At 41.7% G+C, this 504,553-nt stretch overlaps 5 protein-coding genes, 1 non-coding gene and 3 pseudogenes across 18 annotated transcripts; 2 read left to right on the top strand and 7 right to left on the bottom strand.

The window, feature by feature from the left end:
• Positions 1 to 12,673: 12,673 nt before the first annotated feature.
• Positions 12,674 to 57,077, top strand: MRPL3 (mitochondrial ribosomal protein L3). Of its 3 annotated transcripts, XM_028129217.2 has the most exons (10): positions 12,674 to 12,898; positions 13,935 to 14,119; positions 15,309 to 15,400; positions 18,267 to 18,365; positions 26,126 to 26,225; positions 31,494 to 31,554; positions 47,057 to 47,165; positions 52,393 to 52,470; positions 52,702 to 52,779; positions 56,522 to 57,077. In XM_028129217.2, the coding sequence occupies exons 1-10, from the start codon at positions 12,807 to 12,809 to the stop codon at positions 56,672 to 56,674; spliced, it is 1,047 nt and encodes a 348-aa protein (XP_027985018.2). In that variant the 5' UTR covers positions 12,674 to 12,806; the 3' UTR covers positions 56,675 to 57,077. The 3 variants fall into 3 exon arrangements, with proteins under 3 accessions (XP_027985018.2, XP_054585871.1, XP_054585872.1); XM_054729896.1 differs by lacking the exon at positions 52,702 to 52,779; XM_054729897.1 differs by lacking the exons at positions 52,393 to 52,470; positions 52,702 to 52,779.
• A 52,705-nt stretch (positions 57,078 to 109,782) lies between these two features.
• On the bottom strand, positions 109,783 to 112,334 carry NUDT16 (nudix hydrolase 16). The gene is made up of 3 exons (XM_008156653.3): positions 112,144 to 112,334; positions 111,768 to 112,046; positions 109,783 to 111,000 (listed from the first exon to the last, which is right to left on the bottom strand). The coding sequence occupies exons 1-3, from the start codon at positions 112,315 to 112,317 to the stop codon at positions 110,839 to 110,841; spliced, it is 615 nt and encodes a 204-aa protein (XP_008154875.3). The 5' UTR covers positions 112,318 to 112,334; the 3' UTR covers positions 109,783 to 110,838.
• A 6,219-nt stretch (positions 112,335 to 118,553) lies between these two features.
• On the bottom strand, positions 118,554 to 311,878 carry NEK11 (NIMA related kinase 11). 5 transcript variants are annotated; one of them, XR_008558849.1, is made up of 18 exons: positions 311,753 to 311,878; positions 305,449 to 305,718; positions 273,960 to 274,125; positions 254,188 to 254,306; positions 246,058 to 246,122; positions 244,721 to 244,847; positions 221,196 to 221,345; positions 221,025 to 221,103; positions 218,302 to 218,387; positions 215,416 to 215,535; positions 213,742 to 213,835; positions 208,030 to 208,144; positions 178,890 to 179,050; positions 168,903 to 168,990; positions 157,045 to 157,141; positions 124,140 to 124,375; positions 118,883 to 119,022; positions 118,554 to 118,701 (listed from the first exon to the last, which is right to left on the bottom strand). XR_008558849.1 is itself a non-coding variant. In XM_054729552.1 (17 exons), exons 2-17 carry the CDS (start codon positions 305,616 to 305,618, stop codon positions 118,988 to 118,990), a joined length of 1,908 nt encoding a protein of 635 aa, XP_054585527.1. In that variant the 5' UTR covers positions 305,619 to 305,718; positions 311,753 to 311,878; the 3' UTR covers positions 118,868 to 118,987. The 5 variants fall into 5 exon arrangements, 4 of the variants coding, with proteins under 4 accessions (XP_054585527.1, XP_027985098.2, XP_054585528.1 ...); XM_054729552.1 differs by lacking the exon at positions 118,554 to 118,701 and having other exon boundaries at positions 118,868 to 119,022; XM_028129297.2 differs by lacking the exons at positions 118,554 to 118,701; positions 118,883 to 119,022 and having other exon boundaries at positions 123,517 to 124,375.
• On the bottom strand, positions 137,135 to 137,298 carry LOC114228587 (U1 spliceosomal RNA). The gene has a single exon (XR_003614732.2). It is a non-coding gene; the product is annotated as a U1 spliceosomal RNA (small nuclear RNA).
• On the bottom strand, positions 186,447 to 187,637 carry LOC103296578 (dnaJ homolog subfamily A member 1-like; annotated as a pseudogene).
• A 108-nt stretch (positions 311,879 to 311,986) lies between the features above and the next one.
• Positions 311,987 to 339,047, top strand: ASTE1 (asteroid homolog 1). Of its 3 annotated transcripts, XM_054729551.1 has the most exons (6): positions 311,987 to 312,179; positions 313,964 to 315,289; positions 320,456 to 320,666; positions 322,480 to 322,675; positions 323,221 to 323,257; positions 324,435 to 324,495. In XM_054729551.1, exons 2-5 carry the CDS (start codon positions 313,985 to 313,987, stop codon positions 323,228 to 323,230), a joined length of 1,722 nt encoding a protein of 573 aa, XP_054585526.1. In that variant the 5' UTR covers positions 311,987 to 312,179; positions 313,964 to 313,984; the 3' UTR covers positions 323,231 to 323,257; positions 324,435 to 324,495. The 3 variants fall into 3 exon arrangements, with proteins under 3 accessions (XP_054585526.1, XP_054585525.1, XP_027985089.2); XM_054729550.1 differs by lacking the exons at positions 323,221 to 323,257; positions 324,435 to 324,495 and adding an exon at positions 338,987 to 339,047 and having other exon boundaries at positions 322,480 to 322,667; XM_028129288.2 differs by lacking the exon at positions 323,221 to 323,257 and having other exon boundaries at positions 324,435 to 324,939.
• On the bottom strand, positions 322,602 to 427,951 carry ATP2C1 (ATPase secretory pathway Ca2+ transporting 1). 5 transcript variants are annotated; one of them, XM_054729546.1, is made up of 30 exons: positions 427,799 to 427,863; positions 427,323 to 427,504; positions 405,224 to 405,334; positions 402,943 to 403,059; positions 401,204 to 401,293; positions 398,888 to 398,923; positions 396,824 to 396,885; positions 396,147 to 396,255; positions 379,254 to 379,409; positions 378,404 to 378,472; positions 377,108 to 377,183; positions 374,734 to 374,800; positions 371,010 to 371,134; positions 369,312 to 369,409; positions 366,768 to 366,863; positions 366,320 to 366,409; positions 363,983 to 364,087; positions 362,617 to 362,773; positions 359,418 to 359,588; positions 358,337 to 358,434; positions 351,129 to 351,179; positions 348,564 to 348,730; positions 345,411 to 345,479; positions 343,640 to 343,756; positions 342,712 to 342,859; positions 341,697 to 341,792; positions 340,379 to 340,520; positions 338,987 to 339,111; positions 327,933 to 328,177; positions 322,602 to 322,667 (listed from the first exon to the last, which is right to left on the bottom strand). In XM_054729546.1, the coding sequence occupies exons 2-29, from the start codon at positions 427,326 to 427,328 to the stop codon at positions 327,995 to 327,997; spliced, it is 2,937 nt and encodes a 978-aa protein (XP_054585521.1). In that variant the 5' UTR covers positions 427,329 to 427,504; positions 427,799 to 427,863; the 3' UTR covers positions 322,602 to 322,667; positions 327,933 to 327,994. The 5 variants fall into 5 exon arrangements, with proteins under 5 accessions (XP_054585521.1, XP_054585523.1, XP_054585522.1 ...); XM_054729548.1 differs by having other exon boundaries at positions 342,745 to 342,859; XM_054729547.1 differs by having other exon boundaries at positions 427,323 to 427,389; positions 427,799 to 427,815.
• On the bottom strand, positions 376,756 to 376,905 carry LOC114228612 (U4 spliceosomal RNA; annotated as a pseudogene).
• Positions 427,952 to 477,561: 49,610 nt separating the features above from the next.
• Positions 477,562 to 482,100, bottom strand: LOC103299821 (serine/threonine-protein kinase DCLK2-like; annotated as a pseudogene).
• Positions 482,101 to 504,553: the final 22,453 nt, after the last annotated feature.

Raw genomic sequence — 504,553 nt, 5'->3', positions numbered from 1 at the left:
TTAAAATGGTCAATTTTATGTTATTTTACGTGAATTTCCCTGCAGTTTTTAAAAACCCAAAATGTTCAAAGACCCAGTTTATGTGATTAGCAGGCAATCCAGTCGCTCACAGGGACCCCTCTCATTCTCACATCTCCCTTTGGACTTGGCTCCAGGTGCTTCTGCTAATCACCTCCTCCCTCTCCTCTCTTATTAACACATTTCTGGACTGCTACCTTTTTTTTTAATTACATGCCAGCCCCCTCCCTACAGGCACCATGGACACAGTTCCCCTGCTTAATTCTCCAAAGTACAGACAAGAACAGACAATAGTGCTTAACAAAGATTTCCTGACTGTTTGAACTGAACAAAGGAAATTTTAATGTGAGGGAACTACACTTAATATTTGGATACCTTGTTTTAACAAAACGTGAGTCCTATTGCAATGACTTATTTTCTATGTGCTGTTTTTCTTTCTCTCCTAATACACACAAACGTGGAAGGATACTATGTAGAACTAGTGATTGCTCACAGCTCCTTAAATATTCTACAAAATTTAATTTGCATAGAATCTAAGGTGCCACTGATTTTAAGATGCACCATTATTTTATGTATTCCTTATAATGAAAGAAAAGAAACACACAATTACACTATTACACAGTCAGTTGTGAGCTTCGTCATGATGAAAACAATGCTAAAATATAGAAAAATATGCATCTTAGAATCAATAAGATAGGATAATCTCTTTCTGTGTCAACACACCACACTTAAACACATACATCTACAAACACACACAAGCGGGATTGCAAATGGGATCTGCTCTCCATTCGGCAGAAGCTGAAGGATGCCATCGCTGGGGAAGGTGATTACTGTAGAGATGTTTTTAGCAGGTAGCAAGCTTAGCAGCTGGCTAGGTTCCAACTCTACAAAATAGATTATTTTATGCTGAGCTTATACCTTTGGGGATCCTCCTGAAGCTACTTCTAGTCTCATGTTTTATTTACTTCATGGTGAGTTGGAAAACAAAAATAACAAAGAAATATTTTAAAATGCTTGAATGTTGAATAAAAAAAAAAAAAACACTAGATAGCTTGCTTGCTCTAAGAAGTCCAGGGTTATAGGATATATCATTGCTATAAGAAGTCCTAGGAGGAAAAAAAACAAAACACTTCATTAAATGCTTACAAAAATTTCACGTTTGCCAACAATAGCACACATTTATCCCCACAATCCCATCCTCCTTTCTTATTCAGTGTCAAAAAGCACCTGAGCCTTCCTCAGACGGTGACATTATTTTTTTACTAAAACAATTTTCAATGTTGACATGATTGCAGGTATATTAAAAAGGTGAAGGAAAGAGCTAATGAACATATGTGCAGGCTTTGACTTTAAGATTCTTCTGCCATTGCAGTTAAGCAGAGCACAGCAAAGAAATATTGTGACTTGTACGTGTGGCTGGGACTCTGATCTTTTTGGGTGTTTAGAGTGGATAATATAATTCTGAAGTTTACCTAAGAACACTGAGGTTTCCTATGCATTTTCTGTCTGATTGAACTTGCAGTGGTTTCTAATTGTGAAAGCCCAGTGTGGCCCTAGCTGCTTTGACTCAGTGGATAGAGCATCGGCCTGTGGACTGAAGAGTCCCAGGTTCGATTCTGATCAAGGGCATGTACCTCGGTTGCAGGCTCAATCCCCAGCCCTGGTCAGGGTGCGTGCAGGAGGCAACCAATCGATGTGTCTCTTTCACATTAATGTTTCTCTCTCTCTGTCTCTCTCCCTTCCTTCCACTCTCTCTAAAAATCAATGGAAAAATTTCCTCAGGTGAGGATTAACAACAACAATAACAAAAAGAAATATATGTATTTTTTAAAAGCCCAGTATGGATTCATGAAGGGACACATGTAGGCTGCCATTCCATTCCTGTCTGTGTTTCTGAGTCCTGAGAGCCTCAGAGAGTCCTGAAACTGGAGCCTTGTTAACGGGACAAAAAAAAATGCTTTTCCCCAGAAAATAAATATAGTGTCATATTCTCTAGTCTTACCCAGGAATTTCTGGAAATTTTTTTAAAAATGATTTAAACATACATTGGTTTCTTCTAGTATGTGGAGTGCCCTTTTCTTTCATGCACACATGTACCTATATGCACACATATACTTTTGTAAAATTGAAACAGAACCCAAGTGTGGCAGGGGTCACTCTAAGATGGACAGACACCATTTCCCCTGTTAATGCTCCCATCCTGATGGCCAGGGTAACATTTCTAAGGAAGGAGATTCTTTCACAGATCATCAACCGGTAGAGTAGATTTCACAAGGAAGATCTCTCTTCCCTCTTGCATATTGGATGATTTTTCCAAGTAACAAACAAATGCTAAATAAAGACCTCCTGACTTCATTAACAACCCAACGGTAAATCCTTGGCAACCAGCTAGGGTCCCCTAGGATTGCAATCCCTGCATTATGGAAAGCCATCAGAGAGCCAAATGTCAAACCCGGGTGGACTGGAGTGCGGGGTATTAAAAATACTTATACCCAGAGGGATGGATTAGGCTGGGAAGATAATTTTCGAACCTAAACTAATTCATGTAGAGTTTAACATGAGTCAAATGAATTGAAAGTGACTAAAAACATCATCAAGTACAGCCACGGCTGGGAAATGACCATCACATCTGTCCATGTCTCCTTACATAATATCCTCAGGTTCAGAATGTGCTGAGCTGGGCTGCCGTTCTGCAGACCTCAGTTCACTGGGGGGATGTGCATTGATCCATTCCAGTGCAGATAGTGAGCAAGCTGGTCCAACCCTCCCTCCCAAAGAAAGCAGTATTGTGATGGTTATGGGGAAGAATTTCGGCAGCAGGCAGAAATATGTTTCCCTGAAAATATAAATTTAGTTACCTTCGCTGACCCTCAGAATCCTCACATATAAAGTGAAAACAATGCCATCTACCTCTTAGAGTCCTCGTGAGGACTTAAGGAGATAATATCTTTAAAATGTTGAGCTCAATGTCTGGCATATATTAAGGGGTCTATATAAATCATTGTTTTTAGCATGATGGGTAAGTTGTGTCATCTAGAAGACAACAGTATGACTAAACAAATAATGAGCCCAGCCAGTGTGCTCATCAGTGAGTATGGACCCAGGAACCAAGAGGTTACTGGTTTGATTCCCTGTCAGGGCTCATGCCTGGGTTGTGGGCTCAATCCCCAGTAGGGAGTGTGCGAGAGACAATTGGTGATGTTTCTCTCTCATTGATGCTTCTGTCTCTCTATCCTTCTCACAACCTCTCTCTCTTAAAAAAAAAAATCAATTATACACATAACAATTAATTAAAATAAGCTGAAAAATGCAAAAAACCTTTAGCATTTGATTGTGTTTGCCACAGCAACTGACTCTGGGATAAACAAATGATTTGAGCCAGGCCAAATAATCCAAACCCAGGTTGGAACTCTCAGGAGAGGGTAACTTTCTTTTGATGTTGCTACACTGTGAAGACATGAGTCTGTGTGAGCAGGAAGTCATCCTGCCACCTCACAGGAATGAAGATAAAACAGAGGAAAGATGACTAAGAGGTAAAAAAGGGAAAAGGCACGAGATAGCATGTTGATGACCTCAACTGGGCCCTGGATCCAGCCTTGCCTGAAGCTTGGTCTACTACTGGAATTTTCAGCTACCAACCCAGTTGAAGTTTACCCAATGGCATATCCAAATTAATATAATATGATTTATGTATTATTTTATTGTAAGTACTCTGCCTTAGGACCTTGGAAAACAGGTTTATTTTTAATTCCCCTGAAGGATTTAGCACCTATAGAGCACATGGTACATGAGATTTGCAATATAGAAGGTGCTTGGATATTTGTTGAATGAAACGAGCATGTTGCCCATTCACTGACCTCTACTTCACCTTCTAACATGAAATGGAAAAGAAACCGAGGAGATATAGACTGTTTCTAGACTGGATAAAATCATTCGCGGTGCCACTGCAGAAAAAGAGCAAAAGGGCAGGCAATTGCAGTGTCCTCTCCTCCACCTAAGAAATCCACTGTGTTCCTTCCTCATAGTCTACCTCGACCACTTCTATTTCCCTTCCTGTCCCTCTGCATTTTTCATTTCAGGATTTGGAATAAGAATTCAGCTATCTATGCATGAAACAATGGAGAAATTAAGATCCAATCTCTCACATTTTTGGAAGCAGGAGGGAAATCCTGATGAAGGTGTTCTTTACAGAAGATTGGGGTTGGGGGTACTGAGGAAAGTTTAAGGGAGAACGGTTCCTTATCCCACAGGCTGGCCTCTCTTTCCTCCTCAGAAAAAGCCATTGTGCTTTAGAGTCCATGAAAGCATCCATTATAACCAGCACCTTCTACTGCCCGAGGCCTCCCAGCTGCCCAGTGCTGGGACGTTCCCCTGTGCTCAAGGGAGAAAGTGCCAAGTTCAGGTGACAAAGTCAATTTCCTTAAGAATCAATTTCTGATATACTAGTACTTTATTTTGTCGAATGACCAACTCCCAACTTCACTTTTGCAGGACTTGCCCACTCAGCATGACATTTTACATTCAGACACTTCCAATCCAGTTGATATTTCACTTTAAAGATCATTTTTCCCCTTTTCTGCGGGCCATATCTTAGGCAAGGAGACATTTTATAAATAACTTCTGCTTTCAGTCATCCAAACCAGCAAACCTAAAGGCTCAGCATCATGTAGAGTGGGGGAAAAAATAGGGGTGGGAATTAGGAGACCTGGGTTCTAAACCAGACTGTACCAGGTATATGGCTTTACTAGGGGTGTTTACTAGATATGTAGTCTTAGGCAATTTACTCAACCTCTCTGGCCATCGTACATTCCTCATAGATTGTTGTGGGGATTAAATGAAATAATATTTGCAAAACATTTAACATGGTAGCAGACACTATATAAATGGCTCACAAAGTGAATTTACTATGAGCATTCTCATTGCTCATATTACCAATATTATGGTCTAGCAACAATTTCTTTTCCAGAGAACGCATGCTCTCTCAAACAAATTACTGTTCCCATCACTACTGACTCATTCTAAGGTAACTGTTTTCCTTTAAGGCAAAGATGGCAGAACACACTAGGCACTCCCTTCAATGCTCCTGGGCTGAGAGTTGTGAATTTCAAGGAGAAATGAAGAGATGGACGGAAATGAGGGGCGTGGGCTTAGCATACTACACCTTGTCGAGAAAATAGCCCTGGCTCCCTGATGGGTGTCCATGGTGTTGAAGATGATGATGGTGATGATTTTTTTTTAAACAACGAAAACACTACTCTTGTGTATGTTGTATTTCTTTAGTATTAAAAGCAGATCAGCAAACGTGGACATAAAAGACACCAGAGGCCAACAGAAAGACAAAAAGATCTCCTAATAGTTCATTAGGAATCTTGCATGATTGCATCCAGAAGAAAAAGTATAGATGAAGATTTTTCATAATTACTATAATATCTAACAGGAAGTCTATATAAATATTAATAATAGTAGCCAACATGTTTTAGTTCTTACTATGTACTAAGTACTGTGTAAAGCACTTTATATATCTACTAGAGGCCCGATGCATGAAATTTGTGCAAAGGGCTTGGTCCCCACTGCATTCAGCCCCCTGCCCACCACAGCAGCCCCAGCTTCGTCTGGAAGGTCATCCGGAAGGATGTCTGGTCTAATTAGCATATTATGCTTTTATTATATAGGATATCTATATCTATATTATTTTATTTAATCTGTGCTGTTGCCTTGTGAAGGAGGTTTTTGAAAAAATCATATCTTACAGCCCTAACCAGTTTGGCTCAGTGGATAGAGCATTGGCCCAGGGATTGAAGGGTCCCAAGTTTGATTCTGGTCAAGGGCACATGCCTGGATTGCAGGCTCGATCCCCAGTAAGGGGCATGCAGGAGGCAGCCAATCAATGATTCTCTCTCATCACTAATATTTATATCTCTCTCTCCCTCTCCTTTCCGCTCTGAAATCAATAAATATATATTTTAACAAATAAAAATAATAAAAGTATATCTTACAGATGAGGAAACTTAGAAAAACCAAGTGATACACCCAGGTGCATAGAAATAGTAGCAGAGACAGGATCTGAATCCAGACCTTCCCACTTCTAAAAAAGACTCCTCCTAGCCAATCGCATGGGTGTATGGAGTCCTCAGCTTCTCCTGATGTTGGTGGAGGAGGAGGCCGAAGGAGCCAGTCACTGAGTAAGGCAGAACCCTTTCCTTCTGTCAGGCATTTGGTAACATAAGTTCAGAACCTTTCAGACAACTGCTGGTGCTGGGGTTGCCCATCCTGTTGGTGTGGTCATTCTGGCTCCTCTCGGTATTTCACATCAGATTTCCATAGACCTTTGATACCATAAAATTTTTCTTTCAAAATGTACACTTTCGTTACTTGTAGTATATTTAAAAGTTGTGCAACTATCACTGCTAAAATTTCCAAAGTTTGTAGAAAGGTAGGGCTTCTGGGAGGGCTGAAGAAATATATTGCCCCGCCTTTAAAGAGTTTGCAGTCTTGTCGAGAATGTATGGTTTATAAACTTGAGGCTTCTCGCTACTTATAATAAAAAAGAATAATACCCTGTGAGAACATATATTCACATGGTAAGTGCTACGAAAGGAGAGGAATTAACAGCCAGGGCGATGAGGAGGGATCCTCCTAGAGGAGGCAGCCTTGGGGATGAGGGAAAATTGGAGAAGTGCTGTGAGCAGGGATGGTGTCAGATGCAAGGAACTCTGGCTCAATGGCCCAAGTGTTAAACTCTTGCCAAGCATAACTATTTTCCCTACTGAGAGACTGGCTTGGGGGCATGGAGAGGAGACTCAAGAGGAAATAGAAAAGAGATTAGCTGAAGCCAAGTGATTTCAGCCAGAGATCGCCTGGTTTATTTGAAGGTAATTTATATAATAGTGACCAGCAGCTCCTCTCAGTCATCTGTTTCAGCGGGATGTGTGCTTTGCTGAGCGAAGACGGCATTTGGCCCTTGGTTGGAAATTCCTGCTTTAAAAAACCATTTTGTTCCATTTTGAAATAAAGTGGGAGTGAAAACCATGCCCCACGATGCTTCATGGTTAATAAAACTGCAAAGACATTTCTGCCTGGGCATAAAAGATTATTTTAAGCACCATCTCCCGGGCTCTTTGGTTACTAAGGGAATCCTGTGTCAGCTCATCAGCGCAGACAGGCGAGTTGCCATGACGATCCTGCTAAGCTGGCTGGAGTCTAAATGCCACAGATGGAGGAACCACTGTCAATACCTGATTCCTGAGCAGTCTGGCAGTGCCCTCCCTGCCCCTTGCAGTTTGCCACTCCTCCTCCTAAACCTCCCTTTGGCTGCCCACTCCTTTGCCACTAGGATGCACAAGCCCAGCTGGAAGGGCACTCAAGGTCACTGGCTCATCTGGTTTGATGGTCAGTCTCCTGTCCCAGAATATGTTGCTCATGCTGGAATGTATTCAAGTCTTTCTGGGCATGTAGAGTCCTTCATGCCTGGCCTTTGTCTCTTTAAATAAAAGAAAATACTAGTTATTTACCAAGAAGCTGTACTAGGAAGCAGAAAAAAGCTGGAATAAATATTTTCTTTCCTGTAAACCAACCAGACATAATCTGAAACAGTTTTACAGGGTAGGTTTGTCATGGTAGTCAGCAATTGGTCACCCCCTGCAGCTACCTGAATGCAATTCCATTCCTTCACGTGGACAGACACATGGTGTTTCTGGCAAATTACATTGTCTAAAGATGGCTGAAACTATCCCAGGTGCTCATCTTTCAGTGTGATTTTGACATGTTCACCTTGAGAGGTAGGTTTATGTTCCTTCTCCTTGAATCTGGGCCAGCTTGTGTCTTAAGTGAAGTAATCCCATATGATTTGTGAGGCTAGGTCATAAAAGGTAACATAGCTTTCTCCTGGTTCTCTCAGGATGCTTGCTCTTGGAACCCAACCACCATGTTGTAGGGAAGCCCAAGCAGCCACATGGAGAGACTACATCCAGGTGCTCCAGCAAACAGTCTAGTTGAGGTCCTGCCTGATAGGTATCATCATCCACCAGATATAGAGCCAATGAGCCTTCAAATGATTTCAGCCCCCCAACTGACATCACCTGGTCTTTGAGTCATCCCAGGTGAGGCCCAAACAGAAACAAACCATCCCCACTGTGCCCTTTCTGATTTCCTAACCAACAGAAGCCATACAAATAATAAAATAGTGGTTTTTCTAAGCCCAAAAGTGTGGGGTGGTCTGCTCGCCTGCAGCATCTACAGCATCCTCAGTTTATTGGAAATGCAAACTCTCAGGCCTCGCCTCGTATCTATCAAATCAGACTGCATTTTATTAAAATCCCCAGGTAACATCTATGTGCATTTAAGTTTAAGAGGCTCTGACATAGGACATTACAGAGCCTCCTGTTTCTTTCTCGACAAGAAGTTTGTATATAATTGAATGAGGGGATATCTCAAGCAGTTTGGCTTCCTTGCTCTCTCTTGAGCTCAACTGATTGTGATCCAGACTGACGAGATCTCTAAAGATGCAGACTTCGCACTCCCCAGTCTTGGCTTACCTGGGGAAACGTCTGGAGGCCAAGTTGAGTGTCCAATATTGTGTTATGCAGCTTTCTTTTCTTGGGAAAAGACGCAAGACAATAGAGCATGGAAGCACTTGGACTCCGGAGTTGTCCTGCTTGGGCTCAGCTCCTGGCTCCGCCACTTAAGGTTTGTGAATTTGGATGAGCTGCTTATCTTCTCTATGCCTCAGTTTCCCATATAAAGATGAGAATACTAGTGGCTACTTCCTAGGAGTAAATGAGTTAATATATGTAAACCACTTAAAATATGCCACTTAGCAAGAGCAATGTGTTAGTTTTTCCTCATTCTTCTGGGACCCCTTCCATGTATAATCAAAATCCTAAATCAAATTGGTTTCTAGGAATTTCTCAAGACTCTGTATATTCTGGGGTCAGAGGGGACACCCTGACCATGGTTCCAGGTGACAAGCATAATCACTGGTCTAGTGTCACATTCCAGCAGTCAGAACAGCCCTGGCATCAGAAGGAAGACCAGGGGGAAGGGGCTGTCCTTGGCTGAAAGCATTGGATCCCCTGACATGTGATTCTCCATTGTCTGTCACTAACATTTTTGTTCAGTCATCACAGAACTTTAAAGAAATGCACATACGTTTAAGTACATCAAGTTTCAGAACCTTTCTGAATACAACACGAGGGGCAGGATGCCGAGAAACTTGAAAGCCCATCACAACATGGCCACACTGCTTTTATTTTTTTAAGGCTTTCTTCAAACCAAATGTGTTTCCATTCTGATCCTCTCTGGGAGCCCCACAGTCTGTGGGCTGACTTAGAAATTTATAAATAAATATTGTGCTTTAAAAATCATTATATTGAAGTTGAAAACTGTAATTTGGTCTTGATGGGAGACATTGAAGCAGAATTCATCTTCTTACTGAATGAGCATCTGTGGAGTTTGCAATATGGCCTTTGAAGTTTTCTATACTAGCCAGCAATTAAGTCTCAAAGTTCAAAATTTCTTCAAGTTCGTTTTATTTATTCCCTCATCCAATTTTAAAATATGCTAAATTGTCTTTAGAAAAATGGAAGGAAGCCAAGGATAATTTAATGAAAAGTCTAAACTCACTTTAAAATGATTTTTAATTTCAAATATAATGCGTGTTATGAACTAAGAGATGGCATAAATGAATATAAAATGCAAATTAACCAACAATGAAAAATGTATTATTCTGCAGTAAACCAACCATACAGAACATGTCACAAACATTATAAAAACTAACTGAAGAGCCTAAAGGCAAGAGCACATAGAAAAAATATTTCCAATAAACCCTTGGTTTGAAACATACTCCTTCAAAAATAAAACTATTCCTAATGTTTTACTTTTTAAGGAGAACATTTATTATATTATCTTTTGGTTTGAATTAGAGGAGCAAGAATCATGAAATTGCAGTACAGTAAAACCTCACTTAATGTCATCAATAGGTTTTGCGATTTTAAGGGAAATGACATATAACAAAACCAATTCTACCATAAGCTAATTGATATAAAGAGTTACGTTCCTACAGCATCTCATCAATGTTATAACAAATGAATGAAAGGACATTATTTGAGGACCTGCTGTACTAAAAACGTGATTATGGAGGTTATCTTTCTTCCAATGAGGAACTGAGGTCCCACAGAGACCAAGTGGTATCAGGGTCCCAGGGTCTAAGCCAGTCTCTGAAGGATGATATCAGAAATAATGGGAGATTCGAGGTCATACCTGAGTATATAAAAATAGCCTTGGCTGGGTCCCTCAAGAATTGGGCCTGGTCTTTGTCAATTAGCAGCATACTGCAGTGACAAAATTGACTATAATGATACTTCCCAGTCCCATCTGGCAATCAGGAGACGTGCTGTATAACAGATGACACACATTTTGCTTTGATTCAGTTTAGCAGTGGTGCCTGATGAGGGTTTCATTGACTCAAGGTCCCCATTACCAAGAGAGATTTAACACTAGGGGCAAATGTTAGACTGAATGGTTGCTTCCTCGATCCTCATTGACCACTATGTGTCATATGTTTTCCAGTTTTCTTCTTTAACCATAAAGAAATTCTAATGTGAGGACAGAAACAGATTTTTCATAGAGAGCCAAAGAAACAAAATGGTTAACAGTGCAAGCTCTCTGGTCACGTGGCTGAGATTTAAATCTCGGCTCTACCACTTACTAGCAGAGTGATCTTACTTAAGTTATATAATATCTCTGTACTTATTTTATCAATTTTAAAATTAAGATAATTATAGTATATCACATGGGGTTGTTATTTAGTGAAAAAAATATATACTAAAAGAGTAAACATTAATCCTGTTAGTAATCAGACTGCAGTGTAATTTATAATGGAATGTCAACACACTGTTTCTAACAGATCATACCCAACCCACATCACTGGCACAAAATGATGAACAGTTCCTTCTTCTGAATGATTTCTGCTTTCTTACCAACATCATCCCTAGTCTTGTTTTGTCCTTCTTTCCTCTAGAACACAATTATCAAGATGCCCAATTGCTGAACTATTCTTGCTTTTTGACAGCCTTTATTTCAAAACAAGTCCCTGCTTCACATATGCCCACCTTAAAATCACCCAGAATAAGTCCAGATCTTATAACAAGTCCCTCCTTTAGGTGTAGGCACTTCTTGCTGCAACAAGCTAATTGAACTTAACCTTGTCTGAGTTCAGGTGTGCTCCTGGCGGTCTTTCAGTGTTGAGCTTCCATAATAGCACATACTATAGCGCACTATATGCACAGGAAATACTGACTATTTGCAATAGTAGGCAAGTACTTTTATACCCCAGCTTCTTCATGTAGCACACCTCAAGACATGTGTGTTCAATGAAGGGCAATTTTTATGTAACTGGGAAACCAGTTAGCATGGCTACAATGAAGAGATTGGATTTTTTTCTCCAAGTTTCAAAGTGTTATTTAAAAGTCCCCGGGGTAACTGCAACAGCAATAGGTGAAATGGAAGAGCAAGCAATGCAAAGATTTTGAGCCTACTGAAGTCCAAGTAGTATCCCCGAATTGACCATATTCTGGACCTTTTAAGCCAGGCTAGCCAGATAGCTATAAAACAACAACAACAACAAAAAAAAAAAAAAAAAAACAACAACAAAAACAGGGCGTTAAAATAGCTAAAATTTTAAGTTCTTATTTCCAAATTCTACAAATACCCATTTGACAAATTTGGAAACAGACTCTGGAGTGGAATGAATGCCTACGGCACACACAGGATGATTAGGCTGGGTCTGGAACCAAAGACAGAACTTTGTTAGTACAGAATGTGAATTAGCTACTTATTGTTGTTCAAATTGCCCTACAACTTAGTGACTCAAAATAAGAATAATCACTTATTCTCTTTGGCAGTATCTTCTGTCAGGAACCCTTAAGTTCCTTGGCTGGGTAGTTCAGGCTCAAGTTCCTTCATGAGTTGCAGTCATATGAAGGGTTGCTGAGGCTGGAGGAGCCACTTGCTAGGTAGCTCACTCCTGGCTAGAAAGTTGGTCCCTCTTCACATGGGCCTCTCTACAGGGCTGTTGGAGTGTCTGCAGGATGTAACCGCTGGCTTTCCCCATAGGTAACAATCCACTCGACAAAGACAGAAGTAGCAATACCTTTTATGACCCAGCCCTGGAAGTCACACACCATCACCTTGGCCATACTCTATTGCTAACACATGCCAGCCCCGTTTCAGGGCCGGCTCTATCCACCTGCCAGATGTGCTATTTGGGACCAGGGCCAAATTCTGAGTCTGTATTCCTTCATGCATAATATAAAAATAACAACTTCGTTTTAGCCTGTTTGGAACATAAACCAGTATAAGAAAATCAAGCTCTGCTTAGTACAATAATTGCTAAGCCGGCATTATTTAGAAGCGATTTCACTTCCTTAAGAATCCTGTCCCTAATACGCCTCATTCTTCTAAAGCTTAAACAGCGAACATACTTTCCCCCCTCTGTCTCCTGGAGAGAGAATCAGTCCTTGGCCTCCCCACACCAACCCCTACACAAAGTAGGACTATTCCGGAGGCAGAACTATAGTTCCGGGGGCTGACACTGGTGCCCGGAGCGCATTTCAGGACGGACCGGAAGAGGCTCCAGCGGCTATTTCCGTCCCGGAGGGCAAAGGCAGACAGCCGGCGGGACGGCTCCGGGAGGCTTGCGGTGCACGCGTGACAGCAGCGTGGGGACTCCCTGAAAGCAGGGTGGAGGGTCCCCCGAAAGTGTAGCGACCCCAGTCCTGTCCGGCTCCTCCATGCTTGGCTGGAGGCGGCTGGCTCTGGCCGGCTCCCAGGTGCTGCGCTGCGGCACCGGGGGCCTGGATGCTGCCGGGTGCTTCGGGAACAGGTGAGTGCGGGCGAGAGACAGGGTGTGTGTGTGTGTGTATGGGGGGCGAAGGGGGTAATCCCTGCAAAACTACGGCTTTGAACAGTGACAAGGCCGGGTACAGAGGGTTCTGCCCTGGGAGGAAGAGGAAGGGGCTGTGTCCAGACCTGAAGTATAGAAGAGTAAGGAGCGTTTTTCTAAGGAAGGCCGTACAAGGACCGAAGGGCTGATTTTTGTTTTTGTTTGTTTTTAATGCGTACGAGCGACTGGCCCCGAGCATTACCTACAGCTGTGATAGTATAATCAAACGCCAGTTGGTGAGCGTTGGCTGTGTACGAGATGCTCTGTTAAGTGTATTAGGCGCCTAAGCCTCACGTGAGCTAAATCATTCTCTTTTACAGAAACTATCATTCCGTTTTGCAGATAAAACGGAGGCTTGAACAGGAGAAGTAACTTGCCCCATGGCCATTCAATTAATAAGTGCAAATTGGGACTCTAACCTGAAAATCTATCAGACTCCAAGAGGAGGATAGACTACAGAGAGCTTTACTCTTCTGACACTCCTTGCAAGACATACAGACCTCCTTACAGACCTCAGTCCCTAAGGGCTTTCCTGGTGTGTTCAGCTGACCAGAGGTCATGTCTTTACACATCCATTTTCTTCAGATTCTGAGGCTAGGCCATGTCATTGCAGGGAAGAGAGGAGCGTATCAGAGAAAGATCGGCATTCCATATTCTGCCACTTCTACTGGCTATGAAATATTAAGGTTCACGTACAAATGGCTTCTCCTGTCTCTAGGTAGGACTACTTTGTTAGCAAACTATTCACCCCAGAAGAGAAGACGAAGAACTTTTCCTCCAGGGTAACTCTGGAGGAAACAGTTAAAACGTGAGCCCCGTTATCATCGTAAGGAATGTCAGGAGAAAAATGTGCACAGCATCCAAGCCCTTTCCCAAGGCCCTGGTGACACTTTCCAATGCATGTGACCTCTCTTCTCTGTGTTAACTGGAGAAACTTTTGAACTGTGGTTTGTTCTTTCAATTTTTGTTTTTACAGAACGGACATCTGGCTTTTAGTTAGAAGTCTCCACGGCAAGAGTGGCACTTGGTGGGATGAGCATCTTTCTGAAGAAAATGTTGAGTTTGTTAAGCAGATGGTCTCCGAAGAGAATAAAGCCCAATTAGCAAGTAAACTGTGCCCTCTGAAAGATGAACCGTGGCCCATACATCCTTGGGAACCAGGTGGTTATTTTGTATATGATGAGTTCTCCTAATTACTTGGTGGCTGGCACATTCAAAATTATAGTGGCTGCTTGATAGATTTATCATCTCTTGAATTTATTGTTCATGTCTTAAGTGGGTCTGTTTCGTTGTGGTTTGGTTTGCATGTTTATTACCAGCATCCTATTCTGCTGTTAGTGAATGTCTGATAATAATCAAGATTTACTAATAAAAGCTGTTTTGTATGTGAAATGAGAATCATTCTGCATACATTTTCTTCCTTCAGATAAAAAAAAAGACTATAAAAATAAGTCAGGGGGGGAATAAATCTGGAAGAGTATGATCTAAATTATGTTACACAGATGTCTCCAGTTGGGATATTCTAGCATTCCAGGCTTGCCAAGGGCAACTCCAGAGTCAGCTCTGTGTGCCTGGTAGAGTGCTAAACCCACCTGTGGACAGATCAAGAAGAATAAGGCCTTTCCTGTTGAGAAAGTGAGCTCTGGTAGGGGTTTGTTATAAACAGTTGGATTGCACAGTGGAGCAACTTTTATCAATTTATGCAACAAATCTATGTGTCATGGGGAAGGCCAACATATTTTAGCAATATGACCACTTGTGTCATCCTTATAAACCCTGCTAACTTTTTGGAATGAGATGTTTTCTAATTAATGACGTTTGATATTTATACTAGGAAAGCAAAGCATAATAAGGGATTTATCATGCTCTCTATTAATACCACTATTTTAAAATCAGAATTAGCCCAGCCGATGTTGCTCAGGAGTTGAGTGTTGACCTATGAACCAGGAAGTCTCCAGTTTGATTCCCAGTCAGGACACATGCCTGGGTTTCGGGTTGGTCCCAGTAGGAGGCATGCTGGAGGCAGCCCATGGATGTTTCCCTCTCTCCCTAAAACCAGTAAAAACATACTTTTAAAAAGAACCACAATATATCCATTTAACTGTTTTCTTTTTTTGTGCCCTTCTCTTATACTTGTTCAGTATATGGAAATGTATTGAGTACCATTGTCTTACAATAGGCATGGTTGAAGATGCTTACATCTATAGGGAACATTTGTGTTTTACTCTGAATATATTAGATGTTTATTTGCCTGCTCCTTATTTTGAAACCATGATTCAGGAAATACTGTTGCATTGCATTGGCAAAGTTGAAAAAGCTGTGTTAACATTCATTTGTTTTTAATTGCCAGGTTCCTCTAGAGTAGGCCTTGTCGCAGTGAAGCTGGGCATGATGCCTTTATGGACCAAAGATGGTCAAAAGCATGTGACCACATTACTTCAGGTAAGAAACAGCAGTTATAACAGTTCTGTATGTGTGCCAAGATCTATTTGTGCCAACCTAAATGGGCAACATTTGTGTCCTGAACTATTTAGCTGTGTGGTGAAGAATAGGTTAATGTTGAGTATAAATGCTATTAAAGAACTTTACTTCTGATGATTTTGGTGAATGTTCTCTTGCCTGAGTGGTGGCCTTCCTAGTAATGGCATGGGGCAACTGGGACAATTAACAAAAAAAGATTAACCTAGCTTCTCACAGATCTAGTTTAATTCATAATCAGAAAAAGTCTCAGTTCCATCTTGTTTTCATTATGAAGTTCTTTCAACTCCAAAATAATTTTTATCTCTTTGCTAACTTAGAATGTTATACACTTGTTAGGGGAAGCAATGTTTTGTTCTCTGAGATAAAGTGAACTTCTCTACTGCTTAATAATGTGGGCCCTGAGACCAGAATACCTGAATTCAGGTCTTGGTTCTGCCACTTCTTAACTGTGTTCTTTGAAACACTGTGTCTCATCTATAAAATATATACTACTTTTTAAATAAATAATTATGATCTACCTCAAAAAGTTATTGTGAGGATTGCACAAGATATAAATGTCAAGCACTTAAAATGTAAAATAGTGTTAAATGTCCAATAATGTCGGCTGCTGTTGTCTTTCTCATTATTATTCTAAAAAGATCACTGAAAAGTAGGAGACCATCATTCCCCAAATCACTTTGGACAACTCAGTTTGTCTTTGGGGCCCAGCCTTAGACAACTGATTAGGCAGGTGGTGGTAATTAAAATAAGAGCTCATGCACATAAGTGCTTATGTGCTAATAAGCAGAAGGAGCCTCCCAGCCCTTAGTAAATTTTTATTGACTAATTGATCAAGGATAAGATTATAGTTTCTAGAACTCTAAGGAACTTTGGGAACTTTCAGTAATGACTGGTGGGATTGTAAATCGGTATAACCACTTCAGAAAATAATTTAGCCTTATGTAGTAAAGTTGAGATAAGTGAACCTTGTAATCTATTCCATTTGTGAGGGTTACTAGAAGATTTAAACAGTATGCACCAAGAAAACTGTACAACAGTGTTAATAGCAGTATTACTCTTAATACTCCAAAACTAGAAATAACCCAAATGTCCATCAGCAGTAGAATGGGTAAATCGTGGTGTATTCACATGATGCAATGCTGGATAGCAGTGAGCTACATCTAACAATGTGGATGAACCTTACAAATGTAATCTTGAGTGAAAGAAGTAAGACATGGAAGACTACATTCAGTGTGATTCCATTTATATAAAGTTTAAAGCAGACAGCACTAAACAACAGCATTATTACGTAGTACTTTCAAAGGTAGTAATTATAAAGAAAACTAAGGAAAGGATTACTCTAAATGTCAAGGGTAGTGGTTATTTCTTGAGCAGCACACCTCAGTGTGACTGAGAATCACCTGGAGGGCTTCTAAATCAGTGGTCACCAGCCGGTGGTCCTTGAGGTCCGAAAGGTTGGCGACTGCTGTTCTAAATCACAGAGGTTCTGATGTAGCAGGAGGTTCTGATGTAGCAAGAGGGTCTCTGTGAGGCCTGAACCCGCATTTCCACCAAGTTCTCAGGGGATGCTGATGCTGCTTGTCTGGACCACACGTTGAGAACCACTGTTCTAGAAGTTTGAAGAAGAAAAAAAGATTGGGAGTTGATTGGGAAGAGAGACACAGAGGTTTTAGGGATTCTACTTCTTGACATTGGTAGTGCTTAGGTTATAGGCACCTCTCACCAACACCAGAGAGGTGTTACCGGACAGCCCCCTGAGTCAGTGGAACAGGGCTGTCCCCAACCTCGATCCTTGTCTTCTCATATAAATGAATTTATACGAGAGACCTTGACTGCATTGTGAAAAGCCAATTTATTAAAGCATGCGCCTTTATTGCAAAAGCAAAGCAAGCAAGCATACCTATACATCTGGCTTATGAAATGCAAATGGGCTCTTAGCTAATCTGAAGAGCGAATTGGGTGGGGGTCCAAGGCTTTATATACCCTCCTATCTATAGGCTTCAAAATTCCTCTGCTGACTACTTTGGTACAGATTAATTCTCAAGATCCCTTTTTTTTTACTTTATTGTGGCCTTCCCAGAATTCATGAGAAGCACCTGGCAACTTTTATCTTGCCAGGCCTTGAGACTGCTGGCTTTTCTGTTAGAGAGTAAAACTGCCATTTTTTCCTTTCCTCTTTCTCCCTTCCTTTCTGCATTCTCTCATTAGGGAGGTGTTTTTTGTTTTGTAATCATTTGCTCTTTGTCCTTGGCTGGAGAAAATAATGGTTTGTTAGTTACAAGCTGGCTGCAATTTGCCCACACTGTTTGGCCTTGTTTTAACTTTCCTGTCTCAGTTTCCCTATTCCTCCTGTCCTGGAATCCTATAACAGTTATGTGCATATTTTCTTTAAAAATACTTACTTTGCTATATATTTGTGTTTTATGCACTTTTTTATGGGTGTTGTATTTGACACTTTTTTCAAAGATTATCTGTATTTTTTTAAATATATTTTACTGATTTTTTTACAGAGAGGAAGAGAGAGGGAGAGAGAGTTAGAAACATTGATGAGGGAGAAATATCAATCAGCTGCCTCCTGCACACTCCCCACTGGGGATGTGCCCGAAACCAAGGCACATGCCCTTGACCGGAATCAAACCTGGGACCCCTTAGTCCGCAGGCTGACGCTCTATCCACTGAGCCAAATCGGTCAGGGCGGTTATCTGTATTTTAAGATTGTGATTGATGTTAGAGGAATGATGAAATACGTAACTTTAGTGACTGGTGTGTAATGTTGAAATGTATCTTGGCACAGACTTAGCTTTTTTTTTTATGTTTGTGTTTTTAGGTACAAGACTGTCATGTGCTACGATATACTCCAAAGGAAAACCTTGATGGAAAAATGGCAACCCTCACTGTAGGAGGAAAAACCGTATCCCGTTTTTATGTAAGGCTGTATTTTTATTCCTAGAATAGTACATTTTTTAGTTTCAGACCCAAATCTTTAAGTTTTGAGCATATTCCATTGCCACAAATTTGTTTTGTCCATGAGATAAATTGTGGGTCGGGGAGAGTCAGTCTAGTAGAGCCATTGAGCCCAGGAGTCTGAGAGTGAGTTTGTTCCAGTATCTCTCCTCACTATCTGGAACAAGTACCCTGTAAGCTGCAGTATTTGCCCATCTGTAAAATGGGTATGATGATACTGCTGATGTAAGAGGTTTGTTATCAGGATTACATGAGAATTTTCAAATGTGCCTGGCATGTAACAGACAGTAATCCTTTTTTTGTTATTTTGTTGGTTTTTTTAATGTTTTTCTTTCTAAATTGTTTCAACAATTGACACCAACAACATGTAAAAGTTAATTTTGTGTATGTTATTATTTTTTAATTCTGACCTGAGATATGTTTTTATTGATTTGAGAGTGTGTGAAAGAGAGAGAGGGGTTGAGAGAGAGAAAAACATTTATGTGAAAGAAATATCGATTGGTTGCCTCCTGTACACACCTGACCAGGTATCAAACCCACAACCTGGGTGTGTGCCATGACTGGGAATCAAACCCTGGACCTTTCAGTGTACAGGACAACTCTCCAACTGAGCCACACCAGCCAGGGCAATTTTCTATAGAATGAGCTTTCATTATTTGGGAAAAAGTTGTATATAAACCCACATCAGAATTTTTCAAATGAAGCATTTTTTTCCAAAAAGAATACTAATAGAATGCTGAGTATGTAGTTTAAATTTGAAAAATCTGCACAATTAGTATCCTTAATTGGATGACTAAAAGCAGAGAATACCTTTCTAGAAATAGTGATGGTTTTTGCTAATGAATACGAAACTCATTTAGGTTTACTAAAACATTGCTTATCTTTAAGACAAACATTTTTCCATTGTAAATTGTTTATGAAATGAACATGGATGGAAATTAGGATACAACCTATATTATGCAACTGTCAAAATTAGCAAGTGTTTGTTGTGTGCCTCCTGTTTCCTTGTCATAAGTAACTTCTATTAAGCACTTATTACATGCCAAGTACTTAAGCATTAAGCCTTTATATTTATTAAGTGATCTTTTCAGCTTCTGAGGCTAAAGAGAGTAATTCATTCAGGGCTTCCCACTGGTAAGAGGTAGAGTGACGAGCAGACTCCAGAGCCTCACTTTCTTAACTGGGACTTGGTGTCCACCCTCTGGGAACACATAAGTGAATGGGGAAGATGGGCACATAAATCTGCCATCTCAGTATAGTGTTATAAATGCAACAAGCACAGAATGTGGATGGCCACTTCTGGTTGACAGATCCTGAGGTTTCACCAGAAAAGAGAATGTGTTAAAGGCATACCAGAAGGAAAGATCTCTGTAGAATGTGGAAGAGTATGTGTGCTTGGAAAGAGAAGTGTGGTGTGTCTCAATCTTAGTGTGTGGGTGTGGGGCCAGTGGGTGCAACTGTCAGGGTAGAAGGCTAAGGAGTTTCGACTTCACCCTGTAGACTTCAAGGAGCTCTCCTAATTCTTTAACCAGGGTAGATGCTTATCATTTATTTAACAAGATAACAATTTGACAAGTCAAATTGAGAGAGAGAGAGAAACATTTATGTGAAAGAAATATCGATTGGTTGCCTCCTGTACACACCTGACCAGGTATCAAACCCACAACCTGGGTGTGTTATCTTGTTAAATAAATGATAGGCATCTGGATGGAGAGAGGACATTTAGGAGGTTGGTTTAAGCACTAGGGGAGAGTTGATAAAGGCTTTTGAAGCAGGGCGGTTGGATTGGGTTTGGAAGGAGCTGGGATATGTGAAAGACTGGGTGAGTGAGAATGTGTGGCTAGAGGGCCAGGCACAGAGCAGTTTCTAACTAAGCAACTAGGTCAGTGCTTATGCTGTAACCTGGACTAGGGACAAAGAAAGGGAAACAGGAGGAAAGATATGTTTGAAGTGTTTAGAGAAAATCTAAGTGGAGTTGTCTCATAAGTATTAGAGAAGTTGGCTATTTTTTGCATATTGTGGTAGTGTCTATTTTTCATTGAAGATTTAGAACTATTAATTCTTGACAGTTTATTGACTAATAATGTCAGGGTTCAAATAATTCCACAGTAGTTAAAAGCACTGTGAGGTATTTATTGAAACTTCTTTTTAAATGTCAAATATTTGAATTTTTAGCTGTGACATGTCAGCCTTCATGTCAATCATGTGAATAATTATTGGGTTTAATAGATTCCACTGTTTTCTAATTGATTGTATTGCTGTAATGACTAGCACCATCAACTTTATTTTTATTACCAATTATTATAAATTCACATCTTTACGGGCTTGATATTTGTAAATCAAGCTTCATGTTGGGATAATCCATTCTGCTTCAACAAATCTGTAGACATTACTTCCTCACAACTATGAGATAGTGGAAAAATGAGTGAACATAGGGTCAGAAGAACGAGTTCTAATCTTGATCTCGACCATTAGCTCTTTCTCTCCACCTTTTTGAACATCCATTTTCTTTAAAAGTACTTGCCAGCTCAATTTACTGTTTTACTTAGTGATGATGTCTTACAAATAAAATTTTGTAATGTGATACTAATAACTAAAATATTACAGAAATGCTTTTATTTCACAACATCAACTTTTAAAATAACTTACTTCTCTAGTATAGAACTTGCTACAGAGGCCCTTCTTATTCTTCAGGATATAAATTTTCTAGATCTAGGGGACATGTGTTAGTATATAAGGAAAAAACTTTGTCTCTGAATGACCTTTCTTCAGAATGGTATGTGAAAGAGTTTTAGAATTCTTGATAAGTAAACCATTTTGATTCAGAAAGGGGGAAAAAATGTAAACTAGAAGTATATAAACTTCTTGCATATTATAACCCTTAGGGAAATTGCAAATAGATTAATATAGAAGGTTTTTAAAGAGAGAGAAAGACCTATGAATATAAAGTATCAAATAGTTAAGCATTCTAAAATAAATTGATTGAATCAGTTCGTTTATAATAGGACTAGAACTGTTGTTTTTTTAAGCTGTAAAAGATTTATGCCTCCAAGAAATTTGAGTCGCTTTGCTTTTGTTATTTTTGTGTCTTATTATACATAAAAGCTGATGTGATACGTAGTATTTTTGAATCAGGAAGTTAAGTAGCCTCAAAGTTGATTAAACCAATTCATCTTGGGAGCAGAGAAGCATTTTCATTGTGAGAGGATAATTGCAGAAAACTTTGAAGGCGGGGGGAATGCAATCTCATAGATGGGATTATCCAAGTGTGACACTGCTGTCAGTCTTTTAAATTGCCTTTGAAATTATTTATTTAGAAGTTTTTTAAAAAAACACACCTCTGTTCCACTGCTGCTGGTTTCAACTCAACTTGAGCATTTAGTTTTTCTCACGGCTGATAATTTTGATTTTAAAAGAAAAAAATTGAAGTACTCAATTTTAGTGAATTAGGAAGATAATCAAGAAGTACATACTACATTTTTTTCTTTTTATGTTGTAGTCTATAGTTATTTAGATAAAAATGTTTATCTTGTCTATTTTGTATTACTGGAAAAAGGATAGAATTTTTCTCAGAAGCCTGCTGGCATACTTAAAAACTGATATTGAGAAAATAGTATGCTTTCTAAATTGCCAGGTGGAATATGTGAATGTTAAAAATAAAATTAAAGTCTGTTTTAAAATTTGATATATCTGAATCTAATTCATCAGGAAAGTAATTTCAAGGAGCCACATTTTTAAATGAGAGCCCTTGTGTTTGCTTTTGTTATGGAACAAGTGAGTGTGATTAAGACGAAAAGCCGGGCCTTGGGAAGGGTGGTGCGGCATATTAGCCTGAGGTTCAGTTCAGTGAGTGGGAAGGGAAAGCATAGAGAATGACTGGAGTGAGGTCATGTTCTCGCTCTCCTGGAGAAAAGGGTAGCTTCTTGAGGAAACTGTGAGGCACAGAGCAACCTTTCGTGGACATGGAAGCAGAGCTGCTCAGCATGTATCACATGGTCCCACCCGAGGGCCCCAGGGAGATTCCTGGGAGTGTGGACTGCTCCAAAAATTAAAGTTCTATGCTTACAGGCCACTGCCACCCAGTTTCATGTCCACGAAAGTCAACCACTCAATAAGTGATAAAGCGGTACTAACAGTGCCATTTTAAATTGAAGTAGCATGTACCTGAAGTTTGCTACATAATCAGATAAGCCTGGCTGTGCATGTTTTCATTGCATTTGGGGGAAATGATGCTTTGTTTCAATACATCATCAGTGTCATCTTAAGCTGGATAGGGTTTTTCAGTTGCTGCTATTCTTGGTTTGATTTTTTGTTTGTTTTATTACAAATTACTCTTGGTTTGGTTTTATAGTAGCTTAGTTTCTTGTAGATTTGTTCATCCTCAAAGTAAGTCGTGATGTTTATTTTAGACTTGTAAGTTTTTAATAACTAGAAATGAAGATAGAGGCCATACACTGTCAGGCCACAAACACAGGAATGTTGTCTGCCAAGAATTAATGCAGCAGCAGGAAGAGTGAAAGGTGGGGTGTCTTGAAGAGACAAATCAGGACTTCACACCCAGAAAGATCTTCTGAGTCTTTTCACCATTCATTTCGCTCACTTTGCAGTGTCTAACCTGCTACTGTCTTTAGCTCTAAAGTTACACACACAGGTGAGTAAAACAGCCCCTACAATCCAGGGACTCGCAGACTAGCAGGCAGACAGATATGTAAGTTAAATACTAGTAAATGGAGGGTCTAGAGGTGGCAGAGGTGAAAGAGCAGTCTGCTCTGACAAGGCTGCCAGGGAGGGATCCAGACAGGAAATGTCCTGCAGCTGGGACTAAACATATATGTAACAGATTTTTAATGAGATTTGGAGGTACAAGGTGGGGAGGAAATCATAGGACCAGAGACTAGCATAGGCAGACACAGGTAAGCATACATAGAATACTGTGGCCCACTGAGGGCCTGCTGGTGCTTCATTTGTGATTAGAGGGGAAGCTGAGGGAGCAGAAACAGCAGGAAGATAGATATACCTGTGTTGGCTATATTCTCATGAAAGAGGCACTCTTTATATCAGGAAATATAAAGTGGTACAGTTTGTCTTACAGAAATCTATATCAACAGTTTTAATTTAAAAATGACTCAGGACATTAAGGAAGTACGATGTCCATAAGTTATTTATTCAGAGATATTTAAAATAGCAGAGAAACAAAGGCAGGGGTGCAGGGGGAAGCAGCCAGCAGGAGCTGCAGACATAGCAACTAAAGTCTCTGCTCTCAAGAAGCTTACATTTTGGTGGGATTGGGGGTAAGATAGGGAGGCTGTTGCATAGAAGATAAAAAAAAAAATAACTGTAAATCATGACAGATGGAGAGAAGTACTTTGAGGACTAATAAAGTAGTCTGGAGGGATTGTGAGTGACAGAAAGTGGTGCTATTTTAGGTAGGGAAGGTAAGTTGATGTTTGGATAGAGACCTGAGTAAAGTGAGAGAACAAGTCATGCAAAAATCTGGCAGACAAGCATTCCAGGCAGGGGGAACAGTATGTGCAAAAAGGACCTGAGGCCATTGTTTCATGTGTTCTTGGACTAGTAAGGAATGACGCAGGGTGAGCCCAGAGAAGAGCAGTAGGTGAAGTCAGATTGTATAGAACCTTGTAAACCATGGGAAGGACTTGGGACTTGATTCTGCATGAGATGGAAGCCATTGCAGAGACATGAAAGAGCTTTTGTTTTAAAAGGAACATGCCAGCCTGTGAATGGGAAACAGACCAGGGGTCAGGAGTGTGGAATTTTGGAGATTAGTTTAAGAGTCTATTGAAATAATCCAAGCAAAAGATGGTTGGGTGGAGTGGGGGTGAGAAGTAGTTGATATAGGCTATATTTTCAAATAAAGTCTACAGGAATTGCTGATGATGGGACATGGGATGTGAGAAGGAAAATAGTCAAAAGTGACCACGAGATTTTTGGTCCAACAACAGAAGTATTGAGATTTGGAAGGCAAGAGGAAAGAAAGCAGGCTTATTGAGGAAGAGGGGAATCAAGTTCAATTTTAGACCGGTTAAAATTGATGTTACTGTATGACATCACCGTGAGATACTGAGTTGGCAGTTGGACATAGGAATTTGTAGTTTGGAGTAGAATTTGGGATTGAAGTTACAAATGTGGGGTTGGTAAGGAACCAAGAGAGTAGTGGCTGGAAGCTGAGTGAAAGTCTTTCAAGGAGAGATGTGACATGGTCACCTGTGTCAAGCATTACTGATGGAGCCAATAAAACGAGCATTGATCAGTGTATTTGACCACATGGAGACATTGGTGATCTTGACACTTCCCATTGAGTAGTAGGAGATGAAAGCACCTGATTATAGTCGGTGTGAGAGAAAATAGACTCAGCAAGTCTTTCAGGGATGTGGTTGTAAGGGGGGAACAGAATGATTACCTAAGGAAATCCCCCTTTCCTTGGCTAAGGAAAAGTTTTGTTTTAATATGAGTTATTATGATATCTTTGTATACCAATAGGAACATTTCAGTAGCAAGAGGGCAATTAGTGTTTCAGAAGATGATGGGGACAATTTCAGGAGTAAAGCTATTGAATAGATGAGAGAGGTTAGGAGTGAATACACAGTGAAGGATATGGCTTTTAATAAGAGCATGGACAGTTCATCTGTCATTGTGATTCCCAGCCCTTTTCACATCACAATCATGTGGAGTGCTTTAAAAAAATTTTTTTTTAAATAATACACACACACACACACACACACACACACACACACACACTTGGATGCCATATTAGACCCGTGAGGCTATAGTCTCCAAGCTGAGGCCCTGGGCATCGGCATTTTCTAAATGCTCCCCACATGCATCTTGGGCAACCTGGAGTGAGGTGGCAGAGGACAGTATATAATGGCTGGTGCAGACACTTATATGGACTAGCCAGGCGTCCTAAAACTACGGCCCGCGGGCCACATGCAGGTGTTTTTGCCGTTTTGTTTTTTTACTTCAAAATAAGATATGTGCAGTATGCATAGGAATTTGTTCATAGTTTTTTTTAAACTATAGTCCGGCCCTCCAATGGTCTGAGGGACAGTGAACTGGTCCCCTGTTTAAAAAGTTTGAGGGCCCCTGGACTAGGCAATAAGTGTGAGGAAGTGCTCTTGATTCTTCTGTATTTTTTCAGTGAATCAAGAAGCAAGAGGATCAGCTCAAAGGGGAGAGGAAGAAGGAACAGTGCTGGAGGATTTAAAAGGAGATGTGACAGAGTTGCCTTGAAGAGTGTGAGGATATAACTAGGGGGGAAGGAAGTGTAGGTTGGCCAGGGCCCATTTGGGATTGACTTTGAAGTTTGTGGTCATACATTTGAATGTGACCTACCATGTTTTCTTCTAGCTGCTTGGAAACAGGTACCGTGTAGACACGGTCCAATTTCCCAGGATGGGAGTTCTTGATACATAGAGTCTCCAGTGAAAATTCAAATATGAGCACAACTCTGTTTCTTTTCCTACAGAACAAAGGTCTTTCCCCATGTACTGTGTATGAGCTACACTCTGCACATGGTTGGATCCCAAGTGTAATGGATTATAGATGAAAAATCTCACCTCCCTTCAGTGCTCTTTGTTCATTAGGGGAACAGAGTGCTCTTTGGTTTGTTTTCTGGTGTGTTAATAACTTGGTTTAGATCTCTGCATTAAGCCCCACCTTTAGTATTTACTGTGTTATTTATGTGTGCTGCTTTTCCTCTAGAAATCTACATCCAAATTGAAATTTTACGAAGAACTTGGATTGCCACCAAAACAGAAAATTAAAATCTTTCGTGTAACAGATAATGCTGTAATTAAACCAGGTAATCTGAAGTTGGGGGGAAGGGGTAAAAATACCCAAATCCGTGGTTGTTTAATGTCAGACTTTTTAATAAAGCTGAATCCACAGTACAAAGTCCCAAACATTTATTTTTAAATATAAAAACGTATCTATTTTAATCACTAGAGATAAACAAGTCTTTATTTTTCAGTGAAAAGAACTTTAGAGAACTCTTTGTTTTCCATGAAAGAGGGAAGAATGCTTTTGTTTTTAATATACAGAGAATTTCACATTTGGAAACGTCTCTCGCAATAAATACATCCACTCTTAAAATGTGAAGTTTACTGTTTGTAAGGCTGGCATTTTATTAAATGGAGAATAACTATACTCGCGGAGATAGAAGATTTTGAAAAAAATATAGCCTAACCTGAAATTGGACAGTGACCAACCATAACACTTTGACGTAAGATCATTGTTTTAAAATTTCAAAGTATTTTATCCTATTCATGGAATGTCAAAAAGTGAGATTTGGCAATATGATTATTTGATTGGTTCATGTAATTAATAGAATTTGATGTCTTTAAACTTCAGAAGAGCTCTCTGATCTCTTAAACTTGAGTTCTAACAAGCATACAGTAGAAGGATGTTTTAAAATTTTTTTATTTTAATATGTGGACTGAATTTTTGAAGTAAAATACAATTGCAGTGGACAATATTAATTGGAGTGACAGAGGGCAGCCCTGATATAAATTAGAATTAAAGATATGCTTTGAAGTGCAAGGTTTGCAATTAAATGGAATTAAGCCAACAAATATAATTAACTTTTGCTGTAGCTCAGATCATGTGAAATTGTTGGTTTTATGGATGAAAATTAGTCAAATATTGGCAGTTCAGGTCAGTTAACATCATAGAAATTCAGTAGTTTATAATCTCCCTTTTTTATTTTATATTTTAATTATAGTTTATATTCAACATTATTTTATACCGGGGGCCCGGTGTATGAAATTCGTGCACTGGGGCGGGGGGGTGTCCCTCAGCCCAGCCTGCCCCCTCTCACATACTGGGAGCCCTCAGGGGATGTCCTACTGAGGCAACCAGGCTGATCAGGGGAAGGCACCAGCCCCATCACCCCACTGCTGCAGCCACTGCCAACCACCACGGCCACCAAGGTGTTTTCATCAACACGGACTCCAGTCCCTTCACCATGAAAAAATGACAACTTTCTTTAGGCATTTTCAAGATGTGTCTTTCATAGGATATGACATTTCTTTGTGGTTTTTTTTTTTTTTATCCTCACATGAGGATATGTTTCCATTGACTTTTAGAGAATGTGGAAGACAAAGGGGAAGACAGAGAGCAACATCAAAGTGAGAGGAACACTTTGATTGGTTGCCTCCTGCATGAGCCCTGACCTGGGCCCCAGCCAGGGAGGAGCCTGCAACCTAGATACATGCCCTTGATCAGAATCGAACCAGACCCTGCAGTCGGCAAGCCTAAGCATTATCCACTGAGCCAAACTGGCTAGGACAGGATATGACATTTCTTAGCCCTCCAGCAGCGGACCTTCATTTTTTTTCTCCAGGAGTGTGGTGGAAAAACCCTAGATCACCTTTTTGGATTCTTATACTCAAGTTACTAAGAATATTACCAGTGGCATACAGGGAGCTTAGCCAATGAGTGGTCAGAAAAGGTATTTCCTCTGTAGTTCACACTGATCGCCTCTGATCTCTGGCTCCGCCCTGCTCAGGCCCCAAGCCTCTGGCTGGGGCTTGGGTCCTGGACAGGGGACCTCCAGCTCCCTCCGATTGCCTGGCTCTGCCTCTGCCCAGGAGCCCCCTGGCTCAGGCCCTTCCCAGGTTGCTCAGGACCCACGGGGGTGCCTACCTCGGAGTGACCTGGATGCTGAGAAAGTTCCCGGGACCCAGGCTACTGGGTGCCTACCTATGCAAATTAACCTCCATCTTTGTTGGGTTAATTTGCATACTCACTCTGATTGGCTGTGGGCGTAGCGGAGGTACAGTCAATTTACATGTTTGTCTATTATTAGGTATGATTAGTTTCGGGTGTACAACATAGTGGTTAGATAATCATATACTTTACAAAGTGATTCCCCAATATTTCAAGTTCCCTCCTGGTACCATACATAGTTACAATATTTTTTTACTATATTCCCTATGTATTTTACATCCCCATCACTGTTTTGTGACCACCAATTTGTACTTCCTAATCGCTTCACCTTTCATCTAGACCTCCAACCCCCCTTCCCTCTAGCAACCCATCATTCTGCTTTCTGCAGCTATTTTGTTTATTTTGTTTTTTAGATTCCATATATAAGTGAAATCATTTGGTATTTGTCTTTCTCTGTCTGACTTATTTCATTTCACATAGTACCCTCTAGGTCCATCCATGCTATTGCAAATTCCCCTATTTTTTCTTAATTCAAGGATTTTCCCTGCTTGTCCAAATCCAGCCTAGGCACTGCCTTAAAGGATACTACCCTCTGGAATCCTACAGCACTTTACTCCCTGTTTTAAACAACCAAACAAAAATTACCTTCCCATACATTCATTCTCTACTACATTGGTTCTAGCTTGTTAAAATTACTTAATTAAAAAAATTTTTTTTCGATTTACTTATACACTATATTAGTTGTATTAGTTTCAGGGTACAATATAGTGATTCATTATGTGTATGCCTTACAATGTGATTACCCCACTAATTCTAGTAATCATCTGTTACTGTTCAAACTTACCACAATGTTATTGACTATATTTCCTTTCACCTTTTTCACACATCTCTCCACCCCCTTCTTATAGTCATCCCTTTGGTCTGTTTCTATGAGTCTGTTTTTGTATTATTTGTTCATATGTTTCTTTTATAGATTCCACACGTAAGCAAAACCATACGGTATTTATCTTTATCTGCCTGATTTACTTCACTTGGCATAATACCTTCTAGACCAGGGGTGGGGAACCTTTTTTCTGCCAAGGGTCATTTGGATATTTATAACATCATTCATAGGCCATACAGAATTATCAACTTAAAATTAGCCTGCTATATTTGGTCAAATATTTAAATCACCTCTAATGCCTTGGCAGTGCCAAACGAAATGATTTCACAAGCCTTATATGGCATTCGGGCCAGATGTTCCCCACCCCTGTTCTAGACTCATTCATGTTGTTGCAAACGGCTCAATAATATTCTATTGTGTATATATACCAGGTGTGTGTGTGTGTGTATACTTTATTCATCTATCGATGGACACCTAGGCTGTTTTCATATCTTGGCTATTGAAAATAATGCTGGAATGGACATAGGGATGCATATACCCTTTTGAATTAGTGTTTTTATTTTATTTTGATAAATATCCAGAAGTGGAATTGCTGGGTGGTATTGCATATCTATTTTTAGTTTTTTCAGACTCTTCATACTATTTTCCATAGTGTCTCGACCAATTTGCAGTCCCACCAACCATGTACAGGGTTCCTTTTTTTCCACATCCTTAGCAACACTTGTTATTTGTTGACTTTGATAATAGCCATCCTGACGGGTGTGAGGTGGTATCTTACTGTGGTTTTGATTTACATTTCCCTGATGTATGGATGTTGAGCATTTTTTCATGTCTGTTGTCCAACTGTATATCTTCTTTGGAGAAGTATCTTTTCATGTCCTCTTATTTAAAAATATATATTTTATTGATTTTTTACAGAGAGGAAGGGAGAGTGATAGAATCATTGATGAGAGAGAAACATCTATCAGCTGCCTTCTGCACACTCCCTACTTGGTATGTGCCTGCAACCAAGGTACATGCCCTTGACCGGAATCGAACCTAGGACCCTTGAGTCTGCAGGCCGACGCTCTATCCACTGAGCCAAACCAGTTAGGGCTAGATAATACATTCTTTATAAAATTTAATTTATTGGGGTAACAGTGGTTAACAAAATTATACAGTTATCAGGCGCACAGTTCTACAACACATCATCAGTACATTGTATTATTGTGTGTTCACCATCCCAAGTCAAGTCTCCGACTATAACCATTTAACCTCCCCCCATATACTCCTCCACCTCTCTCAATCCCTCCTTAGATAATGAATTCTTGAGGTCAGGAGCCATGTCTTATACTTTTGTATTTCTTACTTTGCATATTGTAAATGCCCTATAAATATTTGGAGATAAAAGTGTTAATTCCAAATTTATATAAATATTGTGAAGGGCTTGGAGCTACAAGATTCCATTAAATAATACATTTCCCAAGTGCATTTAAAGTTAGGTTTTGTTTAAATACAACTAGTTTGGGAAATACTAGTTTATAAAATTAGTAGTATCGATAATAGCGGTTTTTTGCTATTCCAGATATCTGACATATGCGAGAATATCTATTTTATTGGAATAATGACCAGTCTACCAAGAATCTGATATATATGGGCTTTATAGGGTTATTATACATACATACCATAAATATTACCCAGAGAACAATGGACCTGTGTTCAAATAATTCAAGTTTCTATTTTGGATCATTTCTCTCCAGTGGGTAAAAAACCATTTGGTCTAGCCCCAACATTTTTTATCATTCTTTTTATTTATTTTTCCTATGAAATAGGTAATATGCCTTAATTTAGTATATTGTTACTCACCAAAATAACCAAGAATCATTCCTGTATTTGCCAGCAGGAAACACTGTGTTGTACAGGAATTGCCCACTTCAGGCAGCACCTCGCTGACTGCTGTGAAGGCACACCGTCAGCCAGCGTGGTCTGTTGGCTCGCTCTAGCAGCGCATCCCATGTAGTCAGTGTTGGATAATTTTATTATCTTACTAGTAGCCCATTTGCAGGAAGAATCCTGCAAGCAGCCGCTGCAGCCGCATGTGCTGCCACTGCCGCCATCTTTGCAGCTGCTGCGCCTGCACCCATGGGCAACTGCCGCCCGCCCCGCCCCGCCCGGGCTTTCCCTCTGGCAGCCACCTTGCTTTCCGCTTTTCCTCCCTCTTCCTTCTAAGTTGTCTTCAGTCTTCACTCCTCCCTCCCTCAGCATATGCGAATTAACCACCATCTTTGTTGGGTAATTTGCATACTCGCCTTGATTGGCTGGTGGGCGTGGCTTGGGCATAGCAAAGGTGCGGTCAATTTGCATATTACTCTTTTATTAGGTAGGATATTTGGTGTTTCTGCAAAAATTATAATTGCAGAAGAAAATCTGCCGTTTTTGACATATGTTACCTACAAAGCTTCCTGGATGTAGTTTATGTTTAGTGAAGTTATTTCTGGACGGACAGACTTCATACTGATTTTTTGTTTTCTTTTTATAAAGGTACTCCTCTTTATGCTGCTCACTTTCGCCCAGGACAGTATGTGGATGTCACAGCCAAAACGTAAGTGCATATAATGGGTTCTCTTTTCCTTTTGTTTTCTTCAATCTATTAAAAAATAACAGAGCCCTAGCCGGTTTGGGTCAGTGGATAGAGTGTCGTCCTGTGGACTGAAGGGTCCCAGGTTCAATTCTGGCCAAGGGCACATGCCCAGGTTATGAGCTCGATCCCCAGTAGGGGGTGTGCAGGAGGCAGCCGATCAATGATTCTCATCATTGATGTTTTTATCTCTCTTCCTCTTCCTTCCTGATATCAATAAAGAAATATATTTTTAAAAAATTAAAAAATAATAGAGCAAATGAAAGAAATACAGCTTTTCAAGTTAGTAAATAAAGGATAAGTAACCATTATTCCTAATTCTAATCTTTCAATGTTGCTGACTGAACCGGTTTTTAAATTTCATTGAATTAGTTGTATGTGAAGAGTTCACATCAGGTTACAGCTTTTAAACTCAGATGTATGCTTCTTGAAATGGGTCGAAGAGAAAGGTCACATTCCTTAGGTTCTTTGTGGCCTGGGCCTACTTCTGTTTTGAATACCGAAGGTTATGTTCAGTTTGATGGTGAAATACACATGAGTGGTGCCATGGAGTTCTTTTGTGTAGTCTAGTAATTGGTGCTTCTTTCCAATTCTAGGAAATAGTTAAATTGGAAACATTTTATATCATCTGTGATAGTGGTTGTTGTGCTGAAGGTTCCCCTTAGATAACTATAAGACATTTTTGTAACTGTGTTAAAAAGCCTATTAGAATGTCTCTCAGTAGGAGATAAGTGAAACTTCTTCCATAAAAGCAAAATTTTTAATACTTACACTTAAACAAGGGTTTGTTTAATTTGGTACAAATCAACACTGCATTGTCGTTCTAACAGAAATGCTGACTTTTGGACTGGGCAGTGGTGTTTTTGGCACTGTAGTTTTTTTCTATTTTACCATCTATCAGATGGCTTAAGATAAGTTCAGTATTGGCTAGATGATCTTCAGGAAACATTTAAAGTTTATAGAAGTAATTTTTCAAAAATTAGTTGAGTTACCTCACTATAGAATGAAATAATTGTGTTTATGTAGAAATTGTTCAATATAGGTTATTAGAATCTACATGACCTAGGCTAAACAAAACTCCAAATATCAGCTCTTGTCCATTTCTGTTTCTTGTTCTGTCAACACAGGATAATTTACTTCATGTACCTCAGTTTTCTTTTTATCATTTGACAAGGTCTGCAGCCTGTGTTCCAGGAGTATTCTGACTAGGAACCCTTTATTTGTTGTTGACAGTATTACAGATATCCTCCACCACCCCCCTCCGCCCCCTCCACCCAGCCCCCACTCCCAGGCCTTCACTGCACTATTGTCTGTGCTGACTAGGAACTCTGTAAAGGTGAACAGTGGTCCACAGGTGCTCTGAGATGGTGTTAAGATCACAGTGACTGAGCCGAAGTGGCTTTTATCAAAGGAAATCACATGAGTGTCAGCATCAGTTTCCTTAACAGTCAGTTAGATACATCTTCCTTTTCACACTATTATTGCCTACTTTCAAATGTGAGCATTGCGAACAGCTGCAAGGTGCCTTTACCTTTGATGAGCTGTTTAGAAATGGAGTGGTCTATATTGACAGTAGAGTGAGTCCTCTTTTTAGAGAGATTATGAACCTCTCCCTATTTTTCACTTCTTGATTGTTGTGGACTTACACTTACATACTGGGGCCTCTAAAATCACTGGTTGCTTGGTAACTTTATTTATTCTGCCTTCTTTTGTCAAGAACTCAAATATTGGAACTATAAAGCTTTGGTTTGCTTAGTTGGGAGATGTGTGTTTTCTGAATTAGATTATTTTTTCATTTCTGAATTTTTACATATTAGAGGCCCGGAGCATGAAATTCGTGCACGGCGGGGTTGGGGGGTGTCCCTCAGGCCAGCCTGCACCCTCTCCAATCTGGGACCCCTCTCACAATCCAGGACTGCTGGCTCCCAACTGCTCTGCTCGTTTGCCTGCCTTCCTGATTGCTCCTAACCACTTCTGCCTCCCAGCCTGATCACCCCCTAACCACTCCCCTGTCAGCCTGATTGATGCCTAACTGCTCCCCTGCCAGCCTGTTTGCCCCTAACTGCCCTCCCCTTCAGGCCTGGTCACCCCTAACTGCCCTCCCCTGCAGGCCTCGTCCCCCTCAACTGCTCTCTCCTGCAAGCCTGGGTCCCACCCAACTGCCCTTCCCTGCAGGCCCAGTCACCCCCAACTTCCCTCCTCTGCCAACCTGGTCACCCCTAACTGCCCTCCCTTGCGGGCTTGATTGTCCCCAACTGCCCTCCCTTGCAGGCCTGGTCCCTCCCAGCTGCCCTCCCCTGCTGGCCATCTTGTGCCAGCCATCTTGTGTCCACATGGGGGCAGGATCTTTGACCACATGGGGGCAGCAATCTTGTGTGTTGGAATGATGGTCAATCTGCATATTACTCTTTTATTACATAGGATAGAGGCCTGGTGCATGGGTGGGAGCCCGCTGGTTTGTCCTGAAGGGTATCCTGGATCAGGGTGGGGGTTCCCTTGGGGTGTGGGGCGGCCTGGGTGAAGGGCCTGTGGTGGTTTGCAGGCCGGCCACGTCCCCTGGTGACCCAAGCAGAGGTCCTGGTATCTGGGATTTATGTATCTTCTACAACTGAAACTTTGTAGCCTGGAGCGGAGCCAAGCCTCCTGCTTGCTCTGTGGTGGCAGCCATTTCTGTTAGAATTTATGTATATCTATAATTGAAACTTTGTAGCGTGGAGCGGAGGCCTAGGCCAGCCAGGGCTGCAGAAGCTTTGCTTCCTCCATTGCCAGGGGCAACCCTTGCCTCCTGCTCTTCCAGTAGCTGCCGCCATTTCTGTTTGGATTTGTTTACCTTCTATAATTGAAACTTTGTAGCATTGAGTGTAGGCCTAGGCCAGCAAGGGCAGGCGGAAAGCTTGGCTTCCTCTGTTGCCGGGGAAACCCAAGCCTCCCTCCTGCTCTCTGTGGCCACAGCCATCTTGGTTGGGTTTATTTGCATATTTGCTCCTGATTGGCTGGTGGGCTTGGCTTGTGGGCATGGCTTGTGGGTGTAGCGGAGTTAGGGTCAATTTGCATATTACGTTTTTATTAGATAGGATAATAAAGTACCTCACAGTGATTCTCTAAATATAAACACAGTTAATGGTGTGAATTTCATTATGTATTTTATAGTATAATATGGGATGTTTGAGAAGCCCTGTGAAATCAGAGACCTTTGTTAGCAGATGCCTTATGACAGGATTTGTGACTAGCATGGATGAGAGCCTACCTTTTCAGGTGCCTCTGTTCAGTAAGTGCTTTCATTTCATATGCTACTACTATTGGGTTTCCTTGCCTTCTTAAAAGATATTTTTAAAACTTCATTCTTCTTGTGAGTGTAAAGTGAAGGAGGAAGTTTGTTTTGTTTTGTGTTTTAAGACCATATACCTAGCTCGGCCAGTGTGGTCAGTGGTTGAGTGTCGACCCAGGCACCAAGAGGTCATCAGTTTGATTCCCAGTCAAGGCACATGCTCAGGTTGCAGGCTAGATACCCATTATGGAGCGTGCAGGAGGCAACTCATGGATGTTGATGCTTCTATCTCTCTCTCTCCCTTTCCCTTCTTCTCTCTCAAATCAATATAAAAACATATTTTTAAAAAAGATCATATACCTTGTAAACAAAATTATGTAAAGCCTTGTGCCAGCCTCAGAACTAGAAAGCTGATAAGAGCTGAAAGGATAGCTAGCCCTGGGATTGATTGATTGATTGATTGATTTTTAAATATTTTTTATTGATTTCAGAGAGGAACGGAGAAGGAGAGATGGAAACATCAATGATGAGAGAGAATCATTGATCAGCTGCCTCTTGCACGCCCCACACAGGGGATCGAGCCCACAACCCATGCATGTGCCCTTGACTGGAATCAATTCTGGGACCCTTCAGTCTGCAGGCCGATGCTCTATCACTGAACCAACTGGCTCTGGCATAGCTATGGGATTTAAAGTAGTTGACATTTAACTCTGTATAAGGGAAAACCTTCATTTGAGAAGATCCTCACAATTGTATGGGCAGCAATTCAGTATTCTGTTTGACTTTCACCGTATAACAGTTGGGAGGAGGATTACTCCCACATATGTGTGCACTGCACTCTGGTGTGCATACCTTTCTGTGTGATATTGCTTGAAATTAGAATGAAACGCACTTTATTTGATCTTTTGCTGAGTGTTTTTGATGACTAGAGCTCTTGTAGCTGACATTACAGTCTCAAGATGCTTGTGAGTGCTTGTAAGTTTGTAGGACTCTGTCCTCCTTATGTGGAGCTGTTTTGAATTCCTTCTGGGTACAGCATTGGATCCTCAGCTGTATACAGTCCTAGGTGCTATTGTGGGGTGGGTGTAGGTGTGTATGCATTTGCTTGCTTTTATTTTTCCTTTAGAAATTCTTCTATCTCCTTTCCCTGATGTGACTCATTTTTTTGGACAGTTTCCTTGACTTGGAGTTTAAGTTCTTCACAGGCAATGAGAATTTTTTTTTTTTTCTTGTTGACAGTAAATGGGACCATCATCTTTTGGGAGTAGGCTCTGGGTCCTCAGTCCATTACTGTGGTGCACTACTGCCAGAGATTAACTACCTCGTCCTCCATTTCTAGTCCCAGTTTTAAAATGTTGTAGCTTTAAAATGTTGTAGCTTCTGAACTCCATCTTATTAATTATTAACCTATTACAGTTAAAGAAACTAGAGAAAATGTGTGTGCAGTGACATGGTTAGATAAGATGATGAAGGACATGGACTTACCGACTGGAGCATTGGTTCTCACACTTGAGTGGGCCTCACAATCTCCAGGAGGGCTTGTTAAACACAGATTCCAGATTCTAGTAGATCTGGGGTAGTACCTAAGATTATGCATTTCTAATAAGTTTCCAGGTTATGTGAATGCTGCTTGTCCAGGGACCACTCTTTTGCAAATCACTAGACTATAGAATAGTCAAGGGTTCACCAGGTATTGAGCCCCTAACTCAGCAAAGAATCCCTTTACACTATTCAAATTATAACCTAAACATTGGTTTTAAAGCAGAAAAGTTTAATCCAGTTTCAAATAACATTGTCAATAAAACATGGCCTCTTTATTACATTTTAATTAACATGAAACGAAAAATTGGTCTCTAGTAATTGGCTTCATTATCTCCTTTACATCAGAAAAGAGAAAAACTTCAAATCTTCAGATTAATCTCTAATTGAATCATTTTTCTGATGTGGTAATTATATTTAATTGTAAAATTTACATCTATATTTTGAGTATTTCAAGTCCTTTTTACCTTTAATTTTAATTGCTGTATTAAACATACTTTATAAATAACTAAGAAAATTTAAAACAAAATACTGTCTAATTTAAGAAAATAGTGTTAAAGAATCCATCTACTTCAAGAATGAAATTTCCTGCAAACATAGCAGCCTCTTCTTGAAGACTTCCTTAAAATTTTAAATGTTCCTCTTAATATTTATCTAAAAGGTCTAAGAATACAAATTCAATTTAGTTATACGAGAAAGATTTTTTCATCTAATATATATATATATATATATATATATATATATATATATATATAACCATTCTAGCAAATTCACAATTTTATTATACTACTACTAATTAAGCCCAGTCTTTGCAATATAGTTTTATGCAATTCATTCAAAATAAACCTTTGAGATAGCATAATGATGTGTTTCCTACACCACCACCAGCAACCTCTCCCCCTACCCCCTCCTACCCAATTAAAGTTTATATTCCTATTCTGTAATGGTGATAATATTGCAGTGTAACTTCTGATAGATGATGGTTTGGGGTCTAATGTTTTCTCTCTTGTTCTCTCAATATTGAGGAAGAAACAGCTATAGATAACATGTAAACAGTGGGTGAGATGATGTATGACTGATTCCATCCTCAACACAGAATGTTTATTAGCCCTTGGTTTTCTGTTGAATCATAGAGGTGCTCATAATTTGTAGGTGTGTGTGTGTTTTTTAAAGAAAGAAATCGGGAAAGAATGAAAAAAGTAAACAAAAGGAAAACTGTAAAAATACATTCTACATTGTTTAAAGCAAAATATTAGGTCTTGTCTCAAAAGACTTGAAGGACACAGACAGTGACGAATTGCATCCATAACAATGGCCAAGGGGGCACTTTCTTGCTCGTTGTCTTATTGAGCTTTGACTTTATGACAGTGGTATCGTTGAAATAATTTGTTTTTGGTTGTCTAGAATTATTTAAATTTTGAAGTCAGAAAACATCTTATTTGGCTACTTAAAAGATTTTTTTTTTTTACTTTCTGAATGAAAGATAACCTAAAAATCTTGTCTACAAGTCTGGGCTAATTAAAACAATCCATATCTTTTCAAGCCTCACCTTATTACTTTAATAGCAATTTCTGATATAATCTTAACACTGTAAAGGCATCCATGTCCTTTAAATTATCATTGCCCTTTGGCCTCAAAATATAAAAATAGGTGCTTACCTTGATAATGTCATCCCTGGTAAAAAGTAGGAAGAAGTGGGGAGATTGGATGATTGATAGATAGCACTTTCACACATTTACTGAGATTCAAATAGTTTAGAATCTTTCATTAAGATATCAAAATATGTACAGAAATATTATTGCCCATCAAAGTCTTAAGGTGATTATAAAGCCAGGTGGCTGGTGTGGCTTTTTGATTAGAGCACCGGCCCACGCATTGAAGGGTCACAAGTTCGACTCTGGTCTAGGGCTTGTACTTGGGTTGCAGGTTTGATCCCCTGTCTCCGATCTGGGCATGTACGGAAGACAACAAATCGATGGTGTGTGTATGTGTCTCTCTCTTTTCCTCCCTCTAAAAATCAATGAAAAAAATATCCTCATGTGAGGGTTAACAAACAAACAAAAAAGCCAGGTGGGATTTTCAAAGAGTAAAGATTCTTTGGGCTCAGTGCCCTGTCCTGCACACTGTTCAGAGAAGGGTGTCTGCCCACTGTCGGAACACTTCCCCTCTGGTTTACTCTTCTTCCGGCTAGTGAAGGGGAAAGCCAGGTATGTGCTGATTCGAGATATAATTCTTGTCCAGCCCTGGACATTTTCAGTTTTATTTCATTTTATAGTAAGTTACTTTGTTTACTACTTATTCAAAGCAGTAAATTTTTAAGCACATTAGTGAAATAATTTTCAAAATGAGTGATTAAACCATAGAGGGCAATAATCTCAAAAAAAAAAAAAAATCATCCCTCTTAAATCAGTTAAAGTGAATGACTGTTTCAAGATAAAGGCTAGAACCATGGCCGTTGTTCTTAGTGGTTAGAGTTCTGGCCTGTGCACCAAAGGGTCTCAGGTTCGATTCCCAGTCAAGGGCACGTACCTGGGTTGCAGATTCAATCCCCGGCCCTGGTCAGAGCTCGTGTGGGAGGCAACCAACCAATGTGTCTCTCTCACATAGATGTTTCTCTTTCTCTCCCCCACCCCTTCCACTCTTTCTAAAAAGCAATGGAAAAAAATATCCTTGGGTAAGGTTAAAAAAGAATTTATTTTATTTTTTAGATAAAGGCTAGAGTTTGGAGACTGGTGTTTTAGGGTTATATTTTATTGTTTGTTGCTTTAAAAAATGTTATGGTAGGCATCTATAATTCCCTCACTTGTAACTCTACAAAGAAGCTTTTTTGTTTTGTTTTTACTCAAAGTCATTAAAATTAAGGCCTAATGAGGGAAATTTAGAGAGGGGCTGAAAGCATGGGCTCTGCTTCTCTATAGAGACAGCTTGTCTCTGGACAGCTGTAGCCTACACAGCTTTCTTAACCTTTCTCTTGTCTCTTTTTTAAAAAATTCTTTATTGTTTAAAGTATTACATATGTCTCCTTTTTCCCCCATTGACCTCTCCCCAGCCGTTCCCACCCCCAGCACATAACCCCTCTTGTCTGTGTCCATGGGTTATGCTTATATGCATGCACGCAAGTCCTTTGGTTGATATCTTGCCCCTCCCTCTCCCTCCCCTGCCTTCCCTCTGAGGTTGGATGGTCTGTTACCTTGTCTCTGGATCTATTTTTGTTCATCAGTTTATGTTGTTCATTATATTCCACAAATGAGTGAGATCATGTGATATTTATCTTCCTCTGACTGGCTTATTTCACTTAGCATAATGCTCTCCAGGTCTATCCATGCTGTTGCAAATAGTAAGAGTTCCTTCTTTTTTTACAGCAGCATAGTATTCCATTGTGTAGATGTACCACAGTTTTTTAATCCATTCACCTGCTGATGGGCATTCAGGCTGTTTCCAAATCTTAGCTATTGTAAATTGTGCTGTTATGAACATAGGGGTGCATATATCATTTCTGATTGGTGTATCTGATTTCTTATAATGTATTCCTAGAAGTGGGATTACTGGGTCAAATGAGAGTTCCATTTTTAATTTTTTGAGGAAACTCCATACTGTTTTCCACAGTGGCTGCACCAGACTGCATTCCCACGAGCAGTGCACAAGGGTTCCTTTTTCTCCACATCCTCGCCAGCACTTGTCATTTGTTGATGATAGCCATTCTGACAGGTGTGAGATGATACCTCATTGTCATTTTGATGTGCATCTCTCTGATGATCAGTGACTTGGAGCATATTTTCTTATGTCTCTTGGCCTTCTGTATGTCCTCTTTCGAAAAGTGTCTATGTTGTCTCATCTTTAACATGAAAATAAGTATAGCACCTGCTTCAAAGCCATGTTGTGAAGACTAAATGAGATAATAAACAGAAAACTCTTAGCTCAAGGCCTGGCACATAATAAATGCTTAGGAGTATTGTTGGCTACTACCACTATTATTGATATTACTACTTTTTCATTTGTTTCAGATTTTAAATGGAATAATCTGTTTTCAATAGGAAATACCTTTTTAAATGATTAAATAACATTGAGTCATTAGGAATTAAGTCATGGTATTTTAAGGTTACACACCACTTGCTCCATCTAGAATTTATAGAATAATAATGATGCCCTTGAAATAGCTCCATGCCTCTTTGATTTGCTTGACAGTTTTATATTTTTGCTCTAATCTGTATCTCAACAGTCAGTATGACCTGGGATGAAAGTATGACCAGACACTTTCATTTACCAGGGATTTGACCTTAGGCAAGTAGCTTAACTTTTCTGGATGTAGATTTTATTATCTTTAACATAAGGGTATAGGACTAAATGGTTTCTAAGGTTCCTTTCTATTCTTAAAAATCTGCTTCCAAAAAATAATCCCTCAGTTTTCCACGAGGCCTAATTCATTCTTATCTATATTAATGAAAAAATAATACGTAATCACAGATTCACAGCACATGGCAATATGGTTTTCTGACCTACTGAAGAAAAGATATGGCTGAAGGCCTTCAGAAAACTGTTTAAGTCCTGTCATAATATTGCAGAATTGGTTGAGTTTTCTTTTTTAAAAAGAGCATGCTGCACTCAGGACAACAAATGTGTTCTGGATTTATTTAGGACAGCCAGGGAATGCTCCCTTTTATAAGAGGACTCAAAGGAGTCACTGCACATTTGGCTCTTTGTACTACTGAATGAGCTAGATTTCATGTCAAAAGCTATAAACTGTGAAACAGTGCACTTTTAGCCGTTCCTTGTTGATAAAAATGTTCCCAGATTTTGCTGGCAGTTTTATGGTTTTTAGGCAGAAACAGAATACCTTCATTTCAGATCTTGCTGTCATAAACTCATCTGAAGAGTAACAGCTATGCAGATATTTCATGCCAGTGTCTAGCTGTGTGTGGTGGACACAAAGCAATTGGAAAAGTCCACCATGACGTACTCGTGGGCTCAGGAGCTATACATCACTGAGCAAATAGGCTTAGACAGCAACACTAAAGTGAGTAGAAGTCAACTCCCAGAGTTTACAGGGATTCCGTGGAGATGCTTTTTCCATTAATGTGTGGAGATGAAAGTAGATGAGTAACATCTGGATGAGTTGTTCAAATGAGGAGGTGCTATAATTAAAGATTAAAATGTATATGTCATATTAGTTCATCATAAATTAAAAGCCAATCCTGATGGGCATAGTGAATTAGCTAATTGGGACTTTTATATACATGTTATTTATTTGACTAAAAATTGTCCTTTTGTGTTAACTGGAATTTTTTTTTATCATTAAAAGCTTATTGGGTGGTTTGCACAATGTGTTAAGTTATAGGCTACAAGATATTCTTTAGGTTGTTGGTTTGGAAATTATGCTTGTATATTCAATACTACTTTTACACAATTAAAGATTTCATCTTACTCCAATCAGTGATTCACTTTTATAAAGAAGCCCAGTCTTGATTGTGACTAAGAACTGACACGAGTCTCCATTTTCTTGTGTTCAAATGTAGTGTTTAACCAAAGAAGCTGGTATTAACCTTCTCACCCCCACCTCTATTTTTATTTATTAAATACTAGAGGCCCTGTGCATGAATTTGTGCATAGGTGGGGTCCAGCCAGCCCACCCCAATCAGGCCGTGCCAGCCAGGGGGAGGGGCCGTGGGCAGTTGGCCGGCCAGCCCTGCCCCCTGGTTCAAACTCCCGGTAGAGGGGACAATTTGCATATTAGCCTTTTATTATAAGGATAAAAATGAAACCTGATCTTGGGGCATCCTTAGAGAAGTCAAGAGTCTCTCTTCCATTAAGTACTCAGTTACGGGTTTTCTGATAGATTATGTACAAGTCAACGTTTTTTACAGCATAAATTAGCTGAAGAGAAAAAGTACAAGCTTAAATTGGAAATGGTTCAGATTGAAAAACATTTGCGGTATGGATTTTGATTTTTTTAAATAAAGAGATGAAGTACTTTACAGCTAATATAGCAAAATGAGAAACACTTTTAGTTCTTTTTCCTGGTAATAGTGGAAAGATAGATATTGCAGCAGGAAATATTTGAGGTAGAGGGGACAGAATGAGCAGACATAAGAGTGGCATATTTAGGGATTCACAGAGGAATCGGCTATGACTAGATCTGTAATGGGCAGTGTTTGAAAAGGTAGGCTGGACCCAGTTATAAAAGGTCTTATGCCCCAAGTTAAAGAAATTGCTAGGAAACATTTATGGTTGTTTAGTGTTATGCTGTGTGTGTTTTTTTAGAGCAGGGAACAGCTTGGGATTTCACTCTGGTAGTCATGGAGGAGGATATCTTGAAGAGAGGGTGATGTTCACTTCTGTTTCTGAAACATTGTAATTGAATGGCTGAGGTACTTCTGTTTAGCTGTGGTCCAACCATCTGTAGAATGGGCTGGTAGCAGAATTCTTGCCAGAGGGCAAGGTTTGTGGAACTCCAGTTTATTAGTAATAGCTTCAGGGGACAGCAGACTTTTTCTCAAAGGGCCAGATAGTAAATGTAGGTTTGCGAACATTATGATCTCTGTTGCAACTTCTCAGCTCTGTCATAGCTCTAAAGCAACCGTAGGCAATAAGTAGAAAAATATATGTGGCTGTGTTACAATAAAACTTTCATTTACAAAAACAAGTTGCCAACCCCTGTTTATAACCATAGTGAGAAGAGGATCAGAGGCAAGACTCTAAGATCATCTTTTCATGTGGCTGTAAGGGGAAAGGAGCATCTCAAAGAGCATTAGGGAAGCAGGAGAATAGGGAGGAAATGATGATTGGAGTGGTGGTGGGAGAGGTGGTAAAGAGTGATAGAAGACAGTTCTTCTGTTTTAAAAGAGGCCATAGAAATGTGAACACTGACTGGATATTTGATACTAAGGAATGGCTAATTTTTTTTTAGATTGTGATAATGGTTATGTGGTTTTGTTCTTTAAAAGGATCCTTATCTTTTAGAGACCCATATTTGAAATATTTATGGGTGGAATGATATGATATCTGAAATTTATTTTAAAACGAGAGGCCCAGTGCACGAAATTCGTGCATGGGTAGGGTCCCTAGGCCTGGCCGACGATCAGGGCCAATCAGGTTCCCCACCTCCTCCTCCTCTCCCTCCCTCAGCACCCCACCGCTGCCGCTGGTCTCCCACCATGTTCCGCGTTGCCCCCTGGTGGTCAGCACACGTCATAGCAAGCGATTGAACTCCTTAGGGGACACTTTTATTACATAAAGGATAATCCATTGGAATTGTTGGGGAGGGAAATAGATGAGACAAAATAGTCCTTGAGCCAAAAATTTTTTGTACTAGTCTTTCTGCTTTTGAGTATGTTTTAAAACTTCTATAATAAAAAGTTATTTTAATAAAAGGCTTTATGTTTGGGGATTAAGGGATTGACCTCAGAGTGAGTTCCAGAGAACACTTGGAGAGAAAAATAGGTTACAGGTGATGGATGAGAGAGGGAGCAGTTTGCTTCCTTAGAAAGAGGAGAAAGGAATACAGCTGAGAGAGAAGGTAGAAGAAGCCAGTGGCAGGGAAGACTCAGTGATGAGAATTTTGAAGGAAGTTCTCAGAGGACTCAGAATGGATGGACTTGAGAGTGTTTCTCCTCATCTCATGGTCATTTTGTTTTATCTCCATATATAACTGTATCCTAAACCATGAAATCAAAGGCCTTTTCCCACAAAGTGGGGAAATACTGGTGGGTTTTTATTAAAACCTCTTCTACTGGTAGACATTTAGGTATTTGTATGGCATGGGAATGAAATTCACCTGGTAGTAATTTCTAGAGATTTATAGAATGTAGTTAGAAACATTAAATTATGCATTCTCTTTTGCAAGATTCTTAGTCATACCTTTAAGTCCCTCTTCTCCTTAACACATCTACTTAAACTTTTATGAAAGGTATGCCCATTATACAACATTTGGAAACTGCAGGGCAAAATAAAGGAAACGGATCATCTTTTTTCCTAAGACACGGCTATTGCCAGTTACAGAATTACTGACTTCTCTAGGTTGGGCACTAGGAAGTATGCTAAGGAAATAGGCCAAGAAACAGCAATCAAGTCTAAATTTAAATAGTTTGAGTTTTTTAATGATTTCTTGGTTTAACAAGTATAAATGCTCTAAACAAAATTTTTTGTTTTTCTATTTTTCATATGTCTCACTAAATTTGGAAATTTTAACGTGTTCTGATTTGGATTTTCCTTGATTTGATTTTTTTCTGTCATTAAAGATTGCATTAGAAAAGGTGTGGGAGTGAAGCATGTGTGCTTTGTGTTGGGTATCATTTGTGGTAAAATGATTTATTGTATTTGACCTGTGAAAACCTTATATTTGAAATGTGCGTGGGTATGCTAAGTATAGATAAGTTCATTTCGTTTGTTTTGTTCTCAAGTTGGGAGACAACTGAGAAAAACAAAAGACTAGGTACCTGTACCACCCATGGATCAACAGGTGCACTCTATTCTCCATCATCTGAATTAAGCCAGTAATTTGTCTGTCATTGTGTTTTGTCCTTTTGTTTAAAAGTTATTTATTGAAGAGGTTCCCATTGTACACAGTATAACAACATGGTGTACTCTAGAGCTAGATTAAAAACAATCTGTAATTAGCTGACAGATAATTAGCACTTTCAAGATACCATTTTCATCTTATAATCATTTACTCTCAAATTGAGCTCAATATCTTCTGTAATTTACCTGGCATGTGTGTTATTGGGCACGGTCATGCTCTCATTTTAAGTAAGAGATGAATCAGTTTGAGAACTCAGAAGGCACCAGCAAACTTTCTACCAAGAATGGCCAGTGTTAGAATGTGGTATTTTTAAAGCGTGTTCATTTTAGATTTTGTGTTGCCAGAGTCCCCTCCCTGTTTTTCTTTAAAGTGTTATTTGCCAAACAATAGGATAGGTTCAAAGGACTCTTTAGGTATTTCCTTTTTATTTTCCAATATGTCCTAAAATCTAATGTTAAATGGAAATATTTAAGTTTCTGAGGCAGAATTTCAGTAAAATAATTCATTATCATAGCTTTTCTTCTTAAATGTTAATCTTATAATTTTTAAATTTAATATATATGAAACTTCCATTTTAGCTTTTGTATCAGGAATAAGAATTGAGTTTTTGAGGTAGAAAATAATTAGGTATACACAAGTGATATGTCCAGTTGATTATGAAGAAAGTGGTGTAAGCTGCAGTTAAATTATTCATATACAAATAACATTTGACCTGTGATATGATAATGTTCAGCTGTTAGGTTCTGTACATAGTTCTTATTTTATAGATAAATCAAGAATTCAACAAAATATTATACAGGCTTACTTCAACTCATTACTCTGATAATTCTTGTTAAATGCACAGCAAAGTGCTTATGGATATAAGGTAGTTTTTATAACCTTTTGCTTCTTTTTTGTAAAAGGCCTGAACTATTCACTGTCTGTTTAATAACAGCTAGCTTTGTTAGGGTTGGGAAACACAACTTTAAAATATGTTGACATATTATCTAATGAAAGCTGAAAAAAAATGTTCATCTTAAGTCTATAAAAATATGTTCACTACAGCTTACAATGTATTCAAGCCCTTTTATTATATGATTTGTACTGATAGACATAATAATGCTTTGAATCACAGTGTTGTTCGCTTTCCACCTGCATGGCAGAATGTTTCTCTAGTTACAGACTTTGAAAGTAGAATGGTTTTGTTTAAAGTGAAATATTACACTTTAAGAAATTGTAACTGATTTTTTCATTAGCTTCCTATTCAAGCCTTGAAACCAATATCCATCTGGTATTTTCTAATAGTAAAACATTCAGCTTTTAGGGTATTATTGTTTTATTGAATGCTCTGTTGCATTAGTTTTCTTTTGCTGCATAACACATTGCCCTAAATCATAACAGCTTAAAACAACAAATATTTATTACTTCACAGCTTCTGTGGTCAGGAATCCCAGTAAACTTAGCTGAATTCCTCTGGCTGAGGGTGTCTCCCAGGCTGCAGTCCTCTCAGTGTTCGACTTGGGGGAGAATTGCCGCAGAGCCTTCAGTCCACAATTGTTGCCTAGAGACATCCTTGCCTCTTGACTCTGTAGAATGGCTTACAGAATGGCAGTTTGCTTTCTTCAGAGCCTATCAAGCAAGAGAGTGCCAAGATGGAAGCCACATTCTCCTTGTAACCTAATGTCAGAGGTGGCATCTCATCAATTTTGCCATCGTTTATTCCTTAGAAGTGAGTTGTTAGGTCCACCCAGACTCAAGAAGAGGTGAGAACTTGAGGGCATGGGTACCAGGAAGTGTGGGGATCTTAATGGTTTTCTGCCATATCTCTTGTGAGTACTTTGGAACTTCTAGAATTATACCACTCTTACTATGTAGTTTCATAGGCTTATGATGATAAAACCCCCTGTTCAGATTGAACTCCCTTTGCTTAGCTTGCTCTTGTCTCACAATCTTGAATTAATCATTTTATATAAAATAAGATTTCAGGAAGGGATTCAAACCAGGTCAGACATAAAAGAATGTTCATTTGCGGTTTTGCTTGTATAGCCTTTTCTAGTTATTTAGATAAGTTTTGTTAAAACTCTAAGGTACTATCAAGAAAGTGTACAGCTGGGTGTATTTTATGCTCTGTTCATTGTGCAAATTCTGATGTTTATTTTTCTCAGCATTGGTAAAGGTTTTCAAGGTGTCATGAAACGATGGGGATTTAAAGGCCAGCCTGCTACTCATGGTCAAACGAAAACTCACAGGAGACCTGGAGCTATTTCAACTGGTGTAAGTATAACTTAGTGGTACTCTTTTTAATGTTACAATAGGTTCAAACTTCTGTACATATAGTGCTTTAGTCTGACCTTGGGAATCAAGTCACATAATGTTAATCCTACTCAAGGTGGGTCCTAATACTCATCACACTTTTATGGGTCCTGGTCTTTCTTACTTTCCAGAGGCCAACTTGAATCATTTAGTTATTCCCTACATTCCTACAGTCAGTATTCTAAATATTTTTCTGCCTACTTTCTCATTCCCATCTCTGATTCCCCTCTTACACTCTGAAGTCAGCTGCAAGAAATTAGGGATTAGAATGCCTTTTCTTCTGGTTCCTTCACAGACTTATTTTTCCTTAAATGGCAGTTTAAGGACTGTCAAGGATAATATAATGGTGAAGGACTTTGTATTGCTAATTCAGACCTACTCTCCCAGAGATTTAGCATAAAGTGCTGGGGGGAATGAGGGGGTGTAATTTATTGGAGCATCGTAGTAATGCAAGTTTAATCTCTAAAGCTTGATATATATGTACTGGTATATCAGTATTAAGTGGGAATATTGCTACTTTCATAAGAGGAACACAGATTAAAACCATTCTTGAGTTACTAAATTCTTATGTAGCAGAATGTGTTATGAAGCTTTGATTTTTGCCACTGTGTTAGTAAGGATATAGGGGAACAGGTTCTTATGCGTTGCTAGTGGGAATACAAACTAGTGCATCTTTCGTTAGGGATAAAATACAGTATAGTGTGGCAATATCTAATAGAACTACACAGCAATGCTACTTCTAGGTATTTACCCTGAAGAAACTCATTTTCACAAAATTCGCTATTGCAACATTATTTATACTATAGGCATAAATGTCCATACCTGGGAGTTTGGATGAATAAAGTATGGTACATCTGCTCAATAGAATACTGTGCAGCTGAAAAGAGAATGAGAAGGTGATTTCCAGGATATAAGGAAATGCACATGTTACCTGGTTGTTTTGCAAAAAGGAAGGACCTAAAAGATAACCCAGAAACTGAGATGGGTTACCTACAGAAGATGGGAGGGAACAGTATGGAAGGGCTCAAAAGTGGTAAGAGAGACACTTCCACAGATACACTTTAAATGTTTATAGTTGAAACCATGTTAATGTTTTATGTATTCAAAATAAAATTCAAAGAAGGGGGGATCCATAATGGAATAGAATTAGAAGATGAACCTAAGTGTTTGAAATGAATAACATAACCTCACCAAACAGGGGGGAGTAACTCAAATAACTTTTGAACACAGTATTTGGCCATATGTCCTGAGTATAAATTAAAAAGGTACTGTGCATAGGTGTTGAATTCTAATTATGTTTATTTGCAACTAGAGGCCCGTTGCAGGAAGATTCCTGCAAGAATAGGGCTTCCTGCTGTTAGAGCAAAGCAGAGAATGTAGTGAAACCCGCCGAGGCGGGCTTCCCTCCCATCTCCGCCACCGCCTCGCTCCCTTCTCCACAGCTTCGCTCTGCACCTGGGTATGCAAATTAACTTCCATCTTTGTTGGGTTAATTTGCATACTCTGGCTGGTGGGTGTAGTGGAGGGATGGTCAATTTTTGTTTCTCTTATTAGTGTAGATGATATTAGGTAGCTATTCTGAAATAATTTTCTGTGAATTTAAGGTTGAGAAGATAGGTAGATATATTACTAATGGGAGCCACATTTCTTACCGTTAGAGAGAAGGGTATTAAGTTATGAAAAGGAAGGAAATTAAAATGAACCCTATAGTGTTGAATTCCAGTTGTAGGTACGAGTATATATTTACTATCTGTTTATGTAAAGAAAGGAATGGGTATAAATACATGTATGTTTTAGCTGCTGAAAGGGCGTAAAAACAAAGATATTCCATAGCAGTGAACACAACTAGAGCCTAGATCTTGGTTTCTAAACACCAGCTTGTTCAAGAAATTAAGGAAGTGCTTTTAAAATGATACGTGAAAAGGAGCCAGGATCCAGCTACAATTAGCTCCCACTTGCAAAAAAAAAATGAAATAGGATCAATGAGTTCACACTGATACAGATTAATAAATGGAGAAAAGGGACTGCTCTTCCTTACACTATAATCTCAGCTAATAAGTGTGGAAGGGATGTTGAAGTTAGATAATTTCTCTGATGGCCATCAAAGTGAAATTCTATTAATGGATGCTAAAACAAGTGGTGAAAGCTTGGTGGACCTTAGATGTTTACATAGTCCCACAACAAGTTGCCTATTCATTACAAAAGGGAAAATAATAACGTTAGAGTGAATTAACTGAGTGAACACATCCTTAACTAACTGATCAATGTTATACATCACCAGTAACTGAACAAACCAACACAATGTGCCTCCTGAACGGATTCCAGGAAAAGAATACCTCATCACTTTTGTGGTGATTCCCATCGAAAATACATCACCCGAATCTAATCGCAGGGAAACATTAGACAAACCCCAAGTGAGTGATAGTCCACAAAATAATTGGTTTGTAGCCTTCAAAAATGTCAAGGTCATGGAAAACAAGGAAAGGCTGAGGAGCTGCTCCAGATTTAAGGAGACTAAAGAGACATGACAACTATGTGTTATTCTGAAGTGCATGTGGACTTGGGGGGAAATAACGGTAAAGAACATTATTGGGACAGTTGACAAAATTAGAATGTGGACTGTAGATTAGGTAATGTATTAAATCTTTTGAGTTTCTTAATTGTATTGTGGTTATGTAAGAGAATTAGGAAATAGACACTGAAATACTTACAGGTAAAGGAGCATCATGTCTGCCACTGAATTATGGATGATACAGGAGATATGCATACATATAGAGTGAGTGGTAAAGCAAGTGGGCAACCTGTAAATAGTTGGTAAATTTGGGTAGAGTATGAGAGTTTTTGTGTTATTTTTGCAACTTTTTATAAATGTGAAATTATAGTTTTAAATTATATAAAATAGTTATTAAAATGAGGTTTATCATCAACATAAATTTAAGCCTTAAGAAAAAATAGGAGTAAGTTTTCATGATCTTGGGTTTGGCAAAGCCTTATATCTGACACCAAAAGTACAAGTAACATAAGATACAGATAAATTAGATTTCATCAAAGGTTTAAACTTTGGGCTGCATACAGCTCAAGAAAATGAAAAGACAACTAACAGAATGGAAGAAAGTATTTGCAAATCATATATCTGCTAAGACTTGTATCCAGAATATATAAAGAACTCTTATAACTCAATAGTAAATAAATAACCCAATTAAATGTAGGCAAAGGACTTGGATAGACATTCTCCCAAAAGAGATACACAAATGGCCAATAAGCACATGAAGAGATGCTTAACATCTTTAGCTATTACATTAATGTAAATCCAAACCACAGCGAGACACCACTTAACACTCAATGGAATGACTATAATTAAAAACAGATAACAAAAGTTGGCAAGCATGTGGATGAATTGGGACCCTTTTACATTGTCAGTAGGAATGTAAAAATGGTGCGACAGTTGCTAAAAATGTTAACTGTAAAACAAGACCCAGCAATTCCACTTTTTGGTATATATACCTCAAAGAAATGGAAACATGCACACAAAGACCTGTGCGTTAATAGTCATAGCAACATTATGCATAATAGCCAAAAAATTAGAAACAACCCAAAGGGTCATCAGTTGATGAATGGATAATTAAAAAGTGGTGTATTCACACATTATTATTTAGCAATAAAATGGAAAGAAGTTTTGATATATGCTACAACACGGCGGAGCCTTGAAAACATTATGCTAAGTGAAAGAAGCCAAGCACAGTAGACGGTATATTGCATATTCCGTTTATGTGAAATGTCCATCCTAGGCAAATCTGCAGAGATGAAAGTAGATTAGAGGCCTGTACAGGGTTGGGGGAGTGAACACTAATGGGTGTGAAATTTCTGTTTGGGATTGATGAAAATGTTCTAAGATTGGTTGTAGCAATACACAACTCTCTGAATGAACTAAAGATATTAAACTTCCCTTTAAAGGGGTGAAATATGTGGTATATGAATTATATTGATAAAGTTCTTTTAAAAATTAGGCATGTAGAAGACTATTCTTATAACAAGTTAATTGTCATGAAATACACTGTTCTGTGTTTGTAAATACTTTCATTAAGGATTAGCTAGTGACTGCCTTTGTAATCTTAAGAGTTAGGCCAGTGGTCGGCAAACTAATTAGTCAACAGAGACAAATAACAGTACAACGATTGAAATTTCTCTCGAGAGCCAAATTTTTTAAACTTAAACTTCTTCTAACGCCACTTTATCAAAATAGACTCGCCCAGGTCGTGGTATTTTGTGGAAGAGCCACATGTGGCTCGCGAGCCGCAGTTTGCCAACCACGGAGTTAGGGTATACTTTTAAGGAGAGTCAATTTAATTGGGGAGGGCAGAGTCTTTTTTTAGTAATGTAATGGTAAGCAGGTGCTTATCACCGGGTGCATTTATAGAATAAACATGGAATAAATAAGTGATACTTCGTCTATAATCACAATTGTCTTTTAAGCTGGGTTATCTCTTAATGAGTTACTTCCCCTGGACTTCTGTTATGAGAGTAGTGATGCAAAAGTTTTTCTATTTCAAGAATGTATGTATCCTGAGACCCTTTCCCATTTTAGATGGAATTCAGATTTGCTTCTTGAGATGTAAAATTATTATCCATACCAGAGCTAAAATAGTAGAGATTGTGGGAAGCTGTTTGATTTATGTGAATCGGAGATAACCAGGTCTGGACAAACAAACTCAATATTCTGATAACTAACTGTCCTTGAATCATTCTGGTGAAGGAAGGTAACATCAAACGCAAGGGAGGGGAGTAGGTGCGGATTGAGTCCATTACATGGGCTGATACGGGAGATTCATGAAAGCAGGCTGGCAGTTATTTGTTCCTTTGGTGGTGTGACATGTTCGTATGTCCTTTATTTTTCTTTCTAAATTCTCAAGCAGTTTTAGCACAGCGACTACTCTCTTGTTACTGCGTTTTTCTCCTAACTCTGTTCTTAGTCGGTATTTATTTTGTCGCTCTGATCTAATTTAGACTAGATTACCCCTCTTGGGGTAGATGTGTCTAAATCCATATTTAGTTCTTTACTGGGGCCTAACAGAATGGGGGAGGGTATTAAACATTTTAATAATTCCTATCTTAGTTTACATTTTGTTTTGTTCGGAACTGTTTTAAATTGAGAGTACTTAAAAGTGCTAATTTTGGTTCTCTCACTTAGGATGTCGCCAGAGTATGGCCTGGAACTAAAATGCCTGGGAGAATGGGAAACAGAGATAGGACAGAATTTGGACTGAAAGTAAGTTTCTGAAGTGGCTCTTTTTAGGAATGGTTAAATTAATGCCTGAATGCAAAGGCACCAGAGTATGGACTTAATGAGTGTCTGTTTAATTATTGTTTGTTCAAGTTAATGTTTAAACAGTATGATTGTTCTAATAGGTTTTACAGTTATTGAGGGGTGGAGGATACATGAACTGTGTGTGTTATATATTCTCAAATTTTTAAAGTATGATTTCATTTATGGCTTTAGGTGTGGAGAATAAATACAAAGCACAATATTATCTATGTAAATGGCTCTGTACCTGGACATAGAAATTGCTTAGTAAAGGTATGTATAGCTGTCTTTATTTCCCATTGTTCATTTATATGAATATGAAAAACAGCCTCTAATTTTCAAGCTACGTGAGTTCTCTGCTAAATTATTTTGCTTTTTAGTAGCAACTGAGTGCAAAAATTGCATAGAACAACCTATAGTATATGTCTGTAAAAAAGGTAGGACAAGTGAGCAGAGGCTCTTTAGAAATATAAAAAGGAGATTAGGATACTCTTGCCAAAATATGAATATATCTCTGTCGTTCCAAATAAGGACTTCTTAGTTTTCTTAAGAGTACTTTGACACCAGAACCAGAAATACTGGAGGTGGAAATTAAATAGAGAGTCCAGAAGAAAGGTGATTAAAGGTAGACATTTTAAAGAAAGATTCTGTTATTATTACTGGCATTGCTCTGATTGTACTTTTAAATATTTTCCCTAAAACTATGCATGCTTATTTTTATGTTCAACATATGAAGGAAAAGAAGAAAATAAACATATTGTACAGGATAAATTTGAAGAAAACCTCAGACTTTCAGAGACTTATTTCCATAAATAAAATACAAATTAAATATTCTGCCTGGGATTTAAGCCATTGTAATACAAAGTGATAACTCACTCGAGTTTTGAACCTCCCATTCTGAAAATAAATTTGTAATAAAAGTTATATCAGCTATTCCCGGAAATATACTTTTCATTAATTTTCTAACAACAACAAAAATAGGTTGAAACTTAAACCTCAGATTTTTCATATTGGGTCTTTTTCTATGTGTACTTTTTCTTAAAATAGTTCTGTTACTAGAATAAGGTATAGTATAGTATTTGTTTTAATCTTATAGTAATTAAAATTCCCTTGCTGGCACTCTTCACTTTTTGACTGGATTATTCTCTTGTTTCTCTTGTTAAGATTGCAGGTGCATGGGCTTAAGTAGGTTTCCAAACCCAGGTGATCATTCTCCAAGTGACTACAGTGACAAGTGGTTGAAGCCAGCAAGTTGTCATTGTATTTCTCGTAACATTTTGGCTTCATAATTCAATGTATCCCTACCTCCGCAATCCAGATTTATTATGTTATGCATATCACAGCCCAATCAAAGAGAGGAAAGTGGTTATTTTCCATAATAAAGTTATACTGGATAGCAGGTGGATTTTTTAATGTTGTCAAGTCCTTATAACCCCATTTGCTGCATTCACGACTCTAGGCTGGCTTTCCAGCTGAACTCCACTATTGCTGTGACTTCTCAGGTACCACCTCAGCATCTTCTTAGATGCTTCTTAGTAACTATGGGGGATGAATAGGTCACTGTCTTGAAAAACCATAATCTATGTAGTAATTTTCTGATCTGGTTGTTATAAACAGTTTATAAGCAACATAGACTTTTCATCCACTTGATAAAAAATTGCTTTCAAAAACTCCGTCAGCTCTCGAATGGATGGTGGCCTGCTGTCACTGAAGAAAGACAGGCAGAAGGTCCACCAAAGGTGATTTCTAAAGAGGAGTCCAAATATATTTTGCGAACTTAAAGCAGCAGAGAAATGTCTAGTCCTCTTTGAACTGTTACCACACTAGTGAATGCATTTTCAACAGACATGTTTTGATTTTAAAAAGAACTCATTTTGAAAAAAAATAGTCTCTGAATTATGGTACCTAAACAGCTTCTTTTGTAACCTAAAATGTGTGCTTCAATCATTAAGGTGTAGGTTTGAAGGAACATTTTGTGGGCTTGTGTTTAAATGTCAGCAGTGTGGTACATCTTTTGAAAACATTCAGCCCACTTTTTCTGTTCTCCCAGGTGATTGCATAGCAGGTAAGCCCTTGCCCGTGGAGAATGAGCGCTTCTGGCTGGACAGGCAGCCTCACGAACATCCACTCACTCCGTGGGAGCTTTTGCTCTCTGAGTACAGGGCTGCCAATGTCTTTAATTCTAAAATTAGTAAAGATAGTCCTTGGAATGACCAGCCTGTTTCAGTAATGGAAACTTTTGTTGTTTGGACTCACTAAATTTATTAAGGGAGCCTAAGAAACTATTTATAGCATAATGTAGGTTATGTTATTAAATACTACTCATGTGTGCTCATCCCTATGTCCTCATTTAAGTTTATTTTCAAGTTGTGCCTGGTTTGTGTGTGTCCTAACCCCCCACCCCACCTTTTTTTTCACAAGATTTGAACTGCTTTGCCAATACACATAAATATAAAAGAATTAAGTAGGTAATTGAGGGGGTCTTGGTGAAGGCAGGGAAGAAATAAAGCCAGAGGTAAAATTAAGTGCAGAAAAATTCATACGAGTCTTGCACCTTTGGACTGTAAACTTTTTTATAGTTAGAATATTTAAACAGTGCTTTTGCCTGAAATGTTCCTCAGCTATAACAGATTTATAAAAACGAACTCACTCTTCAAGTCATCTGTTAGTAAATGTTTACATTCATCAAATTAGCACAGAAAGTTTTATTGTTGGTTTTATTGTCTACTCACTCAGGTTTTATTTTCAATTCTAAATTGAGACAGTTTAAATTGGGAAGAATATGACCTCTTTTTAGTCCAAGTTAAAGTTCAAGATTAATTGCAGGGGAAAGTGATTTTATTTTCTTCTGGGCAACTTGCTGATAATTTTTTAATGAGAGATTAAAATAGATATGTTTTTCTGTACTTAGCTGTTCCTAGCAGCTGTGTACTTATTTCAACCAAATTATTCATTCTTTTATTTTTTTAACAGTTTGGCATTTAAATTTTTTTTATTGATTTCAGAGAGGAAGTAAGAGGAGGTGGGGAGAGAAACATCAATGATGAGAGAGAATCATTGATCGGCTGCCTCCTGCATGCCTGCAACCTGGGCATGTGCCCTGAGCAGAAATCAAACCATGACCTCCTAGTTCATAGGTCTATGCTCAACCACTGAGCCACTCCTGCCGAGCCACATTATTCATTTCTTATTGCCAAAATGATCATGGCTTATTTTACTCTGTGTGTATAATTATATGTAATTTTTTTATTCCTCTCTGAATGAAGGCTGTAGAAGTCAGAAGCTTTTAAGAACCCAGTGATTTTTCCAAAAATAAAACTCAACATTTCAGATTATATCAACATCTGTATTCCTTAGCTTGTGAATTCAGATAATTAGAATATTTTTAGAATATAGTTAGTAGCAATAAAGACATGAATTTATTGTTTTTTGCTAAATACTATTCTGTTCTTAGCTTACAAATGAGAATGCTACTTGTTAAATGTAAGCTGATTTCCTTAATAAAACTTGATGTTTTTTATTATGTGTTCGTAGAATTAAGACTAATAAAAATACTAGGTAAACTATTTTTAATCTCAGCTCAAAAAATATGGTATAAAAAAATAGACAATATGAGTAGATGAAATCATTAAGAAGTAGATAGTAATACCGTTTAGGTATATCAGTCTTTATATTTGAAAAATCAATTTTGGATATAACTGATATTTAAAAAGAAATTATGGAATATAATTTATCCTGTTGGGCAGTTTTAGAAATTTTTCTTCTTATGAGATAGTTGATTAACTTGAAGAAGATTATATCATTGGATTACATTGGATTATTGTATCATTGGATTAATTAAATTTACTCAAATAAAGAGGATACATTGAGTTCCTTTTGCGTTATATAACAGTTGCATTCACATTAGAAAATATAGGAAGATATTCTTTTATTATGAATAATAAGTAAAACAGCCTATCTTTAAGTAACTTAATTGGTAGCACTCATTAATAAACTCTTTGCTTCTTCCCTCCAGATCAAAGACTCTATACTACCTGCATATAAGGATTTCTGCAAAAATCTACCATTCCCTACATATTTTCCTGATGGAGATGACGAGGAGCTACCAGAAAATTTATATGATGAAGATATGTGTCTACCCAGTGCACCTTCTATTACATTTGCCTAACCCCACTGGGCATGGCAGAACCTCACCCTCACATATTTTATTCGTTTTGATGAGCCAGAACAATAACAGAGCCAGGAATTGTATTTTGCTTTCTTAGTCAAAACAATATCACTCTTGTCAAGGGCATAATATGTCATTCATCCCCCAATGGAATTTTTTTAAATTACCACATTAAATAAATCAATTAAGTAGATTGGATATGCCAAATTTAGATGGACTGGCAGTGTGCATATTAAAAGCTTTGTAATTTGTGGGTTTCATTTTTTTTTTTTTACTACATATTTTTCAAGTTATCTTAAGATGTTCATAAATTAAAGATTTGTTTTTGTGAAATCATTGTTATGTCAAAGCATATGGGGACTATGGTATAACCTATTTGGATAATAAAATCCATTTCCTAAAATTAATTTTTATCAGTTTTCTATATTTTAGAGTCCTGAAGAGGGAAAGCAAGTGAGGTTTGTATTTAAATTACAGAAATATATATGTTATAGTTAAAGGCCTGTCAAAGACAATCGTAAATTACGGGTCTTTTTTACACTTTTGTTGAGAGGAATAGTTATTTTTTAGTTTGATCCCTAACTATAAGATAGGTATAACCACTTTTCCTTGATGCCTTCTTTAAAGGATTTGAAATGGCCTGGGATTGTTCGTTCAACAAACGTTTATTAAGCACCTATTACTGAAAATGTTAATGGCTCCTGGGTTTCACTTCATTATGTGAAATTAAAATGTGCTTTCTAATTGCTACTTATGACAAATAATTAAGCTTAACAATGTAAGTAAAAGCAGGCCTCATTTAACTACTAAATTTACTCTGGACCAGGTTCCTGAGGCCCCGCAGCATTCATTTTAACTCCAGATGTTTTCCGAGACTTGATTTATATGGCCACCCAAGAGACTTATTAGCCACTGTGTTAGGTCTCCACATGATTTCCTGATAACTGATGGATTTATTATTAAAAGTTCCCACAGTATTTTTTTACCCCTACTAAATTTCTCTCATTTTTTATTTTAAATCCTAATGTAACCATATCTTTCTAAAGTTTTTATTTGTACTAATCTCATTCTATTAAAGATTTGTGGAAATTGATAGGAAATCTAAGCAATAAAATAGTAAAGTAAGGGGGAAATATCTAGGAAGATGTAAATCAAAATAGGTGAAGGGTTGGGAAGGGATGATGCCAAGACAATATAGATGAGCAGGCCATGGCATGCAGTTGTTATGCTTGGTTTGGCTCTGAGCTACCTGGTACCAAAGTAAAACAAGTAACATTGAACTGTTACATATTTAGCTTTAATGGTGTAAGATCCTGCTGAAACCGGTGTGGCTCAGTGGATAGAGCGTTGGCCTGCGGACTTCAGGGTCCCAGGTTCGATTCTGGTCAAGGGCATGTACCTTGGTGACGGGCACAACCCCAGTGGGGGGGTGTGCAGGAGGCAGCTGATCGGTGTTTCTCTCTCATCGATCTTTCTAACTCTCTATTCCTCTCCCTTCCTCTCTGTAAAAAATCAATAAAATACATTTTTTTTAAAAAATGGTGTAAGTTCCCCAAGAGGATTCATTTTAAACTGGAGTAAGTCTTGTTTTCCATACCATTTATCATTAAAAACCTAAACAACTTATCAACCTAGAAATTCCTGGACTTGTTAAAAGAGATCTCAAGCAAACATCATACTCAAGGTTAAAATATAAAACACATTCTTCTCAGAGATCAAACAAGGCTACCCTCTACTAGTTCTATTCAGTGATGTTCTTGGAGGTCCTGGCCAGTGCATAAGACACAAAAACATGATGTCAATATTGGAAAGTGAGAGCAAATCTCACTGTTTGTAAGATCTACCTAGAACCATGGTCGGCAAACTGCGGCTCATGAGCCACATGTGGCTATTCCACAAAATAACCACAGCCTGGGCGAGTCTATTTTGAATAAGTGGCATTAGAAGAAGTTTTAAGTTTAAAAAATTTGGCTCTCAAAAGAAATTTCAATCGTTGTACTGTTGATAATTGGCTCTGTTGACTAATGAGTTTGCCGACCACTGATGTAGAAGATCAAAGAAAATTAACTGATCAGCTACCAGAACCAATGAAGAAAGTTCAAAAAAGTGACTGAGTACAAGATTAATATACAGATGTATAACAGCAACATTTAATTGGAAAATTTTATGGGAGGAAAATGGATATCCACAATAGCAATTTTTAAAAAAAGGTTACCTGGGAAAAGCCCAACAAGTTTGCAGAACAATATTATGGTTGTGGATGAGAAGACAATAGTGCAAAGAATTCAGTCCTGTTTTTAAAATCTCAACAGACCTACCATAGGATTGTTCAAACTGATTCTAAAATTTATGTGAACATACAAATTCAAGAAAGACCAAAACTTAAAATTAGGTATGACCCATATGCTTAGGGACTAGGCTTACTAACTTTGAAATTCAGAATGCATGCCTTAATTCTTTAGTTAGCTACATTTGATCAAAAGATTTTAGTGAACTTGTAGATGTGTCAGGTTTGCTGAGAAAGTGATCAGAAGCAGCTGTTACCTTAGCAACATAAACTGTTATTACGGGGAAAACAATCTTGGAATCAGCATTTGAAAGTAGCCCGATGGCAGAATAAGAGCGAGGATAGTTCAGCAGCCATTTGCCCAGGGCATGGGTTTTAAAGGCAGGGACCCTTCTAGAGAGCCCGCCCCGAACCCACCACCATCTGTCTCTCTCTAGAGTCTGCAGGTGGAGTGTAGGTCGGCATTTGAGTTTTAAAGAAAAAATGTCTGATCACCTTTTAGGATTATGAGAGTGAGCGCTGGCTTTCAGGGCCAGACTGCAAATCATCTACTCCCACCCCCCACCACCAATCCCCCTCCTTGCTTCTCTCCACCCCCTTTCCACTGCCAGCACCTGCTTTTGCAAACGTTTTCAGTGGCCCAGAAGAAGTGTTCACTGAGCCAGGGAAAGGAGGAGGCTTCTCTGCAGCAATGGAATACATAGCCAGTGTGCCTTTGCTAAGAACCTTGTTTTGCGTGCTTTGCTAAGAACCTTGGCTCACTATTCTGGCTACAGCACCTGTCATTCAATGTTCAACTCGAGAAAAATGGAACTCTGCCTACGATGGATAAAGGAGCGTGTGGCCTGGACACTGGCTCGCTCACCTGTGTTTGGAGCCCATGCAATACTAGTGACCGGCTCCTGAGCAGTGTTGGTCCCTGGGCAGATGAGGCAATAAATACAGTTCTCAGCCACGGAGCCCACTTAGGTCCTGGTTTTGGCTTGAACTTGACTTATTGCTTTAGATTTTGTCTTGAAATGGGAAACCTTTCCATAACTAAACTTCATTCAAATTGGATATTTTTCCAGCCTTAGTGTATACCAGCTATCGGTTATAAAATAGATGAATATGGGGCCTTACGTGAATTCTGAAGGCCTCAGGAAGGTCAACTGGCGAGGCATACCTGCTTTAGGAGTTACACTAGGTCTTGGTTATCCTTCCTTCACAGGCCCTTAGCTTCCTTACTGGGGTGGCCGAAGCTGAAACGCTAGTGTTGGTCAGTGGGCCCTGACACAGGGGGTGAGTCGGGGTGATGTCAAGCTGTCACAAACATTAAAATTTCAAAACACGTCTTGCACATATAAGGAAGTAATTTGCAAGCAGATTAAGTATTTCAGAGTCAGCCAATAGTTCTTTCTGTAATGCTGAGATACAGACCTACTTTTCAACCTTTCCCTAGGGGTGTAATATAAGGATGACTGTACAGCTTATTTCCAAACGTGAATTTGTGAATGGACTGTGACCACGTCTCCGGATGTACGAGGAACTGTGTTTGTGTTTTAATATAAAGGGTGTTAGGACGCACAAGTTCAGGGGCCCTGCTATTGCAGGATAAATCCCACCAATCTGTGGAAGCACTTGTTCTACATTAAGAAACCTATTCTTTTTAATCAAAGAACCCTCCTTTCAGAAAAGGACCTTGGTCCTAAGTCACTGCCCACAGAGACCGTTGCAGTGTCAGTGAAAACCCACCGGCGGGAAGAGCAGCACGCAGCCTGCTGACCCTGGACCTGCTGTTGAACCTCCGGGATGAATGCCCTCCAACGTCTGCCCGGCTCCTCGTTCTTGTAGAAAAGAATGCCATGGCATGCCCAGCCGGCGTGGCTCAGTGGCTGAGCATCGACCTATGAACCAAGAGGTCACGGTTCGATTCCCAGTCAGGGTACATGCCCGGGTTGCAGGCTCAATCCCCAGTGTGGGGTGTGCAGGAGGCAGCCGATCAATGATTCTCTCGTCATTGATGTTTCTCTCTCCCTCTCTCAAGTCAGTAAAAATATATTAAAAAAAAAAAGAATGCCAGGCTGCATGTGGCATGAGCCTTTCGAGGCGGTCTACCTGCAGTAGGACGTCCCAGCTGCTGTGTTTGCTTTTCCACAGCTGGTTTTCTCCGGGTATGATTCTAAAAATGCTTGTTGCTGCCTGTTTCTCTGTGTCCTAAGGTCTCTGCTTTGGAGGCTCTCCCCACTCCTGCAGGAAGTGTGGCGGGGAGAACGCACTTGTACTGCTTATCTAGTTTCCATGGTTTTAGAGTAGAGCACTTCAGTGACGAGGGAGGGCCTGGTGCCCACACCAGCCAGTGTTTCTGAGCTGCTTACGCGAGAGAACATTTCAATGCAGACAGAACAGGTCCCGCACTGTGAGGGCCCCTTAGGCAAACGACCTGAGGAGCTTTATAGTCACTTCGGAGCTACCTGGTTTCTATACAGGAAGTAGCTCTTCACGCGAGTTTACTTGACTAATGATGGCTAACGTTTGTGCTGCTTTCAGGAATTTTCTATGAGGCTGACTTTGCTGTAGCAGCAGACATCCTTCAATTTCCAGTTTTACTGCTCTATTTGCTATAAAGCCTCATCTGCCAGCTTCCAGTAATAATTCCTGCCAGACCAGGTGGGAACTTGGCCCCAGAAATAACAGTGGTGTCTCAGGGCATGCCTAACAAGACAAATGACGGCTGCCACCCACATTCTGCCTCTAGCCATTGCCTAAGAGTCCCTGAAACGAGAGGACCCAATTAAAGTGTCATCGTCCCCTCCGGAAGGCAGCCAGAACCCGGGGCGAGCAGGGCTGCCGGCCTCCATCGCATCTGCTTTTCTGCTTTTAAATGTTTCCAAAGAACTTACAGCAGTCCCTGTCACACACCGGTTCTCCGAGTTTTTCAGATTAATGAGGTAGCCTATTCAAGTTAGATGAGCCAAATTAATCTCAATGAATGCAGCCCGACACCATAAAAGCAAATAAATGATTTTAACTCAGCAGGCCAAAGAATCTTTTTGGCATGGGAGGTGAGTAATTGTTTTCTTTCTGGCATCTGGGAGAGTGAAAGTAACGGCGTGATCTTGATTCTCCTCAAAGCAGACTATCTGAGCATCGAGTATGTGTCAGGGCACGTGGGAAGCTTGTTGTTCTTAAAGATAAGATATCCATCAAGTTCCCGCACTGCATTGAGGTTGCCTTATTTGAGGAGGAACGAGCTAAACGCTCCATCACAAAAGCCCTGACAAAGACGCATGGACGACTGTGTGATGGGGCTGGATCAGAATGCACAGTAAGTGGCTTTCTCGGGCATCCAAGATAAACGTTCTTAACTAAAACTGTGCGTTTATATGATGAAGCGAAGATGGCCCTGGATGCTGACGGACTGGCCATTTTTCCTGCTGACTGCGGGAACTGCAGCAACACTGCGGTGCTCCTCTGTGAGGAGCACTGGCGCTTCTAAGGAGGGTGCTCATCGCCCCAAACGGTTTCACCATCTGCTAATGACCACCGGCCTGCTGCCGGGTATCACTGTGAATGACGAGCGGAGCCGAGGGGGCTGTCCGCAGTGCAAATGGGTATTTAGAAAAAGGAATCAAAGCAGAGGGAGCAGGCAAAGAGTCAAAACTGATCAAAAGAAAGTAAAGATCTATAGGAGCTGGACTTTTCTACCTATAAAATGAGGACAGACAGTACCTCTTCCTGCCTCGCATGGTTCACTCTCTCGCCAGTAACAGATGACGACGCATCTGCCCCAGGAAGAAGTTGTGCTTTAATGATCCAGTGCCATTTGTGTTTGTTAGACACACTTCCCATAAAAAGAGAGGCTCAGCGCTCCATGGCCTGGGAGCCACTGATATTCATGTTTATGATGAGGCCCACCCAAACCAGGGGACACAGGAAGGGACCATGCCAGGAACAGGCAATTCTCACAGTGGTTCACTTAGGCAAGTCGTGACCTTCCCCTAACACAGGGCTTCTCAACCTTGGCTGCACCTGGGAACCACACGGGTAGCTTTTTAAGCCCCAGTTCAGACTGATGGATGCCAGAGGGCAGGGGTGTTGAGGATAGAGGTGCTAGAGGGTGGCATGAAAAGGCGATGGGATTAGCAAATACTAATTGGGGTGGGGCATGGGCAGTAGTCAACAACATTGTGGTGAATGGTGCCAGGTGGGCACTTGAATTGTCGGAGGGAACACTTTGTAACCTATGTGATTGTCTGTCTCCGGGGCTGTGCACCTGAAACTAACACAAAATAGTGTTGAGTGCAAACTGTAATTGAAAAATAAAACAGCCCCCAGTTCCGTATCCTCAGAGTCTCGGGCTGGGCCCCAGACATCAGTATATTTTAGAGCTCCTCAGTCAAGGCTCAGAACGGCTGGCCGAGAACAGCTTGATGTGTGGACAGACGGGTCGTTTGTGGCACCCGGGCCAGTTACTTGGGACCCTCCCTGAAGCAATTCAAGTTGGAGGAAATTTTACAAAAATGTAATTAACATCATGTTTCATATGTGTATAGTACTTCACATTATAAGGGGTTTTTATGGTCCTGTGAGAGTGCCATTCTGGGAACATGCTTAGCATCCTGTAGAACTACATAAACACGTATTGGGTATAACCAACCTTCATGGTGAGAAAACAAGCAGCATGAGAGGCCTGAGGCATGCTTAAGTTCTCACTAAATACGTGGCTGGACAAGCTAAAATCAGGGCTGCTGACTTTCCTACAGCCCCCTGCACAACAGCCTGGGGTTCGTGGTTATCTTTGAGGAGCACCATAAAGTATGGACATATTTGTTTTCCTCTATTATAACAGAACTTGGATTTAACCTCATATACAAATACCATATTTTCCGGCGTATAAGACGACTTTTTAACCCAGGAAAATCTTCTATACACCAGTCGTTTTATACGCCGGAAAATACGGTATGTATCAAATTGTCTTAGGTTGCTTTAGAAATATGTTGCTCTAGGCCCTCAGCTCAATGCTAAAAACCGCCAGAAACAAGCTGTTGATTTCAGCTTGTCTGAAGTTTTCAGAGTTTGCTGTTGTCAGAATGTACTATTGTGTTTATTTCCCTTGTCCTGCACCCACAGCAAGAATCGAATGTTTAGGGAAAGCCCAGTCGGCATCACTCAGTGGTTGAGTGTCGACCTATGAACCAGGAGGTCACATTCAATTCTTGGTCAGGGAATATGCCCAGGTTGCAGGCTCGATCCCCAGTGTGGGGTATGCAAGAGGCAGCCAATCAGTGATTCTTTCTCATCGTTGATATTTCTACCACTCTCTTCCTCTCCCTTCCTCTCTGAAATCAATAAAAATAATTTTTTTAAAAGAAAGGTTTAGGGAAAATTACTGAGACAAAAAATGGAGAACATTCTATTGATTTGCTTAGTTTTTTTATGCAGATTGGGATAGATCAAGACTCTGTTCTCGTGGCTGCATGCTTTAGAACAACTCTAGAGAAGCTGGCGTGGAAAGGGAGGGTCTGAGGTGTAGGGTGAAGTTGCCCCAGCAGGTTCCTGAGAGTTGACTTATAATCAGGAAATCCTTTCTGTCAGGCCTCATCAGGGCCCCTCTCCCTTATGAAGGTAACAAGTACAGAGCATTTATTGGACACCACTAAGTGTCAGATGTTTTACTGTCTCCCATCTAACCTTCAACAGCCCTTCCAAGTACTTGTTAGCATCTCTACTTTATAGATGAGAAAATTGGGACTCAGAGATTATGTCACATTTCCTAGGCCAGTGGTCGGCAAACTCATTAGTCAATAGAGCCGCAGTTTTCCGACCACTGTCCTAGGCTAATATCTATCTGAGCTGGGCCAAGAACTGAAGTTTGCCTCTGGACTCTAAGTCATGCATTCTGGTAGAGCCCCAGCATCCAGTCACCCAAGTTTCCTAACCATGTGATGGGCACCACTGAAGAAGCCCTCTCTTCAGCTGTGGGGAGATAGGGCTGCCCTTTCCCCTACCTGCACCTGTCGACATGGTTTAGACAACTTTTCTGGGAGGCAATGTCTCCCTCGTATACAAAAGAATAGGTGTGTATCACATGCCTTAAGTTCTCCACTTCTCATCTCTTCTCTCATCACCTAAGATGGGAAGACTGGTTTGCCTGAGCGAGGCCTGGTGAGAACTGGGTAGGAGTGAGTGTGAGAGGAAGAGCTGATCTTGAGTGTGGGGTCTTTTATCAATGGACAGGAACTTTGTTTGATGCCACTTCTATTTACATGAGAGCAAAATTGCTCGATTGGCAGGGCTAGCTTCACCATACTCAAAGAAGAAGAGGATTGAGTATGTTTTTAAAGGGTTTGAGTGCTGATGAAGGTAAATATAAAGTAAGGATGTCAAACTATTCCAAAAACTCCAAGAGGAAGAAACACTTCCAAGCTCTTTTTATGAGGCCCGCATTATCCAAATTCCAACACCAGATAAAAACACTACAAAGAAAGAGAATTACAGGCCAATATCTCTGATGAACACAGATACTAAAATGCTCAACAAAAATATTAGCAAATCAGATCCAGCAATATATTAAACAGATGGATTTATTCCAGGGATGCAAGTCTGATACAATATTCATAAATCAATAAAGGTGATAAATTGAAAGACAAAAATCACATGATCATATCAATAGACACAGAAAAAGCATTCAACAAAATCCAACACCCATTTTTTAAAAAAACTCTCAGCAAAGTGGGAATAGAGGGAGCATATCTCAACATGATAAAGGCCATACATGACAAATCTCCAGTGAACATCATACTCAATGGACAAAAACCAAAACAATTTCCTCTAAGAACAGGAACAAGACAGGGATGTCCACTTTCACCACTCCTGTTTGACATAGTACTGTAAGTCATCCACAGCAATCAGACAAGAAGAAGAAATAAAAAGCATCCAAATTGGAAAGGAGGAAGTAAAACTATTATTTGCAGATGACATGATACTGTATATAGAAAACCCTAAAGACTCCACCAGGAGGAACCAAGATGGCGGCAAAGTTAAACAACTAAACTGCTGCCGTGCACAACAAGTTCAAAAATACAACTAAAAGACAAAACGTCTACCACCCAGAACCATGGGAAAGCTGGATGAATGGTAGATTTACAACTAAGAAGGAAAGAGAAAGGAGAACAAACACGGAAAAGCTGAGGTACGGAGGCGCACGTAGCGGGCTGGTGGCGGGCAACAGGGCATGCGGCTTTCTTTCAACCCGAAGGGAGACAAGCTCCCAATCACTCTGAAACCCAGTTTCGGGGGACCCATACACCTACAGGGAGGAGCTGGACTCTCGGCCATCAGGTCGGAAAGTGAGAGTGACTTTCTTGCAGAGGTGTGCCCAGCAATCAGTGTTTACTGCACTGGAGCATGGGACGCAGGGACTGGGAAATGCGGAAAGGCAGAGATGGCTGACGGCAGCCATCGCCACTTGCCACCCCCTAGCCTAGTGACGCCCTGAGACCCCACCCCACCCTGAGACCCCGCCCCGCACATTCTACAAACCTGCCCAGGCTCCACACGGCAGCTTTTGCATATAAATGGCCTGCCTTGTGGCAGCTTAACCAAATCAACTGAAGCTCCAGTCAGATTGCTCCAAAACCACTCAAACAAAGAGGAGAAAACTAGTTCTTGCTGTAGCTCCTGCTGGGGGGGCCTCAGACAGTAGCTGATATGCACCCCATTGGAGATCCAGAAACTAGGGCATCTAGTGGTCGGTGTGAAACGACACCAGATTTCAACCACTCTCATAAGGGATACATTCAAGAGGCAGACTCAGTGAGCGCCAAAGCCCTACTGGAACAAGTCCTGCCCCATAAACGTGTCTCCAGCACAGCAATTACTCCTTTATAGACATAGCGGGTCCTCACAGCCAATTGGCCTGGAGGTCAATTCCTCCCAGTGACAACAACAACAATCAAGACTTAACTACAACAAGGCTGTACACACAGTCCCCTAAGGGGTGCACCAAGAGAGTCCACCTCAGGTAACTGGGAGGCTGAGCCATTAAACCAATAAGACACCTAGTACACAAAGCTACCCTAACCAACTAAGGGAAGCAGCGAAAATGAGGAGGCAAGGAAACAGATCCCAAACGAAAGAAATGGAGGAGAACAAACGAATGGACATAGAGTTCAAAACCACAGTTATAAGGTTTTTCAAGAATTTCATGGAAAAGGCCGATAAATTTAATGAGACCCTCGAGGATATGAAAAAGGACCAACTAGAAATGAAACATACACCGACTGAAATAAAAAATATTATACAGAGACCCATCAGCAAACTAGAGGAACGCAAGAATCAAGTCAAAGATTTGGAATACAAAGAGGAAAAGGACACGCCTCCAGAAAAACAAGAAGAGAAGAGAATTCTGAAAGTAGAAGACAGTGTAAGAAGCCTCTGGGACAACTTCAAGCGTACCAACATCAGAATTATGGGGGTGCCAGAAGAAGAGATCAAGATACTGAAAACCTATTTGAAGAAATAATGACAGAAAACTTCCCCCACCTGGTGAAAGAAATAGACTTACAAGTTCAGGAAGCACACAGAACCCCAAACAAGAGGAATCCAAAGAGGACCACACCAAGACACGTCATAATTAAAATGCCAAGGGCAAAAGACAAAGAGAGAATCTTACAAGCAGCAAGAGAAAAACAGTTATTTACAAGGGAGCACCCATATGATTATCAGCTGATTTCTCAACAGAAACTATGCAGGCCAGACAGGAGTGGCAAGAAATATTCAAAGTGATGAATAGCAAGAACCTACAACCAAGACTACTCTACCCAGCAAAGTTATCATTCAGAATTGAAGGACAGATAAAGAGCTTCAAAGATAAGAAAAAGCTAAAGGAGTTCATCACCACCAAACCAGTACTATATGAAAAGCTGAAAGGTATTATTTAAAAAGAGGAAAAAGAAGAAAAAAGTAAAGATAAAAATTATGAACAACAAATACATACCTATCAACAAGTGAATCTAAAAGTCAAGTGAATTAAAAATCTGAAGAACAGAATAAACTGGTGAACATAATAGAATCAGGGGCATAGAATCGGAGTGGACTGATAATTCTCAGGGGGAAAGGGGTGTCTGTGTGGCGGGTACGGGAAGAGACTGGACAAAATCATACACCTATGGATGAGGACAGTGGGGGGCGGGGGGAGGTAAGGGCAGGGGGGGGGGAACCGGGTGGAGGGAAGATATAGGGGGAAAATAAAGGAGAAACAATCTGAACAATAAAGATTAAATTAAAAATAATAATTAAAAAATTCTAAAAAAAAGACTCCACAAAAAAAAAACTATTAGATTTAATAAATGACTTTGGCAATGTAGCAGGATACAAAATCAACACCCAAAAATTGATGGCTTTTTTATACACCAATAATGAATTGTCACAAAGAGAAACTAAACAAACAATCCCATTTACCATTGCAACAGCAACAACAAGAAATAAGATATTTAGGAATAAACTTAACCAAGGAATAAACTTGTACTCAAAACTACAGGACATTGAAAAAAATGAGATAAAGTAAGATATAAACAAGTGGAAGAATATACTGTGTTCATGAATTGGTAGAATTAACATCATTAAAATGTCCACACTACCCAAGGTAATCTACAGATTCAATGCAATCCCTATTAAAATACCAACAGCATATTTCACAGATCTAGAATACTCTAAAAATTTATATGGAACCAAAAAAAAGACCCCAAATAACCACAGCAATCTTGAGACAAAAGATCAAAGTTGAAGAAATCGCAATACCAGATATCAAGTTATACTACAAAGCCACCATAATCAAAATAGCCTGGTATTTGCACAAGAACAGGCATATAGATCAATGGAACAGAACAGAGACCCAGGAAATCGACCCAAGCCATTATGCTCAATTAATATTTGACAACAGAGGCAAAAACATATAATGTAGTCAAAACAGTCTCTTCAATAAATGGTGTTGGAAAAATTGGACAGATATATGCAAAAAAAAAATGAAACTAGATCATCAACTTATACCATACACAAGAATAAACTCAAAATGGATAAAAGACTTAAATGTAAATTGGGAAACCATAAAAATCCTGGAAGAAACCATAGACAGCAAAATCTCAGACATCTCTCATAGCAATATGTTTACAGATACATCTTCTAGGGCAAAGGAAACTGAGGAGAAAATAAACAAATGGGACTACATGAAAATAAAAAGCTTCTGCACAGCAAAAGAAACCATCATCAAAACGAAAAGGGAGCCCACTGTATGGGAGCACATATTTGGCAAAGATACATCTGATAAAGGGTTAACATCCAAAATATATAAGGAACTCATACAACTTAACTAAAGGAAGACAAATAATCCAATTTAAAATGGGCAAAGGACCTAAATAGACACTTCTCCAAAGAGGGCATACAGATGGCCAAGAAACATATGAAAATACTATAGGCCCAGCACACGAAACTCGTGCACGGGTATGGTCCCTAGGCCTGGCCTGTGATCCGGGCCATCTTCTCCAGCTGCCGCAGCCGGCCCTTCCCCCTGCCACCACCCACCCATGGTTCCCTGTTCGCCATCTGGTGATGGATGCCTGACGGCTGGGGGAAGGGACCTAGAGGTCGGCTTTTCCCGCCTGCTAGCTGGCCCCGCCCCTGCAACGGGTGGCCATCAAGCAATCAGAGCCCACCAGCTGCGGAAAGGGACCAAGAGGTGGTCAGTGCACCTCACAGTGACTGGTCCAGCGGTCATGTCTCCTATTTACTTGGTAAGTTAGATTGCTCTAATTTATCAAACACACAAGGCCAACGTTAAGATATCTTCTAGAGCAGTGGTTCTCAACCTTCCTCTACAGCAATCTGTCGAGACCCACAGATTGAGAACCGCTAGCAGGGTCGCCTAAGACCATCGGAAAACACAGATATTTACATTATGTTTCATTAACAGTAGCAAAATTACAGTTATGAAGTAGCAACGAAAATAATTTTATGGTTGGGGGTCACCACAACATGAGGAATTGTATTAAAGGGTCGCGGCATTAGGAAGGTTGAGAACCACTGTTCTAGAGATTCTAGAAGAATCAGGCATAAAAATTTTGGAATCTGGGTACCCTCAAGGCATGGAGATTCATAATTTCTTTCTTGCTGGTCTCTGTGTGGAATTATTTGCCTGGCCAGTGTAGGGGCCCTTTTTGTTACCTCCTGAGCTCTTTGCTGATTCTATGCTGAGCCAGAGCTAGTTTCCTGTTCTCACGGAAAGAATAGACACATTCACAAAACCTTCTAAATGAGTAAATAAAAATTAGGAAAAAATCATTATGGATCAATCACTCAGTTTGATTTTAAGAGGACACCAAAGAAAAAGAGTAATTGATTTTTAAAACTTAAAAAAACGTTATTTTGTATTATAAAAGTAATATTTGTGTATCAATTTAGAAAAAGAAAGAGCAAAATGCTTCATGATCCCACCTTACAGTTACAAAGACTGTTGACATGTGTAATATGACCTGTATAATAAATGGGATTTACTGCACATGCTATTTCATAGTCTTTGTCCCCCATTGATAACATATCTTTCAGTGTCCTAAAGTTTGGTGTTCTGGCGCGTGTTTTTGCTGTTGCTTTGCAGTTGGAAACAATCCTATGATGAACGTTTTCATAGCTAAATCTTTGAGGATGTCATCAATTATCTTCTTCAGCAAATTACTGGCAGTGAAATGACTGGATCAGAGGATATGTAATACTAAATGGACCCTCAGGAAGATTGTCCCAAGTTAAATGTGTTCAAAATCTCCTCGATGAAGAGAAAACATCTGGTCCCCTCCTCCCTGATAGGAGATGTGCTTGGGCTTCCTCTTCAAGAAATCACCCACTGATCGGTAGTTTCTCCCCTAATTCCAACCAGGGATGTCGTTCTTATCCTTTCCTTTCCAAGTTCCAGAGGGGGCAATGCCTACCCCTTCCTTATTTCCCTTTTCTCCCTCCCTTCCTACGACTGGATTTATCACCCCAGTGAGCCAAGCAAGGTCCCTAACCACAATCTAGGAATTTTCAGAATCTCTGGGAAGAACGAAAGCCCTGAGTGAAGGTATGAGGCCACCGCGTGGAAAGCAGGAAGGAATGCAGGAGCACATACCACTTCAGCTCGTGGGTATCGGGTGTGTCCAAGTATCCCCACCAGGCGATGTCCAGAACCCTGGGAGGAGCGTGCCATGGCTTCACCTGGCCTGCCCGGTGGAGTGGTGTTTGAGCTGGCAGCATCGGAATGGTTTTAACACTCAACAGCCATAGCGGTGTGTGTCTCCCCTAAAACATCTCTGTGAGGACAAACGAGGGCAGGTGTTGTCACAACCCCTGCTGCTGAGCATTGTCCACATTCCTTATCCAGGGGACTGCAATGTTAGGAAGATCTGTGTCTTTCCTGTCAAAAGAGTATAATTCCTTGCCCGGCTGGCATGGCTCAATGGTTGAGCATCAACCTATGAACCAGGAGGTCATGGTTCAATTCCCAGTCAGGGCACATGCCCAGGTTATGGGCTGGATCCCCAGTGGGGGACATGCAGGAGGCTACCAAGCAATGATTCTCTCTCTCATCATTGATGTTTCTATCTCTTTCTCCATCTCCCTTCCTCTCTGAAATCAATATATATATATTCTTAAAGAGTATACATCCTTTAACCAGTAAACGAAGGTATTTAATCATTAATGTGTCTCTACCTTGACTCCTCAAAAACAGAGGAAAAGCAAACCAACTACTCTTAGCCTGGTTTCTGGAATAATTATCTCTTCTCACTCCATCTTTCCAAGTTGCATGGCAAATAACATTTAGGTCTCCATTTCAAGTATACACAGTCTTACTGTGTATGTGTCTTTTATTATAAGGATGCCACCTTGTAAAGAGAAGGAAAGAAGGCTGGGAGGAAGGAAGGGAAGGAGATCCAACTGGAAGATGTCATGAGTGGCCAACTTTGAACTGAACTGTGAATCTTAGGTTTCATTTTAATTTACTTAAATATTGGAAAGAATTTATTCCCTTCCATTTACCCAGAACGAGATGGACAATAAATATAGGTTAAATTCTTGTTTCCTGAAGACTTAAGCTCAGGAGTTAGAAAAACACTCAGGGTCGTGTGTCCCAGGTATGGTGGGAGGAATGGGAGGAGGGGGTGGAAGGAAGAATGAAGGGGAAAGAAGAGTAGGGCAAATAAGTGATGGCCTGGGAACATGGCTTTAAAGCACAGAGAGAGCCCACGTGACTCTAGATCACTGCTGAGTGTGGCACGGGCCCCTTTTCCCCACCAGGTGGGTAGTGCTTGCTTTGGGGGCTCCGGCCTAATCTGACAGAGCGGCCAGTGATCTGGGCCACATCCCGGGAGCTGACAGCCTCCTGAAAGGTGCCGAGAGGCTGATAAAAGCGAAAGCACTCCTCAGACCCATTCACTGTCGTTTAGTGGTGCCCAATGATCTCAATTGCTTGCTGCAGAGCAAGCCGAGATCTGAATCCTTTCAAGTGGCGCCATCAGAAGCACCTGTCCTTCCCAGGCAGTTCCGTCCTTTGGGGCAGATGTGGACAGTGAAGCTCTCAGGAAGTTTCCAGATTTTAAATATTTTTCTCAAGAAAAAAGAGTATTTTAATGGTAAGATATACTTTCTTTTCTTTTTTCTGCCCCATGTGCTCTTAGTTAGCAGCACCTTCCCGGGCTGTAAGTTTACCATATGAACTAATCCCATAGCATCTTATTGAAGCTCATCCTGGAGCAATTAAGAATTTTTCAGACAACGCCATGCTGCATTAAGCAGGGCTCCCCATTTCTATCCTAAAAACTCTAACGGGCTGCACCATGGTCAAGAGTTTTTAAATTTGATGGACAAGTTTATGATTATTCCATCCCACTTTATTAGACTTGAACCCTATAACCCTTCATTTTCTATGAACTCCTCAGGGCAGGGCCTTTGGTTTGTTCATTTCCGTGTCCCCATGGCTGGCAGTGCTTTGCGGGTGACGTGGGAAGGCCTCCAAGGGGAATATACAACACGGAAATGGAATGAGCATATGGAAGATTTGATTTATTTTTCCTTCTATCCATTTAATTTTCTATTTTCTCTGGTCTGGCTTCTCCTCTGTGTTCCCATGAACACGATGAATCTCCAGAAGGCTTATTTGGTAAGGGAATGAAATGAACATATTGAAAATCTTTTTTTTTTTTTTTTTTTGGCTTCCCATTTCCTTGGTTATTTGATTTGCTTTCCACTTGGTTGATGCCAGCACAATAGTGGCATTCTTATAAAGGTTTAAAATCATCCGGGAATCCCACAGAGCAACAGCACATCTGTGTACCCTATGCCTCTTATATATATTCATTATAAATATCACTGATCAAATTAAAACTTGAATAAATGGAGAGCATACTTGTTCCTGATGAAAAGACTCCATATCATACAATTGCCACCCTCCAACCTCTTTTCCAGTCACTGCCTTCAGAACCATCTCAGCCATCCTTGGCCTGAGATCAGCAAACACTATTTTTGGAGCTTAACTCATTGATGAGGAACCCTGAACTCTCAAATTCATCAGACTTATTCCATGGCAGTTTCATCACAATGCCACCTGAGTTGAGAAAAAGCAGAGAGGAGAAAAGGCATGGGGAATATAATTGTATAAAAATGGTTCTAAATTTCATCCAGAATAATAAACTGCAGGAAAGCCCAAGAGAAACTCTAAAGATAATGAGCAATGGGATGAAGACTTATCTTTCCAGACTCTAAGCCAGAGACATGGCTTTAAAAATGAACAAAGCCCAAGGGGTACTCACACGAGAATAAGTAGATTAAAAATAGAACAAATGCAAAAAGATTCGTTTACAAGTCAGTTAATTCATGTTAAACCACTTGAAAACGTAGGTATCCCTGAGTCCATACAATGATAAATATAAATGAGAGAGAAGGGAGGACCATTGCTTGCAATAGAATTTTGATAAATGTGGAAGCCGAGCAAGAGTTAGAAAACCATCATTTGTAACCATCATGCTAGATTGTTTCAGACAAGAATCACCCCTGGGTCCTGGAGCAGGATATTCACCTGGTCTTAAAGCGTTTCCCTGCAGACTTCTTATTAGTCGAAAGGCGAAAACACCAACTATACAGTGATCCCCAGGTGACCAGAATTACCACCAACAACGAGGGACAGATGGACATCATACTGAGGACTTACATAACAGCCCAGCTGGCATGCAGAACCTGAATCCAACCAAGGACTGTTCAACAACGACCCCCCTCCAAATTACTCCCCCTCCAAGAAAGGAACCAATTCTTCAAAATATATCACATGCATAAAAGACAAAAAAAAATACCTGAGTGTATGTGCCAGAATAAAAGCAATTAAAGAAACACGACAACCAATTGTAGTGCCTGATCCCGGGTCATGTGTTGAAGGGGGAAATGTTCGAGGGGCCATTACTGGGATAATTGGTAAAACTGGAATATAGACTTTAAAGTATCGTGTCAATGTTAAATTTACTTAAATTGCTAACCCCACTGTGATTTATGGAAGAGAAATTCTCCCTTCTAGTAATGCACATCGAAGTATCTAGAGGTAAAGAGCCATGGGGAATTCAACTTGTTCTCAAATGTTCAGGAGAAAGTATTTATATAGAACAGAGAATAGATAGATAGATAGATAGATAGATAGATAGATGATAGGTTAAGTAGACAGATTAAAAATGGGGACAAATGTTAGCAATAGATGAATCTGGGTAAAGGGTATATGGATGTTCTTATATTATCATTGCAATTTCTCTGTAAATTTAAAGTTATTCCCAAATGGAAGTTTTTTAAAAGAATACACACAGTTATGTTCCATTTATATAAAGTTCAAGAGTAAACAAAAACTACTCTATGACCAGAACAGAAACACAGGTCTCCTCACAGAGCAGGGAGGGGACACTGACGGGAATGAGTCGCAGGAGCCAGCATGTCTCAATCTAGATAAATGGCTACGTGTGTGTTTATATGTAAACATTTATCGACTCGGTCACTTAAAGTTTGTGTACTTACAGTATTATACCTCAATGGTCAATTCCATTTTTTTTTTCCATTAATTGTGAGCTAAGAGCAAGTTGTGTATGAAAAGGGTGGGAATGGGAAGGGAGGGATGTGATGAGGGGGTAATAAAATGGTACCAAGAGAAACACGTCACAATTTGCCTCAGAATTTTCGCAAATAAAACAGCTAAACTATTCTACATTACCATAGAACTATGCGCCCAGCAGAATGCTACAACTTACCCATGGCTGCTGAAATATGTGCTCCTAACCATAACTTCAAAACATATAAAGCACGGACAAAGAACTACACGGGAAGACCTCGAACCCATGGCGGTGCCCTCGCGGCCCCCTGGATCTGTCTCTTGCTTCAACAGTGTTTGGACCGAACAGACCCAGGGACGCCCCTTCTTCCAGCCTCCGACCACCCCCATCCTCTTTCCCAGTGACCACCTTCAGAACCTTCTCTGCCATCCTCGGCCTGAGACCAGCCAATACCGTTTTCGGAGCTTAATTCCTTATTGCCAAGCAACCACGAGCTCCCAAATTCACCAGAATTATTGCACCGAGGTGGAGGCTGCCGTCACGCCTGGCCAGCCTGCGCGTGCGGGCCTCCCACACCTACCTCTCTCGGAGTCTGCTTCGACCACTACAATGTGGCTCTGCAGGGCGTGGGCCACTTCCTCTGAGAGTTGGCGGAGCTGAGAGTCTCTTGAATATACAAAACCAGCAAGGAGGCCTCACCCTTTTCCGGATGTGCAGAAGCCTCCCCAAAGGGGTGGAGTGAAACTCAGGACGCCCCAGGAGCTCCCTGGCCTTGGAGAGGAATCTGAGCCAGGCTTTTTTGGATCTGCGCGTCCTGGGCTTTAACCACGCAGACCCTCAGCTCTGACCTCCTGGAGAACCACTTCCTGGCTGAGCAGGTGAAACTAACTCATCAAGAAGATGGGGGACACCTGACCATCCTTCACAGGCTGGCGGGTCCCAGGCTCGGCTGGGCGAGGATCTCTTTGAAAGGCTCACCCTCAAGCACAACTAGCTTTGGATCCCAGAGGCCTTTGCGGGCCCCTCTGCATCCCTCTGATGTCTGGCTGCTCCCTGAGCCTCTCCCTGAAACCACCAGCCCCCCTCCCAGGCCTTAGAGCAAATGGAAACAATAAATCTTTTTTTAGCCAAAAAAAAATAAAAAAAAAAAATCACAAATCCATGATTATAGTAGGAAATTTTAACATATCACTACCTGGTGTATTAAACTGATAGATGAAGCAGACAAAAACCAGTGAGGACCTAGAATTTTGAGAAAGACAATTAGAAAGTGTAATCTAATGTATATTTAAAGAGCCATTACTTTCTGCCAGCACAAAACTCCCTCTGGACTCTTCCAGGCATTAATTAATATTTTACTCTTTCTGGAACATTCATTCCAGCCTTACCCTAGATGAGGCTCCTATCATTTCTGCCTTTATTGCATCAGTGACAATAATAATAGCTAAGATTTATTGAGCCAAGGGCTAATTACTTTAGGCCGAGGGATAAAGAGTTTAACTGTCACTTAATTTTATCTTCAAAATAACTCTCTAAGGTGGTACTTTCCAAAATAGGAGCTACAGGCCTCGGGTGACTCTTGAACATTTGAAATGTGGCTGGTCGGAATGGCCAGGTGGTGTGGAGGTAAAATACACACTTGAGTTCTAAGTGCCAGGCTCTAGATTGATTACATGTTGATAGACAATTTCATACACCACCATCGGCGGACGAGCCTCCTCTGTGACCCAGATGGAGCAAGACAAAAGCAGGATCACTCAGAAATTGTATCTGAGCACAAGCAAAGCAAGAACACGATCCAAACCATGAAACGACCAAATGCCGACCAGCTGATACCAGTGACGGGTTCTTTATCAATTACAGCTTTTGTCAATTACAGCTTTGCTCCTCTCACTCCTGAGGGATACAAGTTGTTACGGTAAAACTGAATCGCTTCAGCTTTCAGACAGCACCCAATCCAGACCAAAACCACACGTCTTTGATTTCTCTCCCAAATCACCTAACACAAGTTCAGATCCTGCTACGGCACCCTCTCTCTGGATCGCCTCATGGCTCCTTGTGAAGTGCTCTTTCCTAAGCTGCAGCAAGTGACTAAATCAACTTTGTTCACCTACTATGTATCCCTGATGGTCTTTGGCTAGAGGGCATTGAGAAGCCCATTTAACAGATAAGAAGACTGAGGAACAGAAAGGCTAAGTAACTCCCTTAAGGTCACACAGGATGCTGGGCTACAATCAGTGATCTGCAACCTGACCACATATCAGATTCTCTGGAGATGGGACCCAAATATTCATATGTATTAAAAGCTTCCTGCAACCTGGAGGGTCTGATGCTGAGTGAAATAACTCAAGACAGAGAAAGACCATGTGATTTCACTTATACATGGAATCTAAAGAGCAAAGTCAACAAACGAAACAGAAGCAGACTCATAAACATAACAAACTGGTTGCCAGATGGGAGGGAGTGGTTTGAGGGACTCGGTGAAAAAGATAAAGGGATTTAGAAGTACAAATTGGTAGTTACAAAATAGTCACAGGGACATAAAGTACATACAGCCCAGGAATATAGTCAATAACATTGTAATGACTATGTACGATGCCGGGTGGGTACCAGAATCATTGGGGGACCACTTCGTAAATTATATAAATGTCTAACCACTGGACACCTGGAATTAATAGAAAATAATATTGAATGTCAACTGTAATTAAAAAATTTAAAAAACAAAAAAGCTTCCCATAGTGATAGCCAGCCGGGGTTGAGAACCATTGGCTAGGTCAGTGGTCGGCAAACTCATTAGTCAACAGAGCCAAATATCAACAGTACAACGATTGAAATTTCTTTTGAGAGCCAAATTTTTTAAACTTAAACTTCTTCTAACGCCACCTCTTCAAAATAGACTCACCCAGGCCGTGGTATTTTGTGGAAGAGCCACACTCGAGGGGCCAAAGAGCCGCATGTGGCTCGCGAGCCGCGGTTTGCCGACCACGGGGCTAGGTGATGATGCCTCCTGACCACCTGGGGATCTTGCTCCCCTGCGGATTCTGACTCAGTGCTCTGGGTGGAGGCCACGGTTCTCCATTTCGGACAGGATCCCAGGCGATGCTGATGCTGCTGGTCCACAGGCCATTGTTGGAATAAGAGTGGCAGGTCCCTCACAATTCCAAAACACTGGCTTTCCCGAAATGTGCTTTGTGTCTCTATTTATAAAAAAGCAACAACAAAAAGCAAAAGCGTAACTTAGTTACTGAGCACCCCTCATTCACCAAGCACCGCGCGAGGCACTGGGGATCCAGCCGGAAACAGACAAGGTCTCTGCCCACCAGAGCCCACTCTCTAGGGACTGAGGGGAGTGTCAGGTCAGGCTCAAGCTGGGAGTCCAGGGACCCGGGATCAGCGCTTTGTGCTTCCACACCAGCCTGGTGACCTTGGTCATGGCTGGGACCCTGGCATCTTCCTTTGAGCATCAACACTGTGTTATTTTTCTCCTGAAGAGTATGAATTTGGGAAACATATATTTATTTCAAACACATTCGTTTGCTAAAACAACTGTAATGTGTTGGTGGGGGGCAACCTCATATATTCAAGGTCATGAAAATAGAAAATGTGTGTTGTTAGTTTTAAAAGTCACAGCAACTGTAATACAATTTAAAAGTAAATTGTTCCGCATCCATGATAATCCCCCCCAAAGATGATCACAGTTTTAAAGTAGGTCAGTTTCTGGGACTGTGTCTCTAGACTGTGCCTATAATAAGTGAAGTGCAAATGTTTTCATTGCTCTTGCATTTAAATGGTTTTGACATGAAAGTTTAATTAGTCTTCAAAAGGCATCCTCTGTCTGCTGCTGGGAGCCTGGGGAATCTGTAAGCCCGGCCTTTTTTTTTCTTTTCTCCGGAATGTCAGAGCAGCAGAGCTAGTTTATTGAAAGCTAGAATTCTCTTTCTCTTCATGTCTGGTCAGTTGCGGAGGGTGGTCAAGGGAAATGCAGTCCCTGACACCCAGAAGCTGGCGTGGTACGTGTGCCCCTGGGGAAGATGATACTGGCACAGAGCATCAGCATCAGACAAGGTCACTCTGTGGCCTTGGTAGATGGAGAAAAGACAAGACCACCCTGCAACCATGTCTGAATAGAGACAAAACATTGTCCAGACCACAAAAATGACCAAACACCCGCTACCTTAGCTCAAATGAGTGACTGCTGGTTCTTTGTATTAAGGCACTCAATCATAGAATTATCCTAGCACTCAAGATGGAGCTGTTGACTACAACTCCAAAATTTTTTTTTTTTTTTTGTTACTCCTCACCTAAGGTTATTTTTCCATTGATTTTTAGAGAGAGGGAAAGACAGAGAGAAACATCGATGTGAGAGAAACACATCAGTTGGTTGCCTCCTGCATGAGCCCTGACCAGGGCCAGGGTCAGGGAGGAGCCTGCAATCAAGGTACGTGCTCTTGACCAGAATCGAACCCGGGACCCTTTGGTCTGCAGGCTGACAGTCTATCCGCTGAGCCAAACCAGCTAGGGCTTAGAACTCCAAATTCTTGATTTCACACACCATCTTCTCCAACCACTATTTTCTCTTCTGGTTCATATGCTTCATCTCAGATGCCTTGATTTTGCTGAAGCAACCCTGGGCTTTTCATTTGCTCCAGGCCTGGCCTCAGTAGTTGAATGTTGCTGGTGAAAATCACAGTCAGGCCGACCACTTCACTTCAAGTTAATGAGCAGGGTTGATGGTGGACTGCTCACGTGTTCAGGCTGGCAGACAGATCCTGGTGGTGACATTCACCAGCATTAAGATCCAGGGAAGGATGCCCTAGCTGGTTTGGCTCAGTGGAGAGAGTGTTGGCCTGCAGACTGAAGGGTCCCTGGTTCGATTCTGGTCAGGGCATGTACCTTGGTTACCAGCTCAATTCTCGGCCCTGGTTGGGGCACGTGCAGGAGGCAACCAATCAATGTGTCTCTCTCACATTGATGTTTCTCTCTCTGTGTCTCTTCCCCTCCCTCCCACTCTCTCTAGAAATCAATGGAAAAATATCCTTGGATGAGGATTTTAAAAAAAAATCTAGGGGAGGAAAGAGGTGTTTGAAAAAGAACTAGGAGGTCCTAAGAGCGAAAAAAAGGAGTGAAGAAGAGTCAGCAGCAGGGGTGAGAGGTCATCTTCAGAACTGGCTTCCAGTGGGATAAAGTGGCACTTAAATGCCGGAATAGAATGGAATTACTTCCCATCCCCCAAGATCTGAGTTATACTATTCATAAGCCCTTTTATAATATTTTAGAAAGAGGTTTATTTAACTAAAAAGCACTACTGATCAGCTTAGTTCTACCATTTGCATGAAGAGGTAGAGAACCCCATAATGGCTTAGTGTCTGGATAATCCGCCATCATTACCACCACACACCAAACTAGAACCACTTGGCCAAGTTGCTCCCAAATTCTCAACCTACAGAAACTGAGAGATATAAATTATTACTGTTGCTTTAAGCCACTAAGCTTTGGGGTGATTTGTTATACAACAATAGAAAACCAATACACTGTTTTCCATAGCAGAGTTCTAAGCAAAATTTCATTTGAAGAACTCTTGCTTAAAACAAAACAACTGCAAACAAAAAATTTTTATAATCATCGAGTCCAACTTTCTTCATTCATTGATGAGAAACAGAAGCAAGAGAGGTCAAGACACAGTGATATAACCAAGTCACAGCAGAGCCCAAACCAGCACACAACTGAGAGCTGCTTCCTTCCATGCCATCCAAGGGCTCAGACACTCGGGGGAGAAAGTATTCAGAGTTTGGTTGCGAGAGAAGACTGGTTTATCCAACCTGGTTATTAAAGCAGGTACCAAAACATTTGTGAGTGAAGATTACATAAATATGGACTTCAGTTTTGACAACAAGAGTTTGTCATTATCCTGAATAAGAGAAATACTAGTAATGAGTTGGATAGCTTAAAAAAATGTATAAACAAGTTTAAAACTCATCAATCCATTAACTAAAAGCTTTGCTGCCCCAAACACGGCAATTTCCCAAAACACCAAGTGATTTGCAACATAAATAAAGCAATCAGAGTGATGCAAACAGAAGGCCTCCAGCAAAACCCACTTCTGACAGCTGCTGCCAAAGAGAAAAGGAAAAGCATTTTCAAGCTAAAATTTTGACTGAAAATGATCACCTCTCTCTCAAACCCAGGGTTTAGGCATGCTGCTTCCCAGCGAGGTGGGATGCAGCTGTGATAAAAGAAATGCATATGCATCCGGAGAAAATTCAAACCACAGTTCCTTTGATGGTATATCATTTATTTTTTTTCTAATGCCGTCCAGGTGGTAAATGTTATGCTGACCTCATTCAGTAGTGTTGGTGAAATTGCTAGAAAATAGCTGAAGAACTTTGCCTTCTCTTTAAATGACCAGCCATCAGATCTCTTGGGTCAACATTCGTTTTCATTGCTGTTTGTGTGGGGGTTCAGAGCTGGTCACCCCAAGATGTGGTATGCAGACTGTTTTGAGCCAAAGGCAATTTTAGCTTCAGGCTCAAGAGAAGCTTCGGCCTCCCCCTTTGATTAAATAGAGGAACTTGAATTAGGGGTCTTGCCCATAATAAGAGATTCTCACCCATAATCTCTTTTTGACCCAGCTATACCATTGGGCAAGCTTTTATTTACTAAACATCTGCTCTTATCATTCTGTAATGACCTTTGGAGCCCCGCCCCCATGTGCATTACCTCATCCCTAGCTAAAAGTGTCTTCATACCTCAATTCCCCTTTCTCCCTCTGAACCTCTCCTGCATGTGGGGTCTCTGACTTTTATGTGTGCCGGGTTCCCATACATATGTATGTATTAAATTTGGTTATTTTTTTTCTTACTGATGTTGGACTTTGGCCTTTTGAGACATTAGATACACAGACTTCTGCTCAATAACATTGGTCTCTTTTCTAACATGTTTGATTAAAATGTATTATTATCGCCCTAGATGGCTTGGCTCAGTGGATAGAGCATCAGCCTATGGACTGAAGGGTCAAGGGCACATGCCCAGGTTGTGGGCTTGATCCCCAGTGTGGGGTGTACAGGAGGCAGCTGATCAATGATTCTCTCTCATCATTAATGTTTCTTTCTGTCCCTCTTCCTTCCCCTCTGAAATCAATAGAAAAAAATAAGTGTATTATTATAATTTACAGCTTTTAAAAAAGGTTTCTTTTATCTTTATTGTTCATTAATAGTAAAGTTATGTAAGTTTTTGGAGTTACTGTCAAATTAGGAAATTATCCGGTTTCTTTCACATATTCACTGGAATATTGTGAGGCCTGTCAGGTTTTCCTGAGTACTGAGCAATCAAAGAATGATCACATCAGTATACCCAGAAGTAATTTCTATACCCAGCCACATAAACCCTGCATTAAGGGTTTTACTTTATATATGAACCAATGCCTGCAAAGCTCTCCTAGGAAAACTGGCCTACAACCTGGACAACAAGGTCCCAGCCTCATGGGTGGTAAGGAAGGTCACCTGCAGGCCAGGGAGCCTAGAAAATTGAGGGGACCTTAAGAAGCAAGGAATTTACTAAATTTACAGGTCCCCTCGGTTAAATCTGGTGGACAGAGTTTCTGGGGCTTATTCCCAAGCCTCCAGATAGGAAAGGAAATACAGTAGTTCTTTCGTTTATCCACTGTTTTTCTTTCCTTGGTCCCAGTTACCTTCAGTCAACCGTGGTACCCACACAGTAAATGGAAAATTCCAGAAATAAATAATTCATAATTTTTAAATTGTACTTTGTTCTGAGGATTGTGATGAAATCTTAATCCCGCCCAAGCCATGAATCATCCTTTTGTCCAGTGATTCACACCGTACAGGTTCCCACTTGTGACTCACTTAGAAGCCATCTCCATTATGTGGAATCACAGGGCTTGTGTTCAAGTAGCCCTTAGCCTACTTGTAATGGCTGCATACTGCACGAGTAGTGATGCCGACAACTAAGATATGCCAAAGAGAAGCTGTGCAATGCTTCCTCTAAGTGAAAAGGTGAGTACAGTACGTTAAGATATTTTGAGAGACACAACATTCACATAACTTTTCTTACAGTATGTTGTTATAATTGTTATATTTTATTATTATTTTTGTTAATCTCTTACTGTGACTACTTTATAAACTAAACTTTGTCATAGGTATTATGTACAGGAAAAAAAATGTAGTATATATAGGGTTCAGTACTACCCATGGTTCAGGCATCTATTGGGGGTCTTAGATCATATCCCCCACCGATAAGGGGAGGCACTACTGTAATAGAGACTTTTCAAAGTCCAATTTGAGATTCCAACTTAATATAGTTGGCAAGTACTGTATGGCTCTAGATTTGTAAAGCAAACTCAAGTAAGCCTATATGGTTTGGTTTTGTTTTTAAAGTATATTTTTATTGATTTTAGAGAAGAAGGGAGAGGAAGAGAGATAGAAACATCAATGATGAGAGAGAATCATCGATCAGCTGCCTCATGCATGCCCCCCACTGGGAATTTAGCCCACAACCCTGGCATGTGCCCTGACCGGGAATCGAACTGTGATCTCCTGGTTCATAGGTTGACACTCAACCACTGTGCCACACCGGTTGGGCGAGCCTATGTGGTTATTTAACACTCGCTCTGTACAGGCCAAACCTAATGAGAATAGCCTTTTCTATGATTATTTTTTTTATCACAAAGGGGGAGACTGTCAAGAAAAATTGTCCTAAACTTGAAAATAGGCAAGAGATTAGTGGGATCCTTTCAAGGGTAATGTTGGGAATGCACCTTTGATTGGCTTTCTATTGACCAGTCTATTTTACAACTGTGGGGGCAGAGGCGAACTTGTAGAAACGGAAAACAATGCAAATGATTTTCTCCTGAAAGCAAAGCAAATGATGCCTGACGAATGGAAATCCTGCCTAGAAATTATAACACCCAAAGTTACCCTTCTCTGTTTGCAGGATATAACCCAATATAACATTTATGAACAAACTCATTTTAATCTTTTTTCTTTTTTTCTGACTGTTGTGAAACTCTGTTCTGCAAATTCTCATTTGAATTAGTTTTAACATATTATTGGTTCCTTAATGAGTGGAATAAAATCCTTGACATGTCTATTTTACATTTATGTGAAGGTCATGTATGTAACCTATTGACAAGCGTCCTTTAGCACATGCACTGAAAGTATGCCAGCAGTTTTGTAAAGTGCCTCATTGGTAATCCTTACCCTCCAGTTCATACTACAGAGCCAGATTCTGCGTCCCAGTGTCTAGCCCTGACTGTGCCACTCCCTTGCTCAAAACTCTTCATGAACTCCCTCCTCCTGATACAAAAATACTCAAATGCCCTAGACTGTATTTCTGGCCTCGTAGGGTCATCCCCAACCTCCCTAGACCTACATTGGCTCCACGTAGACAGAACTCCTCCCACCTCATGAAAATTACTCTTATTGTTTGCTCAGCATAGAATGACCTCTGGTTAAAACCCTTTCTCATCCACCTTGCCAAGCCCCATGACCATCAGCATAAATTCTTTTTTATTTTTAATCCTCACCCAAGGACATGGTTAGAGAGAGGAGAGAGAGAGAGAGAGAAACATCTATCAGTTGCCTTCCATATGCTCCCTGACTTGGGATCAAACCCATAACCCAGATATGTGTCCTGACAGAAAATGAAACAGGCAAACTTTTAGTGTAAGGGATGACGCTCAACCAGCCGAGCCACTCTGAGCAGGCCAGCATCAAGTCTTTCTTTTTCCTCATCCTCTTAATAAACCTTTGATTTGACTATTCTTTAAATCACATTTCATTTTGGGTTGAGGTATTTATGGGTCTTAGAGTCAAAACTAGATTTAAACTCTATGAAGACAGTGCTTGGTTCAGTATTAGGCATACAGTAGGTATCCAATTAATGCTTGGTAACAAATGGATAAGCTCATTAATATCACTTACTGGAATGTAATAGTTTGCCTTTTGTTCTTGAGAAAGAATAGAAGCTGCCCCCTTCCCTTATTGGGCATCCCACCTGAAATATTTTCTTATCTTCATCTTAGTTTGGCCACCCCCCGGAAATGGACCCTAAGACGAGGATTCAAAGACAAGTAGCTCAGTTGAGTGGTGATCCAAGAAAACACAAGCAGAGGAGTAAGAAAATGAGCTGGGTCCTAGCTAGTTTTGCTCATACAATGCTCAGTGGATAGAGCATTGACCTGTGGACAGAAGGGTCCCTGGGTTCGATTCCAGTCAAGGGGATATGCCTGGTTGCAGACTCGATCCCCAGTAAGGGGCGTGCAGTAGGCAGCCGATCAGTGATTCTCTCATCAGTGATGTTTCTATCTCTCTCTCCCTCTCCCTTCCACTTTGAAATTAATAAAAATATTTTTTTTAAAAAAATGAGCTGGGAAGAGAAAGAAGGTAATAAAGGGAAGTTCCCACAGTCAGTTACCAGAGTGCAGTCTTTAAGGGTGCTTTGAGGGGGTGCAGGACTACCTTGGAGCTGTCCAACAAGGTATTTATCTACTATTTCTTCATCTGTTGTTGGTTGAGTGTTGCTTCTGGGGACACTATCTCCTGACATTTCAGCTTCTCTGTGCCAACATGCTCCTTCCACAAGACAAAACATGCTCCAGCAGAGTCAAAGGGCTTTACGGTGGGCAGCCTGCAGGCACCACAGCTAGGGCCACATTACTGGGGAAGCTCCCAGGCAAGGAACCCAATGCATTTCCTTCAGCTCACGAGGCAAGACAAGCGCCTCTCTCCCACCACCGCTCTGTGTCAGAAGCTCAATTCTTTCCTGACTACATTCTAGCACCACTGAGTTCCACTGCAGTCCGAGATTTAGGCGTTGTGGCTTTGGAGTATATGGAAGGGTCTCAGGAGTCTGAACTCATTAATGTTTAGCCATAAAAAAAAAAACCAACCTAGATGTCTGCACATTTTTTTATTAAAATTGTGTAATGTGTCAATTACAAGCAAGATGAGGTTGGTTGAGCCTCCTGCTTGCCTTTGTGTTATTACTTCTCTATGCATTTAATGGGCTCCCTCTGAGCTCTGTTTAGTGTACAGGTTACAGTGTGGGGAAGCAGAAGGGAGGGGGCAGGCCAACTGCTGGAAATCTGAATCATCCTTGTTAGAAGCTATTCTACATGCAAATGAGGGGAGAGAGGCAGGGAGCTCACATCTCTCTGCAGGAGATGCCTGGAAGGCAGTCACAGGAAGCTGTCTGGTCCCCTCTGGAATGGAGGCTGGAAACACAATCTTGGGGATTGAAATCCAATGGTGACATAATATAACCACTCATGTGCAGGGATACAGTAGGACAAGGCCGACTCCCAGTTCGGGCTGGATTATTACACTGGGAGAAATTATCTGACCCGTGAATTTATACACCGAGTTGCCAGTCCTATCACCTCCCTCTGCCTCGCCTCTCCATGCCCAGCAGGCTCCGAATTTCCCTGGGTTCTGGTGGCAAATTTTCCGTAATGCTTGTGCATAGTGGTTCTCAAACTTTAGCTGCATCAAAGTCATCTGGAAGGTTTGCTAAAACAGACTGCTGGGTCCAGTTCTGATTCAGTAGGCCTGAGGTGAATTTACAGTTCTAACACATTCCCAGGTGATGCTGATACCACTGGTCCAAAGATCCCAGTTTTCAAACTGGTGCACCCCAGATCTGCTGGTTCAGAGTCCCCATTATGGGAAGATCTCCAGGTGACCCACATGCTCACTGAAGTATGAGCACAATATACTCCACTCTCCCAAAGATGGTGCTATTCTAGGTGCATAGGAAAGAAGTCAATTCATTATAAACAGTGGAAGCTTTAGGCACTAAGATTTGATTTCCCCCTGAGGTTGGAAAAGGCTGAATTGCCTAGAAAAAGAGCTCTCATTTTTTTTCAAGAGTAGAATCCCTTTATAAGTTCAGATATTTTAGATGTGCCCCTACCACGTAAGTACCTATTCAAAAGGAAAATCACTGACCCTTAAAAACCCAAGAACTTCTTCCTGTCTGGGTAGCTCAGTTGGTTAGGGAATTGACCCAATACACTAAGGTGGCGGTTTTGATCCCTGGTCAGGGCACATATAAGAATCAACTGATGAATGTATAAATAAATGGAACAGCCCTGGTCAGTGTTGCTCAGTGGGTCTTGGGTTCAATTCCTGGTCAAGGGTGTGTACCTGAGTTGCAGGTTCTATCCCCGGCTCAAGTAAGGCCCAGGTGGGAGGCAACTAATCGATGCATCTCTCTCACGTTGATGTTTCTCTCTGTCTCTCCCTTCCTCTCGCTCTCTAAAGTCAATTTAAAAAAATTAATGTAACAACAGATTGATGTTTCTCTCTCTCTCTCTCTCTCTCTCTCTCTCTCTCTCTCTCTCTCTCTCTCTCTCTCAAAATTAATAATTAGAATAATAAACTCCAGCACCCCAAGTCCACAGCTTGGAACTCCTGACCAGACTCAGCAGTTAGAGGTCCAGTGGGTAACATTCAGACAAGCCACAGGGACAAGTGAGTGAAAGTGACTAAGTCAAGATGCGCAAGGAAGGCAAGCAGGCAGGAGCCAGGAAATAAGCATTCCTAGAGCTGGAATACACTCAAAGGTTAAGAGAGCCACAGCAAAGCCACAGCATAGGCAAGGGTTTTGGAAACAGAGAGACATGGCCACCTTTCTGCTCAGCCAGGAAGTCTTGCTTATGTTTGTGATTACGGCACGTCTGCTGCTGCTGGGACTTGGCCCCCGGGTCCAGGACTCAAAGCACAGCCAGTGCAACAGCCTCTACACTTCACAGAGTCCAAGAGCGTGGGCCTGGGCAAGAGAGGGTGGGAAGCAGCACAGCCCTTAGGAGGAATTCTGGAGCCAGGTCGCCTTGGTCCAAACTCAGTCCCTACCACTTGCTAGCTCTGTGGCCTCCTCAGGTCTGCCCCAGGCAGTGTGCTGGCGTTGGGCTCGTCTGGCTCCGAGAGCCCACTGTGCACATCCTTCCCACTCCTGCTCGATGATGTCCCATCACCCGTCCCAGGGAATCAGCGGTGGTGGGCGTGTCCGCACCATGGAAATGGGCTCATGCTACAAATCAGGCTTCCTCCATGCAACCTCACCCCATTCCCCAGAGCCCCCGGTTGTGAAACAGCTATCAGCACACTCCTGCCCACCACTAACATTTATGGGGATCCAAATAAGAGTGTAAATGTACATGCATATAACATGTCTAAATGTTGAAAGGTTATAAATCATGCTAACACACTGTCATATAGAATAGTTCTATCCTGCAGCCTTGGCAAACAGACCTTCCTAGTGACCGAAGTGCCATGTTCATACTTAGAATCCTAATGTCTTCAGAGCTAGGTGCCACTACCTGCCTTCTCCTACTCTATCCCAGGCCTGTCCTGCTCATGTGAGTACCCCTAACCTGCACATTCAAGCTCCCCACCACCACCCCAAGCCACAAACAGCTGCTCTTCAACAGTCCCTCCTGGCCTAAGGGTGCACATGGACAGAGGTGGTGGGGTGGGGTGGGGTGGTCCATTCTCAGGAGGGCGGCCCTGGGAAACATGCCTACATGGCACCTGAAACATTCTCAGGCCTGTCTGGGCAGGGGATTCTGGGTCCCGTGTACCTGGCTATGGTCAGGAAGGCAGGACAGAGCCCCCAGTTCGAGAGTACCTTGGCCCCACTGGTTCCTCGTCCTGCAGGGAAGGCAAAGGCCAGTGTGGGGGTCTCTCAAGCAGTGCCTAGTTGGCTCTTTTCACTGGAAAATGAAAATAAAAATAGCACTTACCCCCTAGGGCCATCATAAGAATTAAATGTTTGTGTAGCACTTAGAATTGGCCCATAAGTGGTTTATAAGGTTTGTATAAATTAAATAAGCATTTGTGCCTTGACAAGCACCTGGGACTGGGAATCTACCATCCTGCGCCGGGAGAAGAGCATGTGCAAAGGTCCTGTGGAAGGAGGGAACTTGTTATGAAGGACAGACAAGAGGCTGTTTGGATTATGAACCAAGAGATGGAGCAACAGCCTCATGGGAGCGTCCAGATCACGCAGGACCTCACAGGCCATGGAGACATAGTTTGGCTTATTTCCTAGAGGCAATGGGAAGCCATTGGAGGATCTGAAGTGTGGGGAGTGCAGAGTCAGATTGCTTTGTAATACGTGTTCCCAGAACCCCCCTAGAGGTCCTGATTTAGGAGACTTGTGGTGAGATCTGGGTTATCTGCAATTCCAGCAAGCACCCCAGAGGATGCTATTACACGCGGATAGCATCGAATCCCCATTTAAAGAAGCACTGGGATGCCCCATTCTTCAAAGAGTTACTAGCATCCAGGGACATAAAACAAGATTTGGGTATTGCCTCAAAAAAGGACCCCAGGAGGGTTTTATCAAGGCCAGATGGCCTGTGATTGAAGTAGCACTTAATCCCGAGGACACGTGCTATCTTGCAGGGGCAGCAGGCAGGGGACTCTATCAGTCCGCTGTGTAGCATGCTCCTGAGACGGCCGGCCTTGCACAGTTCTCTCCTTTTTGGAGGGGTTACTCCAGAATGGCTTTTCAAACTGCAAGTTCCTGATTCCCTGCTCAGCTTGGGAGCCCACCCAACAGCAAGACCTGTGTTCTGAGAGCATCAGCTCCAAACTTTGGGGCATCCCTGTCCAAGCTCCTCTCCCAACTCTCTTGGATGCTGGAACAAATCTCTGAGAAACCAGGGCCTGCAATATTTTGTCTTGAGCTTGCTAATTTGCATACAGCTTTCCCTATAGCTCAGCCTAACCCTCAGTCCTCCACACAATGATTTGTCTCGCATTTCGGAACTGAGAAATAATCAACAGAGACAATGGTCATTATTGTGGCTCTCTCTGCTCCCTGCCATGTCAGGAGACAACCACAGGTCAGAGGTCTGCAGCCCAGCAGAGGGCCCTCAGCGGAACTCAACCAGGCTGGCACCCACACCTCAGCCTCTAGCCCTCAGAACTGTGTGACTCCCGAATATAGCAGAGTGCTGGATTTCGCTTTGTTAGCAAATCTGAACACTGCTCTTTAAATAGCTTCCAGCCAGCACAGTAGAGAAAGCACAAGAAATAAAAGGAATCCAGATTAAAAAGGAAGCCATTTTACTTGCATAAAACATGACCGTTTTTGTAGAATACCCTATAGAACCTTCAGTAAAGCTACTGTAACTAATGATGCATTTGGCTCCCACTGCGCAAGAGAAAGCTTGCCATCACTCCCACAGAGTGTTTTTGACTCAGCGGCTGAAAGTGACAGCTTGAGTTATAGAAACTCGGTGGAGACACATTTGAAGAAATAGAAGTCATTTTTCTTCCCGAAGTTAGAGTATGTAAACTAAGAAACAAAAGTCGGCAAAGCCTGAAGATGCAAACTTTACAGGAGAGGTAAGCAGAACTCTTGACTGAGTGAGAAATGCAGAAGGCAAAGAATGAACACATCACCGGATTACTGTTCTTTGCTCTGTCTAGGTCATTTCCTAGTTTCCAGAGAGGAAGGAAAGATGTATTAGAAAGTAAGCAAAACAACAGCAACAAGTAAAAAAAACTCCAACACCAAAAAAAAAAAAATTTCCAGATTTGAAAACTTATGGAGAAAAGTACTTGAGAGGGAGGGTGGAAATAAAGTCAATCAATAAATATAAATTAAGAAATCATTTTGCAAAATATTATGATATTTCTTAAATTAATAAATTATTTTTAGGGGGAATGTGTTCTTCTCCCAGAAGAAAAATACTAAAGACTTATCATTCAAATTTAAAAAATAGCAGCTGGTTTTTTTTTTGTTGTTGTTGTTTTCTAAAAAGATGCTATTATAGACATTAATAACAAATTGTTAAAAGCCCCCCCAACTTTGTGAATATAATACCTCTAAAATGTGAAGGGTTTATTTAAAAAAATAAACACTATCCAAAGGAAATACAGACATAAGGTATCTTTATGACTCTAGAAAAGTAATGGTGGCTTGACTAGGGTTCTGAGAGTGGAAATGAAAAGAAACAGACCGAAATAGTTTAGAGGTAAAAGCAACCACAATTCCACCACTAGTCCCTTGCCGGGATTGCAAAAAGTTTTCAAGTATTTACCGGTATTTTTCAGGGTCAGAGAGTGACCGGATTAGGAAGGTCTTCCCCTAAATCCCCTTAGAATGTACTAATCTCCCAGAGAGAGATAGCATCGCCTCAATCCTTATCAAGCTTTATCACCGCCATGTGACTGACTGCACAGGGGAATGGTATTGATGCCCAGGGCAGGACAGCCCAGAGGCCACAGCTAGTGAGTGGGTGAAGTCACAGCTGTGAGAGGAGAAACTGAGGCCCACGCTGTTGCCAGGCAACAAGGGGAGTGACAAGAACATCCGGAGGCCTCTGAGGGGCAGCAGTTTCTCCTGCTCAGCCCCTTGCTGGCACAGGACAAGGAGGACACGACATTGCTGGAGCTTTTAAGTTTTTAGAAGATGCCAGAAATGTGGATTTTCTTAAAGTGGGAGAACTTTCCAATTTAAACATTGGAATGAATTCAAACTTTCAAAAAATACCCTCAAGGGGGCAGGAGAGAGAGAAGAAAAATAAGGTCAGTGACTGTGGAACTGCTACCTAATATGTGTTTAGACATTAACTCATTTGATTCTTACATTGATCCTGTGAAGTTAGGTATGATTGTTCCTGTCCTGCTGATGAGGAAACCGAGGCTCAGAGGGCATGGAACTCGCTTCAGATTCGGCCGAGACCTTGGGCCTGAGTTTCTGTACCTGTAAAATGAGGAAGGGGGAGTTTCTGAGACCCCTGAAGTTGGATGCCAAGCTCTACACAAATGAAAACATGTATTTTCCTTGAAAAAGAGTCTGTAGGCTTTATCATATTCTCAAAGGGGTCCCTGATACAAACAGATTAAGTATCACCATCCCAGAGAGGATACAGGTGGGGAATTTCTAGAAGAAGGTAGTAAAATGCTCACCTTCTCTGTTGTTGGGTCAATGCAAGGGAAAGAGTTGGGCCAGGGATGGTGGAGGTGGGCAAAATGGGGTGTGGGAGGATGGGAAATGGGGACATTTATAATAGTGTCAACAATAAAAATAAAGACTGGCCTGCGTGGCTCAGTGGTTGAGTGTCCACCTATGAACCAGGAGGTCATGGTTTGATTCCTGGTCAGGGCACTTGCCCAGGTTGCAGGCTTGATCCCCACCCAGTAGGGGGTGTGCAGGAGGCAGCCAATCAATGGTTCTCTTTCATCATTGATGTTTCTCTCTCTCCCTCTCCCTTCCTCTCTGAAATCACTAAAAATATATTTTAAAAATTTAAGTAAAAAGGAAGAAAGGAAAAAAAAGAAAGAAGTGAGCTTATCTCAAAAATTAAGCCACGCTTGTCCAAGTGCATTGCGCTGGTGCAGTGGAACTTCCAGTGGCTCAGTCAGTTACGGCTCCTTTGGTCTTGGTTGTCTCCTACTTGAAAACTGGTCATTCTACAGCTGTTCCATGTGACAAGTGCCCGGTGGCTTCACAATTTCTGTGCACCAACCTTCACGGAACAACTATAAACTCAGTGTATCAGGATATTGAGGGCCAATTCTAGCTGTTTGGAAACACTTTTGTGTCTTTTTAATCATTTTATAGCATCTTACCCTCCTCTCTACTGCTAAAGGATTTTCAGTAATAATCAAGAAATGAAACTAATGATAGTAATGATCAGAAAGGAAATGCAGCCACTAAATATTTCTATTATTGAATTGCATAGGTATAATTATGCCAGTGAAATAAATTTTAAAATTAAATAATATTTTAAAAGAAAAATAATGATTAATAGTTTAAAATTATATTAATGCAATTTTCAAAAAAACTATGTACTCCATCTCAGTAATGAAATATCATTATAACTTGTTTATGAGCTTTGACTTCTGCAAATGTCAATGATTTGGTCAAAATTTGCATATTCATGTTAAATAGAATAGCTAGATTTGCCCACCTTTCTTTACTTATACCTCATGTAAGACAATTTTTATTAATTTTAATTTTGAAAAATTTATTTCACTTAAATTAACAAACAAGTCCTTAGGAAACATCTTAAACACAAAGATAGCCTAGCCAGTGTAGCTCATTGGTTGAGCATCAACCCATTCACCAAGAGGTCCCTGGTTCAATTCCTGGTCAGGGCACATGCCCAGTTTGTGGGCTCAATCCCCAGAGTGGGGCATGAAGGAGGCAGCCGATCAGTTTCTGTGCATCTCTCTCTCTCCCATCCTCTCTCTCTCAAATTAATAAAAACATATTTTTTAAAAAGTATAAACATAAATTTGACAGATTCATAAAAATTCCACTTTACAATAAATTCCAGAAATTGCAGCATCTTCCACATCTTTGTTTCTTCAGGATTGATCTCAGTCATTTTTAAATGTCTCTGCAGTTGAAACATCTCCACTAAAATATGTTTGCAAAAAATTCATCATACATTTCTATTACATTTAGTAAAATCTCCAAAGCTTTGCCTCTTCTACTGAAATTAGAGAAAACAATTGGATTACGAACTATGACGTTATTTGATTCAATGTTTTAGAATGACTATCTAGTTCTTAGTGAAAATGATTAAGTCAAAGATTGCTCTTTTGATTTCTTCTGGCAATATGAGCAGCACCTTCGGTCACTTCTCACAGCATTCTTCTTCAAAATTGAACTCTGTTTTCTATGGAATTGTCTACTTCCTCACTTTTTTTCTCATTGTTGCAGTTTTCATGGCCCACAATTTCTGTGCACCAACCCTCAAGGAACAATTTGAAAGCTTGGTATTTCAGACTACATGATTCAAGGCCAATTTTGTTTGAAAAGCTTTTTGTGTCTTTTTCATCCCCAAAAGGAAAAATTGCATTCAGCTACCCTGGTTCATTTGGAATCTCCTGTGTAAGCACAGGCCTTGGAGACACAGCTGCATCTGAAATGAGCCAGAATGATTGAAACCACTAGAGGCCCATTGCACAAAGATTCATGCAATAGGCCTTCCTTCCTCTGGCTGCCTGCACCCGTTTTCCTCTGGCACCCAGGACCCAGGCCTTTAATCCGGCTGCAGAGGAGAAGCCAAGCCTCTTCAGTCTTCAGTCATCTTCAGTCTTCAGTCTTCAGTCTCCAGTCTTCGCTCAGTGCCTGCATATGCAAATTAACCCGCCATCTTTGTTGGTTAATTTGCATATGCACTCCTGATTGGCTGGTGGGTATCACAGAGGTATGGTCAATTTGCATATTTCTCTTTTATTAGTGTAGATTATAAAATTTTAAAAAAATATATTGATTTGAGAGAGAGAGAGAGGGGGAAAGAGAGAGAGAGAAAGATTGACTTTTGTTGTTGTTGTTGTTGTTCTACTTCTTTATCCATTCATTGGTTGATTATTTTATGTGCCCTGACCAGGGATCAAACCTGCAACCTTGGCATTTCAGGATGACGCTCTAATCAACTGAGCTACCCAGCCAGGGTCTAAATTTACTTTTGAAATAAATATGCGTAGCTGAGTTGTGTGTGTTTGAGGCCAATTGTGCAACTGGGATGTGAAACTTACACATCTTATTAAAACTCAACAGCAACCACAGAAATGGCTTCGAATTTAGGTCAGCAAAATATCTTTTGAAGGGAGGAGTATGTTATCACGAATATCTTTAGAATGACCTATGTGTGGGGATCATGACAAGCAAACTGACTTTTTTGCAAACTTTTATTGCTTATACTTCGGGTAACTAGCTGGTCCTCTGTGCTCTCTGACAGAGACCAGGTGGCTGTAAAAGGGAGAGGAAGAGGTGCCATGAGGTAGCACGCGTAACAAAAAGGTAGACCCTGTGCTGTAAAAGGCCTTTATGACCCACTGGCTGCTCCATTTCATCCACCCGCAGAGGTCAGTGGGAGGGAGCCCTGTCTGCTTCTCCCGTTTCCCCCATGAAAGTCGCTAGGGCTCTGTCAGCCCTTGTGAAGCACTACAGCACAGTTTTCGGATTATTCCCATTTCACGTGAAACTCTTCCTCTGAATGCACAGTGTGTGTGCAAATGTCTGTCTACATTGTGCTGAAGTCTTAGTGTGATTTTATGACATCTCAGCTTCATTTCTGCTAGGGATGTCTCTCTCTTTATAAAAAGTCTAAATCAGGGCTTCCCAAAGGCTTTCACACCATCGCACTCATCACATGATATTTGTACGGTACATGAGATTACTGCAGACCCTGAGGTGACTGCCTGGGGGACTCCAGCCTTCAGCCAGCTGAGGACTGAGGGTAGTGAGGCCACCCACAGCTTCCCATTCACGGCTCACCTGTGTGCAAAGCACTCTTCCAGAAGCTCCGGGCTAAGCTATGGGCAAGTTGGGTTTGACATACCAAAATGCTTTAAAAAAATGTTTTTCTTGATTTCAGAGAGAGGAAGGGAGAAGGAGAAAAAGATAGAAATGACAATGATGAGAGAGAATCATAGATGTGCTGCTTCCTGCACACTCCACATTGGGGATCCAGCCCACAACCCAGGTACATGCCCTGACCGGGAATCGAACTGTGACCTCTGGTTCATAGGTCTACGCTCAGCCACTGAGGCCAGCTGGCCAGGCGATGGTGATGTTCTTTATCATGATAGGGGTTTGGGCTACATGAGTGTTTTCATTTGCCACTTGAGTGTATTTCACAGTACATAAGCTTTATCTTTCACAAACGTAAGTAAATGTTGAACTTGTAGTTAGCACTATGTATGCTGAAATGTTTAGGGTGAAGTATCTGGAATTTATTTTGAATTATAGTTTTAAAAAATATGTTTTCTTGATTTTGGAGACAGGAAGGGGGAGGGAGAGAGAGAGAATCATTGATCAGCTGCCTTCTGCACACCCCACACTGGGGACTGAGCCTGCATCCCAGGCATGTGCCCTGACTGAGAATCAAAACGGTGACCTTTTGATTCATGGGTCGATGCTCAACCACTGAGCAACTCTGGCTGGGCTCCAGTGACTTGTTTTAACAGATGAGGAAACTGAGGCTCAGAGAGTAGCCACTTGTCCTAGGTCACACGACTAGTTGTGAGCTGAAAACCCTCTCATTTCTATAATTTAGAAAAAGTTTTTTTGTTTGCCCTCACTGGTTTGGTTCAGTGGATAGAGCATTGGCCTGCAGACAGAAAGGTTCCAGGTTCGATTCTGGTCAAGGGCATGTCCCTTGGTTGCGGGCACATCCCCAGTAGGAGGTGTACAGGAGGCAGCTGATCAATGTTTCTCTCTCATCAATGTTTCTAACTCTCTATCCCTCTCCATTCCTTTCTGTAAAAAAATCAATAAAATATATTTAAAAAGAAAAGAAAAGGTTTTGGCTTCAAACTGAAGAATTGCTCTCAAATACATTTTAGAATCTTGCAGTTTTATTTCTATCTAATAATATACTTTTTTCGAATGATAATCTTTGGTATCTACTCAAGCAATTAGTTCAAACACTATCTTTTAATGTTTGTAGACATTAAGGGTAAAAAATAATAGGAGGGTATTTTATTTTAAGCAGCTTAATAAAAGTCTTTAACTACTTACCTATTTATTGCTTTATTCTAAAGTGTTCTTGTTATGCCCAACTTCTTTGGCAGAGCATCGAGAAATACAATTATTAATTACTATTATTATAACCATTCCACAAAGCAATCAGTACTTAGACCTTCACCCATACCTCCTAGGAGCAGAAGTTTCACATCAACACTCCTCAAAGACTTCCATGTGAATCACCAAGAGCTATTATTAAACGTTGTTCAGAGCCTCTGAGTCATTAACTAAAAAAAAAATTAACTTGAGGAGAAAATAGAGGGCTAAAATTTAATATTTTTCTTCTCCCTTATAAAGTATTGGTCCTTCACCATGTTTTCTTGAACTTCCTGCCCCCTGCTCATCCCTTTTAAGAGAGAAGCGATATTCAGAGTCTCACTGATTCCTCTGTAAAGCCAGAACTGTGTGTGGGGGGAATGTGCTCAGGCCTCTTCACATTTCTGTCAAGATTTGTACTCAAAAGGGCTGCTGGCTCCTTCCCCACAAACCCTAGAAAAGCCACGGAAGCAGATGCAAGCATAGATCTGAGCAAAGGATCAACCGTACCCCCAATCTGTGGGAGCCCCCTGGGGAGACGGAGGTTGCACGGAGCAGGCATGTGGAGGTGGGTGGCTGCAGCCTGGCACAGACACGGAAGGAAAGTAGACAGAGGGTGGGCTGAGGAAAAACTGAACCCGCCTCTTACCCCTCCACTCCTGCCTTCAAAGATCACAGCTCATCTCTTAGCCACAGAAAGCCGCAGCATCGGGGTCTGTACAAGTACAGCAAAAGCCCTGCTCGGGTGAGAAGCTGATGAAAACAGGGCTGAGCAGCTGATATATCCTTCACTCATTCACCTCTTCCCCCTCAAACTCCCAGATGGTAGATTTTAATGGAGGAGGCCACTGCTCACAGGAGTGCACCAAGGGAGTGGTCTATGGAATTCATCTCCTCCCCTCTCCTTAAACCAGGGGTGGGGAACCTTTTTTTCTGCCAAGGGCCATTTATTTTTATTTTTTTTAAATATATTTTATTGATTTTTTACAGAGAGGAAGAGAGAGGGATAGAGAGCTAGAAACATCGATGAGAGAGAAACATCGATCAGCTGCCTCCTGCACACCCCCCACTGGGGATGTGCCCGCAACCAAGGTACATGCCCTTGACCGGAATCGAACCCGGGACCCTTGAGTCCGCAGGCCAACGCTCTATCCACTGAGCCAAACCGGTCTCGGCTGCCAAGGGCCATTTAGATATTTACAACATCATTTGCGGGACATACAAAATTATCAACTTAGCCGAAACCGGTTTGGCTCAGTGGATAGAGCATCGGCCTGTGGACTCAAGGGTCCCAGATTCGATTCCCGTCAAGGGCATGTACCTTGGTTGCGGGCATATCCCCAGTAGGGGGTGTGCAAGAGGCAGCTGATGGATGTTTCTCTCTCATCGATGCTTCTAACTCTCTATCCCTCTCTCTTCCTCTCTGTAAAAAAATCAATAAAATATATTTTAAAAAAATTATCAACTTAAAAATGGGCCTTCTCTATTTGGTCAAACATTTAATTAACTCACCCCTAATGTCTTGGCAGGGCCGGACCAAATGATTTCTCAGGCCTTACACGGCCCATGGGCCAGATGTTCTCCACCCCTGCCCTAAACTCACATGGAGGCAATTCAGCTCTTCCTCAAAACACATTGCCAGCAGAGATCGCTTAAACAGGAACATGAATTCCCAGGGCTAAATAACTGTCCACCTAAAGACAACACATGGAAGGATGACTGTTGATCAGAACTTATGGAGAAGGAGCTTAAATATACTCTACAGGAGCTGGGGGTGGGTAAATGGGGAGAACCTTTGTCAAAGGCTCCAAACTGCCAATTGTAAGATGAGTAATTCTGGGATGTAATGTACAGCCTATGGGTGACAATACTGCGTTGTATACTAGAGAGTTGCTATGAGATTAGAATTTAAATGTTCTCACTAAAACAACAATGATGGTGATTATGTGAGGTGAAGGAGAACAGAGTTGGAAGATCAAGAAAAACTTGGTCCTCATCAGGTCCTTTGAGCATCATTAACTCAACCAGCCACTCCTGAACTTGCCGCTGGCACGAGCCAATAAACTCTTGATTGGGCGGGAACATGTTCGCAGGTGCTCAAACAGCACGAGCTGGCTTTCTGTCTCTTGCAAGAGAGGGGATCGGATATCACTAAGCTTGCTCTTAGCTCTTGCCACTTTATGATGCTTTGAACATGCGCAAAGTGTTGCACCTTTCCAAGGGAGCCAATTACTTTAGCAAACAATTCACATACTAACGTCCTCTTGTCTATCTTGCTAAATATTATGTATATGTGTACTCTTTAGAATACACTAAAATTATGATTGCATTTCTATGAAGCTCTAGAAAATAAAAAACTAACCTCCACTGACAGAAAGGTCAGGGGTTGCTTGGGGACAGGGGTGGAGCAGAGAAAAAGGATTAAAAGAGGGGCAGAGAAAACATTTAGGGGTGATGAATGTTTGCTCTCTTGATAGTGTTTATGGTTTCAACAATATGTATTATGTGAAAACTTATCAAAATGTATATTTTAAATTCATGTAGTTTTTGGTAGGTCAATTATATGTGAATAAAACTGTTGAAAAGAAAAAGAAAAGAAAAACTTATTGACAAAATAAAAAGCAAACCTGATGTCACCCTGTTTAACATCCTTCAGTGGTTTCCCAATTTTCTTTACTGCAAAATCCAGTCTCTCTAATGTGACTTGGAGAGTTTGCATGATCTAGCCCAGGATCAATGCAACCCTTACCATGTCCAACCTGTCAAACAGGGGCCCCAGACATCCTGAATTTCTTCGAATTCTTGGGTCCACTCCAAGCATTTGCATCCTTTTGCTTCTTGGAACATTCTCCCATGCTCCACTCGCACACGCACACACATGTTTACCTGGATAATTGCTTTAGGCCTCTGCTTAGATGTCCCCTCCATGAGGCTGTCACTGACCATCTTTCCCTGCCCTCCTATGTGCACCTGTAGTACACAGGGCTTCCCACATCTCAGCACATATCGCTCTGTCTCATAAGTGCCTACTTACCCCTCTGAAGCCCTTCACCATCCTGTGGGGAATTATAAGGGCAATAAATGTGTCTGCTTGTATATCATAGGTCCAGAGCCTTGGGCAGTGTCCAGAATATGATATGTTTGCTGAATGATTTGATAAATCAATGGTGAAATGGATGATCCAAGAATATCTCTCAAGCACTAAACTTAAAGGAGACTCGGGCCAACTCTGTAAACAAGGGGGAGGTAGGGGGGGGGCAGTGGTAAGAGCTCAGGTTGCAATGGCAGGTGGATTTGGATTCGGGTGTAAGCTCTGTCACTTAGTGGTTTAACCATATGGAAGTTCCAGAACCTCACTATCCTCCTCGGTTAAATGGAGACAACAGTGATACCCATCTCTGGGTTGTTTTGAGGATTAAATGAGATCATCTGTATAGCTGGAGGTCCAATGCCTAGTTCAGCCCAATATATGTTAACTACGACTAAACAAAATAATACCACAGTCCGTAAGAGCAAAAGGAACTAAACAATAATAGAAGTCAGTCAAACGCATGTTTCTGGCATTCCCCAAATCTGGAAGCCAGTTTAAAGTAAGCAGCTTTCTTCATCAGCAGCGGCTCAAACTCACCGCTTTGACTTGGATTGGAGGCGTTCCGTCCGGTTGGGTGGGTCTAAGGGTGTTGAGCTATTCTGAGTTTTTGCAAAACTCTGCTGAAGTAACATCCGGAGGCGAGGAGTCCATGGGAACGGCCCATCAGGGAGAAGATGTCCCTCTCAACTCGCATGTGGAGGCTGTGTGTGCTCCCCAGACCCTCAGCTCCAGGACCGAAGCCCTCATCTCCCAACTTCCAGGAGTTGGCAGCCAGCACTCAGCCAGGCTCCACGTGGGAACCGGCCAGAGCGCCTCCTTACCCAAGTCACGCTCTCTTCCGGGGGCAGCTGCATCCAATCACTGCTTGACGTGCGGTACAAACCCCACCCTAATTAGAGATGACTCCATCTGGAACTCCCTGCAGAACTGACCTCTGTTAGGGCTGCCTCGCAGTTCACCATCCCTCCACCCAACTGTGCCCGAGAGCACTTCTCGCCTGCAGTTCTCTGGCTCCGACCCTGCTCCCCTGGGAAGTGGGCCTGCAGTGCCCTTTATGCCCAAACAACATCTCTTGATCCACTGGACACCCCAAAGCCATATACCCACGTGCCACTGGCCAGGCAGCCATTTCAGGGCCCTGATGCCTTCTCTAAAAGCAAAAAAACAAAAACGGGGCAGCAGGAGTGTCTTGCATCAGAAGATTAAAAGCAAATCCCCATTGCCCTTATGGATTTGACATGTTGAGTTATATTTCAGGACAAGTAGCATTTGGGAAAGAGGTCCTGAGTTTACGGAATGTTTGAAAAGGATATTTCAGGTGGAAATCTGGGAGATCAGGACAGAAATAACTGAACCATTCTTACCAAAATGTAAGCTCCTGAGGGCAGGAATGCTTATCCATTTCGTTCACTGTTGTGTCTCTAGCAACTAAAACGGTCTGGTGAAAAGGAGGTGCTCGATAAATATTTATTGAGTCAATGACTGTAGACTTCAGCAGAGGAGAGGTAGACAGGGACGGAGGACAAGCTGAAAGCAAAATGAAAAATGTAAATTACTCCAAGTTCAGAGAGGCAGTGAGGCATTGAAGCTTGGGGGGTCAGATCCTGAGCTGTGACCATAGGCAGACCCAAGTTCAGTTCAGGCTTTGCTACTTAGAGCTCTGACAGCAGGAAAGTCATTTAACCTCTTCAAGCCTGCTTCCTTACCTGTACAATGGGACTCACTTAATAAGGTGACTCTGCACATTAAATAACATGATTTAGATTAACTGCCTGATACACAGTAGAACAATTATCTGTTCATAAATAAGGACATACAGTGCATATGCGCACGTGTGTGCGTGTGCGTTCTCTCTCTCTCTCTCTCTCTCTCTCTCTCTCTCTCCTGTAATCTCAAGAGAGTCTAGGGTGATAGTGCTTAAAATGTACCTCCGGATCCTCAGGAGGAAAGGGCATGGTGCACTGTCAGCTGTAAAAGTCTCAAAAACACCTTGGCTTTAAGGATGACAAAAATGATGCAAAATGTTCTGGCCAAGTAGAACCTTGGAAATAAACGTGCAAGGCTACCCCAGCCCATTACTGTGAGTCCCAACAATATTACTAATTTTATAGTCACTCGAGCAAATAAATGTTTGGAAACACCCTTTGGAGAGCAGCCTAATGTGTAAGTAATTTTTTTAATTGGCCATTTGAGATATTGCTGCTGAGGCTTGAATATTCAGTGTTGACTTTGAGTAGCACAGTTGTGCCAGGCAGAGTCTTTTATCTCTGTGTAAGCATTCTAAACAGAAGCCGAGGACACCAGATTAGCTCTATCTAATTACCGTGGTACACCTACCACATCCATTTCCGACTTCAGTCTCTGAGTGAGGATGGGGTGGAAGTGGGGAAGCTGCCAAGGACAGCCAATGGCTTACCACGAACCCGTCAATCACAGGGAGCTGTCTGAAATCAGGCAGAACAACACAAGTTTCCTTCGTGCCCTCTTTACACTTTGACAAAAACAATCATGTGCCTAATTCAGAGGTGATGTTCTGATTCCCTGGCACTGTGGTTGCCAGTTTGGACTTTGTGGTTTTCTTTCCTCCCTCATTGAATAGCAGCCATGAAATCTGAATAGAACTGACCCTCACCATCCTATTCCTCTTGGCAGTCACCGACTTAGGTCTCCCAGGCCAAAGCCAATCAGCCCATGGCCTTCCTTTCACCACAGGGACCGATCAGGGCTGGCCCAGTCATGGCAAAGCTAAGATTGGCCGGTGTGGCTCAGTGATTGGAGTGTCAGCTCACAACCAGTGGGGTTCCCAGCCCTGGTTGGGGCCCTGTGGGAGGCAGCCAATTGATGTGTGTCTCTCTCTCTGATCTATGTTTCTCTCTCTCTCCCTCTCTTCTTCCCTTCCCTTCCTTCTTCCCTCCTTCCCTTCCTCACTTCCACTCTCTCTAGGGAGCAATGGAAAAAGTATCCTCAGGTGAAGATTAAAAAAAAAAGAACTCTTCCCTTGGGTACAAATAAGAGGAACAGGCCTCGATGGAGCCCTCACTATACCGCGTACAGTGCAGTGAGAGCAAAAAACTGTCATTAAGCCTTTGGGTCAAATATTCCTGAAATCTACATATTTCTCACATTTCCAGGTATATAAGTTAAAACATGTTTAAATTGGATTTTCTGTTATTTACAGCCTCAAACTTCATAAATAATCTATGCCCATCAGAAAAATCAAATTATATTTGACTTCCTTACATTTTATGCAGGGGCTCGGCCCACAATTCCCTGAAGCAGCATGTACAATAAAGGTAGGTGATCTTACTTAATGATTTCCCTTCACAACTAAGGTAGAGTCCTGAATTTGCAATTTGTTTGTACATGCGCACCGCACATTCTTTTTCTCCCAGTTTTGAGGTATAATTAACATATATCACTGTGTAAGTTTAAGGCATGCAACCTGAGGGTCTGCTTGACATATACTGTGAGATGATTAGAGCAATAGGTTCAACTACCACCATCAGCTCATATGGTACCATATGAAGAAAAGAAAGGAAAAAATAGTTCTCCCTGTGAGGAGGGCTTTTAGGGGAAGAGCTTCTTTGCATTATTAGAAAGCCCAAGAGGGAACTTTGAGATAATTCATGCAATCACTTCATTCATTTCACAGATTAGTTTATTCAAACATTTACCGAGCACATACTATGTGCCAGGCACTGTGCTAAATACTGGAAGATGCAGGGCACCCTGGAGATAGCTACATGAAAAGGGGGGACCAAGCCCCAGCGAGGTTAGGGAAGCTGCTCAAAGTCATACACCCCCGGACATTGTAAGAGAGACTTAAGTCCCAGTTCGGTGCTATTTGCCACAACAGGGAAAAACTTGTTGGAAAAGAATTAATATTCAAAATGAGCGTGTACAGGTTTAACGTCCATAAGAGAAAAGCCTTTTCAAGAGGCAGCATCCAATCAGCTCACCAGTGTGCTTCATTAGCAACATGCTCCGTCTGGAGAAATAAAGCCGTGTTCCAGTAGAGCCAAAAACAAAAGACTCCTGGCCAGAGGGATGGTGCTGCTGTGGAGGCATGCTCAGGTTGCCATGGCAGCCAGGAGGAGGAGGCCAAAGCTGCCCTACAGGGGTGATGAGCTTTGAAGGACACGTAGGCATTAGAGAGGCGTGGGGCAAATGGACGGACCAGGAACGGACGGCACTTACTGTAATTAATGTTACTAAAAAGAGGACTGGTGTTTTCTCAGCAGTTTCTGACAGTGGGTACCTGACACCCAGGGAGATGTGTCCAGTTTCAAACACTGAGCTCCTTTGTCTCCCCAAATTGGAGCCACTTTGACGACCACAGATGCTATTTTGGGAAATGGGATAATGAAGCTAATATTTGAACAGATCTTAAAGCACAAAGTGCTCGAGTCGCTATGTGTGGTTCAAGTGGACACATTATTTTATCTGAAACATTTGTTCCAATCACACACCCAAACGCGGTTTTAACTTCCCCCATAAGCAACAGAGCCGTTATGTGGTGATCCCACCGGTGCCGTCTCAGCTAGGCCGCCTGTGCCACACCGTCAGCCCCATGTCCACCGACCTCACCTGTTTCCATGCAGGGCTGCCCGGCCCTGGTCTCTGCCCGGTGCCCCGGGCACAGAGGAGCCAGAGCAGCCATGACGTTGGCGTTTCTGACTCCTTGTCTCTCAGTCCTCTGGAACAGCACAGCTTCTTAAAAGTTACTTATGACTCCAGACGCCTCCGGAGTAAAAATAATGAAGTTTCCCCTCCTGCATTTCAGCTGCTCTAAGACATTATGGATGGCAGCATGCATTATGATTTTATGTTCTTCTAAGAAAGAAAAATGCTGCCATTAAGTCCTAACACAATGCTTTATCACTTAGAAGTTTGTAAAAAAAAATCTATATATTGAAAAAGGTTTGACTTGTTTAGACATGGGTTTTATCACCGATCACTCTTGTGAACACACGGAAAGGAAACACAAGCAAAACAAATGGGTTTAGATGTCCCGAAAACTTCTGTACAGGGTCCGGCTCTTTTGAATTATGTTTCAACGTGGAGTCACAGGTGATTGTTTTTTCACAAAACATTAACTTCTGTGCCATCAAGAGCCATGGTGTTGCGACATTTCTTCAGTCCTCTGGGATTCCCTCCAAGCCGCCGACTGGCATTCATCCCTAAAGTTTTCAGCCCTGTGCAGCTAAAGACCCATCAGATGTTGAGATTTTTAAAATGTGCATCTCAGAAACAAGGGAAAAAATGGTAAGCCAGACCTGATCTTTCTCAGCACATTCTCACTGCTTTAGAACTTACCAGAAAAAAGCGCAGGATCCCGAAATTTCCCTCAGCCCCCCCGGGGACCGTCTCCAGATGGCTGTGGTTTGGCTTTTCCTGGCGGCAGGCCCACATCTGGTAGGAGGATGACAGCTTCAGAGCCGGCCCCACAGCAGAACCTGTTGTCAGGGACTAATTTCAATTCTGCCAAACGAACACTTGGATCCCAGGGAAGCTGCGTGCTGAGGGAGGGTGGGCCTGCAACAGGGTTCTTAGGCCCCAAACCCTTTTTTATAACAAACATTTTGAGACTTCTGGAGGCAGGAGGGAATTTCAGAGTGTCTATTCCTGCCATTTATTTCTAAGTTCATTACATATTGTGGTCGCAGAATGTGATAGTACTTCATCATTTCGGAGAGGGTGGTACACGGCTGGAGAAAATTTCCTGAGGCTTTTAAGGCCCAATACATGTTCCCTAGGTCCTTAAAGGTATTTCCTTTGCTTCAAGTTTTTTGATTTGGAGTATGGAAATAAGCGTATGTCTATCTCTTATGGATGTTTTGACTATGTATGTTAATACATGAAAAGAAGTTAGAATAGTGCCTGTCACACAGAAAATACTAAAATGTTGTTTCCATCACTTGGTTAATTTTTGTATCCTAGATTCCATACTTTTACCTAGACATGTTATCTGCCAAGGATTGAGGAAATGTGTGATCCCCCAATATTGTTGATTTCTTCTTACGTTTCCAATAGATTTTGCCGTATATAATCTGAAATTCATGTGATCGCTGTGGATAATCTCTTGATCAATTCAAGAATTCTTAGGTTCACCTAATGCTTCTAGTTTGGCTCTAATTCTGATGCCATTCACTAATTTCTTCACAGATAAAATGTTTCCTTCTTCTCTATTTAAAAAGAAGATTAATTTGTCTGAGTGGGGTAGAGGGCTTGGGGGGCGGGGGGGGGGAGGGGATCTGATTTCTGTGCAAAAAGCTGACACTCACAGAAAGCATCCCTTCCCACTTGCCCACCATGTTGCCCTGGTCTGCTGCCTTAGTTTCTGAAGGTTTCAAGTAACTGAGGAAGGTGACAGCCACTCCTTCCTCAGATGTCTCTGCCTAAAAGCAGCAGCTCTGCTGCAAACTCGATAGCAGAGGGAGACTGTGGCTCAGACAGCATGGGGCCCCCAAGTGTTGACGCCGCAGCAGCCATTCCTCAAGGAAAAAGCACAGGATTGGGAAGTGAGGACATCTTGCTGACTCTGCAGGAGTATGTGCTTGGCGGGAGGCAGCCTCGGCCACTCACCTTCCAAGGAACAAAATGCGAGAACAAGCAGGAGCGAAGGGGGCGGCTCTGCAAGCTGAGTCCCAGGTGCTGCCGCGGTTAACCCTCATCACAGGAACCTCAAACCGGCATTTCAGACAAGGAAGAGGAGGTCAAGTCCTGGCTGAAAGTCACCGCAGCCGCTAGTGGGGGTCAAGGGTTGCCAGGAAACTTGCCGTTTTCTCTCTACCCCTGGTGACTGGGTTGAACAAGGCCGAGGGAATCCTACATGGGCCACCATGCCGGGTTTCCTTATCCCGCAGCAGGGCAGTAAGGGGCAGGGAGCAGAAACCAGAGGCGGAGCTGCACCCCCTTCTCCCCCCTCCCCCCCTCCCCGCCTGCTGCTGGACTGGGGGGCAGGGGGCAGTGAAATGGACCAGGCCACAGATGAACACTGAGGACGCTCACTGACATGTGGCCTAGTACAGTGGTCAGCAAAGTCATTAGTCAACAGAGCCAAATATCAACAGTACAACGATTGAAGTTTCTTTTGAGAGCCAAATTTTTTAAACTTAAAACTTCTTCTAACGCCACTTCTTCAAAATAGACTCGCCCAGGCCGTGGTATTTTGAGGAAGAGCCACACTCAAGGGGCCACAGAGCCGCATGTGGCTCGCGAGCCGCAGTTTGCCGACCACGGGCCTAGTGACTGGGAGGGGGGTGTGGGATGACACAGGAGAGTCATGGCCTCACCCTCTCAATAGTCAACACAGACCTGAAAAATAAGAATATTGGGTGTAAATAAATAAGCCATGACAACTGCAGGGGGACAGTGCTGAGATACTCGTACTATAGACACTAGGACGGTGTACGAGGCTGGACCCGTCACATCTCAAAAAGAGCGCCGTGCAGATGTGCCCGGATGGGATCCCGAGGTGAGGGACCTAACCAGCACTGCTGTCATGGGCCAGCTGCTCCCATCTCCCTGGGCCCCGGGGTCCTGCCCTCCCCTGCAGAGATGAACTGAAGGCTGTGATATCAATCGCAGGTGGGCAGGGATCCCAGAGGCCCCCAAGTGTCCATTCCCTCCGGGCGGCCTCGCTGAGGGCTTCATCTGGCGCTTACCAAAGGCTCAGGGCTAGGTTAGGAGGAAAAAGGCAGAGTCTTAACTTCTCTGGGTATATGCCTCCTGACCTCTGCATCGGCTCCCCTGCCCCACCTTCAAAGGCGGAGAAGGGTTCCTGGGGCCCACACAGCTCTCTGTTGCTCTTCCAGACCTCTGCTCACCCTGCCTTTCTTCAAAAGCCTGCTCCTCGCAGGTTCCTTCTGTCCATTGTGCCCACTTTCCCCTCCTGGCCGCTGTCACTGGCCTTTTGATCACTCCTCTTGTTCGCAGAGGATGCTGGCTGGAGTTCACACTCCCTTCTCCAACATCTGTCAGTTTCTTGCTTCATTACCCACCTGGACCTTCACTTTACCTGACTGTTCTGTCCTCTTCTGGCTCAACACCTCCTCACCCCACCCCATGTTGGGGTTCTACCTCATTGAGACCACCAATTTGCTACCACGTCTGAAGACATCCCTGTGTTCATGAACCTTGTACCCCACAGCCCATCCTCATTTCTCCTGAAATCCTACTGCCTCTCTCCCCCTTCCTATACTCTTCTGGAAAAACCCCAAGTCTGCATCAAGTGTCTTCACCCCAGCTGACCACCCATGCGGGGCACAACACGTGCAGGGGTGCACACACCCCTGACACATCTGAGTGCCTCAATTCTTCCTCTAAACTGACCGTCTCCCAGGTCAGCCCTGCCCTGCCTTTCTACTGTTTCTCTAATTGACTCGCTTTTCAATAGCAAGATGAATGACTACTTCACACCTTCTGAGAACATCTTCCAGCCACATCCAGCTGATGGTCTCACTTCATTTCACCGAGAGATTCAACCTCCATTATCTCACCATTAGTTCAGCCCTTCTCATCCTCCACTCTTTCCTGTCCTCTACTTCTTGAGCCCTATTAGGCTAGAGGGCTGTCCCTCCTTTTTCTTGGGCTGTGCGCTTCAGTGACCCCCCTCCTCCATCCCCACACCATCCCTCTCCACTCTCCACAGTAATTGTTCCATCCACACACACACGCTCTACCTCCCACTGCAAACACCCCCTGGCCCCACAGTTCTCGTTATCACACCATTTCTCTGCATCCCTGTAGGACCAACTTCTCACTCTGTCCACTCCCCCGCTCTCCATTCACTCAACCAACTCCAGGCTGCCTTCCACTCCCACCCCGTCCTGAAATTGCTCCCATCAGTTATCAAAGCTTCACACTACTAATGCCAGTGGTCAGTTCTGCCCTCACTTTCCTCAACGCTGACAAGCACTTGGCACCGCCCACTTTCTTAAAGCAGCTTCCTCTCGATTTCTGATCCTCTGTAACGTGTCCTCTCCTCCCCCAAACTCTCAGGGTTGGGCTTCCTGAGCCCTCTTCTCTTCTCTCTCCCTGGATGACCTCATCCATCTGACAAATTGCTCTGTCATCTTTCTGCAGATGACCCACAGATTTGTATCACAACATGCCCAAAATGACCTTGATTCTACCCCCTCCAAAAGCTGGCTATCCCCCCCAGGTTTCCCTTCATCCACAACTTGAATAACCGAAGATACAAACTGAAAGCCACCTTGAATCCCCTTTTCCCTCACCGCACCCCAACCAGTCCATCAGAGGGCCTGTCAAAATGCCACCACCGGCTCACCCAAATACATCCACTTCTCTCCACCTCTACTGCCACCCTGGCCCAGATCACCACCATCTCCCTGTGAACTGCTGTGGCAGCCTCCCATCTCACTTTCTATCCCCTTTGAGTCCACTCTGCACACACTAAGCCCCCAACCATGGCCTCTTGCCTGCCTCTCCAGCTTCATCTCTCCTTGCTCACTATAGTCTAATTACACTGGCCTTTTCCCGTTTCTAGTCCATGCTCTGGTACATTAAAGACGGCTGCAAATTCCCTACCCTCCCAATGGAGAGATGGAGTCTAATTCCTCTACTCTTGTTTTGGGATAATTTGCCAATTCTTCCTCAGGGCCTTCCTCCCTGGAAAACCTTAGAATATTCTTCCCACACTCCTACCTGGCTACTTCCTTCTCACCTTTCAGCTAAAATACTCTTTCAGAGAAGGCCCTTCCAGACCACCTCAAGTAAAAAATATCAAGGTAGGACCTGTATCAATCCATTAATTCCTTAACACTGTCAAAAATAATAGGCATCACAATTAAAATTATTAATCTTATTTTTCTCTCTAGAGCAGGGGTTGGCAACCTATGGCCCACAGGCTGGCAACCTCCTTTTAAAAATAGTCTTGCCTGGCCAGCTTGGCTTAGTGGTTGAACGTCGACCTATGAACCAGGAGGTCAGGGCACATACCCGGGTTGCAGGCTCGATCCCCAGTGTGGGGTGTGCAAGAGGCAGCTGATCAATGATTCTCTCTCATCACTGATGTTTTTCTCTCTCTCCCTCTTCCTTCCTATCTGAAATAAATAAAAATATACTTAAAAATAAGTTTTATTGGAACACAGCCACACCCATTTATTTATGTATTGTCCATTACTACTTATGACATGGCAGAGTTGAACAGTTGCTACAAAGACCATGTGGCCCAACAAAGCCTAAAATATTTACCATTTAGCCCCCGAAAGCTTCCCAGCCCTGAGGGGAGCAAGTCCGATGGCTCTGTCCCTAGATCTCCAATTCCTCATACACACTGTCGAAGAACAAGAGGGCCGGGAGCCCACTATAAACCCTTTACTGGGAGGCTCCTTTTATCAGAGCAGGGCTAGCTCAGGGCTGTGTCAGCTCCCTTCTGATGTCCCCAGAGTCTAACGGGTCCCAAAGATGAAAACCCTGAAGGAGATGCACCAGGACTCAGATGTGTCAAGTTCAAGGTCAGTCCAAGGAGACCAAACCATTTCCTCACACCTTTCTGCTCAGTTTCAGAAGTCAGCAGGGGGTTGGTTAGGACCCTTTAACCTCCTTTCAGGGGTGTACTGCTTGGGCCAATTCCCAGGCAAGGATGTGACCACTTTCAGAGGGAAAAGGGGTCCTCGGCTTTTCTGTCCTCAACAATCGTGGGCTGGGCTAGACCCTGGAGAGCAGCCATGGATGAGCGTGGGAAGAGACCAGGTAGGAGTGTGGTTCAGAAGCTCCTCCTGGGCAAGAGGATGGGATGGTGACAGCTTAGGCCCACACGTGCCACTTCCCAGTTAAACTAAACTTTGGGGGTCAGGGAGGCATCGGCTTGTGTGTGGGCGCAGATTTTACATTCAAATGCCTGGGGGCTGCCAGGCTGTGTGTGTGTGTGTGTGTGTGTGTGTGTGTGTGTAATGTACAGGGAGGAGACAGGCTCTGAGATTTGCCAGGGCCCCTGGGATGAGATGCAGCCTTTTGCCTCTGATGCCATGAGTTGCTGGGGGCCCTATGCTCAGAACATATTGCACGTACTTCTCCTTTTAATCTGTTACCTATCAGGCGCAGGCCCAGGAAAAGAAAACACTCCTTTCTCCTCCCTCTCACACACACGTACAAAGGTCCTGATCTCAGAGCTGAGGCCTTAAGGCCTGACGACAGAGCCAGATTCTAGCAGTCCCAGCTCCTGGAGGGCTTCCAGCAGCTGCTCCCGCGCGGTCCCAATGAAGGTGTTCTCCAGGAAGGCGGGCAGGCCGCTCACACCATCCTGCAGGGTGTACAGGGGCACCCGCACCAGGCCCAGCACCTGTGAAAGGAAAAAGACAGGGCGACATTGGGGACCCAGGCAGCTCATCCCAGCCAGTGGTTCTAGATCAGACACCTCACCCCTTATCAGTCCAGCAGAACCAGGCCTGGGGACTCGCATCTCAATAAAGCCTAGTGGGCCTAGCTCTATGCAGACAGGGGACCCAGCTCGTGCTATCCAGCTCCAGAACCTATAGTGGCGGCTGCCTCGGGGATGCCTGCTTGGTCCTACATCAGCAGTTCTCAAGATGTGGCACCCAGACCGGCCCTATCAGCAGCATTTAGGAACTTCTAGAAAATACAAATTCTCAGGTCTTGCCCTCCCTCCTCCACTGAACCAGCAAGTCTAGGAGCGGGACCAGTAAGTACTGTTTTAATAGGTCTCCCAGATGGTTCTGATAACCACCAAAGTGTGAGAACCATCTCCATGTACCATTAGCTTCCCTAGCTCCCCTAGCCTAAGCGCCAACGTTTCCCCCACCAAGTATCAGGCCACATCTCCTATCCAAGCGAAACAGGGGCCTCGGGGGCAATGCCTGGCCATGAGAAAAGGGGGGCAGAAGAGAGGCTTGTTTGGGTGCGTTCTAGAAAGTCAGCTGCAGAGGCCTGTAAAGGGGGAGTAACGGAGAAACCTCACGGGGGTGGGGGTAGGTGGGTCAGCCATCCAGATGAAAGCTAACCAAGACTTGAACTCCACCAGGAAACCCAGGGAGAGGCTTTCGGAGGAGGAGGGAGGGCGTGGGATGGGGGTTTCCTGGCTGGCCCCACCTCCAGCCCGTGGTCCTGGGCCAGCGGCGCGCCCCTCTCCACGGCCGTCAGCTGCTCCAGCGTCAGGAGCTTGGCGTAGAAGTGGGCCACGACGCGCGGGCCCGACGACGCGGCCGACGCGTACGAGCTGCGGTAGTCGGCGCGCTCCACGCGGAAGGCGGCCACAGCCTGGCCCAGCTCCTCGCTCAGCTCGCGGTTCAGCCCGTCCTCCAGGCTGCTGTCCGGAAAATTCACGAAACCGCCCGGGAAGCCCAAACGCCCATCAAAGCGCATCTGCATCTGCAGGACAGGGAAGCGGGGGTTGGCCGGGGCGCCAGAGGCCGGCCTCGGGGCGGGGAGGAGAGCGGGGAAGTGGACGGGCGCGCCCCCTCCTCACCAGGACCGCATAACGCAGCGGGATGCGGCGAAAGAGCAGCCCCGGGTCCGGGGCGTAGAGCAGCGCGTGGCACGCGTGCCGCCAGTTAGTCCTCAACTCCAGGGCCTCCTCCAGCTCCATCCGGCGGACCCCCGCCGGGGCCAGACGCTCCGCCACGGACCGGCGCTCCCCCATGGCCGGACGCTCCCCCACCGGCGGTTCAGGAGGCCCACGTGGGCAGGCTGGTGGGTCTCAACCTGGACCAATCCGAGCCTGGGCCCGGCGGTAAGGACCAATCCGTGCAGGGCTCAGGCCAGGTGGCAGCCAATCGGGGAGGGGCTTGGGTGAAGTCGTTGGCGGTGGGACACTAGATACTGAAACCTAACTCTGGATTGGGCCGCGGGGCATCCTGATTGCGCAGCGGGTAAATTATGTATCTGTAGTATTTCCCGAGCCTGAGCAGGGTTTAATTAGGGAGGAATCCTGGGAGCTGGGGGAGCATAAGGAGCGATCTGGGAACTGCATCTGGTTTGGTCTGGATGGAACATGAAGCACGTGGGCTGGGTGAGAGTTAGAAAGGATATGAGGCCCTCAGCTGGCGTGGCTCAGTGGTTGAGGGTCGACCTATGAACCAGGAGGTCACGGTTTGAATCCTGGTCAGGGCACATGCCCAGTAGGGGGGTGCAGGAGGCAGCCGATCAATGATTCTTAGTTTCTCTCTCCTTCCCTCTCCCCTCCTTTCTGAAATATATATCTATAGGTATAGATAGATATATAGATATAGATATAGATATATATAGATATAGATGATATAGATATAGATATAGATATAAGATATATATAGATATAGATATATAGATATAGATATAGATATAGATATAGATATAGATATAATAGATATAGATATATAGGCGGAGTTGGCCTTCCTGGGGCAATGGCGAGGAGGGATGGTGTAACTCTCCAAGTTGTGGAATTGTGAGGACTCCTTGGCTGACTGAATGTTGGGAGAGAATTATACTAGGATGAGGTCAGAGTTTATGATCTGGGTCAGTGGTCGGCAAACTCATTAGTCAACAGAGCCAAATATCAACAGTACAACGATTGAAATTTCTTTTGAGAGCCAAATTTTTTAAACTTAAACTTCTTCTAATGCTACTTCTTCAAAATAGACTCGCCCAGGCCGTGGTATTTTGTGGAAGAACCACACTCAAGGGGCCAAAAAGCCGCATGTGGCTCGCAAGCCGCAGGTTGCCGACCACGGGTCTGGGTGGATGGTGGTGTCTTTTTTTTATCCTCACCCTAGGATGTTTTTTATTGGAGAGAGAGAGAGAGAGAGAGAGAGAGAGAGAGAGAGAGAGATCCATTGCCTCCCATATGTGCTCTGACCATGGATGGAACCAGCAACCTGGGTATGTGCCCTGACCCTTCAGTGTACTGATGGATGCTCTAACCACTTAGCAACACTGGCCAAGGCTAAGGTGGTGTCATTTTTTTGAGATGGGGATTTAGGAGGGGTAGCCAATGGGAACTGCAGTTCTAGTCAAGAATTGGGAGTGGCAATAGGCAGTGGATAGGACAGATAGGATCCATGAGGTTGCGGTAGGCAGACAAGAGCAGCGCAAGGATGGCGAGCCGGGTACAGAGGTCACCAGAGCAGAAGGTCCCCTAGCACATCCTTGGTTATGCAGTTTAGACCCCTTGACCTTTTCTCCCACGGCATGTTGCTAGTCATGCAGGTTAGACCCCCTTAGAGGGAGAATAAACAAGAGGACCCGAGAATAGCCCTTAAGCATTAAGTCCTCAGGACAATGAGGTTCTGATCCATATCAAATACATGTAGGCGTCAGTTGTGTTTCAGCTCCTGGCCCAGAAAAGCAGCAAAAGCAGACAAGGAACGCCATACCTGGCATCAGGACTAGCTGTGGTAACTAATGGCTCTGGTGCCACAACCCTCAAAGGACACACCTGGAAAACTGATGAATATTCTAGCGAGATCCACCCCTGGGACTGTCCCTAAAATCCCCATCCTTAAAAGAAGGCCCTTAGGAAGGCTTGGGGAGCACCCTAGCACCTTTCCTGGCACAATACCTTTCTTTCTCTTTTCCTAATCTCCAAGGACCCTCCTTTTGCCTCTGGAATTTGTTTCCTGAATCCATATCTTCTAAGACTCACTTCTACCTTTGTGACTTTCTAAGTAAACTTTCATAGTTTGAGTCTTGGCTCTGAATTTTTTTTTTTTTAATCCTCACCAGATGATATGTTTTTATTGATTTTAGAGAGAGAGGAAGGGAGAGAAAGAGGAGGGGAAGATGCCAAAACCAGTTTGGCTCGGTGAATAGAGTGTCGGCCTGCAGACTGAAGGGTCCCAGGTTCGATTCCGGTCAAGGGCATGTACCTTGGTTGCGGGCACATCCCCAGTAGGGGGTGTGCAGGAGGCGGCTGATCGATGTATCTCTCTCATCGATGTTTCCTAACTCTTTATTCCTCTCCCTTCCTCTCTGTAAAAAATCAATAAAATATATATGTATATATAAAAAAAAGAGGAGGGGAAGAGAGGAGAGGAGTGGAGTGAGAGAGACATCAGTGTGAGAGAGATACATCTACTGGTTGCCTCTGGTTCATACTCGACCCATACATACTCGAACCAGGGATTGAACCCACAAGCTAGATATGTGCTCTGACCGGGAATCAAACCTACAACCTTTTGGTGCATGGACAACACTCCAACCAACTGAGCCATTCGGCTAAGGCACAGTACAATGAATTTTAATGTCTCCCCCTTTGAGGGAAGGTCTGAATTCTTTCTTAGCCAGAACTCAAGTTCTGAGGTTGCTAAACCAAGGTCATTGGTAACATTCTGGTGCTGTTTTCACCTCTGCCAACAAAAATTTCCAAGGAAGGGTAAGTGAGGAAAGAGCTGTGGGTGAAACCCTGTGGGCACAGGAAGGAAAGTGAGGAAGGTTTAGAGGTAGAAGAAGTGCTTAAGTCTTTCTAGACTTACCCCTACACACTCTCAGATCACCTAGCTGAGGGACAAGGATTCAGGACCTCTCACCCCAGCCCAGGCCTTCCCCACCTTTTCTGAGGCTTTGCACTCTACATCAATAGTCAATATTTGTTACACGGAGGAAAGGATGAGGCAGCTGCTTGAGAGGGCCTGGGCTGTCCAGACCAGACCTGTCACCTTAGCATCATTTAACTGCCAGACCCCCAGGGGCTTAACTGTTAAATGGAGATACCAACCTATTAGGAATGTTGAGAGGTTTAAAGCCTTCAGAACAGTGCCGGCACCAAGTAAAGGCAGCGTCCTTGGGGTTGAGGCTGGGCAGAGTGTTGTCTTACGTTAAAGACCTGTTGGTTGGAAGTCAGCCACTATCATCAGGTCTCAGCACCCCTAGGAGAGAACGAGATGTCCCCGGCAACATCTTTGCTAGCTTATAGTCTTCTGAATAGCCTGGCATTTATAGCATCTACCAACATCAGGCACTGGGTCAAGGTGATGAGACTGTGCCTGACACAACTCATTACCCCATCAGAGTTCTAGAGCACTTGGAAATGGCCCTGGTTAAACATTAGAGTCACCTGGCGCAAGCTCACAAAAACCGCCAGCAGTACTGGAATACAACTCAAGTCTGAAATAAATACCTGCACGTTCATACTGATACGGACAATGCACAAGTAAATCCATGGTGAGAAGGGAAATCTCTCATGCAGAAGAATCTGAAATACTGTACTCCCCCTCAAGGAGGCAGGCCCCAAGTGCCCGCTCCTGACATGTGAGTTGTGAATAGTGATCCCTTCCAAGAGGACAGTAGGCAAACAGGTGTGTGTGTTGGGGGAGAAACCTGACAGACATTACTTTAGCCAGGGGATCAAGGTCAACATCAACAGTGATAAGTCATGCTGGTAGTATAATATGACGTGATGAATATGATACTTAATGTCAATGGTCTTCCTCCCAACATGTCATAACCCCCATCGAATCATTAGAAAAGCACTAAACAAACCCCAGCCGAGGGACGTTCTACAAAACACCTGACCAGCATGCCTCAAAACTGAAGGCCATCAATCAAGGAAAGTCTGAGAACCTGTCACAACAAAGAGGACACTAAGGATGCATGACTACAAATGCAACGCAGTATCCAGGATGGGACCCTGGATCAGAAAAGAGCATTAGAGAAAAGGTAAGGAAATCTGAATAAAGTATGGACTTTGGTTAACAGTAATGTATCCATATCGGTCCATTATTGTAACAAATATTAGTGTAAGATGTTAATGACAGGGGAAACTGGGTGAACTATATGGGAACTCTGTACTTTCTTCAGTTTTTCTGTAAATCTAAAACGTCTAAAAAATAAAGTTTATTTGTAAAAAATTTAGGAGGCTGCAATCAGCAAAATGTAGACTGAAGGAAACTTTACAAGATAAATGGTCTTGTTTCTTCAATAAGCGAATTACAGGGGGAAAAGAGATAGAGGCAGAATCTATACATTAAAAGGGATTGAAAAGACATCATTTTAAGTGATTGGGTTTTATTTGGATCCTAATTTGAAGAAACAAACTTAAGGGCCCTAGTTAGTTTGGCTCGGTGGATAGAGTGTTGGCCCACAGACTGAAGGATCCCAGGTTTGATTCCGGTCAAGGGCATGTGCTTCAGTTGCAGGCTCGATCCCTGGCCCTGGTCAGGGTGTGTGTGGGAGGCAACCGATGGATGTGAGTCTCTCACATCTTGTTTTTCTTTCTGTCTCTCCCCCTCCCTCCCATTCTCTCTAAAAATCAATGGAAAAATATTCTCAGACGATGATTAACAACAACAACAAAAAAAGAAACAAACTTAAGGAAAAATTAAAACAGTGGCAGAAATAAGCAAAACTGACTAGATATTTGATATACAGGAATTATTGATCATTTTTTAAAGTGTGATACTGGTATTGTGACTTTAAAAAGAGTATTGAAAATAAATACTAAAATATAAAGATTTTCTTGCTACTTTAACATCTCGATATGGATTAAATACCTTTATAATTGAGTTTTGTGGTTTAAGTTTTAAGCACATGGAAGAATAAAAATCTTATGATTCAACAAAGGAAAAGATTCTTTATCTTTTAGAGATATGTGCTGAAATATTTATGAATGATATAAAAATAATCCAGTGGGGGGAGTGGGTGAGAGCATAAATAAAATAAGATTGGCCATGAATCGATCATTTTTGAAGGTGAGTGATGGTTTCATAACAAGGGCTTATTACATTATTCTCTTTACTTTTATGTAGTTTGATGTTTTCCATAGTAAAATGTTAAAACGATCTTCTCTTGAAGTTAAAGGGAAAGGTTATAATTTACATTTGAATAAAGGTTTGCATTTCACAAAACTTTTTTTACAGGCACAATCCCTTTTGGTCCAGGAGAGGGAGAGGGTAGGGTCTAGTCTCACTTTTTAGGCAGAAAGAAGACTGTGACCAATGTCTGCCACCTGCCAGGAAATTTCAAATCATTTCACTTAATCCTCCTAAAAACTTCCAGGTCTTTCAAATGCAAAGCTAAGTGGGGAGGTGTCACCAGCAAAAAGCTGCCAGTTAGAGCCAGTTGGGGTGTATCCAATTTGACTTACTGAAAGGGCTAGATACTTACTGGTTTTTAGGTAGTAACATTCCTGAAGTCACCATCGGCAACCTTAAAGGAGGTGGTGTCTATAGAAACCAGCCCTGTTCGTGGTTCTTTGCAGGTCCAGCATCAAAAGCATCCTCTGCTGTGTGGTCTAGAGCTCATTAGGTGGATCTATTTCACTGTCAGGACAGAACTTTTCAGACACTTCCAGCTTCATGCCTGGACCTCTTCACCTGAATACCCTATCAGCACCTCATTCCAACACACCCAGGAATGAACTTAGTATTTCTCCAGCCCCCACCCCACCCATCTGCATCTCCTCCTGTTCCCCCCAGCTCTGCGCACGGCCCACCATCAGCCCAGGCACCCATGCTGAAAACCTAGCAGTCCCCACAGACAGTTCCTTCACCCAAATCCAGTCGGTCTTTGCTGCACTCTCAGTGCCCTGACTTCATCGGGTGGTCAGGTCTTCATCTTTTCTCACCTGGACCACACCACTCAGCACCCTCCCTATCCTGCCTACAGTCTCACCCTGCGCTCCACAGTTGCATGATCCAGCTAAAAGCCACTCTTTGTCCAAACTTCAGGGGCTGCCCTTTTCTATAGGATACAGCAGAGCAAACTCAACAACCCGGCTCCCAGCTTTGCCTCCTGTATTAGTGATCTACTGCTGAGACATATTTAAAATGGAGTGACTTAACAACGGTGGGTTAGAAACTGAGAAATGGTTGGCTGGATGCTTCTGGCTCAGGATTTCCTATGAGGTTTTCATCCAGATGTCATCAGGGCTGCAGTCAGAGGAAGGCGTAAAGGCTGGATCCAGAATTTGCTTCCCTCAGGTGGGTCACTCACTGACGTGGCTGGAAGTTGGTGCTGGCTGTTGGCAAAAGCCCCAGATTCACACCAGATGTCTCCATAGGGTTGCTTGAGTGTCTGCCTGACATTGTGGCCAGCTTCCTGCAGAGTGAAAGACCTAAGAGAAAACAAGGTGGAATCCATGTCTTTTATGGCTTTGTCTCGGTAGTCATACTTCTGCAGCATCTTACTGGTCACACAGGCCACCCCTGATGCAGTGTGAGTGGAATTACACAGCAGGAATACCAGAAGAGAGGATCATTGGGGGCCACCATACCTTCCTCTCAAACTTGACTCACTTTATGGACCACCAGCACACAAAGAGTTCAGGTTCCCAGACCCCAACGCTGTGTCCTGTGTCTCCCATCTATGTTCTCCATACTTGCAAGATCTTTTCCTCCTTCTTATTTGCCTGGTGATTTTTTTCGCCCAGCTTTTACTGAAATATAATTGAAAAAAAATTACATATTTTTAAGGTCTACAACATGATGTTTTGACATACACTATTGTGCAACGATTGTCACAAGCTAATTAACATATCTTTCACCTCACACAGTTAACATTTTGTGTGTGTGTGTGTGTGTGTGTGTGTGTGGTAACACTTAAGATTTACTTTCTCAGCAAATTTCAAATATATAATACAGTATTATTAACTACTAGAGGCCCGGTGCACGAAATTCGTGCGGGGGGGGGGGGGTCGTCTCGGCAGGGGGGTGGGGTGGTGTCCCTCAGCCCAACATGAGCCCTCTCCAATCTGGGACCCCTCAGGGGATGTCTGACTGCCGGTTTAGGCCCAATCCCTGTGGGACATTCCTCTCACAATCTGGGACAGCTGGCTCCCAACTGCTTGCCTGCCTGCCAGCCTGATCACCCCCTAACCACTCCCCTGCCAGCCTGATACGACGCCTAACTGCTCCCCTGTCGACCTGGTCACCCCTAAGTGCCCTCCCCTGCCGGCCTGATTGCCCCTAACGGCCTCTGCCTCGGCCCCCACCACCGTGGCTTTGTCCGGAAGGACATCTGAAAGATGTCTGGTCTAATTAGCATATTACCCTTTTATTAGTATAGTCACCATTCTGTACATTAGATCTCCATTTCTCATTCATCCCACATAACTGTACCTTTTGTACCCTTTGGCCAACATCTCCCCATTTTCCCTACACTCCTGACCACTGGCAATCACCATTCTTTTCTGTCCTTATGAGTTCAACGTTTAAAGATTCCACATATATGTGAGATCATGCAGTATTTGTCTTCCTCTGTCTCATTTATTTCACTTTGCATAACATCTCCCAAGTTCATCCATGTTGTTACAAATGGCAGAATTTTTTTTTCTTTTTTGAAGGCTAAATAATAATCGGTTGTGTATATATGTCACATTTCCTTTACCCATTCATCTGTGGAGACACTTAGGTCGCTGTCATTGCCTGCTGAATTCTTATCATTCATGAGCTTATACTAATGCTTGGTACAGAATGTGAACTCAGTACATGTTGAGCTAAAATCCAAGGGCGAATTAGACCACGCCTGCGGAAGGGATGGTCTTGGTTGGCTCCGTGTTCCTAGGCAGCACTGTCTGGAGACCTGCCAAAAGCCAGGAAAGATGGTCCATGGTTCACCTGAGCCACTTTGACAAAGGGTAGCCATATTTTTTTCTGAGAAGCCACAGAATCATTTAATTAGAAGTACATTTTCCCCTAAAGTAGTAAAAATCAATTCCAAAAAGTATGAAGCCCAAGGATTTGGTAAAAGGTGTTAAGAGAAGGAATAGAGAGAGTGACGCCTGGAGAAGGAAGGAATATTGGCTAACTTATTGCCATAATAATACATAGGAAACAACCACAAAACCCCGAGGAGCACACAGCAACGAGCCTTTGCTTTCGGCTTAGGAGTTTGCAGGTCGCCGGAAGCTGCTCGGCCTCATTCCTTGGCTGGGGCCGCTCTGCCCGTAGCTCTCGTCCTCTCCCGTGATTGGCAGATGAGCTGGTGAGGCAGATGCACAAGAGAACGTAACAACTGCACCTGCAGTGTCCCGCTCCTGAGTGGCCCCTCAGCCAAAACAGGTTCCGTGGCCAAATGTGGAGTCTTCATGGGGGCGGGAAGTTACAAGGGAAGAGTCAGGGGGTCCGGGGAGGGGTGAATTGGAACCCAAAATTCAATCTTTCAGAGCAGGAAAAAGCCACAATACTTTGGAAAGAAAACAATTTCGAGCTGTTGAAAGATTGTCAAACGAACCCTACAAATGTACTTTGAAAAATATCCCTGTTGGAGTCAAGCCTTCAATGCTGCATACTTGTTCATGGCTCTGGTGCTAATGAATATTTATGGTAGGTTATTTTATAATGTGTATGTGTTGGACCAAATTTCTGAATATCCTTCTGAAGTTAGGCAAGAACTGAGTATCCTCAGGGTCTTGGTGATGCCGCTAATTTAGGGGTCACACAGGCCGGTTAAGGGAGTGAAGGTCATAAAGACATTGTGCAGGGGGCCTGCTGGGCCTCGGAGCTGCACTCTTCTTGGCCCTCCCAGCTCTTAGCTGCCTGTCAGCGATTTTTAATCAAGTGCTAGCTGAAAATGGCTGCAAGTGTGTACTTTTGGGGTGTGTTTGCATGGCAGTAGTAGAAACTTAGAAGCCTAAAGAAACCTTCCGAGATGAATCTCCAATGATGGGAGATCAGGCGGCCTGATCAAAAAATAAAGGATAATTTCTCCTCTAAAGTGGAGGACATCTTACAGCATTTAAAGCATTTCCCACATTACGGCGAACCCCATTGGCAATGTCATGCAATTCAACCTATTATATCACCTTACTTGTGCGTTACAGCAATCTTCAGACAGAGGCAGGAAACTAAGACTCAGAGGAAATGACTTGCCCTGGATCACACAGTAAATGGCAAGAGTGGGTCTAGAATCCACATCATCTGGTATTAAGTTCATTTTTTCCCTACATAGGTTGTGGCAGGTCATTTAAAAACATTCTTTACTGTGTGTCCACCCCTGTCCCTTTCCCCATCCTCTAGCTCTGTCTCCGTCAGTCCCTTTCTTACACACACACTTACTTCTCTTTGCCTCATTATTCAGTTTTGCTCCTGGCCCCATTCTCCTCTGACACATTAGCTAGCGATCCCATCCTCCTGAAAGAGGAATTGGGTATGTTTTCCCCTTGAGCAACTGTTTAGTTTGCCAGCCTCCTTTACCCTGGGCCCCCTGTGGTGGCCGGACTCTTGTAATAGACCTAGAGCTTCTGCTCCAGCCTCCTTCCAGATACATTAAATAATTAACTTCCATCACGCCCCTTTGTGTGTCTAATCTCTGCATCACCCAAAATAGCTGGTGGCATTTCCTCTGCATAAATAGAAAGCAGAAAGGTCAATTGGCATTTGTGAAATATATATATTTTTTTACAAAGCAGCAAGCTAGCAGGGCCCCTTTAGTCCCTCATACCTGTGACTGTTTCCTAACAAGCGCCTTCCTTGTTCCCTAATTCCTCAGCCAGTTTCCACTCATCATCCTGCAGTTGGTTAGTGATTAATACCCACACTGGTGTATGTGTGTGTGTGTGTGTGTGTGTGTGTGTGTGTGTGTGTGTGTGTGTGTGTTACGTGCTGTTGAGTTGGCTCCCACTCCAGGCAACCCTTAAGAATGAGGGATGCCCACAATGCCCTGTCCTAGGCAGTCCTGCTCAGCTCCTGTAGACTCATGCCTACGGCTTCTTTTATGGAGTTGACCCATCTCCTATTTCGTCTTCCTCTTCCCACTGTTTTCTTTTTTTTCTTAGCATTATTATTTTTTTCCCAAAGAACCCTGCAACCTCATGATGTGCCTGAAGTAGAAAGCTTTGGTTTTGTCATTTTTACCCCCACGACGATTCAGGCTTAGTGTACTCTAGGACCCAGCCGCTTGCTCATCTTTCTGGCGGTCCAGGGTATCCATAGAGCTCTCCTCCAATCCCATATTTCAGGTAAAGCATTTTTTTTCCCCTATCAGCCTTCTTCACTGTCCAACTTTCATATCCATACATAGCTGCTGGGAATACAAGGGTGTGGAATGACCTTGGTCTCCAATCCTTGTTCTTGATGATCGTCTCCCTTTCCACCTAAAACCATAAGTTTCCCATGAGAAAAGTGCCCTCCCTGGGCCCGGAAGAGAACATTCTTGTCACTGGAGCCTGGGTATCAATGCCAAGATGGATCTATACAAATAAACCTATCAAAATAACCCTTATCTTCCATTAGTTTCCCCTATATTTCCTTGTCACTTTCCCATAATTTAACCCTCTTAGGAGTTCAAATCCCTTTTCTTTTGTCTAGTCACCTCTCCACAAATTTATTGCTCTTTGTCAAAATGGTATACAAGCTCTCAGGCCTAACCACTTTCTTGGGTTTTTCACTTCTTTCTAGAAAGCCCCGTGCCATGTGGAAATATTAAATAAAATCTGTATGCTTTTTCTCCTATGAATCTGTCTTTTGTCAGTTTAATTCGTAGGCCCCAGCCATAGAACTTAAGAGGGTAGAGGAAGTCTTTCCTCCCCTATAACATGTATTTAAACCCAGGGTATTGTTCCCTGAACATTATCTTTAAATGTGTCTATGTCCCCAGTTGAAAACTCACATGCATAGTGGTTAAGAGTATGGGTCCTAGAATCATAGATCTGGGGTGCAATCCCAACTCAGCTTCTTCAAGCAGGTTACCCAACTCCAGCATCCTTAGCTGTAAAATGCAATAATCTCTCTCTCTCTCTCTCTCTCTCTCTCTCTCTCTCTCTCTCTCTCTCTCTCTCTCTCTCTCTAAGATCCAATAGGTCCTTATAGTAGTAAGCACAGGACTGGTATATAATGGGCTTCCAAAAAACCAAATGTTGCCTGATCTAAGTAATAATTATCATTAGGTAGCTATATTACATTCAACAAGATACTTCTAGACAAAGAAAAGCTAAAATAGGTGATTTTGTTTTATTTGAATGGAAAATCTACTTATTAAGAATAAGAATCTTCAGTACTCCATGGATGAGTCTGGGGAATAAATCATAGGAAAGAATCCCTATACCTAGGCACTTCTTGCTTGTTGGCCTATGGAAACACAAAAGTGGACCCAAAACAGGTCCCCTGAGACAGGCATGTCTGACTCCTGGGCAGCAGCTCAGTGTGTCAGAGGCCAGTGTCCAACAACCCTCAAGGGCAGGCTGGCCACAGTCCCCAGAGACCAGGCAGAGGCACAGAGTCTGTCCTCCAGGTGGAAATGGTAAAGAGCAGAGGGCTCCTCCCAGGCCATGCTCAGGGGGTCCTACCCCAGTGGAAGCCCCGAGGGCACACTTGTGGGAATGCGCTTCAGGAAGCCAAACTAGACCCATATGGGCATCTCAGAGTGTAGCCGGAACAACACTGACTGGCCCAGGACTCCGAATACAGGCAGACCTGTGTGTCTGCGACTCTGCCTGCCTTTGGCTCAGGAATGAAAAGTAAGGATGGGGGCTCCAGCTGTGTGCCCAGCTCCCGCCATAGAGTCCAGCTTAGGTGTCGGATGGATTTTCACAGAAATGTGTCCCCTTGAACTTGCTTGCTTTTGGCAGCTGTTTGTGATGGTTCTGAAGTGTGGGCCCTTCTCCCGTGGTGATCAGCAACTGCTCCTCAAAGTAGAGGAGCTGGTCGACTTCAAAACAGTCGCTGGCACGAGGCACCACTTTCTCTAGAGACGCCCTGACCTCCGCCTCGCAGGCTCTCTGCCTCCGGGCCCTCTTGAGGTAGTGATAGACCTCCTCAAACACTGCTGCTCCCAGCTTCTGCACGGCGGACCTGCCACAGAGCGAGGAAAGAGGAAAGACAAAGAGGAGTTACCCAGGGAGATCGCCTGCAGGAAATGTACTTTCAAATGACTAGTTACACAAATCACATGGTAGCCCTGGGATTTGGAAAAAAAAAAGGGGGGGGGGGATAGCATGTGGTTTCTCCAGCTTGAACATTTCACAATATTCAACAAATATTTCCTGAATGTTTGGTATGTTCTGGGGACCCTTCTAGGCTCCGGGACACAGCATAAAACAAGTGAGGCCAACCCCTACCTCCATGGAGCTTATCTTCCAGGGTAGAGACTAAACAGATGAATTTAAAGATATATTCACAATACAAGGGCAGGCGGTGCTGAGTGCACTGGAGAATAAAGCAGGGTGAGGGGTGGAGGAAGGTGAGGGGCAGGACGATCCTCGCTGAGGAGGTGTCTGCTGAGGCCAGTACTAGGGGGAGACAGACCTGGGAGCCGAGGCTAAAATGTGTCAGAGAAACATGGAGAAGCCAGTGTGGCTGGGGTCAGGAAATAGGGGGAGAAGGACGGTGGGATATGAAATCAGAGAAATAATGAGAATAACGAGAAAGAAACTGTTCTAGGAATTACAGGCACTTTTCTATGCACTTAGCCTTTACAACAGCTGTGTGAGGGCTGTTTGTTTGTTTTTAATCCCTATTTTACAGAAGAAGAAACTGAGGCTCAGGTGATCTGGGCAAGTTCCCAGCAAGGCCAGCGTTCACTCCTCTGTACCTGCCTCCAGTGCCTGTCCATCTGCAGCTGTCAGCTGTCCCCTGTTACAACCATATTGCCCGACCTAGTGCATTTATTTTGCCTCTATTTTCCTCTGCCTCCAGCTAGGGTCACACACTAAAGGTCTACGGCAAAACGTGGCCATGACATACTTTGTTCGATCAGCATGTTTTCTTTCCTTCTGTTTATTATTATTTTGGAACTTTTTAATGTAAAAGTCCCGAGGCAGGGCCCGCACTCTGCACTCTCCGTGGTTTTACTGCCCTTTGCTCACCTCCTTCCTTCCTTATCAGCTTATACGAGGCTGCTTCTCAGATTTCCCCCACCTGCCTGACTCAAGGGCATCTGAGTGTTATGAATTTGGGTAGACAGTTCAAAATTTATGTGCCAACATTGACCTCATCAGTCCTCCACTGAACATTTAGCTTTGCCCTGGAACACCGTGTGACTGTCTTCAGAAATACAGCTTTTTCGTTTCGGGAAGTATTTTCTGGCTCCATTTCTAGGAGTGAGATTAATTACATGTGTGTTCACTCTGTGAAAAGTCATGCTTGTACCTGTGATTTCTGCACTTTTCTGTATATATGTCGAGCTTGGTTAAACGATAAAAAATTGTGTGAAAATGAAATTATCAGGTCAAAAGCTATAAATACTTTTATTACTTTACCTTTGGAAAAAATGGTTCTTTATTCTGCATGTCAATGGATTTGGTGAAAAAATAACAATTAGGCTTTGGATTTTTTTCTTCAGAATTTTTAAAGCATTGCTACTAGACAGTAATGCTGGCAATGTGTCTGACAATAACATTGAAGGCACCAGAGACTCTTTCATACATTTCACAAGCTCTTATTGTGCAGTACAATTCAACCTTGTAATCTCCAGAATGTGTGTGCAGATAAAAAGAAGAATAAGTAATTGATCCTGCTCTAGTTTAGAGACTAGTAATTATAATGCAAGCTATATACATTTTAAACTTTAACATTTTATAGCACTTTAGAGTTTGCAAAAGGCTTTTATGTTCATTATCTCCAATGATCCTTGAGAACTAGGCAATGCATTGAACATTTATCTTAATTTTACAGATAAGTAGGTTGACTTTTAAAAACTCACACAGCTGGTTGGTGATGGAGCTCAAACTCAAACACAGGGGACTGGAGCTTCGGGTGCTGGAGAGACCAACACCCCGGGGCCCCGCACCGTCCAGCTTGAGTAGGTTTCCCACCTTCTGCCACGAGACTATCAGAACTGGCCCCAGGATGCCTCCCATTCCTACTCACCTCAGCTACACCACCTTAACTATGTGCACAGCACTTCTAACTCTGGTCTTTTTCTTCTATTTCTTGTGTGGATATTTGTGTGTCTCTCCCACTCCCCTGATGAGCATACAACTTCCATGAGGGAGGGACCCGGGGACTAGAACAGCACCAGGCATGCAGAAGGTGCTCGGGAATGAAGGAATGACCCGACACAGCCATCCTGAGAAAAACATAAGGTGCTAGGAAAGTTCACGGCGGGGAAAATCAGAGAATGCCCTCTCGAGGAGGCGGCACCATGGAATTTGGGCCATAACAACTGGAGGGAAGCCAGGCGGCAGCAACAGTGGGAGTTCTGGGAAATCAGTGAGCCAGTCTGGCATGTGAGTAAGACGCACAAAGAAGAGGGTGAGAACCATTTGATCGTAACATTAAAGAAACCCTGGAGTTGGACTAGTAATATCAGCCACTGATGATAGAGAAACCCGCATGTCCCCCGAAACCACAATAACTAAGAGTTTCTGAGCTTCCTCTATGGGCCAGGCTCTCCTTTGGGCTTCTCCTCACATCATCCCGTTAACATCCTCGTAACAACCCAGTGGATAGATGTTGTTACTCCTAATTTGCAGATGAGAAAACTGAGATATAAGAGTGTATTAAATAACTTGCCCAAATCACTATGCTGTATACCTGAAACTAACTTATTATTGAATGTCACCTGTAATTGAAAAAAAAATTTTAATTAAAAAAGATGAAAGAAAAATTTAAAATATCGTAACTGCCATCATATTGTTTTTCAAAGAAACAATCTGGAAAATAAGCATAAAAAAAGAAGTTGTAAGAGAACAGATCCTAAGATGTCTCATCACAAGGAGAAGTTTTTTTTCTTTTCTTTTTATTGTATCTGTATGAGGTGATGGGCATTAACTAACCTACTGTGGTAATCGTTTCACCATATATGTAAATAAAACCATCATGCTGTATACCTCACACTTATATAGTGATGTATAGCAAATATTCCCCAATAAAACTGGAAAATAAAAAAATAAAAACCAAATAATTTGCCCATTGCCACATAGTTTTTAAATGGTGAGCTGAGATATGGATTCCAGTAATTCCACACCAGGACTCACTCCTTTCACCATAAGGGATTCAGAGAGATTGAAGGTGAGTCGGCTCAACCATTCACTGGCTGTGTGATCTTGGGCCAACTACTTAACCTCTCTGAGCCTTACATTTTCATATTTAAGTGGAAATCACACACACACACACACACACACACACACACACACACACACACACACTCCCCATCAGCAGACTACCTGCCACCTATCAGACACTTAATAGCCTCTGTTTTACTATCGTGCACATCACTATCGCGTTCTCAGTGGTAAACTGCACTGTTATCTTATTTTGGTTTAACTGGAAGCATCAAGCAACTTTTTAGTTCTATGTCTGGTTAAGAAACTATTTTAAATATTTTTATCTTCTCTGGCTGAATTAGAAAAACAAATGACACAGGAAGGCCAGCGGCACAGTGGGAGTAAAAAAAAAAGTCATTTCGTAGAAATAATCATGAAAACCTAGTTTAGAAGAAAGCATTAAGAGAACACAGATTATTCTTCAGGCACAGTTTAAATATTCTTCAGGCACAGTTAAAAAAAAAACCTTGAAAGTGATTTTACAGAATATAAGAAATCCCTGCACATCAAATATGTATGAGCCACTGCAGGAATAGAATGGAGCAATGTATTTTCCCTTAATACTGCTGTCTGAACGATCATTTGGTGCTAACAGGCACCAGGAATCTTTATTAAGGATCGAGTCTCTACCCCTTCTCTCCATGCCCTGTATTTCACGTGGCTGCCTGTGCATCTGCTGGGAAAAGACAGAACAGATCTCTCTCCAGATCCGCACTATCAACAGATCTGTACACACACTGCACTGTGGATGCCGGGGCGACATGGGACAGCCCCAGAGGGGACCTGTGACTGGTCCGGTGCTTGCCTCTGCTCTGTCTTGAGTGTTACTGTGAAAGCTAACCATTTCTGAAAGGGTTATTTTATTCATGACCTCAGCACCCTCCGTTGTTCATGATCAATAAACATAAAGTCACTGATTAAAAACAAAACCCAGCTAGATATTGCTTAGAGGACACACACCTAAAACACAGAGCACTGAGTCGTTGAGAGTAAACAAACAAACAAAGATATGCCAGGCAAGTAATAAACAAAAGAAATTTGGGAGTAGATAAATCGACATGAGACAAAATAGACTTTAAGAAAAGAAGTGTTATTAGGACAAAGAATGTCACCAGATAATAAAAACAGTTCAATTCACCAGGAAGAAATAAGAATTCATAACTAGCATGCAACTAATAAAGTACAATCAAAATACATAAAGCACCAGAGGGAGAAATGGTCAGATATGCCTCACAATGCAGGATTTCAGTGCTCCTTGCTCCGTTGTTGTAGGTGAACATTTGAAAAATTAGTAGTACTGTAGAAAATCTGAATACACTTATAAAGCTAAAGTTAATAGTGATTAGAGAACCCACCCTCTCTTGTAACATTTACAAAAACTGACCACATACCAGACACCAGTTCAAGTGTCAACACATTTCAGAGCACAGTACAATTGATAGAAAACTGTAACAAGAATATGGATTAAACATTACCACGTTTTCAGATTTACTTATTCCAAGTAAATTATGGGTCAATGGAGAAATCAGGCATGCTATAAACAGACTCAAAAGAAGAGTGATAGTGTTCTAGCATTGTAATATCGCAGTGTAAATTTATTCTGACACTCGGGAAACTTGCTGTAAGAATTCTGCAATGAGTATTTTAGGAATCCTAAAATAGACAATTCTATTTAAGGGGGCTCTCTGGCTGTTATCTAAGACTTGAGAAGAGAGGGGAGTGCTCTCTGTGCTCATCAAATTAGAGAAGGCTTCTAAGTTCGCTTTTTCCAAGGGAGGGAGGGGAGGAAAGATGAGGAAGGGACAGGAACTACCCCTTTAGTTAGGCGGGTGTCGCAAACAAAAAGCACTTACATTTCCAAATGAAGAGAGCTTACATTTTCTTTCTTTGTCATCTTTTTCTTCCTGGGCTCATACGCTTTGTCAACCTTACCCTCCTGTTCTAAAGTCTTCACGGGATGTTGCATTTACAGGCCAGCGCTCTTTGTGCTGGACACTGCCCTGCCCACACCCATGGCGAACGCAGGAGTTGGAGGAAGCCTTCCCCAGGCTCTGAAGACGCTCCATCTGCCCGGAGCAAATCCCCCGTTGCCTGTGGTGACCCCGCTCCTGAAGACTCCATTAAACCACAAGAGAGCACTTTCTCTCGCCCCCCTTATTTCCTCCAAACTCACCTCTCATCCTCCAAATTCCTGTCCTGACCTCCTCTCATGCTTACTTTTTATTTGCGAACAACATATTTGATCACATATATTTATTCGCCCATCAGTTACGGGCTGCTCTGTGTGCCCTCTCCCCTTTAGGGCTCAGGTCTAGAAGGATGTCATAGAAAAATGTCCTCACGTTTTAAATATTATTTTAAATTTGAAACAATCTCACTCTTATAGAAGAGTTACAGTTACAGCACAAAGAACTCTTTTTTTCCCATGGGCCTTTTGAGAATAAGTCGCTGACCTGATGCCCCTCCCCCCCATACTTTGTATTTTCTACAAATAAAGTCACTTTCTTACATAATCACAAAACAGCCATGGAAATTAACAAATGAACACTGATACATTACTGTCATGTAATCCTGTAATACATTCAAGTTTCCCCAATTACCCAGTAATGCCCCTTATAACAAAAGGATCCAGGTCAGAATCATCCTGCGTTTATTTGTCATGTCTCTCTAGTCTCCTTCAATGACCTTCACACTTTCAAAGATCTGAAGCACGTTATTTTGTAGAAGGACCCTCAATTTGTGTTGTCCTTGCCTATGGGAGTCACCAACCCCTACCCTCTGGCTACCCGCCCCCCGTCCTAAAGGACAGGAGCAGAGCCTCCTTAGAGCATCATTAGAGAAGCCCAATAACCAGATCAAGAAGATCCTCCCTTTCTTGGGGGAGAAAAAAAAAAGCCCTGGTAGTCACAGTATTATCTTGTTGCTTTCGGGTGCCTAGCTCATGCTTCTCCCTAAGCTTTGTTCCTAGTGGACTGTCAGAAGTAAGGGGTTGTCTTAGGGAAAGGGGCCGCTTGTGAAGTAAGTTTCCAGGGGCTCTGGACCGAATGCCCTGAGCATCCTACCTACTTGCTATGTGCACTTGAATGTCTTAGTTGTCATGCCCGATTGGATTTCTGATCTTCCCTCCAAAGTATCCGAATGCCGCAGCTCTCCCCATCTCTGTTCATGTCAGTGCCTGCCTTGCACATTGCTCAGGCCCAAATCCTTCGAGTCCTTCTTGGTTCCCTTTTGTCCTCATACTCCAGTAGTCCAGTGCTTCCCATAAGAAGACTAGTTAGTAAATGCTATCAGCTCCATTTTCAAAATGTATCCAGGATCCTCACCATCTCCACCTCTGCCCCCTGGGCCAGGCGGCTGTGCTCTCTTACCTGACTCTGCAATAGCCTCGCAGTTGGTCTCCCGCTTCTACCCTCACGCTCCTCAGTCTGTTGTCCCCTCGGTAACCACTCAGATCCTTCCACTCCTCTGCTCAAAGCCCTCTACTGGCCTCCCCATCTCATCAGAGTGAAATCAAGGTCCTTCCACTGGCCTACAAGATCCTGAGTGATCTTCCTCCATGTCTCTCCTCCTTCTCCCTCCCTCCCCTCACTCACTTCATTCCAGCTGTGCTGGCCCAAGGAGCTTCCTCAGACACACCAGGCACACCCCACCCCACCCCAGGGCTTTTGCACTTGCTGTTCCCTCTGACTAGAGTGCTTCCTCCAGATCTGCATGTGTCTCTCTCCCTCCTCTCCTCCAAGTGTTCTCAGAGAGACCGACGCTGACCACCCCTTTGTAACTAGGGGGTAACCTGTATCTCCATTCTGCACTGCCTATCCACCTTCCCCACTTCCTATTTTCTTCTTAGTCACTTCCTAGCATACTCTGCTTTTCCCTAATGTTTTATGACATGTCAATCACCCCCCTGGGATATAAGGTCTGCGGGCAGGGATTATTTTTCACCTTCCCCCCCCCCCAAAAAACAACAACACCCCACCTGAACCAGTGCCGGGCGCAGAGCAAGTACACAACAGATACTTGTTGGACAAATGAATAGACACCTTGAAAGCCAAAGCAAAAAAGAAATATGGTAACGTCATACTGTTTTATTTAAAAATATATGAATTCCTAGTGCTTGTTCTAAGAATTAGCACACAGCGAAATTATAACCTAATTTTGCCAGATATAAGATCACTTTTATGATGCTTAGTTGTTGTCTTACAAAATAAAGCTCCAATCAAGTGTAGTTTTCAGTATTTCTTAGGATATTTTCATCCTTATTTCAAATGGATTGGCTTTATGGGGCCTGTACTATCACCTCTGTATAAAAATGACCTCTTCCATTTCCGAGTGAGAAGAAACAAACCTTATTTATAACGAAGTTCTACGGGGAAGGGGCCGTGTCCCTGCCATCTTCTTTCACACGTGCACACCCGGGGCCATCTGGAGAGCAACGCACATCTACCCACGGCTGCAGAGAGCCCCGGCTGCCCTGCCCCACGTGCGAGGCCTTGGAGGAGGTGACCCCAAAGGCCCTCAGTTCCTGGGGGGAATGAGCAGCCGAGACGTCACTGGTCAACAGATGCCGCGTTTGCTGTGGGAGCTAAATAAGGCAGAGAGCAGCACGGGAGGGGCTTTAGCTCCCATTCTATACAACAGTTTAGCTTACCAGCAGGAAACCTTTACCACGTTTCCCCCTCCTAGAAAAACAACAGGCGATTTCTCTTCGGGGAGACGGAGAAGGAACGAGTTCCCTCCAGTTCTGATGGGTCATCAGGTTTAAAAGCTCCCTTATCCCTGTCGCTTTAGAAGAACGAACAGAAAAGTCTCTCTCCCTTGCCTTGGAGCTGATTTGCTCTGCAAACCACTCAAAGTTCCCCAGCAATGGCTGGATATGTATATGGATTGTTTTCCAGGTTCATTAACCACGCAAGGGGTACATAACTGAGGCAAAGGACCTTTGTTTCCTGTTCTGCTCCACCACTCAACTTGGAGTCCACTGGGGACAGAGGACCTTTCTTAATCACTTTTGCATCCAGCACAGTCCTGGTAAAAGCAGCACCTGAGTCCTTCATTCAGCACATTTTTAGTGCAAGCCTAGTGCCGGGTAGGTGCCATAGACCCCTGACATCACAGAACTCATGTTTTAGTGGGAAGGCAACAGATTTTTAAAGAAGTAAACAAACAAACAAACAAGGTAATTTTAGATTTTTGTCAATGCTACAAAAAAAACTAAAACAGGGAGATGGGAGAGAGAGAGAGAGAGAGAGAGAGAGAGAGAGAGAGAGAGAGAGAGAGAGAGAGAGAGAGAGAGACTGCTGAGAAGAGGGCTGGGACCTGGGACCCCTTTGTAAAGTGGAATTTGGTACCAGCCCCCATTTGACCACCAGGCCCCCTCTCCCCCCCGCCATCTTTTTTACAAACCCCAAGGCAGAGAAAGCTAGTCCTAGTCCTGCCTCTAACGTTTCGGGGATGTGGCTAAAGTACAAGTGGAGGTCCATACCTGTCTAGATAGTGAAAGTTATGAAGCAAGCCAACAAACTGCTAAATAAAATATGATCTATCTTCCTACCTTGACAAGTTAATTTTATAAACACTGGAAGGCAGGTTCACATTCAGACTCCTCAGAGTTCTCATTGGAATATGGCAGAGCCGGTGAGCCAGCCCTGAACCCTTGTCCCTAGCTACTGGCATGCCCCCTTCTCTTCCCAGCCTGGCTCCACCTTCCTCTGTGGAGCTAAGTTGGTGCTTATTTGTGGAGTGAACTGTTCATTTGTCAATCTGGCATCCAGTCTCAATTTTATATCTCACTACCCACATAGGTTTTCATAACTTTTTCAAAGTAGCATAAACTATAAATCAATAACCATAGTAATCTATATATATAAAAGGCTAAGTGACCATCCAACTGTCCAACTGTCTGGTACATATGACGCACAATAACCATCAGGGGGCAGATGCTCAATGCAGGAGCTGCCGAGCTGTGGTGACTTGGCAGCGGCGGTTCTCGGGGTGACGCACCCCAGAACCAGAGAGGAGGGAGCCTGGTTCCTTGCACGGCCGTGCGATTCCACCTTTGGCCTTGGGTTATGTTGTTGCTGGGGCACTGTTGGCCCGAATCTGGTTTCCTTTCAATGTGCACAAATCCGTGCACCAGGCCACTAGTTATATACATAAGTGATTGCAATTCAAGAGATTGGTATCTGACCAGCAGTTCCTTTGGCAATGTGCACACTAGAAGTTTTTGTTTTGTTTTGTTTGTTTGGTGTATTGTAATTTCGATGCAGGTAACAAGGAGATTTTAAATGCATGTCAGACTTTATTACAAAAAGAGTATAGCAACTTGCTGAGTCTGTTTCTATAGTTTACAAATGTGTGCCATGTCTTTTTATGGCCCTCCCAACTTTATCATAAGGATGTCATAAAATATTTTAAGATATTAAAAAAAAGTGTAAGCATAATACAGTGACTTTACAATAACTCCCAGTTGAAGGAATCCAGCATTCACAAATACGGCTGAAGCTCCATGAATTTCCCTCCCAAATCATAACCCCCTCGCAATCCCTCAAGGTAACCACTATTCTGAATCTGGTGTTTTATCTTCACCAAACATTTAAAAAATACTTTATTGTACATATGTACCCTAAGAAGTAAGTAGTATTGCTTTGTGTGTTTTTACACTTTAAGTGGTATCATACATGCCTTTTTTTTCCCTCAAAATAATTGATACATGTCCCCTTTGTTTCTATAGCTCATTGGTTTTCACTGTGTTTTATGCCATCACCATTTCTCCTGCTAAAGTACATTTCATGTTGTTTCTATCTGTCCCTAACCTCACACCCACTTTTACTAAAAAGGCTGTTGTGAACATTCTTTGCGCACATCTTGGATTTAATATATCTTAAACTACAACAGATAAACATGTATGGAAAACTGAGCTTCTCAGACATAGGTCCTATGTTAAGCCTTATTTTCAGATTGATCTACCATCACTCATATTTGATCTTTATAATGGCTTCAAAATGAATATTGTATAATAAGAAAATACAATCCAGAGAGGGATAGAATGGTTTAAAAATCAGAATCATGGAATTTTTTTTAAAGTACCAAGGAATTCACCTGATCAAACACCTTCATTTTATAGACAAGGAAACTGATCTCACAATGGGAAAGGGGACTGCCCAGTGGTGAGCACTGGGCTACAGACAGTGGGGACTACACTGGGCCTCCACTGTAACGGGCATGCATATAAAATAAATACAAAATAAACGAATTCCCTTGCTCTTCCTTCTGTCCCCTAAGCTCCACTAAGCAATGCATCATGACATGGGACCACTGGATGAGGTCCTTCCTGGCTAAACTACAACTGTGCTTCCTTCGATCAATTCAAACTACATTGTTGAAAAGTCAATTTCACCCCCGATTTGCTGAGTAGAAGTAAAGATCAGAAAATAAAATAGATTTCCTAATCAAATACAATAAAAATAATTGGATTCACAACGAAAATGAAATCACAAAAGGAAAATAAATTAGAACATAAGTATGTTTGGAAGGATTTCTCAGAGCAAGGATGAGTGCTCACGGTTGGGAAACTATGGGTTTCCTTGGAGAAGAGTGAATTCTAAAAGCTGCCTTTCACTTGGTGAGCTTCCCCAATGATTCCCTCCTTGAGCAAGGGTAGTCAGGCGCCCCCGAGTCCTCGTCTCAACTAGTCCTCATTCTCTCCTGCAATCCTCGGCGTACTGTTGGAGAAGGTAACCAGGAGGCTCACCATTGAGAGAGTAAGGTGTTGTTGCAACCATCTGGATGGTATATGTAACTGAATACAGTTAAGGCCTCTATATAAACTTTTAAAAAAATATATGTTTTTATTGGTTTCAGAGAGGAAGGGAGAGGGAGAGAGAGATAGAAACATCAATGATGGGAGAGAATCACCCATTGGCTGCCTTCTGCACGCCCCACACTGGGGATTGAGCCCACAGCCTAGGCATATGCCCTGACCGGGAATCGAACCATAAGCTCCTGGTTCACAGATCAATGTTCAACCACAGAGCCACGCCAGCAAGGCTCTATATAAACTTTTAAGTTTGGGAGGAAGGTGTGGAAAACTATTCATCTTATGGCTGACCAAGACAAATGTCCTAAGTTCCTTGCTCATCAAAACTGCCACCTACTGCCCTAACCGGTTTGGCTCAGTGGATAGAGCGTCAGCCTGCAGACTGAAGGGTCCCAGGTTCGATTCTGGTCAAGGGCATGTACCTTGGTTGTGGGCACATCCCCGGTAGAGGGTGTGCAGGAGGCAGCTGATAGATGTTTCTCTCTCATCGATGTTTCTAACTTTCTATCCCTCTCCCTTCCTCTCTGTAAAAAATCAATAAAATATATATATTAAAAAAAAAAAACAAAAACAAAACTGCCACCTACCAATTGGAATGGTCTGCCTCTTTCTGTGGTCTCTCCTTGCCCTCTGTATATAGGGGCCAGTTTCAAATGTCACTCAGGAAGCTCCTGAGGTTGCAAAGGAACACCCACAGAGCCCAGCTTAGCAAGAACGCCCCCGCCCTTCATACCCAACCACGTTCTTCCTGGTCACTTTCCATGAAGGGACCTCCTCACTCTGCCCTTTGGCTATAACCCCCAGCTGCCCCTGTTGTATTCAGAGCTGAGTGCAATCTCCCTCCCTTATTGCAGTAATCTTGAATAAAATATTCTTTGCCTGTTTAATTCTGTCTGGTGCTGCTTTTCTTAAGCAGATTCACTTTTAGTGTCATACTATCACGGGTCCCCTATTGCCAACTGCCCATGATTAGAACAGCCATGCGTTGGCTGAGCTGAGAGAGTCTCAGTGCAGGCCTGACACAGGAACACAGTCGTAATACTGGCCCTTTCCGCTGTCCAAAGTACCCTGGTTTGGACAATACATTTTATGGTCACACACATGGTGTAAAATGTACTGGCTGGAGGCCCTCGGTGACAAGAGGACCTGCTGGACTCTAGAACAGCGCTACAGCAACGACAAAGGACAGAAGAGAGCAGATTCATTAAACGAACACAAACACTCCTTTTAGTCCCAACTCCTGATGTATCGTTACATCTGACTTAGAGCATGTTATGTCCAAATGAAAATGTTTCTCCGTAAGTAAAAAAATGATTATTTAATCACTTCATCTCTCGAGCACGTTCATACATTGCCTTTATGTGCCTCTCTCTTGATCACTACAGATGGCTTTATCACAGCACACTCACCCAGAGGGTGACCCGCATTCCAGAGTGACAGGGATGGAGGGAGAAGGGGACGGAGGAGATAGACAGAGAGCAGGAAGGCCAATGTGGTCCAGGCCTTCAGAAAAACAGATGAGACTGGGGACTCAATACTGAATTCCCCGGTGAATTGCATTAAAGGCCCGAAATGAATTTGCAAGACAGTAATTGAAGCTGACACCTCCTCTTACCAGATGGGGACAAATCAAGCCTGAGCTGTGCTGTCACCTGCTATGGGGAGAGGGCAGGACAGGAGGGAACCCCCGAAAGCCTTTCAGCTGGAAAGGATGCGTTTCTTTTCTTTTCTTTTTTTTTTTTTTTATTTCAGGGGAGCGCGCGAACGCAGTCCCCCACTACCACAAATTATGCAGTCGAGTTTCCCACATTTGGGGAAATCGCAGGGGTCAGCACATCCGGAGTGCAATGGATAAGCCTCGCCCTGGGAAAACCACTTTCGTGATCATGGTATCTCCCCTGCCAGGTAAGTATAAGGATGGGTTTCTTAACTGTCTCCTGTCTCAAAGCCAAAGGAGAAACCCTTCATCAAGGTGAGGTTTGTTAGTTGCCTGAGGCCCTTCTCCTGGGAAAACACCTTGCTTTCCAGGTCCTGGAACTGCAGACTCTCTCAGTAGAGCCTCAGGCACAGGCATTCAGGCACGGTGGGATGAGGGTGCAGGGGAAAGGGTTGGATCAGACGATCTCCAAAGTTCCCTCCTACCAGAAAGTCTAAGATTCTGCACTCCAGTGGACTCACACCATGGATTTGCTAACCATTTTACAGGTAGGAAGAGTCACATGAGGAGAGAGCGAGCAAGGTCACTGAAGGGAGCTGGGTGGAGCGCCTTCTTTTCACTCAGTCTGTGACCCGCAGGATCAGATTGCCCGTTTAGAGAAAAACAACCAGGGCCATCAGAAGGGCGCTCTACTAAACCTCGGCACCCAGTCCGATCCTGGGCCCACAGAGGCACAGCCGTGGCTGCTGGTTAGAAATGCAGACTCTCAGAATCTGCTTTTAACAGGACCCAAAGTGATTCACACGCACTTCAGAGTTTGAGAGACATTGGCCTGAGCTGCAGATGAGACGTGAATAGCAAGACTCTGAAAAGCATTTACAACTGTGCATTAGCTTTGGCCAGAGAATCTAGATGCTTCTATGGGATCAGGCCAGATCTGCAAGCTCTGAGACATCATTTCCCACACCAGCACCCTCTCCCGAAGGACTAAATTCACCTTTTACTTTATGAGTTTAAATAGAGCCCTCCATCAATTTCTGGCTTGAGCTCCTGCTTCCCCTCTCCCCCGCCCCTCCCCCTCTTCTTTTCCTCTCCCTGGGCCCCTGGTACACAAATTTGTACTAATGATCATCTTGGATTCACAACACATTCCCAGCACGATGCTTGTCTTCAGAGGAGGACCCCAGCCTTGTTTGGGTGGAGATTACAAAGTCTGTTTGGTAGTTAGTTCATGGGTCTGCTTGGCCATGCTCGCTCCTGACTCCTAATTCTGCATCAGCTAGAAGTCTCTTTGCAGGGGACCTCCTTCTCTCCAATTTGGGAAATACTGATTTCTGATTTTACCTTACTGATGGTCTGATTAGGAAGTGATAGCCAAGCATAAACCTGGGTTTATTTTTCTCTCTGCTTTGAACCTGGAACAGATATTGCAGAAATCATTTGGTGTGGAATAGAGTTTTGAGTGGGTCTAATACAGTGGTCGGCAAACCGTGGCTTGCGAGCCACATGCGGCTCTTTGGCCCCTTGAGTGTGGCTCTTCCACAAAATACCATGACCTGGGCGAGTCTATTTTGAAGAAGTGGCGTTAAAAGAAGTTTAAGTTTAAAAAATTTGGCTCTCAAAAGAAATTTCAATCGTTGTACTATTGATATTTGGCTCTGTTGACTAATGAGTTTGCTGACCACGGGTCTAATACATGGGTAGTCTTGGAATATGCATGCAGAGAAACAGAAGAATTCAGTTGGAGGTTTTAGTTGAACCATATGAAATTGCTACTTTTACAGGTTACAAAGGGTAAAGTAATGGCAATTTCATTTAGTTATCCTAATTAGAATGTTTTAGATTTTAATTTTTTGACCCAAGAAATATTAAGAGAATTGAAAGTGCTATTTGTGGAGGCTGGTTGTCTCTTCTCCTTGGAGACTTTTTTTTTTTTTTTTTTTTTTTTGGAAGTTGGGGCAAATACTTTTGAAGCCTAGACAACCATCTTTCTATTCTAAGCAGCCAGGGAGAAATGGGGTGTTCGAAGGTCAGGCTTAGTTATAGATTTAGGATGAACGTATGTGTCCTTGAAGGAGGCTTATCACCTTCTGAACCTGTGAAATAGATAAATGGCACTAGACCTTGACGCACAAACTGGGCTTCTTTTCTGCTTGCTTGTTCCAGTCACGTGCAGTGCATACTTGAACTCTGGTAGGAGCAGTAAGAGAGTTTCCCATCATCAAGTCAACACGGCTCTTTAGTTAGGATGTGGGAGGGGAAGAGTCCAAGTCAAGTATAGGATCTAGTCCCATTCTTGGTTAATTATCACAACTATACTGTATGCATGCTGTGTTCCATGGTTCCCTGGGCATAATTCCCCCAGAGCCCGAATTGCATCACAGTGTGTCTATGTGTAATGTGCTGGCCTGGGACCACACTTTGAGCAGCGAGGTAGGAACTGTGTCTAGTTCGTAATGGTGTGCCTAGAGCCTTGAAGGTAGCATGGTGCATAGTAGGCATTAAGGCCTACTCAAATTTAAAACACTTTTGAATAAATTATTACTTTAAAAATATATTTTTGTGGATTTGAGAGAGGAGGGGAGAGGGAGAGAGATAGAAACATCAGTGATGAGAGAATCATCAATCGGCTGCCTCCTGCATGTTCCCCACTGGGGGTTGAGCCTGCAACCCGGGCATGTGCCCTGACCAGGAATCAAGCCATGACCTCCTGGTTCATAGGTCAACACTCAACCACTGAGCCATGCTGGTCAGCTTACATGATTACTTTTAATAACCAATCACAATAACAAAAATTGAAGCTATTACAAATTTGCAAATAAACATTAAGGGTCACATCCTATGAAACAGCAATTATCTAAGACATTTATCTTAGAAAAGAACCTGAAATTTTAAAACAAGATTAGGTCCAAAATGTTTGTCAACATTAGGTATGAGTCAAAAAATTGCGAACAACCTGAGAAACCAAGAGTTATATTACAGAGAAATTAAATTTTTTTGAAAATTTAATAACATAGGAAATTGCTCAAGAAAGGTGGAGGAGGAAAACCATGACACTCTATCCTGCTTTTCTTTGAAACGTAGCATTACATTACAAAAATGTCCCAAATTATTCAAAATTCTGCCAAAATCATGTTTATATGGCTGTAGAATATTTCATTGGATGTAAATATAGTAAGTTATTAACTTTGTTTCATAAATACACACACAATAAAATATGATACAAATGGGATCATATCATACCTATTGCTTGGCACCTTCCTGTTCTCAGTTATGTAGCCTAGAGAGCTCATCACACAGATCTTCCTCGATTCTCTTTAATGCCAGGATGGTATTCCATTGCAAGGATATATGTTGATTTTTCAGAACAACTCTTATTAATACCTATAGGCTATGTATAGCTTTTTGCTATTAAAACAATCTGAGAATAGATAGCTTTGATATAGATTTTTTTGGCATCTTTGCAAGTATTTCTGTGGGATAAATTCTGCAATTGCTGGATCAAAGAGAATGTTCATTTAAAAAAATTTGAAAAGAAATTACCAAATTGCCTTCCAAATTATTACACCAATTAACACTTTTCAACACTTTCTGAAAGTAAACTGCTTTGTTTTAAAATGGAAACAGTGAATGGGGTATATTTGTGTGTATTTGAACACGACTATGGCACAATCGTACCGTAGGTCTTCCGCCATTCTTGCCTACCCCCCCACTTTTTCTTCCTTCACACCTTCCTTACTTTTCTCCTCTTTCTCTTTCCCCGCTTCCCTCTTTCCTTCCTTTCTACCTTATTGTTATCTAATGGCAGAAGAGCCAGAGGGGAAATGAAAATGTAGGCTAGTGAAGAATTTGTGTGTAAATTAGAGAACTGGAAGGATGTGGGAAATGGGCTTAACTTGGAAGCAGAGTGCTGGCTTCAGCAGCACATATACTGAAACTGGACCGATACATGCCCGTAGCACATCATCACGCTGTACACCTTCCACTTACACGATGTTACATGTCAGTTACATCTCGATAAAGGTGGGGGGAAAGCTGGACGCAGAATGGGGTGGAGGATACCTGGAGGCCTACAGCGCGGGGCAGTCAGACACCCTGGAGAGGACAGTGTGGATGTGTGTTTCTAATCTGCACAGGCCCAGGAGTCTCCTGGGAACTGGTTGAAAATGCAGATTCGGGTGAGGTCGAGATTCTGCATGTCTAATGGGTTTTCGGGTGATGCTGATGCTTCTGGTCTGGACCCCACTTAGGGAACAGGACTTAGTGGACAAAGCCACTGCCAGAAGCAACGGCAGTCGCTTTACCAGCCAGTGGGAGGGCCGTGAGCATTGCTAGTTAGAGCCAAGAAGGCCTCCTGGGAACATTACAAGGCGGTAAAGTAATGAGCTGGTGGGTCTGTCACCACTGCTTCCCCCATGGGATTCAGCCTGGCTGGCAACAGCCCCGGACAGAACGAACGCTACACTCAAACCTACGCTTACTTTTCCCACTCTTGCGGGAACCCTTATCTTGTAATCAGATCCTATTCCCTTGGCTCCATCTCCAAAAGTTAGTAATAACTGGTGTCACACAGAGTCCTCCAACGTTTCCTTGATTTACGTAATATCTGGTGGTGCTGACATGGTCCCAGGTTTAAGTGGCAATTGCCTGCCTTCGGCTCAGTCCCCAGGGTGCCAACACCCGGCCGCTGGCGTGACAGGCCTCACCTCATTATTCCCTACATTAGAAGAACAAAATGGGGACCGTTTCCCCGAAGGCCCAGCGTGAAAGCAGTTTCATTCTGGGCTTCACAGCATCGTGGCTGCCTTGGAATTAAACATTCCCACGTTTCACTGAAATGTTTTCTGAACATGGTTACATTCCAGCAAAGTTTGCATTGTTAATGTATGTTTAGGAACCAGGGTGTTGTCATACCTAATTCTGAGGGATGATTTCCTTGCCATCAGTCCTTGTAAATGAAGGGAAGTAGAAATGCTAACAAAAAACCCACAAATTCACAACCTGGCCCTGGCCAGTGTGGCTCAGTTTGGTTCGGCGTTGTCCTGTGCACCGAAAGGTTGCTGGTTTGATTCCGGGTCAGGGCACATGCCAGATTGCAGGCTCAATTCCCAGTAGGGAACATGCAGGAGGCATCCAATCTTGCACTCTCACATTGATGTTTCTCTCTCTCCCCCGCCTCTCCCTTTCTCTCTCTCTCTCTCTCTCTCTCTCTCTCTCTCTCTCTCTCTATATATATATATATATATATATTTATATTTAATTTTTTTTTTTTAAATTCACAAGCTGAAATGGACAGGATTGTTTTCACCCTTCTGATCCAAGTTGGGCCATCTAGATTTTCTCTCTCTTAGTTTCTGCCTACGGATAGACATGATGATGATATCAGTGGACACACACACACACACACACACACACACACTCAACATAAGAGCCTTGGGAAAACGAGTTAAGGCATATTCTCTTTTTCAAAACATAATCAGAAGGACAAGACTCAGAATAGCACAGGTCTTAAGAACTCTGTCACCTGATGAAGCTGCTGAATGCACCCTCTGTGTCTATACCTAGGAAAGGTGGTTGCACTTAAGAAATAGGTTCAATGTGAGTAAAATGGTGTGTTCCTCTAAGGCCTGTGGGGACATGCGGTGTTTGCTTTCTGAGTGATAGATACAAATTAAGGATACAGGAGAAAAGTTTTTAAGATGCTTGTATTCTCTTTAAATTTTGCTCTAATTAGAGATCATTAAGAATATGATGACTAGCAATTAGGTTGTTTTTATGCTTAATTCATGCCTTAATTTGCATTAAAAAGTTCTATTTGAGTAGAAAATCAGAGAGGCATAATGTTTGAGTAGAAAATCAGAGAGGCAAAAATCAGGCTGTTTGAACTCTGTTTGTAACCATCAAACTACTGTCTAGCTGGCGCATGAAAGGAAACAAACAGCTTTTGAGTTATCTTTACATATGCACACAGACAGCCATACAAATCTTTACTCCTTTGTGTTGATGACTTAAAAACAAAACAAAACATGGGAACTTTGAGGCCTGTCCCAGGGCCACAGAATGCCAAGACTTTTTTCCGCCCGGCCAGTGTGGCTCAATAGTTGAGCGTCGACCTATGAACCAGGAGGTCACGGTTCGATTCCCAGTCAGGGCACATGCTTGGGTTGTGAGCTGGATCCCCAGTGTGGGGCGTGCAGGAGGCAGCCAATTAATGATTCTCTCTCATCATTGATGTTTCTATATCTCTCTCCCTCTCCCTTCCTCTCTGAAGTCAATAAAAATATATTTTAAAAAAAGAAAGACTTTCTACCAAAGATGTTGGAGGAGTTGCTCAAGTTTCATGGAGAAGCAGGAAGCAGTAAGCACGGTCTGCTCCAAGAATGCCCTTGATGTGTGTTGGACTGGCACATGGTGCCAGGTATTGAGCCATTTCCTCAGCTCCAAACCCCCTCTTTCGTACTCAGTCCCTGACACTGGCCTCGAGTCTGCTGACCATACTTTAGCTCTGCCAGCTGCTCCCTACTAGGTGCCTTCCATAGGGGGCGCTGCAGGGAGATGGGAAAGCTGTGGGAGAAAAAAGGGACCTGTCCTCCAATTCCAGTGACTGCCATGCTGACAACACAGCTTCCACCACCACCAGCAGCTGAATCCAGTTTGCAGTTTCTCCAGCTCATTGTTCCCACTCAGAGGCACTGGCACCAGTGGCTGGCGCTCTCTTCTCCAAAATCTGGGTACCACCACCAGGGTCCCTCCTCCAAGCTGAGAGACACCAGCATCAGTGGTGGCCCCTCCTCAAAGGTCTGCATCCCTGTTCCCTGGGTCTCTCCTTGGAGCTTTCCGGGGGAATTGAGTAGCACCTAGCATGTTACAGAGCGCCTACGTTAGAACAGCCAGCCAACGGTGATCCCACTTAAATGGAATCTTCAGAATCCTCAGGTGCAAATATAAAGACCTTTTGCAAATTATAAAAGGGGCCTGATACAAAGGAGAGATCATCCCATCCAGGATAGAGTGCAGAAGGCTACCAGCAAAATGTGTACCAAAGAAGGAGAAGAAAAATCTGGACCAGACTGGATAGGTCATCATCCCCACTGTGCTCACGCTCTCACCCTCTGTCCCCTTGCATCGAGCCATCAGAATTAGGTTTTGTATTCTGCCTTTGGGAATCGTTCACACACCAGAGGGGTAAAGTTGATCACACTCTACAAATCCTTGAGATCATTTTGGATAGCCCTGAGCTAAGAAACCTCTCCATGTTTTATTATATTCTTTCCTGGCCAACTAAGCTTCTACAACCTGAACTTGGGCAAACCAATCCCAGATCAAAGGCTAATGAGGTTCCCCATTGAGTTTCTAAGGGGTATTATTCTGTGTCCTGCTTTTCTCAGCATATCTTTTCCCCCCTTTATTTTAATTTATTTTTCCCCATCATCATTTATCTCCCCATTTATCCCTACCCCCCACAATCACCACATTGTAGTCTGTGTCCATGAGTTCTTTTTTTTTTTTTTGCTCAATTCCTCCACCCCCGCAACATCACTCTGCCTCCAAGCTGTCTGTCTACCCTCTATCTATGAGTCTGTCTCCATTTTGCTTGTTAGTTCAGTTTGTTCATTAAATTCCACATATGAGTGAAATCGTATGGTACTTGTCTTTCTCTGACTGGCTTATTTCAGTTAGCATATTGCTCTCTAAGTCCCTCCATGCCCCCTGAACATGCCCAATCTCGTTTTTAACAGCAATTGTACTCAACACTCCTTGATCAGGAGTTGGCCATAAAAAATAGGAAGTCAAAACACTGTGAGTTAATTAATGCATGGCAGCAGGAAAACAAACTCATCAAACCAGCCCAGGGCATCACTGTCATTTATTCCTCAGAGAATTTAAATCAAAATCTGCCTTCAGTTTTGCTCTTACCCCTTCTTCAAGGGTCACATACTTTGAATTTTAAAAACAAGAAGCAAACATTTAATTCTAATTAAAATCAACAGATGGTAAATTCTCTAGTTATTCCAAGTTTTACTTAAATTAAGAGTTAGACCCCTGGGAAATGATGTTGCTTAGTTCATCATAGGACAGCTCTTTATCCCCAAAGAAGCCACCTACAAAAAGTTCACATCTGCATCTCCTGAAACCTATTGCTGAGGCTGTGACTTCTCTCCACATGCTCTACATAAAACACTGTGAGAAGCTGTCTGCCTCGAGGACCTGCTAACACATTCACGTCTTGATAATGAGTCTTAGGAATCGAATCACGTTTCCCTTTGTTGACTTGGCTTCCTGGAAGCTCAGAGCCAAACTAAACACTCAGCCACGGCAACTATGTTCGCCCACTGATGTCCTCACTTTCTCTCTGGTCTTCATTTCCTCTACATATTATTCAATTAATATTGCACTTGACATAAAAAATAGAGTAAATGCATTTCTTTCAGGTGTTAGAGGCAATCTCTGGCCAGCAAGTATGCTATTCATGTGCATCAGCTGGGAACTGGGTTTTCAAGTCCTTGGACAAAGAGTAGCCAGCTCTGAGGTGCTGCTGGCAGGTGGGCAACTGCGCCACCTAGAGCCTGGATCTAGGCACAGCGTGAAGGAAGGAACATCGGGCGGGAGTCAGGCTTGCGATACTATCTGTCCAGACAACACAGAGCAAACAAGCTTGCTTACTACAGCTCAGTTCCCTCTGTCCCCTCTGTTCCAGTCAGAGGTCCTTTGGGCACCATTTTATGGCACTGTCTTGATACATGGAAGTGCCTTCCAGAGACCTGCACCTGCCCCTCAGGACCGGGGGAAAGGCCATTAGAAAGTACTTGCACCTCAGATAATGAAAAACTTGATATTATGGACTGAATTGTGTACCCCACCAAGTCATATGTTGAACGTGACTCTGTTTGGAGATAGGACCATGAAAGAGGCAGTTAAGTTTAAATGAGGCCCTTAGCGTGGCCCTAATCCAATCGGACTGGTGTCTTTACAGGAGGAAATGTGGACACACAGAGACACCAGGGATGCACCCCTATGGAGAAAAGACCAACCTGGCTCCCATCAGCACAGGAAGATAGATCACACTCTCTCTCACATGGAGCTGAAACCCTAGGGCTCTGGCATTCTTCCGGTCTTTCTAAGGTTTGCCCATTATTCTGTACCTGCTCCACTCAGGGGCTTCTGGCTGTTTCCCGTCCACGCTCAGGGTGCACAAGGATCATATGCCCACCTGTGCCCCTCACGCACTCGGGGGGTATAAGAAAAGCAGCGGAGACTCCCTGACTCGATCTCACTTACCAAGAAATGACATAACATTTGTTTAGATCATTCATTGGACAACATCTCCATATCGTACTGTCAGAGGGAGCCTGCCTCCTTCCTAGGGTCCCGGGAGTTGGGAGCCCAGGTGTGGCTGTTTATGCCGCAGCTGAGAAAGGAAAGGGTCGGGTGGCATGCTGGTTTTCTTCTTCTAATTTGACAAATTAAAAACGATTAGAATCAAAACTCAACAGATACAGCAATAAACAGAAGACTTCCTGCTGAACCTGCAGTACCTGGTGGTGTTCTCAACACTGAACAGATTGTAAATGTTTCAAAATAATACAGGAACAGCTGTGTTCATTATTATAATTTTATCATAAATATGCTTAATTGTTTCAAAATAATGCCTATTGCCCCCAGCTGGGAAAAGTACAAGTTTACTACAAATCAGGCACAGTCTTAATGGAAATCAAAGACATAACATTTTAGTTATGGCTCTAAAGAGAAAAAAATGACAAGGAAGGATAAACAGGAGACACTAGGAAGACTGAGGAAACCTTGGCACGATGCACATAAATGTTGCCCAAGAGGTCCTTGAACTTGCACCCCGTGGCCCCCACTCCCCAACCCTGGACACGTGCTTTGCAGTTGACAATAGCTAAAGGGCCCCCTTAGGATCATTTGCTTGAAAGCAGGATTTCGAATTTGCATAGAAAAACAACAGAACAAGCATTTTCATGGTCACTTGGACACCAACTGGGAAAGCCAGGGGCTGTAGGATGGCAATCAAAAGGGTCAAGAAAGAGTATGAGAAGGGAAGCACCTAGCATTTCCTGGGTCCCCTTCGTACTAAACACAGTGCTATTTAATACTTATGCTAATTATTTCCCATTTCCCAGGGGAAGAAACAGATGTGAAAAGGCTAAGGGCCTGTCTAAGACCACAGAGTAAGAAGAGCCAGTTGCAAACCCAGACAGTTCAGATTCTAAAATCCTTCTGTTCATTACAGCAATTTACCTCCGAGGCCTCCCATTGCTACCAAAGTGGAGCAAATGAAACTGGGATATAAGTGTGTTAAACTTCAGGGGTACACACACACACACACACACACACACACACACACACACACACGTATTAGAAAAAACATGTAGAGAAGGCTTTTGGGAGAGGTGAGATCCTGAGAACACAGATGTGAGCAAAAGGCCAAGAAGGGGAAGAATGGCTAAGAAGCCCCATGGGAACATTTTATTTTGCTCCTAAGAAAGGGAGGAAGCAAGAGATGCCAGAAAACTGGGATGAAGCTGGGGAAGAAGACCCATAGGGGGTGTAGTAGACTTGGGGCTGCACCCCAAGCTCCCCCTTCAGGTCTGAAGTCTCATTCCCCAGCCGCTGGGCGTGCCCCTGGCAGACAGCCCTCAGCCCGCAGCCCCCGGAATGGCCCTCTCGCCAGGGCTCACCCCTTCCAGCGCCCTGCAGCCAGTGCTGGGGGACGCGGGGCTCTCAGGCTCAGCCCCTCAAGCCCACTTGGGACAACTCTGCAGCACCATCCCGGCTTCCGCACCTCTCCTGCGCGCCCCACCCTCCATGTCTGCCCCCTTGCAGAAAATTCTGCAGGAAAATCATCTCAGAGCCTGCTTTGCAGCGAGTCTACCTGCAACAGGTGGCTCACGAGCATTTTTTAACAACAGGGAAGCCTAATTATTAGTTTGAAGTCACTTAGGTATTCGTGATAAGAAGCCTTTATCACCAGCTTCCAAATGTGCAAAAAAAAAAAAAAATGTCCAGTGTACTCACAGGTGACTTGGGTGAGTAGGAGTACGAGGGAAAATGGATAAAGAAGGTGGAGTTTTCAGTCTAGACGGAGCTGGTGCAGAATGGAGACAACACAGACAGAGGTGGGATAGTCACAACACCCAGGGCGTGCAGAGGTCTTGGGAAGGCGTGTCAACTGCAACAGGACATGGACTTAGCACTTGAGCCAAAGTTGCCTAGACCTGGAGGGCAGAGCCACGCTGGCTGACACGGGGGAAGGCTGGGGGCTGAGCCTCACCTTCGCAGAAAGGGGTCAGATCACTCTGGGCCGGGGAAGCAGAGACCCCAGGCCCATTTGATGAAGAAGGCGCCAGCTGAGCCGCGCACGGACCTCTCCTTCCCGCTGGAAGAGCCAGGCTCCTCCTCTGAACTTCTGGGCACTGGCTCCACTTGGCAGCACCTGTCACTCATTCCAGTCTTGTGAGTCACACGTCAGGGGTCCGATCTCCCTAACTAGGGTGTGAGGTGTCTCCCTTGTTACGTGCCTCCCAACTCTTACCGGCCCACACCTAACAGACTAGCGAGAAAAGCACAGTGAATTGATTGCAGATCTGAGATAGCCGAGCGAGAAATCTAACTGGCTTGTGGAAGGGTTCTTAAATGTTACCTGTACACTTAGAACCGCTGCTCTGGGGCAGGAGCCCTCGTTGGCTGGTCGCCAAGCCTTTCTTACGTACAAGCCTTTGTTGTTGTTTGGAAATTGAAATGCTGGTTTCAATCAGCGGTTCCCTCAGAAGTGCTGCCTGACACTGACCTTGAATTAGAGGAATGGAATGTCGCAGGCATAACTAACACCTTTTCAATGAGATTTAGAAAGTGGAGGAGGAAAGAACCAGCACTTCATCTGTTTCTCCTCTGAAGGGTTATTTCAATCAGTGAGGCAGAATGAGCTTTATTCACACAGCACTTGGAAATCCTGAAATAGCAAGTCATTTGTATTGAATATATATATATATATTTGACAAAGGAGAAGCCTGGCTCAGAGAATGAGATGCTGTCAAAATTCAGATATCAAATACCCAGCAACTCAGAAAAGCATATAAAAAGGCGTAACATTTGATAGCAGCAGGGCGAGCCTGGATGCTGGCGTTGGCCTTGGGTGTTTTACTTAGTTAGCCTTTTCGTGTCACAGACTTTGCACCTTTCACGTGGGCTGGCACGTACTTTTGACTCCCAGGTGAGAACAAGTAGGTCCCAGAGCATGAAGCCAGGCCCCTGGAAGGCCAGGCTTTGGTGCCTCGCAGCTCCCACTGTCACCCTCCCTCCTGGCAGTGGTTACCAGCACTGTTAGAATCACCCAGACTTCTCCTTGAAACAGCCTTGCCTCTTACTAGCTGTGCGGCGGTGGCAAAGTTCCTTAACCTCCTGAAAGACAGCCTCTTTCCTTATGAAATGGAGAGCCTTGCCCACCTCATGGGTATGCTGAGAGGGTGTCTGGTTTAGCACGCCCCCTGGTACAGAGGGTGGGTGCATTGAGAGCACGTTCCCTCCACACAAACACTGCTATGGATTTGGTCCAGTTCAGAACCGGAGCTGATACTATAACGAAACTCATGCCATTCCATCTTGGAAACATTTCCAGCTCAACGCTCCACAGTCATTTTTATAATGATTGCTACTATGTCGGGTTAATGAGAAGGACGATCAAGGTCACAGGTTTCCCACCTTCAGTTGGACCTTCCTCAGTCAAGGTCTTCCTGTAATTGAAAGTGGAAGAGAAAATGCGGGAGCTTGTGAGCCGTCTACCTGAGGCTGCACCAACCACTACATTTCACCTCAGGGTGACGAGAGAGCCTCCTGGTGCCTTCCGCAGCCTCTAAATAGCGGACTGCTGCCCACACCGCAGCACTCCGCCAGGGCTGTGCTCTGACCTTGGCAAGACCTTCCCGAACAGCTGACGTGGGAGGTCAACAATGAAAGTGCCAGCAGCCCACAGCCCTGCAGCACTCAGGAAGTCCCTGTAGTCACAGCAGCTGACACAAGATCAGTGCCATCTGGCCACGCGGGGTCTCTATGACCCACACAAATACATGAGCCAGTTTTGAGCCACGGAAGGGGATGCAGCCCACTAGGCACGCCCGAGCCCCAGCCAGCCCCGTGCGAACCGCCTCGTTCTCATCCTCCTCGATAAAGACTATATGTCAAATGCCTACTCGTAGGAGCAGCAGTGCCATGGGGCGTGATGCTGCACGTCACCACACGGACGTCTGGTCTCCAGGCATTAATCATCAACTGATGACACTAATCAGCAGCCCGCAAGGTGACTCCCCCTACGTGTTGGATATTTAACGCACCATAAACCCCTTCACCTCATTAAGGTAATTCACGAAAGTCACTGGCTAGGTGGAAAAGAAAGGATCACTTTGTATTAACCTGTGCAAGAGACATCATGTGACTGCCAGTGAGCAATGTTTCTGGTAAACTATGTTGGAAATCTCAGCTGAAACCTGAGGCCAAAAGTGGCTTCTTCCCTTCCACAGAAAACCTAGGCTTTGGTACATTTTGTGTACTTGACTCTCAAGTGTGTTTGCTGAGAGAGATGCACATACAGCTTCCTAAATTAAAAATATATACATACCAAAGCAAGTAAAATGACCCACAGTGTAAGACTACATTTATAGAGGAGGTAGATAGATAGATAGATAGATAGATAGATAGATAGACAGATAGAGATAATATAAAACATAAAATGCAATACTCTGTAGGAAACTGAAGAAACTCTCACATTGCTGGTGGGAATGCAAAATGGCATTTGGAAATACCTATATGCATAAATGTTCCCTATATGCATTTATCCCTCAATCAAGCAATCCCACACCTAGAAATTTATTTCAAGGATAAACTGCCAATAAAAAAAGAGCTGGATACTATTCATTACAGTGCTGTTTGTAATAGCTAAAGACTAGAAAAGCCCATGTGTCCACCTAGGGAACAGGCTGACTAAACAATGGCACATCCACACAAAGAGGTCGGAAGCGATAAAAGAGGAATGGAGTATATTGCTAGATATTACGAAGTAACCTTTAGGGTATGTTGCAAGTGAAGCTGACAAAAGTGTATATGATATGCTACCAATTTCTTAAGAAGTGAGAGGGAAGGTGCATTTGTGTGTGTGTACTATATATCATATATATATATATATATATATATATATATATATATTTGAAATGTATTTTAAAAATGAAAGGATGAGCCATAAAATTAAAAAATATATATATTCCTTTTTGGGCAAGGAAGAGAATAGGGTAAAGGATCCAGAAGAAGCTGGTCCTCTTTAAAATGTCTTTTTATAGATTTAACTCATGAAAACACTCTACATAATTAAGAAACAAATGTAATAAAACAAAAGTGGCTGTTAACATTTTAAAACAAATAAGCCTTAGTATGCCCATACAGATAGTAATGACTCAGCAAGTGTAGATCAGGGCAGGCTTGTGAGGAGATTACTGATGGGGAGGGAACTCCATGTGCACGGGCTGGAGCTCACCGAGCACAGAAACAGTGCATTTTCATCCACGAAACTAACATTTACTATTAAATCTGATAATTCACTGGCCACAGGGCAGAATACACGGAAGGGTTCTGCCTCAATAGGGGGCAGCTGTCAGCCATAGTTTAATTGCTGCCCGGATCCCACAAAACAAAGCTAAAAGTAAGACCCAAAAGTATCAAACTGTTTCCAAGTAACTGAACTAAATCCTAAAACAAAGCTTAGGACTATTTCTTGCAATACAGAAATATCTAGCACCCAACAAGGTAAAATTCACAGTGTTTGACATTCAATCAAAGAGTACCAGGCATACCAAGAAGTAGGAAAATATGACCTATGATAAGGAGAAGAAGAAACTGAAACCAACCCAGAAATGGTACAGAGGTTAGAACCAGCAGATAAGGACATTAAAATTATGATAGCTGAAGGAAAGATTGCATGTGTTAAGCAGAGACTTGGGAGATATAAGAAAGACTCAAAACTTCTAGAGAGGAAAACTACAATGTCTGAGATAAAAAATACACTGGATGGGATTAACAGCAAATTAGATATCACAGAAGAAAAGATTAGTTTAAATGAAGACATAGAAATAGAAATTATCCAAAATAGACAGACAAGGGTAGGCCTAAAAAATAAGTAGTGTCAATGAGCTGTGGGACAACTTCAAGAAGCCTGAGATCTGTGTAACCCTAGTTCCCACAGGGAAGACACACATCTATGCTGTCAAATACTGTGTGTTTTCTGTGCCTCCTACATGAGTTGGCAATGCAGGGGTGATTCAGAGTTGTGGCCTCACAAAGGGATCGCATCCCTCATCATTAAGAGCATTTATTAGGGCCCTGGTGTTTTCCAGGGCATCAACTTCCAACTGGAGAAACAGGCCCAGCAGCTCCCCGGACCCTCAGGCCTTCTCCATGGCTTCCCATTCTCAGGCTGTGGCTTAGTGAACAGATCCCTTCCCTGGAACCTGTCCCACTGAGCAAAACAGTGGAGGCCACTCCTGCCCCTTGTTCCCAGGCACCAAGGACTCTGGGCGACTGAGTAACCCTGACGAGTCCCTGAAAGGGGAGTTGGAAGTTCAGCCTCAGAATTCCCTAGGTAGGGAGTTGCTCTCATAGCTTCGTGGGTCCAGAGGCCTTTGGAACAACTGCTTGTGAGGTGTCTGACCTCCTTGTGACCATTCTCCACGTATGGGAATATAGGAGTTCGGCTTTGCGAGGGTCTAACACGACTATTCACAGGCCTAGATCCATATCCACAACTACTGTCCAGGTACAATGTAGCCTGTGATGCTAAGGGATGAGTCCACTTGCATGATATTCTGGAAAAGGCAACACTAGCGGGACAGGAAAGAGATCAACGTACTACCAGGGGCAGGTGTGACAGGAGAGATGAACTATGAAGGGGGAGCTCGAGGGAAGTTTTGGAGATGAGAAAACTGTTCTATAATCTTGACTGTGGTGGTGGTTATGTGGCTATATGCATTTATCAAAAATGATAGAGCCATATACTAAAAGAGTGAATTTTATATATATGAGTGATGTTTTTGTCAAAATTCATAGAACTATATACTAAAAAGAGTGTTTTACTAGATATGAATTATATCCTCCTTAATAAAATAAATGGAAAACAAGTGAGTTAAAAAGTCCAAAAAATTAAGGCCTCAAAAACATAAGTATATGTTAATATGATATTTGGCTTTTATTAAGATTGATTCAAATGTTTCTGATCAACGTTACTGCAATAAATTTATTTGTTTTTTTAAAAGATTGACTCCAACTCATACTCTGGTAACAAACTCCTCCCAGGTTCAAAGTCCTCTTTAGTCAGTGCTTCTCAAACTTGAATGTGTTCATGAACCTTCAGAAAGTTTATTAAACTGCACATTCTGATTTGGGAGACATGAGACCAGAGATTCTTCATTTCTCACAAGCTTCCAGGTTATATCAAAGTTGCTGGTCTGTGGACCACACTTCAAGTAGCAAGGCCAAGGACATGAGAGAGATCACTGATATATAAGACTGAGAATTATTCATTCAGATTGAACAAGTCCTCATGACACGATACATTGTGTTGGCCTGTGCAAGTGAAAGGACTGGTCCCTTGGCAACAGTGTGTCCCTATCCTCAGAGCTGAAAGCTGAGCAGCTGTCATTCCATAGTTCACCTCTTTGACTTCCAGGAGCCAGGCCTAGAATCAACTCCAGCTCAAGGGGGTAAACAAAGCTCTCTCTTTACAACAGAAAACTCTGCCCTGAAGGTAGAGACTTTGTCTCCCATAAAAACACAGAGGCTCATCCATCCATCATTCCATCCATCCATCCATCCATCCATCCATCCATCCATCCATCCATCCGTAAACAAATAGCAACTTCTCTCGAAATGTACATGGAAATTACTCCGCCAGAAAGGAAGTCAATGCTGATTCCTGGTGATTCTGCTGACATTCCAAGGACTTGGCGTGGCGCCACCTAACCACTGCAGTGGTTAGGTGGCGCCACGCCAAGTCCTTGGAATGTCAGCAGACATTCAACAACTTCATGAAATTACAGTTAGAACACCTGTGTTAATAGTGGGTCCTAATAAAGACCAGATTCTACTCATTGTCTCTGACGGGAAGATTCTGAGGGTTTCACAAGTATCAAACTCAAAACCATATCAAAACTAGGCGATTTTCCCCTGGTCATTACATAAAAGGAAGTGTGCGCCCGCGGGGGAGTGGGTCTGTGGAGTGGTTTCCCAGCAGGAATAAGAAGTGGCCAGGGCAGGAAGCCAAGTGTTGAAGGATGGGAAATGCTGGCTTCTATATTCAACAACTTCATGAAATTTTCCCAGAGAATTGGCACTTCTTTTTGCATACTAAAAACAAAATGCTATGTAGACGTTTCTTCGCCCATAGACACCTCTGGGTATAACACATCAGCTAACAGACTCATGCATGCCAACACCTTCAGATATGTGGCTCGGGGGCTCTTTCCAAGAGGTAGCAACCACGTGTGTATTGAGATTCTATTATAAGTTAACAGTTATTGAACACTTACTATGTGCCATGAGCTACCCTAAGTGCATTGCATACATTCATGATTTCAACTAACCCTCACAACACCCCATGAGGTGGGAACTATTATTAGCCCACTTTACAGCAGAGAACTCTCAGGAAAATGAGGCTGGATAACTTGTCTGTTGGGCTATAAATCCCAGCAGTCACTGTCCCCCCACCCACACCTCCCTCCTGACCACTGTGCTGGGGTCTACGCGATGCCGGACACGCACATATTAATGGCACTAAGCCCCAGGTCTCCCAGCTGGGAGAACTTGAAGAACGTGGCTGCCTGATCACCTACATCGCTCCCAACTTCCTCACAGAGCTTCGCCCTCTCACAGTAGGAGATGATGAAGCCACAGGGGCATCAGGGTCTGAGCTGGACGGGTTGCTATTACCTAGATCCCAACTTTCTTATGTAAAACGGCTGTGGAGGGAGCAGGTTTGGTAGGGAAATCAGGGGTTCAGTTTAAGAGGCCTCGTGGACATCCTAAGGCAGATGTCAAAGAGCAGGTGAAATTTCTCTTCTGGGATGGACTGGAGCTTTCTGTCGTGGAATGTAAGGGGACGACAGGTGATTCTGCCAAAGGAACAATGCCATCCACAGGGGAGTAGCCCAAACTGCATCCATTCACACGGAAACAAGAGCCGGGTGATACCTGGTCAAATTCAGTCAGACAATAAGGAAGAAGACAACATGGCAGGAGTAAAAGCCCTGGAATGCATCTTGGTCATTTGCTTTAGCAAAACTACTTTCATTTTAATTATTTAAAGCATTTCATAACATGCCAGGAAATAGGATGTTGCACACTTTGCAAAAATAATGAAGTTCTTAGATAAAAAAATCTGACAATATTATATTATTAAATTTTAAGGGCGAAATAAATGAGTCACTTCTCTTTTGAAAGTTATCAACTGAGAAATTAGCAAAGCCTTCTCCATAAACTTCTAGCAAGGAGCAGTGGCAGTAGGTAGAGGTGGGAGAGTTTGGTCCAAACTCCCTCACTTCCAATTCCTGGGAATCTCTTGTTGCCATGGTAGCTATGCTACTACGTGACCACTCAGGTATAGGCAGAACTAGAAGACAATAAGCATCTCACCTCATTACCAGCTTTAGGTTTGAAGATAATTTTCTGCACTTTTTTCTCTTTTTTTTTTTCTCTCCAAACTTTAGCTTAGATGATGTTGCGCTATACTGCAATATAAATGCAAATTGACTGAAAAATAACTTTTGCCAAAATTCCTTCACTATTCAACCAGCACCAATATGGGAAATAGATTTTAGAGAGAAGTGTCTGAATTGGAACATGTGTAGGAGGAGTCCGCAGACAACACAGCCCACAGGACAAACCTGGACAGCCACCTATTTTTGTACATCTTGTGAGCTAAGAGTTGTTTTCCTATTTTATTCATTTATTTAACTTATTTTAAAAATTGTATTAAATGTATTGGGGTGACAATGGTTAATAAAATTATATAGGTTTCAGGTGTGCAATTCTGTAATATATCATCTGTATATTGCATTGTATGTTCACCACCCACAATCAACTCTCTTCCGTCGCCATTTATTATTTTTAAATGGTGGGGAAAAATCAAAAGAAGAATATTTTGTGATACCTGAGACCTATATGAAATTCAAAATTCAGTAGGAAAGTCATGTTTTATTGAAGCACAGCCAGACTCATTTATTCGCATATTGTCTATGGCTGCTCTTGTGTTACACAGCAGAGTCGAGTAGTTGTGACTAAAACCATACGGTCCACAGAGCGGAACATACTGACAGTCCCGCCCTTTAGAGAGAGGACTCACCAGCCCCTGATCTAGGCACTGAGCTGCATGTGCAGGGGAAGTTAGACTAGGAGACGGGGTGTCTTCTTTGCCAACAAGTCTCTAACACGTGCTGTCTTAGTCTGTTTGGGGCTGATGTCACCACACACCACACTGGGCAGCTCATAAACAACAGAAATTTACAACTCACACGTCTGGAGGCTGGGGAGTCTAAGATCAGGCCCAGTGTGGCCGCCTTCCGGTGAAGGCCCTCGTCCTGGCTCATAGCTGCTGCCTTCCCGCTGGGTCCTCCCGTGGCGGAAGGGGCTCGGACACGCTGTGGGGCCTCTTCTATAACACTAATCCCATGCTTGGGGGTTCTGCCCTCACAGGTTAAGCACTTCCAAAAGGCCCCACTTACCAATGGGGGTTAGAATTACAACGTCTGAATTTTGGGGGGACACATTCAAACCATAGCAGGTGCCTTCAATGCAGATTCAGGCCTTTCAACCGAACTTGTGCAACTGTATTCACTGTTGCATCTCGGAAAACACAGCTGCTAGAAAAGCATGGCAGGATGGGATCACACTCTTTGTCAACAGGTTCTAACACTGCCCTGCCCCAGGGGTCAGGCAGCACGCTACTTACTCCCTCATGCGTTGCATCTCGGTCCCGGCCATCGCCCTGTTGAAAATTGTTGGTCCTGGGGACACGTCTGGAACTGCGCCGGTGACTGTCCTTGTGTCTGAAAATCAATGCACAGCCCTTATTGACTTCATCGGCACCCAGCATCCTCAAGGCAACATTCAAGGGCAACAGAAAACGGAGGCTAATCCACCTTTGCCAAAGGTAATGCCACACTAATTAGAGAGGAATTAATGCTGCCATGCACATTAAGGAGATTTATTCCAGCTGACAGGATTATTTACACTTTTAATATGCACGAGAAATTCCAGGACCAAGCTGCTCTCAAGAAGGATTATTTAAACAGAACACGATTGTTCAGAAGGTGGGCTTTTCAGACTGGAAAACGCAGGGAGAAATGCAGGTAAGGAAAAGCAGTCATGCGCGGGGAGCCTCTGGCCAGCTTCCTTCAGAAGGTGTGGCTGTTGGCTTCTGACACCTGAGGAATTTTCTCTGATAAACTTCATTTTCCCTTTAACTCAGTTCTACACCTGAGCATTAGCTCTTTGCAGTGGAAAGCAAGATGCCGACCAGGTCATCTGCAGCCTTGAACTCCAGCAGAATGGAGCAGAAGGCCGAGGCGGGGTTGGGAGGCAGAGTTGTCAGTGAAGGCTGTGGTGTTACCAAATCTTCGGAGCAAGCCCCAGCTTTGACAGAGATGCCCTGGAGGCTCGTACAGACCATGGTGGAACCGAAGGGAAAGAAACTGTCACCAACTGAAACAACACTACTTTCCATGGAGAAGCTAAAGCTGGCCCCTGAGGGTAACCCAGAGCTGACTTTGTGTCTGGGGCTGGGGGCCGAGTCCTCCCTCTGTGTTCCTTAGATCTCCCACAAGGCGCCTCAGACCCCCATTAGGAAGTAACTTTGAACACCCTTATCTTCATTTATAAATGACATCCATGTAGTTGCTATGTCAGAGAAGGGACCCAAGTTGTGAAGTTCCTGCTCTTTTCCCAACAGACCACACAAGGAAGTGTGAGAGCCAAAACCCATTTTACAGATTAGTAAGCTATCTATCTATCTATCTATCTATCTACCTACCTACCTACCTACCTACCTACCTACCTATCTACCTATCTACCTACCTATCTGATGCTCTGCAATAAAACACAGTAAATATACTGCAATGTAATGCAATATAATTATCGGATGTAACTTCCTTCAAGAAGTCCTCCTTGATTCCCGAGGTTGGGGTGGTTAGTCCTCCCTTGTACTTGCATAGCACCAATAACAGTACTGTTCACCATGCAATGATGCAATTACTATTGATTTTTCTCTCTCCCACCACACTGTAAGTTCCATGAAGGCAGGAACCAGTTCTATCTAATTCACTGCTGTAACAAGTGGCCAATGCACACCCACACTCTTGCTAACCAAGGGACAGCTCTACATGCTGTTCATTTTCAAAATGTATGCTTAAATTTATAAACACATTATATATTTAATTATAAATTATTAACTTTATACATTTAATATAAATTTAACCTATCTATCTATCTATCTATCTATCTATATATATATCTATAAAACCGTAACATGCAAATAGACCAAACGGCGGAACAACTGAACCAGTCACTATGATGTGCGCTGACCACCAAGGGGTGTGTGCGGAACATGGTGGGCGTCAGCAGCAGGTGGCAGAACACTGAACATGGTGGGCATTGGCCTCAGCAGGATGGTGGAGCAGGTGAGCGGGGGTGCCAGACCAAGGTGGGACGCTAGTTGCTGTCATCGGGGCGAGCCTCTGGTGGTTACTGAAAAGTCTTTGCTCCCATGCACCGTGGTCCTGCCTGGCACTTACACCTGCTGCCAGCACCAGCCCTGCTTGCACCCACTGCCGGTGCCATCACCCCTCAGGGCTTCTCCACCTCCCCCTGCTCCTGAGGGGCTATCAGGGCCAGCAGCCACCACTCGCACCCACTGCTGGCACGGCCCCAATCACTCCATGCCATCAGTGGGTGTAAGCGGAGCCAGTGCCCAGTGGGAAGGGCTGGGTGGGGGCGCAGAGGATGGGCCGAGACCCGCCCCTGTGCCCATCACAACCTCTCGGCCCACAGTTCCTTTCAAGGTGCACGAATTCATGCACTGGGCTCCTAGTTTATACATACATTTCTTAGATTTTAAGAAATTTAATCAGTCAAATGCAAATTCCAATATTTGCACATACATTCTTCTTTTGTATACCCTCCTGGGATCATGCATCCCACTCGGAACTTCTTGCTTTCATAGATACTGAGATGAATATTTCCCCCAACCCCCAACCTATTGTCGGAATCTCTGACCTGTCTTCTGTCTAGATCCTTAGATGTGGAATTACTGGATCAACAGGTATAAACTCTGCAGAGGGTACATTACAGCTATTTACATAAACAACCTGCCCTTCCTGGTACATCACTAGTTATGCCCTCACTTTAAGACAGCAGTACCAATGACTGGTTTCTTTCACTCCTAGCAATGACCCCTTCACACCTTGAGAGGCAGACAGGATCTTTATCTAGATAATCACCTGGAGTACTACTGAGTACATATACATTAGATACAATGCTAGGGCCTGGGCTGATGTGGCTCAGTTGGTTGAGAGTCCTTCCATGCACCAAAAGTCACTGGTTCGATTCCTGGTCAAGGCACATGCCCAGGTTGCAGGTTTGGTCCCAGGTCAGGTTGTATACAGGAGGCAACTGATCAATGTTACTCTCTCACATCGATGTTTCTCTATCCCTCTCTGTCTCTGTCTCTCTCTCTCCCCCACCCCCTTTCTTTCTCTCTAAGAAAATCAATAAAAATATTTATTTTGTTTAAAAAGATAAATGCTAGGTATGGGGAATATAAAGATGTAAAGCAAGGGTCTGTGGAAAAAGCACTAGCTTTAAAGTTAGGGAACCACAGTTATTGCTCTACTTCCAATTCTCACCAGCTACATGGCCCTCAGGTCACTTCCCTGGGCCTCAGTTTCCTCATTTTATATTTAAATGTTTCATTAGACTGAAGACCTTCTCTCAATTCAAACATTCTATAATCTGGCATAAACATATCCCTGGACTTCCAGGGGGATAAAATTTACTTGGGGAGGCAACACTTACACTGACAAAGATAAAGAGCAGTCAAAGGGACCAAATGTTAAGAAGCAAATGGCTGGGACCAGCAAGAAATGTTACAGGCATCATAGAATATCAGGCAAAATCATCCTGAACTCTCTTCCCCCACCTGTGCATTATAGGATGATGAGGATTATTATACTTGATACTACCCTATGGGGATGTTTTGACAATGAGATGAAAACAAAATGATGTGAAAAGACATTAAGCAACTAGAAATTGGGTTTCTTAAGAACACAGAGCACAGCTCATAACGGTAACACTGCCAGGATCCCTCCTACTCCTATGGTCTCTCACGGCAGAGCTATCTTCCCTGAAGGAGTAACAGCTTGATGATTCTGACATTTCACTAGCAGAGAGAGGTTCTCTCATTTCCTCCTATTTCCCTTTATTCATTTCAGTTGCTGAACAAATGACCTTGATGGTAAAAACCCGTGTTGCCCTCCCTGCTAAGTAAGCATCCTACTGTAGCATGTGGTGCTAAAGCGCTGAGGCAGGGCCTGCAGGGATGGGGGTTCTGGCAAACACGATCTCACTTAAGCACCTGGGACACTGCTGACTCAGGGATCCTTGCAGACACTGCCCTCGGTGCACAGCACAAACAGGATGCTTCCCACCTAATCTCCTTTTAACCCTCTCTTCTCAATTGCCTAAGGAATACTCAGGAAAGAACTATGATTTGAAGACACCCCTCTTTGCCCATATCATTGCAAAGGCATGTTCTCATGGCCCACATGCTCCTACTCTTTAGAGTAGCTCATGATCAAAGCTTGGCCGAGAGGTTGGCAAACTTTCTCTGTAAAGGGTCGAGTAATAAATATTTTAGGTCTTACAGGCCAAACAATCTCTGTTGCAACCACTCAGCTCTGCTGTTACAGCATGAAAGCAGCCATAGGCAATAGATAAGTGAACGATTTCAAATAAGATTTTATTTACAAAAACAGGTAGTGAGCCGATTTGGCCTATGGACTGTGGCTTACCAAACCTGACCTACATGATGGAGAATCATCATGATTCTGAGCTGGAGGTGACCAGAGACCTTTAAGGCAAATGCTGTCATCTTATGGATGGGAAGTGAGGCCAAGAGAGGCTGTGTGACTGCCCAAGGTCAAAGGAGAGAACACTCCAGAAGCTTCCGGGAGGAAGGGAGCTGGGCACATCAGGAGGAGTGTGTGATTTGCCTTAGAGGTCTGGGGGTTGAGTCTCTGATGTTTGGTAAGCCACAAAACTCCTATGACTCACTTTCTTCACCTGTACAAAAAATAATTTTGGGGACTCTAGTGAAGCTTAAATGCAATGATCTCTATAAAGGTGCTTTGTTTCCAGAGACATAGAAACATGGAACAGACTGTGGAAGGTCAGGGGGAAGGTAGGGGTGGGTGGGAGGTAACCAACTAAAGACCTTGTATGCATATATGCATAACCCATGGACACAGACAGTAGGGTGCTGAAGGCCTGGGAAGCGGGTGGGGCTGTGCTGGAGGAGGTCAATGCGGGGAACAGGGGCATAGGTAATACTTTCAACAATAAAGAATTTTTTAAAAAGGTGCTTTGTTGTTGGTAAAGGAGCAAGGTAAATTGCCTCTGTCACTCACACGGCACCCCCCAACCCAGTGCTTTGCACAAAGCAGTTTTTCAATAAATAAACAGCGCCCCATTGCCTCCACCAAAATTAAATTAAAATAAAACTGGGTCAGCTCAGAAAAACAAACTTGCTACTCGTAGGGGAGATAATAAATACCAGAAGATAGGAAATCAATAAAAGTTTCTATTTTTACTACATGGTTATTTCATGCAACAAATATTCAACCAAATTGTGTGGAAGATTAAAAACAACAGGAGTTCATGAGTTTGAAAATGCTCATTTCCTTTTGAATATATCAGACAAAGCCTCTAAGAATAGCACCTATCAGTAAAGAGAAATAAAAAATAAGAAAGAGGGAGTGTCTTGTTTATTTGTTTTTTAATAAGCAATTAAATGTGTATACAGGTTAAGAAGAGGTTTGTAAAAGCCAGATCCTAACTTTTTCGGGTGTGGTTACCCCATGGAGACAGAAGCCAGTGTTTGGGGCATTTTATTGTAGAGTTCTAACGTGGAGATTCTTAGCCTTAGAGACCAAATCTGTTTTTATGTAACAGCAGGTTGGGCTGCTTCAAGACTGACTAAATTACTTAAGTGCATCAATACTTCCCTCTTCTTTTAGTAGAAAAGAAGTCATCCATGTTCATTGTACAGAAATGAGAAAACAGAGAGAGGAAAGCCACTCAGAGAACCATTACTGACACTTTGGTATTTCCAAACGCATGTGTGTGTATATATGTGTGTGTGTGTGTGTGTGTGTGAGTGTGTGTGTGTGTGTGTATCAACTATGGTTTATATAATTCATAACACCTTTCATGTCAATGCATATATAACTATATCATCATTTTTAATCAAGTGTAAAGAACTTCTTTGTTCTAGAAGACATACTAAACCCCATTGTAAGGCATTTATTTTTACTCCAATTTTTCCCTCTCGTAAACAATACTGCCATGAGAATCCTTGTATATTTATTTTTACCGTATGCCCAACTCTGATTGTTCTCTAAGATAAATCCCTAGACTTAGACTTGCTGGGTCAAAAATATTTCATTCTTTCAGGTTAGTATAACTAAAAGTTGGAAGAAAACGTTTTTCTAGGTTGTAAGTAACACTCTCTTTGTGGGGTCATACATATATTGAAGATGGAATGTGAGATACCTTTATTAAAACCTTGATTCAATTTATTAAAATTTGTCAAATATAAGCATTTTTTAAAAAGCCGTAGATGGAAGAGAAGACTTTCTTCCCTGGTTTCCTAGTCCAGTGGTTTTTAAAGTACAGTTCCTGGACCATAGCATCAGCATCACCTGGGCACTCGTTAGAAATGCAGATCCTCAGGCCCACCCCCAAACCAACTGAGTCAGAACCTTTAGTGTTGGGGGCCAGCAAGCTGGTGATTCTGATGCTCGCTATAGTTTGAGAACTTGCCTAGTCCACGTGGTCTGTCTTCCTCATCTGGTGTTCATTTCCTCCTGCCTGAAGTTCTAGTCATCTGGTCTAGTGTTTCTGGGCCAAGAAATGCCCAATTGCACTGCTATGAACAGAGGGGTGCATAGATACCTGTCCTATCAGATACTAAATCATTCCGTAAAGGCACTGGAATTAGACCACTCTGGTGTTGATAGAAGATTAAGGAGCTTGATCAGCAGACCAAAAGAGAGTCAGAAAAAGACAATATCCAGGAGTTGTGATATCACTAAAAGGAAAATTTAAATTAAATGGAAAATATAAATTCTACGGGTGTAAAAACATCATGTGAAAAATAAGGCAATAAAAATCCTAGAAGAAAATTTTGGAGCCTATACCTAAACTCTAAAAAACACCCAACAACACAGGAAGCTAGACTCTATAAAGTTCAGTCCTATTTGCCTACATAAAAAATAAAAAAATTTCCTTTACCAAAAACACCCCAAAGAAACAATAAACAAAATAAATGTAAAATAACTGGTTAAAATTGCAATACATATGATAGACAAGGCAGTAGTATTATCTTTATAATAAATTTAACCTAATATACTGAATGCTAAGTCCAGTGCAAGTAGCAGTGAACATTCCTCTCCACACCAAAGGGTGCTGGATATTAAAGATCCTAGTAAACATATTTTTTCAAGGAAAAGAAGGCTTTATTTGTTTAGGAAAAATAATAAAAATTAGCTACCAAGATAGTTCATGCCATGTTCACAAGTGTGATGATTCAGGTAAATAACACCAAGTGGAACTGCTGTCCACTCCCCAGCAAAGCCTGCATCTCCCCATGGCTACATTTATCCTTCTATCAGGAAGGATCTCAGATGCTCCCATCTCCTTCAAGCTTCTCTGGTGACTTCTATCCCCCAACTAAAAGCAATAGCCCCATTTTGGGAATCCTTGCTCTCTTGTTATATAGTTATTTAGGCTCTTGTTTTAGTTCTCCTCTGAAATCTAAGCTTTCAGTGGCAGGATCCAGGCCTAACACATCATTGTGAGCTAATACCATTCCTCTGTAGAGCATGTTAACTTTGTTGAAATCATAATATGTGAGTAATAAATGAGGGCATGATTGCTGAGGTTCTCTCTTAATTATGTAAACTTGATTAGTGGAACTTTTCTCCTGGCTAACAGTAATATACAGAATGTCCTTTGCTAAGAGTTTACTACCAAGAATGAGTATTAATATTGTTTTAGGGATTTATTTATAGTACAAAGCCTTTTCCCTGCTCCCATTACCACACATCTGCCAAACGAATGGTCCGGCATGGTAACAGACAGATAGCAGGTTCTCTGTAAACTGACACTAATTCTAATCTGTTGCATCTTTTCAAGTTTTAAAGAACCTATAGAAATTATTAATTTTCTCTAATGCATAAACAGAAGGGATAGTGGCAAACAAATATTGTGCATTCACATCAAAACGATCCAAGTGGTTTATGAGTCAAAATCTCCCTCCTCACCTCCAAAAGTAGTTGTTTCAACGTGTCAGTAACCAAAGATAAACCGCTATGTTGAAATCATTGTAATTATTTTGAGACATTCTTTTCTTTCAAGATGAAAAAACACAGTAGTGCAAGGTTAAATGCCTGTCAGTCATCCCTACACTTAGCGGCTTAGAGTTTGAAGAGCTTAAGCAAAGGAGTTCCTAAGGGATCCATAAGCCCTGTTGCCTTCTCTGGTGTGTATCAGTCACATTGTTTAGTAGAGATTAAATGGTTATTACCCAAGTTCAATAGAAGAATTGAGGGGTAACAATTTTCAAGAAGCCAAACATATCAGCACACCAAAGGAATCTTAATGGGCAGAAAGATGTTGAAGTAGTATCTGTTTTATTTAATTACTTCTGTGAAAATATCCAGTTTAGATCTATAAAACAAGCCTATTTATAAATATAATTCACCAAGGACTTGTGTCATTCTGCTGATGAGTTCTCTCTAGAAGTACAGCTAAATTCCCAAACATAAAAAAAAAAACTTAAACTTCGTATGCTCCCTGGGTTCATAGTCTGGTTACTAAGAAATAAATTGACAGAATGTTCTTTTCTAAGTGTGATGAGAAGGAAGACAGAGGTCATCTTCTGTCCTTACTGAGTAGTGATGGGCCTGAACGGTTACTATAGCAACACCATCTGTTGTCTGTGTAATGAGAACCCACATCCAGTTCCCCACCTCAGGTCACTCCTTTCAAAGCATCCTCCTTATTGTTTGTTAAAGGTGATCTTTTCTGATTTGCTTAAAAGCCAGTGGTATCCCAATCCAGAGGGGAAAGATCAAGCTCCTTAACCTGGCACACAAGGTTCTCCATGGCCTTGGCCCAGGTTTGCTTATCCCTTCCTCACACCTGAGATTCCAGCAGCATCAAACTTCTTGATAGTTCCATGCATATGCTCAGTTATTTCATACCTCTTAGCTTTCACGCTGCTTGATCCTTTCTAGAGAATAGTTCCCCCTCCTGACCAATTGGTAACTCTACTCATCTTTTCATTTACTCATTAAGTGATTATTTTAAAATTGCTATGTGCCAGCATATGTGTTAGACTCTGAGGCTACTACAGTGAATAAGATCTTGTGCGGCCCTCACAGGTACAGGCAACGACAGGCTGCACCCCAGAGTGGACCTCTGTCCTCCACTTGGCTCACTCCCAGTACGTGCTGTCTTCCTCACAATGCCCTCACTAAACCGGGAGCTCATTAAGATAGGGACCTTGTTTTCATCATCACCCTGTGATATCTGGCTTGTCCTGTGTGCTTTATAAACACTTGTAGGGAAGAAGGGGGTGGGGACAGGATACACATTTCAACCACCGAAATCTCATGTTTTAAAGCATCTGTCCTTGGTGAAATGGCCACTGCCCACATTCCTGGCTGTCCCCCATGCCCTCATTTCTGGCCTTTCCTGTTCTCCTTTCAATTCCTTCTCTCTTTCCCTCTCCTAACGCTCCCTGGATCACTCAGTATCCTGTTCATGACCGGCCTTGTTTCTTGTACCCTGTGGGAAATTTCAGGAGGAATTTAGGGCTGCAAAAATGAGCTGCCTCCATTTGGGACAATAGGTCCCCCCAGTGTGAAAGAAGCACCTCGGGGATGCGCTGCGGTACTGCTACAAAGGTTTCACTGGTTTGTCCAGGACCCCGTCTGGTGCTGGGACCCTGTTCCTAAAAGGTCTCAACATCTGACCTCTCATGCAGTGCCTGAACCCACCAGACCCCCTAAATATCTGATGCAGATACTAAGGACGAGGCAAAAGTACAACATTGGATCCAAGGGAGCTCAGTAACCCTTGCATGTAGCCCAGCACACACTGCCAGCACCACAAAAAGAGAGAAAACCATATAGAATGAAGCTGTTGTCATTTTAGTGTGTAGGCAAGTTCTCGATAATTTTAAGAAATAAAAATTTAATTTTCTACCTCAGGAATGTTTTGTTTGAATTATAAATCGGAGAGGGTGCAAACAATAAGAATTTCAAGGCTTAAGGCCTTCGAAGCCAGGGTTCTCAAAGTGCGGTCTGGACCCAGAACATCAGCATCACTTGGAAACGGTTAGAAATACAGCTTCTGGGGCATGAGCTAGATGTGCATCTTCAACGCCCTCGGAGTAATCCTGATGCAAGTAATTCTGATCAGTGAGAAACACTGATCCAAAGGCTTTAAAATGACCTGGACATATAGAGGAGTCTAATAAACTGAACTAGGACTCAAAGGGCACCTTCTACCTCAGGATCTGTTGAAGCTACTCAATGCTCACTTACTCATCCTCTCCACGTCCCAGTGGGATAGGAAGGACAATTATCACTGCTCCTGTTTTAAATAGAAAGAAAACTAAATCTGGGGTCGAGGAGGGGGTCAAACTGTTGCACACAACTCTTTCAGGGCTACAAAACGCACAGGCTGACCCAAACGTGAGCGAAGCCCAGCTCAATTCACAGACGTGTCATTTTCAGGTGCAAGGCTCATCCTCTGCCACGTTTAAGTTCAAACTGTCCCCTGGATTCTGTTCACATTCCGACATATATTAACGAGCACGGCGATTAATTAGCTCTGTGACTATAGCTGGCGAATCTCCCAAGATGTCATTACAGCAAAACAGATACTAACTACTTGAGCAATCTCATCCTTTATACAACTACGTGAGGAGATTTCTTTGAGGCTTCTATGCGCCCGGAGCCTGCAGTGAGGGTGCTGTACCGCCCCAGAGGGGTATTTCAAAAGCACCCTCCCCCATGTGCCTCCCCTCTCTTCCTTCCACACACCTCTTAGCTACTAAGCTTTCACCTTCCTCTGTTTCACCCATTCATCTGTCTTCCAGCTTCTCAAACTCACTAGCAGCTGTGGCCCGCTCCCACCGCCTCTCCTGTTCCCTTTTCTGTCACTTTGGGGAGATAAACGTGTATTTTTACTCCATGTTTCTAATGCTCATTTTTATGAAATCATACAGCCCAGAAGGGAATTTAGATATCATAGCTCCACTCCAGTGTTAACTTTTTTTTTTTTTGGCAACAGAATCCATCTTTTTCAAGAAATAATATTATATGTAGAAATCTAATTTGTAAAACAGATAAAAGAGAAACCATCTTAGTTGAAGCTGGTCAAGGAGCAGGATCTGCAACTCATCTCTCTTAAGTCTTTAAAGTCTCGGTTCAATGCCTCTTCTGCACCAGACATAATAAATCACTGGAGAAGCAGAGCCGAGCAGTGCAGACCTGGCTTCTGTCCTAGTAGCTTGGTGCATCTCCCCTTTCCCAATCCTAGGGTTCCCCAAGGAACCGAGCATGAAAATCACTGACGCAATCTAACTGAGGTCCAAGGGAAAGTGACTTGGCCAAAGGAAAGCCTCTCTAGTCTTCGAGTCCATTCTTGGGAGTTAAATGTGCCTCAAAAGTGTCACTGATGTGCAACTGACCAGCTCTCAGGGTGATGGTGGAGAGGAAAAATCAGGGCGCTATGTGATAACTGAGGCTTCGCACACAGAGATTGGAATAAGCTAGAAAGAGGCGACACGTTGTGCAGAGAGCTCCTAGTAAAACGGTGGAAAATGCTTGCACCCCTGAAAATGTCATGTTTATGCCTGTCACCCCCTTGGAAGAGATGGCTTTTGGTCAGACAATTCAAAAAATTTTAAATGACAGTTTATCATCCAGTGCTAGACGTTATCATAGTTGGCTTTTGGATTTCAAAAAGTACAAACTAAGAAATAAGGTTTTATTCTTGGAGTGCAGCAATCTCATATATGGATACTGACGACGCTAAAGAAATTTCAGCTTTGTTTTCAGACCCAATCTCTTCCAATAACCGCCTGACCTTCAGCGTGATGGTCTCTCAGCCTGACCGAATGCGCCTGTTTCTACAGGAGGGAGATGGACAGACCTCCCTTCAAAGAAACCTCTAAAACTGACAGTAAGCACTGCTGGGCCACCGCTGGGTCACAATAAATCACTGAATTTCAATGATTTCATCCTCGGAGACGGAGGGTCACTGACAATAACAACTAACAATTCTTCTCTGAGAATCCCGGGTCCCTGGGCAGACACAGCCTCTGTTGGCCTCAGTTTCCTCCGCTGGAAAATTAGGGGGCTGCACTGAAATATCCGTGAGAGCCCTACGCTTCCCATTTCTCGGATGGCCCGCTGGAGTCAGCAAGTATCACCATAGTTTGGAATGAAGAAACTTACTCACCTAGAGAGGTGCCACCCAGGACGCTCTCCAAACACCTGACCAGCGATTCCGTATCACTGCGCTGCCAAGACAAGACAGATTCACTTCCCTGTAGAGAAGGATATTTAATTATGTGAAAAATGTTCTTGCCACATTTAGGCAAAACTAAACACAGAAAAATCTGAGTTGCAAAATTATTTTACAGTATGATTCCCCCCCACCCCCTATTTTTTAAAAGAACATCTCTCTGCTCCCCATCTCCCTCCCTCTCCCTCTCTCTCTCTCCTTCTTTCTTTCTCCCTCTCCCCCTTCTCCTTTTCCCTCTCCCTCTCTGACAGGAAGAACATACACTAAAATGGTAACAGTGGCTTTGACTATAAAGTGGGATTATGGGTGATCTTTATTTTATCCTTTGTGCGCTCATGCCTTTTCTAAATTTTAATAATAATATGACTTATTTAACTTATAAAATGGTAAATGCAATTAGAATGAATTAAAAAACACAGTTTTATGCACTCTATAATCTACTCAATACAGCAGGAACCAAGTGAATATTTTTTCCTAGAGAGTGTCTCTACCTTGGAAATGTATGGTCTTCAAGGAGTCATAAATCTAAGAACTGCCTCAACGGAGGTTATTTACCTTAACCCTCAGTAAGAGTCAGGCACCCCCATGAGTCTGAGTGTATTTGATAACAAACATTACCTTTAACACAAAGTAAATAGCTGTCCTTTACCCAGGAGGCCGGAAATATTCAAAACAGCATCACAATGCTCTGGGAAAATGGAATCTCTTAATTACTTTCAGGTCTGTGGTTATTCTGAGAGAAATTAATAATTTATGGTTCACCTGCTCCATTTCAAAACAAGCAATACAGTTTATATTGCAGTAATTTTGGATTTTAGAAAAAATGTACTGTAGTACAATAAACTACTCAAAGCAGTATCTGAATATGTTGGGCTTCATTTTATAACGGCTGGTGGGGTTCGGGCAGCCACTTTTCAGGCATGTGGTAAAACCAGTGTCACTTCATGTTCCAAATGTACCGGAAAGGCCGTGATGAGGAAGGCATGCCTGGTCGCTGCTGGTCAGGGAGGCCAAAAGCATGAGTTGCAGACCCTGGTGCCCAGCCCAGGAACAGGGAGGCAGGCACCAGGCACAGAAACAGGAGAAGGAAAGCATGTTTCTCCCTTCTTCTGCGCCTTGTGGTCTCCAGACTTAACAGGGACAGCCTCGAGCCAGGGAGGAGCTTAGCAGAGACACCCGCTGCTGCAGGGAAAGCAAAGCACACGTGGACATGTGCAGTGATGATACCAACCAGGTAAGCCCGGGTTCTTCCACCGAATGTGCTGGCCTCTGCCAAGCAGCTCGGCTTCCTGGGTCTTAGTTTCCGCATCAGTGGACCTACATGGTCAGGGAGCCTTCCTGCTCTAACACCCTGTTCTTCAGGCGAAAGAGCGAGATGAACAGGGTGTGGTAGGTTGTTTCCAAGGATGGCTACAGCAATCCCTCCCATCCCTGTGCTCCTATTTCTCACAAGAGGTAGAGTCCCTTTTCCCACTGAGTTGGCCCTGTAACTTGCCTTGGGCCACAGAATGCAGCCGAAGGGGTGCTGAGTGACCTCTGTAACTAGGCCTTAAAGAGACCATGTGGCTTCCGTTTTTACTCTCTGGAGGGCAAGGACTACATAAGGAAGTGCAGGCTATCCTCCTGGAGGGATCATGGCGAGAGGCTCCCGATTGTGAGAAGCCACGTGAAGGAAAACAGAGCCCCCCAGCCAACAGCCAGCACCACCTGTCAGACATGTAAGTGAGGCACCTTGGACCCCAAGCCAAGCTCTCAGCTAAACGCAGCCGCGTGAGTGACTTTAAACAGTATCAAGTGGAGCAGAAGAACTGTCTCGTGAATCCAGACAATTCTCAGAATCATGAGAAACAATAAATCATCGTTTGAAGCCACTCAGTTTTGGGGTGTTTTGTTACACAGTAAAAGATAACTGAGATACTAAACAAATTGAGGTCCCTGACCAACTTTTCTCTATTTTCATGTCCCCAGTGCCCAGCACGGCCCCTGGCACATGACAAATGTTGAATCTGTGCAGGCCGCTTCCAGCGTCTGTGATTGGCAAGGAGGTAAAACAAGAATGGCACCGACTCTGTGGGTACAGCCTTCCAATAGATGGGTTCTTCCCTCCTCAGAGTTCAGCAAAGGGGAGGAGAACATCCTACTTCTTAATTCTGTAGCCTTGGTCAGTCCATTAACCTCTCCAGGCCTAGGTCTCCTTAATTGTAACAGTGAAGAGAATAGTGGCCTCTACCTCACACAGGGCTCTTATGAGAAGCAACTGAAACAAAGATCCTTTGGTACATTGTATGGCTCGGCTCGTTGGAAACACCCAATGAATGGAATCCGAAAGTTGGATAGGATAGAAGATGGGACGGGAAAGGGACAGACACATAAAAAATGAAAAAGTTCCAGTCACTGTGCCTGCCACTGAGCATGGAGATGCTCAATAAGCATTTGAGTTGAGTCAATGCAACAGAAACAGTAAGAAGCAGAGACAGGGCTGTGGGGAGCACCTGCTGGCTGGCACATGTCAGTAACATCTTCCTAACACCGAGGTTAGGAAACGCTGTACAGGGTGTGGGAGGGAACAAATAACCCTAATAATATAGAATGAACGATTCAATGAATGAATGGAAGTTAGTATTCACTAACTTTTATTAAGGTCTTCTATGTGCTATGTTGTGCCAACTCACATGTATTCATTTATTTAAACTCTACCAGGTATGGAGTTTTTCTCCCCATTTGACAGTTGAGAAAACTGAGGCACGAACAGGTTCCATAATATGACTAAGGCCACGCAAGTAGTAAGAGGTGGAACAGGCAGTGAGTCTCTAGAGGCTGAACTCTTCTTAGCCACTAAACACACATATTGTGGCAGGCAGGGCTCCTCAGCCAGAGGAGCTCGTGATATTGTTGAAAGAAACAGGGCACACACTCAAGAAGGAGGCCTAAGAACAGAGCCTTGGTATATAGGAACTATAATGCGGCCCGGAGACAAGGCACAGCCACAGAGGCCTGGGTGGGAGGGCTGGGTTCTTCATCAACAGCTTCCAAATGCAGGTTCTATTGGGAGTTTAAGCAGAACGTGGGTTCTCAGCGCTCTCCTGGCAGGGGGACTGATTCCCAAAGGCTGGACAGACATCAACGCAGACACAGACAGAGTCACAGCTACAAAGTGTCCTCCGTCTCCGTGGCTGAGAGCTGCTCAGAACGAGTGGGAACGGTTGCCTTCATGGTGTGCTGCGGGCCTGACACCGAGTTCTCTGTCTGCTGAACAACCCAGCAGGCGGAGACCTATAAATGGGTCCAGAGTGGACGTAAAACCTTCCATGAGGGCCCCAGCCACAGACAGGGGCTCCGCTTCAGCTCACTCGCACCCACATTCAAGGGTCCCTTGTGTCAGTGGATATGAGCGAGTGCAAGGGCTGATTTCCTTCACCTCTTGGTTACCTCTCTTCTCAGAGACATTCCACAGGATGAAGCAAACCATACCGAACCCTCTTCCCTGCTCACCCTCAGTCATTCTGGACTTGCCTCGTTTTTTCCTGAGGGACCTCATTTGAGGCACCCAGGATCTTCCTGAAGCTGAAAAGTCACACATGGGCCACGAGCAGCTGAAAAGTGGTCTTGATGCAGGCTAACGACTTACCTGTGTCATTATGTGTGTATGAATATAAATTCTTTTTTCCCCTTTTAAAGACATTATTGTTGAATTTATTTGGGGTGACATTATTAATAAAATTACATAGGTTTCAGGTGTACAGTTCCACATCATCTGTATGTTGTATTGTGTGTTCAGCACCCCAAATCACCTCTCCTTCCGTCACCATTTATCCCCCCTTTACCCTACTCCACCTCCCCCATGCCCCTTTCCCTCTGGTGATCATTATTCTGTTGTCTGTGTCTAGGAGGAGTTTTTTTCTTTGCTTCATCCCTTCACCTTTTTCCCCCAGCCCCCCAAAGTCCCTCTCCTGTGACAGCAGTTAGTCTGTTCTCTGTATCTCCGAGTCTGTTCCTATTTTGTTTGTTAGTTTTTTGTGCTCAGGAGGAGCAGATTTGGATGGGGCTGAGATATTAGTTCCCTGTGGACATGCTCAGTCCAGGACGTCTATCAGAAGTCCACATGGCCCCACTCTGGGCAGCCTGGGTGTGTGAGTCTAGACATTTGAGAGAGAGCGCTGAAGAATGGAAGACAGGTATGTGGGAGCTGACCATCCGTGGACACTATTTAAGTACGTGAGACTGTGAGAGATGCCCATGCAGGTGCGCCTGGGTCTGTTTTGTTCACGACCATAAATCCAGTGCCTGGAACACTCGAATACGTGGTGTGTCATTGATCCGAGCAACAACCCATCTACCTTCTTTTCTGCAAGTTGCTTTACTAAGCTATTGTCCACGCTCCTTCAAACCACATCCACAGACAGCCCTGAAAAATGTCCTAAGTTCCAGTAACCAAAACACCAAGGTGACCTGATCCATTCCCTACACACTCAGGGGAACCTTGCACATCTCGGGCTGATCTCCTTAGAAGCCAAGCCCTGCGTATCTGCATTCATACTTCATGGGAAGACAGAGGATGCCGCTTAGCACAAAGCCATCGGGCAGAGCGGACGGCCGCTTCGTGAAGGCGGCCCTGAACTCGGCAAGCTGGCCTCTGACTCCTGTCTCACTGCCGACGGCGGCCTCTGCCAGGAGCGAAGGCTACGATGTGTGTTGTGATGGAGCAGAGCCACATCTGTAAAACTCCGGCTGTATGCAGGCCCCCTGGCTCCGATCACAGCGAACACCTCTGTCACCGAATTCGGAGCCACTGAGACGTGACTGTCAATGTGTCCATTGCTAACACCTTGTTTACTCTGCATTATTAAAACCTCTAACTGCAGCTGGCTCTCGTTAATGCCCCAGGCACAGCAGGCAGTATCTGTGGGGCTGCTTCAGGGTTTCCAAGACATTCCTAGGTGTCCAATACAGAATGCTTAAGACATTTTGGGCTACGGGTTGGACGTGTGAAGAATGGGAGAAGACAGGCTGGTAGAGTGGCGCCATGACGTCCACCCAGAACACGGGCGATGGGTTTTGAGAAGCGCGTGAGCCTGCTACTCCCCTGCTGCAATAGCTCTGGGGCTCCTACAGGCGGGGGGAGGCTGCCTCCAACCAATCCCTGCCTCCCGGCAGCTCAATCGCTTTCGATTAACTGCTTATCTCCTCACATGCCTCATGCCCAGTAGTCGAGGGAAGACAGTCCTGCAATTCAAGGAAGGTTTGCTAGGAATAAACGGAGAAAGATGTTCATGTTCCAAAGGCAGCCCTCACGATACGCACGTCTTTATTGCCGATCGCTATTTCTGACTCCAGTCTAGCTCTGTTCCTGTTTTAAACATGAAACACTCTCAACTCGGGCACTCACTTCTTGATTGAAATGTCAGGCCCAATTAATTGCCTGAAGTCCCTACCTCATGGTCTCCTCCTTTCTCCACCCTCCGCTTCTGCCTCACCATCACCCTCTGTCTTATTTGAATTCCAGCCAGAGTCTCGTTTGATGCTGCTCGACACCCATCCAAAGGTTGTTCAAGAATTAAATGAAGTGATGCGGCTGTGGCAGCCACGAGGTGTGCTGCTTAGATAGCGATCTTCAAGAGGGAGCCTGCTGCACGCTGCGCAGTGGGCTGATGGCCGCCAGCTGCTGCGTCTTAGGATCCAATGCAGTGTCCACGCCAAGGCCACACTCCTCCCAGGCGGCTCCCGGTGGGAGCACGGTGGGAATGACAGAGCCAGGACGTTCCTGCCCGGTGAGGACTTCTCTACTTGCTATGGAACCGGGACACATTTTCAAAATCACACCCCAGGCAGAGGCCTCACCCAATCCTTCCTTCCCTTCCATCCTTGTCCTCAAATACACAGACTGGCATCGGGGCTTGAGGTCTCTAGCCTACCTCACAGGCATTTCTCTTGTTTCTAATTCTGTCTTGTTATCGGCTTCCCAGAGGATCTGAACGGACACCGCATGTAAAGTACGGGGCATAGAATGAAGGCTCCGGAAATGTGAGCCGTTATTGTTATATTGCGATTCGATTGAACTGATGACCCCACCCCCAGAGGACACGCTTAGCAGCACCTACTCTCCTGACGACCTGAGCCGCGTCCTGGGCAGTGTGGGCCTTGCCTGGACCGCATCCATTTCTCTGCCCTGTGGCGCCAGTCCTCACAGGTCATTCCTGCTTTTCCTAATGCTTCACTGTGCAGAGAATTTCAATACCCCTGGAGGGTGTGGGGGAAACATATTGAAAACTTCAGCATTAGCTGGGAAAACGGGCCTCTGCAGCGCTTTATCTCAGCAAGAACAAACATCCTGGTCTTAAGAGCCTGAAGGCAAGCATCGGTCAAGGCCACACTCACTAAGCAGCCTTTCCTGAGGGAGTTCTGTGGCAGGTCATTACGGTCCAGCTAGAATGGAGACTGCTGGCGCACGTGGGAGGGGAAATGATGATCAAGGCAGTAAGGGGAAGACAGGAGGGTCTACCCATCAGTCTGCTGCCCTAACACATGTCCATTAGAGCACACGAAACCCTGACAGTGACAGGTCCCATGAATACCGCTGGGAACCGTTATGATGACAGCCACACACTGATTCCCCTGAGATCTCAGAGGCTGGTTCCAATTCAGTGACCACAGACCTCACAGAAAAGCTACCAGCATTATGACAATGGCCGGGATAGAGGCCTTATTGATGTTCTACTGATTGCAGCAAAGAAGCAGCTGACAATCACCAGCAATTAGCTACTTAATAAAACTGTTTTGGAGACAGTGCTGCTGAAAAGATGGTCACAAGGGACCAGCAATCAATCCCAGCAAAGCCCACAGCTGTTTTCCTTTTAGAAGACACTTCTGCCATCAAAATAAAAACTGTGAGACTTTTGGCCCATCTGAAGAAAAGGGAATCCGCTTTGAACTGAATACTCACCTAAGAGCCACAAGTGTGGCTCTAAGTCAAGCATGTCAAACTCAAAGGGTAACACAGGCCAAATAAATGAGGCATGTGGCCCGCGGGCCATGATTTTGACATGTTTGACCTAAGTGGACCCTGGCACACTCAGGGGTGAAGGGCAAAACAGAGGAGAGCAGAGAAGAGGTGAACCCCAGAGATGGCCACAGGTTTCACTCAATTCACCAAGCCAACAGCCAACAGTGACTGGGTCTCAGCACAGTTCTGTAACTGTAATTTGTGTGTTGCTAATAAAATAACCTAAAAAAGCCAGGGTCGACCCCATCACAAGCTCACAGCCAACACCTTTGAGGAGGGGGAAATTACATCTAATTATGAGGAAAAACAAATGGGGTTGTAATTACCTGTCTCTAATACAACTTTATTGTGATTTCCACTCTAGGGGGATACACCTTCTGTACTAGAAAAAGCACTGCGTTAGGAACGTGCCAGGTCTGGGCCTGAAGCATGGCTCTGACCCTTCCCTCGCTGTGTGGCCCCGGACAAGTTACTTCTCTCAGGAATTCAGTGTCCTCTTCTGGAAAAAGGGATCAGAACAATGACCCAACAGAATTTTGTGAGACAAAATACCATCATGGATGTGAGAGGGCTTAGCATCTCATCCCAGCAAACTTATTTAAAATCAACCACAGTCTATCACATCACATGTGACAGATGCACAGCCCAGAAAGCAACATTGCTGCCCTATATTTATCTCTGGCCCTAAGAAATAAGAAGGGTTATTTCTTATACTACAGTTGTAAAATCTCACTTTAACGTGAAAGAATTTTGGCAGTATCATAAAAAGGCCATAAGATGGTTGGATAACTTCATCATCATAACAGCAAATTCTGGAGATTATTCTAAGTACATGACATTTATTATTCCATTTAATCCTCAAAACTACTCTGTGAAGTTGGAACCATTATTCTCCCATTTTACAGATTAGAACACTGCGGCACAGTGAAGTTTAGTAACTTGCATATGGTCATATAACCTGCAAGGGACAAAGGCTAGACTCATACAGGCAGTTTGATTTCCAACAAGAATGCCAAAGGTGGGACTTCCAGAGTGGCTAGCAAGGCTCTACTTCTTGACTGTGGTGGTGTTTGCCATATATTTTATTCGTGTGGTTTTCTGAGCCAGTTTTATTTTATTAAAAAAAATTTTAAGTAGTAAGATTAATAACTAAAATTTTACCCCTTGATGCTTTGGGCAAAAATTGAGTATATATGTTACATATCATGAGTTTTGCCACCACAGGCACAGAACGATGGTTCTGTAATACTGTAGTGACATTTGTCTCAGTTGTTTTGGACAGTGGCACAGAAGCAAATGGAAACTGCACTGTAATATGTGGTAGGAGGTGCTGTTGTTCACCAGAGTCCATTGGAAAAAATGCAGAAACGGAATAAGGCAAGTGATTTTATTCTGTCATTCTGAATAGCCCCACCTGACTCTGTATTTTCCTCATTTATTTGTTTCTCTCTTCATGTGTCTGTCTCTTAATTTCTCTCTCTTGTCCTTTCTTTTCCTCTTCCTTCTCCCTTTTCTCTCATCCCTTTCTCTGCTCAGCCTCATAGCCATGCTGTGCTAGTTCCTGTCTCCCTGCCTCTCTCCTTTTCTTATACAAGAACCTGAGAACATTTCTTGTTTGTTTTATTTATTGAATATTATTATATACTAGAGGCCTGGTGCACAAAATTTGTGCACTGGGTGTGGGGGTTGTCCCTCAGCCCAGCCTGCACCCTCTCCAATCCGGGACCCCTCAGGGGATGTCCGACTGCCGGTTTAGGCCCGATCCAAACCAGCAGTCGGACATCCCTCTCACAATCTGGGACTGCTGGCTCCCAACCGCTCGCCTGCCTCTCAGCCTGATCACCCCCTAACCACTCCCCTGCCAGCCTGATCAATGCCTAACTGCTCCCCTGCCAGGCCAATCGCCCCCAACTGCCCTCTTCTGCTGGCCCAGTCGCCCCCAACTGCCCTCCCCTGCCAGCCATCTTGTGGCGACCATCTTTGACCACATGGGGGCAGCCATCTTGTGCGATGGTGTGAGGGTCAATTTGCATATCACCTATTTATTATATAGGATTATTTAGTCTTCATTAAATGGTTGAATGGCTTATGTAAACCTTCTCTCCACTCCAGCAACCACCATCCTGAATTATGTGCTTATGGACACAGGTGCCCCTTGATTGACCTTTATTTTTCTATCTTGATGGTTCCCAGTCAGTAAAAAGCTTCTGTACCTTAGGAAGTTCAGGGCTGGAAAGGTTACTAATCATGGCCTAAGAAGAAAATGAAGTATCTGAGCATAAATTGCCCAAGGTCACCTGCTTTCTCCTCACTCACCTCCTGCTCTTCCCTCTCCTGCAGACACAGCACAGAGAAATCACACGCCAGGGCTGTTTCGTGGCCTATGGCCCACATGAGGCTTAGTCTTGCTATCGTTAAGGAGACCTATGGGAAGGGCATTTACTCAGAGGCCTCGGTGCTGCATGTCAGAATGGGCCCTCAGAGGTGAACGCTAGCCAGGAAGATGACCCCTAAGTGCAGATCTCTGGGCCTCATCCCCAGAACTAATTGGTGCATCGAGACGTGACTCACAAATCTGATTACCAGGAAGGCAAGTATATTTTCAAAACCCCTTTTCCCTGCTAATGAGACCTCTGCATTGTTTATAGGGGGTGCTCCTCAGTGTGTTTCTCCCGCCCTACTCCCTAATAAGTACTGGCTACTCCAGCCCTTCCCTCATCGACATGGCCCAGACCAGATTCTTCGGAATTCCCGGGGGCCCTGCCTGCCCCTGGACCTTGGAAACCAAGACTCATCACAGGCAGCCTTTACAATAAACCCTGGTCCCCCCCTCTCCCACTTCAAGGAATCAAGACTTCCTTCATTGTCTCAGGGAGGCACAGCCCAGACAGTCCACCTCTTTTGGGGGCAGCCGCCCATACCTGTTGGTTTCCTCTGCAATCAGGCTGGGGTCCCTGGTCCCTGACCTTGGCCTCCAGTCCTGCCAGCACTGTTCCTTCTTCCTCCTCCTCACTCTCTTCAGAACAGGAGTCAAACGTGTCAGCATAATACTCCTCAGCTACACGCGGGTCTTCCGGGATCCCTGAGACAAAGAATAAACAAAGATCACGTCCCACCAGTCATTACAATTATAATGAGGCTCGGATCCCGGGAGTTTCCCCGAGAGATCTATATTTTGTTTGTACTGACAGAGCTCCCCTGGAGTGTAGAGCTGAATATTAGCTTCTGAAAGGAACTGGTTGAAAGTAATAAATACTCAGCAAGTAGGGGAAGGGAGAAGTGACTGTGTTTGCAGCACATTTTTAAGACGCAGGAATAAAACCAATAAACAAGAAGAAACGATCTCCTCTAACATCTTTGGGCCAAGATCTTATTACAAATGAGGGGACTCAGGGGCAGGAGAGGGATAGGCGCTTGGCTGCAGGACCCAATTACTCACTCACATGAAGTTTTACAGAGGCAGTTGTAGTGGAACTAGGCCAACATGCATTCTGGGAATTTCTTTTTTAAAGAAAATATTGGTGGTGAGACCACGCAAGATGGATGGGGTATAGAGCAATGGCATGTGGCAAGCTGAGGAAAAAGTTCTGAATTTTTTTTTTAACAAGCTGTGAAGGCTTTGAGATGAAGTTTACTCCAGGGCTCTACTTACTCAGATGCATTCAGGCCACTTATTTAAAAACAAAATGAAAAGAAAAGAAGGAAGAAAAGATCACCTACTAAGCTGAAGCCAAGACGTGGCTACCCACGTTACTTGATGAAATATGATTATTAGCTAAGAATGCAGCTGGTGTTTATCATGGTCTTCAGCCAAGAAAGACCAAGAATGGATCACAAAAAACCACAGTGATGCTGTCAGCTGCACTTGGTTAATGGGGGCCTAGAAATGGAGAAATATCCTTGGAGACAGGAGGAAATGACACAATGACACCTTAGCACAATAAAACTGTGGGCCTTGTAAATAAATTATTCTTCTAAATTTAAACACCCAGCACTGCTTTTCATCCTATTGTTGCCAATTTTTGTCTAATGGGGAAAATATGGAATTTGGGATCAGAGAATCAAGGTTTGAATCTAGCTGTACCCCCTCTTAGAGGAGAACCTGGACAAGGGATTTGAACTTGCTGAGCTCAGATTTCCCCAGGAAAACTGACATAAGGATGCTCAGCAGGGTAGCTATGAAGATTCAATAATAGGATTCTTATGAAAGCATCTGAAAGAGGAACACTTTACACAAATGTTCACTTAATTTCCACATCTGTAAAAACGGACTTTAAGTGAACTGATTCCATATTCCTTTGAAAGTAAAATACTAGTGACTGTAGAATTCCCTGACAATGAAATCTGTTGAAAGCTTTGCTATCGGCGGTTTCCCATAAAACCTAAGAGGCAGTGCTGAGGAGTCAAAACTCGTTGTCTCAAAAGATAAAAATTACATATATTCAACACTGCCTTCGCCAGTTCCTTAGGAAGGGGCGTGTCGCGAATCTCATAATTTCTCCCAGTAACTCAGACACAGACCGTTTTCCCTTCAGATCACTGAGTTTCAGTTAAGCACCAGATGAAATAGATGGTTTGTACTGGGGGCAATGTTTCATAACATTCTTTATTTGACTCACACTCACAACCACAAGTAGGTCACGGCAAGGGAAGTATATGAAAATTTAAATCTACCCAGGGGCCACTTCAGCTCCCCAGCTTTTACCTCAAGTAGGGACATATGTTCGCGGAATGGAATGGCGGACAAAACCATACTACTTCCTACCTCTCTTCCTCCCGCTCCCACTCTCCTTGAATTTCTGTGTCACTTTCAGAGAGACATCCTTTCTCTCTCTCTCTATTCCCTCCCACTTCCTCGCCCACCCACTCAGTCTGTCTTTTGGACAAATACTCATTCATATTTTCTCCCTCTTGCTCTCCCTCTTTCTCTCTATTCATTCCCCCCTCACCAACTTCGGGCAGGAATATCTGCTTTCAAACTTGACTATGATACAGTAAGAAATATTTATACATAGAAATGTGCCTATATTTGTGTACTGTATATAAATATTTTTATGATTGAAACAAAGTTTCATGTATCAAGATTTACCCACACTATATCTGACACACTCTGGTATTTTGCATTGTATGCAGTTTGTTTTTAAATCACAATTGCAACTTAGCATGCTAAACTGATTTCTCCACATTTTGAAAAACACTAATTTATAACGCTGGCTCTGGCATAAAAACACACATACACACAAAAACCTGCATTTAAATCAAGCCTCTACCATCAGCTTCAAAACATTAGGCATTATTTAAACTTTCTGCACTTCAGTTTTCTCATCTATAAAATGGGGATGATAGTACCCATTTCATAGAATTGTTGTGAAGATTAAAGAGTATAATAAATGCACAGCACTCTGCACTTAGTAATAAATGCTACTCACTAAGATTTAACATAAAACCCTGCACGTGTCTAATATTTCTTCCACCTCGGGAAGAAACATAAATATTTGACAACCATGAGCATATATTGAGTTAAAATTTGTAAATACATTTTAAACAGAATCACTTCTCAAAATCCACACCCAACTCAAACAGGCAATAAGGAACACCGCCTTTCTCTGGCCTCCCTTCTGCTGGCTCCAGAGGGACCCGGGCACTCCACCTCTGTTCTCCCTTTGTCCTTCCTGTGCATTGGCTCCACCGGGCTCCCTCCAGGCAGCTCAGCGGGAACCTCTACAACAGGGGTTAACAAACTGGTTCTGTAAAGGGCTGGGTCATCAAAATGTTAGGTTTGCAGGTTATACAATCACTGCCATAACCACCCAGCTCTGCCGCCTGAAAGCAGACACAGACAATACGCAGACAAACACGCGTGGCTGTGCTCCAGCAGACCCTTCACAGAGCCGGCCGTGGGCCAGATCACGCAGCCTGCCACATGCACCAACCTTCCTCCTGCTCACATGGCTCCTTGTGCATGTCTTAGTCCCTGTCCCTCACTCCCCAAGGATCCCCTCTCAGGAAGGAGAGAGAGGAAGGAAAGACAGGCCAGGGAGAAAGTGCCATTCTACCACATATGCCTAAGTCATGCAACGGACTGGGAGGAATCCAGCCCCAGTTTTTCTTAAGCACCGTTAAACTTGGTGCAGCTCAGAACAGGGTTCACTTTCAAAGGGAAGAGTCAAAAGAGATGGAAGTGTGCCCAAACTCCGTTCACCACGCCGTGTGCTCTCTGTCTGTGGGCCCCTGCGAAGCCTTCTTAGGCTAAGGCTCATTTCCCCTGTCACTGAGGGGAAAGTGGTCTGTGATAAATAGCTTTAATTTCCTCGCCCCCTGAAGTCAGCCTGCAACATGCACTGGGCGGCATTCCCATCTCCACGGGGCGGGCAGTGACGGGGTGCGCTGATGAAGTAACCCAATACTGGCTGCCATGCTGGAGACAAAGAGAAGCAATCACCCTGTTCTGGGAAAAGGAGGCTCTGTCACATCCTTCAATTAAGACCCAAATCAATTCCTTCCTGTAAGACGTAAGTGAGCGTCGGGAGCAACTACAGGGCTTGTTAAAACCCAGAGTTGCTGATTCAGTGGGTCTGGGGTTAGGCCTGAAAATGTGCATTTCTAACAATTTCCCAGGAGATGCTCCGAGGGCCCCACTTTGCAAACCACTGTTCTAGGATGTGACTAGTTCAAATAAAAGTACCAGCAGAGACTATATAGATGCACTACAATAACACATACAAGACTCTATAATATCTCTTCATCTTACAACCTTTGTATGTTAGACAAAAATAGAAATAACTTTATTTAGAAGAGATTTGTGTCATTGGTTGTCTCAACCACTCACAAGCCCTCGGTGGAGTTATAGAGGACTATTTCCATTTTACTGTTGGGGAAAAACAAAGCTTTGAGTCCGTATCCCAAAGTTACAACACTTTACAGTTTATAAAAGCATAATCATACTCATTGTTCCATTTGATCATTGCAATAATTACTCAACGTTAGACCAGGACAACATTTTTATCTCATTTTCCAGATAGTGAAAGTGAGGCTCAGAAGGAATCAGTGTCACACAGCTGCATGCATGGTGGACACAAGACTAGAATGCAAATCACCTGACCCTTATCTTTTCCCCACCCAATTAGTGCTGTGTTATGATCAGCTAGAAATTTTCCCCTTTGCTTGTAAAACCAGGTCATAGACAAAAGCCGTGATTGCCTTCCCCTTAACTCTGAAAGACGTTGAACAAGGGATAGACTTTCGATTTATGAGATACAAAAACTGAACTTGAACTGTCTGCAGGGAGTGGGGCCTACTGAACACCAGGGGCCCTCACTCAGGCTCAGCCCAGCTGTCACTACCCTCCACCTCCGACGTGCTCCTACTGGAGCGTGCCACCTGCAGGGCTTGTTACACACAGGCGCCTGGCCCCACGCCCAGGGTTTCAGACCGCTAGGTCTGGGGTGGGGCCCGAGATTCCACATTCCTAACGATGCTGCTGGCATGGCACACACTCTGAGAACCACTGCTCTGTCTTATAGGACCTTCAGGGGGAAAATGCCATGCTAGTGCAATTGCTTAATGAAAAATTCCCCAGTATTTATTCATGATTGCATTAGCTCTTTAAACTTTTTTAATGATCAGGAAATGCATTAAATTTCTTTTAAAAAGAGAAGAAAGAGACAATAACTTTGCCTAAAGGCAAAACCAAGTTTCCTTTAAAGGAATTTCATTATATAAAAGGAATATCTCAGCCTGGGTACCCACCATCATCCTAAATGATTCTAACCATTGGTGTGCCTTGAGCAAATGCATGCAAAGACTTTAGCAGAATGGTTCTCAAAGGGTGGTCCCCATAGCAGCAACAGCATCGCCTGGAATCCTATGAGAAGTGCAGATTCTCAGGCCCCTCAGACCCAGTGAATCAGAACTGGGCGAGGGCCCCGCAGTCTGTGTTCTAACAAGCCCTCCAGGGATCCTGACGCACACTGGAGTTTGAGAGCCAATAATTTAGTACAGTGGTCAGCAAACTCATTAGTCAACAGAGCCAAATATCAACAGTACAACGTTTGAAATTTCTTTTGAGAGCCAAATTTTTTAAACTTAAACTTCTTCTAATACCACTTCTTCAAAATAGACTCGTCCAAGCCGTGGTATTTTGTGGAAGAGCCACACTCAAGGGGCCAAAGAGCCGCATGTGGCTCGCGAGCCGCGGTTTGCCGACCACTGATTTAGTACAATGACTGGCACATAATATCTGCTCAAATGAAAGCAGTTTCTACCACATGCCCAGTAGGGAGCAAGCTCCTGGAGGGCAGGAGCCAGGCCCATCCGGTTACCATGGTGTCTCCACCCGACGGCTCAAAGCAGACACGCATTCTTACTGAATCAGTGAATGCCTAAGTCTCTAAGAGACAGGACTTTCAAAGTAGCACATAGTATCATAGGTAAAGAATTTCCTAATCTCTTTTTGTTTGGGGGGGGGGGGGCGGGCAAGAGAAAGGAGGAGGTGGAGATAGAAATTTTTCTCCCTAAGAGTCCGCTCCCTTCCCTCTTTCCCATGTACTTTTTTTTTTTTTAATATTTTTATTGAGGTATTATATGTGTACATATCTTACTATTACCCCCCCCACCCCACACCCACACATGCCCTCCCCCCCCAGAGTTTTGCGTCCATTGTCCCATGTACTTTGAATTTATATTTCAGATGGAGTCATAGCTTTGAACAGCAAAAAGGTCTTCTTTATACTCATGTTGCCAGCTCTATCCCACAAGCCTGCCAAGTTCGAGGATGCAGATGACCCAGAGGGGATGACACTCACTGTTAGACTGTGGCTCCGTCCAGGGCCCCAGACTCTGCTCTGGCTGCACGATCGCCCTGCCCTCCTTGCATAGCTAATGACAGTGTCAGAATTAATTAATGTTTGCTGAGCTCAGTGGCCAAGTGACTTGTGATTTGGGAAACCCAATGGACTCACTCACACACACTTTTTTTTTTTTACTTTGTAATCAGTGTATTAAGGAGATATTCATACATTTCAAGAATTGCTTAAATTCTGATATCCAGATTTAAGCTCATGAACATATGAATTTTAAACATACCATTAAAACTATTCATAATCTGCTATACTACCAACATTAAGTTACAATTACTTTGGAGCATCAGTTAAGTGGTTTAAAATAAGCCTGTAACATACCTAAAAAACACCTTCCTATCTCATACATGCAAATTACTTCTCCATGTAAAGGTCTCATCACTCAACTTCTAAGTTAGCCTGCTCCAGAAGTCACCACTCTAAGGCTTGTGGTCCAAAGAGAAGGGGGGAAAACGTAACCAAGGACTGACATATAGTTATACATATATTTTTTTAAAAAAGGTGGCATCACAGAAGGGAATGCAATTCTACAAGTGCAAGCCCTCAACAAGCAGCTTATTATGATAAACCCCATCTTTGGAAAGGTATCATTTCTATCTCTGATATCACAGGTTTCCGTGGTCGGCAAACTGCGGCTCACGAGCCACATGAGGTTCTTTGGCCCCTTGAGTGTGGCTCTTCCACAAAATACCACGGCCTGGGCGAGTCTATTTTGAAGAAGTGGCGTTGGAAGAAGTTTAAGTTTAAAAAATTTGGCTCTCAAAAGAAATTTCAATTGTTGCACTGTTGATATTTGGCTCTGTTGACTAATGAGTTTGCCGACCACTGAGTTAAGTTATATGGCATGCCACCTTCAAGTAACAGTTGAGGCAATAGAATAAATGTAGAGGCATCACAATGAATCCCACTTAATACAACTATACAAACTAATCCTTCTCTACAAATTAAGTTCTTTGTCTGACTGCCAGTTAAATACAGAATTTTAACTTCATAGTTTAACAATTAAGGGTCACACACCAAAGTCAATACATATATCTAGCATTAAGCTATTCCATGTACATAGCCAAAATTAATTACAAAGTATGACCTAGCAAATGCCAGGGGAAATTTTTTTACAGGTATTAAACTTACCTTGCACACTAAAGTCATCATACATACAGGGCAAAGTCAGAGCTTTTATATTTGAGTGTATTCTTCATTTAACTTTTAAAACACTACTATATTGAATATTCAAACAAAAACAATAGCAAGTAGTGAGAATATTATGATTACACACCTTAGCTCATTCATTACTGTACATTGCATGGCCAGATTATTATGATCTCTGAATGCATAATAATCTGGCCACTCAGTGTATATCCTATATAATAAAAGGCTAATATGCAAATTGTCCCCTCAACCAGGAGTTCAACAAGCAGGCAGGCTGGCCAACCGCCCATGTCCACTCCCGCTGGCCAGGCTGACCAGACCCCACCCATGCACAAATTCATGCACCGGGCCTCTAATATATATATATATATATACTGAGTGGCCAGATTATTATGCATACAGAGATCATAATAATCTGGCCACTCAGTGTATATATAAAATGCCAGTAGTGAGTGTTATTCACTGGCCCCACTAAGAGGTCTGACACTGAACACCAACCCTAGAATGATGTTCATCACCCTCATATGCTTCTCCATTGTAATGGCGCCGTCTTTCTTGATTTGGATCAAAGTCCACCAGTTCTACCTGGTCCATTTCATCAGTCTCTTCTACTTCCTTCCTTTTAGGTAGGAGTTTTTCCAGCAAAGAGAGTTTATCAGGAGAGAGAAAAACATTCTCAGGAAAGTTTACCTTAAATTCGGTGATTAGGCGACCCTTTTCATCTGGTCTACGATAAACTGGCATGCCTTCATTTAATACACACTTGGTATCTCCATGCTTGACAATCTGACCTGGATGAGAGGTGATGACTGTGGTGCAGTTGTCAAGAGTAGCTATTGGCTTTTGGAAGCCACACAATGCTTCAGCCAGCCACATGGCCATACACATGAAAAGGTCTTCTCCTCATCGAGTAAAACAGCATGGTCCTTCTGATCTAAAACAATGATAATATCTCCTGGCTCCAGTCCTGGTTCCTGGTCTCCTTCACCAGGGAATGTTATCTTCTGACCATCTTTCATGCCTTTATCAATATGAACTTCTAGAATCTTCTTCTCTCAAACTATCTTCCTTCCATTGCCGCTTTACATCTATCTTTAGGACTGATCCATTCCTTAGGGCCCTGGCACTCCATGCACACAGACTGAATGTGCTGAACCATTCCAGGGCCTATCTGATAAATTCTTGTTTGCATTCCAGGACCTCGGCAACTGGGACAGCACTCTACTGTTCCTTTCTTATCACATCAGCCTTCACATTTGTCACAAATCACATTCTTTGGCAGAGCTAGTTTTCTTGTTGCACCATTATATAAGTCTTCTAAGGTTACAGAGAGCTGAATCACAACATTTTTACCTCTCCTTTCTCTCTGCATCCTTCCTCTCCTACAAAAAACATACCAAAGATGTCCCTGGGGGAACCAAAACCACCACCTGTTCCACCTTCCTTAACTGCTTGTTCTCCCCCTTTGTCATATAATGCCCTTTTCTCTGCATCAGAGAGCACTTCAGAAGCTTGAGAAATCTGTGTAAACTTCTCTCCTTCATTTGGATTCTTATCAGGGTGGTACTTCAAGGCCAGCTTCCTATAAGCCTTTTTCAATTCTTCCTGGGTGGCATTGGGTTTGACCCCCAAAACAACATAGTAAGTGGTTTCTTTCACCATTTTTAACAGCTGGTGAGCGGGCCGAGGCAAGTGTGGAGGAGCTGGAAAGAGCGCATTGCTGTGCGCAGCTCAGGTAGCCACTGCTCCTCCACCTCTCACTGAGTGTTCTGGAAAGTTCTTCACTCATACCTTTATGACCCTTCTCCCAGGAAGTTAATAATACCCACAAGATGCCTTTAAAAAGGGTATACCCACCATATGGGGGAAATAATCTTTTCATAAAGACAGGATGCTTTTCAGATTAGCTGTGGTGGGACAGGCTGATATGAGTTATGGACCAGAGATGAGCTTCTTTATTCTTCCTTTCTTTCCTAGTTTTCTGAAGGGGTCAATGGCTTTATGATACTGAGCCAGACTGAACACAGGTATCATGAGAACAAACCAATATATCATTAGATCTTGATGTGGCCTCTCCAAAGACCATGTTCTCTCTCTCATTACAAATTGGGAGCAACAGTGCTCAGAATGGCAGTAGTTTTTATTACACTGACAAGGCAGGTCTCAGAATTTCTTATTTTCCCCAAATGGCATTTGTGGGTGTAAAAAAGATGGCCCTAATTCGTTTTTCAATAAAAACATTTTAAATAAAGATATCATCTTCTTATATGTAGAAAAAAAACCTGATTAATATGCTATCATATTTTCAAAACAACAGGGTTAAAAGACAATGCCTTCAGAAGGCATTTAGGTGCAGACATTGCCTATGCTAGGCTGCCTCAGTTTCCCCCCGGGGCTTCATCTTGTGTAAGGTGGGACAAATTAGGATAAAAATGACAGAAATCGAAGCCCAAGTTAGCTGGTGAAGTGTGCTGGTTCTGAGAAAGGAAGGCTGCCTCCCTCCAGGAGGGGTGATGCGGAGTGGTGATTAAGGGTCAGACCAAGTTCACATCTGGCCTCTGCTGCTTATGGGCCGCGCGCCCTTGGGGATGCTACTTCACTTCTCCGGTCACCGTTTTCTCAGTTGTAAGTGGGAGCAGTGAACACTGATGTCCCACCGAATCTTCTTCACCAGACTCACTCCAAACGTAATTGGCTCACTTGTCTTCCAGCTGCTGTCAATGTCAGCTGCTGTGTTAGCCAGGAGGGCAGCCATGGCAAAATGTCACGGCCGGGTGGCTTGAACAACAGAAATCTGTTTTCTCATAGTCTGGAGGCTAGAGCTCCACGATCAAGGTGCTGACAGGTTTGGCGTCTCCTTGGCTTGCAGGTGGCTGACCCTCTCTGCACTGGTGCCCCTGGTGTCTTTCTGAGACCTAATGTCTCTTCTTATAAGGACACCAGTCAGACTGGACTGGGGCCGACCCTAACAGCCTCATCTTAACGTGATCACACCTGTAAAGGCCCTAGCTCCAAACAGTCACATTCTGAGGTACTGAGGGTTAGGGCTTCAACAGACAAATTTTAGGGTAACACAATCTAGCCCACAACTGTTAACAAGGCTAGATGCTTCCTTTCCCAGACAACTGCTCTCAGATTGAAGAATGGCCTTTTCCAAGAAGTTATGTCTCACCTCCCCCTGGGCAGCCCTGGCCAATGACTGACTGACTCAAGGGGGAACCCACTCCGTGGTGTCACTCATGCCCAGAGCTCCCTGTGCGATGGGGCTGGTCTCCAGCTGAGACCACATCCTTGCTCAGCTCCTTCCACTGCCCTGTCCTGATTTATCCCCCCGCGCCCCCCCCCCCCACATTCAAAAGAGCTCTCCTTCAATGGCACATGTAACAGAGTAACCATCTGAGGAGTGCTTCTAAAACCCAAGCAAAAATTTGTGCTATAATAATCCTCATAGCTATAACATAAAATCCTATAAAAGATAAGTGATGTTATGCATTATGTAAACACCGCTTAAAGAAAAGTAGTCAGATACCACCAGCAAGGTCACATTCTTTGATATTATACATGTAATCCTCAGAAATTTTAGAGCACAAGAGAGCCCACACCTATGGATACAGTAAAAGTGAGTCATTTATCAGATATCAATCATATATCAGGCAGCTAAATTTTTTTTATCTCTTGAAGTCTAGCCTACTGGCCCTGCTCAAAATCTAAAAATGCTCCATTGAGCAGTGTCCAGTGCACAGTAGGTGCTCAATAAATGACCTTATCAGTACTTTAGCAGGAGAAAAGATTAGTTTTTCTAATAGTTCTCATACCAACTCTAAAGATATTGAAAAATACCTGATAAGAGTTCAGGGGAAGAAAGTGTGATCCCTCCTGCCAGAGACAAGAGGAGAGCTAGAAAAAGGGTAGGGAAGGAGAGTGGGAGGGGTCCGAGCCAATGAGAGGGAGGAAGGTTGCATGCTCTGGGAGATGCTAAACCCATCGAGCGCTTGGTGTAGGTCAAAAAGCTGGGTTTGCTGCCTGAACCAGTCAGTGCCAAATGGAGGCCACCAGTCCTCGCACATGAGATAGTGGGAGAGGGAAGCCTGAGCCGCAATTACGAAGAAAGTTCTAAACAAGCATCAGTTTGAGCAAAGCTTCCAGAATCTCCCAGCAACGGGGAGGTCCAAGCTGACATCATGACTGAGATGTGAAAGCAGCATTTGTACATAAAGGGCCAACAGCACAACCAGAGAAAACACTCTTTGGCAAGAGGCAACCTGCCCTTCAGGGAGACACTGAATTCCAGCACATAGACCAGCATCATTCCTAAAAGCCCAGCCTCCATCCTCCCGGGAGCTCACAGAGGTACACAGTCTCTCACCTCTGGACCACTCTTCCCCTGGATGATTAGAAGAGAAGGACTGACTGGAACTCTGCTGCTTTGGAAAAGGCATTTTGTCAATTCCTAAACATCAACATACATGGGGCTCTATTTCTCCTTTTCAGTGTGTGAAAGCCGTCTGTCCCCCGCTGTGACCCACCAACCGTCTGTCTGTCAGAGCTGGGCATGAGTCATGGGCTGGGCCTGGATACAGTGCTGACGGTGTCCGCGCTCCCACCGCAGCCGTTAGCATTGCTCACTGGAGCTCAGGAGTCAGAGGGGGAGGGCGAGCCCTAAGCACAGTGATCATTATTTCCCACGATGACTCACTCCCTTTTATGGATACTACGGCCCCTACTCCCTATTCCAAATGGCAGCCGCATCTCTATTTCATTACAAAGAGCCTGCTGTGGGGCTCATGAAAAATGACTGGAATTTTCAATCACCATAACATTTAGTGCAGCCGCATATTTGCTACGGAACATTCTGAACCAATGTTCAGTCCAGGGAAGAATGCGAACAGCCCCCAGTGAAATAACACACTCATACTCTGAGGGAGAAACGTACAGTCCGGATACCTTTTAATACTCAGCCCTTGCGATCACCTGCCATCTAGGGCCTCTCTCACACCTTATAGGCACTGGAACAAATCTTGCCTAAAGTACGCACTCACCATGCTGCTCCCCTCCTCCAGGGGCTCCCCCACTGCCAATTCCTTGAGTACAAAATCGTCAACGTGGCAGCCCGGGCTTTCTATCACCCGCCGAGACCCACCTTTCAGACCTGCCTCCTGCCAGTGAATAGGTGGCGCTGAGTTAGAGGTGGGCACAGCAATTCCCAGCCCTTTGAAAGAGAAGGTGGGACCACAGACCCTTGGAAGTCCTCCGCCCTCACTGTCCTGGACGTAGCAAGGGAGAGGCCGTGGCTTCATTCCACCCTCGCCTTGGGGCTCCTCTGCAAGTCTCGGAGCGCCTTCTCATCTGTAAGGGGCCGTTTCCCACCTTCCTTTACTCAGCGCCTACAAGCAGAGCTTTAATAGAAGCCCGGCTCCCGCTCTCCAGCCCAGAGAGGCAGCTCACGCATCTCCCAGACCCTCACAGTAGAAAATGTTTCCACCGCGGAACAGAGCTCAAGCCCACTTTACTGATCACATCACCAACTGTAAGTGGAACTAAATCTCAAATCCAAACAGTATGTTTACAGGCTTTGCGGGGGAGGGTACAGCAGGTGCTTGGTTTTTAATCTTTATGATGCTTTCTTTTCTCACATCATAAGCGATAGGTAACACCAGTACCATGACCTTTCCTAAAATAAACCCTCACAACTAAGGCTAAAATTAGCCATGTTGATTAGCTCAGCCTCCAGCATCACATATGAAGCTGTGAAAAGAAATAATTTCCATAAACAAAATGTATATTCATGACTCTATCTGTATGGAAGGGTGTTAGGTACAGTACAGTGCCTTTTTAATATACAGCACAGCAGGTTCCGCTGTGAGTTTTTCTTCAAGTGACATCTCTCTGCGTGGCCAAGTACACCAAAGGCTCCCGCCCTCCTCCCCTAAACACACACCCTAGAACCACGTCTGTGATCCATTTAGAAATAGGTTCCCCTCGAGCTCTGGAGTTGGTGCTTTTATCCTATGTGTCAAGGTAATTCTCCCTTAGGCAAAGCTGTAATATTTCTCTGAACTTTTTCTTCTGGTTTGGAGAGCAAAAGCCAAAAAGGGTAGGTCAAGTTTGTCTTTTCTCCACCAGGTCAGAGAAACCAGTCCCAGCCGGGAAACTCTTCTTCTCGAGGAAAATACAGGGAGGCTGCACAAAGGCCCTGAAGGAGCTGGAGCAATAGCGGGATGCTTTGTGTTCGCTGGCAGAAGACATCGACTTCCGTGATTTGGGGCGACTGGCAGGCGTTCCCTGGGCTTTAGGGGTCTCATCTGTGAAAGGGGGATCCTAGTAACTTACATCCTAAAGGCCGAGTTCAGGTTGCTTTCCTGCTCTAAGGCCTGCACACGTGTGGCGGAGGGTAATGGACTGGGCCCGTGTGCACATGAATCCTCTGGGGAACTTGGTGAATCGTCTGGAGTTGGGCCCGAGCGTCTACATCCCCGTGCTCGGGGTGATGGAAGCGCTGCTGGTCCACAAACCACACTTCGTTTGGGCACCACGAGACCAGAGGACCACTGCTTTCTGCTCCTGGCCTCCAAGTACTTGACAAGAAGTGAGGTGACAACGGAGACTAGAACACAGCTGGAGAATTTGAGCTGCTCTCACACGGAGCCCCGGCCTCGGTCTTGTTTGGTTTGGGCTGTGTTTCCTCGTCAGCAGAGGCACGCATGCGTCAGAACACACTTAGCAATTTATTGGCAGCGAGAACACCTTGAGAGCCATATGGGGTCTCCTCTCTGATGAAAACCTAGCGCTGTAATTTCTCTTTTCCTCCTCCACTCTCCTGGAAAATGCTGGTTTCCCGTTGGCCGTGCCGTCTGCTAACTGAACAGCTGGAGAGGACTGCTGGCGCTGAGACATTCTTAGCTCACAGTGTGAACGGGCACAGTTAATACAGCACGACGGGCCAGTGACCACAAGCACCTGCGGGAAATCTCCCGCACTCACAGTGTGGGCATGGCACTCATTTGCATTTTTTTAATTAAAGGAAGTGCCTATCCTACACATCGCTTTAGGCACACTTCCCTTTTCCAACTCAGGAAAAGTTTCTATGGCAATGTTGGATGTTCCTGGGTGACCTGCCCTTCTTTCTGGTTTGGAGAAAGGGCTTCCTATTGTATGTGATCTGGTCTTACTTAGAGAGCAAGGTAAACCCAAGCTTAAAAGGAACTCCTTTGTGGCCTATAAATTCTAGGAAAGCTTCCACTGATCTGTCCCCAAAACACTAAGTAATAACAGCACTCACTCACCTTTGTATGACCTTTCTCAATGCACAAAGTGCTTTCAAATATATTTTCTCACTTAAGCCTCCCTCCCTCACAATGCGGTGCAAGATGGGTGACGTTATCCCTTATGTCGCAGACAAGGAACATAAAGTTTAGAGCTACTTGACCTCTTAAACTTACCTTGAAAGTGGCAGACCCCAAAGTATGTCTTCTGATTCTAAATCCAGTGCCCATTTGTGTTAAATCATGCTGACTACACAATTCCATTTGGCCATGCTCTGAAGGCAGCCACTCCATTTGGTCACATACGCACAAATACAATAGGATGTGCAAAAGGTCACATTAAGAAATTTTTGCAGCCTCTACCTCGTTTTTATATGCCAGCTCTTTCTCTTACCTTCTGGGTTTATTTCATAATTATACAGACATGGCTTACTCCAAGATTATGAAAATAGCCTCCATTATTTTTTTCTTAGGTTTATTTAATGTTTTATACATTTAAAATTTTAATCCACTGGAATTTACTTTTGTATGTAGTATAAGGTAGAAATCTTAAATTTTTTCAAACAGATAGGGAATTGTTTCAAGACTAGTCATTTAGATATATTTTCTTCCTTCACTAAATAAAAACAACACATTTTCAGGTATTAAATTCACATACATAGTATTTAGGCAAGTTTCTGGATTCTTTACATTTTACTCTATTGATCTATGTAATTATCATTGTACATCTCTGTAAAGTTTTAATGACTGCTCATAGGGTACTTGAAAAAAATATTAAAGAGTTTTATATCACATAAAACTTAGATATTTCTGTGAAAACTAATAATTTTTCTACTCTATTATTTATCATAAATAATCATAGTCATTTCAACTTACAAAGGGCCTTCAATATATTACCTCATATAATAGTCACCAAATCCATATGAAATGTGTTCCCATTCATTTATTAAGCAAATATTTTTTAAGCACCTTTTAGAAATCACTAACTGTGCTGGTTACTGGGTATTAAAATGATCAATACTGACAGCACCCCTACACTCAAGCTTACAGATCAACAGGGTGGATAAAAATTTCATTAATATGTAAATTTTACAAACAGCAGGTCCTCAAATAACATTTTGCTTAGCATCATCTCATTATAACATTAATGAGATATCAGAGGAACTTAACTCATGTTTATATCAATTAAAGTATGGTAAAATTGGTCTTGTTATAAGTCGTTTCACTTAAAAGTCACAGAACCGCCCTAGCCGGTTTGGCTCAGTGGATAGAGCGTCGGCCTGCGGACTGAAGGGTCCCAGGTTCGATTCCGGCCAAGGGCACATGCCCGGGTTGTGGGCTCGATCCCCAATAGGGGGATGTGCAGGAGGCAGCCGATCAATGATTCTCTCTCATCATTGATGTTTCTATCTCTCTACCCCTCTCCCTTCCTCTCTGAAATCAATAAAGAAATATATATAAAAAAAAAGTCACAGAACCTATTGACATTACATTAAGACTTATGTATATTTATATTTCATATAAATTTAATGTGTATTTATATTTGTAGGCCAATAGAAAGATTTTGTACTTTGTATCCTAAACACATATGTGCATGTTTAAAGGTCGTTTTGGCAGCCATGTAGAGATTGAACTAGTTGGAGGCCAGAGACTAGTTGGAGGCAAGTGTAGCACTCAGGTGAGGTGATGTTTGCTTAGACTTAGGCAAGTGGAGGGTTCCTGGTAATGGATCCTCAGAATCCACTTCAGAGATGACAGTGTTGAGACTTGGAAAAGTTAGGACATGTCTGATGTCACACAAGCCAGTGTGGAAAGCATGAACTCAACCGCCTATCTTCTCCCTCTGCATCTCTTGATTTCTCACTGTATTATGAAGACTTATTTCTTTACATTTATCATATAAAAAGCAAAGTTGAGAAGATACATTCAACTGCATGATCCTGGATAGGATGAAAGTTTCTTAGAGAAATAAAAGAGGTTGTGGTTTCCCCTATTTAGTCAATTGTAAAGCTCAATTTAAAACATAAAGCAAACTTCACAGTTAAAACGGTCTGATAATTATTATAAAAATATCCTACTGAAAAGCCCCTAGAATCTAACAGAATCTAATAAATTTGGGTAAAGGAAGAGATGCATATCCTATATAATAAAAGGGTAATATGCAAATTGACCCTAACAGCAGAATGACCAGAACGACTGCTCGACCAGTTACTATGAGGTGAACTGACCACCTCTCAGTCCCTTCCCCCGCACTGGCAGGCTCCCATCACCCAATGGTGAACACGGAACTGGGGGGTGGGGGGTGGCGGTGGGGGCCAGGGCTGGCTGCCGGCAGCCGGGGAAGATGGCGCTGATCCCAGGCCAGGCCTAGGGACCGTACCCTCACACGAATTTCATGCGCTGGGCCTCTAGTATGGAAATATAAATCTGGGCTCATCAATGCTGCTGCTGTGTGTTCACCTAGAAAACGAGAACTGTGTTCATTTCATCAGCACATTACGTGCCTATATCAAATGCACCTAAGTTTTCACAGGCCATTCAACTAAAAATAATTTTATATCTTCCCAAGAGAAAATTAAACAAAATGGGAATATATTCATTGAAGAATGAAGCTAGAGAAACTGAAATAGAGATCGCTATACATGTACTTTATCAATGTTGATGAAGAGCAATCCATCTAAAGATATGCTCTGAAATCCCATAGCACCATACAGCCTGTGTCTGCAGGTTTTATATCCCTGATGATAAAAGCTGAAACTCAACCTGTTCTAAAGAGTTGATTGCATTTTCTGATGCTACAGCTCTCCAAGGACTATTTTTCTCAAAAGTTGAAGAGTAACACAAAATAATTTATCAGACAATTTGCATCTTATTCCAGATTCCTCAGTGATGAAAAACTGCTGTGCCTGGCGAGCGCCAGAGCCAGGCCTGTGGGTGATTGATTTAGAAACTCCCAAACTCTTTGGAGGTAAATATATAAGTAAGTGAATACACTTTACCACACAATTATCCCCACAGGAGGTCCCTCAAACAATTTCAAGACCTTGCAGCCACCTACTTAGCTCTTAAAATGATGTTGATTAAAGGACAGAAGTGCATCATCGCAGTAAGACTGCAGATTTTTATGACCGTTACAATAACACAGGCAACATTATTTCTGCTTATTAATGATTTCACACCCATAAAATTCAAACAGAGTAGGGTTTTTACTGTAGAGCACCCTAGTCATTAAAGGTGCTCCTGCTGCTTCATTATCATTTCTTCCAGTTTATTAAAAACTAGAGGCCCAGTGCATGAAAATTCATGCACTGAAGGGTGGTCCCTCAGCCCGGCCTGCCCCCTCTCACAGTCCAGGAGCCCTCAGGGGCGGGAGGCAAACCGGAGATCAGGGGAAGGTAACGCCCCCATCACACCTCAGCTGCTGCCACTGCCAGCAGCGCAAGCCTTGGCCGGCCCTGGTTGCCTGAGCCTCGGGCGGCCCTGGATGGTTGGGCAGCCGCCATCCAAGGCTTGCCTGCACCTCGGGCCAGCCCTGGGCAGCTGTAGGGCTGAGGGGACTGGGGGATTCCCGAGGCAGGCATGTGGAGTGGCCGGACCCACCTAGGGGTGGGTCTGGCGGGGCCACACACCTGCTGCCCCGGTGGGGCTGAGGAGACTGGGCGCCACCATCTTGTGGGTGCCACATCTTTGAGGGCATGGCATTCAATTAGCATATTCCCTCATTATTGGCTGTGGGCACCGCCATCTTTGTGAGGGTGTGACAGTCAATTAGCATAGTCCCTCTTTATTAGATAGGATTGTTTAACAGGCAGTATGAATGGAGAAATTATTCATGATATCCAGGAATACTTAATGCTAGCTCAGTGGTTGAGCATCGACCTATGAACCAGGAGGTCACAGTTTGATTCCCAAACAGGGCACATGCCTGGGCTTGTGGGCTCAATTCCCATTGTGGGTCATGCAAGAGGCAGCCAATCAATGATTCTCTCTTGTCACTGATGTTTCTCTCTCTCTCTCTCTCTCTCTCTCTCTCTCTCTCTGCTTCTCTGAAATCAATATATTTAAGAAAAATTTTAAGTGTGAGAAACATAAATGTTCATAGCAGCATTATTCATACTAGTAATAGCCAACATGTGGAAGCAACCCAAATGTCCATCAACAGATGAATGGATAAACAAATTGCAGTCTATCAGTGCAATGGGATATTATTCAGCCATAAAAGGGAACGAAGCACTGATATGTGCTCCTGTCATGCTAAGTGTAAAGAAGCCCAATCTGAAAGCGTAGACTCAGAACACATATAAGCAAAGTCACCTTGAGCAGCCAGGTGGCCCCTCAGCCTCTGGTGTTCGATGTAGCCTGACTCAGATTATCAAGACTTGCTCATTCCTGAGCATGGACAAGCCTGAGCCTTGGCCCCTCAAAGTAGAGGGTCACATCCAACCTGCCCTCCATCAGAGCAGCCATTACAAACCTTCCACCATCTAGAGAAGATAAAGGACACCACACCACAGGCATAGCCCGCTCTAGGCACAGACCCAAGATCCAAGCAACACTGGCCCTCTAACACAACTCCCACTTTTCTCTCCTGCTTAAAAAGAGGAGTGAGAATTATATTATTACTAGCTTTCCCGTTGCAGGAAAAATCCTGCAATAGGATTTCCTGCTGCACTCTACCCTGCCTCCGTTCCTCCCTTGTTTGCCTGCCTCACCTTCTCCTCCAGCCCGCCCGTGTTTCCCTTCGGCCCCGGCCCCGCCTCCGCTCCGCCTTTATCACCCGCCTCACCTTCTCCTCCAGCCCGCCCGCATTTCCCTTCGGCCCCGCCTCCACCCCGCCCTTGTCCCCCGCCCCGCCCTTGTCTCCCGCCTCACCTCCTCCAGCCCGCCCGCATTTCCCTTCGCCCCCGGCCCCGCCCTTATCCCCCCCCCCCCTCTCCTGCTTGCTTGCTTCTTCGAAGCTTTACTCCCTTCTGCAGCTCTTGGCTTCTTTGGACGCTGTCTTGATATGCAAATTAGCCGTCATCTTTGTTGGGGCAATTTGCATACTCGTCCTGATTGGTTGGTGGGCGTGGCTTGGCTTAGGTGTAGCGAAGGTGCGGTCAATTTGCATATTTGTCTATTATTAGATTAGATTAGGGTAATCTAGAATCTGCTCCAATTAATTTTTCAATTTGTGAATCTTTTACAAATTTCACAACATGGACTGCCTATCTCACCAGATTTGTGGTAAGATTCAAATGATTTAACTATGTACCTATAACCATGTGTGGAATATTCTAATCCATGGGCAGCCCCCTAGGAGAGACAAAAGCATACATTGACTTGAAGTGAACACAGGCTTTTCCCTCTTAGAAATCTATGCTATGGAAAAGCGGCCTGCTGAAATGTCTTAATAGTCTTACTAAAGGAAAAAATAATAGGAAGAATTCAGAGCAACTTGTCTAAAACTGGGAAGTCGTTTCCACAGACAGCCTCTAAGGCAGTGGTTCTCAACCTTTCTAATGCCTCGACCCTTTAATACAGTTCCTCAGGTTGTGGTGACCCCAACCATAAAATTATTTTCATTGCTACTTCATAACTGTAATTTTGCTACTGTTATGAATCATAATGTAAATAATCTGTGTTTTCCGATGGTCTTGGGCGACCCTGCTAGTGGTTCTCAACCTGTGGGTCGTGACCCACAGGTTAAGAACCGCTGCTGTAGAGCCTAAGACCATCGAAAAACACAGATATTTACATTACGATTCATAACAGTAGCAAAATTACAGTTATGAAGTAGCAATGAAAATAATTTTATGGTTGGGGGTCACCACAACCTGAGGAACTGTATTAAAGGGTCATGGCATTAGAAAGGTTGAGAACCACTGCTCTAAGGTAAGTGCAGAACAAATCCCTATGTATCAAACTCCTTGCTTTCATTACAAACCCAGAGCAGAGTTCCATTAAAATAACTTCATGTGTTACTTGAATATTTCTATTGCAAAAGTCATAGTTATGCCAATCAAGCTCTATGTTTTAATCTACTGAATTTGGCCTCAATCCCAAATGAGACAGTGGAAAAACTAATGTATATTCTTGCCCTATTATGCTTCTTAGCACAAAATATATTTACATTTATAATGTATTTGGAGAAAATAGCTGGAAATTTTAGCTGCCAGTTCATGGGCTTGAGACGGCTGGTAAAGGAGCATCTTTTAGAGAAAGAACTTTGTCTTGGGTCCTACTTCTGGGTTTAACAACAGCATCCCTGACCCACCAACTAGCAAACAAGCATGTTTGCAGGGACTTAGCTTTAGTTATAGGAGCTGTCTACAGTCTTGACAAAGAAGATCATTTTTCTTGGTGCTAAAATAACTGGTCCAGATGGATATAATTAAGACTATAATTTGACAGAATTAACCAACCTGAGGGATTTTATATTTCTCATAAATGCAAAAACTATAGCAAGTACAAGTATTGTATTCCAAATCATACTTAATTCATATAGTGAAGGTGTTTATAAGCTATAATCAGAAGGTCTCCCGGATGGTTAAAAATTTATTCAGAACCAATCAAAGACTTTACATATGTGGAACTTGAGAAAATATTGCAAGTTTCTTTGACACTGTCATTATTTAGTGAGAAACTGTTGTGCACTTTTTATGTTTTATGTACTTAGCTAAGCTCTTTGAATACTATCTAATTTATTCCTCACTTAACCCTGAAAATTAGGTACTATTCCCATTACACAGGTGAGAAAACTGAGGATTGGATTTTTTTTTTTTTTGACCAAGTTCACACAGCTGGTAAATGGCAGAAGTGGGAAAAAGACAAAGTCTGACTCCAAACCTGAAACAGCTTGCTGTTTGAAGTACAAAGCAGTCTAGTGTGTTTTTGTGAAATATGTATTGATATTCTTTATTTTAAAAATTTAAACATATTGGAGGTATGGGTACTCTAAGTTAGAGAGAAGTATTGGATTATAGATGGTTTAGCCAAATACTATTTTACTCATCCTAAGCATATGGAATGACTCCAATGAACGACTGTGGCTTCTATGGAGAGCTGCCTCTCAGAGCTCCTTCCAAGACCTTGCTGATCAGCTGCAAGGAATGCAGTGAGCTGACAGCTCCGACGGCAGCCTCTGAGGACCTTTGAGCATCTGAGCTGGCAGGGATAGGCGGGCACAGCATTGCTGCCCAATGTGGGGCTCCTCTGTGGGAAACGCTTGATCCAGGATGCCCCACTGGGCTGTCCCAGTGAAGTCTGAGGCTCTTCATACCCCTTCTTCCTGCTCACCTTTCATAGGTGTCAGGCCTGCCTCACAGTCTGAAGACTCTCTCTACCTACTCCTGATCCACGTCCTTTACTCTTGCAACAGAAATTACGCTCAGCACATCTCTGTACTTGTAACCCTGTCTTAGTGCCTGCTTCACACAGGACCCAGCTGACACATAATCAGTAAATAAGTATTTTCACAGAGAGACCCTACCAAGCCCATTAAAAAACAGAGTCATTTACCAATCAGTGTTTGCAAAAAAAGATAGGTGTGCACCTGTAACTCAGACTATACTTTATAAAACCCTTCACTTCCATTAATGTGTATATTTAGCAAATACATGAAGGAGTCTGGGAGAATTACTTTATGGTGATGTGAGCACTTCTATTAAACTAAATATTATTCTACAGTTATTGCAGAAGAAGAAACCATATCTTTGCGCTGTTGGTGGCTTACATAAAGCGAGTATTTTAATGTAAGGGTATCTACAAAAAAAGAGGCAATAGGTAGGGAACTCAAAAAGCAAGCATGGAGGCTTTCTACTCCCATGCCTCTAAAACCCCTCTTTTATTTTTCACATTCTAGTATCCACCTGGACCATTCTGTCATTGAGCTTAGAGTCTAGTGAGTGCTTTTCAAACTTTAATGTACATATGAACCACTGAGGTTTTGTTAAAAATTCATCTTCTGATCCAGTAAGTCTAGAGTGGGGTCTGGGAGGCTGCATTTCTAACAAGTCCTCAGATGTCAGTGATGCTGGTCCTCAGACCTGCCTTGAGCAACAGGGCGGCTGGTTGCTCTCAGCTGCTGTGCTGTGATGCCCATCTATACTGTGAGCGCAGTTCAGGGTACCCATCCACTCTGAATCGATGAATACTGTCAATATAACAGGAGACATACTTTACTATAATAGCTACTGGGCTGAATGTGAGCTGGGAGATCAAGGACTGTAGGCGTATGGTTTCCTGAGAGTAAGAAGCAAGAGGCGAGGTATGGAGTATCCTCAAGATGGCTCCGAAAAATGGAGGAGTTCTGGAAACAGGTGAGAACATGGCCTGGGAACCTGTTAGCACAGTCAGCAAGTGACCCATTCTCATCACCAAAGACACAGCGCTAGCGGGGTCAAGGCAAACATTCATAAACATTTTCAAAACCTGCATTTTCTTAACCTGCAGTCACTTTCTAGTCCTCTGGAATATACCACTGAATTTCTCATCCAGGGTGCCATGAATTCACAAAGACTAGTCTTGTGCAAAAATGTGTAATTTCACAAATAAAAGAAGGCTAAATATATAACTGCAGACTATTTGTTCATAAGCAACCGCTTATACAAATTGTCAAATGGTTATACTTTAAATGGGGTTGTGGGAAGGTACAGATAGAGGGAGGCAGGGAGAGGGGCAGTTAATTTAATTCTATGTTATCTGGAGCCAGAAAACAGGCCCCGTAGAGTTAAGCTGGGGAGAGGAGTTGGGTTTGTTCATTGCTACTAGATTAAAAAAAAAAATGAACCTGAGATATAAAAATGGTGAAGTCACTTTCTTCTCTGCAACCCAAAATGCTCTGGTGCCGTGAGAGATTGCAGGTGTCTGAAACTCAGCCACAAATATGTACTTTGCCAGATAACCTTTAACAGCACGAGGAAACTCCCATTAATCATTTTAAGCCAGAGAGAGAAAACCCAAACAAATCAAGGAGTGACCCGGAAAGGAAGATCACAGTCAGCTGTGAGGCTGGGTGTGTGGAGTTACACTGCACGTTCACAAACTGTATCCTTACATGTGGACGCCCATGTGAGAGGACTTTATGACGATCCGGTCCTGCAACCTCATAGGCAAGCCTAACTGGTGAGCTACAAATGCTGGCACCTTCACAAAAATACTTTCTGCAGACAGACACAGAATACAATGATTTTTTTCCCCAGAATAAGTCCAATTCATCCTACTGCTCACACACAGACACACTACTACGGAACATGACAATCATTTGGGATCTTTTGGTAAATTTCCCCTTTTTCTATTTTGAATATTTTTTAGAAGCAAGAGAAAAAGAGAAACTGGAAAATGCTATCAGTTATGAATGATGAAAGCTATTAGATACTAGTGTTCCTGGCTGGAATTTTGTTTTTGTTTTTCCTGGAGATGTGCTTTTAAAAAACGAAAGCGTTTGACAAGTGAATCTCAGAGATGCTGAGACTGATGTGGCCCTCACTGCCACAAAACAAAACATAAAGCCCCTTTAAGAAGATCAGAGAGGACAAATTTAAATATGCCACACATACCTAAATTAAAGTCTGCCCTAAACACCAAAGCAAAATATTTCAATCACTCCTGTTACAAATTAGTACATGGATCAGAGGTGGTTATCTGCTGCGAAGCTGACACTGTCCAATATTGCTGCATTATTTTGGTCTCCAGGGGCTGGGTACAGGTGCCCTGCGTACAGCTGTGAAACTTCCCTGCATGGCAAATAATTTCATCGACTAAAGGAAAACCATCCATGGCACGTCCAAAACGCTGTCTGAAGCATGCCTTATATGAGGTTTTAGTCTATTATAGTTTGTATTCTCTCTTACTTTAAAGCTATGATTGATGCTCATTTAATTTTCTGCTTAATTGATTAATTCCAAACCTGAAACACAATAGTCTGAGCAAGGCCACTTAAGGATGCTCTCTGCCCAGCCAGCAGGACCCTTAGTTTAATAATTATTACTGTATAGTTAGCTAAGGGAGGGACCATGGGATCACACCCAGCTCTCCCAGGTGAGAAATTTATTTTGAGAGGCCCCGGGGTGCCGACAACCGATGTGCTGGGGACTGATTTCCTCTTGTGCCTATTATGCCTGATTAGGACACAAGAGTGAAGTGGCTGGTTGGGCAGGTGTTATCCTGCATCTACTTTAATTTTTCATATTAGATATAGTCTTTTAAATTTCAGTTAGAGGCACCTACCCAGCTTGTCATGCGGAAGGAACACTCTAAATTATTAAATATGCCCCAGGGTGGAGAGTCAGCACATCTTCACGCAATATTAGATTTATTCTAATTATCCTCTGGAGCTCAGAAAATGAGGGAGTAACCGCAGAAGTAAATATGAGAGTCAGGTGAAGACACAAATATAACTCAGTGGAATATGTGATAAATAGGAAATAAAACCACCGTCAATTTATGTTTATAAATCAAGCCTTTAAGTTATCTAACGCTCTGGAAGAGGTGGGGCATCGAGGATACAGAAGTGGCATTTGGTCTTCTGTTCTGGGGGCTAAGAGGCGGATCCGCAGCTTCTCTGTCTGGGCTGGGCTCGGAGTCTGGGCTCCCACTCTCTGTCCTTTTGTGCTCAGGTTGCTTTGATGGGCACTAGTCCTGGGAGACCTGATGGCATTGCTCCCTGTCATGCAGCACATGGTTTTGATATTCACACATATTGTTGTATTTACTGACAATTTTTCATTGGTAAGTAGTATTCCATTGCATGGATAAACTATACATTTGTTTATCCATTTGCCTGTTGATTGACTCTTAACTTGTTTCTAGTTTTTGGTACCATGAATAAAACTGCTAAGAACGTTTGTATCAGATCTTATAGACAGGCTTTCACTTCTCCAAGGAAACGATATACAAGTGGAATTGCAGTCCATAGATGTTTTCTTTTCTAAAGTTAAAACAACAAAAACATATCATTGTCCAACAGAGTTTAAATCACCTTATTTCCACTTGGCCAAGTAAAAGGAAGAGATGATATCCCAAGGCATAGAGCAGCCCACAGTTGGAAAGGGCATGTGGACTTCCTTTGGGCAAGCAAAGAATGACCTTCTTGGGTCAGAGTTTTCTCCTAGCACAAAGGAGGGGCTTTTAAAAAAATAATTACTGATTTTAGAGAGAGGCAGGGAGACAGAGAGAGGGAGAGAGAGAAACCTCAATGAGAAAGTGAGAAAGAGAGAGAGAGTGAGAGAGAGAGAAACATCAATGTGAGAGAGAAACATGCCTCCCATATTCACCCCAACTGGGGATTGAACCTGCAACCTAGGTATGTGCTCTGACTGGGAATTGAACCCACCATTCCTTGTTGTACAGGCCAACACCCCAACTGCGCCACTCTGGCCAGGGCAGGGAAGGGGCTTTTTTTTATCAAGGAGTGGGTGAAAGGAAAATTAAGAGGCTACAGCTGATCAGGCTGTCAGGAGGCAGCAAGGCCTATGCAAGTGACGCCTCCTCATTTGCACAATCCAGTTGAGAGCCCTACTCTTGAGTGGGAGTCTCAGATTATTCCAGCTTTTCACAAATAATGCTATTCTGAAACTCAGCTGTGAGCTTCTGAGATAAGGCTAAAGTGCAATGAAGTGCCTGGCAAAAATTAATAATGTACAAGAAATCATCAGCATTACATATGAGAATTTAAATATTAATATTTAAAGGGGAAATTTCTTTTTTTAATGCTTTATTTTATTTTTAATTTTTTTAAATTTTTTCTTTATTGATTAAGGTACTACATATGTGTCCTTATCTCCCCATTGTCCCCCCATCCTCCCCACTCATGCCCTCACCCCCCTGGTGTCTGTGTCCATTGGTTAGGCTTATATGCATGCTTCCAAGTCCTTTGGTTGATCTCTTCCCCTTACCCCCACCCTCCCCTACCTTCCCTCTGAGGTTTGATGGTCTGATCGATGCTTCTCTGTTTCTGGATCTAAAGGGGTAATTTCTTTAATGTTCTATTTGTGCTTTCTCATTTGATTATAATAGTTATCCGTGATTCTGGCTAGATTAAATCAGCTATAGTCAAGTAAATGCCTAGCGGACGTAAATTATGTCTTACCCTGTCTTCTCTCCCTGCAACTAAATCCTTACATCCCAGAGGGAATTTTTCCATTCAACATCAAAGAGTGATTAAACATTTGGCGTAGGAACTTAAAAGTGGCTGTGTAATTTTATTTTACATGTACATGCTAGATAAAAAACAAACAAACAAACAAAAGAAACCTTCCTATGGGTGCTGAAAGTTTGGAGGAAATCTTCTAAAAGCCAAAGAGAATCGGGGGAATAACCACTCATGGTTCATCCCCATGTGCCGGAATCTCATGCCTCCGAGTCCCAGGATTAAGCCATGTGCTCACTCATCCTCCTGTAGTTGCCCACCATTCCTCTCATCAGTGATCAACCTGAAGGTTCCATTTTCATAGTTCCCAGTCTCCCTTTTCAATTTAATATTTAAGAGAGAATAGAATTTAGAGAATACAAATTTACAGAGTGGAATAAATAAAGGAAATGTTTCAAGTATTTTACAAGGAAACTGGCCCAACTAAAAGTACTATGTGTTTTTGGATCTTGCAGCTTTTTATTGTGGACATTCTATACGATGGTCAAAGGACTTAGACCGGACCATTTCCAGTTTGGCTGGTATATCAATACATGGTCTACCATACTGACACCTCCACGACAAAATACAAAAGGAGAGGTAAGAAGGACGCCAGCATGGGTCTTCCGGTAGCAGCCGGAGCCTGTGGCAGGGCTAGCTGAGGAGTCATTTGGCTACTAGAGCTTACAGTAAAGGCCTAGAGGCACACAAAGAGTCTCTGCCTTTTGAAAGTCTAATGCATTCGGCATGTTTGTGCTTCTTGCACATCTACTGCTCTTACCTACCACCTCCAGATTCAGACACTCAGATGGCAATGGAAGGGGCTGCACTAGTAAGAGGAGCTTTAGAGTCCTGGAGCAAATTACTTCCTGTCTTTGGCTTCTCGACTATGGAATGAGTAATAAGCACTTTTCGTCCTCACAGCCAGAGGCTAGGCCCAGACTTCTCGATCCTAGACTACCCACCCACTCAACATCCTTCCAGAGGCTTCTTCTTTACAGAGAACGCTGGCCCTGCCCTCCCCCCGAGCAACAAGCCATCCAAATCAGGTGCTACCCTATGGCCTAACTCTCAGTTTCATGTTCCTGGAAAGAAAGGCCCCTGGAATATTTCTATGCTTCCAAATTCTATTTGTGGAAAATAACAAGTAATATGAAATAAATGACTGAAAGGAGTCTAAGATACAAATCCATCTGATATACATATTTGTTTGTCAATGACATCTGCTACCCGAGGGCTGCCACAGCACCATTTTAAAAGCTGGCAAATGCCAACCTAAAGGGCAACAGATGCTAGTCTCCTTGCAGCTGAAGCCGGCAACACCAGCCCTCACGCCTTGATCAGGGAGACACCAAATGCCAATTTGGGCTGAGATGACCAACCAAGCCAGCTTTCACCACCTTCACCCTCACTTTGAGAAGAGAACTCAGTTACTGCCACAGAGAATGGCCATCCCGGTATGCAGCCCTTCTCATGGGAGAATGCACCTCACAGACTTCCAACTACAAGGAGCGTGACTGGCCAAGGGCCCAGCTGCTGTGCTCTGAAATTCATCCCTGCGTTCTCCCAGTGGCTACTACGCTCCCCACAGGCTCCTGCCAGAGTGCAGGGGTTACAGAAGCCGGCCTCTGCTGGCTGGCTTTGCTTAAGGCTGGCTTCCTGATGCCTTGGCTGCCTTGTCTGGCCAAGCAGACTAGTTCACACCACCAAACTCCTCTCTTGGCACTTAGAATAAAACTCGAACCATGGTCTGGTGGGTCTCAGCCTTTTCCCACTCCTTTCCTATTTCCTTTTATGCAAGCATTTCCCCTAATAAGATTTTCGTACTTTTAGTACAACTCGGCATCTGCTTATCAGAAGTCCACACTAATAGGTCCTTCATTCATTTGTTTATCCACTCATTCATTTATTCAAGAAATATTTATCGAGTGTCTACAATGCCCTGGCACTTTGTCCTAGGCCCTGGGGTGAGTGGCACAAGAGTGAGAAGATCCTCCTGTCATAGCCCTCCCCTTCAGAGCCATAAGCGCGGCACCTTCTTTGGCTCTCACTGTGCTGGGCACTGAGCTAAGAGCACATCCTGTGGCCGGTCTCATTTGTTTTTCCCAACAACCTTATAGGAGGTATTATTCTTGTTTCGTGGGTCAGAAGAGATTAAGTTGCTAGAGGCTTCCCTGATAGCCAGCCATTTTACTCCCAAACTCTGGTTTTTAACCATTAGACTACGATGTATCTCCCCTCTTGGGTGACAGCTCTGAGCACATTTTTCCTGACAGTGATTGCACATCTAAATAGTTGATTTTCCAAAGCCTGACTTCACGTCGTCACTTTAAATTTATGAGGGCCAGAAAAACCATTTACAGAAGAGAGAAACGCTGCTTCAGAGCACTTACAGTCCTGTGCTGGTCTAAAGTCAGGTTAATGCCATATGGTTTAACCCACGAGAAGAGGTCCCTCACCTGGTGCGAGTTTCACTATTACAGAGAAAATAGGAGAGCAGAGACTAACCTTGGCTTCTCTGCTTTCCATCCTGGTCACAGCCCGCCTCTGACAAAACTGATGGAAGGAGCTCACATACACCCAGGGCTTCTCTCTGAGGCCAGCCAAGCCTACTGCAGGCCCAGCTACGTCAACCCATGTGTCAGCTGAAAGCACCCTTCTGAATACTGATGCAAACTCCTACCACGATCTCCAAGGTCAGCTATGGTGTCCTCTACCCTTGGCTCAAGCGCACCGAGGTCCGGGCAAGGGATGGGCTGAGACTCAGGCAGGTTCTCTGGAGTCGGGCCATCAGATTCCTTGTGGAAGATAATTAATAGTTCGTGAGAAACATACAAGTAAATAGCGCTCCACAAATGAAACGATATTCTCATTTAGAAGACTATTTGAAAACAGAAGCCTACCTAATCCTCTCCCTTAAACGTGTTAACATTTTCAAATTTCAAGAGGGCAGCTTGGGCTAGAGAAACTGCCTTGAATAAACTGGGCAAACATTTTAACCTCCCGAGGCCTCAGTTTCAGGACCATGACTGGGGCGAGGCAAGGGGAATGCCCAGGGTGCAGAACTGAAGGAGACACTGACCTTCAGGCTCAATCGGGAAAGATTGGTAGCTGAGAACAAGTACCTCCTTCAAATTTGCACCTGTGGTATCACCCTCACCTCACTCTAGTCCAGCCCTGCTCAGTTTCCTCATCTCAAAATTTGAGGTATTGATTTGGATGCTTGCAAATTCTTGTCTAGCTTTAAACGTTCCGAGTCTATAAATTTCGGTTTCCTAAAAGAAAGAGATCTAAGAGTCCATATGAAAGAATTCATATTTCAAAAAATGTAAATTTCTCAAATATATCAATAGGTGTTTCAATAAGCCACTTTGCTTTATTGTAGTTGCATGTATGTGCGTCTGTGTGTATGTGTTTACAGCCTAGAGTTGATGCTGACGTGACCTGTTTTCCTTGATGTGTGGCCTCCGTGGAGAACTACTCCAAGAGTGTTTTCTTATTAAAAACAGAAAGAAAAGTTCTACCTCATTTTAAATGAATAAATAAAAGCCATGACACACTGTGGGGCAGCGTTTGTGAAAACACAGTCATAAAATATTTTTAAGAAGTCCGTTGCTTGTACTGCATAATAATTGTTGCATGAGGTGAAACTGATCTCAATTTCAAAGCATCAGGGATAGCACACAGAGAATTTTAAGAACAAAGAACAGGGACCGCAGGAAAGGAATTTTATGCGTACTTCAGAAATTATTGGAAAATAAGCATTTGGACTCTCAATTGACTTTGATGTGCGGAGGTTCTCTTTGAGGAGAAGAGGTAGGATTGTTGTAACTGTTTCTCTTAGAAAGAGGACTTGATCTGATCTGTGGCCTGAATTACTATTTCACGTATGGAGACCTGCTCTGCTGTGCACTTTTCACAGAAACCCAATTCTGATACCTCCCCAACCGCACATGCCACAGGAGAAAACAAAGATGGGCTTGTTGTGTGTATGATGGTATCTGTTGCTTTTAAGCTCCCATCCTTTAAAGCACGTGTCCTCAAACTATGGCCATGGGCCACATGTGGGTGTTTTGGTCGTTTTGCTTTTTTAATTCAAAATAAGATATGTGCAGTGTGCATAGGAATTTGTTCATAGTTTTTTTTTAAACTATAGTCCGGCCCTCCAAAAGTCTGAGGGACAGTGAACTGGCCCCCTGTTTAAAAAGTTTGAGGACCCCAGCTTTAAAGAAACAGTGCCCAACTTGCTTCCACATTCTGACTGCCAAAACAAAAGGCCTGGCAGCGAGGGTCTGCAAAACGAAACAAGCCACTGTCCTAAACGCCTCACATTTTTTTATAACATGTTTAGGAGGTGACATAGCCAGCCCATCCCCTCCCGTAACTCAGATTCTAGCTCCTGCAACTGCTTTTGAAATACAGGGTGGTTTGCTTCAAGCTGGCAAGACAGAAGGAAGAAGAAGCGCCAATGAGATTAGGAAGAAATTAAATCATAAATATGAGTATGGGCAAAGACAGGAATGTTTTCCTCTTCCTTCCTTTTCTCCTTTATCACGTTTTTCTTTAGTGTCTTGCACCTGATTAATTCAATTTCTTTTTTATATTTTATTTTATCTTTTTCAGCTCAGTGATGCCTCTCCTTGAGTGTTTAAAACCCTTCAGTCCCTCAGCAAAGTGTTCGGCTTCCCGTTTGCTCCCTCCTTTGTTCTCTGAGTGTCATTAACCCTGCCTCGCTCTTGGGCCTGTGGATATGATTAAACCTGCCCCTTCGCCAAGCCTCCACCCTGCATCCTCCTCGGGGGCGAACAAGAAAGCCTTCCCTCGGGCTACTCCTGCTCTTCTGCTGTTCCCATTAAGGGCCTTTTTTCCCAGAGAAATTGCAAAGTCTATTCGCAGGTGGCTTTTTCAGGTCTTCCCTCATCGGAAGGTGACCTGCTGCTTTCAAGAGCCCCCTGCCTGTCCACTGCGGTCCTGGGCCAGCAGCATCGGAATCACCAGGAAGCGTGCTAGGAACGCAGCCTCCCAGGCCCCACCCCAGACCAAGCCAGCCAGAATCTGCATTTCAACAAGACCGACGGGTGATTTTGAAGTTTGAGAAGCACTGCTCTAAGCCATAAGAATCTGGAGGAGGGCCAGCTGACTGTGGATCTGAGAGGTCAAAGGTTTCCTGAGAGGAGGTGACATTTGAAAGAGAGGAGGTGGGATGCTAGCAATGGGCCAGAGGGAAATGACTCTGTAATTGCACAAAAGAGGACAAGAGACCTGGGGGTGAGGAGTGGGCAGGGCTAAGCAACCCTGTCTGATGAACTGAACCAGCTAGAAGAGGGTCATATTTCTCCCCTCAAAATATATTTTTATTGATTTCAGAGAGGAAGGGAAAGGGAGAGAGAGATAGAAACATCAATGATAAGAGAGAATCATTGATAGAATGCCTCCTGCACACCCCACACTGGGGATCGAGCCTGCAGCCCAGGCGGTGTGCCCTGACTATAATCGAACTGTGACCTCCTGGTTCATAGGTTGACGCTCAACCACTGAGCCACGCTGGCTGGGCCAGGGTACTATTTTCAAGGCCACAGATCTGCCTGCAGCACTTCCTGTACCCATCATATGCAAACTTAGGAAACAGGTTTCTGGAAAGTTCAGGGCCAATGATTGGTGATACTAAATCTTAGAAGAACAAAGAATGAACCAACATTTTTGGCCAAGACAGCATCAGGCACTTCCTCTTCTGCTCCTGCTGCCCCTTGAGATGGAAAGGGCATAGCATTGGGAAGAACTAAGCAGGCAATGTGGAGTGGGGATTTCATAAAATCTTTGTGAAATCCTCTCTAAGTTGGGCCAAGATCTGGACTCTGCTCCCTGTTCTATGGGATAACACAGTGGTCGGCAAACTCATTAGTCAACAGAGCCAAATATCAACAGTACAACGATTGAAATTTCTTTTGAGAGCCAAATTTTTTAAACTTAAACTTCTTCTAACGCCACTTCTTCAAAATAGACTCGCCCAGGACGTGGTATTTTGTGGAAGAGCCACAAGAGCCGCATGTGGCTCGCGAGCCGCAGTTTGCCGACCATGGGGATAACATATAGCTAACAAAGTCGCCTGAGATTCTGCCTGCATTATGGTCTCAGTCTCATTTTAAGTTACTTGACCAATGACCCTGGTTTAGAGGAGGGACAAGTCCTAATGTAGTGTAGTTGTTTAACATAGATAATAATCATATCAGAAGTGAAAAAACACAAAAATGATTATTGTGAAGGATCAATAAAGAAAAACAGGCTAGCTGGTGTTGCTCAGTGGTTGAGCACCAACCTATGAACCAGGAGGTCACGGTTTGATTCTCGTTCAGGGTACATGTTCAGTGTTACATGCTTGATCCTCAGTAGGGGGCGTACAGGAGGCAGCCAATCAATGATTCTCTCTCATCACTGAATTTTCTCTATCTCTCTCCCTCTCCCTACCTCTCTGAAATCAATAAAAATATATATTTTTTTAAAAAGCAAAAAAGTTAAGTAAATTATCTGACACTAAAATGTAAAATCATACTTGAAATTACATTTCTATTTGCCATGTGGTAACTTCAAGAATAAAGTTACTTAATTTTTTAAAAATTGAGATAACATTGGTTAATAACATTATATACTTTTCAGATGTACAAGATTATAATTCAATACCCGTGTACTCTAAAAATATTACCATATCTGTACTTGTAAATTTTTAATCTTAGGAGGTAAAACCCCTTAGAAGCAAGGGTCTCTGAACATGTCAGAAAAAAAAAGGTTCCAGTTTCTATCAGCTGATTGAACATGTAGTTTACACATACTAACAAACACAGAATTCTTATGTCAGACTCCTTGTGAGGATCTGTGGGAATTTGCAGTTCTGGACTTGGGAGGAAAGACAAAAGACAGAGGATAGACAACCACCTTCACAAGTTATGATTTCAGGGCCTAGGAAGGGTCTGGGGAGCTAGAGAAAGGCACTCAAGCACTCAGATGGACATCAAGTTGTGTCATCAACACCTACTGCTGACCCCATGCCCTTCCAGCCAGCAATTTCTCCCACGTCTCTGGGGCCTGCAGCAGATCCCACAGCTGGCTTCACGTAATGAAGTGGGAGATGAGTAGAAAAATGGGGGGTGAGATAGAACACATATCACCAACATCCTGACACTCGCTGCAAAAGGAAGTTCTTTCTTCCTTCCCACAGAGGGAGACTCCAAGGTTAGAAAAGGCTGGGCCCCCGCTTTGGTCCAACTTTGGTTTTCAGAACTCTAAAGCAATCATGACCGCTGACTAATTGAGAAAGGTGAATGATCTCTCAGAATGAGGCAGAAAACCCGTGTTCCTAAGCCACGCCTGGCTGAGAGTGAGCTCTGCCGGGAACTCCTGCACACCCCAGGATCTGGAGGCCTCCGATTACTGCGTTACAGCAGGACGAGCATCCTCACACCCCAGGGATCATCCCCACAGCCTGAGGGGGCTTAGTTCTTCCTGCAGGAGGAAGAAATCTCCCTCAGATGGAGGGATCGCCAATGAGTGAACAAACAGAATTTGAGACAATAAAAATGACTCCTTCCCAAGATGCTTCTATCAAAAGAGCTAGGGGTTGGTGTCAATGTCCACTGTGCAAATATGACCCTAAAGAAAGACTGCCTGAAGTATCAGAGCTGATACCAAGGCCTACTTTTAAACATTAAAGAAAATAGTGTTTGCTATCCAGGGTCTTGGGATACAGAGAATATGAATTTTGGGTTCATTTTATGTGAATCTGAAACTCTATTTATTATTGGCTATGTATGTAATTCTTCAAAGTTTGAATGGGATTATTAACACAAGGCAGGTTATATATGGGAGACAAAATAAAATGGGAAGGCATAAAAACTAAGTATCTCTCTCACATCGATGTCTCTGTCTCTCCCCCTCCCTTCCACTCTCTCCAAAAATAATGGAAAAATATCCTCAGGTGAAGATCAACAACAACACAAACAACTAAGTAAAAAAAGAGAACAATGGACTAAGGAGATAAAGCAACAATAGCATGGCTGAAATTCAAAATTAGATGTGGACACATTTGTTCTGCAAAGTCATAATTTTAACTCATCAATTGTCCAGTCAGCCCTGATTATCTTGTACACAGTAGGCACTCGATATTTGTTGGATGAATCAATTGCTCCATCTCTAAGAGCAGCTGCTTTGAATCAGTGTAGTCATTAACTGTTGGCCTACATTCTAAAATGAACCCCAGTTCATCCTCCCTGGAATTGGGCAAAGTTGATATGGATCCTTTTTTTTTCTGACCTGTCCCTCTTTCTACCCAACTGGCCACATGAATCTGAAAAATCTGAAGCAAGAAAAGGTTTTACGTAACATGTAAAATAAGAGTACTTACATGGAGTACATCAACAGTTAGCTGCTGAAAGTTCCGAGATCTCAATTCCTGCATTCGTTTGTTATTTTCTTCGTATTTTTCTTCCACGAGCTTTCTGCAAATGTAAAGCAAATGTAGAAAAATAGCTGCAATTTGCCAAAACCACATCTCTATTATAGGTAAGCGTGATCCCTATTTCAACAGGCAAGGTGGGGTGTTGGAAAGCCAGGCCAATGGGTCTTCCTCTCGTGCAGATGTGTGTGCAGTGCAGCACCCACTTGATTCCCTTTAAAGCACACACAGGGATGCTCTAGGACTCCTAAAACACAGCAGACAGTACTGAGCCCTGGGTGTTCTTGACTGTAATGAAATGGGGGAAGGGGTGGCCTTGATACCCAGGACAGTGCCTAGCACATACTAATAACGCGATAACTGCTTTCAGGATGAAATAAACACATAAACAAGGACATAGAGCAACATTTCAAAGAATTTATAGAAAAAGAATATGGACTCACTGTGGAGGGGAAGTTTTCTCACACACATTTTCTCTGTTTTATCTACTACAGGAAAGTTGAATTTAATAGATCTGTTACTAAACTGAAAGACTGATTTGAGTTCTTGGGATTACTTGTGTGCTAATTTGTACTTATATTTTTTGAAAACTCACTGAACATCCATGTGATCAAATTTTCTTGTCTATAAATGGATACATTATAACCCTCTGACAACAGAGCCAATTTTTTTTAGCTAAAACACATAACCGCTCTCAAATCCTAGAAATAACTATCAAAAACAATTCCGATGTGAGTCTTTCTTAAAATCAAGACCAACTTCACTTTCCCTGACCGGTTTGGCTCAGTGGATAGAGCATCAGCCTGAGAACTCAAGGGTCTCAGGTTCGATTCTGGTCAAGGGCATGTACCTTGGTTGTGGGCACATCCCCAGTAGGGGGTGTGCAGGAGGCAGCTGATTGATGTTTCTCTCTCATCAATGTTTCTAACTCTATCCCTCTCCCTTCCTCTCTGTAAAAAATCAATAAAATGTATTTCTTTTTTAAAAAGACCAACTTTACTTAAAAGCCATTGCCTTTAAATAAGGAAAATATTAAATGTCATGTAGAAGATGTATGCCTTCCTTTTGTGTATGAAAACAGTTTTAATGTAAATACTCTAATTACCAGTGATAGTTCCCACCAGCAGCACTGCCCGGAGCACAGACATTCTCATGGGCTTCACTTGACCGAACAGAGCTGTTTCCAAACCACTTCCTAAGGCCAACAATTTCCTGCCACCTTCTTCTCCCTGAGGGTGGGTCAGGTCTCCTAGCAGAGGGGATGCCTCGAGCATCTGGGGAATGAGGACCAGGTCCTGAAGTCGCCTTGTCACCGTCTCACTGGGCTATGTCCAGAAGGTGTCAGCAACAATGAGGCTTCATTTGGAGGCTGCCAATATTTGCATCCCTGGTAACCGCCCTGATATCCAACCTTTCTTTTCACACAAGCCTAATATTAATAATGCCTGGCATCCAACCACCACCCGTGGCTCAATGACTATCTTTTGAGGGAATGAGGGAATAAATAAATAGATTACATGTATAATGAGTGCATGCATTTTGTTTTCTTGTTTTGTCTTTGCTTTTCTTCAGAGCCCTGGGAAGTGGCCAAAGGCTGGGATGCCCTAAGGACAGGCCGCTTACTTCAGCTTGCTGGCTTTCTCATCAGCTGCCTGGAGCTTCCTCAGCCGCATCCTTTCTCTCGGGGTCATTTTCTGCACCTCTGAGAGCGCCCGCAGCGTCTGCAGGTGAATCTGCTTTTGCCTAGAGAACATACAGATTCCCCACACAGAACACATCACACACACGCTCAGAAAAATTAAACAAATATTTTACAGAGGATCATTACACTACTGAAAAGGGGAAAACATCTCAAGATATGCCAGGCAAAAACTAATAAAGTCTGGGTAGGTAATGAGCCAACGAGGACTGTGGTTAATTGGCAATATTTTTCAAATTAGATTTTTGTTTAAAAGCAAATTATGTACTTTCCACATTTCTGCTCATTTCATTGCTTATGATTGGTTTTCATAATGTAAGAAAAATTAGGATCTTGGTCATTAAGAAGTAAATAGACAGGCAGACTAATTCGACCATGTGGATAGAACAGTCTTTGGAAATAAGCAGGGTTTGAATCTCATGTGCACACTCATTCATTAGCTCTGTAGCCTTGGGCAAGTTACTGAACTTCTCTGAACCTCAGTTTTCTTATCCATAAAGAATGGGTTATAAAGCAAAAGAGAGACAGGCTCATAGATAGAGAGCAGGCAGACAGCTGGGGGTGAGGGGTGTTAAGGGGGTGTAGGGATTGAGCAAAAAGGAAAAAAAAAGAGATCTCATGGACATGGACAACAGTGTGGTAGTTATGTGATTATGGGGAGTGGAAGGGGATGGGTGGAGATGGAAGACAGCATAGAGGGGATAAATGGTAATGGAAAAAATAAATTTAATTTAAAAAATAAAAATGAAAACACACTGAAAAAAAAGAATGGTTTATAGTGAGTATTATATGAGATAATGTATGCACAAAGTCTGGCACATAAAAAGTATCCAAAATGATGGTATTCTAATAGCTAAATTTTATTGAAGATGTCTTATATTCTAGGCTTAATACAGTAGGTATTTTCCTGGCAGTATTGCATAGTGATTAATCATATGGGTTAGTAAGATTCTCTCTGAGTTCAGATCCTATATGCCTTCTGGGAAGTTACTTAGCATCTTTATGATCATTAAAAAAAATAATAGTACCTGCTTCATATGGTTGTTGGGAGTTTAAATGAGTACAGTCATGTAAAGTACTCATAAAAGAGCCAAGCATATGGTCATTACCCCCAAAATGTTAGCCAATTTTATTAAGAGCATTATCTTTAAAGAAATGTGCTTATACTAATCACATATTGAAATGTCTATAACCACATTCTCAGTGACATTTGTTTCTGTACCTACTTGCAGAACAAAGTAGGAAAGTGATGAGAAAATTGTAATGACCATTGTAGGCAGGTCTCATCCCTCCAGAATACCGTCCAGACCAGAGCCTCCAGGGGACGTGCAAGTTTCAGGAATATATGTCCCTTATTTTGTAATACCAAACAGCTCTCCTTAAAGCATAGTCATAGATCTTGAAAATAACAGTGATGATTTTAAGTCAATATTTCATAATGTGAAGTACCATCCAAACAACTGAATTCTAGAACACTTTAATTGTAAGCAGTATTTCATAATTGCAGTGCAAAACGATAACTGGAATTAGTCCAATATTTAAAAAATAAGTTCTTGCTCAGCTGGTGTTGCTCAGTGGTTGAGTGTCGACCCATGAACCAGAAGGTCATGGTTCTATTCCCAGACAGAGCACATGCCTGGGTTACAGGCTTGATCCCCAGTTAGGGGGTGGGGGCCTGATTCTCTCTCATCACTGATGTTTCTATTTCTCTCTCTGAAATCAATAAAAACATTTAAAAATAAAAAAATAAGTTATCTACTACTGTCACATCTCCAATTAATAAAACAAAATAAAATTAGAATATCCAGGCTTCCTTGAAAGAATAGGTAGTGCCCAAAAAAACAAATGTTACAGGAGTGTGGCTAAAAAAAAAAAAATGCACCTCCCTGAGGTGCAGTCTATTTTACCTGGAGATTATGCATTAAACAAAGACTGAATATCGTTGATGGACCAGTGTCCTCAGCTTGAATGTCAGGATGGAAAACAAACAATGCAGTTGACAAACCATGGGACTGGGCAGTAGAGAAGCATATTTGTGCTATTTGGCCTTGAAGATCAGGCTAATGAGGGCTACTGTTCTCCCCCCATTGCCCTGCAGAGCTCTGGGCAGGGACTGCCATTCTCCTTGGGCCCTTACAAGATTAAATAGAGAGCTTCTTCAATAAAAGTATAAATTTGGTCTTTATAATGGGTGCCCCTGGAGTTGTGTGGTACACAGCCTGCACAGCTGTGCATGGCTGTTCTGAAGTAACCTAGTACTCTGGGCTCTTGCAAGTTACAGCACAGACTTTTTGATGAGGTAGGAGGCAGCAGTTAGGCCAGGAAATAGTTATGGTTCCTTTGAAACACACATTCTCTAGTTCTTAGATATATCTCAAGAAAGTGAATTTTGGCTCATTTTCAGTTGTCCCAGGACTTCACTATGTTGTCTTTTCAATAGATACTCTGACAGATCCTATTAAACGAACAACATGTAAAACCCATTTATGCTTAATATGGAAGATGCATTAGCATATAGATCACTAAATGTTTGAGATTTTAATTTCTCTATATACTTACAAGGCAACTGCAGAGCTACCCAGCAGATCTGTGAGCTTGCAGTGGTTTAAACTTTTATGATTTCAATTTGCTTCCACCTGAGGCAAAGGGCTTTGGAACGCCAAGTTACTGACGCTCCTGAATTTCATGGCAAGACTTAAGTGAATTTGAGGATACTCCATGCAGACAGCTTAGCACTAATAGGTATTTAAAGACAAATGCATTTAATATTTATGCTCAATGGGCGTTCTAAGAACAAGGTAATTACTTACATGGCATTAATGATATGAGCAGTTTCCTTCTGACAATTCAAATTCTTGTCTTCTGGGCTCATTTCCGAATATCTACAAATCAGGTGCTGAAAAAAAAAGAACAACCTTGACACACTTTAAAGGCCCCTCTTCAGGGACGGAAGCACATACAACTACATCCTTTCTAATTTGCACTATTACTGACCATATCTGGGAGCCTGAAAACAAAACCCACAGGTCGCTATTTTTCCTTCTATAAAGGGTCACAAAACATCACATGGTAGCTTATGCACCCAGATCCTGAGTGGCCAGGCGCCTGCCTCCCTCTCCAAGTCCATCTTGCACTGCTGTTCTCTCACTCCCTGCTACCCAGGCAAGGGCAGGCTTCCTTCCGCTCAAAGAACACAAGCCCTCTCCACCTCTGGCTCTGAGGTGGCAATGTTCACACGCCCAGGCCCACGACGAGGGTGAGATGAGTAAGGCACTCACCTCAGGAGCAAAATTTAAGAGGCACCAAAAAGCTCAGTAACCAAGATAAAGGGTATTTTAATGCAAGACTATCAGAAAATCAAAACTGATGCCCCAAAGCCATGGAGAACACAATATCAAAAGTTTAAATAAAGACATGACCCAACCACCTCATTTGCCTTATCCTAATCCTAGCCCAGTTGGATATTATCTCTGAACTTTAGATATAATGTTACCATTTAGCATTAATTTGAACTTTAGATATAATGTTACCATTTAGCATTAATGTTATTTAGCATTAATTTGGATTTGTGAAAGATTGTATTAAAATATTATTTATCTTGATTACTGAGTTTTTGGTGTCCTCTTTAATCATGCCCCAGGACAAATACCTCGCTTGCCTTACCTTAGTCCCAGAAGATCCCCTTGGATCCCTTTTGACTATTTTTTAATCTTTATTGTTGAAAGTATTACAGATGTTCCCTTTTACCCCCCATCAGTAAACCCACACCCACCACTTCCCCAGGCTTTCCTCGCACTATTGTTTGTCCATGGGCTGTGCATATATGCATATAAGTTTTTTGGTTAATCTCTCCCCCACCCGCTTCTCTCTGAAATACATCAGTCCATTGCATGTTTCAATATCTCTGGATCTGTTTTGTTCATCAGTTTACTTTGCTCATTAGATTTCACATTTAAGTGAGATCATGTGATACTTGTTTTTCTCTGACTGGCTTATTTTCGCTTAGCATAATACTCTCTAGGTCCCTCCATGCTGTCTCAAAGGGTAGTATTCCATTGTGTAGATGTACCACAGTTTTTTAATCCATTCATCTACTGATGGGCACTTGGGCTGTTTCCACATCTTAGCTATTGTAAATTGTGCTGCTATGAACATAGGGGTGCATGCATTCTTTCTGATTGGTGTCTCAGGCTGCTTAGGATGTATTCCTAGAAGTGGGATCACTGGGTCAAATGGCAGATCCATTTTTAAATTTTGGAGGAAACTCCATATTTGCCTCACCTTAGTCCCAGAAGATCCCCTTGAATTCCTTTTGGCTTTTTGTAAGCTCACAGCCACTTAGTGTGCTTTTGACCCAACAGCCAGCACCTGTGCCGACTGCCCTCGGGCTAGAGGAGCCAGCTGTGCCTATGCAGAGGGAGAACTGGAAGTACCAAGCAACTGCACCATCCCCTCTGCTGGCCTGCTTACCCCGCTTCCTGGGGTTTCCCCTAGCAGCACATTCTTCCAGAAGAACCCTCTCCTCTCTGTCCCTCTCAGAACATGACTTAATTCCAGGCTTTACACAGGCGACTGTGAGTCCAACACTCTCGGGCTCTTTACATGGCTGGCGCTTCTCACCATGTCACTTGAGTCAACAGGTCACCTACTCCTTCTCTCACCACAACCCCCTCCCCCTCCCTTATTTTACAGCCTCCTGTTTGCTTTCTTCCTCCTGCTTGTGAGCATTTATAATTACCTTACATTTGCTTACTTTTCCTTGGTTATTGGGTTCTCTTACTGGCAGTCAAGCTTCCAAAGGACAGAAGCCATGCCTGTTCCTTTCTTTCTGCACCCCCAGTGTCAGCACAGTGTCCCACTCAACTAAGGAATGCACATCCAGTCAGCATCCTCTCTGCTGTGGATTTAGAACTGGGCATCGATGAAAAGGTGTGCATATTCTTAAATGCAAATGAGTGCTTTGGAGTTTTATTAAATATTTTCATAAAATTAAAGGAAATTTGCCCAAGGAATTTATATTGTACAAGGCTAAGAAGTTTAAAAAACAAAACCAAAAACCCTCCTGAGAGGGTACCATCTGCTTTTTTCTAATCACCGGAGGAAAATCCTCTACATCCAATTTCCTAATTTACAGAAAAGCAAAATAAACTCACCTAATCAATAAAAATTATTATTGCGGTATATGATAAAGAGGTGGGATAATAACGGCTCAGTGAAAATCCCAGGTTTTGTGATTAGTAGCACCCTGTTCTTGGCCTAGCAGGGATATATTTACAAAGTGTTGAAGTCAGTAAGATCTGGAAACCAAGAGCCCTAAGGATGGATGTTGAGTTTAGGCAGAAAATCGAGATTCTAATATCTAGGGCACCAGATTGTCCTGACTGATAATTTCTCTCCGCTTTAAAAAACATCTTGTGCCACTCTTATAACTGCCTCTTAATGCCTCTTATTCCCACAGCATAGCTTCAAGCCCTAGAATGTATATCAATGCTAATTAATATGTGCTTCCCAGTATCCCTTTCATTTTAAGTACCTGTAGCTGCTCATCAATATAAGGGATTTTTAAAATTTCTATAGCAGATGGTCTCAGTGAAGGGTTCTTGTTCAACATGCTGTAATGTTCAAAAAGAAAATTATTTTTCAGATGAACTACAATATAGGTACAATTTAAAATTGTTTCAGTGGCAACACATTATTTCCATACCGTTCCATGATGGCATTCAGTTCTCTTGGGTATCTCGTAGGGAGAGAAGGAGTGTCGCCTTCAACAATTTTTAAAACAATGGACAAGAAATTGGAGCCCGTGAATGCATGATTCATGCAGCACATCTCATATAAGATGCATGCCAGAGACCTGAAGACAAAGTCAAAGAACTGAAATAAGGAGCAAATGTCCTCTTTTAAATTTGATTATCACACAAAACCTCAGAGGTGTTAGGGGATTGGTTGTGAGGAACTAACATATGCTTCAGTCATTTGTTTAAAAACCTCAGTTCTATAATGTTCGGTTCCACTTACAGTAAGTACATGCTGACTAAAAAAAAAAGAGGAAAAGGTGAAAGAAGAGAGCACAAAATTAAGTCTGAATGACCACTTTTTGTCAAAGGAAAGCAAACAAACCAATAGGAATATGTCTGCACATAGTAGGGACCCAATAAAAATTTAATCAATGTAGTACAAAGTTTCTGAATTAACTTCTATGAAGGAAAAATAAAATGCAGTTAAATATCATCTTCCTAAGACAGTTTTGTGAATGTTACACATGCAAAGTAAAGTTTTAATTTATCAGCCTAACTTTCCCCCTAATGTGTATCCAAGCATTTTGAAAAGGAAATGCATTCTTTATTAGTTTTTTAAATATAACTCATTTACAAGTAAGGTGAAAGAGCAGCTATTTGCAGCTCACATAAAAATGTGTAATTCTCCCTTCAGGGGTATGAGACAGAATATTAAAATTCTAGATCAGTCCAACACTGATTTGTACTAACCATGCAAATTAGTAACTTCTAAACCAAAAGAATAATCTTTCAAATAACTATATGTAATTAAGAAAACTAAGGGGGAAATTCCTGCCTGAACTTAGTATTAAGAAAGAACTGTACTTCTCTTGAATAATGGATTACTCTAAATCTTATGGGTATTTTGAATTATGTAACTGGCCAAGTCTCCCTTTTCATGTTACTTGCTTGAAAGATCAGAATAAATTTACAATCGACTTTATGTAAGTTGTGTTTTATGTAACTTTTAACATTGTCCTGTATCTCATAAAAGGCAGTTTATGTATAAATAAATACATACACGAATACCATATTTTAACCATTTTGTGAGTGTTCAGGAAAATTTGCATTTGTAAGAGGATATACACTGAGAATGTTTCTATTCCAGCAAATAATAATACATTTCATTTACTATTATTTGGAAACGAAAATTTCCAACTGATTAGTACTTTGCATATTACAAAGCACTTTCATATTTATCTCAACAGAGCCACATAATTTCACAATGATTTCTCATTTAATACATGAGGACACTGGCTCAGGAAAGTCAAATCACTTGGTCAATTTCATAAGGCATTTTTCTTTCCAAATGCTGGGCTATTTCCATTACAGAATGTTAGAATACAGGAGAATGTTAGGAGAGATCACATGATATTGACTAGAACACCAAGATCAATGTAAACATTATAAAATATTAACATATTTGAAGCTTAATAAATTTTGCATCCATCTGTAACACTGTTCAATGATATCTGGTGTAGTAGCACATATTTAGATTTTGATACCAAAAAAATTTTTCCTTCAATAAAGGTAAAATAAAGGCACTTTTAGACAAACAAAAACTGAGAGAATCCATTGCCAGCAGGACAGCCTAAGAATTACCCTAAAAGGGGTGCTTTCAAAGAAAGAAACATGGTCTCAGAGAAGCACAGGATACAAGAAGGAATAAAGAGCCTAGGAAAAGAAATTCTGTGAATATGTATAGATCAACATTAATCCTATAAAACAATATTAACAATATACTACAGGGGTTAAAAATTATGTAGAATAGCCCTGGCCAGTGTGGCTCAATTGGTTGAGTGTCATCCCGTACACCAAAGGGTGTTGGGTTCGATTCCCGGTCAGAGCACGTACACAGGTTGCAGTTTGATCTCAGGTTGGAGTGTGAGCTGGAGGCAACCAATCAATGTTTCTCTGTCACATTGATCTCTCTCCTCAAATAAAAATAATTATGTAGAATAAAATTTAATGGAAAAAGACTATACCAGTGAAAACATAAGGGTTAAAAAACATAAAGGGAGTTAAAGCATTTTAATGTCCTAGTATTACTGGGAAAGTGGTAAATTTAATAACCTCAACTAGACTGTGATAAGGCAAGGATACATGTTATAATTGGTAGGGGATATCACCAAAAGAATAGTAAAATAATGTATAATTGGCAAGTATATAACTAACAAGTTACTACAGGGGAAAAATATAATTTTAAACCAAAAGAAAGCAAAAAAGGAGAGAAAAAAAACATAAAACAAGTGGTATGTATATAGAGAGCAAATAATAAAATGACAAATAAAAATACAGAGTAATTATATTAAACATAAATGGAAAATACTTCAATTAAAAAGACTAGCAAACTGGGTAAAAAAATTACATACACTCACAAAACAAACCTTAAATATAAGAACACAGAGCTGTTCATAGAAAGAGATGCACCATGCAAATACTTATTAAAATATTGCAGTATAGCTATACTAGTATCAGACAAAGTAAACTTAAAGGCAAGAACCACTACTAAAATTAAGATGGTGGATTAATAACATATAACCATTCTAAAACTCAATAAGAGAGAGAGAGAGAGTGAGAGAGTGAGTGTGTGTGTGTGTGTGTCAGAGAGAGAGAGAGTGAGAGAGAGAGAGAGAGAGAGGAGCAAAACTTGACAGAATTAAGAGAATATATGAACAAATTGACAATCATAGTAAAAGACTTTGACATGCTTCTTTCAATAGCTGATAGAACAAGCAGACCAAAAAAAAAATCAATAAGGGTAGAGGAAATCCAAATACAATGACCAAAATTGACAAATTAATATAAATGAATCCTAACAATGACAGAATCCAGATTCTTTTTAAGGGGACACAGCATTTTCCAAAACTGAGCATAGTCAGGGTCATAAAGCAAGCCTCGACAGATTTAAGAATGGCTTTACTTGAAAATTCTTCCAAACATTTAAAAATAAAGAATATCAGTCTTAATCAATCTCTTCATTCATAAAGTCAGCATAATTTTGATATTAAATATAATAAGGATATTACAGGAAAGGAAAATTATAGGCCAATTTTTTATGAACATAGATTTTAAAAAATCCAAATACACATACACACATATTATAAAGAGAATATGGTGATATATTGAAAAGATTATATATCATAACCAAGTGGATTTTATTTCAGGAATACAGGGTTGACTTATATTTGAAAGTCAATCAATGGAAAGTACCTCGTTATAGAAGAGAAAAATTCTATCATCTTGATTAAAGCAGAAAAAAGCATTTGATAAAATTCAAAACCCATTTGTGTTTTTTAAAAAAGAAGAAAACTCTTAGCACACTAGAAATGGAAGAAAACTTCCTTAATTGGGTTTTTAAAGCTATAAGAACATATAGTAAATATTATGCTTATTGGTGAAATATTGATAGTTTATATTTTTATTTTAAAATCAACAACAAGATAAAGATGCTTACTATCATCACTTCTATTGAATATTGTAATGAAGGTGCTACACAGAACATTGAGGCCAGAAAAAGTTCAATATATATATATATATATATATATATATATATATATATACACACACACACACACACACACACACACATATATACACACACACACACACATACATATATATATATATATATATATATATATATATATATACACACACACATATATATTTTAAAGCCTAAGCAACTCTTTCGACCAGCTGCGCCCTGACTACCAGGGGGCAGATGTTCAATGCAGGAGCTGTCCCCTGGTGGTCAGTGCACTCTCACAGCCAACCTCCACGGCTGGCCAACCTCCTGCAGTCCCTCCCCGCAGCCGGCCAGCCCCAATTGGCCCCAATTGGGACTGGACGAGATGGGCCCTGATAGGTCCTGATTGCCAGCCAGGCCAAGGGACCCTACTCATGCATGAATTCATGCACCAGGCCTCTAGTATATATATATATATATGAAAAATAGAAAAGACATTAAACTGTCATTAAGCATTTCAATATGACTGTACCTAAAAGGTCATTTCAATAAGCCTGCAGCAAACACATTTAAAAAACAAAATTAAAAATATTATTTGCATTAACATCACACAATGTCAAATACCTACTTATAAATCCAATGAAAGATATGCAAGACCCTACACCGTAATCCATGATACATTGCTAAGAGAAATAAAAAAAGACCTAAAAAAATTGAGGGAGGTAGAGGGATATATCTATATGCATAGGTTGGAAGATTCAATGTTATGAAGTCAATTTTTTCCAGAATGATCTACAGACCTAATGCAAGATCAATCAAAATACTAGCAGACTTGAGGGAGAAACCAAGATGGCGGCATAGGTGAAACACCTAACCTGCAGCCGGGCACAACAATTTCAAAGGCACAACTAGAGGTCAGAACGGACATCGTCCAGAACCACAGGAGAGCTGGCGGACTGAAATGCCCACAGCTGGGGGGAAGGAGAAGGCCACGGGGACAATCGGGGGAGCCGTAAAAGCCTGAGGTATGGAGAAACTGGCGGAGACACGAGCACGCGCGCCTGCGGGGAGGATGGAGCCGGAGAGGAAGGGGCGGCTGACGGCCTGGCCGGCGTTCACTGGCAGGAAGGAGATAAAGGCTCCGGAGTGCGCTAAGCGCCGGCTCCGACTGCACTGAGCGCCAGTTCCGGGCGAAACCCTGGGAAGCCAGGCGCAGGCTGGGGGAATGAATCTGGGCTGTGGGGCGCAGGCACAGAGGAGCAGGGGAAGGCAGAGCTCCAGAGGCGCGCACGGGAAGGGGCGCAAAGGACGGACTGTTGCCTGCGCCACTGAACTGCCCTAGCGGGAAGGAGACATAAGCTCAGGACCGTGCTGAACCCCAGTTCCGACTGCACTGAACCCCAGTTCCGGGCGAAACCCTGGGAAGCCAGGCGCAGGCTGGGGGAATGAATCTGGGCTGTGGGGCGCAGGCACAGAGGAGCGGGGGAAGGCAGAGCTCCAGAGGCGCGCACGGGAAGGGGCGCAAAGGACGGACTGTTGCCTGCGCCACTGAACTGCCCTAGCAGGAAGGAGACATAAGCTCAGGACCGTGCTGAACCCCAGTTCCGACTGCACTGAACCCCAGTTCCGGGCGAAACCCTGGGAAGCCAGGCGCACGCTGGGGGAATGAATTTGGGCTGTGGTGGCGGAGGCACAGAGAAGCGGCGGCTCCAGACGCGCGCACTGGAAGGTGCGCAGAGGACGGACTTTTGCCTGCGCCACTGGGTGGCCCTGCTGGGAAGGAGACAGGGACACCAGACTGCGCTGAGACCCAGTTCCAACTGCACTGAAACCCAGTTCCAGGCGAGAATCTGGGAGTCCAGATTCATTAGGGGAGGGACTGGACTGTTTGGCAGTGGGCGAAACTCCAGGGCGCGTTTCTCTCAGAGGTGTTTGCAAGGAATACAGAGGGACACAGACACAGGAGCCTCATAGGGCGGGGCTGACAGGAAGCCAAGGTTGTAGGCTCCACCCTGTAGCTCCGCCCCAGCCAAGCTGAGCAGAAGCTTTTTCCTGCTGAGTGCCTCAGGTAGTGGCTGACCCACACTGCATTGGAGACCCAGAAACGAGGGCATCTAGTGGTTGGTGGGAGATGACACCAGATTTCAATCACTTGCATAAGGGAGGCATTCTAGAGGCAGACTCAGTGAGCGCCAAGGCATTGCTGCATCAAGACCCGGCCCACAAACATGTCTCCTGCACAGCAACTCTTCCTATATGGACAAAGAGGGTCCTCACGGCCAATTGGCCTGGAGGACAATTCCTCCCAGTGACACCAACAACAATCAAGACTTAACTGTACAAAGGAGGACCAAGATGGAGACATAGGGCAGCAGCCTGATCGTTGCCTACCACAACAATATTGAGACTACGACGGGAGAGCAGAGCAGACACCAGCCAGAAAGACCGGGGGGCTGGCTGAGCAGATGCTCTACAACTAGAATAAAAGAGAGGGGTACGCAGGATGATGCTGATGCCGGTGACCCAAAGTCCACACTTTAAGAACTATGGCTCAGGCGACACAATGGTGGCCAGGAACGTGCTCGGCGCAGTTCCCCCGGCGGTCTCCGGCTGAGGGGACGGCTCCACTCGCTGCTGAGCACGGACAGACGAGCCCCTGGGAGACATGGGGTGAGAGACTCCGTGCTTGCTGACCTCCGAGTCCTTCAAGAATCTCAATGCCCCGAAGTGGCCAGGTGCGCACGCTCAGCGACTGGCCACCGTTGCAGACGAAAGGGCCGACGCAGCGACACCGGACCAGCCCACCGCCGGGCACCGGGCACACCGGAGCCTTGCCGAGCCCGCCGCCCAACGAGTTCTGCGGCAGCCGCCCTGGAGCTCTGAGAAAATGACCGAAGGAATTGCTGAGAGGGAATTGACCAACAGGAATTGGGATCAAGAAGACGAAACCCCGCTGAGACCCGAGTCCAGGCGAGCCTGCGAGCCTCTGGGCTCAGATGTGGTCACACGCCTCTGGGTCTAGGTGAGGCCTCACGCCCCTGGGTTTGGGTGAGGCCACGCGCCCCTGGGTCCAGGTGAAGCTGGATTCCGGGTTCGGGTGAGGCCATGTGCCCCTGGGTCCGGGCGAATCTGAACCCTGGGTCCGGGTGAGGCCGTGGGCCCCTGGATCCGGGTAAGGCTGGGTCCCGAGTACGGGTGAGGCCGTGAGCCCCTGGATCCAGGTGAGACCACGCGACCAGGGGTCTGAGAGAGGTAACGCGCCCCTGGGTCCGGGTGGCTTCGTGCACCTAGGTCCAGGTGAGGCCACGTGCCCCTGGGTCTGAGAGAAGCCACGCACCCCTAGGTCCGGGCGAGACCATGTGTCCCTGGATCCGGGTGGGGCCTCGTGCACCTAGGCCCGGGTGGGGCCGCGTGCCCCTGGGTCTGAGGGAGGCCAGGCGTCCCTGGGTCCGGGTGAGACCGTGTGTCCCTGGATCCAGGTGAGGCCTCGTGCGCCTAGGCCCGGGTGAGGCCACGTGCCCCTGGGTCTGGGGGAGGCCAGGCGTCCCTGGGTCCGGGTGAGACCGTGTGTCCCTGGATCCGGGTGAGGCCTCGTGCGCCTAGGCCCGGGTGAGGCCACGTGCCCCTGGGTCTGGGGGAGGCCAGGCGTCCCTGGGTCCGGGTGAGACCGTGTGTCCCTGGATCCGGGTGAGACCTCATGCACCTAGCCATGGGTGAGGTCACGTGCCCCGGGGTCTGAGAGGCCAAGCGTCCCTGGGTCCGGGTGAGACCATGTGTCCCTGGATCCGGGTGAGGCCGCGTGCACCTAGACCCGGGTGAGCCCAAGTGGCCCTGGGTCTGGGAGAGGCCAAGCGTCCCTGGGTCCGGGTGCGACCATGTGTCCCTGGAGCCGGATGAGGCCTCGTGCACCTAGGCCCGGGTGAGGCCACGTGCCCCTGGGTCTGGGAGAGGCCAAGCGTCCCTGGGTCCGGGTGAGACCATGTGTCCCTGGATCCGGGTGAGGCCTCGTGCACCTAGGCCCGGGTGAGCCCAAGTGGTCCTGGGTTTGGAAGAGGCCAAGCGTCCCTGGGTCCGGGTGAGACCATGTGTCCCTGGATCCGGGTGAGGCCTCGTGCACCTAGGCCCGGGTGAGCCCAAGTGGCCCTGGGTCTGGGAGAGGCCAAGCATCCCTGGGTCCGGGTGAGACCATGTGTCCCTGGATCCGGGTGAGGCCGTGTGCACCTAGGCCCGGGTGAGCCCAAGTGGCCCTGGGTCTGGGAGAGGCCAAGCGTCCCTGGGTCCGGGTGCGACCATGTGTCCCTGGATCCGGGTGAGGCCGCGTGCACCTAGGCCCGGGTGAGCCCAAGTGGCCCTGGGTCTGGGAGAGGCCAAGCGTCCCTGGGTCCGGGTGAGACCATGTGTCCCTGGATCCGGGTGAGGCCTCGTGCACCTAGGCCCGGGTGAGCCCAAGTGGCCCTGGGTCTGGGAGAGGCCAAGCATCCCTGGGTCCGGGTGAGACCATGTGTCCCTGGATCCGGGTGAGGCCGCGTGCACCTAGGCCCGGGTGAGCCCAAGTGGCCCTGGGTCTGGGAGAGGCCAAGCGTCCCTGGGTCCGGGTGCGACCATGTGTCCCTGGAGCCGGATGAGGCCTCGTGCACTTAGGCCCGGGTGAGCCCAAGTGGCCCTGGGTCTGAGAGAGGCCAAGCGTCCCTGGGTCCGGGTGAGACCATGTGTCCCTGGATCCGGGTGAGGCCTCGTGCACCTAGGCCCGGGTGAGCCCAAGTGGCCCTGGGTCTGGGAGAGACCAAGCCTCCCTGGGTCCGGGTGAGACCATGTGTCCCTGGATCCGGGTGAGGCCGCGTGCACCTAGGCCCGGGTGAGCCCAAGTGGCCCTGGGTCTGGGAGAGGCCAAGCGTCCCTGGGTCCGGGTGCGACCATGTGTCCCTGGATCCGGATGAGGCCTCGTGCACCTAGGCCCGGGTGAGCCCAAGTGGCCCTGGGTCTGGGAGAGGCCAAGCATCCCTGGGTCCGGGTGAGACCATGTGTTCCTGGATCCGGGTGAGGCCGCGTGCACCTAGGCCCAGGTGAGCCCAAGTGGCCCTGGGTCTGGGAGAGGCCAAGCGTCACTGGGTCCGGGTGCGACCATGTGTCCCTGGATCCGGATGAGGCCTCGTGCACCTAGGCCCGGGTGAGCCCAAGTGGCCCTGGGTCTGGGAGAGGCCAAGCGTCCCTCGGTCCGGGTGAGACCATGTGTCCCTGGATCCGGGTGAGGCCTCGTGCACCTAGGCCCGGGTGAGCCCAAGTGGCCCTGGGTCTGGGAGAGGCCAAGCATCCCTGGGTCTGGGTGAGACCATGTGTCCCTGGATCCGGGTGAGGCCGCGTGCACCTAGGCCCGGGTGAGCCCAAGTGGCCCTGGGTCTGGGAGAGGCCAAGCGTCCCTGGGTCCGGGTGCGACCATGTGTCCCTGGATCCGGATGAGGCCTCGTGCACCTAGGCCCGGGTGAGGCCACGTGCCCCTGGGTCTGGGAGAGGCCAAGCGTCCCTGGGTACGGGTGAAGCCAGATCCTGGGTCCGGGTGAGGCCGTGCGCCCCTGGATCTATCCGGGTGAGGCTGGGTCCCAGGCCCGGGTGAGACCACGCGCCCCTTGGGTAGGGGTGAGGCCACGTGCCCCTTAGTCTGGGTGACGCCGTGCCCCTGTGTTCGGCCGAGACCAAACCAGAGGGAGTCGGACCTCCATTACCACCATTTGTGCACCATCCAGAGCTGAGGGGTCAGTGCTGACATGTACACATAAGGAACTACTGGACATTGAAATTGGGTCTCAAAAGAACTGTTGGTCCAGGGGGAAGCTCGCTACAGATTGATTCATTTGCCTGTCAGCATAACTATTATTGCTCGTCTCACATTCAGTTCTTATTAGTATATATCTAGTGACATAGGATCTCGCTCATCTAGGGGACATGGTGAACAACATAGACTGAGGAACAAGAACAGAACCAGAAGCAAGGAGGCATTGATCGGACTATCGGGCCTCAGAGGGAGGATAGGGGAGGGTAGGGGGAGGGTGGGGGGAGGGGGAGAGTTCAACCAAAGGACCTGTATGCATGCATATAAGCCTATCCAACGGTTAAGTTCAACAGGGGATTGGGGCATGCGTGGGGAGAGGGGTGGGATGGGAATGGGGGGATGAAGACAAATATGTGACACCTTAATCAATAAAGAAATTAAAAAAAAAAAAATACTAGCAGACTTTTTTTTTGCAGGAATTGACTGACTGATTCTAAAATTTATATGGAAATGCAAAGGGACAAGAGAACAGATTTGGAGGTCTTATGTAACCAAATATACAATTCAAACATAAGTTGTTCAAGGGTGGACTGTATTAAGGTTTGAAAAAGATGTGAAATTATCTGGCTACAGAGATTATGGAACAATTAGAGGCTGACTCAGTAATCAATTAATTTTGATACAAGACCTTTCTCTTTTTTGGAAATCCTCTCAGCTACACTGAAGGCATGCTGCTTTCCACTTACCCATTTCACTTTCATTTGGTGATATCTGCTCACACTAGAGCACATGTTAGAAGACTTCCTTTATCAGCCAGTAACTTATGGGTAGAGACCTGCCATGGTCCCAGTGCACCTGGCCTAGAACGGATACAGGTAACTGAATAAGAGACAACCTGACTACAGAAACTGCCATTATACTTGGGATGAAAGATTTTTTATTACCTGTTATAAGTTTTCAAACCTACCTACTATGTGTACTTTTATGCTACTAACTGTATACCCATGTACCTATGGTTTTTATTTTCTTCAATTTCCAACCAGACGTTTCTATATGGGAATGATTATATCATTTCAAAGCCATCACGTCCATCCTTTTTGAAGATTTTTCTCTTATTTGACTCTCAGGTCTTAAATCTAGCAACATGAAAGCAAGGAAAGGGGCTGGAGGGGTGAGTTGAAATAAATAAGTGAGAGGTGCATTTTACTTAGAAGTCTATGATTTGCATTCTTTTCTTTTTCCAAAATACAGCCAACTGTGAAGTAAGCAAATAAATCCCTGAGGGAGGGAATGTAGCAGTGAAAGGAAAGGCTGAGATCAGGTGCATGTAAAGCATATTACACCTGAACTCCATAAACTTGCCATCTGCTCAAGTTGACCAGAACTGCCCAGAGGATTTCTGAAGCACGGGCTGATGATGAATTGCAAATGTAGCTCAAGCTTTGTCTTGTCTCCAGGTAACTAAATTCAACCTTTGAAATCTGCTCAAACTCTGCAAAGAGAAGCCTTACCCACAGCAATGCATACCTCTGGTTGATTGGGAAAGCTATATTGATCTTTTAAATAATACGTATTTTTATTTGATGTAATTGAAGATCATCCTGACATTGATCTAGAAGAGAGTACACACAATTTAAGCAGTTGAATAAACAGAAAGTTAATATAAGAGGAGTGGGTTTTGCTTTAGTGTGTGTTACCCTAAATAAAAAGTCTTTACTAGGTCAACATAAACTCCATCTAAATGTAATAAAAGACATTGGGCTGCTTGAGCGAATACTTAAGAAGCAATATTATAGAGCAACTAGCTGTTTATTAAAGGCCTGTCACGTCCCCAGAACCTTTACTGTTTTTTTCCAAGCTTTAATATCCATACAAATCACGCAGGGATTTTGTTAAAATGCTGACTCTGAACTTGGAGGGAAACTGGCTACACTGGAAGTATAGTTCCTAGATCTTTCTTGAATCCCCATGTAAAACAGAGAGAACACCTAGATAGCAAAATCGAAAACCATGGCCAACATTTTCAATAAATTTAGATGCCAACGTGTCTCCTCAGACTTCAAATACAAGCAAACGGAGACAAATTCAGTCACCATGCGACCCACAGAGTGTCAGCATCTGTGTGAGAAGCAGCAGAAGGAATCAAGGAGGCGATTAAAGGACCCAGGAACAGAAGAACCTCGCTGAAAAGCACAGTGGGCCACTCTAGGAACAGCAGCTGAAACTGGGATGGGACCTGCCCCAGAAAAAGCTGGGTGAATACATGAAAACCCCAGGGTAAGGCCCAAAGGGGGCAGCAGAATAGCTCAGGACTGCCCAATAGAATTTTCTGCCACAACAGAAATGTTCTATATTTCTATACACAGTTATTAGTAGCTACATGTGGCCAATGAGCACTTGAAATGTGGCTACTGTATCTGAGGAACCAAATTTTTAAAAGAATATTTAAAAGGAAAAGGAAAAGCGCTACTTCCACCATATCATCCCAATATACTATCATATTTGGGGGATAATCCATAAAATGTTAGAAACAAAGTTTGGGTGCATTTCATCCTGCTTATACCAGCTCTTTCTGATTACTTCCTTTCACAATTGAGCTTTACAATATTTGAAGGTAGATAATCTCATTTCCCTCCCTGGTGGTGGTCCCATGCCCTTCATACCATAAGAATTTGACCAATGGAAGAACTAAGACAGGAGCAATACAGTTTCATTTTGCTAAGTGAAAAAAAAAGCAGATTATAAAATTACATGTAGTAGTTATATTTTGTAGTAACTAATATACTTAGATTAAGTATATAAGCACTTAGCACACTGACTGTCAAGCACAGAGTAAGCGCTCCAGAGAGAGTAGCTATTTCTGGTTCTGCTGCTGCAGTTGTATCAGGACCTTTTTAAAATTAACCAGGCCACAGACTGACATTATCTGCAGTTTGTATTAATCATTTCATGCCAGTCACTCAAAAAAATATACTAATGCCCAGATCTACTGCATCTGACTGAAATGTTTTCCTACTTCAGCTTCTGTTGAGTGAAAATGATGACACCAGTGCTCACTCCTCAGGGGTGACAGGTGAGAGAAATGGGCGCTTTTGCTCCAGAGTTTCCTTCACCAGGAGGCAGATGAAGGGGCTGTTGGCAGCCAGCTACTTGCTGGCCCCACATTAGCTATCGGAACTGCTGCCAACCTGACCCGTACTTCTCCCTTTACTAAATCCTTCACCAGAAAATAGGCTTGTTCTCTGGAGATCTTGGGGTATGTGGAAAGCTGGTGGCAGGCAGGAGAGGGAAGCTGGAAAGACATGAGGATTACTTTCCATGCCAACGATTTTGGGCTTGACTGTCTAGGTAATGGCATACCCTTGGAGGATTTTAAGCTGATAAGTCAGATGATTATTTCCTTATTTTAGAAATTCTGCTCTGGTTGTACTGTAGATGATGAATTGAATAGAGGAAGCTAGAGAAAGTAGAAAGATATTGAAGAACTCCAGGAGAGAAATAATAAGGGGGAGAAGGAGAAAATGGCGACAGAATAGAGTCGGGTTTGGAGTCTGTTCCTGGGGCGGAGAGTCGGAGCAGCAGAGGCTCGCAGAGGGAGTGTATGTGGGCAAGCCAAGGGACAGCTGAACTCCAGGAGAAGGCGGGGGAGTGCTGGGCAGTGTTCCTCTGACCGCGCAGCACCCACAGGGCTGGGTCCCCTCCTGGAGCTGCGGGCTCGCGGGGCGCCTCGCCATCTTGCAAGGAAAGGAGGATTTTAGTGGAAACCTGACTTTCCGCGACAACTGCAAACACTGAACTGCTGGGAGCACCAGACCACCTGTCCCCTATCAGCGCAAACATTCGGATTCAAAGAAACTCTTCACTGCACCACGGAAAGGTCAGATTTCGCCGGAAATGAGGGGCGGTTTCTAATCCCCGCGGTGGGTGAGGGAAGCGCGGCAGCCGCAGGACCGGCAGGAGCCGGGAGGTCTGTGCCTAGAAAAATCAGCGGCAGTTGGAACTGCCGTGATCTGTGAATGAGGAGGGGGGTCTTCTGAGCTGCTAACAGAAATGACCTCTTGAAAGCAACTCATTTTAATCTGACGAGGAGGGTCAGACTAAGAATTTTCAAAGGAGTGCAGGCTCCTTAGTCTGGTGCACAGACCCACGGTCCGCACACCTGGGCTCTTTCCGACTCTGATTGCTAAGCCCAATACATAGGTAAACCCAGGTGGAAACCCTGAAAGACTGCAGGGGGAAGGTGTTTTTTCGGAACCTGGGGACCAGAGCTGCATGTGACCATCAGAGAGGCAGCTCTAAGGCGCACACCTCCACAAACCGGTAGTGAGTGCCATAGAGGGGAAAAAAAAAAAAAAGAGCTAGAGAGGCCCGGAAGTCAATTCAGAAACACTGCCACCCAGGGGCTGAAACGCTAATTGTCTCTGGTGTAATAAAAAATAAATACGAGAAATTAAGACAGGGCTGGCTTAAAAAGCAGGACTGGCTTCCAACACTGAGGAGCCCTGGAATGAAGCTGAACTGAAATACCGCCCAGACTGGGAAAAAGGCGTACCAAACAGAATAATAGAGGAAGTGAATGACAGCCGCTACTGCACATTTTAGTCTTCCTATTTTTTAATTTTCAATTCTTTTTTCAATTTTTTTATTCTCATATTTTTTATTTGCATTTTTTGCATCTTTTACTTAAGAAACTAATTTTTTTTCTTTTTCCTCACTCGATTTTCACCTTTTTAATTATTACATTTTTATTTTCAATCAGCAATATTATTACTATTATTTTACTTTTTTTTTTTTTAATGTCATTTGATTTTCTCTTTCTTTTATTTTTGGATTAGTGTCCTACATTCGATTTGCATCTTTCCCTTACAATCGCTTTACCCTATCTCAAAGCTAACATTATGCCATCACTCTCCTCCTAACCTTTCCCCCTTGGTCCCCAGTTTATCTTAACCCTTTCTGGCTTTAGATTTGCCCTACTTTTTCAGTTTACTCCCTGCTAAAACTTCACCCTACTTATATATCTAATTCCCAACCCCCTGCTCCAAATCCATACAAACCTCTCTCTACGCTACCTTAAAAAAATTATTTTTCTTTCGGGCCTTTTGTTGTTGTTTGCATGAATGTTGATTAGATTGAATTTTTATGCTTTTTTATGAAATTGTTTTGATTATTCTTTTTGTTGGTTTGGTTGGTTCTTTTGTTTGCTTTGTTTTTGTTTGTTTTTTACTTTTGTTTTCCCTTGCCTCACTTGATATTAGCTGCTGTTGCAGTTTGTATTAATCTCCAGGCTCGTGTTGCTGGAATTTGCTGGGAATAGTGGTTGTTCTAGTGGAGTTTACTCCCCATATATATAGTTTGTTCCCCTTTTCTCTCTTAGTATCATTCTTGTCTCTCTTACTTTTTTTTTCTTCTTTTCTTTTTCTTTTCTGTTATTTCTTTTTCTTTTCTTTCTTTCTGTTCTTTTCCCAAGTTCAGATTCACACTCTTTGTTTTTTGTTTTTATTTTCGTTGTTGTTCTTTCTTTTTACTCTCCCTCTTCCACTCCTATTCCCTAATTTGTCTTTCTCTGGTGGTTACCTTTATTGGAGGTTATTAATATCGTGAATACAATTCTGTTCAGTGCCTTGTCTGTTGTGCCTGGTTGTGTTGTATTTTATACCTTTAAATCAACGCCAGAGAGAGAAATCTATATAACCAGACATCTGGAGAAGAGAGACCATGAGGAGACAAAGAAACAGCCCCCACAGGAAAGAGAAGCAGGCATCACCAGAAAAGGAAGTTAACGATTTAGAGGCAAACAACCGATCAGAGAAAGAATTCAGAGAAATGGTCATAAAGTGGCTGAAAAGGATGGAAGACAAATTCGACAATATGAGTAAGAACCAAGAAGAAATGAAGAAGAACCAAGAAGAAATGAAAAATGACATCGCTGCTGTAAAGAACTCAATAGAAAGCATCAAGAGTAGACTAGATGAAGCAGAGGACCACATAAGTGAGCTAGAAGACAAGATGGAAAAAAATACCCAATTACAACAGCTTCTAGAAACAAAAATTAGAAAGATTGAGGAGAGCGTAAGGGAACTTCGGGACAATACAAAACAAAACAACATCAGGATAATAGGGGTGCCAGAAGGAAAGGAAACTGAGCAAGGAATAGAAAACCTGTTTGAAGAAATAATAACAGAAAACTTCCCTGATATAGGGAAGAAAAAACCCACACAAATCCAAGAAGCTCACAGAGTTCCAAGCAAAATGAACCCCAAAAGACCGACGCCAAGGCACATTATAGTTAAGTTGGCAAACACCAACGACAAAGTAAGAATCTTACAAGCGGCCAAAGAGAGACAGACAGTTACATACAAAGGAACCCGCATCAGACTAGCAACTGATTTCTCAACAGAAACTCATCAGGCCAGAAGGGAATGGAATGAAATATACCAAGTCATGCAAAGGAAGGGTCTAAATCCAAGAATACTGTACACAGCAAGGCTATCAATCAAAATTGAAGGTGAAATCAGGAGCTTCACAGACAAAAAAGGACTAAGGGAGTTTATCACCACCAAACCAGCAATGAAAGAAATGCTAAAGGGTCTGCTGTAAAAAAAAAAAAAAAAAAAAAAAAAAAAAAAAAAAAAAAAAAAAGAAAGAAATAGGAAGCAAAGAAGGTACACAGGGGTATAGAATAAAAATGGCGTCAAATAAGTACCTATCAATAATAACTTTAAATGTAAATGGATTGAATGCCCCAATCAAAAGACACAGGGTAACAGACTGGATAAGAAAACAAAACCCAGATATCTGCTGTCTACAGGAAACCCACCTCAAAAAAAAGGATGCATACAGACTGAGAGTAAAGGGATGGAAAAAGGTTTTCCAGGCAAATGGAAATGAAAAAAAAGCTGGGGTTGCAATACTTATATCTGACAAATTAGATCTCAAAGTGAAGGACATAACAAGAGATAATGAAGGCCACTTCATAATACTAAAGGGAGAAATCCAACAAAAAGAAATAACTCTGGTAAACATATATGCACCCAATACAGGAGCACCAAGATACATTAAAAAACTCCTGGAAGATATCAAAGGAGAGATTGACAGTAATACAATCATAGTAGGAGACTTCAATACCCCACTATCACCATTGGACAAATCCTCTAAACAAAAAATCAGCAAAGAAACATCAATCCTAAATGACTCACTAGAACAGATGGAATTCATCGACATCTTCAGAACATTTCACCCCAAAGCCACAGAATATACATTCTTCTCAAGTGCACATGGGTCATTTTCAAAGATAGACCATATGTTAGGACATAGGCAAAGTCTCTCCAAATTCAAGAAGATAGAAATCATATCAAGTATCTTCTCAGATCACAGTGGCATAAAACTGGAAATCAACTACAATAAAAACAACCCAAAGAAATCAAACACTTGGAGACTAAACAGCATGCTATTAAACCATGACTGGGTTACCAAAGACATCAAGGAAGAAATAAAAAACATCATGGCAACAAACGACAATGAAAACACAACAATCCAAAATCTATGGGACACAGCGAAAGCAGTCCTGAGAAGGAAGTTCATAGCTCTACAAGCCTACTGCAAAAAACAAGAAACAATGGTAATAAATTACCTAACCCAACAACTCAAAGAGTTAGAGAGAGAGCAACAAGATAAGCCCAGTGTAAGCAGAAGGAAAGAAATAATAAAGATCAGAGCGGAGATAAATGACATAGAGACCAAAGAAACAATACAAAAGATCAACAAAACCAAGAGCTGGTTCTTTGAAAGGATAAACAAGATTGATGGACCTCTAGCCAGGCTCACCAAGAAGCAAAGAGAGAGGACCCAAATAAACAAAATCAGAAATGAAAGAGGTGAAATAACAACAGATCCCGACGAAATACAAAGGATTGTTACAAAATACTACGAACAACTCTATTCCAACAAACTGGACAACCTAGAGGAAATCGACATATTCCTAGAAAAATACAACCTTCCAAAACTCAATCAGGAAGATTCTAAACAGCTCAACATGCCAGTAACTATGGAAGAAATTGAAGCAGTCATCAAAAAGCTTCCGGCAAACAAAAGCCCGGGGCCAGATGGCTTCACAGGAGAGTTTTATCAAACTTTTAAGGAAGAACTAAAACCTATCCTCCTCAGACTATTCCAAAAAATTCAAGAGGAAGGAACACTTCCAGGCTCCTTCTATGAAGCCAGCATCACCCTAATACCAAAACCAGATAAAGACAACTCAATGAAAGAGAATTACAGGCCAATATCCCTCATGAACATTGATGCCAAAATCCTCAACAAAATTCTAGCAAATCGGCTCCAGCAGTACATCAGAAAGATCATACACCATGACCAAGTAGGATTTATTCCAGGAATGCAAGGATGGTACAATATCCGCAAATCAATAAACGTGATACATCACATAAACAAATTGAGAGATAAAAATCACATAGTCATATCAATAGATGCATAAAAAGCATTTGACAAAATCCAACACCCTTTCTTGATAAAAACTCTCAACAAGGTGGGAATAGAAGGCTCATACCTCAACATAATAAAATCTATTTATGATAAACCCACAGCAAACATCATACTCAATAGGCAAAAACTAAAACCATTTCCCCTAAGAACAGGAACAAGACAGGGATGCCCACTCTCACCACTCCTGTTTGACATAGTACTGGAAGTATTAGCTATCGCAATTAGGCAAGAAGAAGAAATAAGAGGCATCCAAATTGGAAAAGAAGAAGTGAAGCTGTCCTTATTTGCAGATGACATGATATTGTACATAAAAAACCCAAAAGATTCCATCAAAAAACTAATAGACTTAATAAATGAATTCGGCAATGTAGCGGGATACAAAATTAACGCCAAGAAATCTATGGCTTTTCTATACACCAATAATGAACTTACAGAAAGAGAGACTAAAAAAGCAATCCCATTTACCATCGCACCAAAAAAATTAAGATACCTAGGAATAAACTTAACTAAGGAGGTAAAAGACCTATACGCAGAAAACTACAGGACACTGAAAAAAGAGATAGAGGAAGACGTAAACAGATGGAAGAACATACCATGTTCCTGGATTGGTAGAATCAACATCATTAAAATGTCCATTCTACCCAAAGCAATCTACAGATTCAATGCACTCCCCATCAAAATACCAACAGCATATTTCACAGACCTAGAAAGAACTCTCCAAAAATTCATCTGGAATAAAAAAAGACCCCGACTAGCCTCAGCAATCCTCAGAAAGAAGAATAAAGTAGGTGGGATCTCAATACCAGATTTCAAGCTGTATTACAAAGCCACTGTTCTCAAAACAGCCTGGTACTGGCACAAGAACAGACATATTGATCAATGGAACAGAATAGAGAACCCAGATATCGACCCAAACCACTATGCTCAATTAATATTTGACAAAGGAGGCAAGAACATACAATGGAGTCAAGACAGTCTCTTCAATAAATGGTGTTGGGAAAACTGGACAGATACATGCAAAAAAATGAAACTAGATCACCAACTTACACCATACACAAAAATAAACTCAAAATGGATACAGGACTTAAACATAAGACGGGAAACCATAAAAATACTAGAGGAATCCACAGGCAACAAAATCTCAGACATATGCCACAAGAACTTCTTCACTGACACTGCCCCTAGGGCAATGGAAGCTAAAGAGAAAATTAACAAATGGGACTACATCAAAATAAAAAGCTTTTTTACAGCAAAAGAAACCATCAACAAAACAACAAGAAAGCCCACTGCATGGGAAAACATATTTGCAAATGCTATCACTGATAAAGGTTTAATCTCCAACATCTACAGGCAGCTTATGCAACTTAATAAGAGGAAGATAAATGATCCAATAAAAAAATGGGCAACAGACCTAAACAGAATATTTTCAAAAGAAGACAGAAGAAAGGCCAAGAGACACATGAAAACATGTTCAAAGTCACTTATTATCCGAGAGATGCAAATCAAAACAACAATGAGGTACCATCTCACACCTGTCAGAATGGCTATCATCAACAAATCAACAAACAACAAGTGTTGGCGAGGATGCGGAGAAAAAGGAACCCTCGTGCACTGCTGGTGGGAATGCAGACTGGTGCAGCCACTGTGGAGAACAGTATGGAGTTTCCTCAAAAAACTGAAAATGGAACTCCCATTTGACCCAGTAATCCCACTCCTGGGAATATATCCGAAGAAACTAGAAACACCAATCAGAAAGGATATATGCACCACTATGTTCATAGCAGCACAATTTACAATAGCTAAGATTTGGAAACAGCCTAGGTGCCCATCAGCAGATGACTGGATCGGAAAACTGTGGTACATCTACACAATGGAATACTATGCTGCCATAAAAAAGAAGGAATTCTCATCATTTGCAGCAACCTGGATGGAATTGGAGAACATTATGCTAAGTGAAATAAGCCAGTCAATGAAAGAACAATACCACATGATCTCACTCATTTAGGGATAGTAAAGAACATTATAAAGTGGTGAACAAAAAGATAGATACAGAGACAGTAAAGCATCAAACAGACTTTCAAATTACAGGGGGAAAGTTTGGGAAAGGTGGGGGAGTTATGAAATCAAACGAAGGACTTGTATGCATGCATATAAGCATAAACAATGGACGCAAAACTCTGGGGGGGGAGGGCATGTGTGGGTGTGGGGTGGGGGGGTAATAGTAAGATATGTACACATATAATACCTCAATAAAAATATTAAAAAAAAGAGAAATAATAAGGGCATAGACTGAGGTAATGGAAGTGGAAGTTGAGAAGATTGGTTGAAAACATTTCTAGGCAGTAGTATCAATAGCACACAGTTTCTAAGTGAATTTAAGAGCTGAGAGAGAGAAGGGAAGTCTAGATTTATTCTCAATCTTCTAACATGGATGGTTTAGTAGAAAAGGGAAGGTAATAGGCTTGTCTCTTCCCTATCCTCTTTTCCCTGTCCACTCAGAATGCTCTTCCATAAGGATACTTTCTTAGTCCTGGTAGGCCAGACAGGTGCTGGTTCCTCTCTATATTCTTCTACCTGTTGCTAAGCTTTGTCTGACATTTCTACCCAAGATCACCAAAGCCTGACTACAATGTTAGGTGTGAACTAGACTCCTCCAGGGTCCCCTACCCAGCCAACCCCCATACCAGATCTCTGAACAAAACCAGGAGAGCTTCACAGTACACTCCTACTATTCCAACTACTATTCCCTCCACTTAAAGCACTCAAAGAATTCAGGGCCACAAGATCAAAGAGCCATCTGGTTGACCTCTCACAAGATAGATAAGACCAACAGTGAAATATTCTGTTTAATTATAGTACCATTCTCACAATGGTATTTTCCTTTATTTGTTTCTCTGCCAAAATAATAAATTCTAACTATTCATAGTTTAAGTCAATTTAAAGGGCTGGCCTAAGAACACAACTCATATACTGTATTTTTCTTCTGGGAGAAAAAAAGTGTTCAGCAATTGTTTCTACAAATTAGCCATGTTCAAAGTATTGTCCTCAGAGAACCTAATTATCTTAACTTTCTAAATAATTGTTTATAAACTTTTGGAACCTAACCCACTTTTAAGAGAGAGACTTCCTGTACTTGATTGCTATAAATAAATGAATCCCGAAAGGCTTAACAGATTGCTAAAGGAGGATGCCTTTACATATGGGCAAACATTAACAGATGAAAATATAATTAGCACTTTTCCAATATTCTTTAAGCATTATAAATATAATATGTACAGCTATTCGTGCTAGAGCAAAACACCTGTCAATTATTCACAAGTTTTTCCAATCCTAAGAAAATATTCCACAGTAAACAGCTGCTAACATACTGAGATTCAGAGAAAAAATTTCAACCTCATCCAATCTAATTTTTCTAAGTGTCTCCCAAATATTATTCATCACACTTATGTATCTGCCACTATAATTAACAGTTCTCTGTTATTCTTTCCACTTGGGGTTTGGCAGTAGAAATTGCATTACTAGATAAGCTTGTTTTAATTCAGATAAAACCAAGGTGACTTCTAAATTCCTAAGAAAGTGGTTATTCAGAGTCAGGATGGTGATAAATCCTTAGCTTGTATTTGCTGAATATTTAATAATCTCCATAAGGAGAGCTGACCTTGAAAAAGATATATTAAAATTCTCCTGCATTTTTATATTTGGGAGGTGTTAGTTGTTTTTTTTTTTTTAAGTTTTTGCCTTAGTCAGATATCATTTTTGTAAGCCTAAAACAGTAGAGCAATACTACCCGATAACACTATAATTCTTTACACAATACTAGGAGAAGTTTTTTTTAAAAAAGAAGGCATACAACTGGGACAAAAAGACTCTCGGTGTGTTCTGGTGCCCAAGTTTCCTAAGAGACACACACCTGACTTGGCAAGCAGTTGTAGAAACATGTCAAAATGAGCCTGCATTCTTCCTAAATGGAATTCCAAAAGCTTAAATGATGGGCTTCATAAATTAATTTACTCTTAATTCAAATGACATGATGTAACATCTTCCTGAGATACCATGAAATCTTTTTTTTAATTCTTTATTGTTGAAAGTATTACATATGTCCCCTTTTCACCCCGCATTGTCCTCTCCCAGCCTGCCCCCACGCCCTGCCCCGACCTTCAACTCCCCTCCCCCACACACACACTGTGACCATTGGTTATGCTTATATGCATATAAGTTCTTTGGTTGATCTCTTACCCCCCCACACCCTCCCCTGCCTTCCCTCTGAGGTTTGATGGTCTGTTCCATGATTCTGTGTCTCTGGATCTATTTTTGTTCATCGGTTTATGTTGTAATCTTAAATCAAGATGAAATGATATATTTGAATCTATTTTTAAATCATCATCATCATAATAATGAAAACAAGTGTGAAGAGAACTATAGGAATGTAACTCAAATTTAATCCAAAGTTCAAGACTAGTTTCCTTAATCTGGATAAATGTACTCCAACAAGAGCAAGAAATCTTCCCTTGAGGGTCAGGAATCCTACCACTTTTAATTTTATATCCCAAGGCCTTTACACAGTCACTGGCAAATAGATGATCAATAAAGCAAAATTTAAAGAAACTCATCTCTCTGAATATATCTTTGTGTTTTTTGTCAATTTTGTTGTTGTTTTGAAAGGGCTGTGAGAAGGGTATGATAGAGGCAAGAAGGTAGGTGAGTTGGAAAAGACCACCACGGCAGAAACAAGCTAACAGTGAAAAACCCACTGAAGAACCTAGAAATGAATCACAAGAGTGAACTGAAGAGACAGGATGGATGGGGATCTGCCATAGCCAGACCTCATCTTGACAGTGTTCTCTCCCATCTGTGCTTTCCTTTACTTAACCAGAGAAAAGGCAACTTGCTATTTTAGCCTCTTTAGAAAAATGGAGTGGGCACAATCCTTCACGTGGCTCATCTCTGAAAGCTCAGACTACTTAAATTGATTTGCATATAATAACTATTTACTTAATTAACAAGCTCTTGGCCAGTTTGTACTTTCAACCTTTAACAAGCCAAGAATTATGTAAGATTCCTTTTCAAAGGAAAATAAATTTTCCCAAAGAGAATCTATTGCTAACAACAGAGCACAATTTTCCACATGGTTTCTGCACTGAGATTTAAATTGGTTCCCTGATTGGGAAGGAGAAATTCTTTTGGTACGAGAGCTCAGAGAAATGGAAAAATCTAAGATGTATCTATCACTGAAAACACAGAATTTTTAAATTTAAGTTTATCCTTAAGACTAACATCTTCAGTAAAATTTTTAAAAGCAACAAGAAGAAAAAAAACAAAGCTAAGCTGTACATTCCCCATAGAGGTGGACGTTAACCTTAAAATAAAATAAAGCACAGTGTTTAGGATTACAAATGCTTGATTTAATAGGCTAACAGAAACCTATAAAAATGTATTGCTTATTATTCATTAAGAACTTTCCCTTGTGGTTCAAGAAGAAAAAAGCCAAACCAGCCAATTAATCTATGAATAAAAATACTTTAACATCAATTTAATGGAATATATTAAGTTCCAAATTCAAAAGACCTTTTACTCTGATCACAAAATGATTCAGATTTTCAAGGGATAAAATGAATGGATGTAGTAAGTAAATGATCCTAAAACCAAAATGCATCCTTCTCTCAGAACAGCAGATTAACAAGTCATTTGGCCCTGCCCACTGCCCACTGCCCACTCACCAGATGTCTGACTTGGTGTCGTAGCCTTGGTGTTTCAGAGCTTCCGGACTCATATAGTGGGGCGTTCCAGTTAGAGTGGTGGCTAGATCACAGGATCCCATCAGGAGTCGAGAAACTCCAAAATCCCCTTGAAATAATAATAATCAATCTTTATGAATATTTTAAAACAATGAAAATCAGCCCTGGAAATTAACAACTGAGTATCTAATTTGACAATTTCAATATGCAAAGATTCATAGCATTTTAAAGGGAAGAAAAGGAATATGATATATTTTAAATTATACAATGCTGGTGAATAGCTTTACCAACAAGCCTTATAGGATAAAGATAATTTTGAGCCAGTAAAATAAATTATGTAAACCAAAAAAAATTTTTTTGGCATTGTAGAGAACCAGCAAATTGAAATAAAAAGCTTTTTTCAAGTCTGAATAACAACAAACAGAATGATTTTGAAAGAGCTGAATATAATAATTTGCAATTTCATCTATGGGTGGTGGGAAGAGTTTGTTCTTCATTTGCAATAAAGAATATTTTTAAATAAAATATTTGAGACTTTTCAAGAACATGACTATAAAATTTGAATCCATCAGCTTCTCTATATTTGCCTAACTAGTTGCATGCTTTTATACCTTTCCTCTCTAAGAACATCTTGCAGATTAAACAATCCAGTAGCAGTTGTGAGTGGAGGTATAGTTCTGAAGGAAAACCAAAGGTTAACAAAGCCATCATATCAACATTTTAATTCTGTGTGACAACTGATAATTGCTTTGTGATAAAATAAGGAGGGAAAACCTGTAGTAACTAATCAAACTAGTAAAACAAGTTGAACCACTTGCAAAGCGTCTGGTATATAGTAGGAACTCCAAAAATACTAGTTGAATCTACATGTAGCAAATGTCTTATACTTTAATTTATAATCAGAAACAAAATAATTGGGTTTAATTGGCCCCAACCACATAAGAACAAAAAATTTGAGAATTTTAAATAAACCAATGGTTTCTTTGATACTCCTAGGTACTATATACCACAATTTGATATGTTGATAGCATCTAAATAGTATACTCCCCATGTTTCCAGAATACATACTTTTTAATATATATATATATATTATTGAGTTTTTACAGAGAGGAAGGGAGAGGGATGGAGAGTTAGGAACATCGATGAGAGAAAAGCATCGATCAGCTGCCTCCTGCACACCCGCTACTGGGGATATGCCTGAAACCAAGGTACATGCCCTTGACCGGAATTGAACCAGGGACCCTTCAGTCCCCAAGCCAACGCTCTATCCAGTGAGCCAAACCAGCTATGGCCAGAATACACACTTTTAAAAATCTTACCAATTTTAAGTAGATTATTTTTCAGAAATATATTCTTTGATTTTAAGTCTCGATGAAGTATCCTCCTAGAAAAGGTTAAAAAGGATATACATTATGCTTAGCAAAATAAGCCAGTCAGAGAGAGATAAATATCACATGATCTAAACTCAGTTGTGGAATATAATGAACATAAACTGATGAACAAAAACAGATCCAGAGACAGAGAAGCATCGATCAGACCATCAAACCTCAGAGGGAAGGTAGGAGAGGTCGGGGGTAAAGAGAAGAGATCAACCAAAGGACTTGTATGCATGCACATAAGCCTAACTAATGGACACAGACACCAGTGGGGTGAGGGCATGAGTGGCGGGAGGGGGAGGGGGCAATAAGGTGATAAGGACATATATGTAATACTTTAATCAATAAAGAAAAAAAGAATATACAATTTCATGCAAAACGTTAAATTTTAAAATCTTACTACACAAAATATATATGGGTGGCCCTGGCATGATAGCTCAGTTGGTTAGAGCATCGTCCCAATACGCCAAGGTTGTAGCTTCAATCCAGGATGAAGGCACATAGAAGAATCAATGAATGAATGCATAAATAAGTAGAACAACAAATGAATCTCTCTCTTTCTCAATCTCTCTCTCTGCCTTCCTCTCTCTCTCAAATCAATCCTAATATATAAAAACCCTGGGTCCATCATATCCACAATAACCGGAGGCTCGACCAACTGGATGTCAGTCCGGAAGTCAGCCCTGGGTTGCCGTGGTGACCCAGCACTGACTGCCGGGCTGCGGGCACCTCAGTTGAGGTGACCCAGCACTGACTGCTGAGGGGGCTTCAATCAGGCCCGGACAGAGGCTGGGAGAGAAAAGCAGGGTCTGATCACAGCCCCCATAGCAGTCAGTGCTGGGTCGGCGTGGTGGAAGTCAGTCCTGCAGTCAATGAACATAGGGTCAATTAACATTAAGTGAACATAGGGTCAATTAATATCTCTTTGAGAGGAGTTGAGAATATAAAGTACAGTATAGAGCAAGTACTTATATTATTTCACATAAAACTCTTTTCAACTAAGATATTTTCCTTTATTTAAAATGTATCTTTATTGTTGAAAGTATTACAGATGTCCCTTTGTTTTAGTTTTTTTCCCCCCTCATTGATCTTCTCCACCCTGCACCCGCCCCTTCCAGGCCTTATGTCCATGGGCTATTCCTATTTAGTACATAAAAATCTAGAAAGATTTAGAGAAAATAAAAGATATGCCAGGTAAATATTGAACAAAAGAGCTGAAGTTGCTGCATGAATAATGGATACAGCTCTTGAAGCCAAAACACAACTCATAAGATGAAGTTAGTCATTGTAACATAAAAAAAGGTTACTTTCACTGAAGAGATAAGATGGTTACCAATACTTATACACATAATAGAACAGTGTGGGGGTTCAGAATGAGCCTCACCAAGATGTGTCTCAGTGGTATGCAGATTTTTGAGCTAAGGGCAATTTTAGCTTCAGGTTCAAGTGAAAATTCTGCCCCTCCCTTTAACTACCTAAAAAAAATTGAATTAGAGGCCTTGCCCATAATAACACATTATCCTATATAATAAAAGGCTAATATGCAAATTACAGCAGAATGACTGGTCGCTATGACATGCACTGACCACCAGGGGGCAGATGCTCAATGCAGGAGCTGTCCCCTGGTGTTCAGTGTGCTCCCACAGGGAGAGTGCCGCTCAGCCAGAAGCCAGGCTCATGGCTGGCTAGTGCAGCAGCAGTGGTGGGAGCCTCTCCCGCCTCCATGGCAGTGCTAAGGATGTCTGACTGATGGCTCTAGGGAGCGGGCCTAAGCCATCAGGGACCAGGCCTAAGCCATCAGTCAGACATCCCCTAAAGGCTCCTAGACTGCGAGAGGGTGCAGTATGGGCTGAGGGACCCCGCCTCCGAGTGCACGAATTTCGTGCTCCGGGCCTCTAGTCAATAAATAAACATTTAAAAATATATATGAGTGTATGTGAAGTAATTCACACATAAATATACATTCCCAAAGAATGTTTAAAAGCAACAAAGCCACAACAAATTTCTTGTTTCCATAAGGAAATAGATTTTTTTAAAAAACGGGTTTCAAGTCAGGCGAACGTGTAATTGGAAGAAAAAATGAGATGGTTTCAACTACTTCAATAGGCCAGATGCTACTGTGATTTTGTAGCATGATCTACATAGTATTATATCAAGTAATCATACATTCAGTTTTAGACGAATTATCACAAAGCTTTATAGTCTATTATATATAACCTATTTTTTAAGCTGCTTCTGTTACTTGCAATTAAAAGCATCTTAAGTTGATTCATTTGGTCCCTGCAGCTGTTTATTCTAGATCCAAGGAGAGGGTACTGGGTCTCTTACAGTTACAAGTACCCAGGGAGTCAAAGTGTCTAAGGGTTTAGATTTTGGAATAGTGATATAGGGAGCTTACCAGGAACCCAGCTACTATACAATTGGAATAAGTAATACAAGCAAGAGAAACTTACTGAAGACTTCTAGACCAGAAGATGAGTTACAGATAATAATACATTAACAGCCCTCATGTGTGTGTGAATATATTATTCACTACTAGATATTTTAAGAAAAAGGCAAACAATATGTTAGGAAGCAGTTATAAGAATTGGCTGGTGCCATGGTGATAGAATAAAAAATTCTATGCAACAGACCAGCTATCAAAATATTTTGGGCCCTAGCTGGTTTGGCTCAGCAGATAGAACATCGGCCTGCGGACTGAAGGGTCCCAGGTTCGATTCTGGTCAAGGGCACTTGCCCAGGTTGAGGACTGAATCCCCAGTAGGGGACATGCAGGAGGCAGCCAGTCAATGATTCCCTCTTATCATTGATGTTTCTAACTCTCTCTCTTTCTCCTCTTCCTCTCTGAAATCAATAAAAATATATTTTGAAAAAAGAAGTAACTTGGTCATAATCTTAATATATATATATTTGGTGAATTTTTTATAAGTCTCTTTTATTGACTTTGTGGTTACAGTAAGCAAAAATAGTTCCAGCAAGAAAGTCTTATCATCTACTTGGTTAATATTCTTTCCTTTGAAGCATATAAAAATCAAATCTAAGAAATAACAAGGTGACTAGTAACATAGGCAACTTAGAGAACATCTTCTTCTAAAAAGTTCAAAGTAGCTCTCCCTCCATTATCTCCGATGTCCCACACCATTTCTATGGAAGTGGTAGGTCCCTCCCATGATGCCCAAGAGAATTAAGTGTGGCCTGGGTAAGGTTAGATGGAAGCTGTGTTCAGACACATGGTAGAGCTCCTGCCTCCGTCTCTTCTACCAGCCATTTTCTACAAACTCTGGCCTTCAGAACCACAACAGAGTAAAGCACAGTCTGTGGAGATAGATAGAGCAGGTGTTTCTCAGGGCCCCAACCCAAGGTGGGACTGTGGAGAAGGTATGAACAATGTCTCCATCTCTCCTTAAGCCCTTAATCGTTTCTGACACATCAGCTCCCTTCCCTAAAAGTCTGTCCTTTAGGTTGTAGGGTCTCAGGGTGGATCTCAGACTCTCCTTGCCAAAGATGCTGGCATAAGCAAGGACTCCTAGGTGAGGCATGGCTCGGGTAGCTGCCGTGGCTGGTCTCTGCCACTTGGCCTTCGTCCTAGATTCTGAGGCACCTGTCTGGCTTCCTCATTGTTGCTGTGGCTCCCATGACCATGAGGAGCCCTCTGTGTTATAAGTCAGGGGTAGAGTCGGGTCCTCCTCCAATGTAGCTATTGCCAACACAGCAGGAGTTGCCTATGCCTGGCACTGTGGTGGAGTCTCCTTGAAAAAGTGACCTGAGAACATCCTCAAGAAGTGGGTACCAGGCAAAAGCAGGAATCTCAGAGAAAGATAAATATCACATGATCTCGCTCGTTTGTGGAATATAATGAACAACATAAACTGATGAACAAAAACAGATCCAGAGACAGAGAAGCATTGATCAGACCGTCAAACCTCAGAGGGAAGGTAGGGGAGGGTTGGGGTAAGGGGGAGAGATCAACCAAAGGACTTGTATGCATGCATAAAAGCCTAACCAATGGACACAAACACCAGGGCTTGAGGGCATGAGGGGGGTTGGGGGGCCAAAAGGGGGATAAGGACACATATGTAATACCTCAATCAATAAAGAAAAAACAAACAAAACAGGAATCTCCAGTAACACGACACCACAACTTCCTTTGCTTGTCCATCTTCAAACCTAAGCACACCTCCATCTTCTGACATATTTCCTGACCTGGATTCACAAGTAGGTCTTTTCCCTGGGAGTCTCACTACATTAAAAATAAATTCCTCATGCCACCTTTCAGGGAATATTTAGCCATTCCAACACAGGACTGGCTGGGAAATGTGTGGGATGTTAGTGATGAGGCAGTCGCCTCCGGAAAAGTGTCTTTGTCCTGGTTTCTCCTCCCCTGTGAAAGCACCCAAATCAGTAAGGCCTCAATGTCACCAGAAAACGGGCTTTCTGCATAGAGGCTGTTCTAGGCTAACTGAACTTCCCCTTCAACAGAAATTATTTGGGGGGGGGTGGGGGTGGGGAGGGTTGTTTGCTTTGTTTTGTGGTTTCTGTGTTAGCACTCGGGGGGCAAAAAAAAAAAAAAAAGATGAACAAGACTTTGTCTCTGTCCCCAAGTATTTCCCTTTTGCCCAATTCTGCTGTGGCATCCAGAAAAGATGATGTTTCAGATTAGACAACTAATTGGACCAAAAAGGAAAAAGGCTATTATAGGACTGCACTTTCAGAGAGCATAGGGTTCTAGCTTTATCCAAGGTTCAAAGTCCCTCAAATAACGGACCAGCCTAGGAATCCAGGGGGCGTCAGTAATGAGCCCCAGGACATAAACACCTTTAAGAAAACTTAGAGCTGTCTGTGCACCAGAGGTTCAAGTCCACGGGGAGGAAGGAGTTTGTGTTACATTCTCAAGATAGCTTTTAATGAACTGTGAATATTCACAGTTTTAACATCATTATTTATGAGTGTATGGATTTAGAATATTATTAATATATAAATAAATCAAATTATAATAAGTACAAGAATTCTCCAAAGGAGTCAGAAAAAAATATCTTCATTTCTTCTGTAAAATCACTCTTAGTTTTTCTAGGATCTTCTTTATCTGCTCTGCTGCTACACTGTAATAGGGGTCTCCAAAGAAACAGACCTATAAAAGATAGACAGAGATAGATAGAGATAGAGATAGAGATAGAGATAGAGATAGAGATAGAGATAGAGATAGAGATAGAGATAGAGGCAGAGACAGATTTATCATGAGGAATTGGCTCACACAATTATAGAGGCTGAGAAGTTTCCAGATTGGCAAGTTGGAGACCCAAGAAAGTGGGTGGTGTAATTCAGCCTGAGTCTAAAGGCCTGAGAATAAGGGGAGTTTCTGGTCTGCAAACAGAGTCATATGGTATACACTATTTTGCATCTGCTGCTTTCACCCAACATCATGTCTCTCAGGTTTATATCAATTGTGTATTCTGTTTTTCTTGTTTCTTCTAGAATTACATCAACTTTGAAAATTTTTTTAATTTATTGATTTGAGAGAGAGAGAGAGAACACTGATTTGTTGTTCTACTTATTTATGCATTCATTGGTTGATTCTTATATGTGTCTTGACCAGAGATCAAACCTGCAACCTTGGCATATTGGGACAACACTCTAACCAATTGAGCTACCCAGCCAGGGTAGTGTATTCTGTTTTTATTCCACAGTAAAATTCCATTGTTTGAAAATACCAAAAGTTATTTAACCATTTACTGTAAATGGATATTTCTTAGTGTATGGGCTATTACAAATAAGCTTTCTATGCACATTTTTGTACATGTCTTTTGTTGGACAAAGGTACTCATTTTCTTTATGAGGAACGAAATTACTGGGTCATAAGATATTTGAATGTTTAGCTTTGGAGTTATTATTAAACATTTTTACAAAGTGGCTATACCAATTTATACCCTAGCAGCAATGTAAGAGAGTTCCAGTAGCTCCATATCCTTGCCAACACTTGTTACTGTCAAGAGGTGTTTTTTTTAGCCTTTCTGGTTGCTATGCCCTCATTTCTACATTGAATTACAACCATAAACAACAACATTAAACGGGGCTTAACAGTTTGAAAACTTTCAAATGTATAATATCTCAATGCATATTCCCTAAAGACCTATAAGCAAGCAGAGAGGATCCTATAAGTAAGCAAAGAGGATCCCATTATTATTCTTATTTTATAGTTGAGGAAACAAAGGCTCAGAGAGGTTAAGTAGCTTATCCAGGACCATAATTACATACATGGTAGAGATTCTTAATCCTGTATAGCATAATGATACACAGTTTATAGTTATTTGGGTCCATGTTTTATCTCTGCTAATTTACTAACAGCAATTTGAAGATAGGCCTTATTTTTAATGTATCATTATTTAATAAATAAAAATTGAAAATTTCTTATTTATATATAAAAACTTTACAATTGGTCATAATAATATAATGAATAAGAAGCACCATCATTTGTAATCTGAATCAAAGGATGGTATTTCAGATTCACAAATACTCAAATATTTAAGCTCCATTTAATGACTTTCTTGGAATGTTGAAGGATTTGAAAAAAAATTAAATCCTTTCTCTTAAGGATTATTTTAAACTCCTTTATTTTAACTAGTACTAAGTAGAACCAAATATATCAAAATATTTGGGTTCCTAAATAAACCAGATTTCAGGATTTTGGGGGGTTATTTTGTTTTGTTTTTGTTAATCCTCTCCCGAGGATATTTTTTCCATTGATTTTTAGAGAGAGTTTGGGGAGGGAGAAAGAGGAAGAGAGAGAGAGAAAGAAACATCAATGGAAGAGAGACACATTGATTGGTTACCTCCCAAATGTGCCCCAACCTGTGCCTGGGATTGAACCTGCAACCCAGGTACGTGCCCTTGATCAGGAATTGAACCCCTGGGCCACACCGGCCAGGGTACCAGATTTCAGTTTTATATTTTGCACACAAAATACCAAAGCTAGTATCCTTATATGTGTTGTTTTCCTTATGTATAAGCTAATAAATATGCCATGGAATAATAAAGAAAATAAATCTACAATATCAACTGTATGTATGTACATTCAGCAGCTTTGAGTAGTTTATTAAAAGATTATTTTATATTCCTTTATTATTATCTCTTTGGATAGTTTTACATCAATCAAAAGATTGCAAGGGGCTGTCAGTAAGTCAGTGGCTATCTGATTCCTGGAGCATGTGTTTCAGAAGGGTCACGGCAAAGCACAGAATTGTCCAATTACCTTTTATGAGATCAGAAACCACAGACGACACATTTGAACTATCTGATATCCATGGATAGACAGATCTCGGTGTACCCTATAAATTTCTACTTTTGTTCAATAAGAGTGTTACCACATGTTCTGCCCACTCCTAAGCTGAAAGCTAACAGAGACATCTCATCATATCTACTTTTATTTGTCTATGTATGTACATCTTTTCAAGTAAAACATTTTAACATCTACAACTTCTTATTTAACAGTTTTAAAATACATTTTTGAAACAGCGATTGTAAATACAAATTACAGACAACTGAACTCAGAAAACATACCTTGACCTTCTTCATCAGGTACTTCACATCAAACTGACTTTTGGTCTGAATACCAAACAATATCTTTTGCCTCAATTACTTAGTTTGCCTTGAGAAGTAAACTCCGCTAAATGTGCATGGACACATTCCAAGGCGACCGTGCAATGCATTTGTAGCATCCTAGGGCATTTACAGCTCAAGCTGCTGCAGATGTAATAAATCCATAGCATGCTAAAGGTATCTGGAAATCACTTGTAATTCACAGGATATGATCAGATATCGGAAATGAGTTTAATATAATTTTCTGTCTTGTATTCAAGGCCAGCTTGATTTCTAGAACAACTAAAAAAATGCTTTTCAAGTAAATCTTCTAGACACAATCATTCAACAGTTTTCTCATGGAAAAGTATATTATAGATGTTTAACTATCGTCATTTACCTTTTGGTCTTGCTTTCTTTCAGTTCTATGCCCCAAAATTTCATTTAAAACAGACATGACTGTTTTAAAAAGCCCTGTCCCTTAGTAACAAATGAACATACCTTTCATGCATGTAGTCAACTCCCAGCAGCAGCTGGATAAACCATTCTATTATTTGACCTTCTGAGAAGGTTTTCCCAGCTTCTTTATATTCCTGAATTTTACAGTCCAGATCTCGGCCCTGAAACCAAACAGCATGATTTATCATATTTTTGTTCAGTTACTATTTTAAAATCAAACTCTCTCAAATATAGTTAATACACAGCAGTCGCTGTTATAAGAAATTGAGGGCACGCGGTAACTGTGTAACTATCACTGACAAAGGTTTGCTTCATCAAGTCACCTCTGCACATTTCAGAATGGAGCCCAGCTCTCTCCCCTGTGTAGTTACTAATTAAACTGTTTTCATTGCTCTAAGTAATGTATGGCTGTATTTATCTTTGACATCACTCAAGGACAAAACCGTTCTAAAGGTTTTTTGTTTTTATTACATTACCTCAGTATTACCTTAAAATTTATTTTTAATGCATTTCATAACATTACGTATTTATATGTACCCACATAAAACTAGGAATAACTTTACTTATGCTTAGAGTTTTACATAAATATAGAACCCTAATATGTATACAAATTAAAAATATAAAGCCAGCAAAAATTCAAACTAACGATATTCATATAAAGTAATGATGTTTTGGTGAAAGTAAATTGGTGCTTACATTGGGCATATAGTGCCGGCTGCTGGAGTATAAATTCTTTTCACTTCGGCATGCCCAGACTGACCTGGACCTTGGAATGACTTAGCTCTCCTTTTCTCTATTTAACTAGAGCAAAACTCTCAGCAATACAGCAACGTTGATTACATGGGGTCCAGACATATGACACATCATTTAGTCAGTCTCTGTCCTACCACTCACAAAAGGATAATACTTGGTGCCCAAATGAATCGTGATCACAAATAACAAACATCTAAAATTGCCCGGCAGAGAATGAAGTAAGACCCGCTCTGATTATGCTGATCTTAATGTATTTCATCCACCACAGAAATAAAAACACGGAATGTGTTTCTCTTAGAAAACCCCTATACCTGACCCCTTTTACCTTAAAACTCCAACATATTAGAGACAATTTAAGAACTGTTCCTCTTAAGAAAAGGATGGGTTAAATGCAATTGTGTTATTGTGTTTTGTCTTTGGGGGAGGTCAACAACACAGGCCCCATGAAGACAGGAGAGGTATATGTCACATCCATTAGGAGCATAAGAGCCAGACATTAAGCTACGCACAGACTATTCCTGACAGAGCTGTTAGGTGCAAGGGAAGAGCATTTATAGGCAATTAAACAATCAAGAGGAAATTACTTCCAATCAAACAACGTGAAGTCAACAGAATCGGTGATTTGTAATGTATTTTTTATATCCTTTTAGTGCAATATGCAAATGTTTGCCTAGCATATTCTCTCCTTTGCACAAGGCACAAGAAGTCGAAATGGCATATCAAACCTTCACCTGGCACCCTTGTGCAAATTCAGTTTCCTGCTGAATTTTTCTGGACAAGGTGATCAAAGCTTGCTGGAATTCACAAATACAGTGAATTGAATATTTGACTCCTTGTCAAAAAAGACCATTGTTTCCTTCTCATTCTCCAAGCCTGTCTTTGTGTCGCCTCTCTTTTTAACCCTAGAGTTTATCAAAGTTAGATCACACAAGCTGTACTGTCATAATGTTTCTACAAGTTGAATAAAACAATTTTGACAATAGATTATTATAACATCCCATGAAGTAATCACAAAAACTCTTCAGAAGAAAGGCAAGATACAAATGTACATATTTCCAATCCCAATTTCCCTTTTCTATCTATCCCAGGGATTCTAGCAAACCTCTCTCTCTCTCTCTCTCTCTCTCTCTCTCTCTCTCTCTCTCTCTCTCACACACACACACACACACACACACACACACACACACACACACACACGCCTGGCTGGAGTGGCTCAGTGGTTGAGCATTGACCTATGAACCAGGAGGTCCCTGTTCGATTCCAGGTCACGGCACATGTCCAAGCTGTGGGCTTGATTCCCATTGTGGGGCATGCAGGAGGCAGCTGATCAATGATTCTCTCTCATCACTGATGTTTCTATCACACTCTTCCTCTCCCTTCCTCTCTGAAAACAATAAAAACATATTTTTTAAAAAGAAAAAAAAAAACATCTCCTTTCAGTATCCCATTTAGATTCTCTGAATGTAATAAAATATCTCCAGTGGCAGAAAGATAATTTTATCTACATGTTGCTGTCTCCTTCCTGAAGAGCTTCAGATGAGGAGTGTCAGGCAGGAAGAAAGGAAGGGAGGAAGGAAAGAAAGAAGGGAGGGAAGAAAGAAAAAGGAAAAAAAAACAACACCTTGCCTTAAAGAAATATCAATGAAGCTTCCTGCTTCAACCTACTGTTTCTTACTTCAGGAAGGTCAGACAAAAAAGTACAGCTTTTCCTGTGAAAATGGCCTTTGCATTGGCAGAGCACGTTTCCTGAGTGACATTTATTGTTAGTAATGACCATCACCTCCTTATGCTCTCTCCTCAAGTAGTCAGTACAAGTTGCTTGTCTGCTTCCTGAATTGATATTAAATGTGTGTACAATTTCCTGTGACTAAATATACATATATATTTAGACTATTAAGAAAATAGGGCCTTTAATAGTAAGTCTCTAAGTGCATCGTCAAAGGGAGATACACATTCTCCCCTTGCTCTCTGGGTAGAACCATATAAAGAAGGAACAGGCTAATTCTTAGTATTAAGCAAGGATGTGTTCAAATGAGAAGAACGCCAAAAGATTAAATCAATCAGAAAGCTGGGTCTTAGCCTCCTCAGGTTACCCTACAATTTTCACTTTGCAAGTTTATCTCCAAGAAAAACTATTTGTTTTGTATTTACTTTGTTCTTTAATAAACACTCTGTATATTATTTTCTTAGGATTTAATTAAGGTAATCAAGTCACTCACAGAATAAGACAACAAATTATGTTCTTATATAACAAAGAAATATAATTTCTTGTGAAGCAATCTGATTTCAACTCAGCAATATAAAAAGCACTAATTACTTTCTTTCTCTGAGCCATCTTCCAAGTGAAAATCAGATGTTTTTGATAAAATGTCACACCTCAGTTTGAGAAATTCTTATTATAATATCTGCACATTATGTTTCCTTAATTTGCCTTTGAAAAATAGTTAATTCTTTTATCGCTATAACAACTTTAATGAAAAGAATACTGACTTTAATTTGATAATGTCGCCCTAAGACAATATTACTGAGAAAAAAATAATTTTCTTCATTAATATTACCCCTTGAAAGTTGCAATAAAAGCCTTGATGTTAACTTCTAAGGTTTTGAAAATCTGTAAATCAAAATGTACCATTTGATGGATTAATGGTATCTCCTCCCTATCCCCTTCCCAGTTAGGCAATATCAGATTGACTCTGAAATGCCCAGACCTTGAAGACATGAAAAACAATTCAAATACAGTCTCTAAACTCCATCTCTGATCACCATTAAAAACTTCTAAATCCTCAAAGGATTTGATTTAAAAAAAATAATTTTAAGTCACCAACAGAAGTCCTTTCAAACAGTTTAAAAGGCCAAAGTAGAGCCTTCTCAGAAGCTTGAATACAACAAAACTGCAATGTTCAGAGCATATACAAAGGACAAAATAATCTCATAGTTTTAGGGCTAGAAGGAGCTTGAAAAATTATTCATTTTAAAATGAAAAAGCTGCCCCTTATTAATTCACATCTTAAAACGTTCCCTCACACTGTACGTCTCTTTTAAATTAGCTTCTAATTCATCCTTTCAATGGACTTCAAAATTTAGCATGCATAAGAATCATCCAAGCGGCTTGTTTAAAATGCATATCTGTAGGCCACACCAACAGAGACTCTAAGTAAATCTAAGAGGAGCAAGGAATGTGTATTTTTTTAGCAAGAATCCTAAGTTACTCTGGAACAGGTGGTCCATGGACCACACTTAAAGAAAACGCTGCTAGGTAATAATACAAATGGGCCACATACTGTTTCACCCACGCATAAAAACATTTTATCCAATAATTTTAAAAATTAATGTTTCATCCATGCATAAAAACATTTTATCCAATAATTTTAAAAATTCCAAAGTTAAAAAAATGTACTTGGGAAAGTCAGGACTGAATAAGAATCATTTTATAATGACACTAGAGGCCCCGTGCACGAAATTCGTGCACGGAGTGGGGAGGTGTCCTTCAGCCCAGCCTGCACCCTCTCCAATCTGGGACCCCTCGAGGGATGTCCGACTGCCCGTTTAGGGATGTACGACTAAACGGGCAGTCGGACATCCCTCTTACAATCCAGGACTGCTGGCTCCCAACTGCTTGCCTGCCTGCCTTCCTGATTGCCCCTAAATCGCTTCTGCCTGCCAGCCTGATCATCCCTAACCACTACCATGCCAGCCTGATTGATGTCTAACTGCTCCCCTGCCAGCCTGTTTGCCCCCAACTTCCCTCCTCTGCCGGCCTGGTCACCCTTAACTGCCATCCCCTGCAGGGTTGATTGCCTCCAACTGCCCTCCCTTGCAGGCCTGGTGCCTCTCAAATGCCCTCCCTTGCAGGCTTGGTGCCTCCCAAGTGCCCTCCCCTGCTGGCCATCTTGTGGTGGCCATCTTTTGTTCACATGGGGCAGGATCTTTGACCACATGGGGGCAGCCATATTGTATGTTGGATTGATGGTCAATCTGCATATTACTCTTTTATTAGATAGGAAAATAGAGGCCTGGTGCATGGGTGGGGGCCAGCTGGTTTGCCCTGAAGGGTGTCCTGGATCAGGGTGGGCTTCCCTTGGGGCGTGGAGAGGCCTGGGCGAGGGGCCTGTGGTGGTTTGCAGGACAGCCACGCCCCTGGCGACCCAAGCAGATGCCCTGGTATCTGGAACTTATTTACCTTCTACAATTGAAACTTTGTAGCCTGGAGCGGAGCCAAGCCTCCTGCTCGATCTGTGGCTGCCGCCATTTCTGTTTGGATTTGTTTACCTTCTATAATTGAAACTTTGTATCCTTGAGTGGAGGCCTGGGCCCACCAGTGTGTGTGGAAAGTTTGGCTTCTTCTGTTGCCGGGGAAACCCAAGCCTCCCTTCTGGTAGCCATCTTGGTTGGGGTTAATTTGCATGCTCGCCCTGATTGGCTGGTGGGTGTGTCTTGTGTAGCAGAGTGATGGTTAATTTGCATATTACTCTTTTATTAGAGAGGATCTTTAAAAAGCCTGTGACATTACATTTAGGAAAACACCAATAAATGAAGGTAGAGGAGGCAGGGCAAGAAGATCCTCTGTCATTATATTGTAGAACCAGAAAACATTTCCTTAGAAGTTTGGAAGTTCACTGTAATTGAGTGCATAAAAAGCGGGGGAAACATCAAGCCATAAAATGCTCTTAAAAAGTGAAGTAAGAAAATCCGGATCCTAAATAGTTACTAACGAATGCCAAGTGGTACTATAATGTTTATGTCTGATAATATAAATGAGCATTCCTAGGTTTAGTTGCTAATGTTTTTATTGAACTTATTGGGTTTCATTGCTTAATAAAATAATATAGGTTTCACGTATACAATTCTATAATACATCATCTGTATATGTGTTATGTGTTTACCACCCCAAGCTAAGATTTTTTTCAAGTTATTTTACAGTAAGTGTTCTTCCTGCTGAGGCAAATGTATATGAACAAGAATAAAATGGGGAAACTCACTTTTATCTTAAGAAGTGGTATGAAATAATACTTTCATCTATAAATCACTGGTCTTTTAAAAATAAACTGTTTAAAGTGGGTTATTCTGATTCTATGGTATTTTTGAATACTTTTATTTATATAAAGTCATATGCCAAGTAAAGCCATACCCCAAATGCCATAAGGGCTACTGGGTTTATGAATTGCTTTATATTAGTGCATTTAGTTCCTTTCTTTTAAATGAAACTTGTTTGCTTTTCAATTTTTTCATTAGCAACTTTAAGTAAAAATCAGTGGCCTTATTTTTTTAACGTTTGTTGATAAAAGGTTAAAATATTTCATAGTTTAAGCAAAGAAAATAAATGGAACAAATAAAATGACTTTAACTTTGGTACTTGTAAAAATCACAAACAGATTGATTTATGTGTATAGAAATGTGAGACACATTATTTACAGTCTTCCCTACTGAATAGACCTTAGACTCATAGAATTGACATAGAACAAAGTCAAGGAGGCCTACCCACTCCAGGATGGAGCTGGCAGGGAAAACCAGAGGCCTGATGGGCCACACCTCTTTGAAGGTAATGGTTAGGTCCCTCAATCAGCAGCAAATCCAGCAAAGCAAACCACTGAAGACAGCCTGACACGTGACAGCTACCGCTCACAGCAGGAAGGATGGTGTTTGTGTCCCCCAAAATATATATGTTGAGCCCCTAATCCTTGTGTGAAATATTAGGATGTGGGGCCTTTGGGAGGTTATTAGATCATGAGAGTGGAGCCCTTATGAATGGAATTGTGTCTTTATAAAAGAAAATTTATTTTTATAAATTGTGTCTTTATAAAAATAAAGATACAGAATATAAATGAGAATAAGCCAAGGGACAGAGCTCCCTCACCCCTCCCACCATGTGAGGACACAGCAAGATGACCATATACAGGCCAGGAATCGGGCCTTCACCAGACCCTGAAGCTGCCAGCAACTAGATCTCAGACTTCCAGCCATCAGAACTGTGAGAAACAGGTTTCTGTTGTTTATAAGCCACAGAATCTATTGTATTTTGCAATAGATGTTTGAACAGACTAAGACAGATGGCCGCTAATCAACGTCACAATGATAAATATCCTGCATATCTCTCATCCATAAACAACCAATTCTGGGTGCTGGAGGCCCTAGACAGAGCATCAGGACTATAGCAATGGCTTTGAAAGACAGAAAAGGGTTTGTCTCTAATTGTAGACCCAATACACATCAAGTATGATGTTGTAAGAACTTTCTGAGAGCTAATTAGCCTGGTGGCTACATGTTACTGCCAAGTTCACTTGCAAGAGTCTACTGACACCCACTAGAGTTTTCAAGATTGTAAAACTCAACCCACTTACTTGGTGTATTTAAACAGCTTTACATAAACAAGAAGCATAAGAGAAATTTCAAATGTTCTTTTTTACAATACAAACATATCCTTGGCAAGTACTTGCCTAAAAGTTGCCATCAGACCCATCAGTGTTAAAAAAATTTGCCTGCTTCCCTCCTTCTGGCATGAATCTCTACAGTAAAGGCTGCAAATAAAATACTCAAAGAGGTAAAAATTAGCTTGCCTACTAAAGATAACGGGAAAGGGGAGAAGGGAGTAGCAATGAAATAAGGAACTAACCACTTCCATTACTGATTGTTTACCAGGTACAAAGCACTGATGGCCACTTTTTCAACAGCCATTATTTCAAATCACTATAAAAACCTAACAGAATATGTGTTGTTACAGAATATGTGTTTTCTTGAGGTCAGGAAAATGTCAAGAATGAAATAACTTGTCAAGGACATGGACCAAGATTTGAACAGAAATCAGTGTGATGCTACTAGTCTCCTACTGAGAGAAAATAATAATGACATCATGTTAAAATATGTGTGCAAATTGATATACAGGTTTCTTCTTTTAATATTTTTTATTGATTTCAGAGAAGAAGGGAGAGGAAGAGAGAGATAGAAACATCAATGATGAAAGAGAATCATTGATCGGCTGCCTTCTGCACACCCCCAGTGGGGATCGAGCCCGCAACCCAGGCATGTACTCTTGACCGGAATCGAACCTGGGACCCTTCAGTCCGCAGGCCGATGCTCTATCCACTGAGCCAAACCTGCTAGGGCATATACATACAGCTTTCTGTGTTTATATATATCATGTAAATAAAAATAAAGATACAGAATATAAATGAGAATAAGCCAAGGGACAGTTTTCGTATACAATGTGTACATGTGCATCGTGAGACGGCTACCCCAGTCAAGTTGACTGACACATTCAATACCTCACATAGTTACCTTTTTCTGAGTTGAGAGTACTTGAGATCTGCTCTTGTAACAAATTTCAGGTGTGCAGTGTAATGTGATTAACTATGGTCACTGCGTATTAGATCCCCAGATCTTGTTCATCTTATAACTGAAAGTTTCAGGCTTGATTAGTGTGGCTGGGTTGAAATTTGTGTTTAGTTTAGGGCCTCCATTTGAAACACATTTGGTTAACACTGTTGATATGAATAATAAAACAATCTATCTCAACTAATTCTTCCATGTAAAAGTAAATAATTGCATGCTTGAGAAGATAGGAATAATGGACTATTCAGTTGACTCTATTTAAGTATTATGAAGGGAATTAAAATAACCTAAGTAAAATTTTTTATAAAGGGGTAGCTGCCTGGCCAGTGTGGCTTAGTGGTTGAGTGTCAACCTATGAACCAGGATGTCATGGTTCGATTCCGGTTTGGGCACATTCCCAGATTGTGGGCTCGATCTCCAGTAGGGGTGTGCAGGAGGCAACTGATCAGTGATTTTCTGTTATCATTGATGTTTCTATCTCTTCCCCTCTCCTTTCCTCTCTGAAATCAATAAAAATATTTTTAAAGGGGGTATAGCTTTTCCAATGCCCCTGCTCTGAGTGAAATTCAACATTCAAGCCACGTGATTGTCAGAAAAATCACTCCACCTCTCTGGGGTCCTATTTCCTCATCTATAAAATAGAATTAATAAGCAAGAATCCACTTCTCCTTGAAAAAGGATATGGGCATGGTAAGAGGATACAGGGGTTAACCTGAAGAAGCTCCAACAGCCAAAGCTGGAATAATTTGAGCAATTAAATAAATAATGATAATATTGGTTATATAGCCCATGGAATAAAAAACTTGTATGAGTCCATGCTGATATAAATAAATACTTGAAAAATACACAAATGGAGGAGAAGGAATGGAAGGATAGCTCTTCTTTATAGAAAAATCCCAAGTAGTAAATTTGGAAAGAATGACGGAAATACATAATCACCAATAGGAAAACATCACAGTAAACATTACGCCAGATGCTAAAATCAGTGGAGGAAATTTTGAGGAGAAACAGGGTAATAACATGGACACCCTCACAGAATCTTCCCCAAGATATTTATCCATTACAAAAAGGAAAACAGTAACTTTACGTGACAAGATTCAGCAGACAGAGCCTTAATCAAATCATCAGTTAACATCACCAGGAAGAAGATACACTAACATGCACCCTTTCAGGTGACGCACAAAGAAGGCCGTATCATCACTCCCCTGGCAGTCTGGCCCAGAACACATAACCTCAGTCTAATCATGAGAGAACAACAGATAAACCCAAACTGAGAGACAGTCTACAAAATAACTTACCAATACCCTTCAAAAGTGTCAAGGTCATAAAAAACAAGGCAGGAAAGGGAAACTGTCACAGATTGAAGGAGACTAAGGAGCTACAACAATTAAATGCAATGTAAGGATCCTAGATTAGATCCTGGGAATAGGCAAAAGACATCAAGGGGGAACTGGCAACATATTAGGTTAAATAAGTTAACATTAGGGAATGTGTTTAACTGCAAACACATTACAATTAAAGGTGAAGTATTAGGTTCCTAAATCATGGCCCATGCTTTTCTACTTCTGAGCCTTTTATCACATTATTAGAGGCCCGGTGCACGAAATTAGTACAAGGGGCTCGGCCCTCGCAGCCGCGGCGTGTTGCCTTGGCCCTAGCAGCCCCGGCTTCGTCCAGAAAGTTGTCCGGTCTAATTCGCATATTATGCTTTTATTATTATAGACTAGAGGTCCTGGGCACGGGGGTGGGGGTGGGGGGAGTGGCCTGTGGGGATTGGCCCACTGTGAGAGTGTCACTCATCCCAGTCAGCCGAGCAGCTGTGGACCCACCCTCTAAGCGGCTGCTCCCTGGTCCGGCATCTTCTGGGGAGCACTCACCTCTCCAGTTGGGGCCAGGCCCAGGGACAATAGCACTGAGAGGCAGTGGAGTAGGCCTCAGTCTGCGGCAGCCACGAACCCACCTCCCAGCCTCTAGGGTCAGCTCTGCGAGGCCAGTATGGCGTTGTGCGGCCTGCAGGCTTCTGGAGGAGACTGCAGGGAGCGAGGAGGAGGAGCCTGGGGCGAGGAGGCAATGATCGCAGCCCAGGTTCCTGCCCGTCAGCCCAGAGTTCGAAGTGGGAGCAGCCCCTCATCCCGGTCAGTCGAGTGGCACTCCCACTGTGGTAGCACACTAACCACCAGGGGCAGCTCCTGTGTTGAGTGTCTGCCCCCTCGTGATCAGTGCATGTCATAGCAATTGGTTGACCGGTCATTCTGGTCATTCTGGTCATTCTGGTCGTTCTGCCATTCAGACTCTGGACTTTTATTATATAGGATTTTTTGTCACACAATTTTAGTCATTAGCTTTTATGTACCATGAGATAAAAAAGGTTGAAAATTACTGATATAAATGATTGATTTATACTAACAGACAGGTTCATTAAAGAAAGATCATTTTATCTCTTTTGCCCTATACCAGGTCTGGAATTATATCTGACACAGAGTTAAGGTCCAATAATGGCTTTTGGAAAGACTCCTGGTTACTATGGCCTTGATGAACTTCAAACTCTTAAGGAACCAATAAATAGTCTATTTATTCATATGCGATGAGAACCAGAACTGCTGATACAACGGGAAGCTCACGTTGGTTTAGCCTGTGGATTTGTTTCCCATTGGAAGAGACATATATGGAGAGCTGAACTGGGATGAGAAGGCTACTCAGGGAGCCAGGAGACCAAGTGGGTAATTTTCATCAACAATAGCACCAAGCAAGGTGGCCTGAGGTAAAACCACACCCACCACCAGGGCCACACTTCCCTGCTCTCAGATCTGGGTCCCAACTTTGCTCAGTGCTCCACACCAGTGACAGTTTCGCTTTATGACTCTATTTTCCTGTTCCCATACTAACCATTCTTCTTCTTCCTTTCCCCCTCCCCCTCTAGTCCTTAACCTCAGCTGCACATTAGAATCACCCCGAGAGCATTAAAAAATCCTAATGTCTGGACCTTACCCCAGATCAATCCAATCAGACTTTCTGGAGGTGAGCCTCAGGTTTGGGATTTTTGAAAGCTCTCCAGGTGACTACAATGTGCAATTAAGGATGAGCACTACCATGATCTTGATACCATTTTTGTTTAGCCATGTTAATATCACCAAGCATGAAACAGACAAGTCCAACCTTTCCCACTTTTTGCCCCGATAGTCATATGTTCTCTCTCTCCAGAAGATATGTGAACACACCTATTCTCCATTTTGTCTCCTAATTTGACACCTAGCTATGGAGATGCCTTATCCTAACCCAAATGGAAAAACCTTCAGGCAGTATCTGACAGGCCACTGGTGCAGTACGTTGTTAGGTGTACCAGCAACATAAGGTAGGACAAAATGCTTTTGACATATATGACAGTTAGAAGGATCCAATATTTTTTCCTTTATCATCAGCCTTTGACAGAAATGAGATGGGAAACAGCTGGAAGCAAGTGGTAAAGAATTTGTCAGAAGAAGGAAAAAAAAAAACAAAAAAACAAGAAATTTCCTGAGTGCTAATTTCTCTATGGCTCACAGTGTGGGTCCACGATGTAGCATAAAAATGAATCAGAAAAAGATGAATCCCATACATTGAGAACTGAGATGGTTTATACTATGTATAAGGCGCTAAGGGCCACAAGAGATAAAATGCTATGAGAGGGGGAACGAATGGGGAATGATTTTCAGCCAGGAGATTATGGGAATCTTTGTAGAGGAAGTGGCATTTCAGCGGGGCCTGGGAGGATGGGGAGGATTTGAATGTGTGGGGCTATAAAGGACATTCAAAAGGAAATGGCCCAAGCAGAGACGAAGTGGTGACATTCTGGAAGATGGACAGGGAACAACAAGTAGATCCATTTCCCCTGAGTGGGGGAGAACAGAGACGCCAATATTTGAAATATTCTGCCACTTTAGTAGTTTTGGAACTATTCCCGCTCAAAGATTTGGTTAGATCTTAACAAGAAGCTGTGAGAGTTCCGTTGTTTGCTTTTCACACTCATAACCTGATAAGATGTGTCCAAAGGGTTGCATGGTGTATGTAGTAGTCTCATGAATGCATTTATATATGTATTAAATTAAATTACAGCCCGGCTGGTGTGGTTCAGTGGTGAAGCGTTGACATGAACCAGGTGGTCACGGTTCGATTCCCAGTCAGGGCACATGCCCGGGTTGCGGGCTCGATCCCCAGTAAGGAGGTGTGCAGGAGGCAGCCGATCAATGATACTCTCTCATCATTGATGTTTCTAATTCTCTCTGTCCCCTCCTCTCTCTGAAATCAATAAAAATACATTATAGCCCTGACTGGTTTGGCTCAGTGGATAGAGCATCGGCCTGTGGACTGAAGGGTCCCAGGTTCGATTCAGGTCAAGGGCATGTACCTTGGTTGCGGGCACATCCCCAGTAGGAGGTGTGCAAGAGGCAGCTGATCGATGTTTCTCTCCCATCGATGTTTCTAACTCTCTATCCCTCTCCCTTCCTCTCTATAAAAAATCAATAAAAAATATTTTTTAAAAATACATTATTAATTAATTAATTAATTAATTAATTACAGAAGAGGAAACTTGGAGTTAAAAAGACCAAGCATTTCAATGGTGATATAACATTTTCCTGAAGTGCAAGTTTGGCCACCTGCCCTTTTCAGTATTATTATTTTAGCTCAATAAAAAGAGGGTAATGCCAGGTTGTGCTAATTAAGAGCGAATTCGGGTCTGAAGATGAGAAATACGCACACGTCACTCCTCAGGAGCGAAGGAAATGACAGCCTGACAGCTCAGCGCTGAAACCCTGGAAGCCCCAGAAGCCCCACAGCTGTTCCCAGGCCCCCGCCAGCTGCTGTCACTATGGCAACGCCCCTCCCCAGGGAGCAACGCAGCCCCTGGAAACCACCTGCATTTAAAAATTAACGCAGATGAACCTGGATTAGATTCTGCACAAGAAAATATTTCTTATAAAAACGTTCTTAGATGTCAAAGGACATACTTGGGACACACGGGGTTACATTTAAGTAGGAACTGTGGATTAGATGGGCACTTCTCAAACTTCAGGGTGCTTCAGACTCAGCTGGTGGGCTTGTCAAAACACAGATTGGGAGAAACCAAGATGGCGGCATAGGTTAAACACCTAACCTGCGGCCGGGCACAACAATTTCAAAAATACAACTAGAGGTCAGAACGGACATCGTCCAGAACCACAGAAAAGTTGGTGGACTGAAATGCCCACAGCTGGGGGGAAGGAGAAGGCCACGGGGACAGTCGGGGAAGCCGTAAAAGCCTGAGGTATGGAGAAACGGGCGGAGACACGAGCACACGCGCCTGCGGGGAGGATGGAACCGGAGAGGAGGGGGCGGCTGATGACCTGGCCGGAGTTCACTGGCAGGAAGGAGATAAAGGCTCCGGAGTGCGCTGAGCGCCGGCTCCGATTGCACTGAACCCCATTCCGGGCGAAACCCTGGGAAACTCACTCACATTCGCAACTCCGCCGCCCCCGCAGGCCGCCCGGCCCGGGACGCTGGGGACGCCGCCGCAGCGGCGGCGCCCGGAGCCCGGCGGCCTCCCAGCACCCGTCCCCGCCGCGCAGCCCCCCGCGCGCCTGGTCCCGCGGGCCGCGCGCCCCACACACCGGACGGAGGCCCGGGCGCCCTCTCCGTGCACCTCCCGGCGGCGCTAGACTTCAGTAGAGTTGACTGAATTCAAGGGATTAAAAAGTATAAATTGGGGGGACGCCGCGGCGGCGACGTCCGGAACACGGTGATGGCGGTGCCTGGAGCTCGGCAGCCGCCCAGCGCCCGTCCCAGCCGCGCAGCCCTCGCGCGCCTGGTTCCGCGGGACGCGCGCACCGCGCACCGGACGGAGGCCCGGGCGCCCTTTCCGTGCACCTCCCGGCGGTGCTAGACTTCAGTAGAGTTGACTGAAATGAAGGGATTAAGAAGTACAAATTGAGAAGTTTGAAAAAGATGGCGGCGGAGGTTAAAGGCTGTTCTGTTGCCTCTCTACCAGCGAAATCGGAGGGGATGAGGTGTGGAGGTGCGTGGGTCTGGCTGGTGGCGGGGGAAAGGGGCTTTTGTTCCAAACCTAAGGGAGATTAGCTCTCCATCACCCTGAAACCCATCTTCTGGCGAAACCCGGGAGACCCAGATGCCTGCGGGGAGAGGCGGGACTCTTGCAGAGGTGCGCCCAGCAATCAGTGTTTGCTGCGCTGGAGTGCGGAACGAGGGGACTTAGATACATGGAAGGCAGAAGGACCAGACTCACAGCCATCGAGGCTCGCCGCACCATGGCCTGTTGGCGCCCTGAGACCCCGCCCCGCCCTGGGACCCGCCCCGCATGTTTTGAAGACCTGCCCCGCAAGTCTTGCAGGCACACCTGCGCCCCAAGCAACGGCTTATGCATGTGGGTGGCCTGCCCTCTGGCAGCGGACCAGATGATCTGCTGTTCTAGTCGGACTGCTCCAGGGCCACTCAGACAGGAGGAAGAAACTACAGTTTTTGCTGTAATCCTTGCTGAGTGCCTAAGGCAGTAGCTGATCTACACCCCATTGGAGACCCAGAAACGAGGGCATCTAGTGGTCTGTGGGAGATGACACCAGATTTCAACCACGTGCATAAGGGACACATTCAACGGGAATATTCAGTGAGCGCCAAAGCTTTGCTGCACCAAGACCCGGCCCATAAACGTGTCTCCTGCACAGCAACTCTTCCTTTATAGACAAAGAGAGCCCCCCCAATGACACCAACAACAATCAAGACTTAACTATACAAAGGAGGACCAAGATGGAGGCATAGGGCGGAAGCCTGATTGTTGCCTACCACAACAACTTTGAGACTACGACAAGAGAGCAGAGCAGACACCATCCAAGACCACCATAGGGCTGGCTGAGTAGATGCTCTACAACTAGAATAAAAGAGGGGTATGTGGGATGATGCTGATGCCGGCGACCCAAAGACCACACTTTAAGAACTACAGCTCAGGCGACACAAAAGAACTATGGCTCAGGCGATACAACAGCGGCCTGGAACGTGCTCGGCGCAGTTCCCCCGGCGGTCTCCGGCTGAGGGGACGGCTCCACTGGCAGCCAAGCACGGACAGACGAGCCCCTATGAGACATGGGGTGGGAGACTCCGCGCTTGCTGACCTCTGAGTCCGTCAAGAATCTCAACGCCCCGGAAGCGGCCAGGTGCGCATGCTCGGCGACCGGCCACCGATGCAGACCCAAGGGCCGACGCAGCGACGCCAGACTGGCCCACCGCCATGCACCGGGTGCACCGGAGCTTCGCCGAGCCACCGCCCGACGAGTTCTGCAGCAGCCATACTGGAGCTCTGGAAGGATGGCCAGGGGAATTGCTGAGGGGGGATTGACTGGCAGGAATTGGGATCGGGAAGACGGGCCCCGCTGAGACCCGGGTGCGGGCGGGGTTGCGCGCATCTGGACTCGGGTGTGGTCACACGCCTCTGGGTATAAGTGAGGCCTCACGTCCCTGGGTCTAGGTGAGGCCACATGCCCCTGGGTCCAGGTGAGGCCGGACTCCGGGTCCGGGTGAAGCCAAGTGCCCCTGGACCCGGATGACGCTGGATCCCGTGCCCGGGCGAGGCCAAGCGCCCCTGGGTCTGGGAGAGCCCACACACCCCTGGGTCCAGGCGAGACCATGTGTCCCTGGATCCGGGTGAGGCTGCGTGCACATAGGCCCGGGTGAGCCCAAGTGGCCCTGGGTCTGGGAGAGGCCAAGCGTCCCTGGGTCCGGGTGAGACCATGTGTCCCTGGATCCGGGTGATGCCTTGTGCACCTAGGCCCGGGTGAGCCCAAGTGGCCCTGGGTCTGGGAGAGGCCAAGCGTCCCTGGGTCCGGGTGAGACCATGTGTCCCTGGATCCGGGTGAGGCCTCGTGCACCTAGACCCGGGTGAGCCCAAGTGGCCCTGGGTCTGGGAGAGGCCAAGCGTCCCTGGGTCCGGGTGAGACCATGTGTCCCAGGATCTGGGTGAGGCCTCATGCACCTAGGCCCGGGTGAGCCCAAGTGGCCCTGGGTCTGGGAGAGGCCAAGCGTCCCTGGGTCCGGGTGAGACCATGTGTCCCTGGATCTGGGTGAGGCCTCGTGCACCTAGGCCCGGGTGAGCCCAAGTGGCCCTGGGTCTGGGAGAGGCCAAGCGTCCCTGGGTCCTGGTGAGACCATGTGTCCCAGGATCCGGGTGAGCCCTCGTGCACCTAGGCCCGGGCGAGCCCAAGTGGCCCTGGGTCTGGGAGAGGCCAAGCATCCCTGGGTCCGGGTGAGACCATGTGTCCCTGGATCCGGGTGAGGCATCGTGCACCTAGGCCCGGGTGAGCCCAAGTGGCCCTGGGTCGGGGAGAGGCCAAGCGTCCCTGGGTCCGGGTGAGACCATGTGTCCCTGGATCCGGGTGAGGCCTCGTTCACCTAGGCCCGGGTGAGCCCAAGTGGCCCTGGGTCTGGGAGAGACCAAGCATCCCTGGGTCCGGGTGAGACCATGTGTCCCAGGATCCGGGTGAGGCCTCGTGCACCTAGGCCCGGGTGAGCCCAAGTGGCCCTGGGTCTGGGAGAGGCCAAGCGTCCCTGGGTCCGGGTGAGACCATGCGTCCCTGGATCTGGGTGAGGCCTCGTGCACCTAGGCCCGGGTGAGCCCAAGTGGCCCTGGGTCTGGGAGTGGCCAAACGTTCCTGGGTCTGGGTGAGACCATGTGTCCCTGGATCCGGGTGAGGCCTCGTGCACCTAGGCCCGGGTGAGCCCAAGTGGCCCTGGGTCTGGGAGAGGCCAAGCGTCCCTGGGTCCGGGTGAGACCATGTGTCCCTGGATCCGGGTGAGGCCTCGCGCACCTAGGCCCGGGTGAGCCCAAGTGGCCCTGAGTCTGGGAGAGGCCAAGCGTCCCTGGGTCCGGGTGAGACCATGCGTCCCTGGATCTGGGTGAGGCCTCGTGCAACTAGGCCCGGGTGAGCCCAAGTGGCCCTGAGTCTGGGAGTGGCCAAACGTTCCTGGGTCTGGGTGAGACCATGTGTCCCTGGATCAGGGTGAGGCCTCGTGCACCTAGGCCCGGGTGAGCCCAAGTGGCCCTGGGTCTGGGAGAGGCCAAGCGTCCCTGGGTCCGGGTGAGACCATGTGTCCCTGGATCCGGGTGAGGCCTCGTGCACCTAGGCCCGGGTGAGCCCAAGTGGCCCTGGGTCTGGGAGAGGCCAAGCGTCCCTGGGTCCGGGTGAGACCATGTGTCCCTGGATCCGGGTGAGGCCTCGTGCCCCTTGGCCCGGGTGAGCCCAAGTGGCCCTGGGTCTGGGAGTGGCCAAATGTTCCTGGGTCTGGGTGAGACCATGTGTCCCTGGATCCGGGTGAGGCCTCGAGCACCTAGGCCCGGGTGAGCCCAAGTGGCCCTGGGTCTGGGAGAGGCCAAGCGTCCCTGGGTCCGGGTGAGACCATGTGTCCCTGGATCCGGGTGAGGCTTCGTACACCTAGGCCCGGGTGAGCCCAAGTGGCCCTGGGTCTGGGAGAGGCCAAGCGTCCCTGGGTCCGGGTGAGACCATGCGTCCCTGGATCTGGGTGAGGCCTCGTGCACCTAGGCCCGGGTGAGCCCAAGTGGCCCTGGGTCTGGGAGTGGCCAAACGTTCCTGGGTCTGGGTGAGACCATGTGTCCCTGGATCCGGGTGAGGCCTCGTGCACCTAGGCCCGGGTGAGCCCAAGTGGCCCTGGGTCTGGGAGAGGCCAAGCGTCCCTGGGTCCGGGTGAGACCATGTGTCCCTGGATCCGGGTGAGGCCTCGTGCACCTAGGCCCGGGTGAGCCCAAGTGGCCCTGGGTCTGGGAGAGGCCAAGCGTCCCTGGGTCCGGGTGAGACCATGTGTCCCTGGATCCGAGTGAGGCCTCGTGAACCCAGGCCCGGGTGAGGCCACGTGCCCCTGGGTCTGGGAGAGGCCAAGCGTCCCTGGGTCCAGGTGAGACCATGCGTCCCTGGATCCGGATGAGGCCTCGTGCACCTAGGCCCGGGTGAGCCCAAGTGGCCCTGGGTCTGGGAGAGGCCAAGCGTCCCTGGGTCCGGGAGAGACCATGTGTCCCTGGATCCAGGTGAGGCCTTGTGCAACTAAGCCCGGGTGAGGCCACGTGCCCCTGGGTCTGGGAGAGGCCAAGCGTCCATGGGTACGGGTGAAGCCAGATCCTGGGTCCGGGTGAGGCCGTGCGACCCTGGATCCATCCGGGTGAGGCTGGGTCCCAGGCCCGGGTGAGACCACGCGCCCCTTGGGTATGGGTGAGGCCACGTGCCCCTTAGTCCAGGTGACGCCGTGCCCCTGGGATCGGCCGAGACCAAACCAGAGGGAGTCAGACCTCCATTACCACCATTTGTCCACCATCCAGAGCTGAGGGGTCAGTGCTGACATGTACACATAAGGAACTAATGGACATCGAATTTGGGTCTCAAAAGAACTGTTGGTCCAGGGGGAAGCTCGCTACAGATTGATTCATTTGCCTGTCAGCATAAATATTATTGCTCGTCTCACATTCAGTTCTTATTAGTATATATCTAGTGACATTTGATCTCGTTCATCTAGAGGAAATGAGGAACAACATAGACTGAGGAACAAGAACAGAACCAGAAGCAAGGAGGCATCGATCGGACTATCGGGCCTCAGAGGGAGGATAGGGGAGGGTAGGGGGAGGGTGGGGGGAGGGGGAGAGTTCAACCAAAGGACCTGTATGCATGCATATAAGCCTATCCAACGGTTAAGTTCAACAGGGGATTGGGGCATACGTGGGGAGAGGGGTGGGATGGGAATGGGGGGATGAGGACAAATATGTGACACCTTAATCAATAAAGAAATTAAAAAAAAAAAAAAAAAAAAAAAAAAAAAAACACAGATTGCCAGACCCAATGCCCAGAATTTCTGATTCAGCATGGCTGGGGTGGAGGCTGAGGATGTGTATTTCTAACCAGGTCCCAAGTGATGTTGATGTGGTCTGGGATCACACTGTTGAGTGAGAACCACTGATTTTGATCATTGTACTGTAGTTATGTAAGAAAATGTCTTTGTTCTTATGAAATACTCATAGCAGTGTTTAGGACAAAGGGACATCATGTCTGAACTTACTCTCAAAAGGCTCATGAGAAACAGATAAATGCACAAAATGAATAAAGAGAATGATAAACCAAATGTGGAAAAAAAGATAATAATTGGGAAATCTGAATGAAGGGTATACAGGAGTTCATTGTGTTATTCTTAGAACTTTCCTGGTAGATTAAAATTAAAAATTAATGCAGGGAAATAAAGTTATAGCTTATCATCTCGATCTGTCCAAGTCAGTAGTAGCCACAAGCTACATGTGGTTATTTAAATTTAAATTAATTAAAATTAAGTAAAATGTAACATCGAGCTCCTCAATCACACTAGCCATACTTCATCAAGTGCTACAGAGTCATGTGTGACTAGTGACTACTGTACTAAACAGCACAAATATAGGACATTTCCATCATCACAGGAAGTGCCTTTGGACAGTACTGATGACAGTGAAGTGCAGGGCCAGGAAAGCTCAGTGCGCCAAAAGCAGTGGCAGAGGTAGCAGCAATAGTCACAAGCAGTGGGAGTCAGCTGTTTCCCACATAAGCTAGTTTATTCATTGAATGGGGCTAAAGGCAGAGAGTGATTAAATCATAAGCAGGTGGGTCACAGTGGCTTTGCATGGATTAGTGACATACTTTTCTCTAAAACAGGTCTTTATTAAGATTTCGAGAAGAGAAGGAAACTCTCACCTCACAGTACTCCGTGATGATGCAGAAATTATCTTGCTCCACAAAGCTGGCGTGGAACTTGACAATGGCTGGGTGGTCCAGCTTGGAAAGGAGCTGGGCCTCCAAATTGGCCTGCACAGTGTCATTTGGATCGAGTTCTCCCACAGAGATTTCCTTCAATACCTTTCTGCAGCCAAAAAAAAATTTTTTTTACATATAATGAGAGCTAAAAACACACACAACACATTTAAAAGATCTAAACTAGTGGGGCAGGGCCATCTAATCAATGTGCAGGCTGTGACTACTCGTAGGTCTGGTATTGCCCGTTATGGCACTGTGTCCCTAGGTGGAGCCTGGGCCTGCCTCTCTGTCCTCGCCAGGGTCATGGCTTCCCCAAGGCCTCGGACCTCCACACCTGTGGCTCCACAGTTTTGCTAAAACAGGGCAGAGAGGGAGCTCATCTTGAGCAACATCACTGAGGTGGTCCTTCCTCTGTCTCTCTAGATAGCCCCATTTCTTTTTCTCTTGCATGGTGTCTCTGTTTCTGTCTTTTCTCTTTCTCTGTGTGCTTTCTCTCTCTCTCTCTCTCTCATTTGTTTTCATCTGTTTCTGTTTGCTTTTCAATTTCTTTCTCTATCCCTAACTTGGTGTCTCTTTGTCTCTATCTGTCTCTCTATATACATATGAGTATGTGAATATCATGTAATATATACAATGCAATATAATGTAATATAAATATATGTCACTCTGTCTCTGTCTCTTATTCTTGCTATATCTCTTTCTCTCTCTGACTTTCTCTTTCTGCCTGTGTCTCTCTCTGCCTGTGTGTGTGTGTGTGTGTGTATAATACATATAACACACACATGCACACACACACACATGCTTCTCTCTGTCTCTAAGCTCTAAAATTTCCCAAATCTATTAGTAGGACAATATCTGTTTAGTTTATATTTTAAACTATCCTCTGCCTTATTGCTACCCATACATAGGAGAGAAAAAATATATAAAGACATTGACAGAGGTATTGAGGATCTTGAGCATATATAAGTGGAACAAATATTCATTAAATCTCAAAATTATTAATTTAAAAATTGTGATAATGCAGTGAAGAGTAGACCAAAACATTACCTAAGAAAACATTATCTAAGAAAAAAGAAGCCTGATGAACAAACCAATTACAGTACCCAGAGTGTAAATAAACTAGACTGCTGGTAGAAGCACTTTAGAACGCCAATTACTTGTGGAGACATACTCCACTGATTGTGAGCTGTAGCTGTTCATTAAGGCAAATTCAGTAGGACCTGTACCAGAAATCATTCTTCAAACAGTGTTCTTTAAGAGTTATCACTATGCATATTAATGAAAATGTATTTATATAGACACGCTCTTGATTAAAGGCCCTTTAACCAATTCATAGATTAACCCGCATCCTCCAGTCCTTCCTAACAAATGCTGAGGGTTGCCTTTGCCAAAGGGATGCCTGGAGCTTGTGGCACGCCCATTTCTGTCCTTCAGTTGAGACTTGTTTGCTTACCAAAGTCACTGTGTTTATCTTAAGCTTGTTTATGCCAGTTGTGCTCATTATTGTAAACTTGTGAGTAAAACATGACAAACTGATGAAGGACGAGTGTGAAAGTTATCTTTGCTAGAAAAACTAAGTCAAATGCTTACCAAAAAACCCTGACAAGTTGAAAAAAAAATGTGGTTAAATAAGTAATTGACAAGACAATTCTAAAACGTTGGTTAAAAAATGTAAAAATCTAATATTCGTTTTGAATGTTCCTCATGATCTTCCCATTCTGAATTCACCTCCCGCCTCCCCGCCCAAAAGACAACCACAGCAGGCACTGTTTCCACAATGAGTGGTCCAATTATAGTAGAAAGGACGGCTCTTCACAGGCTCTGCCTGGGCGTTTACACGCGTCTTTAACTATGGCTGCAATTTAAGAAGTTGGAATATTTGGTCCCCTTCCCCTAATGGTGCTTTCACATTGATTCTGTTAGTTATAGAACACCCTATTAGCCTCTACTTGATAATGAAGTAGACCCTAGAGAAATGCTTGCTTGATAACATATTTTATGGCAAAACTATTCTATCAAGAATTTGGCTAAAAAGGACTTCATGTTGCTTGGCCGGCATGAATCAGTGATTGAGTGTCAACCTGTGAACCAGGAGGTCACGGTTCAATTCCCAGTTGGGGCACATGCCCAGGTTGCGGGCTTGATTCTCAGTGTAGGGTGTGCAGGAGGCAGCTGATCCATGATTCTCTCTCATCATTGATGTTTCTATCTCTCTTTCTCTCTCCCTTCCTCTCTGAAATAAATAAAAAAATATTTTTTTAAAAAATGGCCTCCTGTTATTGAGAATGGCATCTCAGTATACATAGTACAGTTAGTATACTATAAGGAGCTTGAAATGGCATACACAGCTATGTTTTTTGTAACTTCTGAAGACTATGAAGCATCAGGCAGAGCTCAGTGACATCTTCATGGTACTTTTCTAATAATTCACGGTGCCCCAGCTGACATGCAGTTGTAAAAGTCTCAGTAGTTAAGCATGACAATATAAAGCCTTACACAAACTTGTAATATTCTCTTGCTGTGAAGAAACAAAGGCTATAAAAAGCTTCAAGATACTTATTTTTCCTTGCAAACATCAAGTATTGTGCAACAGAGCATGAGATTTTACATATAGTTACCTGAGCCTTGCCTGGCAGCCTGATGATAAAGCATAAAATCTCATTTGCCCACAGCTTAGCAGATGAAGGTGGGACTATTAAGACAGGTGATATCTAATACAATCATCTCCGGCTGACACGGAGACACTCTACCTTCTTCCTCACCGAAAATCCTGTCACTGAGCTGACAGAGGGAGCTCCCATTGCATATCACTTAATATGAGATCCAATCAAAGAAAGCATGGAAACTCACCAAGTCAAGGACAGCTTGTCACCTGCTCAGGGACTCTCCGCCTGTCACCCACTCCTAAGTGACATGACAGGTATTTATTTTATCAGACTCTTCAACTGTTGGGGAGAAACTTTATGACAGCAGCAAAAATGGCCATCCCGCCAGGCGCCTCATTTTGCAGACTTTCTGTTCTCTCTCCCGAGTGTCATGATTCTTTATTTCTAGAATCTGCAGTGAACTGACAACCCAGGAGAGTGACTTTGAGAATTTGGGTCAAACATAGCTAATTTTATTCCCCGAGGATTGGCCCACCTTTCGTACAAATAGAACTGATGATATTTTTGAGATGTTCACCAAAGTTTGTTTTTCCCCCAAATCTCCTCATATCCTTCCATATTTTCCCCACTGAAGCAGCAGCATATGGGAAAAGATGACATCAGAAACTATAGAGAATATGAGTCAAATCCCCAGTTTATGATTTCCAATAGAGAGACTAAGGCCAAAGAGAAAAGACATGGCGGACATCTGATCAATGGGTGAGTGTCCTCCCTGCCCCCAGGTGAGAAGGAGACCCTCTGGACCAGATGAAGGGAGGCAAGAAAGTTAGGGACTGCTGAACCCTTGAAAAGAGTCCCTGACCTCTAGGCAAGGTCCAGAGAGCAGGAAAGGAATAGAACTCCAAGATGGGGAAGGGAGCCTAAGGGCAGAAGAACTATGCTCTTTCCAAAGCAGCCAAAGAAAATAGCAGGCCCCTCACATTTTCTGGGGTTCAGAAGGGGACAGGCGTGAAAAAAGTATTCAAGGGGAAAATGAGCCGGTGGGCCTAAAAGAGCTTTAGAATCTCCAGTGAGGACTGCAGAAAGTGGCAGAAAGGTGTTCCACGCAGCCACAACCATCTCAGTGAGAGCCGGTCAGCTGGTGAAGCCAGAAGACTTCCCAATTAGTCTAGAGATAACTAGCCACAGTCCCTTCCCTTGTGATTGCACCATCAACAATCAAGCATTGCAAGTATATAGTTAAGTACCTACTATGTGTCTATGGAGGAGCGGGCTCTGAGGATTCATGGTCCCTGCCCTTGTGTCTCCTGGGGAAGGCAGATATTAAACAGGTAAGTATGCACAAGTGTGTGTTTGTATTTTTAAAAACTTCAGATCGAGACAAATGCTATAAAGTTAGGGTAAATGATGACAGAGGCCCTCCTGATTTAAGATGCTCTGAGTCTCTAAAGTGATTGAAGCTACTGTACCCACCGAGGGCAATGCCACAGGAAACAGATTTTAATCTCAGCTTAAATAAGAGAGTAATTTTTTTTTTTTTTTTTGCTTATTTGACTTTGTTTTGATTCAGCATTCATCTGTTTGACAGAAAGATAATTAAATCTGCTCAGGACTTTTAAGATAGAGTTTTCATCCATCTAGCAAGGCAGCAATTATTTTAATGAATTCTTTCTCAAATGGTAAAATCTCATTTTTTTCTAATTTACAACAAAATACAGTTTCTGTATAGAAATTTTTGAAAACAAAACATATGGAAACTATTACCTACAATTTATCATAGAGATAATCAACATTAGTATTTCTCTGTATTTCCATCTTTTTTCTACCCGTTTTTTTAACTGTAGAGGCCAAACAGTTTACACAATTTGCCTGCTGCTATATTCACAAGACGTTATCATAGCTGCCACCTGTCATTTGTGACTGCCAGTATCTTTAGACAATATCCCTACAAGTGTAATAGATCCCTGGATTGTGGGTCCTGTCTTTTCCAGATAGATAAAAACAAACAGACAACAAACAAAACCTACCTCTCCCACCTCCCTTGCATTGGGGTGCCAGTATCTAACCTGGGTTCCACCAGTCAGCTACACCCATCCAAGACTTTGCCTTGGGTGTGAGTTGTGTGAAGAAACAGGGGAGACATGGGGCCTCCCATTCACTAACACAGGTGTCATAAGAAACAGTATGCCCTGGGGGCAGGGCAGCAGGTCACTTCAGTGGTGTGGTTCTGGCTGATGTTTCTGGAAACTGAGCTGTCAGCCTGCTCCCCTGCCTTCCCAGTGCCGCTGTGCGTTATCTGTATTCTGCCTGAACCATGCAGAGGGCGCCTGCTCTTACCTGCACCTGGGAGCCCTGACCAAGGCAGTTCTGCATGACATAGTACATTCACGTGCTAACATGAATCCCTGTTAACACTTTGGGGTAATGAAAATGGAACCTCTAATTAACCTCATTAAGTTAATTTTTATTTATTTACTTGAGTCTTAAAATTTAAGCTCTTCTAAGGGATTTTAGGCCACGGTATTTCTCATTTACAGGTAGGAATATCATGAGAGTGGAAGCATCCTTTTGAAAGTTATTTCATCCCCTTTAATATGACATATAACTTTAAAATATAAAGGGCATGAAAAAATGTAATGTCAGAGAGTGATATGTATTCAAAAAGTGGCACATTGATTTAAAAAAAAAGGAAAAGCCAATTATCAACAAGACAAAAATAAAAAGTGTTGGGAGAAGATGTGGAGAAAAAAAGGAGCCCTATACACTATGGGTGGGACTGTAAATTGGTAGCAACTATGGAAAACAATATAGAGTTTCCTCAAAAAAATTTAAAAATGGAGCTACCATATGACCCAGCAATCCCTCTTCAGGGTATCTACTCTAAAAAAAATTGAAAACATTTATTCATAAAGATATATGTACCCCTATGTTCATTGCAGCATTATTCATAGCCAAGACATGGAAACAACACAAGTGTTCTTTGACAGATGTTGGATAAAGAAGATGTGGTACATGTAGACAATGGAATACTACTCAGTCATAGGAAAAGATAAAATACTGCCATTTGCAACAATGGATGGATCTTGAGCGTATCATGCTAAGAGAAATAAGTCAGATAGAAAAGGACAGGAAACATATAATTTCATTCATATGTGGGATATAAAACATAAGGCAACAAATGAATAAACAAAACAACAACAAAAAACTCATTGACATAGACAATAGTATGGTGGTTATCAGAGGGTGGGAGGGACATTAAAGAGGGCAAAGGGGTTAAAAATTGTGATAGAAGGAGATTAAACCGGGTTATAAGCACACAATGCAATAGACAGATGATATAATATTGTACACCAACCTGCTGGAGTATAGGGGCCTAGTGGCCAGAGAGAGGCCTCAGGCACAATTAATTGCAGGTGCTGGCAGTTGGAGGCTGGGCCCATGGATAGGAAACATTAATAGCCCAGGGGATACAGGTAGGGCACCCCACCATCTTCCATAGGGATAAAAATAAAGGACATTTCCTCCATGTTAAATTCTGGTCTATTTTATCAATACACCTGAAGATAGCTAGGATATTCCTGAAGTTGGCTAGACAAAATAAAGTGTCTTGAATACTGAATAATGAAACTGCAAACTAATTATAACCTATATATAAATTCCATTTCCTAAGCTTTTCAAAGGTGATTTAGTTCACAAACATATTAGCAGTATATAGGAGTATTACATACAGATAAATAAGCAAAGAATAAGTAAGTAATAATAATTAACAATAAAGATAATAAACAAAGAACAAATAAAAGTATAAGTATTTCAGATATTTCTGTTTGGCAAATATGCTATTCTTGGCTCCTGACTTGATTATATTTTCAGTTGTGGTGTCAAATCCCATGCAGTGTTTCACTGCTGGTACCATAACAAATTATACAAGTTGCCATTTCTTCTCCTAAGTAACAGAAGAGAGGAAACAGCGAGCTCAGCAGCAGGAGGTTTAAAGACAAATACTGCCTACATTTTGAGATTGTCTTAGGTACTATAACTCTGCAGGTATGACTTTATGTATGTAAGGGCCAGTTTTTAATAAGTTCAATTGTGCAAAACTCATTTGATTCAAAATTATTAAATAACTGGGTAGTAATATGCCTTAAAAACAAAAATAAAAACTGGTAACATATGACTTATTGCAACAAATCATTCATTCATTCTATCAGACTTTGAAAGGTACTGAGCTGAGAGCAAACAAAGACCCTGTTTCACATCAGCAAGGAAATTAAGGAGCATGACCATGTCAATAAGGATATGAAAGAATAATTCACCCTAGATAATCGGGTTAGCTTTTGTTACGACTATTATATGCTCCAAATTTACAATGCGTGTTAGGTTAATATTCAAAATGCAGTACTCTAATACAGAATTCTTGTCAGGGTTTCATTTTGAACATTACAGAAAAACACCAGACCTGTGGCTTTCAATGGGAAAGCCAGATGTGACGCAAAGCCCACCATGAAATCAAGATACAGAGACAAATTGAGTTTTAAGAAGCAACAAAAACTAATTAGAGCTCTATTTCCTTCACTACGTAAAACTGACCAAGGATAAGCCCAGTTTAAAGTAAAATTAAATTATGATCCAGGCAAGAAGAAGGTTGGTGCTCCGAAAATAAAATGAAAAAAGAATCTAGGGTGTCAGTGAAATAAAGTCCCCTAATCTGATTGGTAGCAGGTAGATGCTGGGTGGCCTCAGTTAACATTCAGACAGACAAAGCAGCAAAAAGTTTGTATTTCTAAATTTCAGTCTCTAATTCATCATCATGGTAATTGTAATATATGGACTTGTGCTAAATTTCTCTCTTTTATTTAACTATAACATAAAGCAGGTTGTCATTTTATTTAATTTTTGAGATGGAAAGGAAGGAAAATAAAGCTTTATATATTAGCATACTTCCATTAGATGGTTTAAGCAACTGATTCTGGGTCTTATATTTCTGCTTAGTGCTTATACAAAAAAAAAAAAAAAAAAATGCATCAGAAAGCCAAGGCTTAAGCTACTGACAGAGCTCAAATTAGAATCTACTACTAAGAAGGATCTAGTTTCCCTGAATGAGAGCTTTGGATTCAGGCATTGATTTGTAACATACAAAAAGTTACTGTCGACTAAGAAGAGCTTCAAGACAGGGGGACCGGTGGCTAGCCTGTCTCTCATTACACAGGCTTCGTTTTCCAGTCAGGAGGGCAATGGGGGACCTGGCTGACTAAGTGCTTCAGAACCTCCGTGTGTGCTGCATCTCCCAGAGGAGGCTGTGCAGAGTCCGCCCTACCTGCCCAAGGAGACCCTCTCCTCAGGTCATCACCCTGAGCCCAGGTCACTAAACAAGACCATGAGCACAGCTCTCCACCAGCGTGGTTTCTAGAGACTCCGGGATTTACTTGAGGATAATCAGAGTGTTGTCATGTTCATACAATGAAAGAAAAAAGAATTGTTAGAGTCATCAAGCGTAATATCTGAAGAAGCCTCCAAGAAAGGAAACAGGAGTGTAAGAGCAGCGCTTCTCAGATTTTGCTGTGCCTGTGAGTCATCGGGGGATCTGCTCCAATACAGGCGAGGATGGGCCGAGCATGCCCATCTCTAAAAGGTCACTGGTGATGGCCGAAGCTGCTGGTCCGGGGATCACACTGTGAGCCGGCGGGTCCCAGCAGGTAGGCTCCAGAAGACCGCCAACGCTGAGAGTGTTGGCGGGCCCAGAGTTCTCGGGAGGCCTGGAGGACGGTGGGTGTGAAGAGCAGCCCGAGAGAGAGGGCACATGTCCAGCAGCGTGAGATATCATTTGACGACAAAGGCTTCGAACCACTGATGGTCCAGCCCCCTCACTTCACGGATGAGGACACTGGCACCCAGAGAGGCTGTGAGACTTGACCACGGCCCCTACCGAGAATATTTCACAGCCAACCAACAGGACCCCCAAACTCCAGTGCGTTTTAAAGCACCGTTAGGAAAATGGCCCTTCCAGTTCGGGCCCATGTGTTAAAAACTGTGGTTTGTGTTGGTTTCCTCTTGCTCTGTTCCCAGTAGTGATAAGGTGTAGCTGCCACTGACCCTTCAAATATGCCCTGTTACACAATTTATGGCTCTCGTGTATTTATACTCTGCCCCATTTCACAGAGGATCTGACATAACTTATATAATAAAATTAAAAAATGAGACCGGCAGGAATAGGTAGAAACGGGAAGCAGGGAAAAGCAGATGCTCATATGCAGCCAAAAATGGCTGCTACAGTTGAGCTTCAGATTGAATTCCAAACTTCGTGGAATGTAGTATTACTACTGCTGCTGCTGCTGCTATTTATGATCATGCCATAGATGTAATTCTTGCCTATCATAAGAGGGTATTTCAACCTCTGATCCTTCAGGACATAAATTGCCTTTCATTTTAATCACATAGCAGTAATGGTTTCCTCAAAAAGGACATCAGTGATTATTTTAAATAGAACTCGTTCAGAAATAGGATTCTAATGTACATATGGGATAAGACTCCTTGATGTCTAATTTAGGCAAAGCTTCTTAACTCTTACCTTACCCCAGTTTCTAATTCCAGAGCACCTGAACTGTGCAAGACACTCTTCCTGTCGGAGACACAGCCTCTGCCTTCCAGGGGTTTGCAATTCAGTGGGATGGCAGAGACAAATAATTACAAACTATAAGAAAGCAGCATGAAGCTTAAAAAAATGAAAGAATATCCTAAAAAGAGAGCCAAAGGCCAATCACATAAAAACATCCAACCACTAAAATAATAATATTGGGGTTAATTATGACTATAGAAGATGCCATATAAGAAACAGTTATTTGGCACCAGGCAATGTGCTAAGACACCTTGAAATGAGGAAGGTGAGATAAGACACTCTTGGAATGAATAAACTGTGCCTTTAAGTGAGGCTCAGACCCTCACTTAAAGGCACAGAGTCAATAGAGTAGGAAACCACACCCAATAATAAAACTGAGACCCCCACTTCTGAATCCTGGGAACCTCATCTCTATGGGATCCTGCCTTCTGCGTTCACAAAGTCAGACCTAAGTGAGCTGCACGCTGAGAGACAGTCTGTACACCAAGGGTGATAATATGAATAATCGGGGGGGGGGGGAAAGGTACCCTCTTGCCTCCCCCCCCCCAAAGCACATGTTTTAATTTTCATGAAAAGTATCTTTCAGAAATTGTAGAGCAATTCTAACATGAATCTCTGGCAAAGTTGAAGGCTGTGTGCATTTAGAACACAAAGCGAAGGCCAGCAGGGGCTCGCCTGGGCTATGGAGTATAAGGCTCACTAAATTAACCTCATTTCTTTCTGTGAGAGGGTTATTTGATTGGTAGATCAGAGAGAAGTAATTAGTCATGGTATCTCATGATTTCAGCCCGTCTGATAAATTCATGTTAACAGATGTCGACGAGAAGAGTCTTGTGCTAGCCTTTTTTTAAAAAAAATATATTTCTTTATTGATTTCAGAGAGGAAGGACAGAGAGATGGAAGCATCAATGATGAGAGAGAATCATTGATCGGCTGCCTCCTGCATGCCCCCTACTGGAGATCGAGCCCACAACCCGAACATGTGCCCTTGGCCGGAATCGAACCTGGGACCCTTCGACCCTTCAGTCTGCAGGCCGATGCTCTATCCACTGAGCCAAACCGGCTAGGGCCTTGTGATAGCCTTTTAATATAGGGAGATGCAATCTTCATGTGGATTGGATTCATGGCTGGTTGAACAAGTGGGCCAAACAGGCTAGCGTCTTGGGTTTCAGGCCACTTTGCAGATGCTCCCTCTTGTAATGCCACTGGAATCCATCCCTAATATTATCTTCGCCAACATGTTATTAATGACTTGGGTGAAGATCCAAAAAGACATATTTACCAAGTTTGTAGAAGATACAAAGCCAGGCAACATAATGAATAGACATAGTCAAAGTGATTGAAGAAGCTGAAATGTGAGCTGGAAACCACCCAGGTTGAATTCTGCAAGGATAAACCTGGAGTTCTATAGTTATAGCTGGGAAAATAAAATCTCTAAAATGAGTGAAACCCACTTAAGAGTAGAATGGCTGATCTATAAAAACTGTGAAGGTGTGTGGGGATAAGACTAGTTGCCCCCCCAAATTCAATATGAGACCACAATATGATATGACTGTTAAAAGAGCTCCTGAGACTCCAAGCTGATTTTGAAAGGTCTGAAAGGTTTTAGTATTAATACACTTGGTTCCATTATACCCCTTGTGTTCAGGCCTGGAAGCCTCATTTCAAGGGAAATAATGTCACAGAAGTTACCCAAAGAATGATGATTAAGATCTTCAGGAATCTTAAAATCAGTTACCCAAGGAATAGAGAAACGAAAGGGACAGAAATATATTTTGAGCAATAACTTATGAAAATGTGCTAGAAATGTTTCCTGTGGCATTCATTGAATACTTAAACCCATTAAAAAAGTTGTTATTTTCTCTACTTTACAAGTGAGAAAACTGAAACTGATAGTTTAAGTAATTGTGTGAAGTAAATGGAGAAATTGATATATGAATGCACAAGGGTCTGACTTTAAAGCTGAGGCATTTTCCAATTTATTATTAATGTAACCTCTATCCAGTGGTTAAAACATTGATAATATTATCCAAGAGAAGATTAGACAAAGAAGGGACATAATGACTATGTCATACACTATATGCCAGCCTTCAGTCACACTATTTTCCATGCCTTCCTCTCTCTACCCCTTCTCTGCCCATTTACATTCATGTAAACCTTGACTCCTATGCTTTCTTCTACAATGTCTTTTCCATTCTATAAACATGGGCCACGTGCACCTCCATCTAGATCCTAGCATGTCCTGCAAGGCGTTGAAAGTGCCTATTTACTTCCCAGTGGGCCTGACTACTCTGTCAGCTGTTTGAAGGCAAGAGCCATAACCAATTTGGTTTTTATGTTTTCTTCATAACAGCTTTATTGAAATATAATTCACATGCCATAAAATTCACTCTTTTAACATGTGCAATTCAGTGGTTTTTAGTATACTCCCAGAGGTTTGAAATCATTACCACTATCTAATTGTGGAACATTTTCATCATCCCTTTTAGAGACTGAATTGTGTTCCCTCCCACCCCCAATTCATATGCTGAAGTACCAACTCCCAATACTTCAGAATAGAGCCATAATTTGAAGATAAGGTCTTTCATGAGGTGATTAAGTTAAAATGAAGCCAGTAGGTAGGGTGGGGCCCTAATCCAATATGACTGCTGTCCTTGTAAGAAGACAGAAAGGGACACCCGGGGCACATGCAGCATCACACAGAGGAAAGAGCCACGTAATGACACAGTGAGCAGGTGGCCATCTACAAGCCAAGGAGAGAGGTCTCAAGGAAGCCAGCCCTGCAGTGGTGCGGGTGAATTTGTACATAGCCATGTAATTAAGGAACAGATGGTACTTGGCAGCTCACTATCAGCCCTGGAGCTCTCTAGTCACCACAAAGGACATTATGCAACCTTGCAATCGGGACCAGAGAACCTTCCAGGTTAAAGGCTAAAATGCCTTTGCACCCTCTCTTAGGGGCAAGGGGAGAGGAGGTAGATTGGTCATGTTGGGGGAAAATGATTTACACAGTTCAGATAGATGGGGAAGATCCAGTTGATAGAACGCCTTAAGTGTGAGGCTTAATTTAAAATTTCTCTGACTAGGAGGGATTCAAGAGCTGTATGTAACATCTTTAGCAAGAGAGGGACATTATGAAAATAGTATTCTATAAAATGGTCAACCTTGAGCTTGAGGAAAGAGTAGAGTAGCCCACCAGTCAGGAAGCTGCTACAGATGTAAAGTTACAGTGGAGAACAAGGTAAATTGGAGAGATTCTTAAGGAAAAATTGGCAGGTCTCTGGATAGGTGGTGGACAGAGAAGCCAGTCACATGTGACACTATTTACCAGTTTTCAGAATCAGGAGTGGTAACTACCAGAAAAAAGGGATACTTTCCATTTGATTCGCAAAATCTCAGACATTGTCTGGATACTGAAATGAAGATTTCCTTTGGACCCTGAAAATATTCATTTGCCTCTCAGCATAACCATTATTGCTTGTCTCGTTTTCGGTTCTTATAAGTGTATTTCTAGTATCACATGAGCTCACTCATCTAGGGGAAATGATGAACAACATAGACTGATGAACAAGAACAGCATCGGTCAGACTGTCAGACCTCAGAGGGAAGGTAGGGGAGGATGGAGATAAGGGAGAGAGATCAACCAAAGGACTTGTGTGCTTGCATATGAGCCTAACCAGTGATCACGGACAACAGGGGGGTGGGGGCATGCGTGGGAGGGGTTTGGGATGGGAATGGGGGGGATGAGGACAAATATGTGATACCTTAATCAATAAAGTAATTTAAAAATAAAAGAAAATATGACACTGCATAATGGCTGAAATATCAAAGCTTGAGGTATAGGCTTTAGGTTAACCTGCTCTCAGGTAACGGAAAATTAGGAAAGTAAATGGAGCAAATGTGAAACAACACCTACGCTTAAACATATCATCCTTCACCCAGAGAACATTTACCAGATAAACTTCAACTCAGTGAATCATCAGAAGACTAGAAAAATTGCCTCAGTGAGAAAAGCAATGAAAGCCAGTGAACAGTGACAAACAGAGCATATTTTCTCTCATTAAGCGTGGCATTCAAGACCTTTATGTCTAAGTTTTCACGTGAGGTTATAAAGACCTGTTCAAACAAAATGACTTCACCCTTGCTAATTATTTTTAAACCTTCAGAACCAAAACAGTTCAACTACTTTGACTGCTACTGAACTATGCCAGAGGTCTATCATTTGGGGGAAGACTCTAGTTGCCACCCCCTACACACCTGCCACAATCCACATGCTATCTGTGTTCAGGGCTGGCTTCATGGACATGGACCTGTGCAGTCACACAGGGCCCAGTGATTAGAAGGGCCCTACATGTGGTTTAATGCTCTGCTGTCACTGCTTTGAAATTCAAGGGACCTTGCATTTTCATTTGGTACTAGGATCTCACAAATGAAGTAGTCAGTCCTGCCTGTGTTATTCAAACATAGCCATTGCTAAACTAACCAACTTCATTCTTGGTCACTGGGTCAACTTTGCTTTTTATACATGGGTTGAAGTGAGGCAGGGCTCAAATCTGTCAATCCCCTATATGCCTGTCATTGCCATGAATGCTCTTGACAGGGAATGGGTGCGGGACCATGGCTACAGATGAGGAAGTCAAGAGGCCATAGGAGCATTTATAAGAACTGAAACATCTTCATCTCCTGGTGCAAATCAGGTGCTCAGAGCAATGCTACCACCAGTGGGGCCACTTAAAAATTAACTTTCTAGAGTCAGTAGAAAGGCCAAATGGAAATAAACTGTGTGCACACTTCGATACAAATGCTATTAAACACACACCCCTCACATGGTGCAGGTGGACCTCACTTTGGTTCCGTTCCTGAAAGGACTACCAGGAAGAGCTGGAGCACACTGACAGAGCTTCAGTGAATGATGAGACTCTCTGATGGGATTTTTATCGCATTTCAAAATCAGGTTTGATTTCTTGTGAGTTACACTTCTAAAATTCTAACTTATGTCAGGCAAATATGGCTATTAAGTCTTCACAGTTTTACCCTAACTCTTCAAAAATGTATGTAAAAATAACTAAATCTCCTCCTATTATATTTGAATCTCCAGCTCCAGAAAAAGTATGTTGAAATAAAATTGAAGCAATTCTTAGTAGTTTCAATGAGCTAAATATATTTTCATGAAACCAAGAAAAATAATACTTCTCCTTAAAATAATCTGAAAATGCATTTGCAGTGGTAATTAAAGGTTATCCTAAACTAGAGATCATAATGCCTTGTAGCTACCTGGAATTTTTATAATGCTTTTTTATTTGAAGCATCCTCATAGAACTACTATAAAATCAAATAAAATCATGTTATTGAAATACTTTGTTCTTTAATATTATTATTGATGGAAAGCAATATAAAAAGACAATTTATGCAACTTACAGGATCAAATTTGACCAATTTTATGTTCATAGAAAATTTAGACAAAAGAAAATTAAATACTTCATCCTTAATCAATTACATCAGCTTATTTTCAAAATTTAATGGTTAAATCTTCAATTAAGATACAGGAAATCTTACATTTGTCCTCAGTCCCCTAGCATACCTTAGATTTAAACCAATCACCTCTCCTCAATTACCTCAGCTATAACCAGAGATAAATCCTGTCACCCAGACAGACATATCTATGAAGATCAGGGAGCTACCAGGTTAGACTGTCTGAGGATCTAAAGATGGGGTGACTTCCCTGCCTTATCTATATTATAGTATAAGTTATTTAAGGGAACTGTAATGGAGGCTTTAAGACTTTAAGAGACAGAGATGAGTCAATGGGTTTTATTTATTTAAAATACAATGATAAGCAATATCCAGATATTGTACCAACAGCTTTCAGCCCTCAGTCTGAAAAGGGGACCCCCTTCAATGCCTAAACAGCCCTGATCCAGGGCTGGTTCTGTTTTCCCTGAAATTGGGGGCCAAAGACTAGAGGGGGTACCTGCCCCTGTGGAGGGCATCTGCTCTGACCCCTTTGTTGTCTTCTCTCAAGGCAGAAACTGGGGGCCCTGGATGACACAGCTCATATTAGACCCATCTGCTCCCCGAGAGGAACCACTAAGGAAGGCATCTGGAGGCTTTCCGGCTCCACGTAGAGGAATTTCCTGAGGGCCAGGGAACAGCACACTGAGTGTGCCTGCCAGTCACTGCTGAAGGACTGAGATATTTCCAGGCACTGAATGAAGCTGAAGCCTGGAAAACAGAATGTCCTTTTGAAAATGCCTCGCTCCTAAGGTATCCTGGGAGACCCTGTCTGCAAGGGCTGGGGTGGGGCAGCTACCTCCTTCCAAGAACTCCCTTCCATCCCAACACCGGGGCACCTATTCATCGCACTGTGAAATCTCTCCAGCAGAGAAAGGCACACAATGGGAGAGCCAGAGAGAACCAGCCAGGGATTTCACAAGCATCTCTACTGACCTCAAGGCGGTGAAATGAAGTTAAAGCCCTCATGGGAAAACCTGGGTGCCATTTCTCCCCACCCACATTTGCCCTTATTTCCCTGTAAAACAACTCCAGCTCTCCAGATAAAGAACTGAATAACCATTCTTAGGTCTCTCTGCTCTAGTGCCCACACATGGACATATATGCAAATGGAAATGTAGTATCCCTGTGCTACTGAGAAAAACAAGAGCTTTAGTAATGGGGTTTGCTCCACAAGTCCTTCCAAGTTCTTTCATCTGAGTTGTTTTTGTCACCCAAGTGACTATTTACTATCATTTTCATACCAAACACAATATGAACTATTGACTAGCATTTATCAGAGAGACACTTCCTGCCTTCTTTCCCTGTTTTATTCTTTCCATAGCATTTAATCATACTTTAGTACATTATATAATTTAGTCATTGCCTTTCTCCACAGCCCCACCAGAATGGCCTCCCGCCCTGAGAACAGTTTGTTGGGTTTGCCGCTATATCCCAGGCCAAACCAGCACCTGACTCGATACACTGACCAAAGACTGAATGAAGACATTCCCAGTGTAGGTTAAAGGTAAATACTGCTTCCTACTTGTCAATGACCGAATGACTCTGCTGCATTAGGCACTTGGGTGATACAAACTGGATCATTTATTTCTTCCTGCAGGACCTGAAAGGTGAATCTTCACATAAAAAGAGTGACCCCTTCTCCACCTGGGAACAGGGAGACAACATGGCTCTCCTGTCCCCAGAGGTGCCATGGCCTGGCCAGTTTATTAAGACGGCAGCCCTGCCCGAGGCTGGGCTTTCTGCTACATCTGGAAAGAGAGGCAAAGTAAGTTCAGCCTTGGAGTGAGGAAGAGGGAGGGACAGAGAACAAAAGCTGCCCCACTGCGCCTCTGAAGGTTTCACATGGGAGGGGACACCCATCAATCTAAGTTACAAAACCCATGTCCTTCCAGGGTCCAGATGTCCTTCACTGGATGAGCCTCCTTTCCCTGCAGCTCCTCCACGTTTCTCTTCTGCATCAGGGCTTATCACTAACGTGGCCAAAATGGCCGTTAGCTCAGGGCTGCAGATTCAGGAAGGGCTTCAAATATGGACTTCTGACAAGAGCCCCAAGCCAGATGACCTACCCTCTGTCTCGGGGTCACACCGACAGCTCCGACAGGTGCTCTCTACAAGACTTTCCATGTGGTCCCCATTTCCAGGCCACCCCAACCGCAATACACTAGGAATTAAATGTTACAATAATTCTATAATTACCTTTTAGTATAGTCACATAGCACTGTGGTTTTTTGGTGTTAATTTTTTGTTGTTAAATTGAAATTTTAAATATAGCCCATTTTCTTGCTGCCCTGTTTTAGAAAGTCTTTAATAGACTTTAAAAGAAGGGAAGTGGCTCAGATGTGTCTCAGCCTCTAAGAGACCCTGATCTCTCTCACCCTATTGGCCCTCATAACAGAGCTATTTGCATTCACATCCTACTTTCAGCGCAAATGCCAGATCCTGGAAGACAATGGCTGTAGCTGCTTCCTCTTTGGCAGCCACCAACTACATGCTTGTTGAACAAAACTGTACTCTGCCATTCTCATGGACAGTGGAGAGTTAAGTTTGGATAAATTATGGCTTTTTCTTTTCAGATAGAGCACATACACATTTTTGTATACACATAAACCAGGAAATGTGCATCTAATACATAAGAAACACCAAACCGATTTCATGCCAGTTAAAATAGTCTGTGAAGATTAAAAAAACAAATTTCCAAATTTATTTCTCAGCTGACTTGTGCTTTACCAAGGAAGAAATTAAAAGTATGGTAATGATCTATTTTTTACCTCTTATTCATTTAACCAATAATATGGAAATATTGGTAGACTAATTAAATGAAGATGACATTATGGGCCCTGAATTAATACTGCCAGTGGAAAAACAGCCACAGCTTAATAGTTGATCTACATGTTACATTACCACCATCTGCTGTTCATAACAGTGACTTTTAAATAGTGACTTTCATTCTAATTCCTCTTACTGAATCTTTTGTAAATTTAAATAACACCTATGCTTATGACCACTAATTTCAACATGGTGTCCATGGGTGTCCAACAGGGTTATTAGCATTGCCTAAGTTGGGCCCCTTGGCACACTAGTACTAATAAGAAGGGCCCGAAAAGAGGGGAGATCAGTCATTGGACAAATTTGAAAAAAGCTCTTGAAGAATCAAAATTTATCCAAGTAAATTTAAGGCTCTGAAGAGTCCCTCAGCAAAATAATAATAATAATAATAATAATAATAATAATAATAAATAATAATAATAATATAAAAAATAGTGGAATGCAATTGTGGGAAACAAGTGTTTTCTAAACTTGTTTAATCATGGAACTCCCCCCACCTTTTTTTTTTTTTTTATTCCTCACCTGAGGATATGTTTTTCATTGATTTTTGAGAGAAGAGATGGGAGAGAGAGAAACATTGATGTGATAGAGAAACATCTATCGGTTGCCTCCAGCATGCAGGGATCGAACCTGAGACCCTTTGGTGCACCTGATGATGCTCTAGCCAACTGTGCCACACGGGCCAGGGGCTGGAACTCCTTTTCATACAGAACACTCATTAACATGTTCAAAGACAGCAGCATTCGGTGCTCTAGTGCTTAAGGTAAAAGGCCACTGAGCCTATTCCAAAAATCAGCTGTAAATGTTTCATTATATAAAATGCCTGCAAGCAATCTAGACAAATTTACAGCATGGTTTTTGCTTATAAATACTTTGTCACCAGATTTACACATTTTCTTATATCCCCTCCAGGAAAACAGGTGGGCAAAGGATCCCTGTCGTCACTAATCCTTCACAGCAAAGTTATTTCAGAAAGTGAAAACTCATCTCATCACTAGGCCTCAATAACTAGTGCTCCCCAAAAATTTCCAGAAAAATACACCTAAGAGCAAAGAGGAGCAAACTCCTACGCCTGGAATGGGACTTCCAAAAGCAGGATATGTCTCTGAAATCTCGTGCTTTATTTTAAAAAGTCACACAAGAAATAGTGACATTTGTGAAATGACAGATGTTCAAGGTTATTCACTGCAGCAGCATTTTTAATAACAAAAGATTAAAAACAACCCAAAAGCACATCGACAGGAAAGTGGATAAATTATACTATGGCCATACAATGGAATGTACTATGCAGCTTAAAAACAAGAATGGAGATAATCTCTCTATACTAACACAGAAAGATCTCCAAGATACTTTTGTATATGAAAATAACCATGAGACAGAAATATGTAATGTGCTAGTTTTTATCAGAAGGGGCAAAAATAAGAATCTATATTCCAGAGTTGCTTATCTACACTAATAAAAGAGAAAGATGCAAATTGACCATACCTTCGTGACACCCACCAGCCAATCAGGAGTGAGTATGCAAATTGACCCCCCAAAAAAAGATACCAGGCTATGGCAATGATGCAGACATTCCACACCGCCCCAGCTGCCCCGGGCTTCTGGGCAGCGTGGGAAGGTGGAAAGGTGGCTCCAGGCCGGAGTGAAGGCAGAAAGGCGGCTCCGGCCAGAGCCAGCAGCCAGGGGAAGGAAGGCCCATTCTTGCATGAATCTTCATGCATCAGGCCTCTAGTATATACATAAAGCAACTCTGGAAGAATCCATAGGAAACTCTTAAAAGTTGGTCATCTTTTGGGAAGAAGGGGACAAGAATGAGAGGAGACTTAAACAGTACACCTCTTTATATTTTTTAAGTCATATAAATGTGTAATATTAAAATATTAAAAAATAAAAAATTATGCAGGATTTTCACTCCATTCATGACATATTTACATTTATCTTCAAAAATATTTTAAATTACCCGTCTATTTTCACAACAATAAAACTAAATCTACATTTAAACTCCTGCTTGGTGGGTCATCTGGGACATCATATGTTGTCCCAAGTATGGGTTTAGGCAATTAAAAACTTGCTTAAACATTTAGCCTTTATTCCTTTTAGAGAACCGAAACCAACACAAAAATATCTGTAACCTCTACTTAAAAAATGCTTGCTCAACAGTTTGGGATTTTTACCTACAGGCTAGAGTTTTAAAACATGGCAAGGCTGCCCTGGCCAGTGTGGCTCAGTTGGTTGGGTGTCATCCTGCGCACGGATAGGTTGCCTGTTTGATTCCGGTCAGGGCACATGCCTGGGTTGCAGCTCGATCCCCAGTAGGGGGCGTCTAGGAGGCAGCTGATTATGTTTCTCTATCTTTCTTCCTCTCTCTAAAAAAATCAATAAAAATATATCCTATATAATAAAGGGGTAATATGCAAATTAACCCTCACAAGATGGCTGCCTACGACCAGGCCGGCAGAGGGGGGCATTTGGGGGTGACCTGGCCAGCAGCGGGGGACAGTTAGGGGCGACCAGGCCAGCACGCAGAGGCAGTGAGGGGCAATCAGTCTGGCAGGGGGGGCAGTTAGGGGTGACCAGGCAGGGAGGCAGATGAGCGATAAGGAGCTAGCAGTCCAGGAGAGGGTGCAGGCTGGGCTGAGGGGATGAATTTCGTGCACTGGGCCTCTAGTTTTAAAATAATAAAAAAAAGATAATATGGCAAGGTTTACCCCAGGGTCTTAGAACTCTCATGCTCAATATCTGTGCTGACTTACTTTTTGGAAGTGACCACATAGAAAGTACCACAACACTGAAATGGCAACTCAGAATGTGAAGCGTCACAGACTTCTGCCCATTCTTCAATACCAGTGTCCAAGGATAAGCCAAACCTTAACAACAAACCAAACCTCTGCTTTACAGCCCAAAGTAACTGGAGTTTCAAACTCTCCAATTATTTCTAATAAATATTTTTTAAATGATGATCATAAAATAAATCAGTCTGGCTTAAGCCAAACAATTTCCTATTACATTTCCTAAATTTAAAAAATAATTAGGCTTCTTTTGGGTGTACTTTCACTGCACTTTTATCATTTTTATATAACATGTGAAAAACATGAGTTTTCTTTTTTTTTTTTAATATATTTTATTGATTTTTTACAGAGAGGAAAGGAGAGGGACAGAGAGCTAGAAACATCGATGAAAGAGAAACATCGATTCAGCTGCCTCTTGCACATCCCCCACTTGGGATGCGCCCGCAACCAAGGCACATGCCCTTGACCGGAATCGAACCTGGGACCCTTCAGTCCGCAGACCGATGCTCTATCCACTGAGCCAAACCAGTTAGGGCAAAACATGAGTTTTCTTTCTATGAAAGCTATGGTCCAATAAAAGCATCGATCAGACCATCAAACCTCAGAGGGAAGGTAGGGGAGGGTGGGGTAAGGGGGAGAGATCAACCAAAGGACTTGTATGCATGCATTATAAGCCTAACCAATGGACACAGACAACAGGGGGGTGAGGGCATGAGTAGGGGGGGTGGGAGGGGCAATGGGACGATAAGGATACATATGTAATACCTTAATCAATAAAGAAGAAAAAAAATACACTACTTTGATGGAACAAGCAAATGTAATATGACTAATGTCAATAAAATGTACTACAAGTACCTGCATTTTAGCCCTGAAAAGATATCCTAACGACAAGTTCTGTATCCTTGTTTACCTCCTTAGAATGATTCAATAAACCAACAGTGCCATTAATGTCTCCCAAGTTCTCTCAAACGGCAATTTTATTTCTAGGCATAACCAAGGCCAGAATTAAAAAGACAGAAACAGCGTGAGGAGCTGAACCAATGCAGCATGACCAGCAAGGGGGCCGCTCCTTACTGCTTTCATCAACTCTCCTTCGGAGGGCTGTTCCCTCTGGAATCCCTTCAGAGAAACAAACAGGCAGTGGGGACTGCAGTCTCCGGACGATCTGCTGGAGGTTCCTAAGTGGCAGAATGATTCCGCCTTCAGGTTTGATTGCCGTTGTAATAATGAGTTATGAATAATTGATCACTGGGCAATAAATTATTCAGGCGGGCACACAGTTTCCAAGGAATCCTGGCGTGAGCCTAGCTAATAGCATAATACGAGCCAGAGGCAGCAGCTGAGGGGACACCCCACAATTACCCCACGCTGCAGAGGCCTGGGTAGTTAGTGCCTCTCAGCGTGTGCTTTTCAATGAGGGGCCGTATTAATGCCTTTTGAAACTGTATAAAGTATAAGTCCCCACAGGGTACCCTAGTGTCTGCCAAGTGTGGGTATGGATTACTGAGACCTGACCTCTTCACCCATCAGACCAGGACATTTGTCATCAGCTGAGGACAACCTTTGCTAGCTGAACTGAAAACTAGTGTTGAACTGATGTGTGTTCCTCTCACATTGATATTTCTTTCTGTCTTTCCCTCTCTCTTCCACTCTCTCTAAAAATCCATGGAAAAATATCCTCGGATGAGGATTTAAAAAGAAAAAGATAGCAAGGCTTACTTAAAATTCAACTTTACGTATGTGTCAAGCCCCATCCATATCGAACATCCAAATGCTTCACTACCTAAGTGATATTAAACGGCCTTGCAAATCACATCACTCATTGATCCTTCTTGTAATTTTCACTTCTAAAACAATTCTAAAAATAATAGAAACTACTCCTTAGAGCTCAATAATCATTGTGCTGAAATATCTTGGAAAGAGCACAGGAATTAAAAGCAGCTGATCAACAAGTAGCAAACCCAATGTTGTAAAAAGGGGATGGGCTGATTTTGGCCGGAAACCCACAGTATCTGATTTCTGCAAGGCCCATGAGATGAAAGATACAGGGAGAGAAGGGAGAGAGGGAAGGAAGGGCTGTCAGGCCACAAATCTTCCTCAAATCTCCCCTGGGGAAGGCAGGTAGAGCTGCCTGGTTTTTTAAGGGTTTCTCCAAATCCAAACTAATAGGAAATTAGGAACATCAATCAAACTCTCGTTAAAATGCTGAGTGCCTATCACATATGGGAGAAGCTGAGAAAACTGGCACCCAAACACATTCTAATTAAAGTTTCAATATCCCCAATTTTCCACTCTTAGAAATTTGGCAACCTAGAACATAGGACAAGAGTATCAACTTACACTTTAACCTTCTTTCCTCACTTGCTCAGTAAAGGTCATAGGAAACAAAGCCTATAGTTTTTCTCTGAACTAAAAACAAGATTGGCCTGAATCCAAAGGTTAAAAAGCAACATAGCCCTGGCTGGTTTGGATCAGTGGATAGAGCGTTGGCCTGCGGACTGAAGGGCCCCGGGTTCGATTCCGGTTAAGAGCACATGTCCGGGTTGCGGGCTCAATTCCCCAGTACGGGGTGTGCAGAAGGCAGCCAATCAATGATTCTCTCTCATTGATGTTTCTCTCTCCCTCTCCCTTTCTCTCTGAAATCAATAAAAAAAATATATTTTTTTAAAAAGCAGCATAGAGCTTAAACTATAAAATTTCACAATGATTATCACTAGTAACTGCAAAATCAACCAGTTTAGCAATCTTGGAGGTTTTCATATATCACACATTTCCTAAACACATTTATTAAGATATCAAAACACTTGATAAATTTTGACTTATGAATATGCCCATGAGACCATCTCCACAATCATGATAACAAGCATGCCCATTATTCCCAAAAGTCCCCTCACACCCAGGGTTTTCTTTTTTCTTTACATCATAATTTTATTTTTTATTATTTTTAATACTAGAGGCCTGGTGCACAAAATTTGTGCACTCGGGGGGGGGGGGGTCCCTCAGCCCGGCCTGTGCCCTCTTGCAGTCCAGGAGCCCTCGGGGGATGTCTGACTGATGGCTTAGGCCCGCTCCCCTGGATATCCTTAGTGCTGCCACAGAGGCAGGAGAAGCTCCCTAAGCCAGCATTGAACATCCTTAGTGCTGCCTTGGAGGTGGGAGAGGCTCTGCCACTGCTGCTGTGCTAGCCAGCTGTGAGCCCTGCTTCTGGCTGAGTGGTCCTCCCCCTCTACCAGGGGCATCTCCTGCATTGAGCGTCTGCCTCCTGGTGGTCAATGCGCATCATAGCAACCAGTCTTCTGCTGTTCGGTCGATTTGTACATTAGCCTTTTATTATACAAGATTGTTATTTATTTATTACTAGAGGCCCGGTGCATGAAATTCATGCACGGAGGGGGTTGTCCCTCAGCCCAGCCTGTACCCTCTCCAATCTGGGACCCCTCAAGGGATGTCTGACTGCCCTCTCACAATCCAGGACTGCTGGCTCCCAACTGCTTGCCTGCCTGCCTTCCTGATTGCCCCTAACCGCTTGTGCCTGCCAGCCTGATCACCCCCTAACCACTCTGCTGCCAGCCTGTTTGCCCCCAACTTCCCTCCTCTGCCGGCCTGGTTACCCCTAACTGCCCTCTCCTGCAGGGTTGATCACCTCCAACTGCCCTCCCTTGCAGGCCTGGTCCTTCTCAACTGCCCTCCCTTGAAGGCTGGATGCCACCCAACTGCCCTCTCCTGCTGGCCATCTTGTGGTGGCCATCTTGTGTCCACATGGGGGCAGGATCTTTGACCACATGGGGGCAGCTATATTGTGTGTTGCAGTGATGATCAATCTGCATAGTACTCTTTTATTAGATAGGATAGAGGCCTGGTACAGGGGTGGGGGCCAGCTGGTTTGCCCTGAAGGGTGTCCCGGATCAGGTGGGGGTTCTCTTGGGGTGTGGGGCGGCCTGAGTGAGGGGCCTGTGGTGGTTTGCAGGCGGGCCACAACCCCTGGCAATGCAAGTGGAGGCCCTGGTATCTGGAATTTATTTTCCTTCTACAATTGAAACTTTGTAGCCTGGAGCAGAGCCAAGCCTGGGGCTCCCTCTGAGGCTGGCAGCCATTTGTGTTGGGGTTATAATTGAAACTTTGTTGCCTTAAGCGGGTGGGCCTGGCCAGGGTGTACAGAAAGCTTTGCTTCCCCTGTTGCCGGCAGCAACCCTTGCCTGCTCTCTCAAGCTCCATTCTGCCGCCATTTGTTTGAATTTGTTTACCTTCTATAATTGAAACTTTGTAGCTTGAGTGGAGGCTTAGGCCTGCAATGGCTGGCAGAAAGCGTGGCTTCCTCTGTTACCTAGGAAACCTTGCTCTCTGTGGCTGTAGCCATCTTGGTTTGGGTTAATTTGCATACTCGCTCTGATTGGATGGTGGGTGTGGCTTGTGGGCGTGGCTTGTGGGTGTGTCGGAGGTATGGTCAATTTGCATATTTGTCTATTATTAGATAGGACACTTTTTATTGTTGATAGAATTACAAATATCTCCCATTTCCTCTCCCCCCCCCTCCAGTCACTACCCTATTGCCTGTGTCCATGGGCTATGCATACCTATATACATAAAAGCCTAAGCGACCGTTATGACCAGATGACCGGCCGGTAGCTATGACGCGCACTGACCACCAATGGACAGACGCTCAATGCAGGAGCTGCCCCCTGGTGGTCAGTGCATTCCCACAGCCAACATCTGGTGGCTGGCCAACCTCCCACGGTCCTTCCCGCCCCCAACCCCCAGCGGGCCAGCCCCAATTGGCCCCGATCACCAGCCAGGCCGAGGGACCCCACCTGTGCATAAATTCGTGCACCTGGCCTCTAGTAAGTATATAAATTCTTTGATTTATTTCTTCTCATCCCCCCACAGGGTTTGCTTTTTCCATGACTAAAACTTTGGGTGGGTTTTTCACATAACGATGAAATAACAGCAGTCCTGTACAAGTAAGTATGTTCTACAGCATGTGAAAGATTTCATAATTGTTCATTCATACTTAGGAGTATCTGGTAATAGGGGCTATGAAAGCAGCTGAGAAATAATGAGTGATTGTGTTTTTTTATAAACTATGGACCAGACATTCAATTTTACAGTATTTTAAAGCAATGAAGGTCCTATATAATATTGTTTATTTTTAATCCTACATAAAATTATTTATACAATGAACAATTAATGTAGTATACAAGCTCTTTTTAGAACTCTTTTGTGTCAACTATTTCTATTTAACATATAAATATAAGTTTATAAATCACTAGTTCTAAAACGAAGCTTAGAAATAATTAACTGAGAAATTAATGGTAATATAAGGATTGTTGCTTTTCTCCCCTGTTGACCTTCAATTCATGTACATCACCATAAGTTTACTATTTAGACATGTATGCTATTTAGACATGTATGCCATAGCAACCAAACTTTTTCCCCCAGTAAAATCAGCTCAAGAGTAATAACATGAGCCAGAACTAATTTTAATGTGAGAGTTTTCTCCTTCCTGCTTCTTCTACGTTGAAGTTATAGGTGTATCCAATTCCAAGTTATATAAAAACTAGAGGTCCAGTGCACGCAATTTGTGCACTGGTAGGGTCCCTAGCGGCTGTTGGCTGCCGGTGGGGCCTCCCTCCCTTCCCCTGGCCAGCCCCGCCCCCTGGTCAAACTCCCAGATGAACTCCTGGTAGAGGGGACAATTTGCATACTACACTTTTATCACATAGGACTAGAGGCCCAGCCCATGATTAAATCGTGCACGTGTAGGGTCCCCTAGGCCTAGCCTGCCATCAGGGCCCTGTCCGCCACCCCGCAACACCTTGCACGCGCCACGGACACTGCCGGCGCACCCCACGATGCTCCGCTGACACTGCTGGCACCCCGTGATGCTCCACCATCACTGCCAGCACCCCGCGACGCTCCACCTACGCAGCTGGCACCCCGGGGGGTAAGATGGGAGCAGAGCCCATGAGGTGCTCTAGCACCTCCTGGTGACCGGTTGTTTGGTCGTTCCGCCGTTATGGCGTGACGACCACAGGCCTTTTATGATATAGACAGATGATGCCACAATTCAAATTTTCAGTTCAAAATCATTATAGAGGTGGGAGCTAGCCAAAATCTGCTCACACCTACTCCTGGGTCAATGCATATGTCAAAAAAGGAACCTGGTCATTTCAGAATGAAAGGACTGAGAGAGAAGATGCTTCCCTCGCTGATCCTGTGGGAGTAAATGGTGATAGAGAACTCCCTGCTGTGTGCCAGGCAGAGTGCTGGGCTGTTTGACCCGCCAAAAACTATTGGTGGGAAAAGTCTCCCAAGAAGGCTGCTTGAACAGAACCAAGAACAAGAAGGGTTCGTTACAGATTACACTTCATAGTGTCATGCTTACTTTGGGGTCAGGAAATTAAAGTTAGTTCCCCAAAATATTCTGACATCAACCATTACAAATCCTGAATTTGGTTATTGATGTTCCTCTGCAGTCTATTAAAAATTAGCTCAGGCCCTAGATAGTTTGGCTCAGTGGATAGAGCATCGGCCTGCAGACTGAAAGGTCCTGGGTTTGATTCCGGTCACAGGCACATGCCTGGGTTTCGGGCTCAACCCCCAGTAGGGGGCATGCAGGAGGCAGCCAATCAATGGTTCTCTCTTATCATTGATGTTTCTATCTCTTCCTCTCCCTTCCTTTCAGAAAATCAATTAAAAAAAAGATATTTTTTAAAAGTTAGCTCAGTCTTTGCTATAATACATCTTACCAAAAAAGTCTTTTTTGGGGGGAGGGGAGAGGGTGGGCTTTAACTATACTGCAACCATAAAGTTTTGTTCTTACATATTACACACTCATCCTTTAAGTGTTTTGTTTTATTTACTGAATAAATGAGACAAAATAATCTTTAAAATAATAGGCTTACACAAATCTTGTGTTTTTAAAATGTGGGGTAGTCAGCAATGACAAAGAGACCAGCATACCCAATTACATTTTTAAAATTATTACTTACTAAAATTGCTTAGATATTCCCCATCTCATACATTTAAATGACAAATTATATTCCTTATTTCCTGGGGGTATATTATTCAGTGTTAGCAAAACCATTAGGTTCCCTACTCACAAATCCACCCAAACAATACATCAGAATAACAGAGTGGGATAAATAAAGAATTTAAACTGCTAGTCTGAAAATCTAATAACTATATTATAGTGATTTGTCTAAACTCCTTTCCTGTCAACAATCCATCTGTTTTAAATAAATCACTTTTGTTTTCTTTCAAACAATAGTAATAATTTTAAAGCATTTTTTAAAAGACTTTTGCATGCTACTGACTTCTTTCTAAATGCTTGTTGGTGATTCAGTGTTCAAAGCTGGCTTTTATTGGCCCCCTGCCCAAGCCACGATGAAACTGAGGATTTCCCTGCATCCTACGCATCCCAAAATACTTCATTTTTTTAATCATTTCTCATCTGTAAATATTAAAAACCAGATAAAAAGCCCATAGCTTCTTTTATGCTAATATATGCAGCAAAGCAGCCTCGGGAAAATGTAAATTATTTGCTCCAGAATATCAATTTCATTACCACGATCTAGATAAGTCAAAGTACCTGTGCACACCATTGCAGTTTCTTCTTTTTCCCTTTCATCTCCCAAACCTTAAATGTTATAAGATGGCCATAAGCTCAGAGGTTGACCTTATCCCAGACAGGGAGCTGGCAAAGCCCAAAGTGAAGTACAAGTTCAAATTTATACTTTTCAGGTTTACCTAGGAGGAGCCTAAGCACAAGATCTTGCAGAACACAAGCTATTTTAAGAGAGATTTTAATATTCTTTCATATTATAATCCCTCTTAAAAGATTGAAGATTTTCAGGAAAAGAGACCTTATCACTATAATGAAACACTGAAGAAAACTCTTTTCTGAAACAGCAAAATGGAAAGAAATTGTTAGTTTCCTCCAAATTGCTTTCATAACCCTCTACCATATAGACCACTGAATCTTATTAAGTTAACTCAGCCCACTCGATCACCCGATTTACCCTTCACAGATACCCACTGGAGAGAATTCCTGGTCATAATATAGAAATAATAGCTTTAATAAGTGTACACAGACGGGGCTCAAGGTTGGATGCACTAAATCTACTGATGTTCTGCTTGCAACTCAAAACTCAAAGTAAGGATACGTTAAAATGATTACATAAATCACACAGAAAATCCATGAATAGGTGTTAGTAGGTGCAATACACAAACACTAGCTTTGCTGAAGGCTATCGGCTATTAAATAGAAATTACTGTCACATTCTGAGTCACTGAAAGCTTATTTCAAATATAAAATCCATGCATTCCAGTAAGAACTATTACTCATTTTCAATTGTTTGACAATGTCAGACTACTATAATCAATGTATTAATTCTCTAAGAAGAAATAATGTCCTTTTTTATAAATAGTGAAAATGTACTCATGAAGGGAAGCTTTTTGGTTCATTTCTTACAGTATGAAAACCAATTTCTCAATGTGTCAGAAATAAACTTGAAATGGATGAAGTTCTTTTTTTTTTTTTTCTAATTACAACTGAGAATCTCAGCAAATGTGGCCATAATTCATAACTGGCTCAATATGCTCCAGTTGAAAGACCCAGAATGCCCATCACTTCTTAGTGATTGGAGCTTGGTTCTTCATTAATTAGATTAAAAATTTTTTTTAAATAAATTTTGGACAGATTAATAAAAACATAAAATTATGAACTAGCATTAGAACTACCTTTCCTCACACACATTATACCAGAGTTTCTATAATTACGAAAGAAAATATTCCCAAATATTGTTTTATAAATTTCATGATGCAGAATAAAATAAAGGAAAAAGCTCTATCCCATTCTCTGCTCATTTTAAGTTTAATTTTATTCTACTGTGATAACTAAAACAGAAATGCCAAAAAGAAAACTGTCCTCAAATATAAATTAATCAAGTGTAATGGCTGTAGAGCCTTTTTATTTGCATAGCTAAAACAGAAAGTCAATAAAAATGTAAAGGAATGTGGTAATTACCTTGTAATTAAAATTCACAAATTCACAGTATATGAAAAATGTCAGTGGTAGAATGGTGCCCCCAAGTGGCATAATGATAAAATTGCAGTGCACTGATGGAAAAGTTAGAAACACTGTATAACTGTTCCATTTTGTCAAGTTCTTTGATTAATCTATAAGTACATATATGGACCTATATTTCACAAAGACTAGTAACAAGTATCCTACAGACCATCTTAGACTCATGGCCTACCTAAGTCACTCCTATAATAAGTAATACCAAGAGATAGTGTGGTATGTAAAAGTATGATGCCCTTTCCTTATTATCTCAAAAGGTTAGGGGTGTGTCTGCAAACAATAAGAGGAGTGTCAGATCTACTCTGACCTATTAAGGGAACAGCATTCATAAAATTATAAAAATGTAAAAAAAAGAATTAATTTTTCTAGCCATATCTAACATTAACCTGTGCTTATGGCCTAATGTGTAAAACAGAATTTAAAACCTTACCCAACTAAATTGCTCGAGAATGGGTGGTGCTAATTAATGTGCTTTGCTCACAAACTAAAGGTTCAACTGCCAACACTCTAGGGAAAGAATCTAAAAAAAAGGTGAGTTTAGCCTTAGCTAGTTTGGCTCAGTGGATAGACCATCGGCCTGCAGACTGAAGGGTCCCAGGGTTGATTTCTGTCAAGAACACGTACCTAGGTTTCAGGCTCAATCCCTGGCCCTGGTTGGAGTGTGTGGGGGAGGTAACCAATCAGTGTTTCTCTCTATCTCTCCCCCTCCCTTCCACTCTCTCTAAAAAAAAAAAAAAAAAATCAATGGAAAAATAGCCTCAGGTGAGAATTAATATATATGTTATGTTATACAGCTAAAAAAGTTAACATTCTGAGGAGAAATTTCTTTTGGGAGTTATAGAGCTACAAAAGAATACAGAATTTTTATAATCTCTAGAAAGTTCCTTGAAGAAGTTATCAAAATTGCATGCTTGACATCAGATTTCTTCGACAGATTTTTCTCTCTTAAAAGTGGAATGCAAAAGAAAAACTTCTGTTTAATAGAGTGCTCTAATTATAAGTTATTGGGTGATGATTAGATTATGTTTTATTAGGCATCCTTTAATTATTTCTTAACTTGAATTGTTTATAAGATGAATCTCAAACTGTTACTGAGTGATAATTATATGTAAGACAATATATCTATATTTTAGTTATATTTTATTGATTTTTTTGTGTGTGTGTTTTTTTATTGATCTGAGAGATGAGAAAGGAGAGGGAGAGGGAGAGGGAGAGAAACATCAGTGATCAGAGAGAATCACCAATGGGCTGCCTCCTGCTCGCCCCACACTGGGGATGGAGCCTGCCACCTGGGCATGTGCCCTGACCAGGAATCAAACCCATGACCTTTGGGTTTATGGGCCAACGCTCAACCACTGAGCCACGCCAGCCAGGCTATATTTTATTGATTTTAGAGAGGAAGGGAGAGTGAGAGGGAGAAACATCGATCGGCCGACCTCTCCATGCATGGGACAAAGCTCAACCAACTAAGCTACACTGTCCAAGGCAAAATAGGCTAATTTTAGATGGGAACCCATGTTTGGTTTAAATATCCAATTTGAGGGATGTCTAACTACAGACTTTTAAAAACCCCATAGAAAAAAAGGCAAAGAATATTAATGCCATAGTTCCTTTAGCACACCCTAGTCACCTCAAAAGTGAATTTCCATTTATTTACATTTCATAACATTTGTAAAACTCAGTCATCATAAACAATTCTATCATTCAAGAAGTCCCAATCAAGTTAAATTGAAGCCATTTGTAATTGAGAGCCTGGAATGCATAAAAATCTTATTTTCACATAATCTATCTCATTTCCCTTCTCTAAGTCATTTGGGTACTTTACTCACCTGCTGAAATGCCTTTTAAAATCTTAACTGAAGACACCATTCAAGGAGCTTTTCTATCTCTTCCTAAATTCTTTAATGTAAAGAGTGAAGAGTACTCTATATTTTTAATCAGCTAAAAGTTGCACATACGGGCATCCAAGTCAAGATGTGCAGGAAGCATTTTTACTTACAATTCCTCCCCTCGTTTGGCTTTCTTGTCTAAAACCAGGTAGACGGTTCCAAAGCTTCCACTGCCAAGCTTCCATTGCAGCACATACCTTCTTGCAACCAAGGCCTTTGGATAAGTGGGAACGGCCCTTGATCCACTCACATACTTGGCAGCCTCTTGGAATTTCAGCATTGCTCCAAAGGTGAGAGAACTGGTTTTTTGGTTTACAGAAACTTAACATTCAAGTCTCCGAGGAGATGGTCGAATTCTTCCAAGTTGCGCCAGTCAATGCCTTAAAGATGGAAAGTCCAGGGGTCAGGTCTAAAGGACGTTAAACTATTCCCAGCATAAAGTGTACGTTTTTGGCAGTGACACCTGCACCTTGATTAGTGGACTGAACGGCACCATGTTGGTTAACGTTAACAACTTGAAAGAAAAATCTTACAAGGTGGAAACACTGACGATTCCAACAGAAGACAGTCTTTTATAGGAAGAGAGCCTTCCCCCGGGCATTCACATTTGGCAAAACTGAGTTACACTCAAATTCCCCCAAAGTTCTGAAGTGTATATGTATTTTCCGATCAACAATCTGTCTAAGATATATACTTCCCACTTACATTTTTAAAAACACTCAAATATAAGAACATTATCATTTCCTTAAATCTACACTTTTGCATCAGCCTTTTTGTCAGTCTTTCTTCCGACCATATGTCTATTTTGATGAACAAATATGGAGTTAAGATTAAACCAGAAATGAGCATGGTGCTGGTTTCTTTAGACTTTTTCACTTCTGTGGACTTTAAACCATAGTATTTGCATTTCTTAAAATAGATATGAAAAGCGATGAGGATTCAGAATGAAATTTTTCCCATCCTAAGCAAATTCTGATGCAGTTTCTAAAGTTTCAGTTATACACACTAGACAGAGAGTAATCTCCTTGGATTGGAAACAAGAAGTGTCACAAAAGTAGTTCAGCCATGGCCGGTGTGCTCAGTGGTTAGAGTGTCCGCCTGGGCACATAATGGTCTCAGGTTCTATTTCCGGTCAAGGTTATATACATGGGTTGCAGGTTTGATCCCCGGACAGGGTGCTGGCGGCAACCAATCGATGTGTCTCTCTCACATTGATGTTTCTCTTTCTCTCCTTCCTTCCCTTCCTACCTTCCACTCTAAAAATTAATAGGGAAAAAAATCCTTGGATGAGGATAAGAATTTTTTAGAAAGCAGTTCAAACCTAACATTGTATTTTAATATTAGCTTAATATAAACATGCTACAGAGAGGTAAAGAAAGAAAAGAAAGAAAGAAGGAAGGAAGGTTAGGAGGGGAGGGAAAGGGGAGGGAGGGAGGGAAGAAAAAAATAGATAGAAACCAAGTCACCTCAGTGGCTATGTGCTCATGACAATACTAAGACAGTATTAGCACAAGTTGGAACTTCAGAGCTGAGGCTGATACCTCAAAATCCCTGAATGAATAAAAAATTAAGTGGGATTATCAAGATCACAGAAAGTATTAGTAAAATCTACTGCTGAAAAAAACAACTGGAGAGCAGGCCTCCAAATGTGTCTTTTATTTGCTTCCTCTGCTAGCATCAAGGGCTTTCTGGTCAAAGTAAGCCGTTAAAATAATGTGCAGACTCATAGCTTTTCAACTGAAAAAGACCCTCAGGACGAACCACTCGGTAATTCTCCTCACTATAAAGACGAGATGAAAGCCTCGTGTTCGGCAATGGACAGAACAGCTCTGAGAAGTCCATTTTCCCAGCGGCTCCTCATTGTAAAGGAGCGTTTCGTTGGGGTGTACTACCCCTGGCCTCTCCTGTTTGCACATGCTTTCTGAACTAGGGTGTTGTAAGTTTTTTCTGTAGCTTAAAGCAAATGGCCTACACCTGCAGAAGCAAGATAAGGTACACCACCCAACCCACTCGGTCCCTTCCCTCTACCTGGCCCAGTTGTGCACCCACCAGATAGCCGGCCATCTTCCAAGGGCGGCCTGCTGTTTAGGCAGCTAGCACAGCTGGCTGATGCAACCCTGACCCAGTCCCTATCTAGGAGAACATAAACACCCCCTCGGTGCTGACACAGACAGGTCTCAGCCCGCTGTGAGAGAATGTGATAGAATTTCTTAAACTCTCACAACATCTCTTGGTCTGCCTCCTGTGGGCCCGGACCCAACACATTTAAACCCAGCCGTGTCTAAACAGCCTGGCTCAGGCCACAGCGTTACTTTGGGACTAGGTTCCCTCTGGCCCAAACTCACAGACTCGGCCCTGCTGCTCCCTTCCCAGGCCACCATTAGGCCATGGATTACATTCGTGTCTTCCATGTAACCATAGAGCTACTTGGTTCTTGAGAATGTACCACACGGTCCAGATTCTAGAACTATCTGTTCACTTGTCAAGGTACCCTGGCCCCCACCTCAAAAGGTTGTGGATAAGAAGATGGCAGGGGAGGCAAACGCCGGCACTCGCCGCCTCCCACAACCACACAAAATTACAACGAAAATACAGAACCACCATCACCCAGAACCGCTGGAAAGCTGGCTGAATGGAAGTCCTACAACTAAAGAAGTAAAGAAGAAAGCACGCTGAGACTGGGAGGAGGTGCAGAGATGCCGAACGGGCTGGGCCGGCACCCAAGTGTGCTGCTTTTCTAATCGGGAGGGAGATTGCCTCTATGGAGGCCGCCCGAAGGGGCAATGGGTCCCAGCCCCACACCAGCCCCCCAGCCCAGGGTCCCAGAGCTGGGAAAAGAAGCCCCTATGGGCAGTAAGAACTATGGGCTGTAAAAACCAGTGCTCACTGGGGCTCAGTGACACAGAGGCTGCTGGAGACCCAGCTGTTCCTCTTTAAAGGCCGGCACCATGAACTGAACTTACAAGGTCTCGCTTCCTCTGGGCTCCAGCACCAGGGTGAGGCTCTGGGGGACACAGACACATACCAGGAGGAACTGGAATGCCTGGCATCGGGACAGGAACTAGGGAGCAGCTTTCTCCCAGACAAAGGTGATCACAGGGGTCATTGTTCCTATGCTGCCACAGGTCACTGGGCTGACGGGCAGCCATTTCTGTTTGCTCCACCTTGGTAATTCACTAAGTCTCCGCCTAGTCCAATTTATAATCCCATCAAAGCTGTGTGCAGCAGCTTTTGCATATGAATGGCCGGTCCTTGCTTAGGTTAAAATCTCAAACAAGCTGCAGTTGGGTCAGAGATCCACAAACCTATCAATAAAAGGCCTGTTAACGTAAAAACCATTGAAACCTGTAAAGAATTTTGTGTGTTTATTTGAGCCAAATTATCGACATATGCCAGGAAACAGAACCTCAACAAACTGAGATAATGCTCTGGAGAATGGCGGGTTACATCTGTATTTATACATTGCAACCAAAGGAGAGGGATGTAGGTGGGTTACATGAAATCCATTGGTGAGAGACTAGAGAGGCAGGAGAAAGCAAAGCAGGGAAACCCCTGGGATTGGATAAAAAGTAAAATGATAAACACATACTTAGGTGGGTGCAGGAACAAATAACAGCCCAGGCACATTAGGTTGTGCCCCAAGGGGTCCAAAAAAAGGGAAGTTACAAGTTACCCAGACATTTCAAGGGTATGTTATTTCAGATGCAAAAAGACAGATAGGCTCAGTTAAGGTAAAGGTTGACCTTGTCAGTAAAGATACTGGTTTAGGATGTAACTATCCACCATAACTGCTTTTAGTTAAAGTTTAATTTCAGACCATCCTTTGTGGTTACTTTAGGTCTCTGAGTTTGCAAGACTGCCACGCAGGCCTTCCCTGAGCTTGTCAGGTTAGCATGTGGCCCCATTTGTCCACAGGCCCAAGACCCGGCACCAGCACCAGCCTGCCTTACTTCATAGCTGGACCTCATCTGGGCACTTCTAAACCCAATACAAAGAGGAGGAATCTGCAGATCTCTCTGTAGCTCCTGCTGGGTGGCCCCAGGCAGTGGCTGACTTTGCACCTCCCTGGAGACCCAAGGGCCAGTGAACCCAATGGTCAGTGTAAGTCCATACCAGATTACAACTCTACACACCCATAAGCGACACACTCAAGGGGCAGACTCAGTGAGCGCCAAAGCCCCACTGAAGCAAGTCCTGCTCCATAGGGGTGTTTCCTGCACAGGAGCTCTCCCACTGTAGTTGCAGCTGGTCCTCACAGCCAATTGGCCTGGAGGTCAATTCCTGCCAGTGACACTAACAGCAAACAAGTCTCAACTACAAGACTGTGCTCACACACAGCCCACAAAAGGGGTGTACCCAGAGCTCCCAGCTCAGGTGACTGGGGAGACTGAACCACTGGGTCCTATAGGACACATACTATACAAGGCCACTCTATCAACTCAAGGAGACATAGCAGCTCTATCCAATACATAGAAAAAAACACAGGGAAGCAGCCAAAATGTGAAGACAAAGAAAGATGTTACTGATGAGAGAAATGGAAGAAAGCAAACTACTGGATATAGAGTTCAAAACCACGGTTATAAAGGTATTACTCAAGAATCTCCTAGAAACCTCCAAAAAATGGAAAAGGACCAGTCAGAAATCAAGCATACACTGACTGAAATAAAGAATAATATACAGGGATTCAACAGTAGAGTAGAGGATTCTGAGAATCAAATCAATGATTTGAAATATGAGGAAGCAAAAAACACCCAGAAGAGCGCGCACACACACACACACACAACACGCAAAAATTTGAAGATAGTGTAAGAAGCCTCTGGGACAACTTCAAGCGTACCAACATTTGCATTATGGGGGTGCCAGAAGAAGAGAGAGAGCAAGATATTGAAAACCTATTTGAAGAAATAATGACAGAAAACTTCCCCTACCTAGTGAAAGAAATAGACTTACACCGTAAGTCCAGGAAGCACAAAGAGTCCCAAACAAGAGGAAGCCAAAGAGGCCCACACCAAGACACATCGTAATTAAAATGCCAAGGGCTAAAGACAAAGAGAGAATCTTAAAAGCAGCAAGAGGAAAGCAGTTAGTTACCTACAAGGGAATGCCCATACAACTGTCAGCTGATTTCTCAACAGAAACTATGCAAGCCAGAATGGCAAGAAATATTCAAAGTGATGAAGAGCAAAGACTTATAACCAAGATTACTCTACCCAGCAAATCTATCATTTAGAATTAAAGGTCAGATAAAGAGCTTCACAGACAAGAAAAAGCTAAAGGAGTTCACCACCACCAAACCAGTATTATATGAAATGCTGAAGGGTATTCTTTAAGAAGAGGAAGAAGAAAAAGAAAAAACATATGAACAACAAAATGGCAACAAAAACATGCCTATCAACAATTGAATCTAAAAATCAAAATAAACAAGAAATCTAATGAACAGAATAAACTGGCGAATCAAACAGCATCAGAGGCATGGAAATGGAACAGACTGACGATTCTCAGAAGGAAGGGGGTGGAGAGGCGGGAAGAGATTAAATAAAGATCTTATATGCATGTATGCATTACCTATGGACACAGACAATAGAGTGGTGAAGACCTGGGGCAAGGCAGGAACTGGGTGAAAGGGGGCAATGGGTGGGGGAGAGGGTCATCTGTAATAATCTCAACAATAAAGTTTTTTGTTTTTTTTTTTTTTAAAGAGGGTTGAGAGGTTAAAAAAATGGTTGTGGACGAACTTGAGAGCCTGGAACACACCTTCTTTACCTTTGTATCCTGGGTGCCTGGCACATAGTAAGTGTTCAATAAACTTTGTGAGGGCAAATAAGTGTCCAGCAGAACCACAGCCGTGGGGGTAGGAGTGTTTAGGGGGAGGAGAGAACATTGACAAAGTTGGATGGGAACTGTGAGAAAGGTGAAAGATTACCACCCTGTGCAGACTGACACTTGGAAGTGGAGCTGATCTGGCCGCCGGCAAAAGACAACAGAAGTGTTTTATCGTGAGTCGAAGCCAAGGTGTTCTCTTCCCGGTAATGAGAAATGAGAGAAAAGCAGACTGGACACCCGATTCTGCTAAAGCAGGAATCCCATTGTAAAGGTACACCTAACCTTAGGGTAAAACCAACATAACTGCCTCAACTTTTCTTAAATTTTCGTCTTCGCAAGTGGGTTAACCTTTTGCACTCGGATGTCGAGTGTGACTCGACACGGTTAGCATGAGAATAAAGGAATCGAGAAAAAAGCAAGCGAGTGCAAATGGTTTTAATATACATCGAGTGGGCGCTAACACTTCTTCTCAGGAGAGTGGAGCAGATCCGGGAGGTGTGCAGTCCGGGGGCAAGTGAGGCGGCGGAACGCTTGGAAGTCCAGAGATGCGGACCCCGACCGGGCAGCCTGAAACCATCACCTTTCGCATACCTTTCCGGGTCGGGCGGGGGAGCGGCAGCGCCTGGGTATCCACTGGGTGCCGCCTGGAACTGGGACCTACGACGGGCAGACCCGCAGGAAACCACCTCAGCGCCAGGGCCACCTCGGGCCGCGAGTGTTGGCTCCGTTGTCAGGGAGACGGCGCGGAGCATGCTGGGAAGTCGGGGAGGCGGCCGGGAGCTGTCCGGGGCGGAAGTGTGCTCGAACTCCAGTGGGCGGGGAAGGGCGGGGAAGGGCGGCCGGCTCCGCGGGTCCCGCTGCTCTCACCTGACAGCGGCCGCTTCGGAGCGGACTGGCCGGCCTTCCTCAGGGACCTCGCGTCCAGCGCCTGCCCCCCTGCGCAGTCCGGCGCTGCTGGCTCCAAGGACCCGTGCTCCCCAGTGACGTACACCCGGAGACGTCCGGTCCCCGCTCGCAGGTGCGGGGCTTTGGCTGCCGGTCCTTGCCTGGCCCTTGGGCGTTTAATGCGGGGCTGGTCGTAGCGGTGAGGGGGGTAATCGAGGGCGGGGGGGACGTGACTGGTGGGCTCTGCTGTAGGTCCCGCTGGCGGGTCGTGAGCACCTGGGTGGCGCGGTGTGGGAAGGCCTGTTGGAGGACTTAGATCAAACCACTTGTGCGTTTTCTCCTGTCCAGCGCGCATTTGCTGGACACCTGTGCAAGGTCCCGTCATTAGCTCGGGATGAGTTGACAGGGATCTCTGCTGGCATAAGCTTTACACGACAGACTTCTAAAGAAATAAGTAGGATACAGGTGAAGTGAGTCAGATGCAGAATGCAAGGGGATGCCCCAAAACTGTAATCAAGATAAATTTTAATACAATATCTTTATGTTTTTGTTACTTCTCACGAGAGGATATTTGTTCCATTGATTTTTTTTAGAGTGGAAGAGAGTCAGATGCAGAATGCAAGGGGATGCCCCAAAACTCTGTAATCAAGATACATTTCAATACAATATCTTTATTTATTTTTAGAGAAGATATTTTTTCCATTGATTTTTTATTTCATTGATTTTTTTACAGAGAGGAAGGGAGAGGGATAGAGAGTTAGAAACATCGATGAGAGAGAAACATCGATCAGCTGCCTCCTGCACACTCCCCACTGGGGATGTGCCTGCAACCAAGGTACATGCCCTTGACCAGAATCGAATCTGGGACCCTTCAGTCTGCAGGCCAACGCTCTGTCCACTAAGCCAAACTGGTTAGGGCTCCATTGATTTTTTTTTTTTTTAGAGTGGAAGAGAGGGAGGGAGGGGGAGAAAGAAAGAAAAACCCATATCAGAAAGACACATAGATTGGTTGTCTCCCGCACACGCCCTGACCAGGGCTACGAATCCAACCAGCAACCCAGGTAGGTGTCCTTGTCCTGGAATCGAACCCACGACCCTTTGGTGTGCATTCCAACGCTCCAACCACTGAGCAACACTGGCCAGGCTTAATGCAATATATTTAAAAATAAAAATTAATGCAAAAAATTTTCCATGTTTGACAATAAATCTCACGATTTCGTAACAGTACCATGCTGAATCATTTTGGAACCTAAAGCCAAAGGGAAAACTGATTCTGTGACTTAAGTTAGCCAGATACTGAAGGATATTGTTGGTAACTGGACCAGATATGCAAAGACAAGATGAGAAAAGTCTCTGGTTGGGGTAAAGCTGGACAGTTAGATGCCTTGAGCCAATGCCTGAAAGAAGTTTCCAGTCTGATTTTCAAGAAAAGAGCCATATCATTGACCCTACACACTTTAATTAACTGAATCCCAATGCTTTCTGATTTATTATGAGATTGAGACGTATATAATTTTTATGGCTTAGGACTTTTTACTTTGAACCCACAAAACAGTATTCTGTGTCGTGAGATGGTGACTATTTCATATCTCAATATCAAAATCCACAGTTCTATATAGTGTGGCAATAGTGGACTTTAATTGATGTTTCCTTAGAATCATCAGCGTTGGTATCCAAAGATCAAACACCACGAAACTATGGACTCTATGCCTTGTAACACAAGGGAAAAGCAAAATAAAAGAATGAAAAAGCACTCAGCTAGTTGGTCTCACTTGAGGATCTAGATAAGAATTGAGATGCTGACACCTAATATGTTGGATTTAGAGAGTTCTCTATATCATTTGCTGGTGCTGAAAACAATGGCATGTTCCCCTGTAACCAGGATCGATTGAAAGTGTGTTCTATTGTCTTAAACAGGAAATTCTTCAGACAGTCATCATGGGCATCCGAGGACTAATGAGTTTTGTGGAAGATCATAGTAATGAGTTCTTCACTGATTTGAAGTTGCGAGACACAAAAATTATCATTGATGGCTATGCTCTCTTCCACCGGCTTTGCTTCAACTCACACTTGGAGCTCCGGTATGGAGGGGACTATGATTCTTTTGCAGATGTTGTACAAAAATTCTTCGAATCACTGTTTTCTTGTAATATATGTCCATATGTTGTATTAGATGGAGGATGTGACATTTCAGATAAAAAGCTTACAACTTTGAAGGAACGAGCTAGAGAGAAGATCCAGACGGCCCATTCCCTTTCTGTTGGTGGGAGTGGGTGTGTGTGTCCCCTTCTCACCCGGGAAGTGTTCATACAAGTTTTGATCAAGCTGCGGGTACATTTTGTCCAGTGCTTTTCAGAAGCGGATCGGGACATTATGACACTGGCTAATCATTGGAATTGCCCTGTGTTATCATCGGATAGTGACTTTTGCATTTTTGACCTGAAAACTGGGTTTTGCCCATTGAATAGCTTTCAGTGGAGAAACGTGAACACTGTTAAGGGCACACAGGGCCATTATATCCCCGCCAAATGCTTTTCTCTTGACGCACTCTGCCACTACTTCAGCCATATGAACAAAGCTCTACTGCCTCTCTTTGCGGTGCTGTGCGGAAACGACCACATTAATCTGCCCATCGTGGACACATTCTTAAGTCAGGTCCGTCTTCCTCTTGGCGCTGCCAGTGCTAAGGGGAGGAGACACCACCGAATTCTGGGCCTTCTGACTTGGTTGTCTCGTTTTGCTGGCCCCACCGAAGCACTAGATAATGTTCTGAAATATCTCCCAAAAAAGGATCGAGAAAATGTTCAGGAACTTCTCTGTTGTTCCATGGAAGAATACCAGCCGTCCCAGGTGAAGCTGCAGGACTTCTTCCAGTGTGGGACGTACGTCTGTCCGGAGGCCTTGAGTCTGGGTTTGCCAGAATGGGTCCTAGTGGCTTTGGCCAAAGGTCAGCTATCTCCTTTCATCAGCGATGCTTTGGTGCTGAGACGGACCTTTCTCCACACACAAGTGGAAAACATGCAGCAGCCAAATGCCCACAGAATATCTCTGCCCATCCGGCAAGTCATTTATGGGCTTCTTTCGAATGTTTCGGCACCGCTGGGAAGCGTGTCCTTGAATGCATCGCCTCCTCGGCCTCTAGCTTTCAGCGAAGTGGAAAGGATTAATAAAAACATTAAAATATCGATTGTTGATGCAGTAGACCTGCCCAAGGATCATTCTGACTTAAGCAAATTGACTGAGGTGAGTGTAATACTAATGGAATTTTTGTAAAGCATTTTACAGGTTTCAAAGTGCTTTCATGTAGATTACCACTCTTAATGTAACAAACTGAGGTTGGTTGCCATATTGTACCCATTTCATAGCTGAGAAAACCAGAGCTCACCATGGTAACTATGTAATACCTCAGCCAGGGAGTATCAGTGCCAGGACTCACACCTAGATCTTTAGCGCCAAATATGCCATTTCACTGTACTTCCGTGGTCTGTGTTATCTCTGTAATTATCAGTACTACTTTGTTGTTACTTAACTATCCATACAATGGGGTTATGTGGCTAGCAAAAAAAAAAAGGAATAGGAAAAAAATTCTGAGCTACAAAAGAAAGTGTGCCTGAAGGCATTGATAATACAAGGTTACTTACAACTTACAAAATACAAGGTTAATTACAAGTCACTATACTCAGGGAAGCCCCATGATGACTTTCAGTTTTACAAGTCATTTTTTATCATGCTAAGTAACACAGCTACTTCGCCACATTTCCAGGGTTACAAAACTAGAAAAACTTGAACATAGGTCCAATTCCAAACAGAAAGGATTTATTAACATTTTACCCACACCAATAAAATTGAAATTAGCAACATTCTGAAGGATATTTTGTTGAAATTACATCTCTACTCATAACAAAAATGGTGCTAAGATATATGTCAAGTGGTCTTGTAAAGAGTTCTCCCTTTACATCCTCGCTGATACCTGGTATTTTTCTATCCTTTTAGCTATTTTGGTTGTTGTGTAGTGGCATCATCAGATTTCTTATAATACACAGGACAGTCCCCTACAACAGTGTCAATAGTGCCAACCCCTGCCTTACACAGCCTCCCATTATTGACAGCTCAGGCAGGAGGAAACAAGATTCTCATCAGGTAGGTATGAGAGCCTTTTTGGCCATGGTGAATGACTCCCAATGGAACACAGGGTTTCTTTTTTGGTAGATGAAATGTTCTAGAATTAGTGATTGTTGCCCAAGTTGATAAATATTTAAAAGCCACTTGAAAAGGGTGAATTTTATGACATTAATTATCTCAATGAAAGAAAGAAAAGGTCTCATTGACCTTCTTCCCCACAGGATCCACCCTTTCTTGTAACAATTCCGTAGACATCCCTTCTGAGGTCCCTGCAAAATACAAGGTTAATTACAAGTGTCTGTGCTCAGGGAAGCCCCAAGATGTGGTATCCCCATCTGGTGTTTAGAGTTTATTTATAGTTCAAGTCTAGATGCAGTTTTACAAGTCATTTTTATCATGCTAAGTAACACAGCTACTTCGCCACATTTCCAGGGTTACAGAACTAGAAACTTGAACATAGGTCAAATTCCAAACAGAAAGGATTTATTAACATTTTACCCACACCAATAAAATTGAAATTAGCAACATCCTGAAGGATATTTTGTTGAAATTACATCTCTACTCATAACAAAAATGGTGCTATGGTGGAGTTTTTTTTGTTTTTGTTTTTTTTTTTAAATTTATGGCTTTGTTGAGAAATAATTGATGTACAATGAAGTGCCCAGAGTTTCAGTGTGTACTTTTATGAGTTGTGATGTATGTTTATATCTGTGAATCCATCCTGCAATTAAAATAAGGAATGTATCCATCACTCCTCTTGCCTCTTTACAATTAATCCCTTCCTGAGTTTGCACATACGGTACAGTGCTCAGAAAGTGGTACAGCTTGATGAATTTTCAAACCAACAGCACACTTCCATGTAAAGAACACCCAGAGGAAGACTATCAGCACCCCAGAAGCTTTCCCTCATGTCTGGTTCTGGTCACCCTCCTCCGTTCCCCCTGTAATCACTATCCTGACCTCTTAACATTTAAGAGTTTTGACTGCTTTTATACTTCATAAAAATGAAATCCTACAGTATGAATTCTTTCACCTGGCTTCTTGCATTCAACGTGGTGTTTGTGAGATTTATTCCTATCATTGTGAGTAGTTGCAGAAAATTCATTTCTCATTGCTGTATATTTTTACAACTTAGGAATATACCAAAATAGTTTTTTCCACCTTTTAGCTGATGGACATTTGGGTAGTTTGCAGTTTGGGCTATTATGAATAGTGTTATGAACATCTCAGTGCACGTCTTTTAGTGAAAATATGAACACATTTCTGTTGCATAACTAGGAGTGGAATTGCTGAGTTATAGGATACACATATGTTCAGCTTGGAAGATAGATGTCAAGTGGTCTTGTAAAGAGTTCCTCTCCCTTTACACCCTTGCTGATACCTGGTATTTTTCTATCCTTTTAGCTATTTTGGTTGTTGTGTAGTGGCATCATTTTAGCCAATTTTAGGGGTGTTAATTTGCATTTTTCTGATGACTTATTTGAGCACCTTTTCATGTGTTCATTGGCCATTTGGACATTCTATTATATAAGTTTATGTTCAAAGTCTTTAGGCCATTTTTCTATATAAATATATGTGTGTGTGTGTGTGTGTGTGTGTGTGTGTGTGTGTGTGTGTCCTTCGTTAAATAGCATGTATTGTGAACAGCCTTTCCCATTCTGTGGATTGTCTTTTAACTTTAGTATGTTTTGATGAACAGAACTTTTTTTTTTTAAATATATTTTATTGATTTTTTGCAGAGAGGAAGAGAGAAGGATAGAGAGTTAGAAACATAGATGAGAGAGAAACATCGATCAGCTGCCTCTTGCACACCCCCTACTGGGGATGTGCCCGCAACCAAGGTACATGCCCTTGACCGGAATCGAACCTGGGACCCTTGAGTCCGCAGGCCGACTCTCTATCCACTGAGCCAAACCGGTTTCGGCGAACAGAACTTCTTAATATAGACAAATTTAAATTTTTATTATCTATGGTTATTACTTTTTTGACTTAAGGTCATGAAAATATTTTCTTTGCCTTTCATATTTAGATCGACAATCTACCTAGAATTGATTTGTTTCCATATAGTATGATATAGGGATCAGGACATTTTTTCCCACATGGAAAATCCAGTTGAGTTAGTGAGTGTTGGAGGCTGATTATATGCCTTGCTACGTGGAGATGACAAGTGTTCTTCTCATCACTTAACTGTATGCAAAGTAAGGTGAAATTTTAGTTCCCTCTCTATGCAGTGATATCATTTGGCTTCCCCTTGGCATAAGCTAACCAATTCTGTATTCAGCTCAATGCTAGCTCTCATTAGCCCACAATAATTCTAAACAGTATCAGGTGCAAATGTGATTCCAGAGACAAATGCAGGTACAAGTATAGGAACTTTGTGGTAGAATCTGTTTTTCATAACATGATGTGGTAATGATACTTTATCTGCTTTGTGCCAACTGTTGTAATAGAAACTTTATAGTCTCATTTAATTCCCACAGTAAGCACATAGGATAGCATCCCCATTTGGGATATGTTAATTGCAGTGGACAGAGCACCACTCCAGCTAACCAACAAATGGATAATCGTAAGGAGAAATGGAAGTGGGTCATTCTTGGGCAGTAAGGCAGTGTCACGACCAGCCTCTCTGGGCATCCCTGCCTGTGTGGCAGCTTCTTCTGCAGGCTTGTGCTGTCCATCCCCATGGGAGTTGTCACATGGGATAAAACCCAACCAGAATTACGGGCTGTACGCAGAGTTGTTTTCCTTTTGGAAGGGGCCAAGGACTGGTGGGTTCCATGGGACATTTTGTGTCACTCGCTATAATGCCCATTTTACAGTGGATCAGACTGACTATAGAAAAGCTCAGAAACTTGTCCAAGGCCGTAGCGTTAGTGAGGGACAGAACATCTTTGAAGTCAAGCTCAGACTCTGCATTGATCACAAGTTGTAACTTGGCTAGAGAATTCAGTAATTTAAGCATTATAAGTCAGTAAATAATTCATGTATTTTCTTAGTCTTAAGTTGGTGTGTTTTTCTACCAGTTTAAGAGATTATAAAGAATAGTTTTTGTTTCACTTGAAATTTAAGTAGTTAATGCTACTTCCCATGGGGGAGGGGAGGGTTGATTATACTGTAAAGCACTTTACCTATTTATAATTTAAAATTTTTTATCACAGTATTAAATTATTAAAACTAGTACTTATAAATCATTGATGTAATGCTGTCATGCATTGATGATGAGACTATTTTGTCAATTATGAAGTGTTTTATTTCAGTTTACCATCTTATTCTCAGCTGTCAACACACTTATTGACTACTAATTAGGTGTTGGGTGCTGAGAAATGTGTCAGACTCTCTCATGCTTTCAGAAAGGTAAGAAAGAAATCCTTTTCTGGCTGCATGCAGACACTAGGAATGCAACTGTTTTTCTCTTAAAGTTTGATTGTAAAGTCTCCCTGAAGGTGTCCTCTTAATAGTCTTAATTTCCTCATCTGTGAAAGCTTAAGGTTCTTAAGCTTAAAATTCATTAAAATTATTTCAACAAGTAGCCAGAAGCCCTCATAGCTGTTCACTTCCTTTTATTTGAAGTGCGCACTCTAAAACATCGAGGAAAAGTGAGTGTGGTGTCTTACTGCACGCACAAGGCGGGTGTTCCTTAAATATTCCTATTTCCCTTGAATATACCTCTTACCTACAAGTAGCCCCCCTAGGACAATCTGTGTAGAACACAAACACATTCATCTGGGTAGGGATATGAGAGCGGACCCAAACAAACAGAAAACTGTATATTATTATATGCCACAAGGGTGCACGTAATCAAAGTTTCTTCCGGAGGTGATTGGTAATGGTGTCATGGAGAAGGTGGAGCCTAAATATTCACTGCCAAGTAAGGGATTGGTTAAGTATAGATCATTGTTTCTCAAAGCTGAATAGTTAAAATGAAGATTCCTAGGCTCCCTCAGATTTACTGAGTCAAAATTTAGGGGGTGGGTCTGAGGATTGGATTTTTAACAAGCTTCCCTAGTAACATGTGCACTGAAGATGCTCAGTCAGACTACTTGGAGGATGGAATGACGTGAGCAAGGGCTGTGTCGTGGAGTACATTCATTCATTCAACCATATTTATTAAGCACCTTACTAATGTTCTAAATGCTTTGAGTGTGACTGGCTGATTTTTTTTTTACACAGGAAGATAAGAAACTAACACAGCAATTTCATTTGCATTAACGTCTCTTCATACTAAGGGGGTAGTGGGGAGAGACATTCCCCAAGTAACTTGCAGTGTGTTTGGTATATATTTTTCAGCTCTCCTCAGCTAGACGGCAGACACTTCTTTTAGAAACGTTAAAGGTGAAACAGGCCATCCTGGACCCAATCCCTACTTCTTTGAAGTTGCCCATTGCTGTCAGTTGCTACTGGTTGCAGCACTTGGAGGTCAAGGCAAAACTACATCATCTACAAGCCTTGCTGCTGGGGATGCTGCTGGGGCCCTTGCATGCCATAATCAACAGCCCTGGTAGGTATCTGGAAATTCCATAAGTCTATTTTTCCATGTTACTTACATATAACAAAGTTTTTTTTTAAATCCTATATTATCTATTCCTATCAGTTATGTCAGAACTTAGAAATGGAGGTGCCAGTATATTACCCATTCATTGATAAATGCTTTTGAGCACTTCCATGAATCAGGCTCAGTGCTGAAGGGCTTGACTTCACAGCAGGGAAGATGTACTGTTACCACCTAATCCTGTAACCTATGAAGTGTGACAGGGTAATACATCAGTTGCATTTTGTGTTCCACCTTTTGTATTCCTTCCTGTCCCTATCAGCAATGCAACAGCAACATCAGCACTAGAAACGTATTTAAAATTGCTCATTGGTGAAACTCAACATTCATGCTTGTGCTGTTTTTTTACTTTCTCTTTTCTCCACTGCAAGGTTCCTTTGGTATGTAAGTAGTGATGGTGGAAGTAGTAACTTCTCTTTCTATTGGAGAAATATACTTTGAGGCAATTTCATCTGTGTTTCAATATCAGGTGGAATAAATGTTGATGCATTGGAACACTTCAATTCTCGAATGGAATTACTCTCTTTAAAGATTATGAATGCTGTAACACTTCCCGTAAACATGTGTAATAGTTAACACCCTCTAGAACAGCAATGGCGTCATGGAGAAGGTGAGGCCTAATGCCGTCATCCATCTAATAGGATAGCCACTAGCCACATTTCAAGTGCTCAGTAGCCACACGTCGCTAGAGGACTCCGCAGATATAGAGCCTTTCCATCATGGCGCAAAGCTCTACTGGCTAATGCTACTCTGAAATTTACTTTTTAAAATAAGTTAAATGAAATAATGGACCAGCATAGACTCCAAGGAAGCCCAAAAGTGAGAGAAGCTGCCAGAAAGGGACTGTTGTTTTGTGACAGCCAACTTAATGCAGAACAAATAAGGCCCACTAATGGTTAAGACACAAGTTTAGGGTATTTCCTCTCATTGAATAATAATTAGTTTATGAAAATTCCCAGTGCACGAGCCTATTGAGTTTCTACCCGAGTCCAACCGAAGGGGCATGTCAAGGGTCTGTTTCTTTTCTTTTAGGAATTGTGGACCTGGCGCCCAGGCAGGCTCAGTGCCTTGCTGCTCGCTAATTGGTAAAAGGTGGGCCTCTTTTCTATCACCTTCAAGTTGGTCCGCATGTCATGTTGCGCGCCCCTGCTCAAACAAAACTGCGGAAGGGCATAGCTTCTATGAGGAATACAGACAGCGTTATTCTTTCCCAGGGTGGCTGTTCCTTGCCCTTGTCCTCTGTGTGTGAAGAAGTGATGATCTGCCACATTCTCCATGAGTCTTACTTGGTTTTCCTCCCACAAACAGAAGTTAAAACGTGCTTTGAACACATGGGCTGTCTGTTTACGTGCACTATAGCATGGAGGTCTCCATGAAAGGAAGTTTGGTAGAAGAGAGCAATAAAGAGAATGACATTTAATAGTAATTTATGTTTTTCGGAGACAAATTTAGGGTTTGGAGAGTTTGATGCAGATATATTTAAGGTCAAGTGGTAGACCGGTGGAAGAGATTATTTTAGGGGGAAAAATAATTTGGGGTTGAATAAAGTTAGATTGTCATTAAAAAGGCATTTCAGTATAATATTTCAGTTTATACAGCAAGGCTTTTATATTGACGTTAAAATAGTAAAGAGCCAGAAAAGAAAAACACTTTGGTTATTTAAACCAATTTTTTCTTTATGTAATTTGAAGTTTTATATATATATGGAGAAACTTACACAGTATTTTAGGAACTACTGCCCTTGGGTTGTTTCCTTATCTAGATAAAGAAGATCTGCGGAAGGATGGTGCTAAGATGTTGTATGAAGAGTTCCAAAGAGTGAAGGAGCAGACGCAGCCGAGCCCGAGACTGGATTTAGACACAGCTCACATCTTCTGTCAGTGGCAGAGCTGTCTGCTGATGGGGATGTATCTTAATCAGCTGCTGTCCACGCCTCTCCCAGAGCCAGACCTAACTCGGTGAGCACCAAGGGAAACTAGTTCAGATGGCTGCACACAGAAGCAAATAACTTTTATTTACATTTAAAGCAAAGAAGTTATGTTTAAAAATTAATCTTAGGATAATTGCTCTTGGAACACTATGACAGCTAAAGAGTTGGAAACAAGAAAAATATTAAATTATTTCTATATTCCCAAAGAAAATTAGTTCCAAAGTAAAAGTAATAAAAAGAGGCAGTTGTTGGTTGGATGTAATTTGTTCCATTTTTTTTAAAGTTTGTTCAAATGTCACTTTATAAAAACTTTTTCTGACCATCCTACTAAAATATTACTACTTCCAGTCACTCTAGTCCTATTACTCTTGTAGTATTTCATAATTGCATTTCTTACCACTTGGCGTATTGTTCACTCGTTCATTCAAATATTCATTAAATGCCTACTCTGGTCTTTGTTATAATGACCAAAACATAAAAAAAAAAAAAATCTCTGCTGTTTTGGAGGTTTTATTCTAGTGAGATGACTATTAGATGCTTAAATGGACTTTATCTCGGGCTTTTCTTTGCCAGGCAAGTGTGAAGGAAGAAGCAGCCTGTATGCCAGGAAGTGAGTATAATGTCTGATTATGGAGTTTAAGCTGAGTAAGAAAGAAATGATAGCAGTGTGTGGGCCAGTGAAAAAGTGGTAGGATCAATGGGTTAGACATCCTGGTGATTGTCTATCCAGGAGGTACTTACTAGAATCGAAAAAGATAAAAGGGAGATGGTTAGAAAATGAAATTGAGATTATATATAAACTTTGTTTCTCTCCACTTGAATGTAAACTCTATGAGGGAAGGGACTTGTCTATTTTATGTACTGTTGTCCCCATATCTAGCATATTGTAAGTATGCAAATATTTATTGACTATAGAGTGATATATAGAGGCATGCAAAATATGCTGATGTGACTTTAAATGTTTCACAGTGAAAAGGTTCCTAGCAGTGAACAGTGTTAATATATTTCTGGGCCTCATATGTGAGCTAACCCTAGAACCCTTTACCAAGTAAGATTAATGGCCTTAGACCTATGGATACTTTAATTCTGGCCTTTAATAATTTAGGTCATTCTTGACTGGATCCTCTCTTGTTACCAGAAATCCATTTAAAAAAAAACAAAACAAAACAGGATAAATAAGACCAAACAGTTCTCTTTGTGATTTCAGTACAGGGCTGTTCTTGCATCTCAGCACTAAGGTTTTTTAAATGATTTTACACCGATTCAATGATGGTTCTACATCAACTGCTAAGGTACCAGTTGATCAACACTAGTAATAAGTTACATATTAAAATTGTGGCTTCCAGTTAATCCCATCTTATATTTATGAAGTAGGTTTTTAGTCCAAGGTGAATAATGACCTTGCAAATGATGCCATTAAATTTCCTCTTATTTCAACAGACTACCTGTTTGGTTTATCAAAGGCATTTTTAATTCCTTTTCTTTGAAGTGTTAAGAGGCCTGCTCAACTTTGGTCTTGTTGTAGAACCAGCAAGCATCCATCATTGAATGTGATGTTAAAAATACCATGAGCCAAGACGTAATCTTTTTAATAACAACTCAGTTCCTTCCTTCAGGGAACAGATTATTCTTAAGTAATTTTAGTAATGATTTTGTAGAAGAGCTCTCAGTGTTTTCAGATGCATTCGTTGAAGCAATAATGACATAAAGATAAAATGACATAATGATGGTGTCCCAGCGACTGAACCTCCGCTTTAACACCCTTCCCTCTCTCCCCTATTGAATAGGTTGTATAGTGGAAGCCTGGTGCATGGACTATGCCGACACCTGCTAACATCAACCTCTGTAGAAAGTCTTCTGAGCATGTGTCCTGAGGCAAAGCAACTTTATGAACACCTATTCAATGCCACAAGGTCATATGCCCCTGCTGAATTATTCCTTCCAAAGGGTAAATCAAATTCTAAAAAGAAAAGGCAAAAGAAACAAGGTGCCAGCCGGTCAAAGAACAAAGTAGGAACCCTCTCAGACAACAGATGGTGGTATGAGAGCAGCAATCGGTTTGGGCTATTAATGGTTGAAAACATGGAGGAACATACTGAGGCCTCAAAGTTTGAATAAATTCAATCTGCAACCAGATGTATTATTCTTACTTAAAATTTTTCTGTTATCTGCCTTGAAATGATTAACTTTTTTCTTTAGAACTAACCTGTTAGGGGATAAACATTACAATAGGTAATCTCTGAATTCCAAGGTATTTTGTATTCTGCTTTTAATAAATACAACCTGATTTAACACGTTAAGCGCCCAGCCTGTTTTGTCTTCCGGACGGAAAGTATAGTGACTGACAAGGGTGCTAAATGTGTTAAGAAACTTCTGTATTCCTTACATATATTTGAAAGCATATTTGTACTTCTCGTGTTCAGATGCATTCGTTGAAGCCATGTTAATGATGGTGTCCTGGCGACTGAACCTCTGCTTTAACACCCTTCTCTCTCTCCCCTGTTGAATAGAGGTTGTATAGTGGAAGCCAAACACAAAACTATATACCTCGAAGTACTTAGTAAATGAGACTATGGCAGGGTTGATGAGTACTTTAGATATACTCCAGGTTTTACAGCAGAGGTTGAAATCCAAACAGCCCCAACAAAATAAAAAACAAGCATCCTGGTCTAGAGAAGGAGGAAACACTAAAAAGAAAATATGCAGCAATAACAGAATCTATTATTACTATTTTAGGAAGAGTGCATAGGGGTCCTTAGTAAGGAAGTTTTTAATCTCTCTCTCTCTCTCTCTCTCTCTCTCTCTCTCTCTATATATATATATATATATATATATATATATATATATATCCTATCTAATAATAGAGTAACATGTAAATTACCATCACTCCGCTACGCCCACGATTGGGCGGCGGGAGGCTGGGGGGCGGGACTTGGGGTGGCCTATCTGGCCATTGAGAGGCACGGATCCGCTGCCACTGAGGGGGGCTACCCTGCTGTTGAGAGGCGCAGGGGGTGGGACTCCCGCCCCCTGTGCCTCTCAACGGCCAGATCCGCGGCCACTGAGGGGGCCTGCCGCAGACACCCAGCTGCGCCTCTCAACGGCAGGGCCCCTCAGCGGCCGTTGAGAGGCGCCCTCAGCAGCCGCGGACCATCAAAAGCGTGGGAGCTGGGTGCCTGTCTGCCCCGGCACCAGGCCTTTCAGAAGCCTCCGCCGCGCCTGAGGCTTCTGAAAGGCCTGGTGCACCAGCGGACAGGCACCCAGGTCCACCGCGAAAAGCGAAAGCGTGTAGGGGACCCTACACGTGCATGATTCAATCATGCACTGGGCCTCGTGTGTGTGTGTGTGTGTGTGTGTGTGTGTGTGTGTGTGTGTGTACACATACACATACACACATATATATAACTAATATGCAAGGTGTCCCCTTGGGATTTCGACCAACCAGGTGTTCGGTTGCTCTCTATGACGTGCACTAACCACCAGGGGGAGGTGCAGAACGAAAAAAGGTCCCAGCCAGCAGCTGGCAGCCGGGGAGGGCAGGCCCAGCTGACAGCCACTAGGGACCCTACCCGTGCACACATTTCGTGCACTGGGCCTCTAGTGTAAATATAAATTTTAAAGGCCTTTCATGATAATTGACCAACAGAAAAAGAATTCAAAATTAATTACAACTTTAGAAATTGTAATTAATTTCTGTAGCTAGAAAGATGCTAGAATTGTCTTTTTCTCCTGTTTGCACAAATGAATCCATGATTATGCCTGTTACCCTATCTGTAATATGGGATCAGAATAGTTCAAATGATTACCTATGGATAAAATGACATGTACCTTTAAGTTACATAGCACAGTGCCTGGTACTAAAAACATGCAATAAATGATTTTTACATCCATCCATGAAAACCAAGAGCAAAGCAAGGGATCTGGGAAAAGTGAGAGCGCTGAGCTGAAAAATCAAGGCACCAGAGGTTCCAGAGCTAATAGAATTTTGCAAATGCAAAGGAGGTCAACACTATCAACTCTGGCTAAGATGAGGACCGGAACATGAGAATGTTGAGCAGTTTCAGCAGAGCTGTTAGGCTGAAGCCACACTGCCAAGTGCAGAGGTGCCAAGAGAATGTGAATAGGCAGCCAAGCTCAACCTCAGAAAAGAATGAAAAAAGACCAAATGAGCTGTGCCTATGTGAGGCCTTGTGCCCTTCCTGCCCTTTTGTCTTGTCAAGGCATTTGCTGCAGTGCTTTAAAACCCAATTTGAAAAATCCCTGGATGTATTTAAAGATAGGAAAAAACTAAGAGCAGATCTTATCACTTCTTGGAAATGTCCTCTTCCTGCAACTGCCAGGGTTATTTCCTGGCCCTAAAGAATAATCCTAAGGAGGCCAAACCCAGTTTTCCCCCTTAGGTTTCCAGAGTTCACTGGGTGCCCCCCTCTAGCACATGCTGTTTGGCTGGCACAACATGAACCCAGGGCAGCACCTGCAATGTAGTCACCCCCAAGACCAGGCAGGAGAAAAGGACAAACTCTCACTAGTACCTACTCCATAGTGTCCTTAGTGCTTTTCGCAAGGTGTTGTGGGGTATATGTTGGACCGATATATTAAAAAGATGCCTCCCACTTTCTGCAACAAATGTATTAGCCATACAGGACAAGTAGCTTTGGCATTTCTTTTCAGTTATGAATAATGTTAAAATTCAAGCCCATCTAGCTATAAAACTTCTAAGATGAGAACCGTATGCAAAAGAAAGAGATTTTAAAATTGAGAGGTGCCCTAGCCAGCTTGGCTTAGTGGATAGAGCATTGGGCTGCAAACTGAAGGGTCTTGGGTTTGATTCTAGTCAAGGGCGCATACTTGGGTTGCAGGCTTGATCCTCAGCCAAGGTGAGGGATGTGTGCAGAAGGCAGCCAATCAATTTGTTTCTCTCACATTAATGTTTCTCTCTGTCTCTCCCCTCCCTTCCACTCTAAAAAAATCAATGGAAAAATATCCTCGGGTGAAGATAAACAAAACAAAATAAATAAATAAAAATCAAGCCCTGACTGGTTTGGCTCAGTGGATAGAGCGTCGGCCTGTGGACTGAAGGGTCCCAGGTTCAATTCCGGTCAAGGGCATGTACCTTAGTTGTGGGCACATCCCCAGTAGGTGTGCAAGAGGCAGCTGATCAAAGTTTCTCTCTCATCGATGTTTCTAGTTCTCTATCCCTCTCCCTTCCTCTCTGTAAAAAATCAACAAAATATATTTTTAAAAAATCTACACTAATAAAAGAGTAAGATGCAAATTGACTGTACCTTCGTGACGCCCAACAGCCAATCAGGAGTGAGTATGCAATTAAACCAACAAAGATGGTAGATTAATTTGCATATGCAGGTGCCGAACTTGTATTCCGCCCCGTCCCAGCTGCTCTGGGCAGCATGGGAAGGCAGAAAGGTGGCTCTGGGCCCAAGCAAAATGGCGGCTCCAGCCAGATCAAAGGCGGTGCCAGCAGCCAGGGGAAGGAAGGCCATTCTTGCACAAATCTTCGTGCATCAGGCCTCTAGTAAATAAGTAAATAAAAATTGAGAAGCATGAGTGCACCAGGCGATATACCAGTCTGTTAAAATGGGAAACAGATGAGGCTATATATAAACAGAAAAGTATTTCTAGCTAGTTTCACTAGATTCAGTTTTCAGGGAGAGAAAAAGAATTTTACATGAACATGTTGCAATGCATAAGTCTTGATAACATTTAGATGTCTGGTTAAAAAGACTAAACCTTTCACTATTTATTTATTTATGTATGTGTGTTTCTCTATGTATTTATGTATAAATGTGTGCTGTGTTCCAACAAAACTTTATACACACACACACACACACACACACATATACATGTATATGTGTTTAAGAATCGATTTCCTCATTACTACTTTGGAGATACTTGATTTCTGTGTACAATATAACCTATTGTCATCAGAATCAGGAAAAACATAGGAAATGTTTTAGGGGATAAAAAGCCAATCAAAATATATCAATATGGAATATTTGATCATTTATGAGTCTGAGTCATTTCTCTGTGAAAAATTATGCTATCATGTTAGCTACCATACAAGATTAGGAAAACGTCCCAGGAGCACTGTTACATACAGTATAGTGCCTTCTGGAGGATTAACTGAAGTGCTGGTTTTTTAAAAACTGCCATGTATCCATCTAGGCATTACTATCCCCATATCTTCCTCTGTATGGGGTTCACATGTGTTATACATTACAGAGGAATTAATCAAGGAATGTGGGCAGGAAAAACATTATGTCTACAGTGTCTCAATGCTTGCTAGCATTAATACAGAGTAATTACTTTCATGATAGAGGAGGGATTATCAGTGGATTAATCTACCTGTTAGCAGGTAAACTTGCTCTTATGTGGAAACATTATTTTGAGTAAATACATATTAACATTATTCTTAAAAATGGGGTTTGTAGATGTGCCAGTGAGAACTCCTATAAATTACTGCTAAAATTGCTATGGCAATCAGCATCGTTATGTCTTCATTATTTGTCCACCATCCAGAACTGTAATGTCAGTGATGACATGTACACATAAGGAACTGTTGGACACTGAAATTGGGTCTCAAAAGAACTATTGGCCCAGAAAGAAACTCACTACAGACTGATTCATTTGCCTGTCACCATAACCATTATTGCTTGTCTCATTTTCGGTTCTTATAAGTGTATTTCTAATAGCACATGATCTCACTCATCTAGGGGAAATAATGAACAACATAGACTGATGAACAAGAACAGACCCAGAAACAAGGAGGCATGGATCAGACTGTCGGGCCTCAGAGGGAGGATAGGGTAGGGTGGGGGTAAAGGGGAGAGATCAACCAAAGGACTTGTGTGCAAGTATATGAGCCTATCCAGCGGTTAAGGACAACAGGGGTGTGGGATGGGGATGGGGGGGATGAGGACAAATATGTGATACCTTAATCAATAAAGAAATTTAAAAAAAATAAAAAATAAAATAAAATAAAATACTGGCAGGAACCCTCTGTTTTCAAATTTCCTGTCCAGCTATCATTCATTCGTGTGGGATGGGGCATAGTTCAAAAGTGGGAGAATCAGGGTTTCTGCTGTGGATATGTTAAGACATTACCTTCTAGGCGCCTAAGTGAAGTCATCTGCTGAGCAGCTGGATATATGCCTGGAGCCTAGCTTTGGAGATTGAGATTATGAAATGTTTTCCTCTTCTCTATTTACAAATATCTCCAATAAGTATGCTGTACTATTATAGTCAGAAATGCCTGTAATAATTGAAGCCTCAAGAAAGGATGGCATAAAGAAAGCAAGCTTTTGACATTCCCTTGTCTTGTCCCAGGAAACTATGGAAAACAAGAGGTAAAATGGTGGGTGGGGTACCTTTGGTTTTGAAATCTGGGAATGGTGACAACTACAAACCCAAGTTTCCAAAACAAAGTACTGTAGCCCTTCAAGCTCCCATATTTATGCAAGTTGTTTTTAAAGACAAACTAATGAAACTGACCCTATAACCATAATGTATTTTTTAAAGCAATTAAGGGATGTGAGCAGGAAAAGGGTGGACTATAAGAGAAATTCACTAAGAAATACTGTCATAACTTTACCTTAGAAATATGAAAATACGAGGCAAATATGATTTGGTTTAGAACAGTGGTCGGCAAACTCATTAGTCAACAGAGCCAAATATCAACAGTACAACGATTGAAATTTCTTTTGAGAGCCAAATTTTTTAAACTTAAACTTCTTCTAATGCCACTTCTTCAAAATAGACTCGCCCAGGCCGTGGTATTTTGTGGAAGAGCCACACTCAAGGGGACAAAGAGCCGCATGTGGCTTGGGAGCCGCAGTTTGCCGACCACGGGTTTAGAATGTTCTATTCCTGGAAAATAAATTAGAGATTGCATTTTTCACTAAGACTTGGCTGATAGGATATTTTGGTTTCTCCTACTACAAAATTTTGTCTTCCCTAAGCAAGATGTTCTGAGAACAGGCTGAGACTCTGACTTTCTCCACATAGGAGCCTTTTTGGATACGCAGAGGAATCACTGATACCAAGTCTGGTATCAAGTGCATCCATCCCAAAGAGAGCATCCTGTTGGGAGATTGGAAGAGAGATGAAATTGATGCCACCTCCTTTCTGGTCCACTGGGATGCAATGCATAGGTCTATTTTCCTCTTTTTGAATACATGAGTAGGCAACCTTTTCTGTAAAGTGCCAGAAAGTAAATTGTTTTAGGTGCAGTCGGTCCATATGGTCTCTGTTGCAACACCTCAACATGCAAGCAGTGATATTATAACATGCAAGCAGTGATAAACAATCCTATATAATAAAAGACTAATAAGCAAATTGACCAAACGGCAGAATGACCAGTCACTATGACACGTACTGACCACCAGGGGGCAGACGCTCAATGCAGGAGCTGCCCCCTGGTGGTCAGTGCGCCAGAAGCCAGGCTCACAGCTGGCAAGCACGCAGCGGTGGCGGGAGCCTCTCCCACCTCTGCAGGAGCCTCTCCTGCCTCCGCGGCAGCGCTAAGGATGTCCAACTGATGGCTTAGGCCCACTCCCCATCAGCTGTACATCCCCTGAGGGCTCCTAGACTGCGAGAGGACACAGGCTGGGCTGAGGGAACCCCCCCGCCCCCTGCTGAGTGCACAATTTCGTACACTGGGCCTCTAGTCCTATATAATAAAAGCCTAACGTGCAAATCAACCAAAGGGCAGAACAACTGCACTAACCACTGTGATGCACACTGACCAGTATGATGTGCACTGACCACCAGGGGGCAGGCGCTCAACACAGGAGCTGCCCCCAGCCCACAGGTCCCAGACAAGCCAAGGTGGGTGCCAGCGGGGACCCCCCCAATTGCCCTGCTGGTCACCCCACAGATCGGCCCTGATTGTCGGCCAGGCCTAAGGACCCTACCTGTACACCAATTTCGTGCACTGGGCCTTTAGTAGGTAAATAAATGTGTATAGCTGTTTCAAGAAAATTTTACAAATCCAACAGCATAGTTGGCCTGCATACTATACTTTGTGAACCTCAAAACTAAATTCAATAGCCCCATAGGGGTGAGTTAGGGAGGTAATCCTATATAATAAAAGCCTAATATGTTGTGTCCGACCGTTCATTCAACCATTCGACCAGTTGCTATGACATGCACTGACCACCAGGGGGCAGATACTCTGACCGGTAGGTTAGCTTGCTGCTGGGGTCCGGCCAATCAGGACTGGGCGAGATGGGCCGAACATGCCATGGAGCCCTCCTGGGGTCCCTCCCTGGCCCCAATTTTGCACCAGTGGAGTCCCTCGACCTAGCCTGTGCCCTCTCATAATCCAGGACCCCTTGGAGGATGTCAGGGAGCTGGTTTTGGCCCGATCCCCATAGGCCAGGCCAAGGGACCCCACTGGTGCACTAATCTGTGCACCGGGCCTCAAGTGAGAAAATAAATAAATTGTTTCCCTAACTTGTAACACCTCTAGCTAATTCATGAGCCACCAGATCTACTCCATGTAGACACTTACAAATTCTAGTGCAAATTCTATCTTGCAATGATATGGATGAATGTGAGAATAGAACATAAAAACATACTTATTTTTAACTCCATAAAACTGATCTAATAATGCTTAAATGTAAGGTTTATCATATCTTTCCTATCAAGCCTATATTTTCTATAATCACTTATTTGGCGGGGAGGGCTGCTATATATCACTCCAAGGATAATATTTTCTAAGATTCGCGTAAGTTCTTTTATACTATGCTTCTAAGAGGCAGACTTCATGAAAAAGAGCAAATGGTCAAGGCATTACAGTATTTTCTTTATGACCATAAGATGGCACCAAACTGTCACTTCTCAACTAATGTGGACTTCAGTATACTTAGCATCGGAAGGCCTGAGTAGAAAATTACTTCGAATAGAGCTGAGTGGATATGCATTTTTTTTTTTATAAACTGTTTTAAAAAGCATATTTTGTTTAGAATTCAAAAGCTGGCAATACTCAGAACCCAAAAATGGACCTCTAGGCTCATGTAGAAAAATGTGCCCAATTTCCAGCACTGTGTATTGTTAATACTGTGAGATGCGGTTTCTACTCAGAGGGTTACTAAACAGAACAATGCAATATTGCTGAAGAAATAACGGTGGTAAGGCAACCTTGATTTAGATCTGAAAGGCAGTTCTGCCAGGCAGATCAGCAATGGGGCCACCACAGAAATGTGGACTTTGCCAGGATATTTGTCAATTTGACTAGACTTGAGCAAAAAGGAAAAGAAATGGCAAAGTCAAGTGTATACAGTAATCTGCACATGAACACTGCTACCTGGAACGGCTGTACAATACAGGGAACTATGCTCATGTGTACACAGGAACGTTGGTATGTTTAGATTAGAAAAACCATATAAGGATCAAAACTAATTGCTCAACACAATACAATATACAGATGATGTATTATAGAACTGTACACTTGAAACTTATATAATCTTATTAAACAGTATCACCCCAATAAATTCAATTAAAATTAAAAATCAACAAATGGCAACCAAAAAAATAATAGCTCAAATATTTTTCACTTCTCTCCCCAAATTTCACCACTTAAATTTATTTTGAATAAAAAAAGATCAAATTTCTGCCTAGATTTATCAATGAAGTGGCTTGGACTTAAATTTTTAATGCTTTCTAAAAAATAAAATCCCACAATTTTATATCCAAACTTATGGCTGCATTTATGCTTAACAGTATTTACAAGAAACTGTACTACACACACACATACACACACATACACACACACACACACACACACACACGCCTTTACCGCAATCTGGAAAGGCCATCCAGGTTGCCTCTTCAGCTGGTCTTTGAAAAACAGGTAAAAATTCTGATCCTCAAAATTGAGGCAAGGAAAAAGGATTTTAAATTTAAGGAATAGTGTCCAAAAAGACCAGTAAGTGGACTGTGCTGGCACACTGTGTGGCATATGAGGCTAAAAGATCCAAGGAAGAATTATGAGTAAAATGGAAATAAATAAATAAAAGATTTCTACTTTCCTACCATAAATAACTTGTTTGGAGCAAGTAGCTATCCTACCTAATAAAATGGTAATATGCAAATTACCATCACTCCGCTATGCCCACGATTGGGCCGTTGGGAGGCTGGGGGCGGGACTCGGGGTGGCCAATTGGGCTGGCAGAGGACCCATGGGGCCAGCGGAAGGCGCTGGTGGTGGAACTCGGGGTGGCTGATTGCGTGGCTGCTGGCACCAGTTTTCCGCCAGCACCAGTTTTCCTCTGGCCACCCGCTGATCGGAGCGCCTCCGGCCAGAGCTATCAGCCACCCTGAGTTCCTCCAGCGCCGCCGGTGGAGGAACTCGGGGTGGCCGATCACGCTGGCAGAGGAAAACTGGTGCTGGCGGAAAACTGGTGCCAGCAGCCAGGTGAAGGAAGGTCTTTTGCACGAAACTTCGTGCAACGGGCTTCTAGTTTTCTAATGTTAATGCTAGTCACTTATTGGGTTTCCATCCACAGCAAATTTCAGTCCAAGCTATACAGTTCTTTGTTGTATATATTTTCTCACCTCTTAAGAAAGTGTCTTACTGCAAACATGACAAAAATGTTATCAGTGTGTTCTAGTTCAGTGGTCGCCAACTAGTGGACCACTGGTGGTCCATGAGGTCCAAAAGGTTGGCGACTGCAGGTTTAAGGAAACCTTTGGAGCAGCGGTCGCCAATCAGTGGTCTGCGGGCCACAGGTGGTCTGTGAGGTACCTTAATAACAGATTCATTATGAAAACTCTATAACAAAGGAGCCTGACTTTACATAACTGCTGATTCTTCTACTTTCAAAAAATACCTTATTCTGTCAAAGCCAAGTTTATATTCATTTACTGCTTTACTTTTACGAGGGGGGGGAGGGGAGATGCTTCTAACATGAAATTATTTTCCTACTACATTATTAGTCAGTCATAGCTTTAATTCATTCTGTTCTAGAGACCTCATCTAACATGTCCCTTGGCAAATCTCAAGGACACCATAAAAATCACATTTCAAATTGACCTGTGTCCCACTGAAGGCTGAGAGCCAGAAACTGGAGTACCTTCCACCTTTTCCTTTTCTGTCTGGTCAGGTCAATGCTATCTCTTAGAAGATAGATATTTTATGACTTTCTCTCCATAGTGACTGCCACAGCTCAACCCCTTAAGCTTCTACAGTATTCTAGTCAGTCTCCTAGTTTTGTTTTTATAATCAACCCTCTGTGCTTCCATCATCATGTTACAAGACAAAAATCTACTCATATCACACTCTTGAAATCCTCTAGCATGTTACAAGTCTTTTATTTTACCACAAGGCTCCTGTCTAGCTGTCTAAGCCTCACATTACATATTTCATGCCTGAGCAGCCCAATTCCTTGTGGTTCCCACCAACACCCTGCAGAGGCTCTGCCATTGGTCACAATATCCTGCTGCTTCTTGGCTGGAGATTCCCACTTAAGGCCTGACTCAGATGCCACTAGTTCTGGGAAATGTGGGAACTTCCTCCAGTGAAGTTACTTCTCTCCTTTGGCTACTAAAGCATTTGGGTCAGCATTTACCATTGTATTGGAAGTATTTCATTTTGTTCTCCAGAGTTAACACATTGCAGACCAGTAGTTTTATTGCTAGCTTTACTCAGTGGCCAGGTAATTTTCTATTGAACGAGTACAAAAAATGTTTTACATCAATGTTAAAGGCACGCTTTAAAATTAAATACCCACTGCATTTTTAAGTTATTTATTACATGTTCTTACAAGCTAATATCTCTTTAAAAAAGTCTCGTGATTGGCCACAAGCCTTAGAACAGAAAACATGAGAATTCTTATGATCTGTCCATAATGTGTTAAGATTGAGGACTTCCTAAAGGCAAGAAACTACCTCTTATTTCTTTAAATCTAAACCTACAACAATATTTTCAAACTATTATATCCACACTAGAGGCCGGAGTCCCACCAGCAATCAGGGCTGAACGGGGCCAGCCGGCCAGGGGAGGGACCGCGGGAGGTTGGCTGTGGGAGAGCACTGACCACCAGGGGGAAGCTCCTGCGTTGAGCGTCTTCCCCCTGGTGGTCAGTGCGCATCATAGTTACCGGCCGATTGTCAGGTTGTCTGTCAGCTGGGCATAATGGTCACTTAGGCTTTTACATATATAGATTAATATCAAGGACTGGTTAATCATTATCCAATTGTTAACAATAACCAACTCTAAAAACCAAAATCCCAAATAAGGCTGTCCTATGAGAGTCAATAACCATATCAAGTGCTAACTGAGCTCAAGGACACCTAATTATCAGGATGGTATGTCTGTCCGGTCACTTACCCATTAGGATTACTATTTACCCACATCACATTTTAGTATGCAAATCAGCTACTGTTTGGATTGCAGCTTAGTCTAAAAAGGCATTTCAAAGATCTCAAAATGCCAATGTCAAGGTAAACTGCCAGTAAAATGTGTGCTAGATTCATTTTAATGTTATATATATATATATATTTAAAATAAATGTGCATTACTATCTTTCATGAAACAGCTTGGTAACAGTTATATCCCCTGCTAAGCGTGTCCATGAGCCACACAAGGGCACGGATGCCATCACCTTCCTATTCCTAGTGCACTCCAGCTACTAAAGTTTTTGGGTGAGTCATATGTGGAAGTAAAATGCTCATGAATTGCCAAATGACAAAGGCAGAAAGCAAGGTAAAGTTAATTAAGGTTCTTAGATAAGATATTTATTATTGTTTGCTACCAATTCATTTCATTGAGAAACTATTTTAAGTGTGACCAATACTCCCTTTATGTCCTACATAAAAGAGATAAAAATTTAAAGTGATTTCAGAAAGACTACCAATGTAAAAGATGTACCTTGCATAAGTATGAAAGGTAAAAAAAAATGTGTTTTATCCTGTTGAGTGTGGTCACAGCTATTAAATAAAGTCTGTATGCTGAGGGGGTGGCGAGAGGCTTAGGTTGCCTGGTTTCTTTCTGTTTCCTCTCTGGATTATGAACTAGTAAAACCTTAGAGAACACACTAAGCCTTGTTTCTTTGCAGCCAGTTTTAATCATCTAAGAACTATGAGTTATTTCAATTCCTTTCTCTACTTCCCTGATGTTTAATCACTTTGGGGCCAAATAACATCATGAGGTAGTCTAACAGCAAAATATCAAGTAATTTAGTATTATTAGGAACTCTAGCAAGTCCTAGGACTGAAAATTGAGGTTAAAAAATAAAAATTTAGATACTAAAGCATTTAAATTACCCATGCTAATTTGGACAATATACTATTGAAGATATATATACAAATATTCTAATTTGTTGTTGCACTATGGAAAACTGAAACCTGCATATAGTGGATCTGTACTGCACATTTCAGTTCTCTTTAAATTACAGATTCTATGTAGTATGAGTACTGCCTAATTTCTGTTATCTTAAACACCATATGTTTTTAATATTAACAATCCCAACTGCAAGGTCATTAACTTATGAAATCATTTTTTTGTTGTTGTTCAAAAACCAAACAAAAGAACAGGCATATTTATTTCATACGAATCATACTCTGAACCTACAATGCCAAAGCAAAAGACTAATGTGCACTCAATATATATTTCAAGTCTTTATAACAAATAAGAAAAGTCATTATAAAATTTAGGAGTGAGACATCATGTCACTAAAAATAAAGCTGATTAGACAATGGCTTTCTTGTTCTAGCTAAGGAGATCTGACTATTGAGTCTTTTTTTCCTTTTTCTTTTGGACTACTGAGCCTTAAAGGGTAAAGCAGACTAAACTGCAAACGTCTCAGCTCCTTATACTCAACTGTTTCACTAACAAGGAATATTTTCCCTATTATTAATAACAATATTTTAGTGTTAACATTCGCAGTTTAATATTGGTGATAAAAAACTACACTGGTTTATCCTAAAAGTTTAGAAAATAAATAATAATTATAAAATATGAAACTCACTCGCTTCAGGAAGAATTAAACACCATATTTAAGAGCCATTTGTTTCAGAAAGGAAGTCAACAGGGAAATGGATTTGTAATTTTGAATGTCTGACCCAAATTTGTCATACATTCTAAATAAATTACCTACACCTCATCAAACTATCCTAAAAACTGATGGCAATACAAGAGCAAGTCTATCAATTTCTCTAGCACACCCAGTAAAAAGAAAGAAGTCAGGAATAAGTAGGAGAAGGAACAGGGCTGGGCTGCAGGCCTGACAGGCTGCAGATACATGAAGAGCCAGGCCAGCATGGAACCTTCCATACAGACCCTGGTTCTGAAACCACCTGTTTGGTCTTAAGGCTTTTTAATTCTTAAGTATAAAACTCTAAACTTCCTAAGAAAGATACTTAAAAGGACATTAAAAATAAAAATAAATTCAGTTATTCAGGTATGGTACTTGAATTTATATTTAGGGGATGACAAAATAGTATCTGATAAAGTGTATATTTATATTTAACTCTAAAAGAAGGCATTACATGTTAATTTTTTGTAAATTTAAGCTCAATCGGTCTTAAATATTTTTGAATCTTTGACTGTTAACTATACACACGACTAATCTAACTAGAATGCCATTGATAGCCCTATATTAATTTTGATATACCAAAGACTCATAGCTGGGGGAAAATAAGCAACCATTTATATTTACTATGAAAAGCAAACATTTACTTCAAATTGCAGTATAGGCTTTTCAGTCACAAAAAGAAAGAAAAGGACAGTGATCTGACAGTGGTCACATCCTGTGCAAAAAAACGTGAGATACAAAAATGGTAACACAAGGTATCTGAGCTGCTTACATTGCAGAAAAAAGGAAATACAGTAGCTGAAATATGGCACTCCTGGGAATCAACTTCTAAACCGAATAGAATGCCTTTGAAATGATTAAATTTATTTGTGTATTAGTAAGAAAGCCCCACCACCATAAATAGTACAATATTTAAAAATTAAAAAAAAAATATTTATATCTATCTAAGATAGACAGTGTATTTGTATTATTAGACCTCTTTAAGTGGTTTAGGTTTCACCTTTTTTTTTTTATTAAATAAATGCCCATATGCTTTATAAAGTTCCCCTCAATCTCAAAAGCCAATTTAAATCAAGGAATGTGTTATCAAAGTTACATAATTTCATTTGGGACTGTCAGCAGGTTAAAGTCTTCAATCAAGTCTTTAGCATTAATGCTTATTTTTAGTCAATGAAAAGTTAAAAAGTTCTCAAATCTTCATTATCCTCTTGAATTTGCCCTTCTAAATGATCCTCAAACTGCAATTCCTAGTTTGCAAAAATAAAAGAATGCAATATGCATCATACTTCAAGAAAAGACGACGATGTTGAACTAACATGCTTCTGAATCTTTTCCCTGCTCCTCTCAACTTTCTTTATAATTTCCGCCACTATGCACACTGATGAGGTGAGACCCAAAAGAAACAGCAGATCTGCAAGAGAAAATAAATTGGGTTTTATAATTCTTTGAAACTTAATAGCTGACATTTTTCTAACATTTTATCACAGGTTTTAAAATACATTGTTTCAAACCATTCCATGAGGTATCATCAGCCTCAGCATAAAAATAAGGAAAGTCAGGCTCAAAGTTATTAGGTGACTTTTTCAAAATCACCTAGCTATGAAAGGCAGCAGTCAGAGAACTAGGGCCCAAGTCCTCTGACTACTTTCCCTAAACCACAAATAACCTCATAACCATAACCTTTCACAGCAACACAATCAAGAGTTTTCTATTTAACAGAGCACACAGCCTATTCAAGCAGTGGTAAGTAACCCGATTGAAAAACATCTATATAAAAATTATTCAGAAATTTGCGCTTATTTTATCTGAAAGCCTTGGAGAACTCATCTTTACAGACCATGTCTTTACAACAGTATTCAAACTAACTCACTCTTATTTACTACTTGAGAAATTGCTGTTGTCTTCTTAGAACTCCACTCTTTTTTTAAGAGGAAGGAATGTGAATAAAAGTTAAAATATTGACATTACTAAACTAGTTCATTTTTAAGATAAGCTTAAACTTATAATAAAAATGTGTAACTCATTTTCATAAATATCCAAATTAGCTTAAAAATCCAAGAATTGAAAGTAGCATTGCCATAAATACATCAGTCCTCACACTTACATAGGAAGATAAATTTTTAAATGTACTATACCATAACATTTAATGTACATTATGTGAAAGAAAAATGTCTATCTTCCACATAATCTTAATACAATTTTCTGCTTTTAGGGTCAGACTATTATTTGATAAAATAAGACTTACAAATTAGCAAGTAAGAATAGTGAGATATTATTTCAACTATTGAAATTATAATTTTCTAGAAAAGCAATTTGGTTTCAGCGAGTTTAAATATAATCTCTTCTTCACATAAGGCTGAAAAGTTATAAACAACAATTACTCTTTAACAAGTTTTGATTTGCTACATTTCAGAAAACACGAATATGATTTTGACAATTAATAACATAAAAAATTAAAAGAAAAAAATTACAAAATATTTTAAAGCCTAGAGTTAGGAGAGTGACTCCCCTAACCTTCTCCCAATTAAAAAAAAATAAAAAGGAGCACACTCCTTTTTCAAATCAAGTCATTAATTTACTTATTTCACTTTTTAAGAGAAAATTTTATTAGAACAAATGCATTAGAAAATACAACAATTCATCTAAAATATATAAATTATAAAGAACATCTGCTTTACCCAGTATACTTAGGCTCTCAGTTTGAAAAACTTTCTGAAGTGGAGGAAAGTAAATAACTAATAACTGTCCCATGATGGATCCAAGAACTGCGTAGCAAAACATTTTATTACTGCAGAGTCCAATCTCAAACACAGACTTGGTCTGTTGGCAAAGCAAAGTTTGATTATTACACTTTGGTCACAGAAAAAACTACTTTATTATTACATTCCCTTCTAATTTTTAATAAGCTGGACTTAATTCTACAATGGCAGGACCATGAAATCTCTTAATTTCAACTATTATTTTGGAATAATTCAGATGAATAAAGGTAAATTTTAAAGTAACTTTTCTTTATCAAGAAAGGGCTTTCTTTAAGAGAGTGCTGTTATATATACATTTTTAAAAAATAAAAATCAATAGAAACTATTTTATTTTAGCATTCCAAAATTTAAAAAATTTTATTGTATATGATTATTCTAAGTCATTTCTATCCACTCATTAAGGTAGATTAATCTAAAAACCTTTCTTGAAGAATGATCCTAGTTTATATGTGTACTGAAAAAGTAAAGCTGATTTTCATAAAATAAAAAATGAATAATATAGCATCTTCAAAAATTGCTCTAATGATAATTCACTTGGAAAGTTCTAGCATGGCAAATGATAACAGATATAGTTAAGGATTCATAAAGTGCTCTAAAAATTAAATGAATAGTCAGGCCTCAAATGGAACTATAGTTTAAAAAAATATATATGCTCTAAAAAACTACTACTAGGTTTTAGCTCATTATTTCCTATTAAAGCATTTCAATTGAGAGAAGGCAATCAATCATATCTTAAGATACAACATGGGAAGAAAAGTAAATTTAAAATGTCCTAAGCAATGGGATATATCTATAATACTTTCAACAATAACATTTTTTTTAAATGTCCTAAGTTTTGATACACTGACAGAAGTAATGGAAAAAGATTAATATGCAAAAAATTGTTCTTATATTCTAACAACACTTTCTTCTAAAAGGAGACTAATAACATCTTAACAGAACCCATGAGGTTTGTCCTATGCTCAGATGTTAACCTGAACTTATCATATAGCTGCAGATAATAAGAGAATGGAAAGAAGAAAGATCACGTAACAACACCAGTGATTTACTGTGATCTTCTGATCAAAGGTAAGGCTTATCTTCCCAAATGCCCCATCCCCATTATGATACATGTTTGGAGGAAGGCTGTATCTGAGGTTATAAGCTGTGGTTACAAAATCAAGAAAAGCTAAAAACCCATATTCCTTGCCTGTTTACAATTAGAAAGTGCTCTATCTAATTGAATCAGTCAGCATACCTGGGATCTAGAACTTAGTGCATTGAACATGTCAAAAAACACAAAGCATGTGAAGGTCATTGTTGTGTCTCGAGGTGTTATCACATTGTCTCGTAGCTGCCAAGAGAAAACAGTGATTTTTAGTGGCTGAATTTAATGGACAAATACTGTATGTGTTTAAAAGGCTAATATTTTCTTTCCATTCGGATAAAATAGCTTTAGTCTTATGATATAAAAACATGTAAGCTATATAAATTCCTATATGCCACTTAAATGTTACCTAATGCCCTGGCCAGGTGGCTCAGTTGGTTGGAGTGTTCGTTCCCTATACCAAAGGTTGCAGGTTCAATCCCGTCAGGGCACATACTGGAGGCAACTAATCCATGTTTCTCTCTCACATCGATGTGGTGGTTCATTATCTCTCTCTCTCTCTCTCTCTCTCTCTCTCTCTCTCTCTCTCTCTCTCTCTCTGTCTCTGTCTCTGTCTCTCTCTCTCTCTCTCCCCCCCGCCCGGGCCCCCTCCACCTCTCTAAAATCAATTTTAAAAACCCAAACACATACTAGTATCCTAGGATGAAAATTAAAAATAAATAAATAAACCCAACTAATGAATAGCTGTAGTCACCATAAAGTAAAAAAGCCTTCTCACAAACCATATAATAGATATTAAAACAACTTTCTTTTTTTATAACAAAGTAGCTATGTTAAAGACTCAGATAGTTTAACGTCTCCCCAAATTTTCATATATCAATTTTTATTGTATCTGATAGTCCTCTGAAGATTTAAATTACTTTAATAAATTAATCAGAAATTCCAATAACCCATTAAGGCTGAAATCAAACTATGTTTAAATGTTTTCTTGTTTTTTTTTTAAGACTTTAAATATAATATTACCAAAACTGTACTACGTTTAAATGTTTTTATCAAATTTTTCAAAGAGCTCTCCTAACTTTTCAGCCTTCCATGTAACACACAAAAATAACTAAATTCTATCATATAGAATACGTTAATAAAGCAGTTTATCCAGTGAATATACCTCCCGCCAGAAGACAAATAAAGTCCCACAAACAATGATTATTGATGAAACAAGTATTTTAAGTATCAGGTTTTTGGTCAAAATGCTGTCCTTCCAGTTGCGCGGAGGTTTACGAATGACATCTTTATCCACTGGTTCTACTCCAAGGCTTTAAAACAAACAGAAAAATGAATTACTTTAAAGTTTTAAGGTTTGGATTTGTTACTTTCAATCCTCATTAACCTCAATTATCTAGGAAACTAAATGCTTTCTTTAAAAAACAAAGTATTGAACCACAAAGTAAATTTTGGCTACATTTACTCAAAAATAACCACAAATTTTACACTCTCTCCTCTTTTACTCTTATTTATTTGGCACAGTTTAATAGGAGATTGGTAGTCAAACTTTAAAAAAATTGTTTAATTTCATTTACATGTAAGTTTACTTATTTCAATATGGGCTCAAATATATGACCGACCAACTGGACTTTGAAATACCCTTAATGCAATGTGGTTTCGACTATTCTTTGTATTGAGAAGTGACATCGATAGCCCCATTATTATATAACAAAATACTTAGATGCTTAAGTTCTTTGATACTTTCCCAAAGTCTCTAAAATTGGCAACAAAGTCTAGCTAGTAACACTAAACTCAGAGATTTCTCCATTCATCCCATTCTTAGAAACAAAAAGCTTATTTCCTAAGGACATGGACTGCCCTGATCTGTTTTCAACGTAAGGCTGGGCATCTAACACAGTGTATAGGCTCAGATCCATAACAGATGAGTGAGCACCCAAAGAAAATAAATGATATGCACACATCACACAATTTATAACAAACATGTTGCTGCAAATATTTCTAATGCTATTCATGAATGAAGTCTTTAAAACTTAATTATGAGGATATCACATCTTCCTTATCTTTCTAGTTTATGCATGAAAAACTCTTACCTCTGAGCTGGAGGTCCATCCATGATAATATTGATCCACAAAATCTGCATGGCATTGAGAGGATTAGGAAAGTTCATTAATGTAGCCAATGAGATTAAAGTTAATGCTGCTATACTCCTGTTGAAAAAAGAGAGTCATTTAAAAAAATCTGTCAGCACAATATAATACTTACTAATATTAAAATAACCACTTTTTTTAGCATTTAAAAATCTCATGTTATTACTGTGCTTTTAAAGGAAGCCTGTATTTCCAAGAACATTTTGAAGCCAGGAGTTAACTCTTACAATCCACAGTATTTTAAAAAAGGATTTTCAAAATATTTATGTAACAACAATAAATAGAGGAAGATTTTTAAAGCTGAGTTCAGAATAGCTGTTGCTACATAACAGTTAAGTTTCAACACTATTTTGGTAACTGTTTTTTTTTTTTACTACAGAAAAGCCCTTTACTTTTTGGAAAATGGTAAAAGAAGAAACACTAAGATTTGATATACCTTAGTTATTTCAGGAGCTATTAATTAAACCACAAAAGTTTCTATACTTTGATGGTGACATAGACACCTAAATATCGCATTAAGAACCTATTAGAGCCCTAGATGGTTTGGCTCAGTGGATAGAGCATCAGCCTGTTGACTAAAGCATCCCGTGTTCAATTCTGGTCAAGGGCACATGCTGGGTCTGTGGGCTTGATGCCCCATGAGGGGGGCATTCAGGAGGTAGCCTATCAATGATTCTCTCTCATCTTTGATGTCTCTCTCTTTCTCTCCCTCTCCCTTCCTCTCTGAAATCAATAAAAATATATTTTTAAAAAAGAACCTATTAGACATGCCATTTTTAATTTTTTAATTAAACAATCCTCAGGAAGATAGCCCAGAAAGCCTCTAGGCATTCTGCTTAAATCATACTTTTCATTTAATCTATATATATATAAAACCCTAATATGCAAATAGACCAAATGGCGGAACAACCGAACAACCGGTCACTATGACATGCGCTGACCACCAGGGGGCACACGCGCAACATGGTGGATGTCGGCCACGGAAGGATGGTGGAGCAGGTGAGTGAGGCCATCAGACCAAGGTGGGGTGCCGGTCGCTGTCATTGGGGCGAGCCTCTGGTGGTTACTGAAAATTCTTTGTTCCCGCGTGCCACGGTCCTGCCCTGCTGCCAGCGCTGGCCCTGCTCGCACCTGCTGTCAGTGCCTGAGCCGCTGCTCACACCCACTGCTGGCACCTGGCGCCGGCCCTGATTGCTTGGTGCTGGCAGTGGGTGCGAGTGGTGGCTGCCAGCCCCAATCGCCCCTCAGGGATTCTCCACCTCCCACTGCTCCTGAGGGGCGATCGGGGTGTTTCTCACACCCGCTGCTGGTGCCCGAACTGCCGCTCACACCCACTGCCAGCATTGACCCCGATCACTCAGCGCCGTCAGCGGGTGTGAGTCCAGCCCTGATCGCCCCTGAGGGCTTCTCCACCTCCCCCTGGTCCTGAGGGGCGATCAGGGTAGCAGCCGCTGCTTGCACTCGCTGCCGACATCGGCCCCAATCTCTCCGCGCCAACAGCAGGTGCGAGCGGAGCCGGCGCCATCAGCGCATGAGAGCAGTGGTGGCAGGAGCAGGGCTGCTGGCAGACAGGGGTGCGGAAGATTGGCTGAGACCCACCCCGGTACACACTGCAGCCTTGAGGCCCACAGTTCCTTTCAAAGTGCACAAATTCATGCACTGGGCCCCTAGTTTATCTATAAGACTCATGGTGACAAACATCTTACAAACTTACGTGCTCAGTTGGAATCTAACAAAATTTTTAATGTTATTATAAATCCCTTTACCCTCTTCAATTGCAGACCTGAAATTAAAAAAAAAAAAAAAAATTAAGTGACAAACTATTACCACACAAAAACAAAAATATCTATAGTAAAAACACTAATTTGAAAACAATTTTCCAATTGATATAACACATACATTGCTAAAAGAATCTATTATTTTCTCTACATAATTAAGATTAAAAAAATATGGAAACATTAATCTAACAATAATTAAAGCCTTCTAATAAGCCCTATCTAAACTGGTTTCATTTTACAATACTAAAATTCCTATTCTTAAAAATATATATTGCAACATTAAAATCCCACATTGTCTTTCTACACAAGACAATACTACACACTTATGCTAAAACAATAATCTTCTTTACCCACATTTATTTTTCTTAAAGGTTCAAGATGCATAAAAGGTAAGTGGTTAAATTAATGTATGTCAGCAAATAAACAGCAATGAGTTATATAAGATTACAGAATTTAAGCTATCTTTTGCTCCTATATATAAGTAGATATATGTAGGAGCAGAATTATATAAAGAATATGGTATACAAAGATTCATGTAAATTATCTAATTCATTTGTTTGAATGTAGGAAAATATGTGTTTTGTAAACAATTTCCCCTTTCTTCCAAAATTGTTATACATTCCTAAGATGGAAAGAAAAAATTCTTATGTCCTCAGAAGAGCTTGGCAATTCTAAGTCCTGAGCTCCCACATGCTTCACTTTAGGCCACAATCCTATCTAATAAAAGAGTAATATGCAAATTGACCATACCTCCGCTACACCTACAAGCCACGCCCATAAGCCAATCAGGAGCGAATATGCAAATAAACCCAACCAAGATGGCTGCAGCCATGGAGAGCAAAAGGGAGGCTTGGGTTTCCCCAGCAATGGAGGAAGCCAAGCTTTCTGCCTGCCCTTGCCGGCCTAGGCCTCCACTCAATGCTACAAAGTTTCAATGATAGAAGATAAATAAATCCCAACAAAAATGGCGGCAGCCACGGAGCTGGAGAGAGCAGGAGGCTAGGGTTGCCCCCGGTGATGGAGGAAGCCAAGCTTTTGCAGCCCGGGCGGGCCTAGGCCTCCACTCCAGGCTACAAAGTTTCAATTATACAAGATAAATAAATCCCAACAGAAATGGCTGCCGCCACGGAGCGAGCAAAAGGCTTGGCTCCACTCCAGCCTACAAAGTTTCAATTGTAGAAGATAAATAAATCCCAGATACCAGGGCCTCCGCTTGGGTCGCCGGGGGGCGTGGCCGGCCTGAAAACCATCACAGGCCCCTCGCCCAGGCTGCCCCATGCCCCAAGGGAACCCCCACCCTGATCCAGGACACACTTCAGGGAAAACCAACTGGCCCCCACCCATGCACCAGGCCTCTATCCTATCTAATAAAAGAGTAATATGCAAATTGACCATCACTCCAACACACAAGATGCTTGCCCCCATGTGGTCAAAGATCCTGCCCCCATGTGGACACAAGATGGCCACCATAAGATGGCCAGCAGGGGAGGGCAGTTGGGAGGGACCAGGCCTGCAAGGGAGGGCAGTTATGGGCGATCAGGCCAGCAGGGGAGGGCAGTTGGGAGGGACCAGGCCTGCAAGGGAGGACAATTGGGGGCGATCAAGCCTGCAGGGGAGGCAGTTAGGGGTGACCAGGCCGGCAGAAGAGGGAAGTTGGGGGTAACCGGGCCTCCAGGGAAGGGCAGTTGGGGGGGACCCAGGCCTGCAGGGGAGAGCAGTTGGGGGGAACCAGGCCTGCAGGGGAGGGCAGTTAGGGGTGACCAGGCCTAAAGGGAGGGTAGTTAGGGGCAAACAGGCTGGCAGAGGAGCAGTTAGGCATCAATCATGCTGGCAGGGGAGTGGTTAGGGGGTGATCAGGCTGGCAGGCAGAAGCGGTTAGGGGTAATCAGAAAGGCAGGCAGGCAAGCATTTAGGAGCCAGCAGTCCTGGATTGTGAGATCGGGCCTAAACGGGCAGTCGGACATCCCTCAAGGGGTCCTAGATTGGAGAGGGTGCAGGCTGGGCTTAGGGACACCCTCCTCGCCCCCCGTGCATGAATTTCGTGCACCAGGCCTCTAGTCCTATATAATAAAAGCTTAATATGCAAATCGACCAAACGGCTGAATGACCGGTGGAACGATAGGTTGCTATGGTGCGCACTGACCACCAGGGGGCAGACACTCAACACAGGAGCTGCTCCCAGCCCACAGGCCCCAGACCAGCCAAAGCGGGTGAAGGCGGGTCCCGCTGATCACCCCGCTGGTCGCCCCGCATAGGAAGGCAAACTGCAGCGGCAGTGGCAGGGGGGAGGTGGGGCTGGCGAGGAGGCGGCACCAGGCCAGCCAAGGTAGGTGCCAGCAGGGGCCCCCTCGATCATCCCACCAGTCACCCCACAGATCGGCTCTGATTGCTTGCCAGGCCTAGGGACCCTACCCATGCATGAATTTTGTGCACTGGGCCTCTAGTGGGTTAATAAAGCACCAGGGGCATAAAACTAGCATATATCACTGAAATGAGTAAGACTCAGGTTGGCAGATAGGTGATTACCAAAAAACAGGATTCAGGTGACTCCAATCTGAACAATGAAACCAAAGTCACCAGGTATTACATAAGAATCTTAAATCAATTAGAAACTGTGGCTGAAACAACAAAGTTACTCTAACTTAATAAACTGTATCACTGACAACATGAACAATTACTGATAAAAGGAAATAGGTATGGATGAAAACTTAATTATTTTTAATATTCATTATACATCCATGCACATGCATATTTCTGATAACCTGAATTTAACTAGAATAAAAGCCCCATAAAGGTTCACTGCTGCGCCACTACACTTACAGCCAGAAAAATGTGACACTTAGTAAATGTTTCTTAAATGAATGGCCCTGCCATTTATTCTGTCCTTTCCATTCCATACAAAATAATTATATCCAAAATGACACACTACACCATAAAATAAGATTAACTTACCTACTAAAATAGTTTAATTCATCCAATGTATAAGTATTGCTAATTCTTTGCCACCTGAATTGTCTGGGGGTGAAGTGCAGGAAAGGATGGGAGAAGTCTCTCTGATGCAAATCAGAAGATACGGAAACGAAACTTACATTATGGTTTGGAAATCATCATCCACCAGGATCATGTCAGCTGCCTCTTTGCAAACATCTGTGCCAGTCTGACCCATTGCGATTCCAATGTCTGCAGCCTTCAGAGCAACTGCATCATTTACTCCATCTCCTGTCATGGCTACAACCGACCCATTCTTCTGTAGAGACTACAGTGGGGAAGGGAGGAGGGAGGGAGGAATTCTGATTAAAATGTTGCTTCTACAGAGATAAAGTGATAAACAAATCCTCTCTATTTTTTCACATGATTAAGATTGGAAATAATATAGACTATCAATTTTTCAATGAATTTCAATATATTTAGGTCTTAAGATAAAACTTTAAAAAGATTCTATTAGGCCCTGGCAGGTGTGGCTCAAAGGTTGGAGCATCAGCTGGTGCACCAAGGGGTTAAAGGTTGATTACTGGTCAGGTCAAGTACCTGGGTTGCAGGTTTGATCCTGGCCTGTTTGGGCACATGTGGGAGGCAACCAGTCTCTCTCCCATCCATGTTCCCTGCCCAACCCCCGTTCCACTCTCTCTGAAAATCAATGGGAAAAAATCTTTGGGTGAGGATTAACAACAAAAAAGGCTTGTGAGAATAAAGAGCAGAGTGCCTCACACACTCCTGTTTAAAAAAAATATTTTTCTATTAATATTCCCACTGTGTAAGAACTGTATGTCTAAAGTCTGATCTACAGCCAATTACACAGTGGTTCTTAAGGACAATTTTTCCTTCCAGAGAACATCTGGCAATGTCTGCAGACATTTTTTACTGTCATGATTTGGAGGATACTACTGAGGGTCGGGGTCAGGGATGCTGATAAACATCCTACAATACACAGGACAGCCCCTCACAACAAAGATTCATGCAATCCAAAACATCAATAGTGCTAAGGCTAAGAAACCTTGAACTAATACAATAGAAGGCTACAGTGATTAATAATTTAAGTCCATGCCCTAGCCAGTTTGGCTCAGTGGATAGAGCATCAGCCTCCAGACTGAAGGGTCCCAGGTTCAATTCTGGTCAAGGGCACATGCTAGGGTTGCGGGCTGGATCCCTAGTAAGGGGTGTGCAGGAGGCAGCCAATCAATGATTCCCTCTCATCACTGATGTTTCTATCTCTCCCTCTCCCTTCCTCTCTGAAATCAATAAAAACATATTTAAAATCTATATATATAAAAACCAAGCGACCGGAACAACCGGAACGACCAATCACTATGATGTGCAATGCGGCAGCCAACTGGCCCGTATGGGGCCCTGATCGGCCTTCTCCAACCTTCTGCAGCACCCCCCCCTTGCCGGCCCTGTCCCCAATTGACTCCCCCCCCCCAATCGGGGGCAGAGCTGGCCGGCCAACCTCCTGCATCCCCTCCCACCAGCCAGCAGGTCCCCATCACCTGATCAGGGCCAGTTGGCCAACCTGCCAGTCTCTCACCCTGGCCAGCAGGCCCCGATCACCCGATTGGGGCCGGGCCCCAGGCTGGGACAGGGAACCGGGGATTGGTGGCAGCAGACGCAGGTGATGAGAGAAGGAGGACAGGGGGAGGCGGGAAACTGCATGGTGGCAGCACATGGGTGGCAAGGGAAGGAGGAGGTGGAGAGGTAGGGAATCTGATTGGCCCCGATTGCCGGCCAGGCCTAGGGACCCCACTCATGCACGAATTTCGAGCACCGGGCCTCTAGTAAATCCTATATAATAAAAGGCTAATATGCAAATCGACCAAATGGCAGAACAACCAGTCACTATGATGCGCACTGACCACCAGGGGGCAGACGCTCAATGCAGGAGCTGCCCCTGGTGGTCAGTGCGCTCCCACAGGGGAGCGCTGCTCAGCCAGAAGCTGGGCTCACGGCTGGCAAGCGCAGCGGCAGTGGTTGGAGCCTCCCCCATGAGAACATCCTCCAAGGGCTCCTGGACCGTGAGAGAGTGCAGGCTGGGCTGAGGGACCCCTCACCCCCAGTGCATGAATTTCGTGCACTGAGCCTCTAGTAAATAAATGAATAACTTAAGTCCATTAACTAATGGCTACTATGTCAGTTGCTTTGTATATATTGGTCTAATTAATATATATAACTATTATCTTTTAAATACTTATATTCACATTTTCCTTTTTAAAATGTATTGATTGACTGATTAGAGAGAGAGAGAGAGAGAGAGAGAGAGAGAGAGAGAGAGAGAGAAACGTCCCGAAACCTTGGCATATTGGGATGATGTTCTAATCAACTGAGCTATTGGCCAGGGCTAACATATTTTTCCTAATTCTAAGTAATTATTGTTATTCACACTGGGATGATTTGACTATGGATTCCTATCAGAACAGACTTCTACATTGTTCAATTGCTTAAAGTTAGTTTGCAGACATCTCATTCAGGTTTTCTTGTACATCTTCCTTTGCTAACTAAATTCCATTTCAGGTTCTAAAAAAAAAAAATCACCTGTTTTGCTTCTTAGTACTTTTGACTTTAATGTTCTATCAAATACTCCTAGTAAAGCAAAAATAATTTAAGACAAGAAGTAGCATTTTGGATATAAAACTTAAATAATTGGATTCTTAGAGACTCACCTTAATAATTTTCATCTTGTGCCTTGCACTAGCTCTGTAAAATACTGCAACCTGTGAAATTACAAGAAACATTAAAAATCTCCAATGTTAAGAAACACCAGAATAACTCATATGCTTCTAATTAGCAATGATTTTAAAAAGTCAATTTAAACTGTATTTAATTTGCCACAGAGATCCAACATAATATGACAGATGTTTGTTATGACACTCATTTGACATACTCATTTCAAAATTTACCAAAGATACCACAGGAAATACACAACCTCTGGAGAGAAAACAGCCTTTCTCTTGAAATGTCTCAGAGATTAAAAAAAAAAGGGAAAACTCTCTTCTATCTTTCCTCATAACACCAGCATACAACTAGAATGGCCTCTTCTCTTGTTCTGTCTTCAGGATAGATAAAGAATAGCTACTTCTTCATGTCTATAAAGCCCTCCATCCCCTTTTTTTAGGTGTCAAGTGTCTACTCATTCTCTTTTATTCAGGCTAATTCATGAGGATTTCTTCCACTATATCTCTACTTACATGATCTTATCCCTCCAAACCATATGTTTAATCCCTTTTTCTGACCCCATCTCCTGTCTTCTGAAACCCTTTCACCGTGCCCCAAACTCAGTCATCAGTCACCAACAAAATCCCCTTTATCCTTTCCTTTTCCACATTGCTCTAACCTAATTTTTCCATAAAAAATGGGCCATCCGTATAGTCCTCTCAAATAGTATAACCAGGAGATCCTGGAGAGGGGTAGGTGTCCTCCATTCTCCCTTCTTTATTCATAAAGCCTGTTTTGAAGGTCACATCAGACTACACTTCCCTCTAACTACAAGCATTCACTGCTCCAAAGAGGTCACTCCAGGTTTCACAAAGACTTTAACTTCTGCCTTACTGTCTCTCTCTCCAACAAAACTTCCCAATCCTGGTGATTTTAATATCCACATACCACACCATTCTCTTTCCTACTGTTCTAGAGAATTCATTCATACTAGTTTTCTCTCCTTATACTTCCAACTGATCCTTTTCTCCAACCTCACTTTCAGCTGAAAACCTTGTTTCCTACTTCAAAGAAAAAATCAGATGAGAATTTCCCAAATTCCCACCATCCAGTATCCTGTCTCCAGGCAACATCCTTTCTTTCACTGCTCTTACTAATGCAAAGCTGAAGACTACCTTGGTGGTTTGCATGTGGCACATAACACAGAGTAAAATTTGTTCTTAGAGCCGAAACCGGTTTGGCTTAGTGGATAGAGTGTCGGCCTGTGGACTCAAGGGTCCCAGGTTCGATACCGGTCAAGGGCATGTACCTTGGTTGCGGGCACATCCCCAGTAGGGGGTGTGCAAGAGGCAGCTGATCGATGTTTCTCTCTCATCGATGTTTCTAACTCTCTATCCCTCTCTCTTCCTCTCTGTAAAAAATCAATAAAATATATTTAAAAAAATTTTGTTGTAAAAGCACCAGGATGAGCAGGTTAATCTTCTTAGTTGAGTAAAAATATTGAAATTTAATGAACATAAAATTATGGCCTAAAGAAATTGGATATTAAAAAAACACTTATAAATTAGTAAAAATTAAACTATATCACAATATCAAAGAAATAAGATTAGACTTGAGGGTAAGTGAATTTCATCTATTAACAATGTTTTCACATTTATGTCTGTTTCTCTACCTAGAAAAAGGGAATATACTGATTAAAGGCAAGCACCCAATAAAATCACTGTAGTTTGGGAGCAGGAGGGGAGACAACAGGATGAAGACAACAGTATGTGGTAAAAAGGACAGTGGGAAAGAAGTAGAACTTTGTAAGAAAAGGAGAATGTTCAGGGAATAATGTGGGAGGAAAAGATAAAAATCACTAAAGGGAAGGGGGAAAGGCTATGCATTTTCAGAAGCAACTTGCAGGAGGATTTTTCTCTTTTCATGGGTCCTCATTTTCAGTGTCTTATTTCTGGTCAGTACTCAACTGTTCTTTTGATCAACATTAACAGACAAGGTGTACTAGAGAAAGAAAATTATGAAAAGCAGAAAGTAGGAAAATATTAAAAGAGGTTAATTTAAAATAACCTGCCAAAGGTCCCCAAATCTTCCAAGACTAAAAAAAAGGTACCTGTTGCATTGAAAAAGAAACGCCACAGGTAACTAAAATAAGTATTTACAAACGACCAAAAATTAAAAAGCACACAAATTATGAGTACATTACAGGGATTTGGTTAACAGGCTTGACAGAAATATGAATGCAGGTACTGCTATAAAAAAAAAATAGAGAGAGAGGATATCCACTTTTATCACTAGGAGCTGTAGAACATACTGGAAGAAATCAAACAAAAAGCAATGAGAGCTCCCAGATGGATTTTATAAATAATTAAGCAGAATTCAGTTTCTACACTACCTTTTTTTTTTCTTCTTTTTTTGTTAATCCTCATTGGAGGATATTTTCCCATTGATTTTTAGAGTGGAAAGGAGGGGGAGAGACAGAGAAACATTGATGTGAGAGAGACACAGCGACTGTTGCCTCCCACACACACCCAACCAGGGACGGGAATCAAGCCTGCAACCAAGGTACATGCCTTTGACTGAAATGGAACCCAGAACCCTTTAGTCCTCAGGCCGAGGCTCTATCCACTGAGCAAAACCGGCTAGGGCTCTACACTGCATTTTAATTGACTCTATGTTAACAGGACAGCGCATTGCTAAGAGATTTGAAATGTGATTAAATTATGCAAAGAGAAAACTGAAAAGCATTTTAATGAGGAAGAGAATTAATATGATTTAGTACATGTGGGAAAATCTCAGTGAGCTGCCAATTTAGAAGAAAAGTTTTGTTTTTAACACTAATGAAAGAAAAGCTAATCAAACTGATCTGAAGTAAAAGCATAAGACCGAGAACAAATGTTGGCTGTAACAGCGTTACATAACACAAGTAGAAAAAAAAAGATATTGGGTTGAGGGATGGGGACAAGGAGCCCAGCTAAACTCAAAGGACTAAAAAAGTTCATTAATAGTATTTGGAGAAAAGACTTAGGTTCTCAAAAGACATGAAATACCTACAAGAAAGCCTTGGTATCTATGAAATTCTTCTTTGGAGTAGGATGACTTTAAGCAATTCAATGAACGAGTTTCTCACAAGGCTCATGTTTTTTGTTGTTATTGTTAAATTTCTTTGTAACAGCAACAGGGTATCTGCCATAATTAATTAATGCACAAAACTCTATTTGGAAAAGACCAATGATGTAATTTCTCCAGGCTGATGATGTAAATTGTAACTTGCTTCTTCCTTCTCTAACTACGTTTAGGTTGGTTATCAGAGCCAGAGAGTGAACTGAAGAAAGCAAATAAAACTTTAATCTGTCAAGTTTCACTACCTGTTAGCATTTCAGGGGGAAAAATTGTAAGAAAGAGTTGAGCAAAGGTCAAATGGGAAGTATATTTAATTAACTGCATATTTGACATATGTTTTCTAATGTGCACTCTTGTACCAATACTTCCGAGGAACCTAATAGAAAATTTATTCTTTCAGAAACAAATGTCAAAAAGAAACCGTCAGTATAGGACACAAAAAAAGTCTTGTTCAAATATGGAATCACCTTCTCCACCCCACTAAACTAAAACAAAGCAAACATCCACACTTGTTCCCATATGCTCTGAAAACAGCATTCTGAGTGTCTAGAGACTGAAAAAAAGAAAAAAAAATATGGATGAGCAAAATAGTGCATTTCTAGTAGTGACTACATCCAAAATCTAACCACAAGTGAGGCTGGAGGGCTAGGGACTTATATTGTATGAAATGCAGTTTGTGGAAAAGAAACTAAAATCTTTTCAGAGTGTAATTCATTGATAATGTATTAAGAGCTTTACAAATGGTCTAGTAATTTCACATGGAAAAATTTATTCTACAGAAATAACCAGAGTTGGTGCCCTAGCCCGTTTGGCTCAGTGGATAGAGTGTCGGCCTGCAGACTCAAGGGTCCCAGGTTCGATTCGGTCAAGGGCATGTACCTTGGTTGCGGGCACATCCCCAGTAGGGGGTGTGCAGGAGGCAGATGATTGATGTTTCTAACTCTCTATCCCTCTCTCTTCCTCTCTGTAAAAAATCAATAAAATATATTTTTAAAAAAAGAAATAACCAGAGTTGGGCACAAAGTCTTATGTACAATAATGTTTAATGATTCAGTAAGAAAGAGATGATGAACTCTGGATTCACATGGACCTGGGCTCATGTCCCAATGCTAGTGCCACCACTCGCCAGCTCTAAGACTTCATTTAAGTCCCAAGTTCTCTGGGCCTCATTTTCTCATCAGTAAACACACAATTGCCTATCCTAATATATAAAAACCCAGCGTCCGTAACAACCGAACAGATGACCGGTCCATCCCCTGGCCCTCAGGCTCCATTGATCAGGGGATGGTTAACAGGGGAATTGGGGTCCCTCAGGCTCCAATGAATCTGTGGCAGCAGCAACTGGTGAGACAGGCGGAAGGCAGACCGCTTGGTCCCTCCTCCAGCCCGCAGCCTCCCATTGATCAGGGGATGGTTAACAGGCAACTGGAGTGAGTGACGAGGGGACTGGTGAGCAGCTGGAAGGCAGACCTCTTGGTCCCTCCTCCTGGCCCTTAGACTCCAATCAATTGGTGGCAAAGGCGGGGCGGAACTAGGGACTGGCTTCCTTAGCAGTCCTGTAGGTTTCATCTCCAGAGGACAGGCCAGGCACCAACGGCGGACATTCCTGAGGGGTCCTGAACTGAGAGAGGGTGCAGGCTGGGCTGAGGGGACCCCCCCCCCCCCACAGTACACGAATGTCATGCACCGGGCCTCTAGTCTTTTATAAGGTGGCTATCTGGAGTAAATAGACAATATATGCAATATAAGAATTGCATGGCACATGGTAAATGGCTGCTATTGTTGTTATCCTTAAAGTACTATTTACAGTAACAAAAAATGGGAGCTCAAATTTCAAGAAGAAAATGGTTGAAATTGCTGTGTGTTTATGCACACACCAATATACCCAAGTAAAACACCATGCAACCATTAAAAGGGTGTTTTACAATAATAATGAAGATTTCTGGAATGCTGAAGTTCTGTTAAATGAATGTTCAGGTTCATAACACTATAAAGTACCAACCAGGCTTTGTTAAACACACTTAAAAAACACAGGTTTTGTCAAACACATTTAAAAAAGAAACACAATAAGATACCACTATATACCTATCAGATTGAGGAGTGGGGGAACTGACAATCCCATGTGCTGATGAGGATGCAGAGCAATTAGAATTTTCAAATACCACTGATGGGCATGCAAAATTTAGTCACCTTGTAAGCAATTTGGCAGTTTCTTACAAAGATAAACATTAACCATATGGCCCAGCAACAACTCTAAGTTATTTACTCAAGAGAAATAAAAATTTACTTTCATGCAAGAACTTATACATAAGTATTTATAGTAGTTTATTCATAATTGACAACTGGAAATTCAAATGTCTTTAAATTAGTGAATAGGTAACATATACCCATACTGTGGAATACTAGTCAGCAAACAAAAAAAGAACTACTACTACACACATCCACACAACCAACATAGATAAAATCTCAAATGCATGTGCTAAGTGAAAGAAACAGATACAGTAGGTCCTCAGGTTATATTGGAGATCCGTTCCTACAGCACAACGTAACCCAATTTTCGCTGTAAGTCGGAACCCACCTACATAAGCACCTACATCATTCACATGGAGCACATACACAGTAGTAATGAAGTGAAATAGTAAAAAAAATTTAAAAGACAGACAACAATTCCTGACCTTTACTTGTAGTAAATAAATAATAAAAAACATAAAGCACATATGTACATACGTCGAAATGACAGAATTTTTTTTAGTAAATAAATGGGAGATGGCGACGTAACCACGAAATGACGTACATCGAGTCCGACGTAACCCTAGGACTGTCTGTACATGATTCTATTTTTAGAACATTCTGAAAAAAGCAAAACTATAGGGACAGAAAACAAACCAGTGGTTGCTACATTCTGGAAGTAGAGGGAGGAACTGATTTTAAAAAGCAAGAGAATTTGGGGGTATGATGGAACTGTTCTAGATCTTGATTGTGGTGGCAGTAACTAAACCAAATGTCAAAACTTAGAAGAGTGCTTTAAAAGGAGTGAATTTCACTCTATGTAGATAATATTTCAATTCTTTAAAAAAGCATCACATATCATGCTACAATTAAAATAGAACAAAAGGATAAGAAACATCAAGTAATGGTCTCACTCTTTCTTCACTCTGTGAGAAATTTTATACAACCATTGCTAATTTTTACAGTATCTTCCTCAGGTGAAACTTGGTTCTTGCAAATGTTAATAAATTTGCAATATCCTATGTAACAAAAGGCTAATATGCAAATTGACCTAACAGTGGAATGACTGATCTCTATGATGCGCACTGACCACCAGGTGGCAGACTCTCAACGCAGGAGCTGCCCCCTGGTGGTCAGTGTACTCCCACAGGAGGAGCGCCACTCAGCCAGAAGCCCTGAGCCGGGCTAATGGTTGGCGAGTGCAGCAGCGGTGGCAGGAGCCTCTCCCACCTCCGCGCCAGTGCAAAGGATGTCCAACTGCTGGCTTAGGGCCTAAGCCGTCAGTTGGACATCCCCCAAGGGCTCCTGGACTGCAAGAGAGCACAGGCCAGGCTGAGGGACCCCCCAAGTGCACGAATTTCGTGCACTGGGCCTCTAGTATATGTATAAAGGGCTAAGTGACCGACCTTACATCCGTCCGACTGACCTGCCGGTACATATGATGCGCACTGGCAATTTAAAAATAAATATTGACTCACGCATGCACAATACACATAAAGCTCTCACTGGTGCCAATCACATGCGTGTTTCAATTTTATAATACTATATTATATATACTATTTTGACATGTAATTTTTTGCAGTAATGTAATTACCACACAAACCTTTCTTCTAATTAATTTATTTTATTTTCAATGTGCACGAATCTGTGCACTGGGCCACTAGTAATAGTTACAATGATCATATCACAAATACTCTCAATGATAGGACTGATTTCAATTATAAGATTTCATTTCATCATTTGGATCAACAAATTTGTTGGTCATGTCCCAATTGTTCTGAAATAAAAAGTTTGGTTTTCATAAGAGTAGAAATGGTAACACTTAGAATAAGGCCTTTTGTCTAAAAAGGCTTTAGTTTAGACATACCTTTGGTAGTACTTGTGAAAGCTGCTGGACATCCATTGCATCTATTTCTTCTCCTGAGACTGACTGAGAAGTTTTGGAACACAATCCCAGACGACTAGCTAAAGTAAAATGGAGAGAAAACATAATTAACCAAATTGGTTTTGTTTGACAGGGTAAACATAATGCTCAGTTAATAATAATTGTTATCCGTTTCCTTTTAAGTATAAAATGCCTCTATATCAAGGAATCATAAGACAACTACTGGTAAGCCAAAAACCTATCTGAATTTTAAAAGTCTGAGGTTTTCTGTTTGACTCTTTTATTTTTGTTTAAATTTGGGAGTAAATAGTTTTCATAATTTAATCTATCAAACCTAAGAAATGAAACACGGCCAATGAAGTTTTGCTCAGCATCTCAATTTTAATGAAGATCGGAGTGCATTTTAAGTATCTAAAGTCAAATAAAATGGTGGTGGATCTGTGGTAATCATGTAGTTGCATGTAAATGAGAATAAAAATTGCAAATTTTTCTAAGTATAATCTTTCCCACCATGTTACGTTTCTGATGACATCCTTCTTAAATAACACAAAGTGTGAAACTTCTGTCCCAATCTCTCTTCATATTAATAAAATCAGAATTAATGGACTTTGGCAAACTGATTAAATTTATCAGAATGAACTATAGTTTACTGGTTCTGGGAGATTAACTTCCATGTCCATTTCCCCCTCCCCCCTCTTTTACTTCTTAAAGTAATCATAAAAGGCATTCAAACAACACAGCCATATATATGATAAAACAACAGAAACATAAATATAGCAATTTTCTTTCAAAGTAGGTACAGGTCTGCTTTGAAAATACTCAAGTTAAAAGGAAAAACTAAATTTCATGTTTCCTTTCACATTTATGCTTTTATCCATCAGCATAGTGTTATTTTTTAAACTAAAATAAGTTGGCCACAATTTTATATAGAGTATGAGCAAACAAGAGTCAATTTTATTATGTAAACACATTTCATGTCTAATGACTCACAAAACTATGTACTGTAGTAATTTAAAAAAAACAACACAACTATCAAAAACAAAAGAAAGCAGCCTAGTTATACCGATTGCAACTGCAGTCTCCTGTGAGTCTCCAGTAATCATTTTTATCGATACTCCTGAGGCGATGAGTGTTGTAACAGCTTCTTTCACACCAGTTCTAGGAGGATCAATGATTCCCACCAGGCCAAGAAATGTCAGCTGTCCAAGTTCAGGACCAGAAGCTAAAGCAAGAACTTAGAACATAATAATAAAATCCAAATAAGAAAATGTGAGTCACAAAAACAAAAGAATTTACTTGACAAAAGCTGGAGGTAGTAACACTTCTCAAAGAAATCACTTAAGACTATAAGGTCATTGTAGTTATTATATACTCTTTTTAAAAAAATATTTTTAACGATTTCAGAGAGGAAGGAAGAGGGAGAAAGAGATAGAAACATCAATGATGAGAGAGAATCATTGATTGGTTGCCTCCTGCACACCTCCCACTGGGGATTGAGCCCACAACCCAGGCATGTGCCCTTGACCAGAATTGAACTCAGGAACCTTCAGTCCAAAGGCCAACGCTCTATCCACTGAGCCAAACTGGGTAGGGCTATATAATCTTTAAGAACCAAAATTATTATATGGTAAGACAATACAGTTTAATGGTTCTAGATATAAGGTTGCTTTAAATTACTAAAAATTAAAAGAAATAAGAAGAGAAGGCAAATGAGGAGCAAATAAAAAATGTTTTTACATAGTAACCATATGCAGCTCCTTTCAACATACACTATTGGCTCTTTGGAAAATTCAATTAATTATTTGGAGAAACTATTGGTTTGTTGGGCTTTAAAGTCAATTTTAAACAGATACCTTTGAAGGTGGCTTCTTCAGCTTTCCAATTTATAGGTCTGTGTTAACAATTCAATAGCTTGAAGAGGTTGCTATATTAGTTAGACACAATATGTAACAATTTTATACATGATAAACCTGGGAGGTGAAGTTAACTATAAAGTGATTACAAAACCACTATCATCAATAATAGTTTATATTCCTTCATTCTATAACATTAACAGGTATTTCTTATTTGCAACTCTGGTAATTTAAGAGTATATAAATAACACCACCCTAAAATTATTTATAGTTAGCTTTCTGTCATCCTTGGGCACTTAAGATATAGTATAAAGTACTGTTCATTTCCAAATACCATTTAGTTTATTCTCAGAATTCTGGAACCTCACTTTACTACCTATGAACCAATGGATGTGTCTCAAGCTGGGATATTATTAGACTAAAGAACTTACCACAGAAAACACAATAAAAGCACACAAACTAAACATATGTATCTCATGGGGAAACTGAAAGTCCCAGCAAGATCACAGGAAGTATCCATTCTTATTCAAACAGAAGCATGGAGGATTAGATATATTAAGAAAACCAACTGTAAAGGCAAATAACTTCCATTTTTACATTGTAAGATGTGGGCCCCACAGCTACATAAATAGTTCAGCATATGACTTCACCCTGACAGTCCCTAGTGTTGGAATAGAGGCAGACAGTAACAGAAGGGGACAGCATCAATTTGCGTCAAAAAGGGGAGATCAGCTCTTGGCACTCTCAATGGAGGGGTGATATTAGCCTAGAGCTTAGTATCCTATATTTATCTGTTTGCTTCTTCAGAACAGATGAAGATCTACTGCTACTCTTTGGGACAGGCTAGGTAGACCTTTTCATGTAGAAGGTTCCCAAATAAAATATAAAAACAAACATTTCAAAATTATGAATCATTTGTACTTTAAAAAACTTGCTTTATAAGATGTAACGTAAGTATATATAAAGTTAAATTTAAAATCTTTCTGTTATTCATTACGGTAATTTCAGAGGAAGAGGAAGGTGGAGCACAAGTAGAAGTAGAAAAGATAAGATAGAAGAGAAAAATGACCAGAGTGTTTTCTAAAGCTCTGTGAAACAAAGATTTTTGTCTTCTACCAACTCTGGTCTATTTCACAATATTACAACAACAAACATACAGCAAAACCTCCACATTCCTCCAGATGACAAGAGTCAGAATTTAAAAAATGTGAAACCCCTGTTCCAAAAAATTAAGGAAAACAGGAAGCACATACCAAATCTTTAAGACTTCCTCTGTGTCTCTAAATCCCAGCCAACTTTGAAACCCTCTGTTGTAAGCTGCTAAGAATAACAAAACTGCGCCCTCAAATAAAACCACAAGAATACCTTTCTAAACCTGTAAATCAGAAAGTCCTATAAACCTATATAAATGTTGTATAGCCACAAAAAGCCCTTGCTTAAGTGAACCATGAGTATGGAGATTTTGTACATAACTTGTTTCTTTCTCCCAGGAATTGAAGTCTTTGACTTCGTTTTGTAAAAATAATAAAATTAAGGAAGCCAACTCTTCCAATTTCCTTGAGAAACACTACATAAATATATATATATAAAATTAGCCACAAGCCAGATGACTATTCAGAAGGTAAAAACCAGGTATGGCCCCAACCCCTGCCTCTTGAATCATAAGATGTCCCTAAGAGAAGTGGCCTGATGTGTGTGTGCACAGCAGATCCTCTCACCCCATCATGTTTAGGCAGCAACACAAACATAAGCAGAATCTGGGCACTTTCACACTTTACTGGTAAATGCCAAAGGAATAAAGCAGATGAGAAACACTTCAATATGTAGGAAAGTATTTTAGATCTATTAACAAATAAGTCTGTCAAAGTAATGAAATAAAGAAGGAGTAATATCACTTTACCTCCATCCATCTCCTTCCTCACAAGATAAACTTGTTTAAAACAAAATTTCTGCCCTGGCCCGTATGGCTTGATTGGTTGGGCATCGTCCTATGCACTGGGAGGTTAACGGTTCAATTCCCGGACAAGGACACATATACGGGTTGTAGGCTCAATCCCCTGTAGGGGGTATGTAGGAAACAGCCAATAGGTGATTCTTCTCACATCGGATGTTTTTCTCTCTCCCCCTCTCTTCCCTTGTCTAATAAATCAATCAACTATTATAAAAATGAAATTTTTATCACCTACTCATACATCACTGCAGGTCTATGAGAGTTCACATTTTGCTATATTCCCATTTTTCTATGTTTTGGGGGTCAATTAGACAAGTAAAACATAACACTTCAGAAATGGTAGGGTTCTATGAAGCCTGGACTAGAGCTGTACAGCTCAGGTGTGAAGCATGAATTTTCTACAATGAACAGAAAGCATTATCTTTCCACCTGGGGGGACGATGCTGAAGCTACCTTACCTCTGAGCCCTGCTGAGCCCATTCGTGCCTTCTCTTGTTGGGACCGATCTCTCTGCTGCTGGGTGAGGGTTAAAGTCTGTCCTTTGCTAAGGTATGTAGTACAATACTTAATCACCTGTTCATAAGCACCCTTCATAAAACAAATCTCTGGTCCATCCTAGGAGAAAAAGAACAGAGCAAATAAATTCAAATTAATTTCAACTTGTACATATCTGCCATTGTAATCCAAAAGCAAGCAGTATTCATTTATCATAATCCCCAGGGTAGCTACTCAAGTCTAAGGCTTTGAGTGGCACTTGAACTCGAAAATTAAAAGTTCTTATGTGGGGGGTTTCCTGCACTTTACAAACAGCATCTACTCCCATCTACCTTCACCCTTACACATTGAAAGCAGTGCTATACTAAGCCCCAGATTAGGCACTCAGATTTGAGGAGAGGCTAACAACTTAACAGGAATAGGAGAAAGAGAGCTAACCTCTGCCCAAGCAATGACTCAGGCTTTATTCTCTTGGTTGTTAGTATATGTATACATTATATGTATTCTCACAATCACCTTATAATTATGGATATTAGCAGACTTTTTCTTCTATTTTTTATCATAGTAGAGTAATATACAAAAGCTTACAATGAAAAACTGTAGTTCCCTGCCCAAACCTTACCTCTAGTCCTACCCTAAAAGGCAAGCCAATTTTAACTCTATAGATGTTGGTATTTATCTCCAAGTTTTTTAAAATATGTTTATATTATTTATATTTTTTGCTTATCAATTTTATAATTGTCTATTGTGGTAGGTGGTAGTTTGGCTACCCCCACTACCTATTCCTCTTCTCTATATCATCTATACTAATAATCTATACTAATAAAAGGGTAATATGCTAATTAGATCGGGTCAACCGGACATCTTCCAGTCTCTGGTCCTCCTTCCAAACAAAGTCACGGTGGCGGGGGCTGAGGCAGAAGCAATTAGGGGCAATCAGGCCGGCAGGGGAGGGGAGATAGGGGTGATCAGGCTGGCAGGGGAGGGCAGTTAGGGGAAATCAGACTGGCAGGGGAGGGCAGTTAGGGGCGATCACGCTGGCAGGGGAGGGCAGTTAGGGGTGATCAGGCAGGTGAGTGGTTAGGAGCCAGCGGTCCCAGACTGTGAGAGGGATGTCCCAGATTGAAGAGGGTACAGGCAGGGCTGAAGTCAAAGAGAACACGAAAATAACAAGGGATGAATATACTACGAATTATACACACTTTAAAACAACAGGTCTTTGTTATGCTCAATGACTATTTAAATCTAAAGGTGGACAACAAATAAAAAATAATCATCTACGTTAACAAAATATAATAAGTATTCTTTAAATGGAAAATGGAAAGATACCTGCTGTGTTCTGTGTACACACTTAACAGCCATCCACTTTTGCTCAGAGCTAAAAGGATATTCAGCTTTTCTGATATAATCCTGTTGAACTCCATCAAGACCCATCTATACAGCACAAAAAGAAAGTTCATTCTCACCAGCATGTGACTATTTTTTCCTTTAACATGAACAAGGGTCATAACTTGTAGTTAGGCTAGCTAGAGATACATGGATTACTTTTCAAATAATGGTGACAGAATAGCAGTACTCCATCTCTATATACTGTATTTCTCTGGATAGCAGCATACATATTCAACATGAAAGCCTGGGTGTTTAGATACCTGGACTGTACACAGACTAAGTCTTCAACACTGACTATATTAAAACCTCTACTGACTCAATTCTGGATAGAATCAGGAGACAACAAAAGGAATTCAACCAACACTGAGCATTTACTTTTATAATGAATAGAAATTTCAGATTCAATTCTTCACTCCTTAGGGATTCAACTCTTATCTTACCTGTTGCTCCCATTCTACTCCCTTATACCCCTTACCTACCACTTGATATTCTGACTACTACCAATGTCATGTAGCTTTTTTCCCCTCCAATACCCCTTTGCATTTTCCTCAAAATATTCAAAAATATTTTTTAAACTACTCAAAAAGCCTAGTTCATTACTTCTGCTGACTTTTTGTTGTCTACTGAAACATGTTGAGACACTACTTCCTGGCTTTCAAAAGTCCTCCAGAAACTGACCACATAGTCTATTTAACAATCCCCTGAGTTACTCAAACTCCTTCCATTTCATCCAGGTTAACCAATTCACAAGCCAAAAATCCATTCTATGCTTACTTATTACTCTATGCTTTTATTTCTGCTTTTTCTAGCTTACCTACTATCTGAACCCTTCCTATCCTTCAAAGCCCAGGTCCCTCGTCTGAATTGGCACTGTTCTTAAGTTTAGGACTTAACTGTCTACTATCTTGGTCTGCCTTTTATTTGTTCCAAGCACATCAGTATTAATGTCCTTCCTACAATGTGAGTCCCCCACCCACAAGGAAGTAGTTTCATATTCTTTATCTCTCAAAGAGATAAAGTTAAGTATAACATAGTAAATCTTGTTAACAGATTCAACTTTTGAATGTCTTTTATAAAGCTACTAGAGGCCCAGTGCACGAAATTCGTGCATGGGTAGGGTCCCAAGAGGCTGCTGGCTGGGGCACCTTCCTTCCCCTGGCTGCCTGCTGCCACTGCCAGACCCGCCCCCTGGTCGAACTCCCAGTCAAACTCCCCGTCAAATTCCTGGTGGAGGGAACAATTTGCATATTAGGCTTTTATTATATAAAGCTATATACTATGTCATTTTAGTTACAAGGAGAACAAATGATAACGAAATATTACCGTCTGTTAAGGAAACATATATTCTAAAAATATCTATTTTATTTTCTAAAATTATTATAATAGCCAACATTTCAATATTGGATCTCAATTGAAGTAACCTCATTTAGAGGCATATTCTATTTCACAAAGTCTCAAAGTTTTCTAAATTCTCTTAAAAGTAGAGATTTTATTTTTGTTTGCGAGTGACAGATCAGACTTTTAGATTTCTCATTTAATCAAATGTAGGGCGCTTAGGAGAAGAGGTCAACTAAAATAGATAAAAGGGTCACTGAAACAGCACCTCGTCTCCCTAACACAAATTCTAATTCTGAACTCATTTTAAGAAATAAATAATGAAGGGGCCCAGCCTGTATGGCTCAGTGGTTGAGTGTCAACCTAGGAACCAAGAGGTCACTGGTTCGATTCCCGATGAGGGCACATGCCCGGGTTGTGGGCTTGATCCCCAATAGGGGGCGTGCAGGAGGCAGCTGATCGATGATGTTTCTCTCTCATTGATGTTTCTATCTTTCTATACTTTGGCCTTCCTCTCTCTAAAAAAAAAAAATCAAAAGAAATATATTTTAAAAAAATAATGAAGGGAAAGGGTCAACTGGAAAAAGCTGATTTCTCATGATATCCTTAGTATTTTTACATGGAAATACTAGAGTGTTGTCCTTAACTCATTTGAAAGTCAATATTTATCAGCAATAACACACATAGAGTTTTTTCACAAAAATACTAAACAGACAACAGAAACATTTCTTCATTAGAAGAAATCCATCACTGTTTCTTGCATATAAGGGATAAAATTATACTGAGAAAGCTCTATGCTTTGTATTTCCAGGAAGACTAAAACTGGTTCCCAAAAGGCAGTAAAAACAATGTACCTAAACCAGTAATACTGAAATTGATGGCCTCACATTCTCTCATAAGAGTGGTATTTTATATGTCAATGAAGAAAGATTAGATACATACCTTCATTGCCAGAGCAATTAAGGCTCCTTCTGTTGGCTTCCCCATTAGAGTGTCATTTCTAATTACAGCATCATTGCACACACAGCCCGCCTAAGAGAAATAAACATAACCTATGAACCCATCACTGTGTCCTAAGTCATTATAACCAAAATCATCTTCTGCCCTGACCAGTGTTGCTCAGTGGTAGAGTGTCAGCCCATTCACCAGAGGGTCATGGGTTGAATTCCTGATCAAGGGCACATACCTGGGTTGCAGGTTTGATCCCACGCCCCTGGTTGGGGTGCATGTGGGTGGCACCAATCTATGTTCTCTCTCACATCAATATTTCTCTCCCTCTGTCCCCCAACCCTTTTCACTTTCTCTAAAAATTAACTGAAAGAATATCCTACATTGAGGATTAACTACAACAACAAAAAGAAAGTCACCTTCTCGGGGAATAAATGTTTACCTCAACAATTCTGCTAACAGCTGGGTTACAGAATCCATGAACAACATCACCATCGACAATCACTTCTCCAAATGAATTGTAGCCAACTCCAGTAACCTAGGGAACATAAAGTAGGGTCAATAATATAATCAGTAGACAGTGACAATACCTATGAAAAACAAAATCTATGGTGAGTTATATTCAGTTCATTTTATAAATCATGACACAGCATGTATATATAAAAAAGCATGTAAATTAGTCTAAAAGAACATTTAATAGTTAAAGGACTATAAATTCTCATTTTTGCCACAATGATGAGCCTTTAGTTAATAATACTAATAATTACAATAATTACAATAATGTATAGTATATCGTAAGAAGAAACAATATAATCGTTAATATAATTAATATAATATTGTTTCTATGTATAGTATACTATAAAACATGAAAATCACTATACATAAGTGAGCTTAAATTTATAAAACATCCTATATAATAAAAGGCTAATATGCAAATCGACTGAACAGCAGAATGACCGGTCGCTATGATGCACACTGACCACCAGGGGACAGACGCTCAACACAGGAGCTACCCTCTGGTGGTCAGTGTGCTCCCACAGGGGGAGCGCCACTCAGCCAGAAGCTGGGCTCACAGCTGATGAGCGCAGCGGCGGTGGCAGGAGCCTCTCTGGCCTCCACGGCAGCACTAAGGATGTCCGACTGTGGGGAGCGGGCCTATGCCGGCAATCAGACATCCCCCGAGGGCTCCCGGATTGCGAGAGGGGGTAGGCCGGGCTGAGGGACCCCTCTCCCCCAAGTGCACAAATCTCGTGCACCAGGCCTCTAGTTTTATTAATAACATACTACAACGTACAAAGAATTCAAGTCCATTTCCAAATCTAACATTCATCACAAACATAATGTAGACAAAAGCAGAATTCTTTTTGCAAATATGCAGGCTCAGAGACATTAAGTGATTTATCCTAGCACTTACAAACTACTGTAACAGCATATTACACACCAGTTTTAAAAATCAGAGACTGAGACAAACCATATACTTATACAGTATGGCTAGAACAAACAAAGCCAAACTAAAGTTAAATTTCACAATAAAAATAAGATAGTTTAGAGAGAAATTACATATAGTTAATGCTTGACATATAAAATTATGGGCTTAAAACAAAAGAGAAAATTAAATCCTCTACCTGGACCTTATAAGCACATGTAACCCCAATGACCCCTCTGAGTCATCTAGAAAAGGTATATTTAATAACATAGCATTGAGTATCCTTAACAAAATCTAAAACCCTAAATATCAACAGTTTCATTTTAAGGCCTATATAAAATGGAATTAAATAAACCTAAGTACAAATTATGTCAATTTGTCTAATGCTTACTTTGCTCGATGAATTGGTTGTTAATGCATTTAAAACACTGTAGCCCTCATAAGCAGTGTTAATGAACATTCCAGACAGAAATCCTGCCAAGAATAGGTGAGACTGCAAATTGTCCTCACCCAGCTTCAAAAGTAACCAATGCACATATACTGATGTGCACTTAAAAGACTGCCAATATATTTCTAAGATAATGTAATTCATCTATTTAGTTATTCTTTCAACAAATATTTACTGCTATGAGTCAGGCCCTGTGCTGGGCAACAGAGTTCTTGCACTATTACAATTTACAGTACAATAGGAACAGTAACAAAAAATTTTACCTGCATTAAGGATTAGAAGGTATGAAGTTTTATTTTAAAAAACCTGTAACATGCCGAAACTGGTTTGGCTCAGTGGGTAGAGCGTCGGCCTGCGGACTCAAGGGTCCCAGGTTCAATTCCGGTCAAGGGCATGTACCTTGGTTGCGGGCACATCCCCAGTAGGGGTTGTGCAGGAGGCAGCTGATCGATGTTTCTCTCTCATCGATGTTTCTAACTCTCTATCTCTCTCTCTTCCTCTCTGTAAAAAAATCAATAAAATATATTTTTAAAAAACAAACAAAAAAAAACCCTGTAACATAGGGCCCTTTCTAGTTGGTCACCTTTTCCAAAGAAGTGGGGATGAAAGTAAGGTGCAAAAGATGATATAGCAGTAATTTTGTCCCACTGAAAGAATCATAAGACCAGTGTGTTTGATGCACAGAAAGCAAAGGGGAACATATAAGGTTGAAGAAGGAAATAATGGTCATAACATGAAGGGTCTTGCAAGACCACACTTCAGGATCTTGGTCACAATGGAAAGCCACTGAAGCATCTTAATTTATGGAGTGACATACTCAAAATTTGGTTCTAAAAAATCCCTCAAGCTTCACATAGAGCAAGGACATCAAGAGTTTGGTAATGAATGGATGTAAAAGTGATTAAAAGAGGGGTGTCAAACTGGATTAAAAGTTCTTGGACTGTATAAGTGGAGTAAGATTAAGACTTGGTAGAAATCACATGGGAAGGAGAAAGTTCTGCTGCTGACTAAAGTACAGCCATTTTGAAGGTAAGACTCTGGAACAGTTAACAATGTTAAACACCAAGTTTCTTAACAAAGTAATACTGTTGTTAAAAGAATCTATAGAGTACCTCAGCATGCAGACCATCTGAAGTAAATATGTGAGTAACAGTCATTTCATTCTTCGTCAGTGTTCCAGTTTTATCTGAGCAAATGACATTACAGCAGCCTAAAGAATAAACCATTACAAGTCACCAAAAGTCAAGGAGAAATACAAGTTCACATTGACAACAAATCAAAGATTGTGGGAGCCTGCCCTGCTTCTCTGAATTTTGTACAAATCAAGCTCATTGATAATTTTAGACTGATGACTCTCATCATGTTTGCTTCATTGTAAGGTAGTTTCTGAAATTAAAATTAAAAATTAGATATTGATAAATGTTGAATTTTTCTTATTTACTTACAGTTGAATTTTATCAATGCTATTCGATATTAGCTTTATATAATAACCTATGTAATAAAAGCCTAAGCGATCGTTATGGCGGAACGACCAGAATGACCGGTTGGTCGCTGAATGCAGGAGCTGACCCATGGTGGCCAGTGCTCCCCCACAGGGGGAATGCCGCTCAGCCAGAAGCTGGGCTCACAGCTGGTGAGCGCAGCAGCAGTGGCAGGAGCCTCTTCCGCCTCCATGGCAGCGCTAAGCAGCAGCAAGTTGAGCAGTAAGGAATGTAAGCCGGCAGGAGGACATCCCTTTAGTAGACGAGGACCCCTCGCTCCTTATTGCCCGCCTGCTCACTGCTCCTTAATGCTCGGCTTGCTGCTCCTTAGTGCTGCTGAGGTGGGAGAGGCTCCCACCACCGTCGCTGCGCTCGCCAGCCGTGAGTCTGGCCTTGGGGGATGTCCGGCTGTCGACTGGCAGTCGGACATCCACCGAGGGGTCCCAGACTGTGAGAGGGTGCAGGCCGGGCTGAGGGGTCCCCCCACCCCCAGTGCACAAATTTCAGGCACTGCACCTCTAGTTTTATATAATACACTTGAGGCCCAATGCACGAAACTCGTGCAAGAGTAGGCCTTCCTCCCCCTGGCTGCCAGCACCGGCTTCCCTCTGGCAATGGGGACCCGGGCTTCCCTCTGGCACCCGGCACCTGGGACCCGGGCTTCCCTCGCAGTCCCAGCTTCGTCCAGAAGATCATCCTGTCTAATTAGCATATTATGCTTTTATTATTATAGATTTTCTAGAAAGTTTTAAGGGTGCCTAAATATAAACCCATATAATTTTTTAAATCAGTATTTGAAGGTATTTTACCTTTCCAATAATAAAATGCAAACTAGAAATTAAATTCAACAATCTTGGATTCCCCCCAAATTAAAAAAGAAAAGTTTCACAGCATATCTAAAGTTATCACAGTTTTCATATCACATATAAAGTTGTATCATAGCAATGTAACTTGTATATTTACTGTTCTTATCAGTGAATTCTACTTAAGTATGACCTTTTAGGATCTATAAATATCTATTAGGTTTCTTGAGCTGCCAAAAAATTCTATTAATTTTACTCCAAGGTTTCATTTGTTATATAATTTTTTTAAAGCCTGATTTAAGAATTAGAACATTCCATGATGCAAAAAAACTTCTCTAACCGTTACCTGTCCTGAAGGACATGCATTTTTAATTACTTTTTGGTTGCTAAAACTATACTCACATTGCCACAAGCCAAACACCACAATGCAAACCTCTAAGAAAAAAAATTATAAAACCCAAAGATAATTCACTGTTAGTGTAGACTAACACATCATTGTATAAGTAGGCTCTTTCCACAGACTTACTCAGAGTTTCAACTATAGGCAGTTTTTTCACAATGGCCCTTTTCTTCACCATTCTCATAACACCAAGGGCTAGAGTCACTGTGACCACAATGGGAAGACCTTCAGGAATTGCTGCTACAGCCAAACTGTAACCAATGTATATATAGTATTAAAGTTTAAGTTAAATAGTAACCACAGCAATAATTTCAAACGTCTGTTACTTAAAAGAGTGGCTAAAAAAAAATGCAAAATTAATAGTCAATACCCAAAAATGGCCTCACAAGAAAAGAAAAGTGAACACTTACTGGACACCTACTAGTTGTCAGGTTAAGCAGTGGTTAAAGAATATAAGTTCTGACATCAGATTGCTTAGATTTGTACCCCTAGCTTCACCAATTTTTACCTGTGTGATCCTGAGCTATTATTTCTCCAGCTCTGTAGTTTAGTTTCCTCATCTACAAATATAGATAACAATAACAGATGTTCAAGAAAAACTTGTCCAAGAATGTTCACAGCAGCACTAATCACAACAGCCAAAGGGTGGAAACAACTCAAATGTCTATCAACTGATGAATAGGAAATTGTGGTATATCCATACAATAGAGTATTATTCATCCATAAAAAGGTATGAAGTACTGATACATGCTCAATATGGATTAACCTTGAAAACAATGTAAAGTGAAAGAAGCCAGACACAAAAGGACACCTTTTCATTTATATGAAATATCAAGAATTAGCAAATCCATATACACATAAAGCAGTTTAGTGGTTACCAAGGGCAAGGGAGACAAGAATGGAGATGACTGTTTAATGAACAGTTTTCTTTTGGGGTGATAAAAAAAGTTCTGACAATAGATAGTGGTAATGGTTGTACAACATTATGAATATACTTAACTGCATTGTACATTTTTAAGCAGTAAATTTAGAGTATGTGAATTTTATCATAACGAAAAAAATTAATCACTTCACTGTTTCCCTTATAATATAAAAATAATCTAATCTCTGTATTTATTCCATTTCAAGTGTTATCTCTTGACTCCAATACAGATAAGGATATATACATTTCTATTCCTCATTCTAACACTGTTCTCTCCTGTGTTTCTACTTCCCAATTTCTATACTTACTTTTTTCATATGATCTAACTTGATATCATTATCAATCAGTTCTGTAACCATAATTAACTTTTCATGCTTTGTTTACAGAGTCTAAAATTAAAAGCCAATGAATAACACTTGCAATACCACTGCCTAAACAGTGTACACTGAAGAATCAAGAAATATGTGTTATCAATAATACTTCCTTCTCTCTTTTGAATTATTTCAAGTTCAAATAGAATCCTCTTTTCTTATGCTTTCATTAACCCTCATATATCAGGAAAACTAGGTATCATCATTTACAATACAGATCCAATGGACCTTTTCATGCTTTTATATTTAAATCATTTTATAAATAATATGCAGAAGAAGAAAATGGATTGTGAAAATTTTCACTTGAATTTTAACTATATTCCTCAACTTGAAGGTATATGTATATCTGAAATGGGCAACGTTCTTTATTTTTTTAAATATATTTTTATTGATTTCAGAAAGGAAGAGGGAGAGAGAGAGAGAAATATCAATGATGAGAGAGAATCACTGATTGGCTGCCTCCCTCCTGCATGTCCCACACAGGGGATCAAGCTTACAAACCGGGTATGTGCCCTGACTGGGAATCAAACTGTGACCTACACCAGCTGGGCAGGGCAATGTCCTTTAGATGCAACTAACTGCTCATCAACTGTTACAAATGACATCTAACAAACTGAGCTACCCAGCCAAAGCCTTAATCCATTGATTTTTCTCTAATTCTTGAACTATTACTTTCTACACTTATTTTCTTTAGATGCCAAGGTGAGTTTCACTCTTACTTTACACCACACACATCATCTTCCTTTCTTTCACCCTTGTTTTTCTGTAATTCATACAAGGATAGGTAAGGAATAAGTTTTCTGATTACCTGCTTATCCTATATAATAAAAGGGCAATATGCAAATTGACCCTAACAGAGGAACAACCAGGAATGACCTGTCGCTATGACGCACACTGACCACCAAGGGGCAGACGCTCAGCACAGGAGCTGACCACTGGTGGTCAGTGCACTCCCACAGGGCACTCAGCCACAAGGCAGGCTGACAGCTGCGAGTGCAGCGGAGGTGGCAGGAGCCTCTCCTGCCTCCTCAGCAGTGCTAAGGCTGTCCGACTGCGGCTTAGGCGGGAAGTGGGCCTAAGCAATCAGTTGGACATCCCCCGAGGGCTCCAAGACTGCCAGAGGGATGTCTGACTGCCAGCTTAGGTCCGATCCCTGGGGGAGCAGGCCTAAGCTGGCAGGTGGATATATCCCAAGGGGTCCTGGACTGCGAGAGGGCACAGGCCAGGCTGCAGGACGCCCCGAGTGCACAAATTTTTGTGCACCGGGCCTCTAGTCTATTTTTAATTAATTGGATTGGTACTTTAGCCAGGACTAGATTTATAGACTTAAAATCATCCCCCATACTTTCAGAGTACTGCCCCATCATCTTCAAATGTAATCCAATGTTTCTGTGGATGAAGGATTAATAAAATTCTTTCCCCCTTCTGTATTCATTAAATCTCTAGCTTTGTTCTCCTAGTGACCTGATAAAAGGTAGCATGTCCACTATGTTTCTAGGCAACACCTCCTGACTGATAAACTGTCTCTGGACTGAGAGAATTATAATTATTTAACAGAAAGTCATAGTTTGGGTTTCCTGAGAGTTAGTAATTCATAACTAACTAGACATGTTTCTTGCAGGCATCATGGAAAGTGTGTTTCCAGATATACTGTGGTATATGGAGCATTTTAACCCAGTGTAGTTCCCACACTCAGAAGGTCATCTCATTTTTTGTACCTAAGCTGAACTGCATAAACTGCAGTAAGGACTCTCTCAGAAGAGGGATGCCTGAAGTTGCCTAGCTGTGTTTGATTCCCAGTCAAGGCACATACCTGGACACAGGTACCAGATGAGATCTATAAAAGTATTATGAGTTGAAATGTTTAGTAGAGCCTAAAAAGACCCTGTGATGGGAACTGCAGTTGCTAATTTGAAGTCTGATACCTGTTTAATTAGCCTTCCTTCGTAGATGACCTGACTTGTTTTTTTTCTTTTGTTTCACAATGACTGCATTTAGTTGGGAGTTTTTTTCATCCTGCTTAGCATTTGGAAAATTCTTCAAAACTATAAAGATTCATGTCTCACCTCAGATTGAGAAAATGTTAATGCACAGTTTCTTATATAATTTCTTCTTACCTCTTTTGAAACTTCTATTAGTTAGATATGCTAGTTATAATGCAGTTTCTTCACAAATCTCTGAAAGTACAAATGCTGTTTACTTTTAATTTTTCTTCTATTTCTTGAATTTTTTTCATTTTTGCACTAAAATTAATTATTCAGTTTCTATATTGTGGTCTTTCTATTTCATGCTGCTACTTTTTATTTGTCGATCTTTAACTCTATTTACATATATAAATGCAATAATGGGTTGATAATACCAGATATCTAATATAGGTTTTCTCCAGTGTCATATATGTTGGTTTTAATTCATTTCAATATATGAATTCTGAACTATTTAAATAGAAGTACTATACCGTATGTGCTCATATAATACCTCCACAATGGAACATATGCTATACCTATTAGAGAAATGAGAAGAGCAAAAGAGACTTCCATTTATAACCATTAGAACTTACCTTACACTAATAGTAAACATTTCCAGGATATCTTTTCCTAGTAACCAGCCAACCAACATGATGATACCTGCAACAGAATCAAAAAGCAATTTTTCTTTTTTATATAAAACTAGAGGCCCAGTACATGAAATTCATGCACGGGGGTGGGGAGTGGGGGGGGTGTTCCTCAGCCCAGCCTGCACCCTCTCCAATCTGGGACCCCTCAAGGGATGTCCGACTAACCCGTTTAGACCCGATCCTATTGTGGATCGGGCCTAAACGGGCAGTCGGACATCCCTCTCACAATCCAGGACTGCGGGCTCCCAACTACTCGCCTGCCTGCCTTCCTGATTGCCCCTAACCGCTTCTGCCTGCCAGCCTCATCACCCCCTAACCACTACCCTGCCAGCCTGACTGATGCCTAACTGCTCCCCTGCCAGCCTGTTTGCCCCTAACTGCCCTCCCCTGCAGGCCTGGTCCCCCCAACTGCTCTCCCCTGCAGGCCTGGGTCCCCCGCAACTGTCCTTCCCTGCAGGCCCAGTCGCCCCCAACTTCCCTCCTCTGCCGGCCTGATCATCCCTAACTGCCCTCCCCTGCAGGCTTGATCGCCCCCTACTGCCCTCCCTTGCAGGCCTGGTCCCTCCCAACTGCCCTCCCCTGCTGGCCTGATCGCCCACAACTGCCCTCCCTTGCAGGCCTTGTCCCTCCCAACTGACCTCCCCTGGCCATCTTGTGGCAGCCAACTTGTGTCCACATGGGGGTAGCCATCTTTGACCACATGGGGGCAGCCATCTCTGTGTGTTGGAGTGATGGTCAATTTGCATATTACTCTTTTATTAGCTAGGATGACTTAGGCATAGAAGGGATAGAAACTAAGGGCAGCAAAATATTCCTTGATATTAAAGGCGAAAGTATAGTAGGAAGTGATTACAAGATTTTACAAAAATGTAGTAAGCAGGAGAGATTAAAGTTAATGCTGTGATGCACACATGCACACAAATACACACATTTTACCTTTTGTTGCCATTGCTAGTACCCATCCCTTAAAGCATAATATCTGCGAACTCCCAGTATAAAAAAATAGTTCTAATACTTTCATACAATGAAGGGGGAAAAAGGTCACAGAAGACATACAGGTCTTCTACTTATTATCAGCTTTGCAACAAAAAAACCAGAAACTTTACTTATGGTAACTCAATATGCATACATTACATATTAACCTTGTATTACAAACAAAGAAATACTTAGGACTTGGCTCAAAGAATGATATATTCTACCTCATTTTTAGTATTTAAAAATTACTACTTTTATGGTATTTAAAAATAAAAAAATCAACTAACATAAGTGAAACAAGATTTCCTATTCTCTGCTTTAATCTTTGTCTTTGAAAAAAAGGGGGGCAAAGGGTGCACTACTGTTTTTATGAGGAAAAATACAATATAACTAGAGTTTTAATAAAGCAACTTCGAGATTGTATTCTAGATCAATATAAATATTTAAACAAGTTTATCTTCATCTTTCTAAAACTACAAAATAATGATCCATATCATGACCTTCTAAGATCCTATCCCAAATACCCTCCTAACAAAATAAATTATATTCAATGAATTATACCATATATGTATGTGTATATATTCGAGTGTGTATGTGTGAGAGTAAAACTGGAGTAAAATACTCATAACATTAAAAAAAAAAAAAAAGAACTGATATCCTAAGTATACAAAGAGCTGTTACAAATCTGGGACTCAAACCACAACAGAAGAAGAGCCAAAGAAATAGACTGGCAGGTCCTAAAAATGGACCCACACACATATGACAAAGTGTTCAGTTATTCTAATATTGAATTCTGAAATAAAATAATGAGAAGTCTTTTATTCACCTGTTAAGTAAATGACAACAAAGATGGCAAGAATGCACAATGGAATACTATACAAATTTTAAATTTGTTTTAATGAGCATCTACTTAATGACAAGATGTTTATGACAGAATAAGTGAATAAAAAAAGCAGTCCATAATTCAATACTATCACATTTTATTGAAGACAAAAAATACTGTTTACAAAAATGCTCTTTCATTATATGAATTAAACAGAGTTCTGGTGTGTGTGTTTTTGGTGTGTTTTTTTTTTCAATTAGCAATAATCGCGTCTCGAATAAATCTCACTGGCTACGATACTGCCATTGCGCAAAACTAAACAGAGTTCTGTTTTATCTGTAGAAAAGAACAATGCTAAGGGATAGTTTTGTAATTTTTAAAAAGTAGTAATAAAACTAAAAATTAGTAAATGAATAAATAAATGTATGTATGTATGCATGTATGTAAACTACCCCTTCATACTAAAAAAAATAAAACCTACGTAAATATATGAGATATACATACTCACTCTTCTCTTACCTATTATACCAAAGGAGTAAAAGGAAAGTTGCTTTCCTAGGAGGTCCATGCTCTTCTGCAGAGGGGTTTTCGGTGCCTTGACAAATTGGAAAAGTGCGTCACTATAATTAGCTAAACTTAGAGAGATATACTAAGTGCCATGGACTTTGTTAAGTGCTTGAAATACCCATGCTAGCGCTTAACACATACAACTCTCCCTTAAGGTAAATATGACCCCCTTCACTGAGGAAACTGAAATATGTTTATCTGAAAAGGTTCATGCTCCCCTCTATGCCTCTCTTTGAGGAAAAACCTATTCTTCCAACCAGCTTCTCTAGGACTTCATTACCATCAGCTGCCCCTTACATTTCCCATCTTTCTCCTTTCTGTATCCACAAACATGATGGAACCCAAGTCTTTCTACTCTGTTGGTTCCTTAACCTGTTAATGCCCTTTTCTAGCAGTCTCTTCACTGCCAAGCTTCTTGGAATGGTGTATACACTGCATCATGAACACTAGAGTCTTGGCAGGTTACCTGAGAAATCCACATGACTTAGGGAGAATATATTTATAGAAGGCAACTTCTTTTTTATATATAAGAAAGCACTTTAAATGAAAGAACTAATCTTCAAAATCCTTAAACAAGAATATCTTCCAGATTACTTTACTTTGCAATCGGTTTTCCCATTATTTGGAATTATGTAAAGTTGGGAATTTTGGTAGAAGACATGTTCTGAGGTACAAATATACTATTTAGTAATCTTTAAAATTAATATGATAGCTCTGGCTGGTGTGGTTCCATTGGTTGGGCATCGTCCCTGTACCAGGAGGTTGCCAGTTCTATTTCCGGTCAAGAGCACATGCCCAGGTTGCAGGCTCTATCCCAGGTAGGAGAGGGTGGAGGGAGTGCAGGAGGCAGCCGATCAATGTTGCACTCTCACATCAATGTTCCTCTCTCTTCCTCTCCCTTTTGCTCTCCAAAAATCAGTAAACTATTCTTAAAAAAAAAAAAAAAAAGGTAATATGATAAAGTTCATTTCCAAAAGACTAAGCCCTATAAATAAGCTATAAACCTTTTTATCCTATAAACAACAAATAATTATAAAAATGATTTAGAATATAAACAATGCCAATTCAAGCCCTTCCAATCACAGGCTTTCCAATTATGTTTTTAAGCATAGACAACTGAGTGATATTCTGGATAAACTTTTACTATCAATAGTACATAAAATAATCTACCAATATTCTTTTTTCTTTACTTACAATAGAGAATGTCAGATTTGAAACGAATGCATCATTAACAAACTAAGTACTCACTTCTTCTGCTTGCATCATTTTAAAAACTTCTCCAAATTCAGAATTTTCTCCTGTTCCAATGACAACACCCTAAGGGAAAAAAACAGGAAAATATATTTACTTTCAGATGGAATCCTCTCTCAGCAATAACAACAAAACCTTCATTCCATTTCTACAAAGTCTTTCCTACAGTAAAGATATGACATACATATCCAAGGATCCCTTAGCAAATGTTACTAGAGATCATTAGTATTTATTTGTACCTTGTGATACAAACCTTGAAAAAAAATTTCATTAAACTTACTTTTGACTCAATTTTGAAGCCTATTTTTTTATATTAATATTTCTGAGATTTGAATCTTATACTTAATAGAGACATTTAAAGTAAGATATATTTGTCCCCTCAAATGCTACTGAATGATGCCTTTTACATCTGTGAAATATCAGACTCCAGAAACAAAATATTTGTAATCAATCAGTAGGTGAATGATATGCAGTCAGAATATTATAGCCAGTACCATATCAAATAAGCTCCAACTTTATTTAACCAGTAATGAACATAACTATAAGCCACTATTTCTATCTTTAAAAAAAAAATTTTAAAAAGGAAGAAAAAAAGAACAAGTGCTGAGGACTATGCCTTTAAAGGATGCACTCAAGATAATAGCAGAACTGTGGACCGATATTATACCTCAGGGGCTTCTCCTCAGCCTCCCAAATAGCTGCCAAGGGTTAGGTTTAATTTTGTTGTTTCTGTCTCGTATTTTTTAAAGATTCACATAAAATTAGCAAAAAAAAAAAAAAAAAAAAAAATGAAAAAAATGGTTAAAAAAAAAAAGGAATAGCTATTTTCAAAACAAGAAAAAATTACCTTTGCTTTGCCACATCTGACCAGTGTTCCCATGAAGGCAATGTTACTTCTTGATGCAAGATCTCCATTAGTCGCAGCCAGCTGAGGAGCTGTCAACTTAGAACAAGGCGTTGTCTCTCCTGTCAAGCTGGACTCATCAATGGAAAGATCCACAGACTTGGGGAACATAAAGTATTCCATTACACTCAAGGATGAAGACTCTCTGTGCTACATTTAACATCTCAAGAGTTTGTAACCCTCACTTCTTCATCAAATATCCCCCTTTCTATTAATTATCCTAGTCTTTTATCATCTCCAGTACTCTAAAATAGAATAAGTACAACCATATTTAAAAATTAAGTCAACAAAACCCAATATGTAAAGTAGAATGCTATATCATGAGACAAGACTAATCTAAATTTCAAAATACAACTAGAGAAAAGGAGACACTTAACTGAGACTTAATCTTTAGTGAAAACTCAACTCTCATGATAAAATAATATTTCCTAATTTTGCCATGCCCTAAAATTCTGAAAATGTGTTTGGCAGATTAAAACCAACCACAACAGAATGAGAAATATGAAAAAAGGGTATAAAAGGTACTGAGAAAGAAATCATTTCATCATTTGGGCTCAGTTTTCATGAAATTCTTCCTGGTATACATCCCTATATTTATCCTAAATGTACATTAGCAAAAATGTATATATCAAAAATGTATATAAACATTATAAACTTTAAATAAAAAAAGTGTATAAACAATTCCATGCAAATAAAGATATCATATCATCTTCCAACTCCGCAACAGGGTTCAATTCTGATGGTTTCATTCCTAATACAATTACATATTCACCTAACCAAGCATGCAAAAACAAAAACAAAAAATCACCATTTTACATGTGAAAAACACTGCAGATGTGACCTGGCTCTGATTCTGAAAGTATGGTCCAGAGAACAATAGATCCAAGTATGTTAACAGGCATATGTAATGTGATAGATAATTGACAGACAGGCACACATAAGCACTTATACGTATGAAGAGACCAAACTGTATTAACATTCCTAAAAATTTAGTGCCATGTGAATGTGATGGACTTTAGTATTAAAACAGGCTTATAAAAAGCATTATCTTAAAACACAGACCAACAGTCCTTTAGTCTTTAAAAAGCTTCCCATCCTATATAATAAAAGCCGAATATGCACATCGGTCAAATGGTGGAACGGCCTGTAGAATGACCGGTCGCTATGATGCGCATTGACCACCAGGGGACAGACGCTCAGGGCAGGAGCTGCCCCCATCCTGCAGGCCCCAGGCCAGCCAAGGTGGGTGCCAGCGGTGGCCCCCCGATCGCCCTGCCAGTTGCCCTGCAGAGTGAGGCAACTGGTGGCAGTGAGGGGGCAGGGCGGGCGAGCAGGTGGTGCCAGGCCAGCCAAGGTGGGTGCCAGCAGGGGCCCCCCCCGATCACCCCACTGGTCATCCCACAGGTCAGCCCTGATCACTGGCCAGGCCTAGGGACTCTACCCATGCATGGATTTCATGCACCAGGCCTCTAGTTTTATATAATTAATGTATACAAAGACAAGCCAAATACATTTGGGTTCATTACTTCCACCCAACTACAGATTAAAAAATAAATAAAAGCTGCCATGTCCAAATGCAATGGAATTTTTCTTTTTAACACGTTAAGCGCCATGTCAGTCACCGATGACCGACACTATACTTTCCGTCTGGACTGGTCAGTCACTGGTGCCGCCAGCATATTGGTGAAGTCGGATTTCTCAGTCTAAACGGAAAGGAAGACAAAACAGGCTTGGCGCTTACCGTGTTAAAGGAATATATTTACTTGACTTCTCTTTCCAAATTAATCTTAACACATTGCAGACCAGTAGTTTTATTGCTAGCTTTACCCAGTGACGAGATAAGTTTCTATTGAACGAGTACAAAAAAGTTTTACATGTTAAAGGCATGCTTTAAAATTAAATACCCACTGCATTTTTTAAGTTATTTATTACATGTTCTTATAAGCTAATATCTTTTTAAGGAATTCTTGTGCTTGGCCACAAGCCTTAGAACAGAAAACATGAGAATTCTCATAATCTGTCCACAATGTATTAAGACTGCATAATTTTACACACTGATTGATACATTTATTACAAAAAATAAAAGTTAGATGTTTCTTTAAAAAAGATGCTAATACTAAAAACAATCAGCAGACTTTCTTTTTTTCTTTTCATTTTTTAAAATATATTTTTATTGTTTTCAGAGAGGAAGGGAGAGCAAGAGACAGAAACATCAATGATGAGAGAGAACCATTGATCGGCTGCCCTCTTGCATGACCTCCACTGGGGATCGAGCCCGCAACCCAGGCATGTGCCCTTGACCAGAATGGAATCCAGGACCTTTCAGTCCACAGGCCGATGCTCTATCCACTAAGCCAAACCGGCTAGGGCAGCAGACTTTCTTTTTTCTGAAATTGATTTCAGAAAGGGAGGATGAGAGAGAAGTATCGATGTGAAAAAAAGGTATTGATCGGTTGCCTCCCCCCGCCTCCCTATGTGCCCCAATCTGGTATAGAATCCATAACCTTCCAGTGCAGGGTACAACGCTCCAACCAACTCACCACAGCCATGTCTCAGCTGACATTTCACTGCTTACTATCTGGTAGGCAGTATGCTACATACCTATGCTAAGTTATCTACTGTGGAGAGCGGCTACAGCTTTTGGACAGGTTTAAGACTCGGAATGATGAGAGGGCACGGTCCTCTTGTGGCAAAGCCACATACAAGTCCCAGCTTGGAGGGCAAGGCCCTCCCAGCATAATTATAGCCAAAGGGTATGGTTGTATGTAAGCTTGACCTTATAGTCTGACCTTGTAGTCCTAGGTAGCTGAGGGATGTGGGCTTCGGGAGGTGCAGCAAGTGCTGCCAAAACAAAGCTTGATAGAGTTCAGAGAATTACAACAACAGGAAAGAAGTAGATTTGAAACTCTAAAGAACATTGTAAACATCTTGACCACTCCCTTGTTTTGCTTTGTGTGATCTGACTATAAATAAAGATTTGGCTTATAGGCTGTGTCACTGTGTCTTCATCCAGGCAGTGATCCACCTGGCCCCAACTATATTCTCTTGTCTGTTTTTTTTAATCCTTCACGGCCATTCCTCAAGTTCACCACTGGCTGTGCTGAACGAGGTTCAATCTAATAACAATTTCTTAACTACTAACAACTCCAATAAGGCAAGTACTACTACTATTACTACTACTACTATTATTGTTATCCCTATTCTATAGACACTTTAAAAGATTAATTCACCCAATATCATATAGATAGTAAGCTATTGACACGAAAACCAAATGTCAACAGGTTAAGTGCAGTTTCTCTCAATTACTTAGATCAATTTGCATATTATTTCTCCTCCCCAGTTTTAGAACTACTTCTAGAAGATATTAAGCAAAGATATTTTTAAAGTTATATATTTCTGTGACTTTAAAAAGTCAACAAAAAGGTTATTTTATTGAACAATCTCCTCTTTAATGCTTGTAACAAAAATCAGAACTTCCTGTTAATTTTCTGAGCTCTTAATTAGAAAAGAGACGTGCTAATATTTAAAAGCAAATAAAACTTGTACACATCTATAGAACTCCTCTGAGGAAGGTAAAATTTGTGCTTTCCCACTGAAGACTTTTTACTTTAAATGTAAATCTTAAATATGAATAAATACTAATATTAGGTGGTTATCTATAGGAACAAGGAGTATAAAAATAATGACTTTTTAAAAAGAGAGGAAATGCATGGCTTTATTGGCTCCAATAGTAACCTAGCTCATAAGTGTCAGCCTTTAGCAGTGTAATAACCATTTGAGAGTGAGAATTTTTATTCAAATCAGTTTTTCCTGCAGACAAAAAAAGGCATATCATTTTTAGTACAAAAGCAATCAGTCTTGTCTAGTGTACAAATCGATGGGGAGGAACAAGGGGCTTTGGATCCTTATCTTTCTTTTCTATATAATTATAAATTCTTAAAACTCAAATCATCAAGAATATATTATTAATAAAATATGTCTAAATCATACAATCAATGGAGCAAACCGCATACATCTCAACTGTCTACTGAACAAGAATATTTTCTAAGTTACAAGTTATTTTCTCTTCACGGTGATTAAAGTTTTCACAGGAAGCAGTTCTGAGGGGAAGGAATTCATTTCAAAGAGGAGTGGTATTTAATAAATTAGGCAGCCTATTACAGTTTAACAAGGTCACAATTTAATTAATCTGAGAAGATAGTACAGTCATTTATTCATTTCATTCATGAGAGAGAGAAAGGTAAGATGAAATCAGAGAACCAGCCTTCTAGCCAAAAGTTTAAACCAACAATTTTCAATCTTTTTCATTTCAGCACATAAACTAATTGCTAAAATTCTATAGCACATCAAAAAATATTTTTTGCCTGACAAAAAAAAAGGGGGGGGGTATAATTTTGATTCATAGCTATTGTTGTGTTGGTTGTTGTCGTTTTTTAATTTGACAATCTAAGGGAAGAGAGGTCAGTACCCCTGACTAAATAGATATTGCATGTTTTAAAAATTCTATGGCATAACAGTTGAAAATTGCTGGTTTAAACATTAAACCTTCAGAAGCTAATGAATAGGAAAACTGATTATATTTCACTTTCTCTTCATTCTTCCTTGGGCACTCTGGTGTGAATAAGATGCAATGCAGCTTAAAAGTCAGAATATAAAGAAAAATAGAAATGCACCTATAATTCACAATTTCAATATTTAACACCTACAGAATAAAAACGGTTGAAAAAATTCAGGATTATTCCTATAAAACATTAGGCAGAAAGTAAATGTCAGTCACAAAGGTTTCCTAAAAGACAAAAGTGACTGCTATTAATTATAGTTAATATGGAACAATTGGAAACTACAAATAGGCTATCAAACTAAAGAACATCTTGGTATATTGTATGCTACCAAGTCAATCACCTCTCTACTCCAGAATTAAAAATAAATCAGAAAGTTCTTCCTCCTGAAAAGAATCTTCCAAAATATTCATGTGCAGCCACCTGATCATGATAAAATTTCTTACTTTTGCTTTCAAAAATAAGATTCCTCTTACTATTTATTAAAATGAACAAAAATGTAATTAAAAATTCTTCACAAGCTCTAGCTTATTAATAATCAGAGTCAAGCAAGTATTACAAATTACTATAAAGACTACATGAAATGGATTTCATCCCATGATAAATGCTGGCATAAATTGCTAACTCTCTGATGTAAGTACACAGATTCAACTTAATCATTGTCAGTAATCCAAAGGCCAGCATTCAGTTAACAATGATTTCTAAGATATTCCATTAAGACTTAAAAGAAACCAAATTTCAAAAAGGGATTTATTTTTGCAACTGTTCTTTCCTACCAACATGAAATGAGAATTTTAAATAAAGACACTAATTAAGTCTTATTTCTAACTCTCCCTTGTTGTTTTTTTTAAATGCTAGTGACTTAATGAGAAAAAAAGGTTATGTCTCTTCAGCATTATAAACATGAATAGAATTCCTCAGCTCACACTGCTTTTTTACCACTGAAATATCAAAATCAGATAACAGAACACTAAGTGGAGCTCAAGATTATACTATCTAAGAGAACAAACACTCCCAGTGCTCTTAGTATGGAGTGGCTTGCTGAGCTTTGTAATAAATAATACAGCTACAGAAATATACATCATGATTATATCAATTAGGTTTTAGTGAACAGGAATGTTTCTAAATTCCACATATATACTATACAGCTTTTTCAACATTCTACTGAATTTCTTTCAACAACTAATTTAAAATCTCCACTTGCAAAGTTGTTCTATTTTACAAGTCTGTACATAAGTTTAATAATTCAGAAACTTTAGCCCTAGCCGGTTTGGCTCAGCATCGGCCTGCGAACTGAAAGGTCCCAGGTTCAGTTCCGGTCAAGGGCACATGCCTGGGTTGTGGGCTCGATCCCCAGTGGGGGACTTGCAGGAGGCAGCTGATCCATGATTCTCTCTCATCATGGATGTTTCTATCTCTCTCTCCCTCTCCCTTCCTCTCTGAAATCAATAAAAATATATTTAAAAAAAATAATAATTCAGAAACTTTAAAAAGCAAAGTTTCAGTGACAAATCACAATAAGAGGGAAAGCAACATACTATAAATCAATTTATCAAATTTACCTACCAAAAGAATACATTGAAGTCAATATAAAACTTACAATTCAGGAATAATGTCAAAGAAAAACAGTGGAGCAGGACACTCAAAGAATTAGTCCTTCCACTAAAATGATCATTAGCTGGCAAGAACTGACAGAATCAACTCTGGAATCAAAACTTGAAGCAACCAGGGAATTGCTTAATAAAAAAAAAAAAAGGTGGCTCAATTTCAATATGAAAGCATTGTGAAATTTTTGTTTACCTGTCTACTATCTCCCATTCCCCAAACAGCAGTGTTGCCTGTAGAGATAGAAGCTTATATTCCTAGTGTAGTTTACTGGTTGTCAAGGGGTTAATATAGACCTTGTTTTTAAAATACTGCAGTTGTGTGTTTTCACCTGACAGTTCCCTAAGGAACTGATGCAGAAGCTAAACCTTTATTTCACAACCCCATCCACCCTAGAGTAGCTTTCTGAGCATCTACTAAAAGATTAAACATATACTAGCAGGCAAAGGACAGAAAACAGAGAAAACAGCAGACATACCTAAAAGACTGGGAAGTAAGAGGCTACAGTAGAAGTTTCTTAAGGAAATAAGGGCTTGGGAGGGCTGCTACATACACCATGGAAACCAAAGTGCAAAACGTATGCCCAAAACCAGATGCATGCTCATGGAAGACCTGAGAGGACCCTAGATTTGCACTTTTGGCAGATCGATGGGTTTGGAACAGGCAGGAAATGAAGGTGAAGGCACAGTAGGCAGTCTAGCTCATGTTGAAGAAGTGCCCTGGCTCAGAGACAAACTGTAAAGAGCAGAAGAGTGGCTCTTTTTTTTTTTTTTTTTCCTTTCCCAAAAAATATCTTTTCCAGACAGATATGGTTGACTGCTGGGATAATACAATAGAAACTTCAATGCCCACACACTAAAAGAAATACAGCCTTCGCAAAATATAATATGAAAAAGTCACCAAACTGGACCACTGCAGCCCTCAACAATAAAAAAACAACAAACTATGAGAAAGGGGAGAATCTGATATTCAGAGTTATATCACTAGAAGCCCGATGCACGAAATTCTTCAAGGGGGCTCGGCCCTCTCAGCCCCAGCTTCGTCAGGAAGGTCGTCCGGATGATCGTTCCGCTCTTCAGCCGTCCGGTCTAATTAGCATATTATGCATTTATTATAGATATTATTAAAAATACCCAGTTTTCAACAAAAATATTACAAGGAATACAAAGAAACAGAAATATATGGCCCATTCATAGTAAAATATAAATGGACAGAAATTGTCCCTGAGGAAGGCCAGACTTGGACTTAATAGAAAGATATATATATATATGTATATATATATTTATTCATTTATTTTCCTCACCTGAGGATATGTTTTCATTGGTTTGGTTTGGTTTTGTTTTGCTTTAGAGCAAGAAAAACATCAATGTGAGAGAGAAACATCGATCAGTTTCCAAAGGTATCCCAACTGGGGTTCCCACAACCTAAGTATGTGCCTTGACCAGAAATTGAACCCGCAAACTTTTTGTGTACGGGTCAATGCTCCAACTAACTGAGCCACCCAGCCAGGGCTAGAAAGACTTTAAACCAACTGTCTTAATTATACTCAATGAACTAAAGGAAGAAGAACTAAAAGAAATCAGGAAAGCAAGTAATAAACAAAAAGAAAATATCAATAAAGAGAAATAAATTATAAAAAGGAAACAGATATCCTTATGCTGGTAAGTATAACAGAAAAGTTCAACAACAGATCTGAACAAGGGGAGTGGGGATCAGGAGGAATGAGCAAACCTAAAGACAGAATAATTGACATTAACCACACTGAAGGATAGAGAGAAAAAGAAAATGAAGAAAAATGAACAGAGACTAAGGTACCTGTGGGACACCATGGAACACAACAATATAAGCATTATGGAAGCCCCAAAAGAAAAAAAAACAGAAACGGGCAGAATAAATATTTAAAGAGATTCTCAAATTTAATGAAAGACATGAATCTATACATTAAAGAGGCTCAATAAACTCCAAAGAGGATAAGAGACATAATCAAACTACTGAAAGAAAAAGAATATTGCAAACAGCAAAGATAAAGCAACTCATCATGTACAAGGAATCCTCAATAAGATTAGCACCCCATTTCTTATCAGAAACCATGGAAGCGAGGACCTGTGGATGACATATTTAAAGTGCTGAAAGAAAAAAACATATCAAAGAGTATACTATATCTAGCAAAACTATCTTTCAAAAATTAAGAAAAAATTAAATATATTCCATTTAAACAAAAGCTAAAAGAATTTGTCACTAGTAGAAAGCCCCACAAAAAATTCTAAAACAGAGTTCTTTAAGCTGAAGTGAAAGGAGAGTAGGAAGTAACCCAAAGCCATATGAATAAAGAATTCCATTAAAGGTAACTATATAGGTAATATAAATGCCAGCATTAGTGCATATTAAGTTTTTAAACTCCTCTATTTTTCCTACCTGATTTAAAAGACAAATATATAAAATACTTACCAAATCTATGTTAATAAACAAACAAGGTATTGCCCTAACCGGTTTGGCTGAGTGGATAGAACATCGGCCTGCAGACTCAAGGGTCCCAGATTCGATTCCGGTCAAGGGCATGTACCTTGGTTGCGGGCACATACCCAGTAGGGAGTGTGCAGGAGGCAGCTGATCAATGTTTCTCTCTCACTGATGTTTCGAACTCTCTATCCCTCTCCCTTCCTCTCTGTAAAAAATCAATAAAATATACTTTAAAAAGAAAATAAAAATAAACAAACAAGGTATAAAGATGTAATTTGAGACAACAGCACAAAGGTGGTAAAGAAAATCCAGCTATATAGAAGCAAAGTTTTTGTATGCTATTGAAGCAAAGTTATTATTAATTCAAAATGCACTATTATAAATTTAGAATGTTAACTATAATACCCATTGTAACCACTAAGAAAATAAGTAAACAATGTACTAATAAAGGAAATGAGGAGAATTAAAGTACACTTAAAAAAAATGAAATGCAAAAAAAGAGGAGAGTGGAGGAATTGAGGAACATAAAAAAATATACATAGAAAACAAAGAGCAAAATGTCAGAAAAAAGTCCTTCACTATCAGTAATCATGTTAAATGTAAATGAATTTATAATTGTATGTCATATCCCTACAATGGAATACTGTTTTGCAATAAAATACTGATACATGCTACAACATGAATGAACCTTAAAACATTATGTTAATTGAAGTAAACCAGACACGAAGACTACATAATGTATAATACCATTTATATGAAATGTCTAGAAGAGGCAAATGTATAGAGACAGAGCAAGCAGATTAGTAGCTGCCAGGCTCTGGGACAAGGGGAGAGAATGCAGTGACTACTAAAGGTAAGGATTTTCTTTTGAGAGTGATGAGAATTTTCTACAGTTAGACTGTGGTGATGGTAGCACAACTCTGTATATACTGAAAACCACTCAATAGTACATTTTAAATGTGTAAACTGTTTAAATATGATGATTTCAATAAAGCTTTTTTATTAAATCTTTTTTTATGTGATAAATGGACCAGCACTTTTGGCATGAAGTAAAAGCTAGTTAAAAATCAAAATCTGCCCAGCCAGTGGCTCAGTTGGTTGACTACCATCCTATACACCAAAATGACTGTGGGTGAGATATCTGGTCAGGGCGCATGCCTAGATTGTGGGTTCGATCCCCAGTCGGGGCACTGATTGATGTTTCTCTCTCACATCAACATTTATCTCAGTCTCTCTCTCTCTCTCTCTCTCTCTCTCTCTCTCTCTCTCTCTCTTTCCCTCTCTCACTCTAAAATCAATGGAAAATGTTCTTGGGTGAGGATTGAAAAGAAAAAAAAAAAGCAAAATCTTAGCCCTACCCCAGACATGCCAAAACAAAACCCAAATGATTCCTATGTACATTAAAAGTTAGCATGCATTGCCCTAGGGCAGTGGTCGGCAAACTCATTCATTAGTCAATAGAGCCAAATATCAACAATACAACGATTGAAATTTCTTTGGAGAGCCAAATTTTTTAAACTTAACACTTTGCACTCGCTTGCTTTTTTCTCGATTCCTTTATTCTAATGCTAACAGTGTCAAGTCACACTCAACATCCGAGTGCAAAAGGTTAAACTTCTTCTAATGCCACTTCTTCAAAACAGACTCGCCCAGGCTGTGGTATTTTGTGGAAGAGCCACACTCAAGGGGCCAAAGAGCCGCATGTGGCTCTCGAGCCACAGTTTGCCGACCACAGCCCTAGGGCAACTCTGTCACAGTGACAATCTGAGGCCTTAAAGTATTAAGTAGCTTGCTAAATTCGCATGGTCAATCTATATATACTAGAAGCCCGATGCACGAAGATTTGTGCAAGAATGGGCCTTTCTTCCCCTGGCTGCCGGCACCGCTTTCGCTCTGGTGGGAGCCGCCTTTCATCTCTGGCCCGGAGCTGCCTATCCGCCTTCCCACGCTGCCCAGAGCGGCTGGGGTGGTGCAGAACGCCTGCGTTGTCACCATGGTGATGATGCAAGAGTCCCGCCCCGCCCCCGGCCACTCAGAGCCTGCGTATGCAAAGGAAACCTCCATCTTTGTTGGGTTAATTTGCATATTCACTCCTGATTGGCGACTGGGCATCGCGAAGGTAAGGTCAATTAACATGTTACTCTTTTATTAGGTAGATAAAAGCCTAAGTGACAGTCCAACCGCCCGACCGGTAGCCAAGACATGCACTGACCACCAGGAGGCAGATGCTCAACACAGGAGCTGCTGAGCCGCAGTGACTTGGCAGCTGTGGTTCTCGGGTGATACACCCAGAACCAGAGAGGAGGGAGACTGATTTCAGGGTGCATCACCCGAGAACCGCCCCCTCGCAATGTCAGAGAGCTGGTTTCAGCCGATCCCCGCAGGCCAGGCTGAGGGACCCCACCAGTGCACAAATCCATACACCGGGCCTCTAGTTCATTTCATAAGCACACACATTTTATACTTTAAATCACAGTTGTTTGCAAGTTGGTATCTCCTAGAAGAAAGGGCATAAACTGTGTCTTTTTCTTTTTCACTTCCTAATTCTAAAGTTCTATTTACTGAATGGCTAAAATAACTTCATAACACAGACTGATTTCTGAAAACAAGAATTACATTTTGCCTAATTAGCTTCATTACCAGTATAAGTAAATTTAAAATATCGTAACCGGTTTATAGTCTAGCAATGTTTGAAGACTCCTTTTTGAAGAACATAGCAAACCAAATCAGAATCTAAGTTTGCCAGATTACCAAGTTTTTCACTGAGTGAATGGAAAATGTATTTTGTAACTCCCCAGTTACAAAATGCTATGATACAGCTCCAATAATGGAGTTACCCAACACAGAGAAAGCTTCTTGCTAGTGGTTCTTAACAAGTGGTGCAAGAATGTGAGCCTGACAGAAAAGGACATAATAGCTAACTAAGTGCAGTTTCAGTCCTGCAGTTGGTAGGTAGCCAAAGTAGATCTGTGCTCATTCAACTCCTTATCTTTGGTTTTACTTGCCCTGGGAACTACGAAGCAGGGACAACCCTAAAGACACTGAAAAGGACTCATCGAGAGCCAAACTATCCTACATAGTAGATATATTCATGAGGTAAGAAGGCTCACTATGTAATGCTAACTGGCTTTTCTAAATTTAGACCTTCTCTGAGCTGGCCCCAGTAGAACTTACTACTAGTTAATAATCTTTCTGCCCAGATTTAAATGATCTAATAATTTAGTGTCATAAAAATTGCTAATACAGGGTGGGGCAAAATAGGTTTACATTTGTTTATGTGGAAAACAATACAATAATTAATATATAATAATACAACAATAAGCTCTGTTTTCGTGTGCTCACAACTATAAACCTACATTTGCTCCACCCTGTATATAGCTCTCAGCCACATAAGAGGTAAAAGAAGTTTGATACATTTGGAAAATCATATAAAAATTATGTTGGTTTTTTTTTTTTAAGAAGGCAGTTGTACCCAGTGACTAGATATTAAAGGCAGTTTCAAAGAATGACATGAGCCACAAAAGGAAGTGTCAATGGAATTAATTCAGAATTCCAAGTGAAAGAAAATCTTGCTACATTTCAATGTTTGGGCTTAGAAATTTACAGCCAAGAGAGGTAAAACATCAATCACTGGCTGGTGTGGCTCAATTGGTTGAGGAACCAAAAGGTTGCCAGTTCATGATGAACAAAAATAGATCCAGAGACAGAGAAACATCGATCAGACCATTAAACCTCAGAGAGTAGGTAGGGGAGGGTGGGGGTAAGGGGAAGAGATCAACCAAACGACTTGTATGCATGCATATAAGCCTAACCAATGGACACAGACAACAGGGGGGTGAGGGCATGAGGGAGGGATAGGAGGGGTAATGGGGGAATAAGGATACATATGTAACACCGTAATCAATAAAGAAATTTTTTTTAAAAAGGTTGCCAGTTCAATTCCTAATCAAGGGCACATGCTCAGGGTTGGGGGCTCAATCCCTGGTGGGATGGCATGCAGGAGGCAGCCCATCTATGTGCTCTCACATCAGTGTTTCTCTCCCTCTCTCCTTCTCCCTTTCTCTCTCTAAAAATCAATAAACTCAAAAAAAGTGTATGCAGCAAGAAGAATGTATAACAGTGCTCTTAAATATGATTTGCATAGTAATTTTTTAAAAATCTCAGCCTGCTATGAAATAAATTGTGTCCCCCTAAAATTCACATTAAAGCTCTAATCTCTAATGGGAAGGTAAGTGGAGATGGGCCATTGGGAGGTAACTAGGGTTAGATGAGATCATGTGGGTAAGGTCCTCATAATGGGATTAGTGGCTTTATAAGAAAAAGAAGAGAGATCACTCTCTCTGTCACATGAAGACACAGCAAAAAGGCTGCAAGCCAAGAGAGCCCTCACCAGAAACTGAATTATCAGACCCTGACTGTGGACTTCCCAGTCCCAGAACAGTAAGAAATAAATGTCTGTTAAAACCATCCAGTGTATGGTGTTTTATTACAGCAGCCTGAGCAGACTTAAGACATAGTCTATCCTATCTAATAAAAGAGTAATATGCAAATTGACCATCACTCCAACACACAAGATGGCTGCCCCCATGTGGTCAAAGATGGATGCCCCCATGTGGACACAAGATGGCCACCACAAGGTGGCCAGCAGGGGAGGGCAGTTGGGAGGAACCAGGCCTGCAAGGGAGGGCATTTGTGAGAGAACAGGCCAGCAGGGGAGGGCAGTTGGGAGGGACCAGGCCTGCAAGGGAGGGCATTTGTGAGAGAACAGGCCAGCAAAGGAGGGCAGTTGGGGGCGATCAAGCCTGCAGGCGAGGGCAGTTAGTGATGACCAGGCCAGCAGAGGAGGGAAGTTGGGGGCAACCGGGCCTGCAGGGAAGGGCAGTTGGGGGGGACCCAGGCCTGCAGGGGAGAGCAGTTGGGGGGAACCAGGCCTGCAGGGGAGGGCAGTTAGGGGTGACCAGGCCAGCAGGGGAGGGCAGTTAGGGGTGACCAGGCCTACAGGGGAGGGCAGTTAGGGGCAATCAAGCTGGCAGGGGAGCAGTTAGGCATCAATCAGGCTGGCAGGCAGAAGCAGTTAGGGGCAATCAGGAAGGCAGGCAGGCAAGCATTTAGGAGCCAGCTGTCCTGGAATGTGAGAGGGATGTTTGACTGCCCTCGAGGGGTCCCAGATTGGAGAGGGTGCAGGCTGGGCTGAGGGACACACACCCCCGTGCACAAATTTCGTGCACCGGGCCTCTAGTGAAAAGATAATATCAGATAAAAGTTGTACAGCAGTCAAGTCACTGAACATGATGACAAGTTGCTACTGAAGGCCCAAGCAAGATTTACAGCCAAAATCTGAAACACTGAAATTTATGACAGGAACCCTAGATTTGCAACATGACAATGCTAAAGTGGCAACCCTGGCCTTGGGTCAGGTCCACAAGAAGAGAACCATATATACTCTGTGAGAAAGTAATGCTATTCCAAGGCTGAGGAGTTTTCTGTTTCCTTTAAATCCTAGTAGAGTTTATTTCATGCAGAAACATCAAATGACCACCTATCCTTACAAAATCATCCAAAGATCACCACAGTCATATTCATCAGGGGGAAAAAAGGGGGACATATGTAATACTTTCAACAATAAAGAATTAATTTTTTTATAAATTCAGCAAACAACACTCCAATAAGCCAATTTCATTGCGAAGACTTCTGTGTACAGAAGAGAAATCAACTTTATCAGCCTTATGATGTCTGAAGTCAGTACATTTAAATCTAGAAGCAGCACGAGATTTCCTTAAATCTTTTAGGAAAGTTATCTTAATCTACTGGGAAAGTAGCTGCAAAAGCCTGCTTGTGGTACCAGGTAGTAGGTAAAACAAATAGGGCAGAAAAGTGGTAGAGGGAATCAAAGATGTTAAGCTATATACTATGTAAAAGTGAAAAATCTACATAACTATAGCACTACCAAGTAAATAAAACATGTGCTGATGAAGTGTCTGAAAAGTTAACAAATAGGGAAAACAATAATTACTAATAAATTACTTCATCAAACATATCTAATATTATTAGTATCAACCTTTAAAAGGTCAAAAATTCCCTCTTACTGAACTTACAGTAAGTCTTCAATATATATTTGCTGAGTGGATAACATACATACTAATCTGACAAGTTTTTTTCCCAATTTGCACATGAACCTGGAGACAATTAGTTCGCAGATCAATTAGTTCTTACTTAAATGAAAACCCTAAAACACTTAGTCACCCAAAATAGTGCTTTGAAGTTTCTATGTCATTATATTGCTTAAATTGTTCAAATATTAAGAAACACCTGAAGGAGGTCTGCTTCTGAACTGGAAGAGAAGTACTCCAAAATAAATGATGACATAAACTTCATGAATTTAAATTAGGGAAAGGAAGCCTGTTTATATAAGTGACAAGCCTACCATCTCTAAGGAAGAACAATCAAAAGTTTTATCATAAACTAAATACTAAGAAGGAGAAAAAAAGGGAGTAAAAAGATAGAACAAAAAGGGGAGAAAAATGAAAGTAAAATTAATAACATTCCCAATACTTACTGTATTATCAATTATTTCCATTAATCAATTAAAGCAATCTGACATCTAACGGTAAATTTTAAGTATTTGTAACAAAGGTCTTTATTTCAAGATTAAAGGAAGTTTGTTATTATACTTTTAAAAGTCTATTCTTCAGGCTTTCCATAACCTCTGTATAAGAACACTCATATTCAGGACATAGTAAGAATCAAAGACTGACAGCTGTGTAAGTGTTAACAAACACCATGTTAATTCCAATAGTAGATGATACTGGCATGTTAATGGGCTGTGAGGGCCTTTTAAACTAGCTGCCTAACCCCATTTTCCATCCCTGCAATCTATTCTACATGCTATGGCCAGATTAAGGGTAATATAATTTGCCAGCTGCCTATGATCTTTCAAAGCTAATTCCTAACCAATACAATCTGTAGTGGAGCTTTTTTTTTTTTTTTTTTTTTTTGGTTAATCCTCACCAGAGGATATTTTTCCATTGATTTTTAGAGAGAGTGGGAGGGAGGGAGAGAGACAGAGAGAGAAACATCGATGTGAGACACATCAATTGGTTGCTTCCCACAGGAGTCCCGATTGGGGTAGGGGCCAGGGATGGAGCTTGCAACCAAGGTATGTGTCCTTGACCAGAATCGAACCCGGGACCCTTCAGTCCACAGGCCAAAGCTCTATCCACTGAGCAAAACCAGCTAGGGTGATAATGATTTAAGCACTGTTGCTTCATTGTCTTCTCCATCTCTGTCCAGTAATACCCTTCAATTATTACCACTAAAGCCAAATTGTCTGAGTATTCTCTGATTTCGCTCTAATCAGAAGTAACCACTTCCTTCTCTAAATTTTCATCCTGCATTCTTAGTACCGTACTTTTCTTATGCAACAAGTTCTATCTTACTTTATGGTGAGTGGCTTGTGTACACAAATACTAGTAGTACACTCACTAATTACAAAAATTCTATCACATCATCTTTTTGTCTTCCACTACACCTAGCACATATTTCCATAAAGATCTGCTGATTAAAACAAACAAACAAATAAATAAATAAAAAGATCTGCTGATTCACTAAATAAACATTCTAGAAAAAATAGAATCTGACATCTAATGGTAAATTTTAGTGGATAACATACATACTAATCTGACAAGTTTTTTATGAGAAAAAATACAATATTTTATGAGAAAAAATACATTTATATATGTCACTTTTTAAACTAGAAAATCAAATGTTCAAATCAACTATGTGTTCATCCTTAAAATTGCTAATGTCTATCCTTTAATCTACATTCAAGTATATTCATTTTTCACAAACAGATCACCAAATGCTATGGTCTACATATCTGTGTCTTCCCCCAACCTCTCAACTCATATGTTGAAATCCTAATCTCAAAGATGGTATTAGGAAGTGAGATCTTTTGGAAGTGGTACCCTCATGAATAGGATTAGTGTTATAAAAGAGACCCCACAGAGTTCCCTTCCACCATTTGAGGGCACAGTGAGAAGGCAACAGCTATGAACTAGGAAAAGGGTCCTCAACAGAATTTGACCATGCTAGAACCTTAATCTTGAACTTTCCAGCCTGTGAGAAACTGTGAAAAATAAATTTCTATTGATAATAAGCAGCCCAGTCTGTGGAATTTTGGAGCAGCCCAAACAGATCAAGACAAAAAACTTACCTCAAACAAGCGTAAGTCAGCAGGAACTCTGTCCCCAACAGAAAGGCAAACTGTATCACCTGGAACCAAGTCTCGTGCAAGTGTATGTTCCAATTTTCCTTCACGCACACTGTAACATGAAACAGAAACAACCATGGCTAAAAAGGAAAGCCATGCCATTTTATTTTAAAAGGTGATTCCGGTGGGCTTGCCTGCAGAAGAATAATCTCTGAGTCTGTTTGTGCAGCACTGTACCAACAACAGTGCTTAACACATAGTTGTGTGTACACACACACACACACAATATCTATTGAATATCCACCTCTTAACAATATCAAAATCAGAGCTTGAAAGTATTAATAGTACAACTTGCTATACTGAACAGAGCATGAATTTTTCATGTCAGATTAATGGTTTCTACCTTACGTTTAAATAAGTCTGTGGTGGGGGGGCGTGGGAAAGGGTGGAAAACAGAGGCTGGATGGACGTGAGCAAAGGGGGCGGAAATGGGGACATCGGTAATAGTGTCAATAATAAAGTTTAAAATAAACAAATAAATAAAATAATGTTTGCAAGTCAAAAAGCCTATGTTTAAAAATAATAAGAAACAAGTCTGAGGCCACAATGTATCATTGCACTAATCACATTCAATTTCTATTTTTAAGAGTAGAAATCCATATCAGAGACAAAGATCATACCAATGGCATTCTGGTGGCATAAGTTTACTCAGTTCTTCAAGAGACTTTTCTGAACGATATTCCTATTTAAAACCAAAAAAAAAGGACATAATATTAAAATATTTATTTATAAAGAAATGTAAATATATATTTTCCTAAGTATATATTCTATAATTAGACTTAATTATGTGCTGATCGTAATCAGTATTTTAAAATTTCCCAATTCTTATCTTTTCCTTTACTTGCAATTATATTCTGCACATAAAAGCTTGTATCTTATTAAATAATGTTTTAGTGACAAACAATTTTGATTATTAAATATTCCAATTTTATATTTTAATGTTAGTGTGCAAACCTAAGGTCAAGTTATTTATAAGAAAATGAAGAAAACTAATTAGTAAGTCCAAAGAGTATATAATTTTCAGTTATTAAAAATTAAGATCATTGAGCCTCATAATTAAGATAATTTTACTTTTAGTGTTTAATAACCAAATAAGTCAAGACAATTCACCTCAAGCAACATCTGATTTTAGGATTTAGGTCCATGCTAACTGCAAAGATTTATGGAATAATTTTGCTTGGTTTCAGCCACTGCATTTATTAAAGTGAGTAACACACTATCTTGGTGTAAAATTCCACATTGACTATGTTAAAATTGCAATTTGCTTGTTTGTTTTTTGAGAGTAAGGGCTCTCTATTTAACAAAACAACAAGCTACTAAGGTCTTCCATATACAGTGATAATACTGTAAGAATCTTTCTGAAGAAAGTCACTACATTTATCGATAGCATTATTAAAGATGCAAGAGGGTTCCAGTTACTGATCCAGTGGATTATACCACCCACATGGCTGAAGGATAGCTGTCTTGAACGATGCCCAGCTTGGAATGACATCTGTAAGACTAAGCAGTTCCACCTGCCCTAGGGCAACTTTTGTCTGTTCTAAGCAAGAGGATTCCCTAGAAACAGAATCCCTGACAGTTGACTGATAGAGCTCACAAACTTGCTGCAGATAATCTGATTCCAACTGGTTTTTCTACACGGGATTTCTATAAAATTAATAAACTTGTTAAATTAGCTATTACTATAAGATGACAATAAATACCCAAGGAATAAATCATAGATGTGAAAATAACCACAATCACTTAAGACTCAAAACAACAAGAACTTCAAGTTCATGATATATTACATTTCCCTCTCAATTAAAATAATCCTTATAATCTTATTAAACATGCTTTAGAATTTTCAGCTACTAAAATGAGACTTGCCAACATTGTTCTCAGAAGGCATCAGCTATTTAAATAAACATAAAACTAAGCCTATGTTTTTATGTATGCCTTTACTTAAAAATAAAAATCTTGAAATTACCTCCAAATTATTCACATTAATTTTTTTTTTTTTTAAAGTTCCTTTTCGTAGCCCAACTGACATGGCTCAGTGGTTGAGCACTGACCTATGAACCAGGCGGTTGTGGTTCAATTACCAGTCAGGGCACATGCCGGGGTTTCGGGCTTGATCCCCAGTGTGGGGTGTGCAGGAGGCAGCCAAGCAATGATTCTCTCTGATCATTAATGTTTCTATCTGTTTGCCATTCCCTTCTTCTCTGAAATCAATAAAAAAATATATTTAAAAAATTTTTTTAAGTTCCTTTTCATATATTTTATTTACTGTTTCATATCTATGCTAAGCAGAAAGTTTGATCAAGTTCAGAACATCCCTTCTAAGCAGAAAAAAGAAACTTAAACTTTGGTCAACTTTTTTAAAATGGAAAAACATTTTTAAACCTATTGATGGATATGTATCTATTACTGTGCTTTTGTTTCCATCTGCTTCAGCTGTCTATAACACCATCAAATAAAAAACTATTTTCTTCATGGCACTACCTAAATCAAAGCAGTCAAGTTAGTCCCACAAATTTCCCAGGAGAGTTGTTAGTTTCTGAAATTATCTCATAAATAAATAACAAATTGTTGTGACAAACATTACCATAACCTAATAACTACAGATTCTGCCATAAGCTACCTTAATTTTTAAGCAAATAACTAAAATATCATTTTCATGTGGGCAAAATAGGCTAAGTACTCACCTGAACAAAGGCAACTGTAACGACGATAAGTATTGCCTAAACAAAACAAAGAAACATCCTTTTAAATCACACATTATAACTTCAAAAATAACTATTAATTGTATTTTATTTTTCTGACTCTATCTGCAGAACCAAGATACCAGACACTACATAATGAGATGAACTGGGAAAGAAATCACAACTTTGCTTTGCCCTATGAGGGAAAAACTGATAGTGGCTTGCCTCCCCAAGGGCAGCTTCTCAAACTTTCTGATCTCAGGATCTCTTTATGTTCTAAAAATTGACCAGTTTTTATTTATGTAGGTTATATCTACTGATATTTGTCATATGAAATACTTTTTCAATTAGTTTTAATTTCTACTTATTAATTCATCTAAAATTAACAAACCTATTACATGTTAACACATCACATTTTTTATGAAAAATATATTTAAAAAAAAAATTTGTGAGAAAAGTGGTGGTTTTTCAATTTTTCTATCTTTAATGCCTGCCTTAAGAGAATGCTGTATTCTCATATATTCTTCTGCATTCAATTTATTATACTATGTTGATTAGGCCAAAGTACATAAAGAAACTCTAGCCTCACACATATTGTTGGGTAAAAGAGGAATATTTTAAAAGCTTTACCAGACTACTGTGTATAGTCTTCTTTTCTACTATAACAAAATCAGACAAATGTTAGCTATGTAAAAGTAATGTGCAATGTAGAATATAAAACAGTATCAATGAACTTTGCATAATCTGTTATGTTAAAATCCACTGATCTACCTTGCATTCTGAATTGATCTTTTATCACTAAAACTTCTGTAACATCATGCTGCGATAATTTACAAAATATTGATTTACTTGGTTATTCAACTCATTCAAATGTTGACACATTTCATAATAGTAAAAAAAAATCACACTCACTGAACTCACTACTGATTTCATTAGAATAAAGTCTTAAATATTGGGAAGCTATCTAGCACACAGTAATGCATAAAAATTTGGCAAAATTCTAATTATCACTTTAAAGTTTGAATTTATCACTGGCAACAAATTGTCAGTTGTTTTTCTTGAAGTGGAAGGCTCATTTTATTCACTTTCAGAAAAAGTATGTGTTATCCTAGTTTTAATACCAGTTTGCCTATCAATCATTCTTTCAAGTAAAAGGCTAGTTCAGCTCACCATAATCACCCTTCCTCAAGATAACCACTATACTTCAATATACAAAAGTTCTTTATGCATACTTGCCATTTCATTACACAGAATATTAAAAAGGTATGTATGTAAGTGTCAAGATTTAATAAAATTTTTACTGTTTTATCAAAAACATTCCTAAGAGAAACAACAAAAGAAAACAATGACTATTAGTACAGTTTGGTGCCATTATTTTGATTTGAGCCAAGGTTAGTTCAGCTCACCATAATCACCCTTCCTCAAGATAACCACTATACTTCAATATACAAAAGTTCTTTATGCATACTTGCCATTTCATTACACAGAATATTAAAAAGGTATGTATGCAAGTGTCAAGATTTAATAAAATTTTTACTGTTTTATCAAAAACATTCCTAAGAGAAACAACAAAAGAAAACAATGACTATTAGTACAGTTTGGTGCCATTATTTTGATTTGAGCCAAGGTTCTAACAGTTTTACCCACCATTGCTTTTGTACCCCTGACTTAAATATCTACAGTGAAAAGACAAATGATGTTTTAGTATTATGAAAAGTTGTATATGCTCCTTGAAAGGGCTGCAGAGACTCCTCGGAGTCCCCAAGCAAGAGTTCAAAAATTGCAGCTCTACATTAATTTCTACTGTGTTCTTATGCGTAACACACTTGCTTTATTCAATGGTTTTACTTGCTAGAAATTTTTATATTACCGTGAAACAGGAGGCAAGAAAAAAAAAAGATGAGAAAACTTTCAATGAGAGTTAGAATACCCCAGCTGGAAAGAATAAAATTTTACATAGTAAATACAGTGTGCATTGTTAAATCATACTTTTAGTTTCACAAGCATGAAGCTTTAGTTCACAATTACTCAAAATGTACTCTCAATTGGAAAGTAAAATAAATAAAAAACATAACTAGAAAATTATAAAATATTTGTATCTGTGAAATTACCAAATTGTTAAATAAATCTCACATGTGCCAATCACTAACCCTTGAACATTGTTTGAGATTACTGCAACTAAAAGCAAGTTGGAAACTAATGAAAACAAACCTGAGAAAACACTAAGGCATTTCTCAATTCATTTTCCAAAATAAAAGCCAATCCTAATTTCCATGATTAACTGACAGTTTAAAAAATATATATACATATTTTTCTTACCACAGTGATACTGACAGCATCATCAAACTGATGCATTAAAACACTGATGACTGCAGAAGCCAGAAGCAGCATAATAAGGGGATTTTTAAACTGAAAGTGAAAACAAACAGCAATTCAACAGTTTTGTATGAATGATAGTTGTGTTCCATCACTGCAAACACTTAAAAAACAAACAAACAACTACTGAAGCATGATTAGAAAATTACGAGTCTACGTTTAGTTTATTTTGTACATCTCTTCAATTAACAAGAAAGTTTACACTTAACTACATTTAAAGTTACCGCTTTATAACATCTTCCTTTCAGAGAAAAAAGAAAATTAAATATTAATACCTAAAACTAATTAATTACCTCCCTGGCTGGTGTGGCTCAGTTGGTGAGAGTGTTGTCCAGTACACCAAAAGGCCACCTGGATTCCGGGTCAGGGTACATACCCAGATTTTAAGTTCGATCCCTGGTAGGGGCATGTATGGGAGGCAGCTGACATGTTTCTCTTTCACATTGTTCTCTCTCTCTCTCTCTGTATTCCTATCTCTTGAGTCAATGAAAAGCGTGTCTTTCGGTGAGAATTAAAAAAACTAATTACCAATTTCTTACAGTAAACATATATTTTAACATATTAGCTTAACATACATATGTGTGTGTGTGTGTGTGTGTATGTTTGTGTATATATATGTATATATATATACATATATATATATATATATATATATATATATATATATATATGTTTCCACTGAAGCTAGAATACGTGGGAAATGATTTTTAAGCTAAATATTTAAGTTAAACACTGGGTAGAACACCTAAATTATTAGTTTAAAACAGTCTTGTGCAATGTGGTTCAGGGCTGACAAACCACACACTTGACTGAGTCAGAGTCCCAATTTGAATACAGCTCTTGCCACTTGTGTGATTTTTAATCTCATTAAGCCCCATCTAATAAAATAGTACCTTATACCAAAGATTGTGGTAAGAATTAACTAAGAATGTATATTAAAGCACTGTGTAAACCATAAAACCCTCTTCAAATGTTAACACAGATGTTATCATCACACTATGAGGACAAGGCCCATGGACACCACTTACAGGCTCAACAAATGCCTGCAAAACAACAAATTATGTTTTCTGTAAAGGAGTAGAGTCACCTAATGCTTTATGATTGACAAGTGATATTTACTATTAATTACTGTTTATGCTTAACTATATTATATGCACTGTTTCATTTCGTTCTTACAGCAGTCCCATGATGCAGGTTAAAAGGCATTAAAAATTGTCTTTACTAAAAAAAAAAAAAATTTGTGTGTCAAACTAATCTTACTAGTGGAAAATTGGCTATAGGATTCTTGTAGTTTTTCACACTTACATAACTTGTTATCAAGGTAAGAAAAAAATCATCCAATAAGTTTTTCTGAAAAGATTAGGCTATTGATAAAATGTAATTAAAAACAGCTATCACCTATTGATAGCTTACTACCCTCCACTATTATCCCCATTTTATAGACAAGGCTCAGAGGATAATAAAGATCATACAGATAGTATAAATAAAGGTGAAATATGTACCCAAGTGATCTGAATTCAAATTGTCAAACTTACTTTTACTAATTTTCTAAGATGGTTATATTACTTTAAAATTTTTTTCTAAGATGTCCATATTACTTTAAAAAATGTTAGCATTCCTAATATAAAAAAAGGTGTAAATTAAGACATCTGCAAAGGAAACTACTATTAGCAGTATCTCACCTGAGAAATATACTTCTTCCACAGTGGCTCATCTTCACTGATATCAAATTCATTCCAGCCATGGAAGGCTCGCCTATGATTTACTTCACATTTGTTTAGACCATTCTGAAGATCAGCCTATTAGATTATACATATGAAAGTTATTGAAAAGATTAGCAGAGAACAAAAAAAGAAAAATACAAAAGAGTATCTACTCTGTGCCCTGGCCAGTTTGGCTCAGTGGATAGAGCGTTAGCCTGAAGATTGAAGGGTCCCAGATTCGATTCCAGCCGAGGGCACATGCTGGGGTTGCAAGTTCCATCTCCAGTGGGGGGTGTTCAGGGGGCACCCCATCAATGATTCTCTCTCATCACTGATGTTTCTATCTCTCCCTCTCCCTTCCTCTCTGAAATCAATAAAAATAGTTAAAAAAAAAAAGCCCTAACTGGTTTGGCTCAGTGGATAGAGTGTCGGCCCGTGGACTGAAGGGTCCCAGGTTCGATTCCGGTCAAGGGCATGTACCTTGGTTGCAGACACATCCCCAGGAGGGGGTGTGCAGGAGGCAGCTGATCAATGTTTCTCTCTCATTTATGTTTCAAACTCTCTATCCCTCTCCCTTCCTCTCTGTAAAAAATCAATAAAATATATATTTTTAAAAAGAGTATCTACTGTATGATCACATTTATAGGAACTTCTACAATAGTCAGGTCTAATTTATGCTAACAGAAAGCGTATCAGTGGTTGCCTGGGGACAGAGATATACACTGAGAGGGATTAACTGCAAAGGGCCATAGGGGAAGAGTTTGGGGAGTGATGAAAATGTTCTACATATTAATTGTGGGTGGTTATATTTGTCAAAATGCAAACTGTACACTAAATATGGGTATGTTGTAGCTTATGTAAATTATACCTTAAAAATTTTTTTTTTATGTAAGCAACAAGTTGGTATTTAACAAACAAACAAAAAATAGTTTTCGCCCTAGCCAGTTTGGTTCAATGGATAGAGCATCAGCTTGTGGACTGAAGAGTCCCGGGTTCAATTCCAGTCAAGGGCACATACCTAGATTGCAGACTTGATCCCTGGCTCTGGTTGGGGTGCACGTGGGAGGCAACCAATCAATGTGTCTCTCTCACATTGATGTTTCTCTCTCTCTCTCTCTCTGTCTCTCCCCTTCCCTTCCACTCTCTCTAAAAAATTCAATGGAAAAATATCCTCCGGTGAGGATTAATAACAAAAACAACAAAAAAATAGTTTTCTATGGGGAAAAAAAAAGAATACAAACCAGCCACTCTTACAGAAAGTAAAATATCACTATATTCTAACTGGCTTTTTTTGCTTTCATTGTTGTTTTCTAGAATTAGTTTCTCCAAAAGAACAATCAATGAGCCATAATGACCTTCCGTGTTCTTTTAAGCCCATTAAAACCTTGAGATTAGTAGTATTAACTTTGCCCTTACACTATATAATTATTTCAGGCAGAAAATTTGTGGTTCCTAAATTACTCAAAATAATGAAGGTAAGATAAACTGGTTCTTGGGATATTTTATGTTCTATGAATACCACCTATATTCTTCAGCCACTATCTCTCATGATTCATTACTGTAACTATCATTAAAAAATTAAATTACCTGCACCCCTGAAATAGTTTCTCTGGCCCAAGTTTATAATACAATCCAATAACAGAGTCTTGCAAAAGTGAAATATATTTAAAATAAGTGGTTTTAAAACAGAATATAAATACAACAACCAAAAAAGAATGCCGTCAAATAAGGGATAGCCAATATTTTTAATGCCATAACTAAAATATATGAATTCTTAAGAATAAAAAATATTCTTTTCTTCATGTTTCATTAGATTGTGCTTTTCAAAATTAGAAAGAGATTAAAATTTATTAGCTTTTACTTTACTTTAGAAAACACATTTAAAAAGATTAACTCCTAATTCTACTTATGTTAATAATTAAATTGATTATTTTCCTAATCCAACTAATCCTTACATAGTACTAACAGTCCTGGTAATGCTAATGATCTAGAGAGGCACTGTCCAAGCAGGTAACCACTAGCCACATGCAGCTATTTAAATTTCAATAAGTAAAAATTAAATAAAGTGAAATTCAGGTCCTCCCCTAAACGAGCCACACCAGGTATTCAATAGTCATGCTTATAATTAGTGACTACTATGTTGGGTAGCACAGAAGAGAGTAGTTCTGTCATCACAGAAATTCTACTGGACAGCACTTATCTATAGAGTCTAAGTGACTGACTTTACTAGGTGCTCCTTTCCACCCCTCCAAGCACTTACTTGCAGAATACTTGCAACTTCGCTGACTGGTAATTCACTTGCTTTTTTTGATGTCAATACAGGAATCATTGTCTCATTTTCAGCATTAGGAATTTTTTGAAAACGTGCAACCTAGAAAATCAAACCAAAGGAAAAATATTTGCAAATACAAACATTTCTAATGCAGTCTAGAATAAATGAAAATTCAAATGTTCACAGCAACTTATTTCCCAATTAGAAAAAAAATATTAATGAATATCTAGTACTAAGATAATTTTATACTAACCATGTACTCATTTTTCCAGAAAGCACATTTTAAAAATTAGTGTCAGCTAGAACACAAAATAATTTTCACATTAAATTTAAAAGATGCTATTTTTACACCAATGTAATGAGTAAAAAGTAAAACAAATGTCCTGTCCAGCAGATTCTACTGATTCCCTGTAGTTAGAATCCTCTAAATTCATTATGTTTCATACAAGGGACAAGGGACAGCTAAACATTCTCCATTTAATTACTCCTGCTGGTCAGCTCATTTCTTAACTATCCAGAAAGGACACCTAGCTACTTGAAGCACCATGACAGCAAGTCAGACTTAAAGTACCACAAAAAGGGAAAAACAAAAAGCAAAAGAGACCATATAAGCAGAGGATGCACAAGGTAGTGAAGGGGCTACAAACAAGCAGAGCAAGTCACAGAGATGATGGTAACCGTGACCTACATACTCAGCTTCATAAGTATATATTTGCTCTAATCTAGAATACAGAGTAGTTTTGAAGTTCTAACCATACCACTGTGGGGGAAAAAAATTACAATATTTGTGCACAGGTTTTTTTTGGCTTTAGCCTTAGGTTTATTTATAATCTATTTTATTTTATTTTTATTTTATTTTTGTCAATAGCCTTAGACTACATAGTCAAAATCCTATATAGCAACATTACTTAGGTTAGTTCTCCCCATGCCCACCCTTCAGCATGGTTATGTTATTCATTTGAAATACAGTTAGGTTCATTTGTTTCTGCTTGTATTATCCCATTTGGAATTTTTTCCCAACCTCTCTACCTTTGTTCATTTTATTTGAGCATCTGAAATATTAATTTAGTACTAAGTCAAAACTACTCAAAAACAGATAAAATCATAGAAGTGTCAAATCCTCTCCATCCTTTCCATCTCTGTGTTACCAATCTCATTGTATCTTTAGTATCTTTCCTGTTTCCTTTTACACAAATGCCCAGATGTGTGTACATTTTCTTATTTCCTCCTATTTGAGTAATATGATCTATAAATTCTATTTTTCACTTAAATATCCTGGAGATTAATCTACTATTTAAGAAATCAGTTCACATATCTCCTTTATTCTTTTCATTGCTGCATAGTACGATGTTATGTAGATACTAGAGGCCTGGTGCACAAAATTCGTGCATGGGGGAGGGGTTGTCCCTTAGCCCAGCCTGCACCCTCTCCAACCTGGGACCCCTTGAGGGATGTCCGCCCGCCCGTTTAGGCCCGATCCCACCGGGATCGGGCCTAAACGGGCGGGCGGACATCCCTCTCAAATCCAGGACTGCTGGCTCCCAACCGCTCGCCTACCTCTGCCTGCTTGTCCCTAACAGCTTCTGCCTGCCAGCCTGATCATTCACTAACCACTCCACTGCCAGCCTGATCGACACCTAACTGCTCCCTGGCCGGCTCAATTGCCCCTAACTGCCCTCCCCTGCAGGCCTGGTCCCTCCCAACTGCCCTCCCCTGCTGTCCTGGTCCCACTCAACTGCCCTCCCCTGCAGGCCTGGTCCCTCCAAACTGCCCTCCCCTGCTGTCCTGGTCCCACTCAACTGCCCTTCCCTGCAGGCCTGGTCCCCCAAACTGCCCTCCCCTGCTGTCCTGGTCCCCCTCAACTACCCTCCCCTGCAGGCCTGGGTCCCCCCAACTGCCATCCCCTGCTGGCCTGGTCCCCCTCAACTCCCTTCCCCTGCAGGCCTGGTCCCCCACAACTTCCCTCCCCTGCTGTCCTGGTCCCCCTCAACTGCCCTTCCCTGTAGGCCTGGTCCCCCGCAACTGCCCTCCCCTGCAGGCCTGGTCCCCCCAACTACCCTCCCCTGCAGACCTGGGTCCCCCCAACTGCCATCCCCTGCTAGTCTGGTCCCACTCAACTACCCTCCCCTGCAAGCCTGGGTCCCCCCCCAACTGCCCTCCCTTGCAGGCCTGGGTCCCCCCCCCCCAACTGTCCTCCCCTGCAGGCCTGGGTCCCCCCGCAACTGTCCTCCCCTACAGGCCTGGTCTCCCCCAACTGCCCTCTACTGCAGGCCTGGTCCCCCTCCAACTGCCCTCCCCTGCAGGCCTGGTCCCCCCACAACTGCTCTCCCCTGCAGGCCTGGTCCCCCACAACTGCCCTCCCCTGTAGGCCTAGTCCCCCCCCCCAAATGCCCTCCCCTGCAGGCCTGGTCCCTCCCAACTGCCCTCCCCTGCAGGCCTGGGTCCCCCCCAACTGCCCACAACTGCCCTCCCCTGCCAGCCATCTTGTGGCGACCATCTTGTGTCTTGGAGTGACGGTCAATTTGCATATTACTCTTTTATTAGATAGGATACCATGATTTATTCAACTACTCTCCTATGTATGAGATTGCAATGTTGCATATGGAGTTTCATTATTGTTGGAATTGTAACTTATGGAAAAAAATCTGAGAATTGAACCTGATAGCTCAAAAGGCAAATACATACATATGGTTTTGTTGGATATTGCCAAATTCTCAAAAAAGGGTGGTACCAGTTTATCATATCAGAAACGTGTTTCCTCATGGCCTGACCAACAGAATGGATTGTTGTACTTTAACTAGAGGCCCGATGCATGAAAATTCATGCACTGGAGAGGGGGGGGGTCCCTCAGCCCGGCCTGCCCCCTCTCACAGTCTGGGAGCCCTCAGGGGTGGGAGGCAACCCGGCGATCAGGAGAAGGCAATGCCCCATCACACCTCTGCTGCTGCTACTGCCAGCAGCGCAAGCCTCGACCGGCCCTGGTTACCTGAGCCTCGGGCAGCCCTGGGCGGCTGGACAGCTGCCATCCGAGGCTTGCCTGCACCTCGGGCCGGCCCTGGATGGCTGGGGGGCTGAGGGAACTGGGGGACTCTGGAGGCAGGTGCACGGAGCAGACAGGCCCACCTGGGGGCAGGCCCGGCCTTGCTGCGTGCCTGGCACCGCCATCTTGTGGCTATGGGCATCCCCATCTTTGAGGGCGTGGCAGTCAATTAGCATATTCCCTCCTTATTGGCTGTGGGTGCCGCCATCTTTGCAACGGCATGAGGGTCAATTCACATACTCCCTCTTTATTAGATAGGATTTCTGTCAAGCTGATAGCTAAAAAATGGTATCCCAATGTATTTAAATTTGCATTTCTCTAATTATGAGTCTGAAATCATTTCATATGTTTAGGGATCATTTTTATATGTTTTGGGAGTGGGGAATTATCCTTTATGTATTTTGCTCATTATCCTATCAGGTTACTGTAGTTTATTCTCTTAAATGTTTAAGTTTTTTATATATTAGAAATCTTAAGCCTATTATCTGTGATATGTTACAGATATTTTCTTCTAGTCTATCATGTGTCTTGCATGTAAGGTGTTTGCCATGCAGAAAATAAATTTATTTTTATGTAATAAAATTTATCAAACCTTTCTCCTATTGCCCCTGTATTTGAGTCATTCTTGAAGAATCAATATTAAGGACATATTTTAAGAGCTAAAATGCCCAGTTCCAAGAACTATCTGGTATTCAATAGTTAAGGGTGTACTGACTAAATATTATACAAGGTTAATATTAAACTTTAAGGGAAAAAAACACCAAACTTAACAATAAAAATTAAAAATGTGCCTCTCCCTCACACAATCCTATATAATAAAAATGTAATATGCAAATGGTCATTACACCGTGAAGTGTAACGACCGACCATGTAAAGATCGGATCATGGATCAGCAGGAGGGTGGGGCAGTGAGCTACAAGCAGGCGGTGGAGAGCTACAGGAGGGAGCAGGGCAGCAAGCTATGGGGGGTGGGGGGGCGGAGGGAGCTACAGGAGGGCGGGGCAGTGGGCAGAGAGCTACAGGAGGGCGGCAGCAAGCTACTGCCTACAAGCAGCTGGCAGAGAACTACAGGAGGGGGCAGTGCAGCAAGCTATGAGGGAGGGGCGGAGGGGAGGGGGGCAGGGGGAGCTACAGGAGGGTGGCAGCAAGCTACTGGTGCACGGATTCATGTGCAGGGCTACTAATGTAGAAATATTAACTCAAAATGGATCAATAACCTAAATATAAGAGCTAAAACCATGAAACTCTTAGAAGAAAACAGAGATAAATCTTCATGACCTTGGAATCTTGGCAATGGATTCTTAACTATGACACCAAAAACACAAGCAACAAAGAGGAAAAAAAACAGTAAACTAGACTTCATCAAATATAAAAACTTTTATTTATCAAAGAGCAAAATCAAGAAAGTGAAGACAATCTACAGAATAGAACAACTTACTGTAAATCACTTATCAATAATGGTTTAATATCCAGAGTATATAAAGAACTCCTGAAACTTAACAAAATTATAAACAACCATTTTTTAAATGGTCAAAAACTTGGAGAGAAGTTTCTCCATTTGTATATTTACAAGTGGCCAATAGGCACATGGAAATGTTCAACAGCATTATTATAAGAAAAATGCAAATCAAAACCATGACATACTATTTTGCAGGTACTAGAATGGCCAGAATTGTTTTTTTAATTAAAATCTAAAAAAAGAAAATAACAAGTGTTGGTGAGGATGTAGAGAAATTTAAACTCATATATTGTTGGTGGGAAGGTAAAATAGTGCAGCCATTATGTTCTACTTAATATTTTATCAACAACTCTACCTAAACAATATGCTTATCCAAGATAACATCAACTCAAAGTTGGAGAGGGGCAGCCAGCTTGCATCATAATGCAAACGAGTTTTTCAGGCTGAACCAATAAGTAGAGGCAACATAGCACCATCATTGCATTTGTAAAAGCATACAGTACATATTTACTAAATAAAAATGTAAAAACCCAAACTCAAACACCAACTACTAAAGTACCAGACCATAAAACTCTAGAATGACAATCCAGATAAACACATGTGTAAGCTGCCCTCATACTCCATTTAAAGAGCTGTAAAATTATTCCCAATGTAACCCTATTGCTGAAAAAATATAATCATCTTAAACTGAATCATGAGAAGTATAGCTTTTAGACCAAGGAGTAATGACTCCAGAGTACTATACAATCCATCCACACCTTGAGTCTATATTCAGTTTAAACCATCATTAGGGCCTACTGCAAAGTGGTGACATTTCTGGAAATGAGGTCTTAAGAAGAATATTGGTAGAATAAATTGGAAATGTTTGGCCTAGCCCTAGCTGGTTTGGCTCAGTGGATAGAGCATCGGCCTGCGGACTGAAGGGTCCCAGGTTCGATTTCAGTCAAGGGCATGTACCTTGGTTGCGGGCATATCCCCAGTAGGGGGTGTACAGGAGGCAGCTGATCGATGTTTCTCACTCATTGATGTTTCTAACTCTATCCCTCTCCCTTCCTCTCTGTAAAAATCAATAAAATATATTTTTAAAAAATGTTTCGCCTAGAGAATTATGAAAGGCAGTGAATGGTCATTAATTGAATTTCAATAAAAGTTCCTAGATAAAGAATATGACAGGCATCTTCAGATATTTAAGGACTACTATATGAAACAGGACATTCTGCCAAGATTAAGACCAGAACTAGTGTCAACAGGCAAAAGTATACTCTCCAATTACAAAAACTTACTGGCAGATAACACTAGTGACTTTTATATAGGCAAGAAATTGGTCCCCTCAAATTATAAGATTCTAGGAATGTGCAGGGAGATACCATAGGCTTTTTATTATGTATTGCAGCAATTTTCAACCTTTTCCATCTCATGGCACACATAAACTAATTACTACTATTCTGCAGCACACAAAAAAACATTATATTTTTGCCAATCTGAAAAAAAAATAGGTATAATTTTGATTCATTCACATCGGTCAGCTATTGTGTTGGCTGTTGTCTTTTTTTTTTTTTTTTTTTTTTACAACCTAAGGAAAAAGAGGTTAGTGCCCCTGATTAAATAGTTAGGTATTGCATGTTTTAAAAACTCTTGCGGCACACCAGTTGAAAATCGCTGGTCTATGGTACTAAGGTTTCTAACAATGAATTAGTAACCTCTGTTAAAGGAAATACTGTAAAGAGGTTACCTTCCACACTGAAACTGGAAGTTCCAGAACATGGACACAAAGAACAGTGGCACAATCAGGCTCCAATATAGACCAGCTCTTAAATATTCCTCATTTGGCAAATTAAAAACTAGCACAATCACAAATCATGTTTATAATCACAATAATAAACCATATTTTTCTCCCATACTTAAATGCCTAGGAATGAAACAGGATTTTCAATGCTATTATATATTTGTATCCAAGAGCAAGAGCTCATTCTAATCCATTTTCAGTAGAGCAATATAAATAACAACCAAAAAAAGGCATTTACCTCTGGAGACCAACAGGGATCAATCATATACAAAATAATCAACTTGACCCCCCCCAAAAATTTTTTACATTCTTATTCCTAAATAGAACTATAATTTTAAAAATTATATTACTAAGCCATTTTTAATTATTTTTTTAAAAATAAAAACCTGTTCATTGTTTTTAAATAGCAAGTAACAAGAAAAGGTTTAATGTAATAAGCCCAACTCCTCAGTCCTACTGCCCAGTAGTAACCTCTGTTAACTGTTTTCTGTGTATACTTCCAGTCATTTTCTATGCAGGTATGATACAAGCTTTTTTCTGGTTGCTTTTAAATTACAAAGGTAACCAGATAACTAGAATTTTCTTTTTTTCATTCAATTCATCTTGGATCTCTCTATTTCACCACACATACTGATCTACCTCCTTTTTTTAATAGCTCAACTGAGCATTTCATTATATAGTAGTACTTCAATTTAATTGATCCTCTCAATGACAGGATCAAGTTAGACTTTTTCCATGGTGGGACGGACAGAGATGGGACACTGGAAACCGAGGGGTCTATTTCCACCCAAATAAACCTTGCCACACCACAATTTCTCATGCATGGGTCCTTGGAATGCTTTCCTCATGATCCCATGAAAGAGCCTGATTTCCACCAAAAACATTATAAAACTGTTGGGTGTTTGTAAATTTAATTCTCACAGCTATTGCAAATTGCTCTGCAAAGAAATTGTGTCAAATAAACTCCCAACATCTGTCAAGAGCTTCTACTTTCCTTGCAATCTAGCCAAAAGTAAGCATCACTACATTTTAAATATACTTGCCAGTTTGATAAGTATGAAATGGTTATTTTAGTTCACTTTTTTTCATTACTAAGGTTGAGCACCTTTTCATATATCTTTTGCCCATCTGCAACCATGTGCAAGGAGCACCCTTGCACAAACATCTTTGCTTGTGCAAGTACCGGTATAGCATACATTCCTAGTATTCAGAATACAGAAAATATCTTACAACTCAACAATAAAAAAGCAAATATCAAAATTACAAAAGGGGAAGAAGATTTGTATAAAAATTTCTCCAAAGACATGCAATAGCTAATAAGCACATGAAAAGATGCTTGATATCATTAGTAATTAGGAAAATACAAATCAAAACCACAACATGATACTATTTCATACTCCCAAGAGAGCAATTAAAAAACACACAGAAAATAACAAATGTTAGAAAGGATGTTGAGAAATTAACTGGAACTCTCAAACATTGCTGGTGGAAATGAAAATGGTGCCACCTCTGTGGGGGTTCCTCAATAAACTTAAACATATAACCCAGCACTTCTAATCCTGAGTATACACCTAAAAAACTGAAAACATACATTCACACAAAAAGCCTGTCCATGAATATTAGTACCAGTATTATCCATATAGCCAGAACATAGAAACCAAATGTCCATCAAATGATGATGGGTAAATAAAATGTGGTATATCAATACAATGGAAAATCATTTAACCAGAAAAAAAGATATGATACATGCTATAATGTGGCTGAATGTTGAATAGAAGAAAGAAGTCATTTAAACACACAAGGTCACACATGAAATATTCAGACTAGGCAAATCCATTGAGACAAAAAGCAAATTAGTGGTTGCTGGGGTTGGGGAAAAGAAAGAACAGGAAATGACTGCTAATGGATAAGGGGTTTCTTTGTGGGGTGATGGAGATGTTCTGTAATTAGATCAATGCACATAACCTTGTGAATATATTAAAAACCACCAATTGTGCACTAAAAATGGCAAATTTTATGGTATGTAAATTATAACTCAAAAAAAAGGAAAGGATCTGCAAAATAATTTAACTCATGGTTTACCTCAGCAATAAGGGAATTAGTATTCAGTCTGTAGTAGACTTTGGGTCTAAAATTATACAACCATATCAAAGAAGCATTAGTTGGAGGACTGATTCCAAGCGTTATAGAAAGAGTAAATCCCCAAGTGTAGAAAATGTAGAAATGAGAGTTGTAACTAAGGAATGAGGCGAGTAAGCCCAAGGGAATGCCAGAGAACAGCTCCTTTCAAATGAACTACCAGCATTTCCAACTGTACCTAACTTTAAGCATACCTAGTCCTTTTAAAAAGATCTTCATTACAGATAAATGATGGAGAAAAAAGGTCATCATTTACTTCAAAAAGATTATGAGAAATTAAAATCAAACAGTATGTGGGAAGAACTTAAAATACCAACAGCTCATAAATGGACCTAATTTTATTACAAACTAGAGGCCTGGTGCATGAAATTCATGCACGGAGAGGGGTTGTCCCTTAGCCCAGCCTGTATCCTCGCCAATATGGGACCCCTCAAGGGATGTCCGACTGCCCATTTAGGCCCGATCCCAGGATAGGGCCTAAACGGGCAGTCGGACATCCCTCTCACAATCCAGGACTGCTGGCTCCCAACTGCTTGCCTGCCTGCCTTCCTGATTGCCCCTAACCGCTTCTGCCTGCCAGCCTGATCACCCCCTAACCACTCTGCTGCCAGCCTGTTTGCCCCCAACTTCCCTCCTCTGCCGGCCTGGTCACCCCTAACTGTCCTCTCCTGCAGGGTTGATCACCTCCAACTGCCCTCCCTTGCAGGCCTGGTCCTTCTCAACTGCCCTCCCTTGCAGGCCGGGTGCCTCCCAACTGCCCTCTCCTGCTGGCCATCTTGTGGTGGCCATCTTGTGTCCACATGGGGGCAGGATCTTTGACCACATGGGGGCAGCTATATTGTGTGTTGCAGTGATGATCAATCTGCACATTAGTCTTTTATTAGATAGGATAGAGGCCTGGTACAGGGGTGGGGGCCAGCTGGTTTGCCCTGAAGGGTGTCCCGGATCAGGTGGGGGTTCCCTTGGGGCGTGGGGTGGCCTGAGCAAGGGGCCTGTGGTGGTTTGCAGGCCGGCCACGCCCCCTGGCAACCCAAACAGAGGCCCTGGTATCTGGAATTTATTTTCCTTCTACAATTGAAACTTTGTAGCCTGGAGCAGAGCCAAGCCTGGGTCTCCCTCCGAGGCTGGCAGCCATTTGTGTTGGGGTTATAATTGAAACTTTGTTGCCTTAAGCGGATGGGCCCGGCCAGGGTGTTCGGAAAGCTTTGCTTCCCTGTTGCCAGCGGCAACCCTGGCCTGCTCTCTCAAGCTCCATTCCACCGCCATTTGTTTGAGTTTGTTTACCTTCTATAATTGAAACTCTGTAGCTTGAGTGGAGGCTTGGCTTCCTCTATTACCTAGGAAACCTTGCTCTCTGTAGCTGTAGCCATCTTGGTTTGGGTTAATTTGCATGCTTGCTCTGACTGGATGGTGGGTGTGGCTTGTGGGTGTGTCAGAGGTATGGTCAATTTGCATATTTGTCTATTATTAGATAGGATGAGTAACATAACCATAGAGAAGTAGGTAGGGGGGAAAATTACCTAAGTAACTTTGGAAAACAGATTATGACTATACTTTAAAGCTAAAAACAAAGATTGTACTCTAGTTTAAAAATACGTTTCTCACAAAGGTCTACATTAGCAATTCTGAAACTACTTTTGCGTGTGCAGTATGATAAAACAAATAAGTAAATATTTTGTGAATGAGAATCAGGTTTCTCACCTTTGGAGAAAGACGTAACAAGGAAAGGAAAAGGATAGGGGGGGAAAAGATGAGACTAAATCCTGTGGTATGGGACTGGAATTGGCAGCATCAGTATGAATTCAGAGTTTTTAATTTATATATGTATAAATGGATCGATAAGAAAATTTAAATATATGGGTATGTATTAACAAAGAAAGGGAGCAAATGGAATTAGACATTAAGCCTGATTAACTAGGAAAGGGCAGTTTCAGACACTCCAGGGAACAGCCACATTTCTCAGCCAAAGGGACATGAATCCCCCACGTGGGGAAATTCCTTTGCTGGGTGCATGTGCAGTAGAAGCTAGGTGACCAAGCAAAACTATGAGGCATGTGCAGTAGGAGCCAAAATGGCAACCACAAAAAGGAGTCTAGCCTGGGAAAATCTGGTAAAAAAAAAAAACAGATAGGATAAGGAGAACAAAACTCCGGAAGATCCTAGAGAATGATTGGATAGGGTAATGGTCAGCAAACTCATTAGTCAACAGAGCCAAATATCAACAGTACAACGATTGAAATTTCTTTTGAGAGCCAAATTTTTTAAACTTAAACTTCTTCTAACGCCAATTCTTCAAAATAGACTTGCCCAGGCCGTGGTATTTTGTGGAAGAGCCACACTCAAGGGGCCAAAGAGCCGCATGTGGCTCGCGAGCCGCAGTTTGCCGACCACGGCCCTAGCCGGTTTGGCTCAGTGGATAGAGCGTCAGCCTGTGGACTAAAGGGTCCCAGGTTCGATTCCAATCAAAGGCATGTACCTTGGTTGTAGGCACATCCCCAGTGGGGAGTGTGCAGGAGGCAGCTTATCGATGTTTCTCTCTCATCAATGTTTCTAACTCGCTATCCCTCTCCCTTCCTCTCTGATTTAAAGAATCAATAAAATATATATTTTTAAATAAAATCTTGCCACTATACCTCAAATCCTCCTATGCATATATCTCTGAGATGCATTTCCTGCGATACTGTGGAAGAGTCCTATTTCCTCCAGAAACACTTTTATTACTATACAAATATTTGCTAGCTCTATCTACTAAGAGGACCTAGAAACAATGACTTCCCAATAATACTGAGCATGCCTGATATGCAGATCTTGGTTTCTAGATACCATTCTCCAATAAAATGAACCAGCTTCCTTTGGAGGAAGTGTTGATTCTGTGCCTGGTACAAACAGGAAAAATATGAGATGCACTTTTAACACCTTGTGGTACCAGAAAGTAAATTAGTATTCACGAAATGATAGGAACATTGCAGAAAGGACACAAGAACAAATTTGAAAGTGCTCTCAATAACCAAAGCTGTAATAATTTGTGCAAAAAGTATTAGATTTTAACCCGTACAGTAAAATACATGTAAATAAATTGGACAATCAATGAATGGAGCAAAAAGGGCAGAATTCGAATTAATAAATATAGAAGGAATGTGGGAAACAAAATCATCATTTAGCCACATAAGTAGTTGCTGCCAGGAAGAACCATTAATAGATGCAAAAACTGGCCTGTGATGAGACATAAGAAGTTTGTAATTTCAAAATACCACCCCACAAGAGGAAGGTATTAATTATAAAGGAATTATTACATTACAAGAGAAAAATTACTTTTATTAGTAATTACAGAGAAAAAAACAGTAACTTTAAAGTGGAGAAACCTGGCAGATACCACCTTAACCAGTAATTACAGTTAACATAACCAGTCATAAGACATACTAATCATTTTACCTAATAATAGACAAACATGTAAATTGACCGTACCTCCGCTACGCCCACAGCCAATCAGAGTGAGTATGCAAATTAGTAGGCCAAAGATGGCGGCACCCAGCTGCTCCAGGCACGGAGTGGCCAGGTGGAGCAGGACACCTACTATGAGAGGGAGGGCGGGGGCAAAGGGATCTACAGGAGCAGAGTGCCACAGCGAAGACAAGACTGCAGACTCTGTAGTCTGCAGCAAAGACGAAGATGGCAGACTCCGGCTGGAGTCTGCAGCGAAGCAGCGAAGACGAACTGGCCGGAGTCTGCAGCGAAGACGAAGATGGCAGACTCTGGCCAGAGCGAAGGCCTGGGTCCTGGGTGCCGGAGGAAAACCGGTGCTGGAAGCCAAGGGAAGGAAGGCCTATTGCACGAATCTCTGTGCAATGGGCCTCTAGTGAGTAAATAATTATCAGGAAAATCCAATTGAGAAACATTCTAAAAAAAAATAACTGACCAGTACTCTTCAAGTTTCAAGATCAGGAAAGATTAAAAAAAAAAAAAAATACTGGGGAACATATTACTAAATACAAGGTGGAATACTGAATTGGATCCTGGACCAGAAAAAGGATACTTTATAAATGTGAATTTCTTGGTTCTGATCATTATAGGATGGTTACATAAGATGTTAACATTAGGGAAAACTGGGAAGAGGGCATATGGGAACTCTTTATACTACTTTTGCACCTTGGTGTAAATTTAAAATTGTTTCAATTAAAAAGTTTAAAAGATTTTAGAAAAAACTCTGAAAGTAAAGCAAATCTATCTTCTATAATTCAAAGGAAGTAAAACAATGAAAAAACAGTTAAACACTTTACTAACTGTTAAACAATTACACCTGGGAAGAATTTGGCATTTTTCTTTCTCAAGTTAAAAGGTGGGCATAATATTCCATTTACTGATAGATCAACTTGTATAAGTTATTCCAAGTCCTGACAGAAATTTGATACAAGATAGAGGGAGGGATAACAATATGATCTACATATTTTTAGAATCTGTCCATTTGTTGTTACTATACATTAAACATGCAACTACTATTTTTTAAAGCCTTCAGCTAGCAAACAATTACTTTACTAGCAATATCAGAGTAAAAAAAAAAATGTTTTTAAGACTTTGTTAATTATATTATTTTCCTTGAAATTATAGGCTAGCCAGTAATTCAACTGTAGAAACAAATGGTAGCTTTCTTTATTCCTTCTCCTAGTTCTTCCATATGCCAATTGCACTCACTTCATACAGCAGTTAATTGGTGGACTTGATTTTACGGGCTATGTCACACCAAACCCTTATGAAATCAAAGGCATGACTGTGCCATCCTTCGCACCCCGAACTTAACTGACCTAAATAGTTCCAGTACAACCAGGAGCCACAAGCCCTTAAAAGTAATTTGTGGTCAGATACTATTTAATAACATCAGAAGCCAATTTTGAATCCTAAAGATTTAAGGTGAATGAGAAGTTCTTTGTTGTCATAAAATGTACTCTATTATCACTTCTACATTATTTCCCATTTTAAGTGGTTTTCCTCAAAAGTTATTTAATTTTTCTAACCAACTATTTTAATACTGTGTTTAAATAATCAGTTTAATATGAAAAACAGGAAGAATGTTACTTCTAAATTCCACCCACTATTAATAAAAGAAAAATTAGTAATCAATTCACTACACTCAGGCACCTTTACCTATTTTTTTAAAATATATTTTATTGATTTTTTACAGAGAGAGGAAAAGAGAGGGATAGAGAGTTAGAAACATCGATCAGCTGCCTCTTGCACACCCCCCACTGGGGATGTGCCCGTAACCAAGGTACATGCCCTTGACCGGAATCGAACCTGGGACCCTTGAGTCCACAGGCCGACGCTCTATCCACTGAGCCAAACCGGTTTCGGCGCACCTCTACCTATTAATTGCATGTTGTAGGTGGTGTAATTAAAGTATAGGGAGACGGAACTATTCTTTTTTTCCTAAAAGGAAAATGATAGCAGAAAAGGACTCTTTAAAAATAAGAATGCCACATGACTATGTACATGAAAGTAGACATTAAACACAGTGAGGCTATGACTACAATGTATTTCCAAGGGAATGGTCCCTTGTCTTAGAATTGAAAATACATGTGTCCTGTCCTTAATACGAGTGAAAGAGCTGATGGTAATGTCCACGCTTTACAAAAGCTAATAAAAAAAAAATAAGTACTAGACATGCAAAAGAAAATCACCTCATAAAGACCCTAATAAATAAATCTGATGAAGAGTGCTGACTTCAGAGGGGAATCTACTTGAAATTTTGTAATTGAATAAAAAGGAAAAGGGCATTACATACACAGGAGGTCTGGCATTTTCGAAAAGAAGTAACTCAGAACACTTTAGGTCTTAATTTCAAAGAACAATAAAATTGCTTTCTAAAAGTTCTGAGAGCAAGTAAAAATTTTAGTTTCTCCTCATTGATTAGTAGATAAAACTTTTAATCCAGATTTCAACATTTTTGCCCTACTGCTGGTTACAAATCATGAAATACTCAAAACCAAAGTACAGTCAAAATCACAGTTTAATGAAACCATGAGGCAAGTATTAAGATTATAATAGTTATTACAGGTTTCTTGGGCAACCCATGTCTCAGAAAAATATGTAAGGCCTTAAAATTAGAAGTTAACACACTGCAGACGGATCACGAGAATTCTCATGTTTTCTGTTCTAAGGCTTTTGGCCAATCACGTGAATTCTTTAAAAAGGTATTAGCTTGTAAGAACATGTAATAAATAACTTCAAAATGCAATGGGTATTTAATTTTAAATCGTGCCTTTAACATTTATGTAAAACTTTTTTGTACTCATTAAATAGAAACTTATCTGGCCACTGGGTAAAGCTAGCAATAAAACTACTGGTCCTCAATGTGTTAAGAGTCCAATGGCATAAATAATTTTCCCAAATCTACTCATCAACCAGGGTAAGGGGGATTAGCATTTCTTGAGTTCTTTCATGCCAACTCTTTCATCTTGCCCAATTTAATCCTAACAAGCCTGAGGCAGAGTCATCATCATCCATTTACATGTGAGGAAAACAAGGCTCAGAGAAGTTAAATTCCTTGCCTTTGATTAGAACAATATTTCTCAATCTCCACAACACTGACATTTGGGGCCAGATAATTCTTTGTTTGGAGAGGTGTGGTACAGGGCTGGGGGGTGGGGGAGCTGTCTTGTACATTAAAAGATGTTTACCAACATCCCTGGCTTCTATCCACTGGATGCCAATAGCATCTGCTCCAGTTGTGCCAAACCAAAACATCTCTAGACATTGTTAAAACCACCCCCAGTTGAGATCACGGAGTTAAAGTGAAGAAGCCAGCATTTTCATTCAATGGACAACATACCATTGAGTTGAGTTAGGGATAAATGAGGGTCTTTGCCCTGACAAGCATTAAGACAGGCACATCAGCCCAGCCAGGGTGGGTCAGTGATTGAGCATTGACCCATGAACCAAGGATCCTCAGTTCGATTCCCAGTCGGGGCACATGCCCGGGCCATAGGCTCAATCCCCAGTAGGGAGCATGCAGGAAGCAGCCAATGGATGTTTCTCTCTCATCCATCTTTCCATTTCTCTATCCCTCTCCCTCTTTCTAAAAAAAAACAAAAACAAAACAAAAAAAAAAAAACAACACTAAAAACCATATTAAAAAAGAAAAAAAGAAAAGAAAATCAAGCACACCATGACAGTGTGACCTTCAATCTACTCCCCTTAGCCAGCCCCAACATCAGCTAACTCCTCCAACAGGTCAGTGGCATCTTCACTCATCCACTTATGCCTGCTTAACAGTTTGTAGTCATTTCTGACTCTACCGTCCCCTTCATTCACTGTATCGTTACTGCCCAAGTTCTGCTGGTTTTTCCTAGGAGTAAAATGTCTCTGTAGCCTATCCCTACTTTCCGTTTCCTTCATTCTAATATAGGTATAAGCACAATTCTCCTCCATTTTTCTAACAGAAGAAATCAGAAGGAACTAATCTCACTTGGCTCCCAAAATGAATTAAAGGTACACATCAAGATATTATAACTGAACTACCAACCTCTAGGGTTGGGGGCTAGCAGATCTCAAAAACTGGTCAGTAAAGACCACATTCTTTTTCTGGAATGGGAAGAAACTGGAATTTTCCATCTGACCTCAGACACTTTCACAGCCAGATGTCAACTCCAGTAAATAATAGCCCTGGCAAGAATTAAGAAAAGGACATAGCAGAGATTAGTTTGCATGCCATTAAAAAGTGGCTTGTATACTATTTCTGGCACTTGTGCCATGAACCACTTTTGCTGCTCCAAGGGAATGAAGAACTGACACAATAGAGGAGTGAGGTAAGATTCCCAAAGAAAGCTTGAGCCAACTAGTATTTCTGCCCCTCCCAATATATAAACCGAGATGCAGGTAGATAAAGCAAACATTTCACTAGGGAAACTCAAACAAAATCTAGTTACAAAGGCATGTGTCAAATTTTCATAACATATATGAGTATACAGCACCAAAGGCTAACATATTACTATTGAAAATGAAAGGCTGGTTTAAGGTGCAAGGAAATCCAGGATGTTTTTAAGTTGATCTCTTTCTTAGGCAGAGAATAGAACTTTACTAATATTGTATTAATCATTTTTAAGAAATAGAACTTTACTAATATTGCATTAATAGTTCCTAGGAAATGCTTTATCCTTTTTTATTTTAAGGCACCACAATCAAGCTCACTTTAAATCCAGTATCTGAAATACACAACCTACTCAAAAGTTTTAATTTATCCTTCACAGTTTAAAAAACAACCATGTTCAAGGAAGTATGATAGGTGACACACTAAATATTTCTGCTTCAGTTATTACTGAGTTTTTCTATAAAGGGCTGAACATCAAACAAAAGTACAGAGTGGCAAATATATTTCGTTTCAGGGCCATATTACTATTCCAATTTTACCAGCTTATTCATTTTAAGTAAGTAAATAATAAATTAAAATAATTTCCACAAGAATGTGCCAATATCTCAGAGTTTTCAGAAAGAATGAAGAATATGTCATGCTACTTCTTCTTGGGAGACACAAGTTTAGGTCAGCACTTTCATGCAATGATCAAAAAGTCAAACTAAAAGACTTTATTTAAGCAAGGCGTTATAATTAACTAATTCCAGTTCACACAGTCCAATTCCAATTCACACATTCTCTAATATCTGATATGTTAAATTATTAAATAATTCTATTATATAAAATAATTACAATTCACACATTCTCTAATATCTGAAGCAGAAAGAAAAAGCAAAAATTAAAAACTGAACTTGCATTAGATGCCCAGTTACAGCCCTCTTAAGGTGATGCTTTTGATCCCTGCTATTACTGTCTATAACCTAAGAAAGTCTTGTAACATTTCATTCAAATTTTTTCTAAATGGATCAAATAAGCCTAGCCTAAACTAATCTAATTCAACACAATCTGAGTAATTTCCTTGTAATTCTAAGATATATACCTCTGTCAATAGTCACATAAAGCCTTGAAGATAGAAGACATATGAACAAATGCATATAAATACCAGCCATATAAATTCAAGAGGAAATGCATCAATTTAGCCTGACATATTTTTTCCAAGAAATCATTTTCTGTATGAAATGATAGCATTAACCTAAGTTCATCCAACCAATTTTTACTGTACAGCCTTTTACCAACACATATAAAAATGGTAAAGATAATGTTATCACAACTGATGACTGAAATCTTTATAAAAAGAATGTCTTTTAACAAAATAAATGAGTAGACCCTTTGAATCAATTCTTAAGAGAACTTCAAGATGTTACATGTTAAAAAGATAATTTTTTAAAGATGTTACATGTAACAACAGTGTAATTTAAAATTCATCCCAACTAACTTTACCATCAAACTATGCTGTTCTTTTCAGCTTTAAAACAAAATTAACCTTGTCAAACAGATTACGGTTAACCGTGATCTCAAAAGAAAATCAGCCTTGAGCCCCAAGGGGTGTGTGTTCCCTAGGAGACCATTTTGATTGATACTGCTTCAGTTAACAGACTGGAAATCTGCTGACGTTAAATGGAGGATAAAAACATTAAGACAAATCAAGTATTTAGGATTCAACTGTCAGAAGGCTATTGCTCAGAAATTATCTCTGCGTCATCCTTCCTCTGTGTTAAATTACTATGTTTATACAATGTTGTCATATAATCTTTTAGTTTTGACTCTTCCCTAGAAATATTGATTAAAAATAGTATTTTACTAACAAAACTGCAAATAAATTACATTTTTCAACACCTAAAAATATAAAATTTTAATAACCTAGTTTCCTATTCCTACTTAAAGGAATAAAATTAAGGTAGTTTCTTGTCCCTTTTCCTTATAGTTCCTCCAACTACCCTAACACAATCTTTCTTGAGACATTCCTAGATAATTAATAATTTGTACTTGAATAAGCAACTACTTTAAAAATTAAAGTGTAAATAAACATATTATCATTTTCAAATGTTAGCCAAAGAAACCAGGGAAATCTATTCTAGACCCATTAGCTCTGCCTATGACCTTAAATTAAGCATATCCTGAAATCTTGAAGATCATTACATGTTTATCCATTAGTCAAAGAAACTAATGGCTACGATTAAATAGTTTTATGTGCATTAAGTTTATACTGGTTTTCTATGGGAAAGGCCAAGTTTATTCCAAAGAAAATATCCATTATTGGGAAAGAAAAACTATTTGCAAAATTATCCAGCTAAAAAATATCTTTTCTAATAAGCCATCCCTTTATACATATATGACTAATTAAAAAAACACACACACAGAAAAGGGGCCTTTATTTATCTCAGATTCCTAAGTGGTATCTGTTTAGATTTATGATAAACATGCAAAAGGGAATTCCAAAGCATGTGGATAAAATCATAACCCACAAATGGATGTCCAGGACCAGTCCCCGAAATTCCAGGAAATTAACACTTCAAATATTTCTAGTGACTAGCAGGAAGTATGCATGAAGCATCCTGGAGGTTAAGGCTAAAAATTTGTCAACCTTTGCTGAGAAAGATTAAGTGGACCACAAGAGATCCAAAAGAATCAAAACTTAAGTGCCAAAGAAAATTACCATAGTTGCTGAAAGGAATCACATAGATGTCATTCCCTCCAACAACCACTGTAGACATGGCACACTACCTAAGAACCTTCATGCTAATGCTCCTGGGAGCCACTATCAATTCTACCCAGTAAATAACTAGAGATGTGACTTATCTACAAACCTACTGGAGGATTCTGTTTCTGGGGAATAGCAGCAATTGCTCATTCATGCGTGCTAACTGTGCATCAACCATCGTTTTGGGCACATCGCATACCAGGCTTTATTTATTCCTCACACCAACACTCCAAGAGGGCGTTATTCCATTTACAGATGGGTAAACATCAGAAGCTGAGAAAGCTCAGCAGCATAGTAACTCATTAGATTTTTAGGAGAGGAAAAAATAACTTGTCAGGATTCAAATCCAAGCCTGTCTCTTCCTACACTGGCCCCTGGCTTCTTGGTAGCACTCCAACTTTCTCTATGGGCTTCAAGCCACAACACTATAGAAAATTCTGTAGTTAACTCCACTGATGCCTAATAACGACAACTTCATGGAGAGCATTTTAGCCACTACTGTTTTCCTTTTATCATTCAGCTGTCATAACAACCGCATTAATGCCTGGTGATATATTAGTATGCAAACACTGGGCTAGGCTATTTATAGTTAGTATTTATTGAGCACTTACTATATGCCAAATACTGTTATACCTGCTTACAGCCACCTCAGAAGGTAGGTTCTATCAATGTCCTTATTTTACAGATGAAGAAACTGAAGCATAAAAAAGCTTTAATAATTTGCCCAAGGCAAAATTATGTTAAGTGGGGATCTAGCATTCAAATCAGAATGCCTGGTTCCAAAGCGCATGTTCTTTAATGCTAGCCTTCCTCTGTCCCAAGAAAATTTATATAGGGTTTCTCATTTGACCCTCTTAACTGTGGAAGCTATTGTCAATCCCAATTTATATATGAGAAAACAGACTCAGAAAGGTGAAGTCACAAAACTTTTAGTAGTGAAGGCATGATTTAAATTCATTTTTGTTTCACACCCCTAAGATGCTAATACACCATGTCAAAGGAGGATACTAACTATAGAAAGAAAAGGGATAATAATATAGGGTGGCCCAAAAATATATATACACACTAGAATAGCTGATAGCTCAATTGATGTTTCTTCCTTTTCAGATTTAATCCATTGGGATTAATAATTATTCAAAGTGTGTATACATTTTTGAGACACCCTGTATATATATATTTCAAAATGGTCAATAGCTCTTAAAAATTTCTACACTGTATAGAAGTTCTTTAAAATGTTTAAAATGATAAAAGAAAAATGTTATGGTAATGAGAAACTGACAAAAATGGCCTTTTGATTATTACAAAGTAGAAAAAAAACCCAAGTTCTTAAGAATTGTAAAATCTTTTATTATGAAGCCAAATCATTCCTATTAGGCCATAAAGTACAGAGAGGCCCAGTCAGCCACAAGCATACACCATGCTCCCTTCTCACAACCAATCCCTCCCACCTCAATAGACAATATGCGAGTGAGCTTTACTTGTCATACTCCTCGTACTGAGATCAAGAAACAAAAGGAACATCTTAAGAAATCACCTTCTTTAGGCTACTCTCTTAAATCTGTAACATTCTCAAAGCAGAAGCTCAAGTTTCAGATGTTAAGATGCAACTACCAAAAAACAGGTATATGAATGAATGCACTTAACATCCTTTGTCTCTTGTACAGCAAGGACTTGCCTTTCTTAATTCTATAAACTAAAAGACAAAGAGGAGAAGGCATCAGAAAAGTGATTTTTCCATACTACCAGACAAAAATATAACTGCTTTCAAATGCTGTTCCTAAAGACCCAATTAGACAGTATTGACAGTATTACTCCTCTACAGTTATACACTTCGGTTTCAGAAAATGTTTTCCACCACTTATCCATCCAAAGTAGAACTAAGCAGTATAATCTTGCCTCTTGTCATATTTCCCATATATCCCAGGGGTCTCAGACAGCAACACAGATTACTGCATAAAAGAAACATCTATTTTAAAATTACTAATCCTACTTAGAACAATCAAGCTTACATTCTCAACAAGGGAAAAGCAAATTAGAAAGCAGCCAGCAAGCTCTACTGCAGCCCCTTGTACCAGACTGTACAGAGTTTTAAAACCAAAAGATACAAGGGGACAAACTGTAATTTGAATTATCTTTTATAGCATCTTCCTGCCAGGATGGAAGAAACACACACACACACACACACACACACACACACACACACACACACACACACACGTCAGTCCAAAGCATAACTGTGGTGGTTTAGGTAGGGTAAAAAAAAAAAAAAAAAATCACTTATTCAGAGTTTTCAATGCTTTAAAAAAAATAATCAGTGCTGTGTTAGAAAAGCATTAAATATTTAAATGAGGCCAAAGGAATCAGGTAACACGTGAATGATAATCCAGTGTGTCCAAAGTGTACAGTGGACAAACAGGTTCCACTTCAACCTGCGAAATGATGTTCTGAAATAGGGCGTAACTTTTAAGGAAATCGCCGCATAATATTTCATTAATTCAGAACTTTTTTTGTGTGTGAACTGAAAAACGGTGAGTTTCCCTCCCCGCAACGCTGTACTTAATTAAAAAACAAACAAAAAAAACAAAAACGTTTTCTTTCTTATAAAAGAATCCAGTCACATACCGTATCAAAGCCTGATGTGCAAACACAGAGATGCAGTCCCCTTTTATTCCCCCTCCCCATTTCCACTTCCCCCCTAGTAATTACTTTCAAGCAGCGATTTAAACAGAGATGCTATCTGAAATGACAACTTCCCTTCTGTACCCCAAGCTAAAGGTTTGACAGGAAAGCAGAATCCAGCCCAAGTCACCTCACAGGACTTTCATTTCCGAAATGCCTTATGTTAACCAAAATAATAAAAAAAAAAAGATATCCTAAGGAAGCAATTCTTTGGACACTTCACCATTAACAGAAGGGGGGGGGGGGAAAAAATAAATAAAATAACATCGGGAAAATAAATAAAAAAAAATAAAAAGGTGGGGAAAGGAAGACAACTTAAAAACAAAACCACCACACCCTCAACTCCGCGTTGTAAACCCGTGTCTGCCAGGGGCCTTTACCTTCATTTTCCATTGAAACTGCACTTGGTCGGTGGCTACAAAGTCTTTAGTGTCAGCCACAGCCACACTGGGGATAGAGAGAGGAGGAAGACAAGGCAGAGAAGCCCCCGGAATCCCAGGCTGTCACCCCCGCTCCCGGCCACGCGTCCCACGGCTGCTCCCACCACCCCTAGCAGCAGCATCTGCAAGAGAAACCGGGAGAAGCGGCGCTGACAACAGACAGGGCGAGAGGGAGAACGCCCCCCGCCGCCCGCCCCCGCCCCTCCGACAGTTCGGGAGCCCCAGACCCCGCGCCCACCCTCGGCCACCCGCAACGCCTCCAACTCAGGCTGGCAGGGCGGCGTCCAAGACACCCCACCCGACAAGGTATCCGCGGACGCCCCCTCCCTCGGGACCTGGAAGTTTCTGGAAATGGGTAATACCGGTGCCCTCCCCAAGCCCCAGGTCCCCCTCCCTCCGGGCAGCGGGATACTCACCCGCGGGGCTCGCCAGGGCGCCAGCGCGCCTCGGGCAGAGAGGAACGGCTCCCCGATCGGCGGCGCAAGGCGGGAGCCAGTTCCCGGCGTGAGGAAAGAGCGACCGGAGGAAGGGAGGCAGGGCGGGCGGGGAGGGGAAGGGAAGAGGAGGTGAGGGACCCGTCACCGCCGGCCCGGCCCGCTCAGCGCTACGGCGCCGGTCTACACCCGCCTCAGCCTCCCGCGCTCCGCCCCTCCCCGCCGCTCGCCGCCCGCCGCCCCGGCGAGCCCCGCACTCCCGGGCCAGCCGCGGACCCAGCTTTGTCGCTACTACTTCCGCTGCGAGGGGCGCGCGCGCGCACGCGCACTCGCACGCACAGGCGGGGACGGCGGAAGTGAAGTGGGGACGGAGCTGCCCGCTCGGAGTGGTTTCTGGTTGGGTGCGGAGCGGTCCCGGTAGGAGTGCGCGCGGACCCTCGGGCGACGGTGCCCACCTGTTTCTACGCGCCCACGGGGCGCGAGGGTCGGACACCCGCCCGTTCCCCCCCGCGCGGGCCACGCATTCCCAGGAGGCAGCCATGAGCTTGGGGCGGGCGGGCGGGCAGAGTCATGGCAGTCGTCCCCGAAGTGTTGGAGCGCCCTCAACAAAGGCGACTGGGAAGGCCCCTTCCGTCGGGTTGGTGGTCACAGTCCCCGCGGGCGACGCGAGGACTGCCGACGGAAGGGGCGAGCGCCGAGAGCCACGGGGGTTCTTATTTGGGACCTCACCACCCTCACTGGCCGACCCCTGTTAGGCGTGCTTTGCTCCAACTTCGGGAGCTTGGTCATTGAGGGGCGATTTCCCAAAGTTCTGTCCGGATGAGGGGGTCTGCCTCCGTCTCCGTGAGTAATGAGAGGACAGAGAGGGTCAGCCTCAAAGAGCTCAAGGAAGGACTCAACCTTGTTCATTCGAGTGTGTGGAACCCAAGAGGTTGGAACAACTAGAAACCGAGAGCCCAGGGATGGAAGCTGGAGAACGGGCACTGCCTTCGGCTACTGGCAATTTCTTTTGCCGCTGGAACCTCTTGCACGTATTCAGCACCTAACCTAGACTCCCAATAAGTGATTTTTAGTAAGCCTTGGTAAGCCAGACACAGGAAACAGAAGCGCAGTCCTCTCGCACCCAAAGCCACTAGAGGGCAGGGCTCCACCTGCTGAGTTTGAGCGCATCCTCCAAAGAACTCTAGAGACCGCAAAGGACAAACCCCTCCCTTATATGCTTAGAGGTATTTTTCTCTTATCAACAGTTACACCCATTAAAAATGTTAGCCCTGCCCTAGCCAGTGTTGCTCAGTAGTTAGAGTGTCGCCCGGCACACCGAAGGGTTGTGGGTTAGATGCTAGGTCCAGGGCACAGATCTGGGTTGCAGGATTCATCCCGGCCCCCCAGCCCATGGCGCCTGCGGGAGGGGAGGCAACCAATCGATGTCTCTCACATCCGTTATTCTCTCTCTCTCCCTCTCATCCCCTCCTTCTCTCTCCCTCCTTTCCACTCTCTCTACAAATGAACGGATTGGGTGAGGATTACCCCCCAAAAAATTTTTTTTCTTTTTTAGCTCTTAGGCCCGGTAACATATGCCAATGTGCTCTCTGACCACATGTTCAATGTCTAAATAAAGGGGTTGGCTCTTTTTCCTATGTTTTGTCCCAAGTAAGTGGAATTTGTCTAAAATTCTGGACAGCTTTCTATATGTACTTTTCTTTCAGGAAACATTGAGGTTTTATTCAGCAAGGTCACTTTAAATTTCAAAAGTGAAACCATAAAAATCAGAGTGAAATAGATTTCCAGTCTCAAGAGTTACTCTCTATGACCCACCTTTGGCTTCAAAATTTTTGTCTAATCTGGTTTTATAAGCCTACGATTTTGTACAATGAGTGTGCTATTTGCTCAATGTTGTAATCAGTTTTTAAGTTACTGTACTTGTTGAGCCTTAACACTACAGCATTGCATTGAAGACAAAGCTTCTAAAGTAGGAAATGTACATAATATAGATATTATTTGATATTTGCATGATCTTACAAAATAGAGGGTAATTTCACTGCAGAATTTGCTACTGGATTGCTTTAGTTAGCTCAAACTTTTTATCTAAGGCACCTTTTCAGAATTATCTATTGTGTACTACAATATCCCGACATTAGCCCTGCATTCATAATTAACTCTGCCAAAGATGTATTACCATGACTGATACCTAAAGTAGCTTACACTGGAATTTTACGTTTGATTGCCTAACTTGTGAAAGCCATTGTTCCTATTGCTAAGCCAAAAAAAGAAAAAGAAAAAGAAAACTGGCTAAAACCACCTTTGTCCAGAAGAACTGTTACCTACTTCACTCTTGATCCACTGTCAATCATCTCACAAAATCCTAGGCCTGGGAGCAGCAAAAAACCTTAAAGGTAACTGGTTCAACCACTTAGCTGATCCGTGAGCCTTATGAACATATTTCTACAGAGTGATCCTCTATTCCAGGGGTGGGGATTGTCCGGCCTGCAGGCCATATAAGGCCCTTGAAATTATTTGGTCTGGCCCTGCCAAGGCATTAGGGGTGAGTTAATTAAATGTTTGACCAAATATAGCAGGCTAATTTTTAAGTTGATTTTGTATGGCCTGTGAATCATGTTATAAATATCCAAATGGCCCTTGACAGAAGAAAGGTTCCCCACCCCTGCAGTCTTATTCCATGCCTGTAAACCTCCTCCACCAAGCTAGCCAACATCAGTAGCACTAATTTTGACTTCCTATTTATGTGAAAGATAGTATTTTTTAACATTAAACCCAAAACAGTGGGTAATTGTTGGGCCACAAGCCTGAAATCCTCTTCTTCCTCCCAGCATTGCCTCCTCTGATCAACTAACCTTCTACGAGACTTGTGTAGCAATTTCCACCTTTCCATCTTAGGGAGACTAAACTGTATTACATGTATATATAAATGTATGTGTGTGTACACATTCATGCATATACATACACATGTGTGTATACACATACAGGGTGTCCCCCCCCAAAAAAAAAAAAATATATATATATACACACTTTAAATAATTATTCATTCCAATGGGTTAAATATGAAAAGAAAGAAACCTCAGTTGAGCTATCAACTGTAAGTGTGCAAACATTTTTGGGGGATACCCTATATATTATGAGATTGTTAGATATAGATATAGGTATAGTTACCCTTCTTTTCTCTAAAGATTGTGAAGATCTGATAGTGAAGACAAGTTGTAAATTAAAAGCACTATAAAAGTATAAGAGTATCTTACAGGGAAGCAAGCAAAAGCATGGACTGTTAGCTAGCTAGAATGAGATTGATGGCAAAGAAAGGTATTTTGTTTAAGTTGCCTCTTCTTTAGAAATCAATGCTTTAAAAGTCTTGTCTGCTCTCATTTTATTCTGAATATTTAGCCTACAAAAGCAAATGTAGTTGATGCAAAAAATGGTCATATATGAGCAAAAGGAGCAATTTGTCAGGCATCTCTGCTTGGGGGAAATATTACAAATAGGGAAGACTGAAGAACAAACATGATATTTTAATTTTATTTATGCTGCACCTTATTATACAAAGGATATAAGGCATCTTGTTTTTGTATTAAATTTGATAGCTAGCATTTTTTTTAATTTTTTTTTTTTTTTTTTTTTAGAGATAGAGAAAGGGAGAGAGAGAAACATCAATTTGTTGTTCCACACGGAGATTGAACCTACAACCTTGGGGAATTGGGACAACGCTCCAACTAACTGAGCTACCTGGCCAGGGCTGCCAGCATTTTTTATAAACTTGGAAAATAAAGGAGTATGTGGCCCTTTAGGATTTAAAAATCCAACTTTAAAAAGGTTATATTTAAATCTTTTCTCAGAGTCTTATTTAAAAAAATATTTTAACATTGTTTTAAGTATCATGGTTAATAGTTAAGGAATTTTACCTAGCTAATGGAAAAGAAGTTGTCATTTTTTAAAGTTTGATATTTTAAAAGCATGTAAAGATACAACACTACTTATATAAGCTAACCTACTCCAACAGAACAAGTATTTTTCTTCTCATAGAATAAAATACATGCTAAGGGTCAAGTTTAGGGAAATACAGTCTTATTACAAGAAGTACCATATGAAATGAGTGTCTAACAACTACCTGCAGAATTGTTGTAAATCTGCTTGGTTCTATGTCTTAGCGGTGTTGGAAGAATAAAAACTGGAAGCAAGAAAAAAAAGTCAAATGGACTAAAAAATGAGATACCTGTGTTTGGTTGTTTTTAACATACATTGATATCCAAATACTTTACAAATATTTTATCAGCCTATAAAATTTCATAACTTCAACACTTGCTAGCATTCTAATATTTGATGAAACTGAGCAGAAGAAATTAGAGAATTTAAAGTGTACTCTTCTGATTTTTATTTTTAAAGAAGTTCATTTCAAGAATGATTCAGTTTCTCCATTCACTGGGTTCTGAGCATGCAGAGATATTTGGGATTTTTGGTATGTGCTACTGATCCTGGGTTGCAGATGAGGGTATATGGGAGTGCAGGTGAGGATAAGAAAGGAGAGGAAAAAGAGCAAAGTGAGTGTGAGTCTCATGTCCAAGAGTCAACTCTGGACTTCGTTATTTCCATGGGAAATGTACATAGCATATTACATACACACCAAGATTATTTTGAGATAAAAATGTTTTCATTTAAAAGACATTCTGTCTAGTTTTAAAACTAGCATTATGCCGAAACCGGTTTGGCTTGGTGGATAGAGCATCAGTCTGCGGACTGGAAGGTCCCAGGTTCGATTCCAGTCAAAGGCATGTACATTGGTTGCGGGCACATCCCCAGGTGGGGGGTGTGCAGGAGGCAGCTGGTCGATGTCTCTCTCTCATCAATATTTCTAGCTCTCTTTCCCTCTCCCTTCCTCTCTGTGAAAAATCAATAAAATATATTTTAATAAATAAATAAATAAATAAAACTAGCATCATTTATCTCTGGCCCAAAACACTTGTCTGTAATAATCTATAATAATAAAAGCATAATATGCAAATTGACCGAACAGCAGAATGACCATCTGGACGACCACACTATGACACGCACTGGCACCAGGCCAGCCAAGGTGGGTGCGATGCGATTGGTCAGGGGGCTCCACCATCACCCCATGATCGCCCTACAGAGGGAGGCCCAGGCCACCCTCTGCAGGGTTATTGATGGGGGGGGGGGGGGTTCTGCGATCGATCACCCCAAAAAGGGAGGCACAGGCTACCCATCTGGCGGTGCTGTGGTGGATGGGCAGGGCTGGCCAGTGATCATTCTGCAGAAGGAGGCCCAGGCCAACCAAGCAATTGCACCTCACGCCTGTTGCCCGCAGAAGGAGGCGACCGGTGGCGGGGTGGGGTGGGGGAGCAGCACCACACAGATGGCAAGCAGTGGCAGGGGTGGGGCTAGCTGCCGGCAGCCAGGGAAAGGAAAACCCTGATAGGCCCTGATCGCCAGCCAGGCGTAGGGACCCTACCCAAGGGGTCCCAGATTGCGAGAGGGTGCAGCCTGGGCTGAGGGATAATCCGCCCCCCCACCCCACCCCGCCGTGCATGAATTTTGTGCACCAGGCCTGTATGTAATAAAAATCTATTGAATAAATGAGTAATCTGGAAAATGGCCATCATAAATAAATAATTGCTGTCGAATGAATAAATATAATCCCACCTTTGACTTTGCTATTTGCTTCCTACAGTAAAGCTAAAACATGAGCTAATTTCCTGCAAAGAAAAACCAAGAAGTTTTCAAAGGTTTAAAATGAATTCACATCTCCAAACTACAAAGGAGTTAACTAGGACAGCTTGAACTGAACAGGAATAAACACTAATTTTAAGATGTGTTAAATATTGAGCACTGCCCAGATCAGATGAAATTTCACACCTAGATTGTAAGCCCAGGTAACCATTTGAAATTAAACGATAATGTTGAGGTTGCTGCTTCTATGTACTAGTATGTAGGAAATTTTAGTTAAGCTTGTGCTTTGGATTTTAATGGCATGTGTATCAATGTCTGACAAAATAAAAAACATTGTAGTTTTCAGCACAGTCATCCGTTATTACTTTAGGGATCAAGGAATCGACTCAATTCTTGGACAAGAGAGCAGGGAGACAATATATAAGCAACAGGCCTTAGAATAGCCAAGTAAATTAAATTGCCAGTGACCAATATCTTATACTAACTTTGAGTCTTGCTGATGGATTGGTTTTCACAAAAAGTTGAAACTATTGAACAGATTCCATATAAAGTCTCCTGCCCCTCCCCTCCCCCCCACCTGTGTTTGCAGTGATAATCCAGGCCTCCTCCTTCCATTTAAATGTGTTTTCAATTTCACATCAGAAACATTTTCGATCTTTCTTTACTCTGCTGCACACTGGTTTCTGAAAGAGTATTGGAAATAGTTGCATTTCCTCAGACCTCCAAAGTGATACATTTTTCACTGAAATTTTCTACCCCACTATTTTCTAGAAGTGAAATATTTTTTGCAAAGCTTGCATCTTTGCCTAAATTGCCCCATGTCCTTCCAGGCCCCCTGCAGAAATTTTCTCTCTTCTGTGCTTCCTATTGTGAGAACAAATGAGAAAAAAAAAAAAAGCACAAAAAATATCATTATGGTAATAAATGAGAGAGAGAGATCCACAGCACAGAAACCTTTAGGTTAGAAACTTCATCTCTACAAATATAGATCAGGAGGAAAAGTAATTAAGATTTACAGTATACCTTCAGGCAACTTTGTTTTTGCTTTCTTTGTTTTAAAAGGCATTGTTTAGCCTATTTCAGAAGATATTAAAAGTAATTTAATGTGCCAAATATATATTTGGGGGATTAAGAAAGGAGGATTCTGGAAAGAAAAAAAATTTTCTATGATCTAGAAATAAACTGAAATGCAAATTTGGGGCTTGAACCAGCCCAACCATTCCCCATTTCAAATAGTTGAGTGCAAAACTATTTTCTAAGAAACATCAATTACTAGAAATATTGGTATTCTAAGTGAACAGTGTCCCACTCTGGAATATTTAACAGGAAGCTGACAAACTTGAAACGGTCATTAGGTCCTATAAGGAGAATAAAAGGAACGCTGTTATATTCCAAATGATAAATTACATCGGGTAGTGAACATTACCAATGATTCCTCAAATATCCATTCCCCTCCAGGATCATTCAAGTGAGTGTTTCTCAAAGTGGCTCCACTACCAGCATCATCAGTATCACTTGGGAATTTACTAGAAATGCAAATTCGTAGATTCCACCAGACCTACTGAATCAAATTCTGAGGATTGTGTTCAGCAATCCATGATTTAATAAGACTTCCCAATAATTCTGAATGTTTGGAAGTGCTGCAGCCACTTATTACCCTCTCTTCCCCTCCTCAGGGAATAGCCAATACCAAGGATGACATACTAGTGATGAGAGGAAGCCAAGCCCTTTAACACATAATTAAGCTAACAAATCAACCCTGGAGCCTGTCCTAGCCCATTAATGTGAGATAATAAATGAGTTATATTTTCTGTTACTTGCAGCTAAAAGCATCTATTTGATAGTCTTAAGTGATAAAAATAATAATTTTGATAAATAGATTAAAATATTGGTTGTTACTTTGGCTTCTATAAAAATTTTAAAAATCCAATATAATATGACATTCAACTAATAAAATGTTAAATAAAATACTTAAAATGCTAAAGGCAATGTTAATGGGAAGTTACAGAATAAGATGTAAGTTAAAAAGACTGAACACAAAGGAACCTTTTTTCAGTGATTTCTTTATCCTGTATAATCAAAGGCTAATATGCAAATCGACCAACCGGCAGAACAACCAGTTGCTATGACGTGCACTAAGTACCAGGGGGCAGACGCTCAACACAGGAGCTGCCCCCTGGTGGTCAGTGTGCTCCCAAAAGGGGTGCGCCACTTAGCCAGAAGCCAGGCTCATGGCTGGCAAGTGCAGCGGCGCTAGCAAGAGCCTCTCCCACCTCCTTAGCAGCGCTAAGGATGTTCAACTGCCAGCTTAGGCCTGCTCCCGTAAAGGCGCTGGCCAGGCTGAGGGACCCCCTCGAGTGCACAAATTTCATGCACTGGGCCTCTAGTTAGCTTACAAAGTTTTAAAAAATGGCTGATTTCAGTAGCCCCTTTGACAAGTTTTTCTTATTACCAATTAGTAGTATTTTTAAATTATGTAACTGCAATTTATTCTTGAAAACTAATGAGTGAGATTTTAGAATTTTTACTTTCTTATGGAGTTGCATGATCTGGTGCCAGGCTTTTTCTTGTTTAATTCTTAAACTAATGATTACTTGGTGATAGATTCTACTATGAAATTACTGAAATAAAATTAAGTTTATACCTTCCTAAAGTATGACATAGTCATTTTTCAACAAGCATGATGAAAATATTTATAGTTTTAAGGTTTGCACATCAACTTATTTCTATTTTCTGAGTTAGAGCAGTTAAAAATCTATGACATTAAAAAATACAGTCTACATGCATTCTAACATGGTTTAAATGATTAAATTGCTCCGTTTAACCTTGGAAAAGTAAAGATGCCAACATTGCACATTTGATTTAAGAATTTAAATTGCTTTTAGGGAAATGAGAATCAATTTTCACTGAACAGCCACCAAAACTACACATTTGTTTAGTGCTTTTTAGTTGACATAACACTTCCATGTACATAATTAAATTTAATCATCATAATGTGAGATAAACAGACTAGATCTTAATTGCATTTTATAGCTGACCAAGCTGAAACTCACACAGGTGAAGCTCCTGCACAAGAATTTCTCACTATTCAATGTCAAATACCAGATTCAAATATCCATATTGGCTCTAATTTCTTTAATGCTTCCACAATGACCCATTAAAAATATGTAAAAGTAACCCATTAAAAAATATAAATTACCTTTTATAGTTTATTATTTTGTTTTATTAAATTCTAGCATCTTTCAACTCAATGGAGCACCCTGTAACCTTGGTAGCCATTAATTCCTGAGCCTGGGATATCTGCCTCATTGCTCATTTAATGGCATTCAAGAATGTATTAATAAGGACTTGATTTTAAAATATCCTTGGTCATTGTCTACATCTATTTACTTGTTCTTATTTAACCTTTGGACACCATCACTGGGGAAATCACATTCCAAGCAAAAGCTGTTCTAGAATCCCGTGGGTTTATCTTCTGAGAATTGAAAATTATTTCTAAAAAGGGAATGTAATCTTATGAGTAAATAACCAGAGATGGGCATTTTAAAGAGATTATTCAATAGGTAACTGAGACATTCATTAACATGTTATTGAGAAATAAACAGAATATGCATTAAACACATGTTCTAAGGGTCTAGAAGCCACTAAAACAATATTTGTGGTAAATTTTGTTGTGAGTCTTTATAATTACATTTACATATTAACTAGAGTATGGACAAGGAAAAAAATTAAATTTTTATTTTTAAAGCTAAGAACTTAAAATGGCTTTAGATAATATGGAGGACATAACAACCTTTATACCTTTTCTATATTCCATAATTTGAATCAACAATTAAAATTCTCAGTTGCCATATCAGTTTAGTAAGTAAATAGCTACAAAAGAAAACATTAAAAATGCAATCTTCCAAAACTGTGTCAGGAAGAAGCAGAAAACCTAAATAGCCCAATAACAACTGATGAAATTGAAGCAGTAAGCAAAAAAATTCCAGCAAACAAAAGCCCTGGTCCAGAGAGCTACACAGGGGAGTTTTACCAAACATTGAAAGAAGACCTAATACATCTCATCCTCAAACTATTCCAAAAAGTCCAAGAGGAAGGAACACTTCCAAACTCTTTTTAGGAGGCCAGCATTATCCTAATTCCAAAACCAGATAATGACACTACAAACACTACAAACAGAATTATAGGCCAATATCCCTGATGAACATAGATGCTAAAATACTCAACAAAAACTAGCAAATCAGATCCAACAATATATTAAAAAGATCGTATACCATGACCCAGTGGGATTTATTCTAGGTATATAAGGTTGGTACAATATTTCCAAATCAGTAAACATGACACATCACAAACTGAAAGACAAATATCACATGATCATTTCAATAGCTGCAGAAAAAGCATTTGACAAAATTCAACACCAATTTTTTATAAAAACGCTCAGCAAAGTGGGAATAAAGGGATCATACCTCATAAGAAAGGCCATATATGCAAACCTATAGCCAACATCATACTCAATGGGCAAAAACTAAAACAATTTCCCCTGAGAACAGGAACAAGGCAGGGATGTCTGTTTTTATCATTCTTATTCAACGTAGTACTAGAAGTCCTACCACAGTGACCAGACAAAAAGAAAACATAAAAGGCATCCAAATTGGAAAGGAGGAAGTAAAACTCTCATTATTCACAAGTGACATGAAAACCCTAAAGACTCCACCAAAAAAACTAGATTTAATAAAGAAATTCGACAATGTAGCAGGATACAAAACTAACAGCCAGAAGTTGATGGCATTTTTATACACCAATAATGAATTTTCAGAAACTAAAAAAAAAAAAAAAAAAAAAATCCAATTTGCCAGTGCAACAACAACAAAAAATTAAGATACTTAGGAATAAACTTAACTAAGGAGGTAAAAGACTTATGCTGGGAAAACTACAGGACGTTGAAAAAAGAGAGGGAAATATAAACAATTGGAAGAATATACTGTGTTTATGGATTGGTTCATTAAAATGTCTATACTGCCCAAAGCAATCTATAGGTTCAGTGTAATCCCTATTAAAATACCAATGGCATATTTCACAGATCTAGAACAAATCCTCCAAAAATTTATATGAAGCCAAAAAGACCCCGAACAGCTGCAGCAATCTGGAGAAAGAAGAACAAAGTTGGAGGGATCATAATACCAAATATCAATTATACAACAAAACCATTGTACTCAAAACAGCCTGGTACTGACACAAAAAGAGGCATATAAATCAATGGAACAGAACAGAGACCCCAGAAATTGACCCAAGCTATTACGCTCAATATTTGACAAAGGAAGCAAGAGCATACAATGGAGTCATGACAGTCTCAATAAATGGTGTTGGGAAAATTGGACAGATACTTGCAAAAAAAAAAAAAAATGAAAATAGACCACCAACTTACACCATACACAACAATCAACTCAAAATGGATAAAAGATTTAAATGTAAGTCGTGAAACCATGAAAATCCTAGAAGAAACCATAGCAAAATCTCAAACATCTCTCATAGAAATATGTTTACAGACACATCTCCTAGGGCAAAGGAAATTAAGGAGAAAATAAACAAGTGGGACTACATCAAAATAAAAACCTTCTGCACAGCATAAGAAACCATCAACAAAATGAAAAGGGAGCCCACTGTATGGGAGCACATATTTGGCAATGATACATCTGATAAAGAGTTAATATCCACAATATATAAGGAACTCATACAACTTAATGTAGGGAAGACAATCCAATTAAAAAAATGGGCAAAGAACCTAAATAGACACTTCTCCAAAAAGGACATACAGATGGCCAAGAGACATGAAAAAATGCTCAAAGTCACTAATTATCAGAGAGATGCAAATCAAAACAACAATGAAGTATCACCTCACACCTGTCAGAATGGCTACCATCAACAAATCAACAAATGACCAGTGCTGGCAAGGATGTGGAGAAAAGGGAACCTTAGTACTAGTACACTGCTAGTGGGAATGCAGACTGGTGTAGACATTATGGAAAACAGTATGAAGTTTCCTAAAAAAAATTAAATATGGAACTCCCATTAGACACTTCAGGGAATATATCCTAAGAAACCTGAGATACCAATCAGAAAGAATATATGCACCCCTATGTTCATAGCAGTGCAATTTACAATAGCTAAGATCTGTAAACTTCCCAAGTGTCCATCAGTAAAGAAATGGATAAAAAAGCTTTGGTACATTTATACCACAGAATACTATGCAGCAGTAAAAAAGAAGAATCTCTTACCCTTTGTAACAGCATGGAGGGACCAGGAAAGTATTATGCTAAGCGAAATAAGCCAGTCAGAGAAAAACAAGTATCACGTGATCTCACTCATATGTGAAATCTAATTAAAAAACTGATAAAAAGAAATAGAGACAGAAACATAGAACAGACTGGTGAATCCCGAAGGGAAGACATGGGTGGGTGGGTGGTAGGAAGAGATCAACCAAAGAACTTGTAAGCATATATGCATAACCCATGGACACAGACAATAGTGTAGTGAAGGCCTGGGGTGGGGGGTAGTGGCAGGCTAAAAGGGGTCTTTGGGGGTGGGGAAAGGGGGACTTATGTAATACTGTCAACAGATTTTTTTTTAAAAGACATTAAAGAGATAACATTTTAGATTATATTCTTACTAGAGGCCCAGTGCATGAAATTCGTGTATGGCGGGGGGGGAGGGTGTCCCTCAGCTTGGCCTGCACCCTGTCCAATCTGGGACCCCTCAGGGGATACCCGACTGCTGGTTTAGGCCCGTTCCCAAGGGGGATCGGGCCTAAACCGGCAGTCGGACATCCCTCTCACAATCCAGGACCGCTGGCTCCTAACCACTCACCTGCCTGCCAGCCTGATCGCCCCCTAATCACTCCCCTGCCAGCCTGATTGATTCCTAACTGCTCCCCTGCCGGCCTGATCGCCCACAACTGCCCTCCCCTGCGGCGACCCGACTCCTCCACTGTGCATGCGGCCATCTCGTGATGGCCATCTTGTGACAACGTTAGGGTGTGATGCATGAGGGCCTGACGACCACCTAGGCTATTATTAGTATAGATAGCAAAGACACTGTTTAACAATTTCTTGCATTACTTACTTAGCATTATGTAGTGCTACTAGGCACGGGCAGCTGTGGTTTAAAATGGTCAATTATTTTACTCATATGGACTATAAAGCTGAAAACTACAAATAAACGAATACTCATAGACACAACAGTATGGAGGTTATCAGAAGGAAAGGGGGTAAGGAAGATATAGAAGGAGTAAAAGCAGTCAAATATATAGAGACAGACGGAGACTTGACTGTGTGTGGTGAAAATACAATGCACTATACAGATGATGTATTATAGAACTGTACACTTGAAACATATAATTTTATTAACCAATGTCACACCAATAAACTTAATAAAAAATTTTAAAAGAGCCTGTGGAGACTTGACTGGGTGGTGAAAGCACAATACAGTATACAGATGATGTATTATAGAATTGTACACTTGAATCCTATATACTAGTAATTTTGTTAACCAATGTCACCCCAATAAATTCAATAAAAATAAAATGAAATGTGTTCACTAAAAAATAAAAAAAATTAGGAAGAGCTTATGAAGCTGCAAATTATCATCACTATCTATCCCCGTGGCTAAGCAGCCACTCTCCATCTTGTAAGTGGTATACGTGCAGTTCTTGAGAAGGAATGGCAACCCCTGTCAGCTTGAATTTGTCAGCTTTGAATTTGAAAATATGCTTCTTCAAATGATCTACATCAGCGATTCTCAAACTGTGGTCCTTACCACCAGAGAACTTTTTAGAAATGCAAATTCTGGGGCCCCACCTCAGATCTACAAAATGAGCAACTCTGGGAGTTGGGCCTGTATTCTGTACAGGCATTTCTCGATTTAGTGCACTTCACTTCAGTGTGCTTTCTAGATGTTGTGTTTTTTAATAATTGAAGGCAAGACCCTCCCTCAACAAAAGAGGATTATGACTTGCTTTATTGCAGTGTTCTGGAAACAAACCTGCAATTATCTCCAAGGTATACTGGAAGTTTAGCCTTCGGGTGATTCCAATGCATGCTCAAGTTTGAGCACTGATTTACAAGAAACATAAAACTTTGATCCAAACATATTTTGATCTAAAAATGTTTCTAATAAACCTCAATTCTAAAGAACAGAATGAGAGTGTACACAGGATGGGACAAAATTAGGTTTGCAGTTGTTCATATGGAAAATAACACAATAATTAATAAATAATAATACAAGAATAAACTCTGTTTCACGTATTCACAACTCTAAACCCACTTTTGCCTCACCCTGTATTGGCATTTTAAATCTCCAGCACTCTTAAATCATATAGGGCTTTGAGCTTCTTTGAGTGATTACCTGTTGGCCTAAAACCAGTATTTTAAAAGACCGGGGAAAGAACATTAAAAGCATAAAGAGATCATATTTCTCCCCTCTTAAGTAACTGTGCATCACATTAGCAGAGCCCTGGTAGAGAGAACAAAAGTTAGAGGGCAATGCAGTGGCAGTGGAGTTATAGTTGTGTTCCCAGCTATGAAGTCAGTCTTTGTTTTCTTATTCCAGGTCAGGACCTTTGGAACAATGCTTCTTTGAGCAGGTGTATTAGGCTTTCACAGCACCAGCCAGATGTAAGGGGGGGAGGTGGGGCCAATAAAGCTTCCTAAGTAGAAAATGCCATTCTCTTGAAACAGTGTGTTCCTAATAGAAATAGTTTCATCCCTTAAAAATGAAAGAAGAAAAAAAAAGCTGTGTAACATTTCAGAAGCAACAAAAAACTTTTTAAGTTCATTATACAGAAATTATGTGTTGGGGACAGAAAAAAAAAGGGTAGTTTGTCAATGCTAGTGAAATAGGGTTTGACAATATTCAATCACTTTAAACAATTTGATTATAAACTATAAACTGTACTTATATAAGACCAAAATACTACAATATGCTTTATTTGTTTTGAGATGTACTTACAGGCCATAGTCAAGTTTAGTGGTAAATATTATAATAGGGTCAATGGTACAGGATACAAGTATAAGGACTCCTTATATTTTAGGACAGTTATTCCTAGAACAAAGGAAGAGGAGTCAAGAGTTTCTAAGAAGAGGACCTACATGAGAAAGCTGGGTATTTGAGTACATTACCAATGAGCAAAATTCAGTAAAGAAGCCCAACACAAAGGTGATTTTATCCAGAGACAACTTACAGTAACTATATTATAATTGCAAATAACAGATGAGTTTTCGAAAGCTTGATTACATCTTAATGAATTCTTAAAGACTTCCTTTAGTGCTGCTAGAATTTTTTCTACTGTGCAGCCTCTAACTGGAATAACATGCTTTTTTTCTATGTGTGCTAAGTGGCTTGCTTGGAAGGACAGTAAATGATGTATTTAATATTAATTAGACCCATGCAGGAAGTTTTCAGATCGGCTGTATTAGCAAGTAATCCCATTGCAAATAAGTCTTTTGCAAATAAGAATGAGGGTTGAGCACCTTTCCGTTTTAGCAGTACCAGAACATCCTCATCTCCATGTGCTGTTTCCTACAGACTGAAATCCACAGAAGTTAGAACCTCCTCTACTTCCTTCAAAGAGGTTGGGAGCTCCAGCTGCTCAGAATAGGACCCCATACACCATTACTTCCGAAGCCACCCTATGGCATAGACTCTTGCATATTACAGTGTAACACCAGTGTTTTGTCTTGTTGTTATACCTTTCCTCCAGAGCTGGATTTTCTTGGAAACCAATGAAATTTAAGTTTCAGGGCCCCTCATTTGCAGAGGCCCCTTTTTAAGGTTCTGAAAGGGACTCTAGCAATGTTCTCACAGTCTTATGTTTTGGTAAAATTTGCAAAAGATATCTGAACTACAATTGATTGTAGAGTAGTCATTTTGTTGACTTCCCTTCCTTTGACATCTCTCCTATCAGTTAGCATTGGAGCAGCAGTGGGTAAATTGCAGATCTGGCCTAAAGAAGGTGGGATGAGGATACGTTTAGGTTTTGTTTTGATTTAGTGGGATGTGTAAATGTGGCTTGTAGTCTTGTGTGTATGGTTAAGTTATTGCTAGCTGTCCTAGTAGAGGAATACTCTTAACTATCTGCTGTACTAAATCACAGGGCCTGAAATCTTCATATAAATGTGTCCAGTGGTGCCTAGCATCTGAAGTACGTGGGTGGTAAAGGAGAAACAGAGCCAGAAGCTGGTCTATGAAACTGTTGTTGGCTCTAAAAAAGACATATAAATGTATATATTAACTATTCTAGAGGAGTATGTGAATCATCTTTTGATTACCTCTTTAGAGGACATTAGAAAATCATTGTCATGTGAAATAATGTTTAAAGACTAATGCAAAAATGTAGGAACAAAACATCTTAGGGTACATCAGTTAATTAGTAAAAACACTTCTTTTCCTAGACTTTGTGATTTTTGTTGTATTTGTCACGCCAGTTTGTAATTTGTTGTGATTTGTTATTCCATTCTAAATAAATATTCATTGTATATCCAACCTAACATTTACAATTTTATATTCTTTTTCTTAAAAGAAGTTCCCCCAAACTGAATAACTTAAAAACCTCTCAAAAATGTGGATCTTCATCTAAAAGGATTTGATGTCTTTCCTGCACAGTAGTTATGGGAGTTTTATTTTTAACCCCTTTTTTCTCAATAAATGCAAGAAAAATCTAATACCAAGGAAAGAAAGAAGAAAAGAAGTGAGGGAAAGAAGGGAAGAAAAGGACCCTGTTTATGGGAGGTGTCTCAATATAAGGCAGTGAATCAGGTCTTGAGTCAGACACAGGCAAACCTGGAGTTAAACTCTAGTGCCATCATTTATGAGCTATGTACCAACTTCTCTCACCTCTTTAAACCTCAGTTCTTTCATCCACAAAGTGAGGATAATACCACCAATGAAGATTAAATGACAGTGTATGAAAAGAACTTTGCCAAGTGCCTCGCACAGATAAGGCATTAAATAAAAATTTTAAATGCCTTATTCTTGAATGTATAATCCAAATTGTATTTCTTAAAGTAGCCTTACTAATATGCTGCCTAAAGGATGAACAGGAAAGAAAGAATTCCAGCATCCTTCCAGCTCTCTTCACAGTAAATTATGAGCAGTGCAGCATATGTGGAAAGTTCATTTCTTTTTCTGTGAAGGCATGGAACTGTCTGTACCAGGTGAGAAAATATGTCATCTTCCATTCTGCACAAAAGTTAGCAAATAAAATGCTGCTGACAGACTGTCTCAGAAGTGGAATAGGATAGCAAATTTGAGAATCTACATAACAAGATATACTGAAATTCTCACACACAAAAAGGGGGGTGTTACATTTGAGTTAATAGACTTATTTCAAAGACAAAGGTTTAGGTATTCATGCATTTACTGACTCATGTTTCCAAGGCATCTGAGTACAGTAGATTAGGAAAGTTTAGAAGCAGATAACAGGATTAGAAATAGCTCAGAAGTCAACTCAGGGTTCAAGTACCTCCCAGGCATGTCTAACACTTCACAGCTGTGATAATATAGGCAAGAAGGCTGGAACACCTTCAGAAGGGACCATGATAAGCAACAAACTGTCAGCATTAAATGCAGGGAAAAAAAAGCTGAAGGCACATGAGGGTGACATAAAACAAAACACACACACACACACACACACACACACACACACACACACACACACACACACCCAATAGTTAAAAATGCCACAAAATAACCTGAAATGTCTCAGTGTCCCTGTTCATCAATGACCACATAAGTATACATAGTTGTCTATCGTCATGTGTACAGGCCATTCTAGTTCAAAGGCCAATCAGGCTCAGAAAAGCTAGTTACTGGTGCATAAAGCTTTCACCTGAGGTGTTCTCTGCATGTAGCTTTATTTCCCTTCCTTGATGGAAATGCTAACCAAATCGCTAAAGACATTTGAATCTGTCTTCTTTGACCTTAGATTCCAGAGCAACATGCTCAGATTGTGGCGTATTTACCACTAACCAAATAAAATGAATTCTAACTGATGCATCTGGGCCCTCTCTTTGTTCCTAAGGTGTCTCAATTACTCATCCTTTGTATTGCCCACTGCACTAGAATCTTGGGGTTGGAAGGAGCCTGATATTTCATGTAATCTTCTCTATTATGATGCAGAAACCATCCCCTGACAAGAGGTCACATACCCTGCCCTCTACAAAAGGTGGCTCATTCCTTTACCTCTCATTTTTTAGAACGCCCATCCTTATTGTTATGTCACAGCCTCTCCTTGCATTCTGCCTATTAGTTGTACTTATTTCCTCTGGAACATCCCAAATGGACTCCCATGTTTCTTCTACAGATTAGCCCTAAGGGTCTTATGAAACACACAAACAAACACATACACAGAAACAATCATGTCTTAAGTCTCTTCCTCATGGAGCCTAACATCCAGGATTCTTTTAAGCACTGCTGTCTCAGGGTAGCATTTGTTAGTCCCCCAACACCCAACACCATAGCACACCCCCATACACACACACACACACACACACACACACACACACACACACACACACACCCTTCTTCCACTTCTCACTGTTTCCCTGCTCATTTCTGGCCAAAACCTTTGTTACACCTGTCCCCTCAATATCCTCCTTTAGTTAATATCTTACTCTTCCTTCAATCTTAACTCAATATTAAGTCCCTTAGGGCAGCCTTTTCTGACTTTCCCACCTTGATGCTGTCTTCCATTATATACTTGGAAGGCATCTCATAACTCTCCTTTGCTGTACCTATCCCAGTAGCAATTTTGCATTTATCTGTGGGGCTAAGGCCAGTATGTCCTATATGACTAGCAAAGTATGCATTGAATGGAAAGCACTGAATACATACAAATTTGTGTAATTGATTATTGGGGGTTATGTGGGGGGAAGAGTAGATCCCCAAAGAACCAATTCCACATGACTTGTTTTTTAGAGACTTTATAAAATGGATAACTTTGGTATACTCTCAAGATATAACCAATTCACTTTAAGGAGCTAAAAACTCTTTAACATTTCTTAAACCAAGCTGGAGTGAAATTTTTATCATTTTACCTAGAGACTAAAGCCTGCATTAACAACTCAAAATTCTATGTAATGTTCTAAATCTCAACACAGCTTTTTTTTTTTTTTGGGGGGGGGGGTGCGTAGATGGAGTCCTTGATTTTTATATTGTTATTCAGAGAAGGTGTAAGAGCCAAAATGAAGAACTAAGTCTCTAAGGTTCAAATTAAAGTCAAAGGTTTATTTAACAACCCAACTTTGAGATTAGCATTCCATTAAGAAACAAAGCAAGAAATAAAAATCCAGGGATCCTGTTTGAAACAGAAAGCTTTTCTTAAGCCACTGAAGAGAAACTTTAGAACCGCCTCAAAACAAAATTTAGCTCTAATCCTTAATTAAATTATAGCTACTGCACATGCTCCCTAGTCCCCAAAAAACCACTCTCCTCATTTTAAGCAGATTAATCAGAGCAGCTCTTGAGCTAGATATGCCTGCTGACTGTAGTATGTGGTTTTCACCCCCTATTATAAACACTTGAGTACACTCTTTCTGCTCATTGACACTATAAGCATCACAGAGCGGCTACACTATACCTAATTCATTGTTACATCCTCATTACCTATAAAAATGCTCCTCACACAATATATAGGGAAAAAACTTGCTTAATATTTGAAGGAATTCCACAAAACAAGATGATAGGTGACAGATTCTTTTCCTCTGTCCAGGTCAACATTTGTGTCCATATTTATATAAGGACATCAATGGTAACATGAGTGCGTAGTCAGATGGTAAGAATATAGAGAGATCTTTCACATGCACCTTGGCACCAAAAACCACTCTCCTCATTTTAAGCAGATTCACTATTAAACTGTCAAGACATGACAGGTCAGCTCTTAGATGGTATTTCTTGTTCAGAAAGAAGTCTTTCTATTCAAGAGAGTAAGGCACCCTCACCGGATCCCTCATCTGTGGGACACAGGAAGAAGAGATTCAAGTTGATGAGGCTACTACAGGGCAATATAAGTTGAGGGACAAGAGCTCCAAATAGAAGGCTCTTCTCTGTCTCAGTCTTTCCCCAAGTTTTTTAAATTTCATGTTTTAAAATTGATATTTATTTAAATTTTTATTTTTGACACTATTGCAGATGTTCTCCAAGGAGCGTTGCCTGAAGATCAACCTGTCAATAATAAATAACCTCCCGTCTCCCCTTTTGAGTTTTTGTGTCCATCGATGGACCTGCAGAGGAGCAGGTTTGGAGAATAGAGCTTGTGAGTTCTCTTTGGACACATTCAAGTCTCCAACATCCACAAGACATTCAGATGGAGATGTCAAATAGGCAATTTGATATACAAAGCTAACATGGGCTGAAGTCAGGCTACAGTCTGCCCAGAAGTAGAAAAAATTCTGCCTTCCTTACTCAGTGTCCTCCTTGGTAACCCGAGCCACAGAGTAAGCTATTGGGACTCCAGTACCCAAGAGAATATTGCCTGCAAGTCCTGCTTATTCCCCACAAACTCACACATCAACATCTGAGACAGACTCTGCTTGGTTTCTCAACCAAGAGAAACTAGCTGCAATCATATACTCTTTGAATGTGTTCTGTATACCTACCAAAACTCACCTGAGAACCCATTTAGGCTTGGTGCCCCCAACCATCACCACTACCACTAAAACAACATTTGAATAATACTGTTCAAACATGTTCATCATCAAATTTTCCCAACCTTCAGTACCTCCATCTAGTTACGGTAATGACCTTAATCTTCTACCTGGTTAGGAACTTGGCTTTGTGAAAGGCCTGCTATAATAGAGTTTAAGGATGCAAAGGATGAGATATTTGTTCTCAGTTTGATAAATAGCCTGTCCACCCATTGATTGGCACATTGCAATAGGAATGACAACAAAAACTACCAAACCAACCAGCTCTGAGGTCAAATCTTCATGTCTGTATGACACCAAGTGCAAGGGGTGCTTAAGAACATTAAAGAAAAACTTTAAACAAAAAAGTATAATGTGGACAAGGTGAGTATAACAATGACCATGACTGGGATGTGTGGGAACTCTACAGGTCTAGTCAAGAAGTGGGTAGAGCCTGGACAGCATGGCTCAGTGGTTGAGCGTTGACCTATGAGGTCACAGTTTGATTCCCAGTTAGGGCACATGCCCAGGTTGTGGGTTCAATCCCCAGTATGGGGCGTGCAGGAGGCAGCTGATCAATGACTCTCATCATTGATATTTCTCTCTCTCCCTCCCCATTCCTCTCTAAAATCAATAAAAATATTTTTTCAAAAAATAAAAAGAAATGGGCAGAGGCAAGAAAGGAGGCTTTCCATAGGCAATCGGCCTGTGGTTTCTTCTATATCACCCTATGCCAGGTGTCCAGGTGGGCCTGAGGGGACAAAGAACAAGATACCACCCAGCATCATGTATGTATGGGCTGTATGTTTGTGAACATGTAACCAAATGGCTTACTACATACCATATGGTAAAGGGCCTTATTAGAAGCAGATAGAACATCTTATGCTTCACTCTTCCCAACAGAATTGGAGAAAGCTTTTTCATGAGCCCATTGAAGCTGAGTCTTGAAGGATGTGGGCAAAGTTTAAGTAAAGGAACGAATTCTAGGCTAGAGGGAGGAATATATCTGAATGCACAGAAGTGGAGCAGCAGATGGTGTGTCTGGGATCATTTTCTCTAAAGTGTGTGGAACATAACACTGGTAGGAGCCAATGATGAATTGGGCAAAGATTTTAAGTGGCATGCGGACACTACACTAAATAACAATGAAGTACTTGGAACTGAGAAAGATATCTTGTAATACCCTTCTATCCTTACCCAGGAGAATCTCTCAGTTGGTTAGTAGGATGCTAATCTCTTAAAAGCTAATCTTCCTACTTAACAAAATGGAGCAGGTTTCAGGCTTAGAGGTTTCACAGCTAACAGTATCTAGTTATAATTTAACATTAGGTTGTTTTTATTATAATTATGCTTCTCTTCTATTTAAGGCAAATGAGAGTGGTTTTCCACTTATAGTAGTGATATGAAAATTTCTTTCAAAACAAATTTAAATTTTAAGAGTGAGTGATTTTAAATGCAAATACAGAAAAATATTAAGGAATACGATTATGTGTACAGGTGGTAAACCTTTATGGGAAGAATTATGATAGTGGTATGTGGAAATACTCTCCACAAAAAAATGTTAGCAGTTTGTTGTGATGCTATCACTGGATTATTCAGAGATAAAGCATGGTAAAATGGATCAAGTTCAAATCTTCCTTCAGCACTTCCTAGCTGAGTAGCCTTGGGCAAGATCTCTTAAGGTCTCTAAGTCTCACATCCCTCATTTTTATAAAGAGGATCCATCTTACAGGAATGTAAGGACTAGAGACAACCAATATCCAGGTCCTAAAATTATAGACATTTTTAACCTCCTTTATAACTTTGCAACAAGCTTTCCAAGGTTAACCATGATTGACTCTGACCTAATTTCTCTAATTTTGTGAGACATTATATCTGCAGAGCTGTAATTGGTTTCAGAAAAGAATCGACTATGCCATTTTTCTTTATTTCTCCATTAACTGATGCAGGAAGTTAGGCAATCAGTACAATGCTCATCGCTGTTTTAGGTCACCTCCAATGGTTGTGAACCCACCCAGTCCAAGTCAGAGGACCCACGTTAAATTCTAATGTTCTGAAGGCATGTTGCAACATTTTAAAAAATAATCTTTAAAAAATAAATGGTGTGAGCAATATAGCCACATCTCCAAAAACATATAATACTGAGAAAAGGGAGGGAGAATCACTTAATGCACAGTCCACAGTTGAAGCCCCATCCTTTCAGTCCCCTTCGCCTCCCCATTACCCATCGCTCCTCCTCTCATAATGAGTCCTGAAGAAGCCTGTGGACATGCACTTATTGAGTGTGGCAAACCACTCACAGCACCACCACCAGGTCTCTGGTTTTCCACTTCAAAAGCAAGCACCTGCTGAGACTTGGAAACCAAGAGTTGTCCTTGTAATCATGACGCCCTGCCTAAATAAGAGATAAATTGGCTACTAAGCGTAGCCCCCTTAGTGAGCACAGTCTGAGTTTCCAGCTCATGTAAAATTATTAAAGCACCGCATAAAAAAAAAAAGAAAACACAAGAAGAAAAAAAAACACAGCATAAAAGCAGTTTCTTCTCAAACAGTAGTAATGGTTTTCATTTTCCAAATTATGCATCTACGCTTTGGGGAAACCTGTCATTAGAGGGTTTTCTGTCTGCTGACGTTTGCTCTCACTTCCTGAAATTGTTTTGATAAGTAGGTCACCTCATTCAAATACAGGACACTGCTAATATCTCCCGTGCAGTTTGCAGTTCTAGTGACAAGTATGATGCCCAAGCAATTTATGACTCCGGTCTTCAATGTGGCTATACATTTGTCCTTCACTATTGCCATGCTTCTTTCTAAAGGAACCACCAGATTTAATGGATCAGAGACAGTGGTTTCTTCTAACAATTTGGTATCATTCAGGAGAGCAGTTTTTAGAAATAAGTGATAGAACGATATACGTCTCGCAACAATGGAACAAATGCATGATTTTTTTTTTAATCAATGATTTTAAAGAAGAAGTGACCAGACATTCTAACAGTTATTAAACAACATTTATACTCCCACATGCTAGAGTCTACTACTGGAAATCCTAACTTTTGATTGGTTGAAAAGACTGAAACCTGCAGTCCTCTATTCCCTACCCTCCACCCAAAAAAAATGACTAATTACTTCTGGATGACCTTCTCAGCTCATTAGGGATCTGCTTAAAGCTATCATACTTACAGTCTACACAATGTTTTCTGTTTTGCAAGTCCTGGTGATATTAACATAACCATAAATACATACAAGAAGACAATGTATATCTAGGGTCTGATAACTTTTCTTTGTGGAGATAACAATGGTTTTACATTTTGTATTTGAAGACCTAGAAAATTAGCAAGAAAGCCGCAACTTAACTCGGATAGAGTAGTTTAGTCTAGCTATTCAGAAGAAAGAAAAACATGAGGTTTTATTACACTACTGGAACCTAATCTAAGGATCCAAATGTTCCGAGTTCAAATAAATCCTCACGAGCCTGCTTGCTCCTCGAATTGGCAAGTCTGAACAGCCCCAAGCGGAAGCTGACCTGTGCCTATACCCAGGGAAACTAGCAGAGACTAAATCCCCAAGTGACGTAAAAGCAACACCCAAGAGCAAACATCCCGTTCCCCTTAAAGATAATATAAAGAAAAGGATACCTGCTCTTCCGCTCTTTGATTTTTTCTCAGCACCGAGACATATTTTCTAATTGCATGGAGAGGATGTTTTTTGAAGTAAGAGAATTTAGATTGAGGCAACAGATTATCCATGACGAGGAAAACAAGAAGGTCCTTGTCTGCCCCTCCCTGTCGACAACCATATGAAATCTAGCTTCACAATTCCACAGATGCCTAAAGATTTGCTGGTAGCCCAACCACTCTCCTGCACACAAAGCAGATGTTCTTCTTGCCGCTTCTTCTTTTGGGTAGGAGTTCCCAGGGAAACCAAGACAGCCAAGTGTGAGCTCCCCGTCTAAAAGCGTCCAGAAATGCAATGCCCGGAGGGCTGTAGGAGCCAGGAGGAATTTAGGGGCTGGTCCACCGAATGCAAATTGCTTAGTGGTAGTGATGCAACTGTCCTATTTCTAGCACCAGCGTTCTGTTGCAAGCTATGTTAATATTAGCTAGCTGGTGACTTTCCACACCCACGGACTCACAGGAGGTTTAATCTTAATTCTTCTGACAGCTTTTCCAGCTCTTAAAGAGAACGTGACATGTGGTTGCTCCTGTTTCCTTCTAGATTTCATATCATCGTGAGAACACACGGACAACCCTCGGCTGCATCTCAGCTCTGAAGTGTTGATTCATTCAGTTTTGAGAAGCATTTTTTCAGGAGATTTCTTGAAAAAATTAACAGGTTACCTCGCCCTTCATTGTTATCAAGGAGTTCAATGTCAGCACTTAAAACGTTTCGTTTACACTGTCATGAATTATGCAACATACACAGTAACCAGATACTTTATGTTAATTGGACAAGAGCTGCAAACAGATTCTGCTCTGAGTTAAAAGGCTTCTTGCCTTGAATCCTTATCTCAAATCCACAGGCTGATTCCAGGAACATTAAATTTCCCCAGGCTTTATTCTGAGTGTAGGGAGAAGAAGAAAAAAGTTATACATTTATTTTCTAACTGATTCCAAAAGAATTCATGCTTTAAAAAGAGAACATGATAAGAGGTCTGTGGCCTTAGAGGACATGAAATCATAAAATTTGAAAGTTCAATTTTTTTAATACTCTGTAGATGTCATAGGGTTTCTGAACAAAGTTTCCATGCAGGCTTTGCTGTTTTATTATCCTTTTTAACTTTGCAGTGGCTGATGCATTTGATGGGAACACTTGGCCACTTCTGTGAGGGGCTGTCATGTAGAATCTAGGCCGGGCATCAACTGAAAATCATGAGACGCCGAGATTTGCTTTTAAGTGGACAGAGAGAGCTGGTCTTTCCCCTTCAGAGAGAGCACTGCAGGCAGGAGCAAAGTAGGTAGGTAGACCCGGGAACCCATGTTGCAGCCCGTGCCATGCCCCTGGATAACCTCCCTGACACTCCTGACTGGCCCCGCTGCCTTCAGGGAACACACACTTGATGGGCCTAATGTGGGCTGTGCAGCCTGCAGCCCAGGCCATCTGTCAGGCTGGCATTGGGCCCACTTGCAAGGTGATCTTCCAGAACCAGGCTGGCAATTCCAAGAAGTCATTTACATACTGCTGCTGGGAGGGCTCCTTGGAGGAGGAGCCCTCTTGTCCCCTCTCTTGCTGTCCACCACTACTTGTTTGCGGAGGCTCTTGCAGCCCTCTGTATGCCAGAGACAGCAGTCTCTAAGGAGGGCCAGAGAGAAACACTGGCTTGTGAGTCACTGGAATGCTAAGGGCACAGTGTTATGGACTCCCTGCCAGCTCATAGCCCAGGAAAACAAGGAGCTGCTTGGAGATCCGGACACTGGCCAACCGGAGGCCCTGGAAAGTGGGGTGGCCCTTAGGGCATTGAGAGTAGGCAAAGGTGCCATTTGTACACACCCTCGAGGAACTACCAACTGCCCTTTAGCTTTTTTTTTTTTTAATCTAAACCTTCTAAGATGCCTCTCACGATAGGCAGGAGCCGGCAGCCTGCCAAATACCCACAGCAAGGGCTGGTGATCAAAGCCTTTTCCCAAAGGACAAACACAAAGCAGACTTCATTTCAAAAGGTTGTCTGTCTCATGATCAAATGGTGTCTCATGATCACCCTTTCCTGGGATCACCCTTTCCTAAACTTTAGGCCAAACTTGAACACACATCAGAATCACCTGGAAGGCTTGTTAAAGCACAGCTTGCTGGCCCCACCCTAGAGTGTGATGAAAAGACATGGGAGGGAGACAAAAACAACAACAACAACAAAACACTCAAAAACGCTGTCCTGACTAGATGGAACACACGAAGGAAAATTGGTAAAACAGATGCAACTAAAATACCTTAGGTATTTAATTGATAACAAATATAATCATATCTAATATTAACTGGTCTCTGGGCCAGGCACTGGGCTAAATTCTTTACATGTATTATCTCATGTAATCCTATGGCACTCTATGGGGAAACTCAGGCTCAGAGAGGGTAATCCACATGCCATAGTCACACAGCTGCAAAGCAGAGGAGAAGGGATTCCAACCAGATATAGGCTGACCTGAGTCTCAGTTCCCAGTCCCTTAGCCCACAGCCAGAAATGGATTCCTGAGCAACTCTCAACAGATGAACCTGAAGAAGGAATGGCACGGAGTTGCCTTGTTAAAAAAAAATACAAACGTAGACTGCTAGGAATTTACAGACTAAAATGATTGCATAGAGACCAGGTGCATCTTCATGAAAAATCATACTACTTCCTATCCTGGGTTGTTTATAAATAAGGCCAATACTCATTACTTACCTCCCTCCCCAAGGTTCCTTTATGAAATGATTCTAGTGATCTTGACAAGAGGTTGTATTTGTAGACATAGATTTTCTGTTCCCCAAACTTTGAAAAACTACTGTCAGTTTCTGTTTGACATGGGTTACAATGGTTCATTTCTCTCAATAGTTTATAGAAATACGACGCGAGTTTTTACCCATGCTGCTTATCAGGTGAGAGCATAGCCCTTTCTTTGTGTTCACAGTATGGGCATCTCTGCCATCTCAGCCTGGAGGAGTGCTGGTTCGATTGCCACTTTGACTCAGTTGCCTTGGTGAAAGGCAGCTGGCCAGACTCCTGATGGCTACAATGAATGTCTGCAAGGACCAAAAAAGCCCAAAGTATCTGCCTCAAGTGATAAGAGGTCTATTCTGCACCCTGCAAAGTAACACAGTAAAGAGTGGAAGTGATTACCTGCTATTTGTACAATTCCCACCCCTTGTCCTCTATTCAGTAGAAAAATAAGGAACAGAAACCACAGACCCAGCAAAGTTACAGATCAAGGCTCCACAGTGAAAGCATATCTGTGTGTTCTCTTTTGATTTCTAAAAATTACCTCCTCTCTCTCAAATAGCTTAAAATATGGGGAATCCCAATTTCTTCACCTGAAGAACAACACAAAGAGGCCAAACCAAAGCCTGAAAAAATAGTGATGGAGGTGTGTGTGAAAGGAAACTTATTTTCCAGTTCGCTCCTTTGCAAATGTTAGAAAAGATGGGATGAAAGTGTGGGTTTTTTTAAGCCACTTAGCACTGTGCACTGCATAGAGTAGGTATTTCATTAATGAATGCCAAAACACACTTATGAAAGGAGAATGGCAAAGAGATATAAATAGGACAATAGGACCCAAGTGTGTAAATTCAGGATGAGAAGCAGGAAAGGAAAACAGAAAATGTGTCTCCAGGACACCTTTGATTTGACAGGTTTCTAAACTGCATGAGGGGAAAACTAAGACCTCACTAATCCCCCATTCTTTCTCCTTCCAATCAGTGCTCGAGTTTCCATCCGGATAATGACTCCATTCTCTGGGAATTAATCCAGCCCAGCTATAAAGTGAAGGGCAGGCAGTTGGAATGATGGAGAAGCAGCTAGCCCAGAAAACAAAAACCATTTTTTATTATGAATTCCACTGAGAAATCACTCTCATCCCACTAGGTCTGTGGATATTGGCCCAGTCTCTTGCTCCCCCAGGGACAGTTTTAAATGAAATAAGGAGAGAAGAAAGGGAGCCCTTTACGCATTGCTCATCAGGACACATTACACAGCAGCAACATTGCACATGTTTACCCGATTAAAGCACATTAGACAACGTTTTCTTGGTGCCCCCACCATGTAGATAGTCATTATCTCACATCTGCATATCTTGCAATTTTCCTTTCCCAAAAATCCATGTTCAAAGTCTCCCTATGTCCCCGCTACTGCCACAGTTCAACAACTTAGATGCTTCGAATTGCTCTATGAGCTACACAGCTCTTAAGTTTTCTGCTTTCCGGTTTCAAGCATTGATATCTCAGAGTTAACAGTAACGCTGCACCCATAGGACACTTGCCCTCCATTTAGGGAAAAACATTTTTCTGCATAGTTTAGGGCCTAAACTTTAGGCCAAACTTGAACACACATCAGAATCACCTGGAAGGCTTGTTAAAGCACAGCTTGCTGGCCCCACCCTCGAGTTTCTGACTCTGTAGGTCTGGGATGAGGAGGGAGATTTTGCTTGTGCAACAACTTCCCTGGTGATGGCGATGCTGAAGCTGATGGTCTGGGGACCTCACTTCATGGACCACTGGTTTGGGTGCTGGCAGGTAAGGATGGGACTGTTAGAGGGATTTCACAGGTGGCATTTGGGGGAGAGAGGCCCTGTTTGCTGGAGCGCTAGGAGAGCTTCCATCCAACCCACATTTAACTCGCTCTCCTCCAATAGTTCTGGTTTTCCCTGTCCATCTATTTTCTTGCAGCCACGCTTCCGAGAGGGAGCTCCTGTAGCTCTCAAGCTACAAATGGGCCTCCCACCAAGTTCGGTCTTAGTGATATCAATGTGATATCAGATTGCTCTCAAACCCTCTCACTCAGTGCCTCCTATCAAGTTGCAGGCGCTATCAGTCTTCTTACTTCAAAGGGAGATCAACCCTTTCTTTAAGCTCAAGGCCAGAAACCATAGCCTGCTCTACCCAACAATCCCTCTTCTGCCTCTAGCTCCTTATTCCTTTCCCCATTGCGGAAGGAGGAATCTCAAACCCGGAACAGGTTTGAGATTCCAAGAATCCCCCAAATCACAGTCTTCCACAAACTTATCCCCAAGCATAATCTGCTCGTCTCTGTCTTCAATGAGACTGTGGTTTGGGATAGATCCTCTGTCTGCTTTACCCAGTCTTGTGTTGCTACTCAGGATTTAAGGACAAGCTATTCCTTTAATGGAAACATAAAATGCCCCCAGCAAACTTACTATTTCTGATGGCTTTGGGGGCGGGTCCATGGTGCTGTGTTGCCTTCTCCTCAGGACTGGATTTTCTTTCGCCTTCTCAGCAATCATGTTTTGCTCTGTCTGAGAGGACTAACACCAACCCAGAAGAAGAAAGGTATTTTCTTTTAAGGAGGGTATAGCAGCCGTTCAACCTTGAGAGGATGTGCAAATTGGTGGTCGTGCTACCTATAATTCTGTATGAAAATTAATGAGATGGTTTTAGATACAAGGAAAATATATATTTTTTCCTTAAGTAAAATAGCTTTGCCGAACTAGGAAGATGGAGGGTGGGATGGGTGGAGCAAGTTAGTATGTTTCCTTCTAATAGCTGGTGCTTTGAAAATGAAGGATGTAATTGAAAGCAGGTATATGATTGGGCTAGGGCTGTCTTTGCAGGTGATAGCCCTTGGGATAAAGAAGTGACCCAACCCCCTTTCCCATTTCTCTCACTCCATTGCCTGGGTGGAAAGTTAAGTGGCCAGGAAGCTTGGTACTGCAGATGATCCTCAAATACTTGTCTTGGGTTCTGGTGAAAACGCCAGGTTAGGGGTGTTTATCTGGGTAACTCATGCAACTCTCACTCCTACATCCCATGAAAACCACCATTGAGGGTAAGGGTGGTAGAGTCTGCTAGAGGTAGCAGCTGAAGTTATCTAAAACAATGATAATGTGCATACAATGTGGGTAGAAAAGAGCTTCTCACAGTGAGACTTATAAAGTCATGTTCCTCCATATTATTATCCCTGAATTTTTAAAATATCAAATGTAATTACTCTGTACATCAAAATCATATGTCTTCCCTCAGTTGGATCACCAAAGAGCATCAATATTGGTATAACCCAGACTACACTTAGGTACAATAACCGTGTAATCATTACCAGAAGGTACGTTTGTTTTTACTGGTAACATCTTAGGTGTCAAAGTCAGAGGTATATGGGGTTGTTCGTTTGTTTGTTTGTTTGTTTGTTTTTGCAAGACTGGTTAGGTGTTCTTTAGAGCCTTGCTAATCTTGTGGTCCATAGACCAGCATCATTAGCATCACCTGAGCCTGGGCACTCATTAGGAATGCAGAACCTCAGGCCCCACCCTAGATCTCCTGAATCAGAATTTGCATTTTGACAAGATCTCCAGGTGATTTGTATGCACATGAAAGTTTGAGAGCCACAGCCTTGGAATGAATTCAGGAGTCGACACACTCTCACTGCACCCCTCACATAACTTGATCTTACCACTTACCTCTACAAGAGTGGCTGTGTCTTGTCTGTAGCCCCTTGGCTGGGAAATTCTTCATTACCCTCTTCAGGGCAGTGGCTGTGTCTTGTCCATTGCTACATCATGCCTCACAGGTGCTCAACAGATTTTTAATGAATGAATGACTGATTATACATGTACTGTAGCATTTGAGTATGTGCTACTTTGAGTTTTCCCAGATCTTGTTGGCCTCTGAGTCCAGACATATAATAACTGTAACAGCCCAAATTGCACTGATGTATGTCTTCATTTGTCCATGTAGGACCTCCTGCTGCTATGAACTGCCACCCAAGTATTTCTAAGAGCTTTTGATGTATCTCTTGTATAGTTTCAAGTAAATCCTGGCTGGCTGCCTGGTAGTGTCCACTGTTCCCTGTACCTGTTCTGGGCCCCTGACCCTGTCCATCTGTCACTGCTGTTGTCACCTGGTATGTCACTGTGTTCCCACAAGTGATGCTTTGAAGTTCTTGAGGTCCAAAGCATCTTCCAGGATCGTTCTTTATTTAACTCACTGCTCTCTGTTCCTTCACATTTTGGTCAAGAGCTGCCCTCCCAGGTGCACTATTTGTACATTCTTGAGAAGCTCTTGAACTGCCACTCCCAGGACCCCCTTTCAGTCGTCCCCTGCCCTTTCGTCTTCAGTACAACTCAGAGCCCTTACTGTGGGTTCCTTACCTCGCCACCTGCCCTTCTGGGTAGGCCCTTTTGACAATGGCCCCAGGACAATATTCCTGCCTCAGGTTCCACACCTGGGTCTTGGAATTAAATACCTTTGATCTTCTTTACACTGTCTTTAGTAAGTCACATGTGAGTAAGAGGTTCAAGAGGGTTGTAAAACACGTTTGGGGTTAAAGCCTTTGAAACTTTTTGTATGATTCTGGCACAGTGCTGCTCAATCTTTCATGTGCATATAAATCACTTGGCATTTCTGACAAGTTCAGGGTGATGTTGATGTTCCATGCACCCCACTTGGATTAGCAAGAGTCCAGCACCTCTTTGGAATGCAAAAATCAACACTAAGCCTCAAAGAGAAACTTCAGTTTTTAATGTCCTGATACATGAGTTTTCCCTACAACATTCATCATAGTTTACTTGTTTTCTATCCATTTGTTTAGTCTTTATTTATTTTTATTTATTTATTTATTTATTGGTCTTCTTCACTAAGACATAGCTCTGTGAGGACAGGAAGCACACCTACCTTGGTTAGCATTTTATTTCTAACATATAGCACAAATAGTATTTGAAAGCTGGGGCACAGAAGAACAAGTGGTGCCTGACTTAGCAGAACCAGTGAGCTGAAGTCTAAAGCAGCAGCATGGAAAGCTGAGAAGAAACCCAGTTTACCCAGCAGATTTCACCAAAGGCTCGGGAACTGGCAGACTAAGTAACTCTGGAAGTGGGGGGTGGGGATGGAAACAGGAAAGGTTGCTTGAAAATCTTGAAGAAGCATTTGGACCAGATCCCTCCCATTCCATTAAGGAGGGACTGAAATTTCCTCGCACAAGGAGATTGGAGTTTATCTTTGCTCCTGCTCCTTTGGTTCTCTGGGTGTGTGCTTTCCCCCATTTTTAAAGTGAATTGGTTGCTATTTGAGAGGACACAAGATGAAGACCATTCCTCCCTGTGTGTGGCTGCCTCCTTTTTCATTTTTTACGTTTCAGCTTAAATACATCCTTAGAAAAGGTTTCTGTACTATTCTATCTAGAATAGGCACACACACACACACACACACACACACACACACACACACCCAGCCCCTGACGTTTTTCTCACTAGCTGAATCCCCTCTGGTGTAACTGATTTATTGAACACAGGGAACTCATAGGGCAATATAAAAAGAAGCATTATTTTTTACCCCTACTATTTCTTTAAATGTGACCTGTGAAATGTGTGTGTGTGTGTGTGTGTGTGTGTGTCCTGCATACCTTCCTCTACAGAGGTAAACTCTTAGGCAGTTCCCATGACATTTTTAGTTGTTCAAAGGACTTAGAAAATTCCACAGTAAGTTTAAGTCATAAACACAGTCTCAATGAAATATTGCCTAGCTTCAGAAAATAAAAGTGTTCATCCTGCCATACTCATCCGTCTTCTCCCTTCCCTCCCGCTGACACTTGCTAGCCGACCACTTGCAGGAGAAGAGTGAGGAGCTGTCCTCTTGCTCGCCTTCCCAGTCTAGCACTCCTCCTCCTCCTCCTCCCGAGCTTGCCACCCAGAGATTTCTAAATCTGTTATGGCAAAGGCAGGGGTAGGAGGAGAGGGAAGGAGGATAAAAAGTTCTTACCTGGCTGGTGCTGCTATAAGATGGTCTTGTTCTCTCTGGGCTTGACAGTTTAGAGTTTCCTCTTTCCCTGAAGGTTCTTCATTCATGGAAGCCTTGAGTGCCTGGCTTAAAGTTATCCTCTCCACCCCAGGCCTCCCACCACCCTGTAATGCACTTAAACTCTATCCAAGTTTTGGCTTCTGAATTTTCTGACTTGCTTAAAAAGACTTCCCTAGCCTTAAAGTTATAAAAATATTTCTATATATTTTCTAATGTGCTTTATTTGTTACATTTAGATATTTAATACCATTTAAATCTTATTTTTATGTATGGTCTGTGGTTGAGATCTACTTTATTTTCTCACAAATGGAAAGGTGATTTTCATAACCCTATTTATTTTTTCCTCCATGGAATTACAATTCTACATTTATCATACATCCCGTTCTAGTATATACTTGTTTGTTAGTTTGCTAGGGCTGACAATAATAAAGTATCACAGCCTGGGTGTCTTTAACAACAGAAATTTATTTTCTCACAGTTCTGGAAGCTGGAAGTCCAGGATCAAGGTGTCAACAGGGTTGATTTATTTTGAGGCCTCTCTCTTTGGCTGGTAGATAGCCATCTTCTCCCTGTATCTTGATGTGGCCTTTCCCATGTGATCTTTTATAAGGATACCAGTCATGTTGGATTAGGGCCTATCCTATGATTTCGTTAAAGCTTAACTACCTATTTAAAGACCTTATCTCTAAATATATTCTGAGGGGTGGTGTTAGGATTTCCACATATGAATTGGAGGGGGAGAGGGAACACAATGTAGGTCATAAAAAGATCTGTTTTAAGAATTTTTCCATTCCAGTGTTATCATCACAGCTACAAACATATAGAGTACTTGGAAGAGAATCTACTATTTAGAAATTAACTTTCTTTTTTTAAAATTTTATCTTTATTGTTGAAAGTATTACAGATGTCCTCACTTCCTTACATTGATCTCCTTTACCCCGCCCCCATCCCCACCAAGACCTTCACTGTCTGTGTCCATGGGTTATGCATATTAGGGCCTATCCTATGATTTCGTTAAAGCTTAACTACCTATTTAAAGACCTTATCTCTAAATATATTCTGAGGGGTGGTGTTAGGATTTCCACATATGAATTGGAGGGGGATAAAATAAAAATTTTTATTTTTATTTTAGGTACCTAGTATATGAATAAGTTCTTTGGTTAATCTCTTCCTGCCCATCCACCCCCTTCCTCTGAGATTCGTCAGTAGTTCAGGTGTTAGATTCTTTATAAAACTTTTTCCAATCTCTTCTTTTTCCTAGAAACCGATATCTCCCATTGTATTTTATTTGAACCTCTATTATAACAATATTCTCTTTATCAAGATCATTTCTGGCTTCAAATTAGATCACAAACCCATAGGGCTCAAATAATGAATGTTTTTAAAATATTAATTATTCATATTTGACATTATTAACAGCAGTCTGATAATGGCTTATGATGTGTCAAACACTGTTCTGTGAGTTTCACTTGCAGTGTCTTCTAAGTACCCTGTAAAGTAGGAATAAGGCTCAAAAAAATTAAGTTACCTGCCTGAAGACACATAGCATGTAAATTGGTTACTTAAAATTTCAACCCAGTTCTATTTAACTCCAAATCCCAAACTCTTAACCATGAGAAAGTTAAGAGTTTCTATAGCTATTTTATAACCCCCTCCATCTCCAAGCAGAAGGCCTGGTGCACAGTAGGTACCTAGTATATGTGCTTATAAAATGAACTAAGCTGAAGAGCATGCCAATCCACACTTACGTTGTCACCCTTTCTATTTAAAGTCCCGTGACAAGTGAGCTATTTTAGGTCTGGATTACTGTGGTTGAAGTAACAGATATGTGATCAGGGTCCTCCCCATCCCCATAGTACATGGAGCCTGTGCTTCCCAATAATGACAGTCACCCTTTCCTTCTTATGCACTTCCAGTCTTTAATATAACGCTTGGGCTCAAACCAATTCTATTACAGCTATTTACCTGATGCTACCATTTCTCAGTGTGTCAACTTAATGCCATAAAAATTTTTATTTAAAGATCCTAAATAAAACAACTTTGTGAAAGAGAGTAGCACATAGTCAACTAATGCTACTTATGAGTTATCACTGGAGAATTTATGCAGTGGTTCACCTATGAGCAGTGTACTGTATAACAACGTATGTGATTTGGTGGTTGTCTTAGTCAGCTTGGGTGCTATAACAAAGTACCAAAGACTAGGTGGCTTAAACGACAGAAATTTATTTTCTCACAGTTTTGGAGGTTGGGAAATCCAAGATCAAGGAGCCAGAAAAATTGGTTTCTGGTAAGGACTCCCTTCCTGGCTTGTAGACAGCCCTTTCCCTGGTGGATACGCGAATAGACAGAGGAGAGAAAGATTGAGAGTGCTCTGATGTCTCTTCTTAAAAGGACACTAATCCTATAGGATTAGGGCCCTACTCTTAAAACCTCATTGAACCTTAATACTTTCTTAGAGGCCCCTTCTTGAGGTTATGGCTTCAGCATATGAATTTGGGGGAGGAGTGGGGACACAAACATTCAATTCAGCCTGTAACATTGGTCAAGTTGACATAGGATGGAAATAGAGAGTATACATTTGAAGATCTTAGCACATTTTGAGGCTTAATAAGTGTAACTAGAACACTTATTACCTAAATTGTTTTATCTTTCCTATATGTGAGAATTCACATCTCTATAAAATTTTGAAAAACATTGCCCACTCAGAATTTATTTATAAATGCTTGAGTTTCCTAGATGAAAGATCTCTGTTATTTAATGGTGTAAAAACTTCATCAAAATGAATAAAATGTAATTCTCATCCTAATCCACAGTTGCTTTATTTAAAATTTTTTATTTATTTTTAAGTTATTTCCTTGGACTATACCTTCCTTCTGTAACTTTAGTGATCTCTTTCCTTCCTTAATATTCCTTAATAGTGTTCAGACAGATATGACTCTATCTCCCCAGAGGCCTTTGCTTGTAGCTATGAAATTTTTATTGCTACAGATTTCCCTTTAGCTCTTTATGATATTTCTTGCTTCAAGGGCCTGTCTAGATCTGACATCCTATGGTTCTGAGATACTCCATGATGGAAGCAATGTTTTAAATTCTAGGCTTGTCAAGCTCAAAAAGCATTAAGGTCGAAGAGGCAGGTAGGGCAACAGAAGTACTGTTATTGCTACTGTTCTGTAGAATTGCAAAAGTCGCTCAAAATGACAGCATGGGTTGAGTCCTCTTACTTCATGTAGCTGTAAATTCATAAACAAGTGGTTTTCTAAGACCATGTCAAGGTTTTTCTCTCTTCTAAGAATTTCCCTCCCAAGTTTCTTTGATGGATTTCTGCCAGGTTTATCTTAAAACAGACTTTTCCTTCCCCTTAACAGCAGGTACTCAACTCGCAGCTTCCATCTACATTGTTTCTTACAATTGTGTCCTTATTAGGAGCTTACCTCTTTTGTTTTCCAAAGAGGCAGCCTTATAACAGGTCCCTTTCCTTGGCAGCTTAACATTGCCAGAGCTGCTCAATTCCTTTCTGTGACAGGGTTTCTTGCTATTGGTGGAGGTGGATGCCTTAGGTAATAAGGCCTAAGACTACCATTTGAAATTTAATATGTATCTAACTGGCTATAACATCTGAGTGAAGAATTTCACTTTACTAGTTTTAAACATGTAAGAGATAAAGAACACATTTAAAAACAATTTTACAAGACAACAGCTTTTCAGAATTGTCCTAGCTTAGATTCTCTCTCCCTCTCTATTCTCAAATGCAGAGTTCACCTTGACTCCAGAAGAAGAGAGGTTGCTGGTGACAGAAGTCATGATCTGTCTTCCCTTCTGAAAACACAACCAGCTCCACGAGATCACCAAGCAAGATTTAACGCATTCATACCTTGGAACCACAATCCCTGATTAGAGCCACAAGAAGAAGAATAAGGTACCTATCTCATTCCCTACCTCCCCCCCCCCCCCCCCCCCCCCCCCGCCGCGGCAAAGTGTGCCAGCTATTAAGTAATTGTCTCTCAACTCCATACACATCATTCTATGCTCCACTTAGTGATGCTGGGATTCTATAAACCACTCTTCTTCCTCTTAGCCAGCTGCTCCCCATGAGGCTTTGCCAAAGGAGAGTGACTGCAAGTCTGAAGGAATAAAAAAGGGATTTGCTCTTTCGGTTTTGCTTCCTGTTCTTGAAGGTCACACTAGCAATGATTCTTAGTAGCAGTTTATTTCTAAAAGAGAATCTGAATCTAGCTTGTACTTTTCCCAACGCTCTCACACCAGTCTCATTGCCCCTCCCAGAGGTATCAGCACAGTCAGGCAGCAAAGGTCTGAGTCCCAGCCCCAGGACCCTCCTCTGAGTCTAGAGACAAGAGCACTCGCTGGCTAGTGCCACTCCTCAAAGATCTGGGTCCTAGGTCCTTTCCCTACTTTGCTCTCAGAATGTTTGGTGGGGCCAGACTTCTTGCATTTGCATGCATGGAATTAAAATCCAGGTCATTGTATTCATATATTAAAGCAGGCGTCCTCAAACTATGGCCCACGGGCCACATGCGGGTGTTTTTGCCGTTTTGTTTTTTTACTTCAAAATAAGATATGTGCAGTGTGCATAGGAATTTGTTCATAGTTTTTTTTTTAAACTATAGTCCGGCCCTCCAACAGTCTGAGGGACAGTGAACTGGCCCCCTGTTTAAAAAGTTTGAGGACCCCTGTATTAAAGATAAGAAGGCTGGGGGTCTGGCGGACATAATTCAGATTATGTGTTGATTACTCCCAAACCTATATCTGTATGCCAGACATCTTTCCTAGGTTTAAATGGAGAGCCTGTATGTACCTCAAACTCAGAATGTCTAAAATTAAATCATATTCCCCCTTTGCTCAATGAATTTTGACACTATCTACCAGTTCCCTGCAAGAACTATTTTTTCAACCTTCACAAACAGTCTCCAAGTACTGTCAATTTATTTCCTAAACGTCTCCTATTTTTCATCTCTACTTTACAACCCTATTTCAGATTCACTGAACTCACTGGATTACTGTGAAACCCTCCTAACTTGTTTGGTTTTTTTTCTTTCAGGCTCCTTCACTTTTAATCAATTCTTGCTAGAATGTGTATAGCTTTAAAAAAATATAATAAAACATTACAATTTCCAGAACACAGTTCCAGATCTGTCTGGTGACTCTGAAATATTCTCCTACCACTCCAAGTGATTTAAGGCTCTTCTTTTTATCACTAGTTATGAGCAACTAGATGATGTGTGTTGGTGGTGTTTACTTCATGTTTCCTGTGCAATTTCATTCTCTTGGATCTTGGGTTTATAGTTTCCATAGTTTGGACATTTATTCTGCCTCCCAGAGACTTCAATAACATGTACATTTGGCTACTTGAAGTTGTCTCTCAGCCCATCGATTCATTTCTTTTCTATTTTTTTCTCTTCCTGTGTTTTACTTTGTATAACTTCTATTGCTAGGTCTTCAATTCACTACTCTTTTCTTTTTCCATGGGTAATTTGTCATTAATCCCATCCAGTGTATTTTTCATCTCAGTTATTATAGCTTTTCTCTCTAGGGCTTCTACTTAGATCTTTTATTATATTTTTTACTAGAGGCCCGGTGCATGAATTCATGCACCTGTGGGGTCCCTTGGCCTGCGGGATCGGGCTAAAACCGGCTCTCCGACATCTCCTGAGGGGTCCTGGATTGCAGTACGGTGCAGGCCAGGCTGAGGGACCCCACCAGTGTACAATTGGGGCTGGGGAGGGACCACAGGAGGGTTCCAGGGTGTGTCTGGCCCGTCTCGTTCAGTCCCGATCAACCAGACCCCAGCAGCAAGCTAACCTATTGGTCAGAGTGTCTGTCCCCTTGTGGTCAGTGCACATCATAGCAACTGGTTGACTGTCTGCCCCCTGGTGGTCAGTGCACATCATAGCAAGCGGTTAAGCGGCCTTAGCATATCATTAGCATAGTACACTTTGATTGTTTGAATGGATGACCAGACACAGCATATTAGGCTTTTATTATATAGGATATTTTCCATGTCTCTACTTAACATTTTAAAAATATGGAATACAGTTATAATAACTATTTTCCTGTTCTCAGCTTCTAATTTTAATAATCGATGTCAATTCTGAGTTAGTTTCAGTTAATTGATTATTCTCCTCATTATAGGTTATGACTCCTAACATCATAGATTAGTTGTGTCTGCTTTTGTGAAACTTACACAAATCTAATCATACCACATAGTCTTTTGTATATTTCTAACATTGTGTTTGTGAGATTCATCCTTATGGTTTTGTGTAGTTGTAGCTTATCTATTCTGATTGGAATAGTAAAGCATTGCATTTTATAAATCTATACTGTATTTAGCCATTTGTGTCAGAGGTCACCAAGACCACACTCAGGTTCAGTGATTTGCAAGAAAGACTCACAGAACTCGGAAAAGCTGTCATATGGTTAAACTTTATTATAATGAAAGGATACAGATTGAAATCAATAAAGGGAAAAGTTGCATAGGCCTGAGTCCAGAGAAAACTAGGCACAAGCTTCTAGTTGTCTTCTCCCAGTGGAGTTGAATGGACAGTGCTCAATTTTTCCAGCAAGTATGTGTGACAGTGTGTGCAAAGTGTTGTCAATCAGGGCAGCCCATGAAAGCCTTGGTGTCCTGGGTTTGTTTGCTTTTTTTTGTTTGTTTTACTTCTTTCTTTATTTCTTTCTTTCTTTCTTTCTTCTTTCTTTCTTTCTTTCTTTCTTTCTTTCTTTCTTTCAGGTCAGTCATGTGGGTACTGCGTGTGCCCACATGAATGACCTCAGCTACTCAATTTCTACACCCTCATAGGTCAAACTGACACATCATGGCTCAAAGGCTCAAGCATATAGAAACAGGTAATCACATAAATGACATTATTAGCTTAAGCTAACTGGCATAGTCCATGGCTTTAGGAGTACAAAAACACTCTTTTCAGGCAGGATATCCCAAGGGCTCAGAGATCTTCTTCCAGGATCTATGCCAAGGACTAGTCCTGAAGACTTTGGGCATGTGCAGGGTTTAAGTAGTCCAGGCTTGCAGAGTTAACTTTTTCTTCACACAGATGGGCATTTTGGCAGTTTGCTTTTTATTAATATGAATAGTTCTTCTATGAACATTCTTGTATATTTTTTTGGTGAAGATTTGGGTGCATTTCTATTGGGTACTTAGGAATAAAATGGTGGGTGGGTCCTAGGATATGCATTTGTCTCATTTTCATAGAGAATGCCAAATCATTTACCAAAGTGACTATACCAGTTTACATTCCCAGTATCAGTGTACAGAATTTTTCAATATCCTTTTTTAAAACACAGTTTTATTGAGGTATAAATGGCATACAATAAAATACATATTAAAATTCACATTGATAAATTTTGGCAAATGTTTACATCTGTAAAATTACTACCACAAGCAAGATAGTGAACCTTCATACCTAAAAGTTTCCTTGCAATCCCAATATTCTCCTAATGAATTTTTCTGTTTAAATCAGGCAGAGTCATTTTCTGTTGTTTACAACTGAGACTTCCTAGCTGATATAATCCCATCTTATATTTATGTTGCATTTACGCCCAGCTTGGTCTGCATTTCTTTTCACTTAAATAGATTCTTGCTGAGCATCTATGATGTATGCTAGGCACGTAGCCACTGACCTTTGCCTATGTAAGTTAGTTTGGCTGGACTCCAGATTGCAGCTTTATCCTCAGGACTCTTGGGAATTCCACACATCTCTTTATCCCTCTTCCTTGCACACCGTTCTTCTTAAACTGTCCTGTAGTTCCTGGTCCCACTCCTTCCTGGTGGCCCAGAACCAAACTTCCCTACATCAACTCCAACAGAGGGTTTCCTAGCTTGTAAGAGAAAGGGCCCCTCAACTCTTCATTAAGTTGCATAAGCCAGTTTTATGACTTGAATTGTGTGTCCCTCAAAAGATATGTTGGATGAAATTCAGCAATAAATTTGATGCAAAACCAATGTGATATGTCAAAGGTCTTTTAGAATTTGCTGCAGGCTGAGAATTATATGTTCCCATTTTAGTGATATGGGAGGATATAGAAGAAAAAAAGATATGTTGGAGTCCTAACTCCCAGTACCTCAGAGTGTGACCTTATTTGGAGATAGGGTCTTTACAGAGGTAATCAAGTTAAAATGTGATCATTAGGGTCAGCCCTTATCCAATACTATCATGAAAAAGGGGAAATTTGGACACAAAGACAGACACAAAGAGAGGGAAGATGATTCAAAGAGACACAGGGAGAAGATGGCCATATACAAGCCAGAGAGAGGGTCCTGAAACAGACTCTTTCCTCACAGCTCTCAGGAGGAATCAACTCTGCAGAACCCTTGATCTTAGACTTCTAACCTTTAGAACTGTGAGGCAGTACATTTCTGTTCAAGCTGCTCAGTTTGTGGTGCTTTGTTATGGCTGTACTAGCGAACTAATACAACCAGGTAGGGTGCGTCAGCTTTTCCTAATCATTTCCCGGTCATGTGATGCACAACATGGTTAGAGGGTAGTGGCTGCTCTTTTGGAAACACTGTCTGTTATAAAAAATGAGACTGGGGAGAGAAGAATTTGGGAGGAGCAAACTAACCCCAGGTTATTTGACTCTGGTCACTCATGAGACCCTGGACACGACTTGGCTACATCACAAAGTTCTGTATTCCTTGTTCTTTTCTCTCTGTTTTCTTAAATGGATAAGCATGATTCATTTTTCAACAGCCATCTGTGGGAACACATGGATTCCTTTAGAGTCTATTAAGATCTGTTCCACAGTCAGAGGGGGGGTGGGGGTGGGGGGACGATATAGGAATGTTTTTCTCCAAAGTCCTTTTCATGGGAACTTTTCCAAAACCAGAATATTAGTACAGTTTTGAAAAAGGCAGGTATAGCATGTTTTTAAAAACTCCTCAAAATATTCTCATCATCTTAAACCAGGTCATGTGACAGGATACCGTCAAAGAATCTGACTTCCAGCCGAGTCCCTGGAAGGGACTGGATTTTGCTTTACTTACAAAATTTGCAAAGTTCCAGACCTCCTATTTGTCTTCATGGTCAAACTTTTGATTAAAAAGGAAAGAAGCGGGGAGAAAGAGAATGACATAACAGACAGTACATGGGACATATTAAATGTATTCAGAGCAAATGATTCATTGCCCTTCCTGTTGAACCGGGCAATAATGAATATAACAAATGTGTCCGTGAGGAGCTTCTTTTCTATTTCAAGCCCTTTCTTAGGCTACTTTCACCCTTCAATCTTCACTTCTTTTTTGGTCATTAGGTATGGATTTGAATATATTTCAGCAAAGCTGTATAAATGACCCATTTGGTTGAGCCTCAGGGAGTCAGATTCCGAGAATGGCTTAGAAGTGAGCTTAGTGACATCCCCTCAGGAGCTTGTTCTGTGCCCTTAATGAGTACCTTGGTTTGCTGGAGATCAAAGACCCCTTTCTGCATTGCTGGCCCAGTCCCCTTTGCTTCCAGCTAGTGTCACTGCTCTGCCTACAGAAGTTGCTTTTTCTTCTTTTAAAATTGACATAAAATTCACATAAAATAAAAATCATCATTTTATCATTCTTAAAGTATACATTTCAGTGGTTTTTAGCATGTTCATAATGCTGTGCAACTATCAACACTAATTCCAGGACATTTTCATCACCCCCCAAAAGAAACCTTGCACCCATTTTCTGTCACCTCCTGATTCCTCCATCCCCTCTAGGCCCCAACAACCACTAATCTACTTTCTGTCCCTGTAGATTTGCCTCTTCTGGACATTTCATATAATGGAATCATACAATATATGAACATTGTATCTGCCTTCTTTCACTTAGCATGTTTTCAGGGTTCATCCATGTTGCAGCATGTGTCTGTACTTTATTTCTTTTTAATGCCAAATAATGTTCTCTTGTATGGATTTACCACATTTTGTTTATCCATTCATCAGTTGATGAACATTGGGTTGTTTCTACTTTTTGGTTATTATGAATAACACTGCTATGAACATTCACAAACAAGTTTCTGTGTGGATATCTGTTTTCAACTCTCTTGACTATATACTAGGGAGTAGAATTGCTGGATCATACGGTAACTTTAGATTTAATTCCCAGAGGAACTGCCAAATGTTTTTCTGGAGTCTATTTTTTTTTCAAGAAGAATAGAATTAAAATTGATTTCAGACACACTGTTTTTGAGGGGCAGGTGAACTATCAGAGAGAAATGCCCACCATGGAGTTGAAGATGCAAGAATGGTGCCTGAGATACCAAAATTGATTATTTCAATTTGGGCATCATCTAAACGCAGTGATTGTTAAAGCTGCAGGGAGAGAGGTCTCTGAGGCTGATAACACATGGAAAGAAGGGAATATGAGAGGCCTATGATATCTATGATAATCCAAGCACTATCTAGGATTGTGCTTTATGTGTATTGTCACCGTAATCATCACAATATAAGTAGATGCTCTCATTAGCCCCGTTTTATAGATGGGGCAAATGAGGCTCACTGAGGTGAAACATATAGACTGGTTTGTATAGCTTGTATACTATAGCAAAGCCAGGCTTTAAATGCTGGTAAAGACCTGAAAAAAGCTGAAATCGGTTTGGCTCAGTGGATAGAGCATCGGTCTGCAGACTGAAAGGTCCCAGGTTCGATTCCGGTCAAGGGCATGTAATTGGTTGCGGGCACATCCTCTGTGGGGGGTGTGCAGGAGGCAGCTGGTCGATGTATCTCTCTCATCGATGCTTCTAGCTCTCTATCCCTCTCCCTTTCTCTCTGTGAAAAATCAATAAAATATAGAAAAAAATTTTAGGGATTAGAGATAGGTTTTTAAAAAGAGAGTACCATTAAGTGCAATAGGATGGTATAAGTGACATATAGTGTTCCAGAATAAATGAGAGGGGTTTTCGTTTGTCTGTTGTTGTTGTTTTTTGTTGTTGTTGTTGTTTTGGAAGAAGATTGTCAATTATGCCAAGGAGTCAAGTAAACACAAAGCATATGTGTATAATAATATCTAATTATTTCATTTCAGACCCATTATATGCCTCAGGGTGTTTCCTATTCAGACTTGAACCAATATGTCCTGGGCTATATGCTGCTGCCTTATGCGCATTTCCCTCTGCAGAACACCAGGACCCTGCTGAGTCTCTATTATAGACAATGAAGTTCATTTCAACAGGAGTAAGAAAATCCATTATTTACAATGAAAAGTTTTACAAAAACTGGAATTTCAAAGCAAAATGAGATTTTCTCACATTAAGCCATGAAATGAAAGTTTGAGCGTGTAAGACTAAATAACTCAGTACTAGAAAGAAAAAGAATTCTATTGCAGCTTTGAAATAAAACCATATTTTATAGGTAATGAGGCAGTACCCTCACCTTTCCTCAGTATTTTATGGCTTCAGCATTTTTTCCCTTCTTTAGACAGTGATGGGTGGACCTGAGATTAAAGTGCCATTATTTCAGAGCGCTGAAGCACAGCCACATAATGGTGACACCCAGAAGTCTCAGGCACTTTCAGCCAGTCAAGTCATTTCTTTTTTTATTAGCAATTTCAGTGTGGTTGGGACTAGAGTCTTTCCCGACTTCAGATTGTTGGGTTACTTGGCACTTGAGGATGTTTTCAAGGACATAAAATAAGGTTGGAGCCGGATCTATATAAAGTGTGTCATGAAGCTCTTGTATGGAAAGTTTCCATGAAAAGATCAGAAAGAGATGTAGTTTTGGAGAAAAACAAGGTAAAATAAAATGAAGCCGATGCCATAGTAAGTCTAGAGTATGCACAAGCAGTGGGTGAATTTATTATACTTAGTTGATTGTTTTGTAAAGTCAGATAAAACCAGACTTTAGTTTTTAGGGAAAGGCTTCTGCTACATGTGCACTTTCAAGCGCAGAGAGGAGGGAGGCCTCTGTGGTCCTTCCCTGAGGTGACTGAGTGTCTGCTGAGATGCCCTCCAGAGACTATTTGGCTTGGTTGCTGTTGCTGCTGCATACAAAGCATGTCCTGGTGCCTGAGAAGGTGAATCCTTTCCATGTTAAACTGTGGGAATACAGACCACAAAGGTGGAAGAGAGCATTAGAGCAGAATAGTCATTGCTGCTTGGGGTCCGTGGCCATCAGCTCACCCTACGTAACTCCTGAGAGAAATATCCTTTCAAAAGATCTTAATATTGAGTATCTACTCTGCAGAAAGACCTCCATGATTTAAGTTTCCTGGCGTTCACAGCCTTGGATAATACTCTCCCCTTGAGTGAAAATGAGACCTATGATTTCCTTCTCACCAACTGAATATAGTAAAGGTAATGAGATATCACTCTCATAATTACATTATCCTATATAATAAGAGAGGGATATGCTAATTATCCATTATGCCCTGAGGCGTAATGACCAACCCCATAACGACCTGATCACGAATCTGCAGGAGGGTGGGGCAGGGAACTACAAGTAGGCTTCAGAGAGCTACAGGATGGGGCAGGGCGGTGGAGAGCTACAGGGAGTAGGGCAGTAAGCAAGCGGGAGGCAGAGAGCTACAGGAGGGTAGCAGAGAGCTACTGGTGCACGGATTTGTGCACAGGGCTACTAGTGTTATATAAGCCTCCATTTTGCTCTAAACACTCTCCTTGCTGGCTGGTTTGATGAAGTCAATGGCCATGTTGGAAAGCCCATGTGGCAATGATCTGCAGGCAGCCTCTAGGAGTGGAGGGCATCCTCCAAGTCAACAGTCTTCGAGAAATCAGGGCCCTCTGCCTGAGCAACCATAAGTAAGGGAATTTTGCCAACATCTGATTGAAGGTGGATTCTTCCTCTTTTGAGCCTCTGGAAGAGACCACAGCTTCACTCAACACTTTGAGTGCAGCCTTGTGAGATGCTGAGCAAAGAACCTAGTTTCATCTTGCCTGGACTCCTGACCCACAGAAACTGTGAAGATAAGCAATGCATGTTGTTTTAAGCAATTTGTTATGCAACAACAGAAAACAAACACATTCACATATTTTATCTACTGATCCAAAAGCTTAATTGTAAGTTTAATTAATAATCCTATTCTTAGATAACCACACTTAATGAATATAATGGTTGACTGCTTTGAGTAAGCATCATAGAGTTTCAGAATGTATAAGCAGATTCTGCCAAAGTTGTTCTTTCCCCTATAATTTGTTAATGGTCATAAAAAGGCTAAGGCAATGAGACATTGTTCTATTCTGAGTATGAAAGAGGTGTTTGTATCAAATTGAACTAAAAGGGAGTGCTATAGGAAAAGAGAACACGTTTACAGGTCTGGCCATTTCCTAACATGTGCACAACCTATGTTGATCACTGCTTATGGACTATTCAAGATAATTTCTGCTATTTGATTATGTATGGACTAGAGGCCTGGTACATGAAATTTGTGCACTCTGGGGGGTCCCTCAGCCCAGCCTGTGCTCTCTTGCAGTCTGGGAGCCCTCAGGGGATGTTCGACTGATGGCTTAGGCCTGCTCCCCAAGGGACAGACATCCTTAGCGCTGCTGTGGAGGCAGGAGAAGCTCCCGCCATTGCCGCTGTGCTCGCCAGCCATGAGCCCAGCTTCTGGCTGAGCAGCGCTCCCCCTGTGGGAGTGTACTGACCACCAGGGGATAGCTCCTGCCTTGAGCGTCTGCCCCCTGGTGGTCAGTGCATGTCATAGCAATCAGTTGTTCCAGCGTCTGGTTGATTTGCATATTAGCCTTTTATTGTATAGGATGAACTCTAGCTCTTACCCAAAAGGAATTTAGGAAGTAAGACTGCCTGGAATGAAGTTTGGGTGAGCAATGCTAAAACTCATTAATGTCCCATCATCTTGCAGAAAGCAAAGTATAGAAATATGGGCAGCAGAGGCAATATGATTAATACAGGAAATTCTCAGAGGGATTTGTGTATACTTTTCATCTCTTTTTGCAGTCATCGTTTTCTTCAGGGTTCTCTGTATTCCTTATCCACTAGTTCTTTTTGGTCTGTGATCTATTTGATCTGTTCTCTAAGGTTTTGTTAGTTTTGACATCAACATTTGACATTTTGAACAGTTTGACATCTCTTTAAACTTGCGATTATTTGATTAAGTAAATAATGTATAGAATTATACAACTATGTATAATTCTTTTAGAATTGCTGAGTAATTGCAGTCAGATTACTATAGCATTCTTATACACACTACATTAAGTTTAAAATGGAAGACACATTTTTACTTCAATTTTACTCATAAAAAGTTCAAAGTTCAGTTTTTAAACATTAAATAAAAAATCTATTACACTATATTTTTTTAAATATGTTTTTATTGATTTTTTTTTTTAGAGAGGAAGGGAGAGGGATAGAGAGATGGAAACATTGATTAGAGAGAGACATCAATTGGCTGCCTCCTGTTCACCCCCTACAACTGGATTGAGCCTGAAACCCAGGCATGTGCCCTGACAGGGAATTGAACCAGGCACCTCTTGGTTAATGGGTTGATGCTCAACCACTGCGCCACACCAGCCAGACTCTATTACACTATTAATACTCAGGAACGCATTTCTTTCACATCTGTCACCTACCAGTACCTACAGTTATCAATGACCTAGTGTGATTTTCATTGCATTTATATACCTGTGCAGGTATTGTCCAAAATCATGTGAAACCTCTTTCAAAGAAATTGTGCCTACCATTTCAGATAGAGAAACGACCAGCCTAGAGAGGGAATCAATCATGCTTTCAAGATTGCTGCTAATAAGTAGTTATTTTTTTTTAAAAATTCACTCCCTGCCACCATAGACGAGCTGATATAACTTAGACAACTGGACCACATCCCTTACTACAGAAACATCTTGGCATTGAAGAAGACTTAAGATGGGGTATCTGCTTTATGCTCCAAGAAGGGACTGACAAGATCTCAGCTATGACATTTAGGAAAGAAAATCAGGGTATTATCAGTGGGGAAATCAACTTATAGTCAGCCCAGTATGTGTCAGCTACTGGAACCACTGTGGGAAGCCCCTTTAGCCCTTGTATCTAGTCCAGAATCTTCTTAACAGTTGATGTCAATGACACCATTCAGCTCTATGTCCATAAATAAATATGTTTTAGCCAGAATTCCTTATATTAGCCAGATTGTCTCTGCTGCCAAAATTCATGTACTTTACATTCCGCAGGAGGATGGGACATCAACAGCTTTTAGGATTGCTCACCCAAACTTGAGTCCAAACTTTTTTCTCTTCTTATATCCTTTTTGGGTGAGAGCTGGAGTCCATCTGGTTTTTTGTTGTTGTTGTTGTTGCATTTCATGTACTAGTGTACAAGTAACCACTCTCCCACCCCTTTGCCACTTCTATTCTTACCCTCCTTCACCCTCAAGAATTTCCCTCTTCTGGATACACATGGTCCCCATTGCCCTTCTATATTGGATAATTGCCCTGCTGGCTCCCTTCATCAGAGAGAACTTTGACCACAAGTCATAAGGTGACTAATGCTCCATCTTTCTAGCTGTACAGAGTCAGGTGATAGCCAGATCCTTCCCTTATCCAACAAAGAGAGAAATAAGATTAGAGTTCAGCACTTGGGCTATTATTTCATAAAGAGTTCAGTGCTTCAGCACAATTGCCTGATCTTTATCATCACAATTCAGTTTTCAGGACGCAGTGCAGAGAACAAATATGTTCAAGTTATCTTTCTCCTTGTACAAGAACATCCAACAGGAGCTCCCTCCTCCCAATTCCCGGAGGAGAGCGGCAGCCACTCCTGAATGCCACGGGAAATAGCAAGCTGAGTCCCTTCAGTTTAAAGACTTGATAGCTTTGTGCTTTCTTGGTCACAGAAAGTTGACCTGACTTTTTGTCTTCTGATAGCTTTCCACAGGGCCCTGCAGAATAGCTTTTGCTTTGATTACCCGGTGATTTACAGCCCTTCTCATTTGCTTCTCATATCTCGTTTTTCCAGAGGATAGGGAGCTCCTCTTCTCTTACCCTGTTGCCTCAAAGCAATTTTCCTTATCATCTTCCAGAAGTCCAATGCCCATCTTCCTTTTATTTATTTTTCTTCTCAAGAAGAAAGAGTATATTTCAGGTTGGGTACACTTGTAGGAGGCAAAAATCTAACCATGTGAAGGAACTACAGGGCCCACCAGGTTAGAAGATGAGCAGGTAAAACACATACACGGATTATGCAGAATTATTAAAAAGAGCAGGTGGTGGAAAACAAGGAAAAGCTGCCAGCAGCCTTCCAGAAGGTTAGTAACAAAGGGGTCTGCGAGGCATCTCTGCCAATGCTGCTGTCCCGGCTCCAGAGGAGAAGCAGGTGAGGAAAGAAGGCTGAGGCCACTCAGGACACCTAGTTCACCCCCACTCTGCTGGTGGCTGAACCCATGATGCGCGAGGCAGTTCATTAAAAAGCCCAAAGGCCAGCTTCATTAGCATTTTTAATTCATATGTGGGAAGAGTTGGGGGAAACACACAATGTCCAGGAAAGTCTCCGTCCCCTGTGGTCTGTGTGCAAATAAATAGCCAGTGTTGTAAGTGAGCCCAGCGACCCCTCTGTGTGGTGGCACCTGAGCCTCTGGGTGGGGTTGGTGTCCGATGGCACACTGTCCTATCAGGTGCTGGGTTCTTCCATGGGAAAGCCAGTCCTCCAGGCCGGCAGCAGGGAAGGCGCCCCGCCTCCCCCTCCAGGACACCCACCCAGGGACAGATGCAGTTCTAACTTCTCTGAGTTACTTAAATAAGGGAGAGAAAGGTCTTGGCTCATCCAAAGTGTTTCTATTAAAATGCATTAAAGGCTGGGAAAAGGTTGCACATTGTCCTGGTGACGCTGTAAAACATCCATTGAACGGAAAATCGGGCCATTGAAAACAAGCCGCTCCGAATATGTCGCCAAAGCTGACACTGCATATACCACCCCAGGCACTGAGGACAGAGCCCATGGGAGCCCACAGCCAGCCGCCGGCCGGCGGTCAGCACAGGGAGGCGCAGGCCCTGGGGGTCAGTCACGGTGGAGACACCAGGTCCCTGCGTGCTCCCAGCCCAGGGCGGTGCGGGGAGGGGAGGAGATTCAGGGGTGTCAGGGGCCAGGGCTGCCGCCCCACACACAGGGAGCTCCTGGGCGGAGAGAGGAAATGGACAGGTGGGCTCCATCTCGGGTCGGCCGCTGACCTGCGTGTTTGCTGCAGATCTGCCCCTCCTTATCTAGAGCCGCGTTCATGATCACGGAGACCCCGGTGGTGGTGCTGTTCTGTGGGGGAAGCGCGTTATTAAAGTGCTGTTTTAGGTTACCTGTTCCTTCAGCCTGCATATCATTCTCCTGGGAGGCGTCATCTGACACCCAGGGGTGACTCAGGCTTTGTCCCGCAGTTGACCTGAAGCATCTGGCTGATTAATTCCTTTGTGGAGTCCCTGCCGTTTTCCCAGTAGGGTGCTGGGAACTCGAGCTTCCAGGCCAAGGTCTGATCAAAGAGGTCTTCCTGGAGATTGTTCTCACTTCAGAATGGTGGAACTCCACAGAGATGTATGTACAAGATCACGCCTGCGGCCCAAATGACTACCTTCAGGCCATAGCCGGTTGCAGCTATGATTTCTGGAGCCATGTAAGTTGGTGTGCCATTGACTGTGTACAAGGGGCCTTCCACCACAGCGGCCAGCCCGGAGTCTCCCAGTTTCAAGGACTTGGTTCCATCGGGGTATTCACACACCAAGAGGTTCCCTGTCTTGAGGTCCCTGTGCACCATGTAGAGGCCATGGAGGTCCCTGGGAGCGCTGGCCAGGTTGTACACCAGGGCACTGCCATCTCGCTTGGTGTCCTTGGCTGAAGAGGTAATTGCATCAAAGAGGTCTCCACCTTCGACCAAGTCCATTACCAGGAAGAGCTCGCTGGCCGTTTCCATCTCCTCCACCAGCATGATGATGTTTGAGTGTTTCACTTGGCGCAGGGTGGACACTTCATTCTCGACCAGGTGTTCCTTTCCACAACATTTGGCTTTGTGTATCACCTTTAGGGCAAACTCCTTTCTGGTGGACCAGGCCACCCGCTCTTTGACTACTGCAAAATTGCCATCGCCAATAACCTTTCTAATTTTGTATTTCTCGAGAAGAGTCGAGGATTCAATGCACCTGTTTCCATTCACGCCTTTGGGACTCAGGCAACGGTCAAGTTCAGGTCCACCATCTATGTTGGAAGAAGATCTGCCATGTGTCGAAATCTGCTTTAATCCTCTGAAACTTCCTGAGCTAGTTGGAGAGGAACTGGAGGATTTCCTTGATTTAGGAGTGGAGAGCTGGCTGCTGGGGGTTTCATTAACTGAGGCTGGTGACTGGCTGCCACGAGGGGGTCCAGGGCTCTTGGATCCAGAATACTTAGCTGAGGAGCGAGAACACAATGACTTCAAGACCAGGCATTCGCTGTGATCCAGGACAAAGTCATCTTGGGCGTAATGGAATTTTTGAGGCCCACATGCGATAAAAACATTGTCATCACCAAAAAAGTCTTGCAGGCAAGTAACCTGCTTTCCGTCCAGTGTGCAGAGCTTCTTGGTCACTGCTGAGTCTAGTTCAGTGGTCGGCAAACTGCAGCTCGTGAGCCACATGTGGATCTTTGGCCCCTTGAGTTTTTAACAAAGGCCAGCTTAGGAGTAACCTAGTTAAGTTAATAACAATGTACCTACCTATATAGTTTAAGTTTAAAAAATTTGGCTCTTGCCAAAACCGGTTTGGCTCAGTGGACAGAGCGTCGGCCTGCGGACTCAAGGGTCCCAGGTTCGATTCCGGTCAAGGGCATGTACCTTGGTTGTGGGCACATCCCCAGTAGGGGGTGTGCAAGAGGCAGCTGATCGATGTTTCTCTCTCATCGATGTTTCTAACTCTCTGTCCCTCTCTCTTCCTCTCTGTAAAAAATCAATAAAATATATTTTTATTTTTTTTATTTTTTAATGAATCTTTATTGTTCAGATTATAATTGTTTCTCCTTTCCCCCCCATATCTCCCCACCACCCAGTTCCCACCCCCCCTCTTCCCGTACCTCCCCCCCCCACTGTCCTTATCCATAGGTGTATGATTTTTGTCCAGTCTCTTCCCGTACTCCCCACACAGACACCCCTTTCCCCCTGAGAATTATCAATCCACTCCCATCCTATGCCTCTGATTCTATTAAGTTCACCAGTTTATTCTGTTCCTCAGATTTTTAATTCACTTGACTTTTAGATTCACTTGTTGATAGATATGTATTTGTTGTTCATAATTTTTTATCTTTCTTCTTTTTCCTCTTTTTAAAGAATACCTTTCAGCATTTCATATAATACTGGTTTGGTGGTGATGAACTCCTTTAGCTTTTTCTTATCTGTGAAGCTCTTTATCTGCCCTTCAATTCTGAATGATAGCTTTGCTGGGTAGAGTAGTCTTGGTTGTAGGTTCCTGCTATTCATCACTTTGAATATTTCTTGCCACTCCCGTCTGGCCTGCATGGTTTCTGTTGAGAAATTAGCTGATAATCGTATGGGAGCTCCCTTGTAGGTAACTAACTGTTTTTCTCTTGCTGCTTGTAAGATTCTCTCTTTGTCTTTTGCCCTTGGCATTTTAATTATGATGTGTCTTGGTGTGGTCCTCTTTGGATTCCTTTTGTTTGGGGTTCTGTGTGCTTCCTGGACTTGTAAGTCTATTTCTTTCATCAGGTGGGGGAAGTTTTCGTTCATTATTTCTTCAAATAGGTTTTCAGCATCTTGCTCTCTCTCTTCTTCTGGTACCCCCATAATTCTGATGTTGGTACACTTGAAGTTGTCCCAGAGGCTTCTTACACTATCTTCAACTTTCTGAATTCTCTTCTCTTCATGCTTCTCTGGAGGAGTGTCCTTGGCCTCTTTGTATTCCAAATCTTTGAGTTGATGCTTGCGATCCTCTAGTCTGCTGTTGGGTCTCTGTATAATATTATTTATCTCAGTCAGTGTATGTTTAATTTCTAGTTGGTCCTTTTTCATATCCTCGAGGGTCTCATTGAATTTATCGGCCTTTTCCATGAAATTCTTGAAAAACCTTATAACCGTGGTTTTGAACTCTATGTCCAGTCGCTTGTTCTCCTCCATTTCTTTGGTTTGTGATCTGTTTCCTTGCCTTCTCATTTTCGCTGCTTCCCTGAATTGGTAGGGTAGCTTTGTGTACTAGATGTCCTATTGGTTCAATGGGTCAGGTTACTTGAGGTGGACACTCTTGGTTTACCCTTGTGTACTGTGTGTCCCCCAGCAGGAGCTACAGCAAGAACTAGCTTTCTCCTCCTTTGCTTGGGCGGTTTTGGAGCAGTCTGACTGGAGCTGCAGTTTATTTGGTTAAGCTGCCACAGAACAGGCCATTTATATGCAAAAGCCGATGTGTGGAGCCTGGGTGGGTTTGTAGAATGTGCGGGGCGGGGGTCTCAGGACTGGGCGGGGTCTCAGGGCGTCACTAGGATAGGGCGTGGCCAACGGCGGTGGCTGGCGTCAGCAGTCTCTGCCTTTCCACGTTTCCAAGTCCCTGCGCCCCGTGTTCCAGCGCAGTAAAACAATGATTGCTGGGCACACCTCTGCAAAAAAGTCACTCTCACTTTCCGACCCGATGGCTGAGAGTCCAGCTTCTCCCGTAGGTGTCTGGGTCCCCCGAGTGTCCCCAGAAACTGGATTTCAGAGTGATCAGGAGCTTGTCTCCCTGTGGGTTGAAGAAAAACCGCGCACCCAGTCGCCCGCTGCCAGCCCGATTCGCGCGCCTCCGTACCTCAGCTTTTCAGCGTTTGTGCTCCTTTCTCCTCTTAGTTGTAAATCTACCACTCAGCCAGCTTTCCCGTGGTTCTGGGTGGTAGACGTTTTATCTTTTAGTTGTATTTTTGAAATTGTTGTGCGAGGCAGCAGATTAGTTGTTTAACCATGCCGCCATCTTGGTTCCTCCTCCTCTAAAATATATTTTTAAAAAATTTGGCTCTCAAAAGAAATTTCAGTCATTGTACTGTTGATATTTGGCTCTGTTGACTAATGAGTTTGCCGACCACGGGTCTAGTTAAATGGCTTCAGTGATACCGGTTAAGATTTGTTCAAAGGAATGAGTGGTCTTTTTATTCAGAAGGATCTGCATGGCTTTTCTAGGCTTCACTCAGCTTCGAATCACAGCCACTAACTTGGGTTTGATGAAATCTTCACTTGCTGGCTTCTTGGTGTATGGTGAGGATGCCCTGGGGCAGGTGCAGATTGTCCGACAGGGGGCGCGTGAGCTCCATAAGCAGCGCATCCAAGGACCAGAAGCAGTCGCTGGAGATGGCAAACACCAGCCCTTGAAGTAGCCGTAGAAGGGCGCCTTCTTGGCCTTCTTCTCAGAGCTCAGGGCCTGCAGGGTCTGAGTGCCTTAGAAGCTGCAGTGGGCACTCTGTGCTGGGCTGGGGATGAGCCTGATCCCCTTGGGGAACTGAGCTGCTGCTGCCCCCAGAGGAGCTGGGCGTCCCTCTCTGTGACCCAGGCCGCGGCCTTTTGTCCTGTTCCTCCAAGTTCTCCACCTCAGTGCTCCTGGTGCTGGCCATCGTGGCTACTCCGAGGGCTCCCAGTCAGAGCCTGTAGGTAGCAGTGTCAAAGCGAGAACCAGTTCAGAGAAGCCTGGCGCCTGGCCGCGAGGGGCCTTACAGCACCAGGACACCTGCTCTAGTACCCCGCCCTCTCCTCGCAGGTGGAGCCGCCCAATGCCCATCTTCTTTATGTATTTCTGATTCTCCCAAGTGTCAGCCAAGAACAAAAGCAGCCTTAAAGTCCCCACTGTCACCCATATATACTGGCACATGGCCCTGGTTGCCCTCCGAGTTTAGAATCCCAGTTTTGAAAATGAAATTCCAGTGTTAGTCTTAGAGTTTAACTTATAGCCACTCATTTGGGCAGGGAAAACCTCCCACTCCTCTCGGTACTGTCTGTGCTTAGCACATTGCTGGGCACATAGTAGGTGATCAGAAAAAAGATTTAGTAGACCACTGTTTCAGCCACTGACTCAGGACAGCTGGTTGTGCTTCCCTTTACTCATGCCTGGCTTTCCACGGGCTCCTGTGGGCTAGGGCCCAGATTGGACTTCAGTTTCTGAAACCCAGACTGGTGCTCTGGGTCCCATTGTCTTGCCCTAGTTTGGGTATAGCTCACATAATTGCCTGCCTACCGGGTTTTCCAGTGTCACCCATTTGGAATTTAGATTCAGTGACTCACCCATTGATTAGGACTCAGCCCTTTCCTCTTAGATATTGATTGCTGACCATTGGCTGTTGGGGTGTGTTAGTTACCATATCTTGCCCTTTGCCCCACTTCTATGGTTGGCCCCAGGAGTAGGACCATTTCTTCTATCACCTGCCCAGCCATATGATGCAACTAGTAGGGCCAGTATCCCCAAATAACAAGATTATTAATGATACAATCGAACAGCTATTTTAGCAAGAGCCATTATTTCATTTGATGATTAAACCTATCTATAAGTAGGTATTATTATCCACATTTTATGGGTGAGGAAACAGACTCAGGGAGAAAAGAAACTTGTTCTAGATCATTATATTAACTTTTATTTTGCTGCATCACATATTTCTACAAATTTAGTGCCTTAAAACAACACACATTTATTGCTTAAAAGTTCCTATGGGAGGAATCTGGGCACAACTGGTTAGGTCATGTAGTCAGGTTCTCACAAGGCTTCAAATCAAGGGATATATTCTTATCTGGATGCTCAACTGGGGAACCCATTTGCCAACAACTCTTTTAGGTTGTTAAGAAAATTTATTTATTTGAAGGCCTGACTTCTTACTGGCTATCAGCTGAAGGCCCTTTAGTTCCTCAAGGTTGCCTGCAGTTACCTACCACATGGCCTCTTACATAGGCAGTTCATATGGCTATATTTTCACAGCCAGAAGGAGAATATCTCACTCCAGTCTACTAAGATAGAGTCATATATAAAGGAAAGTAGTCCTGGGAGTGATATCCCATCATGTTTACCATAGATTCCACTTGCACTCAAGAGAAGAGGATTATAGAAGGGTGTGACTCATTGGCAATCTCCTTAGGGTGTGTCTGCCACAGTCACATAGCTAAGTGGCAGATCAGGGATCACAGCCATGCCACACTGCCTCCCTGCAGCCCCAAGTTTCTCCTCTGCCACTGTTGCCACATGGAATTGTCCTGTCTCAGGAGTCTGAAGACATAAAGATTGGAGACACCATTGACACTGTCCTCAAGGTCATGCTCACAGTTTTTTTTATGATCAAGTCCTTTCAGTTTTTCAATACAAACCCTCTTGAAGAGGATTTCAAACAGGCCTGCTTGTTTTGAAATGCCATTTACACAGTACTCAGCCTTGTTGGGAGATTCCAGGTGGCTTATAGCAGTAAAACAGCAAGCCCTCCCCTGGAGCAAACCTGAGCAGATGCACTATGTAAACTCAATAGGATGTTACAGGGGGCTGAATTCGATTTCTCCTGAGAACTGTTTCTATATCATGCAAACAAAGAAGAAGAAAAAGACCTAATGCCATTTTTCAGTTTTAAATCAATTCAGAAATATTTATATCTGGCTAGACTTTAAGTACCTTTCTCAATGAAATGTGAAGGAGATAGATCAGAGCTGTAGCCTCCAGCAAGAAAATTGTCAACGCATTAAACAATTTCCTGTCACAGTGTCACGACATCCTTTTATTTCTGCAGAGATAGACCCTGTCACCAATCCCACATGACAACCTTATCAGAGAGGTTGCCATATATCTGTGGATGTGCCTGATTTCTTGGCCTTTCTTTAATTTTCCAAATGGTGATACAGAGATCTGATGTGGTGAACAAACTCCACAGAGAGCTTTTTCTGCTGTTTATTAGTTTGTGATGAAAAACAACTCTGCAGAAACGGTGTATGCTACTCCTGAGTCCGAGATAGATTCTATGTTCATTCAAACTCATAAAAAATGAGAAAGCTCAAGGAGGCAAAGCAACACAAGAGGGTCTTGATAGAGAATCGAGATTGCTTTAGTAGGTATACTAAAGTGTTGGGTTGTTTTTTTTATCACAAGTAAGTTAGGCAGCCCAAATACAATTTTTTAATATGCCAGCACATTGTTCAGTGCTTCCATCAATCACAGCAGAATGTCACAGCAGCGGAAGAGCATGGGGAAAGCAAGGGATTTGGCTGAACTGAATTTATTAAAGTGCTGTAGAAGCAGATATTAGCAGTGCGTGCAAACTCAAATCTTAAAATGCACTGTGTCTATAAGAGAAGGCAAGAAATTGTTTTACTACCCAAACTTTTAAAAATACATACCATTGACAAAAACGTATTACTTTTTGAATTGCTTTTGTATTGGGGAAAATATTTAAGCAGGTTAAACCAAGAAAAAAATATATATATATACAGTATTTTACAAAACCAGAACTCAAAAGAGTTCCTAGAAAGAAGCGGGGTTAGAGGCTAGTCAGTGGGAAGTAGCTGTTACCCTGTCCTTGTGCATTCCTTTACATGCGACACAGACCACAGTGGGAACATGCAGATGTTCTTTTGGAAAGTGGTTTCTGACTCTTACAAGGTTCTTTGTTTTCCGAGCTCACTGGAGTCAGAAGAGGACTTAATTACTCTGGGGATTGGAGGGAAGGATCCAGGTGTGGAGAAATTTAGATCCAGTGTGGCTGGGTACTGGGTGAGGGACAGGTGGAGGTAAAACCACCCTCTATCCTCACTCCCTCCACTCCCTCCACCCCCGAGATCAATAAGTTGAAGAGAAAAGGTGAAGTTGGTAATTACTCCATCCGTTAGGATACCTTCTGATATAATAGAAAACTAAATTGAAGCAATGAACTCATATAAATATGTAAGTCTGGAGGAGGGAGATTCCAGAGCATGGTCAGCATCTCAGCCTGCTCTGGAATTCTCTTGAGATTCCCCTCCAGCTGCAAGATGGCAGCTGCTGCTCCAGCCATCATATCCTAATGGGGTACAAGATGGAGATAGGGGTGACACAGGCCAGTAAGCCAGAGCAAGCAGAATAGGGAAACTGAGACAGACAGTTAAACAGCGGTTTGCAACCATCTAGTAAATCCTATCTTCCCTAAACCACGGATACTTAAGAGTAAATAGTTTGCACTTCTCCTCAACCAGAGGGTAAATAGCTCAAATTACCCTACTCAGGGAGACAGATAGCAGAAACCCAATTAGTGCCATTTGCCAACCTTACCCAAAGACAGATGAAGTTAAGAGAATAAACCTCATTTTGGTACATCAGCATAAAGCTGATGAATATCTAATAAAATCCTCCCCCTAGACCTCCCCTAAACACCTAGCCTTTAAAACCCCTCAAAACAAAGGTCCAGTGCATGCTCTCTCTCCCAGGAGCATGCCCCTCACCCCCCTTCTTTCCTCACAGGCATGCATCTCCCTCCTAAGCTCTAAGGGACCCCACAAGGCTTGCAACCAGGGCAGCAATTGGGGCAGTTCATCCCGGGCAAACCCTCTGAATCTGTTCCCAAGGTCCCCTTTCCTCTGATTTTATAGTGAGCCAAAGCCAACCAGCTTAGGTTCATTTCCCAGCCCTTTCTTGTTTCATTGTCCCCAGCTTTAATAAATGTCCTCTACTGAATTTTTTCCTGCACAAAATCTAGAACCCACACACTACTGGCTGGCCCTAAGCAGACCCACTCACGGCCAGGTGCCCTTTCTGGTAACAGGGGGAAGGGATGCAGAGAGTGAAAGAGGTGAGTTTCACATGATCATGAGGAGCTGAAATGCAAAGTAGAACTGAAAATGAAATATTCTTTTCCAAGTGGAGAGAGTATGGATGAGATTTAAAGAGGATGAGGGGAGGGGCAGAGAGAGAAAGAGTGATGTATACATCCTGGTGAAATGCTCTGATATTTCCTTGATAGACCACTGTTTGGAGGAAGCAAAAGAAAAGCCAATCACATGCAATTTTTTTCCAATTCAAAATTTGGTTTTATAAAAAACTGGGCTCTAGGCCAGCCTGGGGCCGGAATGAGCAGACAGGATTGCAGTTAGGCGTGTCATCAAAGCAACTAGTAAAAGCTACATAAATGGCTCAATTCAAACACTTTACAAAAGTAAAATGGATTTAACTCCCATTATTTAGGCTTTTAGTAGAACCAAAAATTTCAGTTCACAAAGGCTCACAATTTAATCCACTCTGTGGTACTTGTCAGAGTGTCTCTTCCCATGACATTTATTTTCTTCTTCCTTGTGAGAGCAATGCCATGCTTTTCAGCCTTGTTCTTTTCCTTCTCATTTTAGGCCTCAACTTTTTTTTTTTCTTTCTTTCTGTCTATTAAGTATTGATGCTGGCTCACTTATCCTAGAAACAAATTATTTCAATATGAATACAGAGTCACTAGATAAAAAGCCCCAGGAACAGTTATCAGAAAGAGAATTCTAGCCTGCAGCTGTGGCCTGTATGCTTTTAAAAATCCCGACATGTTTACACAACAGAACTGACAGGCAAAGGGGACAAGAGATGAGCTTTCAAAGGGATGGCATAGCACGATGACTAAGAGCACAGGCTCTGGACCCGGACAGCCTGGTTTTAACTCCCAGCCTGGCTACTTATACCTGGTGTGACTTTGGAAGCGATGGAATTAGAAGGCCTTGGTTTCCTCATCTGTGAAATGAGAATGATGTTATTAGCTACTTCAGAGCATTTTTGTGAATATTTAATGAGTTAATGACTCCAGAATCTAATTATTTATCATCTCTATTACTACCTACCAATGGTGTCTGAGCTACCATCATCTCTTTATGGATTACGGTCACCTAACTTGTCTCTCTGCCTCTACCCTGCCATGCCATGGACTATTTCTCAGCACATCAGATTGACTTATCATTTTATTATGTAAATAAAATGTAATATCTCTCTTCTGCTTCCACCCTGCAAAGGCTCCCCATCTCATTTGCTGGAAGGACAGTCTTCACAATGCCCTAAAAGTCCATATGTAAATGGGCCTCTTGTTACCTCTCTGACCTCATGTCCTGTGAGCCTTCCCTTCCTTCACTCTGTTCCAGACACACTGGTTTCCTTGCTGTTCCTTCAACACACCAGGTGTTCTTCTGCCTTATGTGTCTGCTATGGCTGTTCCTTCTGCCAGAATGTTCTTTCTTCAGTATCTGCATGGCTCATCTATCCTCCTCTACCTGTTTTGACTAGCCATATTGGTATATAATTTACATACCATAAAATTCACCTGTTCTAAATACACACTTCATTGGTTTTTAGTATTTTTACAGAGTTGTGCAACCATCACCCAAATCCATTTTAGAACACCTCAAAAAGGAATCCTATTCACTTCAGCTTTCATTCTTCCATTTTCTTTTTCATTCATTCTAGCCCTACACAATATTTAATCTACTTTCTGTGTCTATATATTTGCCTATTCTGGACATATCATGTCAATAGAATTATACAAGGTATGGCCTTTGTGATTTGTTTCTTTCACTTAAAATGTTTTCAGAGTTCATTCACATTGTAGCATGTATCAGTACTTCATTCCTTTTTATTGCTGAATAATATTCCTTTGTATGGATACACCACATTTTTTTTCATTAATCAGTTCATAGACATGTTGACTAATGCTATTGTGAACTCGAGGTTTATATGTGGCCATACATTTTAATTGTCTTGGGTATATTCCTATAGAAGAGATTGCAGGGTCAGTTTAACTTTTTGAGGAACTGCCCAGTTGTTTCCCAGAGTGGCTACATCATTTTACATTCCCATCAGCGATGTATAAGAATTCCAATTTCTCCAATCATCTTCATTATTTTCTGACTTTCTGATTCTAGCCATGCTAGTGGGTGTGAAGTAGTATCTCACCGTGGTTTTGAATTGCATTTCCCTAATGACCAATGCGGTTGAAGATCTTTTTATGGGCTCATTGGCCATTTGTATTTCTTCTTTGGAGAAGTGTCTATTCAAAATCCTTTTCTGTTTTGTGCGGTGATATATCCCTAGTGTTTAGAACAGTGCCTGGCACATATCAGTGGTTCAATAAATTTTTGTTGAATGAATATATTAGTAAAGTGCTTAGAACTATTTAAAAGTGTTTTTCAAATAGTAACTGCTATATAAAAGATGTTGTTTTTCCTGCATGGAAAGCACAATTCACAATATAGCGCTGTAATCATCCCACCAGTCAGTTCCACAGACCCTTGCCAAACAGGCTCCAAAGCTGCTTGAGGGTTTTTTCCTTACAAGTTTAGGAATTTTTGTATAATCATTTATAAAATAAACTATCTTAGTATTTACTTTGTAGGTGATGTGAAAGTGAAATGAATAGTGAAATGATGTGTGATTCAAACTAGCTAAAAGTTTATTTCTCTCCCACATAATAGTCTAGGAAAATCAGATCTTTCTGCTCCAGGAGATCTTTCTCCACCAGGAGGTGGCCCAGGCATCATCTTCCTTCCATCTTGTTCTTCCTCCACGTTGTATGTATTAATTAGCTACTGCTGCATAGCAAGCTTCCTGAAAACTTAATGGCTTAAAACAACAATTTTTTATTTTCTTGCTCATGGCAATTTGGTTTGTGCTCAGGCGGATGGTTCTTCTACTGCTCTCATCTAGGATCTCTCCAGCAGTTGTTGTCTTCTGGTGGCTTGATTGAGGCTGGATGATCTGAGATAGTCTACTCACTTGATGGCTGTCAAGTGGGCATCTCTCTGCATGGGGTCTCTCACTGTCAAGAAGACGAAACCAGGCATCTTTCAGTGGCAGTCACAGGGTTCCAAGAAAGGAAAAGTAGAGGCTGCATGGCATCCTGAGACCTCAGCTTGGAATTCTGTTAATGTCACTTTTATCTCATTCTATTAGCTGGGTAAGGGGTGGAGAAAGAGACTTCTTAGATGTGAGGAGCAGCAAGGTCACATTGCAAAGGGGCATACATACAGTATATAGGTGGCAGGAATTGCTTCCTCCTCTGTATGGTCGAAGCTATCTTGTGAATATCACATTTGCACTTTAATAGCTCATATGTGATTGCCAGAAGAGAGTCATGTGGCTACAGTAAGCTACCCTAGACCTACTGAATCAGGAACCCTGGGGGTAGGGGCCTAAAATGTGTATTTTAATCAAGTGCACAGGTGATTCTGATGTAACCCTAAGTGTGAGAACCCCTGCTCTGTTGAATACTCTGGTGCTGGGTCCAACTTTCTTCTTTAAGGCCAATGTAGCCTTTCTCAGGCTGCAGGGAATCTTGGCTGCTGGCATAGCTGTGTTCCTCATTGGGAACTCCTTTCAGCTGCAGGGACCTGCCTTGCTCAGGGTTCTACTCTCTACCTGCACATAGTCCATGGCCAATTACTGGTGGATGTAGGGATATAATCTCCTATCTCAAATTAGGACAACTCTAGAGAGTTTTCCCAGCTCCAGAGGTTACATGGAGCTGATGTGACCAAATTGCAAGTCAGCTTCTTTCCTTGCCCTATTCTACTTCTTTACTGCGTTAATTGTATGGCTCTTAAGAGCACCTCTAATATACCTTTTACACACAACTCTTCATCTCAGAGCCTATTTCCAGGGAATTAATCCTAGGCATATTTGAAATAACATAAGCACAAGGATTTATATAAGGGAAGATTAAAACAATGTAAATGTCCACAGCATGGTCAAATGAACTATGTAGTCTGTGAAGAGAAATATCGACTGACATGGAAAGAATTCTGAAAATGGTAATAATAATGATAAAAACTAATAAACATGTAACACTTACTATGTAGAGACACTATTCTAAGGTCTTTTTATGTGTAGATGCTATTACTGTGCCCAGGTGAAGAAGAGTAGAGAACAGATCAAGGAAGAGTCTCTCAGGTAAATAAAATGGCATATTTGAAGACCTAGGGGCAAGAAAGGACTTGAAATATTATATACATTATTTATATATCCATATAAGTAAGTATATACGGTGAGTGGGGAAAAAGACCAGAGATAAAGCTGGAGAGTTAAGATGGAATTGGTAGGAAGAGGTAGCATGATTGGAGCCTAGGGAGCAGTTAGGAGGTTGTTATTCTGGTCCTAGCAGGAAGTGACAATGCCTTGAATTAGGAGAGTGACAATACACATAGGGACCAAATTCATGACATAAAGTTAATTCAGTTTGATAACTTGAATCAGATGTGGGAGAAGAGAAGCAAATTTGGATTTGTTTGTATGTTAGTGATGGGAGTGCTGTCAGGTATAGGTGTTTGAACATATTAAATTGGCTGGACATTCAAGTGAAGATGTTGAATAGGCAGCTGGATATATGAGTTTTGAATTCAATCCAAACTGGAAATTGAATTGGCAGTGTCTGCATCTTATTTAAAGGCATGAGACTAGGTGAGCTCACTTAGGAAATTAGTGTTGGTAGAGAAGTCTTCCCTTCTGATAAGTCTGAGGCCTGATTTGATCAATCATATATATATATATATATATATATATATATATATATATATATATATATATATATATATATTATTAGAGGCCCAGTGCATGATTGAATCATGCACGTGTAGGGTCCCCTACACGCTTTCGCTTTTCACGGTGGAGCTGGGTGCCTGTCCGCTGGTGCATCAGGCCTTTCAGAAACTTCTGGCTCGGCGGAGGCTTCTGAAAGGCCTGGTGTCAGAGCAGACAGGCACCCAGCTCCCACGCTTTTGATGGTTCGCGGCCGCTGAGGGGGGCTACCTGGCTGTTGAGAGGCGCAGGGAGCGGGACTCCCGCCCCCTGTGCCTCTCAACAGCCAGATCTGCGGCCGCTGAGGGGGCCTGCCATGGACACCCAGCTGCGCCTCTCAACGGCAGGGTAGCCCCCCTCAGTGGCAGCGGATCCGTGCCTCTCAATGGCCGGATAGGCAACCCCAAGTCCCGCCCCCCAGCCTCCTGCCACCCAATCGTGGGCGTAGCGGAGTGATGGTAATTTACATGTTACTCTTTATTAGATAGGATATATATATATATATATATATATATATATATATATATATATATATGAAACTGTGTGAGACACTACCTTTAACGGGCAGATGAAAGAGAAGTACAGCAAAGATGATTAAATAGGATCGTGGAGAAAATGAGAAAACCAGGAGAGGCGTGCCCTAGGAATCCAGAGAAGAGAATGTTTAAAAGAGACCAATTGTTCCAGAGAATTGCAAGTGGGACCTTTGGGCCACTTAGGAGGCCATTAGTAACCTCAACAAGAGCTGTTTGGATAGTGGAGAAAAGATTGTGATGGGTCAAATAGTGAAAGCAAAGATATAAGGAAGGAAGGGAGAGAGGGAGGGAAGGAGGGAGGGAGAGGAAGGGAAGGAAGGAAGGAAGGAAGGAAGGAAGGAAGGAAGGAAGGAAGGAGGAAGGGTGGGTCAGTAGGATGTGTGCAAAATGAAGAAATTTAGAAATATACAGTATTCAATAACAAATTCGTCTAAAATAATGTCTATTAAGATCATAACTGTATGACTTTGGACAAGTTACTTCTATTTCACCTGTAGTTGTTGAGCATTAAATATTTTGGCTGTTTATGAAATGCTTATACTAGTGTTTGGTATATACTAAGTACTAAAAAATGGAAATTCTCAACATAAAATAGGAGGCATCATTATTATTTTTAGAATCATGTAATTATCATGAAATGTCACACTCATAAGACAGGAAGTGAGCCTGCAGTTGAAATGTATTTTTAAAAATTTTATAGTACCAAAAACATATAGACAAATTAAATAAAGATTAAAGAAGAGCCACAGGAGGGAGAATTCATGTCCTTATTACTTGTTGTTATTTTTCATCCAAATTACCATCAATATTGCTTAACAGGTAGCCTGATCTCTTAGGGAGTCGGGGTGACTGCATTGCTGACTAGAAGTGAAGTAAATGTTCACTCCTGGGAGGTGTTATTTCTTTCAGCTCCAAAGAACCAGCTGGTGCTATGAAAACAGTTAATTGGATTTTTCCACCTCCCTCAGAAAAAACTTCTAAAAATGCTCATTCTCTTTTCAAATGGGAACATTTTATTCACAAAAATCTCATTGTAGTATCCATCTAGGCAAGTCTTTAAGAAGAGTTGGTACTTCATCTACTGGGTCCCCAAGATGCCATTTTGACCACAATAAATAGCGGATGATTTTTCTTGTTGGGGGAGGGGAAATTTTTTTTCTATATAAATAAATAAATCTTAAGGTAATTAATGATTCTGTGTGTTATAGACCTTACTCAAAATAATTACAGTTATAAAACATCTACCTAAAAGATGGCTCGTGCAACTCAGGAACTAAGACTTTAATTTTATTTATCATGCATTAATTTAAAGTTAAAGACTGATAATTAAATTATTAGAAAACATTTAAATAAGTTTTGAGCAATTTGAGTGTGGAAGTCTAGCTTTTTAAACTGTAAATTATGTTATATACATACAGATCCAGTACTCTTGATGAAATATTGGCATCTGAATTGAGATGTGCTGTAAGTGTAAAATACACATTTGAAGACTAGTTATTGAAAACTGTACAATATCTCAATAATATTCCATATTCATTATATGTTGAAATAACATTTTGGCTATATGGGGTTAAATAAAATATATTTTATTTGTAGTTTTATTAAGGTGGCTATTGAAAATATTTAAATTACAAATATGGCTTGCATTATGTTCTCATATATACATTCAAAGCTTCATTGACCTCTATCAAAACTACTGCAGGGTACACGAAAATAGGTTGACTGTAATTTTGTTTCAAGATAGTGGACTTTAAATTAAAGTTATTCTAATCTTGAAGCCCTTTTTAGTAGTTGTAACCAGACAATCAATGGGTCTGGGCTGCCTGTCACTACTCGAGCCAATTAAGCAGAGACAAGGTTGAATCATACATGAGTGTTTATTCCAATACTGCTGGCAGCATTGGGAGAGCAGCAGGTCATGCACAGAAATCTGCTTTGCACCGCTCCATAAGCCAGCTGCTTATATCGGGTAGAAGGACAAAGATTATAAGAGGTAGTAGCCAAGGGGGCAAATGGGCAGTTTACAGATATGCAAAAGAACCAGGGCTTTCAAAGGGATGCAAACAGACTGGGATTCTTCAAAGGACTGGAGATTCTGGTTTCTGCAACAAAGTTGTTAATCTTTCCATGATAATAGGCAGCTCCAAATGGGGAGGATGGGTGGCATTTCCAGGTGAGCTCCCAGTTCCCCTTTGTAACTCCCAGCTAGGTTACAATGTGCCTTCTTTATCAGAACAAAACAGTCACAGTTAACAGAGCATGATTAACATTTCTTACAATTCTGTTTGGTCCCAAACATTCTATTTCTGCCCCTAACATAGTGACTATCTGAATCAAGCACATTTGTCTTTATTTCTTATTTTCAAATTGATTTTGAAAAAGACAGGAAGGGGGAGGGAGTGCAGGGATGTAACACATAACCTGGGTGTACGAAGACAACGCTCTAACCAACTGAGCTACCCAGCTAAGGCATTTCTTATTTTCTTTTTTTAAATATATATTTTTGTTGATTTCAGAGAGGAAGGGAGAGGGAGAGAGAGAGAAATATCAATGATGAAAGAGAATCATTGATTGGCTACCTCCTGCATGCCCCACATGGGATGGAGCCTGCAATCCGGGCATGTGCCCTGAGTGGGAACAGAACCATGACCTCCTGATTCATAGGTCAACGCTCAACCACTGAGCCACTCCAGCCAGGCTTAATATCTGTATCAAAATACAGAGAAAGTTTAATGCAATACAAAATTCATGATAGGTTTATTTATAATCCAAAAAATTGAAAATAATTTGTACAATAGAAAAATAGTTGAGTAAATCATAGAACATGCTGAATTGAATACCATGAAATTATTCAAAATACTTACCACGCTGACATAGCAATATGTAAAATGTTCATCACCCACTGTGAAATTAATAAAGCAGTAAAAAACGGCATTTGTATTGAACTAAGAGCAAATTTCAAATTATAACTACATATAGACATGAATTGGAAAGGGACGTGAAAAAAGAAAAATAATTTATTTGTTAGGCTAGTGGAAGTGTGTGTGTGTGATTGCTTAACAAAAGGGGGATGTTGTTTTGTATATTATATAATAAACATAATTGTTATAAACATTATAACATGTGTTTATATGCTAAATAAATATATAGTGGATCAGAAAACTGTGTTAGAGTGAATGGAAACATTTAAAACTTTTATTTAGTAATTAAAAACTTTCCCAGTAATTCATATTTGGATTGAATTAACTGGGTCTCTTCATATAATATAGGATACGATTATTTTCCTTCTGAAAGTATACTAAAGCCAAATGCTCTTCTCCAGGTCACATTTCCCAGGCAGACTCCTACTTACTATATATTATCCTGTTGATGGTTTTAGGACAAAGGAGATCAAAAGGACATTTGGAAATGCAGCGCTTTGATTGTTAGAGATAGAGGGGGTCGAGACTGTCAGAAACATTTGCAAATGTGTGAAGAACAGAATTCTGCCCAAGAGAGAGAAAAAAGAATGTCACCCAGAGGATAATTCTGTGCTAATGTAGGGTGACAGTACCATGACGCTTCTCTCTCTCTTCCTGACCAGATTTTTCATTTCTCTTGTTCCAGTTCATTCTGATGATGATGTGCAGCCTAATTACTTTTTTTGGCATGGCTTTAATTGAGGCCCTTAAACTCAATATTACATAATTGTTTGCATTTTTTTTCTTTTTAACCCTTTCAATAACTGCTTTAGTCAGTGAATTTCTGCTGACTTTGAAAGCAAAAGATATTCATTTTCTTATATTTTCAAATTTAAGTAACCTTGTCTAAAACCAGTTCATCAGCAGGACTTGAAGTAGGGTTATAAAAGTGTTATTAGCATACACACATCATTAATCATTTCTACATTATAATGCCTTGACCCATAGCACTTCAATACCCTGGCTTTGAAGGAGAATGAAGTGATTAGGGGAACACAATTTGAATACTGAGGAAGGGTAGTGTGTTTTAATATATTAACCTTGAAATAATTTTCAAGTGACAGGCTTATAGGTGTTGACATTTTTTCTTTCTTATATTAAACTAGAGGCCTGGTGTACAAAATTCATGCAGGGGGGCTCCCAACCAGGCCAGGAGGGAGGGGGCAGTTAGAGGCAACCAGGCAGACAGGCAGACGAGTGGTTAGAAGCCAGGGGTCCAGGATTGTGAGAGGGATGTCCGAATGCCAGTTTAGGCCCGATCCTGCCTAAACGGGCAGTCGGACATCCCCTGAGGGGTCCCGGATTGGAGAGGGTGCAGGCTGGGCTGAGGGGAGCCCCCCTGCATGAATTTTGAAGACCCCTGGCTTCTAACCACTCATCTGCCTGCCTGCCTGGTTGCCCCTAACTGCCCCCTCCCTCCTGGCCTGGTTGCTCCTAACTGCCCCCCCCTCCACCAGCCTGGTCACCCCTTACTGCCTCCCCTGCTGGCCTAATCACCCCCAACTGCCCCCCCTGCCGGCCTGGTTGCCCCACACTGCCTGCTGTTCAGTTGTTTGGTCGTCCCTTCCTAACCCTCCCTGCTGGCCTGGTCATAGACAGCCATCTTGTGAGGGCATGATGGTCAATTTGCATATTATATCTTTATTATATAAGATAATGTGCAGGAATAATCTTTATTTACCAGTTATCCTCAGCATTACTCAAGCTAGACTATGAGTGTTTTAGAAGCAGTTTGGCTAAATGGACAGAAAGTAGGCCTTGGAATCAGAAATCCTGGGCTCTAATTCAGTCTCTGCCATATCATGCTTTAGGGTAAGTTGCTTAACCTCTTTGAACTTCAGTTTCCTCGTCTTTAAAATAGGGGTAATATCACATATCTCATTGCATCATTGTGAGCATTAAATTAGTTAAAGCATGAAAACCACATAGACTCTACTGGCACATAATTGGCTCTCAATTAATGATAGCTATAGCAAGCATTGGGCCCCACTGAGATTGTTACTCTACTTTAACAAGATGTCTAAAGCACTGAGGAGCATGCAGAGAAGAGAAAGAAAATTCTCGGTGTAGAAAAATAGGCAATTCTCAAGCAAGTTTTAAGAAAAAGGAATTCAAATTACTTTAAATGAATTTATGACCATTGCAGGCATTATCTAGTAGCCTTCTTTAAAACATGGAGAGGTGTTATGGGGTGGGGGGTGGGGGGGAAGGAATTCATGTCTTTCCAGCTCCCTTCTAAAAAAAAAAAAGGAAAAGAAATTAAGCTTACATTTTTAACACACGACTTAGGCTCAGCAAAATGACTACCATTTAAACTATGGAACATTAGAACAAATTCTAGGAGAGATTTCAGATTTCCCTGCGTGATCACAGGTGATTGCCTATACAATATCCATTTCCTCTTTGCCTTTCTTTTTCTTTTCTTTTTTCTTCTAATCCTCACCTGAGGATATATTTTCCATTGATTTCCAGAGAGAATGAAAAGAAAGAGAGAGAGAGAGAGAGAGAGAGAGAGAGAGAGAGAGAGAGAGAGAGAGAGAAGAAACATTGATGTGAGAGAGACACATCGATTGGTTGCCTCCCGGACATGCCCCGATCAGGGCTGGGGAACCTGCAACCAAGGTACATGCTTTTGACTGGGAATCAAACCAGAGACCCTTCAGTCCACAGGCTGATACTCTAACCACTGAGCAACCAGCCAGGGCCTTCTTTACCTTTCTTAACAGTACCCAGAGCCTCCTTTGCTTATCCATCCCTCCTTCACAGCCCAAGAGTTTGGGGTTGGGAAGCTCCCTCTTCCCCTAGGTCTAGGGGTGGATTCAGATTTGCCTTATGTTAATGAAGGCATCCATCACCCAAGTGGTCATGGGAGTTAAGATGTCCATTCAGAGTTAATTTCAGGACGCTTACTTGACAGGCTGCAAAATAAGTTCTCTTTCTTCATAAAGGTCAGTGCAATATTCAAATGTGAAGCCTGGAGCTGTGACAACCATTTCAGAATTATGAGAGAAGCCAACTAAGGGAGGAAGACTGGGAAGAGACTGGAAGAAGGTAGAACATTGATGACATTGCAGAGCTGACCAGTCAAAGCAACTGTAGCCCACCTGACCTTTGGACTTTCCAGTACATGAGCCCAAATCCCTTCTATTGTTCAAGTGTTTTTCTGTATCGCAACAGACAGTAATAGACATTTGCCACCATCCATTCTGAAGTTTTATCTCATATTCAAGTATCTTCGTGTTTCTTCTCCCCCAAATGGTCTATAAACATTATCAGGAATAGCAGTTATGACTTTTGTTTATTTTAGATCTCCTACCACACCTAAAATCGTGCCTTTTGCGCAGTAGACCCTCTAGAAATGTTTGTTTACTGAGGGTCATGGCTGACTAGCCCATCTTCAAATCATATTGTATGAATCTCAGCAGGTGCGCAGATTGGTTTGTAAGTTGTCTTCAACCCCTTTTCCCATGCTGGGCTATCACTGTCATTATCTTTCAGACTGGTGATAGTTTCAGCAAATGAGTTTGCTACCTTTCATTTAGCTCTCTGCCATCAGGTGCTAGCCAGAACTATTCAATATCCATTTCATCTTTGCCTTTCTTGTCTCGTTGGGGCGGGGGTGGGGGGGAGAGGTTTTAAGGGAATTTAAAAACCATCACAGCAGTCATCACTCATTTTGAGGATGTACTAAATATCTACAGGGAAAAAAACCCCAGAACTATTAGAAAATTAATATTTTAATTCAACTCTATGCATGGCTTGCTCTTGCAGTATTCCTTATAATAGAAAAACTGAACTGTTAACTAATTCTCCTTCAAGTAACTTGTAGTGTTAGCATTTGAAATATGTCTATGGTAGGAAAAATTATGTGTGAGATAAATGTAATTAGCATAGTTCATCACATGCTACGGGCTTCAAAAATCAGTGTTGGGTGAATGTCAAATCCTCTTCCTGTGTGTGATCCTACAACGTCCTGCTGTTCCCAAATATCTGAGCATCCCTGTCATCGTTATGTTTGTTCCAACCAGTCTTCTCAAATAGCGAAAGCCATGGGGATGCTTTCTTTTTCTCCTCCTAAATGAAAGCTCGTGACCAAAAGCTTTTGTAATTCATTTATGTACACATGTAATAATAATTTAACTCTTTCCATTTTTCTGAACCCACTTTGTCGTAATGAAAGCTATCTCCATCACGTCCCATTGAAAAAGATAAACGCAATTTATTTTTAAAAAATATATTTTAATTGATTTCAGAGAGGAAGGGAGAGATAGAAACATCAATGATGAGAGAGAACCATTGATTTGCTGCCTCCTGCACACCCAACATTGGGGATCAAGCCCACAACCCGGGCATGTGCCCTTGACCAGAATCGAACCCAGGACCCTTCAGTCCACAGGTCGATACTCTATCCACTAAGCCAAACCGGCTAGGGCGATAAACACAATTTAAATCACAATTCTATCCTTTCCCCTGACTGAGAGGTATATCTAATTCTAGGTAGGCGATTATAGGACTCAGGACAAGTTACAGAAAATGTCTTGGTTTGTAGGACTCCTGGTATTAACAGAATTGAAGTTCTTTGTGTTTGTATATAACAAATAAACAGCAAGGGCTGACAAAGGGCAGGCTTATTTCCAAGTTCCTGGCCTTTTAAAGACTTGCAAAAATGAGAATGTGTTCTCAGCATAGTGAGGATTCAAGGCCACAGGAAAAGAAAATGAAACTATCCAATTATGACAGATTTTAATCACAGTGTTCATAGCTCCTTTCTGAAGCCATCCAACAGTCTTCAGTAAGATGCCAAATTAATTATTATCTTGAGCTTTCTCCCTATCTCCCCATTTGTAATAACATGACTGGTTTTCTAGCCACACAGCCCCTCCCCAAATACCAGTTACAGCCTCCACTCTAAATTAACAGTTGACATTTACACAATGTTTACCGTATATGAACTATTCCTCTAGTCATTTTGCATATTTTACTTCAATTCTCCTAATAACCCTATGAAGTAGATACTATATTGGCCCCATCTTCTAGATGGGGAAACTAATGCACAGAAAAGTATTTTTCCAAAATAATATGCCTAGCAAGTGGCAGAACCAGGATTTGAACCCAGGAAGACTAGATCTAGGAATATATACTTTTAACCACTGTGCTCCACAGTCTCACAGCTGAGAATGGGGGATGTAATGGGGATTATGGAAGCGGGTGTTAAAGCCCTGCCTTCCTGGGACTCTCCCCATCATCCATTGTCTTCATCACCATATTTAGCACTTCATTCATTTGACCTCAGGTTCTGAGATCAAAAGAGTTTAAGGTTAGATTAGCAACATGTCAGACCTGCAGATAAGACTTGATCTGATTTGCCTTCGACTTGTTTCCATGACTAAGTCGGTATCTTAACATCACCTGTTGCTCTCCCAAGGCATAGTCCATGCCCAGTATAGTTAATTCTTTGAAACTAATGACTGGGATGGAATCCCAGGGCCAGATGTTGGAGCTGCCTGATCCTAGCTTGCTAAGTAAGTACTCTCTGCCTCTTTATCAGTTTGTGGACTCTGTTGCTTGCTTCTGCCTATTGTTCATCACCAGTCCTCTCTGTGCCTGTCTCGGCCCAGGTTTTGCCCAGTTTTTTAGTTATCTGCCTTTCCCAAGGCTGGCAGGTCAGCTCTCTGGACTTCCTTCACTACTTACATTACATTACATTACATTACATTACATTACATTACATTACATTACATTACATTACATTACATTATTACATTACTTCCTTCCTATCCATTACAGAGGTGTTGTATTGCATAAGATCATGTATTGAAAAGCACTTTGAAGACTATATTACACTAAACAAATGTTAGGCATTATTAGTCCAAAGAACACTATAGAGTCTTTAAAATATGGAAAGAGTAAGTGATTTCTACTCTGCATCATAAACCAGCCCAAGAATTAGTCCTTATGTTCCTGTCCTCTAATCTTTATAGCAGGTGTTGATATATGGAGCAGAAAGCACCAAATGCATTAGGTTACCTAAGAGCTTATGATAGTCACAGGCATTAGATATACAGGTCTCTGGAGTCTCTCAACATATCAAATTCTTCAGCACCCTCTTCAAATGTCTACTTTCTTCATTAGACTTGGAATAAAACTTTCTTAGACTAAGCCAGAGATTGCAAACTGGGTGACTTACTGGCTAAATTTGGTTCTCTGATATACTTTGTTTGATAGAAAACGATTCTTTTTTTTAAAAAATTGCATATGAATACATTTAGATAATATTATAGGTTGGTTCTCTGAGAAGCAACCTTGAACCAAGGATTTGCTTCGGAGGGATTTATTAAGAAAGTGCTTCCAACAGAAACTGATAAAGGGGTCCCAAAGCAGAATAAAGCAGGGGAAAAGGCAAGTAAGGGTATGATTTCAGGTCATGTCCCAGATCCCACAGGGAGCACTAGGGCATAACTGATACCTCAGAGTTTATCTTGCCTAGAGGTAAAGGAAGTGGGCTTTTATACCCCTACTCCATTGGCTATGGATGCCAGGAAGAGGGGAGGGCATAATCTCTAGGCACTTCTGTCCTTCTCAGACACTAACTCTAGAGCCCAAGAACAAGCCTCAGATGGACAGAGGGGTGAACCACTAGCAGCAAAGTATGAGGAGCTGGAAAATGGGTACACAGAGCTGGTAACAGTGATCTGAGGGCTCCAGTTGGGGTATGAACAGGGTCTACTGCAATGGAGTACATGCTCTCCAGTTTGCCACAGTCTGACCATTCCTCATACTTGCCTTTGGCTACCTGAAGCTCCAGTTTCTATAACTCAGGGGCTTGGGCATGACACTATGGTTAGAAGGGGTTTGCTAGGGCCAGGGGCCCTGTTTGGAGTCTGTGCTTACTTCGCACTTTATATGAGATGAAAAAAACCAGTTGTCCATATCTGAGAATGGGGAAATGTAATGGAGATTATGGAAGTTGGTGTTAAAGTCCTGCCTTCCTGAGACCCTCCCCATTGCCCACCACCATATTTAGCCGCTTCATTCATTTAGCCTGGCCCCAAAGGCATTTCAGTTTGGTGATGTATAACTAGTGTGATAGAAGATTAATGGGGTCCTGGAATGTCAGATCGGAAAAGATTTAGAGTGTTGGGCCTCTTGGTTAACATTAAAGATTGCAAAGGCAGGCTCCAAGAAGTTGTGACTCTCATAACATCACAGAATTAGTCATGGGAGAAACTATGGTTTCTCACTTACATCACCTGATTCCCATGGGGTTGCTCAGTCTGGAGACCAGCATCATCCGGTGCTTCTACATGTGGATTACTAGGTTGAATCCACAGAGAAATCAAGTTGAATGAATTTACTAAATTGCAGTGCACAATGTAAATGTTTAAGGGTGTTTATAACCTCAAGAAATACCTTCTGCTGAAACTGATGAGTTTTAAGGGGTAGTAGCTACAGGTCATTGCACAGAAAATGGAGGACATTAAACCTAATTCTCTCTATGATGCCTTTCTAATATCTCCTACTAGTAAATGTGTTTTATATCCTTAACATTTCCCACAAACTCATCTCTAAAGGTCTTGCTTGATTTTTGTTCACTAGAGATAATAACCGAGGTAGCTCGGGAAATTGGCTTATATTTCACAATTTTTAAATGTAAGTGATCTTATAACTCTAACCTTTTGAACTATTCCAAGCATTAGCTTGTTGAAGATACATCCCTAAAAACATGGATATGCCAATTCCATGAGATAATGCCCAAACTAACAGCTCTGTGGTTGGCATAAAGAAGCAGCCCAAACAATATTTTAAGCAATAACAAAAATTATGTAAAGAATTGCATACTTCCAATTTAGGTTGGAGGAATATCTTGAGATGCTTTTCTTTTCTTTTTTTTCCAACATCTACCTGGGAAGCAGGAAACTCGACTTGGGTGATTATTGAGACAAGTCTTGAAAGGAGATCCATGGAGGTCAGGCTGAATGGTAGACATTCTTAGAACCTGAACCCAGAACAAAGGAAACTGGTGATGAAGTAGAACACAAATCTATGGTTTGGAATATGAGATCCCAGGTGGACTGAAGCTGGAGATGGAAAAGGCACAGTGGGAACCTGGGAAAGCATTACAGGTAGTAGAGACTGGAGGTGGAGATTCAGGACTCTCAATTCCAGCTGTCTTGTGGCCTGGGCAGCTGTCTTGCTCTGGGGAGAAGGTTAAAAGCATCAGGCTCTGGCCTGAATCATTGAGGATTACACACTTTCAAAACCTGAAAGTCACGGGCTGCCTGCAAACCCCATAGTTATTCTGGGCAGCTAACAATTAGCCTTATGTAAAGAGCTTTCTCATTTATCTGTCTTCACAATTGACATCTGATGGAGTCATTTGAGTCACATCAAGCTCTTTGACAAATGATGGTTGGTATGATTTATTTGGCTCTTAAACAATTCAAGTGCAACCCAGATGTATGGTCTCCCTCCCTTCCTATTTCAGAAGGCAGTATCGTTTCAGCTACAGGGACAAAGAGAAGATTCCATGCTACCACGGCTGCCCCCAGATCCTGGGTTTTTCTTTCTGTTCTGTTAGCCAGCCTACTCCTGCACGCAGTGCTGGTGTTTCTGAAGTTTGGTACATATGATGGGCTGAGCCAGCATGAGGATGAGGCGATTCAAGCCTCCCTTTCTTGCCCCATGGATTATTCAGTTGTCCTAAGATTATCTTATTAGAATGAGCAGATAGGGGCAAATTTTATTTATGGAGGGTTAAGCCATTTCAGCACAAGTTTATGAGGAAGGAAGGTAAAGAGTCAACTTCTCCCTCCCCTGGATGATTGCGTGATGGTAGGGAGTGGCTTCCTTTTTGCAATTCTCTGTGTGAGGTACAGACAGACAACTTCCTTTTGTTAATAGGCCTATTATTCTAAGTGCAGACAGACATCCCTAAACAAAGACATTTTCTTTCCAGGCTGGAAAAAACACACACACACCATTCTGAGGAAGGAAGATTTTTTTCAATTAGCAGAGTTGTCCAGCCCTTGGTGCTAGTGGGCCCCATTGATTGTGTGTTTGATTTTTGTTCTTCTCTGTTCCTCTACCTATTAGAAAAATAGAGAAGCTATATTAATCTTTAATGACTAATTTCTTCTTATAATGTAAAGTACTCTTGATTAGATGTTAATTCTCCTTTGCAACTGTAACCCCCTAAATGCAAAAAAGAAAAAATGTTTCCTAAGTGTTTTTATGACGACAACGAGTAAGGGAAATTGACCTAGGTCTTTTTGAGTAATCTTGCCTCTCATTTTGCTACTGCTTTACTAGTCTCTATCTGGAAAGCATTGGTTCTGGATTGAATTGCAAAATAGATCAAGATGTCCTAAGCCAGTGTTCAGCAAACTCATTAGTCAACAGAGCCCAATATCAACAGGACGACAATTGAAATTTCTTTTGAGAGCCAAATTTTTTAAACTTAACCCTTTGCACTCGCTTGCTTTTTTCTCGATTCCTTTATCCTACTCGGGATTTAATTTTTTAAATACCCCAGATTTTACAAAGCGTGGCAGTAGAATAAAAAACTGGAGTTTCTTTTCATACAAACTTATTTATTTGTATTTTTTTTAATATTTCAAATTATTGATACATTCAAAGAGTATAAAAAGAGCTGCTACCGATGCTAACCCTGTCGAGTCACACTCGACATCCGAGTGCAAAAGGCTAAACTTCTTCTAATGCCACTTCTTCAACATAGACTCGCCCAGGCCGTGGTATTTTGTGGAAGAGCCGCACTCAAGGGGCCAAAGAGCCGCGTGTGGCGGTTTGCCGACCACGGTCCTAAGCCACCCTTGCTCTCTGTCCTTGCTGCCTCCCAGCTTCAGTGGCAGAGGCGCCTGCTTCCTTAGACTCCGATGGTGCTAGTTCTCCAGCAGAACCTGCTCTTGGTTATGTGTCATAGAATGAATAAGAGTTAACGTTCCTTCCAAGTCTGTGGGTAGAATAGAGGTTATCCACTAAAATTTCCACGGGGCAGACAGGTGACTTACTGAGGAAAGTGGGTAGACAG

This window comes from Eptesicus fuscus, chromosome 18 (genome assembly GCF_027574615.1).
Source record: "Eptesicus fuscus isolate TK198812 chromosome 18, DD_ASM_mEF_20220401, whole genome shotgun sequence".
NCBI classification, from domain to species: Eukaryota; Metazoa; Chordata; class Mammalia; order Chiroptera; family Vespertilionidae; genus Eptesicus; species Eptesicus fuscus.
Note: the sequence above shows the minus strand (reverse complement) of the source record. Positions and strands in the feature narration are given on the sequence as shown.

Excerpts from the sequence above, each read along its gene's own strand:
- MRPL3 (XM_028129217.2), top strand. The coding sequence starts at position 12,807 with ATGCTTGGCTGGAGGCGGCTGGCTCTGGCCGGCTCCCAGGTGCTGCGC. Across the intron at positions 12,899-13,934 it reads GCCGGGTGCTTCGGGAACAG|AACGGACATCTGGCTTTTAG; the intron begins GTGAGTGCGGGC and ends TTGTTTTTACAG. Across the intron at positions 18,366-26,125 it reads AAACCGTATCCCGTTTTTAT|AAATCTACATCCAAATTGAA; the intron begins GTAAGGCTGTAT and ends CTTTTCCTCTAG.
- NUDT16 (XM_008156653.3), bottom strand. The coding sequence starts at position 112,317 with ATGGGGGAGCGCCGGTCCGTGGCGGAGCGTCTGGCCCCGGCGGGGGTC. Across the intron at positions 112,047-112,143 it reads CGCTGCGTTATGCGGTCCTG|ATGCAGATGCGCTTTGATGG; the intron begins GTGAGGAGGGGG and ends CCTGTCCTGCAG. Across the intron at positions 111,001-111,767 it reads CCCAGGACCACGGGCTGGAG|GTGCTGGGCCTGGTGCGGGT; the intron begins GTGGGGCCAGCC and ends TTCCTTTCACAG.
- NEK11 (XM_028129297.2), bottom strand. The coding sequence starts at position 305,618 with ATGCTGAAATTCCAAGAGGCTGCCAAGTATGTGAGTGGATCAAGGGCC. Across the intron at positions 218,388-221,024 it reads ATATTGATGAGCAGCTACAG|CACCTGATTTGTAGATATTC; the intron begins GTACTTAAAATG and ends TTTTTTTTTCAG. Across the intron at positions 215,536-218,301 it reads GCTCATATCATTAATGCCAT|GCAAAAGCAGATTCACCTGC; the intron begins GTAAGTAATTAC and ends TATGTTCTCTAG.
- ASTE1 (XM_028129288.2), top strand. The coding sequence starts at position 313,985 with ATGGGCATCCGAGGACTAATGAGTTTTGTGGAAGATCATAGTAATGAG. Across the intron at positions 315,290-320,455 it reads ACTTAAGCAAATTGACTGAG|CTCTCCTCAGCTAGACGGCA; the intron begins GTGAGTGTAATA and ends TATATTTTTCAG. Across the intron at positions 322,676-324,434 it reads CCAGAGCCAGACCTAACTCG|GTTGTATAGTGGAAGCCTGG; the intron begins GTGAGCACCAAG and ends CCTATTGAATAG.
- ATP2C1 (XM_054729546.1), bottom strand. Across the intron at positions 398,924-401,203 it reads ATGCTGTCAGTATCACTGTG|GCAATACTTATCGTCGTTAC; the intron begins GTAAGAAAAATA and ends TGTTTTGTTTAG. Across the intron at positions 396,886-398,887 it reads TTACAGTTGCCTTTGTTCAG|GAATATCGTTCAGAAAAGTC; the intron begins GTGAGTACTTAG and ends GGTTTTAAATAG.